The sequence below is a fragment of the Balaenoptera acutorostrata genome, chromosome 15, assembly GCF_949987535.1.
Source record: "Balaenoptera acutorostrata chromosome 15, mBalAcu1.1, whole genome shotgun sequence".
In the NCBI taxonomy this organism is placed as follows: Eukaryota; Metazoa; Chordata; class Mammalia; order Artiodactyla; family Balaenopteridae; genus Balaenoptera; species Balaenoptera acutorostrata.
The window spans coordinates 20,329,913-20,867,766 of NC_080078.1; the positions used below are offsets into that span (position 1 = coordinate 20,329,913).

At 44.2% G+C, this 537,854-nt stretch overlaps 4 protein-coding genes across 6 annotated transcripts in view; 1 reads left to right on the forward strand and 3 right to left on the reverse strand.

Annotated features, from left to right (window-relative positions):
- Positions 1-1,915, forward strand: part of LOC103002408 (Fanconi anemia group B protein-like) — an 8,214-nt gene extending 6,299 nt beyond the window's left edge. Inside the window, 2 exon segments of the mRNA XM_057528877.1 lie at positions 529-1,712; positions 1,714-1,915. Of these exon segments, the coding sequence (XP_057384860.1) occupies positions 529-1,712; positions 1,714-1,915 (1,386 nt within the window).
- Positions 1,916-18,997: 17,082 nt separating this feature from the next.
- Positions 18,998-106,060, reverse strand: CACNG3 (calcium voltage-gated channel auxiliary subunit gamma 3). Its single transcript, XM_007186311.2, has 4 exons — positions 105,418-106,060; positions 30,001-30,084; positions 24,219-24,359; positions 18,998-19,782 (listed from the first exon to the last, which is right to left on the reverse strand). The coding sequence occupies exons 1-4, from the start codon at positions 105,626-105,628 to the stop codon at positions 19,271-19,273; spliced, it is 948 nt and encodes a 315-aa protein (XP_007186373.1). The 5' UTR covers positions 105,629-106,060; the 3' UTR covers positions 18,998-19,270.
- Positions 106,061-137,385: 31,325 nt separating this feature from the next.
- On the reverse strand, positions 137,386-445,599 carry PRKCB (protein kinase C beta). 2 transcript variants are annotated; one of them, XM_007186310.2, is made up of 17 exons: positions 445,051-445,597; positions 443,984-444,015; positions 312,071-312,153; positions 283,622-283,733; positions 280,756-280,884; positions 233,038-233,194; positions 231,699-231,833; positions 225,819-225,915; positions 218,702-218,848; positions 193,584-193,757; positions 181,337-181,428; positions 179,527-179,589; positions 174,253-174,391; positions 169,695-169,775; positions 169,299-169,406; positions 164,207-164,347; positions 137,386-138,033 (listed from the first exon to the last, which is right to left on the reverse strand). In XM_007186310.2, exons 1-17 carry the CDS (start codon positions 445,221-445,223, stop codon positions 137,881-137,883), a joined length of 2,016 nt encoding a protein of 671 aa, XP_007186372.2. In that variant the 5' UTR covers positions 445,224-445,597; the 3' UTR covers positions 137,386-137,880. The 2 variants fall into 2 exon arrangements, with proteins under 2 accessions (XP_007186372.2, XP_057386066.1); XM_057530083.1 differs by having other exon boundaries at positions 137,941-144,128; positions 445,051-445,599.
- A 72,585-nt stretch (positions 445,600-518,184) lies between these two features.
- On the reverse strand, positions 518,185-521,818 carry CHP2 (calcineurin like EF-hand protein 2). Of its 2 annotated transcripts, XM_057529385.1 has the most exons (7): positions 521,540-521,818; positions 521,051-521,123; positions 520,862-520,942; positions 520,605-520,735; positions 520,356-520,417; positions 519,474-519,596; positions 518,185-519,275 (listed from the first exon to the last, which is right to left on the reverse strand). In XM_057529385.1, exons 1-7 carry the CDS (start codon positions 521,604-521,606, stop codon positions 519,222-519,224), a joined length of 591 nt encoding a protein of 196 aa, XP_057385368.1. In that variant the 5' UTR covers positions 521,607-521,818; the 3' UTR covers positions 518,185-519,221. The 2 variants fall into 2 exon arrangements, with proteins under 2 accessions (XP_057385368.1, XP_007187040.1); XM_007186978.2 differs by lacking the exon at positions 521,540-521,818 and having other exon boundaries at positions 521,051-521,526.
- Between the last annotated feature and the right edge of the window lie 16,036 nt (positions 521,819-537,854).

Here is a 537,854-nt window from a genome sequence, read left to right on the forward strand (position 1 = left end):
CATCCATGGGACCAGGACTCTTCCTTCTCACCACCTGGAAAAACTAGAAGAAAGTATCAAAGCTCACCCTTTCCACCAGCATACAGAGCCGGGGAGAAATCTCTTCATATTCAGGAGGCACTTGAGATGGCACATTTTGTAACACATGAGACCAGCCTGGGTCTCATGGGGCTTTATTTTTATGGGGTGGGGGTAAGCTATGCTTGAGGAAGGGGCATGTGGTATATTGGACAGACTCCAGGAGGAGAAGGAAAATAATACTATATAATATTATAGCTAATAACTAATATAATTACAAGTAATATAAATATAATTAGTATATAATAATACATAATATAATAATAAAGGGAGGCTTTTTTGTCTTGCACACTCTTCTGCATGTATGAAAGAGATCACAATAAGAACAGGAAAGCAAGATTCGGTGTCACGCAGTGCAGTGTGCTCCTGTATTTGGTTTGGGGTAGGTTTTGTTTATGGGGAGGAGAATGAAAGCATACCTTAACATATACATGGAAAAGTTCTGGAAAGGTTGGTTTGGTTTCTGTTCAGGAATTACAGCAGCATCTCTTGCTTAAGGAAAAAATTATTTCAAAATCTTACAAGGCTTTAATGAACCTGTTTCAAGGGAAAGATGATAGTACATCAAGTGCAGAGGAGGAATGTCTTGTCACTCTTTGTGGTGAAGAAGAAAATCCTGTCTATACCTTTGATGAAAAGTTATCAGATAATTTTCAAGATTCAGAACAGCTGGTAGAGAAGATATGGTATCGTGTAATAGAAGATAGCTTGGTTGTTGGAGTGAAAACCACATTTTCTTTGAAGGTGTTCCTGAATCATGTGACTTTATCGCTGTCAATGGATCAAGCCCCTAACTCCAGCTTTCCGCTCATTAAGTGTCAAAATAGGGTGATCAAGTTGAGTAGGAAATCTTCCCCAGTACCAGGCTCAGTGCCATATGAAATAGGATCAGAGGTAAAAAAAATCAAGTTGAGTGTTGATAGTGAGGAAGAGGAAGAGAAAGAGGAAAGCATTGTTTGTGTATAACCATCTGAGAAAGAGTATGTGCAGATGATTACTGCTGTAACATCTCTTTCACCACTTTTAGCATTCAGTAATTTTTGTTGCATTGTGCTGCTACAAATTAGAGAGAGAGAGAATAGTAACCATTCTGCAACTCGTTATGTTCAGTGTGGCAGAATTTTTTTAAGTCTAGAAGATCTTTCAAGTGGGAAATACCTGCTGACATTTCCAAAGAAGAGACCTATAGAACACATGGAAGATCTCTTTGCGCTTCTTGCGGCCTGGCAAAGAGCTTGTTTTCAAATCATATCACCCAGCTATGCTCTGACTTCAATGAAGGTGTGGCTCTTAGAACACATGGAATGTGAAGTTATCAAAGAATTTCCAGAAATTTGCTTTTGCAAAAGGCCAGGAAGTTTCTATGGGACACTCTTCAACTGGAAACAAAGAACACCATTTGAAGGGATTTTAATAGTCTATTCCAGGAATCAAACAGTTTTGTTCCAGTGCCTTCATAATCTCAGCAGAGTTCTCCCTATAAACAGTTTCTTCAAATATCTAAAATTAGGAAGTGAGGATTTCCTAATTGGTCATTTGACATTAGCTTTGGAGAAGGAATTGGTTACCCTTGGTTCTTTTTCTTCTGCCTTAGTTAAGGTTGAAAGCAACTTGGTGCAGAGTTGTGAAGCAAGCAAAGAGTAGTGGTGACGTGGCTGCCTTATCAGACATAGAGGAAAGCACCCATCCCTACAGAAAAGAGCTTCAGAGAGAAAAGAAGCAAATGTTGGGGACGAACCTAAAAGTGAGTGGTGCCCTTTACAGAGAAAAGACTTTGAAATTAGCTGAGGTTCAGCTGAAATCAGACCTTGCTGCCCAGAAAGTGACTGATTTATAATTACAACCTCAGCTTGGTTATATTTTAGAATATTTTTCCCTGCCAGAATGTTTTGGTCCTACTTGTTTTCATCTTACATTATATGCCTTCTCTGTAAAAATAAAGATTGAGGCTTACTGTAAAAAAATAAAAAATAAAAAAAAAATAATAATAATAATAAAGGGAGTATTAGTGGACAAAGGAGAGGAATACTTTCTTGAGACTTAAGCATTTGTGCTTGGACTTAGAAAACATACATCTGTTCTCCCCTCCCAGTCTGGTTTCCACATTAGTTGTTACTCTCCTACTGACAAGTGAAAGACTTGGTTTCTATCCTGTTGGAAGGGCACAGAGAGGGTGAAACCTATGGGGTAAATTCCCTGCCAGGCAACTGAAATCCTAACACACCCAAGGCTGTCTCTGAAGAGAACTCAGCTTTGGTGTATGTGGCAGATGCCATGCCAGAAATTAGGGTCATTTTCTCTGCCCTAGTGGGAGAGGTAACAGAAGGTCATGCTATCACTCTTGGGCCTTTGTATTGTGATGCTCTGGGCCCCTCTGGAGGAAATCAAGCTCTATTCTCTGGGAAGTGGAAGTAATCACAGTCTTTAAGGAGAAGTTTCCAGGTGACTATGGGACCTTCTAGGAATAATCCAGGTACCTTTAAAGGGTGAATCGCCCCATCTTCCTGGAAGAGTGAAAGAAGAGCTCTTAAGGGCTCAAAGGAGGTAAACAACTCTTGGGTAAATCCCTGGGATGGATAAAAACACAAAACTTCCTGGGTGCCTGGTAACTTGGGGGATGGGTTGAGGGGACTGTAAGTGGAAGATCTCCCTTGGAACTGTCACTGCTTGAAGGGCTGCCTTGACTTTGAATTGTGACAGCTGAGGTCGGTAATGGACAGCAATGTGGGCTGTCAAGGAAGGATGTCAACAATGGGTGGGTGGTACACCAGTACATGGACATTGTCTGTCCCCTAATCTTCTCCTATTTTCCTCCCCACTCTGAAGCCTGCTAATGTCACCAAATGTCCTTTCCTTAAAATTTGCTATCCCTCTGTTAGGGAACCATTCATTGACTGAAACTACCTGGCCCTGGCCAGGCAGGATAATAACCACTTGCACGAGTTATCTCACAACAGGAGGTCCCAATAAGGAACATGGAACTGACAAGCTACTGTCAGCCAAAAGAATTTTGGAGGGGCCAAAAGGAGGGAGGGAGATGCCAGGCCATAATATGTCCTGCCCACCTCCCAGAAACCCTCGCACTGGAAACCGTCTTGACTGAGAAATCCATGCGCCACCAGGAAAGGCCTTAAATCGGACCAAATACGGGCACAGGTGATGCTGAAACTTGGCCTCTGTGCACCGGTGCTGAATCAAATCTCAGAGACAGAGTTTTGGGTGAAATAGAAAACAATAGCTTTATTGCTTTGCCAGGCAAAGGGGGACACAGCTAATACCCTCAAAACTGTGTGTCCCAAACCAGGGGGATTTGGTGAGGAGTTTTATAGCAGTGGTTCAAGGACAGGGTTGCTGATAAGGATCTGGGTGTGTGCAGGGCCTACAATCCTTTAATCCGGCCTCAGGTGGTCTCCTGATGAGCTTCTGTTGTTCTCAAGGTTATCAAACTGTGACCTTCTCTCTGGAATGAAGAATGCTTCATCAGTTAGTTACCATCTTCCATTTGTTGGGGGATTTATTTATTTATTTATTTACTAGTTATTGGCTGCACTGCACGACATGTGGGATCTTAGTTCCCAGACCAGGGATTGAACCCATGCCCCCTGCATTGGAAGTACAGAGTCCTAAGCACTGGACTGCCAGAGAAGTCCCTGTTGGGGGTTTTAATTCTGCAAAAGAGCTCAAAGATATTGTTATGTATGTTCCTTGAGGAGGAACCAGGACCCTGCCCCAAGGCTGCACTACTGTTTCTTGACTGCTCCTCCCTTGTCTCTGCATCTCCTCCCTTCCCTGATTAGCAACTGTTTGAACCTGCCCTTTGGAATTCAGGGAAGGTCATGGAGGCTGAAGCCTATTTCCTACAAACAAGAAATGGGGGACACAGAAGGCTTCCGTGCCCAGGAGCCCCATAGGGTCCTGCTCAGTTTCACAGGCAAGATGATTGTCCAGAGACAACCTAGAAAGCTAACCCCACCACCATAAACCCTGAGACTACAAGCCATATGGCAGAGAGGTTTTCCTGGGTTCCTATATCCTACTGCTCTCTGCCCGGGCGCCCCATCCTAATAAAGTCTTTTGCTTTGTCAGTACATATGTTTCCTCTGACAATTCATTTCCAAGTGTTAGACAAGAGCCCACTCTCAGGCCCTGGAAGGGGTCCCCCTTCTGGTAACACGTCTACTGTTCTCTGCTCTCTTCTGCTGATGGGAGGGATGAGCTCTGATCTCCATTTCTCCTGGTTTCTCCACATGGAGAGAAAGAAGAGTGCTGGTCCCATGGAGGAAGGGTGCAAGGGTAGAGGGGATATTTTCCAATTCCACTGTGCCTTTGAAACGGAGCAGGACCCTGTGGTGCCCTCCTGGGTATATATCCTTTCAGTGTTCCCCCATTTCTTGTTTGTAGGAAATAGGCTTCATTCAGCCTCCTTGACCTTCCCTGAGTTCCAAAAGGGCAGATTCAAACAGTTGCTTATCAGGGAAGGGAGGGAATGCAGAAACTAAGGAGGAGAAGTCAAGAACAGTAGTGCAGGGGCTTCCCTGGTGGTCCAGTGGTTAAGACTCCGTGCTTCCACTGCAGGGGATATGGGTTCGATCCCTGGTCAGAGAACTAAGATTCCTGCATCCCACATGGCAAGGCCAAAAATAAAATTAAAAAAAAAAAAGCAGGGTCCTGGTTCCTCCTCAAGGAATATACATAACAAAATACCTTTGAGTTCTGCAGGAACTAAGCCCCCACCTAGGTGGAGGATGGTGACTTCAGGCTGAGCACAAGATTCCTGGAACACCACCCTGTTACCTCGTCACCAACCAATCAGAAGAAAGTCTGTACCCAGTGAAGGATGTCGAAGACTCTGTCCCACTCCCCAAATGATTCTCCTTTTAAAAGCTTTCATGGTTGAGCAGAATCTTTGGAGATGGTTTTTGGACACAAGTCTACCTTCTCCCTAGGTTGCCAGCCTCCTGAAAAAGGGAACTTTCCTTTCCAACCAACACTCAGTACTCAAGTATCAGTACTCAAGTATTGGCTTTTGAATGGTGCCCTGAGTTCAGTAACACCTTGCTTTCTCCTCCTAAAGTAACTGAAATCAGAGAATGGATTCCTATCGAAGATCCCCTCCCCGCCATTTAGTAGCCCTCAGAAGACTATATAGGGGAAACCTACAAAAAAAGAAGAGAGGTATGGGCTCATGCCAGTTTTGAGTTATTTTGTAGAAATATAAGATTGATGACTGTACTGACTCCTGCCCAATGTTGTAAAATATTTAAAATCTAATAGAGTGAATACTAACATCATTACTGGGGAATATGAAAGTGTTAAAGTATTGGAGCCCTGACGCTACCCAGGCCTAATATTAATTATGAGGAAGCTTAATATTTGAACAGAATTGGAATGAACTGGGCTGCTTTAAAAGACTTCCTTTGTGTTCAAAGAGGACATTATCTTCTGAGGGATGGAATGGCCTCCATTTGCATAATGTCTTTCCTTTTGTTCCTTCTGTTGTCCCAACTAATTGCTTTAGAATATCCGACCTCTGCTATTTCCCCTATCTTTCTTACCAATAATGATTTCCTCTTCCCTCTTGATATGTAAAATGTAGGTAAGCTGGGACACTTCAAAGCACAAGACTTCTTGTGAATCTCCTACAGCTGGGATGGCAATATGGACACATTGACCACGGGGTGCCCGAGAGTGGCTCAGGCTTGGGAAATAGAAGCCAGCTCCCTGGGGCTCCCTGCTAAAAGGAAGTGTCTTAGGAATTCCCTGGTGGTCCAGCGGTTAACACTCAGGCTTTCACTGCTGTAGACCCGAGTTCAATCCCTGGTTGCGGAACTAAGATCCCACAAGCCGTGAGGTGTGGCCAAAAAATAAAATAAATAAATAAATAAAAATAAAAGGAAGTGTCTCGTTACGTGATGGGAGAGGGTAGGTTTGAAGAAAAGATTATCAGATTTAGGTTGTAGAAGTTCCCCTTCTTGAGAGGTATTTGGAGTGGAGGTTGCCAGTGTGAAATGAAATTCATATTTTATGGCAAGACAAGAAAAATTTAAACATGAGAAGTTTTCTCTGCCCTTTGGCCTCCTCTCTCCCCTTACTGTGTGTTGTGTACCTACATTATGCATTGAGCAAACTTCCCGCATCGGCAGAAACACCTGCTCAACCATAAGGAGCAACATTCTCATAGCACCAACAAGACAAGTCCTTAAAAGATAACATTCCTTGTTGATTTTATAAGGAGCCATAATGATGCTTACATCTGGATTGTGTAAACTGTCAATAATATGTCATTTAATGTACAGCATTTTGTCTCAAAAAACTTACATAACTGTGCCTTGACTTTCAATGGGCAGAACAGTTCTTGGAGATTTCTGGTATGCTCTTCCCAGGTTGTAATCCTCAATTTGGCGTGAACAAGATTTTCCATTTCTTTCTTAGATCAACTGATTAATCTTTTGTCGATACCAGCTTCCTTGTGGTTAATAAAATTGGTTAAGTTTCTGTGACTCGGCTGTTTTCCCTTCTCAAAATTGTCCTGGAACCTTAAGAGGCAAAGATACCAGGGCTGGGGATGGAGGTGCGGAGGGCTAATGATGAAATAAAATTCGTGTTTTATGGCAAGACGAGAAAGATTTAAACATAAAATGTTTCTTTGCCCATTTGGGCTTCCTCCCTCCTGTTTGGTGTGTATTGTGCATCTGCATTAACCAGACCTCCTTAGGAGATCACATTCCTTCTTAATTTCATCAAGGGTCACAACTCCTTAGGAGATAACCTTTCTTAACCTTGTAAGGGGCCATGATGACCCAAGACCCACTACTTGCTTTGTATTATACGTGTAGATCTAGATTTCGTAAACTGTCAATAATACATCATTTAATGTACAGCAATCCCTTTGTCTCAAAAAATTATATGACTGAGCTTGGATCCTCAGTTTGGCTGGAATACAATGTTCCATTTCTTTCTAGATTGACTGATTGATTTTTCATCAACAGTAGTATTGGTAATTATCTGACAAGTTCTCACTTATTAAGCACTGACTATGAACTGGTCATGTGTTAAGTGCTACACAAGCATTTGCCTCGTTTAATCCTTACTGTACCCAGTAAGGTGGATTCTATTGTGATTCGCATTTTGCAGTATAGGGGAGGAAAAAACTTTTCCTCTACCCTCTTCGACTGAGTGGATGGGGCTGTGCAAATTAAACCGACAAAAGACAGGTAACAGAAGAAGAGGCTGTCAAGGAGGAATACATTTTTCTCTTCCCTTCTAGGTTCTTCTGGCTGGTCTAAGAATTAAACTGACATGAGACAGAGTAATAGGAGAAAACCAAACAAAATTTAGTAACATGTATACATGCAAGAGACCCAGGAAAACTGAGTAATTTACTAAAATGACTGAAATCCTCACCTTAAATACAATCTTCAGTTTAAGACAGAAGAGGATGTTAGGGGTAGGGATCTGGGACTTCAAAAGTAAGGAAGGCAATTCACATGGAGATGGAGAAGCAGATGTTTGGTAAATAAATGTTTGCTGGTCCAGGCAGAGGCAGTGGGACACAGATGAATTTTAACAGATGTTGTTTTGTTCCTCCCTGTGTACACACCTAAGGTCTTACTATGCTTATCTATGGTGATAGCACCCTTCCTAGAACAGGTCCTCTATCTACATTCTTTAGGCAGCTAAGGGGGAGGTCAAAGTTTCTTCCTGAGTCTTCTGTTTCTTACAGATAATCAACCTAGGGAATTCCCTGGCAATCCAGTGGTTAGGACTCCAAGCTTTCACTGTTGAGGGCCTGAGCTCAATCCCTGGTTGGAGAACTAAGATCCCACAAGCTGCATGGTGCAGCAAAAAAACCAAAAACCAAAAAACTAATAATCATTAATCCTCATGCTGAAGAGACACATTTTGGGGTGGCAAACTTTGCTCCCCTACAAGACATACAAATTTTATTTGATGTTAATATTTTATTTTCTTTACATGTACACGGGGATCTCGCAGAAAGGAAGTAAAAACTCAAAGAGGTGGTTCGGTCTGAGCGCTTATATACCATTTTAACAAAGTGCAATACATTTGTAGAGGGGCGACCAGACAAAGGAAAAGGGTTTGGGCTTCTAGGGGCAGTAGATTGCGGGAAGGTAAATATATGGGGGAAACAAAGAAAGATAAGGGTTATTTCAGTTCAATTTCTTTATGCAAATTCAAGTTGGTGCCATCACCAGTGACAAGAGTTGGTTCCTCTTCCTGGTACAGGATCGAGGAGGGGTCACAGCTTCACTAGGGGAAAGTTATGCCTCGCCGTTAGGCAGAAAGGGGGAGGATAAAGAGCTTTCCCTGCATCTGCTGTTTCTTGATTGCCTTCAGCTCAAAATAAACCTTATGCCAAAGTGGCATATTTCGAGATGGTATATCCTGATCCCCTTCAGCAGCTGAGTAAACTGAAGCATAGAAAGCAACTTGCCTAAAGTCACAGAGCTTGAACTTGAACTGGGTCTGCTTTAAAGATAGGGTAGGCGGGGCCAGGGCAGCAGACAGCACTGCACCTGGCAAGGCGGTCATGGTCATTGTCAGGGAGGGGGAAATTTATCCCTCTCCCCTTCTTGAGTTCTTGTGGCTGGACTAATAATAAAATGGACACAAAGATGAACAGGAGAAAAAGAAACAAATTTTAATTTATGTGCACAGATTAAAGAGGCCTGGTAGAAATGGGATCTAAGAAGTGGCCAAAGCAAGCAGCTTTCATACTCTGTAGGCAAAGAAATGATAAATGTTTACGAGCCAGTTTATTGCCTCTTTCTTTTCTCCTTGTCATGTTGACCAGCAATGCCCAGATGGTGGGCCCTCTACCAGCTTGGGTCCCCCAAAGTGGGCAACATGAGTGAAATCCTAGCTGACCACATTGGACACATAGCGTGTATTTTAAGCCACTGATATTTGGGGGTTATTTGTTTCCACCTTTTAACCCAATTTATCCTGATTATCTCCCTTTACAGATGAGGAAACTGAGGCATGGAGAGATTAAGTAACTTGTCCAAAGTCACACAAATAAAAATGGTGGAGCCAAGATTCAAACTCAGCCATCTATTAGTCCTTGCTGTCTAGAACCCTACAGCGTCTCAGACTGATGCCAAAAACTCAGCCTCTGTGCACTGGTGCCAAATCGAATCTTAGAGACAGAGTTCTGGGTGAAGTAGAAAAGAATAGCTTTATTTCTTTGCCAGGCAAAGGGGGACACAGCAGGCTTGTGCCCTGAAAAACTGTGTGTCCCAACCCGGGAGGATCTGGTGAGGAGTTTTATAGCAATGGTTCAAGGGTGGGGTTGCTGATAAGGATTAGGGTGTGTGGGGGGCCTGCACTCCTTTAATCTGGCCTCAGGTGGTCTTGTCTGGAATGAAGAATGCTAACATCTTCCATTTGTTGGGGGTTTTAGTTCTGTAAAGAGCTCAAAGATATTCTTATGTGTATCCCTTAAGGGGGAACCAGGACGCTGCCCCAAGGCTGCACTATTGTTTCTTGGCTGCCCCTGCCTTGTCTCTGCATCCCCTCCCTTCCCTGATTAGCAGCTATTCGAATCTGCCCTTTGGAACTCAGGGAAGGTCATGGAGACTGGAGTCTCTTCCCTACAAGCAAGGAACGGGGGACACAGAAAGGCTTGGTCATGCTAGGTTTCAAGATTGCCATCTTTTCTAAGGCTTAGTTCTTCAGCTTTCCATTGAGAGTGGCTTTTAATCCCTCCTTCCCCCACCCCAAACCTTTGGCAATGTCTGGAGACATTTTTGGTTGTCACAACTTGGGGGGGCAGGGCAGTTGTGCTACTGGCATCTGGTGGGTAGAAGCCAGGGCTGCTGCTAAACATCCTACCATGCACAGGACAGCTCCACAGCAAAGAGTTATCCAACCCCCAATGTCAATCGCACCGCTGTTGAGAAGCTCCGCCTTACACGAAATTCCTCTGTTAACCAAAGATAGCTTCTTTTGCTTGCCACTGGAGACTTGGTTGGGTTCTTATGAGTTAGTTAATTAATTAATTGAAAACAGCAGGGTGTCAGTGCTGGGCCTGGTCTTCGCTGACATTTGCCTGACTGATCTGGAGGAGTAACTGGTGAGAGCGCCCCATGTGCCCATGACACTTAGCTATGCCAGGGAGTGAAATGCCAAGCCGCTGGCGATACATCGCAGGAAGAGCTCACCAGGCTGCGTGAGTGGGCAGAGCAGTTGCCAAGGATGAGCTTCAGTGTGGGCAACTGCAAGGTGCTGTGTTTGGCAAAAAATAATCCAGGCTATACTTAGAGGTTGGAAGAGGATGGAACAGGATAGAAGAAAATGAATAGAAATGGAAAGAATTCCAGAGAGTGATTCCCAAGCCTGATTTTAAGACTCACCTGAGCTCCAGCTAACGACACTGATGCCGAGGCCCTTGCCCTGGATGTACTTGATGAGAGGTCTGGGCGCTACTATCGGATCGACTTTTTATCTTCTGCAGGAATATAGACCCTGTTTCCCCAGATTTTCTGATTTTCAAGAGAAGCCCAAAATCCTGGCTTTTATATGTAAGTTCCCATCCCACCCCCCCCCCTTTCTGGTAACTTTTTTGATATAACGTCAAGCCTATAGAAAAAATGTCAAGAATGAAAAAAGAGCTCCTTCCCATACCCTTTATCCAGATTCACCAGTTGCTATCACTTTGCCCCATTTGCTTTATCACTCTAAGTTCCCAATTTTTATAAACAACCTATGGATCAAGCTAAACAAGAATGTGAATGGATTTTGTTCCTTAAACTGTCATTGGTGACTTCTGAAGCTCAGGCTCCCTTCTGACGAATTAAGTAAGAATCTCTGCTGGGGCACCTGGACACTTGTATTTAAAAAAACCTCCTCCAGATGGTGCTAATGTGCATCCAGGGCTGAGAACCACTGGTCTGGGTCCCTCATGGTAATTTTATTCCCCTTATTGGTGACTGGCTTAGTGGTAGACACGGAGCCTAATTCTGGCCAAAGAGAATAAGGGGAAAATCTAACGGAGTAACTTCTACGAAAGGTTTCTTCCCTCTTAAATACACACAAGAGGGACTTCCTCGGTGGTCCAGTGGTAAAGAATCCACCTTCCAATGTAGGGGATGCGGGTTTGATCCCTGCTCGGGGAACTAAGATCCCACATGCCGCGGGGCAGCTAAGCCCGCGTGCGCCACAACTACTGAGCTTGCGTGCCTCGGTGAGAGAGCCCACGTGCTGCAAACTACAGAGCCCACGTGCTCTGGAGCCTGCGAACCACAACTACAGAGTCCATGTGCCCTGGAGCCGGGCGCCACAACTAGAGAGAGAAAATCCACACGCCACAACTAGAGAGAAACCTGTGCACCACAACGAAGAGCCCACAACCACAACAAAAAAGACCCTGCATGCCTCAACGAAGATCCTGTGTGCCGCAACTAAGACCCGACGCAGCCAAGAAAATAAATTTTTAAAAAAACAACAACAAAAAGACACACAAGAAAGAGGCAGCTTTTGTGCTGGATGTTGCATCTGGCTATGATGGGATATTTTATCTTGATATGATGGATACTGGCCCAAGGATGGAAGCGTGGAAGGATGGAAAGACTTTGGGTTCTTGGATTTATCTTTGAGCTGCTGAATTAACTAACCTGTGAGCCCCTTTATCTTGAGATTTCTTTTTACAGAGGAAACATTTTTTCTTACTTAAATTAAATGGCAGAGATGACTAGTCACTTGCCAAAGATCAATGACTATCTTATATTACGTAGAGATATTACTAGGAAACAACTCTTCAGCCATGGATGATGTTTTCAGTATCACCTCCCCTGGAATCTAGATGGAACCATGTGACTGCTCTTACTAATGGAATGAATGGGTTACTTCTGGGTCAAGGTAATTAAGTTGAGGTGCATGATCCTTCACTTCCTCATCACCACCCCTCACCTCTCCTCCTCCCCCCATCTACCGAGGTGGATGATATCAGGACCACCCTGAAGCCACAAGATGGCAGAACTACAAGATAGAAGCAGCTTGGTTCCCTGAGTTACAGCTTGGAGCAGAGCCATCCAGGAGTGTTACTCAGCCAGAAACACCTACATTGGACTCTGTGTGAGCAAGAAATAAAGGTTTATTTGGTTAAGCCCCAGAAATTTGGGGGTTTGTTATGATAGCTTAATTTACCTGATAAATACAATCTAGTTAAGTTAGAACTGGGTGTTACTTTCAGACAAAAGGTTCTTACTTAAAGCGGGAAAGAAGGACCCATGAAGTCCAGACCACCATCTTAAAACTGTTTTTTGTTTCTTTGGGTTTTTTATATTTACAAAGAGGGAATCAGCGTTCCACAGATTTAATCTAACCTCCAGGAGTTGCTTGCTTTCAGCCTAGTAACTTGGCCTTGCCATTGCCTTTATGGTAGCTTTCATTTTAGGCTGATGATTTACTAGCCCTCAGACACTGCCACTTGGTTTCTGGTCCCTGGTTCTTTCTCAGTCTTGGCTCTTTCTGAACTGAACTGGCTTTGAGGTTCTGCTCTCCCTTCTATAAACATCCTGACTAAATACCATTCTGGTCCAGCTGTCCTGCTGTCCCTAAGAGGGATTCTCAGCTGCTCCCATATGGCTGGGTGTTCCCCAGTTCTGGAAGCTTCAGAGGTTCTAGTCAATGTTCATTTGGTAACTAGGAACAGAGACTCACTCAGGGTTGCTCAAGGCAAGGGGAGATTGTTGAAGGAATTCGGAAAAAGTCTCCCAGAGATCTGAGGACTACACCTGCAATACAGCTGGGCCTGGAGGAAATGGGACAGGGAAGCTATTAGAACCCAAGGAAGCCACTCTCTTCCTCTCTTTGTGATATTTGTTTTCCCCTAAATAGTACTTAATGCATTCTCCTTCTCTCTTTCCTTCCTTTGGATAGTTGAGCACTTACCAGATGAGTAGCTAGAACGAGACAGTCAAGTACACCGCTCTCACAGAACTTATCTCCTAGTAAGTAAACAAACAAGCAAAAGATAAAATATTACACCCTTCCGAGCTATCAAGAGAATAAGTATGGAATATACTAAAGAATAATAGGGGATTTGCTTTTGAGAGTTGGTAAATGAAGAGGTGACTTGTCAGCTCAGACCTGAAGAATGAGAAGGGGACAGCCACATAAAGAGAAGAGAATTCAGGCAGTGGGAACAGCAGGTGCAAAGGCCCTGAGGCAGAAATATGTTTGGCTGGATCAAGGAACTGAAAAGGGAGGACATGTGACTGAAGTGTAGGCCACGAGATAAAAGGTGGCATGGAATAAAGATGGATAGGTTAGTATGATTTTTTTTTTTTTTTTAATTTTTTGGCCTAGCCACATGGCATACGGGATCTCAGTTCCCTGACCAGGGATTGAACCCATGCCCTCGGCAGTGCAAGCGCAGAGTCCTAACCACTGGACTGCCAGGGAATTCCCATTAGTATAATCTTTATAATGCAAGACCTTGGAGACCAGGGCAAAAATTTGGATTTTATTTAAGTATAATGGGAAGGCTTTGCATTCTCACGACCAAACAGTTTTTTTTTTTTTTTTTTAATAACTTCAACTTGGGGGCTTCCCTGGTGGCGCAGTGGTTGAGAATCTGCCTGCTAATGCACAGGGCACGGGTTCGAGCCCTGGTCTGGGAGGATCCCACATGCTGCAGAGCAGCTGGGCCCGTGAGCCACAACTACTGAGCCTGTGCGACTGGAGCCTGTGCTCCGCAACGAGAGGCCGCGATAGTGAGAGGCCCGCACACCGCGATGAAGAGTGGCCCCCACTCACCGCAACTAGAGAAAGCCCTCGCACAGATACGAAGACCCAACACAGCCAAAAATAAATAAATAAATAAAATTAAAAAAAAAAAAAACAAACAAAAAACTTCAACTTGCATTTGGCCTATTTTTGCTGCCCTAGTCCCAAGGCTTCCTTGTATCTTTTCTGTTTTGCTCCCCCTAGCCAACTAGCAACTGATTTCTGTGCCTCTTAGTTAAAATTCCCAACAGAGATCATCTGATTGTTTCCGTTTACCTTTTTTTTTTCTCAGTTTACCCCTTTAAGTCAAGTCGAAAGTCCCAGGCCACTGGCCACCCTATGAATGGGTTGGCTAGCCTTAGATAAGGTGCAATCTATGATCCAATCAGCTGTGCCTGGGGGCAAGGTCATGTCCAATTCATGATCATGTCCACCTACCAGAGACTGTGGATAAAGCAGGCAGCGTACAAGCTCTTAAAGAAGTACTTCTAAAGATAATATTTATGAAACTAGTATTTCACTGGGTGCCTAACATATAAAATTTCTGAAAATACATACTAGATTGTCTCTAATGTATCCCTAATTAAAACTCTTAAATGGCTTCTGAATGTACTTAGGATCAAAATTCAAAATCTTTAACATGCCTGTAATTTGACATTCTCTGGATCCAGCTTTTCTTTTAGTCTCATCTGATGCTACTCTTCCTTTATGTGCTCCAGCTTTACTGACTTTTTTAGAGGAGGGGTCTTTCCAGTCGCAGGGCCTTTGCACACGCTGGGGTTTTTTCTCCCTCCATGTGTCCCTCTTTTACTTGGATAATATTAACTCTACCTTTAGGTATAATTGTAAATGCCAACTCCTGTTCCTTGACTCTCCATCAAAATTAGAGCCCTCTGTTTACATGCCTGTGTACTTTTTACTCTCTACCTTCCCTTTATGACACAGATCGCAATTGTAAATGATGTTGATTTGTGTGTTTACTTGTTTAGGACTTTAGTACTTGTTTAGTACTGGACTGGGAGTTCCATGAGGGCAGTGGTCATATCTGTGGGGATTATGGTTGTTTCTGACACATAATAGGTACTCAGTAATAAGTGCTAGATGAATGAATGAATGAGTGAGTGAGTGAGTGAATGAATGAATGCCACAAAGTGAGAGATTATGTGGCCTGAGGAATCACTACAGACTTCATGGAAGGGATGAGGCTTAATCTTGGCCTTGAAGAATGGACAGAATTTGGAGAGGACAAGGGAAAACATTGCAGGCAGGGATAATACGCATTGACAAAGCTAAAGAATTGGGAATAACTATGTGGACACTGCCTTGATTAGAGCAGAAGAGTGTCAACACAATCTGGAAAACAAGGGGGAAAGGGCCCAGGAGGAAAAACGTAAATCTGTGAACAGTATTAAATAATAATAGCTAACATTTATACGGTGATTATTGTGTTTCAAGTACAGTTCCAAATGCTTTATGAAAATAAGCTCATTGAATCCTCACCACAAACCTATGGAGTGAGGACTATTTTTGTGTCCATTTTACAGCTGGGGAAGTTGAGGCACAGGGAGATTATCTCGTGAAAGTTCTCTGGCTGATAAATGCAGAGTTGGGATTCAGATCTGGGCAGTGCAGCTGCAGAGTTTGCTTGCTTGAATGTTATGCCCTCTCGAACGGTAGAGAAGAACTTGGCAAAAGATCAGCTCTGGGGGCCGCAGAATAGAGAAGCATAAAAGAGAAACCCCAAGGTTCTGGTCTTGAGATTGGCCGTAGGATGCTGCTGGTCCAGAAATGAGTGGGCTGGGAAAGGGAGCTGCATTGTGGGGAGAAGGAGGTTGGGAACTCAGCGATGGAGCAAGAGATTTGAGAAGTGTGACCAGAGATGATTAGTGAGCGGCTATTGCGTAGACTTTGGAATTAGGTTGGAGTACCTGCTTTGCTTTCTCTTGCAAGTTTCAACATCTATCCAATGGGTTAACAATAGTACCTACCTCGAATTTTAGGATTAATGAGACAAAATAAGAGAAGTTCCTGGCACATTGCTTGGCACACACAGTGGGAGCCTAGTGAATGTGAATACTCTTCACAGAGGATTGGATGACCAGGATTGCCTGGGGTCCTGGCTGTGAACCACGAGTGTTGATATGAATATTTATTTGATGTCAGCCAGCTGGGTCCAGCTGATCAGTCTTCAAGCAAAGGCACTCTGACGGCCCATGCACCAAAACCTTGCAGGGAGCAGACCTAGAGGTGCGGGGGTCCTTCCAGGCATCAGGTGCCTGCTTCCCTCCTCCTGCTCTCTGGCCTTTGCAGAAGGCTCCATACTGGGTCTCCAGAGCAGACACCCAGCTAGTTAAGCCCCTGGGACCTTTCTCCCCATCCCCGATCAACTCCCCAGATGCCTTGTTTTTGACAAACTCCTAGTTCCCAGGGCTGCAGGTTGCTTCTTCTTCCCCTTCACAGTATTCATCACCTATTTACTCCATCTCCCAGATCCTTCCCCTCCAAGGGTGCCTGGAGCCACTTTTCCCAAAGTGTGGGGTGAGGTAATTTGATGTGACACAGCTGCAATATTAGAGAGAAGTATTAGTGAGAAGGTTTTCCCCTTTCTGGTTCTCCTGATTAAGCCAAAGCAAGCGTCTTCTTTGGTGCCAGAGTATCTTAACTAATCTTTCTAACATTTTGGTTATATCCTTTTTACAAAGAGCAGGCAGCTGGCCTTCGGCTTAGAACAGGCAGCAGCTAGAATATGGTGTGATTGTGTTGTTTTTACTGTATTTATTTTCCCAGTTACCATTTGCTTACAGCAAGCAATTCCAGTTTTCTTTTTTACAGTAGTGATATAAAGTTCACTTTCAAGATATATTTATTGAAGTAAAAAATGAGTCAATTTAAAGAGAAACATCAAATAAATAATGGTTAATGTGGTATGTGGATGTGAAACACTTCGCAACGGTTGAACTCAGATGACTGACATTTGGGAAATTCTGGCAGAGGGAGGAAATCAGTCAAATGAGGAAGCAGAGGCTTGCCTCTAAACGCTGGCTCTGTTCATCAGCCCCTAAGATACTCTTCTTGAGCCTCTATTTCCTCACCTGCCAAAATGAGGATAATAATTCCTACTACATTTGGGGTTGTCTTAAGGATTCAATGAGGTAATTTGATGTATGGGTGTAATTTGCATGCAATGACTCTCAAGTGTCAAACAAAACAAATTGTTACTAGTCTGCGCTTTACAATAAAATTCACCGAGGGTGTGAGTGTAGGCACGTGACTGGCTTCCCAGGACTTCGAGCTTGTAGCAGGGATGAAGTGTGGGCAATCACATACCCTCTCTGGCCTCAGTTTCCTCCTTGGCAAAATGGGGATATTTCTAGAGGGTTAAATGGTACAATATGTGTAAGGTTGCAGAACACAACCAGGTACCAACAGTGTCAGGTAAGCATGAGCTCCTATGACCATAACTCTGCCCCCTTGAGTGACTGAACCCGGAAGTGGGAAGCTCCTTGGAGGTGTGACGAGCTGGCGTGCGCCACAAGCACCCCAGGAGTCACTGTGGGCAGAGGTGACATCCATTTCTCATGCTTTTATTTATTTATTCATTCATTCATTCATTTTTGGCTGTGTTGGGTCTTCGTTGCTGTGCGCGGGCTTTCTCTAGTTGCAGCGCGCGGGGGCTACTCTTCCTTACGGTGCGCGGGCTTCTCATTGCAGTGGCTTCTCTTGTTGCGGAGCACGGGCTCTAGGCACGCGGGCTTCAGTAGTTGTGGCATGTGGGCTCAGTAGTTGTGGCTTGCGGGCTCTAGAGCTCAGGCTCAGTAGTTGTGGTACATGGGCTTAGTTGCTCTGCAGCATGTGGGATCTTCCCAGGCCAGGGCATGAACCCGTGTCCCTTGCATTGGCAGGCAGATTCTTAACCACTGTGCTACCAGGGAAGCCCTTCTCATGCTTTCTGATATCAATTTTTCAAAATACTCAAATGTCCTTCCACTTTCTACCCCCCGCCCCTGTGCCTCTCAGAGCCTGTGCAAAGTACACCCTTCCCCCCCAAAAAGAATAACTCCCATTTGGCTTCTATCTTCCCGCAATCATGCTTGCTGTGGACTGAATGGGGTCCCTTCCCACCATCCAAATTCACTTATCGAAGCCCTAACCCTTGATGTGGTGATATTTGGAGATGGGGCCTTTGGGAGGTAATTAGGGTTAGATGAGGTCATGAGGGTGGGGCCCTTGTGATGGAGTTAGTGTCTCTGCCAAGTGAGGACACAGTGAGAAGGCAGCTGTCTGCAAGCCAGGAAGAGAGCCCTCACCAAGAACCAAATGTGCTGGCACCCTGATCTTAAACTTCCCAGCCTCCAGAACTGTGAGAAATAGGTGTCTATTGTTTAAGCCACCCTGATCTATAGTATTTGTTATGGCAGCCCAAACTCAGATAATGCTCACTCTACCCAGAATTCATCCAAAAATTTAAAAATATACAAATTGATTATTTGCAGTGTGCTAATCATTTTACACATGAAGTTTTATTTAAGCCTCACAACTCTGTGGAGGAGAATACTGTACCATGCTCCATTTTACAGATGAGGAGACTGAGGTTTGAAGGTCGGGTGGGTTTTCCCAAGGTCCTAGAGCTACTGGGTGCCAGAACCAGATTTTTGAACACATGCTTGCCCCCAGTAGCTTCCCGGGATTTAGGTGAGAGACACACAGACTCTGACATTTGTAGGAGCACCCTGCTGGCCTCAAGAGGTAAAGGAGGATCCTTCCTAGTGGCTAGAGTGTGGATGAGCAAAGCTCAGCTTCTAACACATACATGAGGCAGTCTGAGGGCAGGGCAAATGAATTTGTAAATTTGTGCAGGAATTACCCAGAAGAAACAAAGCACCCCAGCTCGGTTGGTTACGACAAGGCAAAACCTTTAATATGTGAGTGCTTATTACAGTAGCTGCTTCAGGGCTCTGACATCTTTGATTTCTGGGCATGTTTTTCTAACACAGAAAGGTGAATGCCTCCCTCAGGGCCACCTGGGCCGTTGGTGTCCTGAGGATTTGGAGTGGACAATGGGGACAACTATGCACAAGTCGGGGGATTCGGAGATCCCCCCCGCCACCCCCCCAGCCACCACCCGTGACTTTGAGTAAAGTCCTCTTCCAAGGAGGGAAGAATGTGGAGGTCCTTCCAGTAAAGAAGGAAGAAAGGAAAACATCTGGCACAGATACACAGAGAGAGATGTCATGGGATTGGCTTGAAAAGTCAGGGAGGGACGGAGGGGTTAGGACCTGGAGGGAGAGGGGCGAACTGTGGGAGAGGGCTGAGTCCATTTGGTTTCAGTCTTTGTAAAAAGTAATACCATCACGAGGACCATGCCATGCAACCTCAGAGACACCTCTGTCCACTTCCCCCCGGGCTGTGCTGGGGTGGAGGGCAGAGGGCAGAAGTCAGTTCAGACGGGCGTGGTGCGCCTGTTGGCCGGATTATTATGCAACGACTCTTTGAACTCTTTGGGCGTGGAATTGTGGAACTGTAGAAAAGCATGGTCCCGGTCGGAGTTGAGGAGGGTCCCCATGGTGATCTTTGAGGGGTCCCGGGAGAGGGTGAACATTGAGATGTCAGTGGAAGGGATGGTGTGGAAGCCTTTGCTGATGGGGGACAGGTCTCGGGATCTGGGCTCTGTGGAGCGGGAACTTGACCGCCTCCGGAATCTATACCTGTAGGGTGGAAGGCGAGCAAAGGTAGATTTCTTCAGGAGCTCCGAGTGGGATTTGGCACGTAACTGCTGATGTTTTTCTATATAGATGTGCACGGCGACTACTCCTACAATTTCCGCGATGATGAAAGAGAAGGCTCCGAAATAAAAGGACCAGCCATAGGAGTAGCTCTTTTTGGAGTCACGCTGCCCGGGGTCTCCAGCATTGGCTGATATATAAACTATGATGCCGATGATGTTGCTTAACCCTAAGAGAAGGGGAAAGAAAAATACATCCTTTATAAACCTCAGAAGTAACTGTCACTTTGAGGCTGGAAATATCTATTAAAAAAAAAAATGTGGAGTCAACAGGGAGAGAAGAGAATGGATTTATGGCCAGGAAATCCAGCTGCTGAGCTCTTCTTGCAGGGTCTGTCTCTCGGGAAATGAAGAATTCTGCCGCTCCATTCTGGGTGGGAAGCGTTCAGCTAGAGAATTCACCTTACTCTTTCAGCAAGTGCAGTAGAATTCAGAATGCATGTACTTTCCCTTAGAAGCAATTCATTCCCTCAAAGCTTAATCTTCAGCAATAAGTCATGATGACGGTAAAATGAACAAGATGCAGATCCCTGCCCTTGAGTTCCTCACCATTAGTAGAAGAAACTGACATGTAAATGCAATTATAGCAAAATATAGTAAGGGTTCTTCCAGAGACACATATGAAATGGTTCAGGAGCAAAGAGAGAAAGAGAGAATGATTAAACCCCCTTGTTCTGAAAACAAGGTGACATTTAAGCTAGGTTCTGAACATCAGGAGATGAAAGGTGATTGACAATGGAGTTGAGAGTGACTTACTAGTAGGGTTCTAGCTTGGATGAAGGGGAGGTTGATGGTATCTTGAGCTAAAATAAGAGGCAGCAGAGAGAATAGGCTTAGAGAAGAGGAGGTGGGTTGGAAGTGCTTATTGAGAGTCGGAATGTGGTTGCTGAGTGGACATATATGGGTCTGGAGCTGCAGTTTGGGGAACGAATGGGGAAGGTGCAGTAGCTAAGTCTTTTTATCTGCACAGGATACGATAATGCTTTAGATTATCTGTTGTTCAAGCATCAAGAATTGGGGAACATGAAGCTGTTGTCCCCAGTAGACAAGGTCTGCCGACTTAGAGTCCCCATGTGCCAACGGAATAGCCCTGGAAAGAGCTGACTAGTCGCTTGGAGAGAAATTGATTCTCCAAGGAGTAGTAAGAAGAAACAATAGAAACTGAGGGCCTGGGGTTTGCCCTCATCTGTGACTACTACTCTCACATTATTGCTCCAAAGGTAGAATGTCTCTTTGTGTCCTTCGCTTTAAGGGTCTCATCCGGGCTTTGATACCAATAATGACTCAGGGAGGTTGGTACATCACCTGGAGTCTCCTTGCCTCCAAATCCGGGCCGCCTGTAGGGTGGTTCTAAATGGAAGCTGTTTCTCATTACACTTCCCAGTACCAGTTGGTAAATAACCATTTCCAGTGGCCTCCTGAGTATCCTCTCCATTCCTTGAATGCCCCATACTCTTTCTGGGGGTCCCCAAGATCTCCCTGGAGTCCAGCAACCAAAGGGTTAGAGCAAGGGCCACCCCACTCTGCTCCAGTGCTATCGTTCTGATTGGCTGGTGCTCATGCATTAAGGGGAATTCATATTTTGAATACAATCTCTGGCCATATTCCATCTAGGACTTACCCGTCAGAGGGCAGGGCCAAGGTCTGTTTCTTCCCTGTCTCCTCTTGGCCTTCCCCAGCGCAGGCCCTCAGCAGGTAGGCAGCGAGTTCTAACCACTGAGCTATTTCTTAATATGGGGGTTGACGCAGCCAGCCCTGTGTCAGGCTGCAGGAAACCACAGGATGAAAAATGGCTCCTCTTTCTAGAGTGTCAATTTGGCTTGAAGATGAGTAGGGAAGACACATTCTTTTATATTAAAATGAACATGAATATAATGAGGAGAGAGCAGAATTCACATGAATTTTTAAGTATAAATGGGAGACAGACTTCAAAGACATTTCAGCTCACGGAAGGTGGCTTCTGGTGATGCCCCCTGACTTCTCAGGGCCCCGTTTTCGCTCTCCTCTGCCCACAGGTGAATTTTGGTGGCAAAGTGTGAGAAGCCCTGAAAGGAAGTCTTGCTGGGAATAAACAAAAGAAGCTCAAAGAGAGGCTCGGATGTCAGCCCAGGTTAAAGGAAGCGGCAAGCCAAGTGAGTTGCCACTTATTTCTAGGGCACTGATGGTGCGCCAGGCACTGTGCAAAGTCTGTATGTGCGTGATCTCAATTAATCATTGCAACAGGCCTGCTTAAAAAAAAACCACCCCTCTTTTACAGATGAGGAAACTGGGACACAGAGAAGATAAATAACTTTCCAAGTCAACACAGCTGGGAAATGGCAGAGGTGGGATTTGAACCCAGGACTGTCTCTTGGCCATGGGTGGATTTAGAAGCTTAGGAAGAACTAGATGTAAGTGGGTAATCACTTTCTCCCAACCATTAGACCGTACGCTCCCTAAGGGCAGACCTAGGCTAGGTTTGTTCATTACTATGGCCTCCTCTCCTTGCCCAGAGCCTGACCCAAACAAGAGCACTGTGCATATTTGGTGAATTGCATCAGCATGAGCATTAAATGGTACAATGTATATAGTAGCAGTTATTATGCATCCAGCAGTTACTGCGGGCTAGATGCAGTTCTAGGCCCTTTCCATATACCAACTATTTAATTCTCTGAACAGCCTTAAGTGGTAGAGCCATTATTATCCCCATTTTTCAGATGAGGAAACTGAGGCACAGAGTGGTTAAGAGACTTGCCTGAGGTTACCCAGCTGGGAAGCGGTAGAGCCATGATTTGCACCAGGCAGCCTGGCTTCAGAGCCCATGGTCTTGAGCATAATGCCCAGTGCCTGGCACATAGTAGGTACTCAATAAAGGGTTGTTGACTGCTTGCCTGAAACCACAGAACTTTAGAATAACTGAGCAAAAAAAGAACCTTAGGGAGTGCTGAATCCTCCCAAATTTTCACTTTGTAGGTGGAGAAACTGAGGCTCTTCAGGGTCCTCAGGGAGACCAGTGGTGGGGGGATAGCTAGGATGAGACCCCCAGCTTCTGGCTTCCCCTCAGGGCTTTGCTGCTGCCCCTCATGTTCCCCGGTTCCCATGTGTCTAATCTACCTGCCATGTCTCACAACACCCCTTGTGAGAAGAAGGTTGCTGGTGACACACTCTCCCTCAACAATCCCCTTGGGGGACAAAAGAATGATCTTCTCCTGTTTAGGAAACCCTCATGTCAGCACAACACAGCATCCTCTGGGTCAGTCAGAGCCCAGGAGGTCTGGAGGGGGCCACCAGCAACTAGAACGTGCCTCAAAGCAACACAAGTCCCTGGGTTTACCAGCTGTTACCACCTGTCCACACAGGGCATCACCTTTGGGCTAATCTTATTCTCCTGACAAGATGGCGGCTTTCCCCCAGGTCTGTTGCTTGAGTTGGTTCCCAGAGACTCAGAGCTGGATGCCATCCACCTTTCCCATTTCACAGAAGGGAAAACAGTAGGGAAGAAACTTGAGCAAGATCTCGGAGGAGGCCGGGATGCTGGGCTTCCAACTTCGGAACTATATGGTGTTGCTTTTCCAATACTAGAAAATAATTGTGATTTTTATGTTCAACCTCCTTCCAGCAACCCTATAAAATGGGTACTATTATTATTTCCCATTTTAAAGTCAAGGAAACCAAGTTATAGGAATTTGGTAACATTCCCAAGGCTCCACAGGTAGAGCCAGAATTCAAATCCAGGAAGGTAAGCCCCTCTCACCCACCATTTTATACTCCTCCCCACTGTTCCTACCCCAGTAAATATTCTGCCGTTATGGGTCAAAGTTTGGAGGTCATCACCAAAGAGTCAAGCTCCCCTCCCTCCCACCCCCACCTTGTTCTTTGCGTCTCTAAAGCATTTCATCCAGATGGCATTGGTTGAGGGGTGGGGTGGGAAGAGATTGTAAAGCGATGGTGGAGTGGAAACCCAGAGGGCAGAGAGGATGATGAGGAGGGTGGCGGAGGGATGGAGATGAAGGGGGGAGAGAGGGGGCAGAAATAGGACCTCTTCCTGGGGACCGCCTCATCCTTCTTGCCACCCTGTGCCACCTTCCGGTCAAGGCTGCTATTGATGATAAGGTCTTCCCCGAGAGCATCTGGGGCTGCTGATTTTTACCTTGTTCCCAGAGATGCTTTGAACAGTCTGAGGATTTGTGCGCTTGAAGAGCTGTGAACAACAGTTAAACCAGCAAACACAGGTCTCAAAGGGTCAGAGATAGTGTATGACGATGTCCAAGTGAGCAGAAAGATGGACCCCTTTGAAACACACTGAACCCATCTCTCAGGTCACACATTACACACACCATACATGCCCCCTGCCCACTATGTGCCGACATATACGTGCACACTCTTATGAGTCATTCCCCCCCCCCCCAAAGCTGACCTTCTCCTCATCTTCCCTCCGTGCATTCTCAGCTAGAATGTCAGCATCTTTGGTTCTAATTAAAGTCTTTGGTTCTCATTCTTAACGCACAAGTTGAACGTTTTCTTGTTCCTTCCCTGGAGGGAACCCTGAATAGCCTTGCTTTGTCCTGGTGGCCCTGGCTTGGGTTTGGTGTCTGTGATGCTCTCAGGGCTGAGCCCAGATGCTCACCTGCAGAGACAAAAAAGATGCCCGCGCTGAGGATGACGTTGTGTCTGCTGCGGTGGAACTCGCTGGCTGCCACGCAGAGCCCGCCGAAGAAGAGCAGCGTGACACTGAGGATGGGGAAGACGCTGGAGGCCCTCACAGCCCCTGCGGAGAGAAAGAGAGAGGGTTCCCCCTGCACCCAGTCAGCCCCGGGATCCCCCCCTCCGCTGGCACGGGGGTGCCTGGTTGGAGGACAGCCCGTGAGCAGGAGGACAGAGCCTGCATCTAACATGGGTGCGAGACCAGTCCGGTCGCTCAGGGCCCTGTGCTTGAGGTTAATGCTCTTCAGTCACCATCCTGAAATTCTTAATAGCTTTATCTTGAATGTTTGTTTTATAAGTAAGTCTGATGGGTCAATGGAGCGTGCGCCCTGGGCTTGGAGCCTCTACTCACGTGACATCCCACCCCCCATCACCTCCCCACCTCCCGTTCTCCGTGGGATGGGTCCTCAGCTGCTCACTCCCCCGCCCCAACCAGAGACCACTGCCACCCTTGGCTTGTGGTGTGGGCCTGGGCATGGACGCTGGGAGAACCAGGGTTGGCTGAAAGCCCTAGGCACCTGCGAGGGTATGCACTCACCCCTTGAGTGTTTCCGTGATGGAGGGAGTGTGACATTTCATAGCAAATAAAAGACACCATGACAGATGGAGAGAGAGATGGCAGAAGAAAGGCAATAGCTTTTTTTGCCTGCGTTTTGAACCAGGAGCCCGGGATTTTCATTTTGCACTGGGCCCTGCAAATCATATAGCCGACAGGGCATCCTGGGACTCCCATTAGATCACAAGCTGTTCACCGAAACGCAGAGTCTGTCCCAGCACACATCTACATTTGCATAGTACTGAGTCTGGCAATGCCCATTTGATACCCATTTAGTCACTGAATAAGCAAATGAATTTAGTTATTCATTCAACAATATTTTCGGGCACCTACCAAATGCCAGGTGCTGTGCTGTGTCCTGGGGTACTGGTGGAAATGTTTAACCACCCCAAGGGTGCAGGTGCTGCCTTTCTAAGGGGACGAAGGGGACGCTGGCTGAGGGCTGGAGCAGCAGCGTCCTAGAGACCCATGTGTTAACTCTTCAGCTGCCGGATCACAGAGAGGCCCTAAGGTTCTGGGGCAGAGGGACCTTCAGGTGGGGATCCCAGTTTTTACCCAGCCAGTATAAGAGTATTTCCTGGAACACCTGGGCCAGAATATCAGTTGGATAAATTCTGTGTCCATTGAGGTACAAAAGAGCTAAGGTCCTGCCCTTTTGGAGCTTACATTCTAATAGAGATGACGGGCAGGACCTGCTACCTAATTTGCAGGGCCCTGTGCAGGATGAAAATGCAAGGCCTCTTGTTCCAAAAGTATTAAGAACTTCAAGATGGCATGGTAACTAGACTTATCATGGTGATCATTTTGAAACGTAGAGAGGTACCAAATCACTATGTTGTGTAATGGAAACCAACGTAGTGTTGTACATCAGATATACTTCAAAAAACAGACTCATAGAAAAAGAGATCAGATCTGTGGTTACCAGAGGTGGGGCTGGGGGGAGGGGGAATTAGAGGAAAGGCACAAACTTCCAGTTGTAAGATAAATAAGTACTAGGGATGTAATGCACAACATGATAAATATAATTAACACAGCTGGATGTTATATATGAAAATTAAGACAGTAAATCCTGAGTCCTCATCACAAGGAAAAAACACTTTTTTCTATATCTTTAATTTTGTATCTACGTGAGATGACGGATGGTCACTAAACTTACTGTGGTCATCATTTCATGATGTATGGACGTCAAACCATTATGCTGCCCACCTTAAACTTATACAGTGCTGTATGTCACTTATATATCAATAAAACTGGAAGAAAAAATAAAATAAAGGATGACCGTCAAAGGCAAATTAAAAAAAGAAGAAGAAGAAGAATTTTAAGATAGTGAGAGCATGGAGCCAGGTGTGGGGCTCTTGAAGGATGGGGCCGGTGTGGCTCAAAGGATGGTAAGAACCCAGGGCTGAGCTGACTGTGCCTTGGACTGGGGTGGCAGACAGGTGGGGAGAGGTGTCGGACTCAGGATATATCCTGAAGGTAAAGCCAACAGAATTGGGGGTGGGATATGAGAGAAAGGGTTGTTGAGGACGACTCCCATGCCTGGTGCTTAGCCGCTGAGCCGGCAGCGGCATCTTTAAAGGCACGGCACGCGTGCAGGAGGAGCAGTGGAGCAGCAGGAAGGTGGTTGGTTCATCTTCGGCGTGGAAGTTCAAAGCTTAGTGTTCAGAACTTTATGTCCCTGCATTTATTGTGTGTTTTCCTGTGGGTTCAGCTGCAGCCCTTCCTATTGCTACTGCGTGGCGGTGCTCACGCTCCGAATGCAGAGGACTGGGTTTCCACAACACCAGGACTGTTTTTGTTTGTTTGTTTTTCGTTTTTCATTTTTATTTATTTATTTATATATATATTTTTGGCTGTGTTGGGTCTTCGTTGCCGTGCGCGGGCTTTCTCTGGTTGCGGTGAGCGGGGGCTACCCTTCCTCGCGGTACGTGGGCTTCTCATTGTGGTGGCTTCTCTTGTTGTGGAGCACGGGCTCTAGGCACGCGGGCTCAGTAGTTGTGGCACGTGGGCTCAGTAGTTGTGGCGCACGGGCTTAGTTGCTCCGAGGCATGTGGGATCTTCCTGGACCAGGGCTCAAACCCGTGTCCTCTGCATTGGCAGGTGGATTCTTAACCACTGCGCCACCAGGGAAGTCCTGTTTGTTTTTATGGGAAGAGTTTTCTGCAAGTTTGGTAGCTGACTTAGCCTACGGGGATTGCCTGGGAGGGCCGATGGAGAACGGGGGTGAGGGGCCGACGGAAGCAGACAGGGGTGAGGTTCTCTTCATGAGGAGAAGAAAATGAAAGAGTTCTAGCTTTTGCTTAAGGATGGCCACCCCAAGTCCCCCACCATTGGGGTCTGGGCAGACCAGGGTCCCAGTAACTGTCCCTGCTGCAATGGGGAAGTTTTGGAAGGGGCTTCAAACTGCCTAGAAACCTTGACGGGAGAAGTGAGGCGTAGGGGGAGGGATCCTGGCTGCCCTGAGCCCTGGGAGCGTGATTAAATCAGTCCCCATCCTAGCTTCAGGCCAGTCAGTCACAGCCCTGGCCCAGGCCCGGCTTGCTCTGTGCTTCCCTGCTCCCACACAGGCTTGCAGGAGGGAGGGCTGGCCCCCTGGTTCATTTAGCCCCCAGGTCAAGGGGGGATCCCCGGGAAGTAGGCGCTGGGATCTTGGGTGGCCATAGCTTATTTATAACTTCTAAATACTTACACATATGACCTACGGGTTTCCATGTGAACCTTGGCCCTGGGACCCACAAATATTAGGGGTGGGTCTGTCCCCAGTGATTTCAAGCGTGCACAAATCTTTAAAGCGATCATTTGCATTGTGTACTTGATGGGAATTGCTTGAATATTCAATGTGATGAGTTCAATCGATTAAAGGAGAGCACCTTAAAAAAATTTGTTTTAGTTTCGAAGTATGATTAAAGTATGATTATGCCCGAAGGAGATGATCTGAACATTGGAAGCTACTGAATTGTGTTGGTTGTGTATATTTGAAACGTGTGGCTATGAGATATGGGAATGTGATTGTTTCTCATGTGGTGCAGGAACCACTTGGCAACCAATTGGTGGCCAGATCCCACCTCTACCCCACAAGTGAGATAAGAGCAGGTTCTATAAACTGAGGCTACAGGTGTCAGTCTCACACAGGACATGCTCTGCTGCCATTCTCTCCTAACTCAGTTTACCCTGGATTGGTTTTTTTTTCTTTTTTCCGGCTGTGCCACGGGGCTTGTGGGATCTTAGTTCCCCGACCAGGGATCGAACCCGGGCCCCCTGCAGTGGGACAACCAGGGAAGTCCCTGATTAAACCTTCTGCTATAGGTTTAAGCTGCAGCCTCCCTATCCACACATGAGAAAGAGGAAATAGCAGAATAATCAATGTGCAGAATCCCACCCCACCAGGGTGTGGTCGCAACAGGAACTGGCAGCACGTGTGCTGGATGGGCCCGGAGACCCCTGCAGGAGTGTGACCCTGGCGCCACGTGACTGGCTCGGGGATTCCAAAGTTCCCTGCAGGAAATTCGTGTGCTCAGGAAGGTCCCTCCTTAACTTGGTTCTGTGGCTGATGGTGAGGACCTCCACCTTCCCAGAGGGGAGAAATATATTTTGTCGGAAAAGCGATGGATCTCTTGGAAGAAATGAAAATCAGTTTTGCAAGTTGTGAAATAGAGGTCACAGTTCTGTTTAGTCCCCAGCAGGGCCAACATCAAAATAGGAAAGAAAAACAAAAACTACAGTCACTCTGGTAAAACCCCACTGGAGATGACTTTAAAATCATCCTCAAAAGGAGGTCTAAGTAATCTACCCCAAACTTTGGTCAAGCTACCTCTCTAAACGTGGCCTCTATTCCCACATCAAATCCTTTGAAGCTGCTCATATAAGTTCTAGTTGGCATTTGGGTAAATCCTAGTAGATGGATAAGGACTGAACAAAGAGAAATAATATGTTTATGTTTTAAAAATTAGCTTAGAAATAACTTTCTTTCAAATTGACTCCTCACACCACTTACGTTGTTATGCGATTAAAAGCTCATATATAGACCCACTGCCCATCTGTAGACTAGCAAGCATGAGTAGAGCTAAAAATGATTTTAATTGTAAAAACACTCTTCTTGAGCTACGAGTTACAAGCACAGCCCGAATAGCACAATTTCTTGAAGTTTTTATGTATAACAGCAGTTTAAAAAAATGTTACATTTAACACTCTCTAATAGTAAGTTAGTCAATGCCTTAGAACTTTTCTTTTGCGTGAACTTGACACACCTCCCTGTTGAAGAAATTCTATCTAAATTACATTAAATCCCCAATTCTCTCTGTGCCTGGATTAATGTCAGGCCTGTGGCTGCCACTGGCCTTGACCATTGCTCATCCCATGCCCCAGAAAAGAGCCAACACATATGGCTTCGTGAGTACATGTTGGCCCCGGGCGAAGCGTAATGTGCATCAGCTTATTTAATTTTCATGACCCTGTCAGATGGATGACATTATCATCTTTATTGCCAACTATGAAGAAAGGTGAGAGACGAGAGGTAAAGCAGCCTGGCCCAGGTCCAACCCAGCTAGTAGGGCGAAGCCCAAGTCAACCAGAATCCAGAGCCCTTGCTCTAAGCCAGCACACTGTTGCCTCCTACGTGCTGCGTTTGTGACAGTTCCATGTCATATCCGGGTTACTGACCTTGAGACAGTCTAGGGGGAGACACTGGTCCTGCCCCAATGAGATTGAAACTGAAGAGGGGTGAACCTTGGTTTGCTTTTATTCTCCCAGGCCTTGCCTCTTAGGACCTCGCCCATTAGCACCTCACCCATTAGCACTTAGCCCATTAGCACCTCAAATCAGCCCTCTGGGGAAGGTGAAAACTTGTATTCAAGCTGAAGAAACTCCTTAGATTTCCTCCTTAGCAGACTAAAAAGAACTTTTCAGTTTTGACATAGCTCCCTTTTTTTTTTTTTTCCTATTTCTATTTCATTGAAATGAAAGAGATTCAGATGTCAGAACCACCTGAATGTCTCTGTCTAGCAGCAAAGATTTTCCTGAAGCTTCTTTGCACGTATCCATTTCTGGGGCTGGGTATTGGGGAGCCTCAAACTCAGAGGCAGCTGGACAACCTCAGGGCAGCCCTCCTCGCCCACCCCTCCCCGGGGGGACCCGCGAAGGGGGAACTTACGCAGGAGATACTCAGCCGTGTCCTGTTCGTAGTCAGCATCTTCGGGGAAGTGATCAATTTTCTTGCACACGCCTCGGAAAGCCCCTGCGGAAACAAACGCGGCCCTGAGCTGGCGGGCGAGGGGTGAAAAGAGCCCCTGGGGCCCAGCCTACGTCCTCACCCCCACGGGGAAGATGCTTTATGGTTGTTGCAGGCTCTGCCTCGGTTGGCCCATCAGCATCTTTCTTAGGGCACAAAAAGGAGATCGGTAGAGGAAAAAAATAAAAATAAAGCCGAAGATGGAAACTTTCTGCTTCCTAGATTTTGCATGATGTTGGGATCTATTTAGAGGGGCAAAGAGCTATGAAGCATAAGGATTCATCATGAGAACTGTGTCGTCTTATCTTTTTTCTTTTGTTCCCAATTAGTGAGGGGAAAGGGGAAAAGGAAGCAGAATATATATATACACACATATATTCCTATATACTTATATATATTATATTATATATATAATATTTATATATATATATATAAATTTATCTTCCCATTTTGCAGATGAAGCAGCTTGAGGCAGCTGGCCATAAGAATTTTGCTTGAAGTCATACGGGTAAGTAGGAGAGCCAAAATTCCAATCAAGTTCTGCTGACTCCTCGGTGTGGATTCCAGGCATGGATTCTGGAGTAACCCGCTCTCCCTGATTGGATAACGCTCATCTCTGACACAGGACCGCCCCCTTCCCCGCTCCCCTCGCCCAGGACCACAGCTTGCTGTGCTCTGCGGTGTGGCTCACTCCTTCAGGGGGCACAGAATTGCGCAGGTGCACCCTGGGGAAACTGTCAGCATTTTCTTTTCTTTCTTCGACATCAGCCTGACTTAACTTGTTGTGGGTGTTTGATAATCACTGTGGTGTTTGTTAAGTAGACAGTTAACCAACCTCTGGGGCAGCGAATGGCTCTGCCAGTTCTCATAAATGACAAACAATTTCAGAACCTCTCACCACAACACAGCATGAAATGATGCCTTATTGTTCTTGTCTCTGCCGGCAAAGACGGCCTGGAGGTGAGGGGCAAGGTGGTGTTGTGGACAGTGGACAAGGCTTATGTTCACACATAGCTGGGCTTATATTTCAGAGCAGTTACTGTAAGAATTAAATAAGGCCATATATGAAGATGAGATAATTTTCGCAAAGCTCTAGGCACGTCATGATAATGGCCAGCACTTTTTAAGTGCTTCTAGTGGGCTAGGCACAGAGCTGAAACCTACATTCTTCTCTCATTTACTCTCATCCACTGCCTTAGGAGGTAGGGACTATTCACACTGATATTTGATGAGAAGACAACGCAGGATCACAGAGGAAAGAGAGTTGTCACAGCTGGTGAAGGGAAGAATCAATATTTGAATGGGCTTTACCATTACAGTATGAAGGTAGCCATTATTATTATGCCTATTATTAACTCATAATAATGAGTGCCATGTATTTTTAAAAATTTATTTTATTGAAGCATAGTTGATTTACAATGTTGTGTTAGTTTCTGCTGTACAGCAACATGATTCAGTTATACATATATATATACATAATTTTTCATATTCTTTTCTATTATGGTTTATTACAGGATATTGAATATAGTTCCCTGTGCTATACACTAGGACCTTGTTGTTTATTCATTCTGTATATAATAGTTTGCATCTGCTAATCCCAAACTCCCACTCCATCCCTCCCATACTGCCCCCCCACCACCCTTGGCAACCACAAGTCTGTTCTGTGAGTCTGTTTCTGTTTTGTGGAAGTTCACTTATGTCATATTTTAGATTCCACATATAAGTGATATTATATGGTATTTGTCTTTCTCTTTCTGACTTACTTCACTTAGTATGATAATCTCTAGGTTCATCCATGTTGCTGAAAATGGGATTATTTCATTCTTTTTTATGACTGAGTAATATTCCATTGTGTGTGTGTGTGTTTGTGTGTATCTCACATCCTCTTCATCCATTCATCTGTCAGTGGACATTTAGGTTGCTTCCATGTCTTAAAGAGTGCCATGTATTTAACACATACTATAAATAGGCTCCAAACTAGAGGCATTTCACAATAAATGCAATGTGATATGAGCCCATCCTCTTGGTTCTGATTCTCTGCTTACCAGGCAAAGAATGGACTCAGAACTAAGGGGGCGTGGTCTTGGAGAGAAGGCTTGAAGACTCAAGGAAATTCTTGGAAGGAAAACAAACTCAGAACTCCTTCCCTGATATTGAAAGAAGGCCTTCATTTTTCTTGTTTGGATTTTAGAGTTTCATTCACAGATTCCTGTTTGCTTTTAAGCCCCATCGCCTTCCAGCTGGCTGGGTAACAAATCAGAATAAGTCACACACATGAAGCACTTACCATCTACCACGTGCCATTCTAAACACTTTACATGTTTTATCCTCTCTAGCTCTCAAGACAGCCTGGGGAGGTACCTGGTATTATGAGCCCTGTTTTACAGATGAGGAAATCTGAAGTAAGTGATTTCTGCAAGGACACAGCTATAAGTGGCACACTCAAGGGTAAGTCTTCCAGACTCCAAAGCCAAGTTCATAACCACTACTGTGAATTGCACTCTCTTCAACACATTTTAGAGTTGTAAGCAAAATCCTTTGCCAGATGGCTTCATGATAATTTCACGGTCCATCCACTGCTATGAACGGGACCAGTTGGTTTTTCCATCCACTGTGCTTTTTCCATGATGTGCGTCAGGGGCCACAGAGCAGGACAAGGCTGGTGGTTGTGGGACCACCTATCATTAGCTGTTTTACATTCTCCACGAAAGATTTCATAGGAAGGAAATGTTCAGCTGAAGATTAAATGTGAAAGCTACTGAAACAGACCAGTCAGAACCACGTGGGGATAAGGAACTACACACATGCTCACAACTGCTTGTGAAATGGGCCTTACCTAAGGTGGCTTAAGGCAACCTGAAGCTAGGATGTGGAGCCAGCAAACACCAGTAGCTCCTGGAGAAACAGTCACGAATTTTAAATGGTCTAAACTGTCCCACCACCTGTTTTATATAGCCCACAAGCTAAGGCTGGTTTTTGCCTATGTAGATGATTAGAAAAAAATCAAAAGAAGAATACTGTTTCATGACAAGTAAAAAAAATAGATGAAATTCAACTTTCAGTGTCTATAAATAAAATTGTATTGAAACACAACCATGCCCATTTGTTTATGGTTTTCGTGCCAAATGGCAGAGCTGAGTAGTTGTGGCAGAGACGGCAAAGCCAAAAATATTGACTCTCTGGCTAAGGAAAATTTTGCTGATCACTGGCCTGGAGATTTCTGTCCTGGGAAGTGGCACAAACTCTGGGAGGGCAAAAGTGGAAAGCAAACAGGAATTTGGGCCTGCTTGGGACTGGAGGACGTACTCCAAGCTGGTGATTCTAAAGCAGATAATGCTCATCTATGGCAAATCTGGGTTGCAGAATGGTTTGTTTGGCGTATTTGTTTGTTTGTTTGTTTTGTTCTGTTTTTTACTTGTAGTATTTTATTGTATTTTTTAAAAATTAAATATGCTGCTGCAATTTAAAATTCAGGATATGTCACATGAATGCTGATTTGCAGCTTCTCTTGAAAAATGGGGCTCTCTGTCCCACATTTCCATGGGAAAACAATCCCTAGCAGCCGGGCATCAGCAGCCCCCGCTTTGGACTGGGTGCCAGCTCTCTAGTTGGCCAAAGTTCCCCCCACCTGCCCAGGCCCTATGTCACTTGAAGAACCTGTGGCAAATTACCTCTCCAAACCTCAGTTTCTTCTTCTTCTCCAGGATAAAGATAATAACAATAATAACTTCATGGGGTTGTCATGAGAATTAATTGAAGCTGTAATAGTAGTTACAGCACCTGGTGCTGTACTCAGCATTTTCCACAGAACTCTGTTAAAATCAGGTAATGACGTAAGGCCCTTAGTACAGTTCCTGGCACATGGTAAGTACTCAATAAATTATAGCTATTCCTACCATTGGTTTTGGTAGGTATTTTAGGACCAGAAGAGACACATTGGTGCCATGGTGAGATTTTTTTTTTTTTTTATTATTTATTTTTGGCTGTGTTGGGTCTTCGTTTCTGTGCGAGGGCTTTCTCTAGTTCCGGCAAGTGGGGGCCACTCTTCATCGCGGTGCACGGGCCTCTCACTATCACGGCCTCTCCTGTTGTGGAGCACAGGCTCCAGACGCGCAGGCTCAGTAGTTGTGGCTCACGGGCCTAGTTGCTCCGCGGCATGTGGGATCTTCCCAGACCAGGGCTCGAACCCGTGTCCCCTGCATTGGCAGGCAGATTCTCAACCACTGTGCCACCAGGGAAGCCCCCATGGTGAGATTTTAAAAAGCAATATAAAAGGAAAGGGAATCAAGAATTTCCCTGAGGAAGACTCCACACTGAAAATGAAGCTGCTGGTGCAAGTCATACACTCATCAAAAAGTGAACTTGGCCATTCCTATAAGTAGCATATTGCCAGCTCCCAGAAATAACCACTGTTTAGCATTTCTGTATGTTTCCTTCCAGGCTCCCCTCATACCCCCCACTGCTCCCCCTACCCCCAGGCTTTCACACACAAATTGTTTTATAAAATCAGGATCTTGCTGGTCTTCTTTTCACTTACATTATCTCACCAGTATTTCCCCACATCCGTAAATCTAAGAAAAAAAGGATGGGATTGGACTTGCCCATGAACTGCAGAGGCTGGAGCCAAAAGAGATGCTGAAAACAGGTACCCTGCAAGGATGAAGTCAGGATACAGAGATAAGCACTGCCCTAGCAGAGTTTAGGCTAAGGCACTGGGGCAGAGAGAAGCAGAAACCAGGAACGTGGTAAACCAGGAGAAGGATCAGTGGTGGTTGGTCTGGGGGACAGATCCAGTGGTTACAGGTGAGAGGTGATGGGAACCCAGAGTAGAGCATGTAGAAGAGCTAGGCTGTGAGAATCCACACACTCCAGGACCCCAGGAAGAGGTTTGGAATGGCAGGTAGAGCCGGGAGAGATTTCCCGAAGTGTTGAAGTGTAATTACAGAGACTGGCTATGGGGTGACAACAAGCCTCATCCTGGGCAGAGAAGATTGTGCTAATGGTTCTTCTCTGGCTCAGACAATGGAAGGATACTTCCTTCCTATGAGGAAGGCACCTCCTTTAAACCAACAATCCTTCTCAAAGGTCAAACCCTAGAAATAGTCCCATTACAATCAAGAATGAGACATGAATGCCCACAATTGCCTCTATTATGTACCATGATTCTACAAGCTCCAGTGCAAGAAGAAATAAAACAGAATTAAGAGTTATATGCAATAGAAAAAAAATTGGGTAAAATTATCATTTTTCCAGGTGATAGAATAGTCTATTTGGGAAGCTGGAGGCAATTTGCTAGGAAAAAAATAGTAGAATGAATGAAGGAACTCAAGAAGTTGGCTTCTTCTAAGACATTAAACCATACAATAAAGCTGTAATAATTAAGTCATTGTGGCACTGACATTTAAAAGGAACATTTATTAGGATATTTTTTCAAAGAAGAGAAATACTACGAAGAAAATAAGAAGCAGTCCACTATCCCGTATTCAGATAATCCCTGTTAAATTAAAAGAATATATGTATGTAGTTAGAAAATTCAAACAGTATATACAGAATGGCATAAGATTAAAGTAAAAGCACTTCCCTCATCACCAAAAATTCTCTCACTTGATAACTTCGTAGAGTGATTTTTGTTAACTAAATGTTGACTGAAATCATGTCTAAGCTGAGATCTGAAGGTTAATTAAAAGTTAATCAGTGTAAGGGAGGTGTGTGCCTTCAGGCAGAGTGGAATAGTGTGTGAGGTGATGAGAGGCAGCGAGTGAAGTGATGGGAGTGAGTGAGTCCCCATCTGGGGACTAGGAGTAGTTCGGGGCTTTCAGAAGGTCAGTGGTGGTTGGTCTGGGGGACAGATCCAGTGGTCACTGGTGACAGGTGATAATGTGATGGGTACCTGGGGTAGGGCAGATATGAAAACTGGCCTGTGAAGATTGATTGCTTCAAACTTTTTCTCCTCCTTCCTTCCTTCCTCCCTCCCTCCCCTCCCCTCCCCTCCCTTCCTTCCTTCCTTCATGCCTTCCTTCCTTCCTTCCACTCTTCCCCCCAATTTATCAAACACCCACAGTGTACCAGAGCTGTTTTAAGTCCTAGGAATTGACTAGTGGCCAAGACAGAGAAGATTCTGGTCCTCAGAATTTACATTCTCACTGGAAAAGAGAGTCTATAGACTAGTCAATAAAAGAACAAGATAACTGTGCTCTGAAGGAAGCCCACAGGATGATGTGATGGTGACTGTGCATTGGGTGGGGGAGATGGTGGGCAATTTGGGGCAAGGTGGTTCGGGGGGACAGGTGAGCTCAGACATGATAAAAAGAAAGAGTCAGTTGTGTGAAGAGCCAGAGAAAGAGCTTTCTAGGCCAAGGGCACTGCCAGCACACAGGCTCTGGAGTTGGGAATGAGCTTGGTTAGTTTGGGGGACAGAAGGGAGGCCAGTGGGTGGAAGAGGGCCTACTGTGGTGGCGTTACCGGATCCATCAGCTGCCCTTCTAGCTGTCCCTTCAGCATTGAGGTCTCTGGAATGTCTAGGAGGTTGGGTTGCACAAGGACCAAGGTCAACTCCATCTCTTCCTTAGGATCAGGGTAACCTAAAGGACCTACGTGGTCCTGAGTGGCTTCCAGACATGCAAGGGAGGCAGCCAGGGTGGGGAGGGAGCCCCTAAAATGGGATATTTTTGTTTTTAACTGTTAAAGCCCTTGTCTCCAGGGAAAGTGGTGCTTCCACATTCCTTGGCTCAGTCTCCATCCTGTGTATTTCCTTTCAGATCGGAGTACTGCGGGCACCCAGCCTGATCCTGGGAAATGGCCATCAACAGTCACGAAGTGAGGATTAGGCTGTTTTGCTGTGAATTTTTACAAATGAGTCAGATTCTTGCAATCTGGAGAAACAGAGCCTGCCCCCTCTTCAGCAGGTATGTATTTGACCTGGAGAGAGGTCGTGTGGTGCAGTGGTAGGAACAAAGCTTGGAGCCCTCAGGCCTGAGTTCGAATCTCTATTCCACCACTTACTAACTCACTAGTTGTGCGACCTTGGGTGAGTTATTTATTCGCTTGAGGCTTGGTCTCCTCATCTGTTAAAAATATCAATAATCTGCAGATGTTAGGATTTCTCAAAGAAATAAGTACATTATCTGCTGTTTGTTTAGATGTACTCTGGGCCAGGCTTGGGTTAAGGGATCTCTGGGTACTGCTTACCACCCCACGGAGCAGGCACTCCTACTGGTCGTAGGCTGGGGTGAGGAGTATGGATTCTGGAGCCAGACTGCCTGCACGTGAGTGCCAGCTGTGCCACGTATTAGCTACAAGTTACATAACTTATGTGTGTCTCAGTTTCCTCATCTGTAGACTGAGAATACTAACGGTATCTAGCTCATGGGGTTTAATGAGGATTAGAAGAGTTAATATTTGTCAAGTGCTTTAGAGCGATGGTAAGTATTGTGTGTGTGTGTTAATTCAATCAATCCATTTCTAGATGGGGAAACTGAGGCCTAAAACCAAGGTCTGTCTAACTAACCTCAGAGCCTGAGATCTTAGCAAAATCCCCTAAGTGGCATTAACACAGCGCTGGGCACCAAGAAGAGGGTTAACAAGGGACAGCTCTTAATGTTATTTGCGAACTCTGTTTCGGGCATGGGGGGAGAGGAAGCCAGGGGGAAGCTGGAGATCGTGTCTCCTCCTTGCCACCCTCACATGGACATATCTACACATGGGCAGACCTGTGTGTGTGTGTGTGTGTGTGTGTGTGTGTGTGTGCATGTGCACCCGTACAGGGCTGAGCCAGGCAGGAAGCCTGAGGAGTCGGCCCACCCCAGCAGGAATAGGCCTAGACCACCTGCTGTACCAGGTTTGGGCAAGGGCCAGACAGAGCTTTTCTGGGTCCGCTAAAGACAGCTCTGCCTTTAGGGGTTTGCGCCTCAAGTCAGGAAATACTAGACCCAGAGCAGAAAGTCCTGGGGAAATGAGGGAGTCATCCAAGGCCCAACCTTTTCAAGTTTGCGGTCCTGAAGGGGGACCCTGAATGGGGTGCAGCTGTCCCGAGGGTGTCCGTCCTCTGATGGGAGGAGATCCCACTGGCAGAGCCGCTCAGTGGTCTTCAGGAGGAGCCCCATCCACCGCCCGTGAACTGGGAGCAGCCCACGTTGATGGTCCTGGGCACAATTTGGTGGCTGTGGCACCATCCAACCTGACAAAGGATTACTTCTGAGCAGTCTCTGGACCGTTACCACGTGCTCAGAGTGAGGGCGGGTCCTCCTAACCAGCCCACCGAGCCCAGCATCAGTGCCCAGAACCTGGGCCAGCCCAGAAACACAGCCAAACCAGTGCCCAGAGCTTGGCCGCATCTCAGCCACGAGTCCAGCTGAAATGCCAGGGCCCTGAAATCCAGCTCAGAATCAAAACCAAGGCTCACTGGGGACCAGGGCTCTGGGTCCAGCGATACAGGTCTTTTAAGTCCCCACTGTGATGAATCTGCCTTGAGAAATCAGGAAAGAAGAACAAACATCAAGTTTGTTTATGCCCCGGACGTACTTGTGTTAAGAAAGCAAAAGTCACCACCTGATTGTAAGAATGTTTGGGTTCCTGGGGTTAAAGCAGTGTTAAATATCCTCTTTATTACAGAGGATAAGTTACCTTAAAACGGTGGTTCTCAACATGGGCTGCAAATGGGAATTACGGGGGCTGGGGACACAGTAGGAAAATACCGATGCTCTGTTCTATCCCTGGAGATTCTTACTAATTAGTCAGGGCATCTGGAGTTTGCAGAGCTCCCCAGATGAGTCTCACTGTCCAGCTAAGGTTGAGACCCACAGCCTTTAGGGGAATCCACTTAAAAATAGGGACCATTATTTCATAGCAAATAATAAAGTTCAAAGATATACTTCCAGCTTTATCTTGAAAATGAAAAGATCATTTATGAGAATATGTTTATTTTGTCTTATCTTTTCTTACTATGCACTAGGGTGAACCAAAAAGTAAGTTATGTGGATTTTTAGTGGGAGGGGGCATCCTTTGTCTGATAAAATCACATGATGGTCCAATATGAAATCTTTCACTTTCCCAGCTGGATTATAAAGTCCGACTTTCAGAGCAGGATCATAAAGTGGGTCATTTCTGCAAAAAATATTTGAGCATGTCATCATTTTCTCAAGGGCTTCTCTTAATCCTTTAACATTCAAATCACTGGATGTGCCTATCACATCATCACTCTTGTCTGTTTGCTCTTCTCCCATCGTTAACCAGTGCCCCTCTGCCAGGCTCTCGGCCGCCCATGGCTGGCATGTCACACCACGCCAGCAGATCTTCAGTGCCCCTCACATCCATCTCATGAAGTCCTGTGTATTTTGCGAGATACGCAATCTCACTTTGCAATCATTTTTGCCTCCTATTTGCATTGTATGGTCACATGCTGACAAGAGCTGGCAATCAGAGAGAGGCTGCCCGGCAAAGACCGTGAATTGTAAGGTATTAAATGGGGGTGGTGTGGGGTTGGAGTTGTGTTTGAGTAGAGACTGGCTTTATAAATGGTCAGGTGATGAATCACATATTCACATTAAGATGGAGTTTGCTGACTTGTCTGTGCAACCGCGCATGTGCAGGGATTTGGATAATGAGGACCCTGAACTAAACTTGGTCTCTCTGAGCAAGACGAAGCACTTGGGGGTCCAGCAATTATGGCCCACGGCTCCTAACAAGAGCACCATTGGAGTGAGTGAGCTAAGGAGAAATAAACCTCTTCTGAGGTTCCTGAACTGCTGTCAGTACACATCCTGAATTCAGTCTTGTTCAGCAGATGTCTGCTGAGGTGCCTGCTTTGCATTAAGCAGTGTCCTGGGCATGTCGGATTCATCGGTGAATGAAACAGTGTAGGTTCCGGATCTCAAGGCTGTTACATGCTAGCGGAGGAGAGACCGAGAGTGAACAAATAAATAAACAAAACAAAGATTTCTGTAAAAAGGAGGAGGTAATTTCAAATAGTGATAAATGCCATGAAAATAATAAACCCCGGAGAGAGAGAGTGACCTGGGGGCAGTGGGGGAAAATTGTGAGATTGGGTGGACAGGGAAGGCCTCTCTGAGAAGGTGACCCGAGTGACAAGATGAAGCCACTCAAGGGAAGATTTGAGGGAAGAACTTTCTAGGAAGAGGGCACCACAAGTGCAAAGGCCCCAGGGAAAGATAATACTTAGTGTGTTTCTGGAACCAAGGAAAGTGCAGGGAGCAGAGTGAGTGAGGGGGAGGCAGGATAAGACCAGTCCCACGAAGGAGCCAGATGATGGAGTCCCTTCCAGGCCAGGGCTGGAAAGCTGGAAAGGCGTGTGGTCCATGCTTTTGGAGGACTTTACACATGTGAGAAGCACAATCTGATTTATAGTTTTAGAAGATCTCTTAGAAGATGGCAGGGGCTTGCAGAGGAGCAGGAAGGGAAGAGCTTCTTCAGAGGAATCATTGAAAGCCATCCTGAACCTTCTGAAGAAATAACTGCCGATGGGGCAGGAACGGCGGTCCAGCCAGAGTCCAGCCACATCCACCCAGAGAGATGCTCGATCGAGAGAGTGTCCTGCCTTAGAGCCAAGTGCAGGAAGGGGAGCTCAGAGCAGGGCCCTGTGGGTGCTACCTGTCCTTCTCTGCACCCAGTTCTAGGCCTGATTTATTTCTGAAGAGCCTGGTGTTGGGCATTTTGCTTCATCAGCCCCTTTGCTCGGTTTGGGGTAAAATCTTTCCCTGGTCCTTAATTATATGGTTGATTGCAGGCCTAACTGGAACACCAACCTAGCCCAAAGCCCAGGTCCTAGCCGGTCCTGGATCACAGAGCCGAGAGCCCGGCCCATCCTAGCTGAGACGGCAGTTCTATCCAGTTCTGTGTTCTAGATCCCCTTTGCAGCCTGGCACCCAGCCTGGCACCTGGAACTTCAAAGGCGCTGGTGTAGGATTAACCAACTATGCAGAATAAGCCATGTGTTTGGGGTACCAGGAAAGCAGGGGTACAGAGAGAGAGAAAAAAAAAATGAGAATTGGAAATTAATTGATATTTGACTTCTACAAAAGATCATTAAAATAGCACAGGAAAAACTCCAGAAGTGTGTTGATCTTTCTTATTTAATAGCTTAGTATTATTATTTTAGAATCGGATTGTCTATGAGGGTGGGGTGGTCACCATAATCATTTTAGTGCTTCTAAAAATCATCTTAATCCTGCCTCGGCAAGCATCGGCAGGAATCGAGAACCCATCCATTTCCAGACCACACAGGTGGCCGTGGCCATGGCAGGGGCTCTGGGGAGAAGGCTGCGGCCCCTTCATCTCTGCTGCTTGTAAGTGGTGACATTTTTCCTCCAGAGGTGCCTGGAAACGTTGGACCCACCTGCATAAGAATCACCTGGGCTCTTAGAGAAAAAAGCATTTTTCTCGGCCCCCTACACGACTTAGTGATTTAGGGAGAGTCTGAGAAACTGCTTTTTAGCAAGCTCCTCCAGGATTCTGATGAGCACCGGAGTCTGAGAGCCACTTTCTGCAGCCAGATGGACACGTGGTCATTGTCACACACACAGAGGACTCGGCCTCTGTGGGTATGTGAGACCTTGCTGGGGAACAGGTCCAGACAGGGTTTTGGAAGGTTTGTGGAGAGCGATTCCCTCTTAGAAGATTGAGGTTGAGGCTATACAAGACTTTTTCTCAGCTAGTGCGCATCACACAGTCCTGAGTCCCTGCCCCCGGCTGTGAGCTCAGAGCAGCCCATTCTTTGGACTTGGCCTTCACATTCCCAGGCGCTAGCAGTTCCCAAAGGCAGCGCCACACGTAGTCACAGAGACACACTGACAGACCTGAGGGACATTCATTGTGTGACTTGGAATCTACTCCTCATTACTGGACCCCTTCATTTGTTCTTTTTTTTTTTTTTTTTTAAAGATTTATTTATTGATTGATTGATTGCTATGTTGGGTCTTCGTTTCTGTGCGAGGGCTTTCTCTAGTTGCGGCGAGTGGGGGCCACTCTTCATCGCGGTGCGCGGGCCTCTCACTATCGCGGCCTCTCTTGTTGCGGAGCACAGGCTCCAGGCGCGCAGGCTCAGCAGTTGTGGCTCACGGGCCCAGCTGCTCCGCGGCATGTGGGATCCTCCCAGACCAGGGCTCGAACCCGTGTCCCCTGCATTGGCAGGCAGACTCTCAACCACTGCGCCACCAGGGAAGCCCCCTTCATTTGTTCTTTAACTGCCGTAAGCAGCATGTAAATGGCACACTTACAGTGTAACAGGTGGAGGTATGGCGTTCAAAAGGTTATTGTTATTTTTTAATAGACTTTACTTTGAAGAGCAGTTTTAGGTTCACAGCAAAATTGAGGGGATGGTCCAGAGATTTCCCATATCCTCCTCCCCCCACACATGCGTAGCCTCCCCATTATCTGCCTCCCCACCAGAGTGGTACCTTTGTTATAACTGATGAACTTACATTGATACATGGTTATCACTCAAATCCATAGTTTACATTATGGTTCATTCTTGGTGTTGTATATTCCATGGGTTTGGACAAACGTGTAACAATATGTATCCATCGTGATAGTGTCACACAGAGTAGTTTCACTGCCTTAAAAAAATCCTCTGTGCTTCACCTATTCATCCATCCCTCCACTGAACCCCTGGCAATCACTGTTCCTTTTACTGTCTCCATAGTTTTGCCTTTCCCAGAATGTCATCATATAGTTGGAATCACGCAGTATGTGGCCTTTTGAGACTAGCTTCTTTCACTTAGTAAAATGCATTTAAGATTCCTCCATGTCTTTTCATGGCTTCATAGCTCATTTTTTTTAGCGCTGAATAATATTCCATTGGATGTGCTACAGTTTATTTATCCACTCACCTACTGAAGGACATCTTGGCTGCTTCCAGATCTTGGCAATTGTGAATATAGTTGCTATAAATATCCATGTGTAGGCTGTTGTGTAGATATAAATACCAAGGAGTATTTGGGTAAATACCAAGGTGTGTGATCCAGAGTGCAGTGAGAGGGAGGGGTGTGAGTAGGACAAGGTGGGACGGGAGAGATGAGAGGAGGTCAGATGGGCTTTACTCTCACGGCCTGGTTTTATTCCAAGTACAGCCCAGGTACACATATACCAAAGCATCCTCCAAAGTGGCTGTTCCAATTTGCATTCCCACCAGAAATGCATGAGAGTTCCTGCTGCTCCACATCCTCGCCAGCATTTGGTGTTGTCAGCGTTCTGGATTTTGGCCGTTCTAATAGGTACTTGTAGTATCTCATTGTTTTAATTTGAATTTGCCTGAAGACATGTGATGTGGAGCATATTTTCATATGCTTTTTTGCCATCTATATATCTTCTTTGATGACATGTCTGTTTTGGTCTTTGGCCCATTTTAAAATCAGGTTCTTTGTTTTCTTGTTGGTTTTTAAGAGTTCTTTATATATTTTGGGTAACAGCCCTTTATCACATGTATCTTTGGCAGATATTTTCTCCCAGTCTGTGGCTTATCTTCTCATTTTCTTGACATCGTCTTTACAAAAGGTTGTTTTTTCAACCCTAATTTGGCACTTTCTTCATTAAAAAAATAATCCAGAAAAGTTTTGGGTTTTGTAAAGTGACATCTTTTAAATCGTGAGGGACCTGGGCTCAGTTTCCACCCCCCTGCAATCTCTGTGAACATGTTGCAGGATCAAACCCACAAACCTGAAGTCTATGTTGAAACTGTCCATATAGAAAGCCACACTTTCGACATTTTGTGCCATTCTGACTCCAGTAACCTGAGAAGGAGGAGAGAGAGTCTCCTGCATCTGTTTCCAGCTACCTTGGACTGCTCATTTCAACCTTCACTGGGCAGCTCTGCCCAGCACGAACAGATTTGCTCCCAAGCAAATCCATCCTGGGCCCTGACATTTATCCAGCATCTTTAACTCTTTTCTATTCATTAAGCATGGGTGGTTGCCATGGCAACCATTAACTGCACCTGACATCCAGGAATATTTCTGGCGTTTCGAGCAAACACCATCCTGGGATTTAGTTCTGCAGGGTAAAGAGCCTGGCTGCCTCCCTGTAACCTGTGCGGACGTCATGGTTTCTCCCCTGAATCTGAGGTGCCCTCCAGGCCTCTTGCCTGTCTGGGCAGGAGAAAGAATGTGGGGCCTCTTCCTCCAAATCCCTCATTCTCACTGCCCACTCACCCACCAGAGTCCTTCTGAGTTGCAGTATGATGGGGGTGAGGCAAGGTCTAAGGGCAGGTGTGTGTGTGTGTGTGTGTGTGTGTGTATGTGAGAGAGAGAGAGATGGGGTAGGGGTGCCCCCGCCTACCCCCAGGGTAGCATCTGGAGTTATCAGAGGTGGATACAAATATATTTTAGAAAAGCAGAGAAGGTAAATGGGCCTGGTGCCCAAGTGTGGATATGACTGTATGCCTGTGTGCTGGCGAGTGTGTGTGTTTTGGGGTGTGGTATATGTGTACCTGTGCTGTACTTGGAATAAAACCAGGCCGTTAGAGTAAAGCCCATCTGACCTCCTCTCATCTCTCCCGTCCCACCTTGTCCTACTCACACCCCTCCCTCTCACTATACTCTGGAGCAGCTATTCTCAAACTTTAATATGGGCACCTTGTAAAAATGCGGATTTGAAACCCGTAGGTCTGGGAAAGGGGCTGAGATTCTGCCTCTTCTGGGATTTCTAACCAGCTCTTAGGTGGTGCGGATGCTGCTGGCCTGTGGACCACACTTTGAGTAGCCAGGTCTGGCCCAGGGGCTCTCATTCCTGGCTGACCTCAGATCACCCAGAAGCTCTTACATAGTACTGGTGCCTACATCGACAGATGAATGGATAAAGAAGATGTGGCACATATATACAACGGAATATTACTCAGCCATAAAAAGAAGCGAAATTGAGTTATCTGTAGTGAGGTGGATGGACCTAGAGTCTGTCATACAGAGTGAAGTAAGTCAGAAAGAGAAAAACAAATACTGTATGCTAACGCACATATATGGAATCTAAAAAAACGGTACTGATGAACCTAGTGGCAGGGCAGGAATAAAGACGCAGATGTAGAGAACAGACTTGAGGACACTGGAGGCGGGGGAAGGGGAAGCTGGGATGAAGTGAGAGAGTAGCACTGACATATATACACTACCAAATGTAAAATAGATAGCTAGTGGGACGCAGCTGCATCGCACAGGGAGATCAGCTCAGTGCTTTGTGACCACCTAGAGATGTGGGATAGGGAGGGTGGGAGAGAAATGCAAGAGAGAGGGGATATGGGGATATATGTATACTTATAGCTGATTCACTTTGCTGTACAGCAGAAACTAACATAACATTGTAAAGCAATTATACTCCAATAAAGATATTTAAAAAAATAGTACTGGTGCCTAGACCCCAGTGCAGACCAGCGGAATCAGAATTTCTGGATGTGAGGCTCAGTCTTTTTAGCTCCCCCAGGTGATTCTACTGTGCAGGAGACTGAGGAACACAGCTTTTTGCCTGGACCACTCTCTCCCGGCCCTTCACAGAGCTGTCTTGTTCTTAGCGTTTAGATCTCCACCTGCCTTGAACATTTTCAGTCACTTCCTTCACAAAGCTTATGATTATATGTGAGTGTGCTTATTATCTTGTTTATATTTATTGCGTTGTTTAATTTCTGACTTCTTCACTAGAATATAAGCACCACCGTGTCTCAGACATCTTCTACAAGGCCTGGTACGTAGTAGGTGATTCATAAGTATTTATCGAATGTCTGTTGTGTGTTGTATCTGAGGGAATTTTAGACAAGGTGGCTTTCTGTTGGATAAGGACAAAAGTCCTATGCAGTCCTCTGTGATCTGGACGTTGCCCATCTCCAGCTTCTTCTCCCCACACTCCTCTTGCATTGGCTTTGTTTTTCTCACCTGCCTCAGGACCTTTGAATCTATACTCCCTCTGCCTCATACATGCTTCTCTATCCATTCCCCATTTGATTAATTCCTACTTTTCCTTAAGGTCTTACCATCCACACATCCTCAGGCTGATGCCATCTAATTATTTGCTCTCACAGCACCCCATGCTTTTCTTTTGGGGGACATATTATAAATAATTAATTATGGGTTTAATTATATGTCTGTTTGTTCTATGCTACTATAAATTCCAAGGGGCTTCCCTGGTGGCGCAGTGGTTGAGAGTCTGCCTGCTAATGCAGGGGACACGGGTTTGAGCCCTGGTCTGGGAAGATCCCACATGCCGCGGAGCAGCTAGGCCCGTGAGCCACAACTACTGAGCCTGCGCGTCTGGAGCCTGTGCTCCGCAACAGGAGAGGCCGTGATGATGAAGAGGCCAGCGCACCGCGATGAAGAGTGGCCCCCACTTGCCACAACTAGAGAAAGCCCTTGTGCAGAAACGAAGACCCAATGCAGCCAAAAATAAAAAATATATATATATATAAATTCCAAGAATGCATCTCCTTTTTATTTATTTATTTATTACTTTTGGCTGCGTTGGGTCTTCGTTGCTGCACGCGGGCTTTCTCTAGCTGCGGCGAGCGGGGGCTGCTCTTCATTGCAGTGCGCGGGCTTCTCATTGCAGTGGCTTCTCTTGTTGTGGAACATGGGCTCTAGGCACACGGGCTTCAGTAGTTGTGGTGCACGGGCTCAGCAGTTGTGGCTCGCGGGCTCTAGAGCACAAGCTTAGTAGTTGTGGCGCTCGGGCTTAGTTGCTCCGTGGCATGTGGTATCTTCCCGGACCAGGGCTCGAACCCGTGTCCCCTGCATTGGCAGGCGGATTCTTAACCACTGCGCAACCAGGGAAGCCCCATCCAGCTCCTTGTTTACTGCTGTCTTCCCAGTGCCTAGCGCACAGTAGGTCATTAAATAAACAAATAAGTAAATGAAGGGATAAGTATTAAGTATCTCCTCCAAGTCTGAAGTCTTCTCTAAGCTTCTTGTGTTAGCATCTCTTCACTGCCTGAGACCCTCTTATTCCAGAGCCTTTCGGAACCTGAGCCCTTGAATTGCCCACTTTCCTTTTCCCTCTTCCTAAGCCTGTGGCTTTTTCTCTTTGGGTCCTCAAGCCAAGCCCACTCCTTAGATACATGCATCTCTCTCCAAGGCGGATGCTGAGGCTCACAGCACATTCACTGTGCCCCCTTCAGCTGGCAGTGCTGTGCCCTGGTTGTGGCCAGCCAGCCTCAGGCCTGGAGCCTACAGTCAGTTGTCACTAGCTAGGCTGGTTCAGGATCCAGTGGCAGTGGGGAGAGATCATGGTGTGTCTCTCTGGTGATCAGGGAGGCTGAGGTCACTGGTCAGTACCAGGACTCTGGAGGGAACATCTGTTCTACCTGCCTGAGGATTGTCCATTTTCCCATCTCTGGTATCAGCACCCTGATTCCATTGTAGGAAATCATTTATCCCTCACTTCAGTCCATGTATCGGGTTTGCAGGGGGAGAAGGGTGATGCCATTATTAGCTTAGAGGCGGACATGTGATGACCAATCAAAATTCTAAATTGGCCTGGCTGTTGTGGTTGGCTAGAGGGGGAGCCCATGACCTAGATGTGACCAATCAACACATTCCACCTCCCTGATCAGAGTGATTGGCTCAGGGAAGGGCAAGTGACCAAGCTGGTCTACTGAGGATAGTCCTGGAGCCTTGGCTAAAACTGTTAAGGAAGGAAAATGTTCCTTCCCACTGTGTTGCTAAGGTAGTAAGCTGGAACTGGAGCTTGGCAAGAGCCCCTCTTGGAGAGGGCAAGCCTGAGGGTGAAACTGAGATGAAAACGTATTGCTGAGAGGGGTTGAAGGTCTGAATCTTGATGACATCATTTGCACCCCTGGATCCAACCATGCCTGAATTAGGTAAACCCTTGGGTGTTTCAGTTACATAAGCCAGTAGCTCCTCAGGCTGCTTATGATTATTGGAGATGGGTTTCTGTCATTTGCAGTCAAAAGTGTTCACAAATATAAGATCACCTTCTTGGAACAGTAGTCTCTACTATACATTAATATATTAAAAATCCTGTTATTTGTCAATCCCAGTTCTAAGCACTTTTGATCTAATCCTATGTGATAGTTACTCATCTTATTGATGAGGAAACTGAGTCATAGAGGAATATGTAACTTGCCCAAGATGACACATCCAATCTGTGGCAGACTCAGGATTCAAACCCAGAGTCCGGTTCCAGAGTCCATGCATGTACCCCTCTCCTGCCCTGCCTCTCTTTCCAAAACTGACTGTACTCAGTGTTTGCCACACATTATTTCACCCTCACACCACACCACTCTTGTTATGACTGTATTACAATGTGTAAATTGAAGCTCAGAGAGGGTAAGTATCTTACCCAATTAACACAGCCCATGAGGGGCAGATTCAGAATATAAATGCAGGTTCTTCTGACTCCAAAAGTCTCAGTGTGCTCCCTCATGACTAACCAGAAAAGGATTCAGTAACCAGCCTTTTTCTAGGCTCTCATAGACCCTAATTCCTCCACAGAGCTTCCTCTGGGTGTGAGAGTTCTCAGTCATTTCACAGCCTCAGCCTGTACCCCATTTGGACCCTTTTCTTTCACCAAGTATAAGTCTCACCCTTAGGAATCCAGATTCTATTTCTTTCACTCAGTAAATATTTCTTGCATAAATGAATGAGTGTGCCTCCTGCTGAAAGGACCGGATTGACAATCAGCAGTTACTGAATTTCAACAGTTACTGATACATCCAGGAGGTAAAGCTGATTCAGGCATGGCGGAATCCAGGGTCTCAGATGAGGTCATCAGGATTTGAACTCTCATCACTCCTCTGTGGTTTCAACTTCCAGCAACTGTCTAAAAAGCTACCCATTGAAGAGAATGGGTGACCCCAGAGCAAAACACATCTGTCTCCCAGCTTCAGGTTTGCCCCAAGCCCGTGTTGCAGACCCGGGCAACTCACGTAACCATTTCCGGTCTTGGTATCCAGGTTTGTGAAATGAGGATCACCAGCCCTACCTTTCCTGCTTCTCAGGCTTGCAGGAAATCAGTCAGTGAGGTCGTGGGCACAGGAAGAGGACTGAGCATCATTCCCCAAGAGCAGAGCTCGCTGGAGTGGGCGAGGCTTATGCATCTCTGGGGTCTGGCAGCTGGGACTCAGGACAGGGAGAGCCCAGACTACTAAGTGTGCTGGATCTCCAGTGTGTGGAGGAGTGAAGTGGGACAAAGCTGTGTGGTCGCTGACTCTTCTGGTATATTAACTGATCTCCTCCGCCGCACCCCACCCCCCCAGCCATCCCTTTTCCCCATCATACTTTCTTTTGCCCCAGGGAATGAGAAAACCTCAGCAGATGCCAGTATGCACGTAAGATGACCCAGACCAGACGTCCCCACTCCTCCTGCCCCTCTGAGCTTAGATGCCCTTCAAGGAAAGGGATCGGCTGAGATTAAACTCCTCCCCCAATGGAGCAGGGCTCCTAACAAAAATTCATTCATGTTACTCATGAAATAGCAATTAGCCACCTGCTAGGTTCCAGGCACCAGCCTAGGCACTGGGACTACTGTTCCATGACATAGAAAACACCCTGGGACCCGTCTGGGGGGAAGGGAGGACAATTGAACAGATGATTTCAGACAACGATCAGAGCTCTGAAGAATTGCAAGCAGGATGAGGGGCTCGGGAGTCACCGAGGGTGACGATGCATCAGGGGTGTCTCTGAGGGGCATGTGTGGCCTGAGGACTGAATGGGGAAGGAACCAGGCCCACCTTAGTCAGTGGGAAGAGGAAGCGCTGAGGTGGGAGTGAGCTGGGCTGCCGAGGGACAGGGAGGACCCCGTAGGGAACAAGAGAGTGGAGGGAGAAGGAGACGGAGGCTGAGGCCACGGGGCCGGCGGGAGCTGTGGGCCACAGAACAGCACTGGGGTCTTATTCCAAGTATGGTGGGGACTTGGGGACGGAGGGTAAGTGGGAGAGTGATATGACCCAATGGACATTTTAAAAATGATCCCTCAGGCTGCCGAGTGGAGAATGGTCTTGACAGGGAGAAGCACAAAAGCTGGGGCCCTGCAGTCCTGGGATGAGAGCGATGGATGATGGTGGCTTTAATGAAGCAGGCAGGTCGGGAGGTGGGAGAAGCTTTTGGCTGATTATTTATTTATTTATGGCTGTGTTAGGTCTTCGTTTTTGTGCGAGTGCTTTCTCTAGTTGGTGGCGAGCGGGGGCCACTCTTCATCGCGGTGCGCGGGCCTCTCACTGTCACGGCCTCTCTTGTTGTGGAGCACAGGCTCCAGACGCGTAGACTCAGTAATTGTGGCTCACGGGCCTAGTTGCTCCGTGGCATGTGGGATCTTCCCAGACCAGGGCTCGAACCCGTGTCCCCTGAATTGGCAGGCAGATTCTCAACCACTGCACCACCAGGGAAGCCCTGATTCTGTATTTTGAAGGCAGAGCTGACAAGATTTGGATGTTGGATGTTGGGGGAGAAAAGAGGCATCAAGGTTGTCTAAGTTTTTGGCCTGTTCGAACAGGGTAAGTACTGGTACCAGGAAACGAGATGGGAAAACTGGACGAGGAGCAGGTTTCAGAAGGAAATTAAGAAACTAAATTCACTCTCAGAAAAATACAGTTGTATTCATGCAGACTTGGGTTTGTGGGCTGAGATCTGTATTCATTAGAAATACAAGCAAAGAAGTTGGAAGAAGTTGTGCTGGAATCCAGCTCCGCCACTTCCTGTATGACCTTGGGCCTGAACTTTGTTTTTCTATAAGTGAGGACACTAGTATGTTTCTAAAAGACTTTAGTGTTGTTGTTTGTCTTTGGGGGAATTCAATAAAACAATGTATATAAAGCATCCAGCAAGGTGCCAGACACACACTGGGTGCTAAATAAAAGTTAGTTTTAGCTTTCTTCCCTTTGCCTTTCTAGGTAGAGGTCAGGTCTCTGTTTGTGGATTGATATTTATCAATAACAACCTTGTGGAGGTGATGATCTTGACCCATGCTCAGTATCAACTGCTTTACATAAACATGGAGTCAGAGTGACCTGGGATAGCATCCTGACTCTGCCACTTACTAGCTGTTCATCCTTGGGCAAGTTATCCCACCTCTCTGAGCTTTAGCTTCCATAGTTTAAAATGGGTATAATGATGCCCTCCTCAGAGGGCTGCTATGAATATTAAAGGGACTATGTAAGAGCCAAAAAGTTTGGAAACATCTTAGGTGACTCTCAAGATGGGAAGGGTTGGATTCATTGAGGTGTAGCCGTACTATGGACTATCAGGCAGCCTTTGCTCTGACTATATGGGTTGATCAGGAAAGATGTCCATAATGGATGCATTTTTTTTTAAGTTGCAGTTTAATATGGAAGGTGTCATCTCATTTTTGTAAGGCAAAAAATAAGTGTAAGTGGATTATAAGGCAGTTTATCTGAATAGTGGCTCTAGGAATTGAGCAGTGCACCACCTGAGCAACTGTATATAGGTTATTTTGTGGATTGATAGCTAAAGATGTAACTACTGATTTAGACAAAGAATAGTCATGGGTGTAGATCTGGACATAGATATGTCTCAATAAGGATAGGAAAGATTGAGAAGGTTACTTTCAACAGCGGTTACATCTGTGGGTTAGGGAGGGACAGAATTTGAGTGGCAGAATGGGGGGACTTTTGCCTCTTACTCTATTTCTTAAAGTGGCTTATGAGAGTTTTACATTTTTGGTTCCATTTCCCTATATTTTTCAGATTAAAAACGCTCCAAAAAACAGAGGTAGTATATAAAAAAGTGTTTAGCTGATCACTGTCTGGGGCTTGTGTGTTCAATAAAAATGGCAACCAAAGGGGGAAAAGAGGCAATCGAGAGTGTGTTTGATGAGGAGGGGCAGGTCTGAAGGCTAAAAGAAACTGTGGCCATGAAGCTCACAGCTTGTCTCGGCAGTTTCTGGCAGGTACCCAAGAGTGGCCAGGGCTCCTTCGAGGTGCTAATGAGGTCATAGAGCTGTTCTCAGGAGCTGGCTGGGCTTGTTTCTCTGGGGATTTGGAGACAGTGGCTCCTTTTTCTCATCTAGCTAAGGAGTGATGCTGATGTGAGAGTTTCAGTCCTAGTAGGAGAGTGGGAGTCATTAGCAGGGCATGGGGTGGCCGTTGGGGTGGATACATCTGAGTTCCAGGCCATTCTGCCCTCCTCCTCCAGCCAGTCTGGCTCCCAGTTCAGGTCCCACCATCATACTAGCTGTGTAACTTTGGCAAGTGAATTATCCACTCGAGGCCTCAGTTTCCTCATCTGGAAAATGGATATAATCATAGTCCTTAACTCTTAGGGTTGTCATGAGGATTAAATGAGATCACATAGGGGGAAGTATGTCACATGGTGAAATACTCATGAACTCCCAGCTAGAATTCGCATGAGTATTATTTCCAAGGTTTGCAATCCGTTTTCCAAAATTCTGAAATCCAAAAAGCTCCGAAAAAAAATGAAAAGTTCCTTGTTATTTATTTGGGAACAAACCTGTGAGGTCATGACATGGACTCAGCTGATGGCAAAACCTGACGTGAGCTGACTTGAGAAAGTATCCATGGTCTTTATGGATCTCGCCTGTTGGAACTATTTTGAAGTTTTGCTGCAGAGTGATTAATGCATCTGATAGCAGGGTGCTGCCCAGAGGCGTTAAGCCATCTACGGTAAATGTACCCTAGTCCCTTTCTAAAATCCTAAACATTCTGATTCCTAAAATGCATCTGAGTACAGGTCTGTGGGTACAGCTACAGCAAAACACGTGTTCCCCAGCCTTCATGCGTTTCTCTGTATATTTATACCAGCTTTTAGTATTTGTCTGATAGGTCTCCTTAAATCAACTCGCTTTTTAAAAACCCAAATTTATTTAAAAGGAGACTTTATAACTTGACTGTAAATGGAAAGCTAGTACCACTGGCCATAAATAGAAGGCCACTTAGAAAATAAACACAATAAAAACAAAGTGATGTTATTAAATTCCAGCTAGACACTGTGAATTGAAAAGTAAATAGCTTTCTCCGCATGTGGTGAGATGTTATTTAATACAATGTCCGGATTCCAGGCATTAGCCATGGTAGGTGCCCCCTGAGGCATGGGGGCATGGGAGCCTCTGCTGGTGTGCTGTACTGTAGCCCCCAGGTAGAAGGAAGGGGCTAGGTAACCCCCCTTCCATCTGGGTTGGGTGGCACTGATTTTCAATGCCTCAAGGAACAGCATTAACAGGGGCCCTTCATGTGATTACAGCAGCCAAAATTTGCCCAAAGCCACCCTACCCTACCAGTAATAGGCAATTTCCTCCTGATCTATAAGGCCCTCAGGCCTGTGTTGCTGAGACTTTGTGTTGAAGGGGCCACCATATAATAACCAGGGGGTAGCAAGCCTAGAAGCTGGTGCCAGGCAGGTAGCTGGTGGTGTTCATTCATTCGTCCATAAAAGGGTCTACGGAGGGCCTACTATGCGCTAAGCACCACACCTGGCTCCAGGGAGGCAGAGGAACATTAGACTAACAAAATCTCCGCCCCTGTGGATGTGGGTGAGAGAGAGAGAGACGGAAAAAGCTGGTGACTGCGGGGGGGCCGTGCTGTGAAGGAAATCATCCAGGTGCCGGGACAGCCAGTCACAGTGGGAGGAAAGGGAAGCCTCTGGAAGGGGCATCTGAGCTGAGGCTGGATGCTGAACATGAACCAGCCACGCCCAGAGCAAGAGGGAGAGAATCCTCCCTCGGGGTGACCAGCAAGTGCAAAGGCCCGGGAGACTGGAACCCTTGAGGGCAGCGCTTCCCAAACTTCAGGGGTGCAGAATCCCCTGCAAGGCTTGTTAAAATGCAGATTCCCTAGAAATCCTGATTCAGCAAGTCTGGGGTGGGTCCAGGGTTCTGCATTTCTAACAAGCTCCCAGGAGATGCTAATGCTGCTAGCACGGGGTCTTTCTATTCTGCATGCCCCACCCCGTCCCCACTTACAATGCCCTTTGAGGGAAGCTCCTCACCTTCTTACAGCCACTGGTTTCATCTACAAGCACAGATCCCCCTGCCCAGGGTGGTGGGGTGTGCGGGCTCTCCAGGCATCCCAATCTGGAGTGCAGACACTCCAGCTGCAAAACCAGGCTGTGTGCTCTCCAGCCCTCATTTTGCCAGGAGCCAGCCCATGGCCTGAGTGGGAACAAGGAGGCTCGTTTTCTCCAGAACTGTGGCTCCGGGCTCCACGGTAGCCCTGCCTGGACCCCCCCCCCCCCCCGGGCTCACGCATCCCCGTGAGCAGTGGCTCTTCCCAGTTCTCCCTGTGGCCCCTGGAGCAGGCTGAGAAACACACCATCCCCTCCACTCTGTCCACCTCACCTCCCGCCATCTGATTCTGCTACGATGCCCTGGTGCAATGTAACAGCCTCAGCGACAGCCAGCCTGGCAGCATAGCTCAGTGGTTAAGAGCTCAGACTCAGGCATAGCCAACCCCAAGCTGAAACCTGTCCCTGCCCCTTCTTGCCCGTGCAGCCTTGTTCAAATTTCTCAGCACCTCCAAGCTGCAGTTTCCTTAACTGGAAAGTTGTAATGGCCAATTCAATGAGATAATATAAATAAAGCATGTAGCATGTCCCTGGGACATAGGCTGTGTGGGCAATAAGGATGATGATGGTTACTCTGCAGCCGGATGGGTCACTTGTGGGATCCTTTCATTCTTGTTCCTTCATTCATTCCCTAGTTTCAGAAGCTGGTCCTACTTGTTGTGTGATGTCTGTGTCCTAGGTACTATACAAGGCATTTCCCCTGTTATGTTACTACTATGTTATTACTTGTGCATTTTTATCCATATTTCACTGGTGAGAACACTACAGGTCAGGGAAGATAAGGAATGCTTGATGAGCCAGCCAAGTAGCCAAGCTGGAATTTGAACCCAGGTCTGTTTCCACTCCCCATTGGGCTACCATACCAGAACCTTGGGGGGATGCCAAACTGTCCCTCACCCACAGGAGCCAAGGGCAGACTAGGCACAGCCTGGAGCTAGTTGAGGGGCTCCAGGGCTGCTGGGGGTGGGGTGGAGTCTTGGGTGTCTCAGCCAGGCTGCTGGGAGGAGGTCTAGGAAGATGGCCAGAGCAGAACAAAACCACAGATGGATCAATCTGTTGTCACTGCAGCGAGCAACATGGCTGCCCGCTCCGTGCTGGCTCTGTGGGGATGCAGGGAAGCAGGCCAGGACCTTCCCACAGGAGCTGTGTCTCACTGGGGCGCGAGAGCACAGACTCGCAAAGAGGGAATCCAGCTGGAATGAGTGCTCGGTGTTCAGAGGAGCTCCCAGAGTGCTGGGCATTCGGGCAGGGGCTTGAAGAAAGGCCGAGACTGGGCCTCAGCTGCGGTACTGATGTGGGAAAGCCTGGGGCATGTGTCGGGGGGAGCACAGCGCAGACGAACAGGAGGGGCTCCTGCCAGGGACTGGAAAGGAAGACTGCGCCTGCTCCTGATGCCATGCAGGATTGATAAAATCCAAAGGGTGCCTGAGATCCTCCAAGTGGGCAAGGTATTGCTCTAGCCTGGCTCCTGGGCTGTGTGGCCTTGGGCGAGTTACACTCTCTGAACCTCCGTTTCATCCTCTGTAAGACAGGGATAATAACCGTACACCCTCCCTAGGATTAGACGAGACACGCCTGTGAGGCACGTAGCACGCTGTCTGGGTCATAGTAGCTGCTCAATAAACGTTATCGATCCGATGATACTGCTGATGGTGAGGGTGGTGATCAGAAGAGGAAGAAGTGAAGTGGCGGTGTGTTCTGACAGCTGAAGAACCACACCTGAGAAGCCCACATGTCCCTTCCTTGGATTTGAAGACCTTTCTTTTGGGATGGCTGGGAAAGATACAAACGTGGGTGAATCTCGGCCAAAGATACAAAGCGAGTCGGCAGTCTGACAATGTGGCCTGGCCCCAGATAAGCATTCAATGAATACCTGTTGAATTAATAGAGTTCCAAAAATAATTCTGCGAGGTGTGGAGGAGAGGCCGGGGATGCTGAGTGAGGGAAGCACCAGCATGACCGGAGCAGGGGTGGGGGTGGGGTGTTTTAGAAGCTCCCAGATGGAGCCATCTCCTTAGGATCTTCAGGTGGGCAAGGCCACTCCCATGTTCCGGGAGCTTCCCTAAGAAAGCCGGCAGAGAATAAAAATAGCCCGCAGAAACCCACAGCTTCCTTATACAGCCTTGCAAATCTCTGATTTCTCAATCATGTAATACTCAGACCACACGGCTCCTATTTTCCACTCCCTTCCTACCTGGATTTCCTGATTGTGGGGGGCTTCTGGATGGCGTGAAGATGAGGGAGGTTGGGTAGGGGGATGCAGGAGGGGAAGGAAAAGGAGGAGGAGGTGGGGGAGAGAAGGGGAGGGGAAGGAAGAGGAGGAGAAGGGGGAGAGAAGGGGAGGGGAAGTCCTTGGAGAATTTGCTGGTTTTCAGAATGAAGTTGCCACAGGGTGCTGGGGAGTCAGTGGGAACACAGAGACATATATAAGTGTCCATACAGTGAGGACCGGGGCGGCCCATACAGGCAGAACATTTTGATGGCTAATAAGTCCTGGGAAAAGAACTGGGCTTTGGCTCAGACCAAGGAAGAGTCTTTTCTCTAGATCCATCCATGAGGGCAGGGCTTCCTACCTTTTCCACATCATGGTGCCCTGGGGCAAAAGGTCAAGGCCACTCACAGCCCTGAGGCATGAAGGTTCAGCCAGGGCCGCTGGGCTGCCCTGAGGGCCGAAGGGATCCAGGCCGCTGCATCAGGGCCAGCTTCAGGGGTGGAGGAATGGACTGGTCTCACAGTGTCCCATGCTCAGAAGAGTCCTATGCTTGGTTGAATGCTCTGCTCTTACTGTCTTGAAATCCTTAACATTTTTGGAAAAGTGAAAAAATTTTTCATTTTGCACTGGTTCCGTTAAATTAAGGATCTACTCCTGTTCTACACACCGGCAACCCAAGGCACATCTGGAGAGGAGCTCTGTTTTAGGGCATTGAGACATGCTAGATATACCTTTTTGGCCATTTTCATCTTTTTTTTAACTAATCCTGAAAGGTGTAGAAAAATGAAAGTTTTAAAAAAAATAGATGTGCTAGAGAACAAAAGGAAACAAAAAGCCCTCTTAGTGTGGTGTTATGAGCTTTGACTCGAGCCAGAGTGCCTGGGTTCAAATCCTGATCCTGACAGTTCAAGCTGTGTAACCTTGGCCAAAGTTGCTTAACTTCTCTGAGTCTCATTTTTCTCATCTGTAAATTAGAGATAATAACAGGATTTATCTCAAAAGGGAACCCTCCTACATTGTTGGTGGGAATGTAAGTTGGTACAGCCCCTATGGAAAACAGTATGGAGGTTCCTCAGAAAACTAAAAATAGAGTTACCATATGATCCAGCAATCCCACTCCTGGGCATCTATCCAGACAAAACTTAAATTCAAAAAGATCCATGCACCCCTATGTCCATAGCAGCACTATTCACAATAGCCAAGACATGGAAGCAACCTAAATGTCCATCAACAGATGAATGGATAAAGAAGATGTGGATATACAATGGAATACTACATACAGTATTCCATTGGAATATATACAATGGAATACTACTCAGCCATAAAAAGAACGAAATAATGCCACTTACAGCAACATGGATGCAACCAGAGATTACATACTAAGTGAAGTAAGTCAGAAAGAGAAAGACAAATACCATATGATATCACTTATATGTGGAATCTAAAATATGACACAAATGAACTTATCTACAAAACAGAGACAGAGTCATAGACATAGAGAACAGACTTGTGGTTGCCAAGGGGGAGGGGGTGTGGGGGAGGGATGGAGTGGGAGGTTGGGATCTGCAGATGTAAGCTTTATATACAGAATGTATAAACAACAAGGTCCTACTCTATATCACAGATAACTATATTCGATATCCAATGATAGGGACTTCCCTGGTGGTCCAGTGGTTAAGAATCTGCCTTCCAATGCAAGGGACACAGGTTCGATCCCTGGTCGGGGAACTAAGATCCCACATGCTGCGGGACAACTGAGCCCGCCCGCTCTGGAGCCTGTGCGCCACAACTAGAGAGAAGCCCATGTGCCACAACGAAGAGCCCATGCACCGCAATGAAAGATCCCTCATGCCGCAAGTAAGACCCGACGCAGCCAAATAAATAAATATTTTTTTAAAAATCCAATGATAAACCATAACAGAAAAGAATATTAAAAAAGAATGGATGAATATGTATAACTGAATCACTTTGCTGTACATCAGAAATTAACACAACATTGTAAATCAACTATATTTCAATAAAAAAAAATAGGATTTATCTCAGAGGGTTATGATGAGAAATAAATGAGCTAATATAAAGTTCTTAGAATAGCGAATGTTTTAGCTACTATTATTTTAAAAAAAGACAAAACGTTATACACACTGTGACTGCTATTTATTCAGGTCTTACTGGGTGCTAGAAGCATACTTTCATTCAATCCTCACTACAACACCGTAAGATACATATTATTATTATCACCCAAGTTTTTACAGATGAGAAAACTGAGGCACAGAGAAGGTAAGTGACTTGTGCAAGGAAACATTGCTAACAAGTGGCAGAGCTGGGCTTTGAACCAGTCTAGCTCTGGACTTGTACACTGTACTCCTCTGCGTTACACAACTCACCTAAGCTGGGGCGGGACATAGATTGTTTTGATGGGAGGGAAGAGACATTGAGCTGGGTTCACACTCCGATCCGTTTTAGACCTGCAGCCTCCCAGCCAGGGGGTTGTGTTTCATCATGTAAACCATATTTTCCTACTGCCTAATACGTCCAGCCCAGCCATCTATGTTTAGCTCCCTATTCCTTCTTGTTGACTTTGATTTCATATTTAGAACAGATTGGTTGAAGGCTGACTTTAACATTTTTCCAAATCAACCCCCAAATATGTCAGTCCAGGGACAGACATGATGAGTGATCATCTTGGTCTGTGGACGATGGTCTTGGCTTAGAGAAGCATCACTTCTCCCCAGTGTGCCCTCACCCACTACCATTTTATTTCTTTAGCACACACTTAAAAAGCTCTTAGAATGTGCCAAGCACTTTTTAATAGCAATTTATATATATTAACTCATTATAACTTCGTGGGATACTAACATTGTCCCCATTTTACAGATGGGAAAATTGAGACAGAGAAGTCAACTAATGTGCCTTGAGTCTCTGTGTAGAGTTTTTGCTCTTAACTTTTGCCCCATATTGTGGCTAAAGGAGACAACCCAAGTGTCCTGTGGCTGGCTTCCTGCTTCCCAACATAGAAAAGGGAAACAGCCTGAAAATGCCCTAAGGACTGGGTCCCTTGTGTTTATGCTGGAGAGCTGGCCAGGAAGCAGAACCTGTGGAGTCCCTGGTTTTGTGCCTTGCCAGGACATCACCTGGAGTATATCTGGGAGGAGTGTCTGCTTCCATTTGAACTCTAACAGCCCCAGGAGAATAGTTATTCATCTGTACGTACTGACAGCTCACAGCAGGATGTAGGGAGTTCATAAAGTCCCCTGCTTTGTGAACATTCTTCTTTGAGGAGAAGAATACATGGTGAAATGTCAGTGCATGGATTCTGGAGCCAGACAGCCCAGGTTCAAATCCCAGCACTCCCATCTGCTAGCTGTGTGACCTTAGCAAATCGCTTAAACTCTCTGTACCTCAGTTTCCCCCATCTGTAAATGGGGATAACATTACCTACCTCCTAGGGTTGTTGTGAAGCTGAAATGAGGTATTACTATATGGTAAGAGATTAGAACAGCACATAGTAAACACTGTCTAAGTGATAGCTATTTTCATTGTTGGGTCTTCCCTATCTCAGAATAGTTGACTTCTCCATATCCTGCCCTCACTCGCAAATGTCCAATTTGTTAACAGTGTCTGTCAACTCAATATCCAAAGCATGTTACTGTTCGGAACGCTTCTTCCTCACACTGGTCCAAGCCACCATCTCCTCTCACCTGGATGTCTCCTCCTAATGGTCTCCCTGCTTCCAGTCTCATTCACTTCTTTCCCACAGTGATATTTGACAAAGAAAACCACTTCATGTGACCCCTCTGCTTTAAAGCCCTCCAATAGCTTCGCACCACATTTAGAACTACATCTGAAGTCCCCACCACGTACCATGATGCCCTCCATGATCTTGTCACTGTCTATCTCCCAGCCCTCATCTCCTACAATGCTACTCCACTGGTCACTGTGCTCCAGTCATGCCAGCTACAAACACACTGAGCTCTTTGCTGCCCCAGGGCCTTAGCACACCATTAGCATGCCATTCCCTTTGTCTGGAATACATCTCCCCTGTATTAAAAATATTTCTTTTTTTTATTTTTTAAAATTTATTTTTGGCTGCATTGGGCCTTCATTGCTGCACGCAGACTTTCTCTAGTTGTGGCGAGTGGGGGCTACTCTTTGTTGCGGTGTGTGGGCTTCTCATTGCAGTGGCTTCACTTGTTGTGGAGCATGGGCTCTAGGCACGCGGGCTTCAGTAGTTGTGGGCTTGTGGGCTCAGTAGTTGTGGCTCGTGGGCTCTAGAGCACAGGCTCAGTAGTTGTGGCGCACGGGCTTAGTTGCTCCGTGGCATGTGGGATCTTCCCAGACCAGGGCTCGAACCCGTGTCCCCTGCATTGGCAGACGGATTCTTAACCACTGCGCCACCAGAGAAGCCCTCCCCTGTATTCTTACATGGCTGGCTTCCTCTTCAGCTGAGACTCAGGTCTCAGCTCAAATGTCACCTCCTCAGAGAGGCTCTCCCTGCCGTCCTGTGGTGGGAATGATCTGATTTACTCTTTAAGAAGATCATTCTCCCTGCTTTGTGGAGAAATCATTACTTATGCAGCATGTCCTTCCACTGTTTCTACCAAGCCCCATCAGGCATCAGGCACCCCTGTATGAAAGTACGTGAACTGTAATTCATCTGCTCACTCAACAGGCATTTTGCTAGGAAGTGTGTGCAAAACCAAGGCAAACGAGTAATATTCGTGCCCACCAGGAGGTCACAGCACGAGCTAGAAGCTCATCTGGTGGTTTTTGCATGCTGAAAACATTTCGTTTCTATAAAGGGTGAAGTTGCTCTAACAGGTGTCAGGAGGCCTGGGTTTGAATGCAGACTGACGCTTGCTGGGATGACCTTGGGCAAGTTACTTAAACTTTCTGAGCCTCTCCTAGCTCACTGTGCTGCGGTTCGGAGAAAAAGACAAAGTATGAGAAAGTACCTAGCACTAAATAGCATTTGTTTGCTGACTTTTCTTTTTTACCCTACCTATCATTAGTCCTTTTTTCTTTGTCCAAATGCCCTAACTTTGTGCACATTGGAGAGATATAAAGTGGTGCTTAAGCGCTTGCACTCAGAGCCTGACTCCACTGCTTGATTAGCTGTGTGGCCTCAGGCAGGTTGCTTGACATCTCTGTGCCTTAGTTTAGGCATCTGCAACATGAGAACAACTCATAGAGCTGTTGTGAAGGTTAAACGAGCTCATTCAGGAAAGGTAGTTAGGCCAGTGGCACCTAGCAAATGCTTCAAAACTGTTGGCTTTTTACCGCTGATAATATTAATCGATTAAGTGCTTACAATGAGTTCAGGCCTGGACAAGAAGATGCGGGAATCCAGACACAGGTAAAACACAGGCCAGCTGCAAGGACAGCTGGTAGAGATGATGGATGGAGTGGAAGATACAAGGGCCCAGCCAGCGAAGTCGTACGGGCCGTGCAGATCCTCAAGTGCAGAGGAAGGAAGTGGGCGTCCCGCCTCTGCCCTGGCCGCTGCAGACACTGGCAGAGCAGATGGCTTCAGGAACAGCCACACCCAGGCACGAAGCAATGAGGCGTGGATCTGCGCCTGCTCCCGGGGGGCAGGGACTGTGGCAACCGACGGTACGAGGGCTGCACTGGGGCGATCCACCATCTACCCCCCAGCCTGTGAGGTCATTCCACCTTTATCGGCCTTCCTCCTGGGTCCCTGGCTCATCTGTTCATTCCGGCAAAGTTTTCTGAGTGTCCACAAAGTCAAAGGCCCTGTCCGATACCCAGGAGTTTCAGATGCAAATAAGGCCAACTGGAGAGTTCAGCATGCAGCGGGGGAGGCAGATGCAGCAGCAAGATGCAGATCAGAGAAGACAGGTCTCACACCCCTGGACCGACGAAAGGAGATCCTTCTATTGCAGGCCCGGGGGCTGCTGGAGGGATCATGACCTCTCCACCCGAGCCCCTATTTAGGGAGATGCCACCAACGGCCAGAAGTAGAGCCATGAGTCAGAAAGGCAGACAATGCAGTGAGTCCTCAGGGGTTGAGAGTCCCTTCCCATCACACACCAGGCAGGATTTCTTTCCTGCTCACACGGTTCCCTACAACCATTTTGTTGAATGGGGGACCTCCAGTTCTTCTAAGAGGTGCATGGAGAAGAGGCAGGCTTGGGTGGTCTTCCTGTCTCTGTCTGCTGGGTACTGGGTTGGGGAGGCTGAGGGTATAGTTTACAGAAGAGTTTGGAGTTTAGTGTGTGACCTGAAGTTGTCTTAGCTTGTATGCCTAGGACACAGATCCTAGAGGTTTGCACGCCAGAGGTTTATTGGGATGGGCTCTGGGGAACAGTCCCCCGCGTGGTAGGGGAATGAGGGAAGCAGGACTGGCCAGAGGGCGAATGGAACTGTGACGCGGTTGTTATGTGGCCTCAACCCGCGGGGACTCTGGAGCTGAGATGGCATTTAGAGATGTCCTGAATGAAAGCAAGGTGGTGGGGCCTATGTACCTCTACCTTGAGCAGCCATTGGATATGGGATGCCCCTTGGGAAGGAAGTGACCTCGGCTGAGGCAGCTCCTTATGCTGAGGGCAATTTCCAGAGGGGGCTCAGCTCTGAACCGGCTGTGTCAGCAGGTGTAATCCAGCAGCTGGAAGATGAGGGGACCCCAGCATCTGTCAGTCAGGTCAAACAGACTGGGGTGATAGTCTTGGCTCTGCCACTTACTAGCTGAGACACCTTGGGTAAGTCAACCTCCAGGAGCCTCATTTTTCCCATTTGTAAAATGGGGATGAGGCCAGGAGGGGCTTCATAGAGCTGGGGTGAGGGTGAAGTTCTAGAACGGGACTTGGCAGTGTTATGAGAGGCGTTGTTATGCCTGAGATAGTGCAGGATATCACATCTAATGCAAATTGTGGAATTTATGTGCGTGGTTTTTTTGGGAGTGAGGGGCAGGAGTTGGGGGTGGGGAGGATTGTGTCCAGGAAAGCTTCTCACAGTTGGGGACAATTGAAGTTTGAAGGCACTGTGGTACCTGGCCATATAGGCAAAGGTGTGGAGTGGAGGAGGGGGACAGCAAATGGCTAGAAGGAATAGTTACTGGGCGCAGTGGTGAGAAAGAGGCCACGGACTGCCAGGTGGTTCCCGTCTTTTGGGGTCAGTGCCAGCGCCCTCCTCTCTTTGTCCCACATGCCTGCTGCACAGGAAACCGTGGCTTAGTACCTCACTGCTTCTGAAACTGCCATTCAACCTTTTCACCTTGCTCAGCATGGCTGCTTCACCAGCCAGAGGGAAAAAACAAAAAGCCCGCAAGCAAGAAGAGGAGCCCCGAGCTTCCATGGGGAGAAATATAAGCCCTAGTCAAATGCAAAGAAACCCAAAGGGCAGTGACCACAGTGGCTCCAAGAAAAGCCCACCGGTGTGATAATTCCCACTCCTGCTGAGGGGCAGTGGTGCAGGCACCACCGGGAGGGAGGTACCAAAGCAAACCCGCCTCGCTCATTCCATCAAAAGAATCACACCAACCGGACCTGGGAAATGTGCCATCGATTGCCTGGTGTCCAAAAGGTGATTGAGGTCAGATCTGAGCCTATCGCACTTTTTTTCGTTGTTCAAATTAGACAGTTCACCCTCTGAGAGCCACCCTCTCTGGATTCCCCAGCAAGGGTGTGCATGGAGATGATAGGAGGAAGTAATTAATCAATGAACCGATTTGTTTATTCAGCTAACACTGATTGATCGTCCAATATTTGCCAGGCACTGCTCTAGTCACGGGGCCACAGAGAGGACGATGTTGGATTACAACTTTCCAAAAACTCAGTCTGTGCTGTTAGAAGTCAGGGCTGGCAGTGACCAGAAGGAGCATGAGAGAAGCTTCTAGAAGCAGATCAGGTGATGGTTACACAGGAGTGTTCAGTTTATGAAATTTCATTGAGTTTAGGATGCATTTCTCTGTGTGCATGTTACACTTTAATTTTTCTAAGTTTAAAAATTTTAAAGCTCTAAGTACTAAAAAGATGACTGGTACCTTTTCCCACGTGCAAATTTTTTTAAACTACCTTAAAATATGTATAAGGAAGTACAGCAGATTCTAATTTTATTTCCATGATGACTAACTTTGGTCAGTTTTTGAAACATCAAATTTCATTTAAAAAAAGCTTTTCTCTCACATCCCCCCGCCCAACATATTCTTGCCCAAAGCACATGTTTAGTTTACCATGAATCCAGCCCTGATGGTAAATAAAACCTGCAAGGTCTCGGTCTTTCTGAAACTGAAATTCTAATGAACAAAAGCAGCCATTCCACAGCCAAATAAATACAGAGCACATTAACTGCAGATGGCAATAAATGCTATGAAGGCAATCGAACAGGACAGTGGGGTACGGATCCGGTGGGTGGTGGGACTAGCCAGAGAAGGGGACCTGAGACGTTGATGTTTACATAGAGTCCTAAACGGTAAGAAGAAGACGACCACAAGATGAGCTTTCTAGGCAGCAGAAACACGAGGGCTAGGGACTGGGGCATTTGTTAGAGAATGAAAAAAAAAAAGATGGATGTGGCTGGGGGGTGTTGCAGGGATGAAGCTGGAGAGGCAAGGAAGGGTCAGAACAGGCAAAGCAGTTTTTTCACTCCAGTTGTACCTTATAACCACCCGGGGAGCTTTTTTTAAAAATACCAGAGCCTGGAACCCACCACAGTGAGGTGGGGCCCAGGCAGGGGTGTGTTTAAAAACTCCCCAGGTGACTCAGTGTGCAGCCAGGGTTGAGAACCACTAGTGTGGCACCTGGAAGCCCAGAGCTGCTTCAGTTTTGATGTGCAGCCCAATCATCAGAGGATCTTGTGAAAAATGCAGATTCTGGTTCAGTAGATTGGGTTCAGCAGCTGCATTTCTAACAAATTCCCGAATGAAGCTGATGCTCCTGGTCCAAGGGCCACACTTTGAGTGGCAAGGTTTGGGGCTGGGATTAGGAGGCTTATTTTTAAAGAACCATGGGAAGTTAGTGACGAATATTAAGCAGAAGGAGAGCTTGACCTTACGGGTGTTTGCAAAAGATTACTCAGGTGACAATGAAGAAAATAGATTGGAGGGAGAAAAGAGTGGAAGCCGGAAGATAAGAGATGAGGGAAAAACGGGGAACGCTGGGTGCCTTCTCTTGCTTTCCATGTTGCCTGAAGCCCTGGGGATTCTGGGCGTCAGGAGAGCAGGAGAGAGATTCGAAATTTACAGTGTTCCAGGCTTTAATCTAGAATCCCTCTCTATGTCATCTTGCTAAACACTCAGAACTATTCCATGAGGAATAACTCGCCCAAGTAATGACTTTCAAACCCAGATCTGTGTCCCAAACGCAGGGATCTCGGAGAGTAGAAAGGAGGTGCAGATTTAGGGAGGTACAGAGGACCAGAAGAACGTGCAGTTGTTTGGAAATTTAAGAAAATGATCACGAGCATCTCCACTCTTGTTGCTAACTAACCGTGTCTTCTTGGGTGAAAGAACATAGTCTGCCTGCCAAGATGAACAAAAGAAGTACGGTTTTCATTTGGAGGCTTAATCTCGCTGGATAGGTAATAATTCCCCCAGCCCCATTCCCTGCCTTGCGGGATGCTTTCAAACCAATCCCCACAGCCCTGAAAGAGTCATGAGTCAGAAAAGCAAAAGAAGCAATGAAGACCACAGGGGACAGGGCATACGCCTTTGCAGGGCGGGCAGAGGCCCCTCCCAGCCCCCACACACACTTGTTGTGACCGTGGTGGGCAGTGGGGTGCCACACTCCCTGCAACACTGCACAGAGAAGTTGACTTGGCTTGTCCTACTGCTGATGGTTTGCTATCTTCCAGTCTTAATCCCTCACCCTCCAGAGAATCTGGATTCTAACTTGTCTGGAAACTCATTGACCCAGGAAAGAAAGAAAAGTGAACGTTTTTGCAAGACACAGTAACCCAGTGTAATTCAAACTTTGTAGTATGTGGGACCCCTTTATAATATAAAAAGAGGGTCATGGATTCCCACATAATTGAGTTGTTATGGTTTTCCTATGAACAGGAGAGTACCAATACCAAAGGCCCAAACAGGGATCCTGAAGGTCGTATTCTGCCAGAGGACATATTTTGGTTGGCTCTGACAGCGTTTTTGGAAAGATCACCAATCATAGCCAATATTTTAAAACTGCAGGGGTTCACACAAAAATCTAGATTTCTGGCTTCTTCAGAAAAATCAGAGGACCTGACGACAATGGGCCCACATTTCTGCAACAGGCCGTGAGTTTTCCAGTTTGCCAGTGCCCCTTCCCTCATGTGTAACCCACCTGGCTCTGTAGGCACCTGAGTTTTCGTGACCCTTTATACAGATTCCATAGTCCATTGTTTGCCCCATGAGGTCTCAGGTCCACAAGTTAGGAATAAAAGACTAACTCTTTATCTGGACTTAAAAGCAGTTTGGAAGCCACTCAGATCAAAAGATCATGGTCATGGCTCAAAAAAAGCACTCTACAAAGCGAGAAATAAGTGTAGAAATAAACACAGCTTTCCCCCTGGAGTGCTTCTCTGATGTTAGTGGTCTCTGGGTCTCAAAGTGGGTGAGTTGTGCACACAAGTACTTTCAGATTTTGATCTCTTCCAGCAAAAAGGACTGCTGGTCCTTCACATAGCACAAGAAATGTTATCTTAGCATGCGTCATTCTATACTGTGTGTGTGTGCGATCAACTTTATTAAAACCTGATTGGCAGCAAAGAGGTTCAGGGCATACTTCTCTAACTCCTGTCCTCTCCCCCAGCCCTCGAAAAAGAAGTTCATGGAAGGCAGTATGGCAATATAAATCAAAAGCCTTTAAAATATAGCTATCTTCAAAGGAAAAACACTAATTCCAAAGGATACATGCAGACCTATGTTCATTGCAACATTATTTAAAGTAGCCCAGATATGGAAGCAACCTAACTGTGCATCTACAAATGAATGGATAAAGAAGATCAGGTACATATATACAATGGAATATTACTCAGCCATAAAAAGAAACGAAATTGAGTTATCTGTAGTGAGGTGGATGGACCTAGAGTCTGTCATACAGAGTGAAGTAAGTCAGAAAGAGAAAAACAAATACTGTATGCTAACACATATATATGGAATCTAAAAAAAAAAAAAAAGGTCATGAAGAACCTAGGGGCAAGACGGGAATAAAGACGCAGACCTACTAGAGAATAGACTTGAGGATACGGGGTGGGGGAAGGGTAAGCTGGGACAAAGTGAGAGAGTGGCATGGACATATATACACTACCAAATGTAAAATAGATAGCTAGTGGGAAGCAGCCGCATAGCACAGGGAGATCAGCTCAGTGCTTTGTGACCACCTAGAGAGGTGGGATAGGGAGGGTGGGAGGGAGGGAGACGCAAGAGGGAAGAGATATGGGGGTATATGTATATGTATAACTGATTCACTTTGTTATAAAGCAGAAACTAACACACCATTGTAAAGCAATTATACTCCAATAAAGATGTTAAAAAATAATAATGATAAAATAAATTTTAAAAAAAAAGAAGATGTGGTACTACTCAGACATAAAAAAACGAAATCTTGCTATTTGTACAACATGGATGGATCTAGAAGGTATTATGCTAAGTGAAATGGGTCAGATAGAGAAAGAAATACTATATGATCTCACTTATATGTGGTATCTTAAATACAAACAAACAAACAAATAGAACAAAACAAAAAACAGACTCAGAGATACAGATAACAAACGGGTATTTTCCAGAGGAGAGGGGGTGTGGGCGTGGGCAAAATAGGTGAAGGGGATACAAACCTCCAGTTATAAAATAAGCCACAGGGATGTAATATACAGCATAAGGGGTATGGTGAATAATATTGTACTAACTTTGTATGGGGACAGATGTACTAGACTGTGATTATTTCACAATGTATGCAAATGTCAAATCACTATGTAGTACACCTGAAATCAACATAATATTGTATGTCAATTATATTTCAATTAAAAAATATACATAGCTAATTTCAAAAAGGAAGAAGGCTAGAGCAAACCATGTCATACTGGATTAGAATTGGAGACATGATTATGAACTCATGTTTAGCTTAATATAGATACAGATAGATAAATACAGAAATAATTACAGATATGTTCATACACATGGCTTAATACATACACATACACTTCCAAGCTCTATCTGCCAGGAGGGCCTAGAATAAATGACAATGAGCATAGCCAGCACCCAGTCTTGGTTTCTAATCCCATTCTCCAGTAAAAGGAACCAGGAAGCCTTGGAAAAATGACTTCTTCTAGGTCAGGGAATATACAGGATGAGCCCGGAGGGTCCTGTATGCCAGAAAATGAGGAAGTTCTCAGATACAAACGATGGGGGAACGTCAAAAGGACACAGGAGCCAAGTGAAAGAGCTCCCGATGGCCAAAGCTGGGATAATTGGAGGAACAAAATAAATAATGGCGTAATGGATTATAATCCAAAGTATAAAATGTCTATGAGTCCATATGGATATAAATGAATAAATGAATGAATGAATGGGGGAGAATGGACAGTTCTCCTATACAGAAGGAGTCCAAATAATTTATGCAGATACTGCCCCCTCAAGGGAGGGGAGTATAACCCCTCACCCATTAAGTATGGGTTGTGCAGAGTAACTTCCTTCCAAATAGCACAGTACGGAAGGTGGGGTGTACAACTCTACAGTGGAGGAACCTGATAAACACGACCTCAGCCTGGTGATCAAGGTCAACATCCAGTGATGTCATGTGGGCAACATGTACCCTTGATGTGATGTGACGAGAATGGCACTTTTTGTGGTTTTCCTCTCAAAACTCCATAATCCCTGATGCGATCATGAGAAAAACATCAGACAAAGCCAAATTGAGGGACATGCTACAGAATTAGTATGTCACAAAACTATCAAGGTATCGAAAACAAGGAAAAACTGTCACAACCCAGAGGAGCCTAAAGAGATGTGATGACTAAGCATAATATGACATCCTGGATGGGATCCAGGAACGGAAAAGGGACACTAGGTAAAAACTAAGGAAATCAGAATAAAGCATGGGATTTAGTTAATAATGTATCAATATTGGTTCATTAGTTGGAACAAATATAGCAATGTGAGATCTTAACCACAGGGGAAACTGAATGTGGGGTATACAGGAAATCTCGGTCCTGTCTTTGCAGCTTTTCTGTAAATCTAAAACAATTCTAAGTAAAAAGTGTATTTAAAAATATGCACATCTTTTGACCCAGTAATTTCCGTTTTAGAAGCTCCATCACAAGGAAATTATGATGAATGTGTGCAAGAATTTATTCACCACAATGTGTGTGTGTCTACTGCTTTTAATTGGAAGCAGACTAAATACCCAATAATAGGAGATTAACTAAATAAGTTACGGCACGTCATACAATGAAATACTATCCAGTCATTAGATGATGCAAGAAAACATCTGTTGATATAGAAAAGGTGATCATGATGTTTTAGTGAATGAATAGTACATTACAAAAAATGTACAGTATAATCCCATTTGGGTTAAAAATAAGGGATAACTATATAAGAGTAGAAAATGTAAATATATATTCAATGGGGGTTATATCTGGTATGAGAATATGGGGATAATTATTGTGACTTTCAAACTAATTTTTATTTTCTAAGTTTTCTATAGTAAAAAAGAAAAGCCATTATATATATAATACAATTATATATATATATGTATATATACATAATATGTATAATTATATATGTAAAAAACTACAGGCTTCCAGGCCCAGGCCGTGGACTCCCGCTCAGCCCACTGTGTCAGGCAGCTATGGGGTCAGATCCAGTCTTTCCCTTTCTCAAGGCCACTAGAAAAACACAAGATCTTTTCAGTGCAAGAGTTTTGTGGCTGAACATGTCTGGGAAACAGAGCAAAATGGCCCAGGCGGGGTGGAGAGGCTCTAGAACCTTCCAGAGACCTTCCAACAGTCACCCCCCTGTCCATCACTCTGGGCTCCTTTTTTGCACGACTCTCAAGACCCTTAGCCTCAGAGAGGTCTGCTCAGGCAGCCGAGGGCAGCGGACTCAGCAGCCGGCCCCGTGCATAGTGGGTTCTCAATATACACTTGTTGAGTAAACGGAAGATGTGTGCCTCCTCCCTCGATTACAGCTCGAATTGAGAGGACTGTCCTTTTGGCTTTTGGAGGACTTAACTCCCCTAGCACAGCAGTCCTCATCCCAGCTACCCACTTCCATCCCCAGAGCAGCTTCCAAACAAGCAGGTGCTTAGGATTCTGGCTTAATCAGGTCTGGAGGAGCAGGCAGGCGTCAGTACTTTCAAGCACTTCCCAGGTAATTGCCCGTGCCTCCAGGACTGAGGATGTCACTGCTGGCTGTGCGCTCAGCTCCTGTCCCTGTCCGAAGTCCGAAGCCCATCTGCACACCCCAAACGACGGGCAGCCTCTGGATGAAGGACACGAAGCCCTTTTTGGCCCAGGCATCACCTCCTCGGACTTTTGTGAGTCACATAGGCACAAAGCAGCCTCTCTCTCCTCCCCTAATGGTATTCACAGAATTCTGGTTTTATAGCACAGTAGTAGTTGTCATATACATCAAGGAATGAGGAGGGTTAATGCTTTCATACCTTCACTTAAGGTGGGGGGTGTGGTGCGGGGTGGGGGGGAGGGGGAGAGAGAAAGAAAGAGAAAGAGAGAGAGGGAGAGAGAGAGAGACACGTTATGGAGGAAACTGTAGATCTCGAAACACTCACCAGGGTGAGCACACATCCCCAGCAAACCCAGCCTCCATTTCCAGAGAACGGTTGAGGAGTGTCTTCAGAGATAACAGCAGTATCACCACAGCCCCCTGCGCTTCTCCTTTGCAGCTCTTATCTCAAAAGTAATTGATTAATTTTTTGTGCACAGCTGGGTGTCTGGTGAGGAAGAGGTTTAATTTTGTTTTCTGCAAGAGAAACAGTTGATCTGTAGTTCTGGAAGAGCTGCACGTTCAGAGGGCAAATTCACAGAAGGAGACCAAGACGTGAAGTTGTGGAACCCTGTTCAGTGCAAACTGGCCCCGCTGATGGTGCAGGAGGGCAAGCGGACCCCTAGATGGAAGTGACCCCAGAGCGGGGTTGGGGCAGGGCAGGGGTGGCGGGGAAGAGACAGGACCAGGACTGAGGTCATCAAGCGGGAAAGAGAGTCAGGAATTGGTGGACACGGGGAGCACTCCTGACCTTGCCATCCTGAGGGCAGACTTGAACTTGAATCTAAGATCTGTACGTTTTATTTTGGTGTGATGCAGAATTCTCCTCCTTAACTCCTCCAGTAGAGCTTGGTAGTTAGAGGTGATGGCTCTGGTTCAAATCCTGGCTCTGTCACTTAGAGCTGTGACCTAGGAGGGTTACTTAACCACTCCAAGCCTCAATTTCCTCCCCTGTAAAATGGGGATAATCCTTACTTCTCTCTTAGAGTTGTTTCAAGGATTCAAAGTGTTATCGTATGAAATACGCTCAGAATAATACCTAGTTCATAAACTGCTAAATCACTCAATGAAAGTCAGCTCTTTTTATTATTCACACCTTACAGGATCACAGCAGCCTGGGTAGAAATTGCATCATCTCTGGAGACTGCTCTAGCTGCTCGCAGTGCCAGGAGTAGCAAGCTGGGACTCTATAGGGGATCTTCCCCTCCCAGCAGCAGGCCGAGTGGCTTGGCTGCGAGGAGGTCCATTTTGAAGCTGGCGTCTCGGGTGGCAGCTGTGAAACACCGTAGCCTCCAGGGAGCACATCTGGGCTCCAGTTCAGGCGGCAAGTCTGGAGAAAGCTGAGTGAACATTTGGACCCCAGGAAGCAACCTGGAGACTTAGGAAGAGACCCAAGGAAAGAAATTGGACTTCCAGCTAACCTGGCAGGTGGTAGGCTAGGATTTGGCCTCTGGAGGGCGCTCCGGAGAAACCGTTCCTCAGCTCAGACTGCAATGGCACGCCTGCCTTCCTCCACCTGCATGTGAGAGCAGGTACCACCTAGCGCCGCCCTATCCCCAACTCCTGACGTCTAGTGAACACTCAGCATCCATCATTTGAATGAATGAAGAAGTGCAATATATTTCCCCAAGTCCTTTTATACTGACTATCTCATTTAATTCTCATAACAGCCCTAGGAAATATGCAAGGCAAGAATCATTTATTTAATTTTGCCAGATAAACCGGCATAGGACTCATAACTGGCAAGATCCCAGGTCTCAGACCCCGCATTGTTCTTTCTACTAGAGCATGCTGCTTCTAAAATATCTTTCACTGGTTTGTTTTGCCAGGAGTTAAGGACAATATGGTTTCATCACCATCATCCACCTAGACTTTGGGGGAGTGTATAAAGTCACTTGACCTCCTTGCCAAGCATCCCCTGGCTATAAAGACAATTATCTCCTCCAGTGCCCTGGAACCTGGACCTCCTGCCCGTCAGGGCAGACGGACTTGTCCTGCAGCCTGTGGGCAGCATTAATGAACAGCAGCTGGGAACCGCTTTGGCACAGGTGGCTCTGCTGCCAGCAGGGATGGTGTTACGTCCCTTCACACTGACTGATTCAGGGGATTGCTCGCTCCCAAGCCAAGTGGATGCTGGCCCAGCTGCCTGGAGGGGAGATGTTCTGGTGTATTCTTACGATGTCCTCTATGTTAAGAGTTTGCAGGTAAGCCGAAGGAAGCAATTTTACTACCTAGATTCACCTTCTTGCTCCCGCATCTACGATCAGGTGCACAACACTAAGCTTGTGGGAAGAATACATCTTTTCAGAGGCAGCAGATTTTCTCAGAAGAGAGATAAGGCAAGCGTAGTTTTCTATGAGAACACATTCCTGCAGCGGAAGACGAGGCTGTAGATCAGATGGATGGGAATAAGAGGCAGGAGGATTGGAAAGCTCTTGATTCAAGGGTTTTTGTTTTGTTTTGTTTTGTGTTTTTTTTCCCCCACCCATAATATTTCCAGTACAAATCCCAGAACCAGATGCAGGGTTTAGGAGTGAGAGAGGACTTCCCCTTTCTAGATCTCCCTTGGCACTTTGAGCAGGCACACAAAAACATCTGTTGGCTGATGCTGGGCAGATAGTTGTGCCTCTCTGGTCCTCAGCTTTCTCAAGCAGAAACTGAAATGGAACCAGATCAGAGAAGCCACCAAATCTCGGCTGCAGAATATTTCCCTGTCAACTGTAGAGGGTATCACGAGAATCTTATTACCAATAACAGTGTGAGTTCTGAAATGTGCAAGTGATGTACTTTTTACTTTTATAAATCAGAGCAGGTTCTGTTCTCACTCAGTTGCTTTCTGATAGGCTCTGTTGAGTGGAGTCGGGAAAAAAAGTGGAGTGAACAACCCTATTGTTATCCATTTTACAGATGAGGAAACTGGGGACTCAGAGTTCAAAGTAACTTGTACAGATTCACAGCTGCTAGGGATAAAGGCAAGATTCAAATGATGGCAATGTGGTTCCAAAGACCACACTCTTAACTGACTGTCAAGTGGAGTGACAAGGTCAAAGAGAACCAAAGACTGAAGGTCGCAGTTGGAGTACCCTTGAGGTCATCTAGTCTAACCCTATCTTGTAAAGAAGGAAATAGGCCCCCCAAAGGGCATGGTTTATTCCATAGCACAGAGCTGGGGGACAGAGCTGAGACTAGAGCTAAGATTCTGACTTTTGCAACAGAGAAGACTTCAATATTTTCTTGACAGCTCCAGAATCTTTAAATCCAGGGGACAAGGACTCCTGGACACGCATGGGGTCCCACGTCCAGAGTGGCCAAGATCTGAAAGTCAGGTCTACACAAGCAATCATCCAAACGTTTCCAAGAGCCGGATGTTTGACACAGGATGGACCTGACATCCAAATGACTGAATAGATGTTTTACTCTCTCCCTGCTGACTTTCAGGTCTTCTGGTCAAGTGCCTTGGTTTGGTTGTCTCCCACACACCAGGGTGCCATCCTCTCTGTGCTTCCCCGCTCCCCATCCTGTCTGGGGGGTTTAGGCTCTTTTCCCTAATCCATTTCATTTTTCAGGATTATTGTTCGGTTCATTCTGGCTTAGCTTGTACCCAAATTTCTTAGGACTGACTCAAAGGAAAAACCATTTTGTTAAAATAGATGCGTTGCTTTTAAACAATTTGTCCTCCTACTCACTTTTTCTTTTTGGAAGACAGAAACTGAATATAGATTTGTGGGAGAGAGATAAAGAGGGAACTGGAGAAGAGGGGTAGAAAGGAAGAAGGGGAGAGGAGAGAGGCGGGGGAGGGGATGGGATGGAGGAGGGGAGGGAAGGACTGGGGGGGTGAGCTCCAGGGCTGATGCCAGGAAGTGAGCCAGGACCCTTCCCCATTTCCCGTTGTGTACAAGCTTCGACCCAAGACCAGGCCTCGTTTATGTCAAAAAAGGAATCCATGCCCAGCTCCCTGCTGAGGCACTGTCCCTAAACGCCTAGTTTCATTGGACAAGGGGAAAGAAGGCCCCTCTCTGGTCTCCTAAAGGGGGCGGGAAGCCAGTGGCCCGAACCCAGGAGAAACCGGCACAGAAAGCCCTCCACACGGAGATTCCTGCTGACTCTGTTTCCCCATTCATGACTCCGCGAGAGGGCTGATTGAAAAACCCAGCCGAGTGGCCCCTGCGGGAGGACAGTTCATGCATATTCAAATCCCTCCCTTCCAGCGCTAAACTTAGCAGCCACCTTGCTCATCCCGAATGCCTTCCACCTCCGCGCACCCGATTATCCACTCCACCTGTGCCCAGGAGCCCCGTCTGGTCTGTCGCCCCCATGTCCTTATCTCATCAATAGCCACCCCTCGTTTACCCGAGTCTCTCTGTCTGTCGGCTCACCCTGAAAGTCCACTCTGCCTCTCTTCGGAAATACAACCTCCTTAACCCTTTCCTCCACTCCCATACCGTCTTCAGTTTCTCACCTTGCGCTCACTCCGTGATAAGAACAGCGAACACTTAGGCTGGTTTTACTGCGTGCCCCTGTTCAACGCATCTTCCGGGTACCAGTTCGCTTAATCCTATCACAATCATGTGAGGCTGGTGCTCTTATTGTCTCTCCCCTTTTGTTTAACAGATGAGGAAACTGAGGCACAGAGGGGTTAAGTAACTTGTCCCAGGTCACACAGCCAGTAAGTGATAGAAGCAGATCTTGAACCCAGAACAGTCTGACCCCCAAAGCCATGTTCCTAACCGTGAAGCCATAATAACTCAACCCTGCGCAGCCGGCTTCCACCAACATGATTGGTCTAAGGAGGATACTGAAATGGCCTCTTATTCAGGCCCAGGACCTTAGAGGGCACCTTGTCTTCTCCTAAAGGATCCTTCTACCCCTCACTTGATTATTTAAGCCTGTGTGGTTTGTCCTCAGTTGACAAGATGAAAGAGCTGAACGTTTGCCTGAAAAATGCAGTCTTTAAGTGCGTCATCACACAGAGGAGACTACCCAGCAAGGGCAGCAGGATATGCAGACCACCACCCACCTCCCGGGTATTCCGAGTGTCCCTCTGGATGAAGCCAGACCAGCAGAGATGAATCACAGTGCTGTCAACATCAGCAACAAACAACAACACGGCCACGGAATGCTACCTACATGCCCAAACTATTCCAAATACCTTATCAATTATCATCTCATTTAATTTCCTTAACAACCCTGTATAAGGGAGGTACTAGTGTTTTGCCCGTTTACAGACATAGAACCCGACTCCCAGGAAAGTGAAGTGATGGGCCCAAGGTCCCACCACCAGTAGTGGCAGAGCTAGAACTTGAACTTGTACTTCCGTCGCGCTCCTCAGTGCTGTGCACTGTGGCTTTGGGGACTTTGCCATCTGCCCACGTTGAAGATACCATGTTAGGAAGGGAGATAGTCCTTTCTGATCTTGGTACCAAAGAGAGTGGTATGTATCTATATATTCTGAAATTTATTTATTTTGAAGAGTTACTAAGTGGCTGGCACTGTGATAAATGCTTTATGTCTATTATTTCATTTTACCCTCAAAATAGCCCCATGACTACAATTAGTATCCCATGACAGGTGAAGGAACTCCAACTCAGAGAGGTTAAGTAATTTGCTCAGAGACAAGCCTTGGAGCCTGTCTGGGAGCCCAGGTGGGCCTGACCAGAGGTCTGCTTAGGGTTTACCTGCATTCTGAGTGCTGCAGCTGCACACTTGACCAAGCCCCCCCTAGTCCAGGGGCTTCAAGGAAGCCTGGTTTACAGGCAGCCTTATGAACCTCCTCGGCAAGAACGTATTTCATTATGAGATGCATTTTACTCTCATTCTTGGCTCGGTCCAGTCCCCATATTTTCTTTCTTAGTCCAGTTAAAAAATTGGACCTATCTTTTCTTATTTTGTGTACCTAGAAACTGCCTTAAATTTTTTCTGGAAGACGATGAGTATAAATCAACAAATATGTTAAATATTAATTTTGAATCCCCATAGAGCTTCTGACACACAGTAGGTCTCGATTATATCTATGATGATGTTTGTCATAATCTCACTCCTGACTGGCTAGATTCTAAGCTTCTCTAATCCCCCAGCATCAGGCTTCCCACTGTTCTTGCCCCCATCCCAGATCTTTCTTTGTGGTTGAGTTTTCTCTGCTAAATAATAGCCAGCATTATTTAATGTTTCCCATGTACTTGGTACTGTTCTAAGGCGTTTTCAAGACATAATTCAGCCCCCACATCAATCCCATGAGGTAGATATTGTCCCCATTTTACAGATGAGGAAACTGAGGCACAGAGGAATCAAGTAACTTGAATAAGGTCCCACAGTTTATAGGTCATGGAATCAGTACTGCAAACCCAGGTGGTCTGGCTTCACAGCCTGAATCCTTAACCCCTACGTTGTGCTCCCAGTTGTTCCAAGGGCAGCGGGGCAGCCTTGGTGGACTGAGCCGAGAGAGCCCCTGAGAATGAGTTCTGCAGGAAGCTGGAAGGGCGTCAAGGACCCAGGCACAAAGGGCTCCCTGCGGGTGGGTGGCCACCCATTGTGTTGATGGCTCAGGCCCACAGGCTTCATCAAATCCCTCTGAAATGCAAGGCTCCCACTCTTGTCAAATTGAACGGGCTTTGCAGATTTCAGTTTCAATCCTGCCAACTTGAAAGTTTTAGCATTTCAGCTGTTTCAGAATTATAAAAGCCTACAAATGCTAAGGCGCTTTTTTTAGAGTTTAAAAAAAATGTGTCTTTTCCCCACCATCACATAACAATCTGAAGGGATTTTTTTCAGATTCTTGCCAAATGTGTATTTTTAAAGATTGCAGTTGGCCAATGACCAGAAGTGGAGACTCTGGGAGGAATGTTGAGGAAGTTCTAAGATGCGTTCAGAGGGGAAGCTCTTTCCTCTCTGCAGAGCCCCGATTCTGCTAGGGTGGATCCTGTTTGTTTCAGCTTTCTCACTCCCTTTGGTGACAGAGTGTTTCCCTAGGACACTGACACTTCAGCTAGTTGGGTGGCCCAGAGGACATTTGGACTGCAGCCCTGGCCAGGGAAGACCACCATTGCTGCATGAAAATCTTCCGGCTCAGCAGCTGTCACCAGGAGCCAGATGGCCCTCAGTGGACAAAGTTACTGCACCAGGTACCAGCTTAATCCCCACTAATTAAGTGTCTCATGCCTGTGTGTGTATGTGTGTGTGTGTGTGTTTGTGTGTCACAGACTCTCCCCTGGTGTGAATCAGCTCCATCATCATTTTGCAGTGTTTCAGCTTCAGATTGCAAACATCCAACAACAAATAGGAGCCCTGCTTTCTAACGAGCTGGAGATGTGTGGAAAATAGAATCACTCACAGTAGCAGGGAGCCACAGATGTTCCAGGGAGGCAGCAGGCCGTGCCAAGCACAGACGGTCCGTGTGGCCATGAGACAGGATGCAGAATCTTGTGATGAAAGCGATGCCCACACAACCCAGGAGATAAGGAGATGAAGGGATGAAGACGGGTGGGATGGAATCTGGTTCCTTCTTCCAAAGGCCTGGCCTTCTGTACGGCAGCATGACACTACATTTGGAAATGGTCCAAGAAGCTGAATGTTTACATTTGAATAACTTCACTACCAAAGGAAGGGCTTCTAAGGAATCTGAAAGACCTGGGTTCAAATCCCAGCACCCACACTTATCAATTGGGTGCCCTTTAAAAGTCACTTAACCTTCTGGGGCCTCGGTTTTCTCATCTGTAGAAAGGGGTAATCAAAGGATCTACCTGCTGGGTTGTTAGGATTAAATGAGAGTACAAACAAAGCTCTTGACATAGTACCTACTCATAGCCGATGCTCAATAAACAGCAGTTATCCTCACCGTCACCACCACCGCCACCATCATTTCTAGCTCTGCAATCCTAGCAAGATGATTCTGACTCTGCCAAGTTTCATTTTTCTCCTTTATACAACGGGAATAGTGATGCCTATTTCACAGAGTTGAGTTAATGTTTATTAAGTTCCAAGACAGTGCTCAACACACCGGTCCCCAAAGGTGGATTCATTTTCCTTCTCCCCTTATTAACCTTCAGCCTTACTATAAAAATCATTGAATTTAATTATTGAGAATTAATATTTGCCTAGCATAATGCAGGTTCCCCTCAGGACCTGTAAACCAAGAGGCATGGGCATTGACTGGTCCTTAGTGAGATGATGCTCTAATAGGTAAGACAAGATGCTGAGTGGGGGCTTCCCTGGTGGCGCAATGGTTGAGAATCTGCCTGCCAATGCAGGGGACACGGGTTCGAGCCCTGATCCGGGAAGATCCCACATGCCACGGAGCAACTAAGCCTGTGTGCCACAACTACTGAGCCTGTGCTCTAGAGCCCGCAAGCCACAACTACTGAGCCTGCATGCCACAACTACTGAAGCCCGCGTGCCTAGAGCCTGAGCTCCTCAACAAGAGAAGCCATTGCAATGAGAAGTCCACGCACCGCAATGAAGAGTGGCCCCTGCTCACCGCAACTAGAGAAAGATGCGTGCAGCAACAAAGACCCAACGCAGCCAAAAATACATAAATAAATTTATATGTATAAAAAAAGTGCTGAGTGGGATGGTTATGCTGCCTGGGAGACCAGGAGACTTCGAGAGTCTCATAAAATTTGCTCAAGGGTAGATAGCATGTTGGTTTCCAACCCAGGTCATTCTGACTACAGAGTCTATACTTTTAACCATGACTATCTGTTGGCTATGGTGAGAGAATGGAGAGAGGTCGAAGTTTCCCAGTTTCTCTTAGTTGCTTCAGTTTTCCATTTTGAGAAAGAAAAAGAAAGAGAGTGGGGAGGGGAGGGTAGAAGAGAGAAGAGAGAGAGGAGGAACAGAAAGCTGGCTTTGGAGTTGTGTGCAGGGCAAACAAACGTGTCCACCTAGTATTCTGGGAGCCCACTTGCTCACTCAGCTCCCTCTGAATAGGAAGCCCTACCTGGATGTCAGGCTCACTGCTGTGTTCCTCCTCCCCTTCAGGAGGCAGGGCTTGGCCTGTTCAAGGCGAACGTCAAAGCTCATGTCACTTTGGGGCTCTGATAAAAAGTCTCAGCAATGGCTTGGAAGAAATCTCACATGGTTGAGAGCACAGATCTTGGAGCCAGGCAGAACTAGAGTCACACCCCAGCTACACCACCTACTAGATGCGTGACCTTGAGTCAGTGACTTCAACTTTCTAGGCCTCAGATTCCATTTCTGGAAATTGAGGATGGTAATGAACAGTATCTCTCTCTTCCACGGCAGCGAGAGTGAAATGAAAGACATGCACTTAAGGCACTGGCTGATTACATGGGAAATGCTCAGTAAACGGCTTTGTTGTTGTTTTTACTGGTCTCAGAGCAGTGCCCCCTGAAGGCCGGCATGGAGATGGCAATAGCCAGTGCTACAGACAACTCAGGGCTATTTGTGTATCCCACCCAATCTAGAGAGTCTCCTTTCAAAGCAAAAGTCTTTGAATTTGTGTGTGTGAGTGGGCGGTCTTTTATTTTTAATAATTACCTGATAACCAACCCCCCCTTGCTAAAATCTATCAAGATAATAATCTGTCAATATCTATTAAGATTATAAGACCAGGGGCTTCCCTGGTGGCGCAGTGGTTGGGAATCCGCCTGCCAATGCAGGGCACACGGGTTCAAGCCCTGGTCTGGGAAGATCCCACATGCCGCGGGCAACTAGGCCCATGAGCCACAATTGCTGAGCCTGCGCGTCTGGAGCCTGTGCTCCGCAACAAGAGAGGCCGCGACAGTGAGAGGCCAGCGCACCGCGATGAAGAGTGGCCCCCGCTTGCCGCAACTAGAGAAAGCCCTCGCACAGAAATGAAGACCCAACACAGCCAAAAATAAATAATAAATAAATAAATAAAATTAAAAAAAAAAAAAAAGATTATAAGACCAAATCTCTATTGATCCCAGCAATCTCACTTTTGGTAATCTAAAATAGAAATAAAAACACCAGTACGTAAGGACATATGCATAAGAATGACCAAAACCAAAACAAAACAAAACTGGAAACAAGGTGAATGCCCATCAGTGGGGAACTGGTTGAATACACTGAAGTGATTCCATTCTGTGGAATATTATTTAGCTATTAAAAAGATTGAGTTAGATCTGTGTCTAGCGACCTGGAATGATATCCATAATATATTGAGGGAGAAAAGCAAATGGCAGCTAATAATATCTCCAGTGTGATTCCGTTTTTAAAATCAAACAATGTCCCCTCCCTTGTGCACGTATGTGTGTGTTTTGAGGGTGAGGAAGATGAGGAGGAAACACAGCTAGCTGTTAACATTGGTTACTTTGGAGTTGGGCGGCGTGGGGACGGGGTGGGAACTGAGCAGGGTATATTCTTTTTCTGTTTTTGGATAGTTTCACTGGTTACAGTAAACACATTACTCTTGTAATTTTTGAAGAGGGAACTTTATCTGTGTTTGCAGATGTAAGAAAAAAATAATGGTGTGAGGTAACCCTGTGAGATCACATAACTAAGAAAGTATTTTCTTCACAGCCTAATTGCCTGAGGAAAGGGGCCACATCTTTTCAGCTTTGTACGTCTAAGACCAGCAAGGTGCCTTCCTTACCCAGAGAAAATACTCAGTGAGTGTGAAATATATGCGTGAATAACATTTACTCAGCCAGCATTAGGGGCTCTGGCTTTTCAGTGAGCTCACTGAACTTGAAGTGAGTTTATACTCAGATGAATCTTCTGATGATGACTTTGCTTAGCTAATTCTTTACCACAGAGCTACGTTCTTGAACTTTTCCTTTTCAATGGTTTTATCAGTGACTCTGTGAGAATTGCAGTGGCAAGCTAGTCAATCACAGTGGCAGGGAACTTAGCTGGGAACTCTAGTGCCTTTGCTGGATGAGAGTTGGGATCCCCAAAAGGACTTCTTCGCATTAAAACCTGCCAACCTGAACAAGATGAAACTTTAAATCTGGATTAAAAAGTCCCAAGAGCAAAAACATGTTGCTTGAAATGCATTTGGCTAGCTGCCTTCAAATAGCTTTTCCCAGCTTCTTAAAAAATACATAAAAAACCAGAACGAGATGAAAACTCAAAGCTTAAAAATTAAAGACTGAAAGACAACTCAATGGCACGATCTTGGAAGAAACAACACCAACTATAAATGCAGTTGGAGACAAAATGATAAAGTAGAGAAGAAAATAGGTAGACTTGGAAGAACATAATCTTTAAGCAATCACACTGTTCAAATCTATACCAAAACATTTATACGTTTCTATGAAGTGAATGATTTTCGAGGAAACAAAAACGACTCCAGAAAAAGGCCTGTTATAGACAAATAATGCATGAAAGAAGTTGTCAAATAACTATTTTTCAAAAGGCCCCAGGCCCAGAGGGTTTTACATGAAAATTTCCATGTTGTTGAATCTATTTCAGAGCAGAGAAAATCATTTTATCAAGCTACTACAACTCTGATATCAAAACTTAACACAAATAGCATATTGAAGGCAGACTACAGATACATTTTATTGACAAATATAGAGAAAAGTCCTAAATTACATAGTAGCAGACCTATATCAGCATTATATTATCAAAAATAAAATATAGCCCAAAAGGATTTATTACAAAAATGAAAGATACTTTGTACTATGAAAGGTATTAACACATCTTATCCTATTAACAAGCCAGAGAAGAAAAAGCGTGAAATCTCGGTATATATCCAAAAATGTAAACCTCCATACCCACTTAAGATTCTTAGTTAGCTAGACCTTGATAGAAACCTTCCTAGCATGATAAAGAAAACCCTTTAAACCAATAGCAAATACCATGCTTCTTGGTGAAATCCTGAAGAGCAGGATTAGGGGAGCAGGAATCACCCTAGGAGTTTGCTAAAATGCAGATCACTGGGACTTCCCTGATGGTCCAGTGGCTAAGACTCCACACTCTCAATGCAGGGGGTCTGGGTTTGATCCCTGGTCAGGGAACTAGATCCCGCATGCCGCAATGAAGACCCCGCATGCCGCAACGAAGTTCCCACGTGCCGCAACTAAGACCCGGCGCAGCCAAATAAATGAATATATTTTCTTAAATGCAGATTAGTGGGTTTGCCTAAGTTCTGGGATTTATACCTAGGTCTGTAACCACACTTTGAGAAACAATGTCCATAGGCATCACAATTACAGTGAGGAGCAAGGCGAAGGTGGTCTTTAAGCACCACCACTGTTGACCACCATTCTCTAAGGCTCAGTCAAAGGAAAGAGAGTAGGAAGGAAATAAGTTCTATCTCTTATTTGCAGATGATATGATTGTTTACCTGGAAAACCAAATGAAATTAATTACCATGCAACTGGCACCAGTAAGAAAGTTCAAGCAGCTTATAAATAGATAATTACAAATCGGTAGCTTCCTCACACACCAGTAATACGAAATATATAGAAAATATCCTGGGAAAGCATACCCATTAACATTAGCAACCAGGAATATAACAGCTATCTAAAAATAATATACCCAATCAATGCACAGGCTTGAATGAGGAAAATGGAACAACTTTTCTAAAGGACATAAAAGGAAACATTAATACACGGGAGATTTATTATGTTTTTAAATGAGGAAGATTCAATGTTCTGAAGATGTCTATTGTGCCCAAATAACTCTATTAATTAAATTTTTATTAATATTCCATTTCTCTGGCAAGTTGACAGAATGGTCAGAAAATTCACTAGGAAAATCAAAAGAACTAAGAACATGTTGGTAAAGAAGCATACGAAGGAAGCACATAGTAAGGAAGCACTTCTGGTATTAAGAATCTTAAAAACTACGGTATTAATTCAAACAAGTATGATAGAACCTCAGAAATAGAAGTATAGATTAAAGACTAGAAAGTCAGATACAGATCTATTATGTGTGTGTGTGAATTTAATCAAAGAAAAAGGTCATAATTCAATCCAATGTGGATGAACTATTTCATAAATAGCTTAATTTGTGGTTTAAATATTGAGGGCAACTTTGTGTCCAAGTTCTTGAGATTCTCATATCTGCCAACAACAAAAGACAGAAGGAAATTAACATGGTGGTAGCTGAGGGGTAAAGTGCTCAGGACTAGCCTGCAATGGGCTCAATACGAGTCTCCAGGCCCATGTGGCTACTTAAACATTTAATAAACTCATAGGCTACATTATTACAGGGTCAGAAGGGATGGATGTAGGATTTTAGTCCCCATTCCATTATTTACTTGATGTTTGACCTAGAGCAAATCACTCAATTAACCTGAACCTCAATTTTCTCATCCGAAAATGGGGATAATGCACACGGGTCCCGACTCATTCATAACACTGTGAGGGAAAATGAAATCATATACGAAAGCCCACTGTAACTGTGCAGTGTTGAGCAACAGTGGACATCTGGTAACCCTATTCTAATTTAGGCTGGTGTCACAGCACAGGGGTTAGGAGCCCAGGCTGTGGTGAGAAGCTGCCTGGGTTTATTGCATTGTGGCTTCGTCATCTACCATCTGTGGGATTTGGAGAAGGTTCCTTCACCTTTCTGTACCTTGGTTTTGTCATTTACCAGCTGTGGATCCTTGGGCAAGTTACTTAACCTCACTGTATTTTGGCTTTCCTCATCATTAAAAGGGTAATAACAATAGTACCTACCCCAAAGGTTGTTCCAGGTAGCAAATGAAAAAGCATGCATACTGCTTAGACCAGTGCCTGACATGTAGTAACTGATGCTTGTTGTTTATCATCATAATTATCTCTGGGGATCTATGCCTCTCCTACTCCAAGGTTGGAGCACATAGGCCAGTCTGCCCTTTGGGACCCCTCATCTACAGTGATTGGTTCAGTAATAGACATAGACCTAATCAGAGCCAGTGAAATACAATGAGACTTATACTTGCCGGGAAAGAAACTTATATTCTTCTGTTGAATTCAAGCAGAGAAGCATATAGCCCTGAGAGCTGCTGTTATGTATCTGTATCTCTGAGTCTCTCATCCATTACTCTGAAATGGAGTCAACAAGAGAGGAAGCAGGGGAAAGAATGGTGAGAGAAATAGTGTATTTGTGAATTTGATACATCAAGTCATACCTTTACTGTTCAGGTTTGTGAGCCAATAGACTCAGTCTCTCTCTCTCTCTCTCTCATCTATCTCTATCTCTCTATCTCTTTTTCTCTCTCATTCTTTAAGTCAGTTAGAATTGGGTTTTCTGTCACTTGCAATTGAATGAATTTTAGGTGATGCAACAGTATTATTGTACTATTATGACATCAAACAAAATGTTCCCCAATTCTCCAGAACAGAACAGATTGGGTCTTGTTAACATAAACTCTGCACTTCATACATTTTTGATCCTCAGTGTGTGGTCACACAATTATGAATGACAATCCTTTATCCAAATGATGGGCCTTTAAAAGATAAAAACAACACTGCCCTTTTCCAATTCTGGTTGAGAGCACAGTGCTAGAGACAAGTCAAGAGCTTGAAGCTCATGACCTTCAAGCAGCAGCCCCAGGGCTGGAATGGAAATTAACCAGAAACCAGCATTTCAAATTTCAAAAGGTCACCATTTATGAAAATATTCTTTAATGTTCACCCCAAACCAGATGATAAGTCAGAAATGGAAGGAGTGGGGCTGAAACAATGGTTACACACAACTTGCTTTCCACGACCCAGTAAACTCTATTTGTGCCCAATTAGACTGGCAGTGACCTCCTGATGTTGCATTCAGACTTTTAACATCAGTTAATCTGTCACACCGAACCTCATCTAGTGACCTGTCACTGGGTGTCCCTATACGAATTAACAGAGTTTGGAATGTACGTGTTTGTCTTCTGATCAAAAAGCATAGCTATATATATGGGGAAGCAATTAGACAAGACATCTCTTACGAGTTTTGGATCAATGTATCCAATGGCCCTCTTAACACACGCACTTGAATATTAGATGAGAAGCTATAAATTTAACATGTTCAAAAAACCAAACTCCCCAACTCCCCCTACAAACTTTCCATCAGTAAGCGGCATCACTGCCCATCCAAAGGTGAAGCCAGAAACACAAGAGTCCCCTGACTTTATTTTTCTTCACCCTTGACAAACAACAAACAACAAACAGGAACTTCTCTGGATTCCAGCTTTTACACACCTCCCAAAGTGATGGCCAATGTCTCCATCAGCACGGCCATCTCCCTAACAAGGAGGGTCATTGCTCCTGGATTATTGCATTAAAGCCTCTCAACTGGCCTTCAAATATTCCTCCTCTATTCCCCCATCCACTGTCCACACTCCATCTGCAATGAGCCTCAAAAATGAAAACTTTATCATGTCAGATTTTTTAACTACCATTTTAAACTTTATAAAGGGTTCCTGTTGCCCCCCAGGATAAAATCTGACCTAACACACTTTCCACGGATCTGCATGACTTGGCCCCTGCCATTCTCTGCACTCACCCCACCTATGAATGTATACTTTTCTACGGCCATTACTGAGTGTTTTAGTTCCCCTATTATGCCATGCTCTCTTCAGCCTCCAGATATCCATATGTGCTGTTCTCTCTTCCTGGAGCACTACCTCATCCCTTCATTTCTCTAACTCACATTCATCCTTCAGTTCTTGTGAGAGTTGTAGTTTTTATTTTGGAAAATTCTTAGTCCAGGGATGCAGCTTGGTGGTTAAGGGGAAAGGCTATGTAGTCATATCATTTGAGTTCAAATTCTGTCTCAGACATTAGCTAGCTGTGTGACCTTGGGCCAGTTACTTAACCTCTCTGTACCTAAGTTTTCTTATCTGTAAAATGGTGAAGATAAGCATTGTTAAATGCGTTAAATGTGATCATGTAAATGACTTAGCATAGTGGCTGGTACATAAACTGTCAGGCAATGTTAGGTATTATCATTATTTTATATGCCATACATGGATGCTTCCAAAGGCTCTGTCTTTGGTTCCATTCTCTTCTTTTTCACAGCTTTTTTGGAGGCTCTTATTCTCATTCTCTTATTCTCTACCCTTTGCCACTGATGATTTGCAAATGTGTATTTCCAAATCAAACTTCTTTCCAAACTTCTAGAGTCTCTCACTGAGATTATTGCAGTGGCACTCACCACCCTCCTCTTGCAGCTTATCTCCCTGTTCCACTCTTACATCTCTAAAATCTGTTTCCACATGGCACCTGACTATAATTTTAAAAACGTCAGTTCAGATCACATCACTCCTCTGCTTAAAACCCTTCAATGGCCCTTCCCATTATCTTTTGACCAGGGCTATCAACCCTGGCTCTGTTGACATGTGGGACTAGAAAATTCCATTGTGGTGGCTTTCCTGTGCATTGCAGAATGTTTAGCAACATCCCTGATGCCCCTAGATGCCAGGAGTACTCCCCAATGCCCCTACCAAGTTGTGACCACCAAAAATGTTGCCAGACGTTGCCAAATGTCCCATGGGGGGCAAAAATATCCCATACTGAGAACCACTGCTTAGCCTAAATTCTTGATATCTTATGATAAGTGTCCAGGTCATTCCTGCTCATCCTGAGGACCAGACTGGAGTCAGTTCCACTCAAACCACATGGACAGAGGATCGAGTGATAGGGTGACATAGTAACCCAAAAAGAAAATCAGAGTGCTGTTACCAGAAGAAGGGGGATGGATGTGGGGCTGGCACAACAACACACAAACAGGAGCAGACATTCCTGGCAGCACCCCCAAGCCTCCCTTCGATTTCCCATTTCTCTCTGTTTCCCAGTGCCTAGCACTGGGACGGGGCATGAGAAATGTTTGTTCAGTGGCTGCCCCAATAGTCCCTTCCATTCCCTAAACTTTTCATCTTCACACTCAGTCTCTTTAACTGATCATTTGAGGTAGAAGGTAAACAATTTATAAATTTAAACCCCTATCCACCAAAAACTTGAGGACTCACAGCTCAGTTTCCCTACCCTCTGCTTTGTCTCACATGTAAGGAATCTCACCACAAATCCAGAGCTTTGACCTCTTTGTAGGGACATAGCTAAGCTTTGTCGGTGTTTGTGAACAAAGACACAAGACACGGTGAATCCTTCAGGCCCTGTCAAACTTGATACCAGCAGGGTTGCATTTTAATCCAAGACACCTCTTTCAGCACCTGCCGAAATCTCACGTTGCCTCTTACATTCCAGTGATGGGGGAACAATGGCTGAGCTTAGCTGCAACTAAAGAGAACTCAAAAACAGAGAGATGGGAACCCGCCAAGGGACCGTGTTTCAGCTCCCAGTGGAGAAGAAAAGACAGAACTAGAAGGAAATCTTATGACAGAAGTATGAAAATGGCTTCTTTAGTTTCTCTCCTCAACCTCTTGAAGTTTGTCAGCAGAGTGAAAATTCAGCTGTAGAGAGATTCTCCAGTTTGGGGGTCTCAGGACTCCTTTACACTTGTGCAAATTATTGAGATGTTTCTATGGGTTAAATCTAACAATACTTACTGTGTTGGAAAACAAAACTCAAAAAATTTAAAAATATTTATTTTTAAATCATTTGAAAATAATGATAGACCCAATAGCATGTTAACATATGTAACATATTTATACGAAAAATAGCTATATTCTCTAAAAAAAAAAAAAAAGCGAGAAGAGTGGCATTTGGCTTTACATTTTTGCAAATCTCTTTAGCATCTGGCTTAATAAGAAGGCAGATAAATTCTCATATGTGCTTCTGCATTTGACCTGCTGCCAAATGTTTTGTTGAGGTATATGAAGAAAACCTAGCCTCATAAAAATATGTGATTGACAAAGATAGATGAATCTGAATAGCCTTTGAAGATAATTGTGGATAGTCTCCTTTGATATTACACCAAAACTCGACAAGCAGTAGTTTCTTAACAGCCAGTTGCAATGTGGAATTTGAAACCATATTCATTAACTTTTTATGCTCTAGTACATTAAAATCCCTTGCTCTTTCTAATTCTGCATCTTGAATGAATCTTTTACCGAGGGATCATTTTTAACGTAATGCATCGGTCATTTGGAAAATATCAGCTGAGTTATACAGATCTTCCAAATCTGGCACATTACACAATAGAAAAAAAAATTACATTCACTCATGGGGGCAGATAGGAGCAAAATTGTAATTTTTACTTGAAACCTTGAATTTTTCCCTTGGCAATAAATACTGTCAGTTGTTTCGTTGAAGTGACAGGCTCACTTAGCTCATTTTCGAGAAAATGTCTGCCAAATACCCAAGCCTGAATAACCATAATTTGCCTGTCAGTCGTCCTTTCAAGTAAATATGGTGTTTCATGGGAAAAAAGCAGCTAGTTCAGCTCGCAACTCAGTTGCACGAGTGCCTTTGCTGGAGACCCACGGTGGCCTTTGGTTTACAACAGAAGTGCTTTACGTGTCTTTCCCATTTTGTTACATACAAGGTTCAGGATTTAATAAAATTAATACCTTTTTGCTGCTTCACCAGGGATGTTTCAAAGTGAAACTAGCACTTTCTTTCACTGTGAGTGAGTGGTGGTGGTGATGAATACGGTGAGAGCTACAACCATTTGGTTCCATTGCTGTTATTCATGCTCAGGCTCCAGGAGTGTTACCCACCATTGTTTTTGCATCATCTGTGCAAGTGTCAACATAGTGAAAAAGGCAAATCACATCTTATTAACACTATGCAATAGTTTTGACTTTGCAGACCCCATGAAATGGTGTTGGAAGGCTCCCCTTACTCCTGGGCTTAACAGAACACATTTTGAGAACACTGGGCTATGACATCAGCATTAAGGACATCAGTTTTCAGATTTAAAAGACCTGGGGTTGAATCTTCCCTCTACCACCACTCACTAGTTATGAGAATTTGGACAGTTACTTCTCTGAGTTCCATTTGCTCATCGGTAAAATGGGTATAATACCCCATAGGGCTCTTGAGAAGACCAAGTGAGATAATGCATACAAGCACTCAGTATGCTCTTGCTACAGTTATTTACTGAGTGCTAATTGTTCCCCAGTGTGGCTCAGCTGGGGGATATTCTAGAATACATATTCCCTAAGGTTTTGACCACCTTCATCAACAAGTATGAAAGGAATCGGGCCAAAGATGTATCACCAAAGATCATGAATCTTGTTTCCTGGTAAGGTCTCTATTAGCTATGTCATTGGCTTTGCCTCAGGGAAGCAAAGACTTGTGAAGATTCTCAGGGACTAACAGAACAGTGGTATCCATGGCTGGGATGAATCCTTGCTGTTGGCAGAACAATGCAGATGGACAGATTCTGTCTGATCTATTTATCACAGGAAGATGGTAAAAACCAACACCAAATTAGTACTTATGTGTGCCAGGCACTGCTCTAAGTGCTGTACAAAGAATAACTCATTAAATCCCTATAACAACCTTATGAGTAATAATCCCCTTTTTATAGATGAGGAAATTGAGACACAGAGAGATTAGGTAATGCATCCAAAATCACACAACTGTATGTGGTTGACCTGGGATTTGAGGCCAAGCAATCTGACTGTATAGGCTGAGTTCTTAACTACTACACTGCACTGAGGAAGCAGGAAAAAAAGGGAGGGAGGAGTGATTTTTCCAAAAGGTTCCTTTCCCCACCACAGGGCTTATGTTTAAAAAGCCTAATTTTGCTCTAAATGACCTGTTAAAAAACCCTTTGAATCAATCAGAAACACCAGGAAAAATGAAAACTGTACAAAGCAAATACATGGCATGATTTTGAACAACTAGTTAAGTGTTAGAAAGGAGACTCCATCTTTGAATGACTCAGAGATTTCAATGACATGAAACCAGAAAGAAAAACATGTAATCCTAGAAAACAACTTAGCTTTGCATCAAACATTGTCTACATAATCATAATAATGTTCAGTGGTTTTCAAACTCCAGAATCAATCTATAGCTCCAGCATGGAAGACATTAGCATATTTATAGAATAGAATGCAAAAGGAGTGAATCTTGACCATGAAGAAGTAAAAATATAACCAATAGACATGGGTACGTGTGTGTGGTGGGGGAGGGTATGTGGACATCCTCATTCTACAAAGTGGGAAGCTAAGACATTCTACCCAAGGTGGTTGGAAAAAGAAATGAAGATTAATGTTATTTTTAGAAATTAGAAAGGTAATCAATACAGAGTGTGGAGTGAGTTAGCTAAATCCTCACCTATTACGGCAGGAAGTCAATAGATTATAAACCAAGAAATAGAAGATAAACATATTATTTAGAGATGTGGATGTAACCAGCAGAGGAACTGAATCAGAAATGGTTCTTAAAAAAAAAAAGCTTGCTCTGAGGAGTAGGATTTGGAGTAGGGAGGGGTGAACCCCCTTAAGGTAGATGTTTGTCATTAAAAGCCCTTCCATATGATTTGATTTTTAAAATAGTGTGCATGATTAAATGTCTTAATAAATTGTAAGATACTTTTTTAAAGCTTTTGAGTAAATTATGAGTAATTTGACCTGGAAGAGAAAAACATACCCTTTCTAATCTCCTTGACAGAGTAGAGCAGAAAAACAGGGAAATGATATATATTAGAGATTCACCAAACTGGGAGTAGCAGTAGTTCTGGGGGTTAGGGGATGAAACCTTGCCTTGTCTATTTTACTTTAAAAGTTGGTATTAAGAATATGTTTTTGTATTACTTTTATGTTAAAAGTGTTTTAATTAAGAAAATACAGTAGGAAAAACATGCCACTCAAAAACATGACAAAAATCAAATATCCAGGATTGTCTGTAAAAAGAAAAACAAAAACAAAAACAAAAAAACAGTTCAAAAACTTAAAAAAGAGAGAGAAATGTGTCATCACTCAATCATCACTGTTTGTCTCCATGGAGCTCTAGAGGTAGGCTGTTTTCCTGGTCTCCTTCCCTTCTGCTTAAGGTTAAGAAGCCAGGGGCTCTGAATTCATGTCCACTCCAGCCCCCAACACATGGGAGAGGTCAGTTCTCCTCTGTGTGCCCTACACAAGCCCTCCTCGTGCATTCGGCAAATGTGTTTTGAGCACCTATTGTAGGCCAGGCACCTTGGGGACACACTAGCCCTAAGAGAACATTTCTGTGATGATTAGTCCCCCTGACTAATCCAGGACCCCCTGCCTTATGCACCAGGAGCATTCTGCACTGTTCGCCTGGGTGCACTCAGCTTCTTCCCTACATAATTGTGAACTTACCAAAGATGGGACCGTGTCTACTTTATTCTCTGCTGAATCCTTGGCACCTAGCACAGTGTCTGGCACACAGTAGGTGCTAAATAAGCCCTCATAGAGCAGGAGGACCAGGTTGGAGCTCCCCTCAAGTGCAAACCGCTTACTTCACAGCTCCTATTGCCTCTCCAGACTGAGAAGAGGGATCAGCATGGGAGAAGATGCCAGCTTAAGGGGGAGAAGGGGTGAATCTGTGAGTCAGGAAGAGGTTGCCCTACAGGAATGTTGACTCCAAGAGCTTTGTAAGATCTGGTAAGCATTAGAAACTTCCACGTCATTGTCATTTCGTTTAAACCCCATTTCCCCATAATGAGAAATACAATACTGAAGACAGTAAGGGACCATGGCTTGTTTTCAGGGGAGGAAGGAAGGCAGTGCTGAAGAGATGCTATTCCACTGTGCCCAGTCTAAGAAAAGCACGAGGACGAGGTGAGGCAAAAGCTTTAACGATTAGAGCTGAAGTTCTTGCCTGGGGGAAGCAAGGAAGGTCACAGGACAAACTGCTCCTTCTATCAAGCAGCAAATAATGCAGGTGAGGAGAAGACTCAGACATGGCAAATTCAAGAACACGTCATTCCTGGGATTAAACTCTTCCAAAGGCTTCCAGTTCACTCTAAGTCCAAGTTCTTACAGCTTCTTTCTGGCCTCAACACCCTCCCCTATTTTCTTTTCCTCCTCACTCATCCTGTTCAACCCCACTGGCTTCCTTGCTCCTTAAACACCCCAGGCACCTCCCCACCTCAGGGCCTTTGTACTTGCTGTTCCTTCTGCCTGGAAGGAATGCTCTTCCCACCTGGCTTGGTTCTTTACCTCTTTCAGATCTGGGGTTAAATGTCACCTTCTCAGGGAAGCCAAACTTGACCACACTGTTTAAAATTTCATCCCCCTTCCCCTCCCCAGTACTTCTGCCTACTTTAAGAGAGTTTGGAGAAAGTCCGTGGTCTTGGGCTAGGACTCTCCATTTCCTATGCTCAGCCCCAGGGACTCCAACTGGAAAATCATCGTTGGGGGTGGCCCAGATTGACTTTTCCTTGGTTCAGACCTCATTATCTCTTAGAATCCAACCCCTGCCATTTCCCCACTGCTCAGAGCTAAGCCATCACTCACCACAGAGTAAAAAAGCAGAAAAGAGCAATTATTATGCTGTGCAGCAGAACTTTGACTCAGATTAACATCATTGCCTCTTGATTTGATCTTTTTATTTTTCTCTAAACACTTAGGGCATTTTGATTGCAAGCCAGATTCATCTTTGGTGAAAAGTAATATTTTGAAAAACCAGGACTTACTTGATAGTACATATTTTAAGACATTTTAAGCTGATAAACAGCTAATTGGTTCTACTGTCCTGTGATTTGCAAAGGGTCAAAATGATTTGTTGTAAATATGCATCTGTATTAACTGCTCAATGCCAAAATCAATTTCCACAGGTGACAGTAGAATTTTGTAATAGATGAGGTGATGGAAGGCACCTCAACAGTTACCCGTGAGTTTCTGAATCACTTTAATTTAGCTGGTAGGTATTATTGTATTCCAAGTCAGCTATGCATGATGCTGAATAGCATATGCTATGGAAAATAGAGTGGTGGAAATTCCATTTCCTAAACATGCAGGTATCCAAATATATACAGAATCTGAAGCACGAAGAATAGAAACAGTGCCTGCCAGATCTGTGCACAATATATCCCACACAACATGTATTTTCTTTTTTCCTTCCCCAAGTTTGCACCCAGGATATTGAGGGAATTTTTAAATGAGACTGTTAAACTACTCTGGATCATTTCTGAGGGGGAGAAAATGGAAAATAAGTGATGGACAGACAATGTTGAGATCTTCAAGTCAGACTTGCTCAAAATACAGGCTGCTGAATTACCATCCATTGTGGCAGGGATTATAGGATATATTATTTTAAAAGTAGTTTGTGAGCACTTAATGGCAGAACAATGATTGTTAGGGATTAGCATGGATTCACTAAGAGAAACTCAAGGTAATTAAATTACCTACTCACAAGCAATAAATTCAATGTATATTTATTAAGAATCGACTATGTGCCAGGCTCTTGTTCTAGGTTAGTGGTTCAGGGAAATGTGATGGATAAAGAGTATTTGGATGGCAAAACATATGTGATAATATTTCTTACAACATGCAGGTTAACATGTGGATAGAGGGTGTTAAGTCATGCTGCCCCAAGCTCATCTCAGCTGCCCGTTTCTAGCCTACTCAGCCCCAAGGTCACTAAGAACAAGACCTGGTGGTACACTCGTCTATTCCACGTCTGGTGTGGGTTGGGTGCTCTTCCAAAATGTTTCTGGCCTTGGCTGCTGCATGAGAATCAGGCTGCAGAACCCTAAGTACGAGAATTATCCAACCCAGAAAACTTGACTCCTGCCTGACACAGAGTATAAAGCTCAAAGAAGTCAAATGAATGATGTGCCCAAGTCTAGTCCTCAGGAAGTGGGACAGCCACGAAGATAATGGCACCCTCAAGTTTGCAAACACCCCAAATCCAATGTAGAAGATGCAAGAATCTCCAATAGTCTGCTCGCCTGCGTCTAGTTACACTCTGGAAAAGAAACACTGTTCTTCTTCCAAATGATTGGTGTTGCCTTTTATTTTTTATTTACGTTTGATCCAGAGGTGGTGTTTCTTCATGACCTACTGCTATAATGTCTAAATCTTGCTAGCTTTACCATATCTTTTCCTTGACCTTGCTTTCTGGTTGTGGAATAAAAATTGACAAAGGCTGGGTTAATTATTTTTCACAATAGTTCCGGTCGTTGAATGGTTCAGAGCCAGTGACTGACATCAAACTCTCCTGGATATAGGAGTGGGCAGGTTGGAAAAACCCAGCCCAGCAGCCCTGGGCAGTGCAGTGTGTGGTGATTAAGGTGAAGCTTCTGGGTCAAGTCCAGCCCTGCCACCACCTAGCAGGTGATCTTTAATTCTCTAAGCCTCAGTCTCCTTATTGGTGGAACAGCCCTGCTAGTTGTACACTGGGCTATTATGAGAATCAGTTGCATCTGTTTATACTAGTGCTTATCCAAGCAAGTAGAGTACAGTAATGAAAGGCAGCATAGGGTAGGGTTGGAAACCTAGCTCTGCCTCTTACTAACCACATGCCCTCTGGGTCCCCATTCCTTCAATTATAAAATGGGGATAATAGTAATGTCTACCTTCTGAAGAAGGCACAAGGATTAAATGACGTTTGTCAAGTGCTCACGTAGAACAGTGCTTGGCATAGAGTCTGTGCATGTTAAAGAAATAAATAAATGCTCAGGAGTTAGCCCAGAAATGAACGTGCAATCTGCCCCAGTAATGGTAGCATGGCAGACAGAAGGTGTTCATTAAGTGTTAGCTAATTATTATTTTACTGTTTCCTTGGCACCTCTTTCTAGGGTTCTCATGACCCATTCTCTCTTTCTGCAGCTTCCTTAGAAGCAACCCCAGGATCCATATTGTCATGTCACCTGCTTACCGATCCCAGGAGGAAGGGCAGATCTACCCTGGAAGCAGGCCCTCTCGTGCAAACCCAGGAAGTAGCCCGCAGATGATGAGTCTCTGCCTTGTAAGGAACTGTCTTAAGCCAGAGGGCTTCTAGTGCCAGGCGTTTCTGTTCATCTGCATCATTTTAGAGCAAGCCTCAGTAGCCCATCAAAATGGTATTTAAATCCTGAATTCTTTCTCCTCCTTCATCTCTGTTTTTGTGTTTTTGTTTCTAGTTTTCTTTATTTTTTTCAGTTTTCACAGTTTCCTCTGTTCCTTGCCCCATAGTGTTAATGTTACTTAGGGTTCTGTCAATTTCCCTCTTTGTAGTCATTGGGGTTTCTCGGACACTTCTTGTGTACTTGCATGTCTTCAATTACCATCTATGCTTGATCCTAAGTGTCAACCCAGGTTTCATCTCTGTCCTAAACTCTATATTAGTGATTCTTAACACTTACGGAGGATGAGACTCTTTCTATAAAAGTGCCCATTCACATCATATTTTTCATGAAGTTTCATAATCATATGAACCTCATCTGTGGAACTATATGGATGAGTACCTCTGTCTAGACTCCCAATACCAGCTGCCTGTTGTGGACCTCAATTTCTTCACCCTCACCCACCCAGTAACCATGTCTGATAGAGTTTACCTTCAATCTGTCTCTAGGGTCTTTTTTTTTTTTTTCATTGCCATCAGAACACAAGTTACCAAAGCTTTCTTCTCTTGCCTGCCCCAACAGATATTGTTCCCTGTGTACCTGGCCAGGGGCTGCCTTCCCTAGAGACCATCAGAGGGGAAGATCTCATTGACTTTCTTTCAACCTCTTCACGGCTCAGAAAGAGGACAAGGACTGTCTGGGCAAAGAACTAAGTGAGAGTTCTTCAGGAAAGAAAAGAGAACCCAACAGAATACCTGATCTGAAGAGTCTATGATAAAGGTAAAACATGTAAGAAAAAAAGCAATTCAACATTCTTCGGAAAACAAAGGGTACTTCTAGAAATAAAATGTTATTACCGATTCCTGCAATGAGATATAGCAGGGATTGGCTAACTTTACTTTTTCTGTAAAGGGCCAGACAGTAAATATTTTAGGCTTTGCAGATCAAGCAGCAAAATCAAGGATACTATGTAGATATTAATACAACAGTAGAGAAAACAAATTTCCATAATTTTTAAATTGACAACATTCAGAATTATAGATGCTGAAATTTGAATTTCTTATCATTCTTATGTGTCATGAAATATTTTGAGATGTTATTTAATTTTTTCTACCATTTGAAAATGGACAATATATTCTCAGCTTGTGGGTTGCACAAAAATAGGCAATGGGCCAAATCTGGCCAATGGACTGTAGTTTGCCAACCCCTGAGATGTAATTATGTATCACAGTACACATACATCATTAAATTTTCAACATGTAGAATTTTAGAGACAAAGCATGATGACATATATCCTGTTTATTGATAAGTCTGAACTAAGTGGTATATAAACAGGCACTTGTTTTATTTTGGCTTTCAACTGTGTTATGTCCAATCCCTCATTTTCTTGATGATATTTTGGGCAGATTTCATAACTTTACAGTCACTTTTGGTTGTTAAAACTTCCAATTGCCTATCTGATTGCAAAGCTGTATCCCTACTCCTCCCTCTTTTATTTTATTTTTCTCACTGTATTTATTTATTTATTACTCCTCCCTCTTTTAGATGGGAATACCTTCAATATGCTGTGGCAGGGAACAAGAAGGAAAAAAAGGCCAAAAGTGCCACTTCACTTAGCTGGGTGAGGTTGCAAACCATTCTTGTTCATTGCTACCGTTCCTCCAGCTGACACTGATGGTCAGGTTCTCTGCACACGGGAGTCTGTATGCTGACTTTCCGCTGGAGGCACATGCATTTGTTACTGGAGGGCCCTGTGGGGTCTTCCCACTGCAACTTCCTTCCCGATGTGAGGTGCCTGAGTCTGGTCAGTCTTTTCCATCCCACCTTGGCTCCCATCACTGGCAACCCACAGCCCCATGCTGCTGGGTCTGCAGTTGGCCCATACAGTAAGTACCCTGTGAACATTTTTACAGGCCCTCCTCCGTCTGGATGGACTCAGTTCTGGACCAACATGCATGGTTTGGGAAGTGGAGCATGAGCTGATTCTCAGCCCCTGCTTGACCCCTAGGCCAGGTAGCCCTGTGCAAGACAACACCTTCATGAACATCACGTAGCCCTGTCTAAGGTCTTCTTGCCTAACAGGATGCTCTCTTGGGTGGGATACTGAAAAAATGGCTCAAGCTCTCAAGTATCCACCATAGATCCACTCAACTCGGAGACCTCTCCATTCTAAACAGGCGGACCTGCTGCCATTCCCTCTCTCAGCCCTGGTCTTGCCTCCCAGCTTCCTTGCTGAAATATGCACATGAGCAGATGAGCAGCTGTGCTGCCTAAGCTAATATCCAATCCAGGAATGAGATGCCAGTCTCTCTTTTTTCCAGCCACTCTCAATCTTTATGAATGATTCTTCTTGGAGCCACAGGTAAACTCACTGAGGAGCCAAAAGTATTGGAAGAAAGGGTAGTGGTATAAGAAAGCGAACTTGGGGCTTCCCTGGTGGTGCAGTGGTTGAGAATCTGCCTGCCAAAGCAGGGGACATGGGTTCGAGCCCTGGTCCGGGAAGATCCCACATGCCACGGAGCAACTAAGCCCGTGAGCCACAACTACTGAGCCTGCGCGTCTGGAACCTGTGCTCCGCAACAAGAGAGGCCGCGACAGTGAGAGGCCCGCGCACCGCGATGAAGAGTGGCCCCCGCTCGCCGCAACTGGAGAAAGCCCTCACACAGAAATGAAGACCCAACACAGCCAAAAATAAATAAATAAATAAATAAATTTATAAAAAAAAAAAAAAAAGAAAGCGAACTTATCATTTGTCTTAGCAAATGGATCTTGTCTAAAATGCATGAATCAAGGACTGCTGGTCAACATATTATTTAGAGGTATGAAGGAATGAAGGAACCACAAGACACAACTAAGAACTAAGGCAGAAACAGATGAAACTGCTTGCTACTTTTGCTTCCTCGTTGTACAGGTAAGGAAACTCATGCTCAGAGGTTTAGCAATTTCCAAAGTCTTGTAGATAGTAAACGGCAGATTCAGGTAAGAACCCAGGTCCGCCTGACCTCAAAACCCCTCCTACTATCTGATATTCTTTGTGGCCACACATAAATTGTTAAAGGCCCATTTGCTCCTACATCGAAAAAGTTGACTCTGGCAGGGTCATGGGATGAAGGAAAAGAAAAACAACCTTGGAGTATTGTATGCTTCTTTTTAACCTCAGAAACATTGGTTTTCATTGCGGATACTTCCACATGTTGGAGTATAATGTTCAAGTCGTTAAAAACATAATTCTCCTAAAATACACAGTGAGCTTATGTCAAGTTTTATTCAATTCATCAGTGAGGGAACCAGCAGAATGACAAAGGTGGCTCAAAGGAAGATGTTATGTACTTTTTTTTCGAAGAAAAAAAATCTGAGGGTCTTCCCTGGTGGCTCAGTGGTTAAGAATCCACCTACCAATGCAGGGGACACGGGTTCGAGCCCTGGTCCGGGAAGATCCTACATGCCGCAGAGCAACTAAGCCCATGTGCCACAACTAATGAGCTCTAGAGCCTGCAAGCCACAACTGCTGAGCCCAAGTGCCACAACTACTGAAGCCCGCGCGCCTAGAGCCCATGCTCCACAACAAGAGAAGCCTGAGAAGCCTGTGCACCGCAACAAAGAGTAGCCCCCGCTTGCCACAACTAGAGAAAGCCCACACAACAAAGACCTAACGTAGCCAAAAATAAATAAAATTAAATCTTTAAAAAACAAATCTGAAATAATATCTTTACGTTATCTATAAAACTGATTAATGTCCTAGAGGGTGAGCAATAGTCCACAACATTTGAGGTTATCTCCTCTAATGAACAGAAATCATTTGTACCTCTACTGAACTAAAAGATATATGTGCATCCTCCCAAGTTTTCGACAAGTAAACATCTAACTATACAACTGGGCCTGAATCTATAATAAAAGCTAAGTCAAACGAAGGTACATTCCCCCAGAGAAATAGATGACCACTTAAGTAAGCTGGTTAGATACTGCTCTATGACATTAAACATTAAAAGGTCACACTCGGGCTTCCCTGGTGGTGCAGTGGTTGAGAATCTGCCTGCCGATGCAGGGGACACGGGTTCGAGCCCTGGTCTGGGAGGATCCCACATGCCGCGGAGCGACTAGGCCCGTGAGCCACAATTGCTGAGCCTGCGTGTCTGGAGCCTGTGCTCCGCAACAAGAGAGGCCGCGATAATGAGAGAACTCCGCACCGCGATGAAGAGTGGCCCCCGCTTGCCGCAACTAGAGAAAGCCCTCGCACAGAAACGAAGACCCAACACGGCCAAAAATATAAATAAATACATAAATAAATAAAAAAAAGGACACACTCATCTTTTTGCCTGATTTCTTGTTTTATTTTTTTCTTGATGCGTGCTGGTTACCCACACCAATCATCCATGCTAATAGCTTACATTGGTCACCCAACCTTGGATTGCCCGTCATTTGCCTTTACTCCAATCCAGAGATAACATCTCAAATGATTAAGCAAAAAAAAAAAAAAAGTATTTTCAAGCTATCTACTTTCTAAGATGGGTAGAATCCTAGGGTCAGAAGGCTGGGTTTGTGGTAGAAAAAAGAGGAGTCCTTTCCATCAAGGATGACGCAACTAAGAGTAAGATTCAAAACTATTTAACCACAAATAGGACACAAGACGAGCCAATTAGAATGGATGCTTCCATAGGGCTGGAACATGATCGTGATGGCCCTGCTGGACCAGGTTTTAACCTCTTACTTGGTGGATCTAGTGGATGTTTGAGAGGTTCCATGAAGGGCTTAGGGCTAGTGGCGGGGGGTTGGTGAGGGACATGGACCAGTTGTTGTTTATCAACAGGGAGGGAAGTATTTCAACATTTTAACAAACAGTATGGCTATACAAACATGTTCTGGCTGAATATTAGTCATGCTCACACCTCAACCTCTGCCACTTTCCCCATCCTGACCTGCCCCCAGACACAGTCATGGTCAGTCTCCCCCACCCTGTCTTAAGACTCCAGCCCATTTCTCTCTTCTATCTGCCTCATGGGCTTTAGGGTCAAGGTAGAAGAGTGGAGAGAAAGGAATAAGGAGAAGGTCAGGAGTAGGGAAGAGAGTAAGAGAGTTCTAATGCATTCTGCACCCACGTCCAAGGGAAGGTGCAGCATTAAATCTAGGACAGGGGGAGCAGAAGTGACTACTTGGTACTGTTTCTAAGCTCTAGGGATATAGTAGTGCCCCAAACAGACAAGAATCCCTGTACTTATGGAGTTTATATTCTGCTGGGGGCAGATAGGAGATGTGAAAATTATGAGTTAATATATGTGAAAGCACCTAGCATGGGCTTGGCACATAGAAAATACTTATGTCCTTCTCCCAACCCTGTCCTCAACCGCGTCTTTGAAGCTTCCCCGAAGGCTTCTGAACACATAAATGAAGCTGGAACCCCATCTGGCTGAAAAAGTCAACCATCTGGAGATTTGGAAATATGGGGGAATTTCTAATGACTGGTTAATTTTTTTTCAGTTTTTCAGCCAGATGTTTGATGTCATCCAGGCCCATCTGTAGCAGAAATAGCAGTTTATTGAACCTCTTTTTCATAATTTTAAGTTCCCCGTCCTAAAATCCTAAGTGAGCTTTCTTTTCTTAGTAGGCAATTTTTTAATGAATTGAATAAGTGATTATTGACTAACAAAGAGCAATTCAGGAATCAAAAACGAAAATATCAGAAATTTGGATTTAAAGGGGCTTTTAGATAATTTCCGGGGCTCAAAAGGCAGCCTATGGGTCAAATTCAGCCGTAAAGTGAGTTTGGCTTGGCTGGCACTGCATGTTTAAAACGTTAAACTAGTTGCCCACATTTTAAAAATCAGCAGATTTAACATCTAGCTTTTTAAAATTTGGAATATTGGGCCAAGTTTGGTATACATTTCCCCAGAGTAAAGATCGACTCAAGCCACGTAGAAATTGTTTCCAATGTGCCACAGTCCGCACTACTCTCTGTTGCCCACACACTGAGACCAAGTTTCAGTTACCTTATATCTTCTCAAACACACTCTTACTCCTTCCCCCACCCCAATATAACTGAGGTAAGAGGACTGTGAAATGTTTGTTTCACACTTTACATTACCTGCCGAGTCCACAGGGACCTTTGGATTTGTTACTTCCTAATCTTATCTGAAGCTCTCATTTTAGAACTGGGTAAACTGAGGTCCAAAGGAGGAAATAACGTACACAATTCACATAACTATCAGTGACAGAAATGTGATTAGCACCCAGGGTTCATTGCTACTAGGCCAGTGGTCTTTCCATGATCTAAACACATCACTTTGATTATAACTAGGAGTTCAAGAGGTTTCTTGATGAGAGAATCACATATTGAACATGTTCTCATTCAAATTCACACACTGCCCTTGAAAGCACGCAGCAGGTAGGGGCACTGCTTTGTGAATGCCTTGCGTGCTTTCCAGCTAATGAGTCAGGCATTCATTCTGGCTTCTCAGTGTGGGTGTCTCTACATAGGTCAATTGTTTTTTCATTCAAAGAGTGTCCTTTGCTGCCCCTGAGTTTTTGCCTGTCTGGTGGCTCCTGCCCCCCTGTAGAGGCTGCACAGGCATGCTGAGTGTTCTGGGATCTGGGGCTTCTGAATGGAAAAACCCATGTGTCAGGGCATTCTCACAAGCTAATATTTGTACCAGTAGCAACCTATCCACTAGAACATGAATTAATGCTCCCTAGCAAGTGCTCAGTGAAGCAACATGGCTTAGGTGAGGTAGTGTCTGCTGAGTTTAGGTATGTGACCTTGGGCAAGTTATACAACTTTTCCTGGCTTCAGTTTTCTCATCTGTAAAATGAGGCTAATACTTATACCTGCATCATTTGAACGCCTTTGAAGATGAAAGTTATTTTTTCAAAATTCTTAGCACAATCCTAGCACATAATAAGTGCTAAATATAAATGACTTTCTGGTGAGTTATAGAAATGAAAACTGGAAACATCTCTTCTCTCACTTGAGAGACGTGATCCTTCCTAACACACATGGTCATTCCCAGACCCATTGTAAATACTCAACATGTGTTGGCTTTAATATCGTAATTGCTTGGAGGAGTTTTAGAAAATTAAGATTCCAAGTGATCCACCACAGACCCATGGAGGCAAAGAACCTAGTTGTGGGGGCCTGATAATCTATTTTTTAAATCTCCCCATATGATTCTGTTGACTAGTTAAGACTGGAAACAATTGATGTAGTTTTCTTATACTTGAATATCTTTGGTGGTAGACAACTCATAACTTCTGAAAGCTCCCCATGCCATATTAGATAGTTACGTATATTGAAGTAAAACCTGTTTTCTTCTAGCTCCTAGTTCTAACCCCTTGAGGCCACATAGAACATTTCGAATCTTTTTTCCATATGACAGCCCTTCAGATATTTGCAGACAGCTGTCATGTCCCTCTGGAGCATTCTCTTCTTTTGTATGAAATAGCCACATTTTCTCATGACTCTTAAAAATGTATGGATGCCTGCCCCCCCACCCCGTTATCCTTTAACACTTAAAGGACCAGAAAAATGAGGATGCTAAGGCTTTGGGAGACAGGACATACTGGGCAGGAGATGGCTGTACACCTTCACTCCAGCAGAGGATGGATGCTGCCTACTGCATGTGTCTTCCCGTGCAGAAAGCAGAGGCTCCTGCAAATTCCTTGAACACTTGATATGTTCATTACATGAAGGAAAGTCTTGGCTTCAGATTTCAGCCAGGCCTATCTAGGTGTTGAGTATATGGGTGTACACATAGCTAAAATTTTATTGTGATTCATTAAAGTTTATGCATCTTACTGTATTAATACTTCGAAATGTAAAAAAAAAATAATAACTGGGCCAAATTGCATGGAGACTGCAAGAAATTTTCTCAGAAGAATTCACCTGACCAAGAACATATCTTAGATTAATCTAATTTCTTCTTGATTCAAATTCTCACTTCTCCCACTAAGCCCACAGAATATCTGGGTGGGGTTCCAATTCCTTGTACAAACTGTGGGTGTAGGAGATGATGTTGGAGAAAAGAGAAACCATCAGTTGAGAAATTCTGAGCAAGGATTCAGGAATTTCAGGCCCTAAGAGGGGAGGTCAAAATTGGTGATTAGTTGTGAATTCCCAGGTTTAGGTCAAGGGGGCAGAAGAATTGGAAATAACTGAAACTTGGTCTACGTATGTGCCATTTCTGGATTGGGAGGCACCTCAGATTTTTTATGCCAACCCTGGAACCATCTAAGCATCGAAACATCCACCAAATCTCAACTTTATAAAAGATGACTCAATTCTTTATTGTTAACATAGGAAAGGGAATTATGGTATTTCCTTAAGGTAAATGACTTCACCATATCTGATCACAAATAATCATAGATATTAGATTTTTGTCAATGTTTAGGAAAGAATTTCCATCAGTACCTTGTATACAATAAGAGCTTTGGATAGTGCTAATTCATGACCACCTATTCCAAATTAATTATTTACCAGATTAATATACTGAGGGTTGGATGGGTAAATGTCTTAGCCAAGGTCACACAGATAGTTTGCAGCATTACCCACATCTTCAGACATCAAATACAGTAATCCTTGTTGCATTTAAAGTAGTCCTTTCCTACCTGGGCTTCCCACCAGTTGCAAATTTGCGATGGAAACAGAATCAACTCTAGTAGTGCTACAGTCAGGAGAGCAGTTGTTCAGAGTGTCAGAACATGGGAGGAAGGCCAGGCAATGATGCAACATTACACTAGCAAGTGATGTAATAGCATGATTTCCTAAGCAATTTACATAAATGCAACTTCTCAAGAAGCCCTGACAAATGCCAGCCAGTAGGAATGCAGGCATGGAGAACCAATGGCAGGCAGGGGAGGAGAGCACATAGGAAACACAGATTTCCTTGCTCATCACTATGACAAGCTTCACAGATTCCTCAGAAGCCTGAGAAAACTCCCTTCTGTCCCTCTAATCCAGTGCCTTCCCTCAGGCTCATAGGCTCTAAAGAGCTTTGGTTTCCTTCTCTATTTTTCTGTTTACTCCTACTGACATCCAGGCATTGCCCAATGATGCTGAGAGTGACTCCTGGTGTACTGAAAGCAAGTTTAGTAGTGAGACAGGCTACCTAAGAGCTTGACATTGTAAAATTGGTCTGTCCTCTTCATTATCATTTAGAATAAATCCTCAATTTTTTGAATGAGAAGTGGTATGCTGTGATTCTTGGAGAATCAATCTTATGCAAATGTCATAGAAATATATTTGTTGGGTTTGCAGATGCTTTAGGGAAGAAGACAGGTGGACACCAAATACCAAGACTTCAGTTTTGTTTTTTGATCCCAAATGGAGATGTATTAATAAGTTTTCTTAAAATGTGTGTGGGGTGTGTGTGTGTGTGTGTGTGTGTGTGTGTGTGTGTTTAGAGGTTCATATATGTTAGTCTGGAACTGGTTGGCAATGGAAGTTCATGAAAATATCTAGTTAGACCAAACTCAGAAGAAACTGATAAGACTATGTTGAGAAATAAGGAAATAGCGCAGAGTGTGCCAGGCTAGGTCAGAATCAATCTCTCTCTCTCTCTGTCTCTCTCCCCCTCCCCCTTCCCTCCTTTTCTCCCTTCACCTCTCCCCCACTGAAATGCAACTTAAGCAGAGCCAAAGACCCCATCTCAAGCCAGAGATCAAAGCAAAGCAGTTCACAATATACCTAGAGGTTTTAGATTTGAAGACTTTTTTCTCAACTGCAGAAGCTGCCTAGAGTACCACAAAATCTCATCTCATGAAGCTTATACCAAAAACAATCAACAAGACCCAACCCTTTTATCCCACACAGCATTAGTCTTGCTTGGAACAATCTGGACATCTGCACATTCTCGGCAATAATTTGAACTATCTCTCTTTCCCCATCACTGCCTCCATCTCCCCAACGACACACTGGAATAGCAGAATATCAGAAACTGGATTATTTAGGGCCATTGAGAGGAATTTGTAAATACCTTCTAAGCAGCAGGTCCTCCACAGCCCTGAATGGGTCATTACTTCTTCATTCTTCCTGCTGGTTTCATTATCACTTGTAGATTTAGTCCTGCACACACCTCTGGAATATAACCAGTAGTCCGTGCCCACTGCAATGGTCATTAAGCTAAAAGCTGCGAAGGCTCCCACAGTAGTGATCAACATCTGGATTCCTCTGTCACACATCCTCATAATTCTTCATGGTACTCTAGATGGCTGGGGGTTGGAGAGGGAGGTTCAATGCCAGAGGGGAAAATCACTCTGCAGCTGGGTAACCTAGGACAGGCCCTTCCAAAAATTCAGGTCTCCTTTTGTCAGCATCCACAGGGACTTTGGGAAAGCTGGGATTTCCTGTCTGGAGCTCTCTCCAGTTCCCTGGGTCGCCTATGGCCCTCGGAAGGGTGCAGGCTCCCGGGGGTTGGTCCACATCACTGCTGCCTTCTGAGGGTCCCTGGGTTCCTTTCATTCCTCAGGAGCTTGGTAAGCATGAGGGTCCGTGCAGGGCATGGCTCTGGAGCCTGGAGCTGCCAGCTCGGTTTGAGATGCGCCTGGCTCCTCACAGCCCCGGGAGACTCAAGGCAAAGAAATCCAGCGAGGTCTATGTGTGTGTGTGTGTGTGTGTGTGTGTGTGTGTGTGTGCGTGCGTGTGTGTGCGAGCGCGTGTGCTGGGGGTGAGGGCGGATGGCAAAAAATAGCACTGCTGGGAGGCGAGTCTCTGAGAAGAGCGTTCATTGCTTCCCCAGCCTCCCAGGAAAGCTCTCCGCCTGCTCCCGACACCCCCGCTCAAACTGAAGAAAAGACGGTCCCGGGGCGGGGGCCGAGAGGTTTCATTGGAGGGCAAAGGTCTGCGGTGCTGAAGGGACAGCTCCCCGCCTGTTGCCCCGCCTCCGCCTTCTGAACGCCCAGTTTTAAGTCCGTGGTGCTGAAGGGACAGCTCCTCCGCTGCTGCTGCGCCCCGCGCCTTTCCAGCGCCCGGGCTAGAGACCTGGGGTACTGAAGGGTCTGTCTTCTCCCCGCCCTTCCCAGGCCAGCCAGCCGGCTCGGCTCTGCCTAGTCAACCCACGCTCCGCGCAAAGTTTCGGGAGACCAGGGCAGTCAGCGCCCCGGCTCCGTAGCGCTGCAGCACGACCCCGTTCCTCCTCTCCCGCTCCCGGAAGGGTTAAGGAAAGGGGAAGGGGAAAGGAGCCCGCAGCGCACTCTGGCGCTCTCGCCGCTCCCACCCAACGCGGCATTCCCTCCCCACCCCCCCACCCCCACCCCCAATGAGCCAGGCAAGTTTGCCTTTTGCTGCGGGCGCCGCTGGAGCCCATTGGGGAAGACCGAGTCTTCTTAAAGGGGCCGGCGATTCCGGGCGAAGGTTCTATGGCTCACTTGGGCGGGCAAAAAGTGTTATCGTAGGCACATCTGTGGATAGTCTGTCTCAATTTGGTTCCCCAGAAAACAAACCAATATGTCTACCCTCCTTTCTCTGGAGCTCTGGTTTACACTGGAGACAACGTGCTCAGACCAGACCCGGAACTGTTCATATACATATGATCATGTATTACTAAAAGACAGAAGGAGCTAGAAGTATGTAGACTCTATTATATACATATTAGGGATTTGGGCCGAGGGGGTGTGAGATTGTGGTCTCTGAAAACACATATATTTTAACAACCCTACATTTTGGGGTTGGCAGTGGTGATGGATTCAAGGTGGGAGAGTCGCTGAAAATGTCAGATTCTCTTCAAAGGTCCCTGGGATGTTCATTTGTTAACATCCTTGTCTAAGTTAGACCAGGAGGCAGGTGAAGTTGGGTCTGCTTTCCTTGTTAGTCCAAAGCGCAAATGTCAGTTCATACCTGAAAGCTAGTGAGATGCTTCCTTGGAAATAGCCAATGTTGCAATGTTGCAAAGGATCAGTGTTTAACTAGCTTTTTATTACTATGTATTCTGAGCACAGCGAATACACTAAGGACAGTCCACAGAACGCCCTTATTATTTTCTTTTCTTTGGCATGATGGTACAGATACCCAGAGGTCAGGTGTTTGGAATTGAGGCTGCTTGGGTTGTTTCTGCCGCCCCTGAGATGTGTTCATAACCAACTGTCATATTTGAATGTTATTTAACTGGACAAAAATGATAATGGTGCCATCTCTGGCTCTCCATCCGAGAGCTTCTATCCAGATGAATGAGTAGCAGCAATGCACGGAAGAGTTCTCAAATGCAGCTCACAACTGCTTGGTGACTCTGCTACTTTTTACATTTTTTTTTTTTTGGTTTGTTTTTGGTCTCAAGTTCACTTAAAGGCTTGGTTCTTGGTGTTAGATATACCTGCGCCTGCATGTGTAGGTTTGAATATATAGTCATCATGTGACTGTGTTTGAATGTTTACCTGTGCCGTGTTCAATTTAGTTATGAGTTCTGAATGACTGGGAATTTGTTGTAGAAGTAAAGCAGGTATGTAAAATATGTCTGTACCTGCTTGCAGTCTGCTGCAAGCAAACTGCAGTAAGCCTGTTTGCTGCAAATGCATAGCTGTGTGCATTTGTGGGTGTACATGCTTAAGTATAGGTATAGTGTAGGTTTATGCACCTACATGCACTTACTTGCATATGCATGTGTCATGGACCACAAACACTGATTTGTGGGCAGGAAATAGAAATACTGAAATTTTGCCACATAACCAAAATAGAACAGATAAACTTGGGGCCAAGACCACAGCTAGTCATATCCCAGAAGAATGATAGGAGGTAATGGGGGAAGATGTACAAGGCCTTCTATAAGTTACTTATTGTTTTTTCTCTCCTGAAAAGAAAAATTGCTTCTCAGTAAATGTCCTTTTTTTTTTTTTTTTTTAAAGGAAAAAGCCGTATGTAACATGGAGGTGAAGTTGGTCTTTCCTGAGAAGGGTTACTAAATTAGTGAAATTTTCTTTCCCCATCTCTGAAACTTAAATAATATGAAGTAATTAATAATGACCAAAGCAGCTGTTCCAGGATCTGTTTGTTTCTTCTCTTCTTCTGATAGGAGTGAGAAAGGTCTTTTCCCAAAACAGGATCATGTGATTGGCAAGTCAACGGGCTTTGGGCTTTGGAAGAATGTGCTCCAATCACTCCATCCACCAGACACACAGTAAAACAAAAGCAACCCCTGCTCTACCTCCTTGGTCTGTAATATAAGCCCAGACAGACAAGGTATGGTTCCCAGAAGGTCCAGAAGAAAGGAATCAGGTATCCAGGTAGACGTGTGGGGTTGGAGAGAAGGGTCAGGAACTCAGGCAGATGAAGGCGACAATCATGGGCCAGGATGTGGACAATTTTTCTGAAGGAGAGAAAGGGATCAACATAACAAGAATGAAACTTTATACTGAGCCTCTGGCTTGGTTTGGCAGGATTATCCTTTACAACCCCTGCCCAGGGCCAAAGCTCATCACAGAGAATGGGAAGACCTGAACCTGCATCTGGAGAGAGTCAGAACACCTGACTGGAGTGGGAGTGCAGAGACAGGGAAGCCGTCAGTTAGTTCCTGATGATGCCTCCCCACTTACTAGGGGGTGACCTCATCCTTTCATTCAATTGAATGTGTGGGTGTGTGTACAGGTGTGCGTAGAATAGGCGGCTAAGCCTAAATGTAATTGCTCATTTTCACCACTAGAGGGCTCTTTCACCAGATCCATAAGGGACCCAAGAGATTCAAAGCACATCTTCCTTATAATGATGGAGCCAGGCTCTTTCTCTGTGTTTGCAGATGACCTTCTTTGATCCTACTAATGTGGCAGGAGACTGGGAGGCACTTAAGCAGTTTGAAACTGATGTTTGATTCTCTTATTAAGACTACTTTCCACCCCTCCTCCATTGGATTCTTAGGTAGTAGAGTAGCTGGCAAGGTGGATTTGTGCTTTTTTCTGTTCATCCTCTCATAGGTCAGAATTACCCCCACGTCAGAAGGGGTCAGTGCCCCTGAAAGTGGCTGTGTTATTTAGGAAGGAGTACCGGCAGCTGATTCAATTCAATAAATGCTTTGTGTGAGTGCCTACTATGTACAAAGCATTCTGCTTAGCAGTTTGGAGAATACACAGATATGGTTCCTACCCCCCAAGGAGCCCATTACATAGTAGGGGATATTTTGTTAGTACATTTTGGCTGTAAATAGCAGAAACTCACTGGAGCTGGTTTAAGAAATTGGGGTTTTGGTATAAGGATGTGGTGCTGTTTCAAGAAACCTTCAAGCAAAGGCCTCAGCAAGGAGCTGAAACAAGGGAATAAAAGCCATCAGGAGTCTTGACAGTCACTCTATTTTTCATCTCTGCCTCTTTCCATATTTCTAGTTGAAAAAAATTGTTTTGCCTTCTCTACTCATTGATCTTCAAGATGGGAGCTAGATTTTGAGGTTTTATGTCTCCTCTATCCAAGAGATCCACCCAGACTCAACTGGGCAGTTTTAGCCTCAACTTAAAACTTCCAGGGGAGACAAACTGATTGTGTCATGTGCCACTTCCTGGCCCAACCTGCTATGGTCATAGAGATAGGGTCGTGTAGTATAGACATGGCTATTGGGACCAGCCTCTGTGAGTTGAGGGAGGGAGAACAGTTCTCAAAGTAGGAGGAATTTTCGAGACATCTCAAAAGACTGCTACGAAAAGTCCATGTGATTCACTTTTGGAGCCACTCTGATGATGCCCAGGGACTCAGCAGTAAAACATGATCATGAATGAGAGACAACATGGGAGGGTTCTGAAGATATTGGAGTCTCTGCTAGAGGTAGAACTGGGCTGGGAACCAGCTTCACCTTTGTCTATGCTCTTCTTCCAAGGAACATAAATTGAAAGAGAAAAACTCTTCTGCTGTAAAGACACCCACATGAGTGTAAGTTAAGGAGATGGTGAAGACCAAGCAGACATAGACTGAGGGTGTACTGTTTGCCATCCCGTAATTCCCCCTTGATGTTCTCACACAGTCTAGTTATTAGTTTTCCACTTTTAGACTCAACCTATAGAAAAAGCATTGAAAATGAAATATGGTTATAAAACATATCCTCATTTTATTACTTAAAATTTAGCCTTACTGAATTTCTTTCAGTAACTGAAATCCCCTATTCTCTCTATCACACCCAAATACTTGAAAGTTAGGTCCCTACTGTCTACAACAGTGATAGGAATTGGATGGTTGAAGGAGGGGAAGGAATGCAACATCCCGATATTACAAAGACAACAGCCAAGAGATACTGTCTATAGTTGATGGAAGCACCAGAGGCTTGTTATTGAAAGTTACAAAGATAACCAGTAGAGGAACCATAAATATTCAACAACTGTATTTGGAGTGAAATAAGTTAAGCTAAGACAGAAATGGCTAACTGTGGTAACTTTTGGGGAGGGCTGGAGTGGGACCAGGAGCTGCTCTTCATGACAGCCCGTTTGATCCTATTTGATTTTTTAAAAATCTTGTGCATATATACTTTGATAAATGTTTAAAGTCAATTAAAAAATAAATGAAAACAGTAAGCAACATGCCACCTGTCCATCTTTCCAGCCACCTCCTGCCTTATCAGTATAGAAATGCCAGGTGTTTCCTGTGATTCATCCATCCATTCGCTGTGCCTGGAATGCTCTCCCCTGAGATATCCTTCTCATAAGAAAACATTTATTTTGAAATAATTTTGAATTTACCCAGATGTTCTTTCTCATGATTCAATCCCTTGCTTCATTCATATCTCAGCTCAAATGTCGCCTTCTCAGAGAATCCTTCTTTAACTGCTCTAAAATAACACCTCGTACTTCTCTCTGTCCTCTCCCTCTTCTTTGCTTTGCTCCATAGCATTTATCAATATCTGACATCATCCTATGTACATATATACATATGTACATATATACATATGTACATAGGTATGTATATGTGCCTGTGTGTTTATTGCCACCTCCCCACCTAGAGCAAGAGAATTCACATCTAAATTACAAGACATTTTTCTTGATCACTTGGAACTCTCAGTCTGATGGAGAGAACAAAGATAATTGAACAAATAAGAAAAATTGTAGTAGATGCTGCTAGTATCCCATAGATGCCTGGATCCCCTTTGCTAGGTTGGTGCATTTGCATCACTAACCTTCCCACCCCCTCTGCCAGCCCTTGGTTGCCCCTTCTTGGGAGAATTGCTCTCAGCTGATAGGAGCTGCCTCACCCAAGGGATCCCTCCCCCAACAGACAGCCTACCGTCAATGAGTGCTGATACAGAGATACAAAATCTTCCCTCTTGCCAGAGGCAGGGACAATTCTGTGGTGCAATTTATGCTCCAGAGTCCTCCATGGATCAGGCCAAGGCTAGATTTTACCTGGGACCACATCCTTATTTGACTTTGTCCCCTTCCCCTGTGGTTCTCAAACTTAAGTGTGCATCAGCGTCACTTAAAAGGGTGGTTAAACAACAGCTTACTGGTTCCATTCCCAGAGTTTCTAGGCTGGTTCGTGGAGTTTTTCACTTCTAGCAAGGTCCCTGGCAAAGCTAACGCTGCTTGCTCCTCTGGGAGGTCACAGGTGGAGACTCACTGCCCTGCGTTATGCTTGTTCCCGTACTCCCTTACAGGTTTTTCCTAAAGATCACTCCTAGATCACTTCTAGAAGTTACATGTATCTGACTCCTGCCTCAGGCTCTGCTTCTAGGGAACGCTACCTAAAATATCATGGAGGTCTGGTAAGTACTCTGCTAGGGAGGTGCAAGTGAGGGACAATTCACGTCACTGGGGATCATCAAGAAAGGCTTCACAGAGGAAGTTCCATTTTAACTGAACCCTTAAGGGTGAGTAGCCAAGTAAGCATCAGGGGAAACTGTGTTGCAGGCAGTTGGACCAGTACATGCAAAACCCTGGTACATGATGAGCTTGAGGGAATGACAGGAGTTTAGTATGGCTGGAGTGTGATGTGGGGTAAGTGTGGCAGACTTTTCGTGCTTGAATATTATGTATAGATGAGATGTTTGTCCATGAATATTCTTCCAGAAAATAATTGAAGCTTATTAGATTTTGGAGGAACTATTTTGCCACATATGACCCAAACTTGGGTAGCAACCTGTGACTATGACACCTCTAAACAGGTAAACCCCTGAAAGATTCTTGAGCCCAAGAGGAAGCTTGTTCTCCCCCAATTCCACCTCAGATGGATCCAGGGAGAGAGATGGACAAAGAAGAATCTTCCAGAGGGCAGAGAGAAGATGATGGAAAATAATAGATAAGGGAGTTCCTCCTTGCTAGCCAGGAAACTTTTTCCATTCCCAGGAAAGAGAAATTTTGTTATTCCTGCTCAGTTGGGTTGGATAATTTCTATGAACCTGTGGATGCTCTGTGCAGCCCAGTCTCTGCATTTAAAAGAAGCTCTTAATGGTTATCTGGTTCCATCTGCCCAGCTGAATAATGGGTGTGCTGGTAGCAAGTATGTTATCTTTTAGTTTAGACCAAAAGAAGACACACCCAGACCTGCTGAAGAGGACTACACATTGTTCAGAAAGCCTGCCCTCTCAGGCGATGTCTTGGGATTGCCTCCTTTGGGAAAAGGTGAATGTGTTCTACGTATGGAAAGACTTTTGCTGGCAAAGGGGTGGACTGTTGCAGAGGCTGCTAGCTGCTTCATAATGACCTTTCTTCATTTCTTTTTAACTAATAAAACTCCAGCTGTAGTTGGGGATGCTCTTTGTCTACTTGAAAGGAAATTACGTCTTTCAGTTTTCCGTGAAGAGAATGGTGGCCCTGTAACAAAATTCTGACCAATAAAATGTAATTAAAAGTTGTTTTGTGGACGATAGCCAGAAGGTGGAAACAACCCAAGGGTCCATCGACCGATGAATAGATAAACTTATGTGTTCTATACATACAACGGAATATTTTTCAGCCAGAAAAAGAAATGAAGTTTGGATACATGCTACAACATGATTGAACCTTGAAGATATTTTGCTTAGCGAAATAAGCCAGGCACAAAAGGACAAATATCATATCATTCCACTTATAAGAAGTACCTAGAATAGGCAGAGTCATAGAGACAGAAAGTAGATTAGAGGTTATCAGGGGCTGAGAGGAGAGGGGGATGGAGAGTTATTGCTTAATGGTTAAGGAATTGTTTTGTGTGATGAGAAGTTTTAGAAATAGAGAGTGGTGATGGTTACCTAACATTGTGGATGAAATTAAATTGTACACTGAAAATGGCAAATTTTATGTTATATAAATTTTACCCCAATTTTTAAAGTGGGGAAAAAAAGAGTTGTCTGTGGTGTGTAAAATCTCCTTCGAGGGGGCTGGTGGTCAGACTTTGATAACCCACAGTGTGTTGCCCGTACCTTCTCTTTCTTCCTGCCAGGAACTGGAACTCTGTGCCAGAGGTCAAGCAGCTGACTTGTTACCATAAGGTGACAAGCACATGTTTAAGATGGCTGAAAATCAAACAAAATTGGAGAAGCCTGGGTCCCTAATAGCACGATGGAACCACCATCCAAGGCCAGGATTGATTATCTCCAAAATCATTATTACACGACAAAAATAGACTCCTTAATTTATTTCACCCCTTTTCAATTTTAGCAGATGAAAGCGCACTTGACTCTCGACCAATGGAGGGGTTAGGGGCGCCACCACTCCGCTCAGTCAAAAATCCACGAATAACTTATCGTCTGCCCTCCTACACGTAGATGCAGTTCCTCTGTATCCGAGGCTCTGGTTCTGCATCCGCAGATTCCACCAACTGCAGGTCGTATAGTACTGTAGTATTTACTATTGAAAAAAAATCCCCATGTAAGTGGAACAGTGCAGTTCAAACCCTGTTGCCCAAGAATCAAGGGTAATTCCTAATTTGTACAGATGAAGAGAAGTGGAATTAGGTCGTCTATTGGTCATGAAGCTTCTTTTTAAAAAATATTTTATTGAAGTATAGTTGATTTACAATGTTATGTTAATTTCCTCTGTACAGCAAAGTGATTCAGTTATACATATATATGTATATATATTCTGTTTCATATTCTTTTCCATTATGATTTATCACAGGATATTGAATATAGGTCCCTGTGCTATACAGTAGGACCTTGCTGTTTATCCATCCTATATATACTAGTTTGCATCTGCTAATCCCAAACTCCCAGTCCTTCCCTCCCCTCCCCACCCCCCAGCCATGAAGCTTCTAGTCAGAGCTGACAGAAACCCAACTCAAAGGGTATACAACAAGCAAAAGCAATCAATCAGTGCCTGTGATTTAAAAGTACAAAAGTAGATAAGCTCATGAGCAACTGGATCCAGGGCTTCAAACAATGGCATCCAGGATCTGCCTCTCCATCTCAGCTCTGACTTCCTCTCCGCCAGCTCCATCTTCAGCCCGGCTCTCTTCTCAAGTACCAAGACCTCCTGTTTTGCATTCTACCAGTTGAACAACCTTTTAAGAAAGAGGATATGTCTCCATCAAGAGTTACAACAAATGTCTTGGGGATGGTTCCTCATTGACCCATTTGGTTCAGACCTACCTGAGTCAATCGTGGTGGCCAGGAAATGGAATTCACTGATTTTCAGGTCTGTGCTATCATTCTGTCTCCAGACACAGAGGGAAGAAGATCAGCCTTACCTTAATCCGTGTGAACTGAGAGTGGGTAAAGGGCTGATTCTTTGAGGAAGTTGAGGGTGATGTTACCAGAAGAAAGAAGAAGAAAATGAGATGTTCACTGTGCACTGCAGATAGGTAGATGCCAGATCCCGCAGGGCCTTTTCGCCATGCTAGATCATTCAACAAATATCTATCAAGACCCACTTGTTTACCAGGCCCTGCTGTAGGCACTGAGGATGCAGTAGTGAGCAGCACAGATTCCCTGCACCTAAGGAACTTGGTGAGGGAGTAACCAAACAAACAAAAAAATGCAAGTAATGATGAATGCTGTGAAGAAAAGAAAATGAAATCAAGTAATTCGATAGGATAAAAGCAGTGTTGGTAATGGAAGAAGGACTGCTTTAGGGAGCACAGTCAAGGAGGGCATTCTGAGGAGGTGATTTTGAGCTGAAAAAAGTCAGAGGTGGAGGAGGAGTTAGCCTGAAGAAGATCTAGGGAAAGTATTCCCAGCAGAAGGATCATCCAGTGCAGAAGCCCTGAAATGAGAATGAATGTGTCCTTGTTGAAGGACAGAATGGATACTGTGGCAGGAGTCTCGTGAACAAGAGGAAAAATGACAGCCAAGGAGGTCAGGGAGGTAGGCTGGGGCTAGATTACATAGAGCGAGTGTGCCAGGGTAAACAGTTTGGGTATCCTTTAACAACATAAAGCCATTGCACAAGTTAAGCAGTAGAGTAACATGACCTGACCTATACTTTGGAAATTTCACTCTAGAAATAGACTCCACCGGGACAAGAGCGAAAAACCAGGAGATGAATCAGGAGGCTATCGCATTTACTTGGGCTAGAGATATGGGCGTCTTAGACTAGGGTTGTTAGGGAATATGACTTTTTTCCTGAGGGTGGTGGGGAACAGTGAGAGGTTTTAGCAGGAAGTGACGTGATCAGATTTGTATTTTTTTAGTGGTACATCAGAGCCTTGGTTCTGCTCCTCTAACTCTGAACAGATTTGTGGGACAGAAGCTTATATCTATGGAAGCACCAAACACTGTACTTGGGGCATGGCCGAAAGTATGGAGTTTGGAGTCAGTGAAACCTGGATTCAAGTCCTAATTGCATCACTTGCTGTGTGACCTTGAGAAAATTACTTAATCCTTCTTTGCCTCTCTTTCCTCATAAATAAAATAATAGGACCTATTTCTAAGGTCAGTAGGACCTCCTTATTGTATAATGAGCATTACATATGATAATTCACATAAGTGCTTTACATAGTGCCTGACACATATGAAGTCCTCAATAAATGTCAGCTGCAGCTATAAATAAAATGATGCCAAAGAAGCCAGCTCTCTTAATGAGATTTGTTTTAATCTGCCACCTTCAGAATAACAAAAAGCTGACTATTACGTGGTTAATCACTTTCCATAGGACTTGTGCACCAGGAAATCAAAATGACCCAAGAGGCAATTAGAGATTCAAAAGGTGTCTTTATTGAGAGATGAGATAAACACCTCAACAGTCAACTAAGAGGCTTAAAACCACTTTGGAAACCTTCCTAAATTCAGTAGAACAGGATGTGGTTTAGGGCTTTACCTGTTGGCTTGGAATGTTGGCCAAAGCCCCAAAGCTGAAAACAATAAACATGAAATAGTCCCACATCCAGAGCCAACGAGCTGCCAAATGACTCCCCAGGGCTCCTGCAGTCCTCCCTCCGATAACTTCTGTCCGGCTTATATGGACTGAGGATTGGAGTTCAATGAGGTGGGGAAACAATGAGCCATGAGCCTGGGGGAGGAAGGTCCTTTGGCTCTGGGTGGCTCTTCCCCATCAAGTCAAGTGAGAAGAGGTCCAATCCACTCATTGACGGGATGAGGGACCTACAAGAAGGGAGGCTGACACCGCACTCCCTGGCTGGTTCTTGCTGATGTGGCCGCCCTAGGCTGGCACCTGGAACAAAATGTTGGGCTGGAGCCAAGCACCGAGAGGAGCACTTGAGAGAAACTAAGTGTCATCAGGTGTTTGGAGCATGCATGAACACATGAACATAGAGGCTGTGTCTGGTTCCTGCCTGGAGAACCTTGAAGGCAAGAGGCTGCCTAGAGCAGCCCTCGATTATAGGGTGAGGAGAGAGGCCACCAGGAAGGCAGCCTCGACTCCCAGCGTTTGGTGTTGCAAAGATGCACATGCACAGTATCCATGTGGATACTGAGGAAATTAACTCAGCTCAAACTCTCTCCATGGGACCACACTCACTAGAGAACAATATTTGAATGCCAGCAATGCAGAGGGCATCGGCAGCCGAAAGAGAACCACTGATGGCATCATCTAAGTAAGAGAAGTTTTACCTCTTACTCCTCTATCCACCCCTCTTCCCACTCCTCAACTCCAGAGGAGCCAGCAACAGGAGAGGAGGGGAAGCAGAGAAGGACATCCCAGCAACCTCCCCTCCTACACGGAGTCCCTCCACTCATGATCAGGCCGGGGCTGGAGAGAAGGAAAGACTTTGAACGCAAGGTTCATATTTTGATTTCAACTGAACTGGACTTTAAAAACCTTTCATTATGAAAAATTTTCAAACATGTATAAAAGTGGGGAAGAAAGTGTAATGAATGAATGAATGCCCTTGTACCCATCACCAACTGCAAGAGTCGTTGACCCATGGCGAATCCTGTTTCATCTCTATGTCCCATTAACTGCCCCTCCCCACTGATTTATTTTGAAGCAAGTCCCAGATCTGATATTATTCCTAGACTTGTCTTTTGAATGCCTGTGAGTCCTCATGAGAAAACTAAAGTTCTTAACATTGAAATTGACCAGAAGACCCTGAGTTCTGCCCATTGTTTATTTTGTACAATCTCTAGAACATAAAGTTCACTGAGGGCAGAGAATTTTTCTATTTTATTCACTGCTCTACCCCCATATTGTAATAGCACATGACACATAGTAAGTGCATAATTCGTATTCGTTGATTAAATGAATGAATAAATTATTTTTTCAGAATCGTCCAGCCTTCATTTATCATGGCCTGAGAGGTGCTCAGATTAAGGCAAAAGATGGAATTTTTATTTTATTTTATTCAATTGGCTTGCCTCGTGGTGACCCAAAGTTATTCAGTGAAATGTCCCACCTTGAAGGACTGACTGGGGTAATCATCTCTTCTGAGAAACAGTTTTCAAAATGATTCCAGACAATGGTATAGAGGTCATCTCTTCCTAAATCCTGTGTATTTATACATTTCCAGGAGAAACTTGCAAACTGGTAGCTCATAGGTTCTGTCCATCCTGCTGATGTTTTGCTTCACCACCTGATTTTACAATTTGCATTGCACTGAATTAAATTGTGGGCCCACATTTCAGCCAGCCATTGGTTGGAGGAGAGTAGCATCTGCCCCCTTCAATGAGGCACGCCTCCTTCATTTTACCGCAGTCTCCAGTCCTCCCTATAATCCTCCACCTGCGTCACTCCTAAGTCACCTGCCTGGCTCCAGTTGGAACTCTGGTTTAAAACAAAACAGAGACATGGAAGTATAGATTCTGCCAACTCCCTTCAGTTTTTTTAAATGTATGATCTTATCCATGAAACCAGCTGGGCCCACTGTCACTCTTTGACTAATTTTTCAATTTTCCCCATGGTTTTGTATCTTACTCAGATCTTTTAATTCTCCTTTCCAAATCAATTTTTTGGCCATATATGTTTTTCTATAATATAATCTATTTCATCCAAATTTTCTAATTTATCAGTATGAGGTTATGCATAATACCTTCTGCATTTTAAATTTATTTTCCTTAACTGTAATTCTGATTTCTCTTACTCCTAATGGCACCTGTCTTTCTTCCTCTCCTTGATTAGATTAACTAAAAAAGTATTTCTTTTTTATTGATTCCCAACATCACCAAAGAGCCACTTTTAAATTTTTTCTCATCCATATCATATTGAGTATAAATATTTTAAAGTTTCAAATCTGTGGATGGCAGCCCTCCATAATTGTCAGCACAGATAAGGCTTTACCCCTCATCTTTAAAAACTAAAAATTACGACACAAATGAATTTATCTATGAAACAGAAACAGAGTCATAGACATAGAGAACAGACTTGTGGCTGTCAAGGGGGCGGGGGGTTGGGGGAGGGATGGATTGGGAATTTAGGGCTAGCAGATGAAAACTATTATATATAGAATGGATAAACAACAAGGTCCTATTGTATAGCACAGGGAACTATGTTCAATATCCTGTGATAAACCATAATGGAAAAGAATATGAAAAAGAATGTGTATATATGTGTATAACTGAATCACTCTGCTGTACAGCAGAAATTAACACACTGTAAATCAACTATACTTCAATAAAATAAAATTTTAAAACACATAAATATATATAGCATATGTATGTATATATGTATATACATATATATGTTTAAATATGTATATATTTAAATATACATATAGGAGAAAGGAGGAGCAGATAAGTATTAGATGCCTGTGATCAAGTGATCAAGTTGCCTTCTTACCCAGAACTTTGTCTAGATTTTTTATTAGTTTTAATTAACTTTTAAATTACTTTATACTCTTTAATCAATCTGGAATTTACATTGATGTATAGTGAGATGAAGATTTAATTTTGCTTTGTTTACCCCCCAATATTAATCAATTGTCCCAGTGTCATTATTGAATATTTCTTCTTTCTCCATAATCTTGGATGGCCACTTTTATTATCTAATAAAGTCAGGTACATGAAAGACTGCCTCAGAGCTATCTGCGCTATTCCATTGATCTTTCAATATTTATGTACTATGCTATTTTAATCTTTGAAAATTTCTCGTCCATTTTAATATCTGTAGTCAGCATGTTCCCTAATTATTCTTCACTTTCAGTTTGTTCTTGGCTATTTTGCCCATTCATTCTTCAGGTTGAATTTTAGAGTCACTTCATCAAATTCTCCCCCTTCCCATCAAAGGAACACAAATATAACAAATATAAAAGTAATTGAATGGGGATGTTTATTAGAATTATATCAAACCATATGTTTATTTAAGAAGAAATGACATTATTAAGTAACAATACTTTGATTCCATTCATCTGATCTTGTTTTATATTCCTTTGATGAACTTTTATTATTTCTTCACATACATTCTGCACACTCCTAGTTATATTTATTTCTAGGCAGGGACTGTTTTTAATCCCCATTTTAGAAGTGAAGAACTCAGCCATAAAAAAGAGTGAAATAATGCCATTTGCAGCAACATGGATGGACCTAGAGATTATCATACTAAGTGAAGTAAGTCATAAAGAGACAAATATCATATGATATCACTTATATATGAAATCTAAAAAACATGATACAAATGAACGTATTTACAAAATCGAAATAGATTCACAGACATAGAAAACAAACTTACGGTTACTAAGAGGGAATGGAAGGGAAGGATAAATTGGGAATTTAAGATGAACAGATACACACTACTATATATAAAACAGATGAACAACAAGGACCTACTGTATAGCATAGGGAACTATATTCAATATCTTGTAATAACCTATAATGGAAAAGAATCTGAAAAAGAATAGATAGATGATAGATAGATGATAGATAGATATATAGATACATAGATACATAGATAGATACATAGATAGATGATAGATAGATAGATAGATAGCGGTCTGACATATACCTGCTGTACACCTGAAACACTGTAAATCAACTATACTTCAATTAAGAAAATTAAAGAAATAAAAAAAGAAGGGGGAAAAAAAACAAGTGAAGAAACTGAGTGTTGCCTAAGGTCACACAGCTAGTAAATGGTGGAGACTGGATTCGAATCCAGATCAATCTGAAAGCAGAGCCTGCACCCTAAATCACTATGCTACTTTATTTAAGATGATAAGATTTTAAGTATATTATAAAGATTATATTATACTTAAAATATATTATAATATTCTGTTATATAAAGAGTTTTAGTAATTATTTTCCAGAAAAGCATCATCTTCATCAAGATTTTCCAGTTTGCTAACAAAGAATTGTACATTGTACTTTCACTTTTTTTTCTAATTTCTTGAGTTGGATGCTTACTTCATTTAATTTCCTTTTTCTTTTTTTTTTAATGAATAGAAACCATTTTGGCGGCCCTCTCCTTTCCACGCCCCCTCCCCACTCTTCCTGAATTCAGAACTTCGTCCTTTGGGCACCTCTGCATATCGTCTTATCCTCCAGTTGCTGGAGTGGAGAGATGGCCATTCTGGATGGATAATGCTCTGGTCAGCCCAGGCAGGTCAAACCCTTGATCCCAGGGGTTGGATGTTCAGCTTAGTTCAGGGTTATATGGTTCAGCTCTGTGTCCTCAGCCAACACTGAGTAGACTCTCCCAGTCTACCCATCTCCTCCTTGGCTTAGTCCATGGAGCAGTCAGAAATGACACTTTTAAAAAGTTGACCAGATCATGTCACTATACTGTTTTTTTTTAAACTTCCAAATTTCCCATTTTTCTTAGAATAGACCCACATTCTTTACCTTGGCCAACAAGGCCATGTGTGGTCTGGCCTCCTTCCCTCTTTGCCCACATCTCTTTTTTTTTTTTTAATTAATTAATTAATTAATTTATGGCTGTGTTGGGTCTTCGTTTCTGTGCGACGGCTTTCTCCAGCTGCGGCGAGCAGGGGCCACTCTTCATCGCGGTGCACGGGCCTGTCACTGTCGCGGCCTCTCTTGTTGCGGAGCACAGGCTCCAGGCGCGCAGGCTCAGTAATTGTGGCTCACGAGTCCAGTTGCTCCGCGGCATGTGGGATCTTCCCAGACCAGGGCTCGAACCCATGTCCCCTGCATTGGCAGGTGGATTCTCAACCATTGCGCCACCAGGGAAGCCCCCTGCCCTCATCTCTTACTCTATTTTTTCTTGTTGACTTCAAGGCTGGCCCCCTTTTTTTTGTTTGTTTCGTGACTGTGCCAAACCCTTCCCCTAACCCTGGCTTTCCTCTCAGTGTTTCTGCCGTCCAGGTTGCACCTCCTCCAGAATCACATGGCATAGATCTCATGTCTTGTCCCTCAAAGGCCACTTCCTCAGAGGGGACTGAAGGCAGTGCCTTAACTACCACCAGTCTCATCACTATTTTCCTTACAGCATTATCACAATCGGCAATGCTGTTATTTATTTCCTTGCTTGCTTGTCTGTTTTCTTATCACCTGTCTGCCGCATTGGAGTCTGGGGACAAGAACCATATCTGTCTTCTTGCGACGTCTCCAGGGCTCGGCACAGTGTGTGGCACATAGTGGGAGCTCAGTCAATACGGTACAAGTCAACTCAGTGAATCAACGAAAACCCAACCTTGCTGCATCCTAGCTGGGTGACTTTGGACAATTTCACTCCTTGAACTCAGTTCCAAACCTGAAGAAAAAGACAACACCATGGGGGTGTTTTGAGCAAAAAAAAATGAAATCATGTAGGTAAAGCCCTTTGCTCTCTGTGTGGCACATACAAAGCTCTCAAGGAGGAGTAGCACAAATCATCATCACCATCATCATCATCATCGTCCCGATTGTTTAAATTGAAGAGCACTGTCAGAAAGGTAGGTGGAGAGTTGCCAGACATGATTTTGTGGGATTGGAGTCTATTCAGTTTGGAATCAAATCATACAAGTCAAGAAGCTCATATTTTATTTTATTTTATTTATTTCTTTGCCAAAGTCCAAGAATTGATCTTTTTTTTTTTTACAGGAACTAATTCACACTAACTGTACCTAATGACAATCATTTATTCTTATCTCTCAGTGTTCTGGGAATTGACTGGATCAGCTATGTGGTTCTTGCTCAGGGTTCTTCTCTGGTTGCAGTTAGATGGTGGCTGGAGCTGGAATCTTCTCAAAGTCTTCCCCACCTGCACATCTGGTGGTGGATGCTGGCTGTGGCCTTGGACCTCGGAAGGAGCTTTCATAGGGAGCACCTCCGTGTGGCCTCTGAGTGGCCTAGGCTTCCACACAGCATGGCAGCTGGGTCCCAAGAGTGAGCACCTCAGGACGTGGAGCCCGGCAGAGGCTCTATAGCTCTTTCTAACCTGGCCTTGGAAACCACAAGGCATTAATTCCATCACATTATATTCGTTAGGAGCCAGCCCAGATTCAAGAGGAAGGGAATTAGTTCCATCTCTTGACGGGAGGGGTGTCAAAGAATCTGTGGACACGTTTAAGACCATCAAACTAGTCATATTGAGAGGAAACTGATGTATGGATCAGATGATTCTTTAATAATTAGCAAAAACAAATGCAGTTGTCAAAGGGCTCAGAACATTCATGTCGGCTCATTAATGCATTTTTATCTCCTGGTTGGCATTTCAGTATGGTGATTAAGTTAAAGTGCTAGATTTATAGCCATCGAAGTTCAAATTCTGGCTCTGTCACCTATTAGCCTTGTGACTCTGGGCAAGTTTGTCAACCTCTCTGGGCTTCCTTCTCTGTAAAGCAAATGTGATAAAAGTATAACATACGACAAATGCTGGTTCATGGGGAGCATTCACTGTACGGTGATGACAACCCGAAGCCCCACCTCCTCCTCCAAGTCCTTTACTGTTACAGACACTCCAACCAGACGCGAAGCATGCTCCTTTCAGAAGAGCGAAGGGCACCTTGCCCACACCCGGGTCACTTCTGGTGCTTGAGTTCCGCTCTCCTCCCAGTTCCTGCAGCTCTCAAGTGAGCCCCCCTAAAGGCTGGCTTCCAGGCTGCTAGGGTGGGTGGGCATGGCAACAGCCCCATTGCAGCCGGCGCGTGGCCAGGGACTCAGATCTGCCAGTGTGGGCGCAAACACTCCCTCCCCAGAAAAGCTGCTTGAAGGCATAGACTAGGGGAAGGGAAGGTTAAAAATAAAGAGTGGTCATGTTCAGTTTTGAAATTAAGGAGAGCCTGGACTCAAAGAGCCCTTCGACTCTCTTGCTTTGGGAGAGGCAGAGCGTCGAGGTGGGGGCGTCCTGGTGCTTAGACCCCGAATTCATAGGAACACCTTAGAATCGGGCAACCACACCGCCTGGCTCACAGCCACGGTCTCGTCTGAAACATTCATGTTTCGACTGTTTTCCGGGGCCTGGGGAAATAGTAGCCCTTGTCCTTATTTTGCTTGTCCCTTACAGAGATTTTAAAATTTAAAGTTTGAATGTTTTTGAATCAGGCTTTTGCCCTCCCGGTATCCCCCAACACTCCCTATCATCTGTGTCCAGCCAGCTCAGCTACATCAAATACTTTCCTGGCTCTGATAGACACTCAATTTTAGTTTCCATCCCACTTATTTTAGCTTTTCCTGCTCTCCCAACAACAATAAAACTTACGTGTATGATGCACACATGGTGTCCCCAGAACTGTGCTCAGTATTAATCAGTTATAACCTCAATTACTATCCTGGAAACCCTGCAAGAAAGATATTTCCCCTCCATAGAAGGGGCAACTAAGGATCAGAGGGGTTAAGCGATTTACCCAAAGTGACATGGTGTGTAAAAATGGCAGGGCTGGTATTTGAAGCCAGGTAGTAGCAATTAGTTAGGCATTTTTTTAGTTGCCAGTGACAGAAAATCCACTTCAAATTGATTTAATTCAAGAAAAAAAATGATGGTGATCGATTGGCTCAAATAGAGTATGTCTGGGTCCTGGGGCTCAAATTCCATCTCTCAGCTCTGGTTTCTTCTATCATTTTTGGGCCAGCAATATCCTTGCAGTGGCAAGATGGCTTCTAGCCTCGCCCAGCCAACAACCTATCCTCTCACCAACCCCAGTCAAAAAGAAAGACCTTTTCTTTCTTTTTTTTTTTTTTAAACGCCCAGGATATGATGACTCTGGTAAGAATCAAATCACACAATCATCTCAGGACACATCATATGTCCAAAGGTATACGATGGGTTTAGGTTACAGCTTTATGCTTGAAGACTTGGGTGGGTGAGCCCCATTCTGAACCATAGTGACTGAGAATGAGGGATGGATAAAACCACAAGGAATATTGGTGTGCTCTTTCCAGAAGGGGAAATGTCCACTACATATGCTAGCAAAGAAGTTTATTGCCTTGCTTACAGGCTTCAGAGACACAGAGAACCTCCCATTAAGAGTGATAGGTGGGGCTTCCCTGGTGGTGCAGTGGTTGAGAATCTGCCTACCAATGCAGGGGACACGGGTTCGAGCCCTGGTCTGGGAAGATCCCACATGCCGTGGAGCGACTAGGCCCGTGAGCCACAATTGCTGAGCCTGCGCGTCTGGAGCCTGTGCTCCGCAACAAGAGAGGCCGCGATAGTGAGAGGCCCGCGCACTGCGATGAGGAGTGGCCCCCACTTGCCGCAACTAGAGAAAGCCCTCGCACAGAAACGAAGACCCAACACAGCCATAAATAAATAAATTAAATTAAATTTAAAAAAAAAGTGATAGGTGGGCTTCCCTGGTGGCGCAGTGGTTGAGAATCTGCCTGCCAATGCAGGGGACACGGGTTCGAGCCCTGGTCTGGGAAGATCCCACATGCCACGGAGCAACTGGGCCCGTGAGCCACAACTACTGAGCCTGCACGTCTGGAGCCTGTGCTCCGCAACGGGAGAGGCCGCGACGGTGAGAGGCCCGCGCACCGCGATGAAGAGTGGCCCCCGCTCGCCGCAACTGTAGAAAGCCCTCGCACAGAAACGAAGACCCAACACAGCCAAAAATAAATAAATAAATTTATAAAAAAAAAAAAAAGAGTGTTAGGTAACACATTAGGAACTAGGTGGCTCTGTGCCTATAATCTTAGCATCCAAAAGTGGGTGACCCTCTAGTCTGAGCTTTTAGGAGGCACCTGTTATTATCTCCCAGACTCCCATTCCCCTTTCTTTTCAAAATTATATTACCATTTTCTTCTGGGAAACCATCTATCCCCATGTGATTCAAGAGGACTCTCTTACCTCCACCCTACTCCAGGGGCGAGCATGTGACCCAGGCTTGGCAAATCTATCCCTCTAGCTAAGATAATTAAGTTATAGATGGATATTCAAGCCAAGCCAGTAAAACTCAGTCTCATAATTTTTATTGGGACTATTAGAAAAATTAAATTCTCCTCCCACTCGTATTGCTAAGCTCTGGGGGTAGTGACTGGAGCTTCTGGGGGCCACCAAGAAAATGAAGCCATGGAGAACATTAGATGAAGTCAGAGAAGGACAGCTTTCGATATTGTATGAGTCCCTGGACACATCTGTACCTGAAGCCAGACAGCCCAAGGCTCTTTTAGTTACCTAAACAAATAAATGATTCTTATTCTTTTAATAACTCCAGTTTGAGGTGGGTTTTGCCACATGTAAACCTAAGAGGGTCCAACATGCAAGTTCAACACCCAACCAGGTTTTGGGTTCCAAGAGGTAACAAGGCAGAAGGACGCTCTTCACTTTTAGCCAGAGGGAAGGGAAGGGTCTGTGGTCCTCTGGTTTCAGGGAGCAGGGTGTCTGTGGGCTGGGGCCTGTGGGGTGTCAGAGACACTCCTAGTGAGGCTCTATCCCAAACCTTCTCCCCTCAGGCACCGCCCGGTCATGTGGACTTTCTCTTTGGAAACTCCCTGGAAGTTACTCCCTGGCTGATTAGCAATTAGTCCTTATCCTAGTTTTGTCCACCTCGCTTAGCAGAAGCCATTCTGGAAGAAACAAGCGTCTGAACATTTTAATGTGAGGCTTAAACACACAGGCTGTAGGGTCTGACAGACCTGTGTTCATGCCTTCATTTGACCACTTAGCAGCTATGTGACCTTATTCAAACCATCTCTGAGTCTCAGCTTTCTCATCCGTAAAATGGGTTGAATAATAACAACCAGCTCCTACAGTTTCTATGAGGCTAACGTGAACTTAACACTGGTGGAACCTAGGAATAATTCCCTCCCAGAGCTAGCTATTGTCATCATTATAAAGCAAACTGCATCCCCTCAACCCCCCCACCAATGTTCAGTTTTGTCTGCAACTTCATTTGAAATCTCTATCTTTGCCGTGTTCTTTCTTGCTCATGGGCATTTTTGCAGTGGAACTAACCACAGGTAATTGACATTGTCAATTGATTTATGAACAAAATGTAGTAGCCAAGAGCATAGACTCGGGAACTGAACTGCCTGGATTCAAACTCTGCCCCAGTTCGTGGCTGTGTGGACTTGGACAAATGGCTCCGTCTCTCTGTGACTCAGCTTCCACATAAAATGGGGATGATAGGAATAGTATCTGTCTCAATGGGATTAGGTAAACTAATATTTGTAGGGTGTTTAGAATAGGGACTAGCACATGGTAAGGGCTCTATAAAGGTTTGCCATCATCTATATGATTAATTTAGTGCCACGTCAACTACAAACATGGTTCAGTGGTCACGTACTGACTTGTGGTGGGCACAAGCAACTCTGTGTACGTGGCACGGCTTTGCTGAGCTCTGTTTGCTTGGGTTCTCTAGTGGTCCTGCTAATCCCAACATCACTCAGTGATACACACCTTTATAAATACACACTTTGGTGACAGCTCTGGCCCTGCCAACATTCTGTGTGGGTTTTAAAATTTTTTATGTGATCCATAACAAATTTTTAAAAGCCAGCTTGCATTAAAATCTGGCTCTACCACCTGCTCTTTTGTCTTGAGCAAGTTACTTACCCTCTGAGCTTCAGTCTCTTCTACTGTAAAATGACAAAAGTAATAGTACCTACCTTATAGGGTTGTTGTGAGGATTGAATTATTATTATAAAGCCCTAGGCTAGGGCTTGGTACATTATAAGTGCTAAATTATTATAAATAATAATGTCCAGTTAATAAGTTCTGCAGATGAAATACTTTCTCCCCCAGATATCCTTAGAAGACTCTTAAAAGAGCTGAAAATGTGTACCTGCTTATCTTGAAGCCTGCCTGACATATGTATTAAATGGACATATTTTATTTGCACAGCCCAGAGTTTCAAAAAATTAGAATTAGTGGTCCATATTTTAAAATCAGGACATTTTATATAAAAATCTAGATTTCTAGCTTCTTTTGAGGAATGGAAAATACAGCACCGTTGGGCTGCATCCTTGCAGGTTGTCTCTTGGAGAGGATGCCACAGTGGCTTCTCACTTCAGACAGGATGAGGCACTCTCCAAGTCAAGAACTCTTAGTTCACAACCCTCTTATTTTTCTACTCCTAGAATGCTTCATGCATTTGCCTTATCTGCCCGGCTCCTGTAATAATGAAAATAATAGCTGACACATAAACGAAACAAACTATATTCCAGGCACTGTCTCATTCAATCTCCACAACAATTCTAAGGAAGAGTATTATTGTCCCCTCCCATCTTAAGGATGGGAAGATGTGGCTAAGTAACTTTCCAAGGTTATGCAGCTGGTACGTAGCAGAGCTGGGAGTTGAATGCTCTGGATGCAGAGTCTGGGTTTTCGCCACCCCACTATACTCTAGAGTAACCCCTTTATTCTAACCTAGGCAAAGTTTTCTGCAGTTGTATCAATGAAATGGGAACGTGTTCCAGGGGGTCGATATTCAGTTCTCATGGTCATGTTGGCCAAGAGGGCTTAGTTATGGGTGCCTAGGGTCATGATTTGGGAATTAGCTGCCTAATTTCCATGATATCCAAAGACTTATTCTAAGTCCTTGATACTCAAGCTTCTACTGAGAAGCTCCTGCTGGAAGGTATTGAAGTTGGAGGGAGAGTCTCTTCCAACCTGAGTACCTCCCAACTCAGCCCTTGAACTGTAGGGCATGGAGGACAAAACTCATGCCCAGAAGTTGGTACATTCTGCTTATCCTTTGCCACCACTGATGCACCCCTTCCTAGATGGCTGTATTCACTTTCCAAACATTCTGAGAATCAAGTCAAGGTGACATATCCTTCTACTGAAGGTGCTACATAGCATTTTTTTAAAAATGTGTCCCTTGGGGCTTCCCTGGTGGCACAGTGGTTAGGAATCTGCCTGCCAATGCAGGGGACACGGGTTCGAGCCCTGGTCTGGGAAGATCCCACATGCCGCGGAGCGACTAGGCCCATGAGCCACAACTACTGAGCCTGTGCGTCTGGAGCCTGTGCTCCGCAACGGGAGATGCCGCGACAGTGAGAGGCCCGCGCATCGCGATGAAGAGTGGCCCCCGCTCGCCGTAACTGGAGAAAGCCCTCGCACAGAAACGAAGACCCAACACAGGCAAAAATTAATTAATTAATTTTAAAAAAAAAGTGTCCCTTTTTGATAAACATAAAAATCTCACCATGGCCAGGAAATTCCAATAAACCCTCATCCCAGAGCCTGTGATTCTTGATTGAGAAATTCCTCCATTTTCTACACAGCCTTTCTAGCAAAATTTGGTCAAGCTTTCCTTCCTGAAGTCTGTATTATAGAAATAAGACATTTTCCCCTTTTCCGGTAATAAAGTTATATGATAATATTTGAAGATGTTCTTTCAAAATACAGCTCATTCCTTATTCCAAACCCTGGAGAATCACTGATCTACGAGTGATTCTCCTGGATTTTAAAAACAATGTCTTTACCCAAGTGGTAGCTTTTGAGATAATGCCTGACAACTGCTATCAAATGCTTAACTTTGAAAATAAACTCGCAAGACACAGAAGATGAACAGATGGTCTGTGAGTTTTGTCCATTCTCTGTAGCTTTCCACCACTCTCTGCAGCGTCAGACATAGAGGCATTTGAGCCAACCCCAAGTGGGTGTATTGTGAGGGGGAGGCAAGTTGTCCACAGGTCTGAACCATACAAAGCAATGGCTGGCTGTCTTCAGGGGTCCCACAGAAGGGCTGCACCACAGACGGGGTTCTTGCTCCCGGTTTCAGCTGGTGAGGGCAGCACCAATGGGGAAGGGGTTTAAAGTCATCAGGGTCCCCTGGCTGTCAGAGTGACATTAGTTTCTTCTCATCTTGTTTCCTAGTATGATTGGGACTGAGATTCCACCTCTGACTTCACTTGCCTGGTGGCATGCCCACATTGGAAGGGTTTGTTTCAGAATTCCAGTTTGGCCCATTTATCAGTAGTTGAGGCAAACTCTACACTATGATCTTGTCCACACCAGGTGTATTAGTTTCTTGGAGATGCTGTAACAAATGACCCAAACTGGATGGGTTAAAACAACAGAAATTGAGACTTTCATGGTTCTGGAGGCCAAAATCAAGGTGTTGGCACAGTCTCACTCTCTCTGGAGGCTCCGGGGGAGAACCCATTCCTCACCTCTTCCAGCTTCCAGCAGCTGTTGACATTCCTTGGCTTGTGGTCACATCCTTCTCTGTTCCTTCTTCATGCCGCCTTCTCTGTGTGTTTGTGTTACTGCCCTTTGTGTCTCTTTTGTAAAGGTACTTGTGATGGCCTTTAGGGCCCACCCTGGTAATCCAGGGTAATCTCTTCATCTCAAGATCCTCAGTGTAATTACATATGCAAAGACTCTTTTCCCAAAGAAGGTGAATTTTACAAATTCCAGGGTTAAGACTCAATACTTGGTGTGTGCGGTGGGGGGGGGGCAGTGGGGGGGACCGTCCTCAACTTACTACCCCAGGTTTTCCCCACCACTGCTGAAGCCCTTCCCCCACTCATCCCCAGTCTGGTTCTTTATTCCCCCCTAGTCCTTTATTCCAAGCATCACCCCCCCAGACTGGGGACTAGCCCCACCCTGCTTATGTCACCAAAAGGGATGTTTCACTCCCTTCCAGTCCAGGCCTCTTCCCTTCCGAAAAGCCACACAGACCCAAGAGTTCTCTAGAGAGACTTGATGCTGGGCTGGTCGAACTTATGCAGCTGGGAGACAGCAAACCTGTTTGGCTAGATAGTCCTTCTCTGCTTTTTTCTCATTCATCTCTATGAGGACCGCAGCGGTCCTGCACCTCTGCTTCCCCCTGCACTATTGCAATCGTCTCCGCTGAGCTTCCTTTCTCCCTCTCACCCTTACAAAACCATGCTCTCTAAGGTAAATCAGATCACATCAGCCTGTTGCTTCATGTCTCTGTGGGAGACAGAATAAAGGCCCTCTGAAGGTGTCGCCTCCTAATCCCTGAAACCTATAAATATATGACCTTACGTGGCAGAAGAGATTTGCAAATGTGTTAAAGATCATGAGATGGGGAGATTATCCTGAATTATCTGGATGGGCCCCATGTAATCACAAGGAAGGCAAGAGAGTCACAGGTAAAAAAGATATGACAACAGAAGCAGAGGATGTAGTGATGTGCTTTGAAGATGACAGAGATCCACGAGCCAAGGAACCCAGGAGGACTCCAGAAGGTGGAAAAGGCAAGGAAATAGATTCTCCCCTAGAGCCTCCAGAAGGAACCAGCTCTGTGGACAACTTGACTTTAGACCAGGGAGACTGATTTTTGACTTCTGACATCCAGAACGACAAGAGAATACATTTGTGTTGTTTTAAGCCACACAGCTTGTGACAATGTTACAGCAGCAACAGGAAAGTAATACAGTGTCCAGGGGATTCTCACTGAACTTAGAATAAAGTCAAACTTCCCATCAAGGCCTACGAATGCCTACAAGATCTGGCCCCTGCTTTGCTCTCTGGCTTCACCTCCCCCACTTTGCCGAGTCTTGCCTTTCTCCAGTGACATGGGCTACTTTCTGGTCTTTGGGAGGTCAGGTCTCACGCTATGGAACTTGCTGTCCCTTTTGTCTGGAATGCTTTGCTCTGGCTCCTTATCACTGACCTCGAACTATCACCTTCTCAAGGAGGTCTTCCTTGAGCATTTGGGTTAAGTAGCTGATGACCCAGCCATCCCCATCCCTGCCAGTCTCTACCCACCACTCTGCTTTGTTTTCTTCATAGCAGGTACTGCTATCTGTAATGTTATTCACTGTATTTAATATGTATCCCTCTCTGCACATCAGCTGCATGAGAAGAGGGCCCATGCTTTGTTCCCCATCTGGAATAGACATTAGTCCTAAAGAGAGATTTAATGAATGAATGAATGAAATATATTCAATCATACTCAGGTCTAATGATTTCTCTTTGCAGTGCAGTCATGGGCTGCCTGACACAGTTTCAGTCTTTGTACCATAATAATGAGGAAGATGGGATCTGGAGGCTTTTTCTGCTTGCTCCTCTCTTCAATCAGAGTTTCCTCCCCCTTTACATCATTTTAAAATATTTTCACCTTCTTTCCCTGTAAGCCCGCCCCTGGGCTCTGTTCACTTACAACTAGTAGAATTTCCTGACGATGATCTTGGTGTCAAATATCCTTGGGGGCTCCTCAACTAAAGTTCCATGGTTCCTTTCAACTTTCTGTTGCTTAACTAGGGCAGAGATATGAATCTAATGCTGCTTGTGTTTAGGGGAGGTTCAAGGAAACTCCTCTGTTTTGAGACCAAGGGCCCTTCAATCTTGTGGGATTAAATAAATGCTGATTAATGTTCTATTTAGGAGAGGCTCACATCTTTTGATGCAAGAAAAAAGTAATTTCCATTCGGATAAATGGTGTCAGTCTGGCCACCCATACCAGCTCAGAAACTCCCAGTCAGAAAAGGGATGATCACAGTGTCTCCTCCCCACCTTCACTTCACCTCTGAGGACGGGGTTGATCTGGTTGATCAAGATTGAGCACATTCATTGAACACAGTGTTGAGACCCGCCTCTGTCTCCCATACCCCATCCCATATTATATCTCTTAGAGGATACCCTTTACACCTATGTGGTAGGCAGCTTCTGATATGTCTCCCAGTGGTCTCTGCCTCACTTGTTTATGCCCTTGTGTAATCCCTTCTCCTTGAGTGTGGGCTGGACCTAGTGACGTGTGAATCACTCGTGTGATTCCTTTACAAAAGAATGGCACCTCCCACTTACTGGTATTCTCACTATATTGCCTTCTTAGCTTGTACACTTTGATGAAGCAAGCCGACATTTTGGAAAGACCCAAATGGCAAGCAACTGAGGGCAGCCTCCAGCCAAGAGCCAGTGAGGAACTGAGGTTCTCAGTCCAATAGCTCACAAGGAACTGAATCCTGCCAACAACAATGTAAGCAAGCTTAGAAGTGGATGCTTCCCTAGTTGAACCTTCAGGTAAGACCACGGCCCCTGTCAATACCTCGATTGAAGTTTATAAGGCACTCTGAAGCAGAAGACCCAGCTAAACTGTACCTGGACTCCCAACCCACAGAAATTGTGAGCTAATACGTCTTGTTTTAAGCTGCTACATTTTGGGGTAACTTGTTAACAGCGATAGATAAGTAATATAACTCACACGATATCTAGGAATTCTCCATGCAATCTAACCTACCTTGGGGTTAGGATCCCACAATGGGATATAAAGTCAAATCTTCAAATACTGATCAACTTTTCATTTACTAGGCACTGTCCTCTATGCATTTATTTCCTTCTTGCACCTCGTGAGGAAGAGTGACTGGTTGAAAACAGAATTGAATGTTCTTGCATCTTTTGTTTAAACACCATTGTAATCTCAACTCTGACATCTGGCCTGATATCAGCAGTCCATATGCCAGGGAAACTAGCATTCTATGGGACAAAATCCATAGTGGAGGGAGTGTGGTTCAGTCATTTGGGCAAGAAGTCTAAAGTGCAAACGTGTATTGTTTTGGAAAATCAGGATTCACTTTCGGAGCCACCATTGCTTGTCTAGGAAGTGATGAGCAGCAGAATTCCATGTAGGTCAAAGCAGTTCCACATCAAAATCAGGAAAGACACAGGACCTCAGCTATTTGGCTTTCGGGCTTTTAGAACCAGATATTGATAGGTGGTACTGGATTGGGTGTCCCAGATTTGGTTATTATTTATCTTGCTTTTCATTCCTCCCTGGCTTCTCCAGCATCTCAGCTTGTATGTGCGGTGAGAAAAAGAACCATGGCAGGAGTAACAGGTGAGGATTTCAGAACTTTGTCTTCATTGGTTTGAAGAACGTATAGCACCAGCTCTCAAGTTGACTCTTGTTATCCCACTGGCAAGCCTGATCTTTAGCACCGTATCTTTGTATGCTGAGATTGAAGAGACAAGTAGGGTGACTGATTTCTGGTGATCTATGAGGCCTGACCATGGGGCAGCCCAGGATGTTCCTGGAAGTTTCTTTCCCATCTGTCTTATTTCTTTGATGTCCCCTAAGTTCACGAATGGTGCCCTTGTTGGACTCCATGGTAGATATAAAGTTGGTCACACACTTTTCCATCCCTCTCTCTATTTGCCTTTGCAATGCGTTTTTACAGTGCCTCCCATCCAAAAGTAGAGTCCATTTCTCCACCCCTTGAATTTCTCTTATGGTAATGCAGCAACCATGACATAAGCTGAGGTTTGAAAAGCGCTCATGCACTGGGGTTTGCTTCCCATTGCTGCTCTTTGTAGTCCTCAAAACCAGCACACGGGGCTTCCCTGGTGGCGCAGTGGTTGAGAATCGGCCTGCCAATGCAGGGGACACGGGTTCGAGCCCTGGTCTGGGAAGATCCCACATGCCGCGGAGCAACTGGGCTCGTGAGCCACAACTACTGAGCCTGCGCATCTGGAGCCTGTGCTCCGCAACAGGAGAGGCCGCGATAGGGAGAGGTCCACGCACCGCCATGAAGAGTGGCCCCCGCTTGCCGCAACTAGAGAAAGCCCTCGCACAGAAACGAAGACCCAATACAGCCATAAATAAATAAATAAATAAATAAATAAATAAATAAATAAAAATTAAAAAAAAATAACCAACAAAAAACCCCCACCACACGAGGAAGCCTATGTTCTAGCCTGCTGGAATGTAATAGAGCACATGGAGTAAAACCACACCATCCCAGCTGAGCCTTCCCTAGACCAGTCAGTCTTGCAAACTCTGTACATGTGAATGAGGCCATCCTAGACCATCCAGTCACCAGCTACCCTTCCAGGTGACTGAAAATACACAGGCAGGTCCATCAGAGATAAACTGGGATGGCCAAACTAGAAAAACCACTGTGAGTTAAATAAATGGTTGTTTTTAAAAGATGCTAAGTTTTGAAGTGTCTTGTTACTCAGTATTAAATAATTGATATAGACTTATGCGTATGTTTCTACCAACACATCTCCTTGGTGGATTTTGAGTCCCTGAAGGCAAAGGACTATAATTCCTCTGAACGTCAAATTCAGGTGGTGAACTTGGCAATGAAACCATGGGGACTCTGTGGATCAAATGCAATGACAAGTGAGTCATTCCTTTAATTGCTTCTCAGTATTGACCTGTCTCTCAGCCTTAAGGAATCTTTGGGGTAACCCCAAATTCCCATCTTCAGAGAACCCACCATTGTGGTTTGCTTCCTCAACATAACATACATTCCCCTTGTTCCGAGAACAGCTTCCGATTTTTATTCAGAGCGTGGTCCCTTACCCAGTCTCAGTTAATGTGGTTTGGGTGGCACTCTACCCCTAGCTCCAGAGGTGCAGCTCCTGATGTATGTAGTAAGCAGTCTCCAAGATGACACCTAGAGGCCCCCACTTCCTGGAACTCTCACCTTGTATAATTCCCTCCTTTTGAGTATGGGATGGATTTACTGACTTGCTTCTAAAGAATAGAAAACAGTAATATGATGGGATGTCACTTCTGAGACCGGGTTACTACTGAGATTAGATGGCTTCCAGATTAGACACTCTCACTTGATTCATTTTCCCCCAGGGAAGCCGTGTCCAAAGACAGTTCTACGGAGATACCTATCTTGCTAGGAACTGAGGCTGCCAACACCATGTGATTAAACTTGAAGTGAATCTCATCTCTCCCCGTCGAGCCTTCATGTGTGACTGCAACCCTGGCCAACAGCCTGATTGCAGCCTTATGAGAGGCATTAAACCCGTGAAGCCACACCACCCAGATTCCTGCCCACAGACACTGAGAGGTAATAAATGTTTGCTGTTTCAAAGTTTTAGAATAATTTGTTACACAGCAGTAGATAACTAATACAACTTAGGTCTGGCCAATCAAAGCGCCTCACCCACCATTCCTCTCCACCCCAGATACAGTGCTTGGTTCAGGGATGTACATGGGACCAGGCTGAGCCAGTCAGAGGAAACTACAGGGCTCTTACAGGAGCTCCCACTCTATCTCACTGGACATGATTCCAGGAAGATAAGGGGCTGGGACTTCTGCAGTCTTCTTGTGCCTACGAGTGGAAAGTCCTGGATTGTCTTGTTGGTCTCTATATGCCCAGCACCCAGAACTATGCCTGGCTCAGAGCCGGTGCTCAATATTTATGAAATGAAACTGGTTTATATCCAGCAGAGGGAGAAAATATGTGGGGCTGGCATGAAAAAGGGAGGAATCAGAAGTAACAATAGCAACCTCTTCTCTAATATCATCTTAAATGGAACATGCCATCACACATCTAAAGAAATCCATGTATTTTTGCTTTCTAAATTTGATGCACTGAATACACAGTTTCTTCTTTTAAGTTGGCTTTACCCAATTTTAACTGGCAGAGTTTCTAAAATTCTGCAGAGTACACTAGGATCAGTGGCTTCACTGTATCTGCCCAATGCCCATTTCCTGGGGGTCTTCCAAGGAGGGAGGAGATGAATAAATTCTGTGGAGTCATGATGTACTTGGTGTGACAGAATTGCTCTTTTCTGCTACCCTATGGCATTAGCAGCTACAAAGCCATGTGTTACCGATTGGGCTACTACATCTTTCAAAAAGAAAAGAGAAGCATAATTTCATTCAGAGAAGAAGGTGTCAGGCTCACACCCATTGATTCAGTAACGTGACACTCTGATCTCAGAGAGAATGGGGCTCCTTATCATGCCAACAGCTTTTAGCAGTGATCTCCCTTATTTTCCCTTCCTCTTCTGACCTCCTTGGACAAGTATGGCTGTTGAGAAAAGGGCAAACCCCTGTTTGTTTTGTTTTGTCTGTTGCAGATACTGTTAGGAGAAAATAGTAAAAGGTAAGTAGTTTTACAAATATGAGTGATATCCTCATAGACCATGGAAGGGTTCTCCCTGTCCTGACTCCAGTCTCCTTGCTGACTTTTGTCATGGTAGCAATGAAATTATGTCCTGTACTTTGTGCTTGAGGATTTAATACACACAAACTACTCAACTGGATGACTGAGCAGATACCCTGATTACGGGCACAGGAAAATATGAGGGTCGTTAAGCCTGTGACTTGCAAATGGCAGAGGTCTCAACCTCAAATGGCTAGAGCATCCAGAGAAGTGGATGAGAGCACAGTACAACAGGGGGTGGTGGAGACTGTGGTAAAATAAGAGGATGCACTGCTTTTAAAGGAGATAGCCATTTTTCAGTTCTGTTGAATTATTTCCACATGGAAATGTAGGCCCAATGCTGCCAGTCTTCTGATTTTTTTTCAAGTGAATCTGAAAGTCTACAAATTTACATAAAAATTCCATTTTTTAATGTTGACAATGATTTCAATTAAATGAAATTCTGTGCAAGTGAAACGAAGTTCATCTACGCATCAGCCTATGTCTCTCCAGTTTGTAACCTCTGCACCAGACTCTATTTAAAAGCAGACATGTAAACGAGAGTTTGCATATATTAACTCAGTTTAATCATATCAATTCTTAAACAAAAAATTTCCTCCAAGAGACAATAGTTCACAGTAACTGCAAAGCTTACTCACAATTTAAAAATACCAGTCATGCTTAGCATTCAAGGGGATATTATAGAATAACTGTAAAAACTTTTACCAGGAACATTAGCTTCTGACTTTAAAAATTACAAATGCTGAAGCATTTTGGTATCAGACACAGTAGTTCTGATATCGTCTGTTCATTTGATGAGTTTCTGGAAGTTTGGAAAATTGTACCTCTATAATTGGATAAAGCGCTTACTCTAAACTAAACATTTTCAGATGTAGAAAACAAACTAGCAAGCTACACATACAAAGAAAAGCCCTCTAGGACAAGCTCTCCATGTGTGGAATGCCAGCATATGCACCATGAATCCTGGAAGACTAGAATAGATACATACACCTGCCCTGAAGTCTTATACTCCAGGCTTACAATGGAGTTTGCATTCACCTACACATTAATGACAAACTCTGGGTTAGTATAGGAGAAGCCAGCAAATTCATTTTGGTCCAAGTTCATGATGAAGAGTTTATCAGTAGGCGTGAGTTCCACAGGCTGTCTGGTGAACTCTTTGTCGAAATTGGAGGCGTCTCGCTTGTCTCTCTGCCAAATGGAAAGCAAACACATTAACACAGCATAAGAAGAAGGAAACGTGACCAAGACATGCCAGTTATTGGGAAGCTGATGACGTCTCATGGGCAGAGTCAGGAGGCGCCCTGTGCTGACAGGGTTTAGCAGCTGCATTGCAATACTATCCCCTAGCTTTCATTTCACATTGTATGTTGGCTTCAGGAGAGAAAACTTGGTGGAAATTTTCTAAGAAAGGAAATGAGACCTTGACTTTCTTTAAGGATTGCCAGAAAGTGAGGTGTGTGTGTGTGTTTTGTTTTCCTTGGCTTTGAGATGAATTGAGTTGGAAACTACCTCTGACCAGGTATGCTGTCATAGAATTAGTCATGCAGTAGAGAGTCCAGGAGGAAACGATCCAAGAGCGCCCCCTGTGGCTAGGAGGCTTCTTTCTTTAAAGAGGAGCAGAGCCACACGACCACTCAGCTCCCCAGAAGGCAGAGTGGCAAAATGGGGACATCAGATCACTGCTCAATGAAAGGAACAGATCACTATCCACCCCACATTCCCTGATGCAATCTAGGCTTTGAAGGGATGCTCAGAAATCCACCCACAGACTAGAATTTGGGTCTTCAACAGCCAGAGTTTCTTCCAAGGATGTTTACAGCAATGTGTCTAGTCAACAAACTCCTAGTCTGGAAGGGCAGCTTTAAAACATTCTATTCTCCTAGTTAGTCTGGCATTTTCTTTTTTTGGGGGGGGATGGGCATCAATCCCAGTTTACTAACTGCAGTTTGGGGCAAGTTTCACCAGGGAATGTCAGAGCGTGGGCTCATAACAAGATCTCACATCTGGATGATGCTCTCACCTCTTCAGGGTCCTTATCAGCCTATGATCTTCCCATCCTTAGCCCCCACCTAGGGGCAAGTAGAGGTCCTCGCCCCTGGTGCTTTGACATATGAGAAAACTGAAGCACAGGAAAGTAAAGTGACTTGCCCAAGATTGCACAGTGGGGTAGTGATTTTTCCCAACCACATCGCTCCTAATTATGCTTCATCTCAGCCTCTCTGACTGGGGGGAAAGCTTGATGGCTGGTTTATTGCAGGACAACCAAGGATAACGTATGGGTTTCACAGGTACCGGGCAGGTTACCTGGCTGAAGCCAGAGTGGTGTCAGATTGTAAAGAGGGGAGGGTCGGTGAGGATTGACTGATTTGTTAGAATTTGGTCAATGGTCATCCATGCTTTAGGTTTAACCCCTAAAAGGTACTGACTGACAAGGATTTCTCATTACTGGATTCATTTCCCTTTGCAAAATACTTCTCGCAAGAATGCCTTCTTTTTGGCTGCTCCCCTGAGACAGGTAAAATGTCCCTAAGAAGTGCCCCAATTACTCTTCTGGTGTATGTGTAGGGGTGTAGGGGTGAGGGGGACATGAAGAATGCACTTCAGTAAGTGTGGCCAGGGGGAGTGGGCTGAGATGCCGGTGGAGCTGTTTTCTGGACAGTGGACCGTCTCTTACCACCCCCCACCTATTCTGCTTTGTCCTGTCCTGCCTGCTGTCAGCCTGTCCTGTGTTGTCCCAGGCACTGAATGTGTTATTTGCTGTGTTCAGAGAAAAGCTTGAATTCCACGCCACCTTTTCCTTTAATATTGCCTGTGCATCCCTCTCTGGACCCCACAAGTCATACTTTAGCATCTTTTTTTTTTTTTTTTCTTTAGCATCTTTTTAATTGTCTTCATTGCACTTGCTGCTGTCAGGAACTGTCATGATTATTTATTGCCTCTTTCCAGGAGGGCAAGGTCTTTGTTTGTATATTTCCAGTGCCAAGACTTGGCACATGGCAGGCCTTCCACAATTATTTGTTGAATGAATGAGTCAATGAATGAAGACTTTATGAAAGATGAGCCTCTTTGCTTTCTCCAACTTACAGTTGCCCCCAGGGCTAGAGATCATACTCTACAGCAAAACAATGGAATTTGTTCCTATTGATCCTACGGGTCTCTCACACGGGCTCCTGTCCATTGTGAGCCCCAATATGGACAGAACTGTGTTAAGTCCCTTCGAGATCTGAGAGCTCCAGGGCTGGGTGTGGGCCCTGGGTATATCTGGGGCTAGAAGCAGGCAGCTGCCTCCTTTCAGGTTCCCCGCCGTGGCCTTCCCTGCCTGTGGGCATCCAGAAGAGGTTCCCTTCCCACCAGCCCCAATATTGAAGGCCCTTCCCCATGTGTTGTTCTGGTGATGACTCATGCTTCCATCGTTCACATGGTCTAAATAGGACTGGCCATTATGGGCAGATCTTCATAGAAAATACCCCTGAATTTTACCCTAGCAGTTGGGAAAGAATGGGCCTCTCTGTTGGGACAATTCCTTTCTGGGTTGATAGTATCTGAAGCCACATGAGAATAGTTTCACTCCTCCAAGGAGGGTTACTGATTCCACTGACCTCCTATTAATTCCCCAAGAAGGTCACTGTGACCATGGCCCTGTGCTTTCTTAGAAGAGAAGCTGGTTAGTGAGAAGTCCAAGAAATGAAAAGAGGGATTCTAAGATCCTGGTAGACAACGACCCATGGCTGCCCTGGACTGTGTTTCGGTTCCTTTGGATTATCTTATTTAGTTTCTTTTTAAAAACTTCTCCTCTAATTTAAGTTCTTTTGGAAAATATCAGCCTGTCTCATCTAGAAGAACCAGGTGGTGTTGAGCCAGGGGCAGTGTCTCCCTGAGGGCCAGAAAAAGTAATGCCTGCAGGAATCTGAGTGATGAACCCCAAAGGTGAGACTCAGGACTCGGAACCGAGCTCTGAAACCAGTTCCCTCTCTCCATACAAGCATCTCCATACAGGTATCTCTGCTCAAATCTTGGTGATTCTGTGAGCTGTTCAAGTATGGAGACTGTGCCTTCGGCCTTCTGGAAGGAAACTCACCCCAGGTACCCTCTTGCCTCTCTTTCCCCACCATTGCACTATATGATTGTCCCACAAATCTGGGTCAAGAGGGCACTGCTGCATCTCCTCCTTTAGCCTCAAATGTGATCTCCAGAGAGAAAGCAGAGCCCCACAGACTTTTGATGACTTCTTCTTTCTTAAAAGAAGCCTTCCCTGATTAACCCAGAGACTAGTTATCTCTAGATTACATCATGCTTTTAATTACTTGTTTAATGACTGCCTTCTTGGATTGCATCTTCATGGTTCCCCACCATGCTCCTGGCACCCAGAATAGAGCCTGGCACAGAGCTGGTGCTCAATAAATGCTGGTTGGGTGAATGAATGGAGGGTGGAATACATGGACGATCGCAAAAATAAATTCAAAATCTTCCTTCTTGGATACCTTTGCAAAGTATTCCCCTGGGATTATACATGTTGAAAGCTCTGTTTCTCAGTCTCCTCTGCACTTGAAATGTTGATAGAAAAGGCAACTGCAGGAATTCTGACTAATGATCCCTCTCTTTCACAGAAGGCTTCCCTGACCAACCCTCAGCTCGGTGTGTTAGGGGAACAGAGACTTTGGCTCGAGTACCTATTTCTGCAAACTATTAAACTTTTGAAAAATAATGGCAGCAATTTGGAAAATGTAGAGTGCAGTGTGTGTGTGTGTGTGTGTGTGTGTATACACACACACACAGAGTATATTCTTTCTATTTATCTCTATCTACCTAGTTCTATCTATCCATCCATCCATCCTACATTGTTCTCTAAAGTTGTCTGTAATCTTTTATTGATGGGCCAATGTTTCTCCATCGTTTTTAATCTTCCTGAGAGCATATCCAAGGAAAGGCCTGGTGACCCAACAGCCAGGTGAAGGACCTCAAATAACTTGTCTGTTGGTAGGCACAGCTCAGAGATGGTAGTCACAGAGCAGAAAGAGGCCTGCACCGAGAAGCAGGAAACTGGGTTTACAGCCCAGCTGGCTGACATTGGGCAAGTCACTTCCTCCCTCCAGATGCTGGTTTCCCAACAATAAAATGAGGAGGTTCTGCCCCGACTTCCCTCCTTCTCTCGCCACCTGAGCTTGTCAGCCAGGACTTCATGTATGCTTTCCCTGACGTCTAGATTGCTACCACCACGGCGGCAGCAGGGCTGGTCTCAAAGCCCGCAGCAGGGAGACGAGAGCGGGCAGAAAGCAGTGAACAGCAGGGGGCTTTGCCGAAGTGGAGATCAAATCATGGTTTTTTAAAAGATGAGAAGTCTCACTTCAGGGACATTTGTCAAGTTTTTAAAGTTCCCTTGATGGTCTCTTAGAAGCCCTGGCACTTCCAGAAATCACTGGACTTGTGACAAGAGTTGTCTTTAGGGCTGCCTGAGGACAGCAGGGGACAGGAGGCAGGGATGGAGGACCACCTGCTGTCCTTATCTGCTCAGATGGAAATGGGATTTCTTCCACCCAAGGGGTTTCCTTGGGCTTCTGGGGGCTCATAAAGTTACTTGCTAGAAAGGTTGAGTGTGAGCTGGGAAGAGTAGCAATTTTGACAAGAAAATCAAGAGCCCCAGCCCGGCTCGTAGCTGGACCCTAAACTTGCCTCTGGTGGGAATGTGGGCCTTGAGCTCTGATATTGCTGGAGGCCCCCCTCGCCAGCTCACCCCACCCCATCACAGGCCCCCAGGAGTCCCTGAATGGTCCACAGTCCCAGCCTCTCTGACCGGCTAAACACTGGGGCCAAGATTAAGTTCTGGGTTTAGTTTTTTTCTGTCGTGAAGCCTCAGGAGGCCCCATTTTGTAGTTTGGTTCCATGTTTTTCAAAGAGAGCCATTTTCCTTGAAATAGTATTTCTTCTTTCTTGCTTTCTTTTTTTTTTTTTTATTGTATCTCGATGCTAGCAGAAAAATGGCACATAACAGACATCCAGATACGAACATTTCCGCAAACATCTTGCAAAACAACATCAAAGTGAGGAATACGACTGTCTATGCTTTCAAGAAATGGTCTTTCTCAGAGCACTTAATTAGCTTTCCGAAGCCAACAACAAACCTAGACAAATCCCATCCACGCAGGCACGGGTCTGCCAGGCTCCAGGGCCATCTTCTTGGTAAATCAAAGCAGGTCATTGTGGTTAATAACATTTGGACACGTATTTCAAAGCATGTGTAACAAGAGTAATTTTTTTTTTTTTTTGCATTTGAACAACAACAGAAATAAAACCCCAAAGCAAATAAACTTTGAAATGTAATGTAAAACCACGGCCCTTCAGGACCTTGCTAAAGTGACCATGTCTTTTCAGGGAGTGGGTCCAAATGCCCTTTTCAAGTAGTTTGGGGATGAAGGTGATTGGGGACACAGGGAATCAGAGCTTACAGCGTTGAGGTAGCGCCCAAGCTGGTTGGCTTATGACTCCTTGAGGTGCCCTTAGATTGAAACTATCTCAAAGCACACTCTTGGAGTTTTAAAAGGGCTTAGATAATCTTCTGAACTTTGAGTTTAAAAAAATAACAAATAAAATTTTATTTTTAGCGTGTTCTTTTCAAAGCTCCCAGTGCCTCCAAACCAGGCAGAATGGAGGAAACTCCCTCTAAGTCAAAGCAACCACCTACTTGGATACAAGCCAAGCTCCAAGTCCAGAAGTGGAAGAATACTGCTAGCATCCGATTATCCACTTATTTGGCAGGAAAAATCTAGATTGGATGGTTGGGATTGGAAAATGTGTGAAAATGGCAGCGCAGGAAAAAAGGAAAGAAAGCAGGCATGTTCTGTCCCCACTGGACCTACTTCACTGACATGCTGGGGAAAATAAGTGCTAAAAGGACTTTGATAATGTGCTAATAATGCAGCCACATTTTCAACATGCCATCTGCATAATCCCATCTCACAGAGATGCTCCAAACTACCTGAGGACATTTGGGTCCTGAAACATGGTCACTCTAGTTTCATCAGCAAATAAAACACGGATGCAACTTTGCAATTAAAAAAAAAAAATGTCACCACAATAGCCGTTGAGCTTGAATGACAGAAATGCAGGACGGAAATCTACACATCTACTTAGCTCTTGACTTCAGGTTTTAAAAATTCAGAGTTAACAAAGGAAAATCCTTCGAATTCTGATTGGTCAATATTCCTGATGACTTCCTGGTCAGGAGGTGTTAGGACTGGTGGATGGCGGGTGAAAAATCGGTCGAAGTTTTCAGCATTTCGCCCACACTATGAGAGGGGAAGAGAAGAATTTGTGGTGGGTGGGAAAAAAAAAAACCAACCAAAACAAAACAGAACGAAATAAAACTGGGTGAGGTTTTCTCCAAACCCTTCCCTTTCACTACCTCAGAGAGGTTGTTTTGATGATCAGAAATGAGAGCAACATAAAATGCAAAATTTTCACGACCGTTGATTGGCACATGACGTTGGGCTCCCGACCTTCAGTTCCTGTAGCTCGTGAGCTGCCTCTGGTATCCTTCTGGGCAGTCAGGAGCTGGATGGCAAAGGCATGGGATGGTGGGGCTGGTGGCATGTGGCATGTTCTCCCGACCCCACCCCAAGGAGTCAGCCAAGCTCATTTTGAAGGAGATGTGATTAAGGTGCCTGAGATATTTCTTGGGCAGAAGATGCAAAGTAATGACACATTTATACATCACCTTAGAGATCCCAATACTAAGCAGCAGGTCCCTCAAAGCACTGTCCTCTGGCTCTCAGTCATCTCTGGAGATGTTTTCCAGCTCCACAGATACAGGAGTTTGTTACAAACTCCAGTCAATGGAGAAAGAGCTCAAGACCTGGGTTTGGTGCCTGCAATGGCTGGGCAACCACCAGGCGAGATAAGTCACCGACCCTTAATTACAAGGTGCCAGGAGGTAAACTCAGCCATTCTCCCTCCAGGTGCAAACAAAGGGTGTGGGATGAAACCCAACCCAGTGCTTTGGTGAGGCAATCCAGCTCTAGAGGGAAAACCATCGCCATTTCTCACTCATCCTGTTGTCCTTCTCTATGAAAAGGTCCTGGTCTGAGGCAGAGTGATAACATATGTGTGTGTATGTACATGTGTACACTCATGCGTGAGTGCACGAACATGCACACGCCAGTTCTCATCTAACGAGAAGGGATGAGTCAGTAAATCTGAGAGTCTGCCTGCCAATGCAGGGGACAGGGGTTCGAGCCCTGGTCTGGGAAGATCCCACATGCCGCGGAGCAACGAGGCCCGTGAGCCACAATTACTGAGCCTGCGCGTCTGGAGCCTGGGCTCCACAACAAGAGAGGCCGCGATAGTGAGAGGCCCGCGCACCGCGATGAAGAGTGGTCCCCGCTTGCCGCAACCAGAGAAAGCCCTCGCACAGAAACGAAGACCCAACACAGCCAAAAATAAATAAATAAATAATTAAAAAAAAAAAAAATCTGGCCTTCTTTATTCTTCACCAGCAAACCCATTTACATGAAATCTCTAAGTGTTTCAGCATCTAAAGGAGGCAACCACAGCCTAACAGCATAGTAGCAGCAGTAGTAATAATAATAATTATGACAGTTAATATTTATTATGCATTTGCTATGTTCCGGGCACCCTGGAATGCTCTTTCCTTGTATTATCTTATTTCATCCTCCCAATGATCCTATGAAGTGGGTATTATTGTCATCCCTATTGTACAGATGAGGAGACTGAGGCCAAGGAGGTGATGTAATTTGTTCAGGGTCCCGCTGCCAATGAACAGGAGAGCTGCCGCGTGAGCCAGGTCTGTCTGATGTCAGAGCCCAAGCTCCCAGCGCCATGTTGCAAGAATGGGCTGGTGACTGACCGCATGGAGTGGGGTAGGGGTCGGGGGCAGGGGGGAGAAGCCAAGGATGGGGATCATGAGGTCTCTGGTTTGAATGACAGAGAACATGCTTATATCAGTCACCAAGACAAAGAATGCGGGAGAATTCAGAAAGATGACTATTCCCGTTTTGGACATGATGACTTTGAGGGGCCACTGAGATTCTTGGGGATGATCTGAGGGAGTCAGAAGTATGGGTTCTGGAGCTCAGGAGAGAGGTCTTGAAAAAGTTTTTTTTAAAGGACAGACTATGGAGGGTAGAAAAAAAGATAATAACAATAGTAATTAAAACCACTGAGCACTTTCTAGACAACTGACATTTGCTAAGTGTGTTGCATACATTAGATTTTTAATTCACATAACCACCCTGTGAGGTAGGTATTCGATTGTCATTTGCCAAAGGGAATATTGCCCCTAACACTTAAAGCGGTAGGAAGAGAATCAGGAGAGAGCTGCAGCAGACAAGCTGAGGATGGAGAGGAGTCCAAGGAGAGGGCATTGTTACAGCTGAAATATCTCCAAGAGGTCAAGCAGGAAAGTTATTGAAAATGGGCCATGGCATTTGGTAATTGGGAGGAGACTGATGAGAAAATGCAGGGCTGCTGCTGAACTTCAGTCCTTGGAAGAGGGAAGATAAGTTGAAAAGCCAAGCAGTACAAGCTCCTCTTTCAAGCTTACGATCAAGGGAAGCAGAGGTACTGGATATGTGTGCAGGAGACCGAGTTCTCAGAGGGCCTCGGCTCCTGTTCCCTTCCCATTGGGATAGAAGGAAGCCCATGCACCTGCAGACATGGGTTCGAATCCTGCCATCACTGACCGCTAGTTGTGCAACTCCAGCCAAGTCCCTTCAAGTCTCAGTTTCCTCTCTTGTGCCCTGGGGACAATTCGGACTTATATTTAAGCAGCATCACTGGGGCTGTGTCCAAAATAGACCGATGGGTGGACAAGGGGAAAAGGTGGAAAAAGTGAGACCAGTCAGGAGGCTGTTGCATAATCCAGGCAAGAGATGATGGCGGCCTGGAGGAAGATGACAGTGGGGGAGATGGGAAGATGCATTTGATTGGGGGGGGTCTACTTTGAATTTAGAGTTGACATGATTTGCTGATGGATCGGACGTGGGGTATGAGAGGGCTTGTGGTCTGAGTGACTTGGTGAGTGGGGGACACGAGGGGTAAAGCGTGTTTGTTGGAAGACATCGAGCGCTTGGTTTCATTCATGATAAATTGGAGAGTCCAGTGGAGGTGCCAAGGGTCAGGCGGGAGTCCCCTCGCTGCGGGGTGGGGACTGAAAAGGAACCAGTGCTAGACTGATGGCAGAGGCAGTGGGGAGGGTAGAAGATGGTTGCGATCATCCAGAGGAGAGAGATGGTGGATGGGGCTGTGGAAAAGAGGCTGGAGCAGAAGGGATGGAGCTGGAAAAAACAAAGAGGTATTTGTGGCAGGGATGCAGGAGTGGGATGGCATGTTACGAGGCAGCCCGGCGGGTATTTCTGGGTGTTGGGACCTCAGCCAACCAGTGCAGGAGGCCTGTTAGCTGAGACACAGAGAGTCTTCAGGGGCCATTTTTCTTTAAAAACCATCCATTTCCTATCCACACCAGAAGGCTGCTGCCTTGCCGGGGCCTCCCCAGAGGCTGTGATGGGAGACAGAGGACCAGCTTCTGGCAGCTCCGCTGCCTCCTCTCCCATCACTCCCCCCACTGCGTGGAGAACAGTGAAATCTTTAAGTGAGATAGCAGAGAGGAGATGCAGGAACAGGGGTTAACCAAGGGGGCACAATACAGCGGGAGCGTGATTTCCTTGCTAATAAGCAGCTTACGAGGCTGGCAGATCACAGCCTCCCTAAGTGTTTCCGTGTTTTTCAAATGGAGCTGTCACTGCCCATTAGCTTCAGGAGCACTCCCTAGATGGAGACGTCAGCCCTTGGGAGGCACGGCCCTGATCAGCTCTGCGCCTGCTGTGTCCTTGGAGAATGGGCAGCTCAGCGGCTGGGATCTAATTGCAAGCGCAGCGTGGACCACACCTGCTTCTCTGGCTGTCTTGGGTGGATGCTTCAGCCTCACTCCGTGGCGAGAAGAAAACCCAACCCCCTTGCCATCACTGGGGCTCCTGGAACAGGAATGGGGGCCAAAGCCAAGTAGGTTATTTAAAATCACAGGGAACCTCTTCCCGGGTTGGAGAGGGGAGTGAGGATTGTGACTTGTTCCCTTGAGCCCCCGAATTTAAGAGCCAAGACCGTTTGAAAAGCTTATCTGTGAGCCATCACGTGCGAGCTCTTCTTTTCTTTTTCTTCTTTCTAATTTCTGTTTCATTGTGTTAATAACACCTCCAAGTCTAGCTGTCTAATGTGGAGTTGGCTCGGTCACAGCAACCACAGGGATCTTTCAGAGACGCCAGCCTGGATATGTCATTCCCTGCTCTAGTCTGCAATGGCGCCCCACTGCCCAAAGCCACACTCCTCAGCATGGCTTACAGGCCGTTTAGGACTCGGCCCTGGTCACCTGGTCAACAGCCCCTTCGCTGCCCACGGTCCCGCAGCCCAACTCCTCCCACCCCCAGCACACCCGCCAGCTGTCCTGAAATTCTCCCAGTTCCTAGAACCCTCATGCACTCTCACCTCCGAGCCTTAGCACAGGCTGCCTCTTCTGCCAGGAACACTTGCCTCCCACCCTGTTCCCCATCACTGTCTACGCGTCCTCCTCTGTCTCCAGACGCTTCCTCCAGGAGCTTTTCCTGGACTCCTGCTCTGTCTATACCCCTGGGTTTATCCCATCAAGATATAGGATGTTCATCAAAGAATTGTGAGAGGGAAAAAAAAATTTTTAAATCAACTCTCGGCCAATAGGGAAAAGAGTTAAATAAATAATGATCCATCTATTTTATGTATTGCCATGCAAAATGCTTTTAAAAATTAAAGTAAGATGTAGAAGAATATTAAATAACAGTTATACATAATTAATGACAGTGTATACGATATGTTCCCATTCTATAAATTATAGACAAAAATGTGTATGTACTATCTGCAGGCATATTATATATGTGCTTCTAGAGATTGGGAGAGTTACAGATTGTTTGATTTTTCTATCTTTTATGCTTATTGTGTTTTTAAAAATTTAAATAATAGTCAAGTAGTATTATTTTTGTGTGTAATAAGGACAAAAACTACAAAAGCAATTTTAAATGAGGGAGCTATTACAGTGGAGGAAAGGGGGAAAATGGAAATAAAGGGAATGGGAATATTTAGCCAAATTGCCAAAATCTGCCTGGCGCTGTTTAATGTACTTCATCTTAGTTAAAAACCCTAAGATTGGGCTTCCCTGGTGGCGCAGTGGTTGAGAATCCACCTGCTAATGCAGGGGATATGGGTTCGAGCCCTGGTCCGGGAAGATCCCACATAAAAAAAAATTAAAAAAAAAAAAAAACCCTAAGATCTCCCAAATGGCTGCCCTAGTATGTATTTGGGGATGATGACAAAGGCTAATATTTAGGTTATCTAAATGGGCATCTTCTGTCCATCGGTGTGCTGAGCACCAAAAATATGATGACACATAAGACAGAGCCTGTCCTTGCCATCATTGAGCTTATTATAGTCTAGCAGAGGAGACAGATGCACACACAGGCCATGGCATGGTGCCGCTTGACAAGTGCTGTCACTGAGTACGGAGGTGAGGAACGTGAGAAGGGCCAGGGAGACTTTCCGAGGAGATGACATCTAAGCTGAGTGGGACCAGAAAGAAAGACACTGCTTCTTTGGAGGAGGGAAAGAAAGAGCCCAGGGAAGAAATGGAGGTGAAAAGAGGTCAGGGACAGATCAAGATGCTGGAGAAGAGGATAAGGGTCCACCCCATACTTGTCACAGCTTAATCACGTTTGATAACATGAGGCCAATGGCACAGGGGAGATTCCTGCCCAGCCTCCATCAAGACACCAGAGACTAGGTCACAACGAACCGAGACTAGGTCACCATGAAAAGATACCCAAGCGATATGGTCTGACTAAAAGACAAGGGAGTCTCTCTCTCTCTCTCTTTTTTTTAATGTGCAAATTCAGTGAAATTTGGGATCCTTTTCACGCCTATGGTTCTCTGCAGCAGGAGAACGCAGGAGGGACCCACCCAGGGAGAAGCAGCCAGCCGTGCCAGGCACACGCATTTGATCATTTTTAAAAGTTGTCTGTGGACCAAGGTGTTTCTCTGGAGCAGAGTCAGACAATATTCTGCATGGTCTGGACTTTGGCAAAGAAGGAAAGATGAAAGCCTCCTTTCCTAACAATGAAGGTCCCTTACAATCAGGAGTATTTGATCTCTGTGTCTATTAAGGAGGAAGCTGGCAAGAGAGGGGGTCTTTTGTGCCTGATAGCAAGTTTCATTTTTAAGAAAATTTTCATTTAAAAACAACACGCAATGTTTTGTTTTCTTCCAGATCTCAGGTTAAATGCTACCTCCTCAGAGCAGGCGAGGTGATCCTCTGGACACCTCCAAGTAAAGCAGATTCACCCTTTCTCCTCTTGTTATTCTCTCCCAGAGCAATCTGTTCGTTTCTTCCACAGGAAGTAAAATAGGTGAACATCCCAATCTACAATTGCATGTTTATTTCTTTGCGTATCTGTATTGTCTATATTCCCATCTAGACTGTAAGCGCTATGAGAGCTGAAGCCACATCTGATTTGCCCACCCCTGAATTTCCAGGTCCCAGTACAGAGTAGGCACTCAATGTTGTCAAAGGGATGAATAGTAGCATATATGAAGTGCTTATTATTAGCCAGATACTGTATAAGTGCTTTACAAGCATGATCTCATTTAATCCAACAGTTCTATGAAGTCTGCTATACAATGAGGAATAGATTTAGAGCTTAAGTAACTGGCTAGGATTTGATCCAAGATCTGACAACTGATCCATTTATGCAGAAACAAATAACTTGTTCACAAGCACCAAGAAAAAGAAACAACAAAACCCTTTGTAATTCCACCACCCCAGTACCTTTACTATGTTAACATTTTGGTCTGTGTCCTGGATGGCTGGATGAATTGACGGATGGATGTTTTTTACTCTAAAAAATGTAGATTCATCACTTTATTCTTTAGCCTGCTTTTAAAAACACTACATGAAATATACTCTCAACTTTTTCCCATGTCAACGAAGTATCATATTGTTCTTATCTATTCTTCACCATTTATCCTAAACCTATGTTGCTGGCTTCAAATAAACTGCCTTCAAATAGTAATTAACCCTTTTACTTGCTTATGTTTTTATAGCTTTGATTCTCACAAGTTTGTAAGATAGGCAGGAAAAGGATTATCTCCACTTAACAGAAAACGTGAAAAGTTAACAATTTGGTCAGGGCCATACAAGGTAAAGGAGGAGAACCACGATTCAGAGCCTACTTGGCTTGATTCCAAAGACCACGGGGCATCAGGGACATCTCACTGCCTTACAGACTGTATCCGATCACGTGGCATGGACTTAAAAGCTGACCTGGGTACCAATCTCAGCACCATCAATCCCCAGCCAGATAATTTGTAAGCAGGTTAGCTAAATTCCCTAAGCCAGGTTTTCTGTTATGTCAAATGGATCTTTCTTGCAGGATGTGGTGAGGCTGATTTGACAAAATGCACATAAAATCTCTGACATGGTAGCTGGTAGCTGCTGTTGAGGGCTGACTTACCCAGTCCTGCCCAATGAGCTAATCTGATGGGTGTGGCTGTAACCTGGCAACTGAGGGATCCTACAGGCCCTGCCACACCCCACCCAACCTATCCTGGCGAGGGAGAAGGTAGATGGGCCCCTGGGCTGGACAGCTGGAGTTTGTCCAGCAGAGTAAACTGGAGCTTTGTTTTCCCTAGACATTCCAAGGACAAAGCTGGTGGCCGGGGCTGAGCTCTGCCAGAGTAAAGAGGTAAGACAACCACATCTATCACCTCCCCAGCTGCCCAACTGCACATACACAGGAAGGCTTCTCGGGGGTCAAAAAAGGAGAGGACGCCACCCCGTAATAGGTGCTGTCAAACCTCCCACAGGCCTCTGCGCTGGAATCCATCTTGGCAAAAAACATGTGCACGCATATTGGGGAGGGCCCTAGGACAGGTCAGGTGTGGAAAACAAGTGAGATAATTGGCCAAAGGTAAGCAAAGACCCGGAAGAACTGCCCTATATAAATGATTTAACCACCTCTTCACCGTACTTCTCCTCATTAGGGAGGACACCCACACCCTTTCTCTCAGGGTGTGTATTTCTGCCTTGCTTCTGTCTTAAATAAACAAGCTGTTTTTCTGTGTGCTCTCCCACATGTTATGCTGTGTCTCTGATAATAAACTTTGTACCTGTTCTTACAGTGTTTGCCTCTTTGAGAAATTCATTTTTCAAACAGGGCAAGAGCCAGGGCAACTTTGCTTCTAGCCTCTAGCCCCTGGCAGACTAGCGGCTAGGATTTCTGGTTTTCATCCAGGCTACCCAGGTCTGACTCCTGGGCAGGGAACTGAGATCTCTTTTCAAGACCGCTCACTGCTGTCTCTCTGAGATCACGAGGATATCATCATTAACAAGTTACAGGCACTTAAAACACAAAATCTTTCCCACCAAGGCTGGCAGGATATGTGGGAAGCCACAAGGTGAAGCCAGGCCCTAGGGCTCCTGGTTAGAGGAAGTGAGGAAAACGTGGGCCCAGGCACAAAAGGGACACCTCCCCTCTCCCGTCCAAGCCTCACTCCCTTGGAAAGACATTTCGAGCAGTTTCACACACCACCTCTGAGTTGCTGTTTTTCATACCCTAATTGGAGGGCATTTTGTGATTGCTTTTAAGAAACTGCACTTGTAAATAAACAAAAAATACACTTTTGTTCTTTCCCTCTCTGGGTCACGGGCGTGTCTTGATCCTCCAAGTTCAATTGTCATCAGAAGTCTTCATGCAGTATCTCTGCTGGAAGTGGTTATGGAGACAGGAGGAAAATCAGTCAGCTCAGTGCCATAAAAACAAGGGAGAAGAAGGGCCTGAAAAGGAGGGAGAGACTCTGAGCTTATCCTACAGGTATACTCACACATATAGGAAACTAGGAAGCTACTGAAAGAATGAAGTAGATTTAGACGTGCTGATAAAAAACAATGATATCACTTATGCGGAATCTAAAAACAATGATACAAATGAGCTTATTTACAATACAGAAACAGACTCACAGACTTGGAGAAGGAACTTATGGTTTCCAGCGGGGTGGGGGGCGGGGGAGGGATAGTTAGGGAGTTTGGGATAGACATGTACACACTGCTACATTTAAAATGGATAACTAACGAGGACCTACTGTAGAGCACAGGGAACTCTGCTCAATGTTATGTAACAACCTAAGTGGGAGAAGAATTTGAAAAAGAATAGATACGTGTATATGTATAAATGAATCACTTTGCTGTACACCTGAAACTAACACAGCATTGTTAATCAACTATACTCCAATCTAAAAGTTAAAAAAAAATAAAAAACAACCTCCAAGATGGAAGGGAGGAGTAGAGCCAGGCATGGGAATTGAACACGAGCACTAATATCCTCGTGTGTGATGCGGAGGACTTCTGTGCTTGCACACAGCGTCTCCAGAAGGTCACCCAAGGAAGCCGGTCGCAGTGGGTGGCTCTGGGAAGGACAGCCAAGGAGCCTAGTTAGGGGTCTATGGGGAGGTACTTAATTTCACTGCATAGCTTTTGATGCTGCTGGAAGTTTTTACTTTTTCAGATTTTTTCTTAAGGAAGGAAGATCAAAGTGCCCAATTTGATGAGGTCAAGAAAGATAAGTCCACCACAAGAGGAGACAATTTTGAGGTCATTGCTGACTCAAGGAGAGAAATTTCAATAGAATGGTGGCAGCAGAAGCCAGATTGCACTGAACTGTAGAAAGAATGGAAGGTAATGAAGTGGAGAGAGCAAGAACTCCTTCCAAAGTTTGTTTGTATGAGAAGATAGGGCAGTAGCCCTAGTGGTAGGATGGAGGGATCCAGGTTTGAGGCAAGGGATTTTTAAGACGAGAGACTTAGCATGTTTCTGTGTCGAGGAGAATGAATCAGAATTGAGTCAGAGTGGATATCTGCTGGGCTTGCAGGCACAGTGGCTTTATTTTTCTTGGAGGACCCACTCTTTCCCCTCTGCAAGATGTCCGCTTTAGACAGGGGCAGACCCAGTCACTTGGCAGGTGACCCAGGCCTGGCCAATCAGAACATTCCATCCCCCCCACCCCCAGGCCCAGTGATTGCTTTAGAGATGACCATATGACCCAATATCTTCCGACAAGATTGAGTTCCAGGCTGCTGGGAAGTTTAGGAAAAGGAAGCTCTTTTTTTTCGGCAGAAATTGAGAAAATAATGGGACGTAGTAAGTCTGGAGTAGCTATGTGTCCCAGAAAGCCTTCAGCGAATGAAGAATGAAATCAACAGACAGGAAAGCAATCCCAGGGAGGCAGAGAAGTGGATGGCTTTTGATATTGTTGAGACCCTGGATCCAGCCACAGCTAAATACTTGAAAAAAATTTAGTCATTACGTCAGTTTGAATTGGGTTCCTATTTGCAACCATAGGAGCTTTGATTAATATAGAGAGAAGCTGTAGGCACAGACTGGCCAGAGCAGACGTGCAAAGGACATGGGAGAAGGGGGGGTTCAGAGCAGAAGGGGAAAGTCTTCACGGGGGGCGGGGGAAGGCACCTGTTTGCTGACACACAGGGGGAAAGAGGTCAAAGAGGTCAAGATGACTATACAGGAGCAAGAAAGCCACCCACCCATGGGCACCCATGGGCCTCAATTTCCCCCCGACTTAGGAGGTGGGGCTATCAGTTGAGACCAAGGGGACTGGAACTTTAGTAGGGGCACCTTCAGAAAACAGAAGCTTTGGGGACTTGCCCAGGGGACTCAGAGAGGGGTTGACGGGGCAGGCTTAAGAGCCCCACTGAGACTGGAAAGCCTGCGATTGCGGACGCTCATCTTTACTCAGCTGCTGAATAGCAAGGCTGGTGTTTTTTTCGTTTTGTTTTGTTTTTTGACCATGCCGCATGGTTTGTGGGATCTTAGTTCCCTGACCAGGGATTAAACCCGAGCCACAGCAGTGAAAGTGCTGAGTGCTAACCACTGGACCACCAGGGAAGTCCCAAGGCTGGTGTTTGAATCCTGGCTCTGTTGACTCTCTGTCCACATTCCTGCTGCTTGACCCAGTCTCCCTGGACCCATGTGTTCATCTCCTGAAGTTCTCCCAACCTTTGGTCAACAGCTTTCTGGGGCACTGTGATAAGAATTACAACCTGGGCAGGGTTGACGGCAGAATCTAAGGAGCTAGATTTCATGGACATTCATTCAACGGAGCCCATCCCCCAGGAAAGTATTTAAACGTGGGACTGGACCAAGAGCAGTTCAAATCCCACATCTGTGCAGCTGAGTTTGGGAGATGAGAGAAGAAACATCATGGAGGCAAGAGTATGGGCTTCGACGGGAAAGAAATAGGACTTCAAATTAAATTGGCTGTGTGACCACGGACAAGTTACTTAACCTCTCTGAGCCTGTTTCCTTACCTGTACGGGGGAGCTAATAATACCATCTATTTCCTGGGGTTGTTGTGCAGATGACATGAGATCAATAAATTAGATAGAGTGCTCTGCTTTCTAGTAAAATTGAATAATTTCATAGAACATGCCTGACCCATTTTATTGTTACTGTTGTAAATAGTGTTATTAATAAAGTCCTTCATGCATTAAATGGAGGGCGAGTTTTCTTGTCCTGGTTCTGTCATATTCCCTGTGCAAGTCACTTGGGGAAATCTCTGGGCCTCTGCTTCCTCATCTATAGAATGGAGGGGTTGAATTCCACTTCTAAGGTATCTTTCAATTCTTGACCTCTGTCACATTTCAGTGGTTACGGCCAGACATATCCTAACAGTTTCATGCTCTCTCTCAGCATGTGACCTTCCCGCCTACCATTTCAATCAAACCATTGGCCCCTCTGCCAAGGGACAGCTCAAAGTCACGCACCTGGCAAATGATTTAGGAACCTCACTTGGCCCAGGAACCTGTCAATTTAAACCATCTTTCAAAGGGAGCCTGGCTGAATCCACAGTTTAAGTAGGTTCTCCATGGATGGATGGAAAGGGAGGTAAACAGATACACAAACTCCAGGCTACATGTCCTAAACAACCCTTGGCTATTTGTTAGTGTATGGATGTAGCCTAATATTTTGATTATGATCTCTGCAAACTCCACACTCTGGATAACCACGAGAACAAACAGAACTGGGTGGGAAAACGTCTACTTCTTAACGAGCCTGCCTTGAGTGCCTCATTTCAGATGCTGCCATGCCCTGCTTCCAGGGGTTATTCAATGTCTGCTGTCTTTGCCAACCTCGAAATCAAAGCCTTAAGGAACAAGTGAGATTTGCATCTTTTAAAAATCCTGCCAGTGAATTGTAAAAGGTGTGAATACGCTACATGTTTGTTGCAATATTTTAAAATAAATTTTAATTCATTTGAACTGTAAGAATACTTAGTCTTTTTCTATCATGTAACAGACACCATTAGATGGTGTTATCATGGTTCTCTCCCATCAGTGCTATCACAAACCTTATTAAAAGGGGCTCCAGGTGCTTCTAAAAATCTTTCCAAGATACTGAGCAGGTGAAATCCATGGTTCAAGTCCTGGCTTGGCCACCTCCAAGCTGCTGGACCTTGAGCAGATGTCCTAACCTTTCCAAGTTTCATGCCCTCATCTGCAACACAGTGACAATCACACTTACCTCATAGGGTTGTGAGAATTAAATGAGGTAATGCCTGGAAGGCACTTAAAACAGTGCCTGGCACAGACAAGAGCTCAATATTTTTTCCATGTATTTGAACAGTACAGGTTTTATGAGAAGTATTTTAAATCCCAATATTCAAAAAAATATTATCCTCTGAGCATTTGGTACTTTGGGGGAGCTAGATTCTATTCTTAAATAAATCATGTTAAGTAAAAGTTAGCTCCCTTTCTTAAGCCTTGAATTTTGAGTTTTAATAGCAAACATACAAAGGTTATTCTTTGTGGCTTCAATTCAGAAATGTCAGCACATCAAACACACGTTCAGACACACACACAGAGACACTTACTCATACAGTGTAAAGGGCAATTGGGTTTGGAGGAGAATTGTCACATGAACAGAATTGCAGCTCATTAAAGCAGTACTTGAAGCTTTTGACCTCAGCTACATAAACAATGTTTTCAGATGACAGAATTACCAAGAAACCAAGTCCTGTGAGCAGTTCGGCATTTAGACACCCAGAGGATGCGAGTAATGGTATGTGATCCAGTAACCTACGCAGTATTTTGGAAAGGATATTAAATGAAAGGCTGAATAAAGTAGAATGGGGAGAAGGGGCTCTGTTTTTTTAGTTTGCAAGATTCCAAGACTTTCCAGATGTGCAGATGCCTCAAAATTCTACGGGGCTTTATGTAAAGTGATGAGAACAGAGAATAGGTAACCAGAGCAGAAATGATTGGCATCAGCCTATCATATGGTTGGGGCTGGAGTCTGTGAGCCTGACACCAAGGCTGGAAGGGAAGGAAGGAGGGGTGAGCCCGCTCATCATGTCTAGACAGTGTCAGATGGCCGCCCTCGATGAAAGGATGTAGGGAAAGAGATGTTTCTTAATGACTATGTCCCGTCCAACTGTACTCAACCCCTGCCCAGAGTGAAATGACGATCAGATGATCATGTCTTAGGACAAGAATAGAGCCACGCTTACTAGTGGGCAGGCCTCTGTACACACACCCTAGCACTGCAGGCTCCGTGGACTGTAATGAAACAGAGCATCCTTGTCGCCTTGTTACTTTTCTCTCACTCTTCAATTTGCTGCATCTATGCTGCCCGTTGGGTGAGTTGATCCAAGGGCTGCCTCCACGGGGCAACTGGAGCCTTGAGCCCAAGGTCTGTGTCCCTACCTCATTTTCAGGGCGAGCCCTGCGTTAGGTGTCATGGACACCACTGGACGTCACCGAGGCAATTCATAATGGTATACGAACGCCATCGAAATCTCAGTCAGGCGTTTTGATTTAAACACCTTATGCTAGCCTACCGTGCACTGTGACATTATAGCACCACATACCACAAATTCTCCCATAAGACATGATCACCCGAGGTGCGGCCTCAACACACCCTCCATGACAGCATAGCCACATTCCAAGCTGATCACCAGACAGCACCTCCCACCTGGATTAGCGCGAGAGTCTCATAACCCATCTCCTGATTTCACCCCTCCCCCCCCATAACAGTCAGATCAAGATACTGCTCTGCCCACCTTAGCTGGAGTAAAAGCTGCAGATCCAAAAAAAAAAAAAAAAAAAAAAAAAGCTGCAGATCCTCAGTGGCCTGTACCCTCTGCCCCTCCCGTGGCCTCTCTGATCTCATCTCCTTTTACTCTCTCCCTTGCCGGCTCAGCTCAGCCACCTGGACTCTCTGCTCTTCCCTGAACGTGCCAGGCCAGCTCCTGCCCCAGGGCCTTTGCACCTGTTACTGTCACCAAAACCACTCTCTCCCCCAGATATACACATGGCTCCCTCCCTCCCCCACCTTCTTCCCATCTTTGCTGAAATGTCACTTTCTCAGTAAGGCTTTCCAACGACCCTATTTAAAACTGACGTCTCTGCGACCCTGCTCTCCCAATCCCCATCCTTCCATAATGCTTAGCAACTTCTGACATAGTCACGGATTTCTATGTTCATTATTTGCCCAGTCCCTCTAGAATATACAGAGATTTTTATTTTTATTGCTGTGTCTCCAGGGCCTAGAACAGCACCTAACATCAACAAACACCTGCTGAATGGATGACCCATAACGTCCCCACTAGAGGACAGAACCAGAACGCGCTGCTTCTCAACCCACCACACGCCCAGCCACATACTCTGCCCCTCCACCACAAACCAGCACCTCCCATCCGCCGCACACTGACCTATAGCACCCTGCCACGCGTCCCAAGCCACATTCCAAGCACATTCTGTACTAAAACATATACACCCATTCAGCACAGCCCTCACCATGCCACACGGCACACTGACTACAGCAGGATCCACCAGTCAACTCACTGGCTGGTGGGACCCCACAGAACCATAGTGTAGCCCCTGCTACACCGTGGTCCAGCAGCATCCTCTCACCTGGGATCATGGTAGAAATGCAGCATCTCAGGCCCTACCCCAGACTGGCTGAATCAGAATCCACAGTTTAATCAGATGCCCAAGAGACTCTGTATGCACATTAAAGCTTAAGAAGCTCCGCTAGGCTGCATCATGGCACCTGTAGCATTGGCTGGGCAACGACAGACTGCGGAAGTCACAGCCCCCTGCATCCAAAGTCCAACAATTCATGCATTGCATCATCAGATCCTTCATCACACAACCAAACGATGCCATGACAGATACAAGTCAGCACCCAAATTATAGCCCTTTATAAAAAGGGTAGCTTACACAACAACCAATTTATTTGAGACACACTGCTGTACATGAGAAACACACCCTGTGCTCTAATATATATCCCTAAAGAATCCAGTATGTTCCTCAGCCCAGTGATTGCAGCAGCCTATTTGACAGCCTTTCATTTAATCACTCATTTATTCAGTAAAAATGATTAAGCACATGTTATGTGCTCAACCTTATGCTAAGCACTGGGATCCAACCCTGAAAAAGACAGTCGCAATCTTTTAGTCTCGTCAAAAAGACAGACCTTACACTGAACAAGTAATTACAACAAAGTGTGATGAGTTTGTTGATGGGACACTAGCAGATGATCCCTACTCAGGAATCGACAAGAGCCTCCCTGCGTGGGTGACGGTCTACCGATTTGATGAGGAGGAAGGAGGGAGGCACCAGGAGGATGGGGGATGGAGGGAGCAAGGGAAGGCTTTGGGGTTTCCAGGTGGCTGGCTCCACGTGGGCAAAGCCAGGAAGGGAAGGGAAGGCACTGCATGTTTGAGGAACTGAACAACACTCAGAAATGCCAGTTCTTGAAGTAAGGAGTCTGGGGAGGCAGCAGAGACTGGACCTGGGGAGGTTCTAAAAGCCATATATGCTAAGGAACAATAGACATTATCCCGGGGCTGGCAGAGAGCCATCAGGGGGGCTTTAATCAAGAGAGTGACATGATCAGATGCACGTTAAAAAAAATTACTCTTGTACCCGAAACAATACACGAGGCTAATGTGTTTCAGTAGTTTCCAATGCTACTCTGCGAAGAGCTCTTGCCACAATAAAAGAGAACGACTTTAAAAATCTATTTAAAATTATTTTAATGAACGTCCAATAATAGCACCCTTCACTGATGTTTGAATATAATCCTCTGTTATTGCCCCATGTTTTTTCTTTCTCTTGCTGCACTCTATTTAATAGCATGCATGAATCAGGAACACTGACAGATACATGCATGCCTTTTAATATCCTGCGAGGCACATGGAACTCTGCACACACTCACTGCGGGCCTTTCAGAAGGTGTGGGGAAGGGGAAATGTGAAATCCTTGGTGGGGGGGAGGGGCTCTAAGGCTGGCAACTGTTGTGTGAAAGGCATATGCCCAGATTGAATCAGATGAGTGGGTGGTGTATTCATTATTATGTTTATTTCTAATTCACCCGAAGAAAATCAAGGGCAGTGCCTCTTCCCCTTAGAGCTGGTTGTAGAACATCTTGAAGTCTATAGCCCAGTCCAGTCACTGTACTTTGAAAGTCATTGTTAAACCTGCATGAGGCATTTCAAGACATTGGCTGGCTGGAAACCATATCCAATATAGAACAGTTGAAGGATCCTGTTGATCATCACTAACTATTGTAATCTTTTTGTATCATCAATGATAAGAACAGCTAATTTTTCCTGAGCACCTTCTCTGAGCCAGGGTAAATATTCAAAGTATTTAACCAGTGAAAATGGGCTCTGGTTGTCAGTAACCAGTACTAACTGGCTAAACTTCAACCTGACTTTGAGTGATCACTACCGAGAGGTTATAAACTGACAGCCACATAGGGTTCATGGGTGTGTTTTATCTGACCTGATTTGTGTTTCATTTTTAAAACTTTGTTGCTGACATATTTATAAAAGTAGTGAGATTTCATATGAAAATCCCAGTGAGGATGGAGCAACGCAGAGCCTGCATCCCTACACGACCAATCTGGCTAGCCCAGTGCCCGGCTCATAGAAGGTTCTCAGGAGACGGTAGCCGTTATTATCATGGATAATATAAAAAGAATACAATAATTAGTAATGAGCCACAGGATCCTCCAACTGGTCCGCTGGAGACGAACACCCACAGAGCCCTTGAGGGCCACCAGCTCCCCTGTCTGCCCCTCTCCCCACCACTCCCACCTCCCTCACTGACATTATCTGTCTGGCCTCTGTAGCCACCTGTTCCTGGAAGGTACCACCCCTCACTCAGACTGTGTGAGAACCAGTGTCTTCCTCTTAAACAGACTTCTCTCCTTGCCACATTCCTTTGGCCTCTGTCTAGCTTCCCTGCCTGAGCTTTTGACCATGAACTCCACAGCAGTGATTCCCAGCCTGGAGTGTTTATCAGATTCACCCAGAGAGCCCCACCCCCAGGGTTTCTGATTCAGGAGGTCTGGGGCAGGGCCTGAGAATTTCATTCCTAAAGTTCCCAGGTGATACTGCTGGTCTGGGGACCACACTTTGCAAAACCACTGCTCTACACGTAAAGAATGAACCTCAAATGTCAGTGGCTCAGTGCCGGTGGGGATGGGGGCATGTGCATGTTTCCTCTGGCCAAGTGAAGAGAGATCGGTCCACATTTTGAGGCCTCATGAAGAGCCCCACAAAACCCAAATGGGTTGGTGTGTGCCACCTCCAAGTTCCCAGTTTCCTGAATGGAGAATCCACTCTTCTCTTCCAGATTGCTTTTTGATCTTTTTTGATATAACAGAAGTGATGATACTGCCTATGACATGCAGGTGTACACACAAACCCCAAGTGTACACATGGACATTATCTCAGGGATTAGCGCCAGCAGGACTAACACTGTTCTGCCCCCCAAAGACTCTGCACCCAACACAATGACCAACATGTGCCAAGCCGCTAACAAAACCCATCAACCACCCCAGAGCGCCTACTGTGTACCGGGCACGTACTGAGTGCTTTATGCATTATAAGCCTCCTCTGATGGAGAAACTGTTATCATTGCTGTACTACAGACGATGCAGCAGAAGAGCAGAGAGGGGAAACGGCTCGTCCAAGTTGTCCAGATGCAGAATAATCAAGAGATGGGGGCTTCCCTGGTGGCGCAGTGGTTGAGAATCTGCCTGCTAATGCAGGGGACAGGGGTTCGAGCTCTGGTCTGGGAAGATCCCACATGCTGCGGAGCAACTGGGCCCGTGAGCCACAACTACTGAGCCTGCGTGTCTGGAGCCTGTGCTCCGCAACAAGAGAGGCCACGATAGTGAGAGGCCCGCGCACTGCGATGAAGAGTGGCCCCCGCTTGCCACAACTAGAGAAAGCCCTGGCACAGAAACGAAGACCCACCACAGCCAAAAATAAATAAATAAATAAAAATTAATTAAAAAAACACCAACATGAACCTTCAAAAAAGAAAAAAGATCCTGCAACATTAAAGCCTTAAAAAAATTTAAAAAGCGATGGTTTGTTGGACCCACTATATTCACTGAGGGTCAGACACTATTAGGAATATTGTGCTCAATCCTGTGTCTGTATTTTAAGATGGATGTTGATTAACTGGAGGACAACAGGCACCCAGAGGTGATGTCACACGGGACATGCTTGCAGGTGGAGGAGGGGCGTGTTTAGCCTGCAAATCGCAGGATTCAGGAGTATAAGGATGTGCTACAGAGAAAGAGGCTCTGGTTGATAGAGCAGGACCCAGTGATGGCAACGCTGGGGAGGCTGATTTGATATCAGTATACATGTTGGCAACAATTAGAAGGACCACAATGTGGAACTGGCTGCCTCTAAAAGGACCCTGTATCTGAACACCAGGAAGTGTCCAGAGAGAAACAGGATTCATCAGGGAGGCTGTGATTCTAACCATTTGGGATGTGCAGGACTGGCGAGATGACAGAAGCAGCTGGGAGGCTTTCTTTTTTTTTTCTTTTTTTTTAAAAAAAAATTTATTTATTTATTTATTTATGGCTGTGTCGGGTCTTCGTTTCTGTGCGAGGACTTTCTCTAGTTGAGGCAAGCAGGGGCCACTCTTCATCGTGGTGCGCGGGCCTCTCACTATCGCGGCCTCTCTTGTTGCGGAGCACAGGCTCCAGACGCACAGGCTCAGTAATTGTGGCTCACGGGCATAGTTGCTCCACGGCATGTGGGATCCTCCCAGACCAGGGCTCGAACCCGTGTCCCCTGCATTGGCAGGCAGACTCCCAACCACTGTGCCACCAGGGAAGCCCCGGGAGGCTTTCTTAAACTACGTGTCCTTTGCCCCGGGCATCCTGGTATGCCTCTAACGGAGTCAGACGCTCTGAATCCTCGCTTCCTCACACACTGGCTGAGTGACCTTGGACAGAGCACTTAACCCCTCTGTGCTTCCATTTCCTCTTCCATTACATGGAAGCACCTGCATAATAGGTTGTTGTGAGGATTTAATCAGATGCTATGTGTGAAGTGTTTAATATGGCCAGATAAGTGGCCAAGAAATTAATAATAATGATATCAAAACAAGCACCATTATCACTGTCATTTTCTTCATCTTAATATCTGAGACCCTCACAATTTCAGGTTTCGATGACAATGTTTATGGTCACTTTTCAGCCTCAGTCGGTAGTTTTACAACCCATAATAAAGTTACCAGGTCTCCGCTGTACTTAATCTAACAAAGAAATATCCTCCCAGTAGAACCCCGATTAATTCAGGTGCAAACTCCTCCTCCCTGCCGAGTCTTCGGGGATGGAAGCACTACCTTGTGCACACAACTGCAGGAAATGTGAGACCTTTACTATTCTATTATAACAGTTCTCTGAGAGCTATCTCTATGCCCAGAGCCTCCAGGAGGGCTACCAGCACGTCACTCATTCTGGTTCGCCTTGGGTGGGAGCTGGCTGGTGGCTCTGTCTTCTTTACTGACTCAGATGGAGTGTATATTTCAGAATTAAATTTAAATACTGTTGAGATACACAGCATGACCTTTTCAACGTCAGTATGAAGAGAAAATGACACAGTCGAACCAAGGAAAGAACAAGGGCAAAATTAGATTCTTTATCACTGTCCAAAAATGGATCTGAACTCTGCTCACCCAAGAACCATTCCCCAAAAGCTGCCAGCTCGGACAGTTACAAGAATTGAAAAGAGAAAACAAAAACTCGATGTCCATAGTCTTTCCCACATTTATAGAGGCCGTGTGGATGGAAATCTCCATGTTTGTACCCACTGCCTTTGAGTATAAATGTGAGCACTCATAGATCGAGGTCCACCCCTCGGAGGACACCGGGGGCACACGCATCGGAGGGAGAAAGAGCACGTTATGACGCGGACCCCACAACCAGAGAGAACGGTTTACTTACGGCTTTCGGCTTATACGGGGGTTGAATCTCTTTGCGTTCAAGCTTCTCCCAGTCAATATACCGGAAAAACGCGTGCTCTTTGATGTCACGTTCACCTTCAGGTCCACAACCCAGACGTTTGCCCGGGTGTTTCGTCATCAGCTTCAAGAGAAAGAGAAACATGGAATTTAATGAATTTCAGAAGAGGAAACGTGGGACTCTCAGAAATGATCACTCCTATGAATTAGGGGAGACAGCGCGAGGAAGAGTCCCAACTAATCTTTATTTTTTGCTTTTCATCCCAGCAGTAATTTCCTAGCCAGGTCTGTCTAATAGGAGGACCCGACAGCAGTGTCTGTTGTTCCCCGTCCCAGAACAAGATCCCTGATGGTTAATCAAACCTCAGCCTGAATGTGGTCCTGAACTTCAAGTTAGAAATGTCACATGGTTGGGGCTTCCCTGGTGGCGCAGTGGTTGAGAATCTGCCTGCCAATGCAGGGGACACGGGTTCGAGCCCTGGTCTGGGAAGATCCCACATGCCGCGGAGCAACTAGGCCCGTGAGCCACAATTACTGAGCCTGTGCGTCTGGAGCCTGTGCTCCGCAACAAGAGAGGCCGCGATAGTGAGAGGCCCGCGCATCGCGATGAAGAGTGGCCCCCGCTTGCCGCAGCTAGAGAGAGCCCTCGCACAGAAACGAAGACCCAACACAGCCCAAAATAAATAAATAATTAATTAAAAACTTAAAAAAAAAAAAGAAATGTCACATGATTCATTTTGATTTACGAATGAGGTTTATGCAGTTACTGATGCATTTAATGAGAACAGTTTCAATATCTTCAAATTCCCCTCCTGCCACCACGAGGAAACTGTGGAGTTTGACCAAAGCAAAGGGCACGTTCATTCAGATAATATTTGCATTTCTCAGTAAAGCACTTGTGAAAATGACAAGTCAGAAGAAAAAATATTAGTCAAATGGACCCAAGTTTCAAGTAATTACTTTCCAAAAGCTCATTAAATAGTCAAAACCTAGCCCAGCTCATTTCTCTTGTATCACACATTACAGTAAACTCCGCTGAGGTTTCTTTGGTGTCCCATTTAAATTACTTAATTATCAAAACCCTCCATCTCTGGGTCTCTGAGCCAGTGCTAAATAACAAGATGAATAGATGCTCCAAGATGAAACCAGACAGGCTTCCTCTTGTAAATGAATCCAAAGCAGCATGAAAATATCTCTGATCTCAAGACTTCAGCAAATGCACAGAGAGTAAAGACGGAGGAGTTGATGATTAATTAAAAAAAAAAAAAAAAAAAAAGATCGGCAAGAGGCCATCAAAAGAAGAAACAAAACGATTGGAACATACAAGACCAAGAAGCTTCCCGGAGCTGACCTGACACCAAGTAGCCCATGACAGTAGACTCCTTAGATTTTTGCCCAGGGCTTCAGGATTATGGGGGAAGGGATGAATCCAGCAATTCACACCTACTCTGTTGGACATTTAGCTCAGCCTGATTCTTGCTACAGATAATTTGTCATCAGAAGCTACCCTCCTACACACACACACACACACACACACACAAGCACATACTTTCCCTATATGCTTTACCTTCCAGGGGAAAAATAACTGGGCACTTATGTTCTAAGCTACTTCTTTATTTATATATTATATGCCTGGTCTTACCTGAGTCTCACAATAACCCAATGAGTTGGGTGTATTACTTTTTACCATTTGAGTGACAAGGCAACTGACACAGAGATAGTAGATGGCAGAGGTGGGACTGGATCTCACCTCTGCTGACCTCTAAACCTTGAGTTTTTAGAGAAATAGATTACATGTGGTTCCCCAGGGATATTTGTGGCCTGGCTTGGTCAGGAAAAGTTTATGGAGGGCAAGGAAATTGGGCCAAGCCTTGACATTTGTATAGGATTAGGATGGCAGGAAAGAAAGGGTTACGAGGTCTTGGTTAGCACAACCAGTAACCCTATCAATAACGGCTTCCGTGTCCTGAGCGCTCCCTGTGTGCCCAGGCTCTGTGCCAAAGGCTTCTCAGCTGTAACACATCACTCTTTCATCTCCACAACAACACTTTCAGGCCTCAGAAACTATTATCCTCATTTTCCACATTAAAAAACTAGGTCCTGAAAAGTAGTCACCTACTCAAGATCACACAGCTAACTAGCAGAACTATGCTTCGAACAGATCAGCCTGACCCAGGGTCTTGAAGCTCCACCTTACAGTTTCTTCTTGTTTTCACCCTAATGTGTGGCCAATTGGGGCATCTGTCTGCTTTAAGTTTGTACAAAGTGGGAATGGTGATCTGAGCAAACGTATACTAATTTTTTTTTATGGTGGAAAATAGGGTCTTTAATGGGATGGAAAATAGGACATTTTCAATTGGAATGGCACTGTTTTCAAAAACCTAGCTCACTTTCCATGTAGGCAGGAGAATGCCAGGCGAAGGAAAACCACTGCAGAAAACACCCAGCACTAATGCGAGGCTCTGCTCAGCTCCTGCACGCTGAACTCCCGTGCCCAAAGCCAGCCATGCAGACAGCTGGACTTAATCACTCTTCCAATCTCTGATCACCTCCCAGACAGATCCCCTGGGGCCCACGGTTCAGGAGGAAGCATTTGGCTGTTCACTTGAGCATTACCCCTTCTCTGGAGCATCAACCTTGAAGAAAAAGCCCACACGGGCCTCAGCCGACAGAACTCAGAAAGCTCCCCAAACCCAATAGTAAGAAAGTCACCCTCGTTAATCCTGAAGGTTATGGGTCTGAAATTAATAGAAATCTGCTCTACCAGGGAAACTGCTAATTGGAGCTGAAGCTGAATGCAGCTGACCTGGAAAACCCTCTCCTCCATGACCCACTTAGAACCCCAGCTGTCTAAGCAGGCAGAGCTGTGAAGGGGAAGGTCTTGAGCATGTATTGAGCACCTACTATTGTGCCAACACCATGCAAAATGCTTAGCTCTTCTGTTACGTCATTTAACACTCTCCAAAACTCTGTTTAATGAGGATTAATATTCCATTTTTGGAGATAAACAGAAGCTCACAGATGCAAAGTAATGTGCTCAAGACCACGCACCTAGGAAGTGAAAGGGTTGAAATTTGCAAATGGTCTTGAGCTCCAAAATCTGCCACTTTAAAAATCCCCATCTCGGGAGATGCAAGCTCAAAAAACAAGAGGAGGCTAGCATGTAACATAGCAGTGCCAGCATTAGTAATAGTGGGAGTAATAACCCAAGGGTTTTAGAGCAGAGTGCCAGACTCTCTTCTAAGTGATTTCCTTGTATTAACTCATCTAGTCACCAGAGAACCCTATGTGCAGTCCCATAGGTGTGTCCTCAATCTGTAGATGTAGTTGAACAACTTCCCGGTTGTCATAGGGCTAATAATGCTGGGATTTGAACTCACATGGGGATTTTTGCCCAGAAAAATCAGGATAGGAGAGGGCACATTCTATCTAAAGAGACACTGGCTTCCAATTCAGCTGACTGATGCCTTACAGGAATGACGGACCAGCATGGAGAGATCAGATTTTTCAAGAGAAACTGGACAGCTGAATGTTGATGGGAAATCCCCTCATCTTTAAATGTTGGCAATTATTAAACAAACTGAGAGCTCATGTATGACCTCCTCCCTCTCCCCAACCCCGTATAATGTCTACAGAGGTTTGCCCTGGCCTTGTTCGATGCCCTCTCTTTGCCAAAGGGCCTCGCTTAAGCTCCTAATGAACCTCTCCATGCTCTGTTCCTCATCTTCCCTCTCCCTGCCTCATACCCTCAAAAACTATTTTCAACCTATAAATTTTAAGATGTTAGGGACTGAGACGAATTCACATATGTTCTCCCCAGGGATATTTGCATCCTAACCTATGCAGCTGACACACAAAGCTTAGGTGATGCACTGAGAGTGGGAATTTAGGCAGCATGGCAAGGTGCTTCTAGATCGAGGGGCTGGCCCAGCTGCTATAAACCACCTGAGTCTTCAGCTTTCCTTCACCCAAGCCAGCTCACGTGGTGTCTGATGGGTGAGGAAGGGCAGGGCTGGGTTGGGCAATGGGAAATCTGCAAACACTCCAAGAATCTAGGACTGGCGGCCCTGGTTTATCCAGACACACAGGTGGGCATGCTCTAACGCTGAGAATGCACTGGTACTGCTGACTGGTGGGAGGGAAAACTTTATAAAGGCAGCATCCCTGGGCCCTGTTCTCTGGGGGGTCTCTCAGTGTTGCTTTCATACTTCCATCAGTTGAAAAGTTACCACATTTGGTTAAGACACTTAAAGGCAGTGGTTTTCAAGTGACTTTTTTTTTTTACAATACAGATGCACAGATTTACTCTCTGGGGTGAGGCTGAGGTATGCGCTTTCTGAAAAAGCACTTCAGGTCATCCTGATAGCACCAACGGGGAGGACCACTGGTCTCCAGGGACTCACCCAGGTCACTGTGAGCACATCCTGGCCGAACACAAGATGCATAACAAGCAATCCTTACCCCAAAACATGTGTCCTGCTTTGTTCACAGGTGCAATTTGCATACATCACAATGTACAAATGTGAGAATTTTTCAGCCATTTGTGGGTTGGGGAGGGAGTGCGGGTTTGGGGACACTCAGTTTGGGTCAACTTATCTAGAGAATTCCTTAAACTCAATACTGCTTGATAGTTTCTTAGGACAAAAGTCACACGCTCCTAGTATTAACTAAACACGTAGGCCCCAGCGCAGAGTGAAGCTGACGGATTCCTGCCGCAGAGCTCTTGTGTACCTGCCCCTGGGTTCCAGCTCTTTGGCAAAAGTCTCTGTGCTTCCTACCTCATTCATCCCATTAGCATTTCCCTGTGCTGCCTTAGAGCCTGGAGCCCAGCCAGCAGCAAGATGCTATTGCAGGCTGTCCTTCACGGTGCTTCTGTGCAAATTAGAAAAAAAGCTCCCTTTCCTCTGGGCGGTAGCAGCTCTGTACCAGGCTCACAGGCTGGCAAGTGGGGTGAGGGGTGGAGTTCAGCCTCCACTGCCCCTCCCCCACCCTGGGCAAAGCATCCTTGTGCAGGGCACAACCAGCACCCCTGCAGGTGGCGGTCCTGGCCACAAGCTGTTAAGGGGCTCACTCACCCCTTTGCAGATGGCCACAGCTTCCTTGGACATGGACTTTGGATAAGCCACGTTGTGTTCCATGATAGACTGGAAGAGTTCATCTTCATCCTCCCCTTCAAAGGGTGCCTGTGGGACAGAGGATAGTGTGGGAGAAGGAGTCCTGCCTGAACCTCCCCCAACTGCCCCAAAACAATAAGCGCTGCTCCCTGGGGGCCACAGCGAGGCCACACTCAGGGATTCCAGGGAGAAGATAAGGAAAACTGGTGAACAGACTAGGGTAATAACCCCAAGGTCATGGAAGTCATAGAGGTTCAGATCTATGAGCTGGTATCAAGCTGACACTTTCTCCTAAAGAAACCATGAGGATGGGGAAGGGGGAGGACTTTCCTTACAAATCACTTAAAATTCAATTACCTGCCCAGCCAACATCTCATACAGCAGGACTCCGAATGCCCACCAATCCACGGACTTCCCATAGGGCTGATAAGCAATTATCTGGAAAACAGAAGGCATCTGTCAGGGAGACTGCAGGTTCTTGCAGCGGCTGAGACTGAATATGCGCTTCTTTTACAATAAGAGTGGAGCATGCCTGGGGGCAGGGTGGTGGGGGGAGAGTTCTTCCTTTGTCTGTCACCTGCCTATTGTGAAAGATTAAATTGGCTGTCACAGTCCCAGATGTGGGTCTCTGTCAAAAAGAGTCAACAGGGAGCCCAGTGTCCACCCAAGCTGTTTCTTTACCTGAGGAAGATGGATATCCAGAGATACCCGCAGGCGGGGAAAACATCTGTGGATGTCACATTGCCTTTTTAAAGCACCTAGTATGGTTGTGTTATTTTAAATTTTAATACAGTGAGCGTGGCATTTTAAAGAAGAAAACCCATCTCCGTTTCTCATTCCTAAAGTAATAACATTTACACAACCATGTGAATATATTTAAGGCTACTGAACTGTATGCTTAGAACTGGTTAAGATGGTAATGTGCTTTTTTGCCAAAATTAAAAAAACTTTTAAGTTAAAAAATGTAATAGCATTTATTACTATTTTACTATTTATTTAAAAATATAGATAAGAGAATGCAATTAAAATCACCCATAATCCTTTATCAAGAGAGAAATTATGATTGATATTTGGTCTATTTCCTTCTAGGTTTTTTTCTATTAATATATATTAAGCTCTGTGTGTAGGTATGTGCTTTACATAAATACTTTAACGTGGAATTTTAATAAAGTATTTTATTCATTTAGAATTTCCATGCTAATATCTGCACATCAACATAATCAGCTTTTACCTCTGCATAATGTTCCATTGGATGGATATACCAAAATCTATTTCATCAATACCCAACTGATTAGGTTTCATCCACATAATTAGATATCTGGACATTTGTCCAATTTTTTTTTCCTTAAGATAAATTCCTAGGAGTAGAACTGGTGGATCAAATGGTACACATAGTTTTAAAGGTTTTGCTATTTATTACCGAATTGCCAGAGCATGGCAAAGTCTAGAACAGCTGTGTGACCATCCATCAGGATGTAGGGGTGTAAAACTAACTGTATCAAAGGGATTAGAAGGTGATACAGCAAAGGTTAAGGGCTGAGGATTGAGGGCCAGACAGCCCAGACTTGGAATCCTGACTGCTGTTTCCCAGCGTGTGACCCTGGGGGAAGTTACTTAACTTCTCTAAGTCTCAGTTTCCTCATCTACCAAATGAAGTTTATAATAATATCTCTGTCATAGGGTTTTGTGAGGATGAAAGAGAAATATGTGCCTCTCACTTATTATGCCCTCGAAACGTCAGCTATGACTCAAAAGTTCTCTAATTCGGTCATGGTTTGTTTTACTCAACACATGTGTCTGAGCAACCTTGGCTATAAAGTAACTGTCCGTTTATCCAATTCCATCTCCCACCTCGGCTTCTGCCCTGAAATCAGAAGTGTCCTCTGAGGAGAACTGACCTCAAGGGATGAAGAGAAAGCTTTCTGGGAGAACACCTATTCCAAGTGTTTTCACACTTTTAAAGTACTTTGTCTCCTTTGATCCTCATGACAACCTAACAAGTTAATCCTTTTACAAAGGGAAATAGAGCCTGCAGGAGGTGAAAGAAGTAGCCGGAGGCGATGGGGTTAGTTAATGGCAAAGCAGGGGGAAACCTGCCCTGAGTTTATTCCTCTCACCAGCGGGCTGTGATTTGGAGGAGGATGCAGCTTCCCCAGTAACACAAGTTGGGGCTCGTGCTTGCGGCATCATGAGCACCCGGGAACTTTTGAAAACCACAGATGTGGAGGCCCACCCTGCAGGGATTCTGATTCCATGCATCTAGGGTGACGCCTGGACATCCCCACTTTAAAAGCTCCCCAGGTGACTGTTTACTTTTTGGCAGCAGGACTTGTGAACCAGAGATCATTGAACTCATGGCAGATCAAGGAATTGTGTCTGATGTCCTAATCAGCAAAATGATAATAAAGCAATGTATGTCACATTCGGATAACTCCATTGGGTCCTAATAAAGGATTAAGTGCTTAAAGGATTACTTTCCAATTCCTCAAGTAATACACAAATACATTTACCTCGTGAAAAATTTAAACAGTACACAGATTAAGCTAAATTCCCCCTTTACGATGGCCTTACCCTCAGAGGTAACCAATGTTGTAAAATCAGTCTGTAATCTTCCAGATTTTCTATACTTTTGCATGCATATCTACATACTCATAAGAAACATATAGCAGTGTTCTGTGTATTAGTGTTATTTTCCAGAAATGGTGTCATATTGTATTTATCATTCTGTAACTTACTTTTTTTCTCTCAATGATATTTCCATATCTGCATATACAGATGCCTAATAGTATTCTGTACTATAAATCATTCAGTCTATTGCCCATCCCTTAATCAACAAACATTGTTCAAGGTAGTGCAGACAGGTGTGCTCTGATCTTTGTAAGGGCTGAACAATATTTCTTTCTTTTTTAATTTTTTAATTTTTTTTAATAAATTTTTTTAAAAATCATCATTCTTTATTCTTTCTTTCTTTCTTTCTTTCTTTCTTTCTTTATGGCTGTGTTGGGTCTTCGTTTCTGTGCGAGGGCTTTCTCTAGTTGCGGCAAGTGGGGGCCACTCTTCATCACAGTGCGTGGGCCTCTCACTATCGCGGCCTCTCTAGTTGCGGAGCACAAGCTCCAGACGCGCAGGCTCAGTTAATTGTGGCTCACGGGCCCAGTTGCTCCGCGGCCCAGTTGCTCCGCGGCATGTGGGATCTTCCCAGACCAGGGCTCGAACCCGTGTCCCCTGCATTGGCAGGCAGATTCTCAACCACTGCGCCACCAGGGAAGCCCTGAACAATATTTCTTAATATGAAATGTAGCACTGTTCCTTTACTGATCGTCTTTGAGGTTGCCTTCCGTTTTTCGTTATTTTTTTGTTAAAATTTTTTTGATGTGGACGACTTTTAAAGTCTTTACTGAATTTGTTACAATATTACTTCTGTTTTATGTTTCAGTTTTGTTTGTTTGTTTGTTTGTTTTGCAGCGAGGTGTGTGGGATCTTAGCTCCCCGACCAGGGATCGAACCTGCACCCCCTGCGTTGGAAGACAAAGTCTTAACCACTGGACCGCCAGGGAAGTCCCTATTTTTCATTATTAAAAATAGTGCTGCAATGAAGAAAGGACTTCGAACACATATCCTTCCACTTATGGAGTGTGTGTGTGTGTGTGTGTGTGTGTGTGTGTGTGTGTTGCAAACTAGATTCGTAGAAGAGGAACAGCTTTGGTAACAGAGTATGCAGGTTTTAAATTTAGTGCCAAGCTACTTAGTGACATGGGCCCTCCCGTCACCATTGTTACATATGAAGCCTTAACAGTCAAGAAAAGAGGAATTCTAGGGCTTCCCTGGTGGCGCAGTGGTTGAGAATCTGCCTGCTAATGCAGGGGACACGGGTTCGAGCCCTGGTCTGGGAAGATCCCACATGCCACGGAGCAGCTGGGCCCGTGAGCCACAACTACTGAGCCTGCGCGTCTGGAGCCTGTGCCCCGCAACGGGAGGGGCCGCGATAGTGAAAGGCCCGCGCACCGCGATGAAGAGCGGTCCCCGCACCGCGATGAAGAGTGGCCCCCACTTGCCGCAACTAGAGAAAGCCCTCGCACGAACCGAAGACCCAACACAGCCAAAAATAAATAAATAAATAAAGTAGCTATACAATTAAAAAAAAAAAAAATTTAAAAAAAAAAAAAAAAAAAAAGAAAAGAGGAATTCTAGAATGTCCATTTCCAAGACTCTATGCCAAGCTCTCAGTTCCTTTCCATAAAAATCCAGTAACAGATTGCAGAATGCCACCTTTCTGAGCACCAATTCAGAGAAAAAGGAAGGCTATCATCTGGCACAAATTTTTGTACCATGACACATTGGGGAAATCCATTTTGCAACTGACCGTTTCCTTTGGGAAGGAACGGGGAGGCACTAAAATAAATCTTCACACTTTCATTTATATCTTAATCATAGGAAGAAAAATTCTGAGTCTTTTAGGATTTAGCACAACTACTGCATACCTATTAGTACACAGATCCTGTGTCATAAGTCAGTCCAGAGAATCAATCAATCCCTTCCCCCCTCCCCCTCCCTCCCTCCCTCCCCTGAACAAATGTTTCAGTGTCATAATTAGGAGGTATCCTATGGCCATGAGCCATAGCAGCTTGATGAAGAATTTTACTGATGTGTGGTGGATGGTTCTTTTGAGTTTTATTTAAATTTTCTCCCAAACGTTGATGTATTTTGGGCCTGAGCTTCTGGATGTGTGCTAAGCTAACTTTCATGTGTGATCGCAAAGGAATAATTTAGAGGACAGGAGAAGGACCAGCCTGAGGTTTGCTTGTCAGGTAACCCCTGAACCTTTCCCAGCTCCTATGTGGCCACCTGGGGCCCCGGGGAGACATCAGTACATCAACACAACACAGACACACCTTAGGGGTTGGCATCAGCTCACCTCAGGGGCGATGTAGTCTGGAGTGCCACAGAAGGTCTTGGTTGTCACTCCGTCCCAGACGTTTTCCTTACACATGCCGAAATCAGCGATCTTGATGTGACCCTCAGAATCCAGCATCACATTGTCAAGTTTCAGGTCTCTGTGTAGACAGAAGATTTAGAGATTTAATTAAATACTATTTATTTCAAGTCAACCAACAGCCACTCATTATGCACCAGACACTACAGCAGGGGTGTTGGGGGCACAGCCATGGGTACGACCCAGCCCTTGCCCTCCAACAGCTTATAATCTGGCAGGGAGATACAAGGGTGCACAAACCCCTGTGCTTTGCTTTTCCTACACAGCCTACTGTGCCAAGCGTCTCAGAAGGACACAGTGAGACAGCAGCTCTGAGAAGAGTGATCCACAGACAGCTAAATAAAGGGCAGAGCATCCACAGAAGCTTCCTGTATCCAGGAGCATCTCCAGGGTTGACCTCTGCAACTTCAGGACCGCTTACATTTCGTAGGAAGATATGTTTTACACAAAATTTTTAAAAAATCTCTGAAGATCATGGAGAAAAAAACGGATTGAGAGCATCTTATTTAACACCAAGTGCCCCAAGCTCTCCTAAGCCAGTTCCTAGGCCATGAACCCAGGAGGTTCTACTGATTCTTTCAACCAAAAAATATGTGTTGCACACCTACTATGTGACAGGCACTATGCTTTGAGTGAGGTATATACTACGAACAAGATAAACAAGCATCCTGCTCTTGTTCGGATTAAATTCTAGTAGAGGGGAAAAGACAATTACCAAGTATTCAAATCCATAAGCATGCTTATTATAGCTTCTGATGGATGGTACCAAGGAAATAAAAAGAATGAGATGGACAGGAACTGAAGGAGGTTACTGTAACAGAGTGTCAGGAGGGTGTCACCTCCATGGAGTGATGTCCTAAATGGCACGGGTTACACTCCCATTCTTTTATTTCATCCGTGTTGATGAGGAGAGTTTGATGTTTGGGGACCCTTGCACACTCCCAGTGTATCCGAAGACTCCAATATCATCACACTTTCCTCCTCCCTAAACATTGACTCCAATGTCATCACATGTTGGTGTTTCAGCATCAATGAGTAGGGACGATCTATGGGCCAGACTTCCTCAATCCCATTAGAAATCCAACTTCTTCAGAGGTAAAGGGATCTACTGTTCAGTCCAGATCTCTCCTTTAAATCATCTTCCCTGGGTGGTGGACATCTGTGGCTTCTGCCTATTCTAGCATCCTGGGGTGAGAGCATCCTACTATTCCTTTGAAGAACCACCTTCCCTGATTCTCAAGCCATTCTCAAGCATCCTAATATTCCTTTGAAGGACCATCTTGCCTGATTCTCAAGAACCACCTTCCCTGATTCTCATGGTTGGTGATGCTGCCCTTAACTTCTGGTTCCAGGAGTGGTCATGTGGCCCTGTCCTGGCCAGTGGAAATGCTGCTGGTCACAGTGACTGGTTCAGGAATGGCCATGTGACCCACTATGAGCTACTCAAAGCCCCTGAACATCAACATCAGCCCTGGCATTGTCACTGATACCATCAGGAAAGAGATGAGCTCTTTTTACATTGGGATTGCTCAGGTGGTAGAAAGTAAGTCTAGAAGCGCCAGGGGTCACAGATGGAGGGAAGAAAGCTAGTATAGATAAAGCAGAACTAGAGAAAGAGAATAAACGCTCATAACATCATTTGAGCCACTGGATCCATCCAGGCCTGAAGTGAGATCTGCCTCCTGGACTTTTTAGTTATGTCAGCCAGAAAATGCCTCCTTTAACGTAAGTTAGTTTGAATGGAGTTGCCGTCATCATCTTCAACTAAACGAATACAACCTGAAAATATATCCTGGCATCTACTATCTGTGTCTGTGAGGTCTCTTCATCCAAGGGGAAGCTCACTTGCACCCCAGTGTTTACCAACAGCAACATTCCACGATCTCTGGTGCTGTCCGTGGTGCTACCCACATCCAGCCTTCATGCTTCTCTACAAGCCACAGAGGTCTCTGAAGGCCAGCTTGGAACTTAGAAAAGCTGACTTTGCAGAAACTTGTTTCACCTAAACATACCAGGTCTGCATGTGATTTGATTGACAGAGATCCATGACATTCCCCTCAGCTTGACCACATGCCCCCAAAGAGGCAGCGGGGATAACTCTGGAAGTGAGGACATCTTCGTCTATCATAGAAAAGGAGCTTCAGGTGCTAAAAGCCAGCAGGTCATGGGGCTGGAGCACGCCCCGGTCATATTCACTGTCACATAATAGTGTTTTGATAGCCCACTCCATTCTTTTGTTTAATGTAATAAATCCTCATTTCTGCTTCTAAAGGGGGCTGGCCAGATGTTTCATGTTTACAAATCCATCAAGGGCAAAATCAACACACATTCTAGAGACGGCAATCTACAAATCAAACACTAAGTTTGGAAGGGTCGTTTGTCCTCCCCCCAACCAACATCTCCAGCCGTGGTCCTCAGACAGGGCAAGTCTAGCATGATTCCTCATCCTCTTTACTTAAGAACTGTCCAAATAACTAGAGATCCAAATGAAGAAGAGGGGGATTTATAACATTTAAAGACTTTACCAACATGAAACCAATCTCTATGAAATTAAAAAACCATACATCTTCTGTCATGTACATTTTTTTTTTTACAGTTTTCACTTGATTATCAATTGCAAATACTGTCTCCACTGAAGTTCCTGATTGTGAGCAACAAAAACCAACTCTGACTATTTCAACCGAAAAGGGAATTTTTTAAAAGGGAATTGGGGAGCTCAGAGAATCTCCAAAAAGGCGGAAGAACCAGATTTGGAGGCTACACAGCCAGGAGCAATGCCTAATTGCAGCACAGAGATACGCCAGCGAAGATGCCACTGATGTCACCACTGGGCACAGACATCACCCTTTGTTCCACGAAGCCCTAACACTGGGCTCTGGATGCTGTTCCTAAGAACCGCTTCCCCTCACGCCTCTGGCAACCAGACATAGCTGATTGACTATGGTCCCTCTCGATTCTACAGTCTCTGTTTTCTTGGTCACTAACTTCTAATTCAAGGTCTTCAGTGAGTGTGGTGAGCATCAGAGCCTGAGGTGTGTGTCTGCTCTTCCTACAGGGAGGCTGTGAAAGTATCTGCCACGTTAAATCTTTAGAGGAGGATATGGACTCCATTCCTACTCACAAATGAAAGGGGTTCAGATGTTGAGTGGCTTAAAAAAGTGATAAATATGCCCTAAATGTATAAATAATGGAGGAAGAGAGAGAGAATGTGTTGTTAGCAGAAAAAGCTTTGCATTTAGGCACGGTCTAGCACCTAGAATGCTAATCTTTGCATTTTATGACTTGGACCAAATGGACCCCAGATCCCAGTCCAGCTCCCTGCTAGACTGGAAACCTTGCCTTCAATCCCAACCCTGTTGGCAAGGACTCTAATCATTTCATCTCCTGTTTCTTCCACTGGGACTGGATTTTCTTCCAATAAACTTACAGTCCCCTGTTTGATCTTCTCAGCAACGCTTGAGTGCCTTGATTCTATTCTGGTGGAGGCCCATCTTGTATAGGAGTTAGTTAGGTTCAAATGTCAGCACATAAGGTGAAAACCATGTACAGTGAACAATTACCCATGATCCCTGGTGTTTTGGTTAAGCACCAGCTGAAGTCACAGGCTTGAATTTAGGGGTCATGTCGTATGGAAGATAATGTGCACCTTTCAACACCAGAATTACATTCAGCACAAGATGCTCCCACCATGACAGTCAAAGGAGAAACTGGGGGAATTAGAGGCTTCACAGGTCCTGTCTCATGCATACGTGGTGACACATATTCACTGAGGACGAGCGTGGGCTGAATGACCACACAATTTACAGTTTAAATTATTATGGTTACTCTCTCTGTTTCTATTTCTTCACTGAGAGCACACCGTGCCACGTAAAGCCACTTGGCTTCCTGACCTTCATTCCTCCATTCAGGAGCACAAAGGCAGAGTGGGGACTCTATGCATTCCGGATTTGCTACTTCATGGAGTGAAAAAAAGCCCCAGGACTCTGCAGGCTTCCGGCAAGGCCCTCACCTTCCATCCCTCCATCCCACCAGGGCCCATAGCCTCACTTCCAGTTTCTGCCTTGAGATCACCAGGGCTAATCTCTTTATGCCTTTTAGTCCCATATCCTTCAATTGCTTTAGGAAGACCAGGCCTCCGAGGGTCTTCCCTAACTCTTCAGACCCTAATCTCATGCTCTGTACAGAATGACAGGCAACCCACCACCACCCAGCCCATACCAGCCCCCTCCCCTGCTTGACTTTCCTCCATAGTACTTCTCACTACTCGACAGACTGTGTTAGTATGATTTAGGTATCTGTCTTCCACCACTGGAATATGAGTTCTGCAAAGGTGGGGCTTTGTCTGTTTTCTTCATGCTGTATCCCCACCATCTAGCCTAGAGGCCAGCACATGGTAGGCTTTCAATAAATGTTTGTCAAATGAATGAATGAATGAAACGGACTTTGATGACTCTTCAGGATCTTTTAAATAGACCCTTGCCCATGCCAAGTGCCCTTTGGAAGCCCCATGCCACGCACCAGCCTCCCTTGCATAACAAACCAACGCAAGCCTGCACTGTAATGCCATTTGCATCCGTGTAGTGTAAGGAGAACTGTACACCCTGGACTCACTGACAAATAGCAGCCCCAGGCTCCACAGTCTGCTTGCATGAGATATAAAATGGGATGACTCATCCGGCTATGATCATACACTTGCTCCTGCAAAAACGGGCAAATGCCAAGTCCGGAGCTTAATCCTGTCTTTCAGGGCAAGCTACTCAGAGATCCATTTCCAAATTGTAGTTACATAGCAAAAAAAGAAAAAAGGAAAGAAAAAAAGAAAGAAATTTGTTTCCTAATAATATGATCCAGCACATTCTGCCAGCCACAATGCTTTGCTTGCTCCCCAAATGTGGGGTCCACGGGTGAGAGAAAGAAGGGCTGGGTCCCCAGGGGCGAGCCTCCTCCTCTGAGCAAATGGTCTCACATTCAAGGCTCTGAACCATCACTGGAGGAAGAGCTTCTGTCACCGTACAGAGCTGCCCAAACTTTGCCAGGGCAGTGGGCAATGCTGCCTGGCAGAGCACATGCCCAAGTTAGCACTGGAGGATTCCTCCCCCACCATGGATTCTAATTTTAAAAGCAGTTAAAGAAAGAGGCAGGGAAGGGAGGAGCTGAGAAGCCAAGGAGATGGAAAGTACAGCAGTGTTCACTTACCGGTAAATGATGCCCTTGCTCTGTAAGAAGAACAGACCGATGGCAATTTCTGCAGCATAAAATCTGAAATTAAAAAAAAAAAAAAAAAAGCAATGGAGAAATTCAAGGACACCATATGCTTGGCAACTCTCAGAATTCAATACAATATTGAACTGGGCATAGGGCATTAACGTTCCACCATGGATGGTGAACCATACATCTCATAAAACGAAGTATGAGAGTCTGTACGGATGAACAGGGTTTAGAGAGCTATGAGGCTAAGGACAAAATGGGGTGGGCAGAGGTTCAGCAACTGCTTAGTGGGGAGGAGGCCACGGGATATGATGAACTGGCTGGAGAATGATCATTTCAGACTACAGCAGGACAACGGCTAACCTCTGCTGAAGGCTCACCATCAACCTTGCATCATTTCAGGTTAGCATCTGATTAAATCTAAATAACAGTCCCATAAGGTAGGTGATACTAGTACTTCCCTGTTCCTCAGATGAGGAAACTGAGGCTTAGCGACAAGAAATAACTTGACCAAGTTATACAGCTAATGAATGGCACAGCCAGTACTGGAAACAGCATCTGGCTAAAGCGTAAGCTCTTCATGAAGGCCCGGAAAGAAACAGAGTTTTGAGAGAACCAGAAAGCCCCGTTACAAAGGTTGGGCGGGCCTTTGGGGAGCTCTGTAAAATGTCCTGACAATGTGTCTTGTGTGATAATGGAGTGAAGGTCAGTGGTCAATTAGATGTCAGAAGTAAAAGAAGAGCCAACCCATTAGGGCTGTGCCAAGATACACAAATGGCACGACCTGGAGGCACGAGAATGCAAACCCTGCCAGAATTAGTGCTCATGACCTGGGCAGGTGGGAGAAGGGGGGCAAGGCTGAGCTGAACAGGAGCCAGCAAGCCTCTGCAATGATGGGATGGGGCCCTAGATGAGCCTCCAGAACTTTCTAGCGGGACAATGAGAGCCTGGCAAACTCCCTAGGAGAGGTTAGCGCTGCTGATGCTATGACTTGCCTTGCTCCTATTCTCCAACAGCCGGGAGAAACAGGATGAAATTTGTGTTCTAAAAAGAACAGACCAGCTGCCTTGTGGACTGAAGGGGACAGAATGAACTCAGCAGGGGAAACAGATTTCCAAAGACCCAGAGTCAGTCTCCCCACCCCAAGAGCCACAGAGCGTAGTCACTATGCAGCTTGAGCCTTCATCTCCCTGGAACGAGGGCATCTAAGAGGGAGAGTGGTGTCAGACAGAGAATGTGAGCAAAGAAGATCTGGGTCAGAATTCTGGATCTGCCTCACACTAGCTCTGTGACCTTAAACAAGTCTCTAAAAACTCTCTGGGCCTGGCACATAGTAAGCTCTCAATAAATATCAGCAAAGGAATACAGAAAACCTACAATGACATTCCCCAAGGAAGCTATAGGGCTTTCTCTATGAGCCAGGGGCAAAACTTAGAGATAGGGACTTCCCTGGAAGTCCAGTGGTTAAGACTCCACGCTTCCAGTTCAAGGGGCGTGGGTTCGATCCCTGGTCAGGGAACTAAGATCCCACATGCCACGCAGCGCAGCCCCAAGAAACGTAGAGATAAAGAAATAGCTGTGGCTTTCAAGCTTCAGGTTCTTAGCTGGTGTCAAGAAAGAAAGAAGTATCCCATCTCAGCAGAACACCCTTTGCCCCAGCCATGTATTTCTCAGAAGCCCAAGATGTTTAAAGAAAAAGCTCAAGATGTTTAAAATCCCTATTTGACTAAGAACCCAAAAGAACTAACAACCCACCCATTTATCCCAAGGAAAAAGCACAGCACCAGTTCTCACTTACACAGCGTGAGGTTCCTTGAACCGGCCCACTTGTTGGATGTGGTACATGAGGTCGCCACCATTCACATACTCCATCACAAAGTACAGGCGGTCCTGGGAGAAGACAGTGAAGAGCAAAGTCAGCCTCTTACAGTTTCTTGGGTTCCAAACGGAGAGCAGGTAATAGCTGGGATTTATGTTCAAAACCACCAGGACTCTATGACAGGTTGGGTGCACTGTTTCCCCAAGCGGAGTATTTGTGCCACTGGAAGTATGCAAGTGACCACAGGCAGTATGTGAATTGTTTTTTTAAATTAATAACGCTAACTTTATACTTGTCGGTACTGGAAAATCTAATTAGCACATTAATCTCGTGACTTAGTGGCTATCGTTGTTTAGTAAATCTTATTTTAATAAACAGTGGAGACTATTAAGCGAATCATATATAGGTAATAGGTAAGCTGTGGGAGCCAGCCTCCGCCATGTCCCCTGTGATTTCCACTGCCCGGTGTTCACATCCTGGTGTAGTTCCTTCCCTCTGAGAATTGGACTGACTTGTGTAACCAATAGGATATTGTAAAAATGACAGTGTGTGGCTTCTGGGACTGGTCGCGTTGTGAAATATGTGTTTCTGTCTTACTTATATATCGGGGTGGCTGGGTCGCTGTGTAAAAGGGGGTTTGCTGTCAAAAGTCGCCAAGCTATTGTACGGGGCTGTAAGACCAGGAGGGCGGTAGCAGAGAAGTGATGTGTAGGGCAAAGGGTCCCTATGAAATCAATATAGGATTTGAAGTCTCTTTCCACTACCTACTAGCTGTGCAACAGCTGTTACTTAACCTCTCGAATCTCCAGCTTTCTCTCCACCTGTAAAGTGGACACGACCCACCTGCCCATAGAGTAAGTACCAAGATGACGTATGTGAAGTGTTCTAACAATGATGGCGGCCATACAACAAAGGTTTAATCCACCACTGAAAAAAAGCCTTCCTTATAGTGCACAGAACTTTATCTTACATATAACAGTCGTGTGCATTTATCAAATGTGTATTGAGTGTACAATAATTAGAATAAAAACAACGAAATGAGGCTACCACCTGGCGAGCACTATGTGACTCAGCTGAGCGCTTTGCATATTTTGTCTCATTTTTCTCTCTAAACAACCCAACATGACAAACATTACCTTTTTCCCCTGGCAGGATTTGAACCCCGGGCAGGTTGGTTTCAGAGTCTACACTTGTAACCTCGTATTATGCAGCTTCCCGTGTAAGGTTCTGACCCAGACATTGTATGGATGTGTGGGTGTGTCCTCCCTTCTGGGAGCTTCCGGTCCAGGGGAGAAGAGAAGGGCCGTCAAAAAAAAGCTGGCAGACCACAAGGGACGGGTACAGGTTAATCAATTATTTTTGAAATGTTGAAGGACTTTCTCAGCCCGACTCTACTTCACCCTCTCAACATCTCTAATGAGAGGCAGAACCCTCCACTCCAAGGCATATGAGGTTTGCAAGAAGGTCACTTACAAGTTAGTGGCAGAGTGGAGACAGTCAGCCAGAACTGCCGACACCCTGCCCCTGGTTCTTTGGGGGTTTTCTGATAGAAAACAAGCCTAAAAATAGCATCTGTCTTTGCTGCACGTTGAAGAGAACCAAAACACTTGCTTTTAAAAATTATTTTTAAAACTAGCAGATGGCATCGGCCACAGAGAGAGAAGTAAGTGAGGGAGAGATTTCAGTTGCTTGCTTTCTGCTTGGAAGAACTCAACTTGCCCGCCCCCCACCCCCCACCCCAGACTCATTAGTCAGAATCCCAACATCAGGGAGAGAGCTCCACGGTGGGTAATGCCATGTTCTGTGGTCTGTTTCTACCACTCACTGTATTCGGGGCAACCCTGAGATCTGTCATCTTCGAACTGTACTGAGTGTGGCGTTGGCACACCAGTGCTTCAGCTATTAAACATTATGGTTTGCATCTTGCTGTCCTTTCATTTTCCGAGCAAACACTTAATGATGCCCACTCTTTGCCAGGCTCTTCTACTGCCAGAGATACTACTGTGAATGATCCGTGGTGCCCGACGTTAAGGATTCCCCCAGGCAAGTGGGGAGACCAGATAAACTTCCAAATGGCAATGTTTCCCAAAATGAGGTGGGAGATAATTTTAGGTGGGCTATGTTTTTACCTTTAGAGTTTTGTGTTTATTTTAATGCATATTATTAAAAATATAACTAGCACCTGAAGCCCCTGATTTGATGGCTATTATTGCTGAGGAGGGAGAATAGAATGCATGGAGTTACAAAAGAGGAGATGTGAGCAAGACATGGGATCAGATTATGATGAACTGCAGAAGGCCATCCACCCAAACGTCAGTCATCTCACTTACGTTAAGATCTTTACCATGTTGTTCTAAATCATCTACTAAAATTTACTTATTTTAAAATGTTTTTTATTAACTTACCTTATTTTTTTTTTTTTTTTACTTAAACACAGTTATTTAAAAATTTTAAAACTTCATACCAAAGTCATAAATGGAGATTCATTGTCTCTGTAAAAAAATAAATGCCTCTCTGGAGTCTATTGACTCCATGCTATCACCAGTCTGGCTTTGGTACATCAATACCTTAAATGACTTATTTTTAAAATAAATGCAATTTGCCCATGTACTCACCTCCCACTCCAACACAAGGAACATCATAATTTGGAAAACACTGCCAATGGCAATCTAGAGCCCATCTTGAGCAGAGAAGTGAATTTTAGAACTTTTATCGAGCATTTATGTTTGCAATTCATGGTATTAGGTGTTAAAAGGGCAAAAATGATAAGGTACAGGTCTTGCCGTCAGAAAATTCAGAATTTTGGTTAATTCCATAGGAATTCAGAAGCATGGTTAATATACAACTAACTAAAGCCATCATCTAAAGTAGGATGTGTTCAGAGAAATTTCATGAGAGGTACAAAGAGTGAGCTCTGGGGACTTCAGCTCACCCACTACCTCCAATTCTGACATAATTATTCCCCCCATAGTGCCCTGAAATCTGACTTTGTTCCCCATGCTTCCTATAAAATTATTCCAAGTCTTCACAGATCTTTCTCATAGTCACGTGCAGTGGGTTTGGATCAGGACCTACTTGCTGGCCTCTCCTACATGGACATCGGAAAGTATGTATTGAGTATGGACTCCAAGTCCAGCTTGGCTCCTGCTACCTGCTCTGTTTTCCAAAGAGGACTTGTCACAGCTCAAAGCATCAACTCTCATCGCTCTAGGCTGATGAATCTCGACTTCAATTTCTATCCTCTCCCTTTCTCCTGAGCTCCAGTCAGCTCCAGCTGGCTACAGGACGTTTCTATGTGGGTGTTCCACTGTCAACTCCAATTAAAAGCTCCGAAAGGCAAGCTCACCATCTTTCTCTTCAAACTAGCCAGGTCTGCTCAACTTTCAAAGTGTTTCTTCCAAATTATCATCGTTATTGCGGTTATTCTTCATTTACACACTGCCCTTGTCTCCGAAGCGTGAAACGACTTCAGTTAATTATAAATTTCCTTTCTCCGTGACCGCTCATGTTCAATCAGTAAATAAATAAAATTAAATATCTGTCTGTCACCGCAGTGTGCAAAATGGTTGGATAGAATTTTTCAAATTTGGAGTGTGAATATGAGGATAGTCTGATTTAAAACGATGGCTGGATTGCATGTGCAGAATTCACCAGGGGAGGCCCTGGATAGGGCAGGGCATTTAAAGAGATAATCACTGTTCCTCCAAGACAGCTGAAAGTGGGATGTGACACAATGCCCATGTGACTGCCAGGAGGACACTTGCCACTTTTAATAAGATAACATGGACAGAGAAAATCAACAATGTGGGCAACTCTAAGCGTGTACCCTGCTCTAAGGTGAGTTGCATAAGCGCTAATCTATTTAATGATCTTTAGTGATTTTCCAAGCTGGTCAGTGAATCAATCCTGTCTGTAAACTGTTCCTCTTACTGCAAAGATCCATCTGTTTCTATCAAGAAGCTGTGCAGTTAAGAGTCTTAGCTGTGGCATGAGCTAATACTGGGTTCAAGGGCCGGTTATCCTGCTTACTTACTCTGAGACCTTGCATCAGTTACTTAAACTTCCCCTGCCTTCCTAAGGGGGCAGGAATAGCTTCTCTTCCATATGGGTTTGCAAAGATGTAACAGATAATGCATGGAGTCCATGCAAACTCACAGAGGCTCACTCAAGTGAGCGTGTGGACACCTTCTTTCCTCTGTATTCTATAGCCTAAGAATCACTATCAGAATCAAGCAACTTGATGCTCCTCTAACTGTATTTTCTGCTTTCTAAGCTTTGCCTTTCCACATAGAGAGCAAAGTTCTCAAGGGCTAGGGCCATCTCTCTTCTTCCTTGAAATTCTATGGACCTTTGATTATTGAATGAATATGCAAAGGCCACCATCAAGAGGGCAGAGAGAACCAGGCTGTGTCTATTCCTCCCCACCCCAGCTCTATATGCCTGGGTTGCATTCCTGGGTCCTTTCCTGCACTCAAGATTCTTGGATGGCTTTAGTTGCCTGAGGCCCAGACACCTATCAAGCTCTCTCCAGCTTCCTCTCCTTGGATGCATTGAATACCATGTTTGCATTGCTAGCTAGCAGCAGGCTATGTCCTACTCCAACCCAGTTGGTCTCCTTGGATTCAAGATGGCGTCTCCCACCTGACAAGAGAACCAATTATTCCGTCCCTGTAGATACAACCCCTTCTTAAAGGTTCCTGCTGAATTAGTAGCCAATTACTAGGTGATTGGGCTAGGAATAAAACAACTGACCTATGCTGAATCAATCAGATTCTCTTTCCTGTGTATGAATTGGAATTCGGGGAATTTGGTGGATAGGCAAACTGCAAGGGACTAGGGAAGCCATGTTACCATGAACAGGGGAAAAACAAAGAAAGCAAGGAAAAAGAAACAGAGATCTAGTCTAGAAAGCTTTGAAGTTACAGTTTCTAGATCTTCATGACGCTCAGGTACATCTTTGCCTTTGGGTTGTTTTTCTTCCAATAATTCTTTTTTTTTTTTTTTTAACATCAGCTAGTTTGGAAGAGGTATTCTATTTCCTGCAACTCAACCATGGCCAACTGAGACTACGGCCAAGAGTTTCCTACAGCAATGCCCTTACATTAAACTATATCCTTGGATACTGCTGCCAACCCAGAGTTGACCCCAAGTTACCAGGACCCCTTGGACACTCTCGGTGCTCAATGGACGTGTCGTCAGGGGCCAACTCTACAAGGGGAATCATCCTCATCCCCCTCCCTGTCCCTTTTTGCATTCTGGGTTGATGCCCCTCCCAGCATGCCTTGCAACTGAGTTCTTGCTGGGCTACAACAGCAAATTTGGGGAGGAAGTAATTCCTGTCCTTCAATGACTCATAAAATCTAATTCTATTTAAAAAAAAAAAAAAAGAAGTGCATATGTTCAATTGAAAAGAAAACATTTAAAATAGATGTTTTGCTAAGGAGACTTAACTGCCTGTGCCCACTGGTGGTTGGGAAACTGCATGAATGTGCTGGGCTGACAATCGTACCCGGGAAAAACTGCAAAAGGGCTGGAGGAAACATAATCCTTTTGTGCCCCTCCAGCCAGGTGCCCCTCCAGCCCAGCTCAGATAATGCGGGTAGCCTCCCTTTTTGTTTGTTCTGCACTTTGTACACCACCTCTTCTAATCCTCACTTCTTATGTCACTTTAAAGATGATGAAACCAATATGCAGATCTGTTAAGTGACTTCCTGGAGGTCACACAGCCAGTAATCATAGACCCAGATTTATCTGACTGAGAAGCTGGTGCTTATCCCTTTGTGCTTCTAGAACAATTGGCCTAAACCCCATTCTCCGAAGATCAGTTCCTCTAATGAGCAATTCTCTAAAAATTCAACCCCCTTCTGATGGCTTTTGTATCTGTGTATTTGAGTATTAACTTTTGCCATCTTGTGGCACATTGAACACTTTTAAAGTGTTTTATTATCGACTCTCCTGAAATAATATAAATTCAAAATGAAGACAATTACCCACTGGCCCCTTGCTAAATCAAATCAAAGTTTCGATTTATCTGTGTCTCTGATTCTTTTCCGTGTGCAGATTCAATTTTAACACATTTAGAATAATCTTTTAAATAGAATGTAATATCTTACATTTTCTGTTAACATTGTGCCATGCATGCTTTTCAAGGATCTTTAAAATCCAGTTGTCTAAGAATACTTCTGATGTAACTTTGCTTTTCTAAACAAGTTTTTAGAAATTAAATTTGTATCGTTTTAAGAATGACAAAAATTGTTTTGTATATTGGTAGGGTGTCTTTTTCCTTTTTATCGATTCTGACCACCTTCAAGATTTTTCTGTTTTATCAAGGATCTTTTATCTTCCAAATTCTAAGTCTCTAGCAAAAAAAACATATTAAATTTGCAACATGTTATAATAAATTTGTCATTTTTTAAAGGTAGCTGATTCATAAAAGAATTCTGGGTCACAAAATACAAAATGACACTCCACTCAGGCTACACTGGCCTCCTTGCTGCTCCTCAAATATGCCGAGCATGTTCCTGCCTTGGGCATTTACACTCACTCTCCCTGCTGTCTAGAACACTTTGCCCCTAGACATCCACGTGCCTCACTCCCTCATTTGCTCTGGTCTCTGCTCAAATGTCATCCTTATCAGAAAGACCTTCCTTGATCATCCAATCAAAAATAGCATCTCTGTCTTCATCCATCCATCTCTTCCCCCTTTATTTTTTATTATTATTGTTTATTATCTGTCTCCTCCATTTGAATGTAAATTCCCAAGGAACAGGGGACTTTATCTCTTTTGTTCACTGATGTACCCTCACAGGGATGCAGCTGGGTCCTGACACATTTATGTCAACAAATAAATATTTGTTGACAGAATCAATAAGCCTTAGTACCCCCTGTAGACTGGCAGTAATGATCTGACTTTCAGGGATGTTGGCTTTAGGGATACTGCCTATTCCAGCCAGGACGCCTCCACCTCTGGAGCACCAATCTGGGGGTCAGGGGATATGCAACTCCGGAAGGTGAGCGTGAGATGATGACCACCTTCATGGGCCTTCCTGCTCACCTGAGCCAGGTTAACAATGGTTTGTTTCACCTATAGGCAGGGCTCCCTAAATCTGAAAATCACTCCCACCACGAAATCTTTCCGATCATCGCAATATCCTTGTGGGGTAAGTAGGTGACTCTTTCATAGTGAAAAGAACACCTGAAGGGGCATTAGGACACCTGCCACTTACCGACAGTGTAACCTGAGGCATTTCAAATTTCTGAGGGTTGGTTTCCTTTGCAGAAGTGTGGACAGTAATACGTGCTTGTGGTGTTCTTGTTAAAATTAGATGTGATCATGACAATGAAGATAATTTCTAAACTAGAAAAAGGAATCTGGAGGTCAGGCAGAGGCAGGATAGCAAGGCTTCGGGGTTTGGGGTTCTAGAGTCTTACAGAACAAATGCCAGTGCCACCCCCCCTCCCTGTGTGTGGCATTGCTCAAGTTACTGAACTTCTCTGAATATCAGCGCCCTTATCTATACATTGGGGGTAGTCACAGGGCCCACCCAGTCGAAGTGTCAGGAGGATAAAATGAGAGGTTACCTGTAGAGCACTGAGCACAGTGCCTGACACAGGCTGACACACTAAGGCTGCTGCTTTTTGTGCTTTTGATCATCCCTGTTGAGGCCGTTTTGGTAGCAACTCAACATAATCTACTAGTAAAAGCTTGGGCTCTGGGTTCAGTGGGCCTGTGACCCTGTGCTGTGTCCAGGGAAAACTACCCAACATCCCAGTTGCTCAATCCATTCACCTGCAAAGTGGGGTGTCAGATAATCCCTTCCACCCAAGATGTTTTGTGAGGCTGGAACGAAACAGAGTTTTCAAAGGCCCACAGGATGGCAGATGCTCAGACAGAAAGTCAGATCCACTCCAGGGATGGGAAAGCTGAAGGAGGGAGCACCAGGTGTGGGATGCGGTGGGGCCCCTGCTGGAGCCTGGAGAAGGCTGGCTGCTGGCGGTTCTGCCCCATGCGTGTCAGGTAGAGTGGAAATCGGGTAACGTACACTCAAAAGACCTCATAGTGCAGTGATTAAGTGTAAAGCCCCTCGGAGCCAGGCTGCCTGGGTTCAAGTCCTGGCCCTGAAACGTACTAGCTGTATGGCCTCAGTGTCCGTCTGTGACATTGGGATGATGTCGGGACCCATGCAAGGGCTGTCACGGACGTGGCTTATGATGGCTGGTCCTGTGCCTCACGTATAGTAGGCATTATTAGGTCTCTGAAATAAATTTATGTAAAATTAAAATATATGTGCTTAGCCAAAAGAAAAAGTAAATGAAAAAAATTTTCAGTGGGGGCCTTTCACTCAAAGAGCATCTGCTGCTGAGTGGACGTGAGATGGGAGGGTCTCTGCTCTCCCCTCAGCCAACCCCGCTCAGCCCCCAAGGGCCTCGAGCTCAGCTGGCAGTGAGTGTATCTCCCCAAGCCAAGCGTAACTCTGCTATTTAAAGTTACATTTTCCCCCCAAACAATACAGCGCCTCAACATGAGTTAACGATTTCATCTGATCCTCAACAACAAGAAAGCAACCTGTTCCATCCCTGGCCTTGCTGGAGTGGGAGACCGTGGGTCAGTCTTCAATAGGAGGCCTCCATCCCCACACAAGACTCAAATCCACTCAACCCTCGTGTTTTACGTTCTCTCGGTTCTTAATCTCTCTTCCCTGGCAGGTGACAACTCCTGGAGGGGACCCAGGGTGCTGCACAATTTCCATGCACACCCAGACCCTACTCTCCAATTCCAGAAAGCATAATGAAATACAAGGCTCAATGTTAAAAGGAGAGCCTCAAATCCACTCTACTCTATCGTGTTTAAAACAGTAAATTACAAATGAAGATACTGTACTTAATGAATATTAGTCACAAATGACCAATTTCCCCCAATCTCAACACATCCAACTGAAATTGAAAACTGCTGCTCCAAGTTAGCCCAGCCTCTTCCTTGAGAACAAGATCGCCTTCTTGTTTACCACTCAGTCTGTTTACCACGGAGACTGCACTTTATCTGGTGATGTCCACGAGTCAGTTTGGGAACCACCAATGGAAAAAAAGAGAAGATGTGAGAATGAGAGAGTCTAGAGGTCTAAGTCTAGTCTAATCCCATTTCTGTCACTACTTGAATACCTTTAGGCCTTAACTCCCCAAGGTAACACTAGGGATTTGGACTTGTAAGATGTATGCCCTTCCCGATCTTTGCCAAGTCCCATGTAATGTGAATTATTGCTCACTTAATATTTTTCTTTACAAGGACTCTATTCTTTTACTCAAAAATTTTATTTTAAAAGCAAACTTTTGTCACCTTTGGGGCATAACAGTGAGCCAGTTCATGAAAACTGTCAAATAACAAAAAATGTGTCATGCATCTATCCTGCCTTTCCTATATGAACTGTATCACCAGGGGACCAAGCAACAGATGAGGGAAGTCTCTCTTTATAAAATAATTCCAACTAATAAAGAAAAAGGAATGACAGAATTAGGATATCACCATCTCACAATCCTTAATGAATTCATGGACCTAGGCACAGAGCATCACTCGTTGCCAACACTTTACAAAAAGAGAGACAACCGGACATTATGTGACTTTGGATGAAAAAACACACACAGCCACCTATGGTCTTGCCAAAGGGATCAAACCTGGGTCTGACCGAACCTCTAGGTCCAGCTACCAATTTGCAGAAAACACAGAGGACAGAAGAAACATGTGGAGGGGCCCCATGACTATGCACTCAGCAAAATCCGGACTGTGAAAATGCTGTGGGTCAAACAGCCCAGGATCTTTAGCAGATAAAAGAAAGGGATGGAAGGAATGGAGAGGGAAATCACTCTATTAAAAGACAAATCAAATTTCTACAAATGGGAAAGAGTAAACTATCTTATCAAGGGATGATAAAACTATAGAGACAGGCAAGGAAGTCAAGCTACCATTTGGGGAGAGATTGAGATTGGGATGCAGAGAAGCTTCTAGAGTGGCTGCCAAAGTTCTTTCTCGACCTGGATGGTGGTATGAGGAACTTAACCTTGTAATAACTCATTATTAAAACATCAATTGTGTGTGGTTTCTCTATATTTGTCTTATAATATCTCAAAATTTAAAAATAAAAAGACTTTATATTGTCATAAATGAAAGAAATCTGTAAAAATATATAGAAAATAAAAGCAAAACAGTGACTTAGAAACTGCTATTTGCCAAAGCTCAGAACCTGAAGCTTGGTCCTCTCTCTTCGTTAAAAAGTCAAGTGTTAGAAAGATGTTAATGGCCATGCTAGCACCAAACAGAAACATTCTCTTCGAGGCACTCAGAAGAAAATAAAGTGAACTGAAAAGAACGTAATTTAAAATCCGTGCACCACCCAAAATCACCCTTTGAACTACCCAGGACCATTCTGCATGGTGGTGTGTGCTCTATACTTTGGCAAACACGATTTCAGCTCTTAGTCCTGCCTGCAGTGGAGTGAAAAATGTTCTTGTAGCCCCTCGTCACCAGCAGACCCCAAGAAGAGGCTGGTGGGTCAAAGCCCCCGCAGGGGAATACTGTACACATTTGCCTAGAATGTTCCTTCTCTTGATGACCTGTGGTAGGGAGATTGTCTGGGATTCAGGAAATGGGCCCCAGCAGAAAATCATCCCTGCACCCAAAACATAGATGCCCCTGTGGCGATCAGGCAACAACCGAAGTGAATAACCAGCATCTATGAGCGTTTACCAGGTATCAAGCACTGTGTTAAGTGTTTCTCATGTATAATCTCATTTCCTCCTCATAGCAACCTTGGATGTAGCTCATTCACAAATGAGGAGACTGATACCAAGAGGTTTTGTAATTTTCCCAAGGCCACTCAGCCAGAAAGTGACAAAGCTGGGATCTTAACCCCAAATGTATCAAGAGACTACTTAGAACAGGGAAGGGGCTGGGTTCTGGCTCTACCCCTTTCACAACAGGTAGTTCTATGCCTGGCGTATGGTCTGCACTGAGAAAACCCACCCCAAACCCAGTTCTGGGTCTTCCTAGGCGGGAGGGACTCAGTCTAACTTAGCAGAGCACAGGACTTGGTGATGTTGGAGAAGAGAGCAAGTCCCAAGCTTAAAGGTACACGCAACTTGCAATAGTGTCCCATCTCGCACAGGGGTTGGGCTCTACAATCAGGATGTAGGGTGAGAACTGGAGAGAGTCAAAGTAATCTTGAAAACTCCCTTAAAGCATCTTCAAGACACTAGGCCTTTGGCCCTTAGAAGCTCCCAGAGCAAGAATAAACTTTGTATCTCTTTTCATTTAGGCTCTGCCCCATCTCCCCCCTGCCCCCTGCCCCACCCCGCCACAGTGCCTGGTACCTGGGAAAGGCTCATAGATAAGGTATAGAGCTGAGTAAGCTGGGTCCCGTTTCTGAGAAGGTCATGTTCTTAAAGCAGAGAAGACAGACATGGGGATAGTTACAAGACAAGGCAATGGGGGTTGTCATAGCAGAACCTGGAGAGGTGAATGGGTTCCCAAATTGTTGCCTGATCGCCACAAGTACCCCCCTAGGTATGGAGACCAAGGTCTAGTCTGAACAGGGGAAAGGTAAGAAGTTGCTTGAAGGGCCATCTCTTATTCTCACAGATAGAGGTAGGATCACAGTCAATGGCAGATAGTACCCAGATGCCCCCTTCTTCTTAGGAGCCCGGTTCTGATCTCACAAGTCCCTGCCCAGGCTGTGTCCCCTGCCCCGGGAGTCCTCTGAGGGCTGTATTGTCACACAACCCCTCCTCCAAGGAGGTCCATGCAACCTGCAGCGTGAACTCGCACATTTATCGGAAGAGTCCAGAGGGTCGACTGTGACCCTCTAGGGGCACATAGGAGGACCCTTTCCCTCATCCCCGTCTGTAAGTTCTGCTAGTACATCTCAGATTGTGAGTCCTGAGTTCCTGTCTGCAAGTCACCTCTTGCTGCCAGAGGAAGGCCCTGCTCCACTGGTTATAAGACCAATTGCCTGAGTTCCTTTATCTTTGTTGAAACAGCATCTGCCTCAGGGGAGGGTGCTTCTCAGCAGCAACCTCAGAAATTCTCTGGGCCGGCCGCCCCTGGGCCCTGACAGCTTCCTGTCTCTAGGAGGGGAAGGGCCCGGGCGTCTCTTTGCGGTGGCCGCTGCCTGCCGGGACAGCTCTGGCCAAAGCCTGAAGCCTGGAGATGGAGTGGCCCAGGCCCCCAGGCAGTTACCATGGTCTGGAAGCAGGAATGCAGCTGGGTCAGGAAGGGCGGCTTCCCGGGCAGGGCCAGCACCCGCTTCTCTACCATCGTGCATTCCACGTCATCATCTTGGATCACCACGTCCTTCTTCAGGATCTTCACGGCGTAGAGCTCATCTGTGCCCTTCCGCTCAGAGAGCATGACCTGCAAGACAGCGGGCACGTCAGTGGAGTCGAAGGGGCCCCGGGGAAGCCACAGGCGGCTGACGGTCACTCAGGTCCGCTCCAAGCTTAGTCCACGTGCCCTCGGTGGATGCTGATACGCCAAGTGAAGTTTCCCACAGACCTCACGCCTTGAATGGCTGAACCCAATCAACAGAGGATGGATCCAAAAGAGAGACAGACTCACAGATGTAGAAAACAAACTTATGGTGACCAAAGGGGAAAGTGGTGGGGGCAGGGAGGGATAAGTGAGGAGTTTGGGGTTAACAGATACACGCTACTATAAATAAAATAGATCAACAAGGACCTACTGTGTAGCACAGGGGACTCTAGTCAGTATCTTGTAATAAACTATAATGGAAAAGAATCTGAAGAAGAATATAGGTATATAAACTGAATCACTTTGCTGTACATCTGAAACTAACACAACATTGTACATCAATTATACTTCAATTTTTAAAAAAGCATATCACTAAAAAAATTTTTTTTTTAATTTTTTAAAAACAGAGGATGGTTCCAAGAGTGATGAGCAAGTATTCGGACGTCCCTTTGGGATATGTTATCAATGCCCAGCCAAACATGACTAGAATATAAACCCCATGAGGGCAAGTATCTTTGCCTGTTTTGTTCACTGGGGTAACCCAAGAGTCTGGAACAGTGCCTGGCACACAGTAGGTGTTCAAGAAGTATTTGTTGAATGAGTGAATTCCTGAAAGAACTGAATTTGGGGCAACTGTTCCCTTATTCTTTCAGTTGTTTAATATTCATTAAGAGCCTGCTAAGCACTGGGGAAGCAGCATTAGATGATCAGGCACGTTCTCTGACCCTGCATTCCAGGGAGGAAGGAACACTTTGGACATTAATTACAGGGATGATGAATGTAATATTTTAACATCCTCTCCTGTTGTCCTGGGGCTTCCTTTCATGCAGCTGTGGTCACAATCTGAGCATGTTAATCAGTGTGGCTTGTGACACATCATTATTTTCACTGGCTGTGACTATGCCAGAGAGAACAGTGACCAGCAGGTACCATTCTCAAGAAGCCTCTTAGGGAGCATGGGGCAGGACCACATGGTACAAGACCTAACCTGGTCTGGGGGCTTCTGAGATGGCTTCCTGGAGGAAGAAGCAATCAGACTGAAGTAACTATATACTGCGTGTACTGTGTCAGATATTTTGCAGGCAATAATATCAATCACCACAATATTTTGAGCACTTACCAAGGTGCCAGACAATGGTTTTCATTTATTATGTCTCATTCACTTTGCCTAAGACCCTAGGAAGTCGGTACCATGAAGAACCCTATTTCAAGGGGGAGGAGCAACGGGGTGGGGGATTAAGAGGTACAAACTCTTAGGTATAAAATAAGCTACAAGGGCATATTGTACAACACAGGGAATATGGCCAATATTTTATAATAACTATAAATGGAGTATAACCTTTAAAAATTGTGAATCACTATATTGTACACCGGTAACATATAATATTGTACATCAACTACACTTCAATAAGAAATAAGTAAATAAGTTTTAAAATTAATTAATTAATTAAAAAGAAAAGAGACCTATTTCATAGGAGCCCGGGGCTCAGGGAAGCTAAGTGACCTGTCACACCACAAATTCAGTTAGGGACAGAGCCAGGATTTGAACTCCGGTTTACCTGATCCCAAGGTCTCTGCCTTTATACACTCCACTTGTGAGAGTTCCAGAAGAATCCTCAAGGAGTCTAGGTGGCTGAGGAAATGAAATGCTCGTACCTGACTCAGCTGGAGGACCAGAGAGCGCAGCAGAGGCCTGGGACCAGAGGGAGTGACACACAGAGGGAGCCCCGAGGCAGGAGGGCCGCTTGCACACTCCGCTCGGCTCCTGCCCTGATGGTAAGAGGCCTGACTGGACTCCTGCACCGCAGCTCTGGGCTGCGCTCGCCGCCCCTCACAGAGGCCCGTCTCCTGCCCGCACCACCTTCCCTCTCATCACAGCCAGGGGTGGCCATGGGCGATTCAGGCCTAGGAATTTAGAGCACTTAGGGAGAAAGGCCCTGACGCACACCTCCACATCAAGAGGACTTTCCCGACTGCTTTCTCCCCCAGCCTCACCATAGAAATACGAGCTGCCAGCTGGGCAGGTCCTCCCTGCCGGGCATCTACTCAGTCCTCACAGCAGACCCACTCGCATCCATGGCAGAGTAGGGCTCAAAGTGCTGGAGTGCGTGTCTTTAGCTTATTTCCCATCTCCCTCTGCTCCCTCACGGGTACCCAGAGACGTTTTTCCTTCCCTAGTCCTCACCAAGGCAGAAACAATGACTCCACTAAGATGTTAAGAGATTCCCGAGAAGGCAGGGCTGGGGCAAGGGCGGGGAGGAGGGCGGAGAGGTGACTTAGCCAGAGGCGAATGGGTAGAGAGACTGAAGGAGGATGCAAGCAGTCATCAGCTGAGAGGACCCCCAGGTACACAGGAGGGGCTCAGCGCTGAGCTGGCTGTGAGTGTGGCAACCCCACTGCCCCGTCACCACTGGTCCACATACCATCTAACAACCCAGAATACTCGTAGACACCCTACTCCACCCAACCACCACCCAAGAACACAGGGGAGGGGCCCTGGACACCTTGAATGTCAATGCAGTCCCCTGTCTGGAGGAGTAGCAGGACAGATGGCTGGGAATTTCCCCAGGCACCAGAGGCAGGGGTGAACACCCTATGTCTGTTTCAATTACTCCCCTTCTACAGATGAACAAACTGAGGCTCAGAGGGATTAACCTGCTGGAGCTAATGATTGTTCTAAAAATGCAGATCTGATCAGGCTACTCAAATGTTTCAAGTCCCTCAGTGACTCCCGCAAGTCAAACAATTTCTTGACCACATCCTGTTCTTTCTTTTCCTTTGGCTATTCTATTCCCACTGCCTGTAGTGTCCTTCCACACGCTTTCACTGCTCAGAAAATCTGAGACTCAGCTCAGATGTTACCTTCCTCTATATCCCTCAATGATCCACGTAGACCAGACAGGTCACTCCCTCCTCTGGACACTGGGACTGCTTTGTATCTATGGCAGGTACTTTAGGGCAAGTATTTCCAAACTTCAATCAATCATTCACGTGCCTTTTTCACATTTTTTCCCTACCACCTAAACTGGTATTTACTTACTATTTTTAAAATCTAGTCACATCTTTACTTAACTACATTTATCTGAAAAGGAAATTTTATATCACCACCATTAATGGCAAGCCAGTATCACCAGCCATAAGTGGAAGATAAGCATAAAAGTAAATAAAAGCAGGGGCTTCCCTGGTGGTGCAGTGGTTAAGAATCTGCCTGCCAATCCAGGGGACATGGGTTTGAGCCCTGGTCCAGGAAGATCCCACATGCCACGAAGCAACTAAGCCCGTGCGCCACAACTACTGAAGCCCACACGCCTAGAGCCCGTGCTCCGCAACAAGAGAAGCCACTGCAAAGAGAGGCCTGTGCACTGCAACAAAGAGTAGCCCCCGCTCGCCGCAACTAGAGAAAAACCTGTGCACAGCAACAAAGACCCAACACAGGCAAAAAATAAATAAAATAAAATTAATTAATTAATTTTTTAAAAAAAGTAAATAAAAGCAAAGCAATGCTAGGAAATTCTAGCTAGATACTGCTGGCTGCTGAAGGTTCCAAGCCAGGCCTGCGTTTTCCTCTTGTTTAAGGAAAAAAGTGATATTAGCAAATGTTAGCTATTAATGGCATGTTGTCATCAAATGAGACTTTCTGATTCAAGTAATTAGAAAGACTAAGAGAAAACATAAAAAGAGAGAAAAACCTTATCATTCATATGGCACCTATGTACCACCTTAAAAAAACTCAATTACTCAACTAAAATCATCTTGCAAATCATCAATACTATGTGCTTCACACCTTAGAAAATACTGTTGCATTTGTAGAGATATTTATCTTTCAGTCAATCAACAGGGATGTGTGAAGATTCTCAGTGCCTCGCCCTCACCTAAGCCACAGGGGTAGAGGGGAGAATACGCCAGTACCAGAGGACCCCCCTCACATCCTGCAAGTGCTACACAAAGGGGCAAACTCTGGAAAATTCCCCTATAGCAGCTGGAGGAAAACAGAACTGACACACACAAAGCATTAATAACAATTTAGAGATAGAACTGAATCAAGTTCTAGAGCAGGGGCCAGCAAACTTTTTCTGTAAAAGGACAAAGAGTAAATATTATAGGCTTCGGGGGACAGTCTCTGTATCCACTACTCAACTCCGCCACTGTAGCGGGAAAGCAGCCGTAGACCACACACAAGTGAATGGGTGTGGCTGTGTCCCAATAAAACTTTATTTATAAAAATAGCTGGTGGGCCCAGCTGACCCCTGTTCTAGAACATGTATTTCAAAAAAGATCGGGAAAAAATAAGAGTGACTACATTATCAAAAGTGGCCACAGTTTAAAAAATAGAACTACCATACGACCCAGCAATCCCTCTATTGGGCATATACCCCGAGAAAACCATAATTCAAAAAGAGTCATGTACCACAATGTTCACTGCAGCTCTATTTACAGTAGCCAAGACATGGAAGCAACCTAAATGTCCATCGACAGATGAATGGATAAAGAAGATGTGGCACATATATACAATGGAATATTACTCAGTCATAAAAAGAAACGAAATTGAGTTATTTGTAGTGAGGTGGATGGACCTAGAGACTGTCATACAGAGTGAAGTAAGTCAGAAAGGGAAAAACAAATACCGTATGCTAACACATATATATGGAATCTAAAAAAAAAAAAAGGTCTGAAGAACCTAGGGGCAGGACAGGAATAAAGACACAGATGTCGAGAATGGACTTGAGGACACGGGGAGGGGGAAGGGTAAGCTGGGACGAAGTGAGAGAGTGGCATGGACATATATACACTACCAAATGTAAAATAGATAGCTAGTGGGAAGCAGCCACATAGAACAGGGAGATCAGCTCGGTGCTTTGTGACCACCTAGAGGGGTGGGATAGGGAGGGTGGGAGGGAGATGTAAGAAGGAGGGGATATGGGTATATATGTATATGTATAGCTGATTCACTTTGTATAACAATACAGCAGAAACTAACACAACAATGTAAAGCAATTATACTCCAATAAAGATGTTTAAAAAAAAAAAAGTGGTCACAGTTTAAGTTGGATATGGACCCTAGCATGCTTTTCATTTCTTCCAACTCCTTCTTAGAGCCTTCTGATTGGGCAGGGGATCTATCTGGCCACAGCTGATTGGATTAGAGGTGGAGAACTGATCTAGGTTGAACCAATCAGATTCTCTCATTGAAGAATGTGGAATTAGGATGCTCCATGTAGGCACTCTAGGATCCTGAAAAGAAAAACACACAGATCTGCCTAGAGTGGTCCTTTCCTACCACATGCAGGCAAAGAAAAATGACCCGGATATGTGGGGGAAACAAGAAGGTCAGGGAATGAGCAAAGGCCTTGCTTTCCAGTTCTTGGTTCCCGTCTCTCATGAGGCTTGGCTGTTTCCATAGAAACCTCCATATCTCCCCAATAAAGTTATTATTTTATTTATACTAGCTTGAGTGGATGTCTACCTTTTAAAGATCTATAAGACAAAATTATCGCTTGAGGAGTACAAATTCTTAACAAAAATAAAAATTTCAGTAAGTCAAACAGCATCAGGTTAGTACATGACCTAAAACAAGACAAATTCCATTCTTTATAAATTCCATTCTTTTTAGGTGCCTCTTGCCTATATCAGAACCACGTGGGGTACTTGTTTACAAGGCAGATTCCAAGCGCTACCTCTCATCCAGAAGCTCTGACTGTGGCCTGGGAGTATGCATTTTAACAAGCGCCTCCCTTCCCCTTGATTCTAATCACTAAATTTGTTGCTCTGAGGAACTCTGAGGTAATATCAGAATTGATTCATTTAATATGAGGGATAGGAGGTGTCTAGAAGTAAAACAGATAGAATCCTTTTGAGTGTCCCAACGCTTTCTCCGCAGTCGTTACCAGGGGCGAAAAGGGAACTTTGCTCCTTAATATTCTAATCAAGCTTTCCTTTCAATAGGAATCTCTCTGCCCTTGGAGAGCTTTTTGAGAGCTTCCTGAGAGCTTTCCCAGTATCATGAAAGAAGTGATATTCTGCGGTGGTTTCAAAACATGTCTGTAAATATTTGACACTCCTCAGTCAAGGGGCAGAGTCTATGCCCTCTGCTCTTGAACCTGGGCAGCCTCTGTGACTGCGTCAATGAACAGAATACAGTAGAAGGGATCCTGTGTGACTTGGGAGGTAGCAGCTTCTGTCAGTTTCTCTTGGGACACCTGCCTTTGGAGCCCTAGGCCACCGTGCTAGTGAGGCCACGGCATGAGACCACGTGGAGAGGCCTGGGGACCACACCAAGAGCTTGCTGCCTAGACAGCACTGGGTGCTCCAGCCCCAGCTGTCCCAGCTCCAGCCACTGCAGGACAGAGCCCAAGCCACAAGCAACCAGTGAGACTTCCCAATCTCCTGGCCCACATACACCATGAGAGATAATAATATACAAGTGTTGTAGTTTTAAACCTCTGAGTTTGAGGATGATCTGTGATGCAGCAACAGGCAACTAGAACAGATTCACCTGAGTTCATCTGTGCCCTAAAGCAACCCAGCCCTTGTCAGGTGTGGCCCCTGCTACCTTGCTTTATTTATTTCTTGTGTTTGGTTATGAACACTCTTTTTAATCAAAAAACTTTTAAGGCTTCAATTGAGGTGGGCAACAGGGATGGAATTCAGTCTGCCTTCCAAATGTATCGCCTTTCCTCGTCTCACCCAGGACCTGGAAGGCTGGCCAATTCATTTATTCATTCAGTAAACATGAATTAAGTGTCCGGGATGTACCAGGCCTGGGGATGCAGAATGACAATCCCTTCAGGAGGCTTACACACCGGCACAGATGAGTCCACTTCAATTATGATTAAACTCCTGAAAGAGAAGTTCATGGTGCCCTGCGAGTATTCACATGGAGGACTTAACCTGATTCGGTGGGCCAGCAAAAGATGCCCTGGGGAGGTGGTGGTTAAGCTGAGACCTGAAGAATGACCAGGACTAGCACAGTGGACATGGGGGAGGCATATTCCAGCCAAAGGGAAGCGAATCGTGTTCCCTTAGGAGTAAACTACCTGGATCCACAAACCTTGGTCTAGAAGTACTGTAGGAAGTGAGCTCTTAAGCTCTAGAACTCAAAGTCCAGATGCCAACTCCCAGCCCTCTGAGATGTCTCCAGCAGAGAAAGCAGCACTGACACCAAGTCGGGTGGCTGGACAAAGAACGGGTGACGTTCAAGGGGAATGGGCCAATGTGTATGCCAGGGAGAGAGAAGACAATGTGGGGATGACCAGCATGGGAGAGAAGGTGGCCAGTTTGGGGCTGATATGATAACCACCCCCATTTCTTACCTACTCTGTGCATTATTTCATTTAATTCCACACAGATGGGTAGTATAGGTACTGCTACCATCCCCGTTTCACAGGAGAGGAAGCCAGGGCTTAGAGAAGTTAGGTGAGTGGTCCAAAGTCACTCCTACTAGGAAGTGACCCTTCTAGGTCACCTATCTCCAAAGTCCATGCTCTTAACCATCTGATTCTGAGCCCTGAGCACCCAGTGTTGGGTTATGAAGCTGTACTGTCTGCAAATTATTGCTGGAGTGTTTCAAATTTGACTCCAGATCCTGGCCCTGTTCTCTTTTTCCTACCCATCCTACCTGTTGAGACTTCAGCCCTTGTGGCCTAATTCATGGTTAAGAACAGAACACTTATGTCCTTTCTCCATTTCATATACAACCACTAACAAACCACTCATCTACTGGTCGAGATGAGCTTGGTCTGAGTTAGTGCTCTGGTCACGACCCCAGTTCATCCATCTAGTCCAAGAGCTCTATTGGGAATTGTGTGCCAGGCATGATGCTGGGCACTGGTGATGCGTCCACGAACAGGACAGACGTGGCCCTGCTTCCAAGCAGTAAGTGGCTTGAGAAGATCTTACTCCCTCCATCTGTGCCCTCAAGTGTTGGTACGAGAGAGAAAAATGACAGAAAAACAGCCATAGCACCAGCAATGGCGATGGCCACGATCTAAAATGCTCCTTTACGTAGACATGATTTTTTTATTAATTGTCTCTCGCAGTTTCTGGAACTCCCATTTCAGTTAATACCAACATCGAGGGCATGGGCTGTTTGTTCAGCTGTCCCTCCATCTCTAGGGTGAGGATTCCAAACAGGTTGAAAGGCTGTCCTGAAGTGACGTTCTTATCAAATTCCAAGCCACCTCTGTTCCCCAAGAATCTTCTGGGAGAGATGTGATCAACGCAGCAGCTCCAGTGACAGCAGATAAAATGGAAAGTAGCCCAGGGACTCCTAGCCAGAAAGTTGATGGAGATGAACTTAACTGGCAAATCCAAATGGCCGAATGTGCCTGGAACCTTGGCCCTTGACCATGGGACAAGATGGCATCATGGTTAGGGCAGGGACTTTAGAATTAGGAGACGTGGTAAATATCCAAGTTCCACCACATACTAGCTGCATGACCTTGGGAAAGTCACTTAACTTTTCTGAACCTTAATTTCCTCGTCTATAAAACAGACACACTAGCAATGCTCAGCTTTGGGTGGTGCTAAGGGAACTTTGGGGGATAAAGTATGCAAACTGTACACCTTAATTCAGCTCCGTGCTGGGCAGATGATGAGTACTTAGGGACTTGTACTAGTTATAATAACAAAGAACCAGAAACTGTGTGGCGTAAAACAACAGAAATCTATTCTCTCACAGTTAAGGAGACCAGAAGTCCGAAATCAAGGTGTTGGCAGGGTTGGTTCCTTCTAGAGGCTCTGAGAGAGAATCTATTCCATGCCTCTCTCCCAGCTTACGTGGTTACCAGCAATCGTTGGTTTATGGACACATCATTCCAATCTCTGCCTCTGTCTTCACACAGCGTTCTTCCCTGTGTCTCTGCCCCAATTTCCTCTTCTTATAAGGAGACCAGTCATTGGATTGGGGCCCACCCTAATCCAGTCTGAGCTCTGAACTTGATGACATCTGCAAAGACCCTATGCCCAAATACGGTCGAATTCACAGTATCAGTAGTTAGAACTGGAAAATATATATTGAGGGGAGACAATTCTATCCACTACAGTGGTTATCATCAGCTTCATCTTTTCAGAGAAGGACCAAAGGGACCACTTGTGATCTCTGTACACAGCATCAATTTCCAGCTCTCAACTGGCTAAGGAGATTTGCCCCGAGGGACTTGTGTGTCCACGTGCTTACTAATGGGAGAGGGCAGAGATAGTTAGGGACCAAGGCCCCGCTCCCCACTCCCCCCAGCTTCAACAGACACCTGCCGCAAGTCCAAAGCCAAACCGAGCCTCCCTTAATTCGTCTCTCTTACATCTCTCATCCAGTGCATCAACAAATTGTTAGCTCTGCATTCAAAATACATGCCATACTCCTGTCTGATCTAAGCCACCACGATCCCCACCCTGGTCTCCTGCAATTGCCTCCTACATAATTCTGTTTCCACTCTACCTGCTCCCAACCTCCACGTACACTCTGTCCTGTCTGCAGGACCCTTCCCCCAGATACACCCAAGAGTTTGCTCCCTCTCCTCGTTCAGTGTGACTTCCTTGCAGAGATCCTCCCTGATCACCTTCTCTAAAGTTGCAGCCCTTTTGTCACTCCCCATCCCTTTCCACTACTTTGTCTTTCTTCCCACACCTGGCATTCTATTAATCGCCGTTTGTTTCTTTTCCTCCCTCCCTAGAATGTTAGCTCCAGGAGAACAGCTGTTTTGTTTGACTGGTTTGCTGTCGTATCCCCAACATCTAGACACTCAATAAATATTTCTTGAATAAATGAATGAAAATATCTGAGTGAGGGTGAAGTAGTTTAAAAAAAAAAAATCCCTAGATCTAGGTCACTAAAGATCTTTAGTTACTTGGTTCTCAGCATTGTTTAATTTATCTATGGCTAAATCCAACCTATAACTCACAATGAATTTGAGGTAGCATTCAACATTATATAATATTAAACAAGTAGATTTTATGATATGTAAATTATACCTTGATAAATCTGGTTAAAAATGATTATATAGCACATAGTGTGTATGTATATGCATATATTATATAGTGTGCTTGTATGTGTTGTACTATCAGCTTCCTAGAGGCCAAAGCAACCAGAGATACATGATACAAAAGTTCATATTTTCTATAGGGGAAATCACTTTTTGAGGAGAAAAATAAGCTTTCCCTAGAACTTAGGTCTAAAGGAAATGTCTCACGTGGATCCTGAACACGCAGCGCCGCCGTGGACAATGTTCTTAATACCATCCCTATGACAGGGTCAGAGAGGAGGAGGAGAGACCATACCATCTAGCATTGCCGGAGCCTGCAAGCTTGGCTAACACACGGGGGTCTGGAAAAGATGCTAGCTTGATGAACTCAGATGGTGCATCTAAAATAGAGACAGAGAGAGACACATTTGGGGCTCATAGCGTCCCCGAACACTAATTTGAGAGGAGAGGATCGGGAAGGTGCAGGGGGCTGAGGGTGCACGGGAGAGGGATGGAGAAGCAAGTTAAGTGTGTACAGGGCAGGCCTCCAGGGGACCACGAGCCCCTCTCCCTGCCTCTCCCACACCCGCCACACTAGGGAGCTGGCTTGTGGACAAGGTGGGGTGCGTACCCTCCTCTATTTTAGGGCTCTGTCTCTTTGAGGGTCCCCCACCCTCTGGGACTGTCTCCTGCTGGGTCTCCACACAGTTCCTCCAAAGACAGAAGACCGAAGACCGGCAGAGCAGAGAGTACTTTACATCAGCTCAGTTCTAAGTCTTAAGGCAAATCCGATCTCCTCCCCTGCCCCACCCTTTCCTTGGGTTTGCCTCGCCTCTGCTCGTACTGAGCTCCTGTTTCTCCAGGCTGCACATGAGAATTCCCTGCGGAGCTTTTACAGGCTGATGCTTGGGCCACACTCCAGACCAATTAAATCGGAACCTTCTAAATATCTGGGACCTTCCTGTGTGGCCTGCCCTGGGAGAGGACGAGGTGGTGAGCTGGCAAGAGGCCATCAGGATGGTATTGTAATCAGGGGCTGGAGCGCTGGGCACACACTGGCCACTGCTCTTCCAAGGGCGTCTGCCCACGCGGGAGTAGGATTTTGAGAGAGACTTGGGTGCGGCCAGGTTACTAAATGAAGGTGATCGTCCACATCCTCGTCTCTTCACAACATGGCAGGTATCCTGACAAGCTGTTTGACATAAGAATGCGATTTTGACCTTGACAGAATCTGATAAGCTGGGAGTTCATATCTAATTAGAACTGTAAAATCACAGTAGGTACAAGTTCATCTCTGGAACCACGAGTTCAAAGTTTAACTCTATCATGTGCTTGCTGTGTGATCTTGGGCAAGTTACTCAGCCTCTCTGAGTCTCAGTTCCCTCACAGGTAAAAGGGGCATAATGACAGTTCCTCCCTCAGCAGGCTGTTGTCAGAGTAAGTGACATAACGTAGGTAAAGCTCAGAGCCTGGCACAGAGAAAGCCATATTGTTAAAGTGAAAGAATAAATACAGAGAATAAGAGGAATGGTGGGTACAGTGGTTCTTTCCCACAGTCTCCAGGTGGCAGAAAGTGAACTAGAGCAATAGACCAACATTTCTGCAAAATCTATTTCCCAGGAGATTCTTATGCGAAGCCCAGAATGAAAGGCAAGGTCGTACCGTCTGTGTTTAGAGGTGGGGCTGGCACGAGCCCTCCGGGAGAGGCTAAGGGGACTCTCCTGCAGGGAGCTACATGCTCAGTCCAGACGGGACTTCCCTGAGGAATCAGCAGACCATCTGTCATCTTCTGAAATTCTGAATGGGGAAGCAACGATGTACCCTGGATTCCAGGCCTTCACAGACTCATCTCCTCCAGCAAAGCCCTCCTTCAGACTGAGCCAGGGATGAAGAGATGGCTTAAGCCACCCAAGCCCTGATAACCAGAGGCCTGGAATGAGGGGCAGAGCCATTCCTACCAGGAGACCTTGTAAGTAGATGTGGGGATAAATACAGACAAGAGTCCACCGATTCATAGGGCCATGATGATGCTTCAATGATACGTGTCATAAGAGCTTAACATATAGACAGAACTCAATATACTACGTTCATCAGAGTTGATGAATTCTTTACCTTTTGAGGTTCTCCTAACTTTCAACTTTCACCAGACATGAAGATGTCCTAACATGTTCTAGGTTATCTTAAGGCCCTAATTTTAATCCCCCAAAGTGTATTGTTACTGTTCAAACTTTGGGTCAGATTTTCTAAGCGTATGTATCCACACATACGTGTGTTTAAATTTTATATTTGATGGTGGACACACTAATCGAATATGAAATCATGTGGTTTGGGGGAATCAAATGCATTCGCCTCTAGCAGCAAACTGGAAGTTAGCAGTCTAGGAATGGTTCCTGGCTTCTAATAGCTTGCTTTGGAGGAGCAACTGGGTGGACTTGCAAATTGAGGAAGTACTTCAGGAAAAATTGAAAAGTGGTATAGTGGGGAAAAGATGCTAATTGGGAGTTAATAGTGTGGATCTGGGGCTTCCCTCGTGGCGCAGTGGTTAAGAATCTGACTGCCAATGCAGGGGACACGGGTTCGTGCCCCGGTCCGGGAAGATTCCACCTGCCGCGGAGCAGCTAGGCCTGTGAGCCACAACTACTGAGCCTGAGCATCTGGAGCCTGTGCTCTGCAACGGGAGAGGCCGCGACAGTGAGAGGCCCGCGCACCGCGATGAAGAGTGGCCCCCGCTCGCCGCAACTAGAGAAAGCCCTCGCACAGAAACGAAGACCCAACACAGCCAAAAATAAATTAATTAATTAATTAATTTAAAAAAAATAGTGTGGATCTGGGTAGGACTGAATCACTTTGTGGATACAATCTTCAAGTTGGTGAGACAAAAATAAGAGCAGTGATAGCGTGCAGATCAACTGGGTTATTTCATGATTTATTATGTAAGGTTTTCCATATTTAAAATAAAATCTCTTTATATGGTTACCTACTGTATGATTCCAACTATATGACATTCTGGAAAAGGCAAAACCATGGAGACAGTAAAAAGATCAGTGGTTGCTAGGGGGTAGGGGGTGGGAAGGATGAATAGGCAGAGTGCAGAGGATTTTTAGGGCAGTGAAACTACTCTGTATGTTACTATAATGGCTGATGCATGTCATTATACATCTGTCCAAACCCGTAGAACGTACACCACCAAGAATGAACCCTAATGTGAATTGCATTCTTCGGGTGATAATGATGTGTCAGTGTAGGCTTATTGACTGTAATGAATGTACCACTCTAGTGGGGATGTTGATAATGGGGGAGGCATGGAACTGGGTGGTAGATAAATTGAGTTTTCAGATCAGAGGTCAGGGTGACACGTGTTATTAAGATTTAAGCCTCTTAAAATGATGCCATGTCACACATTAGATTTAATCAAGTTGAATTTTTGCCCACTAGCAGAGAAAGCCAATGGAAGTGTGAAACGAAGTTTAGAATGGAGGTACTTTCAGCCGAGTCATCTCTGGCTCATGTGGACTTGCTATTGTTAAGCAAATGTCACTACACCCATGGAAGGAATGACTCACAGTCACTGCTGGAAAGAGGGAGGAGAGGGAATAAGAAGGTTTAAACTTGAAACGAGGAGCCCTGAGTTTTAAATGAAGAGGCTTAGCTGGATTTAATAAGTGTTTAATTGTTTGACTGGGTTGTAATAAGGAATGCAAGAGAACTATTATTTCAAAACTCTGGGTTGTATCACTTCTAATTATTGATATCATAGAATTGATATGGTGGAATTGATAGATATCCACTCGAGTTATTGAAGTGTTCTCTTGAGCTCAAATCAATGCTGGTGTCCTGTAGGTTTGCTTAGTCAATTTTCTTTGAATCACATGTTATATTTGACAAAGCTAGATGGTTAAAATAAAAGCAGATTTAATTTGACTCTTTTTTAAACAGTTCCCGGGAAAACAAACCAATAATTGATGCCTTTTACCAAAAGAAAACGCAATGAAACCCTTAAGGGTCTGTCATTCATTTCAACTATTAGGCGCACAAAGGAAGCCTGTTTCCCTATAATCTGATCTGCTCTGTGCACACAAGCCTCCCTTTATGATTGGGGTCACAGACTAATGGAGAATGGGTTTTCTCCAAGGCAGGAGTGGAGCATTTTGAGGCTGGGTGGCACAGTGGTCATGTGTTCGGGAGCCAGGCTCTCTGGGTTTGGACCTGCATCCACCACTGCATGAATCTGGAAGTCTCTCAACTCTGAGCCTCCATTCCCTCATGTAAAATGGGGATAATGACAGCACCCACCCCATAAGATCGTTGTGAAGATTAAACAAGCAATGCATATAAAACACTTAGACGGGTTCTCAGCACTCAAAATACATTATCAATCCCTGCAGTGATTTTCAATGAGGTCAATACATAATATGAAACAGAGCTGAGGGGCGGGGAAGGATTGAAACAAACTATGGCATGTTTAGTTATATTAACCATCCGTAGGTGTGCATTCAAAATATTTACCATGGGTGTTGGATGATTAAAATCTATAGGTCTCTGCTATCATGTTTGTTGTAGAAAAGATTATGGGTAATGTTGTTAGTAAACAGGGATTCAATATCTTAACAGGACTAAAATTTCTGAAATAGCACATAAAGATGCAGTTGACATGGATGTGTGGAGGGTGAACTATGACAGCATAATAATTGGACCAGAGGCCGTGAATTATCGCCCGAGACGGAGTTTCCCTGTTAATAGGCTCTATCTGGCCCTTCCAGTAAGAGGACTAGATTTAACTTTGTATTATTTTTCCCACAGAGCCAGGCAACGTTTTGAAAACTATACAGACTTAAAGGAAACACTGGCCTGTGTGCCAGACAGACCGGTATTTTCTTCCTTCTCTTCGAGGAACTGCCCATGTCACATTTGCTTTTCAGAGAGTCTATTCCTTTTGTCCTTCCTGACAGATGGCTGGAAAAGTGACCTGTCCCTTTGGCCACAGCTAATTGGATCACATGATCACTGAGCCATACTGGCCCATCAGTCTCTTTCCTGGGGTTTTAAATTCTAGACTATTCTAGATTTGGGGATTAGACATTGAGAATTGAGAAGTGACGTAAGGCTGAAGGAGGTAACACTGATGCACATCTACAGTGAGAGACGTCAGCAAGAAGCCAGGGTGACAGATTGGGGTCCCCGGGATGGAGATGATGAATGCTGGGTTCCTGGAAGCTTTCTGGTCCCAGCTGCGCTTCCTGCCTTTGGATGTTGGGAGATACACAGGGACATGCCATGTCTGTCCAATAAATCCCCCTTTACTCCCTGTGGCTTGACAAGACAACTTGAATTCCAGACGTTTCACTTTCCTTGATATAGTTAATTTTATTGGGAAAATAGACCCTTATGCTTTTTTGTTCTATAATTTACTATCCTCTGAGGGGTGAATGTCGGGGCTACAGAGAAGCAGTCAGTCACTTCATTGATGAGAGACCTGGACGAATTCAGAAAGTGGAAGGGCCTCACCGTGACTGGGGAAAATGAGTTGGCAAAAAAACCACGGCAGTCAGAATTGCATACGGAAGACTGGGGGCTGGGAGGAAGGTACCATGATTGGGACAGAACCAAAGAGAAGGCAGGAATCCAAGCTCAGACAGCAAAGGTCCAAAGGTTCTCTGGAAGAGGATTAAGGGAACAGGTAGCAAAGACTTTGAGCTGTCTGTGAACCATATGATAAAGGACTCACCATATGGTGCAGGAAGATAGCAAAGCAGGTTGAAGTAAAGGGAAGAGCTTTTGCCTGTAGGATTATATAACCACCTCTAATGTATGGACGTATATGTGTGCATGTGAATCCACACTACTAATGAGATTAAAATTAGGATAGACTCCCACAAGGGGAGCTCTGAGACTTTAGAAAAGGCCTTTGTTACTGGTAGAAACTGAACTGCCTTTTTATCTCCTCAGGCAATTTCTTCCTGTGGTAATTCAGTGCTGCACTTGGATCCAGCAGAAGACACTGGAGTCTGGGGCTTGGAGCTCTGGATTGTTCTCTTGTGCCCAAACTCAAAGCACACACTAGTTAAGTACCCCAGTGGCTTTTGGGGAGACAGCTTGGAGGTTGTGCTGTTGGGGAGCTAGTGTTAGTAACCAGGGCCAGCTTCAAGCACACTGGGGACCACGATCTCTGTAGGGGCTCATGAAAGTGTTTTAATTTCTTTTAGAATCACAAGAAAAAAAAATGAACTTTTAGGCTGAAGAAAATGCTTTAACATGCAATATTAATACATTTGTCCTTATACCAAAGCAGTCATAAGATACAGTTTTTAACTTTTTTTCATGGTGTAAGGAAGAACCCACAAAAGTCTCCATAGCAGTTTTGAAACTGTTTCAAAAAAGAAAAGACTAGCAGTTTGGTGGAGATGAGTGGACCCAGAAGTAGAGAAGAGTGCTATTAGAGATGGAAAGAGGCAACTAGAATCACAACACCTGATTTCAAGTCCTGGTCCTGCCTACTCCCAGCTGTGTAGTCTTGGGGAGGTCACTCAATCTCTCTGACTTATAATTTCCAAATAGGTGTAATAGGGTTAATATCAGTTAACTACCTTGCATGACTGTGGTAAGAAATAATATGATGTGTGATGCATATAAATCCATAGCATGATCCCTGGCAATTAGTATGAGCTCAAAAGTTGGAGGCAATGGAGATGGGCAAGTGGAATTGTAGAGGGTGGGGATGGGAGATAGAGCTGGTGAGGGTTAGAAGAAACGGAGGCTGACGGTGGAAAGGGAACCAGCTGAGGAACCACACACACTAGAGACGCCACCAAGACTTGGAGGACCCCACGAGCTGAAGCCTGTAGAGGAGGTGAGAAGGGCAGGCTCTAGAAGAGAGTAGCCCATTCTCAGGAGCCCTCCCAGGAATCCCTGTTGATGGCTCACAGTTCCGACGGGTGTTTGCACATGCATAGGTAATTGACAAACACAGAGTGAGGAGGGAGAACAGAAAATCTGGAGCTTTCCATCACGATGCACATGGCATTTGTCTAATGGCAAAGGCTCAGAATGAAAACAAGGCATGCAAACTCTGCTTACACTTACAGGCAAAGAACAGAGAGGGGGAAATGAGAAAATAGGGGAAAACGGTTAACCTTCTAGAATATGTTTGTGACATGGCAAGGCGACCACTGTTGAGACTAGAAATGCAAGTGTTAAGTATCAAGGCAATCAAGAGCCTAAGATCACATGCATCTAAACCAAACCTGGTCCGTTAAATGCCCCTGACGAGCTCTGTGACTTTACCAACTTATTTCAACTTCCTGCATCTCCTTTCCTCATCTGTAAAATGGGGATATAAGTAGCTACATCACAGCATAAACATGAGCCAAAACATACAAAGCACTTACAACAAAGCCTGGCATATAGTAAGGACTCAAAATGTTAGGTGACATCACCATCTTCATCACCACCGCCACCACAAGAATATATGTTCCATGAGGGCAGATATTTTTGTCTGTTTTGTTCACAGCCATTTCCTCTGCACCTAGAACAGTGCCTGGCACATAGTAAATGCTCAACACATATTTGTTGAATGAATAAATCCTTAATCATGCTGTCAGTGGGCAGTTATTATAAAAGTGATACTCCTCCCTGGTATGGGTTCCAATCTTAGTCTCAATTCCTTTCCCTTATGTCTGCCCTCTGTTGTCATAAGCAGCCACCATGGCTTGTGTTCAGATCTGGAGAGTTAGGAGCTACGAGATCACTGATAACCTGGGAGACGGGCGATTCAGAAGTAGCTGAGAGTAGAAGTCACAAGGCAAAAGGATAAGGCACAGGTGAGTGGGGAGGTAGTGTAGGCAGCAAATCTCAAAAGAGCAGTTTGATTCTCTGGATATAGTCAGTGAGTAAAGGACAGAGAAGGGAGAGTCAAGATCACAGAAAACACCTTTAAGGACACAGAAAATGTTGAGCATGCTTCTCATCTAAAGGAAAGGATATAGGGGAGAGGGAAGATCAGAGACTTTCTGTGCCTTCCAGATATACACAAAAAATGTAGCAAAAGACTTCATGTTCTTAGGAATACAATGGTAATTGAAGTACCAAATTGTCATGTGAGTGTAAGATCTTGAAGGCAGTTTTTCATAAAATGTGGTACTTCTACCATCGGCAATACAAGGACAAAATTATTTTTCTTTTAATAGATTCTCCTAAGATATATTAAAATAAATATATGACTGCTAGATCAAGCCTGTGATTTCACATACATTATCACTTAGGGCAATGCTAAGAAGAAGAAAAGGAAGTCAACTAAATCAATTTAAAAAAATATTTAAGGGGAATTCCCTGGCAGTCCAGAGTTTAGGACTGCGCTCTCACTGCCGAGGGCCCGGATTCAATCCCTGGTCAGGGAACTAAGATCCCACAAGCCACGCAACGCAGCTAAAAAAAAAAAAGAGAGAGAAAATATTTCAGATAGTATAAAGGAGGTATGTACGTGCTTAAAAAAATAAACAAAAAAATAAAACCAAGTGCATAAATAGGTAATAGTTGGGAAACTTGGCCAAGGCTATACTCAACCCTTTTGTACAGTCTGAATCCAAGGGACTTGGTGTCAGCACCTTGGAGAGTGGCACACAAATGCTGAGTCTCTGGGGCGCCACAGGAAAGGGGCCACTGGCTAACACTAAATGGCCTCCTTAGTGACACTCAGGCACTTAATATCATCAACCTCTTGGGCATTATTCTAGGAAAGTCAAACACCAGAAAAGGAGGCTTAATGGTTTTGTCTCTCACCTCTCAGCTTTTTATTTTTGATCATCTTCGATGCATACAGAGCAGCAGACCTGAATGGGACTTTTTGAAGAGATAAATGTAATACTGGGGCATTCAGTTTCTAAAAACTTGCCACTTTTCCTTTTAATTTTATAAGCTGCTGACTTCTTCCTACTTGATTTATTCCTGGCTTATGCTATGCTTCAGGAAAAGCAGCACTAACACCTGGCACGTTCCATGATTTGAACACAAGGAAATGTCATCGAGAGGAGAAGCTTAAAGTTTTTTGTTTGTGGGGCATGAAAATTGGGAGTTCTAAAGGTTAAAGTCAGAAGGTCTTTCATGTCACCAAGAAGAATTCCAACCAGAGCTGAAAAGTAGGGCATATGGCTGAGACCACTATCTTTCCATCAAAATTGTTCTCCCAGTGTCCCTTGCACTGAGTCATGTGACTAAATTCTCTGTAATAGTGTGTAGGCAGAAGTGATGGGTGCCACTTCCAAACCAAGGCTTTTATGAAGCAGCTTGTGCCTCCTCTGTACTCTCTTTCCCCCTCCACACTCTGAGTATAGACAAAAACAAGGCTGTAGGGATTGATGGGGATGGTAAGATGGAAGGAATCTGGGTCACTTAATCACCATATGGCAAGCGTGGGTGAGGTCAGGAACACCCATCTTGGACTGTTACATGAATGAACATTAAACTTCTATTGTGTCTGAGCCAGTACAGATGTAGAGGTCTTTTTGTTATGGCAGTTGAATCCACCCTAACTAATAAAGGAGGTTAGGTGTGTGGGGTCAGGAAGAAGAGACGTCCTCTTTTTTTTTTTTTTTTGCCACCCTGCATGTGGGATCTTAGTTCCCCAGCCAGGGATCAAACCCGTGGCCCCTGCATTAGAAGCACAGAATCTTAACCACTGGACCATCAGGGAAGTCCCAGAAGAGACATTCTGAGATTTCCATTTACTCCCTCCCCTCTTTGCACAGTTAACTTAGCTCATCCTTTAGATAAAGCTCAAGAGCCTCTTTCTCCCAGAAGCCTTCCCTGACTTTGGCCGGGGCCGATCCCACTCCCGCAGGCTCTCCCAGCACACGGCAAACATCACAGCTGTACTTTACACCTGTTAGTGTGATTTTTTTTTTTTTTGATTAACGTTTATACTCCCACTGGGTTTTTAAGTATGCATTTTTCAAAATTCATAGAATGATACACTTCCTTGTGCGTTTTGTTGTATGTAAATTTTATTACCTTAAAATGATGAAAAACAAATATTGAATTCTGGTTAAATGATATGCATGCTGAAGAGTTCAGGGGTGAAGTGTACCGATATCTGCATCTTGGTTTGAAACGCATTAAAAAATGGGTTGACAAAGAGATGGAGAGACATGTGATCACGCATATACAGTCAAATGCCGACTGCAGAATCTAGGTATTGGGTATCATGGGTGTTCATTGTATAATTCTTTTAACTTTTCTGTATTTTTAAAATTTTTCCTAATAAAATGTTGGGGGGAAGTTCAATGAGAGTAGGGACTCTGAGTACGTTACATAAATAGAATTATTCTATGTACAGTGTATTTTATATTACTAATCCTAATGTTCTGTGATTTGCTTCCATTTTTATCTGATACTATGTCATGGACATCTGTCCATGATGACAGATAGACAGACAGAGATATGAGAGACACAAAGACCTCATTCTTTTGAAGGTATCATGGATACACCATTATATGTTTAACTTTCACACTACTGATAAACATTTGGGCTATTTTCATTTTTTTTCTATTACTGATCTTTTCCTATGATAGCTCTTCTGTGCTGCTGGATTTGAGCTTCTTTATGTTAGCTCTAGGTCCACCACAACATGTTCCTGCCTTCCCCACACCACCAACCCACCCCAGCAGGCCAGTATCCTCCACAGGCAAGCGTCCACGAGTATAAGAAAATAATAAGAAAGCCCTCATTCAAACTTCCCAGCATGATTTTCTAAAAACATCTGGATCATACAAATCATTACCACAAGCATATCTGAAGTCTCAGAAAGCAAGTGATATTAGCATTAATTAAATATTCAATGGGTATTTATTATGGCACTTTAGAATTAGGGGAATCAAGTATGTAATGTACAGAGTTGTATTTGTGCTGTGTATACACCTTATCAGAGACTTGCTGCGTTTGCTTTATAAGCTCCACTTGTATAATCAGTCTGAACAGTGCATATCTGCCCAATTTATATATCTGGAGCACAATTTTAACTGCAGAAATCACTCGACAACCACAGAGGTAAAATTCTTGAAAAGTGTAAAGGTTGGCAAAGCAGAAGTCAAAGGTTCAAGAAATCAGAAAAAATAGAGAGGATAAAACTATAAAACTAAACATTAAATAACAAATGAATAATACATGCAAATGCTCTGCAACAGAAGGTCTAGAGGGCGTCTATCTCCAAGTAAGCCAGACATGCCAAGAGGCCCTGCCCTGGTGCGATAACGCTCCCAGGGAAACGCTTTCACATGGTCAGGAAAGCAAACTCTCCAAACTTTTCTTCTTTTTAAAGTTTTTGAAACAGGGTTTACTCGTTTGGAACTCAATGGCCTTCACACTTGCTTTGTCCCTTGTTTCATTTTCATAGGTCTTAGCAAAATGCTTGTGTCTCTCCCTAGTCGCTCCACAAATTATTACTGTCTCTAAGAGCATGTTTTTCTGGGCCAGATCTGATACAGTGGGCCTGTGGGAGGGGAGGTGTGAACAGATGACCCAGCGGTCCATGTCTTTCATCTTTGGTGGGGGAGCGGTTACTGCTGCTGTGTTCTTCCATTTAAGGGGGTTGATGTATATACCCCACAAGATTGCAAAACGGTAAAAGTAGGCATTCAAATATAAAACCACATTAATTTAAAACCGCGACTGGCAAAACAAGAGTTGCAAAGGATTACTCTATGTTTTAAAGGATGGTAGGGGCTTCCCTGGTGGTGCAGTGGTTGAGAATCTGCCTGCCAATGCAGGGGACACGGGTTCGAGCCCTGGTCTGGGAAGATCCCACATGCCGCGGAGCAACTGGGCCCGTGTGCCACAACTACTGAGCCTACGTGTCTGGAGCTTGTGCTCTGCAACAAGAGAGGCCGCGATAGTGAGAGGCCCGCGCACCGCGATGAAGAGTGGCCCCCGCTCGCCGCAACTAGAGAAAGCCTCGCACAGAAACGAAGACCCAACACAGCCAAAATGAATAAATAAATAAATAAATAAATAAATAAATAAATAAATGTATGTAAAGGGTGTTATTTAAAAAAAAAAAAAGGATGGTAGAGGTTTTTGTTATTCTAGTTTGCTTTCATGACATACTGTTGTTTTCCTCTGTGATTTATTGGATGCCACATCCCCAGTTTGGAACAGAAGTCTCAATTATTATAACAGTTTCCATGGAAACATATCATCTATTCTCTCTCATTCCCTCACTGTTCCCCAAGACCCACTCTCCCACTTCTCTACCCACCCCCCAACCCCAATCTTTTCTGTAAGACCCTCCAGAACTTCCATTCCTCAGTCAAAAACTCTCCAATCTGTATTGTTGAGTGATCAAAAAGGTGAAGAAATGTGTGTGTGGTCTGCTAACTTTTGAGGCAACAAGGACAAGAATAAATATGCATATTTATATTTGTTAAATTAGCAGAGAGAAACTGGAAAGATGCAAATTAACAAATCAGTTTGTATACGGAGGGCAGTAGCAGCAAGGGGGCACAGAAGGATGTGAACCTGAGTGGGAGCAAGACTTCTCAGTGTTTATCCTTTTAATATAATTTTAATTATGAACCATGTGAAAACACTGCTTATTAAAAATATAATTTAATTTTTTAAAACTCCCCGACATTCTCAGCTTATTAGAACCTCTTCTTCATTTAGGTTTCATTCTTCCTTGTCATCATGGAAACACCCCCATCTTTGAAATCTAAATGTCTCTAGTCTTCCTAGCATTTTAAATCTCTTGGCCTCACCCACTTGATTCTCATCCCTAGGCCCCTAGACTCCTTCTTTCTCACCAAGGTTATAACCCTCTTTCTGCTTTGACTTCCTTCCAGTGTGGATGTCATTTTTATTCATGTATTCAGTACACTTTTACTGAGGACCTGCTAGAACAGGCTCTGTTGGATCTGCAGTGGGCACCCCTCTTCCCAGAATCCTTGACTCCCTTATTACTGTGATCTTCTAGGGCACTGATCCTGCTAACCACCACCCTTAGCTCAAATCCACCATCTACTTCCCCATCTCCACCCCCAGGCTGCTCAGAGCTACTGGCAAAAAGACCACAGTGGCATGGACCTCTACCGTCACTACTGCTTATTCTCTAGCCTTTTGGACCTCCAGGCTGCTCAGCAATCTTATTCCGTGTTCCTACTCTCTATTCTCACTCCCTGCCAAGGCTCTTCAAACTCTGGGCCACCACCTCAGATTCCTTAGTCCATCACAGCAGACGGATGGACCTTGTGGCCCATAGAGAAAATTCACGCATTCAGTCTAGACCCTGAATGAATTCAATCCACAGGCACTGGAAGTACAGCGGTGAACATGACAGAGCTCCTGGCTCTTGTGGAGCTCAGGTCTTAGAACAAGGAGACAAACCAACAAACAAGCAAGAGAAGTATCATCTGGTGATGGGTGCTAGGAGAGAGTTAAATATAATGGAGAATGAATGAGTGGCTCTTTGAGTGGTAGTTAGGGAAGACTTCTCAGAAGAGGTGATATCTAAGTAGAGATGGGAATTACAAGAAAGAGCCAGCTCTGCAAAGAATAAAGGGAACAGCATCATAAAAGCTCTAAGAGAGGAAGGAGCTCTGTATGTCTCAAAGAACCTCATGTCGCCCAAGCACAATGGGTGATGGGGAGAAGGAAAGGAAAAGAAGGTATCAAACAGAGAATAATTTAAATTGATCAGAATTTAAAGAGTGATGTAAGCCAAGGACACAGTATAGAATTTATTCTATTTGTGAAGTCATTGGAGGGTTTTAGCATGGGAGTGATTTGACCTAATGTAAGTTTTTAAAAATAACTATGGCTGCTGCATAGAAGTATATTAATTATAGGTCACAAGAGTGGAAGCAGGGAAACCAGTCAGGAATGTCTGCAGTGGTCCAGACGGTATTGTATGGCATAGATTAGGGCTGCATTAGTGAAGATGGAGAGAACTCAGTAAATTCATGATATGCTTTGGAGGAGGACCTATCCAGACTAACTAATGGATTATGCATGGCTGGGGTAAGGGGGGGACAAAGAGAAGTCAAGGATAACTCCCAGATTTTTGACTTAAGCTACAGAGATGGGGAAGGAAATTTGATATTTTTGCACACCTGAGTTCATGGTCTGAGATTGATATGAGACATACTGGTGGCACACACAGGGATTAAAAGACTCACAACACTAAACAAGTCAGGAATACTTATAACACAATCTCAGCTTCAGTGAAATAGCATCTCCTAGTACCTATAATAGCATCCAGAATCACTCTACGAGTCCCAGGGTCATCCTTCAACTGTGCTGCTGTTCGAAAAGAACCACCTCCATTCTCAGCTGCAAGAGTAATCTTTTCCAAAACCAAATCTGATCACGTCACTTCTCTGCTTCAGACTTTCAGTGGCTCCCCCCTGCACTGTGAATAAAATCCAAACTTCTCATCACAGCTTCTAAGGCTTTGCATGATCAGGCCCCTCCCACCTCTGCAACCTCACATCCTGCAACCTCCCCCTGCTCATGACATTTTGGCCCCAGCACCTTCTGATGGTGCCTAGAATGTGCCCAGCTCTTGCCTACCTCAGGGCCTTTGCACTTGCCGTTCTCTCCGTTGCGAACATTCCTTCCTAGCTCTTTGAATGTATGGCTGGTTCATTCTCATCCTTCAGGTCTCAGTTTCTACGTCACTTCCTCAATCTGAGTGGGTCCCTTCTTGATCTGTCTGTGACACAGCACTCCATTCATTTCCTTCACAGTATTCGTTACCAACTGAAGTATAGCTCTATTTACTTTTCACTCTTTCCCTCACTGGAATGTAAGCCCCATATGAACAGCAAATGTGCCTGCCTTGTTAGCTGTTCCTTCTGGAGCAGGTGCCACCACCCAGCCATACTGTACCTTGCCAAAGCTGCCTTTTCCAAGCACCATCAGGAAGTGAAAATCAGTCAGTTTCATCCGGTCCCTGTTCCCGTTGTTGTCAAATTTGGATATGGTGTTAGTCGTCTTTTCTTCAGGAGCCTTGGTCCCCTGATTGATCTTGGCCCTCTGGAGGGAGAAGCACACAGAAAACATCATCAGAGTTTTGAGGATGCCCTTGTACATGCTCCAACTCACATATAGGCTGCAAGCTGTGGTTCCTGCAGCTCATGCCCCCAGCCTGGTGAAAAGCATGGCCCAGCTTCCACAGTGCAAACCCAAAATGTGGAGGCCAGCCTTGGCACCTCATTTCTCTTTCATCCCTCGTGTCTCATCCACCACCAGGAACAGTCACTGCTTCCTCCCAGCTGTCTCTAGAATTCCTTCTTCTTTCCATCTGCACCAATACCACCTGTCATCATCTCTCACCTGGACAACCCACCTTGGTTCCCTCCACACTGGGCTTTACATGTAGTCACAGTGATCTTCCACTTCTTCATACTCAACCAAGTCACCGCCTGCTTCAAATGCTTTGGTAGTGACCCATCGTTTTTAGGATAAAGACTTCGGTGCTTTCACTGGCCCAGATGGCCCAGTACGATCAGGCTCTACCTGCTTCTCCAACCTCTTCAACCTCTTCTCGGCTCCTTCTTCCCTGAAACACAGCTTCTTCCTCCTTTCCCATCTTTGAGTCCCAGTTCCCTCCCACTCCAGGGCCTTTGCACCTACTGTTGCTCCTGTGTGGATGACTGTTCTCTCCCCTTCGCCAACCTAGTTACCTCCTGCTCCACGTTTTCACTTCCTCGGGGAAGCCTTCCTTGATTCTCTCTGTCTGGATGGGCTATGCCTCTCTGCTCCCTTCATCCACCTCACTTCCCATTTACACTGCACGATAACTGTCTGTTCACTTGTTTTCCCCAACAGACTGGAAACCTGCCAGGGCAGGGAATATGTCTCATTCTCCGCAATTTCCCTGACAACTAGCATACTTCCCAGTTAAATATTTTGTTGGATAAATGGGTGGATGAGGCCCATGTCTGTCCTCAGTGCAGCGGGGTAGGGGCCTGCTGCTGTGAGCAGCAGAATGATGACTCAGAATGGCAGCAAATGCTGTGAAAGCAGGGGAGAATAGGAGGCCAGAATATTTGTGATTGGAGTCTAAAGTGGGGGATGTCTTGTAGGACTGAGCCCTTAACCTATGGGGTCTGCACTAACTCCAGGGAGCTAGCGCCAAATCTGAATTAAATTGTAGAACACCTAGTTGGCGCCCACAGAGAACTGGAGAACTTCTTGGTGTGGAAAACCCACACACTTGGTGTCGGAAGTATTGTGAGAGTGTCAAGTTTTCCTCTATAGGGTATGTCGTTTTTAGCATCCGGCTTCTTTCGCTCATCCTAATGGCCTTGAAATTCACTCATGTTGTTGCTTGAATCAGTGATTTGTTCTTTGTACTGCTGAGTAGCATTCACTGTTTATGTTTATTCATTTTTCCGTTATGGGCATTTGTGTTGTCTCCACTTTTTGGCTGCTAGCAAGGCTGCTGTGGGCATTCTTGGTCCAGTTATCTTGCAGTAAAGATATGTTGAGATTTAAGTGTCTCTGGGACGATCAAGTGTAAATAAATACCCAGTAAGCAGTTGTATTATGTGGTTTTCGGGTTAAGAAATGACATAAGAACTGGAGACAGGGACTTCTCTGGTGGCACAGTGGTTGAGAATCTGCCTGCCAATGCAGGAGACAGGGGTTTGAGCCCTGGTCCGGGAAGATCCCACATGTCGCGGAGCACCTAAGCCCGTGCACCACAACTACTGAGCCTGCGCTCTAGAGCCTACAAGCCAAACTACTGAAGCCCCCACACCCTAGAGCCCATGTGCCGCAACTACTGAACCCACGTGCTGCAACTACTGAAGCCCACACGCCTAGAGCCTATGCTCTGCAAGAAGAGAAGCAACCACAATGAGAAGTCCGCGCACCGCAAAAAAGAGTAGACCCCGCTCGCCGCAACTAGAGAAAGCCTGCACACAACAACAAAGACCCGACGCAGACCAAAAAAAGATCATTAAAAAATAAAACCCCAAAAACTGGAGACAGATTTGGGGGTTAAAGCATAGAGGGGGCAGTTAAAACCAGATCATTAGGGAAATTGCAAACAAGAAAAGAGCCTTGAACAGAAGTTGCATTGCTTTTTCAGGGCCATGTCCTCCCATCATCCCAAGTTCTCACCCTCCAGCCCCCAGACATTTTCCCAGGCTATCCCAATCCAAACATATCTCTCCCTCCCTCCCACCATCCCCGTGCTTTATTATGATGTCTCCCACCTTCTCTGAGTCCCAACTCAGGACCCACCCAATTCACACACTCCAATCTCCAGCCTGTGAAGATCCACGTCCTGACTATCCCTGGTCCCCAGTCTCCGTTCCAGCCCTGAGGTTTGCTTCCATCCACCTGCAGGTCCCAGCACCCCCTGCCAGTGGAGCACGAGTGAGGTGCACACACTTCCCTATTTCTCCATCTGACTGCTTAGAGGAAAATTTTTTTCCTGTTCTTCAAAGAGCAGCAAGTGTCCAACAGCTTGATTCCTCAGTCCTTCAAGCAACCTTCTCTCCTCTGAATTCCACGCTCCATCTCAATTTGCTTGTGTGACTCTTCTCACAGTTACATGCTATAGACCGAGAATGTTTGCGTCTCCTGAAAGTTCATATGTTGACATCCTAACCCTCAAAGGTGATGGTATTAGGAGGTGGGGCCTGTGGAAGGGATTAGGTCACGAGGGTGGAGTCCTCATGGGTGGGATTAGTGCCCGTATAGAAGAGACCCCAGAAGAGTCCCCTTGCCCCTTCTGCCATGTGAGGACATAGTAAGAAGAGGGCCATGGGGACTTCCCTGGTGGTCCAGTGGTTAGGACTCAGAGCTTCCACTGCAGGGGGCATCTATCCCTGGTCAGGGAACTAAGATCCCACATGCTCTGGGCGTGGCCAAAATAAAACAAAACAAAAAGAGGTCCATGAGGCAGGAAGCAGGTCTTCACCAGACAACAATTCTGCCGGCACCTTGATCCTAGACTTTCCAGCCTCCAGAACTGTGAGAAATAAATGTTGTTTAAGCCACCCAGTCTATAGTATTTTTGTTATAAGAGTCTGAAGTGACTAGGACAGAATGTTATCTCAGCCTCTAGATGCTAGATCAGAAGTCTAATAGCCTTAATGGTCTGGTCTGCACTAATATTTAAATTAGTTGAGATCTGTTAAAAATCAGGAGATGTCTTACAAAAACCCGAATCCCAGCTTCTTCTAAAGAAGCAGATCCGGCAAAACTGGGCCCCATCCATAAGAATGGGGCATTTAGATGGGACATGAGGTCTCCAGTTGACCGTCATCACCACCACACCCTGCTGTCTCACACTAAGCTTTTCCCCCTTCTTGTTACCTGCCCAGTTCTAAAAACATTTGGGACAAGAACCCTGTCCTGTGTTCCTCTGAACGTCCCATGTCTCCCAGCGGCCTCGTGCCTAGCAGGTCCTCCATCAAAGAGCAAACATTTTTAAATTGAGGCCCAAATTTAAATGATCCTCTATCTTGCTGGGTTGGATACGGCTTCAGAAACAGGAATACACTAATGGTTGCCTTTTCATGTCTGTAATTTAGAGCCCTAGGACTTGGTGCTCAAAGTTAAAGCAAAGAGATGCGCTTCTGTGCAAAGAGCCCTGCCTCTTTCCAGACTGCGCTACGGGAGAGTGAAGGCGCCCCGGCTGCCTGACTCCAGGGCCCCATCTCAGATGAGGAATGCCTTTCTTGGCTTAAACTAACCTCCACCCCTACAAGGAGCTCCAACGGCACTCCCGTACCCAGCAGTGGCGGTAGACACCTCTGTAGGCTAGCGGTCCACGTAGATGCTCCCCAACCCCCAAGCAACCCTTCCAAAGACCAGAAGGAGCAGGTCCTGAGCTTGATTTATTCCGGGGGGTGGTGAGGCAGGGAGAGGGCTGCTAAGGATAACAACCACCTGACACCTGAATGATATGACATGCCAGACACTGGTTTAAATGCTATCTCACTCACTCTTCACATAACCGTAGGAGGTCAGAGGTGCCATGATACATACAGGTGGGGAATCAAAAGCTCGGAGAAATAAAGTAACCTGCCTTCAGCACCCAGCAAGGAAGGGACAGAGCTGGGATTCCAATCCAGGCAGGCTGGCTCTCGAACCACCTGAACAGAATAGGCTACACTGCACACATATGGCTCCAGGTATCCAGCCAAGACCCCTCGGCCCTCTCCTCTCTATACCTGGGGCTGCTTGCCGCTTACACCTGTGACTCTGCCTGCAGGCTCTTTTCCTGGTTGCAGGAGCAAGCACAGCCCACAAGCAGGCCAAGCTGAAAGTGCTGGCAAGTTAATACCCCGGGAAGCAGCCTTCAGCCAGTGATGGAAGGGGAGCTGGTGGATAATACTTCAGCTGCCTGCCCCTTGACTGGAAACCCTGCGGCCCGGTTAATCCCCGGCAGGATTAATTAAACCCCAGCTGCCCACAGTGGTAACTTGCTGATAATACATACTTTTCCAGCTTCCTTCCTTTCCCTGCCTCACTTTCCCACTACTCTAGATGCTTCTTGGGGTCACCTCCCGAAGAAACCACCTGCACTTGAATCCTTATAGTCTGTTTCTGGGGAAACTCAAAGTTAGACAATGACCAGCTGAGGGATATTAGAAAGTTGCTTAACCTCTCTGGGCCTCAGTTTCCTCATCTGTAAAAGATAAAGGGGGATGATAAAGGTACCGACCAGTCACGGTGGTTGTAAGGACTGAATTAAATGACTTAATATTTCTAAAGCACTTAAAACAATAAATGGCACATAGTAAGCATTTTATTAAATTTAAAAATTCTAAGCCTGTCAGAAGACCCATTCTGAACCATGCAAAATGGAGTCTTCCCTTCCCTGGCCCATCGGCAAGGCCACAGCCAGACAAAAGTCCCCAAACAGAGCCTCCTCCAATGTTCTGAAGCATACCACATGTGGTAACTTCACCAAGCTCACCCTACTGTGAAATTCTATTACCCCAATTTCTGCAGCTCGATTTTACCGTCACTCAGAATTTCTCCAGATAAGAGGCTTGAAAGTAATTTCTGAGTCATTCTGGGTGCTAATTGGTTATTGCACAGGGATTACATTTCTCACGTCCAAGGTCAACTGAAATTCCTCTATGTGTCTGAGAACAATTTTCGGTCTCTTGGAAACATTTTTTTAATCAACAAACTATGGTGTGGAGCAATTACCACTCAGGCATAAACAAGCGTTTGCAGGCTCTTGCGGGAAATAAAGGACACATTTTGTTGCACGCAGATAAAACAGTCCTTTCCTTCAAGCCAATAACTGGCCCAGACAAATGCTCTGTTCATGTAGGAAATGTTTTCCTGGGTGTTCTGAAATGTCACCCTGGCTGCCCTAAGACAGAAGAAATCATTTTGTAAAACTGAGACTTCATTTTATACAAGAAAACACTGGTCTTGTTTTTTTCACCCACAAGAGGACATTTTTAACTCAGCAGCAAACGGACCCCACTCCATCAGAAAGCTGAAGGAAGGAGAAGAAAAGGGTTCTCTGGAAGGCCTGCCCTCCTGTCCTAAAATGTTATCACGGTCCAGTTCTCGACTCTCCTGGGAGGGAAAGTCCTTTCATCAGCTCATTTGGGCTTGAGCGAGCTGCTCTATAAGGATGAACCTCACTGATCAAGTTCACTGGAGAATGACTGTCAAGTCCAAGGTCAACATGTTTATTCCACTTGTTTCCATGAAGGGAAGTCCCACTGGGTCAGAACCGTCACCAGGTTTTACGGAGGGCATAGGCTCAAGACAAGGGTCAGTACACAAGTATGAGTCCTACCAAGTTGAGGGGACACTAAGATGGTTCTTGGAATAAATGCCAAAACCCTTGCTAAAGTCAGCACAGTCCTTCCACTCTGACCCCACCCACCTCCCAGCCACACCATGAACTCACCCTTTGCTCTCTCTTCTCTACCCACACTGGCCTTCTTTCAGTGTCACAGAGTTGCTATATAACTCCCCACCAAAGGGCCTTTGCACCTGTTCACCTCTCTGAATGGAATGCTCTTTTCCCCTCTTTACTTGGTTAACTTCCCTATTGTTTCCTCAATGACTCCTTCCCTGTCCTCTCAGACAAGGTTACATTTCCCTCTTATATCTTCTCAAAGCACCATGGACCTCTCTTTCACAGAACTTTACCTGGTCATATTCTGCTTCTATTTGCTTATGTGATTACTTGATGAATAACAATGACAGTAACCTATTTCATTTTAGCTATTTTATACATTTTTCAGAGTTAGTAGGCCGTCATTGCTTATCTAGAATTTATTTCCCATCAGACTCAGTATATTAAGTTTCTGTGAACAAAATAACGTGTTTTCCCTTATGAAACTACTTTAAAATCACTCAATACACATATAATGAAGGGACTCAAACCCATTTTCCCCAAAACGTTTTCTTTGTAAAACTGGGATGTGTCCTACATACCTGCTAGTCTCATATATGGAGTTTATTTGGCTACACAGAAGGGAAGGGGCTTATCTGGGGTAGAAGCAGACCAGCGCTATGGCCCAAGGTCAGAGCCAAGGGCTCTTAATCTTCGAAAGATGCATCCGTGGGTATTTCACGGAGTCACCAGCACTATCAATTCCACCTGTTAATACGGCACCAGCCTGCCGACAGATCCAAATCCAGATTCTATCCCTCAGCAAGCCTACCTGACTGAGCTTCCGAAATATCTCTACCCTGTCCACTGCTTTCATTCACCATTACTAACATCCCTGTCCAAGCCACCAGCAAAATGACCTGGGTAGTGAATGAACACTCTCAAGGAAAAGTCTAAATCTGAATGAGGACAGGGAGGCAGAATGACTTTACAAGGCAGGGGACACTTAACTGGGGTCTTGAAGGATAAACAGGAGTTTTCTGGAAAGCAGAGCAACATCGCAAAGGCACAGGGTCAGGAAAGGGCTTGGTAGAAACCACACCATGAACAAGAAAAACAGTACAGAGGCAGACTCAACCGGTTCCCACTGATGCCGAAAGAAAGACATCTCACCTCAAATTTCTGCCGCAGTTCCTCGTTGCCCTCACTGCCTTCCGGTGGCACAGGTACGTTGAAGTACTCGCCTTCCTCCTGGCTCAGTAACTTAAACCTAAAGGGAGCAAAGGAAAGACACATTCCATGACTCTACTTAATATCATTTTGTTGATTAGGATAAGGGAGGGAAGTCTATAGAAAGCTCTGCTTTAAAAACATGTGTTGAGGGTTTTTTGTCTTGGGGTATGTGTGTAGCCAGGAACACTATATATTTTTATAACCATCAGAAACACATCAGAAAAAAATGGGTTTATAGGATGTAAAGTTCTCTGTCTTGTCTCTCTAAACACACACAGACACACACAATTTTCTTGATTATATCATTCAATGTTTCTAGCTACTTTTTTGGTCCATTATGTGCTTTCTGATTCTGAAAGAATGTTGAGGATCTCCCACTGTCAACGTATTCCTATCACGCTGTCCCAGCATTTCTATCCCCTTTCACTGTAACATGCTGCCACCCGGCCATCCCAGCACTTGGATGACTCTGGACTTGTCTCACTGACGCCGTTTTTCTATGCAGAAACCTTCCCAAAGTGCTCGGTAGTCAAGCTCCTGAGAAAGTACACAAGCCCTGGAGTCAAACTATGCCTGGGTCCAAATCTCACCTCTTCCCTTGCCTCTTTGGATAATTGAATAAGCTAGGTAGGCCCTCTGAGCCTCGATTTTTCTCATCAATAAATAGGAATAAAAGTCTTTTTCATAGGATGACTGTGAAGCTGAGACATGATGATGCATGTAAAATGATAAGCCTGGTGCCTGGCATTTAGCAAGTGTTCAATAAAAGGCATCATCATCATTGTTACTGATATTAATATCACTATCATAAACAAGATGGTTTCAGTTTGTTTCTAGACCGCAAAGATGTTTCCATCTAGTCAGACTGAGTTGAGTGTGAGGAAGCAAAAGGGACATTCCAAAGGCATTGGAGTCAGCAGGGGGAAAAAGAACCCAAAACTCCTCACTCCTAGAGACTTTCTAACCAGAATTTACAATTTTCATCACAATTTTTTTCTCCATTCACAAATCTTCCTAGGCAGCTTCTAAAAATAGAGAGATAGGTGACTCAAAGCAGAGATGACAGTTTGAGCCTGGACACCTCCACATTTAATATTCAGTGCTCATCTTCCAAACTGCCAAAGAAATTACCAAAATAAATACAAAAATAAGAGAACATCTGTATCTTTGCTGGAAATCAAGAAGGGTGCTATACACACAGCAGGGACTTTCAGGAAGTTCTGCAAATTAAAGTATTAGTAAGAGAGCATGGAGCAGTGTTTGGCAAAATTCCTCCACCTTCGTGGATTTTGCTAAATCTGGATGTTATTTTTGACAATGCTTTTCATTAAATCAGCTTTTCAAATAATAAATTCACTTTAAAAAGACACTTTATATCTCTTCCTTGTAAAGAAAGCCAACAACACTTGTTACAAGCAGAAAGTATGTATCTGTAAAAAGTGAAACATACGTAAATCAAAGTTACTCAAAGCCAAGTAGATGGTGTTGCTTACCAAAGGCTCTGAGACTAATGCCTGCCCCTTTTATTAAAATGGGAGATCAGCAAGCAGCAAGGGTTAAAGAGTATTAAGGATACACCAGCGCCCTCTGAGACTTTCTCTGCAGTAAACTCAAGAACTGAAGCAACACCAACAAAAGAATAGTCTGGGGACTTCCCTGGCGGTCCGGTGGTTAAGACTCCACGTTCCCAATGCAGGAGACACGGGTTCGATCCCTTGGGGAACTAAGATCCCACATGCTGCATGGTGCGGGCAATAAATAAATAAATAAATAAACTAAATTAAAAAAAAAAAAAAGAATAGCTTTGTCAGGGTACAATTCAATATGGCTGATGCCCCACCATGTACTACCTAAGCCATTTGGGGTCCCATACTTTGGAAAATACACATCAAAGGGGATTGACCAGCTGTGATCAGCCAATGGGAACCTCAACAGGACCCCACTAACAACCCTGGAACAGACCAGCAGGGACTGGATGAGGGTCAAAAGTTCCGATCCATATTCAGCAAGTACAGGACACGTCAGCCCCCGGGGCATTGGTTAGAGCACGGCACCACCACCTCACGTTTGCTGTGGCCAGTACGCTGTCACTACGGCCTCCAAATATGGACAATTGTGCCCATTAGAAAAGAAGAGCAGGAACCCCTTCCGACTTTGAGATGCACAAAACCAACAGGGGGAAGATGCCCCTCCATGGGGCACTAGGGCTGCCTGCCGTGCAGCTGACTCCAGCCGTAGCCCTCTCCCAAATATCTACAGGACCAGGACCCTCGATCCAACAAAGAAGAACTCCAAAAAATACAAAAGGCTCCTTTCTCCCTTCATCTGGATGTGAAAGATTAGAACAGGGACACTCAACATTTCTGTGTTCACCCTTCCATAAGGAGGGCATGCGGAAAACGCATTAAAATAAAGAGAAACGGGCTTCCCTGGTGGTGTAGTGGTTGGGAATCTGCCTGCCGATGCAGGGGACACGGGTTTGAGCCCTGGTCTGGGAAGATCCCACATGCTGCAGAGCAACTGAGCCCATGCACCACAACTACTGAGCCTACAAGCCACAACTGCTGAAGCCCGTGTGCCTGGAGCCCGTGCTCTGCAACAAGAGAAGCCATCGCAATGGGAGGCCCGCACACTGCAATGAAGAGTGGCCCCCTCCCGCCGCAACTAGAGAAAGCCCACGCACAGCAACAGAGACCCAACACAGCCAAAAATAAATAAATAAAATAAATTTTTAAAAAATAAAAAATAAAAAAAATAAAGAGAAACAACGAGGAATCGGATTCCCGTGAAATAGAACTGGTGCCAAAAGAGAGAAAATTCCAGAAAATATCTAACTCATATTTTCAATGAGATCCAAGAGGTTGATGCATCTATGAAGTGGCAACAATCTGAGCTTAGGAAAGACTACTTTCAGAAGAAAAATATAATCAGTAAATTTTAAAATCCATAGGAGACAGTAAACACTAGGATGGATAATTCAGAAAACAACTAGTGAATCAGTGGACAAACTAGAGAACTTTTTCTGGCAGTTGGCTTGATATTTATTATATTAATTAGAGTTGAATGGAATGCTTTATATACCACTAAGAAAAAATGCATATTACCAAAATTAACCTACAACATCAAAGAGGGGAATATTGCAACATATATTTCAGCAACGACATAGTATTATCCATCTTACATAAAAAGTTCTTCTAAATTAATAAGAAAATGATAGGCAAAACACCGGAAATAGTCACTTATAAATACAAAAAAAGGCAATATATAAGTGAAAACATTCAACATAATTAGTAACAAATGTATGTATAATAATAAAAAATATTTATATTATAAAATAAGAAAAGTATATATAAAAACGTGTATCATGTTATGTATGTATATTATGTAAATATGTATAATTAGTAACAAAATATGTATAGCCTTTGCATCATCTTTGAAATTTATAATACCAGATGTTGACAAGCGTAGGTGAAATGAAAAGTCTCACACAGCATTGGTGAGAATGTAAATTGACTGAAAAAAATTACAGAACATTATGGCAAATACTTGAATAATGCATATGGTCTCAAAGCCATTGATTCCAGGCTTAGGAATTTATTAGGAAATAATTAAAGCCATGCACAAAGTTTTCACTATAAGTATGTTTACTGTAGAATTATTTATATAGGTAAGCATTGCATATCTTATAATAAGAATATGATTATGTAAATTGAGGCTGATCTATAAGAATGGACTATATGAAGCTACTAAAAATGATGTTGCCTAAGATTACTGAATGATAGGGAAAAGGGTTCATAATGCATTGTTAGGTGAAAAATGCACACTGCCAAACAGTATGGACAGTAAGTTTTCATTTTTGTTTCATACAAACGCACAGAAAAAAAACTCTAAAAATGGTCAATAGTGATTATCTCTGGGCAATGGGATTCCGATAATATTTTGTTTGCTTATTTATATTTTTCTAATAATTATTCAATTAATAATAATGACTAACACTTACTGAGTGCTTACTATTTACCAGACACTGGGCACTTCACTTATATTAACTAATATAATGTCACAACAATCCTATGACTTAATTACCACTATTATCTCCAAATGAGGAAAGAAGGCACAGAAAGGCAAAGTAACTTGCCCAGGGGTACACAGCTAGGAAGTGGTAGGACAGAAATTCTAACCCACGAAGTCTGATTCCAAAGCTTTAGTTATTTTTTGTGTGTGATAAGACCGAAACATGACTATGAGTAATAACAAAAGAAAGCTTAAAGAAATATGACTTTAAGGTAACAATGATTTAGGATAATCTGTTCAGCTGCAGAAATAAAAGAAAAGAATGAAATAGCAAAGGAAAAAAATAAAACCTTTAGAAACAGAAACACCATGATAAAAATGGAGAAATTAAGACCAAACATGTTAAAACACTTCCCTACAGAAAAGAGAAAAACACTTTCAGAATGACGTTTTCTTTTTTCTTTTCTTTTCTTTTTTTTAAATCCAACAGCATGTCACTTGTTACACGAAGCCAGAGGACTTGGAAAGACTGAACATGGAAGCATGGACAAGGATTGACTAGGCAAGAGGTCCCTACAATTCTGCAACCAACGTGGACAGGTTAATTCTCTCTGTGCGGGACAGTTTCTCCCTAAATCTCCACATGGTCCATTCCTTCACCCCCATCAGGTCTTGGCTGTATGTCACCTCTTCAGAGAGTCCCTTCCTGAGCACGCTATTAAACCAGAATGTCACCGTCCCCCGGCAGTCCCTACCCCTGTTTCTTGCTTACTTTTCTCTATAGCATTCATCAGCATCAAACACTATTTTCTACTATTTTGTATCTCTAGTGACTAGAACGGAGTGGACACTCAATATATATTTGAATAAAAGCCTACAATAAATGCGGAGGAGAGACAAGGAAGTTGTAAAGAGGACAATGGAAAGGATGTGAGGGCCCAGGGATCCATTCTCTTTCTTGCTAAACCAGTTTGATTTTGATTGTCTTTCACTTGTAACTGAAAAAGCCCTGAGCAGGGACCATTCAAAATGAGACAATTTCTCTTCAAGAGATAGGAGCACCCCTAATTACTACTTCTCCCAAAGTTCTAGTGCCAAGGTGGGCCATCTCTTCTGACTCCTTTACTCAGATAACTGGGAAAGAAACAGTTGCCAAAGAGGACTCATCCAGCCTCTTTGATGGGAATATTGGGGAAGGATTTTTTGCCATTAGAAGGGAATAAAGCAAAAATGTCAGAACAAAGGAGCTTTTGCAGCTGACTAAGACAGCAACCTTCCAGCACTTTTGTGACCAGGCTTGGTAAGCAGTCCCAATGAAGAAGCATATTCTTAAGGAGTCAAAATCTGACAGTGGATTACACATATCTTCTGGATAAAGTGTGAGAGCTCTTTTAGTGCCCATGGGGCCTGTCAAGCCATATAATTGTGTAAAGTGGGGCAGATGTAAAACAATAGGGACTGGTGAGGACTGTGGCAAATAGAAAATCCACATCCTGTCTAAAGGGGGTATTAACTATTCAACTGTCCTCATTTTTGCCCTCTAGGTCCAGATTTTTATGGGAAATTTCCTGATTTTGAAAATATTGGCAACTAATTCTTTTTTTTTGTCTTTTTTTCTTTTTTCTTTTTTTTTTTTTTTTTTGCATGAGGACTAAATAAAACTATCTATGAGGCAGAGCCAATCTACCAGCTTTCACTTTGTGATTCTGCTTTAGTCTTTCACGTTTAGGAGAAAAAGGGAAACATACTTGCTCCCACATTTTGATGGACCAAGCTGTACTGTTGCTTTCAAAGAGAAATTTCCCTTACCAGCCATCAACACCAGCTTTCTGCAGTTCAGAAATCCCAAATGACAAAGATCCCATGAAGTCATTCCTACTGGTCAGATCCCAATCCCAAATCTCTACAGACAGTCTTCTGTCTTTGTCCGACTCTTTCAGCTGGCTGCAAAGAGAAAAAAATAGAAGTCAGTGGAGGTTATGGTGATTTCTCAAGCAGATGAAATGTACAAGAGGACAAAGCCTGAAGGTAGGAATTTTTAAGGATTACAGGCTGTTGTAAGAAACATATTCAGTTTCCATCCCAGGCAAGCTCCCCAGGGAGGTAGAGCTTTTCCTGTTTTACAGCCTGTGGTTTAAACAGGCAGAGGACCTAGGCCAGCTCTGACGGGGACAGTTCTAACTACTTCTGCTGCCTTATGTCCTAATAGGATCCATGATGTTCAGGAAATCCTATTGACACAGTCACTCTAAGAACTATAGATGTCAATCATATAATTGTGTGAGTGTTTGCACACACTCACACGGGTTGAGGATGAGGCTGAGGAAATGTATGAAGGAAAGAGGCTTGATGGTACCAGTCTAGGGGAAATTGTTCTAGGGCATGTCCTTAACTGAGGCTGAGATAGGCCCCCAGTTTCGCCCTGAGAGGGGAAAGAAGGAACGAGGCACCACAAGGAATCATGCTTTTGGCCCATGGGCCTTGAAGTCAGACTGTCTGTCGCTGAATCCTGCTCCACCCTGTATTTGTTGTGGGACATTGGCCTGTGCTTTAATCTCTTTAAGCCCCGTTGGTAAAATGGGGATGAAATGACCAACGAAGCTAGGTCACTTAATACAGTGCTCGTTATACATAGTATATGCTCAATCAATATCGGCTGATATATGTCATATTTGTTGGCCCAGATGCATCGAGAAGTGAACCCACATTCTTGGAGCACTAGCCAGGGAAAATCCTCCTTGGCAGCTGGCAGAGAGCTCCCGGCAAGCTACAGGCCCAGCATTATCCACGCACCCAGCCCTAGAGAAGTCATCCCCACACCCTACGGGTTATGTCCCATGTTTGCCAAGACCCAGAGCTTCTCCCACAATTTGCCTTCACCTAGCAACACATCACACTATTTTCCATCCCACCCACTCTCCCACACCAGAGACATTCTCAGCACTGTATAAAAAAAAAAATTCCAATTTTTACTTGGCTTGCAATGCAAAAATGCAGATGGAGGGAGGAAGGAAAGGAAGGAAGGAAGGAAGGAGGGAGGCAGGGAAGGAGCAAAGGAAAGAGAAGCTGGGAGAGGACCTCCCCAACCTCAGGTGGCCCACAACCCAACCTGCACCACGCAGGCTGGGCTGCAATGATTTTAACTTACAATCTAAATGTCTCGTTCCACTCAGGGTTGAGGGAGCACTTGATGGTTTTGGTCTTCTGCTTGCTCTCACTCTTGGGATCAGGAATCAGTTTCAGTTTCACGTAAGGATCTGACAAGCCATTAGGGTCCATAGGTACAAGGTTTTTAGCATCTCTTACTAAAAACAGAAAAAGCAGTTTTAGCATTAATAGCCCCAGAATATTTAAGCACCAGCTACTGATGGTTGTAGAACCTGTGAAAAGATCATTGGCATCACACTTACTTAATGGGAATTTTCATTTATTAACATCAACAGCTAAGAAGCGTACAAAGTGAGATAAACTGAAAAGATGTAGACTCTGCTCTATATTGGTTTAAAATTGATTTCTGACTTTCATACTGCTCTCCCCACTCTGCCCCTTAGATTAACTGTAAGTTCTCTAATCTTATTTTCCAAAAAGTCTACAAGAAAGATTGGCTTCTTCCATCTAGCATAATGCTTTCAAGGTTCATACACATTGTACTTCATTTATGACTGAATAATATCTGCTTGTATGGATATATCAAATTTTTTGTTTATCCATTCAACAGTTGATCAGTATTTGGGCCATTCCCACCTTTTGGCTATTGTGAGTAGTGCTGCTATGAACATGTGTATACTCTGACACAAAAGGTCACATATTCTATGATTCCATTTATATAAAACATCCAGAACAGGTAAATCCAAAGAGACAGCAGACTAGTGGCTGCCAGGAGCTGGTGGTAGGTGGAATGGGGAGTTACTACCTAATGTTTATGGGGTTTCCTTTACAGGTGACAAAATTCCTTGGAACTAGATAGAAATGATGGTTGCACAACATTGTTAATGTACTAAATGCCACTGAATTGTACACTTTAAAATGGTTAATGGTTAATTTTATGTTATGTGCATTTTACCTGAATTCAAAAAGAAAAAGCTAAAAGACAAAGAGTTGCCCTCTAAACCGAAGTGCAACTATTTTCCATGTAGCACCCATAACCAGTACCCAGACAGCCCATAGAGAGAAAAAGAGCAGCTTTACCATTAGGCTCCACCCTCAACCAAGAACACCCTGGGTAAAGGAGGCTTAGAGAGGGGAAAGGAAGCAGAGGTCGGCAGTGCAGATGCAACTGGGAATAGGGAAGATAAGGTAGAATAAGACATCAACCTGGAGAAATGGGAAGAAGTTAATTAGGAGTCAGATCAAAACCAGCAATGTAGACAGCCAAGGGAAGTAATGTATTAGCAGACTCAATCAAACTATCTGCTAGGGGCTTCCCTGGTGGCGCAGTGGTTGAGAGTCTGCCTGCTAATGCAGGGGACACGGGTTCGAGCCCTGGTCTGGGAAGATCCCACATGCCACGGAGCAACTGGGCCCATGAGCCACAACTACTGAGCCTGTGTGTCTGGAGCCTGTGCTCCGCAACAAGAGAGGCCACGATAGTGACAGGCCCGCGCACCACGACGAAGAGTGGCCCCCGCTTGCCGCAGCTGGAGAAAGCCCTCGCACAGAAACGAAGACCCAACACAGCGAAAAATAAATAAATAAAAATTAATTAATTAATTTTAAAAAAAACCTATCTGCTAGAAGGCTAATAAATAATGACTCCTACCAGGAATGCAAAGATGGTTCAACCTTAGAAATCTATTATTAAAATATTCATCATATTTATAGGTCAAAGGAGAAAACCATAGGTTCATTGCAATTAGCTAGAAATAACAGGAAATTTTCTTCACAGGATAAAGGATATCTGCAATAATAGACACCAAAGTTAACGATAAATGCAATCCCATTAAAGTCAGGAATAAGACAAAGATACCCATTACCACAGCCATCATTCAACATCTTTTCTAAGTATTTCATAAGTGTAATAAGATAACAGAAACAGAAATGTAGGGGTAAAGCATCCCCCATGCCCTGCAACCTTTGCTTCCACCCCCATCACCTCCTCCCTGGTGCTTATCATCCAGCAATTACACTACTTTCTTAAATTCAGTTTCATGTACCCCACAATCTTATGCCACTTCCCATTTTCCAGTTCATTAACGCTAGTACCCCACTGCTACAGGCCTTTCATCACCAATCAAGTCTATTGAGCACAATATATTTTCTCTTTCTCCCCATTCCCTCTTGCCTTTACTCCATTCACCCACAGTTTAGAGTTTTGGGTGCATTATAATCACTCCCTGCAATTACTGTCAACTCCCTTACTCCTCTTTCTTTCCATTTTATCTGACAAACACAGCCTTAGTTAAATTCAAATATTTTCCCTTTATTTTCCTACATGCAAGCAGCTAACCACTGCTAGGGATGGGAGTCAGGGGAGGCTGACTTGCCTAAGATCATATAGCTAGTAAAGGGTTGAGACTGAATAAATGAAATGAGGAAAGGGCTGGGTGGACTGTCTGAGGAGTGACAAGGGACCCCGGGACGCAAGCTGTAACTTACTCTGCATTGACACTGTTCTGCACTCTAGTACATGGCCCTTTCTTCCATTTATCCACAGGTTGAATTCATGTTCCATCTCAGCTTGCAAGCTGTATCTCATTTTTGCACCAAAAGCAAGAATTTTTCCTCTTTGATTTGGTTAAGCTCCATAAGCAGGTCCCTAATGTGTTAGGCATTCTGCTAGGTACTGGTGACAGGGGGGCCAACATAAGATGTTGATCCTGTCCCCAAGGAATATATAAAACCAGATTTATTCAAAGTATAGTTGATTTCTAATGAGACAGTAGCCAGGTCACATAGTGTAGTGGATACAGGGCTATAACATGCCAGGGTCTGCATCTTGCCTAGCAGGTATTTCACATTTTTAAACCTCAAATTCTTGATCAGTGAAATGGAGATAATACATACCTCATTGGGTTATTATAAGAGTACAGTCAGACAAGGAATATACACGTTTAGCACAGAAACTGGCACCTAGGGAATAGTCAATAAATGCTAGCTATATTATTGCTATTTCATTGTTATTAAAATTCATATTCAGTGCCCCTTTTACCACATTTGTCTATTTTTTATTATGAAGACTTAACCATTTCCAAACAGACTGATATTAAACAGAACCACTTGTGGTTTTCCTTCTTGAGAATAATGCATCCGACTCTTCCGTTTGAACCCTTCTAGAGGAATGCTTCTCAACCCTTAGCGTGGATGAGGGTCACCCGGAGGACTTGTGAGACACGTATTCCTGGGACCCACTCCCACAGATAGATTCTGATTCCGTAAGTCTGAAGTGACACCTGCTCATTTGTTTCTCTAACAAGTTCCCAGGTGACGCTGATGCTGCTAGACCACAGAGCACACATTAGGTAAAACTTTCCAAGATGATATAATTTCTTAATATCCCCATGCATTTCCCCCATGGAATACAATCTCCAACTGTTACTTTCATTTATTGAGCCTTCCAAGGAAAACAGCATGTGCCAGTTTCTAGGCTGGGATCTTGGAACGACACATCTATCACTCTAGGGAGTTGCATAAAAACATGGTTGGAGACGCTCTGAAGTGCGAGAAACTTGTCTGTCTGGTTGATTGGCAACACATATGCAAGTGGAAATAGCTCGTCTTTCTTCAAAGACCACACTCCCTCCCCTGTCTTATGAACTGACACCACAGGACAATCACCAGGACATCCCTCTATGGTAAGTTTGCAACCTCACAGCTCTTTCAGAGTGCTCTTTGAAGGACAAGTGTATGTTGTATTCTTGAGCCAATCTCATAACTAATGGTTTAAGAATGACCTCTCCCTGGGCATCTACTTCCCCTGAACCAAACATTCCTAACTGAGGCATGACTCCATCTTTCCCCCAACCCTTATAGAACCCTTTCTTCTACTTCTGTCCTTTTGGGTCTCTCCTCTACCAAAGGGGCCAAAAATTTCTGTGGAAAGGTACGGAACAGAATTGATTCTGGGACTGTTGGCATGCATATCTCCAAGAGCTCTGGCTCCTAAAGCCACTGTATCATGAGCAGTTGACAGTAGCTGCAGGCTAAGATCCAAAGGCCTGTCCCTCCTGAAGCTTTTCAAAGTACAGTCATGTTTCCCAGCAGCAAGAGAGCTGCATATGTATCAAGAAAGCAAATCTCTCTAGACCACACTTGGCGAGACTGACTTTGATTTTTCTTGATAAATGTTTCTTTACTATCTTTGTTGAAATTCAGCCAGCCCAGATGGTACAAAATGCTTCACACAAAGCAGAAATAGCAACCTTCCCCCCCTGGTGGAAGTCTGCTAAGTGCACAGGAGAAAAGTGTCCCAATCAAGAGAACATTGCTTGCCTTGGAAGTGAAGCTGGCTGGGGGGTAAGATCTGGCTGTTTCCATCAAAGGGCCTTCAGAGCAAATGAGGCCTCTGCATTCTGGTGCAAGTTACCTAACACAGTGCTGAATCCATAAAAGACAGCACTACTGTTAACTATTTTCCTAAGAATCGTTCTTCACCAAGAACTTTCCTAGTCTTTTTTTTTGAACCAACTATTGGAAAGTCTGAGTAACTGTGTTGCTTTATAGCCATTATCCTACACTGTGTGAACCAGGAGCTTCTCTTTATTAACTCCTTTTGAAGGTACTTTCTTCAACATCACGAGCCCTCATTTGTCCTCACTACATGTCCTCAGAACAGTTATTCAAAGCAACACCCACCAACATTAAGTTATGTTTGAGGATGTTTGCAATGACAAAAAGTAGGAAATAATCTGAGTGCCCATCAACAGGGGAAGGGGTGAATAATCTAGAGCATATTCACCCTGTGAAATACTATGTAGATGTCAATAACACTGGGCTATCTACATGCACTAACATGTTGAAGAAAATAGCAAGATGAAGATAGACAATTACAGTATAATGCTTCTTTATTTAAGAAAAAGGTCTGAGGACATCAGTGGTTCAGTTGATGAACTCTGGATCGGGACTGTGAATTAGATAAGAGCATTGGGTCAATGTTACATTTCCTGAGTTGGATAACTGTACATATGCAAGAGAATGTCCTTGTTCTTGGGAAATACACACTGAAGTATTTAGGGGCAAATGAGAACCACGACTCCAACCTATTCTCAGATGGCTCGGAAAAAATATACACACATATAAAAATATTTAATAGAGAGAATGATAAACCAAATGTAGCAAGATATGAACAAGTGGTAGATCAGGTAAAGAGCATACAGATATTCCTTGTACTGTTCTTGCAACTTTTCTGTAACTTTGAGATTATGTCAAAATAAAAAGTTTTAATAAACAAGGCCCTCCAAATCTTCAAGAGACAAGTACAATAAAATAAATTTTCTACAAGGTCATATGTGAGTGTAAATATATAGAAAAGAGTCTGGAGGGGTAAACCCAAAATTGGCTTGAAATAACGATTACATCTGTGGAAGAGGTAAAGGAATCTGGTTTGGGGGTTGTGGGCAAAAGAGACTTTAGCCTTAACTGTCATATTCTGAATTTATTACAAAGAGAATGCATTCTTGTATTAACTGTGGTATTAAAACTTGGTTTAAGAAACAATTCAGTTGTGGTGCATCTACAGCCTCCAAGAATCCATTGTTCTGGCCTTCAGAGACCCGCACCCTGTTCCCCAGAGACTTTTTAGAGCAACTAGATCTGCAAAGATCATGGTTTGAATCCCTGAGCCCTTGGTGAACAATGCACAGACCCAGAATGACCTCATTAAGATCAGTTGGATGCCCCCAGCACCTATCCCAGGATCAAAGCAGGGTTGGAGGAAAGAGACTAAACAGGTGAAAAATTTCAGAACTATCCACCTATTTTAGCTCTCCTGCTCTGCAACCCCCCTCCTTCCATTCCAGTGACCTCCTGATGGACGACCTTTGGTTCACTGGACCTTTGGTTAACCCCAAATCCCTCCACACTGCCCTGCTACACCTTCTTAAGTTGGAAGCTTCTTCAGCCCTCTACTCCTAGATCCACATCCTTTTGATTACTGTTCACTTTTTACTTCTTCTAACCTCAAGGTTCTCTGATGCTACAGCTTTTGGGAGCCATGGATCCATCAGAATCCCCTTCCAGTAATCTTAACTGGCCATCCCTGGCCTCATCTGATGGAATCTGATTACAAAGTAAGCAAACCTGGGGTCTTTGGGCAGCCCACATGCAGCATCTAAGGCATCCCAAGCACATCGTGGCCAAAGGCTCCTAGAACAGCTGGCTTCCCGTCACTGCTGGCAATGGTACAGTTATCACACATCCATTTATTTCTGTTGAGACAGACTTCCAGCTGGGACCGTCACAGTGTGTGTCTGGAAGAGAGCCTGTCAAGCCAAGGCAAGTGAAACGATGATGGGGGAGCTAATGCAGGTGAATCAGGAACCAAATTAGCAATAGTTAGACTCTGGAGTCACACACACCTTCAGGTCTGAATCCTGCCTCTGCCTTTACTCTCACTAACTGGGTGCCCTTAGTAAAAAGACTTCTCTGAGCCTGAGTTCCCCTGTCTCCGAAATGCTGATAAAGTCACATACAACTCAAAGGGATGTGTGATAATTATAGGATGGCCATCCATGCCAGTTTACCCAGAACAGCCTCAGTCTCTATCTATTGTCCTTTTACTCTTAAGAGAGTCCAGTTCGGACAATAAATTATATGGTTCCCCTAATTATAGAGGATAATGGTGTTGAAGTATAGTGTAAAGCACATGGCAGAGGTTCAACAAATGTTGATTTCCTTTCTCCTTTGAGAGAATTTAGATCAAATTATATAACTATTAAGATCCATTTCAAGGTTAAAAGAGCATCTCTCCAATGTGGTTTTCATATAAATGAACCTAGAGGAGGTAGTCAGAGAATGATAGATGATCTGAAGCCAAATGTGACAGATCCCTTCCTTCTTATATTATGGCTTCCTCTCCATCCCAATCCAGCCACCTGGAGTCTCACCTGGAATGGCTCTTCCTCTGAACTCCCCAATAACCTTTTATCCTTTTAATCCCCTGCTCCCTTTACACCAATTTTTTTTTTTAACCTCATCAAACCCTCAGATCCCTCAACTCTTTCCTTTCCTCTGGTCCATCAGTGTGCACCTGAGTTATTACTTTTTTCCTAACCCTACCAATATGGAAAGCCCTCCAATCACTTCTGGCCACAGGCTTAAATATTTTGTCTTTTCAACAACATGCTGTCTGCATATGTCAGACCATCAGTGATATATGGCTTAGAGAGTGCCCCTGGAGAAAGTGGGGGCTTGATGCATGACCCACTCAGGGTCTCCAACCACAGCTTGGCCCTCCACACCACCTGTCAACCCTACTGGGTGTGCCTAGTCAACCCCCCTCTCATTCTCGACAGAAGCAATTTCAAGACCTCATCATTTTAAGGCTCCCACCTGATTCCCGCTCCATCTCGTTCATCTGAAGGTCTTCTGTATTATGTTTGTGTCATGAATTTCTAGTTCTATTATGTTTTCATCAGAAAATGTGGGCTGAGCCACTTCTGGGGCATTTTGTGAAGAATTTAATAAGGTTTGCATTGCAAGCTAACATATCACCAATTTTGTGCATACAAGGGAAAAAGGTGTTTCTCTTATGGAAGGGTTCAGGCTTCAAGATAGAGGTACTTGACATTCACTTTAATTATATTATTTAAGTTATCTATATCCATATTCTTTTTATCTGTTTTATCTGTCAAAGACTGACAAAGTATGTTTTAAAACCCTCCTGTGATGGTATTTCTATAAATTCCTCCTTTCATTTCTAGCAGTTTTTGCTTTTATGTATTTTGACCCTGTGTTACTTGAGATTCATGACTATTTTTTGGTCTTGGATTTTATGTTTCATTCTTTAAAAATTCTTTTTATGCAGTTTATTATTTGTTTGTCTTGAACTCTACTCTCAATATAGGTGTTTTTCCATTTAGCTGGTCTTTTCTCCAGGAACATCTGATTCCATTTACCTGTGGATCAATGCTGTTTGTCCTCTACATCTTTTTTTTTTTTTTTCATGATTGTAGTCATTTCTTTGTCCCTTTTCCCTGCCACCTGGAAGTACTCCTTAAGCTTGTTTCCATATTACTGATTATATTTTCTGCAGTTGGCATTCCTCTATTTACTGTTTCTATGCATTTTAATTTACTTTATTTTTTACATTACTTTTTATTATCATAACATGAGATCCTTCTTGCTTATACCTTCCCCGGAGCCAGCTCCTCTTTCATCTCAGTCTATTGCCTTACCTTCTGTCCTCCCCTGCTCTCAGTCTCTCTCTCTCTTCCTCTCTCCCTCCCACCCTCCTTTCCTCTCCTTATCTTTTATCTGTTTATTTTCTGCCTATGGCATTTAATTTTTTAAATTAAATACAGCATACAGTAATACTGACTTTTTTTATTTTGGTGTATAGTTTTCTGAATTTTTTTTTTAAATGAAGCGCATTTTATTTTATTTTTTTAATTTTATTTATTTATTTATTTATTTATTTATGGCTGTGTTGGATCTTCGTTTCTGTGCGAGGGCTTTCTCTAGTTGCGGCAAGTGGGGGCCACTCTTCATCGCGGTGCGCGGGCCTCTCACTATCGTGGCCTCTCTTGTTGCGGAGCACAGGCTCCAGATGCGCAGGCTCAGTAGTTGTGGCTCACGGGCCCATTTGCTCTGCGGCATGTGGGATCTTCCCAGACCAGGGCTCGAACCCGTGTCCCCTGCATTGGCAGGCAGATTCTCAACCACTGCGCCACCAGGGAAGCCCTAGTTTTCTGAATTTTAACACATGTATAGATTCATGTAACCACCACACTACCAGGATACAGAACAATTCTATCATTCCAGAAAAAATCCCTTGTGCCGCCGCTTCGTAGTTACAAACTACCCCCTCTCTCAGTCCCTAGCAATCAATGATCTATTTCTCATTTACTACAGTTTTATCTTTTTAAGAATGGTATATCCATGGAATCATACAGTATGAAACCTTCTGAGATTGGCTTCTCTAACTCAGCAAAATTCCTTTGAGAGTGAGCCAAGTTGTATGTATGAATAGTTAATTCCCTTCTACTGATGAGGAATATTCCACTGTATGGATGTACCACAGTTAGTTTATCCATTCACCTGTTCAAGGACATTTGAGTGGTCTCTAGTTTTTGTTGATTATGATAGAGCTGTGCAACTATTCATATGTTTTTGTGTGAACATAAAGTTTCATTTCTCTAGGGTAAATTCCTAGGAGTCAGATCATTAAGTCATATGGTAAGTGTATGTATACATACATACATATATATACGTCAAAAGGTTTTCCAGAGTGACTGTACCATTCTGCATTCTCACTAGCCATGAATGAAAGTTCCTCTCATTCTGCATCCTGCCAGCACACTGTATTCACAGTATTTATTATCATTATCATTTTAGCCATTCTAATACATGTATAGTGGTATTTCATTGTGGCTTTAATTTGTATTTCCCTAATTTCTAGTGATACTGAATATCTTCTTGCGAATGAATTTGCCATGCTTATATCATCTTTGGTGGTGTGTTTGTTCGAGTCTTTGGACCATCTTTTTTGTGGGGTTGTTTTCATACTTATGACTCTGAGAGTTCTTTTTTTTTTTTTTTAATTTATTTATTTATGGTTGTGTTGGGTCTTCGTTTCTGTGCGAGGGCTTTCTCTAGTTGCGGCAAGCGGGGGCCGCTCTTCATCGCGGTGCGCGGGCCTCTCACTGTCGCGGCCTCTCTTGTTGCGGAGCACAGGCTCCAGACGCGCAGGCTCAGTAATTGTGGCTCACGGGCCTAGTTGCTCCGTGGCATGTGGGATCTTCCCAGGCCAGGGCTCGAACCCGTGTCCCCTGCATTAGCAGGCAGACTCTCAACCACTGCTCCACCAGGGAAGCCCCACTGAGAGTTCTTTACTCTGGATTCAGGTCCTTTGTCAGATATGTGATTTGCAAATATTTTCTTCCAGTTTGTAGCTTGTCTTTTCATTCTATAACAGTGTCTTTTGCAAAGCATACATTTTTAAAATTTTAATAAGGCCCAAATAATCATTTTTTTCTTTTATGAGTCATGTTTTTAGTGCCCCGTTTGAGAATTCTTTGTTTAACTCCAGGTCATAAAAATTTTCTCCTGTTTTCTAGTTTTATACCTTTATATTTTACATTCAGATCTATAATCCATTTTGAGTTAATTCTTATATAAGGTATGAAGTAGAAGTTGAGGCTCATTTTGTTTGCATATGGATGCCCAATCTTTCCAACATCACTTGCTGAAAGACTGGATAGTTTTTCCATTTCTTTGTTTTTATACTTTAAAAAAAATCAATGGGCCATATTTGTGTGGGTATATATCTGGACTCTCTGTTCTGTTCCAGTCATTTACGTATCTATCCCTTTACCAAAATCACACTGCCTGATTACTGAAGCTTTATATAGTAAGTCTTAAGATTGAGTACTATGATTCTGCCAACTTGATTCTTCACCTTAAAAATTGTTTTGGCCCTTCTAGTTCTTTGGCCTTTCCATTAAATTTTATAATCACCTTGTCCATATCAATAAAAAAAATCCTGCTGAGATTTTGATTGGAAATTCATTAAGTCTACAGATCAATCTGAAGAATTGACAACTTTACTGTATGCTGAGTCTTCAAACATGGTATGTCTTTTCATATATTTAGGTATTCTTTGATTTCTTGCAGTGTTTTATAATTTTTAGCATACAGATCCTAGACATGTTTTGTTAGATTTATAACAAAATATTTCATTTGTTTTGAAGTTATTGTAAATGGTATTTTAAACATTTTAGTTTCTAATTGTTAACTGTTGATATATAAAAATACAATTGATTTTTGTGTGTTCACCTTATATCTTGCAATTTAACTCATTAGTTCTTGGAGGTTTTTTGGTAGATTCTTTTGGATTTTCTACATAGACCATCGTTTTCTATGTACAGAGGCAGTTTGTTTTTTCCCTTCCAATCTGTATTTCTCAACCTGTTTTTCCAATCTTTTGTTTATTTTTATTCTCTTACTACACCAGAAAGATCTTCCAGTATGATGCTGAATAGAGTGGGTGAGGGTGGACATCCTTGTCTTGTTTCATAGCTTAGGGGGAAAGCATGCTGTCTTTCATTATTAAGTACCTTGTAGATTTTTCTCTAGATGTCCTTTATAACATCAAGAAAGTTTCCTTCTATTTCTACTATGCTGAGAACTTTTATCATAAATGGATATTAAATCTTGTCAAGTGCTTTTTCTTTCTTTAGATTATTAACACGGTGGAATACATTAATTGATTTTTTAATTATTGAACCAGCCTTGCATTCCCAGGATAAAATTTACTTGTTTGGGGTGTATTATTCTTTTTACATATTTCTGGATTTGATTTCCTAATATTTTGTTGAAGATTTTTGTATTTATGGTCATAAGGGATAATTTTAGTTTTCTTGTACTGTTTTTGTCTGACTTTGGTATCAGGGTAATGCTGGCCTCATAAAATAAGTTAGGAAGTGTTCCCTACTCTTCTGTTTTCTAGAAGAATCAGTGTCATTTCTTTTTTAAATGTCTGGTAGAATGCCACAATATAAATTTCATTTCAAGCACTCCTTTATCTGGATTCCACAAATTTTGATGTGTTGCATTTTCATTTTCTTTCATGGGTTCAAAATATTTTCTAATTTTCCTTGAGATTTCCTCTTTGAACCATAGATTAAAGAGAAGTTTGCTTTTTAATTTCCACATTTTTCCAGGGGCCCTACTCCCATGATTTTAATTTCTACCTAAAAGCTCTTTACTGAGCTTTTTTTTATAATAACAGAACACACAACTGTCTACCATATATCTGGTACTGGATACTCCATAAGTATATCAACCCAAAGCATGTCCAAGAATACTCACTCTCATGAAGTAAGTCAGAAAGAGAAAAACAAATACCGTATGCTAACACATATATATGGAATCTAAAAAAATTAAAAATGGTTCTGAAGAACCTAGGGGCAGGACAGGAATAAAGACGCAGACATAGAGAATGGACTTGAGGATATGGGGAGGGGGAAGGGTAAGCTGGGACGAAGTGAGAGAGTGGCATAGACATATATACACTACCAAATGTAAAATAGATAGCTAGTGGGAAGCAGCCACATAGCACAGGGAGATCAGCTCGGTGTTTTGTGACCACCTAGAGGGGCGGGATAGGGAGGGTGGGAGGGAGATGCAAGAAGGAGGGGATATGGGGATATATGTATAGCTGATTCACTTAGTTATAAAGCAGAAACTAACACCCCATTGTAAAGCAATTATACTCCAATAAAGATGTTAAAAAAGAAGAAAACTTTCATGTGAACCACTGAAAAGGAAGAAATGAAAATGAAGTATTTTAAACATTCTTTCCTAAAAAAAAAAGAATACTCCCTCCCTGTCATTATCCCCCATCCCCCACCTACCTACCAGCATACAGAACAAAGCATATGTGCTCCCCCTCTTTCAATGCCATCCTTGATGAGTGCTTAACCATTCACCCAACTGTGGTGAGAAATCTGGAAATCACCTTGGTCGCCTCCCCTCGGTAAAATCTTTGACTGTGTACTATTCATTCTACCTCTTTATCATTTTATGTACCTGAGCCCTTCTTACTATCCACACTGTTACCACCTTAACAATAATAATTGTGTCATAGGGTTATGTGATTACTAAGTTATATCTGAAGCCTGTAAAGTGCCTGGTATTGTCCTTGGCAGGTAATGAGTGATGGGTAAACAGCATTTGCACATGGCTGTTGTTTGCGCATTCCTTTTTTCTCTCCTAGCTGGTTTCTCGCCTACAGTCTTTCTCCTTTCTGCGCTTCCTCCACGCCCCTACATCAAAGGGATCTTTCAAAACCTCAAGTCTGATTACATGCTCTATAAACAAAACCCTTCATAGTTTTAGAAAATCTATTAATATTATTCACTATAAAACTAGGTCAAAGGAGAAAAAAACATGTAATTATCTCAAAAAATGACAAAAAAGACAAGTGACAAAATTTAATAATCATTCTTTCTTTTAACCCTTAGAAAAATAGGAAGAGATACATGTTTTTCTTGGTATAATAAATGTATCAAAGGCTTTCATCATGCTTACTGGTGAAACTCTAGAGGCATTTCTAGTTCCCTTAAGGCCGCAATCAAATTAAAAATGCCTACCATCACCACTATAATTTAACATCATTCTGGAAGTACCAACCAATACAATTACATAAAAGAAAAATATTAAGAGGCTTAAATGTTAGAAAAGAGAAGACAAAATTAGCTTGTATTGTCTCAGCTGTATCTTAGAGAAATTCTTCAGTGGTTCTGGCAAGAGATTGACACTCTCTGGTTTGCAGCCCTGATAAATTTTTCCCTTTTTTAATCTCTTAGTCATTCAGTGGGAATTTGGAAGAAGGAGAAGTTAAATATATGGTCTCAGTTGAGCATGAATTACTTTTTTAATTTAAAAAAGTTACTCTAGGGCTTCCCTGGTGGCACAGTGGTTAAGAATCTGCCTGCCAACTCAGGGGACACGGGTTCAAGCCCTGGTCTGGGAAGATCCCACATGCCGTGGAGCAACTAAACCCGTGCACCACAACTACTGAAGCCCACGCGCCTAGAGCCCGTGCTCCGAAACAAGAGAAGCCACCGCAATGAGAAGCCCACGCACTGCAATGAAGAGTAGCCCCCGCTCGCCACAACTAGAGAAAGCCCGTGTGCAGCAACGAAGACCCAACGCAGCCAAAAATAAATAAAATAAATAAATTTATTTTAAAAAAATTAAAAAGTTACACTAAATCTGGGAGAAAAAAATCTTTGCTTAATGGGAGGCCAGTCTTGTGCACAATTACGCTCAACAAACTTGAATTGGATACAACTTGGATGCCCCAAGATCCAGTCAGCTGATTCCCCCAAGCTCAGAGTCTGTACATCACTGCCAAAACCATGCAACTTTCATGCTCTGTAACTGGTTTCTTCTTAGAGCCAGAAACTTGGAAAGCTGGGCATTCTACAATCCACTGAACCCAGTTTAGTGTCATCTATTTTCTACAGAGGTTTCCCTGGTCACTCAGGGTCTTGCAGTTCCCAGGGTTGCTCTGCACCTGCTATGACTCTATACAGCCTCAACCCCTAGAGGTCCAGAGACCACTCCACTCCCCGGAGAGGATCTGGGTTAGTCACCCTTTGAGATCTCACAAGCGCAGCCTCTTAGTGCCTGGCACTCCCCAATGGTGTCGGCGATGTCACCGGGTCCCCCTGGCGATGCGGGGAGAGTGTGCAGGGATTCATGTAGATAGAGGAGGCGCTCTTCAGACCAGCTTGGAAAAACAAGAATAAACCCTGTCCCCATGAACATCTGTTCCCCTCAGGCCGGCCCTGGGGGGGTCTTTCCTTATGCCTAGGACAGATGGTTTGTCAGTAAGGCACCCAATAAGCTAGCTTTATTTCTTGTTTTGGAGACCACCTCATGCCTCAGGTTGAGAGAAAACAAAGAGAGACGAGGCTTACAGCTTCTCTGCCTGCATCCTCAGGACAGGAACCCTGACGGTGTGCCTGGCCCACCCCCCCACCCCCCACCAACCCGTGCTGAGCAAATGCAGCAGAGGCACCGGGCGGGTGGCGTCCAAACCCTGAGCGGCAGTGGCTGCTGACATGGCTTTGGGCGCTGCTTCACAATGTGATTATTTCTAAAGATGTGACATAAATACTAACATGGGGTCCCTGGAGCTGCAGAGTCACTACTCGGCAGCTTAATTTCGACATTCAATCAAAACTGTCCGTCGGCGGCTTTGCGCAGCCCAAGTAGCAATGGCCAGAAGCCCCACAATCTGCTCTCTAAGTGATGGGTTTAATTTCCAGCGGCTCGGGACAAAAGCCTTCCAGCTCTGAGGAAGGCAGGCTTAACCTCCCTTCTCTAGAGAACCAGTGCATATTTTCTCGTTTCTTCAATGGGCGCCCCGCTTTGATAGAAGAGTCCTATCTACATTAACCACATCACTGAATCATGGGACCCAAGGGATTTTTTAAAACCCGACAGCCACATTCTCATGCCATGTTCCCCAGGCAGTCAGAGGAAAGGGCTGTCATTTGAAGATAAGTTTTCTGTTTCTTTTACTGTCATTTGGGGATGATGAGGGAAGAAAACATCTGTTCAGAGAAGTCCCAACAGAGGAATATTCCCCCTTACGTACTGTCAAACATCTTCAACGGCACAGAAGCACTAAAAGAGGGATAATTTTCCTGCTGGACCCATTTATCCTAAATGGATGGATGGATGATTAAAGCAATGGGTCTTAACCAGCCTGTAGGAAACAGGCATCCTTCCCACTTTCTTTTTATTATAATTTTACCAAACTATTCATATCTCAAGGTCATTGTAGCACCTACTAAATCCTCCCCACCTTCCCTCACTCTTCATCACTGTATGTAAACACACACACACACACACAGACACACACACACACTATATTCAAAATACTTCCAAATGCCATAACCCAAGTACCAACTAAACAGTACTGATGCCATCCTCAGAATTAGAACAGGGTCTTGAAGGCCCCTCGAGATGCTCAGGTGTGAACTTTAGTTGCTGGGCTGCGGGGAGGTCCGGGGAGGATCTGGAGAGCAGCTGGGACAGCAGGGAGAGCCACCTTAGGAGGGTCACAGCTACTTGTCAGCTGGCACGGAGCATAATCTGGAAGAATGTACTAGTTGCCCTCAGACACTCATGCACATCCAATGACCATCTAGAAAAGGGCACACAGCTGGCGTGGGGAGAATTTTCTTGCTTCTGGTCTATCACAGCCCCACCCTATGTCTCTGCCTGATACCCCAAGCTCAGCTCAGACTCAGGTGAACATTTCGGGGACCCTGCCCATCAGCAGATGCTGTCCTCTGGCTGAGAACAAGCTCTACGATGTTTCTCTCTGCAGCTCAAACCACAAGTTTGAGGCACACTTGCGGCGGGTAATATGTTGAGGTTTTAAGTGATGTGCTTCTCCCACTTCGCACTTCATTGAATTCTGTCATTTATACCCCAAGGCCCTCTCCCCCACCACCCCACCCCCCGCAACCGCAACCGTGCAGCTAGACTTGAGTCATTCATGCCTCAGGGAGAAAGTTGTCGGGTAGGACCCAGGGACAGAGGCAGCACGTTCTCGGCTGTTCAGTTGTGAAAGCGTCTGTCTCTACCGTCCTCTCCATCAGACATCAAAAGCAGAGCTCCAGGCTGGCAGGCAGAGCTCAGGAGGCAGCAGAGATCACTCTTCACTACCTGATCAGTCCCTCTGTTCTCCAGACTCCCAGTGAGCTCCACTTTCTCCTCCTTCAGCCAAGGCTCCTATACACCTCCCTTCACGAAACAGACCCCCAGGAGCACCGCCGCCTGCCTGTCTCCTGTCTCAGGAAGAGACAGAGTCCAAATCCCAAACAGGCTTAGCTGGGACATATGAACAAGACTCGTACGACTGTCAACAAGCGCAAAACAACTCCCCTTCTTCCCTCACACCAGGAACTGAAAAGCGGTGTTCCAGAGAGAGGGTTCTCCAAGTGGGAAAGCGAGGGTGTCCCAGACCAGAAGCATCAGCGTCTCCTGGGGACTTGATGGAAATGCAAATTCCCAGGCCTCTCCCACCCCCCACCCCAGCCCACGAGTCGGAAACTGATGGGAAGGGGAAGGGAGCCCAGCAATCTGGACTCTAATGCGCCCTCTAGGTTATTCCGCTGCAAACTCAGGCGTGAGAACCACTGCTCTCGACCAGCACCATCCAGCAGAAATCCCTGGGAGGACGGAAGTGTTTGCTGTCCCACATAGCAGCCACTAGCCACATGTGGCTATTGAGTACATTTCACTTAATTTTAATCAATTTAAATGTAAGTAGCCATGTGTGACTAGTGGCTGCCATACTGTAAGCACAGCTCAGACCGCCGAGTCAGCCGCCCTTCACCCTCTCTTCCTTCCAGGTCAGCCTGTGAGCTGCAGACAAATTAATCTTCCTAAAGCAAAGATCTTATTGTGTCATTCCCACTCTCAAAAAATCCTCAGTGACTCACCATTGCCTACTGACTTTAAGTCCATGCTCTTTTTTTTTCTTTTTTAGGAAGCCAAAAATGATATATTCCAAAATATGATAGAAATCAAGATTAAATCCTAATAGCTAGTGGCAAACGAGCTCTTACTATGAGCCAAGCACTAAGTGCTGTACATGTTCTATCTCATGTAATCCGCATGGAAATCTTATGGCGTGTATATTACTGTTCTCCCCATTTTACTGATGTGGAAACTGAGAGCTGAGGAAGTTAAATGTCTTTTTCAAGGTCACATAGCTGGTTAACAGTAAAGATGGGATTTGAACTCAGGCTGTCTGGCTCTAAAAACTGCACCCTTAACTGTGACATCACACTGCTGCTGAAAACCGAGGCAGGTCAGACCTTTCCCCTCTGAGTGTGCCTCTTATTGAATCCACAACTGTGCTCATATGTTCTGTGGCAGCAGCTTCCAGGTCTGTCTTAAACATAGCGCTTGCCCTTCTATAATGAACGAGCAAAAGCCACCTTCAGATGTCTTGGGTTCCTTCAAGGGGAGATCAACATATTTCTCCCCAAAAGAGCATCCTTCCACCACCTCAGAAGGTGTGTTGGGCACATTTTAGGTGCAGACAGCACATCACTCAGAAAAGTATGTTAAAAATAATAGGGGGAAAATACTGAACTTTAGACTAAGACATGTAAAAAGTGGTAAACCGGTTGAAGGCAGGTAGGATGCAGAAAGGTGAGCAATGGAAAGCAGTCTTTGGATTAGGAGAGGCTCTTGCATCTGGAAGAATTCCAATCCTACCCTCCACCACAGGGCTTACAGGCAAATACTGAGCAAGCAGTGCTACCCAGCAGAATGGACATAGCCAAAGCCCTGCAGTGGATCTGAATTCTCCCCCCCGGACCAGACGTTAGCCTTTTCACTGCTGGATCAGGTCCAAGGGGTCCTGGAGAGGAGACCAAGGAGGCCAAGGAGGCAGAGGGCACTCAGGTTATTGATTATTTGCAAACTGATATAGAAGTGTTTAGATGTTGTGACAACCAGCCCTGATCTAGATGACCGAGCATTACATGATTATCCTCTTCTTTAGAGTTAAAGATACTTGAGGTACCAAACAGTTTAGTTTTTAAACAGTCTTAAAAAGAGAGAGTTCAAGAAAGCAGATCGGTGGTTGCCAGGGGCTGAGGGCAGAAGGGAATGGGGAATAACCACTTAATGGGTACGGGGTTTCATTTTGGAGCGATGGGAATGCTTTGGAACTGGATAGAGGTGGTGGTTGTACACACAGTGAATGTACTAAATGCCCCTGAGTTGCTCACTCTAGAACGGTCAAGTTAATGTTACATGAATTTCATCTCAATAAATTAAAAAAAACAAAAGAGAGAGCTAGAGAGTGGGTTAACCTTGAGCCAAATTGCCATCAGCCCAGAAGAGAGCAGCAAGCTGAATTGGGCACCTTCGTGAAGATAATAACACCCTGGCGAGACCCTGGAGCAGGGCCCAAAGATGCCTATGATCCCTCCAGGATGCGTCCACTGTGATAACTGGTTCCTCTCCCCACTATAACTCTACAGCCTTCCCTGCCACTTCCTCCTCACATGTATCCCAAACTCCAGTCATACTTGACTGCTTGCTGCTCCCTGCAAGTTCCCGTCTCTGTAGGAGGAGACGGACACGATCTAGTGCCCAGAATCATGTCCCACAGCAACTTCCCAAGGGATACGTGCAGAGTGGCTGAGCCAGGCAGATAATCACTCTACTACACTAGGACCTTCACCCCAAATCACGAGTACAACCAACAGCCCTGGTGAGTTGGGCTGGACCAAGAGTTCTTAACCCTAGATACACATTAGAATCACTGGAAATTGGATGGGCTCCTTTTGCTTCCTTTCTCCTACTCCTGTTTGTTTTCCTGGTGACTCAGAGAGAGTAGCGTCCCAAGCAGGAGATAAGCCCAGACTCCTCTCCATTCCAGCTATCTGGAGCTCTGAGAGGTCTGAAGACAGAGTAAGCCTCAAATAGAAGCCCAGGAAAGAATATTATGGGTGTATCATGATGATGAAGTTGTTAAGCTTCCCCTCATCTCTCTGAGCCCCACCAGCCCTCTAGCCAAGGCTCATGAACCAATAGCACCATCCAGGTCCTTAGCCTTGACCCACATCCCCACATCAGCCATGGCATAGAGAGGAGTTTCCAACTCCCCCCGGAGGCCAGAGTGTGCACTACCCTCTACCCAGTGAGTTCCCTCCCTTGGCCCTTCGCTCATTCTGGCAGTTAGATCTCTAATGCCGCCTCTGCCCAGAAGCCTTTCTTGACTTCATCTGACCTACCAACAGGATTATTGCTTTCTTATGTTCAGCAGTACAATATACTTTAGGGATATATGTTTGCTTGCCTTACTTGTTCTATTATATTTAATAGAACTCTTTAAGGGAAGGAACTGTGACTTCCTAATATTTCTGGAAGGAGCACAGTACCATGGCTAAGAGCAGACCTGGATTTGAGTCCAAGTGATGCCATTTTCTAGTTGTGTGACCTTGGAAAGTTACTTAACCTCTGTGAGCCTCAGTTTCCTCATCTGTAATATGAGAACAGTCATCATGCCACCTCACCAGCTTGGGAGGGTTTAGGAGCTATAATGCATGCTAAGGGATCAAACCTATTACATACTCAAAAGCCTAGGCATTATTATTACTCTAACCCATTAAGTGCCTAGAACTGGGACATGTATTTTGTAGGTACTCAGTACATGATTATTCAATCAGAATAATTCCCTGATTTCCTGCAAGGTTAAAAGCTTCAAGAGAGGAAGGTCTTTCTATTGTGGTCACTTTTGCATTCCCAGCCCCAGCACAGCATCTGGCATGTAGTAGATGGTAAATCAATGAATGAATTGATAAGGGATTAGTGAGATGTTCCCTTCTCTCCATGCCCTAAAACCGCTGTAGAGCTCCAACGGCAGCATGGGTCGGTGCCCCTCCTGTGGTTTCTCAGAACACCTTGTCCTGATGTCAGGCGCAGGACATGTAACCCTTTACTGTGATTATCCATGTACCTGTCTTACTGACGGTGGTGACTCCAGAGCCCAGCACAGTGTGAGACACTCGCTGAAGGAGAGAATGACCATGAATCGTATCACCTTGGGAGGATCCCAAGGCCTCAAGCCCAGAGAGAATTCACAGGTTTTGTGATTTGGGTTGTTCTGGCCGGTGATGCTGCCGAAGTTGACAACAACATTCACTGAGCACATGTTACGTGCACTTCATACACATCACGGTATTGCCCATCCCCAGAGCCTAAGTTCTTCACTTCCACACTCTGCCACCTCTCTCTGGGAGGCAGGAATCCAACCTGTTCAGAAAAGGCAAGTCTTGACTGATTTAAGAACAGACTGTTCTGAGAACTTCTGCTTCATTTGCCCCAAGATGTGGGGATTGGACTAAACTCTTCCTCCAGCACAGCACCTCCTGCATTTCAAGGACCTGTATCTGATCTAAAGCCACTGTCCTTACCAAATTAGTAGAGTTGGGGGGTGAGAAGCTCAGTCAGAAAGCTAGAGATCCTGGGTTTTAATATAAACATTGCCACTCAGTGCTATGTGCCCTAAATGTCACCGAACTTCTCAGTGACTCAGTCTCCCCTAAGCATCGGTTCTCCCTTGGGGCTTTGCCAATTCAAATACAGAGGTTGAGACACAAAACAGAAATCTGCTGACGGTTTCTGGCAGTCTTGTGGTGCTGGAGAAGCAAAATCTGGAGTGCAGGACCTTGCAAGGAGGAGGGCCCTAGGAAGTCTTCAGCCTCACAGCTGGAAACCTCTAGTGGCTGCATCACTGGACTGGGAATGAACCAGAGGAGGAAGATAACTTCATCCAAACCTCTTTGATGTGGCATATGAAATGACTGGAATTCAAACCAAAGTTCCAAATATGCCAAGAAATAGGACCAGAAGAAAAAACAGGCAATAGGACAGATCCACAGGTGACCCAGACACTGGATTTTAAAATAACTGTGATTGAGAGGGTTTAAAAAAAAAAAAAAAAAAAAAGGATGACAATATGGAGAACTTCACTAGAGAGCTATAACCTATAAAAAAAATGTGACCTTTAGAATTTAAAATACAGTAATTCCCAAATTGAGGAGAACTCTACAAAACACCTGACCAGTACTCCTCAAAATTGTCAAGATCATGAAAAACAAAGAAAGACTGAGAAATTGTAATGACCCAGAGGAATCTAAGAGGATATGACAACTAAATAAAACTTGGTATCTTGGATGGAAACCTGAAACAAATAAAGGATATTAATGAAAAAAACTAGTTAACACCCAAATAAAGTCTGGAATTTTGTTAACAGTAATGTACCGATTAATGTTAATTTCTGAGTTTTGATAAATGCACCATGATAAGGTAAGATGTTAACAATAGGGAAAACTGAGTGAAGGGTTTATGGGAACTCTGTACTATGTAACTTTTCCATATATCTAAAAGTATTCTAAAATAAAAAGGTTTAATTAAAAGTACAATAATTAAAATTAAGAACTCAATATAAGGGTTTAGCAGCAGATTAGAAGCCACTGGAAGGCATATTAGTGACTGGAAAAATAGCTCACTTAGAACCATCAGACTAGGGAATTCCCTGGTGGTCCAGTGGTTAGGACTCCAAGCTTCCACTGCAGGGGGCACAGGTTCGATCCCTGCTCAGGGAACTAAGATCTCACAAGCTGTGCCTGGAGTGGCCAAAAAGAAAAAAAAAAAAAGAAAGAAAGAAAGAAAAGGAAAAAAAACCAAAATAGAACCATCAGACTAAAGCACAGAGAGCAAAACGGATGGAAAGTTTTGAAGACAGTGTCAGAGACCAGTGGAAAGGTCTAATCTATGTGTAATTGAAATCCAGGATGAAAAGAAGAGAAGGAATAGGGCAGACGAGTGGCCAAGAATTTTCCAATACTGATGAAAGATGTCAAGCTAAAAAATTCGAGAACAGAATAAATACATATGTATGTACACACACACACACACACACACATTCCTAAGAACATCATAATCAAACTGTTGAAAATCAAAGATAAAGAGAAAATCAAAAGCAGCCAAATGAAAATAAGGCACATTACCTTCAAAGGAGTAAGAAAATAAGAATATGAATAAGAATAAGAACAATGGGGTAACATCTTTAAAGTGCTGAAAGAAAACAACTCCTGATATTGAATTCTATACCCAGCAAAAACGTTCTTCAAAAGTGAATGTGAAATAAAGGTATTTTAAAATTTATTTCCAGCAGGCCTCAATTAAAGTAAACGCTTAAAGGGGTTCTTTACAGAGAAAGATAATGATTCTAGATGGAAATGTGAATATGTAGGAAGAAACAAACAAACCAAAAAACAAAAAGGATAAATATATTAGTAACTCTAAATTAATACTGATTGTACAAAGCAATAATAATAAAGTATAATTTAAACGACATGTAAAATTAAAACGGTGAGACAGGGTAAATGGAACTCAAATGTTTAAGGACCTAGGGTTATTTGGTAATATAATGGACTCTAAAAAGTCAAGGATTTATGTTGAAATCTGTAGAGCCAACATAAAAATAATAACAATATATGGCTAACAAGTTAATGGAAGTGAAATGATAAAATATACTCAAGTGATTCAAAACGAGGCAAAAACAAAGAGGAAAAGGAATGTAAAACACATGGGACAAATAAAAAGTAAATAGGAAGATCACAGACATAAACTCAAATATATCAGCAATTACATTTAATGTAAATGGTCTAAATGGTCAAATTAAAAATCAAATAGACTGGATTTTTAAATTATGCTTATAAGAGACACATCCTGAATATAAGGATTGAAAGCAAAGGGAAAAGAATATACATTTTTAAATGTTCTTCTTCCTTTCATTTTCAATCATTTTCACTTTACATATTTTTTTTCTTTTTCCTTTGTCTTTCAATGTTTCCATATCCTTATATTTAGGGTTTTTTTCCTTTTTACTTCCAGTCACTCACTGTCAACCACTTTCATGAGAGAGAGAGAGAGAGGCAGAGAGACAGAGAGAAAGAGAGAGAGAGAGAGGCAGAGAGACAGAGAGAAAGAGAGAGAGAGACAGTCTGGGAAGATCCCACATGCCACGGAGCAACAAAGCCCGTGCGCTGCAACTACTGAGCCTGTGCTCTAGAGCCTGCAAGCCACAACTACTGAAGCCCGCACACCTAGAGCCCGTGCTCCGCAACAAGAGAAGCCACCGCAATGAGAAGCCCGCGCACCGCAACTAAGAGTAGCCCCCGCTCAGCACAAGTAGAGAAAGCCCACGTGCAACAACAAACACCCAACGCAGCCAAAAATAAAAAATAAATAAAATAATTTAAAAACAATAAGAGAGGAAAATGCACAGTCATAATAGGAGGCTTGAACATAGCTCCTTCAGAAACAGAACGAGCAAGCAAAATAAAAATCAACAAAGATACCGAAGACATGAACAGCACAATGACACAATCTTAACCTAATTTGCCCACATGAATACTACAACAACTGCAGAATATATATTCTTTACAAGTGCACAGAGAATATTTCCCAAAATTTCAAGAGGATGAAATGATGTGTGTTCTCTAACCACAGTGGAAACAAACTTAAAATCCATAACAAAAGATAATAAGAATATCCACAAATGTTTGAAAATTAAAGACACTTTTAAATAGCCCATAGGAAAAAGAAGAAATCATAATAGAAATTCAAAAGCTTCAAACCTTGTGAAAGTCAGCTAAAGCAGTGCTTAGAGGAAAAAGTTCATCTGAAAATCCATGATCTAAGTATCTCAAAAAGTTAGAAAAAGAAGAGCAAATTAAACCCGTGCACTTTCCCATTGTGCTAGTTTTTTCCTCAAGTTCCCCTCCCCCATCCTTTCCTGCCCTACCTTCTCCTCCTCCCCACACCCAACACCCACCCCAGCAAACCCAGACTGACAACCTGGTGTTTACCCTTCCACACCTTACCCCTTGCGGTGACAATCACTTGGAAACGAAGGGATAGGGAGAGTTATTCTACAAAAACGGAATCACACTGTACCTGTTACCCGGCAAAGTGCTTTTCCTACCTCACAATACATCTTGTCTATCTCTCCATGTCAGTCAATTGAGAACTAACTCATTCTTTTCAAACTGACTATTATACCACCGCATGCACGGACCACAAACTATTCAGCCATTCATTCTTCCATCAACAGGTATTCAGGATGTTATTAGCCTTTTCCCATCACACAGATGCCATAAATACCCTTGTACGTCCTTCCCAGAGTCCTCAGAATTCCCTGAACAAAGCCTAGACAATGGGAACCCTCACACTCTAGCACTAAAGTTCTCAAACATTCTTCCTGCCACATGAGCATTTTTGGAGGCTATACACTCCTTTTCATGGGCATTCCCAGCATGAAACTCGGTTCCCCAAATCACAGGCTGCAAACTCTATTTCCTTCTTCCCGTATAAGAAAATGCAACCTAATGAAAGTATATCCAAGTAGGCTTGAGCAGGAAACAATTCAATTCAGATGGTTTAAGAGACTTTAATTAAGGAACTACTCAGAAATGTGAGGCCAGGGTTAAAGGAATCAAGAATGGATGGTGAGGCACCCAGAGACTAGCAATGGTGAATGTCACTGCCACTCTTAGGCTGAAAGGCAAAGGGAGGAAACAGTGTTACCAGAGCCCAGTGCACCCTGGAGCTGGGGCCCAGAGCAGGGGGATTGGGAAAGAACACCTCACCTTCTCTCTCCTGCAATCCTCTTGCCAGTGCTTCTTACTGCATGCACTCAAGCAGAAGCTAGAGGGCCCAGGTGATGCCCTCCACAGGGGTTAGTCTCCTGAGACACAGGGAAGAGCAGAGAGTGGATGGGGACTGAGGAATGCAAGTACTCAGCACAGCAGGCAATTGTTAGTTCTAATTGGTAAAAGGAGAGCATCACTCCAAGGCTGAGTGAGGGGCCAACCAGTTAACAGAGGCCACAGGGAGGTGCCCTCCTGGATATCAGGGTGGTGGAGGGAATGAAGGAAGGGGAGACAGCATGTGGCAGCACAGGGTGAGTTCACCCACAATGGGCTGGTTACAGGGCAGGTTCTTGGCTTGCTGTGTGACCTCAGGCCAGTTGCTCAACCTCTCTGATTCTCAGCTTATTAGCTATAAAATGAGACTACTCGGTATCTTCCCTGCCAACATACTCCTATTTATGCCAGTGAAAGAATGAAAGTCTGTTTTTCCATTCTCTGAATGTAGACTTGGTCATGTGAATTACTTTAGCCACTGGGACATTAGGCAGTGTGATATAAGCAGAGTCCTAAAAAAGTGCTTGTGAATTGAGGCTTCAGTTGAAATACTCTCACTTACTGCTTTTGAGACGCCTATGACTACAACCACATGAACAAGCTAGAGCCAGCCTGCAGAATGGTGAGAAACACAAGGCTAGGTCAGCCCTGTCACTCCAGCTGACACTGAGCAAACCACCACGTGTGAGACTGAGGCCATCCTAAACCTTGCAGCCCCAGACAAGCCAGCCCAGGTCAGAAGAACCTCCCAGCAGACTCACAAAATTGAGAGAAAGAATGTTTGTCCATTTAAGCCCACTACATTCGGAGTGATTTGTTACACAGCAAAAACTTACTGATACAATTACTAATGAGATACTTACTGGCAACACATCTCCTCCCCAGTAGCAACATAGTAGTAGGTTGGAGTACCAGAGGTACAAATGGTGGGGCAATGCTCCAGAATGTCCCATGAAGCTGTCCCTAGTGAACCTTCTCAACAGCATAAGTGTTTTCAAAGTCCAGTAAGCCTCAAATTAAAACAAAAAAAAAAAAAGGAGGAGTGGGAGCTGGGGGGAGATACAATCTAAATCTTTAGATTGCTTTGCCCCTCCAGGCTTCCTTTTCTCCTCTTTTTTAACAAATTGCCCAGCGTAAAGAGTTCTTTTCTTTCTTCCCTCCCAGGAAGTTATTTATTTTTATGGGCTTCTTTTGGGAAATAAAAATCAATTTTGGGTTGCAAGTGATACATTTTACTCTCCCAATAATGAAAGCTAGAAAATTAAAGGCCCTAAGGAACAACCTCTCTGTACAAAAATGATGTTGAATGCAGCCCTAATATTCTTGTGTGAACATTTTATAAATTGTGACCACCGTTTGCTGATAGAAACCTGGAAATCACTCACAGAAGACACAAAGCTACTGTGAGCGATGGCTTCATACCCGGTGGGCCCAGGCAGGCTCACGTGCCCACAGAAAGGCACTCGTGGAGAACTTGATCTGTAATTCACAATTCTAGAAATTTGTATATATCAGGGGACTCCCATGTGTGTGTCTAGGAAATCAGTTCATTCATTTATTCAACACATAATTAATGAGCATGTATTATGTGCCTAGACCTGGTGATACGATGAACAAGACAGACAGAGTCAATGCCTTCAAGAAGCTTACAGTTTAGGGGAAAGATACAGACATTAAACAGGGTGTCTTAAGTCAGGTTGCCTGAAAACAGACTGATGTGGAGGCTTGTGTGTAGGGGTCTTGCTGGGTCTTACCCTTGGGAATAACCCCCGCAGGGAATGAGGGAAGCAGGACAGACAGAACAGAGGGAGGAGTGAAATGGCAATGCAGTCATAACAGACTTCACCCGATCTATTAGGGAGCTCTGAGGTCGGGATGTTCCTTCAGACATGTCCCCAGTGGACACGTCTGTACCCACCCCCCAACCAGCGACCAGTCCTTGGGTGTGGGCTGCGCCTGGACAATGCAAGTCTCTTCAGGGCAATTCCTGGAGGACTAAGCTGTGAGTCGTCAGCAGCCAACGCTCCTCATGCCTGGGGCAGAAGTGCCTCAGTTACGAAAGGGGGATCTGGGTGGCGCCCCACACTATCCACCACACAGAGAATCATTATCAGCGTGATGTGTGTCGTGAGTTCAGACTTTAGAGCAGGAGGCACCTAATGTGGACCAAGGGTTAGTGGGTGTCACTGTGGTCTTTTCTAAATGGCATCTATAAAGGAGCTTGAGGGCTTCCCTGGTGGCGCAGTGGCTGAGAATCTGCTTGCCAATGCAGGGGACACGGGTTCGAGCCCTGGTCTGGGAGGATCCCACATGCCGCGGAGCAGCTGGGCCCGTGAGCCACAACTACTGAGCCTGTGCGTCTGGAGCCTGTGCTCCGCAACGGGAGGGGCTGTGATAGTGAGAGGCCCGCGCACCGCGATGAAGAGTGGCCCCCGCTTGCCACAACTAGAGAAAGCCCTCGCACAGAAACGAAGACCCAACACAGCCAAAAATAAATAAATAAATAAATTTATAAAGGAGCTTGAGAAGAGTCCGCTAACTCAAAACTCCCCAGGTACCACTGTGAAGGTCCCAATACACACTCTCCTGGCACCCCTGCCGTGACTCTGCGAGGTGTGTGCTCTCGCTGTTGGGCAGTTGAAGAAGCAGAGTCTAAGAGGGGCTGACTCACTTGCCCAGAGTCCCACAGCTGGTAGCTGGCAGAGCTGGGATTTGAACACCTAACTATGTGACGACAAAGGCCTAGAACCTCTTCTGCATACTTCCTGCCCCCTTTCCCAAGCATCCTGAGCCCTTCCTTCACGCTTTCTTCCATTCCCACTCTAGAAACGATTGAGTTTTTCTCATAAATGACTTTCTCTCAAGCTTCCTCTCCTGACCCCTTCCTTTTACAACCCACACTCTCTTAAGAGCTGTCTACACTTCTCTTTCCACCTCCCCTTCCTAACACCCAGCATCCTGGCTTTTCCTGCCACCATGCCACTGAACAAGCACTGCCTAAATCCCTAAGTTAAATGACCAAATCGGGAGGCTGTCTCCTCGCTCAGCCTGTTCTCTCTACCATTTCCAGTTGGCAGCTCCTAACAGGCTGGCCACGTTCACTTTCTTTCTTTTTTTTTTTTTAATGTGGACCTTTTTTTTAAAGTCTTTATTGAATTTGTTACACTATTGCTTCTGTTTTATGTTTTTTGGTTTTTTTGGCCACGAGGCATGTGGGATCTTAGCTCCCTGACCAAGGATCGAACCTGCACGCCCTGAATTGGAAGACAAAGTCTTAACCAATGGACCTCCAGGGAAGTACCCGCTTCACTTTCTTGAACCCTCTCTTGTTTCGGTTCCCGGGACCCTCCACTCTCCTGGCTCCCCTTCTTTCTCTCAGAGCACTATTTTTTTCTCTCCTTCACTGGTTCCTCTTTCTCCACTAACCCTTGAAGTGGCCCCATTTCCCAGGGTCCCACCCATACTGTTCTTCCAACTCCCCGCCCTCTAATACCTGGCACAACCAACAGCTTCGGCTCCACTGTTAGGCTACTGATGACTGAACCTCTACTCTCGGCTCTAATTTCTCAGTTGGGTGCCTGGATATATAGATCCACCTACTGGACGTAGTCACCCATGTGAGCCCAAAACGTCGCAGACCCAGCTTGTACAAGTCCAAGAGCATTGCCTTTCCCTCCAAGTGAGCTTCTTTGACTTCTAACCCTGATTGCTTATCACAATGCACGCGTCTTCCCGAGCCACAAATCTCAATTAATCCTTGACTCCTCCATCCTCTCCTTGACTCTCCACATCAATTGACTCTCATCTGTCCCTTTCTGTTGTCACTTCCTTAACTCAAGTGTGCATCTTCTCATCCATCCTCCCGAGATCCTTCTCTTTCACTGCCACCAGTGGTATCTAGATTAGGTAATTACCACCCCAAATGGCTCATCAACTACTGAATAGCGTCCAAGATCCCTAGAATGCGTGAACAATTCTTCTGTGATACGGCATCGATCTGTCTTCACAGATACACTCTGTAGTCTCAACACCCCAGAAATCCAATGGCCCTTCAGGCCCAGGGTCTTCACTCCTGCAGTCACTTCATCCTCACAGCCCACCATTTAACCCACTTTGCCACCTATTTAATCACTTGTTCAGTAAACATTCACTGTGCGTCTGCACATGTCAGTTGTACACTAGGCGCTAGCCCATAGTGGTATGAAAAATAAGACTGGTTCTTCCCTGCACCCAGTGGAGGGAAACAGGTAAGAAGCAAAGAAACAAATCAACAACATAATAACAACACGGGACAAATACCAAGACAGTGTTAGACAGGGTAATGGGGTAGAGGGACTGGGAGGGGATTCATTCTTTGGATAAGGCTCTGGGGTGGCCTTTCTGAGAAGGTAACATTTGAGTGGACAACTGAGGGGTGACCGGAAGCCACCACATGTAGAGCTCAAGGAAGAACAATCCAAGCTGAGGGAAGAGCAGGTGCGAGAAGGAAGGACACTCTTTTGGTGGAGCGACGAGGAGGCTGTCACGGCAAGAGGACAAAGAAAGAAGACGAGGTTGGAGGGAGAGGATCAGCGAGAGAAGTAGCCCCTGCAGGCTCTCAGAGCAGGGCCAGGGGTCTGGATTTCAATGGAAAGCTCTGAGAAGCCTTAGAACAGTTTAAGTAGGGGAAGGGCACTGTCTGATTTACATTTTAGAACGCTCCCTCTGGCTGGGTGTGAAGAGTAGATTTCAGAGGGCCAAAGCCCATGAAAGCTCTATTCATCTTTCAACACATGAAACAGGCGAAGCTCCCCGCTGAGTCCTAGCAGGGGTTAGTCCTCCCCCTCCAGAACGAACTCCACTGCCTTTGACGCCGCGAAGCCTTTCCCAGCCCCATTGCGTGGAATACTTCTCTCCTTGGCAGGCACCTCCCACAGCACTTGTCTTCAAGCTGGGTTATCACTTCACCCGTGCCCCCTGTTAGAGTCGGTCCTCTCTCCCTTGCTCTCTTAGTAAGTTGTGAAATACTCTGTGCGGAAGGGGTCATACTCATTCACAGAGCCCTCTTGGTGTCTGGCAAATGGCCTCCCACACCGGAGAAACTCAAAGAACAATGGAAGGAGGGAAGGAAGTGGGGTGGGGGGAGGAGAGAGGGAGAGAGGCTGAAAGAAAATATCTTTGTGTTCCCCAGGAATGCTGTGCATTAAGAGCCTAGGTTTACAATCAGTCACATCTATATTTTAATTCAAGCCCCGCTGCTCACTAGCTGTGGGACTTTGGGCAAGTAAATTCACCTCTCTGAGCTGCACTTTCCTCGTCTGTAAAGTCAGAATAATAGTAGGAAAGGGATAGGTATTATCTCATAGGGTTGTGATGAGGCGCTAATAGGACCAAAGAACACCAATGTCCCTCCCCTTCTCAAAAGTATACCTGTTTTGGAAGGGCAGGGGTGGAGCAATCCAAAATATGGCCCTATGGCTACAGGACACTGTTGACAAGGTTCTGTCTTCTTCAGATTTTCATTTTTAACAAACGTCTGTTGAGTGCTGACCACGAACACCAATGCAACCATCACCCCCGTTATATCTGCTATAAACAGTTGGGGAGAGACACATCCAATGTGCTCGTGGATGAGGGCTGAGTCTGGCCCCTGCCAATGTGCCATGGACCCAAGAAATGCCTGAAGCAAGGCCATGGAAATAGGCCTTTCACATTAACTTTCAGACCCCAAGCCTCAGTGAACAACCCACTCCCTGGAGACCTGGCAGGCAGCATCCCTGCTAAAGTAATCTGCAGGCAAGACATTTCAAGCCCAGGATCTGCCTACCCATCCATCACCCCCCATCTAGGGGAACCTGTAGCCCACAAGCCCCAGGAGCTGCCTCTTGAGCTAATGATGAGCTGAGACAGTGATCAGCCCAGGTCAGTCTGACAACAGGAAGCCTGGATGGGAAGGCTGGGGAAATAATGAAAGCTCACTCATCCCTCAGCCGAAGTCACCATTTCAATTCCTAAATCCTCAATTTGTCACAGTGGTTAAGGACTTCAGGGATCAAACGTCAGTTCTGCCACCTCCTAGCTAAATGACCTTGGGCAAGTCAGTTAAGCTCCCTGGGTCTCAGTTTCTCCACCTGTAAATGGATATTAAATGTACTAATACAGGTAAAGAATTCTGCACCGTGCCTGGCACTTAGGAGGTCCTGGCTTTGTGTATTTTATATTTAGAGAGATGGTAATGATTTTGTCAAGGGAACTGCACTGTACAAGCCCCTGCAAAACTAGGAGAAATAAGCAGAAAGATACCAGGGAGCATCCTTTGGGTCTACTGGCTCTTTGTGAATATACCCATGTGTCTTTCTCCACTGTTTCCTAATTTCCTGCGGTTTTGTTCACTTTTCTTTCCTTGCTTCAAAAGGCTGCTTGGATTGGAATTTCTTAAACTACAAGCGAAGACAGTGGGTTAGACTGGAAGAAGAAATAAAATCAAAGGATCATTGATCCTCAACTTGGGGGAGCAGGCTCTTAGCTCTTATTCCAAGTCCCTGGGGAGACCCATGTTCTGAGCCGAAGCAGGCACCCAGCGAGGACCACGGAAGCTGGCGTGAGAGCCCAAATCCAGCCATCCAAGGCTGCGTCACGCAGCTCCACAGGGGGAGGAGGAACAGACAATAGCAGTCTGTTACCGCCATTTCCCTTTCCTGCCCCAGCCCTTCTCAGAGCCCAGCAGGCAGCTGATGGTAACTCGCAGGCATCTGACAGCCCGTGCAAAGCGCACAGTCTCTCCGGCTTCCAATCACCAGGTGTCTGAAGGGGTTGCAGGAGTAGTCAGCTTCTGCCCTCATTAAAAGCCCTTTGGTGGGCCGAAAAGATGATTGTTAAAGGAACTGCCAGGTTCATCAGCCTACTGATGAGGAGGCGGGCAGAAGTCCCCAGAGCTCTGACATCCCCACCCAGCCAAGGTGGCCCCCTCATTTGCATCTCATTTGCATGGCATACTTAACAGGACTCCAGCTTACACTGTCGCACGCTGACAAGAGACTCTGCCGCCACGTTTGTGCAAATGATCCCTCGGAAGGGGGTCCACAAAGCGAGCCCACACGACAGTCTCGGCCCTCCAGTAAAACAAGACCTCAATCGGACCACAGTGATGCGGGCAGATGTAGATGGCACTTTTCTGGGATGGATGACCAACTAAATAAAGCCATGGTTACATCATGCACAAGGCCAGACAGGGAAAATTCCAAATGTTTTCAAGAAACTGTGTTAGAACGATTCAGGCTAATTGCATGCAAGTCTTGTACTATGAATGTCAAACTACACCAGCATCACATAAATGAGCTGTCAGAGGTTTGGTCAGAGTTCCCACAGAAAAGAACCTTTCCCCTCTCTCAGAATAGTTCCTGTTTTGTTTGATTGATGCACACACATCCCTCCTTGGCAAAGGTTTTCCATTTTATTGTCCAAAACCCACAGTTTCCCCCAGTACCCCTGAAGGATTACAGCATTGCCTCTCAGGATAATGTGGGTGCTAACATCTCTAATAAAGGCAGACCTGGGTTCAAATCCAAGCTCTGGCACTTACTAGCTGTGTGGCCTTAGCCAAGTCACTTAACCTTTCTTGAGCTTCAATTTCCTCCTCTATAGAATGGAGAAAATATTAGTCTCTATCTCACAGGAATTAAATGATGTATTGCATGTAAAAGTGCTTGGTACAATGCCTGGTACCTATTACAAAACAGAAAGTCAAGAGGTACTTCTTACAACTGAGGAAACAAGAAATGGAGCTGTAAATATACAATCGGCCGTCTGTATTTCCAGACACGGGGGTGGGGGAGTGGAGCCGACTATAAGGGATTTGAGCATCGGTGGACTTTGGCATCCACCAGGGGTCCTGGAACCAATCTCCGCAAATACCAAGGAACGATTAAAACTACTAGAGCCACAATACATTCTTGGAATCCATTATTGTGGCTCAAATTCCTTACAAGGGATTACAAAGACTTCAGCAGCTGCCTTCACATTACCTCTGTCTTCCTCTCCTGCTCTCCTCCCCTTGGCTCACTCCACTCAGACTTGGGAGCCTCCTTGCTGCTTCCTCAACCTTGTTGAGCACGCTAATGCCACAGGGCCTTTGCACTGACTGTTCCTCTGCCTGGAATGCTCTTCCTCCAGGGAGCCGCATGACTCCCTCCTTCATCTTCAAAAGTCTTTACTCAAATGTCCCCATCTCAGTGACACTTTCCCTGCCACCATTATCTAAATTTGCAAGTCCTGTCCCCTCGCCCATACTCCCAATCCTCCTTTCTGCTTTATATTTCTCCTTAACACTTACCATCTGACATACTGTATATTCTACTTCTTTACCTACTTTATTGTCTGTCACACACACTACAACAGAGGACCAACGGCAGCCTGCAGGCCAAATCCAACCCATCACCTGTTTTGTAAGAAAGTTTTAGTAGAACACAGCCATGCCCATTCATTTACATATGGTCTGTGGTCACTTTCATGCTACAATGGCAATGCTGAGTAGCTGTGACAGCAACCATATGGCTCCAAAGTCTATCTGGTCCTTAACAGGGAAAGCCTGTGGAGCCTTGAACTAGAATACAAGCTCCACGAGGGCAGGGTTGTCTTGTTCTCAGGCAAATCTCAGTGAGCAGTCAGTGCCTGACACCTACAAGACGCTCAATAATATGACCCTTTTGCTGAATGAGAGACCCAGAAGTGGCGGTACACCTGTGCTGCAGGTATGTGGGGGAGGGCACCAGAGGGATGGCGTCAGCGAGCTAAGTCCTGCTCAGGAAGTTGGAGCCATGAAGCAGTGAAGTGAAATAGTGACAGAGCATGTCATTAAAACATAGAGCTCAAGTACAAGAAGAAAGAATTTCAAATGGTGTCCTCCAAGGCAGTGGTGCTCAGAGCGTGGTCCCCTGGAGAGATGATACATCGGCATCCCCTGGGAACTTGCTAGAAATTCAAATTCTCAGGTGTACCCCAGATCTGCTGAAGCAGAATCCCTGGGGTAGGACACTCTGTGGGTGATTCTGGTCTCAGAAGCACCACTCTAAAGAGAGGAACTGGGGGTGGAGGAGGGGACGCTGCTTTCCATCAGAAGCTCTTCAATGCACATGGGGTTTTTTAACTCTCTACCTAAACGAGTTTGATAATACCATTAAATAAAAAGTTTTAAATGTATTAATCACAGCTTTTTACTTCCTGTGTTTCTGATGCTTTGACATCTGGGGCCTTGCTGACCCCAGAAAGACTGCCTTTCCCAAGGCTAGCCAATTCCTAGAGATAATAAAATCAGCTGCAAGGGTACCTTTCAGAAGCAAAGCAGCCAATCCAGAGCCCATGCCTCCAACCATCTCCTTTATGGAGCTCTTACACTCCAGGCCACTATTCCCCTGCACGAATCACACCAGGGCTGGACAACTAGAGACAGCCCCTTCTCTCTAGAACCCGCTGAAATTATTCAAACTAGCCAGTCCTAAGCCTGCTTAACCTGCCTCACCCTTTCCTTCCCATGGAAACCACAAGAAAGGCCCCTCCCACTCCCTCTGCCTCCTGACTGACCCTGGTGTTTCCCCAGGTGGCCCTGTGTGGTGTGGCATTCCCTCCTGGGAACTACAAGTAATAAACTATCAACATCTTTTCACTGGCCACCTTCTCCTGATCCACTGGCCTCACCATGCCTGAATAAGACCTACATTTTAAAACAAAAAAATAAACAAGTATGGGGGAAGGGTGGGGAAATGGCACTGACCTGATACAAAGAACAGTGTCAGGGAAGTGACATCCAGAAGACACTGGAACAGAGCGAGAGGTTACGAAAAGCTCTCAACACAGCCCTAGAGCAAAGGGCCAGATCCAACAAGACGAAGTGCATCCAGCCCAACCTCAAGTCTGAAAAAAACCCAAAAACTGCACAAGGACATAGGAAACATAGGCTAGCAGCACCTGGTGGAGTTGGCATAAGAGGTTTAACTGAATGTAAACCTAAAACAAATCAACAGTGTGATGGGGCTGGCCTTACCCCAAACCCCCCAAAACAATAATGTCGTCTGAGGATGCAGAAAGAGAATGACGTGGTCCAGAAGAGTGTTGTTCAAATGGTGGGTCATGACACATCTGTCGGTGGTTAATGAAATCAACTGAGAGTGAAGACCATTTTTCTTAAAGGGTTTATTAAAGGAACGAGAATAGAACAGAACAGGAGAGAGGCTGTAGAAGAGATGATACTATATCCAAGTGCACAGCTAGCATTAGTACGGGTGAGTATTATTTCATGATGGTTTGGTATCAGTTGTGAGTGTGCATGCCTGTGTTCGTGGTGGGTGAAACCTATCTCTTGTAGCGAGCTGCTGTCGGAAAAGTATGAAACCGCTGATCTAGAACGAGGAAGGGGACAATCCCTCTCTCCTCTGCCACCCCGGGAGGGTTCTCTCTCACTCAGGTCATGCTTGATAAGGACGCTACTCTAATTAGAGCACCGTCTGCGAGGAGTTCTGGATCTGTGTTGGTGAGGGGACACACAGCTCTGTCACGTGGTGTTTGAAATTGTGGTTTGTGGGTTAGGGATTAGATAGCCAATGGCTGAAGGAGTTGGGGCAGCTTCACCTGAGAACTGAAGGATTCTGGGGCCCCCAAGAGCTGTCTTCAAATGAGTAAGAAGCTGTCGGCACACCTGTACTGGGTGACCCAAGAGATGATACTAGTAGAAGTTTCACGAGGTTAATTAATATACCCTTTGGTAGCCCGACGTGCCTGGCTTACTGGATTCCCTACTAACTGCACCCTGCCTGCCTGGCCCACTCACTGCTCTTCCTCTGATCTTCCAGCACACCGTTCCCATTCCCAGCTTCTCCAAGCTTGCGTAAGGTCAAATTCCTCCAGTAAATCCCTTGTTCCGTTGTCTGCTTGGTGACTCTGATTCTCTGAATGATACGGGAGGCTTGCAAGGCCCAGCATCCATCCAGGTGGGAAGTTGGTTTTCCCATGAAGACCTGCTCCTCCCAGAAGCTCAAACCACCTTGTATCCTGATGTTTCCCTGTGTAACCTGAACACCTTTTTATTTTTAAGTGAAAACGCTTTCTCAAGATACTGCTGTGAACTTTATTCTATCCCTCTCCCTCTCACCTTTTGGATGCCCTCAGTTCCACCAGCTTGAGCACCCAGGGAGGCAGGATGGGGTAGAGGTTAGGCACACAGGCTCTGGCATCAGCCCGGCTTTGAACCGTAGATCTGCCACTTCATGACTGTGCAACTTTAAATGAATTACTTAACCTCTCCAAGCTGCAGCTTCTTCACCTGAACAATGGGGGTGAAACCTCAAAGGTTGGAGGTGAGCACGACATGCGATGCTTCCCTTAAAGCACCTGGCACACAGTAAGTGCTTAGTACATGCTGGCTGCATATATAACCGGGACAGTGTCTTAAAGTGGCAGGCTTAGCAACGAGGTCCTCTGAACTCCTCAGCTGGGCAGGTACCCCCTCTCAGGCCACTTCAGTGGAGCCAAATGCCTCACTTCCTCATCAAAGAGTCAGCTTAAGTGTTGTAAGTTTTCCAGGACATATGGTACCCAGGAGGGTAGTAACAAGAGAGAAAACAACAGCTGACATTTATTAGGGGTGCCTCTGACCCCTCTCTCTGCCTGCCCATTACAGTCTCCAAGAAGCTGGACTTCTCACCCAAGAAACGATGTCCTGAAAACATGCCACTTTGGGAGGAAAGAAAAAGCTCACTAAACAGGAAACTCCAAACTTGGCAAATCCTGCAAAAATCAACCAGGGAACTTGGAAAGGGTTGGGTAAACCACGCCGACCAGACTAGCGGCAAATACATATGGGCACCCCAAGTATGTTCCAGGTGGTGTTCTAAACGCTTGCACACACAGCCTGTGGGATACCCACAGCCACGTGGCCCTGAGGTGGGTACTTCCACCACCTTCACCTCGTCCTCCTGAGCCATCCAGGTATTCCCTACCTTCCAAGCAGGAAGAGAGAGCCCCTGGCCCTACCACAGTGAGGTCTGAAGAGAAGGCCTTCCCCATTAGTCCGCCTCTCACAACCTAGGAGCTCAGCCAGCCTCTTGGGCAGGTCGTGGCCGATGAAGTCAGCCTTTCTGCAAACAGGCAGGCTGACCTGAAGAACTGGTATCATCAGCCTCATAGCCCAGCAAGTACTGGCTCGAACGCTCCTGGAGGAGAAAAATGGGCAAGCGGGGGGTACTGGGAAAACGGAGCCCTGGGAAGCAACGTCTCCATCAGCGCAAGGCAGCTGGGCCCTGCACCCACTTCCTCCTCGGTGGCCCGGGGAGAATCACTCTAACAGCGGGAGCTGTGCTTGTGCGGTCCGCGGCACGGCCGGACACAGGAAGTGTTTCAGAAAAGGGAGTGGTGTTACCCCCACCCCCAAGGAGGGACAGAGGTGGGAGAGATGGTGTTCAAGAGCCTCACGCTCTGGAACCGACACTTGGGTTCACGTCCCAGCTCCACCCCTTTGGAGCTGTGGCACTTGAGCAAGTCATAAACCTCCCTCTGTGTGCCTCACCAGTAAAATGGGGATGATATTAGTAACTCTCTCACAGGGCTATTGATAGGATTACATGAGAACACTGGGAAAGTGCTAGCCCTCGGCCTTATTTTATTTCCTTCATAACCTTTATCACATAAAGAAGGATTCTGTTTGCTCAGTGGTTGTCTCCCATCATCAGAAAGGACACAGATGTTCACTGCAGCTCTATTTACAATAGCCGGGACATGGAAGCAACCTAAGCATCCATCAACAGATGAATGGCTAAAGAAGATGTGGCACATATATACAATGGAATATTACTCAGCCATAAAAGGAAACGAAAGTGAGTTATTTGTAGTGAGGTGGATGGACCTAGAGTCTGTCATACAGAGTGAAGTAAGTCAGAAAGAAAAAACAAATACTGTATGCTAACACATATATATGGAATCTAAGAAAAAAAAAAAAAAAGGTCATGAAGAACCTAGGGGCAAGACAGGAATAAAGACACAGACCTACTAGAGAATGGACTTGAGGATATGCGGAGGGGGAAGGGTAAGCTGGGATGAAGTGAGAGAGTGGCATGGACATATATACACTACCAAACGTAAAATAGCTAGCTAGTGGGAAGCAGCCTCATAGCACAGGGAGATCAGCTCTGTGCTTTGTGACCACCTAGAGGGGTGGGGTAGGGAGGGTGGGAGGGAGGGAGACGCAAGAGGGAAGAGATATGGGAACATATGTGTATGTATAACTGATTCACTTTGTCATAAAGCAGAAACTAACACACCATTGTAAAGCAATTATACTCCAATAAAGATGTTAAAAAAAAGGAAAGAAAGAAAGAACACAGTACACAAGAGCAAGCGCGGTCTTGTTCGTGATGGTAAGGTGCCTGGCACACAGGACGCACCTGACGAGTGTTTGCTGAAGAAGTAGGGGAAGCAGGATTCGAACCCAGGCCTGACCCCAAAGCCCTTGCGCAAGCTCTGGGATCCTAGACTATATTGGCCTGTAGATTGGACTACATTGTACAGACTTGCCTCAAGCCAGGGAGAAGGGCAGGTGGAGCTAATGACGGAAAAAACGAGGTATGCCTTATTCCCCTGCGGCAGGAGACAAAGGCACAGCAGAGAAGGGCTCTGGTCATTTTACATGAGCCAGGGCTCCGAGCTGCGTGAGGACCATTTCAGGGCACGCAGGGAGGTTCAGGCGGTCGACAAAAGGGGATTCTGGCCCCTGAGATACTAACACCAAAGCTTCACGACAGGCGAAATGTCATGGCCAAGGTGGGCTGGGAGGCACACACCACCCTGCCTCCACCTGTGGCCGTCCCTGCAGAAGCAGAGCACGGTAAAGCCTGCCATCTAGTGGACGAGGCGCACCCCGTTTCACTGAGATTGTCCGCCAGCAAGGGGTATGGGATTTTAAAGCGCACACAGAGAGAGACCTTCAAGACGGCAGAGGAGTGAGACGTGGAGATCACCTTCCTCCCCACAAATACATCAGAAATACATCTACACGTGGAACAACTCCTACAGAACACCTACTGAACGCTGACAGAAGACCTCAGACCTCCCAAAAGGCAAGAAACTCCCCCACGTACCTGCGTAGGGCACACAGAAACCCCACACACCCAGTTAGACTCACCGTTTTCAACAACTGCATAATACCTCATAAAATGGATATTAGCCCAATTAGGCTGGTTCCAATTCTTTGCCACTGCAAAGAAAACATCAATAAACATGCTCGTTCTGGATGTTATTTCCTTCGATGCTAGTGATTTATTTCAATAGGATAGATTCCCAAAAGGGAAATTCGAGAGTCAAAGTGTGTATATATATATATATATATATATATATATATATATATATATATATATATATATTTTAATAGATATTGTCGGACCACTTCCCCCAAAGGCGGTAACAAGTCACAGCCCTGCAGGTCCTGGCAGGGCCCCCACCAGTGCCATTCAGCAGGCATTTAGGAACCACGACCGCGTACCCAGCACATCCCGAGGTTTGGGTGCCTCAGACAGCGGTCTGGGTTTGACAGTTCTCACAAGACTTAAACACTCAGGGAACAAGAGAAGGAACACTGGGTAGAAAGACTTTAGCTCCCTCCATCTTCTCAAGTCAACTCCACCTCCTTCAGTGTCCAGACACCAACTACCACCTACCAAGTCAAAAGGCTTCCCATGAAGGGTGGGCAGGGGATTCTTGCCCTGGCCTCAGCGGTGTGCAGACAACTATCTATAATGCATTGAGAAAGATGGTTAACTTCCATAGGTAGAGATAGGATTTAACTCAACTTCATTACAAAAACACTAAAGAGAAGCAAAGTAACGTGAGTGTCTTGTTAAGTTTGTTTTAAGGGAATGTGCTCTCCAGTGAGTACACAATGAAGTGGTTTGCACAGATCTATTTTACTGCATTACAATTTACACCCCCCCCCAAATTTAACAACTATCAAGTGTAATATAATCTAAAAGATCTTAGGTGCCCTGGCGCCCTAATTCCCGGAGTCCGCAGGGGTGGGGGGCATGCATGTTGGCATACAGGGGGATTGCTCTGAGAATGGTGTTCACAGCTTTCGCCAGATCCTCAACGGCAGCTGTGACATCAAAAAAAGAGGGTGAACGTGATAGGGGATAGGGTTACACATCTATCAAAACTTAGCCATTGTACACTGAAGATGTGTGCATTTCACTGTATGTAAATTTTACCTCACAAGTTTAAAGAAATTGTAAATACGTTTTGAATTCTTGTTGATGATGTGCAGGCTGAAGTGTTTAGGGGGAACTGAATTGATGTCTTCAATCTACTTTGAAATGTGTCAAAAATAAGACAAACTGATAGATGGAGAGAGAGATGGATGGACACGTGATTAAGCAAATGTTAATGGCAGGATCTAGGTGGCGGATAAATGATTGTTCACTGTAAAATTCTTTCCACTTTGCTGTATGCTGGACATTTTTCATAATAAAATGTTGGGGGAAAAATACTAACCAGTAGTATAATAAAGGAGTGGGAAATCCACAAGAACTGGGCCCTATCCCCACTCCAGGATGTGTGGCCTTGAGAAGTGATTCCTTTTTCTGGGCCCCCGTGACTCACCTGTTTAATGGGGGGAGAAGGGGATAACTGTTGCTGTGACACCTTCCATTACGGACAGTGATGGTGTTGTGGTTTCACTTTGTTCTGCAAGATCTGGGCATCTCTTGAAAGAGATTCTTATATATAAAATAGTTAACTAATAAGGACCTACTGTAGAGCACAGAGACTACTCAATACTCCGTAATGACCTACATAAGAAAAGAATCTAAAAAAGTAGATATATGTATATGCATAACTGATTCACTTTTCTGTACAGCAGAAACTAACACAACATTGTAAATCAACTATACTCCAATTTAAAAAATTAAAAAAAAAAAAAGATTTTGGGGGGAAGAATGGCTTTGAAGGCAAAGGCTGCCCCCTAGTGGACCCTAGTGGCCTAGCTTGTGATTTTTTTTTTTTTTTAATTGAGGTATAGTTGATTATCTTTTTGAATTATAGTTTTGTCCTGATATACACCCAGGAGTGGGATTGCTGGATAGCTTGTGGTCATTTTATATCCCTGCAATTGATGCATGGCTGGGTAGTATTTTGAGATACTAATCCGTCTGGGTTTTTCTTCATTACATTTCCTTTTTCCTCCCTCCTTCCCTTTCCCCTTAAATCAGAGAGCTAGCTCGGGGAAGGATGTGACAGGAAAAAAGCAGAAATAGCCTTCAGGTCATTCTGGCTCTGTGTCCCAAACTCCCAAACCTCTGAGGTTTTAAAGAGGAAATGGACAGAGAGTGTCTGAAAAACACTCGGGCAGTGAATGTAACCTGACAAGAAGGAAATTCTCCATGGCAAACAAAAGGAAGAAAGATGAGAAAAAATTCCAAGAGTCCTAGGGAATTGCCAAGACCCTAGGTTGTGATGTTTGTCCAGGAAAAGAGATTTGTCTTGCCCCCTGTTGTACCCCAATGGTCTAGAACATGCCTGACAAACAATGGAAACTCAATACATATTGTTGAATGAATAAGTGAATGACTGGCAGAGTGAGTGAATAGATTCCAGAGGAGCTTATAACTAGAACGTAGGGAAGGGAAGTCACACTCAACAGCTAACAGCCTCCCCCATCCCCTGCCATTTTTCCAGCCTCCAGGCTTTTGTTCACCATATTCCCTCTGCCTGGAATGAGGGCCATCGAGCTGAACTGCCTGGGCTTAGATATGAGACTCACCACTTACTGTGCAATTCTGGGAAAGTTAGTTAACCGGCTCTGTGCCTCAGTTTCCTCACAGGTAAAATGGGGATAATAATAATACCTACGACAGGGGATTGTTCTGAAGATTAATTAGTTGATCTGTGTAAAGCTCCTGGCATGTAATAAGAACTCAATAAACAGAGCTGATATTTTTTTTCTTATTTACCCTGACACAAAGGTTGCTCCACCCAGATAACTCCTATACGTCTTACAGACTCAACTCAGCCATGGCTTCCTTCAGGAAGCCTCAGGTGCCCCTCTGAGGGCTCCCATGGTACCATCACACCATCTGCCACATTGTAATATAATTATCTATCTCTCCCACTAAGCTGTGAGCTCCCCGAGGGCAAAGATGAGATCTCATTTGTCAATGGATACAACCTGGTAGTCAGGCCCTTCCTGAATGAATGAATGAATGAATGAACATCTGTGCTTACTGAGCCCATCTCACCTTCCTACCTATAACGTGCCACCTTTCTCACACTGTAAACACCTAAACACCAAACTACCCCCGCCTCCCACCTCATCCCTCAGGTACACCATACCCAGGCCTGCCCTCTGCTCTTCTGGTCTTGTCCTGCCATATTGGTTATGGAAGGAAGATAGATACCCAAATAGAAGGGCCCTCGTTGGTTTCCTTGAACTCTTCCCCCCTTGTTAAGAATTTCCGTGGTGGGCAGAACCTTTTCTACCTAGAAACAGTTCTTTACATAACAGGAGGGGCTTCTTTGAGCCTTCAGCATTAGTTTCCTTTCTCCTAAGAATGCTTTTAAGGCTTCTTTTGGAAGCTAGTGTACAGGTGGATGCGATCCTCGACCTTTACCAATAGCCTGTCAAGGATTTATGTTCCTATGGTGCTCTTCTTCTTTTGATGTGTGGTTTTCAGATCTTGGGAAGGATTTAAATACAAAGTATTGGGAGTTCCTAAGTCTTTCTGGGAGATGCTTCAGTCTGAGAAGGTTGTGTACAACATAATACATTGTAAGAACACTGAATGGGTGTCCCAAAGAGAAACATCCAAAACGTTGCTCCTCTGCTTTTTTTAAGAACAGCCCCAATTTTTGTGAGATAGAACTATGGATATGGTTAAGGATTTGCAAACTGCTGCAATGTAGATGGAAATGTTAATAACGGGATATTAGTTGCTATGTTAATAGGGAGATACTGAATTGAAAAGGGTTATTTTATATATAAGGACATGGGCTTCATACCCTCCAGGAGCATTTTACAACTTTGATCAGGGCTTCTGATTGTACTGCCTCCCCTCCATGGTAACACAGGGCATCACGATGTCCACATGATTTCCTGTGATTCTACAAGTCCCACTGTTCTGTGTCTTTTCTACATTATCCAGGGAATGAGGGTAGTTATGGCTCCAAAGGGTGAGTCCCAGTCCCAGTAATACTTGCTGTTGACCTTGGACCTGGTCCTTCGGATTTTCTGCGTGGTCCCCTTCTTTTAAGGATGATGGTGTGAATTGGATTATCTGCTGAACGTTAGCTCCTCACTTTAGAAGGCACTGATTTGGGGATCACCTGTGAAGTTCTGGTATCCATCAGGATCCTCTAGTGGTATCTCCTTCACACATATATCCACTGATTCCACAAATACTTAGTGATGTCATCACACTAGGTGCTGGGATACAGTGGTGAGTCAAGACAGACACAGCCCTGCTCTCACGGAGCTTAAAGCCCAGAGGGAGATGCAGATACTAATCAACCCAACATAAAACCACAGTTGACACAAGTTCAAGTTCAGGATACCATGAATGTCTACAATAAAGGGAGGTCCAGGGAAGTGTCCTTGATTGTAAGAATGAGCTGAGACCTACAGAAAGAGGAAGAGTAAACTGCTGGAAGAAGACAAAAGGGCAAACACTCCAGATGGAGGGGAGAGAGTATGCAGATGTCCTATGGTGGGTGGCAGCCTGGAGGGGATGAAGGATTAAAGAAAAGCAAGGAGACAGAGAATAGATAATGAGATTACCACGTTACAGTTAGTCTGCCCTAAGGGCAATGAGGAACCAGGGATGAGCTTTTTAAAGAAAGAGAACTGACTGGATTTCCCTTCTGAGTTTGACCTGCAAGATCCCTGACAGCAGATATAAAGCCAAGATTTCAGGAGCCAGAGGAGATGAGGAAACCTTCAGATCTTTCAGAAGCACCTGTAGCCTGGTGCCTCTGGAGATGGTGGGATTTCAAAGAGCATGTGACATTCAGGAGTCCTGGGCTGGTGAGTGGCAAGTACCAACACTGGACGTGCCTCTACAGTCTGAATGAAGCGGGGCGATTCAACACCACAGGTCATGTTTGGCCTCACACTGCTGGGAAGGGCTCTCTTCTCTCTGATTCGTCTGGCTGAGATCAAGGAGGAGCGCCTGGAGTCCCAACAATGAAACCAGAAGGATGCTTGGGAGATCAGAGGTACACCCAGGAGACCCAGACCCTGCCAGCTCCCCTCCACCCGGGCCAAGGCACCCAGCTCCCGGCTACCGTGAGTGTTGGCTGTTAATGGCTCACAGATGCCCCATGTCCAGATAGCTGCCCTCAGTCTCACAGAAGCCATGGATTCTGGGAGGTACCATCCCACTTTCAATCCCAGTAGCCTGGAGCAAAGACTGACTGTCTTAGCCAGCCCAGGCTGCGGAAATAAAATACCGCAGACTGGGTTACTTAAACTATAGATGTTTATTTCTCACAGCTCTGGAGGCAGGAAGTCCAATATCAAGGTGCAGGCCAATTCGGTTGCTGGCGAGAGCCCTCTTCCTGGCTTGCAGGTGGCCACCTTCTTGCTGTGCCCTCATGTGGCCATAAAGCCACCAAGCCCATCGTAAGAACCCCACCTTCACCTAACTCTAATTATCTCCCAAAGACCCCATCCCCAAACACCATTTCATTGGGTTAGAGCTTCCACATGTGAATTTTAAGGGGACACAATTCAGCCCATAGCAGTGTCTGACCCTAACAGAACAGCCCTCTTGCCTCGAGGAGGGACTGACCCTGTGCTATAATCTGTGGTCCAGGACTCCACGGGACCCAGCGAAAGCTGGTCTTCAATGGAGACCACACTCTCACTCAGCTTTTCCCTGCTCTATCCTCACTCCTCATCTCATGAGCAGCCCCAGTAAATCACTTGAGCAAAAATCTCCATCTCGGCTCTGTGTTTAGAGAACTGCAGTCAAAGCATCAGGTTCTTCTATCATCAATCAATCAATGATCCCGCACCAGGTACTGACCGTGCCTGGCACGGTGAAGAGGCAATAGCAGGGCACAGTGACTTGCAGACAGGAGGCCCAGGTGCTCATTCCTGCTCTGCACGAGACATCAGGCAAGTTGTCCAACCTCACCGAGTCTTAGTTTCCCCTTCTGTATGTTGGCAACACCACTATCTCCATTGGATGACCCAGTATCAAAGCACTTGGAAAACCACAAAGTGCTATTAGTATATTGGTAGCTATTCAGTTAGTGCTAGCAGAACCCTGAGCATGCAGATATTCTGTCCTTAACTTTAAGGGAGTCCTAACTTTTCTTCCTTCCCCTTGTTATGGGTTGAATTGTATCCCCCTAAAAGAGGTGTTCAAGTCCTAATCCCAATACATATGAATGTGACCTTGTTTGGAGATAAGGTCTTTGCAGATGTAACCAAGTCAAGATGAGGTCATACTAGATTAGGGTAGCCCTAATCCAATGCCTGGAGTCCTTAGAAGAAGAGGAAATTTGGAGACACACAGGGAAGAATGCCATGTGATGATGGAAGCAGAGATTGGAGTGATGCAGCCACAAGCCAAGGAGCCCCAAAGATTGACGCCAACTACCAGAAACTAAGAGAGAGGCATGGAACTGACTTTCCCTCAGAGCCCTCCTGAAGGAACCAACCTTGCCAGCACTTTGATTTCAGACTGCTAGTCTCCAGCCTCCAGAACTGTGACTGAATAAATATCTGTTGTTTGAAGCCACCCAGTTTGTGGTACTTTGTTACAGTAGCTCTAGGAAACAAATATACCACACCCCTCATTGGGATTGCCTGAAAATCATCAGCTTGTGATCAGGATATAAGACAGTGTATCTGTGATTCAGGGGGAAAGACTTTGACCTCGAATTGGAAGAGAGGTTGTACTGTACCACGTGAAACAAAGTGCCCAAGAAACACACATAAGAGGTAATGCAGCTAAACCACAGAGGGAATAAATAAGGTATGGGGGCAGAGTTAATGCAGGGAACTAAACCAAAAAGTAACCTAGTATATCACAATAGTGAACAGACCTAGGGGATGCCACGTGTGACTCTCTAAGGCTGTTTTCTGATAGGTAGAACGATAATACTACCTAGCTCATCAGAGTTACTGAAAATTTTTAAACAAGATATTGCCTATAAGTGCTTTGCAGAGTGATTAACACACTTAAAAACTCAAATGTTAGCCACTGTTGTATGATGATGATGATTACAAACGGTGTGAGCTCTCAGAAGCACAACTTCTCTGAGCCTCAGTATCTTCATTCATAAAACAAGTATAATAGATATTTCACAAGGCTGTTTTGAGGATTGAAAGAGGTAACATGTAAGTCTTTTCTCTTTAATTGAAATATTACTGACATATAGCACTGTGTAAGTATAAGGTGTAGGGATGTGTTGATTTGATACATTTGTATATTGCAATATGATTACATCCCTGGCATTAGCTAACACCTCTATCACCTCACATAATTATTTCTTTTTTGTGGTGGGAACAATGGATGGACCTTGAGAGCATTATGCTGTGGCTTGGTTTTGAGCACTGCACATTCAATGGGTTCCTTGAAGGTTGGCTGGCCCTAGTAACATGTGAGCCAGTGTAGTTCCTACAGAATAACAGTAGAGAGCAGCAAGGTCTCATTTTTGCCCCTCCAGCCCAGGAAGTTTAGACAGTGTGGGAAACCAGCTTTTCGCGAGGCCTTTCCTCCCCTGAGGGGACCCTCAAGCATTTCACTGGGAAGAAGTCAGGTCAGCCATTGCCTTCCTTTCAGAGGAAAAAACAATCCAACGCAATACATGTTCCATAAGAGCCCACTGGGTGTCATGAACCTCAGTTTAAAACAGGGATTATATTTTACAGGGCTATTTTTCAACTTTTACGTGGTGTAGGCTCAGTGCTTCAGAGCTGCTGAACCATTCCAGGGCCTCAGACCAATTTTTGCAAAATCAATCCCTTCTATGATCAATTTCCTAAGATATCAAGTCATAAAACCTTGTTTAAATTAACAAACTGTAAATTCTAAGAAGTTTGACACAAGCCTCTGGGGGAGAATTCCTTCAAAGTTTTAGTCCCATTCTGGGGACTTCCCTGGCGGTCCAGTGATTGAGACTCCGTGCTTCCAATGCAGGGGGCGAGGGTCTGGTCCCTGGTCAGGGAACTAGGATCCCACATGCCGCACAGCGCGGCCAAAAAATACATAAAAAATAAAATAATAATAATAATAAGATAAATTTTAAAAAACAAAGTTTTAGTCCCATTCTGGTCCAGTTCAGTGCTGCGTTTACCGTAGCTTTATGGCTGAGCAGTTACCCATCCAGCACAGCCAGATTTCCATTTTGTTTGAGCTGCACATGTCAGAGCCAAGCATTTTGTGAATGCTCCATTAGGAGGGACAGACACCACGCTGCACGTCTCATAAGAGGCTATATTATCCCTCTTTCTTATTACTATGAAGTATTTCAGAAGCATGAAAAGTATGGAGAATAACAGAACAGGGACCAGAGAGGCCGCCGTCAGGTTTAAGAAAGAAATACTTCAAATACATGGAAAGCCCCCAGGGGCGCACAGTGCCATAAAACTAAGGTGTTCAGCATTTTGTCTGCTCTACTGGCTCCTTTGAGGTCTTCGAGAAAAGTAATGTACTGCTGGTGCCCCAACTCTAAGCTCCAGCGCACCAGAGGCGCTGAGAGCTTCGCCCTGCGGGGATAGTCTCTAAGGATGCCTACAGCGGGGATGGGCTGTAATGGGGGGGGGGGCGGCGGCGGGGGGAGGGGGTAGAAGAGGAAGGCAGTGTCACCGCACCTCTCGCCCCACCCCTGCACCGCCCATCCCTCCACCAACCTCCCCTCCCCTAACTCAGCGGTCCAGCCAGGTCCGAACCTAGCGGAACCGGAGCGGGAGCCCCAGCGCCACCTACCGACAACGATAAGGACCTCCCTCTCGATGTGGGCCTGGATGTAGATGCGGCCGCGGCGCTCCGTGTGGTCTGTGCCGCAGAGGCTGGGGACGTTCATCACGCAGCGCTTGTGGACGTTCATCATGCAGGCTGCGGGGACAGAGGGAGGGTGCGCGGCTCAGGCTGGTCCAGGCTGGACCCCTCCTGCTCCCCTCCTTCCCTCCGAAGCTGGCAGAGACCAGCCGGCCGTGCCCACCCTGCCCAGGTCTCCTCAGAAGGGCTTCTCCAACTCTCCCCCGCCCCCGACCCACACCCCAGGCCCTGATGGACAAAAGAGGAGGAACATGTCCGTCCTCCCGAAAGGCTGAGGCACCTGGCGCAGCCCCGACGGCTCTGAAGCCAGAGGCACCAAGCTCAGCAGCACGGGCAGCAGGTAACGCAGCGAGAGAAGCTGCGGGTGTGGCGGGACCTGACCCGCCAGGCAGCGCAGTGTCCCCACCCAGGAGCAGCCACGCAGGGCGCATGCCCCAAATTACCGAGATTGCCCCATTTTTCAAGATTAAGCAGGAATCCTGACTTGTGTGTGACATCTCCCGATTTTTAAATATTGACGCCCCATAGGTTGGTTTCCATGGAAAGCGTCTGAGAATGGGAGTTGTGAGCGAGCAGGTTTACGACAAGGGCTCCTGGGCGGGAGGAGCTCGCCCACGAGGAGGCCCGAGGCTGACAGTAAGGGGAACTCTGGACCTCCAGTGACCCTTCAGAGTTGTCCCAAACGGATGCAAGAGGACCAGGCCTCTGCACCCGGGCACCTGCCATGAACCACCCCCTGGGAGTGGCATCATCTTGGGACCTGAGCAGAGCCCGCACAGTATCCACCGAAACTAACTGCAAGAAAAAGAATCAGACACAGGGTAAGACGAATGGAATAGGTCTGAATGGGACCTTCATGTCTCCTGTGTGATACGATAAATACAGGCTCCCTTCCCACACTCCTGCAGTACATCTGTGCTTCTTTCAGTGGGTGGTTGGTTTCCCCTAAGTCCCACGGCTGGTCCAGGAAGGTGTGCCTGGAGTCCAGTGTTCTCTAGGGGACCCTCGTTCCAGTTTGAGAAGCCAGGAGGAGAGGCTAGATCACCCCATGGGGCCTGCATTTCAGGAGATTCCCCGGGGAACTGGGGGCACGGCATCCCCAGGGGCAGGGGGTGCTGAGGACACCCCTTCTCAGCCCGCCCAAGCTCCAGGAGGCAGCAGGCAGATTACAAAACTGGAAAGGAACTGTGGGGAGAGAGAAGGATGGTGGGGAGGAAGGGAGAGCCCCCTGGAACCTGAGTGCCCACGTTCGGGGCTCTGCGTCAGCCCAAGCTGCCTCCCACCCACCCCTCTCTGTCCTTGAGGCCCACCTGGGGCCCCACGTGCGCTAAGAGGAATCAGTGTCCCACAAGAAGAAGGCACCTGCACCACTTTCTCCCTGCCTCTGTTATGTGTCTACCTGGGAGCCCCCATTCACCACGCATGTCTCTGTGGCTCTTGCCCTGTTTCTGTTTCTGTCTGTCTCTCGGTACCCATATCGGTGTACGTCTCTTTCCTGGTCTCTGCTCCTCTGCTTCAGCATGTGTCTCTCGCTGCCTCGTCTGCACCTATGAATAAGTCTGTTTCATGCTCTGTGCCTGTGTCATGTCTCTTTGTATCCATCTCTTTCTGTGTCTCTCCATGTGTGTGTTTCTGCCTGTCTCTGCTCTCTCTCCATCTCGGTATCTCTGCAGGAGCCTGACTGAGTGCATCTCTCTCTGTGTCACTTCCAATCATTGTGTCTGTTGGTCCGTCTGTCTGTCCCTCCTGCTTGAGTCTCTCTCTAGCTGGGCCCCTCTGTAGCCTCACCCATCGCTCCCTACACCTGGGCACCCGTGTCATCTGCCCTCTGAATCCGTCCCTGTCTGTGCTTGTGTGTTTCTGTCTCTTGCTCCCTTCCTCCCCATCCACACCCATACTCCTCTCTGTCACTCTCTGCCCCTGAGAGTTTCTCTCTCTGTCCTCTGGGCCTCAGGACCCCTGTGACAGGGACACTCTGGCCTCATGACTGCTCAGCCTGCTGGGGTCAACAGGCCTCTGGGAGCCACCAGCACTGAGCCCCACATCTCCACCCCGTCCCCTTTGCAGCTGCAGCTCTCAAAGCCTGCTGGCTCCCCCACCCCTCGGGCCATTCAGTCCTTCACTTAGTAAAGAGAAGTCCTGCCCCCTCCTGCCTCTTCCCACCCCAGCCTGGTCAGAGAATCACACGCCCACCCCCCTTCTAGCATAAACTGTAGGTGCTGAAGGGAGGCAGATTTCCTCTCTGCAGAGAAAGGCATCAGCCCCGCATATCAGTGCTGGCAACAGCTGTGTGCGTGGCTGCAGGAATGGCCCCGATTTGTCCACGCCTCCCTGTGTCCACACCTGTGGACTGTCCCCTCCCACACGGACTGTGAACCTTGCCATGTGACTTGCTTTGATCAGTGGGACTTGCCCTCTTAAAGCACTTGGGACCTCCGTGTGAGCAAGCCCAGGCTAGCCTGCTCAGGACGAAAGACACGTGGTCCCCCAACCCCCATCATCCCCATCATCCCCATCATCCAGGTGACAGCCAGCCATCCTTGCGGACAGGTGGGTGAGGCCCTCCAGGCCCAGACAGCCCCTCACCAACCTGCTAACCCACCACATAGGCATGAGTAAGCCCAGCCCAGGCCCAAAGGACAGCCTTGCAGAATCATGAGCTACATAAATGGTTATTGTTACTCAGCAACAAACAAGTGGTACCCAGCCCACCCAGGACTTGGGAGAATGTTCTGTGTAGACCATGAGGAAGCAGCCCAGTCAGCAGAGGCTGCCAGAGAGCAAATGTACTTACTGTCACATTTCATCCCCTGGTGGATGAGTCCATACAGCAGTGACCCACAGTGGTCACAAAACGTGGGGCTGGAGTATGTGTGGATCTTGAACTTGTGTTTGCTTCGGGGGTCCTAAGGTCAAAAGAAACAAACAAAAGAGGCTGGCATCAGTGTGGCATGCCACGGTTTCACACTGCACTGAGCATCACTGGAGAACTCCTAGAGAAGTGAACTCGGCCCCCAGCATTCATCATACTTGTTGGGACCATCACTGGAGCTCTGTGCCCAAACATGGTGCTTGATAAGTAATCATTGAATGAATGAATGACTAAGACAGCTGATGGCTCCCATCCTGCCCCAGCACACTCACTGTGCCTGCAAGTCCTCCATCTGGGAACCCAACCTACTGACTCTTGTCTGCAGCAAGGACTTCACGGACGGCAAACAAAACACCAGACAGATCAGGTAAACAGGTCCCCTTGCTCCTACCTCTCTCTCCTTTATCAGCCAAGCAACTTCTGGATGATCTAAAACCCAAGTCTGGGCATGAAACCTCCCCAGTAGGACCTCATCATCTACGGGACAGAGTTCAAAGTCCAATGAATAGTCTACAGGCTGTGGCAGAGACTACTAGTTTTCCACCAATACCCATTCTTCCTTTCAATAACAGAACCCTTGAGTCTTAGCAGAGACCGTGGCTGCCCAACTATAGACCACATTTCCCAGTCTCCCTTGCAGCTTGGTGTGTCCATGTGATTGAGTTCTGGCCAACGGGATGTACGTGTTTCAGTCATTCCTTTAAAAGGAAGGTGTACGCCTCCAGGGCCCCTTTTTCCCTTCCCACTGGCTGGAAGATGGTGAGAAGTGGAAGTGACCACCTTTGACCCAAACTTGGACCCACCAGCCCTGAACTTTGTCCTTTTGGACAGACATCTGAGAGAAAACCTACCTTCTGTCTTGTTCAAGTCACTATATTTGGGGGTATTTGTTACAGCAGCTTACACCATTCCTTAACTAACTAACATGTTCTTCCTAACCTGGCAATGTAGTGCACTAGTTAAAGGTCCAGACTTTGGAGCATAAACTGCATGGGCTCTTCTTTGATGCATAATTTGGGGCAAGTTATTTAGTTTCTTTTTGCTTCATTTTCCTTGTCTGTATGATGGAGAGAATGATATAAGCTATACAACCATTGGGAAGAATAAATGAATTAACCTATGTAGAGATCTTAGAACAGCCTGGCACACAGTAAGCAGTATAAGCTTTTGCATTATTATTACTAGATTCCCCCATGTGATCCCAACTATGCCCCCAAACACACACTATGTTTTCAGTACACAGGACTTGCTCATACTCCCAAATATGCCATGCCCTTCATGACTCTCTGGCTCTGCATGATGCCTTTCTCCTTCAAGAGCTACTCTAACCAAAAAATTCCTTCTTCTCTTTCCCATCCCAACCTGAAAGTTGCTTTCTCTATGAAAGAGAAAAGTTAAAATCATGGGCCCTAGGTTCCAACCCAGGGCTGATCTGATGTTCTAGCCTTTGCTATATGCTACCCATCTCCTAATTCATTCATTCATTCATTCATTCATCCATTCACATTTATTTATTGATGCAGGTGCCTTTTATAAACATATTCTAACAGAGACAGAAAATGAACAAGTAAGCAAATAAATTGACAGAATAAGTAGAAATTATTTTATGTGCTATTAAAATGATGAGCATTTCTCCTTAGGAAACTGTTATTTAAAAAATTTAAAAATAATCCTTATACCTTCCAGAATGGCTAAAATTTTAGAAAATTGATACTGACAATACCAAGTGCTGATGTGGAGAGAACACTATTGGAACTCTCCTACAATGCTGGGGAGAATGCAAAATGGTAGCACCTCTCTGGAAAACAGTGTGGCAGTTTCTTATAAACATACCCTTATAACATATGACCCAGTAGTCCCACTCCTAGATGTGAAATGAATACATCTATCCACAGAAAAACCTGAAAGTTTATAGCTACTTTACTTATAATAGCCAAAGTCTGGAAACAACCAAAGTATTCAACATTCAACGTGTGAATGGATAAACAAAGTGTGGCATGTCCACACAACGGAATACTTCTCAGCAGTAAGAAGGAATGAATTACTGATACAGGTAACATTCATGAATCTCAAAAGCATTAGGGTAAGATAAAGCTGTCAAACACATGCTGTTTGATTCTGTTTAAATCAAAGGCTACACGCTATATGATTCCATTTAAATGACATTCTAGAAAAGGAAAAACTATGGGGACAGAAAACAGATCAGTGGTTAAGAAGGATTGGGGGTGGAAAGGGGATTGACAACAAAGGGACAGCATGTGGGAACTTCTATGGGGTGACTGGAATGTGCTATATATCAACTGCGGTGAATTTTACTATATGTAAAGAAAGTGAATTTTGCTGCTTGAAAACTCTGTCTCAAAAAGCCTGCCTAAAATCCCGTCCATCCCTGAAGGCTTTTGTTGGCCTGCATCTTCTTAATGAGTTACAAAGTTTCTTTCATGACATTCCAAGCCTCTGAGGTGAGGCAGATGAAGTGTTGGCCCTTGCACAGCTCTGAACAGCCAAGTTTAAGAGGCTGGGTCAGCTCTGCTCTGGCTGTGGGACCCTGCAGGGCTCCCAGGCTGCAGAAGGACCCCAGGAGCCACTTGTCCTGCTCGAGGATTGAGGTGCTACCCTAGTAACAATTTTTTGGAAATCAAAAAAGGAAACTAAAGGCTCCCAGTTGATGGCTTAACCAGCCATGTTTCCATTCTTAGGCAATGAGACGCAGAAATACATCTGGTTCCTGGAAATAGTCCCAGTGCTCTGTGCCATAAGACACTTCCCTGGCCTTTGAGAATTCACCTTAAAGTTGAGAAATGAGTGTCTCAAATCTGCCTAAAAAGAAACACCTGTTCACCACTGGTATTGGCCTGAAGGGGGAGCTCAAGGCTTCTCTCACTCCTCTACTCAGCCTCAATGGAGGAGAACCTATCTGGTTGGTCAGAGTCCAAGACACTGATTGGCCCAGCCTCGGTGGGTGGAGCCTGCACAGGCTTTAAAAGCTGCGCCACCATCTTTCTCTTTCTCTCCCTCTCCCAGGAGGCTGCTGGGTGGCCGTGGCCTCACTCTAAGAAGGTTGGGCATGAATGGTCTGGACCAGCTCCACTCCAAGCCCTAGGACAAGTGCTCTCTCTCCTCTTGGTTTTGTATTTCCTTCTGGGTTCCCTGATATGTTAACCTATAGGAGCCAAGAATTAGTTTTGAGTATGTTTTAAATGTCCTTAGGCCTACCTAATATAGAAAAAAGGAGTTCCCAAGGGCCTCATGAGCTCTACTTCAAGATTTGAAGCAAAACCCCAACTAACAATAAAGTTGCTCTTTGCTGGCTTTGCACTTTCCTCCATGGATAAATCTTAGTGAGGAATCTCAGGGAGGATTCAAGCATTTCTGACCACATACTATTGAAACGAGCAGGACCCTGCGGGGCTCCTGGGCACGGGAGCCTTTCTGTTCAGCCTCCACGACCTTCCCTGAGTTCCAAAGGGCAGGTTCAAACAGTTGCTAATCAGGGTAGAGAGGGGATGCAGACACAAGGGAAGAGCAGTCAAGAAACAACAGTGCAGGAGGGAGAGTCAAGATGGCAGTGTGGGAAGACGAGGAGTTGGCTTCTCCCCACAACTAGGGTGCCTGCGGGCCGCTGGTGGGGGACTCTGACACCCAAGGAGATGGGAGGAACCCCATAGTGAACCAGCAGGATGCAGGGGGACTGAGGGGGGAGGAGAAGTGGAGGCCAGACAGGATAGGCACCCCTGAGGCCGGGGAGATTAGGAGAGGCAGGTGGGAGGGACTCTCTGGGAAGAGCAGAAGAGGAGCAGAGGGTGACTGCCCCACCCACTCGGGCCCGGGGAGCCTGCTGAGCTCCCAAGCTGATCCCCTGCCCTCCAAAGCCCCCTCCAGGCCGCATGGGTCCTTGGGGGCATAGGAGGGAGGCCAGGGAGACCAGGAGAGGCAGGCGGGAGGGGCCCTCCGAGACCAGAGGAGCAGGAGAGGAGAGGAGGGCGTTTGCCCCGCCCACTCGAGCCCAGGAAGCCTGCTGGGCTCCCAGGTGAGGTCCCCTTCCCTCTGAGACCAGGGGTGGGGGGCACGCCTGGGCCCCTTCTGTTCCTTGAGCCTAAGCCCCACCCCCCACAGCCCCCAGGGCCTTTTCCAGCCCTGTGGGTCCTGAGCATAGGCCCCGCCCACCGCCCAAACCTCGCCCTTGCTTAGGTCCCACTCTCCACAGCCAAGGCCTTCCCCCACCCGTTTTATTTTCTTTTCCCTCCTCCTCTTTTTTACTATTGTGGTACTGATATACCTTTCAGTTGTTCATTCATCTATATTTTTATTTTTCTATTCTTTCTAACATATCTGTTAGTTTCCTAGTCTAATTTTATTTTTTACTTTGTTAGTGTTCTTTTTTTCTTTTTTTCTTTTTTTTTTTTTGCCACCCCATGAAGCTTGTGGGATCTTGGTTCATGAGCCCAGGGTCGGGCTGAAGCTCCTGCGGTGGGAGCTCTGAGTCCAAACCACTGGACTAACAGAGAACCTCAGACCCCAGGGAATATTCATCGGAGTGAGATGTCACAGAGTTCCTCATCTCAGCACCAAGACCCAGCTCTACGCAATAGCCTACAAACTCCAGTGTTGGAAGCCTCAGGCCAAACAACCAGTAAGACAGGAACACAATCCCATTCATTAAAAAAAAAAAAGAGAGAGACAGCAAAAAAATATGTCACAGATGAAGGAGCAAGGTAAAAACCTACAAAACCAAATAAATGAAGAGGAAATAGGCATCTACCTGAAAAAGAATTCAGAGTAATGATAGTAAAGATGATCCAGAATCTCGGAAATAGAATGGAGGCATGGATTGAGAAAATACAAGAAATGCTTAACACAGATGTAGAAGAACTAAAGAACAGAGATGAACAACACAATAACAGAAATGAAAAATAAAAATACACTAGAAGGAATCAATAACAGAATAACTGAGGCAGAAGAATGAATAAGTGAGCTGGAAGACAAAATGGTGGAATAACTGCTGAGGAGTGGAATAAAGAAAAAAGAATGAAAAGAATTGAAGACAATCTCAGAGACCTCTGGGACAACACTAAATGCAGCAACATTCAAATTATAGGGGTCCCAGAAGAAGAAGAGAAAAAGAAAGGTTCTGAGAAAATATTTGAAGAGATTATAGTTGAAAACTTCCCTAACATGGAAAAGGAAATAGTCACCCAAGTCCAGGAAGCACAGAGAGTCCCATACAGGATAAACCTTAGGAAAAACACACCAAGACACATATTAAACTAACCAAAATTAAATTCAAAGAAAAAATACTAAAAGCAGCAAGGGAAAAACAAAAAATAACATACAAAGGAATCCCCATAAGGTTATCAGCTGATTTTTCAGCAGAAACTCTGCAGGCCAGAAGGGAGTGGCAGGATATACTTAAAGTCATGAAAGAGAAAAACCTACAACCAAGATTACTCTACTGAGCAAGGATCTCATTCAGATTTGATGGAGAAGTCAAAAGTTTTTCAGACAAGCAAAAGCTAAGAGAATTCAGCACCATCAAACCAGCTTTACAACAAATGCTAAAGAAACTTCTCTAAGCAGGAAACACATGAGAAGAAAAAGACCCACAAAAACAAACTCAAAACAACTAAGAAAATGGTAATAGGAACATACATATTGATAATAACCTTGAATGTAAATGGATTAAATGCCCCAACCAAAAGACACAGACTGGCTGAATGGATACAAAAACAAGACCCATATATATGCTGTCTACAGGAGACCCACTTCAGACCTAGGGACACATACAAACTGAAAGTGAGGGGATGGAAAAAGATAGTCCATGCAAATGGAAATCAAAAGAAAGCTGAAGTAGCAATACTCGCATCAGATAAAATAGACTTTAAAATAAAGACTGTTACAAGAGATGAGGGACACTACATAATGATCAAAGGATCAATCCAAGAAGAATATAACAATTATAAATGTTTATGCACTCAACATAGGAGCACCTCAATACATAAGGCAAATGATAATAACCATGAAAGGAGAAATCAACAGTAACACAATAATAGAAGGGGACTTTAACACCCCACTTACACCAATGGACAGATCATCCAAACAGAAAATAAATAACAAAACACAACCTTTAAATGACACGATAGACCAGATAGATCTAATTCATATTTATAGAACATTCCACCCAAAAGTGGCAGAATACACTTTCTCCTCAAGTGCACACAGAACAGTCTCCAGGATAGATCACATCTTGGGTCACAAATCAAGCCTCTGAAAATTTAAGAAAATTGAAATCTTATCAAGCATCTTTTCTGACCACAGCGTTATGAGATTGGAAATCAATTACAGCAAAAAAACTGTAAAAAACACAAATACATGGACGCTAAACAGTGCACTACTAAATAAGCAAGAGATCACTGAAGAAATCAAAGAAGAAATAAAGAAATACATAGAAAAAAATGACAATCAAAATATGACAACCCAAAACCTATGGGACGCGGCGAAAGCAGTTCTAAGAGGCAAGTTTACAGCAATTCAATCTTACCTCAAGAAACAAGAAAACTCTCAAATAAACAATCTAACCCTACACTTAAAATAACTAGAGAAAGAAGAACAAAGAAAACCCAAAGTCAGTAGAAGGAAAGAAATCATAAAGATCAGAGCAGATATAAATGAAATAGAAACAAAGAAAACAATAGCAAAGATCAATAAAACTAAAAGCTGGTTCTTTGAGAAGATAAACCAAATTGATAAACCCTTAGCCAGACTCATCAAGAAAAAAAAGAGGACGCAAATCAATAAAATTAGAAATGAAAAAGGAGAAATCACAACTGACACTGCAGAAATACAAAGGATTATAAAAGACTACTACAAACAACTATATGCCAATAAAATGCACAACCACGAAGAAATGGACAAATTCTTGGAAAGGTACAATTTTCCAAGACTGAACCAGGAAGAATTAGAAAATATAGACAGACCTATCAAAAGTAATGAAATTGAAACCGTAATTAAAAATCTTCCAACAAACAAAAGTCAAGGACCAGATGGCTTCACAGGTGAATTCTACCAAACATTTAGAGAAGAGCTAACATCCATCCTTCTCAACTCTTCCAAAAAATTGCAGAGGGAGAAACACTCCCAAATTCATTCTATGAAGCCACCATCAACCTGAGACCAAAACCAGACAAAGATACTACAAAAAAAGAAAATTACAGACCAATATCACTGATGAGCATAGATGCAAAAATCCTGAACAAAATACTAGCAAACAGAATCCAACAGCACATTAAAAGGATCAGACACCATGATCAAGTGGGATTTATCCCAGAGATGCAAGGATTCTTCAATATATGCAAAGCAATCAATGTGATACACCATGTTAACAAATTAAGGAATAAAAACCATATGATTATCTCAATTGATGCAGAAAAAGCTTTTGACAAAATTCAACACCGATTTATGAAAAAAACTCTCCAAAAAGTGGGCATAGAGGGAACCTACCTCAACATAATAAAGGTCATATATAACAAACCCACAGCAAACATCATTCTCAATGGTGAAAAACTGAAAGCATTTCCTCTAAGATCAGGAACAAGACAAGGATGTCCACTCTCACCACTATTACTCAACATAGTTTTGGAAGTCCTAGCCATGGCAATCAGAGAAGAAAAAGAAATAAAAGGAATACAAATTGGAAAAGAAGAAGTAAAACTGTCACTGTTTGCAGATGACATGATACTATACATAGAGAATCCTAAAGATGCCACCAGAAAACTACTAGAGCTTATCAATGAATTTGGTGAAGTTGCAGGATACAAAATTAATGCACAGAAATCTCTTGCATTCCTATACACTAATGATGAAAAATCTGAAAGAGAAATTAAGGAAACACTCCCATTTACCATTGCAACAAAAAGAATAAAATACCTAGGAATAAACCTACCTAGGGAGACAAAAGACCTGTATGCAGAAAACTATAAGACGCTGATGAAAGAAATTAAAGATGATACCAACAGATGAAGAGATATACCATGTTCTTGGATTGGAAGAATCAATATTGTGAAAATGACTACACTACCCAAAACAATCTACAGATTCAATGCAATCCCTATCAAATTACCAATGTTATTTTTTACGGAACTAGAACAAAAAATCTTAAAATTTGTATGGAGACACAAAAGCCCCCGAATAGCCAAAGCAGTCTTGAGGGGAAAAAATGGAGCGGGAGGAATCAGACTCTCTGACTTCAGAATATACCACAAAGCTATAGTAATCAAGACAATATGGTACTGGCACAAAAACAGAAACATAGATCAATGGAACAAGATAGAAAGCCCAGAGATAAACCCACGCACCTATGGTCAACTAATCTATGACAAAGGAGGCAAGGATATGCAATGGAGAAAAAACAGTCTCTTCAATAAGTGGTGCTGGAAAAACTGGACAGCTACATGTAAAAGAATGAAATTAGAACACTCCCTAACACCATACATAAAAATAAACTCAAAATGGATTCGAGACCTAAATGTAAGACCAGACACTGTAAAACTCTTTGAGGAAGACATAGGAAGAACACTCTTTGACATAAATCACAGCAAGATCTTTTTTGATCCACCTCCTAGAGTAATGGAAATAAAAACAAAAATAAACAAATGGGACCTAATGAAACTTCAAAGCTTTTGCACAGCAAAGGAAATCATAAACAAGACGAAAAGACAACCCTCAGAATGGGAGAAAATATTTGCAAACGAATCAACAGACAAAGGATTAATCTCCAAAATATATAAACAGCTCATGCAGCTCAATATTAAAGAAACAAACAACCCAATCCAAAAATGGGCAGAAGACCTAAATAGACATTTCTCCAAAGAAGACATACAGATGGCCAAGAAGCACATGAAAAGCTGCTCAATATCACTAATTATTAGAGACATGCAAATTAAAACTACAATGAGGTATCACCTCACAGCAGTTAGAATGGGCATCAAGAAAATCTACAAACAACAAATGCTGGAGAGGGTGTGGAGAAAAGGGAACACTCTTGCACTGTTGGTGGGAATGTAAATTGATACAGCCACTATGGAGAACAGTATGGAGGTTCCTTAAAAAACTAAAAATAGAATTACCATATGATCCAGCAATCCCACTACTGGGCATATACCCAGAGAAAACTATAATTCAAAAAGACACATGCACCCCAATGTTCATTGCAGCACTATTTACAATAGCCAGGTCATGGAAGCAACCTAAATGCCCATCAACAGACGAATGGATAAAGAAGTTGTGGTACATATATACGATGGAATATTACTCAGCCATAAAAAGGAATGAAACTGGGTCATTTGTTGAGACGTGGATGGATCTAGAGACTGTCATACAGAGTGAAGTAAGTCATAAAGAGAAAAACAAATATATATTAACGCATGTATGTGGAACCTAGAAAAATGGTACAGATGAACCGGTTTGCAGGGCAGAAGTTGAGACACAGATGTAGAGAACAAATGTATGGACACCAAGGGGGGAAAGCCAGGGGGGGGTGGGGATGGTGGTGTGATGAATTGGGCGATTGGGATTGACATGTATACACTGATGTGTATAAAATTGATGACTAATAAGAACCTGCTGTATAAAAAAATAAATAAAATAAAATTTAAAAATTAAAAAAAAAAAGAAATGGGTTAGAAACTGTCATATCCCTACCCCAGCATCACCACTTGATTTCCAGTGTCCCTGGTCATCTCTCCCACCCTTAGGAACCAGGTTCCCACAGGGTCCTGGCATGATTCTTCTACCCACTGTTTCATGGGGTTGAGCTCCATCATGCTTTGTACTAGGCAAACTTGGATTCCAAGTTTTCTTCCACTTCTGATTCTGATCCAAGAGATTGCCAAATAACAACAACAAAATGATAATCAACTACTGTGACTCTTACTGCCACCATGAATTCAGCAGACTCTCTGCCAAGCACTGTGCTAAGCGTTCCATATAACACCATTAAAGCTTCATAATGGCCAATGAGAGAGGAGTTATTATCCTGGTATTCCAGATGACTAAACAGAGGCTTAGAGAAGTAACTTGTCCAAGGTCACAAAGTAAGGAAGTGGGAGAGACAGGAGTGGAATCAAGTTTGTCAGGCTCCAAAGATGCAGGCAACAGAGTGGGGATGCCCGAGTGTCACCTGGCTGCCTCCTGCTCCTCAGCCTTCCCAGAGGGTCTCCCACCCAACAGGGGGTTACAGATAGTGACACCCTTCATCCCACACAAATGCAGCACCAGCCAGAGTCAGGTCACTCGGAGCTCCCCACCCCCACCCCCAAACCAGAGTCTTCACTGTGAACAGATACTCCCCAGGACCAAAGGACAGGCCGAACCCAGCTCAGCATCTTCAGTTTATCACCTGACTCCAGGCACATGCAGGTAAGGAGGAAGGAAGCAGAGATGAGAAACCAAAAAAAAAAAAAAAAAAAACTTTAAACCTCTAAATCAAAACTTAAGATAGCCTTTCTCCATCTGAATGGGCTGTGTGGCTTTGTGCACAGGTGGGCTGAAATCCGGCTGAGCTGAGGCAAAGCTGCAGGAATACAGAAGCTGTGTTGAAACACAAAGGTCATGAAAGCCCACACCAACAGCATCAGTCAGAGTAGGAAGTCAGAGCAACCTGTAAATTCAGACTGTGTCATCCCTGGACCTTTACAGGCTACAAAAGCCTGGAAGGTATGCTTCCTGGCAGGTCGACAGCAAGGCGAACCTGGAGATCTCGTTTGAAAATACTGTCAGAACAGAAGGAAGTTTACAAACACGGGCTCTGGAGTTAACTGTGTGGCCTCAGGCAAGTGACTTAAGCACTCTGAGTCTCTGGTTCCTTGTCCATGAAATGGAGATGAAAATAGTACCCACCTCATAGATTGGTTGTGATGATTAAAGCTCCCAGCACAGTGCCCTGTACACAGGAAGTACAGGCTCCTGATTTTATTACTCCAAAGAGAAAATATAATCATGGTAAAACTTCCCAAACTTCAGTCTTGAGTTGTCATATTTTTGCACGTCTACATACTACCTATAATATTATTTATTACTTGGCGCTTTTCTTTAACTCGGCTTGCCACTTTTACTTAAACCTATTTTAAAATAAAACTCTCTAAGAGTGTGAACTTGTGGGATTGATGTACAAATTATGTTTTTTCTAATACACCTTAAAAATGAAATAGACAACTCTTAAAATAAAATTTTAAGATGTTCATCCCAACAGTCTCCATTAACAAGCTGTGGAAACACAGATACACATATGCCTGATAGGTCGGCCGACTGGTATTACCCTTGGGGGCAACTGGGCACCTCTATCAAAATTCCAAATGCTTCTCCCCTTCTGACCCAGTCGTTCCACTTCTGCGAACTGATCCTGGAGATAAGCCCACATACATAGGAAATTATATACGTACACGGTTGTTCACTGCAGCATCACTTATAATAGCAAAAGACTTTAAATGAGCCAAGTGTCATAGGTAGGGACGTGCTTAAATAAATCATAGTGCAGTTACACAATGGTCTACTATTCAGGTATAAAAATGAAGAGTTCTCTGCACTAATATGGAAAAATCTTAAGGGTTTATTTTTAAGTGAAATCGAAAAAGGAAAAAAGCCAAACCCAAGGTGTAGAAGAGTGTGTGTCGCATACTACCTTTTGGGTGAGAAACTAAGGCGGGACAAGAAAGTATACTCTAAATTACTCACACCTGCATAAACAAATGCTAGAAGGAGAGGCTGCAAGAGAAGCTAAAAAAAGTGCTTCTCTAGGAAGGCAGGAGGGAACAAAGTGCAAGGGAGTACGACTTCTCCATATATACCTCTGTAAAGTTTTGATGAAAGTAGAATATTTTCGTGTTTATCTGGGTACCACGAAACTCCCACAGCACGTACCAGCACACTGGGTAACCCGACAGCACCACTATGCCCCAGACTGCAAACAGAACGCCAAGAATTCCCGAGAGACAAAGAGGCAGGGAAACCTTAATCGGGATGATGTGGACTGAGATTCTGTGAACACGAAATGTGTAGAATGTTAGAAGCTGTAATTACACAGTTGAAAGGGGGACACTATAATTTGGTGAAGATCTTTCATTATGTTCCCGGAGAAGAGAGTGAATAGTACTGATAACACTGTGCAGATGTTCGTGTGCCTGAGGAATGGTTTGATACACCACGCCTGCTACTACCCCCGCCCCTTGGGCAAATAAGTAATTGTTCCATTAAAGGCAAGCTTCTGTTGTGTCAACTTTGGTAGAATTTTAAATATGATTTCCTGGGTTACAATCTGCACTGGAGTCAATGTCTATATTAGGGGTTAATTAACAGCCACATTCAAACTTAAGGTCCAGCTCTCACAGTTATTACAATAGCTTTTGGACTCTGAGGCGAATTACTTAACCCTTTTAAGACTTAGCTTCTTCATCTAAAAATGGGATAATAATAATAATATCTAATTCCTAACTTGATGGGAGGGTTCAATGCACTACTGCATGAAAACTGCCTAATAGTCACTGGTGGAAGTAAATATTTTTAAATGTTCACTGTTACTGTTAATTTTCTGTCCATATTCTTTGTCCATGTTTAAATTCAAGTTGGTTTCTTTCTAAATTATTTGTAACAGGTTCCCTACACAATTTTAAAAAGAATATTAACCACTTATCTATGATCTATACAGTAAATATTTTCCCAGTTTTTCATTTGCCTTTTAATTTTGTTGATGTTCTTTCTTTCAACATCTAACACTGAAAGTGTATTTGTTTGTGTGTGTTTAAATAAAGTGCAATTTCTCCCTTTTCCTTTATGGTCTCTGTCTCTGCTGCTATATTTAGAAAGTCCTTCCCAGTATTTTCTTCATTCTCTTACAGTTTCACTTTCTACATTGAAATCATTATTTCCCTTGGAATTCATTTTAGCAGGAGCTTCTTGAAGAAAGGCCTTTATTTTTTCTTACTGTTTAGCAAGTTGTAGCAACAAATGTATGGAATGCATCTTCTTGTGCTGATTTAAAATGCCTCTTTTATCATACACTAATTTCTCTTGTATCCTTTGTTCATTTTAAAGTTTCCTCTTATGCTCCACTGATCTGTCTCTTAACTAAGAGATATGCCTCAGTACCATACTATTTTAATATATCATAGGTTTATAATATCTTAGTACCTAAAAACATGCGTTGTATACCCACCCACCCCTACCCCAGCATTACCATCCACTTTCAAAATTTTCTTGGTTGTTCCCACCCACATATTCTTCCAGATTGTATTGGAAATGCCAGTCTTTGTCAACCCTGCTTATTGTCCCTTCTACAAAAATTCCCACCTACAGCACCAGCTCAGTGGGCAGTAAAGCATCTGACCTCAGGCTTCCAGCCAGTGCTGAATGGACCAAGGTCTGGTCAGTGACGTGCAATTTATGAAGGAAGAACTAGGCCAATCAGAATTTAGAACAAGGAACAGTGCAGTGGCTGGGAGCTGAAGCTCAGTAAAAGGGGTGGGGTGGGGGGATGGAGAGAGAAAGGGAAGGGGGGGGAAGGAAGTCACATGTAATTTGAGCCTTCCTTTATGTGCTTCCAGAAAAGTGCTGTGTTTTCTCCCCCCTCAACTCTTCTTGGTTGTCACTAATGTTAAGCTAGTCTTCTCCTTTCCAGGATTTATATGTTATTTAGACGAGTGATTTCAATGCATTAGCTAAGTCAGGATGCCTCAACAAAGATCCTGCATGCCACAACTAAGACCCAACACAGCCATAAATAAATAAATAAATAAATAATAAATCTTTAAAAAAAAAATCCGTGTGATATTCGCATTATTGCAGTGGTCTGGAACCTAACCCACAATATCTCCAAGGTACACCTGTAAATGTTAGCTATAATTATTTAGGAGGTACAACAGGAGTTGGCAATGGAGAGAATATTAGGGTGGGGAAAGTCTGGGAACACAGAAGAGGTCCCAAGAATTGACCCGTGCTCAGTAGAATTTTGGAGATTCACAGTTAAGGGGTAAAGAGGATCAAAGACAGACAGTTGCTCGAGGAAGGGCTGAGATGCAGAATTAAGGAGCAGAGCCAGAACCTAAACCTAAAGGCTCTGAAGGAATAACAGGTCCAAGATTCTGAGTCAAGCAAACACATAACATGCAAGACACTGTTTTAAGCTCTTTGCATAAACTAGCTTATCTCATACAACACCCCTAGAAAGTAGGTAGAGTACCATCCTCATCTTGAAAATGAAGAAACTGGGGCACAGAGAGGTTAAGTGACTTACCCAAAGTCACGCAGCCAGTAAGTAGCAGAGCCAAGATTTGAACCCAGGCAGGCCAGCTCCAGAGTCCATACTTTTAATCAACAAGCAAGACCAGGCACCTGAGCCTGAACATTTCACTCTGCCCTCACCTCCAAACTACCACTGAAAGTACCAGGAGTTGTTTAAAAATAGGAGAATCTATTTCAGCCCAGAAATCAGGGAAAGGTGCCAAGTAAATGACAAAACCTCTTGAAATGTTTTTCAATATATAGCAAAGGTGAGACTTGAATTGAGAGAAGGGCAGCCTGGCCTGGTTCTCCTTATTTAAAAGAATGAAGAATGGCAAGGTCTGATGGGGGGCGGGGGACAACTGAGGAAACATAGAAAGTCGAGTTGAATCCTCACCTTGCTGTCCCTGGTAGCAGCAGGCACTTGAAAAACATGTGGAATGATGAATGACCCCCTTGAAGATTGCAGGTGAAGCAAGTGACTACCGGACCCCCTGCAGGTCCCACTAGACACAGAGAGTGCAAGGACAGCAGGGGGCGCTGCTGCAGCTGCTTCCTAATCAGGGCTCTGCCCCTGTCAATTTACAGCTCAACCACATGGCCAGGGAAAAGGGCCCTCTGCATACTTTTGAAGCTCCCTGCCTTGGACTGTTGCTCCCTCCACACTCCCCAAAGAAGGCTGATTTGACTAAATCTATATTTTCCCTCTCCCTTCATTGGCCGGGGCGGCAGGGAGGGGGTGGGAGCACGGGGCGGAGACACGACCTTCCACTGACAGTTCCCACCTACAGAGGTTATAAACTGGTGGTACACAGAATGAATCCAGTGCAAAAATATTTTTAAAATATACCACACATGTAATTCTCGAATTATTTGTCAGCATCCACATGTGGGGGATTCAGGCATCTCCTGAAAAATTGGAAAATCTGGATCTTGGTCCTTTAAAGAACAGGAGATTTTTTTAAATAGAAAGCTGAGTAATGGCTGCCCCTTTTGGACGGCGTGCACACACCCCAGATGGACTCTCCCTGTTAGCACTCATTTACTGCCTGGTCCTGGCTGGCTCTGAAGCCAGACCTCCTGATAAATGGAATACCACGCATCCTTTCAAAGTCAGGTGGCCACAAACAGAACATTGAGGAAAGCAGCCAGACACTAGGGAGGGTCTCCTGAACAATTCCATTTGCATAGCGTTCAAAGCAGGCACTCTCTTTTCTATAGTGGCTGCACTATTTTGCATTCCCGCCAAGGGTGAGCAAGGCCTTCTCTACATCCTCACCAACATTTGTTGACAACATTTGTTGTCACTGGAGTTTGTTTTGATAATAGCCAGCCTGCCAGGTGTGAGGTCTCACTGTGGGTTTGATTTGCATTTTCTGATGATTACTGAGCATTTTTTCATACACATGTTGCCCACTTGTATGTCTTCGGATAAATGTCTACCCAAGTCCTTAGACCATTTGGAGGTTCCTCAAAAAGTAAAAAATAGAACTACTATATGATCCAGCAATTCCGCTTCTGGGTATTTATCCAAAATAATTGAAATTAGGATCTTTGAGAGACTTTAGCACTCCTATGTTCACTGCAGCATTATTCACAATGGTGAGGAAACAACCTAAATGTCCATCAAGAGAGGAATGGATAAAGAAAACGTGGTATATACATACAATGAACTATTCAGGCTTAATAAAGAAAGAAATTCTGCAACATGGGATGCAATAAGCCAGACACAGAAAGACAAATATTGCATAATTCCAATCATATGAGGTATCTAAAATAGTCATATCATAGAATCAAAGAGTGGAATGATGGATGCTAAAAGCTGGGGTGGGGGGGGGGAACGGGGAGTTACTAATCAATGGGCATAAAGTTCAGTTTCAAGATGAGTAAGCTCTAGGGACTTCCCTGGTGGTCCAGTGCTTAAGACTCTGCACTTCCACTGCATGGGGCGCAGGTTCAATCCCTGGTCGGGAACTAAGATCCTGCATGCCGTGCAGTGCAGCCGAAAGAAACATTAAAAAAAAAAAAAAAAAGGATGAGTGAGCTCTAGAGATCTGTACAACACTGCATCTACAATCAACAATACTGTATCATACACTTAAAAGTGTATTAAGAGGGTAGATCTCATGTTAAGTGTTCTTTCCAAAATAAGATAAAATAGTTCAATAAAATAAAGAAAGCAAGCAAATGGCTGTTGGCCTGGGTAGTTGTTACCCTGATGAAAGGGTTTGGAGGTGGAGGGATTACAAGGGAGCACAGAAGGGCTTCTGGGGTTCTGGTTACAGAGAAATGCTTGCTGTGTGAGAATTCATCAAGATGGACACTTTTCATGTATAATAAACAGTTTTCAAAAACTATATGACCAGCCCAGACTAAAGGCAGCACCTTTGAACCCAAATTCGAAATTCTTAGAAGAGGGAGTCTGATTGGTCCAGTTTGGGGCAGATGTCCACATGTATCTGGACCCAGCGGAACCAAGGCCATGGGTTCAGACAGCCTCTGGGGGCGCAGATCTGGGAAGGCAGTTCTCAGAGAAGAGGGTTGTCTGCTTCAGTTAGATTTTCCAGGTGAACAGGGTTGAAGTAACAAAGCAGTTTGGGGCGCTGGATAAGCGCACAGACCCGGGCCAGAGTGCCTGGTGAATCCCGGCTCAGCCACTCACTGGTCATGGAACCCTGGGCAGGTCCCTCAGTCTCTGAGACCTCAGTTTCCTTATCTGTAAAATGAGATTGATAACAACGGTAATCACCTCATAGAGTGTAATGAAGAATAAAGAGATATTACATGTAAAGTGCTTAAAACAGAATCATATCTATGAATGCTGGTTCTTAGATATTATTATTTAAGTGAAATACTTGGACATCCTAGAATCCCAGACCACTGAAGTTGGGGGAGGACGGGCCTTCTGACTCCAGGACCAGCTCCTTTCACATCCCTCCAGGCTGCCTCTCTCCAGGGTCATCTGCCTTTGATTTCTCTATTTCCCCCAAGTCTGCAGCCTCCACAGGCTGAGGTCTTCTGGGACATTCCCTTTATCAGGCTCTGAGGCTGGTACCACCCCACAACCAGGAGAAGCCAAAATAACTCATAAGACAGGACATCCCCACCTCATTTAGTCCCACCGCCTGTCCTCTTTGTGTACGAGAGAAACAGTTGGTTTCCATTCCCCAGATGCTGCACACCATGGATTTGCTTCTTCCTCCACAGCATGAAGCTCTGTGTCTTTGTGACAGTGAGGGACAGAGGGCTGTTGAGAAGCAATCTGTTCTGACCTATACATGTTCATTCTGCGTTATGGATGCCATCAGTGGCACATGGCAAATGGGAGAAGAAGAATCCGGTGGAGTTCACTTCACAGTCAAAGAATTGCATTTTACCACATTACTATCATTTTTATTAGACTTTTGCCCGGACCAGCCCATGGGAGGTGCCTTTGTATTTCCATTTTGTGACAAGCAAGATGGAAGCATGCCATGCCAAAAATAAGGCTAGACTTTTGAAACTCACCCTCTAAGATTCGGAAGGACTATTGGTGGTAACAATATTAATTAGCACTTACTATGTGCCAGGCACAGCAAGAAGCCCTTAACATGGACTAACTCATTTAATCCTCACCTGAACCCTGTTAGGAGGGTGCTATTTTATCCTCTTCTTACAGAAAAGGAAACTGAGGCAGAGAGGTGGGGTAACTCGCCCAAGATTATTCAGCTAGTTAGTGGCAAACCTGGAATTCAAACCCCACCATTCTGGTTTCAGAACCACCCTACTATAGGACCTTTTGTTGGTTTCCAAACTTGGCTCCCCCGCAGAATTACCCGAAGGACTTCGAAATACAGACCCCCAGACCCTTGTCTGTAGCTCTTCAGGTGAGGTCTGTTCTTAACAGGCTATCCAAATAATCCTTAAGCATTCAAGCTGTCTGTATTCTGCAAAGTAGCATTTAGAAATTGTAGTGGACATGTGCCGTTTTGATCTGCAAACATCTCTGCCTCCTTTTGGGGTTAGCAGTGCCTCAATTCTCCATCAAAAAGCCATCCCACCCCCACTGTATTTAGTTCCCTAAAAAGGGAACACTTTCAAGTCCCAACCAAGGGCTGGTTAGGTAACTTAAGCTTCACCACATAATGTCTCTCCTTTCTGAATTTGAATTTAGGGCCAAAACAACACAAGAACCAAAATCAAATACAACTGGTCTGGTTGTTTGGGAAGGTTTCTTCCAATTCTCTAAAGTACATTATACCCTTTTCAATAAATTTCTTTATAACAAGCCAACTCAAGGTGGTTTCTGTTGCATGCAACCAAACAACACTAATTAGTAAAAGAATAACCAACGTGGGAGGAAAAGCACACCTACCACAGATATCACCTCTACAGCATCCATGACAACTGGTCTTTGCTCTACTGGGAGGGGAGCTAATATCCGTATACAGGAATCAGGCGGTCAGTTTGGGCTGTTCTTCCTTAGCTTGCACAGATGGTCCTCAGTCCTGATTCTGTCCTTTGAAGCTATACCAAAAATCTATACAGTAACTCTTTAAATGTTTAATGACAGCCTAGCCTTTGAGCTATCCAGGCCAACCCTCAGAGTGCGTCCAGCCCCCTTGTAAGGCGTCCTTTTGCCCTTTGGAACATACACCTGGTTATTGAGCACTTTTGTTGTGAATGTAGAAGTTACAGACTGCAGTGTTTAGTAGTAAATAATAGTCCTGGTGCACTGCCAGATTTAGATAGGTAATAGATAAATGAGAGAGAGAGAGAGAGAGTGTGTGTGTGTGTGTGTGTGTGTGTGTGTGTGTGTCTGTACTGTTTAGGCTGATTTGCCCCTAATATTATTTATCCTTGAGAGTTATAGATGAGTTTTGCCCTCAGGTGATGATGAGATCTTACCATGATGCCAAGAGGGATATTCAACCTTAACTGTTGCTTCAGCTCCTGGAAGGAGCTAGACAGTCTTGGAGCATCGTCAGAACTGAACTGTGGGCTGTCCCCGCTTGGGGTTATGAAAGACTAAACAACCCAGGCTTTGAGAAGAGTGCAGCTGACTATTATGTTGCTTTTTCTGAGCCAAGGAGACCAGACAATGCCATGTAAGAGGAGGTGGGCCCTTTCTCTGATGATAGGGATGTCCTACTGCCACTAGTGCTCAGGCAGGAAATGGGTGGGGCCTGGATTGGCAGAGCTAGGACGTCCCTCCTCTGGGGCCAAAGGTGAACTGGCCAACAGGGGCCAGAATCTTACCAAGAACACCTGAAGATTCCCATCTGGAGGACTAAGCTGGCTCCCAGCTGATGGAATATATTAAGAGTAACCACATCTAGGGACCTCCCTGGCGGCCCAGTGGTTAAGACTCGGCACTTCCACTGCAGGGGGTGCGGGTTCCATCTCTGGTTGGGGAACTAAGATCTGGCATGCTTTGTGGCCAAAAAAAAAAAAAAAAAAAAAGAGTAACCACATCTAGAAGCAACTATAATTGCTTACAGTTATACCCAAGCCTTCACTCAGGTTTGATTTTAACCAAATTAAGCGGAAAGACTGAGTCCATGCCGGAGGTGAAGTGGCACCAAAAACAAGACTGTATTGTAGAAACCAGTTACAGAAATTCCCAATCTTCAGAGTTCTGCGGGCAGCAATCTGGAATAAAACACTGAGCAGAACTGACAAGTGGCCACCAGAATGTGTTTAGGAAATGTGGTCTTGTGTTTTTCTACATGTGTGTTTTTTTTGTATATTTGTTGATATATCATACCATACATGTCCTTTGTTGTCTGCTTTCTTCATTTATAATGACTATATAGTCCCATGTCAATAACATTTTAATCACTGTGACTTTTTATTGAAGTATAATTGACATACAGTAATGTACAGATTTTAAGCATACAGTTTCATGAGTTTTGAAAAATGTGTGCACCTGTCTAGGCACCATCCCAGTCAAGACATAGGACATTTCCGTTACCCCAGACATTGTGACATTTTAATCACTATACAGCATCCCATCACATGGATATGTTTTACTTACAAAAACCCTAATTGGCAGTCATTCAGGTTGTTTCCAATTTTTCATTAGTATTAAATACTGATACAATGAATATCAATTTAGCTAAATATATACACATATTCATAAATAATTCCTTAGTAAAAATTCTTAAGCCAAAAAGGTCATTAACACTTTTGGTACATATTGGTAATATTCTCTGGAGAAAGATTAGACTAATTTACACACACTGGTGAGTGTGTAAATTAGTCTAATCTTTTCCCCTCTTCCTCCTGTTTATGCTTTTTACTTTGAGTCCTATTTCTTTTGATATTATTATTAAGGCCCTGTTTTATATGCACGTGTGTTTTGGGGGTATATCTTTGCCTCTTTTATTTTTAACCTAATAAGTTTCTCTTGTACAATGCCTAGAATTATACATTTATCCAGTCTGATAAGTCTTTTCCTTTTAGTAGAAAATTTCAATCCATTTACATTGGGTTAGGTAACTGAAATGTATACTTTCTAGATTTCACAGTTCCTTGCTAGCTAATTTTTATCTTTGTTTTTATATTTTGTTATATTGACCAAAATGTTCTTTGTTATTTTTATCTCTAGATTGCTTCTTTCACACTAAAAAGAGTCTATTTGAACCAATATGACTATGCCAAGAATTAAATAGTATTAAATATTTTATTTAGGATCTTTAAATTTAGACTCTAAGTTTACTATAGTTTCATTTTGTTTTAATTAATTAATTAATTATTTTGGCTGTGCTGGGTCTTAGTTGCGGCACGCAGGATCTTCATTGCGGCATGTTTAGTTGCAGCATGCGAACTCTTAGTTGCAGCATGTGGGATCTAGTTCCCCGACCAGGGATCGAACCCGGGCCCCCTGAATTGGGAGCACAGAGTCTTACCCACTGGACCACCAGGGAAGTCCCTAGTTTAGTTTTTTATGCCAACTTTATTGGGTTATGCTGGTTACCGTGGTCAAGGTAGCTTATAATAATAAACTGTGGCAGCTATTGATTTCGTCAGCTCCTCAAAGTTTCCCATCCCCTCTTCTTATAACATACATTGCTCTCTGAGCCATAGGGATGCCACGTGATCCAGGCCTGATAAACTGTAAACAGTTCATTCCCTTAACAACTGAGGACCAACCAATCAGAACCTTTTCCTGAGACTGATTATAAATGCAGGAAGAAAGAAGGCCACTTCTTCCTCTAGGGTTTCCATCTTTCCCTGGGGTCAACTACAACCAGGCTGACAGACATATTTACAGACATGTCTTGTCTACAGTAGGCACAAATGAGGCAAGGACAAATCAGTCAGGGTCCCAGCAGGAAACAAATGGCATATTGAAATTAAGAGAGTTTAGGGCAGGTTTCATAAAAGGACTATTTAGAAAGGTGTGGGCATGGTGTTGAGAAACCATGAGGGAGAGTGCAGTAACTGGGGGCAATTAAGAGCAAAGGGACAAGAGAGTAGCTCCTGGAACCCAAAAGGAGAGAATTGTGTAGAGGTGACTGCCTTTAGAGGAGCAGCGACCTTCAAAGAGTAAAGCCAAGAAGACCTCATGATAAATACCCTGGGCTCACCCTCCAATCTCCTATCAGTCCCTCCTCTTGAGTCAGAGGGTAAGGGAACCCCAACGGATGCAGCCCTTACAGATCAGTCTCTCAGGGAGAAAGCAGAGAGGATCTGGAAGGACAAACAAGACAGCTGGCACAGCAGGCAAGGGCCAGTGTGGTAGACTACAAAATGGCCACAAATCTCCCCTTCCTGTACGCATCTCTGCAGTGTGACTTTGCAGGCCCTCCCATCCAGAGGTGTAGTCTATTTCTCCACCTCTGAGTCTGGTCTTGGCCATAACCACTGTGACACAAATAAAAGCTTGAAAAACACCTGTGCTTTGGGGATTTCCCTCTCTTGCTGTGCTTGGAACCCTGAGACCAGTGTGTGAAAGAGCCTAAACTTGCCTACTGGAGGAAAAGAGACCACGTGGAGGAGGAATGAAGTGTACCAGCCAACAGGCTGCCAAGTGTCAGTCATGTTCCTGAGGCTATCCAAGGTGATCCTGCACCAGCCAAGTCACTAGCTGACCAAACACATGAGAGAGCTCAGCAGTGATCAGCTGAATAGACCCAGATCAGAAGAATGACCAAAGCAGCCCAAAGAATCATGAGAAATAATAAATGATTATTGTTTGAAGCCACTAAACTTTGGAATGGTTTGTTACACAGCAAAGCTAACTGATACAGCTGATAATGAGAAAGCATCTTGCAAGTACTGGATCCTCAGTTCCAGTGTCTGAGGCCCTTGTCCCTGAAGCTCTTACTCCTTCTCAATGTCCTTCCCATGAGCCGATCTCTTTTCCTAGTGCTGATTTGAGTTGGATTTATCTCATTTTCAATTTTTTTAAATTGTGAAGGTTTACTTTTTCTCTGTAATTTGATACAGTTTAAAATGAACAGATTAGGTATAAAATAAGCCACAAGGATATATTGTACAACAAGGGGAATATAGTCAATATTTTATAATACTATAAATGGAGCATAACCTTTAAAATTGTGAAGCACTATATTGTATACCTGTAACTTACATAATATTGTACATCAAATATACTTCAATAAAAAAAGTAAAGCATGTCAAAAAAAAAAGAAACAAAGATATTTTAAGGCTCATTGTTATGAAAATAAAAATAAAATAAAATAAAATGAAGAGAAACCCTTCATTCTTCTAAAGTTTAAAATAATTTACCCATGAAGCCTATTATTCTGGAGCTCTGGGAGAAGAAAAGCTTCTTGGGCAATGTTCTCATTTCTCTCTTGATTATTCTCCTGTTATGGTTTTCAATTTCTTCTTGAGACAAAATAGCCAATTTAAAATTTCCTAGAAAATCATCCATTGCAACCAGATTTTCAAGCCCATTAGCATTTATATGCATATTCTTTTTAATGTATAAATATAACATTCTTTTAAAATTTTCTTTTATTTCCCTTTTATTAAATCTTCAACATCTAACACATGATTTATCATTTTTAATATATTTCTTCATAAAATAAGACTTGATTAAGAAACACAAAAGGATACACTCAACGTTACTGCCCGTGTCTTTCACTGACTGATTTAGTGATGGAATCAGGAGGGCACAGGGCATAACAGTGAGTTTTATTCAGTACCTTGATATGAATGATAAGAAATTATTATTTCTAAAACCATAAAATGTTGAAGACATTATCTTCAGACAAACCAGCTAAAGAGTCCTTTTGTACTTTTGTACTGCCTGGCACAGAGCCTCTGCTCAACAAAGTTAGCTATTACTATTACCTATTATTCCTTGGCAGGTCCTGCATCCCTTCTTGAGTAGGAGAGACTCCTCCAGGGATTAATAATAATTTAGAAACCATTTCCTGAGTGCCTTCTTTGTGCCAGACACTATTCTGGACGTGGTTCAAGCAGACTCTCATTGAATGCTCACCAAAAAAAAACTATGACGTACGTACTATTTTCCCCATTTTAAAGATATAAACTAAGGGTCACAGAACTGAAATTATTTTACCAAGATCAATGGAGCCATAAATGTCAGCACTGGATTTTGACATCAAGGTTTTCTGGCTCCAAAGTCTAGGTTCTTTTCTCAGCATTGCACCATAGAATTTGAGGTTTTGTGTAAAGTAATGGAAATGGAAACAGTCATTACGTCCTAAAGGCATGATCTGGGTGGAGGCATGGACAGAATTATCAGTATATCCCTGATTAGGGAGGTAAGCAGAGCAATGAAATGCCCTCAGCTACCTGCACCAGGGGCTTACAAGGACACTTGTGCTTAACACTTTCATGCAATGACTCTTTAATCCATTTGTTGTTAATCCCTTTGTTGTGGTTGTAGTTAACTCTTTTTCATTTTAAGGATTTCTTAAAACTTATTATAACAAATCTATGTGGTTGGTACTAATATCCCAGTTTATGGATAAGGAAACTGAGCCACAGAGAAGGAAAATGACATACCCAAGGTCACCTCATGAGTAACTGGCAGAGTCAGGACCTGAACTCAGGTATGACTGACTTCAGAATCCACACTCTTAACCACCATTGTCTCTGGGTGTGATTCTTAAATTGTCCCATTTGTAGCTGGAGGGCACTAAGTCAGCCAGGGACCTGGGGCAGACAATAAATGAGGTCTGTTCTCCTACTGAGGCCATCTGTGACTCTCTGAACTACAGTGAGACCCACAGGTCTTTTATGAAGTCCAGTGTGATGGCCTCCAGGGATTCTGTTCCACAGTGGTCCCCTGGGTCAACAGGACCTGCAGTAGTTTGACCAGAGATTCTTTCCCCTCAATGAAGATTGAAGTCTATTTCTTTACCACTTGAATTTGGGCTTGACCATGAGACTACTTGATCCAGTGGTACATTATCAAACATGATGCACAGGCTGAAAAAGCACTGATGCACTGGGACTCTGGGAACCCTGAAACCTCATGTGAACAAGGCACAGCTGGCCAGCTGGAGGATGAGAGGCCATGTGGAGGAGAACCAAGGCACCCAGGCCACCAACCGGCTCACTGCCAGTCATGTGAATGGGGCCATCCTAGATCATCCAGCCACCAGACATCCATAGATACAAGCGAGAATCCCTTAATTTTTGTGCCCAAGACAAGTACCTCACTTGACTCATCCTAGTCCCAGCCCTCAGAGACAAGTCCTCTCTTTCTTGTTCTGAGAAGATCTCTCAGGGCACTGTGTATGTGGTCAGTATTCTAAGTGCTGGGTAACTGTAATGTCCATAGGTAATCCTTACGGCAATACCAGAGACTTGGTCTCCCTGAGAGGTCCAAGAGACAGCAGGACTGAGTGTTTCCAAGCAGATGAGACCAAGAACCAGGAGGATGCCTATAGATGACCAGAAGTACCACCCAGGAACTCTGCTGTGTTTTGAGGACCCCAGTGGTGGGTGCCCATATGTATTGCCTATTCCCATGGGCACTGAATGGTTGGGTCAGTAGCTGGGTTCACTGGGACAAAGCCTGATTCATAAAATTCCCTCAGGTAGCCTAATATGCCATGATGGAGACCTAGAAGGATGCCAACCACACAAAGATCTACTAATATCCAGAATATTCCCTGACTCAGACTGGATTTGGAATAGCAGAACATAGAGGACAAAACCTAGCACATTCCTTTTTCAAGGATGGAGACTGTGCTTTTCCACTCCATGAGCTTGCTGCATGCCAGCTCCTCCAAGGTCACAAAGGAAGAAGGCACTCCTCCATACCTGCGTGAGCCTCAGAGAGCCTGGCCAGGTTGGCAAGGAAGTGTGGCCAGATCTTTAATCATGTCTCCAACCATGGACAGAAAAAGGTCAATGAACCAAGTCAAGCCAGTTCAGGAGTCTGGACCAATTCATCATCCTCAGTGCCAACCGGCCTTCTTGGAACTGTGTCCAGAGATAGAATCATTTCAGGTAGGCTGCCAAATCCTACGCATGCTGGCTGCAGGCAGTACTGCCTGCTCTCCCCATGCCCAAGGCAATGAACGGCTGCATGTCTCCATTCACAAAGAGCAGGGTCTCCTACAACTTACGGCGCCTACACACTCCTAGGAAGGACAACTGCCAGGTGGCAGGCAGAGGACCCATTCATTCTTCAGACGTATTTGGTAGACATCTGTCCTTGCTGTCTGCCCAGCATGTATTCACTGTAATTCATTAGCACTGTCATTACCATCTTCACATACGTACCAGACACTGTCTTATATGTATACACTAGGTACTCTTAGCAAAGTTATAAGGTAAGGTTTTATTCATTTTCAGCTGAGCAATATAAAGCACAAGGGATTTAAATACTTTGCCCAAGGTTACACATGTCTACGCTCCATCCATAGCCTATGATTTTAACCAGTACACAGTACTGCTTCTCTAGTTTTCCTCTGAGGGACCACCTCTCCCCCACTCTCAAATCATGGGGTAGGCACACCGGCCCTGCTCGCCAGGAGCAAGCACATAACCAGGCCTGCCAATCAGCATAACCATCCTCTGGTTACATATGACCCAGGGTCCAATGAGACTTTAGCTCTTGTCATTGGAACTGCAGCACTGATAAGACATTACGACTGAAGGTACCACAGCCATCATGCTCTCGGTAGGAGAAAAATCTTCCTGAAACAGAAACCAGGACAGAGGAAGGCTGGGCCAAGACATGGACATGGAGAAAGAGATTCCTGAAGACCTCATTTCGGCCCCTTGATTCACTGTGTCTGAAGCCAGTCTACCCTTGGAGCTTTTCAGTTTCAGGGACCAAAATTTCCCTTTTCACATAAAACAGTTTGAGCTCTTTCTATCTTAGGCAACATAAAAAGTCAAGGAATAAAGACAGGATATGGGAAACACCATCCTCTCGGCTGCTCTTTGAGCACCAAGCCTTGGTCTGCATGAACATTCAGAGCTGCATAATGCAGCCATGCTGTCCCCCAGTCTTCCCTGCCTGCTTTCCTGGGGACAAGAGATAGAATTGCACTAAAAGGGTCAGGGAGTGTGATCTGAGACAACATGAAGAATGGTCCCATCTTTGCCTCTGCAAACAAGCCTGTGAGGGCTTTGGTTGTTCTCTGTTGCCTAGAGTTTTTAAACCCAAGTGCCACAGTCTCCAAGCAAAGCAACTTCAGTATTAGCTCTAGAGTGTGCGTGGTATGCCCCTGATTTGCAGCAAAATGGCAGATGACCACTTATAGAAGGGCAGCAAGAACATATGCAATAACAGAAGGTAGTTATCACCACCCACTTCAAGCAACCTCAGGTCAGCTGGCAAGTCTAAGGGACCCAGGACAGGACCAGTGGGAGACAAAGCCAATGGGGAAAATTCCAGGAAGGTGAACCAAAGCAGGAACAAAATAAGAGAACCAGGGGTGACAGCTGCACAGAGGGTACGCTGAACGCAGTTCATGACTGGGCCAATGGAAGAGTGTGCGTGGTGGAAGGTCCAGGACAGTTTCAGTTGCATGGAAAAGAATAACGCAAACAGTGAGACTTTACCAATAAGAGGTGCTTCTTATCTCACATACAGAGTCTGGGCATAAGAGGACTCAGCGTTGGCTCAGCAGCTCACCAATGGCATCGATGACCCCCGTCCCTTCAACTCTTCCACCCTGCCGTGCTCAGGATGTCAGCCATGTCTCCCTCATTGACTCAAAGGGTTGCCACAACTCCGTGCATTATATCCTCCCACAAAAATGTCCAACAGAACAAAGTAAGGCGTGTCTTCCCTTATCAGAAAGGAAAGTCTTCCTAGAAGCCCTGCCCAGACTTCCCCGCAGTTCCCACCGAGCAGAATTGGGTCACGTGCTCCCTCACTAGCTACGAGGGAGCCTGGGAAAGCAAGTATCAGGCATCTTCAGCTTTTAGCATGAGAGGTGGCCTCTGCCAGAAAAAGAGTGGGGGCTAGGAATGGCTGTTGGGTAGGCAATCCACATGGTACCCCAAACTTTTGGTAAACTTGCACCAAGACTTTGCCATATCCTTAGAGCACTCACACTGTCATTCACTTAATATTTTCCTTGAGTCAATTTATCTTCTGTTTAACCTAAGATAGGAAATTTTATATCCCCACCATAAATGCAAAACCACTACTAGACACATTTTCCAATCCATATTAAAATAAATCCATAATGATCAAAACAAAAATTGCCAGGTTTACCCAGAAGCATCCCTTGTCCCACCAGCAGTAATCATACTTTGGGGTACACAGTAGCAGGATAAGCTCACTTCTTCCTAATTCTTGGGCCCTAGTACCAAAAATTCCCTACCAAAGAGCTAAAAAGTACACTATAAGGTACCATCCTAACTACCTTTTTATAGTAGCCATAAAAATTTAGCCCCTGCCCACCACTCTCATGCCTCAGCCAGAAACATGAAGACATTTTGCAGAATCACAGTAGGGAAACTAGCTGGTTTCTTGAAGTCACACACCCCTCTCAAAATGTTTTTTGTTTTGTTCTTTCCCATTAAAATGAAAATCATCTCAGAGGCTATAGGACCATGACATCCTGACTTTTTTGTCTCAGTGTACTCACAGTTACCCAAAAGGATGCACTGACTGTGGACAGAGAGAGGTGACCAGGGCCCGTTACTTACATCGGAGGCTGGACCCTTGTCAGCGCCGGGGCAGGAGAAAGTGACAAACTCATGGCACCGCTTGTGCACGACAAAACAGCAGACTGCAAAAGAGAAAATAAGGAAGGGTAGGAGTGGGGGAAAAGGAAAGTGGAGAGTAGGAAAGGAGGGGAAGAGAGGAAGAAATCGTTAAACCTGGACTTCACGACAAGTAAAGGCTTTATACCAAAATAAACAATGCCTTCAGCTTCTGCACCTTGTCTTTGACTGAAGTCAAACTCTTGGGTACACCGACGTTACAACTTGCAAATTACTTCGCTTGCAAAGTTCACTAGGGTTCAAAAGATCACGCATGCTCAAAATTACACACCCCTGAAGATCGCTTAAGTTGTACGATCTTCCACTACTTTTGGAACAGAATGTTGTTTTTCAGATCGGGCACCAGAGGAAGCTGTTGGCTTGTGTTTAGGTCCATAACGCTTAAGAAGTATGTACATTTAATCACTAGAATCACACTTAGAGAGATGTGCGTAATGTGAAGGGCATGCAGAAAAAGAGTGAGCAGGAACGGCGGACCCACACCTGCATCTCACCCAGGAGCAACCGTCAACTAAGTGGAAGAAATAGGCTACATGTTTACATTGTCACTTTAGCAGTTTGAAACCAAATGTGTACATACATATATTTGAATTTGTATGTGTTAAACGCTCCACTATTTGGGGACTATATTACTTAGGGGGAGGGACAATTAGAGAATACATACAAAATAAAACTATTTTTTGTTGTTGTTCAAATCTATTTTTATAAACTCTAGACTGTGGGCTCCTGGAGGATGAGCACCACGCTCAGAATCTTTCTAAAGGACATTCTCAGTAAATGAAAACAGAACAGGAAACCTCAGGGCTACCACTAGTGATATAATGGACCTGGGCAACAATCATGAATGCTGCCAACATCAGAAAAAGACATTACCTGCCTGCTGATGAAAGTACTATGAAGAACCCTACCACCTGTGAAGTATTCCTGCCAAAATAATCACACCTGAATCGGTTCAAGAATCTTCATCCAACTACCAATTTACCGCAACTACAAGTGACAGAGACGCACTTCAAATGACACCACAGAGAGGCAATGAGAAAAAAAAATTTAAATACACAAGAATGGGGTAAGCTACAAGATGTTTTTTCAACAAATAAACTGGAAGAGGACAGGAGAGCATCTGTCCTCTTCTGGATGATACTGTAGCGATGGCTGCATTTAGAGAATATACAAAACAAAAAGTGAACCCTAGTATAAACAATGGCTTTTAATTAATAACAATGTATCACTATTGGCTCATCAATTGTAACAAATGTACCACACTAATGCAAGATTCTTTACAAGCGCTGTACATATATTAATTCATTTAATACTCCTAACGACTCTAAGGCACGCTATTTCATTTTTTTACATTCATTTTTTAATATTCTTTTCCATTATGGTTTGCCATAGGATATTGAATGTAGTTGTCTTCATTTTTTTAATTGAGATATAATTGATATAACATTATATTAGTTTCAGGTGTACAACATAATGATTATATATATATATATATATATATATATATATATATATATATATATATATAACCATAGCAAAATGATCATCACTGTAAGTCAACATCCATCACCAAAAATAGTTATAATTTTTTTTCTTGTAATAAGATCTTTTATCTACTCTCTTAGCAACTTTCAAATATACACTACAGTACTATTAACTATAATCACCTTGCTATATATTACATCCCCAGAACTTATCTACTTTGACCACTTTCACCCATTTCACTCACTCCCCACCCCCACCTCTGGCAACCACCAATCTGTTCTCTGTATCTACAAGTTCGCTTTTTGTTTTTGGTTTGGTTTTGTTTTTGTTTCAGATTCCACATATAAGTGAGTTCATATGGTATTTCCCTTTCTCTTTCTGATTTATTTCACTTGCAAATGTTAATGATAGGGGGAACTAGGGTGGAAATGGGGTTGAGGGAATATATGGAAACTCTGTATTTTCCAATCAATTTTTCTATATGCCTAAAACTGCTCAAAACAACAACAACAAACAAACAAAAATGGAAAACTGCAAGAGGAAAGTGGCAGGGCAGAGGAGAAACATACATTCAAAGAGATTTAAGAAACATATCAACTAAATGCAATATGTAAACCTTGTTTGGATCCTAATTTAAACAAACTAAGTTTTTAAAAATTATGAGACAATCAGAAAAGTGGAAATATTCACTTTTTGATGGTATGAGAGAATCATTGTTATTGATATTAGGGAATTATAATTTTTGATGTAATAATGGTATTATGATTATTTTTGTTAAAGAATACTTACCTCTAAGAATACATCCTATAATCTTTATGGATAAGGTGATTCTATTCAAAATAATTCAGTGTGACATAAAGGAGATAGAAAGGGGAGGGTTATAGATGGGAAAAAAAAAATTAGTCTTGACTGATCATTATTGAACCTGGCTGATGGACACAGGAGGATTCATTATACTAATCTCTCTACTTTTATGTATATTTTCTATAATAAAAACATTTTAAACCCTCGTGGTGTAAAAAAAGAGTTCCAAAGGGGCCAATTTCTTTCTCCTTTGCTTTCTCTCCTTTCTGTTTTAGTATTTACTGTATTTTATAAATAATATATGCTTTGTATAAAGACATTTGTGTCAAACAGTGTGTTTGTGCTGTGTGTGGGGGGGTGGTCCCTCTCTGTGCCTGTATATCTGTGACTGCTAAGAGAAATACATGAGCAGTGGCCAAAAAATGCCATTGACGGTTATCTCTGGGCAGTAGGACTACAGATTATTTTTACTTACAATCTTACATCTGTATTGTTTGAAATGTTGACAATGAGTACGTATTAATTATATAATCAGGGAAAATAAACCCACTTTCATTTTGAAACAAAGAGTCAAAGAAAAACAAAGGTCAGGAAATGAAAAATATGACTGCCCAAATTGGAAACTCAGTGGTTGGGCTCATATAGGATGGAGACAGCTAAAGAGGAACTTAGCAAACTGGAAGTCTAAATTGAGTGATTTTCCCAGAATTCTGCAAAAAAAGCAAGAAAAAATAAAAGAAGTGATACAAAACTGTAGGATACATCCCAAAATTCTAACATCCATATAGAAGGATATTCAGGAAAGAACAGAGAGAACGGTTAAAAATGTGTAATTAAAGAAAATAGAAGGAAGTCCTCTAAAGATTAAGAAGATTTTGAGTCATTAAATTGAAAGAAACTATCAAGTGTCAATAGATATGAATGAAAAAAACAACTAATGGTGAGGATTATCAAGGCTCTGAGATCATTGTGAGGATGTGTCCAGCAGTGGCAGGAAGAGAAGAGGAGAAAGATTACTGACAAAGGAACAAAAATAATTTTAACATCAGATTTCTCGTCTGCAACTTTGAATTCTAGAATACAATGGAGCAATGTCTTCAAAGGTTTAGAAAAAGTCATTTGAACCTAAAACCCCATACATAGCCAAACTAGCATTCAAGTGAAAGTACAAAATAAAGACATTTCCAGAATATAAGAACTTGGAAAATTTACTTCCCACGAAAGAAGTAATAGAGAATATACACTCCGCAAAACAACAACAAAATGAATGAATGGGGCATAACAAACAGTGGTGAAAGAAAAAACAAAAAGAAAAGCGGGGCGGGGGAAGAGGGACTTAAGTCATAAGAGATGGGGTTGGGAAAAAGACTATAAAATTGCAATATGCTAAGAGTCTTGTCTTATTCCTCAGGAGTTTATAGGTATTGAGAGACTGCATTTAGGACATTATAAGTTTAAATATGTTTGTTAACAATTAAGAATAAAAATAAGAATAGAAGTATTATATATAACTTGCAGACCACTAAAAGTAAAAAATGGACAAAGACAACTTAATCCAACTACAGTTCAAAAGGCCTTCCCATATGACCCAAATTCCCATAAATACAATTCTTTTTTTTTAACTTTTATATGGCATCATTTGCACTTTAAACTCTTTTATCCATCTGTAATTTCTTGGTATCTGAAATGACATGGGAATCTAATTTGCCATTTTTTTCCAAATAGATATCAATTGTGCCAGCATCTTTTACTGAATAATTCATCCCCTCTCCACTGATCTCAAATGCCAACTTTATTATATGCTAAATAATTATATACACTGGGGTCTGTCTTTGGGCCTTCTGTTCTGTTCCACTGATCTGTCTTATAATAAAGCAATATGGGATTTAATTATAGTACCTTTATAATATGTTATATCTTGGTTGGGCAAGTCCTCCCTCATTATCCTTATTTTCAACATTTTCTTGGCAAGCTTTTAAAAATACCGATGGAGGGACTTCCTTGGTGGCACAGTGGTTAAGAATCCACCTGCCAATGCAGGGGACACAGGTTCGAGCCCTGGTCCGGGAAGATCCCACATACCACAGAGCAACTAAGCCCGTGCGCCACAACTACTGAGCCTGTGCGCTAGAGCCTGCGAGCCACAACTACAGAGCCCACATGCCACAATACTGAAGCCCATGCGCCTAGAGCCCATGCTCCGCAACAAGAGAAGCCACCGCCAAGAGAAGCCCGTTGCACCACAATGAAGAGTAGCCCCCACTCGCTGCAACTAGAGAAAGCCCACGCACAGCAACGAAGACCCAACACAGACAAAAATAAACAAACAAATAAATAAACCAATGTAATTTTTATTGGAATTATATTTAGTCAATTCCCCACCTCCACCCCCAGAAAAAAAATTTATCGGGACTTTGGTAACTAACACTTACGTAACAATGAGTCTTTCTAGCAGGAATAGGGTGTCCCTTTGTTAAAATTTTATTTTATGTCTCCCAATAAAGTCTTAATTTTCTCTATAGTTCTACAAATTTCTTAGTATTATCTGAGAGGTCCTTTTTCTATGCTATTATGATTTTTGAAATTTCTCCCATTTTGTTTTCCAAGGGGTTATTGTTTACAAATAGGAAAGAAATAAACTTTCAGTGTATTTATTTTGTAAGCATTTTTAAAATTTGTAATAGTTTTTGTGGGTTTTCAGTTGCTTCTGTTGAGTTTTCCAGGTAGAGAATCATATTATCCCCAATAATAACATTTTTCTCTTCTCCTCCCTGATAGATATGCCTCTTTTTTTCCCCTTAGATTTCCATGTCAAGAATTTCCAGAACAATGTGGAACAAAAGGGATGACAGCAGACAGTCCTGTCCCATTTGGAGCTTTCACCAGCTTCACCTCTCCCTCACTCTCTTCTCAAATTAACTTTTGGAATTTATATTTTCCTTTGGAATTATCCATAGTGTTCTTCTCAGTGTGTTTCCACAGCATCATGTTATCTGGGATGGTGCTGTGCCCTTTCTCATGCTTTCTTCACATTGTATTGTTAGGGAATCTCTCTTTTTATTTTTTCCAGAGGTTCATCTTCCTTGTTGTCTATTTTATTATTCTTTCATTTTAAAGAAGCAAATCATGGACATATTTCTCAATTCTATTGTTTTTTTCCTACTTGATTAATTGTTAGTTTTACTCTCACTTGTCCTACTTCTTTTATTTGTATTTGTACTTTTATTCCTTATTAGTTGGGAGTATCTGGAGTCAAATGGCCAGGTTTGGATGCATTCATCATTTGCAAACTATAGTACTTGGGCACATTATCTTATCTCCCTGTGCTTCAGTTTTCTCCCTGAAAAATGACGGTGATAATAATAATACCCATATTACAGTGGTGTTGTCAGAATTAAACGAGCTAATCCATGCTCAGGACTGTGCCTAGCGTATCATGAGTATTCAACAAATGTCTGCTGCTTTTATTCATTATTCTTTTTAAAGCTTCTTGAATTGACTGTTCAGTTAATTTCTTCCCATTCTTCTTCATTAAAAGTTTAAGATTTTAAAGCTAAAAACTTTCCTTTCAAGCACAGGTTTGGCTGCATCCTGTGTTTTATATTTAGTGCCATCATTGTTTTAAGTTTCTAAGTGGCCTATTACTGTGGTTTTCATTTCTTCCTTAACCCAGAAATGTTTAGGAAAGTTGTCCCCCCCCTCCACCATTCACCATTTATAGGCAACTACTTTAGTCTAGAACCTTTCTTCAAAATATCCAAATTATAGTTATGATCTTATTCATCCTTACTCTCTTTGAGGGAAGGAGGGGGGCTCATCTCTAGTTTCCTAGTGTCTACCACAATTCCTAGTACAAAACTGATATGTAAATAAATGTTTGGTGAATGAATGAACAAAAGAATGAATATCATCAGCCACAGAAAAAGAAGAAAGCCCAATCAACTTCATGGTAGCTGTAGCTCCTGGCTGGCCTTCCACATTCTACCACCATAGACAGGGGTAGGAAGACACCAGTCATCAACAAGGTCTCTTTAGGCAGCCTTCCAATTAGCCACAAAATAAACAATCCATCCCCACCAAGGTAGACTCAATAAGCCAAGGCACTTGGCTATACTCCGGTGTACTCTACAGAGAAGCTGGGAACAGACTGGAAAGTTGATAAGCTTCCAGTGCAGGTACTTACTTTACACAACGCGTTTCTAAAAAGTTCTGCAAATCACATTTCCCACTAACTAAAACACTTCATAGAAAAGTAGTAGGGCTGGCTATTTAAAGAAACAAACTAAACCTTTTTGTGATACAAACAAACACCCCCACATTTCTATTTGGCAAATTCAGGATAAAACTAGCTTTTCTTAAATAAGAGCCAACATTCAATGAGCTGCTGAAACACGTACCAGGTCCTACTTTCAAACAGGTACCTCGTAAGAGCCAAGAATTCCTAGATGCTTCACAGTTTATTCAATAACTCCTTGCTCTGTAGAGGTTAAAAGCCTGCAGCCTACAGCCCTCTGAATCCAACCCGTAGCCATGCTTTCTTAGGACTACACAATGCGGTCTCAAACTCAAATGCCTAAGGGACAGATAAGCAATGAAAATGTCTGAGGGTCAGATGGGAGAATGCATGCAGGACCTGTTTAAAAGGGGAATCTGCTACTTGGCTCCAGCAGAGAATGAGATTAAGGTCCCAAGCACTATCCTCCTCCACTCCTCCCGTATTACATGTAAAATCACAAAGGTCACAGGCCTGTAGGTAGAATAACGTCTTTCCCCAACCTCACCAAAGATGTCCACGTCCTAATCCCTGGAACTTGTGATTATGTTACTTTACATGGCAAAATAGACTCTGCAGATGTGATTACATTAAGGATCTTGAGAATGGGAATTATACTGGATTATCCTGTTGGGCCCAATTAATTGTGATTACAAGGGTCCTTATTAGAGGGAGGCAGGAGACTCAACAGTCAGAGAAGGAGGTGTGACTATAAAAGCAGAGGCTGGAATGATGCCATTGCTGGAAAGGAACACAAGCCAAGGAATGTGGACAGCTTCTAGAAGCTAGAAAAGGCAAGGAACAGATTGTCCCCTCGAGCCTCCAGAAGGAATGAAGCCCTGTAGACATCTTGATTTTAGCCTCATGAGACACATTTTCAGACTTTTGACCTCCAGAACTATAAGGTAATAAATCTGTGTCATAAATTTTAAGGCATTAAGTTCGTGGTAATTTGTTATACCAGCAATAATAAACTGATATACCAGCCAAGGATCAGAAACAGCTCATTGATCCCAGGAGACCTCTCTGGAGTATCTGCTCCCAGAAAGCAATGGGACCCCAACTCTACCTCATACTGCACCCACTCCCAAATGCCCAACTCTAGCCATTATAATTTATTTGTTGCATCCAAAGAGAACTAGATGAAGTCATTAAATTTTTATTTTCTCTCTTTGGAGTTGATCCATCTCTTGTACCCTATTCTCACCAGGGTCTAAAATGGGAAACTGACATCTTTGGGAAGCAATCTTTGTCCCTGAATCCATAATTACCTGAGATAGATATCCCAGCGCTAGCTACAGATGTCTGTGTTGGGAGAAGAAAGAGAAGGACCCTCAACACTCTCCTCAGCTCTCATCTCTCTCAGGAGGCCCCCAAACAGCCATTTCTCGAGAGAGAAATCCACAATCTGCAAGAGCTACAGGCCAGGCCTCTGGATCAGATGGACCTCAGTTTGAACCCTCATTTTATGAGCCATAAACTGAAGGACATTAGCCCAATTACTATGGCAATACTATCCCAATTACTATTACTATGCCTCTCTGAGCCTCCGTCTCCTTCTCCAAAATAGGAATGATAGCAGTACCTACTCTGAGAAGGCTGTTGTGAAGCTCAAATGAGACAACACTCACAAAGTGCTTGGTGGAAAGGGGCAGTTGAGTTGGAAGCACCAGCATCGCAATTTTGCTTTGCGATGGCCAGGGAGGACCTCTTTCCTCCCAGGTCAAAGCTGACTCACAGGCACGAAATTCTGCCTAGTATCCAAGATGAGGTGGGGCTCTCCCACATGCTTTCTGGAACCATCTCCATGATCAAAGACAGAAAGGCCTGGTAACCATCTCCACCTAACACTTGGCCTCACTGACATTCAGAAGAGTGACTCACATGGCCATGGACTTGAGTCTGGAAGGGCTTTCACATCCATGGTTTCACCTGAGCCACATCATGGCCCTGTGAGGAAGGTGTTTTGATCCGCGTTATAACGACAGGGATGCTGACACTCAGGGAGACATGACTTGCCCAAGGGTGTCCAGCTAGTCGGTGGCAATGCTTGTATTTGAAACCAGGTTTGTCTTTCTCTTGAGCCCACACTCTCAACTCACATGGCGTGGCTGCATTTGTGTTTGTCATTCATCTCACTGTTCCAGAAGAAATCCTCCCCTGCTTTCCTCACCCCAGCCATCCAATCAATTGCTAAATCCTACTGATTCTTCCTTCGCAACATCTTTCATACCATATCCTCCTGTATACTCCTCACTGATTCCACCCTAACCGCCCTCAGTAACTCAGATGTGGAATTTTGCAATGAAACCTTAACTGGTCTCCCTCAAAATTGATGAGCCTGCCTTGATATCTCATCTCTATGAGCCAACGTTTCCATAACCACAGAGGAGATAAGACCACCAATGTTATGTGATTACCATGATATCTAAATGAGACATCATGTACAGATGCACAGCATCAGGGCACAAAGTAAGCTCTCAATGAAAGTTTATTTACTTCCTTCCAGGTTAGAGGTTTACAGTCCAAGCTCTGCAGCCAAGCTGCCCGGACGCTACACCAGGCACCACTATTTGTTACCTCTGTGACCTTGAATAAGTCCATTGACCTTGCTGTGTTTTGGTTTCCTAGTCTATAAAATAGAAATAATAACAGTGCTTTTCTCATAGAGTTGTTGTGAGGATTAAATGAGGTCATCTTAGCACAGTGTGTGGACACAGTAAGAGCCTAACATATAATAAATACTGTCGATATTATTCCTACCTACTTCCCTCCACCCCCTGCAGCCTACACACTCCTGGAAAATTCATCCTGTGAAACCTCAGCTTGATATTATTTCCCTGCTCCAACACATTCACTGGCTGCCTATCATCTAAAGTTGCACTGTCCAATATGGTAGCCACAGGTGACATGGAGCTATGCCAATTTAAATTAATTAAATGAAATTTGAAATTCAGTTCTTCGTTCACACTAACCACATTTCAAGTGCTTAATAGTCACATGTGGCTAGAAGCTACCACATTGGGCACTCATCGTAGAAAGTATTATTGGACAGCACTGGCCTAAAGAATAAAGTTCAACTACCACAGGCTGACATCCATCCATCCACATATAACCACCGTCTAACTTTACTCTTATCTCCTCTCATTCCATTACCCCACACTCCTGCCAGTCTGGATGACTGTCCCTTTCTATAATATATTTTAGTCATTCCCTACTGTGCAAATCTGTTCCATAAATATATCACTACCAATAGCCCATCCCATGATGGCCACAAGGAAATTCAAGGCAGAGAGCTTAGTTCTCCAGTGAGCAGACTGAAGGCCAGATTGGAGTAGAAATGACACATTCCACAGGATAATTCAGCTCAGGAGCCCCATGGGACAGAAAATGGTTGGCTCATCCTACCTACTTTATTGCAGGGGTCACAAACTTAAATGCCTACAAAGCCCAGGCCTTGTGACAAAGTGAAGCCAGCCTGGTGTAATACAGCAGGGATGGGTGGCTGGGATGAACTAGAGAGCACATGTCCATCCCTGGGATACTCAATTCCATTCAACAATGGCCCTGTGAGCGCTAGTCCGGTGTTGCCAGATGGGAATTTTTTTAAAGCTCTGTGCAGACCATCCAAAAACATCTGAGTCGCACCAGTTTACAGGCTCTGTTTTAGCTGGTCTTCCTGACTCAAATACTTTCACCTTGATTACTTATTATCTCTGAGCTAAAATATCCCCAACCAAAGAATGCGGATAAGATCACCTACTTCACATGTAGTTGTGAGGATGAGACCAGATTCACGTGCTTGGCATGTACCTGCCCCATATCTAATTCTTAATAAAAATATGAATGAGTGCATCAACAATGAATGAATAAATGAATGACTGGACTTTTTTGGTCACCCCCTCACTCAGAAATCACCCACCACGGCTGAGTCAAGAGGAAGGCAGCTGTGGCCGGGGCGGTGGGTGGCAATGTGTGCATCTGTGGGCGGCTGGCCCCAGCACAGTCAAGCTGCGTGAGCTCAGAATCATCTCACAGCCCTGCCTGGCCGGCCTTGGGTGTGCAGTGAGGATTTCTTTTTAAAACTGTATACCATGCTTATGGCTTAAAATTCGAACATTACAGATGAGCATATGGTTGAGAATCACTGCTCTACTCCATTATCGAAGGGAACTATTTCTTGTCTATCCTTCTAGAGATATTCTCTGCATGTGTGTCAGCACATGTGAGTCTCTACCTATATACGTAGTATAATTCTCTATTTCCTTTTTGTTTTTTATCTATGTCCCTTTTGTTTCAACCATATGATACAATTCTACACCCCTGGTTCTCAGCCCTGGCTGCACACTGAGTCATTTGAACTTTTCAAAACATATGAGGGCTCAAGTTCCACCTCAAGAGATTCTGAGTTACTGGGGGGAGGCTGGGAACAAGTGACTCTAGCACAGCTGGAGGCCCATTCTATCTCAGTATGTAGAGAATGACCTCATCCTGTTTCCATAACTGCATCTTATTCCATCATATGGGGCTACCATTTATTTACCCAGTGTTAAAGGGAATTTGCAAAGTTGTGATGATGATGATTGCCTCCTGTAAGAGAGGAGGGAGCAGAGCAAACTTCATTTGTTTAGCAACAGCCCCGTGCTACAGAGAGAACTCAAAAGCAAAAGCAATAGCCTTGCAGTGGTCAGCAAATGCAGGAAAGGAATGTTTTCATTTATAATGTTACCAAATTTATTTAACTAAGCCAGATAAAGCAGTGCAGCCAACAAGAGGTAAAGGACAGGCCTCAGAAGTAAACAAATCCATGAGAAGATAGCTGCCCCACACCACCACCTTCTGCTATACCAACCCTGGGGAGAAGGGCCTGGGCAGGACAGCTGCTGGGAATATCCTGCTTGTTTGGATAACACATGGAGACTGTTCTTGACCCCTTTGGCCTCCCCCTTTTGATCAGGCCCCAAAGGCGGGGGCAGTAAGACAAAATGCCACGGCCTAAGGGGAAAAATCAACATCCCTTCATTCACCAGCTACATCCCACCCTAGAGCTCTCAGACCAGGAGAAGAGCTGGTCCCGAAACCAAGTGTGGTGAACACGCCCAACCAGCATCCATCCTCTCTGCTTCTATTTGGGGCATCTGATCCCCAGTTCCTGTGAGCTGCCTAAGGATGCCCTCACGCCCAGCTCCCAGGGTGGACATAGGACCCAGGCCACAGTGTGGATTCAGGGATGGGCATGTGACTCAAGGCGCCCAGTGAGAATCAACTTCAGGGCTCTTGCTGGAATTTATTAGGAAAGAAGATTTATTTTCCAGCAGTACTGCTAAGCTGGTGGGGAATGAGTCTGCATCTGCCATCTTTATTATCACTAAGGAAAAGCTTTTCTGAGAATGAAGCCAACAAAGAGAAAAGCAGAGCCAACAGGTATCTGATAACCACATATGAGCACCTGGATTCAACCAAGCCTGAAGGGAGAACCCCTTGACTTTTCTGTATAAGTCAACAAATCCCTCCTTGTCTAAAGCAACTTGAATTGGGTTTTTGTTTCCTGAGACCAAAGAACGTATGACTAATAAACCAAAGGTGAGAAGTTAGAGGATGGGCAGTGAGGGCCCCTCTTTTCTCCTGTGTTTCATGAGTTCCTGTAAATAGATCTCTTTTCTTTTTTATTTAGGGGCTTGATATTAAGAACATTCAATTCTATCAGTCAGTGTTGGTGAATTGAGGAAAGATGGGATAGTGTTTCACCCTACCCTTATTCCCCTAAATATCGTAGTACTATGAGGATGGTTGCACCTAGGAGTTTGCTCAGGTAAGAGAAAGTACCAGGAGGTATAAGATTTGACAGGTCTCCTTTATCCACAGGCGCCTGTTACTTGGGCTTCTTTTCAGTAAGTGCCTGTAGGATGGGCACACCCACCTCGCGGATGCAACAGAGATTTACACCATCTGTCTACTACCAGCTCCTACCCTTGCTCATGAAGGAGGGGCCACATAGCCACAAGGCCAAGTCTTTTCTTGACTGTCATGTCAAGAAATAACATGAGTCATATCTGCCAAATTGTGCCTCCAGAGCTAGTGGCTTGAAGCCCAGAGATAAATTCATGTCAATCCAAGTCCCCTAACTTACTCTAAAAAGCAAACAGAGAAACTTAATCCTCCGGCAGGCAAAACACTAGCAACAGCTCTGCAAGGACGGGTGGCCTGTTATGTGAACATTGCAAATATCACCCAATCAAAGACAGGGCCATGGAGATTATAGCGGGCATCTGTTGGTTTTGCCTGCACAGCATCCATTCTCCCTTCTGGTAAGTGGCATGTTGATTTTCCTTTGGGAAACCAGCCTTGCTCCATGATGTGCAGTCTTGGTGGTGCTGTCAGTCAAGGCGCCCAGCTCTCCCCTGGCCAAGGGGGGGGGGGGGGGGAGGCCATGTGACCCAAGATCAGCCAATCAAACTCTTGCTTGAATTTGATTCTTGAATCAGTAGCGTTGCCATGTGAAGGTAGCCCATTAGTTCCTGCCACCTAGATCCAAGAGCCACTGTCCTGGACCCTGTTCCAGGGTCCACTGTTCAGGGTCCATTCTTCTGGACCCTGTTCTTTCTAAGGCCTGGCACTGCGTGCATGTAGAAACCCATACCTTTCCACTTGCTTTTTAAGACACCTACAGTCAATTTTTATTGCTTACAAAGAACCGAACAACTCTGGCCAATTCAAAGACATCTGATCTCACCCCCTTCTACAACATCCCTGAGGGATGGTCATCAAGCTTCTCATTGCACACCTCCAGGACAAGGACTGCTCCACCTCCTAAGAACAACTCTAATACTAGAAAGTTCTTTAGACTGCACAGAACTCAGCCTCCCTGTAACTTCCCGATCCTGCCCGCCATGGCCCCTTCCCCCTTTCCCTGGCTCCTCCTCCTGTTCTCCCTACCCCTTAACCTACTGGAATTCCTCAAAGGTCTGTCCCAGGTGCTGGTCTCTTCCCTGTGGACACTCCCCAGGCCATCTTGTCAATCTACAGACTTTGTAAATTTGTTCATGCTGGTGACTCCCAAATTTGCACCTCTCAGCCAAGAGCTCTCCCCTACTTGCTCAGCACCACGATTTGGATCTCAAACTGAAGTTGCCCCAAACCAAGTCCTTGTTCTTCTGCCTCATTTCTGTTGTTGCTGCTTTTATAAAACAATTTATTAAATACAATAAGATATATACTTTAGAGGAGATGATGGTTACATTCAAAAGGTCTTTGAAAAAATCATATAGTATCCAATTTTTTAAATTAATAACAGTTACATTCCTTCGCCTTCGCCCTGTTATTAGACAAGTTTAAATTCACATAAAGTAACATGGTATCTGTAAAGCTGAAAAGTTTCCAAGCATATTGATATATTTTTCCTTACCACAACCTTAGCACAGGTAACAGTGAAGATATATACACAAAAAACTAAGCCCCTTGTCTCCATCCCTACTTTTATTTATGCTTCCCAGACTCTACAAAAAGGGATTTGAATATTCAAATAGCAGTAACATAAATCATCAAAGATCATCAAAGGGAAGTAAAAAGGGAATTTTAGGAAAATGCTTGGTGTTTCAACTAATTTAGTCTCCGTTTGTATCCACCTTATATTCAGTTCAACCCTGGAAACTAGTGTGTTGAGGAAACAAAGTTGTTATTGTTCTATTTCAGGGACACACTTGTAGTTCTTTACATTAGACATTTGTAGCACCTCACCTCTGAACCCAACTTAAAGAATTAAACACAGGTAATAAAGTCAAGGTTTTTCCAATGTTCAGAGGTTCATCGGTGTTCACAGGAAAAAAATAAGGACTATGTTGATATTGACCCTCTGAATGCAGCGTTTGTATTTTTGACAGAAGGGGGAAAATAATCAAGATCTCTGGTGAGAATCCAAATGCTACTTAGTTTAAACTTCTGCCTCACTTCTGATGCTTCCTCTTACTCATCCCGAGAGCCACCCTTGGCTCCTCCCTCACTACTCACTTCCAGTCACCAATTCTGTCACTCCTGACCGCACATTATCACTCAAAACCAGCCTACTTCCCTCAATGCAAAAATAGCCCCTGTCTGTGTTCTCTGAAGCTGTCATCTTGTTTCTCTAATGCCTGTCATCCCTCAGATCTCAGATGAGATGCCATTTCCCCCAGTTCTCCTGACCCACCAGCCTAGGTTTAACCTGCTTATTGTGCAATCCCACTGGCCTGAAACTTTCTAAGCCACTTTATTATTTCCAATCATATAATGGGGATAAAAAGAGTACCTACTCATAGAGTGCTGGGAGATTAAACAGAACGACAAATTAAAAACTTGAACAGAAAAAATAAGCCTTAATACCTGGCACATAGTAGGTTCATCATAAATATTAGTGACTGATATTGCCATTGTTGTTATTACTATTAAGAATAATACCCTTCCCTCCCAGACTAACTCCAAGCAGAAGAACCACATGCTGTGTTCACTACCGTACTACTGGTGCTGGCACATGAAAGAAGTTCAATAATATTTAATTGACTGATTGACTGATAGAGATTTGAAGCCAACGACCGTGCCCCCCCCAACCCGACCCATCTCCCCTTCAGCAGACTAAACATTTTCATTTCCTCCCAATATATTTGGGATGCAGGATACAAGCTCCTCACCATCATGCTAGGTGCCCTGAGACAAGTAAAGTCATAACAAAAATGCCCTCATGATGGAGACTTTGCACTTGCTTTCTTTTTTATTTGAATAAGTCCACTGAGGGTGGAAAATCTAAGTACGGAAAAAGAAAAAACTGGAAGGAAACACACAACACCTGAAATGTTGATGGGGGGAGTGATGTCTGGTTGTAAGGACTTTGGGGTCTTGTTCTTCTTTTTATAATTCTTTATTCCCCTAATATTTTAAAATAATAAAGCAAATGTAGAATTTAATAAACTTCATGAGGCTGGGGTTTTTTTCACTAGACAAAGAATTAAGCAAACTTTTATTGAAGCTTAAATTATGGTATGGAAATACATTTCAACGATTTAAGTCCAACACCATGAAGAGAGAAATTATGGTACCCAAATTTTCCCTCCTTTATCATACATACTAGGATTAATTAGATTACTATTCAATCTCTAGTTTTCATTTTTCTAGGCTTTATTCCATACAAATTTGTGCAGTTTTTCAACATTATATAGAAATCTAAAATCTATTAGAAAAAATATATACTATAAAATATATCATTCTAGATGTACAGTTTGATGTGTTCTGGCAGATGCATTACATCCGTGTAATTATCCACAATCAAGAGAACATTTGCATCACCCCAAAAGTTCCCTTGTACCCTTCTACAGTTAAATCCGCTCACCCCAGCCCCAGCCTTTGGCAGCCATTGATCTGCTTTCTGTTAGCAGAGATTAATGCAACCACACAGTATGTACTATTTTGTGTCTGCCTTCTTTCACTCAGAATAATGTTTTGGTTATTAATGATTAATAATGCAGTTGTCAATATCAGTAGTTAGTTCATTTTTATTGCTGAGTAATATTCCATTATATAGTTATTCCCAGGTTTGTTTATACATTCATCTGTTGATTGATATTTGAGGATTTTCCCCCCCAGTTTTTGGCTATTATGAATAAAGCTGCTATGAATATTCATTTATGTCTTTGTGTGGGCATATAATTTAACTTATCTTGGTAAATACCTAATAATGGTATACAGTAATTCTATGTTTAACTGTATAAGAAACTGCCACTTTTTTCCAAAATGGTTGTACCACTTTATTTTTTAGGATGAAAACAATCCAATACATTATTTTTTAATAGGTCTCTTGGGGTCTCAGCAGGAAATGGAATTCACTCTAGATGTTCAATTAAAAAACACTAGCAACTGTGGAAAACTGTTACCACACCTAGGGCTACAGGTATAATCTAATGAAAAAGAATAACAAGAGCCCAGTGAGAGCTGAAACCAAGGAAGAGGGACCGCTGGCCAGGAGCTGTCACTGCAGAAGGAGGCCAGAGATGGAGGGAGGGTGTAGAGGGTGGAAATAACCCCAAACTCTCTCTCCTCCTGCCCTCTAGTCTCTGGCTGCCACCTCCAATTGGCCCAACTCAAGACAAAAGCCATCAGCAGGGGAGTCCAGGAGATGCAGTCCACTGGGGTTTACCTCCCCAGACACAGGGCAGGGCAGAGAAGGGTGGAGAATGGTGGCCCTAGAGAAAGGATCTCGTGGAGAGTAGCTAGACACTGTCTGTCCTCAGAGGAGGGGAGAAAAAGGACAAAGATTTGCAATGCTGCCAGAGGTCAACATTCACAAACCAGTGGAACCATACTATTACTATTGCTACCACGACTACAACTGCAACAACTACTACTACTACTATTACTGCACCACCAGTAATACTACTAGCAATAACAACAGCAACTTTATTGAGTGCTTACTATCCCGCAAGCACATGCTAAGTGCTTGTAAGGTTATCTTGTGTAACCCTCACTACAACTATAGAAAGCAAGTCTATGACTATCCCCCACTTCACAGAGAGAAAATGTGAGACTTATGGAGGTTTAGAAAACCTGCCAAGGGACTCCAGAAAGTGGGTAAGCCCTAACCACTACTCCATACTGCCTCCCTCAAAGGAAGGCCTGGAGACTCAGGCCCCAGTGCTCACCCTGTGCAGTGTGCACAAGCCACTCTGCACCTAAGTCTCCCCATTTGTGGAAGCAGGTCTACTTATCCTCCCTTTGGGACTATTTGAGCATTTAATACAACAGGGCAGTTCCACAAACATTTTTTGAGTCCCAGCGGCCCTTCGACACCATGATCTCTAATCCCATAAGGGCTGCAACAATTCCTTTCAAATGAAGAAACAGTGGTTCAGAAAGATTCCCGGAATCTTAAAGCTACTTGCCCAAGATTAAAGAGCTAGTAAGAGGCAGAGGAGGGACCGGGACTCAGGTCTACCTGTCCCCAAAGTCATTCTCTGCCCTTCAGGGAAGAGCAGGAAGGGTAAATAAAATATTACGTTTGTAATAAAATGTACAAACGGTGAGGGTTTGGTGCCTTCACGCTCAGATCCACATATTGGCCCGCACGCTGTGAGACTCCAGTGTGGGGCTTTGCGTCAGCAGCAAAGCTCCAGGGCAGCCAGTGCTGATGCGCTTCCCTCCATCGCCAGCTGCTTCACCTGCAGAACCCTGTGGCCCAGAGTCCAGGAGTTGCCCGGGCAACCACCCACTCACTCAGGCATCCTTTACTGATCTTCCGGAGTGTATTTATGGCGGGGGAGGGTCACGGGGTGCTTCTACCCTTTGGTGCCTTCTTAGAGATGACGTTAGCCTTTGGCACCTCCACTAATTTCCCAAGAAATCCAACAAGATCTAAATACAAACGTACAAGCTGCTGCAGTCTCGAAACTCAGCATTCTTGTCACGTCTTAATACCCTGTCATTTGAGCAACACTCATCCTCCATGCACTTTGAAATCTCTTCTGCTTTATACTCTGCCAAACGGTTCTGATGTTTCTGTACTGGCATTGACATGACGGAGAAAGGAACATGTGAGCCATGAGGGCTTCAAAAATAGCCTGGAACTTTTCAAGGAAGGGGCTCGTAGTGGGATGACAGGCAAGCTATTCTGCATAACAAAGCACTGTGTCCCCGGAGTCAGGCACAAGCCCACCCCTCCCCACGTACACTCACACACACCCATCAATCACTCCCTGAAATATCATATCTGTGGGAGGATGAGAGGATAATGGTATCATCAATGAAGCTCCCGAGAGGGCTGGTGGATGGACTCCATCCAGTGGGAAATTCTCTACTGACAACAGGTCAGTTTTGCTTGGAGTTAACCCATACTGATGATGATGATGATGATAATGATGACGATGAAGGAGGAGAAGGCGGGGGGAGAAGGAAGGGGGAGACGGCAACAGCAACAATAGTTAATATCTATTGATTGTCTACTATGTGCCAGGCACTGTTCTAAGCTCTTTACATAGATTAACTCATTTAATCCTCACAACCCAATGAGATAGGAATTACTAACAGCCCCATTTTACAGGTGAAAAAAATGAGGCTTGAGAAGTTAAGTAACTTGACAGCAAGTGACAGTCAGGCTGGAACCCAGATTATCTGGCTCCAGAGTCTTAATTCTTAACTGCTACCCTCCACCTGTACTCCCCCCAAAAGAAGCCATTATCCCAGGTCCCCATTACAGGGGATGGAGAAGAAGCTTCCTTCATCCGAAAATTTTATGGAGAGACAGCACACAGAACCCTTTTCTCTGGACGCTCAGCCCCTAGGAATGCCTTGAGACCCACACTGAATCTCAGCATTTACTGGGCAGGCAGGTCCCTGAGTGAGTACTTTCACCTCAAGAACCTTTTGGGGCAGGCTGCCATATTATCCTCCACTTTCAAGATTAGGAAACCAAGGATCAGTGAGCCGGTTTTCCCTGCTTCCCCCCCAGATCCATTCTTCACCGGACTCTGCTATGATCTGAGCCCTGGAGGGCTGACCCCTGCAGAATTAATCACCTAGTCCCCCTGCCTCCTGGTTTCCAGCTGGGCTCAGCCAATGGGTGGGACAAACAGGTGACTGGAGAGAAGGATAGAGGCTGGGGTACTTCCTCCCCTTCCTCCTTGCCTTGATGCTGCCATTCGGGAAGCAGTTACATCCCTCCAGGACCACCGTTCACGCTGGCAAGCCCTTCTTCCTTAGCTCCATAGTCCCCACGCTATTTCCTCCACTTGCTTCTTCCTCCCTAAAGGTGTTAAATAATCCCTTCATTAAACATGCTTCATTGAAGCTGCCTGAGGGATTTCTGTTTCCTGCTGGGATCCTGACAGGTACAATCACAAAGGTAGAAAAACTTGTCCAGAGACACACGGCTAATAAAAGGCAGATGAGACTGGTTTTGAGCCTAGAGTCCACCATCTCAAGCTCTCTGCCATATGGCTTCCTCAGAGCAGAGGTCACTAGCTCTAAGACCTATGAAGGTAAGGTTAGTGGCAGAAATGAGTTAAGCAAGTGGCTGAAGTACAATAGGGGGTGGTGGCGACTGAGGCAAACGGGAGAGCACACGCCCCACTTACAGGTAACCACCTGTAAAAGCGAGCACTGAAGCACCGTGCACACCGAACACAAAGTACCTCCATGACCTTTTCTCACATTTTCCCCGGCATCTCACCACTCCCTTTCCAGAAACCTCCTGCTGTCAGAATTACTCCTGATAGCATCCTAAAGTTCTTTTCTCCTCAATCCTATTTCCAATCCTCCCCACACAGGCTTCTAAATCAGTTCTCCACTTTTAAAAGATGCAGGCAACAAAGATAATTAATTCTCTGGCTTCAAAGGCTGCTTCCCGGACCCACTGCATTTTCTGAACGTCACCACTGCCACCACCACCAGCCTCTTGCCCCCATGGGTAACTATGTGCACTGCTTCTGTCCTCCTGATATATGCTATATGGGGACTGGGAACCCAGCCACAGCTGCTGTCCGAGGGAAGGATGAGAGAAGGAATATTCGCTCTCGCTGCCTGCAGTCTGCAACGTAGCAGTGTCATCTGCACCGTGGGCAGAAAAGGCACGGGAACCTCCCCGCGGGAGAGAGAGGAGGTATCCTCTGCACCGATGACCTTGACATCAGCCCAGCTGCTGGTGTCCAGAGCAGAGACTCCCCTCCTCCCAGAGCTATTGGTAAAGCATCTCACAGCAGGGGGCTGCAAACTGGCGGCCTCTGGCCTCCCTGGGTTTGGCCCGCACTGTGCTTCATAAAACAATATAAAACCATTGCCAATAAATGCTGGAGAGGGTGTGGAGAAAAGGGAACCCTCCTGTACTGTTGGTGGGAATGTAAATTGATACAGCCACTATGGAGAACAGTATGGAAGTTCCTTAAAAAACTAAAAATAGAACTACCATATAACCCAGCAATCCCACTACTGGGCATATACCCGGAGAAAACCATAATTCAAAAAGAGTCATGTACCACAATGTTCACTGCAATGTTCACTATTTACAATAGCCAGGACATGGAAGCAACCTAAATATCCATCAACAGATGAATGGATAAAGAAGATGTGACACGTATATACAATGGGATATTAGCCGTAAAAAGGAACAAAACTGAGTTATTTGTAGTGAGGTGGATGGACCTAGAGTCTGTCATACAGAGTGAAGTAAGCCAGAAAGAGAAAAACAAATATCATATGCTAACGCATATACATGGAATCTAAAAAAATGGTACTGATGAACCTAGGGGCAGGGCAGGAATAAAGACGCAGACACAGAGAATGGACTTGAGGACACGGGGGGAAGGGGAAGCTGGGACGAAGTGAGAGAGTAGCACTGACATATATACACTACCAAATGTAAACTGGATGGCTAGTGGGAAGCTGCTGCATAGCACAGGGAGATCAGCTCTGTGCTTTGTGACGTCCTAGAGGGGTGGGATAGGGAGGGTGGGAGGGAGGCTCAAGAGGGAGGAGATATGGGGATATATGTATGCATATAGCTGATTTACTTTGTTGTACAGCAGAAACTAACACAACATTGTAAAGCAATTATACTCCAATAAAGAGGTTAAAAAGGAAAACATTGCCAATACTTAAATAGGAGAGTTCATGGGGTTTTTTTTTTTTTCATTTTATTGAAGTATAGTTGATTAACAATGGTGTGTTAATTTCTGCTGTACAGCAAAGTGACTCAGTTATACATATATATTCTCTTTCATATTCTTTTCCATATGGTTTATCACAGGATATTGAATATAGTTCCTTGTGCTATACAGTAGGACATGCTACATATACTAGTTTGCATCAGCTAATCTCAAACTCTCTCGTGGTTTTTAAAAATCCGTTTCTGGCTTTTCTTTCCAAAAATCGAAGTTATGGCAACAATGGGCCCATATTCTTGTGTGGTGACAAAGCAGTTAAACCCGAGTCCTCTAACACGGAAACTCCAAGAGGGCCGAGAGTTTTGTCTGGTTCATTCACTGCTCTATCTCCACGCCTAGAACAATGCTTGGCACATGGGAGATACTCAATAAACATGTGTTGACTGTAGGAATAATTGCTCCCCCTTCCAGACCACCTTGTATTCTCCACTTCACAGCAGTCACCATTTGGCTCAACTTACCCCATTAAGTTCTCTTCCAGGCCCCTGCAGACAGTTGCGTTTGAGACCCCCAGCTTACAGTGTGGAATTTAAAGGCAGGCAAGACACAGTCCCTGCTCGTCGGAAGTGAAAGATGAGAGGAGAGAATCGCCATTATCCCTTATAGAACGGGTACTACGTGCCAAGCATATACTGGCTCCTTTAATCCTCACAACAGCCACGTAGTAGGTCCTGTTATTATCCCTACCATGCAGAAAAGGAAGGTGACCACAGGGGGAGAAAGTAACTTGACCAAGAAGATTACACAGCAGCAGGTAGGAAAGGCAGGATTCAAATCCAGGTAGGCAACCTCCAGAGCACATGAAAAATAACCCTTCAATGATGAAGGAGGGAACAGCCAGGCCACAGAGACCCCTTGGCTTTAGTCCTCCGAGCCCTAATGAAGCTACTCCTCAGCAGAGACGGAATTCTGGGACTCCATGGCTTGAAGCAGTGATGCTCTGGGTTCATTTAATGCATCTTCGACTCAATTCAACAGGAAGCCACTGTGAGCAGGTGCTCCATGAGGAGCCATCCGAGAAGCTGCTTAAGGAGTAGAGTTTCACTTGGCCTCTAGCTTCTCAGCTAAAGATACCCCCATGGTCCTCTTAGTTTTGCTCTAACAAAAATGTCAACTCACAGATGGTCTTTCCTCAAACCGCGTGAGTTGCAGTGGCCAAGAGAGAGATCATTCAAACTTGGCCGACCTACTTGGACCCAAGTGCCTCAGCAGCAGAAAGGAAGCTTCCAGCCCAAGAGCGCCACAGAGCAGCTAAAGCTGGCAGCTGGAGATGAGGACAAGCGCTGCTAGACAAATGTCTGGCTGCAGCAGGGATAGGGGAGGCCCTGCTCTGCATTTGGGCAGCTTCCGGAGCGGGCGGAGCGGTGGAGCGGAAGGTTTAGGAAACACACAGACTATTTCAGCTAAAACCCCAGCTCCACACGTCCAGTCGCCTGCTGATGGGGCAACTCCCTTCTGAAGGGCCTCTGTTTCCTCATCTGTACAATGGAGCTGATCAGATTTTTATATTTGTTCATAAAGTCAGTTATTCAATTTATTTATCCATTCGTTGTTCACCAAACACGTACTGAATGTCTATTGTGTGCCAGGCACTGCCCCAAATATAAGAGTAAATGTATATATTATACGTCATTAAAAGTTTATATATCTTAAAAAAAAAAAAAGTAAATGATGAATGAGATGGAGGTGGTGTTTGCCCTCCTGGAAGTTACTGCACAGAACTCTCATCCAAGTTTTCCCATCTCTGGGATGGAGAGAATACTGACTTTGAAAGGCTACTGAGAGAACTAACATTTTTTTATAAATAAAAAATAGCAAGCATTTACTTATCAAGTGCCAGGCAATGCTCTAGACCAGAGGTCAGGAAACCTTTTCTTCAAGGCTAAGAGAGTAAAGGGACTTCCCTGGCCATCCAGCGGTTAAGACTCCATGCTTCCAATACAGGGGACACAGGTTCAATCCCTGGCTGGGAAAGTCAGATCCCACATGTCACGCAGCGTGGCCGAAATAAATAAATAAATAAAATTTCTAAAAGGCTAAAGGAGTAAGTATTTTAGGTTGCACAGGCTGCCCAGTCTCTGTCGCTACTACTCAGATCTTCCTTGTAGCACAAAAGCAGCCACAGACAACATGTAAACAGGTAGACACAGCTGTGTTCCCCTAAAATTCTGTTTACAAATCCAGCCAGTGGATCCATGAACCATAGTTTACCGACTCCTGTTCTAGACCAGCCCTGTCCAGGAGATCTTTCTGCGATGAGAGAAACATTCTATATCTGCACTGTCCACTTGGAAGGTGGATATTGTGACTGAGAAACTGGATTTTTTTTTCATTTCATTTAACTTTCATTAATTTAAATTTAAGGGCTTCCTTGGTGGCACAGTGGTTAAGAATCCGCCTGCCAATGCGGGGGACACGGGTTCGAGCCCTAGTCTGGGAAGATCCCACATGCCACAGAGCAACAAAGCCCACGTGCCACAACTACTGAGCCTGCGCTCTAGAGCCCGCGAGCCGCAACTACTGAGCCCGCGTGCCACAACTACTGAAGCCCGCATGCCTAGAGCCCGTGCTCCACAACAAAGAGAAGCCACCGCAATGAGAATCCCACGCACCGCAACAAAAGAGTAGCCCCCGCTCGCCGCAACTAGAGAAAGCCCGTGCGCAGCAACAAAGACCCAAAGCAGCCAAAAATAAATAAATAAATTTCTATACACACACACACACACACACAAATAAATAAATAAATAAATTTAAGTAGCCACATGTGGCTTGTGGCTACCATATCTCACAGGAAGGAGAGAGATGCCTTCTAACACGTTTAATCCCCCCAGCAGCCCTAAAGTACACAAAATGCTAGCATACTGTCACAAGCAGATCCTCAAAAAACCCAAGTGAGGGTTTATTGTGATGTTGCTGGTGTTGACGGTGATGATGGTGGTGATGCCAGCAGTTCTCAAACCAAGAGCCACGCCCTAGGATTACCCATTCCCAAGGCTAGCCAGAGGGAGGAACATCGTGTAGAGATCAACAACAACTAATTGAGACAAAATGAGAAAAGAGGACCGCCTCACGCAGCCGCCCCAGGCAGCCCTTGGAAGTCCTGGGAAACATACCCCTCACGAACCTTAATGAGCCTCTTCCCCAGGAGGGGCAAGGCCACCTCCTTAGATCAAAGAGGCCAACAAGTGCCGGCAACAGTCCACTGGGCACCCCAGTGACATCAGAGAAGACCGTCTCCCACCAGAAAGGGGATAGCCTCCAGCCCTCAACTGAAATTGCCCTTCCGCCATCGAGGGGAGTAATGAGATCAGGACTCCTAACTGATGTGCAGCAAAAGCGGCACCACAGCCTCTTTTATCCCCCACCCCCGAATTTTTGAAATGCAAGTTTCAACTGTCCAATGAGCTTGCTATGTTTTAGGTTCTGTTTCAGGCTAAAAAGAGCTATTATTTGTTGAGAGTGTATTATGTGCTGGACACTGGATAAAGTAAAATAATTTGTAAGTAGAAATAATCATAGTTTGCATGGATTCCATGTTGACCACGTGCCGGGCACCATGCTGGGCACTTCCTATGTGCGATGACCACTCACTCCTCACAGTGGCTCAGTGAGGAAGGGACTATCTCCATTTTATTATTATTATTATTATTTTTTTTTTTAGCCGCACTGCATGGCATGTGGGATCTTAGTTCCCCAACCAGGGATCAGACCCGTGCCCCCTGCAATGAAAGTTTGGAGTCCTAACCACGGGACCACCAGGGAATTCCTCATTATCTCCATTTTAGACAAGAGAAAACTGAGGCTTGAAGAGGTGAAGGAACTTGGCTACGTTCTCACAGCTCAGGAGGGGTGCAACCTGAATTCAAACCCGGGTTCGTCGGACACTAGCCCAGACTCGAAATCCTAAGTCTGGACCGCTGAAGATAGAATGATGAACCAGACAGATGTGGCCCTGCCCTGGCGGAGAAGACAGACGATGGCACAGGTCACTAGAGGCTGAGTCAGAAGCCCAGTGGCGGAGGAGGAAAAAGCCCAGTGGAGCGCAGGGAAGGGGATCTAACCAAGACTTGGCAGAAAAGGGTGATCGGGGTGGAGGTCCCACACGGAGTGACTTCTGAGCTGAGGTACAAATGGTGGGTAGGGGTTCACCAACCAAAGGGTATGCCAAAGTGGGCTCCATAATTAGGAAAATCACGTGCAAAGCCCAGAGAGTGTGTGGCACATTCAAGGAACCCAAAGAAACACAATGTGGCTGGAAACCCCAACGTGGGGGTAGGAAGGAGGGAGAGACGGAAACCTGAGTGGTCCCAGAGGTAAATAGAGATGTTAGGAAGAGGAGCCAGTGGGAGGTGGCCAGGGTTGGGGCATGCTGAGTTTCACGTCTAGGTGGCACGACCAAATGGAAATCCCTGACTCTAGAGGGTGGGGAAATGGAGGTCTCATCTCAGAAGTGAAGTCAAGACTGGAGATAGGAGGTCAGAATCCTGCCCAGGCAGGCAAGAGCAGAAATAAGGAGAGGATTCACAGAGACAGAGGAGAACAGAGCACTGAGCCCAGAGACGTGGCGTATGGACATCTGTTGTTTATTTCTGTCCAGAATCCATTCCACCCTGTAACAGCACTTTGGTCTTTCTTTGGGAAACCACCTCTCCCCACTCTCAGTCCTTGTGGTTCAGGTGGAACTAACTCTAACCCTGGCTCAAAGGGTGATTATGTGGCCCAGCCTGGCCAGTGAGAATACTGCATCCTCCTGGCCACTGGGGTCGGTTTGGGGACGTATACATGATCCAAGACAGGCCAATGAGAATGACACTGAAAACTTCTGCAGGGACTCTCAGGACCGAGGCACTTTTGTTCCACTGATGGAGCTAAGCTGATGGAGATAAATCTGGACCTACCAGTTGCCACTGACTCATTAGCAAAGAACACACCTGAGAATAAAGCAATGCAGAGGAAAGCTGAGTCATGATGTGGACAGAGTCAGATGGCCGATCATCATCTGAATACCTGGATCACACCTTCTCTGAAGCCAATGTATCCCAAGATTCCCAATTATGTGATCCAATAATTTACTTTTTTAATTAAACCAGTTTGAGTTGGATTTTTCTGTCATTTACAACTGAAATACTGAGACACTTGGAGGTGCCTAAAATTGGGTAATCAAAGAAAGAAGAACCAGTGAACAAGAAAGAAAAGGAGGCATCAGAGGTAGAAAGAGAAGTGTACCAGGTGTCACAGAAACCGAAAAGGGGAAGAGTTTTAAGAAGGGACATACTAGAGAATGGACTTGAGGATATGGGGAGGGGGTGGGGTGAGATGTGACAGGGTAAGAGAGTGTCATGGACATATATACACTACCAAATGTAAAATAGATAGCTAGTGGGAAGCAGCCGCATAGCACAGGGAGATCAGCTCGGTGCTTTGTGACCACCTAGAGGGGTGGGATGGGGAGGGTGGGAGGGAGGGAGATGCAAGAGGGAAGAGAAATGGGAACATATTGTATATGTATAACAGATTCACTTTGTTATAAAGCAGATGCTAACACACTATTGTAAGGCAATTATACTTCAATAAAGATGTTTGGAAAAAAAAAAAAAAAAGAAGGGACAGCCATCCGTTGTGTCAAATGCCACAAGGAGGATGAAGACGTAAAAGGCTATTGAAGTTAGGATCCTGGGCGACTGTTTGGGACACCCCAGAAGCAGATCCTAAGATGCTGCTTGAAGTACAAGCAGTTCATCTGAGAGGTGATTCCCGGGAGCACCAGTAAGGACTGGGGAAGTGAGACAGGGGAGGGAAGACAGCCTAGAAAGGATGCGTTTTCAACCTCATTACCACTTTGGGCAACTGGATCCTAGTCCTGTTCCAGGAATCACAAGCCTCAGAAGTATTTCTCCCTAACTCCCATCAGTTACTGGTTGGGGGCTGTTCCTGGAAAGGGGTCATCAAATTCCCCACTCCTCGCATGCCCAGTCTAACAAGCATGTAGACAGAATGAGCCAATGGCCAGAGCAAGCTCGCAGGCAAACAGATGCAGGCGCTGCCAGGTGGGAGTCAGGCCAGAAGGAGAAGGGACATGAGCGGGGACCCCCAGCAGTGTCTGCACAGCATGTTGCCAGTTTCTCTGCACCTCAGTATCTTCATCTGTAAAATGGGGGAAATCACCCAGAACTGCTGTGAAGATTAAATGAGGATAAATCCATACTTAGCCCGGCACCTGGGAGATGGTGCTAATAAACACGTGCTAATATTTTTTACTTTGGGTGACCTTTGGGGGAGTGATTTCTATACAGGGTTATGGAAAGCGGGACCACAAGTGCCAGCAGAGAATGCAGACTGCTAATTTGAGGCAGCACCAAACCCAGGAGACTCCGGCTGGATAAATAATAATCGCTAATATTCTATTTAAACAGCAAGCAAGCTTGTGTCTATTTGTGTGCAAAAGTCCTCAATTTAGCAAGAAGGCTTTCCTGCTAGGCACTGCCTTCCCACCCATTCCTTTGTAAAACACCAGTCACTCCCACTACTGGAAGCAAAACAGCAACAATGCATTCACTCAGTTTTCTTTGGTCCTATCCCAAAGTTGCATTACTGAAAGGTTTAAAGATCAAATAGAGAGACGGAAGAGACTCAGAAATTGCCCCCATGGTATCAGCTTCTCAACAGTCAGGGCTCCTTTTTTGGCCAAGGTTGATTCTACAATAAAAAAATGGAAAGTGGCCAGGCACATAATGATGAATCACCATAACACCTCTCATACGCACACAGTTCACCAGGATTTTCAGCATACTGTTTCCTTTATCCTTGACATGATCCACAGGGGGTAAGTAATGTATCTAAGTGTTTATTTTGTAATTATTTTAGCATTTACATAACACTTACAATGAGCCAGACACTATCTGTTTTATAAATATTAATTCACTTAATCCTGGTAAGAACTATACTCCATTATTACCCTCATTTTACAAATGAAGAAAATAAGGCACAGAGATGTTAAGTAAATTGCCCAAGGTGCACACAATAATAAGTGGCAAAACCAGGATTTGAACGAAGGCAGTCTGGGCCTAGTACCTGGCTCTGAACCACGCTGCTATCTCTAAGGCAATGAGTGAACTTGAGCTCTCCTAAACCCTGGCACTAGATCAATATATTTCTGCAGGCGTTGGTAAGGAGGCATTTAAAGTAACAAAGAAAGAGAAGGAGAAGAAATAACAGTTGCCAACAATAGCTAACATTTACTGAGCACTTCCTAAATGCCAAGTGTTGTGCTCAGCAATAATAATGACAACAACAATCTTCAGAGCAATGCTAGGAGGTAGGACCATTTTATCCCCATTTTGTAGATGAGGAAATTGAGACTTAGATCTTGTGTAAGGTCACTCATCACAAAAGTAGGAGAGCTATTAACTGAAGTCACGTCTGCCTGCCTACTACTAAATGTACTGCTAACTTTAAGACCAGTGACCCCTGCAGGTAGAGAATAATGGAGCTTTGAATTTAAGGACAGTGGGGCCACCCGCTCAGTTCCATAGACCACAGTTCCCTGGTGATGGCCAGACAACAGGAAAAGTACAAAGAGGTGTCTTCAGGGCCGATTCAGAGGGTGGTACAAATACTGAGGTGAAGGGTGGGGAAAGAGGTTTTGCTAAAACTGCCCAGGAACAGCCTGAGAGACCCAAACTTCAAGAGGGCCAGGAGGGCGGAGGCTTCACGTAGGACCAGACACAGAGGGAACAAGCGCTGTGCCCTGCTGAGTACTAGAACATGTGGCTGAAGCTTTGTTTTGATGGAGTGTTTTTGTCTCCTCTCTCCTGGGATACCTGAGGCTTTGGGTGGGTACTCAACTTTTTCAAAACAATAAAAAATAAAAGAAACAGAAAACAACATTTCCTTCCCTTTTCTTTACTCTTTCAGAGCTTACCAGGTCCAGGGGCCATACAATTACTAGTTTATCATTCAACTCTACTTAGAATAAAAGTCATAGAATTCCAGTCCCTGACCATAATCTCTCGGACACATGTATGTCCTAAAACTTTTTTCTTTTTTTAAAATATGCAAATGTTTATAGCACCTTTTTTTTTTGTTTTTTTTGAGGTGTAGTTGATTTACAATATTATAGCAGTTTTGGATGTGCAGCATAGTGATTCAAAATTCTTATAGATTATTCTCCATTTAAAGTTATTATAAAATATTGTCTATCTTCCCTGCTTATTGATTTCATACATAGCAACTTGTACCTCCTTAATCTCCTCCCCCTCCCCCTTTCCCTGTCCCAACTGGTAACCACTAGTTTGTTCTCTATATCTGTGAGTCTGATTCTTCTTTGCTATATTCACTAGTTTGTTGTATTTTTTAGATTCCACATATGTGATAACATCCAGTATTTGTCTTTCTCTGTCTGACTTATTTCACTAAGCACAGTACCCTCCAGGTCCACCCACATTGTTGCAAATGGCAAAATTTCATTCTTTTTATGGCTGAACGGTATTCCATTGTGTATGTATACCACATCTTCTTTATCCATTCATCTGCTGATGGACACATATGTTGCCTCCATATCTTGGCAATTGTAAATAATGCTGCTATGAACTTTGGGGTGCAGGTATCTTTTCCAATTAGTGTCTAAAATTTTTTCTTTATTAACTTCAACTTTATTCATATTGGACACCACTGTACATTATCTACTGGGTCTATTTTTAATAGTATTTCTTAATTTAATAAGCAATTCATCAATACATTCTCCTTTTAAAAGGCTGAATTATTTTTACATAATCAAAAAACGTCTAATCTTTTCCCTTATGGCTTCTGGGTTTCCCTCACTCAAGGTTATAGGTATATGCTCCTAAAATTTCCTCTAATATTCTTGATTATTTTTACTTTAAAATCATTACTCTGTCTGTAAATTTACTCCACTCGTAATTTCTTCTTTTATAAGATGTGAGTTAGGAGTCAAATTTCACATCCTTCCATGTGGCCACCCAATTATGCCAGCCCCATTTATTAAATAAACCATTCTTTTCCCATTGATCCAAAATGTCACCTTTTAATACATTAAGTTCCCATGTTTCCCAAGACCTTTCAGTCCTCTTTGGGACTCTAGCTTCTTATGCCACAGCTGGAAGAATTTTCAGCAATCATTTGAAGTGTGTTTCCTGGCTTAACAATAGGTATTTTACCTTCTAAAAGACATTTCTTAGAGGCACTTTCATGCGCTGCTGGTGGGTGCATAAATTGGTACAACCTTTTGGAGAGCAATTCAGCAATATCTACTACAACTGAAAATGTTCCCTTCACTTCTTTTGCCCTAAAACCCTCCTTCTAAGAATATTCTACAGAAATAGTTACTGAAGTGCCCAAGAACGTGCACAGATGCATTGCTCAACAAGAGAAAAAACTGGAAACAATCCAAATGCCCATCAATAGGGTATTGGTCAAATAATAAACATAAATATAATATAAATAAACATGGTGGTCACCATATTATGGAATACAATGTAGCCATTTAAAAAAATATGGTAGATCTAATTAAGGCATCGATATAGGGAAAAGTCCAAGAGGTAACAAAGTCAAAACACTGTAGGCTGTAATATATAGGATATGCTTCCATTTTTGTTAATTAGTAATATCTGTTTATATTTACAAGTAAAAAATTTCAAAGGATAATACAGCTAAATGTTGTCTGTAGTCTCTATAAGATAGAAACTTTCTATCTAGATTACACAGTTATACATTGTTATTACACTATGTATATACATTGTATACATTGTTACATTCTTTTATAATAAGTGTTTTTTTGGTGAGCAAAAATACAAAAATATTTAGTAATTAAGAAACACAAAAATAGAAATGCAGACAGCCTGTGAATGAGTAAGTATGAAGTAGTCCCATTTGATGAATGAGGATCCCATGGCACCGGAAGTCAGTGTAGGGAACAAAACTCAAATTCAAAGGAAAGTTCCTTTCAGCCCTGTGGTGCCACCCCAACCCATGGCATGCCATCCCCTCAGGAGGAGTCAACCTCTCTCTGGCCTGGCTCCAGCTGCTTGGCCTTGGTCATCCACACCTACCGTCTTCCCCTCCATCAGAACCCCCTGGTCACCTGCTCAGGGCAGAGGCAACACTTCAAGGTCTCACCTATGGTGGGAGAAGTCAATGTCTCACTGGCACCTGCTGAGAGTCATCAGTGGCATCCAGTGCAGGTAAGTAGACAGGCTGAGTCCAATAATTCCTGGTAACCAACACCGGAGAGCCAGGAGCCTGCACCTTCTCTCTCCATGTGCTTTTGTGATGTTACAGGCAATCTTAAGCATTAGTGCTGGTGCTCCCCAGAGAATACCGCCACCTGCCCTAAGGCACACATATCCCCAGATGCAGAACACTGGGCCAGGCTGAGACACTGTTCTGTGCTGGGGATGGGGGCAAGAATGGGGCCTCAGAGTCAGTGAAGAACCTGCCTGGGAACAGGAATGAACTGAAGTAAGCAGATAGGAAGGCTGGATATGTATCATAAATGTGGCATGAAAGGACACAGGTAGAGTCCACCAAAGAAAGAGCTGTCAAAAGTAGGCAACACTGGCTGACACCATATGATAATCATGATACTCAAACTAATGACCAGCATTTCTTAAGTGCCTACTTTTATCCTGTGCCTGGCATTGCTCTAAGTGCCTTACATCAACTCATTGAATCTTCACTATAACCCTATGAAGTGGGTATTTTATTCACAATTTACAGATGAGGAAACTGAGGCAGGAGACCACAACGTCACATAATAGGGAGTGCGGCTGAGTTGAACCAAGGTGTTCCGGCTCTAGTGCCCATGCTATACTGTCAGCTCAGAAGGCGTGCGCTCGTCACTGACCACTCCCAAACGCTTTCATCACTCTCTTTACTCCATCGTCTACACTGACTCTCATAAAAGGGTAAAAGTAAGCTTACCCCCATTGGAGAAAATGTCTAGCCACGGGTCTTGATATAAGACACCTCCCAGAGGTACTGAACAGGCCAGGAAGTGCACAGAGCCTGAAGAGCCCACCACCCCTTCTGAGGAATTTCCCCCTGGAAGGGTCTTCTGCAAGAGCCCCTGAGGCTCCTGTCATGTGAAACTAACAGAGCTCCCCTGGTCACAAAAATTAGCCTAGGAAGATTTCCCTAATACCTCCTTCTGTCCACCTGCTTATATCCCTCTTATAAGTCTTAGATTTATGTATTTCCTTAGTCCTTTTATAGCATTCATCACATTTAATATCTGACTGCCCTCTGACTGTATACTCTTTGAGAACAGTGACTGTATCTGTCTTATTCATTACTGTAAGCCTGGAATTCAGCATAGCGTCTGACACTTGAGTAGGTGCTAAATTAACAACTGTTATGGAATCGGATGGATGGATGGATGGACGGATGGATGGATGGACGGATGGACGGGTGGGTGGATAAATGGATCATGTGGCCTGGTGTAAATTTTCCATACCAGACAGTGTCAAATTTAAACCAACCAGGGTCTCTCTGGGGTGGAGAGATAAGAAACACAGCAGATAGCTCTGGTGAGCTAGAACGTACATGGAGAGAAGCCCACAATCCCAGCTCTCTGAGAAGGGTGATAAAGCATCCTGTCTTGGTGTAACCATGTGGCTGACGAGACCACTTCCCTCTCCATCTTATTTCCCCATACACACCTGCAGTTAACCTTCACTCTACCTAAGGTATTCTAGACAAGCCTTTCCTCTGCAACCTGAAGAATCCATCTAGCACTCAGGGAAATTTCACTGCATTCTAACTTCAGACCAAGCTTAAAGCCAAAGGAATAACTCCAAGGAGCAGAATTTCAAGCAAAGGGGAGCCAAGTAGGGGAACCTTTCTAAAAGTCCTCACATCACACAAGGAGAGATGTGACCTACCAAGCCTAACCTAATAAAGCTGGCCTTGGCTATAAAAGGATCTCTAGAGCCCCTAATGCTGCTCCCAGATTTAGTTCTACTGCACCCTGGGGTGCTGTATCCCCACCAACCTGACAGCCCTGTGCCCAACAGAACTTGGACCAGGAGATATGAGTGACTGTGTGATTTTACTCATAGATTGAGTACCCCCAAACACACGCACACACACACACACACACACACACTGCTCCAGCCATACTGAACTCTCAGGCATTCTCCACATGCGTCATGCTCTCTCCTTTCCATCAGCTTGAAATGTTCTTCCCCTAATTATTCTTTGCTTGGCTAACTGTATCCACCCATTCTTGATGATCAATAGATATCACCTCTTCTTGGAAGGCCTCCCTGACCTATCCCCAAGATCTGAACAGATGTCCTCTTATACACTGTCAGAATTGCCTGGGTGCACCCCAATCATGGCATCTCTGAATTGTTTTGTAATGACAGTTTACGTCTCTCCCAGTTAGATGGTGAGCTCCTTGAAGGCAAGACTATCATTTATTGTAACTGCAGTACCTAACACTCGATGAACATGTTGAATGAATATACGAACGAATGAATGAATACACTAACACATTACACCTCCAGCTGAAGCCCTTTCTTTCTTGCCATGAAGAGCTTCACTCAACCACCCACACATTCTTGAGACCACAGGAAGAAAATCAAATAATCCCCAAAGCTCTAATTGGCAAATGAAAACAACAGCTAAAAGGAAACGTAATTTCTAACAGGGTGAAAAGCTCTCAGCAGAAAATTCTCAATTAATTCCAACAGCCCCTGAGTGTGATGCCCAGAGCTGTCTCCCAGCTGCAACAGGGGGCTGCCCAGTGCCGGCTGGAGGGCGGAGGCCCCAGCTGAACCGGCCAGCTGCTGCGGAGCAGACACTGGGGAAGGGCAGCCCCAGTCAGCAGCCAGATCATCCACACTGTCAAGAGAAGCTGGAAACTGTCTATGGTTTCTGAATGTTGGCAACAAGTCCAATGCTGAAAAACAAAACCCCCATGGACGGCTAGTTACCTTTCTCTGGAGTAAAGCATGGAGAAAAGAACAGCTAGGTGGTGAAGGCTCGGGCTCTGGAGAACCACAGTCATGGGGCTCTGCCATTCACTGACTGAGTCCCTTCCAGCAAGCTGTTCAAGCTCTGTGCCCCAGGAAACCAGGAGGATAATGCCATCTCACAGGGCTGGCATGAAGATTAAATGCAATAAGGCACACAGAAGGCTCAGCACAGTACCCACAGTACCCTGCACGTGGTAAGCGGTAAACAAATGCCCTCTCTCTACAGACCAACTGAGACCAAGGTTTGCAGCCTCCCCCAACTGCACTGCGATTCCACACCCACAGCGCTCACTCCTGAATCTGCCAATTCCGGCCTCATCGCATCGCACAGCTCCTGAGCCAGCTTCCCTCCATCACTCAGGTCTGCGTGCAGAGCATTTCCATGGCAATAACCTGCTCCACAAAAGGTACAGTAAATATTTACTATTTTTTCACACACTTCTGCTTATTTGGGTTTAACAACCTAACTGGCATGCTCCACGGCTTCGGAAACCGACAACGGAGAAGCCAAGCCTCTGGGAGCTACACAGAAGCACCTTCCGCAACAGGGACAGCAGCCAGCCACGTGGATGAGGAAGAGCATCACGTAGCCACAGATCCAGAGACCTGAGGAAGCTCGGCTTCAGGATGCCTCCCAGACCGCTTAACCTCCTCCGGCCACCCCAGCCTCCCAGCATCAAATGCGGTGCGTGGCAAAGATCCTTAACATGCCCTCCGCCCTCTCTCTCCCTCTCTACTCAGACCCCCGACACCCACAGACAAGCAGAGGTCCTCTCAGAGAATTTTTCAGCCTCGTTCACACATACACGGAACACGATACCTACTCAGAGTTTTAAATGATGAACGCCCAAACGTGCACGTGTATACACACACACACACACACACACACACACACACACACGAGTCTAATAACCAGCAGAACCCCACTGTGCCTGCTCAGGAAGGGGAAGGCTTCCTGGAATGAGGGGGTGCTTCTCTGCTCGGGGCTTTTGAAATGTCAGCTGAGCCAGGAAAGAGGTTGTGATTCACTCCCTGACTCACTCCCTTCTCTGCAGCAGACCCCATCTCTGGAAGGGAGGGCAGCATACAGCTTTTTCATTCACTCCCTCATTCAGGCCTAAAACCTGTTTGCAGCAAAAAGAAAAAAAAAGAAAAAAAAAAAAAGCAAACTCATTCAGGCACAAAACTCTGTGACCGGCCTTGCACTAGTCCCTGAAGAGACAGACATGAATAAAATGTAGTCCCTGCCCTCAAGTTTCTCACGGTCCGACAGATGGAAAACAAACAAGTCAGCACAAATCAAAGCACTATCAGAGGGGGGATGAACCCAGAAGCCATTTAGAAGACTGAAACATTTGACCATAAAAGTATGGTAGGTCCACATGGCAAAACAATTTGTAAACAAAAAGGAAAGACACAGGACAGAGCAGGGGGATTTATTTCCAACATATAGCACAGATAAGAGATAGGTCTCCACCATATATAAAGACAGTTAGTATCAATCAATAAGAAAAAGCCCACTAGAAAATGGACAAAGTAATATGAAGAGGGAATTCCCAGAGAAAGCAATACAAATGGGCAACAAGCACATGAAGATAGGCCCAACTGCATGAATATCTGGGAAATGCAAATGAATCCAAGATACTTTTTCACCCATTAGACTGGCAAAAATGGAAAAGAACGATAATTCCCAGTGTTGACACCCATGTGGGTTGAATGAATGGTGAATGGATGAGTGAAAGTATCGTCAAGCCCCTTACAGGTGGAGGATGGACATTCCATTAGTTTTGTTACTTGCTTCCCTCCTCCCATGTGCTTTGCACGTGACAGACACTCAGCAGTCCTCTGTAGAATCCAGTGAAACAGGGAAGGTATTGCTACCTATCCGAGCTGCAGAGGCTTTTTATTATTCAAACACCCCTCCCCATGGCTCTTCTGGGATCGGGGTTGATTCAAGTAGGCTAATGGATCTGGGAGCAGGAGAGAGGGACAAGGAAAAACAGGGCTTTTTACCCAGAGACCAAAGTGCTCCTTCGACAATGGCCACTCCCCCATCCTCCCCAGAGGCGACCCAGGGTGCTCGGCGTGCCTCTCACTCACAGACAGAAACGGGGACCAGAAAAAAAGGGTTTGTATGTGATTGTTCACCGTGGAGAGGAAATAGACCAAGAGGCAAAAGGCAAAGTAGAGAGCATGGAGAGGCCTTTGCTAAAGTGAAACTGCAGAGAGGCACCGCCCTGTAAGGCAGAGCCAAGCCTTAGAAATGCGGGCACCAGGCCTGAGGGGCCCACAGCAGAAGACCCCTTCTGTTCCACCCAGTAATGGAAATAGCCAACACTTACTGTTGACTGCGTGCGGGGCACTGAGCTAAGACCTTCAGGTGCCTTATCCTTACAGCCCTCTGATGTAGGTACTCTCATGCTTGTGTTACAAAGGAACTGAGAGAGGTTAATCAACTTGTTTGAGGCTACACAGCTTGTCAATGGCAGCACTGGGATTTGAACCTAGGTCTGTCCAACCCCAGAACCCACTACTCTTAACCACATTGCTTGACTTTTAGCTGGTGTAATACTAGGAAGTCAGGTCTCAAGGAGGAAGTCCTGCCCAACAATGGGTTGGGACCGGAAGGAGGTTTATCCACCACAGGAAAAGCAGGAGCACAACGCGGGGGGTGGGGGGGGGGGGGGGCGGGGAGGGTTGGAGCATCCAGTGGGCCGGACATCTCAGAAGGGAGTCGCTATCACCATTCGGGGCACAGAGAGCTTGGAACCTGGGTTACTTCCGGGCTTAGGTGAGTGTGGGTGTGCCCCACCATCCTCCCCACCCACATCTGTTTCCCCTAGGGGGATCAACAGAAAAAAAAAAAAGAAAAACTTCACATCAGAAGGGCTGAAGCTGCTGTTGGCAGAAGCAGCAAGGAAGTGGGCCGCTGGGGGGACCACATCCGCCCCACAGCCAGGCTCCTTGGGACATAATGGGTGTGGCAATGGGGAGGGTGAAGGAGGCTGGTCCTTCAGCCCAAGTGAAGAAGGATAAAGAGGTTCTGAGTCCCATCCCAGACTGAGATGCAATCTGGAGTCAGGTTTAGCTGGACTCATGTGGCTCTGACAGATCTCACAGAGATCTGGTCTAACTGTGAGACCTTGAGCAGTTGACTCAAATTCTCCAGCCTCAGTTTCCTCATCTGTGAAATAAGGATGAGAATGGTATATTCCTAGGGAGCAGGGTTAAGACTGGGAGTGGAGATACCACCACTTAAATCAGCCTGTACCTGCTGGCTTTTGTGCCCACCAAACCACCTCCTCTGCCACTAAATTGGAAACTATGAGAGTTTGCCTATTTCACTGCTGTATCTCCAACACCTACAACCACGTGTGGCATACAGTATGCACACAATAAATATTGATTGAATCAGTAAATGCCAGGTGCTAAAAAGGAGGTAAAGAAAGAGAGAAGAAGGGAGGAAGTTGGACCCCCAGGAGGTTCCCAGCCCATGAGAAGCAGCTGAGGTCGACCAGTTAGCCAATCCGCCTCTTTTGGAGTACTGCCCACAAGAACATTAACTGCTCTGTCACAGTTAACAGGACTCGGTACTGCTGATCAGTAGGCGGCAGCCAGGCTTACTTTCTAACCGGTCTCCGGACTTAAGCGAAGGCTTCCTTTCCCTTTCTTTTCTAAGAAAACCCCAGAGGACAGTTCTTTCTTTCTCCTCTGAGCTTCAATCTCATTCTTTGCCCCCAGCATCCACCCGTAGACTCTGGAAGAGTATAAACATCCTAATGTTCATCTGTGGTCTCACAGAGTGCAAGCTCCAGGCCAAAGTCAAGTGTTTATGCCTGAATCACTGTCACTAGAACAGTTGCCTCTATTACGACTCCTCACATTGTCAGTGAAAACCCAACAGGCGTGCCCAGTCCAGGCCTTGATCTGATGAACCCTGTACCACTGACGAGTGATCTACAAAGGCCTTTCCACACCCACGAATCTCTTACAGAAGATGGGTAGTGGTTTAAAACAGTGGTCCCCAACCTTTTTGGCACAAGGGACCAGTTTCGTGGAAGAGAATTTTTCCACGGACGGGGGTGGGGGGGTTCAGGCGGTAACGTGAGTGATGGTTCAAGTGGTAATGTGAGCAGCAGATGAAGCTTCGTTCTCTTGCCCACCACTCACCTCCTGCTGTACAGCCCAGTTCCTAACAGGCCGCAGACAGGTACCAGGAGTTGGGGACCCCTGATTTAAAATATGCGCTTTGGGGCTTCCCTGGTGGCGCAGTGGTTGGGAATCTGCCTGCCAATGCAGGGAACATGGTTCAAGCCCTGGTCCGGGAAGATCCCACATGCCGCGGAACAACTAAGCCCATGCGCCACAACTACTGAGCCTGCGCTCTAGAGCCTGCGAGCCACAACTACTGAGCCCATGTGCCACAGCTACTGGAGCCCACGCGCCTAGAGCCCGTGCTCCACAACAAGAGAAGCCACCGCAATGAGAAGCCCGCGCACCACAACGAAGAGTAGCCCCCGCTCGCTGCAACTAGAGAAAGCCCGTGCGTAGCAATGAAGACTCAACGCAGCCAAAAATAATAAATAAATAAAATAAATAAATTTATTTTAAAAATAATAATAAATAAATAAAATAAAATATGCTCTTTGGGGCCAGATGACCTGGACTCAAATCCTGGCTCCTCCACTTACCAGCTGTGTGACCCTGGGCAAGTTAGTTCACTTCTTCATGCCTCAGTTTCTTCAGTTGTAAGAAAAGGGTAATAATGCTACATCACTGGGTTACCATGAGACTTAAATCAGATAATGCACGTTAAAGTGTTGTCAACAGTCAAGATTCTTATTTACAAACAACAGAAAGCCACTCCAACCAGTTTAGGCGGGAAAGGCATTTAATCTCTGGGAGGCCTAGAGAATCTGACTGGAAGCCACACAGCCTGGAGGAACACCTACACCATAGCACAGAACCCAACGGTAGAGGAATCACTGCCGCCACCCTAGAGTCTGCACCACAGACGCTGTGAATATTCAACATTCACGTGCGATGGATCCTGCTAGAAGCCCTTCCACAGCTGCCTGCATAGTCTGGATACATCTACCACCTCTCTCTCCAGAATGGATTGCCCAGTGTCTGCTCTTTCTCATCACTAGCAGCCGATTCAAAGTCCAGCCAGGATGCAACCAATCGGCAGATCACAGGTCACAGGTCCGTGCACTAGCTGCAAGGGAGGCTGGGAAGGTGAGTTTCTGAATTCTACATTAAGAGGGCAGAGGTTTCTAAGGTAGGGAATTTCCCAACATAAAAAATGATGTTTAAGAGGCCAGAAAGCATGACAAATGTCCCCTATTAGTTCTTGGCATACTACCTGGCACATACATGCTCAACAATTAGTAGCCATCCCCTGGAAATGTGTTTTAGGAAATGTGCTTTGTGCCCCAAAGCAAGGAGGTTCCTGTACCCCAGCCTTTCCTCGTCACCTCTTGGCCCATCTGTTATCCTTCCAGAAGGTCTGTATTAAATCCTTACCCTTCCTCCTCCTAAGTCCTAACTCTACTCCTCTAAGTGTCTTTGGAGACCCTACGAGAAACCTAGAGCCCAAAAATGGAGTCAAGCTCTCCTATGACCTAGAGGCAGAATGCATCAACCAGCTGGAATCACAGATTCACAGAACTTCAGAAGCCCCGACTGGAAGGTCACTCTGTACTACTGTCTTATTTTGCAAATTTAGAAATTAAATCCTAAAGAGGAGAAGGGATTTGGCAAAGATTGCGCCGCAAAGTCCTTGCAGAAACAAAATTAAGCTCAAGGAAAATGAAAAAGAGGGGAAACCAGTTTCCAGAGTCCCCACGGCAAGCTGGTGCTACAGCACAGAAGATGTCCGTGGCAGGGCTGAGCAGAGGCAGCTCCAAAGGAACCAGTCTGGAACGAAAAGGATCCTGCCCTGTGAAGAGCAATCTTGGAGGTCATGGGGAGAGAAAGGAGAGAGTTTTAGCAGTAGGACACCGAAATGCTCTGTCAGGCTGTCTTAGCCCCCGACTACTCAAAGTGTGATCTGTGAACCACACCATCAGCATCGCCTGGGAGCCCGTTAGAAATGCCGAATCCCAGGTCCCGCCCCAGACCTGCTGAATCAGAATCTGCATCTTAACTAGATCCCCAGGTGATTCACATGCACGTTAAAGTCTGGCAAACACTGAAGAGGAATTCAAGAAGAAAAAGTCAGGCTGCTGAGAATCAGCATTTCTGTGAATCTACCATGTGGCAGGCATGATGCTAAGTGCTTTATATACTTATCGCATTTAATCCTCTTAACAAGCCTTTCAAGTAGACTTTCAGGGTCCCATTTTACATATGCGGAAACTGAGGGTTAGACAGGAGATGTAACTCACCCTTCACCACTATGTCCACCTGGTCACCCACCTCTACGCCGTCTCTGGGTGGCCTCTTAGGTCACCTCTTTAGCAAAGCCATCCCTGAATGGAGCCTCTCTCCAATACTGCCTTGGCAGAATTAGCCAGCCCTGTTAGTCTCTGGTATTCAAAGGTGCCTTATGAAACGCATTCCTTGACCTTGACCTTGAGCCTTGACAGCCCAGTAAGGTGAGTAGAGAGGACACGGGCCTCAGAATCCACTCCGCTGCTGATTACAATAACAGGTACATTATTTAACCCCTCTGAGCCTCAGTTGCCCCATCTATAAGAGGGGGAGATAAATACTAGGTTCCAGAGTCCGCAGTTGTGCTGGGAGAGATCAGAGTGAGCTTTTTACTGCCGTTCGTGTTGCCCCATTCACACTCTCTCCTCTGGGGGTGTGCTAGAACCAGTTCATGCACCTCCTCTCAACTCCGTTTTCAGGCATGTCACATGAAATTGACTATGGCAGGGTATTTACACCATGGGAATTGGCCATCAGCAAGCCTTACATACCAGGGTTGTGTTTTTGTTTCTTAACCAGAGAGCCAATTATTGAACATTTATGAGCACACCACTGCTTCCTCCATCCCTCCCTGATCCCCAGATCAGTAGGAACTGCCAGCACTAAGATTCTATGGCTCCTGGTCTGTGACTTCCAGGAAGCCAAGAGGTCACTCAGTAGACTTCTCATTTACTCACTCAACCAATACTTATTGGACACATATTATGTGCAGGTACAGCCTATCATCCCTCCATGAGGGTTGGCAGGTGCCCTGCCATCTGTCATGCATCAAATCAGAAGATGGGTTTTCACAGCTGTGACAAGTGGGGGGGAGGAAATTAACAATAAGTCCCAAAGGTGGCAGGGGAAGGATCACACACATCATTTCCGGATCATCCCCCATCAATGGTAAATTACCTCCTGACAACAGGATAACCTTCCCCCAGACTCACCCACACTCACCACACACAGCAGGAATTGAGTGAAAGAAAGAAAGACCTAGCCTTTCATGTTCCCACTGCCAGAAGTGCCAAGGTACCCCTGGAGTGCCTGGAAAGTCCAAAAACTTGGATCTCTAGTCACTGAAATGAGGGAGCTGCTGTCCCATACCGCTCAGAACCCTGCTCTCTGCCCCTCAGTCCTGCCATGTCCCCTCTGCCCCTCATCCCCCTCGATATCCCCCTCGATAGCCTCCTCTCTGCCCTCCAGCCCCTTCTCTTTTTGCTCATCGGCACCCCTCCTTGACCCTCAGTCCCCTCCTCTCTCTGTCCTTCATTATCCCCTCTCATTGCTTCTTAACCTGCAGCAACAGGGAACAGGGATGGAGACAAATCAGGCGTTCCCTAAAATGCTGATATAAAGCTAGTCAATTTGAATTAATTTCAGCAAACTGGTTTTTGGAAGGTTGACCTAGAGCTGCACCATGAACTAGAACCCATGAGAGTTTATAAACAGGTGATGGAGGAAAATTACTCGACTCTCAGAATCCAGTCCATCAAGAACTGTCTCTGACCCCTGAACACTGTCACCCTTTGTAGCCCTCCCTCCAGCCACCCAAGGACAGTTGTCAGCAGGAAAGGGACCTGCCTTGAGTAAGGCATACATATTGGAGTCCACCTGCACACCTAAGCCCTGCCAAGAAAAAATGTTGGCCAAACAGAACCATCTGAGACCATGGAGACCTTGGCTTCCCCAGGACGGCCAGAGTATCCTAACATTTGACTTGGATGACTCAAGCAAGCGTGTGTCATTCCAACTCGCCCACAGCAGGGCGAATAAAAAATCTAAAGATTTAACTTAAAAAAAGTTTAACAAGTTAATTTTCTAAATTTAAAATGTTTCAGAAAGAAACACAACCTACAGAAGGATAATTTTAAGCTATATTAAAGCTCAGAGATGACATCATGGAATTCTAATTATACAGACTCTGAGGCAATAGAGTCAGGCAACCTTTCCGGATACAGTTAGAAATTTTTCACAACTTGCCAACACTATGCTGGCATCCCATCTTCTGGATACACCAGAAGTCTCCCTTGTAGAGTATGGAAAAGTGAAAGTAATAGCACCCTTCTGAGACCACAGGCAAGACTGGGACTCTCCAGTTTCAGTGTTTTCTCCAAATTTTTCTCCTAAGATAAGATTATTTCTACGAGCATATAGGAAGATGAGAGTTGAGACCAGACCAAAACAATCATGAGTTTATAGATCCATATGGAACCAAGCTGTTACCTCTCTAGAATAAAGTGCCAGCAGTGACCTGGGGCAAAATCTGGGGATCCAATGCCTTCCCCATGTCATCTCTTTCCCTCCATGTTATAAGGAAAAAATGAATTAATTCATTAACAAGATCCCAGAACAGCACCTGACATGTAGTATACCCACAATAAATGTTAGGTTCGATGATACTGATGATGAGCATGAAGACACGAAAGATGATATAACCAAGGGGGGGAGGAAGAACCGCACTCCTAGCTGCCTGTGGGGTTCATGCCCGTTGCTATTTCATGCAAGGGTTGTGTGGCAGGGTGGAAAAAATTTAAATCACTCCATTCAATAACTTTTCCTATAAAAATACATTCCCTGTTTCTGAGATGTCTTAGGCAGCTCATGGTATCATGAATCCATGATCTTTCAACTGAGTCCATGATCTTTCCCCATCACCATAACCTCTCCAGTTTCTGCTGTTCCTCTTTGCCTGACTTTATCTCTACGTTCCTATCCTCAGAATTGCCCTGAGCGCTCCAGGGGAAACAAGAGGATGGAAGAGGTAGTCACTGCCCCCAAGAAATGATAATTGTGAATAATTTCTTTTTCTCCTTTCCTGAAATAAGAGCAAAGTTCAGAAGCAGGAAGCAGTTAAACCAGACAAGGAGAAGTTAAGATGCCTCACACTCTCGAATCCATGCTTAGTTTCCAAAAAGGATTTTAAGGCCAGGCTTCCTGGTGTTTTTAAAGGGCCAAGGGAATTAGCCAATCCAAGGAAGGCAGCAGAAAGGGAATTAACTTTTAATGAGCAGTTGTTGAGGTGCTACCTCTTACCAAAAAAAAAAAAAAAAAATCATAGTTAATGCTACTCTACCCTAGGAGAGAGGTTTTGATTATCTTCATATGCAGGCAATGCAGCGGACACAAGGCAGAGGTGGCTTTGCCAATCCATGGTTAACATTCAAGTTTCCCACATGTCCTTCTGTTATAGAGGGTTACAGCACTCTTCTCTGACCTTCTGCCAAGTGTGCAGATGTGGAAAAGGAGCTGGTGGGCAGGGTGGTGGCACTGGAGATCAGAAGGGATTATTTTTCCATTATGTCATTCATCCAACAGCTTAGAAAGTCATTGATTTTGGTTGATATGTTTTGTAACTAGCCCCTTACCTGTAACTCTCTTATTAGTACTAATAGTTTTTCAAGTGATTCCTTTAGAGTTTCTAAAATAAATACTAATGTAACCTGTGAAAAATGTTAATTTGGCATTCTTTTTTCTGGTATATAATTACTACTTATATCTGTTTCTTGTTTCATTGACTAGAACATCCAAAATGACAAATAACAAGAGTTGATCTTTCATCCACCCTTCATTTATTCTTGATTTTAATGGGAATGCCTCAAATATCACAAAATTAAGCACATTGTTGGCTATTGGTTGGCCATAGACAGTCTGTATCATGCTGAGAAAGTACATTTTTATTCTTAGTTCTTTCTCCAAGAGTTTTTACCCAAAATTAATATTGAAATTTTAACAAATTCTTTTTTGGCATCTATGAAGATGATCACACTTTTTCCTCCGAGATACTGATGGGATTTATTAATAGACTTCCTAATAATAAACCATAATGTACTTCTAGAATGAACCTTCCTTAATCATGATGCAGTGTTCTTTTAATATTCAAAAAATTCAACTTGTCCAGGTTTAATTTAGGATTTCCTGTGTTTATAAGTGAGATTATACTACGCTTTATTTTTTGTGTTATCTTCATCAGGTTTTTATGTCTGTATGATGCTAGGTCAGAGGAAAGAACCGATGTAGTTTTCTGCTTTTTCTATGGTTTAGAGAAATTTTTTTGAAAACCAAAAGGATCACTTGTCCTGGAGGTTTTGCTAGTGGATTTGAAAACTTTCATCGTTTCCTTCCTTGCTCTTGGTCTAGACCAGGCGCCGGTAAACTACAGCCTGCAGGTCTGCTGCGTGTTTTTATAAATAAAGTTTTACTGGAATACAGTCATGCCCACTTTTTTACAAATTGTCTACAGCTGCTTTCATGCTACAATGGCAGATTTGAGTTGTTGCTATAGAATGCCTCACAAACCTAAAATATTTACTATCTGTCCCTTTAAGAAAAACTTTTCCAACCCCTAGTCTAGACATGCTCTCTTTTATGGTATATAATTAGGGCATTTCTGTTTCCTTAGATTTTCAAATATAATACCAAAAATTAACAACAGCTAACCATCTGAGTTCTACAAAGTGCCTAGCAATGGGTTGAGCTATTTACATGTATTGGGTTGGCCAAAAAGTAACATCTTACGGAAAACCCGAACGAACTTCCAACCCAGTATTATTTCACTGAATCCACACAAACACTGCATTATTATCCCCATTTTACAGTGGAAGAGATTGATCTTAGAGAGAGTAAATAGCTTGCCCAAGATCAGAAGGGTGTAGTAGAAAAGCTATGACATAAATCCATGTATACCTGTGCCGGACACACCATTATAGTATGTCATAATTTTTTCTATCCCTGTATTCATGTCCTTTTTCATTCCCATTTGCAATATTGTGGATATATATATACTCATTATATGTATTATATATTCATTATATATATTCATTTTATATATATGATTAGTTAAAAGTAGATCTATTTTATTGGCTTTTGTTTGTTTTGCTTTGTCCTGTTTTTCAGGGCTAATTCTTCGAGTTATCAACACAATGCTTCTTATACATTTTAATGCTCTATTTCAACAGAATATAAAATTTTATATATTCCAATGCTATATAGTCTAATCCTGCATTCTTACTCCTGCTTTCCTTAGGTTTCTCTTGTGGAGTTTTTCTCCCTTACCTCTTGAGCAGAATGCTTAATTTATGGTTTGTTAATATTTTAAAAAGCATTTATGACTATGAATTTGGGATATTGATTTTACACTATCTATAGTTTATAAACTATACTAAATAGCTTAAATTTTTTAATTTTTAATTGAATTTTTTATTTTGAGACAATTGTAGGTTTCCATGAAGTTATAAAAAATAATAGAGAGATCCCATATATCCTTTACACAGTTTCTCCCAAAGGTAACATCTTGCAAAACTATAATATGATTATACCACAACCAGGATATTGACATTCATATAGTGAAGATACAGAATATTTCACAAGGATGCTTCATGTTGCCCTTTTATAGTCACACCCACCTCTCTCTGCTCCCACCCTCTCCTCACTCCTGGAAATCACTAATCTGTTCTCCATTTCTATATTTCTGTAATTTTGACATTTCAAGAATGTTATATAATTGTAATCATACAGTATAGTATTGAGCTTTTTTAAGTTGGCATAATTCTCTGGTGATTCATCCAGGTCATTGAGTGTATCAGCAGTTTGTTCCTTTTTATTGCTGACTAATAGTACATGGTGTGGACATACGACAATTTGTTTAGCCATTTACTTATTGAAGGACATTTGGGTTGTTTCCAGCTTTTGGCTATTATGAATGGAGATGCTATAAACATTTGCACAGAGGTTTTTGTGTGAGCATAAGTTTTCATTTCTTGGGGATAAATAAATTAGAGTATAATTCCTGGGTCATATCACAGTTGCGTGTTTCATTTTTTTTTTTTTTTTTTTTTTTAAAGGATTTTCTTATTTTTATTTATTTATTTATTTATTTATTTTTGGCTGTGTTGGGTCTTCGGTTCGTGCGAGGGCTTTCTCCAGTTGCGGCAAGCGGGGGCCACTCTTCATCGCGGTGCGGGGACCGCTCTTCATCGCGGTGCGCGGGCCTTTCTCTATCGCGGCCCCTCCCGTCGCGGGGCACAGGCTCCAGACGCGCAGGCTCAGCAATTGTGGCTCACGGGCCCAGCTGCTCCGCGGCATGTGGGATCTTCCCAGACCAGGGCTCGAACCCGTGTCCCCTGCATTAGCAGGCAGACTCTCAACCACTGCGCCACCAGGGAAGCCCCGTGTTTCATTTTTTAAGAAACTGCCAAACTATTTTCCAGAGTGGCTCTCCCATTTTACATTCCCGCCAAAAATATAAGAGTGATGTAGATGCTCCATATCCTCACTAGCATTTGGTGTTGTCATTATTTTTTTATTTTAGCCATTCTGATAAGTGTGCAGTAGTATCTCATTGTGGGGTGTGTGTGTGTGTGTGTGTGTGTGAGAGAGAGAGAGAGAGACACTGAATATCTTTTTATGTGCTTATTTACCATCTGTATCTCCTATTCAGTGAAATGTCTGTTTATATCTTTTGCCCATTTTCTTATCAGGTTGTTTAGTTGAGTTTGGAGGGTTCTTTATACGTTCCAGATAATAGTCCTTTGCAGATAAGTGGTTTGCAAATATTTGGTCCCAGTCTATAGTTTGTCTTTTCATCCTCTTAACAGGATCTTCCACAAAGCAACGGTTTTAAATTTCGATGAGGTTCAACTTACCGATTTTTCCGTTTATAGTTCATGCTTCTGGTGTCAAGTGTAAGAACTCTTTGCCTGGTCCTAGATTCCGAAGATTTTCTGCTATGTTTTCTTCTAAAAGTTTTATAGTTTTATGTTTTATGTGTAAGTCCATGATCTACTTTGAGCTAATCTGTGTAGAAGGTGTGAGACGTATAGGCCAAAAGGTTCATTTCTTTGCCCATTGGTGTACAGCTGCGCCAACACCACTTATTGAAAATCTATTTCCTGCACGGAACTGTTTTTGTGCTTTTGTCAAAAATCAATTGTGCACACTTGTGTGGGTCTATTTCTGGGTTCTCTATTCTGTTCCAGCAATCTATGTGTTTATCCTTCCACCAGTACCACAATGTCTTGATTACTGTAGCTATATAATAAGACTGATTCCTCCCATTTTATTCTTCTTTTTCAAAACTGATTTAGCTATTCTAGCTCCTTTGCCTTTTCATATAAATTCTATAATAATTTTGTTTATACCCACAAAATAATTTTGTTGGGATTTTGATAGGAATTGCATCAAATCTGTATATAAATTTAGGGAGAACTGACGTTTTTATTGTTGAGTCTTTCATGTTCTTTGCTACTATATAAAAATACAATTGAGGGCTTCCCTGGTGGCGCAGTGGTTGAGAATCAGCCTGCCAATGCAGGGGACACGGGTTCGAGCCCTGGTCTGGGAAGATCCCACATGCCGCGGAGCAACTAGGCCCGTGAGCCACAACTACTGAGCCTGCGCGTCTGGAGCCTGTGCTCCGCAACAAGAGAGGCCGCGATAGTGAGAGGCCCGCGCACCGCGATGAAGAGTGGCCCCCGCTTGCCGCAACTAAAGAAAGCCCTCGCACAGAAACGAAGACCCAACACAGCCAAAAATAAATAAATAAATAAATTTATTTTTTAAAAAAATACAATTGATTTTTTGGTATGTTTATCCTGTACCCTGCAACCTTGCCAAACTCATTTATTAGTTGTAGTAGGGTTTTTTGGTCTTGCTGTTTCGTAGATTCCTTGGGATTTTCTGCACAATCATGTCATCTACAAATAAGGACTGTTGTATTTCTTCCTTTCTTATATGTATGCCTTTTCTTGCCTTATTACACTGCTTAGAACTGACTAGAACATCCAGCACCATGTTGCATATGTCCCAGGGTTATTAAGGAAAGTGGTTTTCTTTAAGTCCTTGAGTTTTATAACTGTTTTTCTTAACTTCTAGTTTTACTTCATTTTGATCAGAGAAAGTTGATGGCATATTTTCTGATTAAGTCTTCCATATAAAAGACAGTAAATTAAGTAAATTTTCCTTATCCTCACTCCCCTGCTGTCTACTTTGCAGTCTTCATTAACATAAACTAGGATTTTAGACTCAATCTTCATAAAAGATTATGAAGTTATTTTTATATCATATTGCCTTTCATTCACAAATATTTTTGACATCTAACATCTATTTTATTTTAAGACTTTACTTTTGAGAGCAGTTTAAGATTCGTAGCAAAATTGAGGGGAAGGTACAGAGCTTTCCCATATCCTCCCATACATGCATGGCCTCTCTTATTATCAACATCTCCCCACCAGAGTGGTTCATTTGTTACAACTGATAAACCTTCTGCCATCTATTTTAATGTGAGACTTAAAGTGATTATTTGGACTCAATATTATGTTTAATTACTTGAAGGATTCATCCCAGTTCCTCTATACTGTAACTCCATCCTTAAGTTCTTAGTATTAGACCTTCTGTCAATCACATAGAGGACATCTTCAAATAACTCTTTCATTGATGGTAGATTTCCAGTCTTTTTTTTTTCTTTTAATTACTTTATTTATTTATATATTTTTATTTTTGCCTGCCTTGGGTCCTTGTTGCTGCATGCAAGCTTTCTCTAGTTGCGGTGAGCGGGGGCTACTCTTCGTTGCCGTGCGTGGGTTTCTCATTGCGGTGGGTTCTCTTGTTGCAGAGCACGGGCTCTAGGAGTGCGGGCTTCAGTGGTTGTGGCTTGTGGGCTCAGTAGTTATGGCTCGTGGGCTCTAGAGCGCAGGCTCAGTAGTTGTGGCTCACGGGCTTAGTTGCTCCACGGCATGTGGGATCTTCCTGGCCCAGGGATCAAACCCATGTACCTTGCACTGGCAGGCGGATTCTTAACCACTGCGCCACCAGTGAAGTTCCTCCAGAGTCTTTTTATATCTGAAAACTGGCTTTCCATTGCAGTCACACGTTAATGACAGCTTGACTGAGATTCAAATATGTAGATGATAACATTTCCCCTCAAAATTTTGTAGACATAGCTGCATCATCTTAAATTCTGTGTTACTCATTGCAAATATACATCCAGGCCCTGTATTTGCCAAAAAATAGTTGGTGCCGATTATCTTTGGTCCTGCTCTCTGCCCACTTTGGTGATGGCTGAATCCCCTTCTCAAGCCAAACTGGAGGGCGGGCTAATGTACACAGCACCAGGTTTTTAGCAAGCACTCATCCACTGCAGCTCTGTTGTCCTGAAACAGACTCTTCTCCCTCCTCTGCTACTTGGTTCTCTGATCCCAGGATGCACTCACACCATAGTTCCTTTGGTCTCTCTTACGCACCTTACCAATGCAAGCCTCACCACTCAAGGTTCAGTTTGCCACCAACAGTTCCCTACACACACTAGTGCCCAAGTAAACTGCCTCCTTCACCTTCCTGACTTCTCTGAATGAATGTAGGAAGATCAGGGGTTGTAAGAAGCCTCTGGTTATTTCAACAAGTGATTCTTGAGCAGAAGAGGGACTTTTCACTTGGGTCTCTTAGTCTAGGAATAGGACAGTGGAAGAGAGACAAAGGGTTTTTCTACTGCTTCCAGTTGGTCTTAGTTTCTGGAGGTGATGCCTGGAATGAGTGGACCCCATTCAGCCCCATGTGTCTTACCATTAATGGAGACTTCACAGAGATTCCAACAACTGGTTGTTTATTTTTAAGTTGTCAATAGTGTTTCCCCTATTCTATGTTATCTTAGTCATGCAAAGCAAAGAGGGACTGATAGTCAAATGTTACTTTCAGCCTATGCCACGGCCGAGTCTTTATTTGGAACTATAGAGCTTTCAATGTTCATGGCAGTTACAGATCCTGTCCGGATGAACCAGAGTGGCCTGACTGTGTAATCACATGAGAGGGTTTCCTCCCAGGGCACTGCTCCACAACAAATTCCCTAGAACAGTGGTTCTCAAAGTCTAGTGTACAGAAGCATCACCTGGGAAGCCTATTAAAAATTGATCAGGCTCCACCCAAAAGTTCTAGTGGAGTCTTGGGTCTGCATTCTTAACAAATGCTAGGGGATGCTTGCCGATGGTCCAAGAACAGGCCATGGAGAATTGAAGCACCAGAAGCATCTCCTCTAAAACCACCAGATGAGAAATTTTCAGCTGTCCCTTCTTTTTTTTTTTAGCAACAAAGTTGTTTTTTGTTTTTGTTTTTGTTTTTGCTGGACTTTTTTTTTTTAACATCTTTATTGGAGTATAATTCCTTTACAGTGGCGTGTTAGCTTCTGCTGTATAACAAAGTGAATCAGCTATACATATACATATATCCCCATATCTCCTCCCTCTTGCATCTCCCTCCATCCTCCCTACCCCACCCCTCTAGGTGGTCACAAAGCACCAAGCTGATCTCCCTCTGCCATGCATCACCTGCCCCTTCTGATATTTCCTCGGAGACAATGGAAAGAAGCAAATATAACTCTTCACCTACTACAGTTCTGAAGCAGAGCTGCCTGGCGCAGCAACACTGGACAACGTGATACCTTCTCAAAATTCTTCATTGCTAGTTCGACTCCAGCAAATGCCCTTTCACCAATACATAGAGGAATTCTAGTGATGAATTTCTACACATCTGAAATGATACATTTACCGCATTATTCTTAATGGCATTGTTTGTAATAGCCCCAAATTGGAAATAACCTAAAGTCCACCACCACAGGGCTGGTTAAATAAATTATGAATCATCCATACAATGGAAAGCCTGGCATCTAATTTTTTTAAGTTTAAGGAACCTCTCTTTGTACTGATATAGAAAGTTCTCCAAGATGCAAGGTTGGGGAGGTAGGCGGGACTAATTCAAATATGTAAAGACTGGCATGGCATGAGCCCCTGCCAATCAGTGAGGATACCCAACCAATCAGAACAAAGGCCAGCCATTCCAGCATACTGGAGCCTACTAACCAAATATTAGCAGAAAGAGCAAAGTGGAGAATATGGGCTGTAGTATGCCACCTTTTCCTGTGAAAACAAGGGAGTAGAAGAAAACACTTCTGGAAGGATACCCAAAGAAGGGGTGGGCAGGGGGTGGATGGAGGACAGACATGAATGAGAGACTTTAAAACTGTACACTCTCTTGTATTCTTTGAACCATGTAAATATATTACCCAAAAATTACATTTCAAAAAGTCTATTTTTTTACCTTAAGAGAGTTTTGATGTGGAGAAGGGATATGGGTGCCCAAGGCTGATGTGATATAAGTTTCATTTTATATTCCTCTTGGGTTCCTGTGGTTTGCTCTTTCTCCAATGTGCCCACTAGTAAGCAGTTTGCTACAGTCATGAAGGTGGGGTGAGCCTGCCGTGTCTATACTGGTAAGTGGCTACGGTCCAATCAGTGATGCTCAAAAGACTGACTGCATCAGGCTTTATAAAAAGTACGGGGCTTCCCTGGTGGCGCAGTGGTTGAGAATCTGCCTGCCAATGCAGGGGACACGGGTTCGAGCCCCGGTCTGGGAAGATCCCACATGCCGTGGAGCAGCTGGGCCCGTGAGCCACAGTTACTGAGCCTGCGCGTCTGGAGCCTGTGCTCCGCAACAAGAGAGGCCGCGACAGTGAGAGGCCCGCGCACCGCGATGAAGAGTGGCCCCCGCTCGCCGCAACTAGAGAAAGCCCTCGCACAGAAACGAAGACCCAACACAGCCATAAATAAATAAATAAATAAATAATAAAATTTAAAAAAAAAAAAAAAGTACGGATTATCTCACCCAGTGGCTCTCAAACCTGGCTGCTCCTTTTAGTCACCCGGGGAACCTTCAGTAAAGGCTACTGCTCCAACCCCACCCCCAGATATTCTGATTTAATAGGTTCGAGGAAGGGCCAGGACACTGGGACTTTTAAAAGCTCCCCAGGTAAACCTAACACACAAGCACAGTGACAGCCTCCTGACTGGGCAGATCTGAGGTGAGGCTCCGAATCTGTATGTACGAACACGTCCTGCAGGTGACCGGTGTTCAGCCAGGTGTGTGACCAGCGGCTCCAGATGTTCCTGCTGCCCAAAACAACATCCTCTTACCCAGCCATCACTGCACTCAAGCAAGGACTCAAGCATTAGCAAAGGCCAGGCTCAGAAAAGAAAAGCCCACTTTGCTCAAGAAGAACCCTGTTTTCTAAATGAAATCACATTCGGTTATTTCTAAGTGTGTGGTTCACATTCCTGTCACCCTGGGTTTCTTCCCCCTTCTCTTTCCTCCCGCAGGACTTACAACCCCAAGGACCTCAATCAGAAATCACTGGACTTGCTACCAGTGCTGGCATCCCAGCCTCAAGGACCCCCACCACGCCCACTCCAGTAACAGCCAGGCCGAGAGGGGGTAGGCACACGTACAAACACGTTCCATTCTGACCTGAAGTGGACAAGAGCCCAAGATGGGTAAAAATTTTATAAACAGAAAATATTTTATGGAATTGATTTTTGTAACAAAAGCCAGTGCACCTACTTGAGCAAGCACAATTCCTAAGAATCAAAAATTAAAGAATATCTTCCCCTTAAAATTACTATGAAAATAGTAATTAGTCCTTGAAGGAAGCACTCCTGAGGCAATCCCACACCATTTTTCTGCAGACATACCCTGGCCCTTTCCAGCCAACAGAGCCAGGCCTAAAGCTGACAGTGCTTGAATGTCTTTGAGGAAGCCACAGGGAGTGAAATAAGGGGAAGTGGGAGTTTTTAATGTCCTAAAAACAGAAGAAACACTTTTTCCCCAACATCTAAAAATCAACATTTCTCTTGAAATGCCAGACATTCTGCAAGACAAGGTGTCCCTAAAGAGAGGCTGCAGCAGAATCTCCTTCACACCCTGCTATGACCACCTAATCTCATTTCTCTAAATGTGACCTAATTGGAGAAAGAAAAACATTTATACCAAAATGACAACAGACAGAATCAAGCAAGGCCAGGAAGGAAATCCTCCATTGTTCAAAGGGAAAGTTTCATAAAAAGCAAGTCAGATAGAGAGGCGGACAGATGAATGGATGGACAGATGTTGGATGCCTGCATGCATGATGTATGGACGGGCTGATGGACGGATATCAGTTCACACAACTCTCAAAGTCAGGGCTTTACAAACCAGCCTTTAATACCAGAGCTAAAGGTCTTCATGTGGGAAAGCATTAATTTTCTGCTTAAAAAGATTATTGTACATGCTCTTTCACCTTGTTTTCCTCCCAGATCTCCAAATCATGAAGCGTAACTGTATCAATTAAGATGCTCTGGGCTTCAATGAACATAACAGCCAAGTAAATGCTGCTTAAACAAAAGGGGCTCATCAAAAAATAACACACACAGGGCTTCCCTGGTGGCACAGTGGTTAAGAATCCGCCTGCCAATGCAGGCGACACGGGTTCGAGCCCTGGTCCGGGAAGATCCCACATGCCGCGGAGCAACTAAGCCCGTGCGCCACAACTACTGAGCCTGCGCTCTAGAGCCCGCAAGGCACAACTACAGAGCCCAAATGCCACAAATACCGAAGCCTGCACGCCTAGAGCCCGTGCTCCGCAACAAGAGAAGCCACTGCCAAGAGAAGCCCATTGCACCACAACGAAGAGCAGCCCCCGCTCACCGCAACTAGAGAAAGCCCACGCGCAGCAACGAAGACCCAATGCAGCCATAAATAAATAAATAATTTTTAAAAAATAATATCACATACAGAAAACATTTGAAGCAGGAGGTTTCTGGGGCTGTGAGTGGTTCAAGGCTCTCAGCACTGCAATTCTAGGGATCCATTTATAGTCACAAGGTGGTCGCCATGGCTCCAACCATTGTTTTCATATTTGACAACCTCCAAGGCAGGAAGAAGGGCTGAGACAAAAAAAGAGTTCCTTTCTCTTTTACACTGGCCAAAACTGGGTCCCATGCCCATCTCCAGACCAATCATTGAGAGCGGAAATAGAACTATCTTGCATCACTCATACTTTGTCCCTTGGGCACATTTTCACTAAAGAAAACCAGGAACGATTGGGGAATGGCTGTTGGATGGACCAACATCATCTGCTATAGCATCTGTTCCCACTTTTCAATCCCCAGATACCTACAAGACCCCCTCCAATCAGAATGCACTCTAATAATTCCCAAAGCGTGCCCTCCAGGGAGATTCCAATAACCTCATTCCCTTTGTGGACAAGTTCTCTACCTTCATCTCGTCAGCCTCTTCCTCAGGGCACTTAGGATTACAAGTGTCAGAATCCCACAAAACTAGTTCAAGCAAAGAAAGAAGTTTTGTTATAAGGAAACAAAGTAACTCACAGAAACCAGGGGCAGCAACTGGTAGTTTGGCTTCAATGCAGGATGGTCAAGAACCAAGGCAGCCACTTCCGTCTCTCTGTCCACACAACCTCTGAGCCTGCTCCAGAAGCAGTGAGGCTTTGTTTGCTTTTCGGTACACATCGCACAGTCCCTGAGACCACACAGCCTTCCAGTCTGGCGTTGACAGAGGCTAGCTGGCGTCTCTCAATGCGAAGTCCAAGTCCCAGAGAAAGAATCAGGTGACGCCATGCCTGGTCCATCAGCAATGGGCAGGAATCCCAGTCACATGGTTCAAAGGCAGATGCCAGGGGCCACCCCTTGGGGCCTGTCTGCCAAAAAGTAGGGAATGCACAGACCTCAAAGTCACCCTAAGGGGGTCTGTATGAGCTCCCTTTGCAGGAAATCCACCCTTCTCCTGGGACATCAGCCTCTAAGACCCAGCAGGCCAGAAGGATGGGAAGGAAAAAACAGCAGTCATCCCAGTACGACCACCTGACGCTCCCATCTCTCGGGAGCACAGCTGGTGGGCACAGCTGGAGAGGAGGGAGGAAGCCATACAAATGCTCACCACACTTCGCCCGGCAGCCGCCCTCTGTCTTCCCTCCTCCCTGCTCTGTCTCACGTTGGCTCCCGCCCAAGGCCCTTCTCACACTCTCACACCCACCTAACTACACTCACCCTCACGTTCAGCGCTCCACTCTGGGCCCCTTTCTGCCAAAATGCTTTCCCACACAGGGGTCCCTGTCTTCCAGCTCACTCTCCACGCACATGTCTACCTCAGAAGTGAGCTCGGTCTATTTTAAACTCCTATAGCTGTCTGCCATCTGTCTCGTCTGGGGGCCTCGTGGTCTACTGAAAGAACAGAACTGAATTTGGAAACACAGAAACTGAAGTCTGGTTCCGGTCCCACCATTAGCTCCAGGACCTTGGGACAATCATGGCCCCCTTCCCATAGCCGATAAAGAAAACTCTCCCTTGGTTAGTTCCTGGGGCTCTGGGGAGTATCAGAGGAATGAAAGATAAAACGCTTGGACAGTGAGGTGAGAGTGGACAGAAAGGTCTTTGAGGGAGTCTTCACTGACCCCTAGCGATGGCAGGCACTGTTCAGGAATTACTGGCTTCCTTTACTTCTCTGACCAGACACTCCCAGTGTTCTAGGTGACCAGTCAATGCCAGACTGGGAATCCTCAAGTCCATCCTGGCACACTGATCCTTGGAAATGGTTACCATGGCAATCAGCTCTGCCACTTGCTTCGTGAGTGATCCTGAGCAAGTCATCAACCTCCGGGAGCTTCAGATTCCTTCAAACATGACCACGCATCTGTTCAGTCACAAGGTACAACCACAATATTGTCAAGGTGTGTCTCTAACATTGACACCATAATAGAACCGACCACACAATGTTGTTGCATGCATTAAGTGGACACAGGGCTTAATGCATGCAATTAATAACAATAATAATATTAATAACAATAATAATATGAAATGCCGTCTATGTTTCGGGTCCTGCACTAAGAGCTTTGCATGTATTAATTCATAACAACCCTATGAAGCCCATAAAAAGTACTAAATGCTCTTTGTCTGGAGACATAACAACCACAATAAGTTAGAAGGAAGAAATCTAGAAAGACGGACTCTGAAAACCACATTTAACTTCTTTCCTAGAATCTGCAGACAAGTCATTTAAATGCTCTTCAAAAGAGCAACTCCATAAACTCAGGTGGGAAAAAAAACATCCACCTTGAGCACCTGCCCATCCACACAAAGTGAGGCTGCCTCGCGGGCCCATCATTATCCCTTCCCACACACTTCCTGCCATCTCTCCTCAAGCTGTTCTCCTCCCCCAGATGCAAGCTTCCCACATCCAGAAGACACTAGCTGGCTGGGAGACAGCTGCCTTCCCGCGGAAGCAGAGTTACTAGGAGGTCTGATAGTCACATGAATCTCTACAAATCCCATATCAACCACAGCAGATGGCAGATAGAAGCATTACAGATGCAAAACATTACAGAAGGTTTTTAGGGGGTTGCATGTGGGGGAGTCACATTTCACAAGACACGGCCTCCTACCCCCTCCCCAGTCCCCCTCCTCACTGTCTCCCTCCCCGATGGGCTCAGGAACCCCCAAAACCTTCCCCGTCTATTCCGCAGAAAGGTCGACCTCTCCTCTCTGAAACCCAGGCACCAGAAGAAAGGGAATTTCACCTTCTCCCAAAGGCTTTATCAGAGTATCAAAGTATTTTTCCACATAAAATAAGATCCCTTCCAAAACAAAACTGGTGTAATTGATCTTTTATCCAAGAAATATTTGTTGAGCATCTATTATATGCCAGACACAATCCTAGGCCCTGAGGCTACCAAAGTATGTAAGTTAAGAGGACAGCCTCCGTGCTTTTGTGGGTATGATCATGTATAAAGTGTTATTACGGTAACATGTATTGAGGGACTGTTGTATTCCAGACAGTGCCGAGTGCTTTCTATACGTTATTTTACTTCATTCCTCACAACCTCATCTGAGGTATTTCATTCCTGTTTGACAGATGAGAAAACCGAGGTTCAGAGAGGTAAATACACTGCCCAAGACCACACAGCTAGGGAGCAAAAGAGTTTAAATTCAACCCCAGTTCTGTCTCATTCAAAGTTCACACTTTCAGCCAGTGTGCTCTGGAGGCCACATCGGCCTCTAGTTTCTAATTACTCAATAATAATTACTCCCCTCTGCCTCCATGATGGACCCCAAACTCTGCAGCAAACCTTCCTACGATTTTCTATTATGATTTCCCAAAATGCTTTTCAGCCACCTGGATTTCTGCCATGAGGAGGGACTCACGTATCCTGAAAACATCCCTCACGCTTTCTCTCTCTCATGCAGCGCCTGCTCACTCGTCTGTCCTCCCCAGTTCTCCATTCCGAAACTCCAGCTCCACCTGACAAAAGATCTCCTTAAACAAAAGTTTAATACAAAAGGCAACTTACTTTTTGCTTATGAGAAAAGAGCAACTACTCTATTATTCATATCCAAGGCCAGGCCAGAGTACGAAATTAAAATCATATATCGAGGTTATTTTTCCAGGTTAAAAAGAAAGTCACCTTCTCCAGGAAGCCCTCCAGTCCCCCTACAGAAGTGTGTTTTCCAGCCTATATTGCTCACTGCCCTCTTCTTCTACCTTGCTCCCAGTCCTTATCACCATCTCTTTCACACTATGGACATCTATAGAAAGCTCTCTGCCCCTAATAGCGATCACTTCCTTTCACGATGCCAAGCTCCATCCATCAGAGGCCCCCCTACAACATACGTGCCTCTGTGCCTTGCACAAGTTCTTGCTCAATAAACGTCTGCTGAAATAACTCTGTAAGTGCTTTCATTTCAACAGTATTTCCAAAGCCAGTGTCCCCGACCTGGGGCCCACTTCTCCTCTCACCAGAGTCGACATGAGCTCTTGGGGAAAGCTCATCACACTCCGTGACTGCAATTACCATTGGTAGGCAACTGGGTCCCAAATCTCTGTCTTGAGCCCAGATCGAGGCCCAAAGCCCCAGGTCTGAAGATCACATGCCAACTGATCTGTGCCACTTGGACATCAACTAGGCATCTACAAGGGAAACTCCAAGCTCCTTCAAAACATGTTCCTGGGGCTTCCCTGGTGGCGCAGTGGTTGAGAATCTGCCTGCTAATGCAGGAGACACGGGTTTGAGCCCTGGTCTGGGAGGATCCCACGTGCCGCGGAGCAACTGGGCCCGTGAGCCACGACTGCTGAGCCTGCGCGTCTGGAGCCTGTGCTCCGCAACAACAGAGGCCGCGATAGTGAGAGGCCCGCGCACCGCGATGAAGAGTGGCCCCCGCTCCCCGCAACTGGAGAAAGCCCTCGCACAGAAACGAAGACCCAACACAGCCAAAAAATAAATAAATAAATTTATAAGTGATGTTTAAAAAAAAAACAAAACATGTTCCTCTTCCCGTGGTCCCCATCTCTGTGAACTGCACCACCAACACACCCCACACCCAAGCCGGAAGCCTGGGAGCCGCCCCTGACTCCTCCAACTCCCAGTCAATCACCAAGGTCTCTCAACCACACTCCCTAAATATCCCTCCAAGCCTCCATCCACCTCTCCTTCCTCACTGCAATCCAGGCATCCTCAAGTCCAGCCTAGATCACTACACCTGCCTCCTCCCACCAAGTCCCCTCCTCCAGCCTTGCCACCTGGAAACTCACCTTTCAACTGCAGCCAGAGTGGTATCTAAAAGGCAACTCTAATCATGTAATACTTTATTTAAAAAAAAAAGACATCTGTACCCTCAGAATAAAATCTATACTCTTCCGTTGGACATATGAGCCACTTATAATCAGGTTCCTGCCTTCCTTTTCCTTAACCACATCCCCACCTTATAAACATACAAGGACAGATGCTCTGTGCCAGCCAAGCCAAACTGAATCCTCCTGTGCCCTTGCATACGCTATTCCCTCTGCCTAGAACCCCCTTCTCCTTCTTTCCACGCCCTCCATCACTGAATTAAATCTATCATCCTGAAAGCTAGACTTCGAGATCATTTGGCCCTGGAAGCCTCCCTGATGCCTTCAGTTAGGTGCCCCAACTGTGCACGCCTCAGGATCCCGCACTTAACAGCAACCATAGCACCGAGGCCCTGTATGGGCGCCTGCCTGTTTATGAGTCTGTATTCTCTACTAGACAATGCTTCTGTCATGGCAGGGACTTGCCAACTGTGATCACTGTTTCACTGTTGGACATCCCCCCCCCACCACCTGACACAGCAGGTATTCAATTAATACCTCAATGGATAAATAAATCAGGTAATGTGCACATCAAGGCTTTTGAGAAAACTCTTGAGTAAAATAAGCTTGCAGGGCAATATTTTGAAGCCTGGGAGCTGCCTGGTAGACTGAGATCCTTTATTCAAGTTTTTAAGACGTCTTCTCGTTTGGAAAAAGACAGGACCATCTCAGGCAGGGTTGCTAGGGTTTAGCATTGCAGAGCTGACAGGACAGTGTCGAGAACAGAGTCCCCGGTACTCTGCTAGAAACTGTGGGAATACGAGCTCTCTTTCCAACCTTAAGAACACACACGTCATGGTTAATGGGGGAGAGTCAAGGAGTGACTAGGACGGAATGAGCACCCATGGCCACAGATACCCAATGACCAGCCAGGCCTAAGAGTACCCCAGGGGCATGTCCTGCAGAATGAAAAGGGAAAGGGATGCCTCTTCCTGGGTAGTAATGCACTGAGATATTCCCAGAGCAAAGGACAGGGATCCCAATGGAAGGCACCCCAGGCAGAGATTTTATAAGGAGAAATAGCCCCCAAAGGGATAATGTCAGTGTTTTCCTATTTGGGGCACTTTCTGTCTCATTCCCCTTTCCCTCCTCTCGGCATCCTTCTAGAAGCTGTGTTCCCTTCTTCCTCCATTGAGTGCTTAGGATTTGAGGTAAATTAGAAAGTGGTTAAATAACTGTATCCAAAATGTACTCATAGTCAGATGCTGACCTAGAAGGCTTTGTCTAATAGACTGCAAAAAGGTCCAAGGAAATAGTCTACCTCAATAGCCTGTTAAATATTGATAGTTTTATCCAGATCCAGAATGAAGCCAAATGGGATCTACTCTCTAAGTGTGCAGATGATGTGCAACTAGGTGGGCCTAGGGAGGCTTTGAATTTTAAAATCAGGATCTAGAGATATCACAGTCTATTAGGAAGTAATGAAACAAAGATGACTATTAGAGTCTCGTGTTGGGTCTTGAAAAATTATTTATACATGTCCCTAGAAGAAACAGAAATGGGTTAGCAGGAGGAACACAGAAATATAGAAGGTCAGTTGGATAGTGGACACTAAGTCAAAGATTCTGATTCTCCCTCCTTCCAAGCATAGAGCAGTATGGAACCCCCCCACCTGCTTTGAGGTTAGGTATGGCCATGTGACTCACTTTGGCCAATGATATGTGTTTGGCAGTGATGGGTACTGCCAGGGAGAGCTTCAAGAACTACAAGACTTGTGAAGGTCCCCTTTCTTTCCTCAGTGATTATGGAAGTATTCTGCAAGTTAGAGTGTCTGTTGGCTAGGTCCCTTTTGTGAGCAGAATAAGAAACCTCTCCCCTCCCACCCTACCCAAACCATGTTGATCGTGGTTGGGACTAGAAAGAATGCCAGGAACTAGAGTGATGCCAACATCAGCTCAGTATTAGGAGAGACTCTATGATGACTAGAGCTGTCCAAACATACCACTTTGAGAGCAGTATGTTAGTAACTCAAGACTGGATGGTCACCACGATATGCTGTGAAGCATTAGATGGTACAGTGAGTATTTACTTAACCTTCTTTTAATAACAATACTACATATCCTTCTGAAGAACTGTCCCTTCCCCACTCTTGGCCCACATAATTCAAATAGTGTTAATTCTACTCTGAATTCCAAGCGTGCACAAGGCTGGCCAATCAGAGCATTACTTTCTCATTGGCCCTGGTAGCCAATTCAGAAGCAGTGAGATACAAGAGAGATGAAGCTACTCTTCCACACGTGAACTTGAACCTAGAGGAAATGTGAGGAGAGCTTCCACTGCCATCCTGCGATAGTGAGGGGAGGCTCTTCTCTTTGAGAGTGGAGCCAATAAAGAAGAAGTAGAGATGAAATGAGAGAAACCATGTCCCGGTAACATAATGAGCCCCTGGATCAAACTATACCTGAGCAGATACCTTTAGATTTTTCAGTTACATAAAGCAACGAATTTCCTTCTGAATTAAGATAGTCAACTGGTACCCCTTTTAATAAGGCGCCCACTCTCCAGCTCAACACAAGCCCGACCACCATCATTGTTTTACACCCAACCCACTTCACTCATTTATGCTTCCTGCCTGGATCCTGTAGGATCTGATTTCAATCCTTTTACATTTACATATGTGTCCACAGATAAATATGAACATGTTATTTTAATCGGCCAACATCTTTTTTGAATGTTGAATATCAATGTTTTCATGATCTTACATTAGTGTTCCATGTACTGTAACACTAAACATCTCAGTTGGTAATTAACCATGAACTATCATGGCCGCAAGCCTTTGCCCTGCCTGCACTGCCCTTTCCCTAAGCTTTGCGGATTAGAACTCAACTGAGCCTGCAAGAGTCAACTCAAATGCCTTCTTCTTGTGAAGCCCGCCTTAATGACTGCCCTCCAAGAATTATGATTCAGAAGTAAAGGTTCATTCCCCAGCATTCTTGTAACCTGAGAGCGTATCAAGTCTTAGCCCTTATTTCTTCCCACTTTGTGTTACACTTTTGTAGGAACAAGGCTGTCCTTTCATGAGACCAGCGGATTTCCAAGGGCAAAGATTTAAGTCTCTAGCACCTTCATAATAACTTACTTAATCACTCACTAGGTGCCAGCATTTTACCCACCTTTTCTTGTTTAAACTGTATCACAACCCCTATGAGGTGGGTCCTATTAATGTCCCCATTTGAAAGATGAGGAAACCGAGGCCTAGAAAGACTCAAAGTCCAAGAGCAGTTTTCTTAACCACCATACCACCAGGGCACACTGCTTCCATTACCCTGTACTTAGAAGGCAGTAGAATCTGTAGGGTGAAACAATATTTCCACCAAATTCTGCAGGACTCTTGAAGGATTGCCTTTCCCCTCTTCCATCCCCCTTCCCCAGACTCTGCTCCAAGCCCTGGGGGGCCTGCAATGGGCTGTCTCACCCACTCCTCTCCCTTAGAGACTGCAGAGAACACCACTCTGCTCCCACATGTCACCTGACAGCGGAGCTGGGTAACCTTCCCTCATCATACAAGCCTTTCCAGCAGCTCCGCTTCCCTCTGAAATTACATTAAATTGTTCCATTAGTGTCAAAAAAGGAAGATGCATGATACTTTTATGAATTTCCTTTTTTAAAAAAGTTATCTTCAGAACTGTGCTCATGCTGACTGCTTCCAGAAAGTTGGAGGTTATTTGGGGGCAGAATTTATTTGCAGAAAACCACAAAATTGGTCTAAATGCCACAGTTTACTCTAGTTGACTTGCCTGAAACAATACAGATGTGATAATGCAAAGTAATGGAAATCGACTTGAACAGACATTTCTCCAAAGATGATAAGATGTTCAACATCACTCATCGTAGGGAAATGCAAATCAAAACCACAATGAGATACCACCTCACATCCATTAAAATGGATACTATCAAAAAAAAAAAAAGAAAGAAAGGGACTTCCCTGGCGGTCCAGTGGTTAAGACTGCAGAGGGCATGGGTTCAATCCCTGGTCAGGGAACTAAGGTCTCGCATGCCACACGGCACAACCAAAAAAACAAACAAGGACTTTCCTGGTGGTGCAGTAGTTAAGAATCCGCCTGCCAATGCAGGGGACATGGGTTCGAGCCCTGGTCCGGGAAGATCACACATGCCGCGGAGCAACTAAACCTGTGTGCCACAACTACTGAGCCTGCGCTCTAGAGCCCACGAGCCACAACTACTGAGCCCGCATGCCACAACTACTGAAGCCTGCGCACCTAGAGCCTGTGCTCCGCAGCAAGAGAAGCCACCACAATGAGAAGCCCACGCACCTCAACGAAGAGTAGTCCCCACTCGCCGCTACTAGAGAAAGCCCGTGGACAGCAACGAAGACCCAATGCAGCCAAAAATAAATAAATAAATAAATAAATAAATAAATAAATTTATTTATTTAAAAAACAAACAAACAAACAAACAGAAAATAACAACGTTGGTGAGGATGTGGAGAAATTGAAACCCTTATAGACTGTTGATGGGAATGCAAAACAGTGCAGCCACTATGGAAAACAGTATGGGGATTCCTTTAAAAAAATTGAAAATAGAATTACCATATGATACAGCAATTCCACTTCTGGGTATATAGCCAAAAGAATAAAAGCACAGCTTGAAGAGGTATCTGTCCATCCATGTTCATAACAACATTATTCACAATAGCCAAAAGGTTTCAGAAGCAATCCAAGTGTCCAGCAATGAATGAATAGCTAAACAAATCGTGGTATACATATACAATAGAAAGAACATGGATGAACCTTGAAGACATGGTGCTAAGTAAAATAAGCCAGCCACAAAATACAAATCCTTACATAAGGAACCTGGAGTAATCAAAATCATAGAGACAGAAAGTAGACTAGTGGTTGCCAGAGGCTGGGGGGAGAGAGGAATAAACAGTTGTTGTTTAATGCATACAGTTTCAGTTTTGCAGGATGAAAAGAGTCCTCTACACTTAGAAATGGTTAAGAAGGTCAAGTTTATGTTGTGGGTATTTTACTACAAGTTTTAAAAATCATGGAAATCAATAAGTATTCTCTCTTTAAGATAAAATGGTACAACCCGGAAAGGACCTCGGGAGTGCTGCATCAATGCTCTGTGGAGTAGAGGGGTTTGGGTTTATGTTGGGGGGGGGGCATTGGAGACAAGTTGTTGGGAGCAAACTGCTGTTCCCAATGAGCCTCCATCCCAAGTACCAAAGACTATGAGGCTCAGAAATCTCACGGGAGCCCCTGCAGCTCCCTACACACGGCACACGTGGTGGAGAAGAGATGCTGAGTGGAACAGAGGCACAGCCAAGAAACACCATGGTGGCAGGAGAGGCGCTGCGTGATCCAGCGGCTTTGAGCTGCAGAGGCAGAGAAGGAGGGATGGCTTAAGGGAGACCGATGAAGGAAAGCACGAAGGTAAGTCCGTACCCCTCCATCTCCGCTCCCTCTTTCCCCTGCCACTTCCGGGTATCTAAGCTGACAAAGAGATTTCTAGAGATCTAAACTTTCCCTTCTCCTTTAATCAGAGACTGAAAATTGTGAAAACAGAAATGCCCAAACTCTTGCAAAACCCATCTCAACGGTCAATATTGGACCAACGTAGACCAATTCTGCATAGAACCGGAAACAGGAAAGCCCCTTTGCCCCTTTGTGTATTCATTCACTCAAAAGTGTTATCTCCAATTACAAATCAGAAATGATCTTGGTCCAATGAAGAAAACAGACAAAAATCAGTAATTTTTTTCTGGTAAAAATTAATAATTATAAAACCACAATGTATAGAAAATGCTATGAAGGAAACAAATTTGTCACATTAATGAAGACTACGGGTGGGCGCAGAGTCCTCCTGTGGCAGATCTGCTAGGTGCACACCCCATGCCCATCTCCCCTTCCCTCTCACTAACAGAACCCTGATATTGCTCAATGTTCCCAAATAAAAATATTCTAACTTACAGCTTCCCCTTCAGTCTTGGCCAATAAAGATTTACATGGATTCCCTGGGAAGAGTATCATTATCCCTTCTCAAGTGAAAAAGACAAAGCCTTGCAAGGAGAAGACTTTGGCCATTCCATATTCTGCACGCCTAGAATGTAGACTGAATGCTGGGAGGTTCTGCAGCCATTCTGTGACCATGTGAAAGAAAACTACCTGCTAAGGCTGGTGGAGCAGGAAGAACAAAGAAACTTGAGTCCTTAAAGACATCATCCAGCTGCTACACACATTCTGGTTATCTACATTCTTACCTGCCTTTTTTTTCTTTTTGCTTGATCCTTTTTTTTTTTTTTTTTTTTTTAATTTATTTATTTTTGTCTGCATTGGGTCTTCATTGCTGCGCACGGGCTTTCTCCAGTTGTGGTGAGCGGGAGCTACTCTTCGTTGTGGTGCGCGTGCTTCTCATTGTGGTGGCTTCTTTCATTGTGGAGTATGGGCTCTAGGCTTGTGGGCTTCAGTAGTTGTGGCTCGCGGGCTCAGCAGTTGTGGCTCACGGGCTTAGTTGCTCTGCAGCATGTGGGATCATCCCGGCCCAGGGCTCGAACCCGTGTCCCCTGCATTGGCAGGCGGATTCTTAACCACTGCGCCACCAGGGAAGCCCAATCCTATATTCTTATTACTGCAATGGTGATATGTTGCCTTTGTGTAATAAGAAAAACTAGTAAGTGAGGCTTAGAAATATATTTGATGGATAATATAGTTACATGACTCTCTAAACACATGTAAATTTAAACAACAAAGAAGTGAATGTTTCACATTCAAAATATTCACCTTAGAAAGTTTAATAAAGAAAACTGGGTCTACATGAAATTCCTAAAGAGGTATACCAGAAACATTTTCAAGCCATGACAGGTGCATTAGAATAAGTGAGTAGCCAAATTATGTTCAAACCACAGCATCACGCAGATCTTTAATCATAAAAGTGTTAAGGCTATAAACTTCTCTCTAAGCACAGTATTGGCTAATCTCCTAAGTTTTTTCATATAGCACTCTATTTTTCTTCATTTATAGCCGCTCTGCAATTATAGTTTTGAGTCCTATTTAATCCAAATATTAAATATTTATGCTATTTAAGAATGTAAATTTTAATTGTTTGATGGTTAAGTTTGGTTGGATATTTGTTTCACTCCATCCCTCACAAAATAGGTAACATAATAAAGAATGAGTCTTTATTCTCGACTTGATTCCTTTTTCACTCAATAATGAAAACTTGGTCATGTGGAATAGACTGAAATTCAGGGAGAAAGTAATAGAACAAGTCTCTCCTGGTGGATCTAGCTTAATTCATCAATGACAGATCATTACTCCCTGGGTTTTCCCATAGAAACCCTCTCAGCTTCTCCATCACCACCATCCCAGTTTCCTTTACATCCTTGTGGGCTCCCTCCCATCCCTCCAAGTGTGGGAAATGCCCCATTCCCAAGTCAAATCACCCCTCCTGTTTAGTCATAAGATTCATTTACTTATACAAAATGACCCCCACCATCTCTAGGAGGTTTTCACTGTCCTTGCTAACAAACCTCATTCAGTAAGACCCCCATATTTTCCTCTGATCATACTAACTTGAAGTGTTTCCTCGATCTATTCAAAACATTCTGGGCTAGCAACGTAAGACCACCAGGAAAGACAAAGATGTCAAATGTGAAATGCTTTGATTAGTCCATCACATGCCTTCAATCTGGAGGCAAGTGGATGTTTCTAAAGCAGACACAGAATTCTTTCTCATTTTGAATCAGCTTTATGAGATCACTTACCCTCTGACACTCCTCAACCTCTTGCCAGAAAGTGTAAGAAACATCTGATCCTCTCTCTGGGCCTCTGCTGAAACATTTTCTCAACCAAGTATAAATGAAGGTCAGTGCCTCTGTTTTAAGTGTGGTCCATCTGGAGAATGGCAGATAGGTCACAAATGGCCTTTTGCCAGTGACCGCCACCTGGCATGTGGCTCACCAGCTCTGTTCTTTGCCTTTGTCACTCAGATCTGTCCAGGCCAATCCCATTCATAATCTGGACCTGCAGTCCCTCCTAATCTCTGAATGGGCATCCTTCCTTTAGCTGCCCCTGGCCAGGCCATATGGACAACGAACTTGGACAAAACCACAGGAAAGGTTTCTCCGAGTCAATACACACCAATTTTAAAAACACTCCAGGGATATCCATACCATGGACCATGACGCAGTCATAAAACAGAATAAGGACATTCTTTATGTACCAATATGGAACAAACTCCAAGATATATAAGTTTAAAAAGCAAGGTAAGCTAACATTTGAATGTGTGTGTTTTGGGGACAGAAAATAAATATATATGATTTGCATGTATATTATGGGCTACTTCCAGAAGTATACACAAGAGATTGGCAATATTGGTTGCTACAGGGAGATAAATTGAGTGGCCAAGGACAAAGGGTAGGAGAGACTTTTCAAGGTAAACCCTATTGCACATTTTTAATTTTGAACCTGTGAGTGTATATCACTATTTGAAATTTAATTTATTTATTTATTTATTTTTTTAAACATCTTTATTGAAGTATAATTGCCTTACAATGGTGTGTTAGCTTCTGCTTTATAACAAAGTGAATCAGTTATACATATACAATATGTTCCCATTTCTCTTCCCTCTTGCATCTCCCTGAAATTTAATTTAATTTAAACTTTCTCGAAAAGTGATCAGCCATATATAGGAGACAATGATGCCTGATAAAAGATGCCACTGAGCTGTATTTCTTGCCTTGTAAAGATGTTATATTACGTTAATTGAGGGGGATGAAAAGCAGATTTCAGAATAATGTGTTTTAATTTTGGTTTCTAACTTTAATTTAAAATGCATATAAATGTTGATTAAAATCTGCAAAAATATAAACCAAAATGTTAACAGTCGGTTTTTTCCTGAGTAGTGGAATTACGGGTGATTTTTACTTTCTCCTCTTGGTACATCTTCATTTTCTAATTAAGAATTTTTTTTAATATTTTTAAATTTTTTAAAATGAAGAATCCACCTTTAAGCTTTTGTCCTACACACACATGCCACTCCTTCCTAGGCAAGGCAGGGGTTCCTACACCACAGGACCTCGCAGGGAATACCTTATTTGGAGGAGTGACAGAAGGCCGCCAGGAAACAGCCCCTTGGCCAGAAGCCGAGGGAGGAAGGCAGGATTTTTCAAGGCAGAGCCATAAACCTCAGCATCAAATAAGCAGCCAGGCTCTTATTTCAGCCATGTAAACAGTAATGTGTATTCATTAAAACTGCATTAGTCTAAGGAGTCCCCAGAGATCGGGGCTAACAGGCCAGAGGTGGGGAAAGAGGCTGCGAAGTGCACCTGCTGTTTCCTAAGGCAATGCAAACAAGCTGAAAGCAGCGCGGGCAGGGCCACCCAGAGGGGCTTCATGGCTCTCCTCAGTTTTGTTAAAGGTAAACAAAGATTGAGAAAAAGGAAACCTCCAGGACCCCAAACATCTGGCTTGCCTGGCCCGAACCTTTCCTGTTAAATGGTTCTTGAGGAAAATGTAGGCCTGGTGGACATCCCTAGCACGGACCACTGCACAGCTGGACCGGACCACGAAGACGGCATCACAGACAGGCTACTTCCCTTTCCCCTAGTGGCCAGGCATCACCTGAATGAGTGAAACCAGCCAGGCAGAAGAGTTGTGGCCAACATGTGTTGAAGCTTACTCTTCAAAGGTCTGTACGTGTCTTAACTCATTTAAACCTCCCCAAAAGTGCCCACTCTGTGAGGTGGGTACCAGTACCATCCCCATTTATAGGTTAAAAAAACGAAGCATAGAGAAGTTAAATAATCTGCCCAAGGATACCCAGCTATATGGCTGTGTCCAGACTTGGAAGCATATCTCACTCCCGAGCTCATAATCTTGGTCACAACACCATTCTGCTTCTTCCAAATCTCGCCAAGCATCCAATTCAAACCAAAGCTTTAAAATGATGAGCCGTGACCCTGTGCCAAGGATCTTCTGAGTAGCTAATGAGAGTAGGAACCACAGTTATCAAATCCACAACTGCGACTGGTGGGCTGTATTTGCCCCATTGTATAGATTAAGTAACTAAAGCTTAAAGGCTTGGGTATATTTCCAGGTACTGGGGAGCATTCTCAGCCCCTCAACAGGAATGGAGAGTGGGCCAACCTCTGCGCCCAGAAGGGTGGCACAACAGGGGCAAAACTTAAGCTAAGGAAACCCAGAAGAGTGGCAATAGCCCCCAGATGCAGGGAACAAAGATTCCTTCTCATTCCCGGTGCGCAAAGCCAAAAATCACCTGAGCGGGAATTCTGAGATGCTCCAAACCTTCCCCCACGGAGCCAGAAAAATGAGAAGAGCTTCGTGCCCCAGAAGTGGGAGCCAACCAGCAGCTTCATGCTTGCCTCTCCCTCCCCTAAGACATCTCTATCTAGAGCTTTCGAGGTTAGCAAGTCTGACGTTAACTGTTTGTGTCACATCCCTCTCTTCTCCCACACTCCCAAATGACTCCCCTAAAGCCTTGGGAAGGAGAAGCTGAGGCTCACAGCTCCAGAGCTGCTCCTTCGCCCAATAATGAACATCGCCGAGGGCTCAGCTCCAGGCACCCCACCTTGAGTGCCTCTCTGCCCCACAGTATTGCTGTTATATGACCCCGCCTGTCACCCCAGTTCACCAGCCACCAGATCTAAGCTGGGACAATCAGATTCTTTTGGAGACTTTAGAATGGAGGCTGAGATTCAAGGGGAGGGACACCAGGCAGCTATGGGACGTCATCTTCCATCTAACATGTAGAGTAAAAGACAAGGAAAGCAAGGAGGCGAGAATGGTGAAAACAGATGAAGAGAAGTGGAGATGAGAGATGGAGGCCCCAGCAGTCTTCCAGTTCCCAATTCTCTTCCCTCCCTTCAACCAGGCTGACCTTTCTCTTGGACGCAAGCAATGTCCCTGCATTCTTACGCTAGATTTCCCTTCTAGCGGTAGCTGACTCGAGTTGGTTTCTGTTTCTTACAACCAAAAAAGGTTAACTAACACACCCACCTCTCTCTCTCCTGGGACCTCTGGCCGATGCACCCAAACAGCTGGAAATAAGTTAACCGAAGGAAAAACCGCAGGCTAAAAGTAACACAAACAGAGCGAGAGCCAACCCTGGGGCTGGTTCCAGGCTGAAGGGAGGCTCCGAGGAAGGTCAAGTCACCAAGTATCTATTATTAAGCACCTATCAAGCAAGGCTGCACTGTGAGGGGAACAACGGACCACTCAAATACAGACCTTACAGTGGAGCTTATAGTGGAGGGAAAAGGTTCACCAACAAAGCCATTAGTAAGAAATAAGAGGAAACATGCAATTAAGGGTTAAACTGTAGATTCTAAGCAAAAGGTGAGTTCTGAGAAGTCTAGTTCTCTGGAGGATGCAAAGGGATGGATCACATCCCAGGTCAGGGTAAAAGGCAGCATCTCTGAGGAAGGGGCGCTTCTTAGGGACAACGAGAAATCTACTTTGGCTGCACTGAGGCTCCAGGGAGTGGAGGGACATAAGGCTGGAGAGACATGTGGGAAACAGTGCAAGGAAGGGGTCACGTCCAGGTTACTCTCCCATCACTACACCCCACCGTCCTGATATCTGCCATATCCACAAACCGTTTGCAATACGATTCATATTTTTCTTTAAATTGACTTACTCTTTAAAGCATTTTTAAAATGGAAATCGTCTGGAAAAGTTAAACATAGAACATAACTCATATGGCCCAGCAATTCCACTCCTAGGTAAATACCCGAGAGTTGAAAACATGTTCACACAAAAATTGTATGTGAATGTTCATAGCAGCATTAGTCATCATAGCCAAAAGATGGAAATAACCCAAATGTCATCAGTTGATGACAGGATAAACAAGATGTGATATATTTTGATGGAATATTTTTTCAGCCAGAAAAAGGAATACTGATACATCTATAGCATGGATGAACCTTGAAAACATTAAGCTAAGTGAAAGAAACCAGTCACAAAGGACCGCATATTGCATGATTCCATTGATATGAAATGTCCAGAATAGACAAATCTAGAGACTAAAAGTAGATTATTGGTTTCCAGTAGCTGGGGGAGGGAGAAATAGGGAGGAAGAAACGGGGAGTGACTGCTAATGTGTCCGGGTTTCCTATGGGGGTGATGAAAATGTTCTGGAATTTAGATAGTGGTGATGACTGCACAACATTGTAAATATAAAAATGACAGAATTTTACATTTTTACATGGTTAAAATGGGGAATTTTATGTTACGTGAATATTTATAAATTTTAATAAAATTTAATAATTTTAATAATAATAATTTTTTAAAGGAAACAGAATGAAAAACCAGCATCTCTTAACATAACTAGAAGCCAACCATAAACATAAACACAAAGAAAACAAAACAATGTTAGTTTCATTCTGGCTTAACATGATCCCATGAATGGGATTAGTACCCTTATAAGAAGAGACCCCAGAGAGGTTGCCTCCTCCCTCTCTGCTCTCATCAAGTGAGAATGTGATGAGAAGACGGCCGTCCGCAACCCAGCAAGAGAGCCCTCACCACACTGGCACCCTGATCTCAGACTTCCAGCCTCCAGAACTATGAGAAACAAATTGTTGTCGTTTAACCACCCAGTCTGTGGTATTCTGTTACAGGAGCCTGAACGGACTAAGGCATTTGTGATAGAGAAACGTGGAAAAAAACTCAAAGAGCAGGAGGACTTGGTCAAGCAAAATAGGGCCATCGGCACAGCACAAGAGTCTGCACCATGGGGGCTTCCCTGGTGGTGCAGTGGAATCCACCTGCCAACGCAGGGGACACGGGTTCGAGCCCTGGTCCGGGAAGATCCCACATGCCGTGGAGCAACTAAGCCCATGCGCCACAACCACTGAGCCCGTGTGCCACAGCTACTGAAGACCGCGCACCTAGAGCCTGTGCTCCGCGACAAGAGAAGCCACCGCAGTGAGAAGCCCGCACACCACAACGAAAGAGTAGCCCCTGCCCAGCACAACTAGAGAAGGCCCGTGCACTGCAACAAAGACCCAACGCAGGGCTTCCCTGGTGGCGCAGTGGTTGAGAATCTGCCTGCTAATGCAGGGGACACGGGTTCGAGCCCTGGTCTGGGAAGATCCCACATGCCGCAGAGCGGCTGGGCCCGTGAGCCACAATTACTGAGCCTGCGCGTCTGGAGCCTGTGCTCCGCAACAAGAGAGGCCGTGACAGTGAGAGGCCCGCGCACCGTGATGAAGAGTGGCTCCCGCTTGCCACAACTAGAGAAAGCCCTAGCACAGAAACGAAGACCCAACATAGCAATCAATCAATCAATCAATTAATCAATAAAAAAATAAAAAAATAAAATAAAAAAAAAAGACCCAACGCAGCCAAAAATAAATAAATAAATAAATAAATAAAATTTTTAAAAAAAAGAGTCTGCACCATGAAAAACTTGTGTCATGGAAAGGTATCTACGGACACGGAAAGTGGATCATGAACCATGAAGTAAAAAGGATAAGCGACATCAGGTTTGCAGTCTGGATTTGTTCATCTCCCAAATAGGTATTAAGAGTCAGCTCTAGGGCTTCCCTGGTGGCGCAGTGGTTGGGAATCCGCCTGCCAATGCAGGGGACACGGGTTCGTGTCCCGGTCCGGGAAGATCCCACATGCTGCGGAGCAACTAGGCCCGTGAGCCACAACTACTGAGCCTGCGCGTCTGGAGCCTGTGCTCCGCAACAAGAGAGGCCGCGACAGTGAGAGGCCCGCGCACCGCGATGAAGAGTGGCCCCCGCTCACCGCAACTGGAGAAAGCCCTTGCACAGAAACGAAGACCCAACACAGCCAAAAATAAATAAATAAATAAATAAATTTATTTTTAAAAAAAAAAAAAGAGTCAGCTCTATGCCAAGCACTGTTCTAGGCACTGTGTACAAAACAAAACACACTCCTGTCCTCTGGGGACACATATTCTAGTGGTGTGAGGTGACAGCACCCTAATGACATGCAGGAGGAATGCGGGTGGTCCCTGGGGGGGCAGGGGGGTGACAGTGGGCTGTTCTTCATCATCTTCTAGTTACACAACTTCCTCCTATGTTTTCTCTATATTGAGTACGCGAGGGGTGCTTTGAAATGAAAGAAAACCCACACCCCTCAGCAAGGCATCCTGAGTCTGGCTCTCTGTCTCCCGTCAGGAGCTGCATTCCGTGTTGGAGCCACACCTGGGGAGGATGTGTGTTGGTTCAACATGCTCCACACAGGTGCCTCTGCAAAAGCTGTTCATCTCCTGGAGCTGCCCTCCCCACACTCTGCCTGGCCCATCAAACTCCAGTGGGACCCCCTTCTTCAGGTCACTCTTACATCTCGACCGCACACGATAACAATCGTCCCTCCTCTGCAGTTGTCAGCAGTAATCCAGACCCCACCTCTAACTGGCTAATCTTCGGAGCCACTGTTCCCCTCTGCGCTTCTTCCTTCTCCCAGGCCCCAGGGACTTCACCCACCTCTCTCTCCTCTTCCCTCTCACTCCCACACCTGCCTATTCAATATGGAACTTCTCTCCCCACCTGCCACCCCCAATCTCCCAAACACATGACCCTTTTACTCCTAAAATAGTAAACTGACACACCCTCAAATCACAAAACTTCTGCCACCTCAGGTTTCAGAGTCACTGCTCCTGGATGCATGGCCAGGTGAGGCCCTTTGCCTGGCGGTGCACTTGGCAGGGGGAAAGGCTCAGGCCAGGCCCAAGGGAGTTCTGGGAGATTCTCTGCAGGACCTGGGGGGAACTGGGGTCTCTGGTCTGTGAGATAGAAAGGCATCTCCCTTCCTGGCTCCTAGATGTCTGGAACCCTTGAGATTGTGGATGACGGAATCTTAGAATAAGAAAGGGCTTGACGTGCATCTAATCAAGAGTCTGCTCAACTCAGGTCTGATAAAGCAGTGGTTCTCAACTGGAGACAATCTAGGGCCCCGAAGACATTTTGGTATGCCTGGAGACGTTTTCGATTGTCATAACTCAGGGAAAGGGTTATTAATACTGGCATCTAGTGGGTAGAGGTCAGGGTTGCTGCTAAATATCCTGCAATACACAGGACAGCCTCCAATAAAGACTTATTCAGCCCCAAATGTCGGTAATGCGGAGACTGAGAAATCTTGCTCTAACTAAACCCCTCCCACCCCTGGGAACTCAGTTTCCCCTCCCGCCACCCAGGCAACCCAATGTTCCTGCTCACAGTATCTCTGGCTGAACCTGAAACAGGCGGGCCTTGGTTCCACATCCTTGCTGTCTAAAATCCTTGCTGTCTAGCTGACTCCGGAGGCTCTCAGAAAATGAGTACAAAATCCCTCCTCCCTAATTTAATATATGATAAAGGCGGCATTTCAATTCTGTGGGAAGCGATGGATTATTCAATAAATGGTATTGGGACAACTGGCTGGCCATCTGGTAGAAAATAAAGCTAGATCCTCACCTCCCTCCTAAAACCAAAATAAATGCCAGATGGATTAAAGATTTAAATGCAAAAAAAAAACAGTTAAAGTAGTAAAAGAAAATGTGGGAGAACCGCTCCATAATCTCATTGAGGGGGAGGCCTTTCTAAGCAAGACACAAAATGTAGAATACATGAAAGAAAAGATTCATAAATCTGACTAGTTACGAATGTTTAAATATCTACAGAGTAAAAAAAATTCCATTATAAACCAATTTTTTCAAAGTTAAAAAAACAATTTTATATACTATACTATTATATCACATTATATATGAAACATATGTCAAGGCTAACATGTTCTTTAATAAATAAAAACATCTTAAAAATCAGTAAGAAAGTAGGAAAAAAACAGGCAAAACACAAGAGGCAATTAGTTCACAGAAAGAGAAATACGAAGAGTTTTCAAACATAAAAAGGTTCTCATAAGCAAACAAAGGCAAATTAAGGAGAAAGTGAGATACCCGTTTTCCACTGATCAGGTTGGCAAAATGAAAAAATCTGATACTATTTTGTGCTGGTAAGGATCTAGGGAGAAGCTGTCTGATGCAAGTGCAAACAGATCTGCTATGGAAAGAAATTCAGAAGCATCAATCCACATTTTAAAGCACATACCCTGGGCTTCCCTGGTGGCACAGTGGTTAAGAATCTGCCTGCCAATGAAGGATACACGGGTTCGAGCCCTGGTCTGGGAAGATCCCACATGCCGCGGAGCAACTAAGCCTGTGCGCCACAACTACTGAGCCTGCACTCTAGAGCCCGTGAGCCACAACTACTGAGCCCACGTGCCACAACTACTGAAGCCCACGTGCCTAGAGCCTGTGCTCCACAACAAGAGAAGCCACCACGATGAGAAGCCCGCGCACCGCTCTCAGCAACTAGAGAAAGCCCGCGCGCAGCAACAAAGACGCAACGCAGCCAAAAATAAATAAATAAATTTTTTTTTAATTAATAAATGAAGCACATACCCTTTGCCCAAGTGATCCCAATGCTATATCTATCCTTGCATAGTATCCAACCCACATAGGTAAATACAGAGAGGAATGTTCGTTACCGTATTGTTTGTAATAGCAGGAGACTGTCAACGATGCCAGTGCCCATTGTCAAGGGACCATAGTATTCATCAAAGAGAATACTATGAAACACTTAAAAATAACTGAGGCAGCTCTATCTATCAATCCCATGAGATTGCAATACCATGAGGAAAAGCAATATATGAAATGGTATTATATTTTCAATTGTGTAAAGAAAAATGGGTGAGTGCATTCAGTCATTCATTCAACCAATATTTATTAAGGCACCTACAACATGCCAGGACGCTGGGGATTCCCCCAGGAGTGAGTCCATCAAAGTCTGTGTGGGTTGCACAAGCTTGGAAAATTATTAGAAAGAAACACAGGAAACTGATAACAGGGGAGGCTCTGGGATGTCAAACTTGGCAAATCAAAAGTTTGTCCTATGCAATATTGGGGACATACTTATACAAAGTTATTATTTGTTTATCCAAACTTCAGATTTCACTGGGCATCCTGCTAACTGGGCAACCCTACTTTGGAGGTGCGGGGAGGGGGAATGAGGCATTCAGGATAGAAGGGAGATTTCCTTCATGCTCCTGTACATGGAAATGTATTGCACTGTTTGGAATAATAATCAGGCGTATGTATTGCTTTTATTATTTTTTTTTTAAAGTGACATGACTGAATAAGAAAAGAGGAGAAGTTCCATGGACATGAGGCCCAACTTTGCATAAGCTGCAAAGTGCATTCCTGGGCAGCCCTCGGAGCACTCTGACTGCCCCAGAGCCGCATTCCAGGGCCAGCTGCTTCTCTAAATGGAAGCGCTCTGCTCTGTCCCACACCCAGGCAGCAAGTTAGCAAGCAGGATTCCGAGCTGCGCTATTTAAAAAAAAAAAAAAAAAAAAAAAAGGCCCAATGCAAAAAAACAAATGTAGAAAACAGTGGGGGAAAGAAACACCAGGCAAGCTAGAAACTAGCCTTTTCCAAGAGAACAGAGAGAAATAAAATGTCACCTTTCTTAAACAGCCTGGCTTTAAGGATCCTTTGGCCCTCTCAGATCATCTCCACCTGTCCTTACCTCTTTCTTAGGAGAGATTTTATCACTCAAAGAGGGAAAGTGCATTTTATGTAAAGATCTCCCAACCTTCATGTCCCAAACATATTTTGAGCACTAACAACAATAACTGATGCTTATGAAACACTCACTATATGCCAGGCACTCTTCTAAGTATTTTAACCAATATCAACTCATTTAATTATCTCAGCAACCCCATGTGACAGATGCTATTATTATCCCTTTTGTACACATGTGGAAATTGAGGCACAGAGGGGCTCAGTAACGAATGAAGATCACACAGCGGATAAGCAGAAGATTTGAACCCAGACAATCTGACCCCAGAGCCCACACCCTTCACCACAGGCCAGGCCTGTCGTAGGCACTGGGTGGTGAACAAGATAGACACACTCCTGCCCTCGTGGGGCTTACGGTTTGGGAGGGCATCTGATCCTCCACAGGAAACAGACAAGCTAGTGGCAGAAGTGCCGAGTTCTAGGACAAATAGGACTGGGAATATACCACCACTCATTTAGTCAACAAACATGTAACAAGGGCCTAATACGCACCTAGCATTGCTCTAGGCACTAGAAGACGCAGCCTCAAACAAGACAAGCAGATCCTCGACATTGTGAAGCTTATGGTTCAGTGAATGTGCAGGAGGAATTGTAGACACCATGTCCACAAAGGCCTGTCTGGGGAGGGACCGTTTGAGGCGGGGGGGACACTGAAAGCTAAGACTGCACAGCAAGGGCTCAGCATTTGAAAAGTATTCTAGGCAGAGGGACCCGCATGCCACAAAGACCCTGGGTGGAAAATGAGTTCAGGTTGATCCCCATCCCCAACCTCAAGAACCCTTCCACTGCCTCCTTGGCCCCTCAGCCTTCTCCTCCTCCCAACCCTAAACCCATGGGCCGCTCTGTGCTTTTATAATGATTTCCCCTGCCAGCTATCTGCAAGATCTAAGGCAGAAACAACTGAGCCACTTACAGTCCCGAGGCATGTGCTTGCTGATGAATTCAAGTGTTGTGTTTTTTAACTCCCAAAATTAAGGCACTCTGACTGTTCGTGTTCTGACCAAGCTTTGAGAATCTTTGCCGCTGATGAGAGAGGAAGGAAGTGGCAATACCAGTGGCCAGATGTACAGAGCAGACCTGTCCAAATACACAGGGAAAAAACCAGGGCTGAAAGCAGCAGAATCTCCATCTCTCTCCCACTCCACCTCTCTCACTCAACACTCTCTCTCTCTCGCCCCCAGATCTCTCTCCCTCCCAGACACACACACACAAACACAGCTAAGGTGTTCTTCCTGCCCCTACTCACAAAATCTTGGGGCCCTGTATCTTTCTCCTAAGCAGGAAAACAAAATCAGCACTCTTCACCACAACCCTCTGAGAGGAAGAGTTTACAAATAATACCTGTCAAACTTCGAGTCCAGTTCCTGAGCACATACACATCAAAAGATGACAGCTATTATTGTTATTGTGCAGAAAATAATGGTGGAGAGTGGAAGTCTGGAGCCAGACAACTTCAGTTTTAGTCCTAGCCAGAAGACAGCTGCGTGAGCTGTCTGTCCAACTGCTCTGCCTCAGCCTCCCCATCTGTAAAATGGGTACCTTTATAGTAGTGCCTGTACCTCACAGGACAATGAGTTACTGCAGGGGAAAAGGCTTAGAACAGTGTTTGGCACTGAAAAAGTTCTGTCTTAATTGCTAACTTCCACTACTGCCACTCCTATTATTACCATTTCGTCATTCTTATTATTAAAATCCAAATCGAAGTCACTGGTGAATTCTCAAAGGATTTCTGATTAACTACAAAATAGCAGCGGCAAATGTGCCATAGTTATGCAAGATTAGCATCAGAGGAAACTGCGCGAGGGGTGTATACAGGCACTCTTCTGTATTAACTTGGCAACTTTTCTGAAATCTAAAAGTATTCCAAAATAACAAGGTTCTTTTTTTAAAAAAAGGCAGAGGCAAACATTTTCTCACTGCCTCCTCAGGTCTTCTCCCTCATCAGCAGAGAAGCCCAAGTTTCAGAAAGGACAGAACATCATCCACACAGATAAGACACACACACACACACACACAAACACCGCCCCCCCCCGCCCCGCCCACCCTCTGCTCTGCAAAGCCATTTATCAACTGGCTGTGAGTTAAAATCAGGTCTCTCCCCAGGGGTAAAAATCCCAACAGGCTCAGACTTCTACTCGCCATCAGGTTTTCTCCTTTTTCAATGAATATTTATTGAGCGCCTACTGTGTACCGGGTACCCCTCCAGGAGCTGGGAAATACAATGAGCAAGACACACACGCCACCGAGGTATCTTTCTGCACCAGCTACAAGAGCTTAGAGAATGTATTTGCAGGCCAGCGTCCTTCTGTGGCCTCCAATGCCGGGAAACGGTCACTGCAGGGTTTCTTTTTGGCCCCTTGAACCTGTGGGACCTCAGAGCAGGTGCTGCTACCAGCCAATTCCTGCAAGAGAGACTCCGGGGGCGGCGGGGGCGGGGGGACCCTCACAAGCTCGGACAACAGTCCGCAGCCTGGGGAACCCAACCAGGCTGGCTGGCTCCTGGGCAGGTCTGGCAGAAGCGACACAACGTCTCATTTTACTCCTAATTCACATTCCAAAGAGAAGGGCAGAGATGTCTTTAAAAGAAGACATTTCTCTCCCACGGCTTCCTCCTCTTCTAATTCCCTCATCTATCCTTCTCTCTCTCCCCTTCCGCTGCTAGCTGTTTCCTGCAGATAAAAACACCCCACAACTTCCAGTCTGCATAGCGAGATTGCAGCCAGCAGGCTCTAAATGCCGACGCTCCCAATCAAACAGCAGGCGCCCCCGTGGAGTTAACGATATTTTTTTTAACCAAGAGAACCCATGCCTTCTACTTACCCTTAGGAGAAAGTCCACTGGGGAAGGGGGTGGGTGCGATCGGTCAGGAAGCATTGGCTGCAGAGAGAGGCTCTTGCTGCGCTGTATGAACCGTGCTCAATTTGGAAAAATTATACCCCAAACCATCACAAAAGCTCAGAATGACAGACACAGTTTATATTTCCAAACCATCCTTGGGCATTGCATTTTGATTAGGGAAAAAAGTTCATCTTATAGATTAGAGAAATCAGTTCCAAAGGGGGGAGAGGTAGAGGTTCCACTTTCAGCTCAGAAACCCACAGGAGAAGGGGAGAGTCAAGGACCAGAAATAGGGCCCATGAAGAAGGACACACAGAGTCAGATCGCGTTGTTATCAGAACTCTCTGGCCAAGTTTAAAACACACATGCCTTTTTGGCCAGCAATTCCATTTGCAAGACTTTGGATTAGAGATGTACTAACACATGTGTGTACACAGTTGGGTACCAGGATATGCACAACAGCCTTGTTTGTTAAGGCAAAAGGGTGGAAATAGCCCAATGCCCATCACCAGGAGACCAGGAGACATGGAACATCCGTAGAAGGGAACACTGTGCAGCTATTAAAATGAATGAGGCGGCCCTATGTGTGCCCTAAGATCTCTAAGATACACTGTCAAGTAAAAAAAGGCAACAAGCAGAAAACAATGTGCATAAGGCACTGCTAAGGGTATAAAAAAGATTCATATGTGGAATCTCTCTTTACTAATACATGCAAAACTAGCAACAGAGCTGTCCTTCTAGAGAAAAGAATTGGGGGCTTGGGGACAGGGGTGGAGGGGAGATTTGTTGCTCCTGTATACCTTTGTTGTACCTATAGGATTTCAAACTTTGCATTATATACTCAAAACAAACTGTTTTAATGGATAGTAGATAAGTAAAAATACCTAGGAAAAGAAGATAAAGGAAGTTATATAATTAAGATCAACAGATGCATACACACACACACACACACACACACACACACACACACACACGATTCCCTAGAAACGGTGATAATTGATACCCGCCTCCCTCCGTTGGTTTTACAAAATTGGTACTTCATAGGATGAGATCAGGGTTTCTCAACCCTGGCACATTGACATTTTGAACTCTACAATTCTTTGTTGTGAAGCTGTCCTGTGCATTGTAGCATGTTTAGCAGTATAACCTGGCCTCTGCTTACTAGATTCCAGCAGCAACCCTCCAGTTGTGACAAACCAGACACAACCAACTGTCCCCTGGGGACAAATCACCTGAGTTAGGTGATGGGGTCCCAAGGAACAATAACTGTGCCTTCTTTATTTCCTTCTCTCTCCACACTTAATGAGGTACCAAGAGTTCTTATGGATAGATAATTACAAATGAACAAAAGTAATTTACAAGGCTTTTTCCAAATTTTTACTTACACATACATGTGCGTGCACGCACGCACACACACACACACACACAGTTTGGCACTGGGGCTGTCTGAATGCTGAGAAGGGTACATCCATCATTCTGTTTACACCACTAAGTTGATATTTGATGTTTGTAACCAGGGAAATGCCTCTGCTTCTCAGCAGAGAGATTTAGGGGAAATGTCTTCCCAGCAGTGAAAGAACAGGGAATGTATTGGTCTCACCAACAGATAAGGAATGGAATGTGCTGTTTGCCCTAAGCTGTCTGTTCTTTGATAATTACTATCCCTGACCTTCCATGCCCTCCGCAATGCCGACCAATGTTACAAATGCCAACAGCCAACCCCTGATGTCCCTGATGCCTGAAGGCCAACATCTCCGCCCCCTCCTTCCCTGGGAGCAGATGGAGAAGCAGTTGTTCCACATGCTTGGCTGTGCTGAGTGGCAGACTTCCACTTCTGCAGAAACTCCAAGAGTGACCCCTGAGCTCCAGTGAGAACTACCTCTCACCCAACCCCCTCCATAAAAGAAGAGTAACAACTACTGTCTTTGGGGCACTTACTATGGCCCAGGCATGGTGCTAAGAACTTCACAGACATTACTTCATTGGATCCTCAAAACAACCCAACGAAGTAAGTACAATCATCATCATCCCACTTTACAGATATACAAGTTAAGACACAAGGAGGTAAAATGGCTTGATCGAGATCACACAGTTAAGGACTGCATAGTGCCTGGCAGACAGTAGGTTCTCATAAACTAGTTGTATTATTATTTTGTTAATGTTGCCACACTGCTTCCTATCTCAGGGCCTTTGCACAGGCTATGCCCTCTGCCTGGAATGCTTTTCTGCCAATCTTCATCTAGTTTTTGTTTAAACTTCCCTTTGTCAAGAAAGATTTCTCTGACCCCCAAAATAAGACAGGTCACCTTGAGACACATTCCCACCCACTCTATTCTTCTTACTTACAGCACTTACCACAACTGTAATTATGTTATCTGTATAATTATTTGCTTGTCTGTCTCCCATATGAAATGGTAAGTTTCATGAGGTAGGGACTGGGTCTAATTTGCTCACAATTTGGTGAGCACCTAGCACAGTGCCTGACACAGAGCAGGCACTCAATTAAATACTGGATGGACATAAAAATAGAAGGAAGGAAGGGACAGAGGGAGGGAGAGAAGAAGGAAGGGAGGGACGGAGGGAGGGAAGGAGGGAAGGAGGGAGGAAGGAAGGAAGGAAGGAAGGAAGGAAGGGAGGAAGGGAGGAAGGAAGGGAGGGAGGGAGGGAGGGTAAGTGAATAAACAAATGACTAAACTTTAAAGATAAGCACGGTTGGGAACTCCTTGGCCATCCAGTGGTTAAGACTCTGCACTTTCACTGCTGAGGGCCTGGGTTCGATCCCTGGTTGGGGAACTAAGATCCCATAAGCCGCAGAGTGGCCAAAAAAGAATAAAAATAAAAATAAATAAATAAAGATAAGCAGGGTCTTAAGAGATAAAGTAATCCAGTCCCCTCCTCATCTTACAGTTGAAGACAGTAAGGTTCATGCAGGTTAGGGTCAAATCAGACAGGATCCAGTATTAGGATCTGGTCAGTTGCAGAAAAATTGGTCAGTTCCAGGAATAAGAGCTTCCAGGTGACAGATGGATGCACCAATAGCAGGTGCACAGGAGAACCCTCAACAGGTAATATCTGCATTCAACTAGGGCTCTACCCAATACAATGGGTGCATTTAAATTCACCCCAAGTACCTTCTTCCAGGCTTATAAAATCAGTCTGATTATCCCTTCACAAAGTCTAAAAAAGAAAAAAAAAAAAATTTCTTTCACACATCAACAAGCTGTAGTCTTTAGATTCAAAATGCCCTTGCAAACCCACAGGAAACGCTGTTCTTGTGTATCATATCACAGCACGAAGTCCCCACTTCCTTCGGGGGAAGAATGAAGCCATCTGGCAGGAGTTGCTCTCAGCTCTTTCCCGCCACCCCCCTCCTGCTCAGGGCTCTGCAGAGCTCGCACATGCCTCCCTACCCCCTGGTCCATCCCACTCCAACAGAAGCACCGAGCTTTATCCTCATGGGCCCTCCAGCCTGTTTATACAACTAGGTTCTACACTCTAAGGGGTGCATATTTTATATGGTCAACACCTCGCACAGAGCCTGGCACATAGTAGGCACTCAATAAATGGTTATTGGATGGATGGATGGATGGATGGATGGGTGGATGAACACTCCATCTGGCTTGCGGATGCCCTCTCCAACTCTTCATTTGATAACCTACGAGAAATTAACTGTGCTTCTGTGTATTCCTTTAATTCAAAAGCTAATTGTTGAATATAAAAAAAAAGAATTTAATGGAAGCAACATTAGAATAAGGCTATTTCATCTCTCGGGGCCTTTGCACATGCTGGTCCTTATGCCTGGAACACCCACCCTCCTCTCTTCATTCACACAGCTAATGCCACCTCTTCCTTAAGGTGTCAGCATTGCTAAACAGGTATCCCCACACATGCTCACTATTCTCTCCTCAAGCCCCTTATCTGTTTCCTTTATAATTGTTTTTAACTTTCAGTCTATTTTTCTGTTTACTCTTTTTTGTCTCTCTCATCCTCTAAGGAGGTTTGATGAAGTCACAGACTAGCTCTATATGACACACTTCTTTCCCCAGCACCTAGCATAGTGCTTGTATATAGTATGTGTTCAATATCTGTTGATTGCATTAATGAGTCAATCAATTAACTCATTAAGAGGGAAATGGATCCCCCCAAAATAAAAGGTGAATAATATAACAAGTAAATTTTAGGAGTCACATCTCAAAAAGTCTCCTTGAATCATATGAAATAATGCAAATATCAATAACAATTCATGTGAAATCAAATATATTCCAATTTTTTTCATAAAATTCTGGCTGTTAAATCTTCAAAGGCAGGAGAGTAGATTGAGAGAGGGAAGTAGAAACTTGCAAAATCCCTTGTCTTGCAAATATGTGAATCGGTTGAACTATCCCACTTAAAGACAAAGATTTATAATTTGGAGAAAAAAATCAAAATTCAAATATATACGGTTCACGAGAGACTTGCTGAAGATAAAATGACACAAAATGAAAATGAAGAAATGAGAAAGCTGCCATGAGTAGAAATATTAATATCAGACAAAGAAAATTTGAAGCATGAAAATACTACACAGGACAAAGCTGGGTGTTTTGTATTCATAAAAAGTACATCAGTAATAACAAAACCAACAGTGATATGGATTCCACGTGCCCAGCATTATGTTAAGCACATTATATTGACTACATCATTTAATTTACATATACAAAAAAAAAGTTACACTGGCATCATTATTACCAGCAAGCTTTTAGGAGAATATAAAACTGGCCCATCATTTGCTAAGAACAGCCAAGAAGGATTTAACAGTGAAGACTGGAGAACCATGAAGCTCTGACTCCTACAACACAGAAATAAATTCAAAATACATAAAGCAAAATTTGTTTTAAAAAATCATTATCAGGGACTTCCTTGGTGGCGCAGTGGTTAAGAATCTGCCTGCCAATGCAGGGGACATGGGTTCGAGACCTGGTCCAGGAAGATCCCACATGCTGCGGAGCAACTAAGCCCGTGTGCCACAACTACTGAGCCTGCGCTCTAGAGCCCGCGAGCCACAACTACTGAGCCCGCGTGCCACAACTACTGAAGCCTGCACACCTAAAGCCTGTGCTCCACAACAAGAGAAGCCACTGCAATGAGAAGCCCGCACTCGCCACAACTAGAGAACACTGGTGCGCAGCAGCAAAGACCCAACGCAGCCATAAATAAATAATTAAATAATTTTTTTAAAAAATCACTATCATAGTGGGAGACTAGCATACTATCCACTCTTTGACAAATCAGTAGACATTATTAAAATTATATAAAGGCATTTAGCTCAAGAAACTAGGAAAGAGTCATAAAACTGAGAAAAGAGGAGGAAAACAGGAATTAAAATATCAGGAAACAACTGGAAGATAAATTTAAAGGGTGGTTATTTGAAAGCAAAAATAAAACTAACATTCTGGCAAAGCTCATCAAGAAGAATTTCAAAAATCAAAAATAGGAACTTCTCAGTAAAAATGAGAAAAGAGACAGAACTGCAGGTGGCAAGGGGATTTTTCAAATCACTACAGAACAACATATACAGTCCCATACTTCAATTAAATAATCATTCCTGGGAGAACATAACAAATTTGAAAGCATATCAATAATGATCATGGAATAAATTATAAAATTTGTCAAATAAGTAATTCCAAAAAAGGGCACTAGGCCCAAAAAGTTGTCTTATTTGGAGGTACTGTAGAAAATTAAAGAACATTATAAACCCTTTACAATTTAGACTCTTTCTAAGTAGAAAGAAAGAAAGAGAGAAGAGAAGATAGACCGTAATAGTGAACCAAAAAAAGTAAACTACAGACCAATTTCACTGATGAATATAAGCTCAAAGATCCTATATATAATGTAAATAAATTTAACCCAATACCATAGTACAAGAATAATACCAGAATGAATCAACTACTGGGGAGACAGTAACAATAAAGGTCATACATTGTTTTGGTGTTTTACAATGAGCATGTATTTTTCAAAAGCAACAATGTGCTTTTCTGTGAGAAAATTAAAGCAATGATTATATCAAGTGATCAAGAAAATTTGGAAATGCATGTACTCTAGGTGAGGGTATAAATTACTTACAGCCTCTCTGGAGAGCAATCTGGCAACAAAAGCCTTTAAAATGGCCATACCCTTTGACTCAGAAATTCCAATTTTGGGAACTGTGATGGGCTGACTGAAATAAAGGTCCCATTTCTTTATGCCTCTGGTAGCCATGCCCCTTGGCAATGCCCTCTGAAACTAGCTCTGAGTTTGGCCATGTCACGTGCTTTGGCCTATAGGACAGAAGCAAACTTGTCACAAGCACAAACTTGAAAAAAGTTTGTGCACTGGGGACTTCCTGCTGCTCTTTGCAGCTCTGTGACTGCTATGTAAACAAGGCTGGCCAGCTGGAAGATGATACCATCACCATCCAGAGCAATCCACCAGCTGATTACAAATGCATGCACGAGCCTAACTGATTCCAGCACAGATCAAAAGAACTGCCTGGCCCAAAGTGCAGACCTGCAGAGCTAAACAAATAGTTGTTGTTTTACACCACTAAATTGTGGGATTATTTGTTACACAGCAAAAACTAACTAATACATGAACTTAGCCTTTGGAAATATTAAGAAGTAGCCATCTATAAAGATAAATATACAAAGATGTTATTTATAACAGTAGTTAAATAATGTTAAATAATAGGGGCTGCTTAGGTAATTGAATATTTATTCAATGAAAATCTATGCAGCTATTAAAAATCTTTTATAGCAAAATTTGAGGTGGCAAAATATTTATAAGATAGTAAATATTCTTAGTGCAAAAGAAGGTTATAAAATCTATAAAATAATATTATGGTATGAGATTATTTTTGTAAAAAATGAAAATAAGTATACGTCTTTATATGCATGGAAAAATACTGGAATGACAAAAATGTTACCTATCAGTCTTCAAACATGATGACTTTTTTCCTTTGTTTTTTTCCTACACTCTTCATATTTTCTACATTGATCTTAACTCAGGGCTTTTTTTTTTTTAATTCATTTATTCATTTATTTCTGGCTGCATTGGGTCTTCGTAGCTGCACGTGGACTTTCTCTAGTTGCGGCGAGCGGGGGCTACTCTTCATTGTGGTGTGCGGGCTTCTCATTGCAGTGGCTTCTCTTGTTGTGGAGCACGGGCTCTAGGCACGCGGGCTTCAGTAGTTGTGGCATGTGGGCTCAGTAGTTGTGGCTCACAGGCTCTAGAGCGCAGGCTCAGTAGTTGTGGCACACAGGCTTAGTTGCTCCGCAGCATGTGGGATTTTCCCAGACCAGGGCTCAAAGCCATGTCCCCTGCATTGGCAGGCAGATTCTTAATCACTGAGCCACCAGGGAAGCCCATAAGTCAGGGCTTTTAAACAGTCACTGGGCTGCTCTGGGAGCTGAACCTGGAACACTCTGAGCCCACCAAAGGCCACTGCTGAGAAATCAGATAAGGGGTAATCCAGGCATGGATGTTAGAAAATCCTCCTAGTATAATCCCTATTAAAGCACCCTAAGCATGGTGCTTGTCAGCATAGCTGGGAAAAGCAAAAGGAAAAAGAGCTGGAACAGGCCACAATGTTGCTGGCAAAGGCCTTCACCATGGCCAATTTACTGAGTCCAAGTCCAGCAAGGTTACCTGGCTTCTTCCTTCTACTCAAGTCTCATTCTTTCTTCCAGCTTCTCCCTGTCATGTTCCCTTCTTACTTTTCCCTTTATTTACTCTTCATTTGGATTTTCTCAGAGTCCCTCTGGGAGAAAGAGAAAGGATTCAGGCAGGGGGCTGGAGGGGAGGTATCCAAAGATGAAGCACATCCAGGGTCTTAGCATGGCTTCCATTACACTCCATCAGACCATCCCTAGAATTCAAGAATAAGCACCAGCGCCATTCCAAGTTCACCCTCTAGACTAAGTGACCAAGGGAGGTAGATTTCCAATCCTGCTAAAAGGATGATGATTTATTTATCCCCATACTAATAAGCTGGTTCCATTCACATGCTGTTGTGGAGATAGGACCTGGGTCAGATGATAGGCTGAGATCAGAAAACATGGATAATAGTCTAGTTCTGATGCTAACTTGATATCAAACCTAAGAATTCACTTCACCTCTCTGGGCCATCTTTTCCTCCCCTGCAAAATGGGCCTAATACACCCCCTTAGACTGTGTTAAGCTCCCATAAGAACTGATGTTTGTCTCATCTGTTCGGTGCTAGATACCAACAGGTACTCAATACATATATGTTGAACAAAATAAATAAAACTACCGATCTGGGCTTCCCCGGTGGCGCAGTGGTTGAGAATCCGCCTGCCAATGCAGGGGACACGGGTTCGAGCCCTCGTCCAGGAAGATCGCACATGCCGCGGAGCAACTAAGCTCGTGTGCCACAGCTACTGAGCCTGCGCTCTAGAGCTCACGAGCCACAACTGCTGAGCCCACGAGCCACAACTACTGAAGCCTATATGCCTAGAGCCTGTGCTCTGCAACAAGAGAAGCCACCGCAATGAGAAGCCCGCGCACCGCAAAGAAGAGTAGCCCCCGCTCACCACAACTAGAGAAAGCCCACGCGCAGCAGTGAAGACCCAACACAGCCAAAAATAAATAAATTAATTTAAAAAAAACAAAACAAAACACCGATCTATTCACTCACACAGGGCTTCATATGAAGAACAGATAAATGGGAATGCGAGTGCTTTGGCTGTATAAATCCCATTACAAAGACAATGTATGTTTTAATATTTTTTTACTAATATAAAATAGAAATAACATTGTCTTGGAAATAACGTGCTCATCCCTTGAGGTAAAAGCTCTTGGACTTTGCAAAACAAGGTTTGAGGATCACTGAAGTAAGAATTAAAGCTCATGACCTTAAAATGAATTAATCCACCACATCAGCCAACACTGCATCCTGAAGCAACGGAGTTTTTTTTTTTAACCAACCATGCTGTCAGCCTTTAAAGTCCAGGGCATAAAGCACAGAAGGGCAAAGGGGGTGCTATTTCACAACATTCTTACTGAAACAGTTGCGGGGAAAAGTAAGCTTTCCCAACACATCTATCTACCACCAATTAAAATGTGGACTGTTGAGGCCCTCACCAAAGACCTCCTCTCAAGGGCTCCCAGTAACAGGTACATCTTTATCATCGAAACCAAGGGAGTCATGCCTCTTATTAACAGGCATTTGTTTCAGCAAATGTCACAAGGAGATGTGGGATCCAGCCATCTCCCAATTTGCACACACTTGAAAGCTGTTGGTGTTACAGCTCCGGGAGCGCGTGGGCAGGGGGCCTAAGGTTTTTCACACATTACACTGGAAAGGATTCTAACTGCACAAGAAGGTAGGTTGTGGGATGCCAGCCAAGCTAAACACTGACAAATTTCCTTCTGGTCAGAGCCTGCAAAATTTCTGTGCTGTCTTGGGTGAAAGCTCCTTTCCTGGGTCAATGTGATGGGCAGACACGTGGCATCCTCATTCACAAATTGCTTCCCTTAGATGCTCATCAGCCTCCCCAGGTCATCTACACAGCCCCCTGCAACTGGACGTTGGATCCAGAGCCAAAATCACCACAACTGACCAGCTCCTCTAATTAATAATTCATGCTGCTTTTTTGCTGAACTGGAGATTCTAGAAAAAATAATAATAATAAACCCTGACAAACTCTTGGAGACATACTCAGTACAGGAAACTGGGCAATGCACCTTAGGAAATACCCAAGAGAGCCCCCTGTCCCTCAGTTATGATTTTTATTATTTAAAAATATATATATTTATTAGCACATGCTCAAAGGGAAAAAAATGGAGAACATAGATGCATGCACCTGCAAACATACACACACACACACACACACACACACACACACACACACATACACACACATACACATACGGGAACAATAGGACTCACAACCTTACCACTCAACAATAAGCACGTATAAAAACATACAAGAACATCTTATGACCCTTTGTTTTCTCCCTAAGCATACACATAAAAATAAACATCCTATTTCATAACCTGATTTTTTCCTACCTAGCCATGTGTCATGACCATTTTTCCAAGGAAGGCAACAAGTATTTTTTGTAACAGTCTAATAATCTATCATATGCTTTAGCTTTATTTACCTATTGGATAGTTTTGATATTTACAATTATTCTGTGCTACAAATAGCAGCACACATCTTTATACATCTCTGTTTCCTAAATGGGCTCAGGGAGTGAAGATAATTTAAGTAAGGAAGTACAAAAATGATAAAGCTAGGTATGCCTTCATGGATATTAAAATATCCTAAGGTTATGGTAGGATTTGCTGTGGGAAGAAAGATCATGAATCAGGTCCCAATGTCTTCAATAAATGGGAGGAGAGACTGGTGGTCTATAGATGGAAGAGGGGAAGAAGCAAGAGGGCAGAATGGTCATTGAATATGAGGCTTAGAGGTGAGCTCTTGCATGAGAGTAGGATCTTCAGGAAGCAATGACAAAGAACAAGAGGAAAGCAAACTTCTGATTCCACAAAGATTGTTGTTCCTGAATGGAATGACATCCCCAGGAGGAAGTCAGGATCCTCTCCAGGCAGGAGGAAGGGAAAGCACTCTACACAGTCAAGTCCAGAAGGCAGAGTGGAAAGAGTCAACAAAGGGATCAAGAGAACAAGTAACCAGGTATGAAGGAGGTGATGACACTGGGACTGGGGCTTGCCTCTCAGCCCATAACTGAGAACTACAAAGATGGGAAGCATGGTTGGAGGCAACCAGCCTCCTAAGTCCTCAGTGGGGCACAGGTCATTTTGCTTCCAGAAATAATTAAGGGTCCTGGGTAGTGTCTCTCCTAGTTTAAAAGAAGTGGTCAAAGATATGTTAGGCTTAAAAGACATTCTGCTCTGGGTGACAGCTGTCACAGAGAGGACAAAGCCCCCTACAAGGTTCAGAGCAAGACAACATAGCCTTGGTGTGGGCAAGGACAGTCTCATAGGGTTCAGGGTAGCTTCTTGCAATAGACTAAGGGCATTAGGAGGCTTGCAGAGAGACAAAGAAATCTATCTTGGGGATTTTTTTCTTAATTCAGGCAATAAAATTGGAGAATGAAAGGTCAGTGTGTTCCTTCTCAAATATTAGCTACCTCAGTAAGGATTTTCAAGGGAGCTGTAGAATATAGGATTCAGTAGAACTTCCTAAAAGTTAAATAGATCTATTCATTAATTGCCTTATTTAAAGAATATGTATTGAGCATCTACTATGTGCAAAGCTCCATTCTAAATATTAGAACAAGAGAAATGAACAAACGAGAGTACATTGTATATAGTTAACAACAAATGAATAAACATATAATAAAATGCCAGCTAGTAACAGGTGCTATAAAGTAAAGGGAAAGGAAATAAAAAGACTGTGGTGTTATTGTACACAGATAGATGAGAGGTGAGAGAGGACTAGTCAGGAGAGCTGGGTTATATTGTGGTAATAAACAACCCCCAAACAGGCAAAGGTTTCTCTTCCTCTCACACTACATGGTCATGCCAGATTGGCTAAGGGACCTGTTCTGTGTCTCCAGGATCAGGTTGATAGAGAAGCCTTAACTGAAAGATTGCTCTGGAGAGTCTAGAACCAGCAATGAAATGCTTCGGCATAAAGTGACATACATCACTTTGGAATACAACTCATCGGCCAGAACGACTCATATGGCCCTACTCACCCACAAGGGAGCCAGAAAGTGCAATCCTACCATTGGTCTGTAAAGCCAAAACCCAGAAATATTTAGTGAAGAGCATGAGTGCTTATGAAAGATGATAGTTAAATGGATGGACAGATGTAATAATAGTAATCGTTAACACATAGCACTGCTATGAGGCAGGTACTATGGAAAGCACCTTACACATACTGACTTATATAACCCTCGTAACAATACTATGAGGTAGGCTCTATTATTATTTTCAACATCAATCTCATTTTTGAGATTGGATGGATGGATGGATGGATAGGTGGATGGATGGATGGATGGATGGATGACCAGTCATGTTGATTGGCAATAACAATGTCAACTAGGAAAATATAAGAGCTTGACTCATGCCACCAGTAGAAGGCGACTCATACACCTGCAGGTCTCACATTCATTTCACCAGTCTTGGTCATCCAACTATGTCACCACTTACATTCTCAACAGCTGCAACAGAAAAAAAAAAAAAAAAGCTGTCATAGTCTTCCAGGCAGAAGGCCAGAGGCCCATGTAAACATACAGCATGCTTGCCAGTGAAACCCTTCCAGCCATCTTGGAACCACAAGCCTGGTACCCAGTGCCCACACAGAAGCTCCTTCTTGGCAGGTGGGGAGCAATAACTCCTCACAAAGACGGGGACGACTCAAACAGGCTGTGGTTGAGAACAAGCAGATGTGACTAGGGCGGTGGAGGGAGGGGGGACAAACTGGCCGTTATGGCAAAACCAGTGGTGCCTGAGTCAAAAGCAGTGGGTTTTGAGGATTTCCCCTGCTCTGGCCCCAGCACACACTTAAAATGGGAAACAGTTACCAAGCAGCATTTTGCCTGCTAACAACATTCAGCTTCCTGGATAAAGAGAATACAGAAAGGCAGCAGGGAAGATGGCTTTGAATGTTCTACCCCAAAAACATGGGCCCTGCTATGGCCCATGAGGGCCCATCATCTCCCAGGGGAGAAGGGCTTGTCTGCCAACTCAGGAAGCCACCAGGCCCACCCAAACAGCTTTTACGGAGCTTCCTCTAGCTGAGCCGAGCTGTGCTTTCCACTGCTCAGCCCAAGTGTCTCACCAACTCAGCAACTTCAAAAGCCACCCAGATTCAGCATCTGCCCTAGGAGGCAAGCTGAGTCAAGAGAGGGGCTCAATTTACTGCAGCAGTCCATCAAGGAGAAAGGACTTGCCTAAAGTTCTCTAGTCAGGCCCTGCTATAACCAGGCTGGGAAAATGGAAAGGGGGGTGACCTGATGCCCTAAAGGAAAAGGGGGAAAGCAGAGTAAAGCAAGTCAGATTCTTGTAGTTAGCTGTAGGAGCCAGGAGCACTCAAGAAAAAACCAGACCTGGGAAGATGCCTGGAACCCAGCTGGGGAGAAAAGAGCTAAAGCCACACAACCGCTAGCCATAGGGGCCGGCACCCCCAACTAGAGCATCATTCAAGGGTACTGCCGCCCAACCACTCGGTTTATGCAGTGCCTGGGGACTTGGGGATTGGTTCCAGAATCACCTTTGGGAAGGGAATGGAATGGAATAATGTCCATGGCCCAAGTGACCCCCGGCTGAAAATGGAGCTTCTTTTCCTAAAGTCCAAGATGACAGGTAGAGAACTGAGTCAGGCTGAAACGTAGGAATGAAGGAAGGAGAGGCACGCACCCAAAGAAAAGAGACCGTCTTTGTGCGGTGCTCTAGGCAGAGAAGAAGGGGAAAGATAGAACATGAGGCACCAAAGGAAAAAAATGGTAGCGATAATAATGATAACCCTTAACTGAGCACCTACTGAGGCCAAGAACTCTTTTCACTCCTTAACATGTTATATGCCAACCCTCACAATGACTCTAAGAGGTAAGATGAGGTCGAATGCCTTGCCCAAAGTCACACTGGCTGCAACTGCAACCTCAGTCTGTCATATTCCAGAGCTGGGTTTGCTAGAGTAACAGAAGCAAGGAAAGGAACCAGGCAAGAGAAGCCCCTCTCAAGAGAAGAGGTGATCCATCTACAAGTTAAGATGAACTCCCACGACAGAGCCAGTCAAATGCCAACAAACAGCAGAGAAGGTGGTTAGGGACACTTTTTAGTGTAAGGTTTGGGTTCAAATCCCAGCTCTGTGACCTCAAGCCAATCTGTCAACCTCTTAAAACCTCAGTTTCACCATCTTTAACACAGTAACAACGTATTTATCTCAAAGGGTTGGTTTGAGGATTAAAAGAGAAAACAGATGTAATATTATAAGCACAGTGCCGGCACATGGCAATCACTGAAAGTTAGCTAATGTGCTAATGCTATTAGTATCATGCTCCTCAGACCTGCTGGTGCCTGATATAGGATCAAAAAGAAATACTCCAAGACCCAGACCACTTCATCACAAGGTCAATTTGGTGGGGGCTCAGAGGAGCTCAAGGGTTCTAGAAAGACATCCAAAAAATACTTTCCCCACCAGCTTCCTACTTGTCTGAAATATACATTTCCCAGCACACAGGGCTTTCATTTCCCCATTTAAAAACAAACTCAGTGCAGACGTAGGTTCTCACTGGTGGGAGCGTGGGTGGCCAAGCTGGGGGCCAATCAGGAATGTAAAGAGTGTTTTTTAAAAAAAGACGCTGAGGGGGCTTCCCTGGTGGCACAGTGGTTAAGAATCCACCTGCCAATGTAGGAGACACGGGTTCGAGCCCTGGTCTGGGAAGATTCCCACATGCCGCGGAGCAACTAAGCCCGTGCGCCACAACTACTGAGCCTGCGCTCTAGAGCCCGCGTGCCACAACTACTGAGCCCGCGTGCCACAACTACTGAAGCTCGTGCACCTAGAGCCCATGCTCCGCAACAAAAGAAGCCACTGCAATGAGAGGCCTGAGCACCGCAACGAATAGTAGTACCTGCTCGCCGCAACTAGAGAAAAGCCCGTGCGCAGCAACGAAGACCCAATGCAGCCATAAATAAATAAATAAATTTATTAAAAAAAAAAAAAAAAGACGCTGAGGAAAGTGCTAAAAAGCCTCAAAATCTCCAGTCTGCCTAAGAAACACAGGATTGATTGGGTTAATAAAAAAGCATAATGATTAGTACATTTCATTCCTAAAGAAATAATATGAGTAAAGAGAGGGAAGGTTAACATCATTGGGACAGTGGCTGGCACATAGCTGGCTCTAATGAACAAACTTTATTATTATTATTTTTTTTTAATTTAAATTTATTTATTTATTTATGGCTGTGTTGGGTCTTCGCTTCTGTGTGAGGGCCCTCTCCAGCTGTGGCAAGCGGGGGCCACTCCTCATCGCGGTGCGCGGGCCTCCCACTATCGCGGCCTCTCCTGTTGCGGAGCACAGGCTCCAGACGCGCAGACTCAGCAATTGTGGCTCACGGGCCCAGTTGCTCCGCAGCACGCGGGATCCTCCCAGACCAGGGCTCGAACCCGTGTCCCCTGCATTGGCAGGCAGACTCTCAACCACTGCGCCACCAGGGAAGCCCTATTATTATTATTATCATTATTATTATGTAAGACTAATAAAAAGTATTATCTTTGTTATTATTATTTCTGTCATTATTATTATTGATTCCTTTGAGTGATACTTTACATGTATCATCTCACATCATCTTCACAATAACCCCTGAAAGGTAAGTACTATTTTTTTTTCTTTTTTGGCCACACCGCTTGGCATGTGGAACTTCCCCGACCAGGGATCAAACCCGTGCCCCCTGCAGTGGAAGCACGGAGTCTTAACCACTGGACCACCAGGGAAGTCCACTAAGTACTATTATTATCTTCAAATTACTGATGAAGAAACTGGAGTCCAGAGAAATGAAATAACTTGCCCAAGATCATCCACCTATTGGACCTGGTTCTCAAATCCAGGTTTGTCTGATCCCAAAGCCCCTGCACCTAATCTCTACCCTACTATATCCATTCAATCATCAGTATTTGCTGAATGAATAAATGACTCCATGGAGAAAAGGGCTGCTAGGATGCCCCAAAAGAAAAGGAGATGGCCAGGCTCCCAGGGTCCTCAGGATGCAGTGCTCAAACAGAAGGGCAAAGAGAATGTTCACATTTTTCTAATGAAGTAATCTTTGCAAAGAGGAGCTTGGACCGAGGGAAGGAACTTGGGGTTGATCGCCTTTGTAAAGGAAAATGTAAACATATGACAAATGTAAGTTCCTGGGTCCACATGTATACTATATGGCAGAAGTCTACGGAACTTCTGATGAGGTTTGCTTACATCGAGAAGGCCTTAGCCATTGGTGATGGACACAGTGCCGCAAGCTCAGTATGGGTGTGAGAGTCAAGTTACGGTCCATATCCCAATTCTGTAACTTGGAGTAAGTAACCTATACTCTCTGAGCCTCTGTTTCCTCACCTACAAATGCTGCCAATACAGTAGCTACCCACAACATGTGGCTGCTGAATACTTGAAATGTGGTTAGTTTGAATTGAGACACGCTGTAAGTGTAAAACACATACCAACATTTGAAGACGTAGTCTTTAAAAAAAGTTAACTATTCCATTAATCATTTTATATTGATTACATGTTGATATGATAATATTTGGGATATAATGAGTTAAAGAAAACATTAATCCAAATTAACTTCACTTGTTTCTTTTGACTTTTTAATGTGGTTACTTAGAAAATTTTAAATTACATTGTGTGGCTCATGTTATATTCCTATTGGACAGCAGTGATCTACAAAATGTTAGGAGGTTGATATGAAGTTCAAAGAAGATGTCATATGTTAAGAGTTCTAGGCGTCCAGTATTGTGTTCATTTCCCTCCCCCACCTACATCTGATCCAGAAAGTCCTTTCAACTCCCAAATCTGCCAATGCCTCTCCAAGCATATCATGTCTCTCTCATCATCTCTCACCTGGATATCTGCAGTGGACTCCTAACTCATCTTCTACTTCCACCCCAGCCACCAAGAATCTATTCTCCATTCAACAGCCAACGGGAGATGTTTTAAATACAAATCCAATCCTTTCCATCCCCTACATAATAGCCTCCAGTGGCCTCCCACTGCACTCAGTACAGAAGCTTATCCCGGCGTAAGAGGCCCCATGTGATATGGCCCCTGCCCACCTCCCCACCTGCTTCTCCATCCACGCCCACTAGAACCCAGCTACAAGATCATGCTGAGCTGGTTTCCTCCTCATGGCCTTGACACTGCTCATCCCAAGGGCCCAGAACAATATTTTCCCCCATTCTGCATGGCTGGCTCCTTCTTATCTTGTGGTTCTCAGGTCACATGTCACTTGGTCAGGATGGTCTTCCCTACCTAAAGAAGACACTCACCACACCACTCTGTTGCCTTCTCCTGGTTCAATCTCTTCATGACACTTACCACACACTGAACTCATTGTTTTTTCAATTCGTTTAGTTGGATATCATCTGTCTTCTTGCTGGAATATCAGCTCAAAGAGGGCAGGGATCTGTCTCAGCCATTCTATCTCCACAGCCTAGACTGGCGACTAGAACATGGCTGGTGCCCAATAAATGCCAAGTGAGCAAGTGGCTGTGCCAGCTGGAGCTGTGGAGGAATTAGAGGCCAGGTCCCCAGAACAGTCTGCCAGAGACGCTTCCGCTCCAGCCATGCCACGTCTGGGTATAATATCCAAAAGAACCGAAAGCAGGGTCTCAAAGAGATATTCACACACCCATGTTCACAGCAGCATAATTCACAGTAGCCAAAAGGTGGAAGCAACCCAAGTGTCCATCGACAGATGAATGGATGAGCAAAATGTAGTGTATACGTAACACGGAATATTATTTAGCCTTTAAAAGGAAGGAAACTGACACCTGCTACAACATGGATGAACCTTGAGGACACCATGCTAAGTGAAATAAGCCAGCCACAAAAAGACAACTACTGTATGATGCCATTACATGCCACATCTAGAGTAGTCAAAATCATAGAAACAGAAAGTAGAATGTTGGTTACCAGGGGCTGGCGGGAGGGGTTAATAGGGAGTTGTTTACAATGGGGACAGAGTTTCAGATTTGCAAGATGAAAAAGCTCTGGAGCTCTGCTGCACCGTAACATGAATATGTTTAACACAAGTGTACTGTACATTTAAACATGGTTCAGATGGTAAGTTTTATGTTTTTTACCATGAGTTTACATTTTTTTTTAATATTTTTAAAAACAATAAAACTTCCACCTATCTCAGGGAACAAAATAGAAAGCTATACCTAAGTCAGCTAAAAGGAGAGGAAAAAAGAACAAAAATTGGGGAAAGAGCCAGAAGAAAATAAGTTAACATAGAGCCCCCAAAACTGTCCTGTCCATTTTTTGACATTCACCTTTGGAAGATGGACACAGAGACCCATGGATCTGGGCCCCCATGAGCATCAGGGGGAGTCAAGAGGAGGCAAACATTCCCATTAGCATCACTACTAAAGACTTCCTAGAAATCTGCTCTGAGGATCTAATTAGGGATGCAGGCGCAGGATGTGCTTATAATAGTGAGAAATGGAAACACCTCCATGACCATCCTTGGGGCACCTTTTAAATAAAGTATGGTCAAACCATGCAATAGAGACTACGGAGTCACATGAAAAAAAACAATGATGAAATCTGACTTGACAAACGGGCAGTCTCGAGTGTCATCATGACCCCGTTTGTGTGAGAGAGACAGAGACAGAGACAGAGAGGGATATATACCAAGGTACTGACATTTGGGGGAGGGGTGAGATTATTTGCTTTCTGTGTATTTTGTAACGAATGCTCCGTAACGAAGATGTATTGCTTCGGCAGTGAGAAGGCATTATCTTTAAGAAGAAAACACGGCAGAAAAAACTGTTTACAAGAAAACGCTAGGGATCCCAAAGAAAATTCTAGTACCCTGAGAGTCAAATTATAGCACAGCAAGAACGCCCAGCAAGGAACAGAAAACACAAAACTTCAGTGACGTAATTCAGGAAGGCCCAGAAGAAGCTGCCGGACACCCGCAGAGACCCAAACAGACCTTTTGGAACTCAAACCAGGGCAGAGAAAACACACAAAAAAGTAACAGGACCCATCCAGAGATGAAAGATTAGGTGCGCAGAATCACAGGGACAAAAGTGAGTGTAAGAAAGAGGAGGCAGGAAACAACATTCAGGCTTCTTTCAGGGGCCGTGGGGGCTTGGGGGGGATGAGAGGGTTGGTAAGCGTACTCCCCACACCGCCTCCCAGGGAGCCCCTATAGTTAAGCTAAGGCTAAGAGGAAAGAGCCCTTCTATTTAGCCGTCATCTGTGTGAGCACAGGAGGTGAGTCAGGCAGCCCCTCTAGCAGAATGGAAAAGCCCCAGGAGACTGCCAGCTGACCCAGCTTCCACGGTGATTTCTGAACTGGGTGGGGATACACACAACAATGTTTAATAGTGTGACTCTCAGAGCTGGGGACAAATAAAAATAGTAGTAAACACTTTCACAGCATGTGTTCTGTGCCAAGCATTGTTCTAAATCTTATATATATACATGTATCCTCATTTAATCTTCTCAACGACTCTTTGAGATCGTTATCGCTCTTATCCCCATTTTACAGATGAGAAAACTGAGGCTCAGAGAGGTCAAGTAACTTGCCCAAAGTCATACAGTTAATTAATGGCAGAGCCAGGATTCAAACCCAGGAAGCTCTGGCTCCAGAGTCTATGCTGTGAACCATAGGCTGTTCTCTCTCAGCTATCCAAAAGACCACAAACAAGTGCTTTTCTCAGACTACTCTGACGTCTGTTTGTAGGAAATTCACCTCAAGGAGAAATTACACAGAAAACCTCAGGGTTGAGTATCGTTGCACCTCATCACAGGCTATGAAAACAGCCCAAGCTTACCCAACGAAACCACTTTCCCACTCCCACCTCTCCTCCTTCTTCAGACCATGGCCCTCAGTATTCTCTGCTTCCTAGGTGCCCACAAAACATGAAAACCAGCTCTCCGCAGGGGCTACACTGCACTCATCACTCCACTCCACTGTCTTAACACATGCTCTGCAAGCAGAGTAAGTCAGACCCTGCTCTACACTCCCCGGCTACCATTACCTGAGGAAAGTTAATTAACCTCTCTCCACCTCCATTCCATTTGTAAAACAGGAAAAACAGTATTAAAGTCTATACTCATTACTCACAGATTCCATATTTGCAAATTTGCCTACTTGCTAAAATTTATTTATAACCCCAAAATCAACACTCACGGGATTTTCATGATCGTTCTCAGACACATGCAGAGTGATGAAAGATTTGAGTCACCCGACGCACGCATTCCCAGCTGAGGCTGAACAAGGCTATGCTCTGCCTCCTTGTTTCAGTTTTCACGTTATAAACAAGTATTCTTTTTGCGGGAAATCAGTACCACGTGTTTCGCATTTTTATGCTTTTTGTTGGAAACTTAGCTGTTAAAAATGGCCCAAAGGGTGTGTTCCTAAGGGCAAGAAGGCTGTTATGTGTCTTTCGAAGAAAATACGTGTGTTAGATAAGTTTCATTCAGTTGTGGTGCTGTTGGCCACAAGTTCAATGTTAAAAAGTCAACAATAAAGTGACTTTAAACAGAAACACACATAAAACAATGTTATGTATAGATCAGTTGACAAAAATGTCATGGCCAGAGGCTCACAGGAACCTGACCCCATATTTCCCCTAGGAGCAATAGTTCAGTGTTCACTAATTCGGCGTTTGCAGCAACTTTATAGGACGTACCGACCTCAAGTAACGAGAATTGACTGTACCTCATGGTACTGTCAGTCTTAAGTGAGCTGATATCACTAAGGCACTTAGAATAACACTTGGACCACCCGATGGGCTAAGGAGGCATCTTCCTTTATCACTTATACACATTCTTAGCTTGAAGACTGAGGTGAAATAAAAGAGAACTAGGGCCCCACCCAGAACAACAGGTGTTCTTGAGTTGAATGGGACGAATGAGTGGGCCAAATATTCAGAAAGAAGCCTTGACCATGTGGCAACCCCTGGTGATGAGCTCAGAGCTGACGGTGGTTTTACGTTGAGGAAAGAAGACTCCAGGGAGCATCCACGGGGTTCACCCAGCTAAGATCCACTAGCCTTGGTTTTCCTCCTTGGTTCTCCTTGAGGACTATTACCTGGGGTCTTGGTGGGGGTCAGCAATTCTGGGATGGTCATGTGACTTCAGGCAGGCCAATCAGAAGCTCACTCCCTGGATTTTGCATCTAGAACAAAGTTATTCATCCTGCCTATGGTGTCTTGAAGGAATGAACCATTAAGTCCTGCTTTCTAGATCCCCAGAACGTCTCTGGTTCCAGGACTTTCCAAAGCCTACATCTTCATCTTTTCCTTCACATCTCCGATTTCTCTCATATCCTGCTAATAAATTCATTTCTGCTTAAATTAATCAGAGTCAGTTTATGTTACTCACAACCAAGCATCCTAACCAAGACAGGAATTTCAAGGGATAGCCTTTTTTCCATCCCCCTTCCCTTAGACTTAGACCTCAGCATAAAGGAAATTCCAGCTATTCATGCACCCAGAGGTCTCACAGACATGGGACCTAAGAAGTGGCCAAAGCAGGCAGCTTTTATACTTTTTAGGCAAAGAAATAATAAATTTGTAAGGAATTGACAGGACAAAGAAACTTAGGTTTTGGATTCTCAATTAGTGAAGAGTTTGGGCTTGGGGCAGCAAATTAAAGAAGTCATAGGTTTGTTTATACAGGCTCTCAGCCTGAATTCTCCATCTCTGGTGATATAACTGAGTGTCTTCCACCTCCAGATGCAGGGAGGGTACCTTTCACAGGAGAGATTTATTTCCTGCTTTCAGGGAGACGGAGAGAAGGGTCAGAGTGTCCTTCTTGTGTTGGTCGTTTCTTAAGTAACTTTAATTCAAAATAATCAGTATGCCATCGAGGTACATTTCAGGGCAGCCTGCCCTGGGCCCCAGCAAAGCAAAACATATGCAGGGGCCACTGGTGAACTCTGCTAAAGGGGGACCCCGGCTGCTGGGCCTCGGTCCTGTCTCTTTCACTATTTTCAGGATACGACTTGAAGAAAGGATCAAATGAGTCGGAAGACAGAAGTAGCATCTTAAACACATGCGACAGAATGGATTTAGCACAAGCAATCAGAAGGTCCAGAAACCCAATTTCCGAGTCCAGGAATGCAAGTTGGATTAAGAGGGTTTTAGATTAAGCACTTTTGAATCACTTAAGGATTTCATCAGACAAAAAGCTAGTGAGTCAGCAGTATGAGAGGGCTGCCAAAAAACAGTTAACGATTTTAGACAAATTGAAGTATATTATCTACACCAGTGATTGCAAATCGGTGGCCCACGTATTGTTGGCCTACAAAAATTGTTTTTTAGTTTTAAAAAAAGTAAATAAATTACGAATACTCCTAAATTAGAAGTCTTCCCATAAATATTCTGATTTCCTGTCTCTGTTGAAAAAAAAAAAAAAGAATCTGGCAATGCTAGGCCTGTGCTGCCATACTGGCAACAATTGGCTTGAGCTAAGTGGCCACTCCTTTGAGATGGGGCACACTCCCTTTATTTTGCCATTGTCCCTACCCCTCCCTGTGGTCTCCCCATTACCAAGACTTGCCAGTTGCCAACTCTCATCACACTTGGATGGTTATTTTCCCTATGGTACAATTAAAAAAATATATTCTTCTGTGCCCACATAATAAAGGCTGTATTTTTTAAAATAGGGTATGTTTCCAAAAATTACATACTTCTCTGTAAAAGTGAAGAAAATTCTTATGGTTTAATATACAGGTATTTTTTAAATCTAGGATGTTTCATGTGATTAAGTTATCTGCCTAGGCTCCTGTAGGAATTTGAATTTGTGAACCCCAATCTATAACTTGAGATGTCATGGTTCATCTCTATTCAGGGATAGGCAGACTCTTGCTGAAGTGTTACACAGGATTTCAGAATCCATTATTTATAAAGTACATGGACAAGCTGGAAATTTGAGGACAGGTTCAAGAACTCTTAGTTCACACATACAATGAAATTCACACATATGCTGCCCATTCCTTTTAATGCCTATATGTTGACATGGAAAGATTGACATTTTTGATAAAATCAGAAACTTGTGGAAATGAATGTTCAGCCTAATACTATTTTAGTTAAGTATATGAATATGTGGGTGTAGGTATGTATTTGTTAATAGGCATAGAAGAGCAGTTTTCCCATCCAACTTTGAAATTCAGAGATTCTGTGACATTTCCGTATTCATGACAGCCAAATATAAGATCAGGAAATGAGCAAGTGATTTACAGAGGCAGAAGGCAAGAGTCTAGTGTAATTAGAGGTCAAGAGTGCTGGGGAATACTTTAAAAATAATGATTTTTATGAGACTGAGTGGGAATATATGTTTGAGATCCTCAATAGTAGGCAGAAAAGCAGCCTTGAAGTAGATATACTGATAGTAGCTGCCTCTAGCTGACATCTTTTGGGTTTCTTCCCATCCCTGACTTCTCTAAAACCTATAGAGTCGGGATCCCAGCTATAGTGTCTTCCACATCCATACCCTCCTACACACACACACACGCGCGCGCGCACACACACACACACACACACACACGCAGCTAAATGGCCTGAGTGTAGGCAACCGACCCAGCGGGGGCCATCAGATTATCCCAAGAAACTTAGAATTAGACCTAAGAGATGCTATATGTCCCAGTTGGGAAATACTGTGAATATGGCAAGAGCACAGTTGATCCAGCATAAACATAAGCCAAGAAAGCCAGAGTAGGGAGAACAAGGCAGACGCGTAGGAAGAACCCAGGGCCCGGAGACAAAGAGAGGCTGAAAGGGCACAGCTGCCTGTGCTCTTGATGGCTGGTTTTCCAATTCTTCTATCCAGTCCCTCATGAAGCTAGGCTGAACTTCCTGCCCTTCGATCACAAAAGAGAACCTCCAATACTAATAGTAACAACATAGGCAGCGGCTCACGTCCAGAGATGCTTACCATCTGCTCAACAGTAAGTGCTCTACATATATGAACTCATTTAATTTTCCTGAAAACCCTATGAGACAGCTAATAGCACCCCTCCTTTTAACCCCCCCCCCATTTTTTATAGGTGAGGAACCTGAGGTGCAGAGAGTTTAAGTCACTCCCCAAAGAGCACCCAGCTAGGAAGTGGCAGAACCAGAACCGGAATCCAAACAGTGCAGCCGCAGAGGCCTTGCATTTAACCATTAACTATTCTACCTCTTGGCCTCAGTTTGCTTGAGTGAATTTCCATCCCTCGTGACCCAAAAAGCCCTGCCTGAGACACAGAGAAGCCACATGGACTTGGGGAAAAGCAGCCACCTGGAAGGCACTGTCATGGGAACCCTGCCAGTTCTTCTTGCTAAGTTGGCCGGCAAAGGACTCTTTCCTGCATCAAGGTGGTTGCTGGACCAGGGCCTTCGGACACAAGCAGAGCCGTGGTGAAGCCATTCAGGCACTGACATAGCATCCCTTGGACCAATCTGTGTTGGGTACCCACTCTGTGCCAGCTTTTGTTCTAGGAGCCGGAAAATTAGCAGAGAATAAGACAGGCAAGGGCCCTGTTTTCCCAAAGCTTACTTTCTAGATAGAAGAGGGAGCTACACGAATGATTCTACATGGTGATAGATGCCATGAAAGGAAAAGAGGAGGGTGATGTAATAAGAATATTGAAAGGGATACTTTTAGGTAGGGTAGTTGGAGAAGGCTTCTCAGAGAGGCAATGACTGAGCTGACATGGAGATAATGAGAAGCAGCCACGACCCTAAGAAGAGTCAGAGAGGCACTGCGGTGGGAAGAAGCGGGCGAACTCAAGGGACAGAAGTGCGCACGGTGGCTGAAGCCCGCATCCATTCCACCCCTCAGTGGGCCGGGCATGTGGAGAGAGAGGCGACCCCGCTCCAGAGCCCTGAGAAGGAGCAAGTGCGGTAGGCTGCAAAGATGGCCGGGTCTTCATTCCCCACCCCGTGTCCACGCCCCTCGCAACGTGGCTTTGCGGCTCCTCTCCTCCACTCCCCACTTCTCGAATCTGGGGTGGCCTGTGACTGTTTTGGGGCCAGTGGAAGCAGCAGAAGTGACAGTGCGCCAACTCTGAAGCATTTCTCAAGAGTCCTTGCATGCTTGCGTCCTTAGAACCGTAGAACCTTTCGCCCAACGGCCCATGAACAAGCCTGAGTAGCCTGCTGGATGGGGAGACACACAGGATCCACTCTCTCTCTTCCGCTCCAACAAACACACATCCCAGCGCTGGACACATGCGTGAGGCCGTCCTAGACCTTCCAGGCCCCAGGTAACCTGCCGGCTGACCACAGACACACGAGCGAGCCCAGCCAACATCACCAGAACTGCCCACTTTTGTGCAGTTTGGGGGTAGTCTGTAATAAAGAAATAGCTAATTCATACGCCTAGGGTGATGCCCGGACAGAGAGAAGCGCTGTAGGAACAGTCAGAAACAGCCCATGAGAGGCTGCTTTGTGGCTGTGCTTGGCAGCCCTGCCAGGGTCCTGATAACAGCACTGCCGCAGGGAGGCTCTGCCGCAGCCCCAGGCTGATGCCCCGGAGAAGCAGCTGCTCCGACACCAGGAAACAGCAACACCCAGTGGCTTCATTCACTGAAACTCCGCAGTGAGAATCAGACACACCTGACTTCAAACCCCAACCCTGCCTCTTACCAGCTGGGATACGTAGCTTAACCTCTCCCACCTCTGTTTCCTCACCTGATAATGGAGTAAATATATAAAGCACATTAGAGAGTACCTGTCACGTAGACATAGCACTTTTGTGTTGTGTAAGTTTACAATTATTACATATAAACAAAAGGGAGGGAAAGTCCCCATGTGAGGTCCATATCACTCACTGGCGGTATGTGAAAGAATTTTAGGTGGAATATAGACGTGGCATTCAATCACGGCAAACTATAATAAGTAGTGGTTGTTCCCTTTTCAATTTTTTTTCAATCCTCGTGGTTCTATCAAAGGAGAAAGTCTCAGTTTGGTGCTTATATGTTTTGAACACCACTCTAGTATTTGCTGAATTCCCTTTCGGAACAAAGCGGGGTGGTGTTTCAAATTCAGATCCTTGTCAGCCAATAGTACCTTGCTAGAATTTCATATTTTTTAATAATATTCATTTTATAGTTACTGGTTCTTTATGATGTTATTGTTTTTCCATTTATATAGTGATAAAGATTCCTTTAAAATAAATGTGTTGAAATGAAAAAGCAGACCATTAAAAAATATTTTTTAAAAGACAGAGTGCACACAGAGCAAATATTATGAAGAGCAGAATATTAGGGAAGAGTGAGATAAGGAAAAGAACATGGGTAGAATATGGAATTCAACCTGGTTCAAAGTCCAGCTTACCCAAGTTAGTAGCTATAAAACTGTATTAGTCAGCTTTGGCTAGGTAAGGCTACAATAACAAGCAACCCCAAAACTCCATGGCTTACAACATGCAAAGTTTAGTTCTTGCTCATGCTACATGTCACTGCAATTGTCTGTGGCTCTGTGGCTTTGCTCCATGTGTCTTTCATATGGCAGGATATAAGCCAAGGAAACAGCCCTTGCTTGGTCCTGGGGCAGAGGGGAAAACAATGGCTCTTAAAGCTTCTGCTTAGATGTACAGTATATGAAGTCTGCTCAATTCCACTGGCCAATGTGTGTCACATGGCCAAGCTCCACATCAACAAGAACAGGAAAGTTCATCCCTCCTGTAAGTAGATACTATACCTCACACAGCAATGGATGGGGGTATATAATCCTCTTACGTGGAGAAAGCAAATAATTGACTCAATAATATAACCCACCATAATGACCCTGGGCAAGTCATCTCATTTTTACTTCTCCATTTCTGAAATGAGAATACCTACTTCAGAATGAAGCTCAATAAATATGAATTCCCTTCCCCTTTCCCATCTTCTGAGATTCATTCAGAGCAGCTCAAACCAAATTTAGAAAGACCTTGGTAGACCAGCTGTATTCAAATGTTTAGTCCAAGACCTGTAAACAGCTAAAAACAAACCCAGTGATTATTCATGTGAGATGAATGTACTCCCCTCCTAAGCAGGGACTTAGGGGACTGTCCCTCTATGCCACTCATGTCGCCACCTTATGAAAATCTTACTGGAAAAACACTTACCAGTTCCAGAACTAAAGAGGAAATGGTTATATTAATTGACATCATAATATTAGTGTAGTAATTAAAAGCATACATTTTGGAATTGGAATCATGACTCTGTCATTTGTATGTGACCTTGAGAAAGTTAAATAACTGGGCCTCAGATTTTCCATAAAATGGGACAATAAACTATTTAAGTCATAGATTACTATATTGAGATAATTCATATGTATGGCTTATTACTGTGCCAGGTCCAAATAAATGCTCAATAAATAGAAACCCTTATTAATGCTGGTACATGTCCCAAAGTATAGATACTCAAGCATTTCAAATCAACGTTTGGCATCCAGTATATCCAGTACCCTTGCTTATACCAGTTGTATAAGTCTGAGTTCAATTTTTATTTCCCATTCTTTGATATGGGACACCGCACTGCTGCCTGGAAATCCTGTAGAAATTCCCTGACCTTGTCTCTATCTATAAAGGATTTTCAATTCTTTTTAAAGAACCTGAAGAAACAAAAGGTACAAAAGTCATTTCTGAAAGTGATAAATGGATGTGGACCATGGCAACATCGGTTTCCCCAGCCTTTTGTTCACAGGGCATTTCAGCAAAAGGCTGCTGTCAGTATACAAGGAGACCCTCACAAAAAAAGACCCTCAAGGACAGGATCTCCATTTACTCTTTTTTGGAGCTGGATTCCCTGTCTTATGTGTGGTGGACATTTTTAGCAACAAAGCTTATTCCATCTCCCAGCTGGAGGACTTGTCACCAATTACTTGGAAAAGAGATGAATAATTAAACAGACTTTTCTCTCATGATACTAAGTGGAAGTGTCTGGGTAATAGTGAAAGGTTAGAGATAATAATCTCCCTGTGGCTCACAGCAGTTTGGTCTATTTCTTTTTTTTTTCAATTTATTTTGGCCACACCCTGTGGCCTCCAGGATCTTAGCTCCCCCACCAGGGATCGAGCCCAGGCCATGGCAGTGAAAGCTCTGAGTCCTAACCACTGGACCACCAGTTTGGTCTATTTCTAAGTCTGCTCAAGCTTTCAAAAGTTTCCTTCCTTGTCTGCACAAGTTATGACCCTGAGTTAATCACGTAAGCTCTCTGAGCCTCAGTTTTCTCACCTTTAAAGTGGGAATGATAGATTGTTTGGAAACACTTTGTTAGACTTCAAGAGCCAAATCAAGATAAGGGAGTCTCTCATCTGGACATTAGAGTGACACAGGAGTCAGGATTTGATGAAAATAGACCTGAACAAACACAAACACAAATAACTAGTGTAAAACAAAGAATGTGGCTCACCAACCAGTTCTACAAGGATGGAGCCATCAGCCGCTGCAGTCGTTAACAGTGCACCCAGAGAGGAGTTCAGGATGAGAGACAGGACGAGGCACTCAGCCTTGGAAAAAACGGCCCCTTAGATAGTCAGGTGTGTACCTCAGGAAGAATTTTAATGACCCCAGAATCTTGCATCTGCCCATACATAGAAAAGCACTAAAATCATTAACTTGAGATACCTGTTCCTTGTGAGACTACAGTAATCTTTAACTGAGGTGTGTGCTTGACAGCAACTACTCCCTAGCCAAAAATCATATATACACTGGCTTCTCCCCCTATCTCTGCACAGCTGGTCCCTCAGAGCTGCCAAGAGGCTGTCTCCCAGGCTGCAGTCCCCAGTAAAGTCCCTGAATAAAACTTAAACTCACAGCTCTTAAGTTGTGCATTTTCTTTCAATCAACACTAGTGAAGGACCGGTGTTTAGTAGATTAAAGTAAAAATTCCTACAAATCAACAAGAAAATGTAAAAAAAAAGTGGGGGGGACATTTATAGAAGACGAAATGCAACTGTCCAAGAAATACGTAAAAAGAAACCTCACTAGTAATCAAGAAAATGTCTATTAAAATTAAATGCCATTTTTCTCCCCTCAGATTGGCAAAAGTGTTAAAGCTTGGCAATACCATAATTTAAGGAAGATGTAGTAAAACAGAAACACACACTGCTGGTGGGAATGACACCGGTCACTCTGGAGAACGTTTGGCAGTATCTATTAAAATCCAAATCGTGTACCCCATTACCATGCCATTCTACTTCTCAGTAACTAGAGAAACACATGCATGTGTGTGAGACATGTACAAGGATGCTTATTGCAGTACTGTTTGTAATAGACACCACCCCTAAAAAAATAGAATCTAAATGTTCCTCAACAGGGAGTGGCCATAAAAATGGGAGAAAGGTCATACTGTGGAATACTAGGGAGTATGTAGTTAAAAGCATAACAACAGAGATTGCTCTTCAAAACACTGTGAAGTGAAAAATCAAGTTGCAGGATGATGAGTGACGTATGACACCATTTAGCAAGACGTATACGCACACACATAAACTCTACCATATAATCTGTATGGATACAAATATGAACAGAGAAAAGGTTCTAAAAAGAGACACCAATGGTGACCTCTGGGGAAGGGAGAGAGGACCTGGATTGGAATGTCAAAAAAGCCAAAAAGGTCTTTAATACCTTATCCATGATATTGAATTCATCTTAATGAGATTATACTTATGCATTTCTTATGAATTTAACGTTTTCCTTTAACACAGCAGGACGATCTCACTGCATCATCCGTGGTGGGTCACAAGGTCTAGTTGACTCCAGAATCAACAGAAGAGATATGCTTATGGGGATAAATATGGCCATAATTATTACCACATGACCTAGGCTTCTGTCTCCCCAGATGCTTTCTCTTTACTCTGAGAAACAGGAAGCCAAGGCACACCTAGCTTTTTGCTATTCCAATGGCCTAAACACCTACAGGCTTAATCCCTTCCCAGGGGCGATAATTAACATTTTTAATGCAGGCACTTTACTATCAATAGAGTTAACAACTGCTGCTCTTATCTACTTAGGTGTGAAAAAGAAGAGGAGATGCTTTAAGGGTGGAGGATAAGCAGAAAGGATAGAATTGATAGAATTCAAGAGGAATTCACAGAGCCTGGGGGCAATCTGGCGAGGTCGAGGTTCTGAACCCTGGAAGAGGGGGGTGAAGAGTGAAGACAAAGTTGAAAAAACAGATTCTTTAGCATGACATCCAGAGCCTTTCATATTCTGGGCTTAAGTCTACCTTTCCAGAACCTTCACTCAGTTCCATCTAGCCCAAGGGGGTGCCGAGTGTGAAGGGTAAGACCTCTGACAATGGAAGGGGGTAACCGACCAGCCCAGAGGCATCAGCTGAGACACAGGGACCAGCCCAAGAAGTGCATTCAGGGACTTCCCTGGTGGTCCAGTGGTTAAGACTCCGCGCTTCCACTGCAGGGTCCATGGGATTAGATCCCAGGTAGGGGAACTAAGATTCCACATGCTGCATGGTGCAACCAAAAAAAAAAAAGGAAGCGCATTCATCCACAGTTTCTTGCATTAAGAGACCTCATGGGATAAGAACTATCCTATCTCCACTAAAGGGACTAAAGGGTGGGGAAATGGAGAAAAAGGCACTACCTTATGTTTCCCATTTGATCACAGCACCCCTCAAAAATAGGTTTCTGCTTTAATACGTCTCTAAGTTTTTCTCTTTCCCAGCACTTATTACAATCTATAATGATCTCTTTTTTCCTTGTTTACTTGTTTATAAACAAGGAAATGTAAGTTACATGAGCAGCAAGGACTTTCTGTCTTGTTCACCACTGTATCCCCAGTATCTGGCATACAGTAGGTGCTCAGTAAGTTGTTTGTTTTTTGGTTTTTTTCATCTTGAAGGTGGAGATACTTCCAGAAATATAGCAAGAAGCTTGAAACATAGTACCTGAGGGTGACATAGATTGCTGAGCAGAAAGAATGGTTAAGAAAGAGCACTGGAAATGACCATTTTGGAGGGGACTTTTTTGTTCCTAAAAGTAAAGGGCATAAAATCACAAGATTTTATGAGGATTCTTCTCTGTGACTCTATAGGTTGTTTAAAAGTTGGAAACACCATGCCAGCAGTTCCACGGAGGAGAAAAGGAGATCCTTATGACAAACTTTCAAAGCTTGACCTCAGCTTAGGTAAGATTTTATTCCATATCCATTAGTGACAAGGCTGGTACAAAAATAAAAGCAGTCACTTCCTCTTTTATGTTTTAAACAGAAAGAGAGGAGAAAAAAAAAAACTTACTGAACTCTGAACTTCCTCTCCTCTAACCACAACTTACTACTGGCTTACTTTGGTAAGATAATTGCCAAATAAATAATAATTAGGTATCTTATTGGCGCTGCAAAGTTTCTATCCGAAACTCTGCCTGGAACACTGCCTACTGATGCCAACCTTTTCAAGGAGCCCATCCAGGGATCCTGACGGAAAGGGGACAAAACTGTCCCAAGGCTGCCAAGAAACTGCTGAGCTCAGCTCTGTGGCTGCTGCAGCTCTACTCACAGGACAGACATCTGCCACGCCAAAATGACACGGAGCCCAAACTGGCAGACTACTCCGAGGCACAAATCCACAGCCAGATACCCTGGAGGGGCCTTGGACATAGGGTGCAGCAGACTGAGTCTGGGCCCTGGCTCTACCACTTACTTACCAGCTCTGTGATGTTGGGTAAGTGGCTTAACCTCTCTGGGCATCCGTTTTCTCATATGTTAGAAAGAAAAAAGGCTTTTGTTTCTGATATGGTCAAGTAAACTCCAACTGGACCCAAGCTTCCTGCAGATAACAAGTTTAACTCTGGACCAAAAAACAAAAAAAATTTTTTTTTATTTAAAAAAATTTTTTAACCTGAAAGCACTAGAGAGTGAACAAAAGAAGGCAGATTCTGGAGTAAGGGAGCTGAAATCTGAAAGAAGAGAATACCATTTCACAGCTTTTACCCTGAGAACAGGCTGCAGTCAGCATCAAGTGGCAGCTAAAACTCCAATATAAAACCTTAAGTCTTCCTGGCTTGCAGAGCCAGAGAACAGATTTCAGGTCAACCACAGCTACTGGAAAGTGAGGAGGGAATCCAAGGATAGAGAGAGCCCACAGAGGAGCCCCAACTTCTGAGTACAGGCAGACCTGGGAGATACTGCGGGTTTGGTTCCAGACCACCGCACTAAAGCAAATAATGCAATAAAGTGAGTCACACAAATTTTTTGGTTTCCCAGTGCATATGAAAGTTATGTTTACACTATACTGTAGTGTATTAAGTGTGCAATAGCACTATGTCTATAAAAACAATGTACATACCTTAATTGAAAAATACTTTATTGCTAAAAAATACCAACACAATTACAGTAGTAACATCAAAGATTACTGATCACAGGTCACCATAACAAATATAATGAAAATGAAAACATTTGAAATATTATGAGAATTACCAAAACGTAACCCAGGGACACAAAGTGAGCAAATGCTGTTGGAAAAAATGGTGCCAACAGACTTGCTCAGTGCAGGGTTGTTGCAAGCCTTCAATTTGTAAAAAAACGCAGTGGGAATTCCCTGGCGGTCCAGCAGTTAGGACTCTGCACTCTCACTGCCAAGGGCCCGGTTCAATCCCTGGTTGGGGAACTCAGATCCCACAAGCCACACAGTGCAGCCAAAAGAAAAGAAAAAGAAAAAACAGTATCTGAGAAGCACAATAAAGCAAGGTATGCCTGTATAAACTCTTTCCAAGTGTCTGGCTGACTCTTGAACCATGCACACATGGGGCAGCCTCAAAGATAGAATAAAAAACAGAACTGACATCTGAACTAATGTCCAAGAGACAGTTTACTGTCCAACCAAGTCAATAGCTTACTAAGATGAAAACTTCAACATTCCTCAGAGAAATACAACTGAATCCAGAATCTCCACAACATAATACAATGTCCAGGATACGATCTGAAATTACTCGACATGTGAAAAACCAGGAAAATATGACCCAATCTCAAGAGAAAATACAACCAACCAAGGAAAACAGGGAGGAACAATTCCTACTAGGTTAGGGCAATAATCTGAAATTGTATGAGATACAATGCATTCAGCTGCAAGTAACAGAAAATCCATCTGAAATGGTTTAAGCAGTAAGAGAATTTATTGTCTAACAAGAACAAATTTCCAGAGATAGGGCTACATCAAGGTTAGTTAATTCAGTGGCTCAACGACATCAGGAAGGACACAATTCCTCTCCATCTTTCCACACTGCCATTCACAGCATGTCAGCCCTGTCCCTCATGGTCAAAAGACAGCTGCCACAGTTCCAAGCCATGACATGAGGTACTTGAAGAAAAATCCTTTGTCCTGGGTCCCCTTCCTTCCTGATTTGTATGCTGTCCTATGAGAATATGACTCTTGGTACTTACCGCAGTCTTCTTGGGACCAAGAGGGGAGATACTGATGACACTTGGAGGATGGCAGAGCAAATAACTGGGAGAATCCCCAGTCTTCATGACCCTGTTAAGCCTCTGATTAAACAAACCCTCGAATCACCTACCTCCAGACAGCTTAAGTGTTCTACTATTAACAAGCAAAGCGTCCTATCTAAAACAACCACCGGAATTGGAAAGTCAGTAACATTTGCTCTAAGTAGAAGACAAGCATGAAAAACACAATGAAAATTATAATTATTAAATCCCAGCAGCCACATAGCTCTGAGCCTGAGGTTGCCTCATTCTTTTTTTTTTTAAAGAGAAATTAGCATGAATTAGAAAGATGTCTGAGACATGGTAGCACCACACTGAGAAATCCTCCTTAACAACCAGAAGAATTAAAAGATAATTGAAGAGGTAAAGAAAAAAATACACACACACACACACACACACACACACACACGTATTTCCATGATGTTTAATGTCACACACAATTAAAATCTTTGAGTACCACCAGTAATATGCTTTAGGTATTTTGAAAAATACAGCCCTGTATTAATAACTCCCAAATATTTACCGCCATGCCTGACTTCTCATTTTTCCCAATTGCCTTTTGGACACCTACACCTGGATATACCACAGGTATCACAAACTCAACATAGCCAACGCAGAATTCACTATCTTCACCCCCAAGCCTTCTCCTCTTCTTGAATTTTCTACTGCTTTTTATGGTACCCCTATTCATCAAGCACCCAAATGAGAACTCCCTGAACAGCTGACAATTAATTATTCATACTACTTTTATTGTTCGATGGGCCAGGCAAAGTGCTGCTCTGCCCCACACAGACATTATTATATCTGATCCTCAGAAATCTTTGTAGAAGGTACTACATTTACCCTATCATTTACCCTTCTTTAAAAACTAGGAAGCTAAGGATAAGAAATTTGCCTGGGGTTGCAGGATCTGAATCCAGATCTAATCCTCTTTTTTCCTACTTCACAAAGCAAATAGAGACCATCAAGCAAGAATTCCTCAACTGGCCTTAAACTTATTTTATTTCCCACTCATTTTCCCTTCTTTTCTCATTTCCACCTGTGCTCTCCGTTCTCATCTCCTGGGAAGCTATCTTCCTTGGAGACACCTTACTTCACTGCGCTCTCGTCAGCACTTAGCGCTTTCAACCTCACCAGGTTGAGGAATCCTGGAGAGCTTTCTCTCTACTTTCAACGTTCTCCTGCCTTCTCTCTGCCTCTCCAAATCTTCTCTTCTCCAAGCTTAACATTCCGAGTCCTTCAACTACTGCCTCTTAACAAGTGACCCTTCTTTCTCTTGCTTCTCCTCCACCCCCGCTGACACTCTTCTTCACTCTCTCACCGCTTCCGCTGCCTCAAAACTCAACTTAGAACTTGAGCTCCTCCGTGCAGCCTCCCAGGACCCTGGGACTCGAGCTGCTCCCAGAACCCCCACCTCTATCATCATTATAGTGCATATCACACTGTGTTATGAATGTTTGACTTATGGACTTTCCTATGAGACTGTGGGCTGCTGGAGGGGAGAAACATGGCTTATGGCTCTGTATTACCCCCTGCACATGAGGGGATGGCCGAATATGCCAGCTGGACCACACTGTGCTATTATTCCTTTTATATTACTCTCCTCTATGTGGATTTTGGAAAATACACAGGACTGTAAATGTCAAGTGAAAAAAAATGCACAACTTAAAAGTTGAGAATTATGTTTTATTTGGCAGACAAAACTGAGTACTTAAGCCCGGAAGACAGCCTCTCAGATGGCTCTGAGGGAAGGCTCCAAAGAGATAAGGGACCCTGAGCTCTTAGCAACAAAATGCAGGTACAGACTGCCGCCCTCCACCCAATCAGGAGCTCCACAGGATGGGCTGCCCTTTGGTTTTCAGAAGCTGCCAGTGGGTTCCAGTGTGTTGTGTTATGATATCAATGATTTTTCTATTATATTGTTTTTCTTCTTGGTTTTTTTATATTACATATTTAAAAGGCAGTATCTTTTGTACTGTGAATTTGCAGAAGATGCGTAATACACTTTTTTTTTTTTTTACATCTGTTGGTGTGTATGGTCTGTGTGCTTCTTGTGATGAAAATAAAACCCTTTCTTTATAAATGCAAAAAAAAAAAAAAAAGAGGTCAGGGAGAAGCCAGGATATATAGGGGTCTTTGCAACAAAAACCAGGTAGTGGAACATCAAAAGATTACTGTTAATTAAAGAAAACCAGATATCTCGAGTTAATGAATTTAGTGCTTTTCTATGTACGGGAAGATGCAAGAGCCTGGGCTCACTGAAATCATTCCTCTGATATGCACCTTAGCTGTCTAGGGCCAGCATCCTGTTCTTTCCCATCCCGAGTCCTCTCAGGGTGCACCGCTGGGGGTGGCTGCAGTGGCTGAGGGCTTGGCAGTGGGCAGCCCATTTCCCTCCATCCTGAGTTACGTGGCTGACGGCTTGATGGCTGCGGCATCCTTTGTTTGCTGATACGGCAGGCAACATTTTTCACTCACACAAACCACACCTTGATATGTCGCTATGCCCTGGCCAAAGGCTCATCAAGGGTCCTGGCAGAATCCTCGAACCACAAGCTTCATAATCAGATGGACTGGGCTTGTCGCCCTCTTCAAATACTTCTTAGCGTCAAGTCCTGGGGCAAGTTACTTAATATGGCTGAGCCTCCGTTGCCTCGTGGAGGGAAAATGAGACTTATCTCCTAGGGTGCTGCAGACTTTAAATGTGATCATGTGTGAAGCATTAAGCTCGGTGCCTCAGTAAATTAGAACAGCTCTTTGGGGAAGTTCTATCGTTTCATGGACATGTCTGCTGTACGTGAACCCTTCCTTCCAAATGATGCAAGGACTTCATGCTTCTCAGCCAGTCCTCCCAGCCCAGCAACTCACGCACAAAGAAATCAGCTGACTGCAGTCACATGACCACCAAAAGACCTCAGACAGGAAGCCACTTTCTGAATTCCTCATTCAGGGCCATGGCTAAAAATCTACAGATGTGCTAACTCCCTCATTGGACAAAAACAATTTATTGAAAACATTTTCTCCCACTAGGGAATTTCCTCCTCAAGTCTTGTCAGTTTCACCCACTGCTGTAGCAAGCACACTTTCCCAGCTCTGAGGGATGAGCCGGACCACCATCAAGCACCCCAAAGCCTGCCTGACTGCTGTCCCCCCTCACTCTGCCAGGGGCCTTCCTCCCCACCCCACCCCAACCCTGCACCAATGCTCTCTCCCACCCCAAGCCCTTCACCTTAGTGACTGGGAACTCGGAATCTGACTCAGACAGTCCTGAATTCAATCTGGGCTCTGCAGTTCTCAGGAAAACTCTTTATCCTTGCTAAGCCTGTTTCCTCACCTGTGAATGGGGATAATAATAATAGCAAATCTTAGTGGAGGATGAAGATTCAGAGGGAGGAAGTTTGTGAATCCCCAGCTCATTGCAAGCCCTCATGTCATCGCTGTCACCAGCACCATCTCGACATTCCTTTTATACAATCCTAAACTCAAATCTATGTTTGAATCCCAACTCTATGTAACTTTGGAAAAATTTCTTAACTCTTTGTGCCTCAGTTTTCTCAGCAAAAAATGGGAATAATAACAGTAGCAACCTCATTGGGCTGTCGCGAGGATTAAAAGAGTTAATACATGTGAAACATTTAGAACAGTGCCAGGCACATAGTAAGTACTAAATAAACATCAGCTTGAGTCAGCGGCCTTTGAAAGCCTTATTTGAAGATGTCCACGAAATGGAAATTTCCCTGGCCTGTCTCCCCAGCTAAAAGAGACCCTGCCGGGGACACATACACTCAAGCAGGAACAGGTCTAGTCCAGATTTCATTTTTCTCTTAAACTTGACTTTCTTTTTGTCCCATCTGGAGTGCCCCGGCCTTAGACCCCAAATCAGAGAAGGCCAAAAGGGAAACACAATGAGGCCAACTGTCATTTCAGCCCCCACCTATCGAGGACACCGGAGAATAGAAACACAGCCTGAATCCCAGCCCTTGGAAGGCCCAGCTGGAAGCTGACCTCAGCAGAGTGCCCCCCGGGCGACATGGCCCACCTCCATGCCTGCACCTGAAGACCTCCTCCTCCCTCCCTCTGTGCTGATTCTGTTCATAAAACACTTCTTTCTCAACCCACATTATCCCCCAGGATAACCAGTTCTTTGTCTGCACAAGAGGGACAGCTCTCTGCCAGCACTTGACACAGCGCTGGAACACTTCACCCAAGTGACAGGTCAGGCCAGGCAGTTCCATCTGAACCAATAATTCCATTTTAAAAATCTCTTATCCCACACTTAGAATTCTATTTGGAAAAATAACTCTTATCAGTGATATGTTTAAGGCTCAAAGATGATCATCAAAATAATCTTGGGATAGTGTGATGGGGTGAGAATAAAACATCTAATTATAAAGAATTCAAAACAATGCATTTATATCATCTCTAAAAATAAATAAAGCCTCAACAGTCCATGGACCTCAAAAGTCAACTTCATGGGGCTTCCCTGGTGGCGCAGTGGTTGAGAATCTGCCTGCCAATGCAGGGGACACGGGTTCGAGCCCTGGTCTGGGAAGATCCCACATGCCGCGGAGCGACTGGGCCCGTGAGCCACGGTTGCTGAGCCTGCGCGTCTGGAGCCTGTGCTCCGCAACAAGAGAGGCCGCGATAGTGAGAGGCCCGCGCACCGCGATGAAGAGTGGCCACTGCTTGCCACAACTGGAGAAAGCCATCGCACAGAAACGAAGACCCAACACAGCCAAAAATAAATAAATAAAATAAATAAATTAAAAAAAAAAAAAAAGTCAACTTCATGAGCCTCCAGCACCTCTTGTCTATACTTTTCACAATGACTTTCAAACTGCATTGACCATCACCCACAGTGAGAAACACATTTTACATGTGACCCAGTTCACACATGCCTATATATGTATACATGAAATAGATGTTTTATGCAACAATACTTATGTCATGCATTCTACTTTCAAGTTTATTTTTTCATGGTGTTCATGACCTACTAAATTGATTTCATGACCCTCAGATGAGCGATGATCCACAGTTTAAAAAACACATTTAAAGGAATTCAAGAAAACTCTCTCCAGAGTGGAGCTGCAAGGAGGTGTAAAGGTGAGGGTCAAGGCACCGAGGTCACGGAGTCCAGGCTTAGAATAAAGAGGGAATCTCTTGTGACTCAGGAGAGCATAGTAGAGGGAAGGTAAGGGGAGCTATGTAAATCCAGGTCTCCTCCCGGGTAGCTAAATGACCTTGGGCAAGCCATTCCTATGTCCTACTTGGATTAAGGCTCTCTGTAAATGGTATTTCAGTGCTGGAAGATACGGTCTATGAATCTACATAGCAACTAAATCAGTTCTGGGAAGAGGCCAAGGATGAAGGCCCGCAGGGTTACTAACAGTCAAGGAGATATGGTTTGGAATGTTCAACCTCTAAGAGAGAACCGGAAGCATGTTGTGGACCCCATAGAGCATCCCCTAGACCCTACTCACACCTGTAGGACCAGGACACTCCCTGCTGGGAGTGCTGAAGGCCGATGATTCACAGATGCATCCTCCCTGGGACTCTTCCCTTAAAGAAGAAAGCTGCCTTACCCAAGGTAATGCCAGCTCCCCAGAGCAGCCCACAGACAGTGCCCACTTGTTGCGGGTCCCCACTGTCCCAATTCTGAAGGGCCATCCCAGCTCCAGCCATGGGATTGGCTTTGGCCTCTATTACAACTATTGCACTGCAGTTCAACTTCTCTCTTCCCTGCCTCCCTCCATCCCGTACAGGTGTTGTTCCCAAGAGCTCCTCCTCCCATAAGCCACCTGTTTGTAAATCTTCATCTTTGAAGACAAAGCAGCAATGACATTGGCCAGAGTCACAGGAGGAGACTGAAGTAAAAATGGTGCCTTTAGGACACTTTTCAAAGGTATTTTTGAGAATTGTTTTTCAGAACTAACATTTAACAAGCAATCATATGTTCCGTGCATGCCAGGTCTCATTCAATCCACATGGCATCCTAGGAGGTGGGCTCTGTGCTGTTACCTGCATTTCACAGATAAGGAAACCAGAGATTAAAGAGGTTAAGAAAGGCACCCAAGCCCTCGAATGTGCAGCAATGGAGCTGACGTCTGAACCCATGCCCTCAACCTCATCCCACTCCACTGCAGCTCTGTGATCACACGTGCCACACTGGATGACACGGATTCATTCACCTCTCTTTCTTTCTCAGATCTCTCCCTCCTCAAGGGCAGGAGCCTCGTGTTATGAATCTTAAGCACTTAGTGTAGTGCCAAGTCCACAGCAGGACCCGGGTGGTAGTAATGACAATACTTGGTGGTGTATTCAGTAGTGATGGTGGTGTATTTGGTAGTGATGGTGGTAGTAGTCAGTGTTTCATGTGCACTAAGCCCTGGGCTGTGCCCTTTACGTAAAGCATTTGGCCCTTTCACTTCCCTATGACTTGAGTCCTGTTATTAGGTGTTAAGTGGTGAGCGCTGACTCGGGACCCACCGCAGATTCAAGGTCAGTCCAGCAGATGCACACTGTACTGGAACTAAGCAGTCATGAGGGCCACGATGAAACTGGTCTACTAGGTCCCCCAAAATGCCACATGGTATATGCAGCTTCTCCCATCAAGAGGAAGAGTCTCTTCCCCCCTCTCTTTCCTCCTTTATTTCTGGGATGGGCTTGTGATTCCCTTTCACTCACAGAATATGGGAGCAATGACACTGTGCAAGTTCTAAGCCTAGAGTTCAAGAGGCTGGGCCCCTGCTCGTGAATGCACTGGGAACACACCAACCACCACGTGACCAAGCTCGGGCCAGCCCACTGAAGATGAGAGACCACCTGGAGAAAGGCCCCAGGTGTCCCAGGTGTCCTAGCTGAGGCCCCAGACACGGGTGAGCCCAGCCACGAACAGCCAGTCCTTGCCTAGACCAGAAGGACCACCCAGCTGAGCCCAGCCCAAATTACTGACCCACAGAAACAAGAGCAAAATAAAATGGTGGTGATTTGAAGACACTACAGGTTTGAGGTGGTTCGTTAAACACCAGATAATTGTGTCCAGTCAAATTAGGTGTTCAGTCAAACATCGAAAAGTAGAACTACCAAAAGATTCTTCCGTAGGAAAGATGACAAATAAGCAAAAGACTTTCCCAAAAGAAGTAACCGGGTGAGCTTATTCCTGACTCCTCATAGCGTTTGTGATGTCCACTGGCAACTAGAAGCTGCAAGAATTCTGACTGGCTGGAAAACTGGAAATTCTGACAAGAACCAGATTGTTCTACCAGCTAAAAGTAAGAAGAGTGTCTCTATTTCACTCTAAGCAACACAAACAGACTGTGTTCTCCCCCTAACATCCCCTCCTATGTTTGATAAGATAAAGAGGTCTAGAGTTTCACCTCTCAGGTTGAAAGAAGTCAAGTTAGAGGTAAAACTGGATACACCAGCTCCAAGGAAGTCAAAGGAAACCATGGCTTTGGGGACTAGAGTAGGGTTTGTGGTTCTCAACACTCACCTGTTTTCTTTTGCTCCCGAGCTGGTCAACGTGCAGTTGACGCAGCCCTGTGCCCAAGCTCCGGCCACGAGAATGTGAGCAGAAGTGATATGTGTCCCTTCCTGGCTGAAGTGGTTCTGAAATGAATGTGCTTTCTTGTGTTCCTTCTCCCCATCCACCTGCCCAGTGGAGAGTTACCTGGAGCCCTGGATGACTGGGCGGGAGGCTGCCTGACCAGGATCGCCTGCAGTGGTCTGTGCTGTGAGTGAGAAATAAATCCCTTCCTCTCAAGCCAGAGGCTTCAAGGCTTATCTGTTACAGCAGCTTTCATAGATTCTGACTAATACCTTAGCAAATAGAGAATGTTTTAAATGCAAGCCCTAAAAGTAGTTTATGAGCTCAAGTTTTCCTGGTATTAACAGAGCTACATTACTGGGTGGGAAAACTGTCAGAATGTCCTGGCTTCTTTGTTCTACAGTTTGCTACCGATGGGCAACATTGAAATGGGAAGCAGATGTCCCCCCAAAAAGGCAAACAGCACCATCCCTCAATGGGTGACTCCAGAAGGTGCTTGTCTCCTGTACAGATTTCACTTCTGTGTGCAAAACTGAAAAAGTCCCCACTAACATTTCTCAGATTCTCAGTGACTTAAAACTATGTACTTTTTTTTTTTTGGCCACGTCACATGGCTTGTGGGATCTTAGTTCCCCGAGCACGGCTTGAACCTGGGGCCTCGGAAGTGAAAGCGCAGAGTCCTAACCACTGGACCGCTAAGGAATTCCCAAAACTCTGTGCTTTTTAGTTGTTTCTGTTAAAGTGGAATATACGTAACAGAAAAGTGGGTGCATGTCTACAGCTCAATGGATGGTCACAATCTGAACCCCCCAGCACCCAGATTAAGAAACAACATCGCCAGCACCCTAGTAGCCCCTCTTAGTCCCCACCAGTCCCCCTGTGGGTAATCACCATCCTAACTGCTATCGCCTATGATTACTTTCACCTGTCCCTGAACTTCAAGTGCATGGAATCATACAGAACGTACTGGCATTTTAGCTCACAGGTTGTTTGTGAGAGTCATCTATGCTGTGTATAGCTGGAATCTGTTCATTCTCGTTGCTGTATAGTATTCCATTACGTACCCACTATTCTACTCAGATGGCCATTTCAGTAGCCTCCAGTTTACATTACGTCAAAGGAAATTATTCTCACTCCAGTCCACCAGGGTCCCAAAGAAGGGGCTTCAGTGGAGAAACTCTTTATCTTCACAGTGAAACGTGGCCAAAGCCTGAGGCTCTGCCCAAAGTTAAGACTGCAGCATTCACATACTTCTGAAAATCACTTCTCAACAGGATTTAATGAGGGCAATTTTTTTTTTGGTTCAAACAAAAATGACCAGAGCTTGTAAACTAGGAAGTGATACACTCTTTATAAAAATCACAGATCAAGCTATACCAAAACTAGCACCAAAAGCCAAACCAAATGACTCCCTCAATGGAGTTCTTCTCCCCTATACCATTCATTCATTTAAAAAGTATCTACGAGCACATACCATGTGCGAGCCAAGTACTCCAGAAACAACAGGAAATGAGACAGATGTGGTCCCTACTCTCACGAAACTTACATTCTTGTAGGGAAGACAAACACTAAACACTCGAATAAATATACAATTAGAAAAATGTAAAAGTTACAAGGGGTTATGACACTACAAGGGGGAACCTGATTTGGAAGATCAGGGAAGGCTTCTCTGAAAAAGTGACATTTGAGCTAAGTTCTGAAGGAGAAGTAGGAGGCGAGTGGGGGAAGAGGAAAGGGAAGAGCGATTCAGGCTGAAGACAGAGCAGGTGCAAAAGCCCTAGGCTGGGCAGGGCTGTGTCATACTGAGAAAGACCACCAGTTGGGTCTTCAACCAGAAAGTGAAACGCCAAGTGGAAGTGTGGTACAAGGGGAGGATTGTGAGGGCCCAGATCAGGCAAACTTGTAACTCATGTTACGGATTCTGGACTCAACCCTGGGAAAAACAGAGAGCCAGCCACGAAAACATAGACCTCTAACCAAAATAGAAAACGGTCCCTCACCACCCTCTATGCCAATCCTGCATCCCTAAGTGTACCGGTGGCCCAGACAGAATTATTAATACCCCCAACCATACATTTTGCCACGCACACAAAAAAAATCCAGATAACTATCAAAATTCTCATTTGCCGCTTTGCTTAAATGGTAAAGAATGATCCCCCCCTTTAGGGAGGGAAGGTCTTCAAAATAGGTCTATTCCATAAAAATCCATCACGACAAGAGACAGTCCTGTAGAGCTCACCCTCTACTTTCACCCACATTATCTGCTAGCTTCTTCAACCCAAAAGAGCACATGAACATCCCACCCAGAGGCTGAAGGGACCCCCAAATTTTAAAGGTGAACTTGTCAGAAATCCATTTGAAGTTGAAACGCCATCAACACGTTTCCAAAATGAGGCAGCAGATGGGGCAATCGCAGATTTCAGTTCAGCTTTCTGAGGTTCCCCACAAAATTAAAGCATCGAAAGCCAGGAAATTGTAGCACAGAAAGCACGGCGTTCACCCATGTTCAAATCACCTCTCTGACGGCAGCTGAGCACGCCTCCCTCAGATCCGCTGTCAGTCCCCCTGAGGGCTCTTGACCACGACATGTAAGCACATTCATTCCTGCATCATGTCCTTGACTCAGGAGCATTCATCCTGCCTCCCAACAAGACTATAAACTCAGTAAGGACAAGACAGTGCCCAGCCCTAGAAATAATGGAAACAGCCCTGTTTATCAAGTACTCACTGTATGTCAGGCAAGGTGCTCAGGAAACACCTGCCATGTGCCTTATAAACTAGGTTCTGTCACTGCCTTTGACCTCTGGAAGAACCAAAAGTTCAAAGAGTTTAAGTAACATGTTCAAGGTCCCATAGCAAGAAGCCAAGATTTATACCCATGCCTTTCTGTCTCCAAAGCACAAAGTCTTCACCACCAGTGCAGCACGTGCTCAATAAACACGAGCTGGGTGCATGATAGCAGGAGAGAAGGAGAAATGGAGTGGGAGGATTCCTTCTAGAGAAAAAAATCACTTCTGCGGCCCTCTACGATTAAGGATGCAGTGAAGAGCAATATCCCTATTGTTAGAACCATAAAAATAACCCAGTAACCATCTCCCAAAATAGGATAATCAACAGCATGACTGACACGAAAGTCCAAACGTCTCTTTAGGATGTGAAAAATGGCAGCAGCCCCTAGATGCTCTGGGAACGCTCCCCCACTGCTTCTAAATGGTCATTTCAGCTTCTCTTACCTGACCTCCAACCCTACCAGCCTGGAATTTCAGGATCTGAGTCACGGCAATTATGGCTTCAGAATGCATCTCATGCTCTTTTTCAAACATTTGGCCATTTCACTCACCCACACACATCCCGCTCGACAGCAATGACAACAGCCACTTCCTAGTCACTACGCTGCCTTCACGAGGTCCAGACCCCCGACAGGACGTTCCCCTCCCACCAGCTCATCCCTCACACACCCTCCTTCCTGTTCCCCGCATGAGCCCCTTTCTCTCCTCCAGGGCTCCACTTGTGCTGTCCTCTACCTGAAACACCCTCCCCTGCCCCCGCCCCCGTGTCAATCTGGGACCTCCTACTCCTGCTGGAAGATTGTTCCCAAATGTCAGCTCCTGTGTGGAATCTTCTCCACCCCTCCTAGGAGTAAGGATGTCATTCAAAGCTTTTTCACACCCTCGGTGTAACACTTCTCATTTATGTACCAGAAGTAATTGGCCATGTGCTGTTCTCCCCTCAAAAGACCAGGGAGATTTTCAAGGGCAAGCATGGTGTCTTATTTCTCTCCAAAGCCCATATTGGAACCTGACATTATACAATATATTTCTTCTAAGTTACTTGTTAATTACTATTCTTCTGCTAAAATGTATTAATTGCTATTCTTCTACCAAATGTCCCTGAGGGCAGGGATTCTGTCTTGTTCACTGCTCTAGTTCCAGTGCTTAGAACAGTACCTGATACATGGTCGGCACTCAATAAATATTTACTGAATGAATGGATAGATGGACAGATGGCTAGATGGATGTGGAAATGGATGGATGGATGGATGGATGGATGAATAGATGGATGATGGATGGAAAACAACTGGGTGGATAGGGGAATGGATTGGTGGGTGAGTGGATAGATGGATGCGTAGATAAAGGCAGGATCATGTTTCACCAGCCCAGGGTCACAAAGCCATGGAGAAAGAAAGCCAGGGTAAGAAATCAGGTCTGTTTGATATTTGAGCCTTCACTCTCAAGCCCGATTTTTATTGCCTATCTAGAAGCCCAAAGTCTGGTCACTGGGCAGTGGCAAAGTAAAGGAAGAGTCTAGAATTCCCCCCAGGAACACGGTTATTGTTGAGCAAAGTTAATTTCCATTTACTTAGCAAATGCCAAGACTCGATAAGGGGGATCAGAACCCTCCTAGTCTGGGTTTGAGTTCCCCTTCTGACCCGGTAGGGCAAATTTCTGCATGTCGGCTGAGGGAAAAAGAGACCTCCAGGAGATACAAACAAGCAGGCCAAGGACAATGAAAAGGTAACAACAACAGCAACAATAACAACAGTAATATTAAAAGACTGACACTCCTGAATAAAGGCCACCGTCTCTTCCAGAGCCTGCGGTTGCTGTGCCTTTCAACCCTCTGCAACACAGAGCTTCCTTCCAACACCAAACATTTCCAGGGAAGACACCGAACTCCCCTTCCCTACTCACAAGGAGGAAACGCCAGTAAGAAATCAGGCCCAGAGGTAGAACAGCATGAGGCTCAACCTTAGGTAAAAGTGGGTTACTGGTAGAAACTAACACATCTTTATGTTTCCATAATTCCCTGTAGACCCTTTATAATAAAAACAATAAAGAACATTTACGAAGTACCCAGATTTGTATTAGAGAGACTGAGACTTTCTCCTTGAAGAAATCAGAAAAATGGAAAGAGAATGGACAAAGGATCTTTTTCTACGTGTGAGTCAATGCTGCTTATTGTGAAACTACTTAAAAATTATCTTCCAAATAAGAGAAAACACACGGCCTCAACCAATGGAATGAATGGTTGTAGAAAATCAGACATGGACCCAGGATGAGGAAGATATTCAGTAGAAAATGCAAGTAATCCTGTGCCCCTGAAAACTGGCTTTCAGCTCACAAATGCCTTTCACTGACAGATTTTGCTCTCTCTCTCTTTTTTTAATTGAAGTATAGTTGATTTACAATGTTGTGTTAGTTTCTGGTGTACAGCAGAGTGACTCAGTCATACACTTTAATATCTTGTAATTAACTATAATGGAAAAGAATCTGTGTGTGTGTATACACATATATATGTATAACTGCTCCCTCTTTTTATTTATTCTCAATCTATTGTCTCAGACTTGCCCCTCCACCTCTGAAATGATCTGATTTTTCTCTTTTAGAGCAGCCACCTCGAACTGCAACCCCTGAACAAAAGGGAAGTCGGCTCATTATGAGTTATTAGCTAAGAGGAGATGACGTTCTCTGTCTGCCAAACTGAGAAAGAAGCCATCTTAACGTAACCGTCTATTTCTACTAAATATTCATCTTACCTGCAACCATGGCACAAATAAAGATTCAGGGCTTCTCCACAGAACGTCACAGGGATAAGACCTCCTGCGTATCTTTATCCAGGATATAAGCAGCTTCACAATACAAATTTTTAGCTCCAGCTCCTTGACAACTCAGACTTTCTCCAATTACCTCAAAGAATGAGAAGTTGTCTGTGTTTTGTTTTTTGTTTTTGTTTCTGTGCGGCATGTGGGATCTCAGTTCCCTGACCAGGGATCGAACCCAAGCCCCCTGCATTGGAAGCGCAGAGTCTTCACCACTGGACTGCCAGGGAAGTCCCTAGTTTTCGTTTTTAATTCCCAGGCCAAAGAATTCCCTGACTCCACCCCAACCCTTACATAGGTTAGCACCCCCTACACATTCCCATAGCACCCTGTACATTTGCTTCCAAGTACTTAACAAGAGTGAAATTAAATATTGGTGCAATGCTTTGTAGAATGTCTCATCTCCCCCATTACACCGTAAGCTCCGCAACAATAAGGATCCTCTCAATCTCATTCACGCTTGTATTCCTGCCATCTAACATAACTCCTGACACAGAGAGCTTAATGAGTCATTATTTTTTGGAAGGATGGATGGATGGATGGACAAATGGATGTATGCGGTAAATATACAAATTTCCTACCAGATTGTCAAGCAGCCATCACACCTCCAAATACCACATGTAAACACTGTGAATTTTGTACACTCTATAAAAAAGCTATCACACAATTTCAGTGGAGAGATAGGATGAGTGAAGTCAAAGAATCCTTGAGATTAGATCAAATGCCAAGAATAAGGGACCAAGCTTTTGAACACATCAGCCAGAGATGATGAACTGTTCAGCTGATCCCCCTCCCCACCCAAGAATTAATTGGACTGCAAAGACAAAAGACCAGAGGATTAAAAATTGTACTTAATAATTTAACTACCTGTAGCTGAAAAGCATCAAAAGGAGATGCATAATCTCAAAATTGCGACGTACTGATCTATTTGCGTGTGTGTGCACGTGTGTGTGTACGTGTGTGCATGTGTGGAGAAAGAAAGAGACAGATGGAGGAAGGAGGACCCCAACAGCAAGAACGTGTACAATTTATTTTCAAACCTTCGGTTTACCTTTTGACCAGTTAACTTCTCTATATCTTTTTCTTTATTGATCCCAATACACCATAAACATGCTATATCTGGTTCTGGGCAGTACCTGAAGTATCACTGGTACTCAGAAATAATATATTTTTAATGAGTTTCTAATAACCAGTATATCATATCAACTAGATTTTCAAAGGTCATATTTTCCATATTTACTTGGAAAGGCATTCTGTTGCCCAGTGACAAAGCTTCAAGCTTTCCCTGAGTGTTCTACAGCTCAAAAGGAATTGGCTGTTGCCTCTTCAACAAATCAACCCTCCTTCTTGCTAAGACTACCGGCATTAACCTACCCTTAAAATTTTTTATTTCATTTGGGACTCTGAGCCCCAAATCCCACTTCAGGTGGAAAAACTTAAAAAGTCAAACCAACAAACACAAATTCAAAAAGCCTCTGCCTTTTATCCACATGAAACCCCCAGGACACATTCAGAAGAGCCAAGAGGTAAGCGGAGTCTCAATCACAGGCCTCTGGGATCTGCTTCCGAGAAGGGAGGGAAGTGGAATAGAAGAGGCTTGACTGCACACAAAAAAGGCCCTATTTATGATTCTACTGAGAAAGTTCAACCTGAAATTCAGGATATCATAGTTCCTAGGGAAAAATATGCCAAAAATAAAATGAACCTTTGATTCATCTTTGACTATTGTTTTTAAAAAGTACATATTCTAACCTCTAAGTGTTAACTACAGACTAAAATAAACTTGTATCCTGTAAAGTCGATGTTGATGAAACCAGCAATGGTTTTATTCATGCAATACTTTGGGGATTTTTAAGAATAATGTCTATCAGAAGGCTTAAAAAAGCACAGGGAGCTATATTCAATATCCTGGGATAAACCATAATGGAAAAGAATATGTAAAACAAGAACGTCTCTATGTGTGTAACTGAGTCACTTTGCTGTACAGCAGAGATTGGCACAGCATTGTCAATCAACTATCTTTCAATTAAAAAAATAAAATTTAAAAAAAGAAGGCTTAAAAACTTGTTTTCTAATCTATACAGGAAAGGAAAGAGCTGGTTTACTCATTATAGTCACCAATGCTAGGTCTATATAGTCAGAAAATTAGTGCACTGGGGTTTTTCTAGAGGGTCCATGGCAAGTTTAGATTTTTCTCCCAAGAAAGGTGAGAAAAGACAATCTAAACAAGCTGGCTGTCTGGGGCTAGACTCACTGGTGTCACCTAAAGTCTATGAAGAAACATACCAAAGAAGAAACCCATCTAAATACACGAAAGAGACATAGTCATTTAATGAGTTCCCAAATTAACTCTGTCCCCTTTTGACACAGTTTCCTACAGCTAATCAAGTAATAATGATCATCTCACTTAGAGTTATCGATAGTGGATATTTCTCTTGTACCACCTCATTACTCCTCACCATAACCCTATGAGGTAGGTACTATTAGCCCATTTCACAGATGAGAAGACCGAGGCCACTAGAAATGGATGACTTGCCCAAGTTCACACAGTAAGTAGGTGGCAGAGCACAGATTCAAACCCAGTTCTATCTGACTCCAACCCCATGCTAGGAATTCTGAATCCCTATATTTTATTGCCTCCCTATTTCTAATTAAGTGACTTCCTTAAAAAAATTTTTTTTCTCTCTGCCCAACTGTAAAAGTTTCTTGGAGTAAGAGCCTAATTCCACCCAAAGCCTTGTCTTAACTACAATGAAGGCACAAATGTTGGTCCCTGGCTCCTCTAAAGAATGCCACAGAGAGAAGTCTGCCTTGCTCATCTGAGCGGTCCTATTTCTAATCCAGAATTTAGGGGGTTTCATAATAGAGATTCTCAGCTCCAGTCCCCTGTCACCAGAGACATTCTTAAACTACCTCACAGAGAATGGTTTTATAGAAAATACAGAGTGGAAACAAAAAGGGAGAAATTATGTAGCAGTCAATCTAGAGTTCTGTACAAAAGCAAGAAAGTCTATTCTTAAACTCCCCTGAGCACACAGAAATCCACAATTTCCCATGGTTTACGGACTTTCCATCCTTCCTCTCTCAAGCCATCCCAGCATCCCCAATTTCCATGGCAGCACCATGGAGCATGGGGCTCAGTGGTTTCCTTGCCTTATGATCATCCTACACTACTCCTACCCAAGAAAGGCAGAGACTAGATCCTCTCTCCACTTCTACTTTTGAAATGGAAAACCCCCCGCCATAGCTTTTATCTGGGAACATGGCTACCTGAAATTAACCTTACATTTCCCACATACCCCTTTGCAGCAAGGTGTGGGTATGTGATTAAGTTCTAGCTAATAGCATATAGGCAGAAGTATCAGAGGCAACTTCCAGGACAGTGAGCATGTGTCCTTCACCTCTCTGTACCTTTCCTCTTCCTGCTGGCTGAAATAAGGCTGTGATGACTGGAGAGTCCAGCATCCTTCTTGGACTCTGAAATAATTTTCACTCCTGGGATAGTAGAGCAGAAAACTGAAAGGAACATAGCACCTTGGGCTCTGAACTTCTAACTTTGGTGAGAGAATAAAACCGTATGTATTTTCTATAACATACTGATCCCATTTTAATTAGATTCACTTTAAGAGGAAAAATGTGGTGCAAAAATGCTCAGATAAGGAACTCCTCTCTGATTCCAAAACTAGTCCCAGGTAACTCTGAGCACATCTGAGGATAATCTGCCACCTTCCTGGATATCCCTAAGCATGAGATCCTAAGCATCTCAATTTCAAGGGCTGTCAATTTGCCCCTTCCCCTCTCTTGCTCCTTCCCACTCCAGCCCAAATGGAATTCACTACCAAAGCAGTGACACAGGGCGACCAGACGTACACAGCTGGATTTAGACTCTCACCTGGCAGCCAGCTCCATAGCAAAGCAACCCTGCAGAGCCAGTCTCCTCTCACACCAGCTGCCCCACCACTGGGTTACTTTGGAGACAATCATAGGAGCAGATATTTTCTGAGTGCTTAGTCTGTGCTGAACTCTGGTCCAAGCATCTTATATACTGTAACAACTTGGAGCCACCCAGCAATTTTTTAAGGTAGGTATTGTTACAGGGACCCATTTTATACACAAGGAGCCGGAGGTACAGAGAGGCTAAGTAAAATGGCTGGGAAGTCTCAAGCCAAGATTCAAGCTCACAGTGGTAGCCTGATAGCCTGTGCACATGCCCACTACCCTACACTGCCTCTCAGGGAGAGGAGAAAAAGAAAGGCAATAAAAAAAAAAAAAAAATTTAAACATGCTTACCTCTAAAGCTGCCATATTTCATTAGAAACTTTAATTCTGCTTTACTCACTGCACCAGAAAATGCCTACCATTTTCCTGGCTTTGAAAAAACAGATCTGCTGCTTCAGATGTGTCATTACCTGCACACTGAGAAGTTAACTTTCCCAACCGTTAATAACGGCAGAGCAGGTGGGATAGGAAAGCAGCAATAAAAATGTTCAAAAATCACCCCTGACCTCAGCAAGAGACAAAGACAGAAACCGATTCATGGAAGTGAGAGGTAACTTCAAAGATCTTCTACGTGTTCCCGTGCTAAGACACCCCTGGCATTCTGCTTCGGGGGTCAAAGTTCTAGAAAACAATCCAACCGTGTGCACCAAGGCCGAAACTGCTGCCATTTAAAGGAACGTGAGAAGTCCTCTGGTGCAGTGCGTAAAATTGGGGCTCCAAACCTTGGTAAAAGAGGGCAGAGGTTGGGGGTCTACAAGGCTCACTGGCTGAGCGGGCTCTGCCCAGATCTCAGGTGAGAGGTCATATAAGTCTCCGAAGAAACCAGTGCCACGCTGCCAGCACTCTGCACAACTGACAATGCCACTCACTCTCATCAGGGATCACTCTACTTTTCTCTGGAGGGTGGAGGTGCTACAACAGAACTGTCAGTCAGTGCTAAGTCACATCTCAGACTCTTTAGCATTCAAATGTTTTCTTCCCCTGATCTAAACCCAGATCGCCAGGGCAATCAACTTGCCCCTAAGACACTCCCCAGAAATGTGATATTTCTCACCAAACTCAACCACGTGGACCTGGTCTAAAATGGGGGAAAGGGGGGACCTTCCAGACCAGAGGTTGCAAACTCAAACGCCTTACAGGGGTCAGAAATGGGTGAAGCAGGCCTGGTTGGGATCGATTGAGACAAAATGGTGCATGTGCACCCTGTCCACGAAAACTGCTGCTCTCAGCTCCAAATGATGGTTCTAAAAAGAAAGTGGGACCAATGCTCAGCAAACTTGAAGCTGCAAAGTCAGATACTTCGTGAAATCTCCCAGTTCTAAAATGTTGGCATCAAATTCAAAAAATGTTTGACACCCTAAGGGCTAAACAAAACTACAAATGATTTGGCATCTGAAGAGCAAATCTGCAACCAGAGACGGCCGAGTCACCACTAGGCTGGGCATCCCTGGCTAGGGTAAAGAATCTCAAACCCGATGCAAAGACCCAGGTAACCAGTCACTTGGAGTCCTTCCTGTATCTAGCCAGAAGATAGAAAGGGCAATTGAAACCAGGATCTGAGAAGCACCCCATCTGGAACCACTTCTTTCAGAGAGGGAGGAGGCCCAGGGGACAACCACAGTCGCCTTTCTAGGGGATGCACCATCTGCAGAGGCAGGGGCCACCTGTAGAGACCTCTATGAGGCAGGGGAAGTGGAAGGACACATGAACAGGTATTGGGGGGGAGGGTATCTCAAGAAGAAGTGGCCAGGCAGGATAGGTTCAGGAGAACCTATGTTGACTCTTCTGGAGCTGGTTAGGGAGAAAGGGTGGATGCACTTCCTTGGCCAGCTGAGCCTCCCAGCTCCACTGGTCCTTCCCGGATGGAGTATCTCTGCCCCATATACACACACCACTTTTAAAGACCTTTCTGTGGTGATGAATTCCTAATTTGGGAGGTCACTCTGACAAATGTAATTCCTTCACTCTCTGCCTAACTCAGTCATTTCCAGAAAGTCTTTTTCACCTTCTCCTCCCGCAAACAGCATCCTTAGAACCCCACAGCCTACCTTGGCACTGGAATCCTTGCTTCCCGAAGCCCCTGCAAAGGCAGAAGGAGACATGTCAGACAGCCCGAGGAGACCAGCCACCAGTTAGTTCCCCCCCCAGAGTCACCCCACTTCCCCCTGCCCCTCTAGCCCAGGTGCAACCTCCCAGCCACAGGCGGGTGCCCAAGAGTCTTCCGCCTCTGGGGGGGAGGGGGTAGGTGGGAGCTCAGCGGTAACCTCCACCTCCCCTCAAAAGGCAGAAGACAGGAGGCTGCGACCACCAGGTGGCGGGGTGGGGGGAGCGTTTCCGTCGTGGTGGGAGGCGGCGGGCAGGCGGGAGTTCTGCCCACAGAGATGCCCGAGTGCCCTCGGGGAAAGAGAAAAAGACGCATCTAGAGGGAGGATGGGAGAGCCCCCGCGGCGGTGGCGTTCCCTGGGAGACTGGGAGGGAGAGAGGACTCCCCATGCCTAGAGGGACCGGGGAGCGGAGGGTCCCCGCAGTGATGCGAAGGGGGGAAACTGAAGAGTGGAAAGGGGAACCCAGGCCCTCAGGGAGAAGCAATAAGAGATAACACGGGGCGCTGCCCCCGGAGACACAGAGGAGGAGGAAAGAATGCCCCATGCCCGCAGGGAGACAGAAAAAGGGCACCCAGGGCGCTGCCCCCAGAAAGGAGAGAAGGGGGTGAGGGTGCCTCGAGCCCGGAAGGAGGCAGAGAGATAGGGAACCCCGCACGAGAGGGCACTCGAGGCGCTGCCCTCCCGGGGAGGGACAGCGGAGCCCCGAGCCCTGTGGAGAAAGGGCGCCCGCGCCGCGACCCCTAGGCGCTCCGAGGCAGCTGGGAGGAAGAGAGGGCACGAGGCACCCCGCGGTCGGCTGTCTGGGACCCCGGGGAGCGGGAAGCCGCAGGACTGTCCACCGGGGAGTCCGGCACAGAAGGGTCCGGAGCGGGAGCCCGGGATCTGGGGCCGCGGCGGGGCTTATCCTCCCGCGGAGGCGCGGGGGGCGCGGAGGACGCGAAGAGGGGGTCCCCGCGAACGGCGCTACCCTCGGAGCCCCGGGAAGGTGCCCTGCGCCGGCGCGCTCTCACCAGATGAAGTCGGTGCAGTGGCTGCAGAAGGTGGGCTGCTTGAAGAAGCGGGCTGTGAATTTGTGGTTCTTCACCTCGTGCACGTTCTTCTGCCGGAGGGCGCCTTTGCGGGCGAAGCGCACCGTGCTCTCCTCGCCCTCGCTCGGCGGCGGCCCCGCAGCCGGGTCAGCCATCTTGCGCGCGGGGAGCGGGAGCACGAGAGGTGCCGGCCAGGGGCCGCGGTACCGCGCGCTGCGGGCCCGGGAGGCGCGGGAGAAGGCGGCCGCTCTGCCGCCCGGGGCCGCGGACGCTTCCCCTGCGCCGGCTCTGGCGGCCGCGGCGCGCGGAGCTGGGGCTGTCACTCGCCCAGCTGCCGCCACTCGACCAGCTGCGCTTGGCACCGCTGGCCCCAGCTGCGGGGGAGGGAGGCGGAGCCGCGGGCAGACCCCGCCTCCATCATTTGCATCGCCCTCAGGTTCCGCCCAGCCCCGCCAGCTGCTTTACATACTGGCACCCCGAGGCTACCGGCCTCCCAGAGAAGCGTTCTCAGCCGCAGCGCTGCGACGCGGGGACCGCAGCCAGGGACCGTCAGACCTGAGCCTCTCCCGCTACCTCGTCCTCGGCCCGGCTTGCATGAGGGCGATGAGCACCTTGGGTGCGCCCCGGGGGAACCGAGAACGGGGGCTGGGGCCTGGGGGGTAGGGGGTGGAAAGGGTGGGTGCGACGGTTTCCACCCAGGCCTCTGCAGAGACTGGTACCCATCCACCCCGTATCCGTGCCATTGGTCATTCTGCACGCGTCTCCTGGAGGGATGGGCTACCGCTGTCACTCATTCGGAAAGGCCTGTGGCTGCACACACTTACACACACATATGCACACACAACTGCAGAGGGAGGGGAGGGGCAATCTCTACTTTATATATACATGTCTAACTCCACCACAAAGACAATTCTTGGCCTTGCTTGCCTGACCATTTAGAAGAAGACTCCCTACCTTCTGTCCATTCCCTCCACAAAGAGACTCAGTTTCCTCAACTGTGAAATGGGGCCATTAAAGGGCGTGGGGAGAAATTTAAGAGGCCAGTATTTCCTCAACTTTCATTCATTCTTGACCCATCTTCACAAATGCTGGTAATGTTTGTGCACCATCTAGAAAAAAAATCTCTATCTAGTTTCTGAGTTCAAATAGCAAGACGTATCCTTACTATGAAAAATCTCTCCAGATGCTGCCACTTGCCCAAAACACCAGCATCTGAGGCCTTCTTTTGTTTGTTAAGGGAGATTTACAAATTTTAGAGAGATGTTAAAGACATTAACATCCAACTGGGACTCTCTCCTGGATGGAATCTGAAGGATGGAAAGGTAACCAAAAGAGTAATAATTGTCTACATAAGCAATTCAGTGTGATTTAGTGCCCCATCCACACACTGCATCTAAACGTCCCCCCACCATGCCCCACACTCTGGGAACACAGTGCTGCATTAGACTATGAACTCCTGCACTAGACCTAGGCTCTGAGAGCAGGCTCTGCTCAACATTGTGTCACCTTGCACCTAGCTCTGTGCCTGACACCTTCTCAGAGCTCAATAAATATTGGTTGAATAAGTGAGTAATTGTGTGAACAAGTGAGTGAATGAAAACTTAAAGGGCATTACCCCCTACCCCCAACCCGTGTCCAGTAGGTGTTCAATAATACTAAACATCAGGTGCTAGGTGGGTGTCACAGGCACTTGCAGTGTCTTATTTAGACCTCCCAACAACCCTGTGTAGGTCTAGTAACTTTCATGATGGATAAAGACAACAAAGCTCAGAGTGTTTAGGATAGACCCCCGAAGTCACATTGTTGTTGAGCGGTGGTTAAACCTGCCTAAGTACAAAGCGTACTGGTGACAAATGGGTGAAGGAAGACAGGATGGAATTGAACCAGCTACACTGAACTTCTGCCTAATGAAGCTCAGGTCCTACTAGGATGATTTTACCTGGAAGCTGCTGAGTCTAAGTCGTTATTAAGTGACATGTGGAGAGCAATGGCTGTCATAATAGAATGTCCTTTTCCTACGTAGTAACTCAAAGGAAACAAGGAAAAAATAGCATTCACTTTTAAGGTTGACATGTTTGGGAAACTGGACGTGCCTGTCTATTATTAGTCCTTTAAGAGGCCCCATCATCTCCCAGGGAAGCTTGTGAAAACATCCCAGGAGACATTGCTGCTGAAGTAGATTTTCTTTGAACTGATGAGCTGGAAGCTTGAAGCCCACATCCTGCCTTTTGAACCAAGAGCTCTGGATGACTTTGGTCTGTAACAACAAACAGTACCTCATGGGGCCTGGGCCTAAAGATTCAAGGGCTGGTAGATCCTGAAGAACCACTCAGTTCCTGGAGGGGCTATACCATCTGAATGTGAGGAACACAGTTCCCATGGGACCCAGATCCTATAGGGCAGGGGTCTCAAACTTGTGGCCCTTGGACACATTCTTTTAGCCAGCCCAGTGAACATTTATTTTTTGGTTCACATTGGTAGAATTTCACCTAAATATCCAGATTCTGACTTCTCTAGGAAAAAAAGTTATGGTTACGTGGAGCCTGCATTCCTCTACTTCCTCATTCATTTGTTTACTCATTCAGGATTGAATTTATTGAGCACCTGTTACGTGCTGTTCCACACACTGTTAAATAAAACAGACAAAAGCCCCTGCCTTTGTAGAACTAATGGGGAATATGGACAATAACATAATAAACTAACAAATCTATACCAGGTGGCATGGAGATTCATGCTGTAAAGAAACACAAAGCATAGTAAAGGAATGAAGAGCGACAGCCACCAGGGAAATCCTCTATGAAAAGCAAAGACCTGAATGAAGTGAGAGGATGAGCCATTGGGCTATCAGGGTAGAGAGAGTTCCAGAAAGAGAAAGGAGCAAATGCAGAGGACCTGGAGAAGTAGTGTGCTTAGCATGTTGCAGAAGCAGCAAGGAGGTCTCTGTGGCTGGAGTGGAGAGAACAGGTACAAGACAAGGTCCATAAAAGAGCAGGGCCTTGTAGATGTGGTAAGGAGTTTGGACTTCACTCCAGAGAATGGGAAGCCACCAGAAGATTGAGAGCAGAGAAGTGGCCTGATATAATTTGTGGTTGTTTTTTTTTTTTTTTTTTACGATTACCCTGGACACTATGCATAAAATAGATTGAAGGTAGAAAGAGTAGAAGCAGGGAGAGTATTTGAGGTCATTTGAGTAGAGGAGGCAAGAGATGATGACAACATGGCATGGTGCCCCTTGGAGAGAAAGGGCAGCGGTTCTCTGTACAATGGGCATGGGCCCTCTAGGTCGTTAGAGCCCTCACATGGTCCACTCTGCTTATAAAAGACTGAATGCTGGGCTTCCCTGGTGGCGCAGTGGTTGAGAATCTGCCTGACAATGCAGGGGACACGGGTTCGAGCCCTGGTCTGGGAAGATCCCACATGCCGCAGAGCAACTGGGCCCGTGAGCCACAACTACTGAGCCTGCGCGTCTGGAGCCTGTGCTCCGCAACAAGAGAGACCGCGATAGTGAGAGGCCCGCGCACCGCGATGAAGAGTGGCCCCCACTCGCCGGAACTAGAGAAAGCCCTCGCACAGAAACGAAGACCCAACACAGCTAAAAATAAATAAATAAATAAAGTTTAAAAAAAAAAAAAGACTGAATGCTGGCCACTTGAAAGATTTCAGAGGCAATGAGAAGGCAGGTTGCTCTGGCTGGGAATGGAGTCCAAGGGCTCTTTAGCTTAGGCTTCAAACTTGCTGTATATATTAGTTTCCTGTGGCTGCCATAACAAATTATTGGAAAACTAGGTGGCTAAAATAACAGAAATTTATTCTCTCACAATGCCAAAGGTCAGAAGGCTGAAATGAAGATGTCTGCAGGCCCTACTCCCCCTGGAGGCTTTAGAGAAGAATCCTTCTTTGACTATTCCAAGTTCTGGTATCTGTCAGCTTTCCTTGGTTTCCTTGGTTTATGGCCACATCACTCCCATCTCTGCCTTCATCTTCACATCAACTTCTCTCTGTGTGTCAGTCTTCTCCTTTTCTGTCTAGTTTCCCCGGTGTATCTCTTACAAGGACACTGGTCATCGGATTTAGGGCATGCCCAGATAATCTGTAATAATGTCTTCATCTCAAGATCATTAACTTAATTACATTTGCAAAGACCATTTTACCACAGGAGTTAAGACATGGACATGTCTTTTGGAGGGGCTACGATTCAATCCACTACAGTGCATAACCTTGGGCAAGTCACTTCCTCCCTCTGGGTCTCACCTTCCTCCACTGTAAAATAGAGACAGAGATGTAGTTTGCCTTCCAACTCTTTCATTAGAAGGCAACCCTCTCACCAATACGGTAGTCACTAGCCCCATGTGGCCACTGAGCATTTGGAATGTAGCTAGTCTCAACTGAGATGTGACTGTAAGTGTAGAATATATCCCAAAACATCAAGTACTTAGTGTGAACAGAATGTAAAATATCTCATAAATAATTTTTATCTTCAGTGCATGTCAAAAATATATTTTGGATATATTGGGCTAAATAAAATTTCTCTCTAAAATTAATTTTACCTGCTTCTTCTTACTTTTTTAATGTGGCTACTAAAAAATATAAAATTACATATGTGACTTACATTATATTTCTTTGGACAGCTCTATTCTAAAGAATAGATTTTAAAATAAATTAAAATTTGTAAGTAGATAATAAAAGTTCATCTCTATTCTATGTAGAATCAGTAGTGGTACCTTGACTGGAGGCTGAAGAATCTGCTTTCAAGATGCTCACTCACATGGCTGATAAGTTGGTGCTGTTAGTTGAGAGCTCACCCAGGGCTTTGAGCCAGGGACCTTGGTTCCTCTTTAGGTGAGCCTCTCCACTGGCAGCTTGAGCTTCCTCAGAACACGGTGGTTGAATTCCAAGAGTAAGTGTCCCAAGAGATAGAAAGTGGAAGATGATAGTTCCTTAAAGCCTGATCTGAAAACTGACACAGTGTCATTTCTGATATATGCTATTCGTCAAATAGCCACAGAGCCTATATTCAAAGAGAGACTCCATGTCTCAACGAAAAGACTGACAAAGAAATTGGGGGCCACCTAGGAAGAGCTCAATAAATATTTATTGCATTAATAAAATGTAACAATTCCCATCTGACATATAAGGAAACAGAGATTTGAAAATATTAAGTCACAGTCATTCTAGGACTGCTACTATTAATAATTAAAAGCTAATATTAAGAAACAGGGGGGCTTCCCTGGTGGCGCAGTGGTTGAGAATCTGCCTGCTAATGCAGGGGACACGGGCTCGAGCCCTGGTCTGGGAAGATCCCACATGCTGCAGAGTAGCTGGGCCCGTGAGCCACAATTACTGAGCCTGCGCGTCTGGAGCCTGTGCTCCGCAACAAGAGAGGCCACGATAGTGAGAGGCCCGCACACCGCGATGAAGAGTGGCCCCCGCTTGTCACAACTAGAGAAAGCCCTCGCACAGAAACGAAGACCCAACACAGCCATCAGTAAATTAATTAATTAATTAATTAATTAAAAAAAAAAAAAGAAACAGGAAACTATGGCCCAATCAAAGGAAAAAAATGAACCAACAGAAACAGTCCCAGTGAAAGACAACACAGAGAACCTACTAGACAAACACTTTAAAACAACCATCTTAAACGTAATCAAAGAACTAAAGGAAGACATAAAGTCAAGAAAATGGTGGATGAACAAAATGTAAATATCAAGAAAGAGAGAGAAAACCTCAAAAGAAACCAGAAAGAGATTCTAGAGCTGAAAAGTATAGAAACTGAAATGAAAAATTCACTAGAGGGACTCAAAGGCAGATTTGAGTAGACAGACAAAAGAATCAGTGAACTCGAAGATAGGACAATTGAAACTATTGGAGAACATTTCTCCAAAGAAGCCATACAGATGGCTAAAAAGTACATGAAGAGATGCTCAACATCATTAATTATTAGAGAAATGCAAATCAAAACTACAGTGAGGTATCACCTCATACCAGTCAGAATAGCCATCATCAAAAAGTCTACAGAGAAGACCTCAGACTTCCCAAAAGGCAAGAAACTACCCACGTACCTGGCAATGTGGCTGACAGAGTCTTGGTGCTCCGGCCGACTGTCAGGCCTGAGCCTCTGAGGTGGGAGAGCTGAGTTCAGGACATTGGACCACCAGAGACCTCCTGGCCTGATGTAATATCAATCAGCGAGAGCTCTCCAAGAGATCTCCATCTCAATGCTAAACCCAGCTCCACTCAGTGACCAGCAAGCTCCCGTGCTGGAAACCCCATGCCAAACAACTAGCAAGACAGGAACACAACCCCCATTAGCAGAGAGGTTGCGTAAAATCATAATAAGTTCACAGACACCCCAAAACACACCACAGGACGCAGTCCTGCCCACCAGAACACAGGCACTAGTCACCTCCACCAGGAAGCCTACACAAGCCACTGAACCAACCATACCCACTGGGGGCAGACACCAAAAACAACGGGAACTATGAACTTGCAGCCTGCGAAAAAGAGACCCCAAACACAGTAAGTTAAGGAAAATGAGAAGACAGAGAAATACGCAGCAGATGAAGGAGCAAGGTAAAAACCCACCAGACCAAACAAATGAAGAGGAAATAAGCAGCCTACCTGAAAAAGAATTCAGAGTAATGATAGTGAAGATGATCCAAAATCTTGGAAATAGAATGGAAAAAATACAAGAAAGTTTTAACAAGGACCTAGAAGAACTAAAGAGCAAACATACAATGATGAACAACACAATAAATGAAATTAAAAATTCTCTAGAAGGAATCAGTAACAGAATAACTGAGGCAGAAGAACGGATAAGTGACCTGGAAGACAGAATGGTGGAATTCACTGCTGCAGAACAGAATAAAGAAAAAAGAATGAAAAGAAATGAAGGCAGCCTAAGAGACCTCTGGGACAACATTAAACACAACAACATTCACATTATAGGGGTCCCAGAAGGAGAAGAGAGAGAGAAAGGACCAGAGAAAATATTTGAAGAGATTAGAGTCGAAAACTTGCTAACATGGTAAAGGAAATAGCCAACCAAGTCCAGGAAGTGCAGTGAGTCCCATACAGGGTAAACCCAAGGAGAAACACGCCGAGACACATAGTAATCAAATGGGCAAAAATTACAGACAAAGAAAAATTACTGAAAGAAGCAAGGGAAAAATGACAAATAACATACAAGGGAACTCCCATAAGGTTAACAGCTGATTTCTCAACACAAACTCTACAAGCCAGAAGGGAGTGGCATGATATACTTAAAGTGATGAAAGGGAAGAACCTACAACCAAGATTATTCTACCCGGCAAGGATGTCATTCAGATTCGATGGAGAAATCAAAAGCTTTACAGACAAGCAAAAGCTAAGAGAATTCAGCACCACCAAACCTGCTCTACAACAAATGCTAAAGGAACTTCTCTAAGTGGGAAACACAAGAGAAGAAAAGGACCTACAAAAACAAACCCAAACAATTAAGAAAATAGTCATAGGAACATACATATCGATAATTACCTTAAACGTGAATGGATTAAATGCTCCAACCAAAAGACACAGGCTCTATGAATGGATACAAAAACAAGACCCATATATATGCTGTCTACAAGAGACCCACTTCAGACCTAGGGAAACATACAGACTGAAAGTGAGGGGATGGAAAAACATATTCCATGCAAATGGAAATCAAAACAAAGCTGGAGTAGCAATACTCATATCAGATAAAATAGACTTTAAAATAAAGAATGTTACAAGAGACAAGGAAGGACACTACATAATGATCAAGGGATCAATCCAAGAAGAAGATATAACAATTATAAATACATATGCACTCAACATAGGAGCACCTCAATACATAAGGCAACTGCTAACAGCTATAAAAGAGGAAATCTACAGTAACACAATAATAGTGGGGGACTTTAACACCTCACTTACACCAATGGACAGATCATTCAAAATGAAAATAAATAAGGAAACAGAAGCTTTAAATGACACAATAGACCAGATAGATTTAATTGATATTTATAGGACATTCCATCCAAAAACAGCAGATTACACGTTCTTCTCAAGTGCACACGGAACATTCTCCAGGATAGATCACATCTTGGATCACAAACCAAGCCTCAATAAATTTAAGAAAATTGAAATCATATCAAGCATCTTTTCTGAACACAATGCTATGAAATTAGAAATCAATTACAGGGAAAAAAACGTAAAAAACACAAACACATGGAAGCTAAACAATACATTACTAAATAACCAAGAGATCACTGAAGAAATCAAAGAGGAAATCAAAAAATACCTAGAGACAAATGACAATGAAAACACGATGATCCAAAACCCATGGGATGCAGCAAAAGCAGTCCTAAGAGGGAAGTTTTAGCTATACAAGCCTACCTCAAGAAATAAGAAAAATCTCACATAAACAATCTAACCTTACACCTAAAGGAACTAGAGAAAGAAGAACAAACAAAACCCAAAGTTAGCAGAAGGAAAGAAATCATAAAGATCAGAGCAGAAATAAATGAAATAGAAACAAAGAAAACAATAGCAAAGATCAATAAAACTAAAATCTGGTTCTTTGAGAAGATAAACAAAATTGATAAACCATTAGCCAGACTCAACAAGAAAAAGAGGGAGAGGATTCAAATCAATAAAATTAGAAATGAAAAAGAAGTTACAACAGACACCGCAGAAATACAAAGCATCCTAACAGACTACTACAAACAACTCTATGCCAATGAAATGGACAACCTGGAAGAAATGGAGAAATTCTTAGAAAGGTATAACCTTCCAAGAATGAACCCGGAAGAAATAGAAAATATAAACAGACCAATCACAAGTAATGAAATTGAAACTGTGATTAAAAATCTTCCAACAAACAAAAGTCCAGGACCAGATGGCTTCACAGGTGAATTCTATCAAACATTTAGAGAAGAGCTAACACCCATCCTTCTCAAACTCTTCCAAAAAATTACAGAGCAAGGAATGCTCCCAAACTCATTCTATGAGGCCACCATCACCCTGATACCAAAACCAGACAAAGATACTACAAAAAAAGAAAATTACAGACCAATATCACTGATGAATATAGATGCAAAAATCCTCAACAAAATACTAGCAAACAGAATCCAACAACACATTAAAAGGATCATACACCACGATCAAGTGGGATTTATCCCAGGGATGCAAGGATTCTTCAATATACGCAAATCAATCAATGTGATACACCATATTAACAAATTGAAGAATAAAAACCATATGATCATCTCAATAGATGAAGAAAAAGCTTTTGACAAAATTCAACACCCATTTATGGTAAAAACTCCTCAGAAATTGAGCATAGAGGGAACCTACCTCAACATAATAAAGGCCATATATGACAAACCCACAACAAACATCATTCTCAGTAGTGAGAACCTGAAAGCATTTCCTCTAAGATCAGGAACAAGACAAGGATGTCCACTCTCATCACTATTATTCAACATAGTTTTGGAAGTCCTAGCCACAGCAATCAGAGAAGAAAAAGAAATAAAAGGAATACAAACTAGAAAGAAGCAGTAAAACTGTCACTGTTTGCAGATGACATGATACTATACATAGGGAATCCTAAAGATGCCACCAGAAAACTACTAGAGCTAATCAATGAATTTGGTAAAGTTGCAGGATACAAAATTAATGTACAGAAATCTCTTGCATTTCTTTACACTAATGGTGAAGAATCTGAAAGAGAAATTAAGGAAACACTCCCATTTACCATTGCAACAAAAAGAATAAAATACCTAGGAATAAATCTACCTAATGAGACAAAAGACCTGTATGCAGAAAACTATAAGACACTGAAGAAAGAAATTAAAGATGATACAAAGAGATGGAGACATATACCATGTTCTTGGATAGGAAGAATCAATACTGTGAAAATGACTATACTACCAAAAGCAATCTACAGATTCAGTGCAATCCCTATCACACTACCAATGGCATTTTTTACAGAACTAGAACAAAAAATCTTAAAATTTGTATGGTGACACAAAAAAACCCTGAATAGCCAAAGCAGTCTTGTGGGAAAAAAGTGGAGCTGGAGGAATCAGATTCCCTGACTTCAGACTATACTACAAAGCTACAGTAATCAAGACAATATGGTACTGGCACAATAACAGAAATATAGATCAATGGAAAGGATAGAAAGCCCAGGGATAAACCCACACACCTATGGTCAACTAATCTATGACAAAGGAGCAAGGATATACAATGGAGAAAAGCCAGTCTCTTCAATAAGTGGTGCTGGGAAAACTGGACAGCTACATGTAAAAGAATGAAATTAAAACACTCCTTAACACCATACACAAAAATAAACTCAAAATGGATTAAAAACCTAAATGTAAGGCCAGACACTATAAAACTCTTAGAGGAAAACATAGGCAGAACACTCTATGACATAAATAACAGCAAGATCCTTTATGACCCACCTCCTAGAGAAATGGAAATAAAAACAAAAATAAACAAATGGGATCTAATGAAGCTTAAAGGCTTTTGCAAAGCATAGGAAACTACAAACAACACGAAAGGACAACCCTCAGAATGGGAGAAAATAGTTGCAAACGAAGCAACTGACAGAGGATTAATCTCCAAAATATACAAGCAGCTCATGCGGCTCAATATCAAAAAAAACAAACAACCCAATCCAAAAATGGTCAGAAGACCTAAATAGACATTTCTCCAAAGAAGATATACAGATTGCCAACAAACACATGAAAGGATGCTCAACATCACTAATCATTAGAGAAATGCAAATCAAAACTACAGTGAGGTATCACCTCACACCAGTTAGAATGGCCATCGTCAAAAAATCTACAAACAATAAATGCTGGAGAGGGTGTGGAGAAAAGGGAACCCTCTTGCACTGTTGGTGGGAATGTAAATTGATACAGCCACTATGGAGAACAGTAAGGTTCCTTAAAAAGCTAAAAATAGAACTACCATATGACCCAGCAATCCCACTACTGGGCATATACCTTGAGAAAACCATAATTCAAAACAAGTCATGTACCACAATGTTCATTGCAACACTATTTACAACAGCCAGGACATGGAAACAACCTAAGTGTCCATCAACAGATGAATGGGTAAAGAAGATGTGATACATGTATACAATGTAATATTACTCAGCCATAAAAAGGAACGAAATTGTGCCATTTGTAGTGAGGTGGATGGACCTATAGACTGTCATACAGAGTGAAGTAAGTCAGAAAGAGAAAAAAAGAGTCTGTATGCTAACACATATATATGGAATCTAAAAAAAAAAAAAAAAAAAAAGGTTCTCAAGAACCTAGGAGCTGGACAGGAATAAAGACACAGACATAGAGAATGGACTTGAGGACATGGGGAGGTGGAAGGGTAAGCTGAGACGAAGTGAGAGAGTGGCATTGACATATATACACTGCCAAATGTACAATAGATAGCTGGTGGGAAGTAGCTGCATAGCATAGGGAGGTCAGCTCATGCTTTGTGACCACCTAGAGGGGTGGGAGGGAGGGGATATGGCGTTATATGTGTATGTATAGCTGATTCACTTTGTTATACAGCAGCAACTAACACAACAATGTAAAGCAATTATATTCCAATAACGATGTTAAAAAAATAAAATCAGAGATTAAAAAAAAAGTATACAAGCAGTAAATGCTGGAGAGTGTGTGGAGAAAAGGGAACCCTCCTACACTGTTGGTGGGAAGTAAATTGGTACAGCCACTATAGAGAACAGTATGGAGTTTCTTTAAAAAAAAACAAACTAAACTAAAAATAGATCTACCATATGATCCAGCAATCCCACTCCTGGGCATATATAGAGAGAAAACCAGAATCCGAAAACATACATGCACTCCAATGTTCATTGCAGCACAATTTACAATAGGCAGGGCATGGAAGCAACCTAAATGTCCATCAACAGAGGAATGGATAAAGAAGATGTAGTATGTATATACAATGGAATATTAGTCAGCCATAAAAAAGAACAAAATAACGCCATTTGCAACGACATGGATGGACCTAGAGATTGTCATACTGAGTGAAATAAATTAGACAGAGAAAGACAAATATCATACGATATCACTTATTTGTGGAATCTAAAAAAACAAGCGTAGAAGTAAACTTATCTACAAAACAGAAATAGAGTTACAGATGTAGAAAACACCTTATGGTTACCAGAGGGTAAGGGGGGGAGAGATAATTGGGAGATTGGGGTTGACATATACACACTACTGTATATAAAATAGATAACTAATAAGGACCTACTGTATAACACAGAGAACTCAACTCAATACTGTGTAATGGCCTATATGAGAAAAGAATCTTAAAAAGAGTGGATATATATATGTATAACTGATTCACTTTGCTGTACACCTGAAATTAACACAACATTGTAAATCAACTATATTTCAATAAAAAAAATTTTTTTAAAGAAATTATTGAAGAACAGAAAGAAAAAAGATAAAAGAAAAGTGAACAGAGTCTAAAAGATACCATCAAGAAATCAAGATATATATTGTGAGAGCCCAGAAGGAGAATAGAGACAGAAAGGGCAGAAAGAATATTTGAAGAAATAATGGACAAAACATCCCAAGTTTGACGAAAGACATGAATATAAACATCCAAGAAGCTCCAGTAGCACTAAGTAGGATAAACTCAAAGAGATTCAAACTGAGATAGGTTATAATCAAACTGTCAGAAAACAAAGACAAAGAGAAAATGTTGAAAGCAGCAAAAGAGAAGCGACTCATCATGTACACGGGATCCTCAACAAGATTATGATCAGATTTCTCATCAGAAAACTTTGGAAGCCAGAAGACAGTGGACTATGTTCAAAGTGCTAAAAGGAAAAAAATATATAACTGTCAACCAAGAATCCTAACTGGCAAAATTGTCCTTCAATTTTGAGGGAAAAATTAACACATTCCTAGACAAACAAAAGTTTAGGGACTTTTTTTTTATTAGATGTACCCTGCAAGAAATACTAAAAGGAGTCATGCAGATTGAAATGAAAGGACACTAAACAGTAATTCAAAGCCCTATGAAGAAATAAAGATCTCAGTGAAGGTAAATAAATGAATGACTATTATAAAAGCTAGTGTTATTGTAGAAATGGTTTGTAACTTCACTTTTTGTTTTCTACACAATTTAAGAGGCTAATACACTATTTTACAAAAGAAAAAATATTAGCCTAAAGCTAGTATTATTGTAACAGTGGTTTGTAACTCCACATTTTATCTTCTACATAATTTAAGAGACTAATGCATCATAAAAAAACCTTATGAGTTTATGTTTTTGGACACACAATGTATAAAGATGTCATTTTGTGGCATCCACAACTAAAAGAGCTGGGGCCACAAATGTATAAAAGCAGAGTTTTGTATATTGTTGCAGTTAAGCTAGTAAAATTAAAATTAGAGTGTTTTAACTTTAGGATGTTAAATGTAATCCCCATAGTAAGCACAAAGAAAACAGTTATAGAATATACACAAAAGGAAATAAGAATAAAATTAAAATGATTCACTACAAAAAGTTAGCTAAACACAAAAAAGACAGTAATACAAGAAATGAGGAGTAAAAAAACTATGAGACATATAGAAAAAAATAGCAAAATGACAGAAGTAAGTCCCCCTTTATCAGTAACTAATTTAATTGTAGAATACCCAATCAAAAGTCAGATATTGGCAGAATGGATCAAAAACTATATGATCCAACTCTATGCTGTCTACAAGAGAATCAATTTAGATCCAAAGACACAAATAGGTTAAAAATGAAAAGATGGTGAAAGCAGGATCTTGAAGAGATATTTGTGTGCTGATATCATAGCAGCATTATTCACAGTAGCCAAAGTGTATAAGCAACCCAAGTGCCCATCAATGGTTAAGAAAATGTGGTATATACATACAATGGAATATTATTCATCCTTAAAAAGAAAGGAAATTCTAACATACGCTACAACATGGATATACTTTGAGAACATTATGCTGAGTGAAATAAGCCAGTTACAAAAAGACAACTGAATGATTCAAATGAGGTAACTAGAGCAGTCAAAGTCATAGAGACAGAAAGTAGAACAGTAAAGTTGGGAAGAATGGGGATTTACTGTTTAATGGTATATTGAGTTTCAGTTTTGCAAGATGAAAAGAATTCTGGAGATGGATGGTGGTGATAGTTGCACAATAATATGAATGCACTTTATATCACTGAACTATACACTTAAAAGAGTTAAGATGTTAAAATTCATGTTACATGTTATATACCACAATAAAGAAAATGGGGAGAAGGGCTTCCCTGGTGGTGCAGTGGTTAAGAATCCACCTGCCAGTGCAGGGGACACAGGTTCAAGCCCTGGTCTGGGAAGATCTCACATGCCGCGGAGCAGCTAAGCCTGTGTGCCACAACTACTGAGCCTGTGCTCTAGAGCCCGCGAGCCACAACTACTGAGCCCAAGCACCACAACTCCTGAAGCCCACACACCTAGAACCCGTGCTCTGCAACAAGAGAAGCCGCCGCAGTAAGAAGCCCGTGCACTATAACAAAGAGTAGCCCCCACTTGCTGCAAGTAGAGAAAGCCTGCGCGCAGCAACAAAGATCCAACGCAGCCAAAACTAAATTTAAAAAATAAAATAAATTTATAAAAAAAAAAAGAAAAGAAAAGAAAATGGGGAGAAAAGTAAATGGATTAATGGATACAGAATTTCAGTTTGAAAAGATGGAAAAGTTCTGGAGCTAGATGGTGGTGATGGCTGTACAACAATGTGAATGTACTTAATGCCACTAAACTGTACACCTCAAATGGGGGTTAATATTGTAAATTTTATCTTTTGTATTCTTTACCACAATAAAAAAGTGAATGGAAAAAAAAACCTAATATTGATTAGACACTTACATTGAACCAGATCCTGTGCTAAACGCTTTACATGTATTGGTGTCTCCACTCTATGCTTCTTACATTGTGTACAGATGAGAAAATTAAGTCACAAAGCTGTTAAAGCAACTTTTCCAAGAGTCTGTGTTATAAACTGTCAGCACTAGGACTTAAACCCAGGTCTTCTGACTCCAGAGCCCATGCTTTAACCTCCGCAGCTGCTTTTATGACATTCCCTGGGAAACATATTTGTATCTGGTAAGGATGGGACACTTCTGCATAGGAAAGCTCTACCCAAAAAGATAACCAGCCCTTTAAAAAAAAAACTTTTTTGTTGCAGTATAGCATACATACAATAAGGTACATTAATTTTAAGCCTACAGCAGAATATGTTTTTACGTACCTCGACACTTATGTAAATTCCACCAGCAAAATACAGAAAAGTTCTAGCTCCCCAGAAAACTTTCCTGCACCTTTTCCCAGGAAATATCCCCTCCAGAAAGAGCCACTGTCTGACTTCTATTGTCATAGATTAGGTTTATTTACTTTTAAGAATTTTTAAAAATTGTGGTATAATATGTAACATAAAATTTACCATCTTAACCATTTCTTTTTTCCCAGTTTTACTGAGATATAATTGACATAAAAATTGTATTATTTTAAGGTGTACAACATAATTATTTGATATATGAATATATTATAAAATGATTTTCACAATAAGTTTAGTTAAAATCATTCACCTCACATAGTTGCAATTTTTTTCCTTGTGATAAGAACTTTTAAGATCTACTGTCTTAGCAACTTTCAAATATACAGTACTGTATTGTTAACTACAGTCACCTTGGTGTACATTACATCCCCTGAACTTATTTGTCTTTTAACTGAAACTTTGTGCCTTTTGACCAACTTCACCTATTTTGCCCACCCTCATCCCTACCTCTGGCAACCACCAATCTGTTCTCTGTTTCTATGAGTTTAGTTGTGTTCTTTTTAGAATCTACACAAGGGTGAGATCATACCCTATTTGTTTTTCTCTCTCTGACATTTCATTTACCCTAATGCCCTTGAGATTCATCCACGTTGTCACAAACAGCAGGCTTTCCTTCTCTTTGGGGCTGAATAATATTCCACTGTATATATACCACATTTTCTTTACCCATTCATCCATTGAAGGACACTTAGGTTGTTTCCATGTCTTGTCTATCATAAAGGATGCTTCAATGAACTTGGGGGTGCAGATATCTCTTTGAGATAGTGATGTCTTTTCCCTTAGATATATGCCCAGTAGTGGAATTGTTGGATCATACACTAGTTCTACTTTTAATTTTTTGAGGAACCTCCATACTGTTTTCCATAGTAGCTGCACCAATTTACATTCCCACCAACAGTGCACAAGTGTTCCCTTTTCTCCACATCCTCACCAATACTTGCTATCTCTTGTCTTTTTGATGACAGCCATTCTAGCAGGTGTGAGGTGATATCTCATTGTGTGGTTTTAATAAACCATTTCTAAGTGTAAAGTTCAGTAGTGTTAAGTTCATTCACTTTGCTGTGCAACCTGTCTCCAGAACTCTTTTCATCTTGCAAAACTGAAATTATTCCCATTAAACCACACCCCATCCCCCTCCCCCAAGCCACTGGCAAACACCTTCCTACTTTCTGTCTCTATGAATTTGACTATTCTAGGTAATTCATGTAAGTTGAATCATATAGTATTTATCTTTTCATGACTGGTGATCTTAGTTCAAGTTACTATGACAAGTTACCCTAGACTGGGTGGCTTAAACAAACATTTATTTCTCATGATTCTGGAGGCTAGAAATTTAAGATTAGGATGCCAGCATGATCAGGTTGTTGTGGGAGCTGTCTTCTTGGTTATGTCCCCATGTGCCCTTTCCTTGGTGCATGCATGGAGACAGAGAGAGAGAGAAAAAGAAGAAAGTAAGGAGAAGGAGGGGGGGGAAGAAGGAGAAGAAGAAGAAGGAGAAGGAGGAGAAGAAGAAGAAGAAGGAGAGGAAGAAGGAGAAGAAGAAGAAGTAGGAGAAGAAGAGGAAGGGGAAGGAGAAGAGGAGGAGGAGGAAGAGGAAGAGGAAGGAGAAGAAGGAGAAGAAGAAGTAGGAGAAGAAGAGGAAGGGGAAGGAGAAGAGGAGGAGGAGGAAGAGGAAGAGGAAGGAGAAGAAGGAGAAGAAGAAGGAGGAGGAGGGGGAGGAGGAGGAGAAGAAAAAGAAGAAGAAGAAGAAGAAGAAGAGAAAGAAGAGGAAGAAGAATAAGAAGAAGAAGGAGAAGGGGAAGAAGAAGAAAAGAGAAAGTCTCATGTCTCTTTTTCTTTTTATAAGGGCATTAGTTTCATCATAGGGCCTCCACCCTCATGACCTCACCTAAACCCGATTACCTCCCAAAGGCCTCATCTCCACCTACCACCACATTGGGAAATAGGGCTTCAACAGATAAATTTGGTGCAAGGGAGACACAAACGTTCAGTTCGTTATACTGGCTAATTTCACTTAGCATAATGTTCTCAAGTTTCATCCATGCTGTAGCATGTATTAGTCTTGTCTATTCTTGAATTTCATATAAATGGGAATCATACTGTTTCTGGACTTTTTTTCACTGTACATAATATCTGTGAGATTCATCCATTTTTTTGGTGCATGTCAGTTTTCATTCTTTTTTTTCTTTTTTTTATTGCTCTGCATGAATATACGACAATGTGCTTATCTAGTCAATGTCAATGGCCATTTGGATTATTTCCAGCTGGGGACTACTTTGGAAAACTCTACTAAGAACATTCTTGTATGTGTCTTTTTGAATGAATATGTATTCATTTCTCTTGGATAAATAACCAGAAGTGGAATTTCTACAACCAGCTATTTTAAATCCTTTGGCCCGACTCCAAACGGCTGGGGCTGGTTGCAGCTATGATGTCATACGGTCCTGTATGTACCCCACTCTCTTCGCTGAGGACTCCTCCTGGGAGGACGCTGTCTCCAGTTTCCCCTTCACTCCTTTCAGGGCCTCCAGTGCCTAGGTGGGTTCTCCAAGCACAGCAGCAAACAGGAACTTGAACAGGAAGTAATTGTGGGTAAACACTGAGTAATAATGAATGCAGCACAATTAAACCCAATATTAGATCAGGGAAAATTCTTGTTTGGTTTGCTAAATTCTAGAAGAAGAAACTGAAAAAATGAAGCCATGAGGGCACAAACGAGGAGGTCAAACATCCAGACTGGAACATTGTTCCCATTACGGTCCTCCAGTCCTCCCAGGAGTAATAGCACAGTAATGGTGGCTCAGCTCCCAGGGCAGACTTGCTGTTGTAAGGTTCCAGCTCTGCTACCCTCCTCATTCAAGGGCTGCAGGAAGAAAGCCAGAGGCCTGCTCATTCTTCATTAGAAGAGGGTTAGCAAAAGTTGGAGAGGTGTTGAAAACCCACTGGCACCAATCTGAGATTTTCTCCTCAATGTTTCCAGAATAACTGAAACCTAGTTAAATCAGGAATGACTCTCATTTTGAGATTCTGTGGGATTTGGTGCCATGTGAAAGCAATACGAAAAGTCATGGCAGGATCCCCAATTTGGAATCAAGATGCAAAGGGATGACTAAGTCTGAATAGGAAGTACTTTCTGTTTCTCTTTCCTCCCATGCTGCCTCCTGGAAAGAAGGAACTGGGAGTGCCTTCTGCACAGAGAACTTGAATTGGGTGGAGTAGCTAGTTCTGCCCTAAGGCTTCCTTACTCCGCATTTCTCTGCAGGGTCAGGACTAGGGTGAGGAGAGTGAGGCACTCGACTTGAGTCCCAAATTTAAGGGGCACCAAGAAAAATCAATAATAGTTCAATGTAATATATTTAAAAAGCAAAACTAATGCAAAAAAAAACAAAAACAAAAACGTGATGAAGGAAACATCAACTTTTTAAACCAAGGTAGGATCTCATTGCCAGGATTAGGGTGAGGTAAGTGAGGCTGAGTCATGTAGGTTCAGAGTAGACCTACAAAGAAATTGTTAGGATTATATGAGCTAAAGCTTGTAAAATGTTTGGAACAAGCTATAAATATGTTCTAATTATTATCATCATCATTATTATTAGTTCATATTAATCATAATTTCCTATTATCAGAATTATTATTATATTATTATTTAGTTATTATCATTATTGTTCCTTGGAGAGAGAGGGTTGTTTCATCACTTGGTATAGTGGGGAGCTGCTGTTCCCATCCCTGCCTCTAAGCAGTCTTTCCTAATTCCTTGAATTTAAATTCGTTGTCCCTCACCTGTGCCCCTCTGGCATCCTGAATTGACCTGATCTTTGCACTTACCCTGTATTGTGTCATCTGTTTATTCATCCATCTCCCCGAGCAGCCTAGGACTTCTGGGAGGGTAGAGGCAGTCCTATCTTGTTTATCAATTTATCCTCTTCAGAGCAGAGCCCAGTGCCTGCCACATAATAGCCCCTGGAACTATATTTATGGTCTTAGATGACTGAGCATTGGTGTCCAGAGACCTCTCCTCAATCCTTCTTCAATAAGATTGCACCAGATTGGTCGGGAATCGGGGGTGGGGGAATGGCAACCTTTTACATACCTGCCAACTCTCCTATTTAGCCTGAAGTCAAAGAATAATAAAATTATCACTATTGTTTCTTTTAGTGCTAACGTTTATCGGGAACTTCATATATGTGCTAAGCATTGTTCTAAACTTTTTTCATGGATTAAGTCATCTAATCCTCATGATAATCACAGAGATAGATAATTTTTTTTTCCCATTTAACTGAAACAGGCACAGAGAAGTCGAGTGTGTGTCCAGGATCACTCAGTCACCAAGTGGGAGAGCTGTGCTCCAACTCCTCAATCTAACCCCAGAGTCCGTGCTACCAGGCAATAAATGAGACTTGGCTCCCCAGGTTCACAGAACCCGCCACCCACATTTGTAAGAAGATGCCAGCTCAATACCCGCCACCCCAAGCCATCTTTACGTAGTCCCTCTTATAATGAGAGAGTGCCAATAGCAAGGACATACGAGGAAAAGAAAATAGATTTTGTCATTTCTCTAAGAGGCCACCTGATCCCTGCATGTTAAAAAGAAATCTTTAATACAGCATCTCTTTGTCCTGCAGTTCTTTCATATGCTTGGCTGGTCAGCTTAATCTTCAGCTGGCCCAGAAGAATACCCATCCATAAAACTGCACTTCTAGATGCAGTGCATCCTGAAGAGGGGAGACTTTAGCAAGCAGTCACAGTGCCAAATGCAGAAAGCAGCAGAGAAACCATCTGGTGAAAGGGATATTTCTTGCACACCTTGTATGTTTTTGGATTTTCATCAGTACATTCTAGGTTTAGGTGTTTTTATAAACAAGTGGCAAGGTATCAACCTAGCATGTTTTCTTTGTACCACCCTGAATTCTTCAGACAACAGGATAGAATGGAATGATAGAATATTTTAATTGGAAAATGACTTTTTACTTATACTCATTTTTAGAACAGTTAATGTGTTCCCATTTGCAAAAGTCAGACTGATATCAAACGATCGTCATTGGGAAGGGAACTCCCACCCCAGCCATTCTTTCCACCCACTAGAAATAGCCATGTTTGTTCACTTCTTAGTTTCTTGTTCATCTTTTCATACTTTCTTTATCAAATTTACCCATCTAAATATTTAAAAATGAGAATAAATATTCTTATATATTCTTCTTCCCCCTCTTTCTGACACAAAAGGTATCATATTATGTACAATATTCTGCACTTTGTTTCTTTGTTTGTTTTACTTAACAATCTATCGGGAGACCTTTCCATATTAGAGTATAGAGAATTTCATTAATTTTTACAGCTGCTTTGTATTCCATGTAAGGATGTACCTGAATAGTTTAAATAGTCCCCAGTGGGTGAATACTTTGGTATTTCCAAACTTTTACTATTGCAAATCATCATGTTCTCCCCACCACAGTGCATCTGTAGAATAAATCCCAGAGCTAGGATCGCTAGGTCAAAGGGTAAGAGCATTTTCAAGGTTGGTGGATGGTGCCAGGCTGCCCTCCACGAGGGCTACAACCTTTTGCACTCACACCAGTCATGATAACAGTGCCTATTTCCCCACATCCTTACCAATGAAGTCTTTAGACTGTTCTCTTTTTGCCAATCTGATAAATGTTAAATGGTATCTGAGTGTAATTTCCATTCTCATTTATCTTATTATGAGTAAGGTTTGGCATCTTTTCATAAGGACAGTGAGTCAAAAACACTTTTATTGGGGACTTCCCTGGTGGCACAGTGGTTAAGAACCCACCTGCCAATGCAGGGGACATGGGTTCAATCCCTGGTCCAGGAAGATCCCACATGCCGCGGAGCAACTAAGCCCATGCGCCGCCACAACTACTGAGCATGCGCTCTAGAGCACGCGAGCCACAACTACGGAGCCCACGTACCACAACTACTGAAGCCCGCACGCCTAAAACCCGAGCTCTGCAACAAGAGACAACACTGCGATGAGAAGCCCGCGCACCGCAACGAAGAGTAGCCCCTGCTCCATGCAACTAGAGAAAGCCTGCGTGCAGCAACGAAGACCCAAGGCAACCAAATAAATAAATAAAAATAAAATAAAATAAACACTTTAATTGTGAGTGACAGAAGCTCATTAGGGCTAGCTCAAGCAAATGAAGGGGAAATTAGCATTAAAGAATTACAGAAGTGTTTCATGAAGCCAAGAGCAGAAAGCTAGCCAAGCCCCAGGAGAGACTGGATCTAGAAAATGGAAAAACATTAACTAGATTCCCTGTCTCTGTCTCTCTCTCCATTTGTGGCATACAACCTCCTCACAGCCCCCTAAAGTACCTGATACATTTCCCATCCCCCACAGGCACTATCACATAGTCTAAATTCCAAATACACAGTTTCTGCCCCAGTGCTTCCCTAGTCCAATCAGCCACAGTTGGAGGTGGGGATGATGAGGAGAATCAGAAACACAATTTCCGGGGCCCACCTATAGTAGATGCCTGTTGGATGCCTACAGAAAACCCACTGCCCCTTCACTAATTGTCCATCCTCCCTGGAGCATTCTGCCAAAAAGACAGAAGGCTTCTTTTTTGTTTGTTTTGTTTTGGCAGAGCTCCACTTGGAGGATAGTCTACTCCTCTCTGCATGACCCCAGTGTTTTTCCAAGGCAATCATGGTAATTCTATTCCCTTTGCAAAGGACAGTTTTAGGAATAGACGGATGCAGCTCTAGCCAATGATACATAAGGAAACATTCCTCACTAAAAACAGATACAGTGTCAAGATGGGCACTCTCCTGTTAATGTGTGTTGTTGTGTCTGTATGTGATTGTATCAATTAGCTTGGGCTACATAACAAACCACCCCCAAATCTAGTGACTTAATATAGAATCATTCATTATTTCTTATGATTCTGTGGGTTGGCCAGGTGGTTCTTGTGGCCTGGGCTTCCTCAGCTGGGGCTGGATGGTCTAGAACAGCCTCACTCACATGTCTGACAATTGACAAGCTGGTTGGTCTAGAGGGAGTCAGCTGGGGAGTGGGGGAAGTGGCTCATTTCTATGCTGTCAGCAAGCTAGTCATGAAATAGTGTCTCAGGTTCCAAAGTGCAGCAAGAGAAAACAACAACAACAACTCCAATGTGCAAGCACTTTTCAAGTGTCTTCGTGTGTCTCCTTACTATTGTCCCATTGACCAAAGCAAGTCACATGACTAAACCCTAATGAGATGGAGAAGTAGACTTTATCTCTTGATGGGAGTAGCTACAAAATAGTGCAGCCATTTTTGCAACCTATCACAGTGATGCCTAGAACTCTAGTCATCTTGGGACCGTGAGAGGTACCAGCCTGAGGATGGCAAATGAGATGAAAAGGATTCTCAATGATGATGTTGAACCAATGACTTTGTTAACCCTGCAGAGATGCTTCCTTGAAAATTCTGGTTATGTAAGATAATTAATTTTCCTTTCTGTTTAAGACAGTTGAATTGGTATTACATTATCTTTGCATATCAGTTGAGGTGTTGGGGGTGATATTTCCCAGACAACAAAAGATGGTTTGCCCACAGCCAGACATCCCAGGTTGGCTGGATATAAAAAAATTTCTGTGAAGAAATCCTAGCTGATTGCATGCCTAATACGAGCCAACTGTGATGGGTAGTTACCCAAAAATCAAACTTAAGCATCCTTAATATTATGTAGAGTCCAGAAAATTACAAGCAAAGTCCAGTTCTGGGGTCCAAAAATCCAAATACACACATAACTAGTTAAGGAGAGGGTATAAAATGTAGAAGATATGAAAGGATGTGGGGAGGTTTAAGCTCCATGTAAAGATATAACTTGTGTGATGATGTCTGTCATGGTCTCTGATGTGTAGGACCTAAAGAAAAAGGAGAAAGACATTATAGGAATATTAGGAAGCAAGTAAATTGGACATAATGTCAAATATGGCAAAGAGGTTAAGAACAGAGACTGTAAAATTTTTGTCACTGGTCACCTTAGCAAGAGCAGTTTCAGGGGCATGATATGGTGAAAAACAGACTATCAATTAAAGAGTAAAATAAAGAAGAGAAAAGAGGAATAATAAATATAGAATGCTATATTACCCAGGACTCTTTTGATTATGTACCACATAAACCCAATTTAAACCAGTTTGGTGGGAGAGGGGAGACTTGGTGGCCCTTATAATTGATCTGGTGTCTCTTCAATCATAGAAACATCAAAAGGTAGCTAGCTTCAGGCATACCAGGGTTCAGAGGTTTAAACTACATAACTGAAACACTGTCTTCTTTTCTCTCCATTTCTTGGTTCTGCTTGTCTTCTTCTCAGAAAATTCTTTGTCCACATGGAGAAGTAGAGGGCATCCTTCCCAATGGCTCTTGTGAAAGTCTCAAGAAGGATTTTGAATGGTCGAGCTTGAGCGACCTGACCATCTCTGGGCAAGGAGATGGAGTGTTCTCATTGGCCATACACTTGTTAGCTTCCATTTCACCAAACCACACAGATTAAACATTTTTATGGAATAAGGAGAGTGATGATTCTCTAAAAGAAGAAAGAATGGGGGAGTGTATAACAGAGTTTTTAGACATGACACCAAAAGCAAGGAAAAATTGATAAACTGGAGATTAAATCATGAAAATTAAAAAGGTTTTCTCTGTGAAAGACCTTGTTAAGAGGATGAAAAGATAAGCTACAGACTGGAGAAAATATTTGTAACCCATAAAGGATGAGTATCTAGAATATATTAAAAACTCTGAAAACTTAACAATAAAAAAAAAAATTAGAAAGTGGGCAAAAGACATGAACAGTCATTTCACATCACAAATAAGCACATGAAAATATGTTCAACATCATTAACCATCAGGAAAATGCAAATTAAAACCACAAAAATATATTACCACACACTCATCAGAATGACTAAAATTGAAAAATAGTGCTACTACCAAATGCTGATAAGAATTCAGAGAAACAAGATCACTCATACATTGTTGGTGGGAATGTAAAATGGTACAGTCACTCTGGAAAAGAGTATGGCAGTTTCCTACAAAACAAAATGTGTTTGGGGCTACATCATATTTGAAAAATTTTGTGCATCAAAGGGCACAACCAATAGAATAAAAAGACAATCTACAGAGTAAGAGAAGATATTTGCAAATCATATATTTGACAAGGGATTAATATCCAGAAAATATTTTTAAAAACACTGCAACTGGGCTTCCCTGGTGGCGCAGTGGTTGAGAATCTGCCTGCCAATGCAGGGAACACGGGTTCGAGCCCTGGTCTGGGAGGATCCCACATGCCGCGGAGCAACTAAGCCCGTGAGCCACAACTGCTGAGCCTGCGTGTCTGGAGCCTGTGCTCTGCAAAAAGAGAGGTTGCGACAGTGAGAGGCCCGCGCACCGCGATGAAGAGTGGCCCCCGCTTGCCGCAACTAGAGAAAGCCCTCGCACAGAAACGAAGACCCAACACAGCCATAAATAAATAAATAAATAAATAAATAAAGTAGCTATAAAAAAAAAAAAAAAAAAAACACTGCAACTCTACCACAGAAAACAAAAAAAATCAAACAAAAAAAACCACTGCAACTCTACAACAAATAATAAAATAACCCAATTTTTAAATGGGCAAAGGACTTGAATAGACATTTCTCCAAAGATGATATACAAATGGCCAATAGGCATATGAAAAATGCTCACATCACAGACAAATGCAAATCAAAACCACAATGAGATATTACCTCACACCCATTAGGATGGCTGCTATTAAAAAACACACACGGGCTTCCCTGGTGGCGCAGTGGTTGGGAGTCTGCCTGCTGGTGCAGGGGACACGGGTTCGAGCCCTGGTCTGGGAAGATCCCACATGCCGCGGAGCAACTGGGCCCGTGAGCCACAATTACTGAGCCTGCGCATCTGGAGCCTGTGCTCCGCAACAAGAGAGGCCGCGATAGTGAGAGGCCCGCGCGCCGTGATGAAGAGTGGCCCCCGCTTGCCACAACTAGAGAAAGCCCTCGCACAGAAACGAAGACCCAACACAGCCAAAAATAAATAAAATAAATAAATTTAAAAAAAAAAAAAAAAAACACACACACACACACACACAGAAAATAACAAGTGTTGGTGGTGATGTGAAGAAATTGGAACCCTTGTACATTGTTGTTGGGATTGTAAAATAGTGCAGCTGCTGTGAAAACAGCATGGAGTTTCCCAAAAAAATTAAAAATAGAATTACCTTATAATCCAGCAATCCCACTTCTAAGTATATACCCAATAGAAGTGAAAGCAGGGTCTCAAACAGATATTTGCACACTCACATTAATAACATCAGTATTTGCAAGAGCCAGGAAGTGGAAGCAACACAACTATCCATCAATGGATGAGTGGATAAACAAAATGTGGTAGATACATACAACGGAGTATTATTCAGCCTTAAAAAGGAAGGAAATTCTGACACATGCTACAACAAGGATGAAACTTGAGGACATTATGCTAAGTGAAATGAGCCAGTCAGGAAACGACAAATACTGTATGATTCCGCTTATATGAGGTACCCAGAAGTAGTCAAATTCATAGAAATAGAAAGTAGATAGTAGTTACCAGGAACTGGAGGGAGGGAGAAAGTGGAGTTGTTGTTTAAGGGGTATAGTTTCAGATTTGCAAGATGAAAAAGTTCTGGAGAACAAATGCTGCACAACAAATGTGAATATACTTAGCACTATTGAACTACACACATAAAAATAGTTAAGATGATAAATTTTATGTACTGTTGTTTTTTACCACAATAAAATACAAAGACAGATGATTGATAGGTAGATAGATAGATAAATAGAGAGATAGATAGATAGATAGATAAAAGTAAATAGATGCTTGCCATATGGGCTTAGCAACTGCACTGCACTCTTGGATATTTGTCCTAGATAAATAAAACCTCATGTTCATACAAAAACCTGTACACAAATATTCATAGAAACTTTATAATAGCCCCAGAATGGAGACAATCAAATGTGGGCAAATGGTTAAAAAAACTACAGTACATCTATATGGAATAGGAATACTACTAAAAAAAATTTTTAATAATGAAATATTGATATACACAACTTGGATGGATCTCAAGAAAATTATTCTGAGGGAAAAAAAATCCAATCCCAAAAATTACATACTGTATGTTTCCATTTATACAACATTCTTGAAATGACAAAATTATAGAAATGGAAAACATATTCGTTGTTTCCAAGAGCAAGGGAGAAGGAGGAAGGGAGGTGGTGTGGCCATAAAAAGATAGCGTGAGAGATCCTTGTAGTGATGAGATTGTCCTTTATCTTGACTATGGTGGTCACAAAACCTAAACATGTGATATATCACATGACACTAAACACACACACACACACGAGTACATGTAACACTGGTGAAATTGGAATAGGTCAGTTGATTATATGTGCTATTGTGCTAAAGTTATACAGGGTGTTTCCACTGAAGGAAACTGGGCAAAGGCATATGGGATCTCTCTGTATTATTTCTTACATCTGCACGTCCATTAACAATTACCTCAAAATAAAAACATCTTTAAAATGTATACCATATGTACTTTTCTAGACGTTTGAATGGAGAGTGATAAAATCATGATTTGCGGCAAAGGTAGTGTTAAGAAAAGGAGTTTTATTTTTCGATGATAAAGACATCATCAGATGGGGAGAAAGAAGGCAATGGCAGGGAAAGGATGAAAGTTCAGAGGATAGAGAATTAATTGCTGGAGCAAGGCTCCTGGGGAGAAGAGAGGAAATACAATGGATGAAGAGATGAAGCACTTACCCTTGAAAACTAGAGAGGATCCTTGTCCTGGAGGAACACAGTGACGGTGGTAAGGACTGGGAAAATACAGATGTTTCAAAAGGGAGGAGGGAGAAGTTGAGGTTGTTTTAGCTTGTTGGCCTATATATTTTCCAGAAGTAAAGTCAAAACTTGGGAATAAAAAGAGACACAATCAGGTAGGGGCTTGAGGAAAGTGGTAAAGCCTTGTGTCGTGGAAAAGAGAACAACTAAAGATTCATAAAAAGATTTTGACCAGCATAAACGTCAAGCTAAGGATGGTGTGTTAGTCAGGGTTCTCTAGAGAAACAGAAATAATAAGGTGTATATATATATATATAGAGAGAGAGAGAGAGAGAGAGAGAGAGAGAGAGATTTATTATAAGGAATTGGCTCATGTGATTATGGAGGCTGGAAAGTCCCAAAATTTGCAGGCTGAGTAGTCAAGCTGGACACCCAGCAGAGATGATGGTGTAGCTCCATTCTGAATCTGAAGGCCTGAGAACCAGGAGAGCTGGTGATGTAAGTTCCAGTCCAAAAGCTCGCAGACTCTACACCCAGAGAGAGCCCATGTTTCAGTTCAAGTCTGAAGGTGGGGAAAATTCTATGTCCCAGCTCAAAGTCCATCAGGCAGGAGGAGTTCCCTCTTACTCAGGTGAGAATCAGGATTTTTGCTCTATTCAGGCCTTCAACTGATTAGACAAGACCCACACAATTGGGGAGGGCAATCTGCTTTACTCAGTCTACTGATTCAGATGTGAATCTCATCCAAACACATCTTCACAGACACATCCATAATAATGTTTGACCAAATTTCTGGCACCCTGTAGCCCAGCCAAGTGGGCACATAAAATTAACCACAACAGATGGAAACTAAGAATTTTTCATGAAGCCAGAGAGTATGATGCTATGATTCCTCTCCAGTCATGCTGAAAAGCCTGAGAATAGGAACTGAGAAAATGGATGGCCAGAAAGGCAGAGGTGTGGAAGAATTGGGATTATTGGCCTGAGAGGTGTTCATTGGACTGACCACAGTCTTGCAGCTGGGGAAAAAGTGAAGCCAGAAGAGGTTGAGGGACCAGTGGCATTGATGAGATTGAAAAATAGATAAAGTGGAAATGAAGGTGTGGAAGAGGTGGGAAGATGGGAAGTTATGATCAGTAGGTGGAAGTGTCCCTTTTAACATTTTTCAAATAGAGCCATTCTGGCTGATGTCCAAGTCCTGGTGTGGCCATGAGGGAGTAGAGGAGAAGATCGTTGGTTGAGAAGATCACAGAACAGTCATCCAAAGTGTTGGGAAAGTGATCTGTAAGGACACTAAAATTGCTCACAGTGGTAATGGAGAAGGGAAGAAGAAATTACCTCCTTAGAGAGCCAGGTTTCAATTAAGGCAAAGTGCAGAGCTGGCTTTTTGTGGAGAAGATTCTACAACATGCTGGTTATGAGCGCAGGCAATAGATATTAGATAGATAGATAGATAGATAGATAGATGATAGATAGATGATAGATAGATAGATAGATGGATAGATAGATAGATAGATAGATAGATGATAGATAAGTACACATATAGGTACATGTATTCTGACTACCTAGATCCTTAGAACCTCCTTGATTCCTGGCCTCAAAGACTGACCTTTAGTTTTACCTGCAGCTATTTAAAAATCTAATAATTTTTTTTTAAGGTTAGCCAGAGTCCATTTACGTTGTTTACAATGAAAGTATCCTGAATGATGCACTAATGCAATTGACTCTTGCTGCCATGATGTGGAGATAGTTATCACAGACATGCTCACTTTCACGAGCCACACTTCAAGGACTCTGACAGAAGAAAGCAACAGTGGAGACTTATTTCTTTCCATGAGAAGAGCCTAGGAACAAAAGATGTGAGTTACCAAGAGATTTTCAATTCTCTGTAAGGAAGACCTTCCTGTGCATTAGAGGTGCTCAGCAATTTGATGGAATGAATGGAAGGAAGGAGGGAATGAGGCAAGTTAAGATTTTTTTTTTTAATTTATTTATTTTTGGCTGTGTTAGGTCTTTGTTGCTGCACGCGGGCTTTCTCTAGTTGCGGCAAGCAGGGACTATTCTTCGTTGCGGTGCGCGAGCTTCTCATTGCAGTGGCTTCTCTTGTTGTGGAGCACTGGCTCTAGAGCGCAGGCTCAGTAGTTGTGGTGCACGGGCTCAGTCGCTCCGCGGCATGTGGGATCTTCCTGGACCAGGGATCGAACCCATGTCCCCTGCATCGGCAGGCAGACTCCTAACCACTGCGCCACCAGGGAAGTCCAAGTTAAGATCTTTTGATGTCATTGCCTTTGCTTCTTCTTAGTTTGGAAACCATGCCATGCATGGGAACCCCAGGCATCTGGATCCTCTGGAAGACAGAGGGCAGGCTCCAGATTTAAGAGTTTCTCTTTGTGTTGCGCTAAATCCGGCTCCCTCCAACTTCTATATAATATTCTTCACTCCGAGAATAAATCTATTGCCTCTGCCATATGACAACCCTTCACACATTGGAAAACAGCTCTCATAACCCCTCCCTGTCTCCTAGCAGTTCTACAGGTAAAACCTTCCTACTTCCTTCTGCATTATAGTAACAAGTCCCTGAATACCTAGTTGACCTTTTATCTAAACATGCTGTAGTTCCGTTGCCTTTATCAAAGTGGAGGGCCCAGAAGTGAGACACAGTGCTCCAAACATGGTCTGTTCCATGAAGGATGGGGAATTTTTCCTGCTTTATTTCTAATGTTATTCTCCTCGTAATGTGTCCTAACTCTGCCATACTCATGGTTGGCCTGTTTGCTCATTTCCCTCCATCCTGTCTGCATATCTCTTACTAGGCCTCAACCTCATTCTGCTTTCTCCCTGCCCTGTTTATAATCGTTCCTGGGCCTATCTTTTTTCCTGCCTTCTTGAAGCACCTTGGTGAATAGCAGCATCAGTGACTCTGGAACATTAGAATAGTCACGGAAGAACTAAAACTTTGGTGGAATTCCTTACATCTACTTCTTGGTTTGTAAATTGATGCCCATACACGGAGAGCAAGGAGAGATGGAAGAAAGAGGCAGCCACTCCAGATGGGTAGGTGGCCAGGGTAATAAGCAAACAAACTTACATATGAGGCTTGTCTTAGGCAGTAGCAAGATGAGTAGATCTCTGCACCCACCTGCTAGAATCTGTAAAGTTTATGCAGAGGCCTTAGCAGGGTTCAGTCACATATCTAGCCCAGACGGTGTTGACAACACATTGCTCTCTCAAGGCTGCGTCCTTGGAACAGCTCTCATTGTGGGAACAGTGGGCTGAATGCGCACATTCCAAGGATGGAGTAGGGGTGAGGAGTCTCGCGCTGCCCGGGTCAACCTCCAGTCGTGTCCCCTCCATGACCTTCTCCAACACTATTGTTTCAGCCTCCGTTCCTCAAAAGAGCAGAGCCTGAAAGAGGGGTTTAACTTGGAAAGTGATTCCAAAGAGGTGGAGGGTGAAGAAAAGTGAATCAGAGGAGTGAGAGCCACCTAGGGATAAGCTATTGAGCTGGTTACCACCATGGGCAGCTAGGGCTCAGTCCTGCAGAGGTCCCTTGCAGGAGCCATCGGGGATACTCTTCAGAACATGGGACTCAAGAGGGGAGTGATTCATCCGCGGCTCCCGTCCTTTGTTTGTCAAGGGTTACTCCGTTGCTGGTCAGCCCCTTGCACATCCAGGTGTGTGACTGAGTCAGAATAGTTGCGCAGGTCCTTACATTTGCACCATCTGGAGGTGGCAGAAAAGCCCTGGGACAGAGAGTGACACATACAGTGTCACTAAAGTGAGATGCTCTCTGTTTACAACTGGGCACAGCTAGGTGCCACAGTGCTGGCTGGGGTAAAAAAGTGAACCTAAGAGGATGTGAGGGAGAGCAAAAATGTGTCCTAGGCATTTTTATGGTTTAGTGCTGCCAGTTTTATTATATATGGGGATAGTGACTTATGACTAAATATTTCAATCCAGTCCTGATAGCAACACAGAAGATTCCAAAGAAGCATCTCTCCCTGTCCATCCTGTTCCATGCCAATTCCTCCCCAGACTCTGGAACCCATGCCCAGCTCCTGGGGGACTTTGTTCAACAAATACTCCCTAACACCATGAATCTTCAACTAGACTTCCATGATGCACCAGAGCAGTGGGGGTCTTTCCCTTTCCTCCATCCACACAACAGCACCAGGGGGCCTTCCCCTCCCTTGTCATTCTTCATGCTGTGACATACCATGGAGTTCTCCTCGTGGTCCTTGGCTGTTCATAGCTTCAGCTCTGAGACTGCTTTAGAATCTCCTGATAGCAATTCATGCCCTGCCTCATCCCTATCGTTGGTAGCATGTCCTTCTTTCCATCTTTCAGACATGTCCTGTAAAATCTCTCCTCACTGGAGGGCTCTTTTTGTAGTCACACTCCTTCATTGGGTCCCCTCTCCTCCTCTTTATTCTAATCTACCATTGTGAGCATTTCCCAATTCTCTTGATCTAGCTTCCTCTCCAAGCCTCATTTTTTCTTAATTGTCTGATATCTGAGTAGTAGTTCCGACTCTTTCAGATGCAAGTGAGAAAAACTGAATGTAAAATGAATTGAGGGGCTTCCCTGGTGGTACAGTGGTTAAGAATCCGCCTGCCAGTGCAGGGGACACGGGTTCAAGCCCTGGTCCGGGAAGATCCCACATGCCGCAGAGCAACTAAGCCCGTGCGTCACAACTACTGAGCCTGCACTCTAGAGCCCGCGAGCCACAACTACTGAGACCATGTGCCACAACTACTGAGCCCATGTGCCACAACTACTGAAGCCCACGCGCCTAGAGCCCGTGCTCCGCAGCAAGAGAAGCCACTGCAATGAGAAGCCCGTGCACAGCAACGAAGACCCAATGCAGCCAAAAATAAATAAATAAAATAAATTTATTTTTTAAAAATGAATTGAGGATTTGTTTTATTTTTCAGGATTTTTAGACCTCAAATAACTGAAAAATCCAGGGCTAGATCTCAGCTTCAGGCACAGTTTGATCCAGGTTTTCCAACAACGTCCTCAGAAATCACTCTCTTTCCATCTCTTGGCTCTGCTTTCCTGGTTTGGTTTCATCCCCAAACCAGCTCTACCCAGGTAGTAGGCCTGGCTGCTCTGAGCTTAATCCTACTAACTTAGTAACTCAAAAGGAAAGACAAGTTTTCCTTTCTCCAGGGCTTCAACAAATGTCTTGAGCAGAGCCACCTTCAAATGTGTATTAGCTTCCTGTGGCTGCCAAAACAAATTATTACAAATTAGGTGGCTTAAAACCACATAAATTTATTCTCTCACAATTCCGGAGACCAGAAGGCTGAAATCAAGGTGTTAGAGGACTATACTCCCTCTGGAGACTGTAAGTGAGAATTCTCCTTGCTTTTTCCAGCTTCTGGGGGCTGTCAGCATCCCTTGGCTTCTTTGGTTTATGGCCACATCACTCCCATCTCTGTCTCCATCTTCTTCTCCGTCTTCTCTCATCTGTCTGACCTTCCCTGGGTATCTCTTACAAGGACACGTGTCATTGGATTTTGGGTCTATCCAGATAATCCAGGTGACTTCTTCATCTCAAGATCCTTTACTTAACTTACATCTGCAAAGACCCTTTTTCCAAACAAGGTCACATTTTCACATGGGCTGCAGATTAGGACATGGGCATATCTTTCAGGGGCCAACATTCAACACACTACAATGAGCATGCAATCTGTGCAGTCTCAGAGGACTCTACTCTCGGAAGGGCCCTGACTTGGTTTAATGCTCTTCTGTCACCATCTTGAAATCCATAATCGTTGAACAAGGGACCCCACAGTTTGGTTTTGCACTGGGTCCCCCAAACTATGTAGCTGGTTCTGGTCCTGGAACAAATTTACTATGAGAAATCTTTACTTGAGATTGACCCCAGGCCACTTTCCAAAACATCAGACCCCTGGAGTGTGTGTGGCTTTCCCATCTCCATCCCATCGGTCTTTTTTTTTTAATTTTTGGCTGCATTGGGTCTTCGTTCCTGCGCGCAGGCTTTTCTCTAGTTGCGGCGAGCGGGGGCTACCCTTCAGTGCGCGGGCTTCTCATCACGGTGGCTTCTCTTGTTACAGAGCATGGGCTCTAGGCACACGGGATTCAGTAGTTGTAGCACGTTGGGCTCAGTAGTTGTGGCTCGCGGGCTCTAGAGCGCAGGCTCAGTAGTTGTGGTGCACAGACTTAGTTGCTCTGCGGCATGTGGGATCTTCCCGGACCAGGGCTCAAACCCGTGTCTCCTGCATTGGCAGGCGGATTCTTAACCTCTGCACCACCAAGGAAGCCCCACCTCATCGGTCTTGGGTAAAGACTATGAAGGGAAGAGAAGGTACTAGGGAGCACCCAGCTTAGTGTATCAGGGAAGGTTCCATAATGGAGGCAACCTTTAAACTCAGACATGAAGGATGAAGATCCATGTAGGCAAAGAAATGACAGAAAGGGTTTCAGGCAAAGCGAAGAGCATGGGCAAAGAACTGGAGGGGAGGGGATGTTTGGGGAACTTGCTTATCAGACTTCCTGTTGCTAGAGACAGAGCCAGGCTGTCAGGGATGCTGACCACAAGGGTTGTTCCCCACTGGGCTAGATGAAGCTAGAGGGTTAACCAAAGTGGTAGGAGGCAGACAGAGTGTCTAGAATGACATGGTCACTTTCTACCAAGGGTCTTGCCACTTCCCTCACCAGCTTGTTCCTCCTGGTTGGCCAGAATTTGGCCCAAGGCAATGGTTCCTCTAGATGTTTTCTCTACCTTCTGAAAGACAACAACATCAGCAAGAAAAATGAAGAACTGGCCAGAATCTCAGAGTTTAGTTAGCCAAGACTTTCCGCTGGTATCCATATCATTGCACTTCTATATAAAATAAGCATTTTATTTTATTTTATTTTTATTTTCCTTTATAGTTTATTACAGAATATTAAATATAGTCCCTGTACTATACAGTAGGACCTTGTTCTTTATCCATCTTATATATACTAGTTTGCATCTGCTAGTCCCAAACTCCCAATCCATCCTTGGCAACCACAAGTCTGTTCTCTATGTCTGTGAGTCTCTGTTTCATAGATAGGTTCATTTGTGTCGGGTTTTTTTTTTTTTGGCCACGCCACACAGCATGTGGGATATTAGTTCCCTGACCAGGGATTGAACCCATGCCCCCTGCAGTGGAAGCGCGGCACCCTAACCGCTGGACTGCCAGAGAATTCCCTGTGTCATATTTTAGATTCCACATAAGTGACATCATACAGTATTTATCTTTAAGAGAGGCATTTTAAATAAGTGGGTAGAAGCTGGACTTATCAATAAATTGTTTTAGGAGTTCTGGGTAGTCATCCAGATTAAAAATAATAATAATAATAAAGGCTAGGTTCTTACCTCACTCCTTTTATCAAATTAATTCCAGATCGGGCAAAAATGTTAAAGCAAAAAAAAAAGAAAGAAAACAAAACAAAAAGAAATAAAGCCATTAGAATACTAGAAAAATGGGAAATTTAAAAAATAATCTTGGACAAGGGAAGACCTTTTTATTTTGAGGAAGAAGAATATTCTTTTACTTTCTCTTCTTGTGCCAATGCTCTTCTCTTTTTTTTTAATTTTTGAATTTTATTTTATTTATTTTTTTATACAGCAGGTTCTTATTAGTCATCAATTTTATACACATCAGTGTATACATGTCAATCCCAATCTCCCAATTCATCCCACCACCATCCCCACCCCCGCCACTCTCCCCCCTTGGTGTCCATACGTTTGTTCTCCACATCTGTCTCAATTTCTGCCCTGCAAACCGGTTCATCTGTACCATTTTTCTAGGTTCCACATATATGTGTTAATATATGATATTTGTTTTTCTCTTTCTGACTTACTTCAGTCTGTAAGACAGTCTCTAGATTCATCCACGTCTCTACAAATGACTCAATTTCATTCCTTTTATGGCTGAGTAATATTCCATTGTATATATGTACCACAACTTCTTTATCCATTCGTCTGTTGATGGGCATTTAGGTTGTTTCCATGACCTGGCTCTTGTAAATAGTGCTGCAATGAACATTGGGGTGCATATGTCTTTTTGAATTATGGTTTTCTCTGGGTATATGCCCAGTAGTGGGATTGCTGGGTCATATGGTAATTCTATTTTTAGTTTTTTAAGGAACCTCCATACTGTTCTCCATAGTGGCTGTATCAATTTACATTCCCACCAACAGTGCAAGAGGGTTCCCTTTTCTCCACACCCTCTCCAGCATTTGTTGTTTGTAGATTTTCTGATGATGCCCATTCTAACTGGTGTGAGGTGATACCTCACTGTAGTTTTGATTTGCATTTCTCTAATGATTAGTGATGTTGAACAGCTTTTCATGTGCTTCTTGGCCATCTGTATGTCTTCTTTGGAGAAATGTCTATTTAGGTCTTCTGCCCATTTTTGGATTGCGTTGTTTGTTTTTTTAATATTGAGCTGCCTGCATGAGCTGTTTATATATTTTGGAGATTAATCCTTTGTCTGTTGATTTGTTTGCAAATATTTTCTCCCATTCTGAGGGTTGTCTTTTAGTCTTTTTTGTAGTTTCCTTTGCTGTGCAAAAGCTTTGAAGTTTCATTAGGTCCCATTTGTTTATTTTTGCTTTTATTTCCATTACTCTAGGAGGTGGATCAAAAAAGATCTTGCTGTGATTTATGTCAAAGAGTGTTCTTCCTATGTTTTCCTCTAAGAGTTTTACAGTGTCTGGTCTTACATTTAGGTCTCGAATCCATTTTGAGTTTATTTTTGTGTATGGTGTTAGGGAGTGTTCTAATTTCACTCTTTTACATGAAGCTGTCCAGTTTTCCCAGCACCACTTATTGAAGAGACTGTCTTTTCTCCATTGTATATCCTTGCCTCCTTTGTCATAGATTACTTGACCATAGGTGCGTGGGTTTATCTCTGGGCTTTCTATCTTGTTCCATTGATCTGTTTCTGTTTTTGTGCCAGTACCATATTGTTTTGATGACTGTAGCTTTGTAGTATAGTCTGAAGTCAGGGAGTCTGATCCCTCCAGCTCCGTTTTTTTTCCCTCAAGACTGCTTTGGCTATTTGGGGACTTTTGTGTCTCCATACAAATTTTAAGATTTTTTGTTCTAGTTCTGTAAAAAATGCCATTGGTAATTTGATAGGGATTGCATTGAATCTGTAGATTGCTTTGGGTAGTATAGTCATTTTCACAATATTGATTCTTCCAATCCAAGAACATGGTATATCTCTCCAGCTGTTGGTATCGTTTTTAATTTCTTTCATCAGTGTCTTATAGTTTTCTGCATACAGGTCTTTTGTCTCCCTAGGTAGGTTGATTCCTAGGTATTTTATTCTTTTTGTTGCAATGGTAAATGGGAGTGTTTCCTTAATTTCTCTTTCAGATTTTTCATCATTAGTGTATAGGAATGCAAGAGATTTCTGTGCATTAATTTTGTATCCTGCAACTTCACCAAATTCATTGATTAGCTCTAGTAGTTTTCTGGTGGCATCTTTAGGATTCTCTATGTATAGTATCATGTCATCTGCAAACAGTGACAGTTTTACTTCTTCTTTTCCAATTTGTATTCCTTTTATTTCTTTTTCTTCTCTGATTGCCGTGGCTAGGACTTCCAAAACTATGTTGAATAATAGTGGTGAGAGTGGACATCCTTGTCTTGTTCCTGATCTTAGAGGAAATGCTTTCAGTTTTTCACCATTGAGAATGATGTTTGCTGTAGGTTTGTCATATATGGCCTTTATTATGTTGAGGTAGGTTACCTCTATGCCCAATTTCTGAAGAGTTTTTATCATAAATGGGTGTTGAAATTTGTCAAAAGCTTTTTCTGCATCTATTGAGATGATCATATGGTTTTTTTCTTCAATTTGTTAATATGGTGTATCACATTGATTGATTTGCGTATATTGAAGAATCCTTGCATCCCTGGGATAAATCCCATTTGATCATGGTGTATGATCCTTTTAATGTGTTGTTGGATTCTGTTCGCTAGTATTTTGTTGAGGGTTTTCGCATCTATATTCATCAGTGATATTGGTCTGTAATTTTCTTTTTTTTATAGTATCTTTGTCTGGTTTTGGTATCAGGGTGATGGTGGCCTCATAGAATGAGTTTGGGAGTGTTCCTTCCTCTGCAATTTTTTGGAAAAGTTTGAGAAGGATGGGTGTTAGCTCTTCTCTAAATGTTTGATAGAATTCACCTGTGAAGCCATCTGGTCCTGGACTTTTGTTTGTTGGAAGATTTTTAATCACAGTTTCAATTTCATTACTTGTGATTGGTCTGTTCATATTTTCCATTTCTTCCTGGTACAGTCTTGGATGGTTATACCTTTCTAAAAATTGGACAAGGGAAGACCTTTTTAAGAAAGACGCAACCTAAGAAGTGATAAGAGAAAAGATTGGTAAATTTTAACAGGTAAAAAATTTTCATTTCCATGGGGCAAAAAAATACATATACTAAACAAAATCAAAAGACAAACTGCAAATTAGGAAAAATACTCACAACATATATAACAGAGTGTGGGCTAATTTTCTATTATAAAAAGACCTTTTAAAAGTTAATATGAGGGGGCTTCCCTGGTGGCGCAGTGGTTAAGACTCCGCCTGCCAGTGCAGGGGACACAGGCTCGAGCCCTGGTCCGGGAAGATCCCACATGCTGCAGAGCAACTGAGCCCGTGCAACACAACTACTGAGCATGCACTCTAGAGCCCACAAGCCACAACTACTGAAGCCCGCATGCCTAGAGCCTGTGCTCTGCAACAAGAGAAGCCACTGCAATGAGAAGTCCACACACAGCAACGAAGAGTAGCCCCTGCTCGCTGCAACTAGAGAAAGCCCACGCGTAGCAACAAAGACCCAACGCAGCCAAAAATTAATTAATTAATTAATTTTTAAAAATAAAAGGAAGTATAAACACAGACACTTTCACACATTGTTGGTGTGAGCACATGTTGGTACAACTTCTCTGAAAGGAAATTATTAGATAACTATGAAAAATTTTAAATGGGGGGGGAACCTTTGACCCAGGAACTCAAGTTTGAGGAATTTATCCTAGACATACTCTCAAATCTAAGATGTTTGCTCAAGGTTATTTTTTCGGTCCTTGTTTGTAATAGCAAAAAATGGGAAATAACCTTTCCCAATTAATGGGAAAAGAGTTCATTATATTACAGAACTCCCATATAAGAATACTACAAAGCCATTTTTTTAATGAGGTTGATTTTCATGGACTCTGATATTAAACAACTTCCAAGATATTCTGGTGGGGGCCTGAAAGTCTGTATGTGATACACCCACTAGTGGAAAAAGAGTCAAGGATGAGAGAGAGAGAGAAAGAGATCAGAGACAGAGACAGAGAGATACAGACAGACAGATAGACAGACTATACACAGAACAAGTCTGAAAACTTACATAAGAAAGTGATAATAGTAATTGCTCCCAGGGATTCAGATAAAAGAGAAACTTCATTTTCATTATATACACTTTGTTACTCTTTGAATGTTACCATTTTATTATTTTTTTCTATAAAATATTTCAATGAAAACTACTAAGAGGTTGGAGATGCCGGAGAGGAGGAAAAGAAAATAAAACTCACCCATAAGCCTAGTTAAAAAAATTTTTTTTCGGGCTTCCCTGGTGGCGCAGTGGTTGAGAATCCGCCTGCCAATGCAGGGGACACGGGTTCGAGCCCTGGTCTGGGAAGATCCCACATGCCGCGGAGCGACTAGGCCCGTGAGCCACAACTGCTGAGCCTGCGCGTCTGGAGCCTGTGCTCCACCACAAGAGAGGCCGCGATAGTGAGAGGCCCGCGCACCGCGATGAAGAGTGGCCCCCACTCGCCGCAACTAGAGAAAGCCCTCGCACAGAAACGGAAGACCCAACACAGCCATAAATAAATACATAAATAAATATTAAAAAAAAAAAAAAAAAAAAATTTTCTCTACAAAGAAAGACGATTCCGTCCCCCAAGTTAAGCACTAATAAGTATTGGGTTCAGGTTCTTGCAGAACTGTTTCTGTTTATAAAAACATGGTGGAATGATATTTTGCTTTCATTTAAGGATTTTTCTACACTTTCCCTCTCCCCACTGTCTTTCCTGCACCCAAGCAGGCAGAGAGCCAGCTTTGAAAGTCCTTGGCCCAGAAGAAGTTCATAGCAGGTCCAAAAAGCAGAACACCGCCAGGATTTCTTGGCTTTGCTCCAAAAATCCAAGCCCATGGGAGAGTGTAGAGGGTTTGCAGAAGATCTAGAAGGGAGAGAAAAGTTTTCAGGTATAAAAGGAACTGGAGAAGACGAAGATGGTGACTTTATGTTTTACACCGATAGAAGGTCGTTGCTCTCACAGTTGTGTCTGATTCACCTCTCAGGGGCAGAAAACAAAGCATGAGTGCTAGGAGGCATTTACACATTCAAACAGGAGGAAGAGGGCAGTAGGGGAGCATGAGGAAGAGGAAAGGAGAACTTAGAGCAGCTCGAGTGTGCCAAAAATAAACTAGAGGAAGCAGCTGAGTAACAGTGTGATCAGATAAGAAAAAGAAAGTACTGCACGGAGGAGAAAGAATTTCCATTAGGGTGAAGGACATGAAAAGGCAATTCACAGAAAAGGAAATACAAATGGCTTATAAACATAGGAGAAAACATTCGATCTCACACACAATTAAGGGAATGTAAATTAAAACAATAATGAGATACCATTTTCCTCTGTCGGACTGGCAAAGACAAGGTAGATGCCAGCCGCTAAGTGCCTCTGTGCAAGTTAGAAAACGGCGCCCCCTTCTGGGCAGATGCGTCTAGTGACGGGGGACTGGGCGCGTCCTGGATTCCAGTGCCACTTGCCCCCAGCCTGGACCTTTTGCAAACAGACTTGTATCCCTCTGCAAAACAGAAAGAAGGTTGAGAATACACGGTGTTTAGGAAGATGCTGAAAAACAAACACTCTCCCACTCCTGAAATAACATTTTCTTGTTTTAACACTATAATTCTAAATAATATGATTATACCTGTATGTCTTAAATTACCAACTTGAAGCTACGTTATCTCCGTTGCTAAGAAAGAAGTGAAATTTAGCTCAGCTTCATTCTCCTTTCCTGCTTTCCCAGTTTTTGTAGGATAGTATTTTTAGTGAATTCCTGCAGTCAGTCAAGAAATATGTATTAAGAATCTAAACACAGTAAGTTCTTTTCTAGGTGCTTAGTTGTTCTTGTGACTTTATTATTTTTATCTTTTTCTTGCCTTTATGATTTTAAATAATACATTTAATCCTTTATTTTTTTGATCCACAGAAGCCATCTTAATTCATATGAATTCAGGTTTTTGCTTTTGTGCTTTTGCAAATATAGAAACTAGCTCTGACTAGAGCTTTAAAAGGAGTGGGGACTTGCAACAAGAAAAGGGTGCTGGCTGGATACCGGGGTGTTCTACAGAATCCAAGGAAGGGCTGAACAACCAGGGCTCAGCAGGGTCAACAGCCAGGACAGCTTCCGAGCCAGAGCAGCAGCAGGAATGTGCCGAATTCCTCCAGTTCCACATGGGTCCAGGGGTGTTAGGGTCGTATGGTATAGACATGGTTGCCAAGACACTTGCAGAGAAAGGGGATCTGTTGCACCACAATCCCCAGACCTGGCGCCTATCACACAAACATTAACCCATCTATGCATCAGAATGTTGTTGAGTGAGAATGGACTCAGGATCTTTTTGTAGGAAAAATAGATAATATGTCCCCTATATCCCTTGACAGAACTACCTAGAGACCAGACTGCCCATGCCCCCAGGGGCCTTGTTCTCTCCCCCCCAGAGAATCCCCAAGTTTTTTTGCACACACTCTTCTTGGCCAATCACTCCCCTTCTTTTGATGCGAACCTTGCTTTGGTGGACTGAGTTTATAAGCAATCTGGGCAGAGGGACCTGACTTCTGTGTTCTTTTCCTTTCTGAACACAAAGGTGCTGGCCTGCCCCCTGATAGAAGCTGCCAGATAATCTCAAGGAGGGAATGACTGAACCACATTGGGGTTGGAAGATGCCTACTGCAGGGAAATCCATGTGAAATGCTTAGAACAGAGCCTGGCACTGGCTAAGTACCATACAGGTGTGTGCTCAAAAAACCAAAACATGCTGTTAGCCTTGGGGTCACACCTACCTGAGTTCAGATTCCAGCCCCGCCACATGCTAGTTTTGAAGCTTTGAGCTGTGTATTCGTTTCCTAGGGCTGCTGTAACAAACTGATGGCTTTATAAAAATACGTACATACGTAAATGTGTTGTCTCACAGTTCTCCAGGCTAGAAGTTTGAAATCATGAAGTCTGTAGAAATCCTTATTTGTTTCTCCCTAATTTTTTTTTTTTTTTTTTTTTTTTGCCACGTGGCATGTGGGATCTTAGTCCCCGGACCAAATATTGAACCCGTGCACCCTGCAGTGGAAGTGCAGAGTCTTAACCACTGGACCATTAGGGCAGTCTGGCTTCTTCCTACTTTCTAATGGTTTTCCAGTTTCTTCGGTGTTCCTCGGCTTGTAGGTGCATCACCACAATTCTCCATCTTCTCATGGTGGCCTTCCTGTGTCTCTGCATTTAGTTTTCCTTCTGCAAATGCCTGTGTCCACATGTCCCCTTTTTATAAGGATACCAGTCATGTTGGATTAGTGCTCTCCCTACTCCTGTATGGCCTCATCTTAACTAATCACATTAGCAATGACCCTACTTCTAAATGAGGTCACATTCTGAGGTCCTGGGATAGGACCTCACCATATCTTTTGGGGGGATTACACAGTTCACCCCATAAAAGCATGTTTCTTCACCTCCTAGGCCTCAATTTCTCCAAGTGTAAAGTAAAAATAACTGTGGCTCTCTCGTAGATCAATATATCTAAACATAGAAAGACGTTTGAGATAGTTCGCTCAGACAAATTGGAAGTTTCAGAGTAAAATATATGCCATGATTTGTGTTTGGATGTGAACAGAAAATTTCTGGAAGGATGCATAAGAAATACACCAGTGTTATCTCTGGGGAGGGGGATTGGTGAGCTTGGAGGGCAAGGGGAGGAGGGGTTGAACCTTCCCATTAGGTCCCTTTAGTTCCGCTTGACTTGCTTTATTTTGTTTTTATAATTTAATAATAAAAAAGTGGAATAAACCACAGTGGCTTCTGCCTGGTTGGGTTGTTGTGAGGATCAAATAACTGTGGATTGTAAACCATTTGGCCCAGTAAGTGCTCGCTGAATGGTGACTGACTGTGGGTATTCTCATTGCAGTTTTCACCAAAACATCCATTTAATAGACAAGAACTGGAAACAAGCTAAATTGCCCAACTAATGGGAAAGATTTATTCAGGAAATTACTGTTCAGCTACTTGATTTATTATTAAGCAGCATTAAAAATTACATTGACCAGAAGTCCATAATAACAAGGAAAACTATTCACAATATAATGGAAAGGGAAAAATAAAAAGCAGGACACAAATTTCAAACTTTGTAGCCTTTAAACAAAATAATTTAAAATCATGTAACCAATATACAAGAGTAGCTTTGCCAGTGTAGCAGGATTAAGAGTGTTTTTTTTTTAATCCTTCACCTTTTTTTTTTGTCCTCTTGTTAATAGTTTCCTTTTTTTTTTTTTTTTTTTAAGGAACATGCCCTATTTTTACAACAAGGGGAATAAAATCATTGGAAGTAAAAAGAGACTGAGAAATTAAATGACATATAAGTGATATTATTTCCCCTTTAGAAGAATTTCATATCCAGGCAAATGATCACCCTCCCCACTTTACAGAAATCCTCATTTTCCAGAGAGAGAGAAACAGCTCCAACATCAACACTGAGAAGCTGATACCGAGTAGGACCCTGTGGAACTCCTGGGCACAAAAGCCTTTCTGTGTCCCCCATTTATTTGATTACAGGAAATAGGCTTCATTCAAGCCGCCATGAGTTCCAGCAGGCAGGTTCAAGCAGTTGTTAATTAGGGAAGGGGGGGATGTAAGACAAGGTAGGAACAGTCAAAAGAAACAATAGTGCAGCCTTGCGGCAAGGTCCTGGTTCCCCATCAAGGGATACACATGGACTTCCCTGGCAGTCCAGTGGTTAAGACTCCGGGCTCCCAATTCAGGGAGCACGAGTTTGATCCCTGGTCGGGAAACTAAGATCCCACATGGCTCATGGTGCAGCTTAAAAAAAAAGGGGGGGGGGATACACACAACAGTATCCTTGAGTTGTTTTGCAGATATCGAAACCACCACCAGGTGGGAGAAGTTAACTGTCCAACCAATCAGAAGAATGCCCATGAGCTGATCACACCCTCTTTGAACCATTACTATAAAACTTCTCACTAACCCCTCCAGGTCAGGACACACAGTTTTGAGGGCACTAGCCGCTGTGGCCCCCTTTGCCTGGCAAAGCAATAAAGCTATTCTTTTCTACTTCACCCAAAACTCTGTCTCCAAGATTTAATTCGGTGTCAGGTTACAGAGGCTGGATTTGGCTTCAAAACTACATTTTCAAATTTGCAATGATGATCTCTCAAGTTGCTATATCTTTCCTAACATTTCCTTCTTCCCTCTAGTTCCACCAGCCCTTTTTAAACTTTTAAGTTTTCCTTTCCAGATGTTCCAGTCTCTCCTGCCTTTCTTTGATCTGGGAACACCTGTATCGAGTGAATACGAGAAAGAGTCCATGTTCCCATGTTCAATTTTCCACCTTAACACTCGGCAACTGGCCAAGCAACCTTGATAGTCCCGATGGTCTGTCTTCTTTGAACAGACCAGAGCTGTCTACTTCCATAATTCTTCTTATTTGAGATCTTAAATGTCCTTATTGTTGAGTGGCGAGGGGAACAGCTGGCTCTTCTCTTGGGGGTTTTCCTAATCCTGCAGAGTTTAGGTCCTGCCTCAGCCTCCTGCTACCTTTTCCCATCTTCTTGGCTGCTGCCAGGAGATGGTTCTCCCAGGGGTAGTTTCCCTTAACCCTCTCATATGGGAGCTTTCACTAGGGATAATTCCCAATTCTGGGTCATGAGGGCCAGGGCGGGGGGACTCAAATGCCTTCTTTCACTCTACTCTCCCTTTCCACCCTGCATTCCTAGCTCACATTCATTATTATAAAAACATGTCATTTATTAAATGCTTATTATCCAACACCTGAGCTCCAGCATCCTCCTGTCTCCTCATCTTCCTCTGAAATATTTGAGTAAGATCTTAAGACCTGGTCAAGAGGATGTAAAGACAGACTACAGACTGAGAGAAAATATTTGCAAACACATATCCAACAAAAGATTAGTATCTAAAATACATAAAGAACTCTCAAAACTCAACAACAACAACTAAACCCACAAACAATCCAGTTAGAAAATGGGCAAAAGATATGAAGAGACGTTTTACTGAAGAGGAGATACAGATGGCAAATAAGCACATGGAAAGAGAGAAATGCCAATTAAGACCATGGTAAGATATTACCTCACACCTATCAAAATAACTAAAATAAAAAATAATGACAATACCAAATGTTGGCAAGGATGCAAAGACACCTGTGTCACTAGTGAGAATGTAAAATGTTATAGCCATTCTGGAAAACAATTTGTCAGTTTCTTTAAAAAACTAAAAATGCAACTGCTATACGACCCCAGCAATCGTGGTCTTGGGCATTCATCCCAGAGAAATGAAAATTTATGTTCATACAAACATCTCTCCATGAACGTTTACAGCAGCTTTATTCGTGATAACCCCAAACTGGAAACAACCCAAATGTCCTTTACTGGATAAATGGATAAACAAACCATGGACTATCCACACCATGGAATACCATTCAGCAGTAAAAAGGAACAAACTATTGATACACACAACAACTGGTATAAATCTCCAGAGAACTATGCTGAGTGCAAAAAAAAAGCCAAACCCAAAAGGTTACATCCTATATGATTCCATTTATATAACATTCTTAAAATGACAAAATCAAAGAAATGGAGAACAGATTAGTGGTTGCTAGGGATTAAGGAGGGGGTGAAGGTAGGAGAAAGTGGGTGTGGCTATAAAATGGCACAAGAGAAATCCTTGTTGTGATGGGAATGTTCTGTATCCTCACTGTAGTTATGTCAAGATTCTGGTTGTGATTTTGGACAAGAGTGTTGTAAAATGTTACCATTGGGAGAAATAGGGTACATGGTACATGGGATCTCTCTGTATTTTTACTTACAGCTGCATGTAAACCTATAATTATCGCAAAATAAAAAGTTTATTTTTTTTTACAAAGGGGAATTACAACATGTAAAGGAAAACTGATTGCTAAATATTACTCACCTCATAGTTAATACTTATGTAGTATTTACCATGGGCTAGGTACTGCTTGGTACTTCAGGTTACTAATTTAACCTTCTCAAATCATGTTATATAGTACTATTATGATCCTGTTTTATAGATGAGAAAACTGAGGCTAAGTAACTTGCCCAAGGTGACATAGTTAGTTAAGTGATGGACTTGGACTTTGAACTCAGACACTCATTCCAGAGTCCTTGATTTTAGCCACTAAGCTGTGGTAAAGGTCAGGTCACTCCTCACCGCTCTCCTTAGAGATACAGTCTAGTTCCTAGACTTGCTGTTCTGGCCTCAGGTTCTTCCCTTCATCAGTGTTTCCTTTCTCAGGCCTCCAGAGTGTACATCTCCATCTCTCTTTTTAGAGAAACTTTCAGCCGCAAGAAACAGAACCTACCAATGCATCTGTCTTTAGACTTTGAGGAAATGTTATTATCTCACATAATAAAATGATGGCTTCAGAGTTGGCTGATTCAGCAGCTCTGTTATATCAGTAAATCCCAGCTTCCTTCTGCTGTTCTGTTCTGCCACCTTTGACCTAGCAGCCTCCTCATGACCACAAGGTGGCTGCCCAAGCTCCAGGTGGTACTTTCTCACAACAGTATCCAGAGTCAGTAGAGGGATTGTTTCTTCCCTCTTTGTGTCCTCTCAATCAACAAAGAAAACCTCTGCCAGAAGCCCCAGCACAGACTCCACTTGTGTCTCATTGGCCAGAATCACCTCATGCTCCCATGCCTAAGCCCATCATTAAACAAAGGGGATACGAAAATATGGTTTGTTTAGACCAATTATGCCACTCCCTGGGAGCAGAGACCACTTCCCCTGAAGAACAAGATCACATGGAGGACAGATGGTAGCTGAAAGATAAAAAATTAAAAAAGGAAGTTCTATTACAAAAGAGGAAGAGGAAACGCTTGTTTTCTAGGAAAAACTAAATTTTCATTATACTCTGCTCACAGAAGTGGGCTTCACCTTGGGGTTCATCCTCCTCCCTCCTCAAATACAATCTCCTAGGGTCCAGCATGAATTATCAGAACAGGACAGGCCAGCTCAGCAGTTCTCAAACATTAATGTGCCCAAGAATCACCCTAGGAGCCTGGTGGAAAGGCTGGAACTTGAACGCAAGTCCGTGTAATTCTAACACTTGGGCTTGCAACCACTGTGCTGTTTAGCTCCCATGTGCCAGCTGCTGTCCTAGGGGCTCCCTTAATGCCCAGAGCAGAGTTAGGCCTAAGAAGTTTCCCTTTACAGTGAGCCCCCGTGACCTGGTTAATCTCTCAGCACATTTCTGTTACCCAGTCAGGTCCAGGTGCTCACCGCTCGAAAACCAGAGTCAGAGAGAGAGAGGAAAGTTGGTGGAAAGGAAAGTTGCTTTTAATCAGAATGCCAGTAGTCTGGGGAGATGGTGGACTTAGTGTCCCCCAAAACCATCTCCATGGGTTCTGCTCAGCCTTGAAAGCTTTTAAAAGGAAAAAGGGAGGTAATCTCAGTTAATCATGGAGATAGGGGGTCAGAGTCATCGCCATCCCCCACTGTGTGCAGGCTTGTCAACTTCTTGTGACTTTGTTAGGGGAACCACTGACTGAAACCGCCTACCCTGGTGAGGCCCGATAGTAACCACTTGCATGAGTTATCTTACAACAGGAGGTCCTGGTAAGGAACGCGGAACTAACAAGCTACCAGAACTGTAAGAATTTGGGAAAGGTCAAAAGGAGAGAGGAGATGCCAGTCTATATGTCCTGCCAACCTCCCAGGATCCTTCTCTCTGGAATCTATCTTGGTTGAGCGATGCACATGGCACCAAGGAGGACCCTGAGTCAGAATGATTGGCCAGAGACACTCCGGAAACTAACCCCATGACCATAAAACCCGAGACTGTGAGCCACATGGCAGAGCAGTTCTCCTGGGTTCCCTTACCCTGCTGTTCTCCACCCGGGGGCCCCTTCCCAATCAAGTCTCTTGCTTTGTCAGCACGTGTGTCTCCTCGGACAGTTCATTACGGAGTGTTAGACAAGATCCCACTCTTGGGCCCTGGAAGGGGCCCTCCTTCCTGTAACAATTTTTTTTAGATGCTATCTTGTTCACACAGTTTGTTCCCAAGATTACTGAAGGGGGAGCTAGGGAAGAGATCTGGTCATCGCTTAATTACTTATTCTTCATTTCTACTTCTTTGATATACGGAAAGAACCAACAGATTGGGCAAGGTAGTGTGTGGTCAAAAGATGTGAAAGGTGTGCTAGGGCCAGAGATGAGTAGAGCATGCGGGCGCCTGGTTTCCGGTTAGCGACAGGACAAGGGGGCCTCCTGCAGAGAACTCTTTCCTGCCAAAAGCTGCTTACATTTCTTCCAGCCAAAAGTGGTGGCTGGCCCCAATTCTCCAGTCCTCCAGGCAGAGAGGGCTGCTCTCCTTTGCAAGTCTCATCCAGGGATCTTCCGCAAAGCAGTGGCCCCCATTGTGTGTTTCCATTCTGCCCTCAACCCATCGAGAGTCCTTCCTTTCAATGAAGAAAGGGAGTGTGTGTAATAAACAGATTCTTTCCTAACTTCTCAGATGACCAGTTTGTTCCTACCCTCTTGGGACTACAATTTCCTCGTAAGTAATGTCCTGATCAAGAAATGCCTACAGGGGCTTCCCTGGTGGCGCAGTGGTTGGGAGTCTGCCTGCTAATGCAGGGGACACGGGTTCGGGCCCTGGTCTGGGAGGATCCCACATGCCGCGGAGCGGCTGGGCCCGTGAGCCACGATTGCTGAGCCTGCGCGTCTGGAGCCTGTGCCCCGCGACGGGAGGGGCCGCGATGAAGAGCGGTCCCCGCACCGCGATGAGGAGTGGCCCCCGCTTGCCGCAACTGGAGAAAGCCCTCGCGCGAACCGAGGACCCAACACAGCCAAAAATAAATAAATAAATAAATAAGAAAATCCTTTAAAAAAAAAAAAAAAAGAAATGCCTACAGTCCTTCCAAGCTTTGACATCCTATGGCCCTGGGAGTACAGAGGAGCCTGGAGACGTGTGTGAGTGAGAAGGGAGGGAAAGGAGAATACAATTATTCCTGCAGAACGTTGCCTTGCCCTGGGGAGAAAAGTGGGAAATCATTGATGCCTTTGGATCTCATCAGACACGCGCTAGCATCCGGATCACCCATTAGAATACTTATTTGAATCTAGGAAACTAATGAGCAATTGCCAAAGCTACCTTCCTGCTAATGGTGCACATTGTATTCCCGCTAATAAGCATTGATTGGCACCACATTCAAATGCAAATCTAGGTCTCTGTTTGTTACAAATAACTTTTTTGTTCTTTTAAAGGCAAGCCCTGGGGGACTGAAGAGTTTCAGCTTGATTGCAAATCTAAACTGGGGTTTGGAGATTTTATTCCTTCAATCCTTACCCCGAATTTGCATACTCACCCCATTTTCCCAGTCATCAAAAAATGTCCTTTTGGGGGCTTCCCTGGTGGCGCAGTGGTTGAGAATCTGCCTGCCAATGCAGGGGACACGGGTTCGAGCCCTGGTCTGGGAAGATCCCACATGCCGCGGAGCAACTGGGCCCGTGAGCCACAATTACTGAGCCTGCGCGTCTGGAGCCTGTTCTCCGCAACAAGAGAGGCCGCGATAATGAGAGGCCCGCGCACCGCGATGAAGAGTGGCCCCGCTTGCCACAACTAGAGAAAGCCCTCGCACAGAAACGAAGACCCAACACAGCCATAAATAAATAAATAAATAAATAAATAAAACCTTTAAAAAAAAAAATGTCCTTTTGGAGTAGACCTTAAATTTAAAAGGAGATGGTGGTCTCAGATCTGGTTAGAAGTTGGTACAGGTTCTAACAACCTAATAAGAGGCTGTCTGCTCTAGCAGTATTATGAAAAGATGCCCTGCTTTTCCCACCTCTCTTGAATCTCAAGGACTTACTATCCTGTGGTTTCCAAGCCTAAGAGTCTTTCATCTTAGTCTTGATATCCATTGTTAAAAAACAAAATTCAACCCAATAAATCATGAATCAAGCAGTATCCAATCTAGCAGACAGAGAGGAGCTCAGAAGAGCTATACAAGGCATGAGATTTTGTGAGCAGAAGGGAGCAGGAACAAGGAAGTTGTACTAGGCAAAAAGTGGATTGGTTATTGCAAGGTCATTTCCTTACAGGGGATGGCAGGGATCTATCAGGCAGGTTACCTAACTAACGCTGGCCAGGCAATTTCTTTTTTTTTTTTTTTAATAGATCTTTATCAGAGTATAATTGCTTCACAATACTGTGTTAGTTTCTGTTGCACAACAAAGCGAATCAGCCATATGCATACACATGTCCCCATATCCCCTCCCTCTTGAGCCTCTCTCCCATCCTCCCTATCCCACCCTTCTAAGTCATCGCAAAGCACCGAGCTGATCTCCTTGTGCTATGTTGCTGCTTCCCACCAGCCAACTATTTTACATTCTGACCAGGCAATTTCTGATTGACTGGTTTAAGATTCCATTTCTGGGAGACCTGAACCTGCAATTAAGTCTTGGTTTGGTGATACGGGGCTTAGCATAAGTGACTTCATTTGGAGACTCTTTAACAGCATCATGTCAACACGTTACCTTAACACACATTATTGAAAACAGTGCTTCAGAGAATAACTGTTCCCCTGCCTGCACTTCTCCTGAGCAATCAGGATCTAGCTCAGACACAGTGGGTGTTTAATGGTTGCCCATTGAGCATTTAATACATTTATGTGCAGCATAATGGCTCATTTCTGCTGCCATCTTTTATTCTTTCCATCCATTTCCTACATTCTATGGAATGTGACCTCCCAAGACTAATCCAAGTGCACAGAATCCAGTGCAATAGCTGAACTATTAGTCAGATTCATGAGGATTTTTTTTTTCTTCAGAGCTGCAGAGGCTACTAAGCCTGGCTGGTGATATAGGCAACTGCCAGGCTCTACAATTGAGTGGCCCCTTGGGGGAGGCTGGTTAAGTGAGTTCATCTCTCCTCTCCAGAGCTGGTGCACTGGGACACAAGGGCTCAGGTCTGAGGAAGGAAGCAATATAAATAGGGCTTAAGGCCCAGACTTAGCCACCAGATAGACCTGGATTTGAGGCTGAGCTCTGCCCAATAGCAGCTGTGTGACCTGGAGCTAGCTCCTTAACTTCTCTGAGCATCAGTCTCCTCATCAGTAAAATGGGGGTAATAAGAGTCTGTAGTGGATTGTTTACCATACCTTGAGTAGGTCACTTCCATAATCTAATTTTAGCCATGTGCCTTGCTTTGACAAATGCAACACCAGCAAATGTGATGCAAGAAGAAGCTGGAGTTGTGCTTGCACACTAGGGCTTACTCTCTCTTGCTGTTGAGAACCTTTCCACCACCATGTGAACAAGCATGGGCTAGTTGATGAGAGGCATGTGGCTGTCACCCCAGCTAATGTCAAGCCAACTGCCAGATATGTGAGTGAGGCCATCCTAGACTATCCAGCTCCAGCCAAGCCAGCCCAAGTCAAAATAAACTCCCAGCAAACCCATAGAACTGTGAGAAATAATAAGTGTTTCTTATTTTAAGACACTACCTTTGGGGGAAGTTTTGTTACACAGCAGAAGCTGACTGATACACATTTTCTCACCCAGAGTGATGTTTGAGCCTTAAATACATATACATAAAAAGTGCTTCAACCAGTGCCTGACACATAATAAGTATTCAATCAGTATTCATCACATCATTTGATCTTTGAAGCCAGGATACTGAGAGCTTCTTGGAGGTGATCTTCACTGAAACAGAGGGGGCAAGGAAAGAAAGTCTGCTTTATTTAGCCAATGGATCAGAACCAGGACCAGACCTGGTTCTCTGGCACAGGGCGGCTCTTCTAGACCCTGAAGATCACCACCAGTCATTTCTGATCTGCACAGATATGAGTATTTCATTCCAGTGCCATCTTGATGAGCTACATCTGCTGTAGGGTCAGTCAGAGGGAAGGGGCAGGCCCTTCTACTCCAATGCTACCCACAAAATCCTGCCATCACCTATCCCAGACCCAATGAGTAACACAACCACCCACCCAGGTGGTCTGACAAGAGCCGCTTCCCCACTAGTCAACAGATCTGGGGAAAATCTTGGCTACAGTGGATTCACATATGGAACATTTACACTTATATCCAAATTACAATACCTCTGAGCCTCCTGCCTGCACCCCATTCCTGTGTCCAAGGAGCAACCTCACCTACACTCACACACCAGTTTCCCACTGCAGTCTGAAAACACAAAAGTTGCCAAGTTCTTTCTCTCTCTGTTTCAGACTGAGATGCAGGAAGCCACATAAAGGAACGACTAGCTGACAGTGTCCCTTGTGAGAATGTCTGTGCTGGCACTGAGGTGCCACCTCCCAATGCTCACAAAGCAAAGAGGTCTCGGAGCTCCACACAGGGTAGATTCTGCACAGAACTGGCCCTTTCCCATCGCTGCATCATTGCAACTGCTTGTTTCCCCAACAGTAGCAAAGGCTCTCAGAAAAAACAGTTCTGCAGACAGCATCTTTGTAAAAGCCAAACATTGGAAACAACCTGATTGTCCCTCAACAGTAAAATGAGCTTAAAAAAAAAAAAAAGTGTTGTTAATTCACACAATGGATGGAATGCCAAGGAACATTGAGAATGCACAAACGCTCCATACAATAGCTTGCATGCATTTCACAAATATGAAGTTAAGTGAAAGAAAACACTCACAAAAAAGTATTTTCAATAAATCTACATAAAGTTCAAAAGCAATCAAAATCAAATGGCATGATTCAGGGATGCATTCCAAGGTGATAAAATAATGAAGAAAAGCAAGGGGCTGATTACCAGAAACTCAGGAACATTGTTTACTTTTGGGGGTGGGGAGGAAAAGGTTTCAAAAGTAAAGAAGTATGTGCGGGCTCTTGGGGGCTGGTCGTTCTAGTTCTTGATCTGGGTGGTGGTTACTTATATGGGTGTTTGTTATATAGCAATTCCTCATGCTGTCCACTTACATTTTATGAATTTTTCTATATGTGTGTTATATACCCCACCCACCCCCTAAAAAAAGATTTTTGAAAAACAATTCTGTAGCACATGTTCTTTACAGTTCTAATGACAGAGGTTCAAACTTATTCCACGGAGTCCAGCAGATACAGATGCCATGTCATCCCTTCCTCACTCCCATTGTTCCTGCCTTGCCTCACGGACTCAGATCCAGGATCCTAATACCTCCTTCCTAAGCCAGTTATACAGTAGGTTATACAATAATAGCTCCCATGACCATCAATGGATGCAAAGGGATATTGGTCATGGTGGTGATGAGAGTGGAAGGAGTTTATTTCTACCATAAAGTCTGAGCTCCTCTTCAGCCAACCAGAATGCCAGTAGTAGTAGCAGCAGGGTAATTGAGCAGGACCCTATAGGGTCTTCCGGAGACAGACCCCTCTCCCATACCCTTTGCTTTAGTTCCTCTCTGACGTACCTGGATAAAAGTATCTGATGCACACTCCCTGAGCTATTTTACAGATGCTAAAACCCCTGCCAAATGGAAGAAATTAACTACTTGATGACCATGTGCACCTAGCCCCCAGACCTACTGGCACCTAAGGATTGATAATGTTAACCCCTGTGACACCGCCCTGTTACCTCACCATCAACCAATCAGAGAATTGTGTAAGAGCTGATTACATACCCTGAGATGCCCTTCCTTCACCTGGCCTTCAAAAATGCCTTGCTGAAACCCATCGGGGAGTTTGGGCTTTCTGAGCACTGGCTGTCTCAGACTCCTTGTACGGCACCCTGCAATAAACACTGCGCTTTTCCTCCACACAACTGGGTGTCAGTAGATTGGCTTTACTGCCAGTGGGCGAGCGGACCCAAGTTTGGTTCAGTAACAGCAGCATTAGCAATAATAGTAGCAATCTTCTGTGTGGATATGGACCCCACTTGGAACAAGGCTAGAACTTGCTTGTACATCCTAAGTTGGACTTCCAGCCACACTTGGTCCCCGCTCAGCTTTACCTCAGCACATACTTCAACAGCGGGTGTGTGTCTGCAGGTCTGAAGAAGAGAGTATATATGTTCTGTGCCCCATCAACCTAAAGAGAGGCGAACAGAGCCCAGAAGAACACCAGACTTTAGGGGAGGGCAGAGGAGAGAAGACCTCAAAGGAAATGAGAAAAAACGGCCAATGTGTGGTGGCCAGGAAGCCCAGGAGGAGCCAGGTTTTACAACGTGGAGTCAGGTTCAAATGCTGCAAGTCATAGAAGACAGGTGGAATCAGCCCAGTTCCCAGGGCTGTGATTCCCTTTGATCTCCGGTGGCCTTGGCCTGCGGCGGCTTTAAGCTGGATTTTGGTTCCCCGGCCAGAGATTGAAGTCAGGCCACGGCAGTGAGAACCCTGAATCCTAGCCACTAAACCACCAGGGCCAGTGACCAGTGACAAGGCCCTGGCCCGTCGGCTTTGTAGAAATGGATTTCCACAAAGAGACGGAAAGTAGTGAAACCAGTAAAGTATTTATTAGGAGGAAAAAGAGTGTGTGTGAATAGACGCACACAGGGGGGTTCAGGAGAGAGTTGTGCCCTCGTGGTAGTTTGAATCACTTTTATGGAGCATTTCTTCTGGATTTCCTCTGGCCAATCATCTTGCTTTGCCTGGCTCTGAGTCCGTGTTTGGTTTAACTCAGGGTCCTCCCCTGTGTGTGTGCGCATCTCTTAGCCAAGATGGATTCTAGGGAAGAGGCCTATGGGTAGGTTGACATCACCTACTATGGGGTGACACCCCCTCCCTTTTTGACCCCCAAGGAGCCTTTCTGCGCACGTGTAGTCGGGAAGGTCTCCTTGACCTCAAGAATGGGATATGTGGTCTCTCTATCTCTTATCTGGGCAGGGCTCAGCTCCTCTCTGCCCCTGCCATTACTGTTATCTTAAAGTGTCCACTGGAGGCAAAGTCCAGCTATTTACCCTGTTCCTATTGTTATTTCTATCTGGAAGTGTAAACAGGAGGCTGGCTATAAATGTCTAACCTGGAGCCCATCTACCTCCTGCCTCACCTTCATCCACTATTTTCTATAAATTGCGCACATCTGTCCTAAAACTCCATGAGTCTAAATTACATTCTGAAAAATAGTTCTGGAAGGAGGAACACAAAACTACTCACCGTGGTTAACTTTGGGGACCAGGATGAGTCCAGTGAAGGAAGGACTCTCACCTTTTTACTTTATATGCTTCTCAATTATTTTAATTTTTACAAGGAGCGTTCATGCATTTGAAATTTTAAATGAAGAAAAGAAAATAGCTACATGTTAACTAATACTAGCTTAATGATGTTGGAAGAAGGGACCGGTAGCACCTGGCAACAGAAGAGGAAAGAAAACCAGCTGGGGGTTGTTGATGGCAGATTGGGGATTCGACAGGTGAGGACTGAGGTGAGAGGTGGCCAAAGGACACGTGGTGTGAGGTGACCTGGTCCAGGAACTGTACAGGTGGTGTGGTCTGCCCCCTGCTGGAAATACAACAGCAGGAGCAATTCCTGGTTAGGTGTTTTTAGCAGGCTCCCCCAGCTATCAATGATCTTGTAAAGATGGGCAGGAAATGAAGACAAAGGAAGAGGGTGATGATATTTGGGCCTCAGTCCTCACTATGTGCTCTGTACTTCTGGGCTACTTTGGGCTTTCTGTCAGCAGTGACTGGGTTCTAAGAGTAAGAGACTTAAGAGAGACAGCCAGGCAGAAAACAAGCTGTCTTTTTATGTCCTGGTCTCAAAAATCACACACTGTCCCTTCCACCACAATCTCTTTGTCAAAGCAATCACAGAGTCCCGCCCAGGTTCAAGGGAAGGCAGATAGACTCTGTCTTCGATGTGGAGTGACAAGATTCTGGAAGAGCATGTGGGAGAGGAAATATTGCCGTGGCCAGTTTTGGAAAATACGGTCAACTGCAGAGGTCTTGGGAGACAGGAGGATGGGTGATAAGTTACCTGATGTGCTTGAAGGTGAAGATATTCCTGAGAAGCTGTCGGTGTAGGCAGAACTGGTAATGAGCATGTTGAAAACTAATAAAGCAAAATAAAGGAATTATTCATTCCAGGGAAAACAAAAACTTACACAAGAAGGAAAGGGAAGCATAGTATACGACATGGTTCAGCTAATATGGCATTTATATCGTCATAATAGTGTTAAGCCTTAAATATTGATGTAACCCAACCTTGTGCTACGATGAGGTTAAAGATGGGAATGGAAATGGGTGGGGAGTGTGTAAAAGAGTTAAATCCTTGATATTAGGAAGTCAGGAAGTAATGTTGCAATATGGTAACATAATAAGAAATATACAGTTAGTCATGGTCCCCCATTCCCGGCACAGAGCTCCTAAAACCCTTGGAATTTCCTGAGTGATGGGATAAAGGAAGAATCTCCTGTTATTCATAATTAACTCCTTTAACCCGACTTGAGTTTATGCAAATAAGATGACTCAGTGAGCCCCTACATGGCTTCCAGATGGGGGCTGGTTGCTGGAGGAACCAACCATGGGATTAAAGGGTTGGAATTTCCCCTGACCTCTAGGGAAGGGAGAGGGGATTGAATTGATCACCAATGGCCAGTGACTTAATCAATCATGCCTACATAATGGAACCGCCATAAAAACCCTAAGCATTGGGGTTTGGAGAACAACTCTGGGTTGGTGCACACATCGAGGTGCTGGGAGGGTGACGTGCCTGGAGCTTTGCTGCCCTTTGCCTTCCTGGCCCCACGCCTTGCCCTGTGCATCTCTTCCATTTGTGTGTTCCTGAGTTGTATCCTTCACAGTAAACTGAAACTAGTAAGTAAACTTTTCCTCAGTTCTGTGAGCCATTCTAGAAGATTATAGAACGCAAGGAGGGGGTTGTGGGAACCCCTGACTTACAGCCGGTTGGTCAGAAGTATAGGAGGCCTGACACTTCTGACTGGTATCTGAAGAGGGGACAGTCTTGTAGGACTGAGCCCTTAATTTGTGGGACCTGACGCTAACTCCAGGTAGAGGGTGTCAGAGTTGATTGAATTGTAGGACAACTAGCTGGTATCAGGGAATTGGTTGTTGTGTGTGTGGGGGGGGCAGTCGAGGGAGCCCATGTGTGGTGTCAGAGCTGTTCTGGGGGTAGAAAGAGATCGTAGCAGTAACGTCTGGAATTGAAAAGATAAGAAACAGCAGCACAGACATAGATTTATAAATATGGAGGTAAATCAGAGAAGAAATGGCCAAAGGATTTAAGGAATATGCCTCTTTAAACTGGGATTGGGTGGGTGGGGGAGGAGACCACCAGTTTCTACCTTGAACTTGGTGCATACTGGGCTTTCGTATCCCGTCTCCCATCCTAGTCACCACGCTGAGGTCTCTGCAGACTGTGACCTTCAGGATACCGTGTCACCCTCTGCTGGGGCCCCAACATGGCCTCTTCGGACCCTTCAAATCATGAGACACACCACCCGACTCAGCTTCTCTGAGAGGCACATGCCCAAACTAAGACTCAAAAGCCACCCGCCAGGAGCTGGCTTACCCTTCGCACCAGGCCAGGAACTCCTACCCTCCCAGCCTCAGAAAGGGAGCAAGAGTGTGCCCTACAAACGCTGGATTTGTGCTTGCCTCGTACCTGCCGAAATTCAAAGAGCTCACCTAGATGGTCCTCCCCAGAAAAAAGGAACTGTCTACCCCAAGCCCAAACTCAAGTCTCTACCCTAAATGGCGAAAACTGCTTGTACTTGGCTTTTTAACTTTATCAACGTCATAATGATGATGTCTACCATTTACTCAGTGCTTACCACGTCTCAGGCACCATTCTCACCTCTTTACATTAACTAGTTAATTTACTCTTCATAACAATCCCATGAGGTAGGTATTATTATTGTTGCTGATGTCATTGCTGTTATTATTATTGTTCTCATTTTTAAGAGAAACGAGGCACAGACAGATTCAGCACTTCAGCATGGCAGCACAGCACCATCCTGACAAACAAAGGCTCTGGTGCCAGAATGTCTGTGAGGAATCCTTCCGCAACCGTTTTTACTAGCTATGTATCTTTGGGTGTGTTCATGGCCTTGGTTTCCCTATCCATGAAATGGGGTTAATAATTGTTCCTATCCCATGGGGTTATTCTGAGACTTAAATGAGTCTTCTAAATTTTAAAATTCTCAGGACAGTGCCCAGCACCTATTAATTGCTATATATGTGTTTGACAAATAAGTCAACTTTCCCAGGGACACTGAGTCAGTAGGTGGTGAAATGGGATTTGAACCCTCACAGTGTGGGCTCTGGAACTGTCTCTCTTAACCACTCATTATGAAACCTATATGCTAAAAAAATTTTTTTAAACTATAGGTGATTTACAATGTTGTGTTAGTTTCTGGTGTACAGCAAAGTGATTCAGTTATACATGTATATATTCTTTTTTTTTTAATTAATTTATTTTAATTAATTTATTTTTGGCTGCATTGGGTCTTTGTCGTTGCGTGCGGCCTTTCTCTAGTTGCAGTGAGCGGGGGCCACTCTTCGTTGCTGTGCGTGGGTTTCTTCACTGTGGTGGCTTCTCTTGTTGCAGAGCACGGGCTCTAGGCACGCGGGCTCAGTAGTTGTGGCGCACGGGCTTAGTTGCTCCGCGGCATGTGGGATCTTCCCGGACCAGGGCTCCAACCCGTGTTCCCTGCATCGGCAGGAGGATTCTTAACCACTGCGCCACCAGGGAAGCCCCACGTATATATTCTTTTTCATATTCTTTTTTTAATTAATTTATTTATTTATGGACTGCACCGCACAGCTTGTGGGATCTCAGTTACCCGACCAGGGATTGAACCCGGGCCATGGCTGTGAAAGCCCGGAATCCTAACCACTAGGCCATCAGAGAACTCCCTTTTTTCATATTCTTTTCCCTTACAGTTTATGACAAGATACTGAAGATAGTTCCCTGTGCTATACTGTAGGACCTTGTTGTTAACCTATTTTATAAAAAAAAAAAATTTTTTTTTAAGGGGAAATCTAGAAAGTAAAATCTCCCCTTCCCTCCCCAGACCTCTATTCCCACTGCTCAGAAGTAACCATTATTAACAGTTTCTTGGGTGTTCTCCATAAAAGTATCAACATGTATTGCTTGTGATTTTTTAAATGGCCATTTTTAGAGCTTCAAAAAAAATTATAACTCAATGTCCAATCTCTACCAGACTCTCCATTACGGGGGTAAGGAATATTTCTAGAGAACTCTACAATGTTTCCATCTGCACTGAAGGATTTATGTTCTCAGCTGTGGGACAGAAACCAGCATAAATCTTGGCACCCAGAGAGCTGCAACAACCTCCTCAATTTATCGCCCTTAGCTAATGTCGAAGGCATGATGCTTCAAACATCAAAATTTAGGAGATTGCACAAAAATGACACATTAAAAATACAAATGCTTGCTTTATATTGCTAACACATGTTGGTTAGGGAAAACTAGGCCAAAAGCATGTTCAGAAAAATATTTTTTAATGCACTTCATTGACATACTGTGAATAAACTATTTCTAGGAGACTTCTTTGGTATACTGTTTGGAGGAGGATGGGAATTAAGATGGAAACTTTGGAAATTATAGGGAAATATATTTTTCTAGAATTGGCACAGTATCAGATAGGAATTGCATTCAGCTACTAGTAACAGAGATCAAGTTACTGTGGATTAAACAATGTTAGGGTTTATTCTCTGTTGTAAAAGGCTAGAACTGGCATGGCGGCTCCACAAAGTTATTTGGGATTCAGGCTCCTTCTCTGATTCTTTGTATATAACTTCATACCTCAGGGTCAAGGTTGTCCATGTTCACGTTATGGCTATGGAGCTCATGTTGTAATTGGGTAGAAGACGAGGAAGGGAAAAGAGGGTTGCCCCTCGCAGCTAAATCATTGCCCATTAAAAAGATTTAAAGACCTGTTTACAGCTCATTGGCCATCCTTAACTGCAAAGGAACCAAAGAAATGTTGACTTTTAGCTGGGCACTTTGCCACTCCAAATAAAATCAGGTTTTTATTTTTAAAGAAAGAGGGAATGGACAGGCTACAATAGGCATCTAGCAACCTCTGCATTGGCACCTTCTCCAAGAAAAGGTATAACTTTGCTTAAGCAGGCACAGAACTCTTAATTTTCCCAAATGTATTGCTCCTGTAGAATCTCCCTGCTCTAGAAAGGACACCATTCTCTAACCAGATACTCAAGTCAAAAACCTGCGAACCATCTTTGATTCTTCTTTTACCTTACATTCCAACCATGAGCATGTTTTGTTGACACCCCCTCCAGGATATGTCCCATACCTTTCTAAATCTAACCGCCACTGTCACCATCCTAGCCCAAGTCCCCCTCTTCCTGTCTGGTCTTCCTGCTTCCACTCATTTTTTTTTTTTTTTCCCAGTGGCAGGTCCCTAGGATTCCCCAGAGCTGCAGAATCATGATTTCTAAAGAAAAGCCCCCCAGCAACTCTAATCCAATAAAAATTAATTTTTTAAAAAAAGAAAGAAGAGCCCCCAAGAATCTGCATTTTAAATAAATCCTTGGGTAATTCTTTTATTATGATGATTAAATACTAATAACATAAAATGTACCATTTTAAGGTTTACAATTCAGTGGCATTAGATGCTTTCACAATGTTGTGCAACCTTCACCACCATCTATTTTCAGAACTTTTTTCATCACCCCAGTGGAAACCTCATACCCATCAAGCAGTCAAAATCCATTCTTCCTGTCCCCAGGCACAAATCTGCTTTCTGTCTCTATGGATTTACCTACTCTGGACTTTTCATATAAATGGAATTATACAATATGTGGCCTTTTCTGTATGGCTTCTTTCACTTAGCATAACGTTTTCAAGATTCATCCATGTGGTAGCATGTGTCAGTACTTCACTTCCTTTTATGGCTGATATGTGGAAATATCACATTTTGTATATTCATCTTTTGGTAGACATTTGGGTTGCTTCTACCTTTTGGCTATTGTGAATAATGCTGCTGGGAACATTTGAGTAAAAGTTGTTTTGTTTTGTTTTTTGGTTTTTTTTAAATTTATTTATTTATTTTTGGCTGCATTGGGTCTTCATTGCTGCGCACGGGCTTTCTCTAGTTGTAATGAGCAGGGGCTACTCTTTGTTGCAGTGCACGGGCTTCTCATTGCAGTGGCTTTTGTTGTGGAGCAGGGGCTCTAGGTGCACGGGCATCAGTAGTTGTGGCATGTGGGCTCAGTAGTTGTGGCTCATGGGCTCTAGAGCACAGGCTCAGTAGCTGTGGCGCACGGGCTTAGTTGCTCCATGGCATGTGGGATCTTCCGAGACCAGGGATCGAACCGGTGTCTCCTGCATTGGCAGGCAGATTCTTAACCACTGTGCCACCAGGGAAGTCCCTGAGTACAAGTTTTTGTTTGAACATGTTTTCAGTTCTTTTGCGTATGTACCTAGAAGCGGAATTACAGGGCCATATGGCAATTCCATGTTCAAGTTATGGAGGAACTGCCAAACCCTGCTTCCATTCTGCCCCCTTATTTATTTTCCACACAGCAACCAAAGTGACTTCTTTAAAATTTAAAACAGATCATGTTACAATCCCACTTAAAACTCTCCAACGGCTTCCCATTTCTCTTGGAATAAAATCCAAGCTCATTATAGTGACCTACATACTATGGTCCCTGCCCCTCTTTCCAATGCATCTCTTAACTCTCTGTCTTCACTTCTAAACGCTTTCTGTTCCTGCCTCAGGACCTTCGTACTTGCTTTACCCTCTGGCTGGAGTGCTCTTCCTCCTAATCTTTCCATGGGAGACTTGCTCTCAGCCTTGAGGCCCCACCTCGAGCATCACCTCCTTAGAGAGGCCTCCACTTACCACCTTATCTGAACTAACCGCACCCCACCCTCAATTGCTGCCTATAGAATCACCCCGGTTTACTTTCTGTATTACAGCACTGACCCTTATCTGAACTTAACTCTTTAATATATGTTTGGTTGTATTGTCTGCCTCCCTCTCTAGAATATGAGCTCCATGACAGTGGAACTGTTTGTTTTGCTAATCCCTATAACACCTGCTTTCAGCTCAGTGCCTGGCAAGCCAGAATGTTAATGAATATTAATAATTAATTAAGTAAACATTCACTCAAAACTGAGTCTGAAAATTTTGCTTGGAGTTAGGAAAAAGATTGGTGGGGGTTTCAATGAGAAGTGGATGATCCGAGTATTAAATTAAATAATTTTGTGAATTACAGTTGTGCTGGGAAGCGACAAGCAGACCTCTTGAATATCAACTTAGTATCCACTGAAATGTAATTATGAAAATTCATATATAAAATTGAAGGAAAATCAGGAAGAGTGTTTAATTAAAAGAAACACTTATGAGATTGGAAACCAGCAATTTCTCAACAGACAGAATAGCTTAATGATTAAGAGTAAGCACCATGGACTTCACCACTTAGTAGCTCCGTGACCTTGAGAATATTACTTCACATTCATAATTAAATGTGAGCTTAATTAAAAAATACCTAACTCCAGGTTTATTGTAAGAATTAAAGGAGGTAATGCTTGGGACTTCCCTGGTGGCGCAGTGGTTGAGAATCCACCTGCCGATGGAGGGGACACGGGTTTGAGCCTTGGTCTGGGAAGATCCCATGTGCCAAGGAGCAACTAAGCCTGAGCGCCACAACTACTGAGCCTGCGTACCACAACTACTGAAGCCCACGTGCCTAGAGCCCGTGCTCCACAACAAGAGAAGCCACTGCAGTGAGAAGCCCGCACACTGCAGCGAAGAGTAGCCCCTGTTTGCCGCAATTAGAGAAAGCCCATGCGCAGCAACGAAGACCCAATGCAGCCTAAATAAATAAATAAATAATTTTTTTAAAAAAAATAAATAAAAAATAAATGAGGTAATGCTTGTGAAAGGTTTAGCTCATTAAGTAGTCATTATTATAATTATGCCTTTATAGCTACAATTTAGTAAAAATATAACAATTCAAATGGTATAGTTTAGAGTGATGTAACCATTAGAAAACTTTGGTAATCACTGAAAAAGAAACTGTAAACTCTATATTATGCCCATAGGATATGTGAACTCACCATTCAATTCCTTTGACAAAAGTCTATTGAGCATCTACTGTGTCAGACAACTGTCAGCCTCAGAAATATAGATACTGTCCCTGCCCTTAAGGAGGCCACATTCTTAGGTGAAGGCCATCAAAAAGAGATAATGCTGGAGTGATATGATAAATGCAGTGGCTGGGATAGCTCTAAGAAGCTTCCAGTAGTTCCAAGCCCCGATGACCATTAGAAGTAATCTCCTGGGAAGTTGAGGTTTTAAAAAACACTGAAGTAGACACTACCATGGTCTCCCAGATTCATTCTCCCCTTCTTCTAAAAAATAGAACTTCTAGCTATGGATTTAAGCATCCCAAATAAAGAGTACATTTCCCAGCCTCTCTTGCATCTAAGTAGACTAAGAGGCTACCGGCCAATGGATGTGAGGGGAAGCAACGCATGCAACTTCCAAGTAGTGCACTGCAGCGGAAGGTGTGTGCCCTCCCTCTTCACCTTTCCTCTCTTCCCATTGGCTGGAATTCAGAAGACACAGTGGTGTGCTAACTTGGACCATGTAGAGGAGAGTAGCTTTCTAGGAATGGCAGAGCAGCAATGTGGAAGGAGTCTGGCCTCCTAACAGACATCCAGAGCAGAGCTGTCATGTAATCTTTGACTTTAATGCAAGAAAGAAGTAAATGTCTATTTTGTTTGAGCCATTATTATCTGGGGTCTCTGTCACCTGAAGACAAATCTATTTCCAAAAAATATATACAAAATTCCTGGCCTTACCTCTGCAACTTTTATTGTAGTAGGTCTATGATGAAGCCTATATTTTTTAAAGTTTCCCAGGGAATTTATTTTGATGTTCAGACAGTTTTGGGAACTACTGAGTTGCAAATGGCTCAACAAAGCACTACCAGAAAAGGTCTTGAATAGTAAGTAGGAACCAAGAGTGGGGGAAAAGACAGTCCAAGGAAAGAGGAAAGCCAGAATCAGTGAGAAACCACATGGTGCTACTGAGTAAGAACCTCAAATGTTTAGCACTCCTAGAACATGGAACAATAGGCATGCAGGAAAAATAGATGAAACTAAAAAGACTGCAGAGGTAATGCATATTATAGAGGGCCTGGGCAGCTACCAGAATACTAGACCTTATAAGTTGTGGAAAACTGTTTAAGAGTTTAAAGGAGAGGAGTGACCCAATTAGACTTTTGTTTTTGTTTTAAAATGTTTAACATCTTAGAACACTTGTCTTTATATGTTTATACACATTTTTACAAATGGGGTTATAATGTATATATTGTTGTCTTTTAATGACAGTAAATATTCATCTATAGCATCATTTCTTAAAATTTATTTATTTATTTATTGGCTGTGCTGTGTGGCATGCGGGACCTTAGTTCCCTGATCAGGGATTGAACCTGTGCCCCCTGCAGTGGAAGTGCGGAGTCCTAACCACTGGACACCCAGGGAATTCCTTATAGCACCATTTTATTTTATTTTATTTTTTAAAATATATTTATTTATTTATTTATTTATTTTTGGCTGTGTTGGGTCTTCGTTTCTGTGCGAGGGCTCTCTCTAGTTGTGGTGAGCGGGGGCCACTCTTCATCGCGGTGCGCGGGCCTCTCACTGTCTGGCCTCTCTTGTTGCGGAGCACAGGCTCCAGATGCGCAGGCTCAGTAGTTGTGGCTCACGGGCTTAGTTGCTCCGTGGCATGTGGGATCTTCCCAGACCAGGGTTCGAACCCACGTCCCCTGCATTGGCAGGCAGATTCTTAACCACTGCGTCACCAGGGAAGCCCCTATAGCACCATTTTAAATAGATAAATACCACCTCATTTTATGAATATGTATTATTTTTAACCAGTCCCATTATAGTGGCTTCATTCTTCTTCAGTTTAGCTAAGCTGGAACTACATTTCCAAGAGTTCCCTTCCCTATAGTCTGGGTTACAGTTGGCCATGAGAAAAATGTATGCAAGATTGGGCAGGCAGAAGTGAAGGAGGTGTCTTTATGCTCTGAAGGTCAGCGTATGGCGCTGTTGCCACTCCCACACGTTGCGGCTGATCTGCTGTTTCACCTTGTCCGTGTGGGGCCGCAGCCAGGCCTGCAGCTCCTCCAGCAACTCTGGGTCTGCTCTGGCTTCTCCAAATCCTGGGAGATGCATGTGATGGGTGCCAGCTTCTCCTGCCAGTTACCCACATCATCAAGGCTGCGGGTGGTAACAGGTTCCACTCTGTCCTCACCGGCTCCTGTTCATCTTTGCATTCCCCGACTTCATGTATGTTTTTCCTTCCCAACTGTCAACATCAGACCGAACACCAGAATTCAGAAAAGCCACCCCCTTACATACTGACTAATGGACCACTGATGGCCTGTTCCCGCAGATGTGCAGGGTCTAATCTCTATACTAAGTTCCTTAGTCCCTTCCACCCTTAGTGGTTCTGCTTCTCTGACCAAACTCTAACTGAATCCTGTCTCTGTTCATCGGGTTCTCTGGGAAGGAGACACTGAGACGGACTTAGGAGTGCAGTTGGGAGTAACACCTGGGAAGATAAAACAGTGAAGAAGCAGGATTGGCCAGAGAGAGCCTCAGATCGCAATGCAGACTTGGCACAGGTTCAGCCAAGTCAGCAGGGAGCTCTGGAGCACAGTTTCCTGCTAGAGGAGTCCCGTGGATGAGCAAAACTCGCCAGGCTCTTGCACCTTGCTCAGTCCTCAGCCAGGGCTGCCTCAGAAGAACGTGGCCTCTGTGTGAGAGTACGGCGGATCCTGAACAGGTCAAAGGTGGAATCTGCCCGCTCCAGCACCCCTTGCAGTGAAGGACAAGTTCATTCTTGAAGGGACAACCCAGAGGCTGCCCCGCCCACAGTCACACAGTTAATTGACTCTGGTTTTTCACGTTGTTATAAACAATACTTAGGTGAATAATCTAGCAGGTCAATCTTTTTGCACATCCATAAGTATTTACTTAGGATTAATTCCCAGGAATGAGAGTTCTGGGTCAAAGCATAGGGCCAGTTTTGAGGCTTTTGATTTATAAAACCAGAGTGATCCTCAGAAGAATTAGGGTTTTAATTAGAATTTAATCAACATTGAGGCTGAACATTTTTATATGACTTTGGACATTTGTATTTCTTTAAAAAAATTTCTTGTTCATATCCTTGCCCATATGATATTCATCCTTTTTAAAGGATTTGAAAGAGCTATTTATATGTAAAAGATTTTGACCCCTTGTCTGATATGTATAACACAAATGATCCTTCTGTTTGCCCTTTGTCTTTAACTTTTTTCATGTTTTTTTGGATATACAGAATTTTTTATATATTTAATACTATTAATAGTTTCCTTGGTTATTCTTAGAAAAGCCTTGGCCACTCAAGATTACATTAATATTCAATTATATCCTTTTTTAAACCATGATGTTTTATTTTGTGATCTGATTTGGGGGGTCTAATATATAAATGTATAATGTTTTATCATACTGTATAAACTATGTGTGTGTGTGTGTATGTGTGTGCGTGTGTGTGTATAGCTGTCCTTTCTTTTTTTGTCCCATTGATCTTTCTGTAGCAATAGCCCAACTGTTTTAATTATTTTGGTTTCATAATAAATATTAACTAACATATAGTTAAGCATACACAAATATAATAAGCATCACGTGTGTTAAGTATTTAACAACTTTGTTTTAATTATTTCGGTTTCATGATAAATATTAACTATTCAACATAACAGTGTTTTGATAATTTTTATTTCATGATAAATGCTAACTGGTAAGGTAAGACCCATCTTAAAATTTATTTTTTTTTACATGTCTACTTCTCTTCCCTGTAAGGTTATGCATCTGTTCCTATATCCACGTGTGGCAAGTAAAAGATGGCCATAAATTCTTTCATACTCCTCCCCTCCAGAGAGAGAATCTGTCTCCCCTCCTCTTGTGGGCTCTGTGACTGGTTTGTCCTGATCCATTATGGCAGAAGTGATGTTGGGCCAGTTTCCCGGCCTGGGCTTTTCCACTTCCTGTCTCTTAGGACACTGTCTCTCAAGCCCTGAGCTGCCATGGAGGAAGTCCACAACCTTCACATTGCCATGCCAGAGAGCCCCGACTTCAAAGCATCCCTACCAAGGTGCCACACCTGTGAGTAAAGCAGTTGGACCCTCCAGACCAGCCCGTGTGCCAGCTGAATACCAGAGTGGCCTCAGTCAACACCACATGCTGCAGAAGCATTGCCCAGCTGAGCCCTGCCCGAATCCCTGAACCACAAAATCATCAGGTGTAATAAAATGGTGGTTGTTTTAAGCTAAGTTTTCAGGTGATTTGCTACACAGCAACAGAACATCATATGATAGAACATCATGACTCCCTATGGGAGGAGTAGACTTTCCTGCTCTGTTGACTTCAAGTTAGACTGTGACTTGCTTTGGCCAATGATATCCAAGTAGACAAGGCATATGGCAGGTCTGCACAGAAACTTAGCCACGTTTCCTGCAGCTCTTTTGCTGTCCCTCTGCCATGTGGCATGTCCCTGACAGGGGCTGCTCCTTCAGCCTGGGTCCTGCAGCATGAAGGCATGTGGAGCAGAGGGCAGCTGACCCACAGCTAACAACATACAGTGTAAGCAAGGAATAAACTCTTGCTGTCTTAAGCCATCAAGAGTTAGGTGTTGTCCACTATCACAGTCACACTTAGAATAATATACTACACAGCTGTTATTTCTCTCCCCTTTCATCATTATTGGGAAAGCCCATTTCCCATGATGAAGTCTGAAGATGTCAGATATTCATTTTCCCAGCCTCCCTTACAGCTAGAAGTGTTCTTGTTCTGGCCAATGAGAAGTAAAGGGCAATCTATGAGTGGGATATACTTTTGGGAAATATTTTCCTCAGCGATCAAAATAGACAGACACAAAAGGAGTTATCTTCAGCTGCCCTGGCCACCCACCTGTTCTAGACACTATTCCTGTGAGGGTGTGATGGCTAGAGCCACAGCAGCCATCTTGTAACCATGAGTCAACAAACCTGAGAATTAAAAGCCAATATGCTGAGGAATGGAGGGTTAACAAGATCTTGGATCTTTTTTTTTTTTTTTTTTTTTTTTTTTTTATGTGGGATCTTCCCGGACCAGGGCCCGAACCCATGTCCCCTGCATTAGCAGGTGGACTCTCAACCACTGCGCCACCAGGGAAGCCCGATCTTGGATCTTTAATAAAATTGTTGAGCCACTCAACATCTCTAGGACTGCCTACCACCAAAAACATCTTATAATGTGAGACAATTGTCTCAATCGTGTAAGCCACTGTTAGTTGGTAATTCTGTTATTTGTAGCCAAAAACAAAAACAAAACAAAACACTTAACTAGTATACAGTTATCTGTTGATTTTGCCTTCCAAGAACCAGCATGCAGCCTTTTTCTTCTGGCAACAGCATTCTGATTTTCTTTTAAGGAAGTGATACCACATACACACACACACACATTTTACGCAGCATTTGGTACAAGTGAGATTGCAATCTCCAGCTCCTGGGGTGAGCATGTGACCAGTCTGGCCAATCAGAGTGGTACATCCACCCGGCTATAGTGAGGTTTACGTCTTTAAGCTGAGGTTCACTTCTGTGTCTTTTGGCAAAGCTATTGGGAAAGAGAGGCTCCCTTTTCATTGGGATTGCTGCTGGGGAATGAAACCAACGCAGAGGAAAGCAGAGTACAAAGTGAAAAGACGGATTTCTGATGACATCAATGAGCCTTTGGGACTGTCCTTTGCCAGATCTACCTTTGGACTTTCCGTTCAGTTATATGAACCAGCAAACTCTTATTCTTTCACAAGCCAGTTACAACGGAAAGATTCCTGACTGATACAGACCAGAGTCCTGGTTTACAGGTGGGACCAAGGGGCCTCAGCTGAAGTAAAGCAGGTTGGGGGGTGGGGTGACATAGGGGAAGGACAAGACATAATAACTCTACGAGGTACTGCTGTTATCTGTCTCTTTCATGGATGTTGGAGGCTGACGCATTGAAGGGTAAAGTTCCTTACCCAAGGTCGTTCAGTGAGTAATTAAAAGGGTCCAGGTTCAATCTCAGGCTTAATAGAACTCCAAAACTCAACTTATTTTTATGGACCACACTGATTCTCAGGGTAGCTCTATAACCAAGAATCAAGTCTATATAATGCCTCGTAAACATCAAGAGAGTTTTATTGGTGTTGGCTGGGTGGGGCAGAGGACAACCCATAGCTTCCTTCTATTGTATTTGAGAGTCAAGTTCAGAATTCTTAGTTTCCTGATTAGCCATAATTAGGTTTATACAACATTACTTCTTAAGTGCTACTCCCAAGGGCTCCTACACACACTGTCTCAGGTTCAGTCACCTTGGCAAGGAAAGGGGCTTCTGGAATTCCCATCTTATTTCCAGGATATGCAGATGGGTTCTTCCAGAAAACCCCAGGTCAGTGAAAGACCTTCGCAGCAGCCCTGGTGGAACAAGTGGGGGCAGTGCCAGTGCCTCTCTGGGAAGCGCCTCTCAAGTGAGGATCCCAGGCACCAGGCCTTCAGCCCCTCCCTTGACGACCTTTGCCATCTGAGCCCAGCAGGTAGGCAAGTTCACAGGCCCCGTTTCCAAGCTCACAGTCTTACCAGGTCTGGACACAAATGCCAGCAAAGGGCTGTTGCTCTTAACATCTCCAGCTCTGTAATAAGCCGTCTGTTGTAACGCCTTGCTACTTGTCCCTGGACCTGACCTGCTGCGTGGGCTCCATTTCAGTGCCCAACCTCCACCAAACACGAGCTGACCAGCAGCCGGCCCAAGAAGCGAGATGCCCAGCCCACCGACGGCTGCCTCCAAAATGGTCCCTGGACCCAGGACTACTGCCTTCCAGTTCCCCCAGCCAGTGGATCCCGAAGTGTAGGAAACACAGCGTTCATGTACCCAAGATGATTTTCAGAGGTAACCCCACAGCTCTAAATAACCCCAAATCACACAATGAAAAGGTGATTCTTTCTCCATCCTTCAGATCACCACAGAGGAGCTGTGTTTCCCACAGGTTTGTCTTTACAACTCTTTAACACTTGCTAATCTCTCTTTTTGACATTTGTTTGTCTGTTTGTTTCTTTGTATGTATTTTGTTTATGGCAGTTTCTAATTTACAGGAGTGATATTCAGTTCCTTTATAAGCTCAAATACATACATTTTTAAACAAGTCGATTCATAGACAAATAATAAGTAAATAATGGCACAGCTCGTAGAGACCGTATGGCAACAATGACGAGGGTGGTACACAAATCACTGCATCTGGCAACTGCCGATGACAGCACAGGGCTCCCCACCGGTGTCATCAGACCCCCCCGCCCCCAGAACAAATCCATAGGCAACTCTGTCAGAGTCGATATCAAGAGGGTCAGGTTCAGACAGTTTACACCACAGCAGCCAGACGGATGCCCCACCCTCCTGCCTGACAAAGGTCTCCAACCTCCTAAGCTCGGTGGGATCCTGAAGATTTCATGCTGAGAAAAAGTGGGGGCAGTTTGCTCCCTCACCCACCAGAACAGCAAGTAGAGTCTGGGGGATCCCCCAGGCCCTCCAGGGACCCTTATTCGGTCAGGAGCCCTACTCACTGGCAGAGAGCAGGTGTGGACCCAGAGCCTATGGGCCAGTGTTATGGCCGGTGCCCTGTGGTTGTTGGAGAACATCTCACGGGTAGCTGTCACCGGGAGCCTGGCTGGAAGCTTTTTTTTAAAAATATTTATTTATTTATTTGGCTGCACCTGGTCTTAGTTGTGGCTCGCCAGCTCCTTAGTTGTGGCATGTGAACTCTTGGTTGCGGCATGCATGTGGGATCTAGTTCCCTGACCAGGGCTCGAACCCAGGCCCTCTGCATTGGGAGCACGGAGTCTTATCCACTGCCCCACCAGGGAAGTCCTGGCCAGAAGCTTTAGGTCAGTGTTTCTAAAAGTTTAGTCTTTGGACCTCTAACATCAGAATCACATATTAAAAATATAGATTTCCCTGGAGACTCAGGAGCTCTCAAATGGCGCCAAAGCGTCTGAACTTTTTAATCAGATGATATTTACTGTCAGGAAAATTTGAGAAACACTGTAATGGGGAAAAGACCACAGATAAAGATTCATTCCCTCTCTCCCTCTCCCTCTCCTCTATTTCTCTCTGTACACAAATCTTCCCCCACAGTGTCTGGAAAACATAGCTACTCAGTGAGATTTACACCTTCCCCCCACCTTTACTTGGAGCCAAAAACTAAACAAACATCTCTCAATCAAAAAGTCTTTGCTGGGCTTCCCTGGTGGCGCAGTGGTTGAAAGTCTGCCTGCCGATGCGGGGGACATGGGTTCGAGCCCTGGTCTGGGAGGATCCCACATGCCGCGGAGCGACTGGGCCCGTGAGCCACAACTGCTGGGCCTGCGCGTCTGGAGCCTGTGCTCTGCAACAGGAGAGGCTGCGATGGTGAGAGGCCCGCGCACCGCGATGAGGAGTGGCCCCCACTTGCCGCAACTGGAGAGAGCCCTCGCACGGAACCGAAGACCCAACACAGCCATAAAAATAAATAAATTAATTAATTAATTAAAAAAAAAAAGTTTGCTCATGTAAAAATCCTCTGACACAAACTCAAAATTTCGTAAGCAATCAAATATCCTCTTTGCCCCCTCTCCTCAACTGTGAGCCTCACCTGTCAGAATCATATGATCAAAATGCAAAAGTTGGGGCTTCCCTGGTGGCGCAGTGGTTGAGAATCTGCCTGCCAATGCAGGGGACACGGGTTCGAGCCCTGGTCTGGGAAGATCCCACATGCCGCAGAGCAACTAGGCCCGTGAGCCACAATTACTGAGCCTGCACGTCTGGAGCCTGTGCTCTGCAACAAGAGAGGCCGCGATGGTGAGAGGCCCGCACACCGCGATGAAGAGTGGCCCCCGCTTGCCACAACTGGAGAAAGCCCTCGCACAGAAACGAAGACCCAACACAGCCATAAATAAATAAATAAACGAATAAATAAATAAAAAACAGGGATGATCCTTTAAAAAAAAAAATGCAAAAGTCGAAGTGGGGCTAATGTGCCACCCCAGACAACTTCACGTTCCTAGAGCCCCAAAGGTGCATAGTCTTTACATGGCCTCAAACTCCCTGGACTCGGAAAACGCCAGGAGCTGTACAGTCACCTAACACGTGCTCCCTCTGAGTGTCCCACTGAGCGCCTGCAACCACAGAGGGCTGTGAGCCTGTGTTCTGGAAGGTCTAGCACATCTCAGGTTGAGTTTCTCCAGAGCGTCCTGAGACAACGCTTTGACAGCTAGCTGTTTATACGTGAGGTGACGCAGGAGGCACTGACAGGGGAAAAGGGAGACAGGATAGAAGGAGCCAAACAGAGTGCCGTACCAAGCAGGTTAACACCGTAGGCAGCTGGGGCTCAAACCTGCTGGAGATTTCTGAGAATGAAGAGAACGTGCCCCTGTTGTCCCACCTGAGGGGTGAGGAAGCGGGTATTTATCCTCCAATTTCCATCTGTCATTGGTTGAGAGCTGCTTGCACGGACATTGACTCCCTGGCACTTCCACCTGCCCCTCACAAAGGCTGAGCACGTGCCTACGGCAGGCAAAGCCCTTGGGCAGTGTCACCCACGCTTGCAGGAAGAAGCCATTGAGGTGGCTCAAAAAATTAAAAATAGAACTACCATATGATCCAGCAGTCCCACTTCCGGGCGTATGTGCAAAGGAAATGAAATCACTATCTTGACGAGATACCTGCACTCCCATGTTCTTTGCAGCCTTATTCACAACAATCAACCCAAACGTCCATCAACAGATGAGTAGATAAAGAAAGTGTGGTATACGCATACAACGGAATATTGTTCAGTCTTTAAAAAGAAAATCCTACCCTTTATGACAACATCATGGATGGACCTGGGAGACATTATGCTGCATGAAGTTAGTCACGGAAAGACCAGTGCTGCATGATTCCTCTTATATGAGGCATCTAAAATAGTCAAGTGTGCAGAAGTAGTCAATGGAATGGTGATTCCCAGGGGGTGGGGGGAAGGGGCTATGAGAACCTGTTGGTCAATGGGTAAAAGTTAGTTATACAAGGTAAGTTCCAGAGATCTGCCATACGACAGAGTGCCTAGTCAACAGTAATACTGTGTACTTAAACATACGTTAAGCATGTTAGGTCTCATGTTACATGTTCCTACTACACGTTAAAATAAACCTAAAAAACAAAGGGACACAGGAAATTTTTGGAGATGATGGATATGTCTATTACCTTAATCATGGTAATGGTAATACAAGTGTATACACATGTCCAAACTCACCAAATTGCATACATTAATTATGTGCAGTTTTTTGTGTACCAATTATATCTCAATAAAGCTGGGGGAAAAGTCATTGACATATACAGTAATGGTGAATGCCTAGCAGCTGATGTGCTGATAAACGTTTAAAAACAGGCTCTCCTAAGCAGAAAAGTGCTGGACTATTGCATCTGCCAATGTCTATGGTGTAAATATTCCCACTGCAGCAATTTCAAGCTACCAAGTCTGACATCACTGAAAGCAGACTTAGGAAGATAGAAGCACAGTTGGCTCCCAATGTGTCTTGTATCAATGTGTTGATACAAGACAACTCCAGCACAGGCCTGGGAAGGGATATGAGCGGGGTACCGACAGCATCTCCTTTACGTATAGCCAGAGTGCTTTGCTACAGACATAGAATCTCATGATTTTATGTGACTTTTACACTCTCTTCTGTGATATGCCAATGCTTGAACATCTTACCGTGAAACAAAATGGAAGTACTCTCCAAACCTTTTAATTATTTCATACTCTAGGAAGGTATGTCTTGTTTATTATTTTTACATCACCTCTTCCCCCACTACCCACCTTCATCAGTGAAAACCCACTTAAGAAGCCAGACTTCAAGGATCCCTCCATTTGGTCAACCTAACACTAATGGATATCTCTTATTTTGCCTGACCAGCATCATTTCCCCTTCTGATAATAGCCCTGCATTTTCCTTTAAGCAACCATCCCTTACCCCATCTTGAGTCCTCCTCAGGCCTTATTTCCTGGCTCTGGCATTTAGCACATGACACAGTCCTGGCCAAATAGAAAGTTCCATTCCCCTGGAGAAAGGACAAGGTTCCAGGGGGGGCTAATGAGACTCTTTGCTTGGAATTATTGAACAAGAAACTCTCTTCCCTCTGCGTTACTAGGCTAGTAGGATGGAAGCCTGGAGCTGCTGGTGGCCATCCTCCACTACAAGGAAAGAGCCCACCTGAGAACGAACACAACACCAAAGAAAGCTGAGATGAGAGATGGAGAATAACTGAGTCCTGATAGCATCATTTTGGTCCTTGGATTCAGCTGTGCCTGAGACACTTCCAGATTTTCCCAGTTTTCCGGATACTTCCACACTTTTTCAATACATGAGCCCATAAAATTATTTTTTAACTGAAATCCCTTTGATTTGGGTTTTCAGTCACTTGCAACCAAAAATTTTCTGGCTGATTCACAGATCTGAGATCAAATGAGTTGGTAAACACCCCTCCAAGCTTTTCTCCTTGGCCCTAGTTAGAGCTCAGTGTACAAGTAAGAATACAGTTCACTGGGGCTGGGCCTCCATGAGGAGGAATCCCAAGCAGAACTGGTCCATGTAAGCTACCCAAAGGCACAAAGGGGGTCATTTCAGGATCCGGATGCTCATTTTCTGCTCGATGTTCATCTTCTCTAAGGACTGCGGGGAGATGGGTGGTAGTCAAGAGGCTTGAATTCCAAACCTCTATGCTTCCAACCTCCTCTCCCATCCCCCAGGCCCCATGATTCCCTGGGGGACCCCCTCTCTTTCTGCCCTCCTCCTTCCAACTTCATTTCCCATGTCCACCTGTCCTAGGGACTCCTGGTCTCAACTTCCCAGGCCTGAGGGCATCCTGACCTTGGCAAACTCCAGAAAGGACACAGCGCCATCTCCATCTTCGTCGGCTTCCTGCACTGTGCGGTCGGCAATGCTCTCCAGCTGCTCTTCTGTCACCTGTACCCCAACCATCAGTCGGAGTACCTGGGTGGTGGAGGAAGAGACAGAGACAGCCATAAGGAGGAGGTGCAGGGACTACTAACACCATCCCCCAAATCTTGTCTGCAACACCCCAAATGTTAGTACCAATTTTGTAATCCATCCCTCATTCATTTTCCCCCGATTCCAGTCACTTCCCACCACAGCCCCCAATAATTCCCCCATTGCTTCTCCATCCAACCCCCCCATCTGTCATTCACTATCCCACTCTCACCTCAATAATGTGCCCAAGCTCATTACTCAAGCCCAACCTTAGAACCCAATCTCCATCTATCCTCCACCCCATCCCCCATCTCATCCTCCAACTAGTCCCAAATCCATCCCCCACCTCATCACATCTATCCCAGAGTTTCTCAGTCTCAGCACTATTGACATTTGGGGCCAGATAACTCCTTTGGGGGGGGGAGGGGGGCCACCCTGGGTATTGTAAAATGTTTACCAGCGTCCCTGACCTCTACCCACTAGGTTCCAGGAGCACCACCCCATCAACCAAAAAGGTCTCTAGGTATTGCCAGTGTCATTCAGGGGGCAAAATCACCCCCAGTTGAGAGCTACTGATCTATTTCCAACCTCATACCCAAATGTTCCCCATCCCATCTCCCAACTAACCCACACTCCAACCCCACCCACTCCCATTCCCCACCCAACACCCCAGTCATCTGCATCTCCCACCCACCAATCATCCCTCCATCACCCACAGCCATTCCGTTCAACCACCCCACCCTTCCCTTGGGTTCTTCCAACCTGCAGCATCTCTTGCCTGGAGATCTTTCCATCTCGATCCAGGTCGTAGAGCTGGAATGCAACTGGGAAGAGAGCGGAGGGGGAAAAGGACGGTGGGTCTTCCTTGGTTCTCTTCCCTCAAAAGTTCACCTTGGAGGAGTGGGGTGCGGGGGTCACCAATGGGCCCACAGAGGGAGTGGAAGGTGCCCGGGCCCTCTCAACGGGTGTGGTCAATCTGGGGTCTCACTCGGGTAGGGGGCACAAACTCACAGCGAAGTTTGTTCATTCTGCTGTTGAGGGGCTCGGGTTCCTTGGGGTCCCGGTTTCCGTTGTCCTCATCATCTACAGGTCGAAAGCGAGCCAGGACTCTGACAAAGCCTGGGAAGTCCAGGTGCAGACTCCTGGGGGGTGGGGGGAGGCATGCAATGGTGCAGGCGCGGTGGTCGCCGTGGCCCTGCCTCTGCCTCAGGCCCTGACCTCCCCCCACAAGCTCTCACCCCCATCTCCCCACCCGCGGCGAGGCTCACCCGTCAGGGAAGAAGCTGTCTATAATGCGGTCTCCCAGGGGGTTCACGGCCAGCGCCCCGATCTGCTGTAGATCCACGCGGCTGGAAAGTCAAAGTTTAAGGGGGGTGGGGCAAAGACGGAACATGGTCAAGGAGGGGACGGGGTCAGAGACGCAAAGGCGAGAGGTCAGAAGGCCAGCTCCGGCTCACCTGAGGTAGCCCTTCTCATTCCAGTCAAGCGCTCGGAACCGGTGGTAGAGGCGGAGCAGACTGGCCTGCGAGACTGCGGGGGCGCAGGCGGACGGTGACTCCGCGAGGACTCTGGGGACGCGGCCGGACCCCGGGGCGCGCTCCATCCCCAAGGCGGTCGCGGGGGTTGAGCGGGGGGCGGGGGGCTGGCTGGAGGGAGGCTCCACCCGGGCCCCGGGACCGAGCGGGCGGGGTGGGACCCGGGAGATCCGGGAGGCCAAAAGAGACCAAAGCCACCCCCTCCACCCGCCTCCGGTCCTGCAGTCTGCCTCGACCCCGGCTGGAGGCTACCTGGGTGCCCGCAAGCCCGGAGCCGGGACTACTGGGTGGACGCGCCCCCCGCCCGCGAGCCCGGCCGCTAGGATCTTCTAGGTTCTCCTGGCCCCGGGACCCTCCCCCGGAGCCCCCCGGAACCCCCCCGGGTCGCCGGGCGCTGTGCGCCGCACTCACAGCCGGTCTCCCGCCGGATGCTGTCCACGTCGGGGATCCTGGCGGCGTGGGAGCTGCGGGAGCCCATGGCCGAGCTGCGCCGGGGCCGGCGTCCTCCCCGTCCGCCTCGCAGGCGCGGCCGCCTGGTGGCCCCTGGGCCGAAGGCCACAGCCCTGGCGGGGAGCCAGGCTCCTGAACCCCGCCGTTCCTCGCCTCCCACCCGCGACCCGGGCGAATAGAAAACCGTGCCAGGGTGGCGGGGTCAGCGGGGCGGGAGCGGAGAACGCGCGGTTGCATCTCGAGACTCTGAGGTCGGGCGGGGCGGGGAGGGGCGGGGCGGGGAGGGGCTGGGCTGGGCCGGGTCCGCCGGCCGCGAGTCCCCGCTCCCACGCTCGCCCCGGCACCGGCCCGCCTCCTCCCGCCCGGCCCAGCCCTCCCTCCCGGCCCTGGGCCTCCCGGGTGCCGCCGTGCAAGGATCGAGGTCCGCCCTTCTTCATCTGGAGACAGAATCCAAGCCCTTCTGGGAAGTAGGTGACGGGTGGGCAGGGGAGCTAGGCGCATTCGTCCCAATCCGGGATGGCCCCAGCCTGGGGCCCCCTCCCCAGGCAAGAGGGCCTGGAGGCAGAGGCCTTGAAAGAGTCCCAAACGGGGCTGAAGCGAGGAGGGTTGGGAGGCGGAGAGCAAGGGCTGGTTTAAGTGGAAGGAGCGCCGGGTTTGAACGACTTGGATCGGAATCCCAGCTATGCTTCTCGCTCTGGACAAGTCAGCGTATCTTGGTTTCATCTCTTTTGTTTGGTCCACATAGCCTTGTTGTTTAATTGAGTCAATGCTTAAAAATCTGGATATTTAACCCCAAATCCCAAATTCCTGGCTTCTGAAAAATCAGATCTGACACCACTAGGCCCGCAGTCCTGCCTGGCGCCGCTTGGGGGCAGCTGGGAACAGCTGCCATGGGTACAGTGGGCATCCTGGGGGGTCGTCTTGCTATAGGCCCCAGCCAGCCCGGCTGCTCCCTTATGAACCCTATTGGGCTCTGGTAGAAGCTCCAGCTAAGGTACTGACTTAGCCCTCCGACCAGCCCTCAAGCACCAGGGGAATCCACAAGCAGCCTGAGGGAGCGTTACAAACCTCACTGTCACCAACCTTAACGTAATAATAATGACAACGACAGCAAGGGTTCTCATTTATTTTGAGCACTCACCATGGGCCCTGCACTTTGCTATGCCTTTTAAGTGCATTAACTCACGTGCTTGCTACGCTGCCATCTTCCCACTTTTCTGTGGTGGAGGCTGCCATCGCTTGAAATAGCTGCGAACTGTTTATAAAGCATGTATCCTCCATGGAGGCCACATCACGCCCAAGGGGGCAAAAATCTTCTTCTTTTTATGTATGAAACACAGACACACATATAACACATAAATAGATATATATCTGTGGTATTAAAATTTCATGGGAGGGACTTCCCTGGTGGTGCAATGGTTAAAAATCTGCCTGCCAATGCAGGGGACAAGGGTTCGAGCCCTGGTCCGGGAAGATCCCACATACTGCGGAGCAACTAAGCCCATGCGCCACAACTACTGAGCCTGCGCTCTAGAGCCCACGAGCCACAACTACTGAGCCCATGCGCCACAACTACTGAAGCCTGTGCGCCTAGAGCCCGTGCTCACCAACAAGAGAAGCCACCGCAATGAGAAGCCCGCGCACCGCAACAAAGAGTAGCCCCCGCTCGCCTCAACTAGAGAAAGCTCGCGCCCAGCAACGAAGACCCAACGCAGCGAAGAAAAAAAAAAAAGATTTCATGGGAGAGGGGTGGTTAAGGAAAAAAAAAGTCTAACAATGCTCTTTAAGTGGGGGGGGGGGGTGATAATTTTTTAAAAGTTGAGAAACTCAGTTGTAAAGGAACAAGCACCACAGGTGTCCAGCTTTGCATGTATCATTACCCTCTCTTCCCCCATCATAATCACATATATACACAAATTTCCCAAGGGGAAAAAAAGGCAAGCTGTTCATTACAAGGGTTCAAGTTCATACCTGCCTTGAAGAGAGAGAAACTGGAGAAACAATCAAGCCTCTAACCCCAGGCAGAGTCTCACATCAGATAAGTCTTGAAAATATTGATCTACGAAGTGCGTGCTTCTCTTTTCAGGTACCCCAAGGATAAGGCAACTGTCATAAAGAATGCTTGATTCCCTTTCAGATGCCCCACAAGGACTAATGCATGCGGGAAACTACACTGCTCCCTAATGAAGCCAAGCAATCACTCCCGCGCCACCCTGGGAGTGTAGGATGGGTTAGGTTCTGAACCCAGGAGGGGGTAAGAGTCCCTGGGAGGCTGCAATAATCATCAGTCCAGCTTGGGCTGCTGATCTTGGAAAGAGCTCCTCCAGCCTTAATCTCTGAGTCAGTGCTGCAGGAAAGTAAATCAGGCCAGAGAGCAATTAACAACCCCAATCCACATGCCATCGCAAGCTTACAGGAAAACACTGTGCTAGAATTGATTCCTGCTTCATGCGCTCAAGTAGTGTTTAAATCAACTTCACAATTTACATGGCCACATCTTTTCAGGGCATTTCAAGGGGAAATGTTCTGGGGAGAATTTCATCTGAAGAATCTGTTGAATAGGATTCAGGCTAAATGTTTGTCATTTGCTTTTAAGCTGCATAAAAGTTGCTAGCCATTCTTGATGAAGCAATACTGAGGTTCAACTGGAAAAATGCAGATGCAAGAATAGTTGGGGAAATATAGAACACTTGCAACTCAATAACAAAAAGACAGCTCAGTTGTTTTTACAATGTTCTCAATGAGTTTAATATTTTAATATATGTTAGCGCTCCTTTTCCCCATAAAACTGCAGGTTCCATAAGGGTGCAGGGCATATAAGAAATTATATATACAAGGCCAGACACCTGGGAAGTCCAAATATCTGTGTCCTCATGCTGAGAGCTCAGGCCAAGAAGGCTTGACCAAGCCCCCCTTTCTGCCCTCATACTGCAAGGGGAATTTGGTTAGTTTTTCAAATTAAGCTTTTAAATTTGTCAGCTTAACAGGGAACTTACGCGTTCCAAACTCATCTTTCTAGCAAGAGTCAAGTTACACCACACACAAGGTGGCCTGTTTCCTGAGTTATTTAATTAGAATCTACAGATATCCACAGGGAAAGCATACTCCAAAACAGGCTGCCTCTTTGGGAGAGAGTGGGGGTGGGTGCACAAGTGTGGGAGGAAAGAACAAGACGATGCCCCTGGGAGATATTAGCTCCAGGCTTGTTTAGTTGGGAGCAATGATCTTCACACATTAGATTTCCAAAGACGTGCCTGGAAAGGAGAGTGGGCTGGAGCTGAGCTTGGCTGTCACCACGTGGAAGAGGGAGCTGAGAATTTCAGACAGCTGTGGTTCTTGGAGCAACCCGACCCAAGGGAACCACACAGAAAAGTCCCCTCCAAGACAGCTGTCCTGATTAGGATAAGGTTCAGCTGCTGTAACAAAGAGCCTCCACATAAGAATCGCAAGTAGAAGTTGGCATCTCTCTCATGTTTGGGTCTGGAGGCAGACAGTCCAGGGCTGGTTTGGCAGGGCTGCTCCAGGAAGCTCCTCTCCCTTGATGCTCTATCATCCCAGGGACGTTGCCCTCATCCAGGATGGACGCAGGCCAGGATGGACCTCCAGCCTCAGAGCTCACGTTCCCACCCGCAGGACAGAGGGAGAAGCAGAGAAAAGGGCCTGCCTCTCCCTCCTAGGAAATATCCTAGAAGTCATGCAAATTGCTTCCCATTCCATCCTGGAGGGAGAGCTTAGTCACATAACCAGCCTAGCTGCAGAGGAGGATGGGCACTTCTGTAGTACTGGGCGGCCATGTGCCCAGCTAAAATTTGGGGTTTCCAAATAACCCAATTTTTAAGTGAGCCAAAAAAGTCTTAAATTGACATTTCTCCAAAGATACGCAAATGGCCAAGAAGCACATAAAAAGATGCTCAGTATCATTAGTCATTAGGGAAATACAAATAAAACGACAATGAGATTTCACTTCACGCCCACTAGACTGGCTAGAATTTAAAACAAAACAAAACAATGGAAAATAACGAGTTTTGGCCATGATGTGGAGAAATTGGAACCCTCATACATTGCTAGTAGAAATGTAAAAGGTGCAGCTGCTATGGAAAACAGTTTGGAGATTTCTCAGCAAGTTAAACAGAATTACCATATGAGCAATTCCACTGCTAGGTATATACCCAAAAGAATTGAAAACAGGTGTTAAAACAAAAACTTGTGCATGAATGTTGATAGCAGCATTATTCATAATAGCTACTATGTGGAAAGAATCCAAATGTCCACTGATTAATGAGTCAATAAAATGTGATATATCCATTACAATGGAATACTATTCAGCTATAAAGAGGAATGAAGTGCTAACACATGCCACAATATGTATGAACTTCGTAAAGTAAAATAAACCAGTCACAAAAGACCACATATAATGTTATTCCATTATAACATGAAATGTCAAGAATAGGAAATCTGTAGAGACAGAAAGTAAATTAGTGGTTGCTTAAGACTAGGGGACTATACTAGTGGGAAAGGGAGTTATAGATAAAGGGTACAAAGTTTATTTTTGAGGTGATGAAAACATTCTAAAATTGTGGTGATGGTTACACATATATGTGAATATATTTATCTCTTGAATTGTACACTTTAAACAGTGAATTATATGCTATGTGAATTATATCTCAATAAAGCTGTTTAAAGACAAAAGCCAAGGAGATTAACCAAGATGGCGGAGTAGAAGGACGTGCTCTCACTCCCTCTTGCGAGAGCACCAGAATCACAACTGGCTGCTGGACAATCATTGACAGGAAGACCCTGGACTTCACCAAGGAGGACACCCCACGTCCAAGGACAGAGGAGAAGCCACAGTGAGACGGTAGGAGGGGCGCAATCAGAGTAAAATCAAATCCCATAACTGCTGGGTGGGTGACTCACAGACTGGCGAACACTTATACCACAGAAGTCCACCCACTGGAGTGAAGGTTCTGAGCCCCACCTCAGGCTTCCCAACCTGGGGGTCCGGCAAAGGGAGGAGGAATTCCTAGAGAATCAGACTTTGAAGTCTAGTGGGAATTGATTGCAGGACTGTGACAGGACTGGGGGAAACAGAGACCCCACTCTTGGAGGGCACACACAAAGTAATGTGTGCATCGGGACCCAGGGGAAGGAGCAGTGACCCTGGGGGAGACTGAACCAGACGTACCTGCTGGTGTTGGGGGGTCTCCTGCAGAGGCGAGTGGTGGCTCTGTTTCACCGTGGGGATAAGGACACTGGCAGCAGAGGTCCTGGGAAGTTCTCCTTGGCGTGAGCCCTCCCAGAGTCTGCCATTAACCCCACCAAAGAGCACGGGTAGGCTCCAGTGTTGGGTTGCCTCAGGCAAAACAACCAACAGGGAGGGAACCCAGCCCCACCCATCAACAGTCAAGTGGATTAAGGTTTTACTGGGCTCTGATCGCCACAGCAACAGGGAGGGAACCCAGCCCCACCCATCAACAGTCAAGTGGATTAAGGTTTTACTGAGCTCTGACCGCCACAGCAACAGTCAGCTCTACCCACCACCAGAGCCTCCCATCAAGCCTCTTAGATAGCCTCAACCACCAGAGGGCAGACAACAGAAGCAAGAAAAACTACAATCCTGCAGCCTGTGGACCAAAAACCACAGTTACAGAAAGACAGAGAAGATGAAAAGGCAGAGGGCTATGTACCAGATGAAGGAACAAGAAAAAACCCCAGAAAAACAACTAAATGAAGTGGAGATAGGCAACCTTCCAGAAAAAGAATTCAGAATAATAATAGTGAAGATGATCCAGGACCTCGGAATAAGAATGGAGGCAAAGATTGAGAAGATGCAAGAAATGATTAACAAAGACCTAGAAGAATTAAAGAACAAACAAACAGAGATGACCAATACAATAACTGAAATGAAAACTACACTAGAAGGAATCAATAGCAGAATAACTGAGGCAGAAGAACGGATAAGTGACCTGGAAGACAGAATGGTGGAATTCACTGCTGCGGAACAGACTAAAGAAAAAAGAATAAAAAGAAATGAAGACAGCCTAAGAGACCTCTGGGACAACATTAAACGCAACAACATTCGCATTATAGGGGTCCCAGAAGGAGAAGAGAGAGAGAAAGGACCAGAGAAAATATTTGAAGAGATTATAATCGAAAACTTCCCTAACATGGGAAAGGAAATAGCCACCCAAGTCCAGGAAGCGCAGAGAGTCCCATACAGAATAAACCCAAGGAGAAACACGCCGAGACACATAGTAATCAAAGTGGCAAAAATTAAAGACAAAGAAAAATTATTGAAAGCAGCAAGGGAAAAATGACAAATAACATACAAGGGAACCCCCATAAGGTTAACAGCTGATTTCTCAGCAGAAACTCTGCAAGCCAGAAGGGAGTGGCATGAAATACTTAAAGTGATGAAAGGGAAGAACCTACAACCAAGATTACTCTACCCAGCAAGGATCTCATTTAGATTTGATGGAGAAATCAAAAGCTTTACAGACAAGCAAAAGCTAAGAGAATTCAGCACCACCAAACCAGCTCTACAACAAATGCTAAAGGAACTTCTCTAAGTGGGAAACACAAGAGAAGAAAAGGACCTACAAAAACAAACCCAAAACAATTAAGAAAATGGTCATAGGAACATACATATCGATAATTACCTTAAACGTGAATGGATTAAATGCCCCAACCAAAAGACATAGACTGGCTGAATGGATACAAAAACAAGACCCATATATATGCTGTCTACAAGAGACCCACTTCAGACCTAGGGACACATACAGACTGAAAGTGAGGGGATGGAAAAAGATATTCCATGCAAATGGAAATCAAAAGAAAGCTGGAGTAGCTATACTCATATCAGATAAAATAGACTTTAAAATAAAGAATGTTACAAGAGACAAGGAAGGACACTACATAATGATCCAGGGATCAATCCAAGAAGAAGATATAACAATTATAAATATATATGCACCCAACATAGGAGCACCTCAATACATAAGGCAACTGCTAACAGCTCTAAAAGAGGAAATCGACAGTAACACAATAATAGTGGGGGACTTTAACACCTCACTTACACCAATGGACAGATCATCCAAAATGAAAATAAATAAGGAAACAGAAGCTTTAAATGACACAATAGACCAGATAGATTTAATTGATATATATAGGACATTCCATCCAAAAACGGCAGATTACACGTTCTTCTCAAGTGCACACGGAACATTCTCCAGGATAGATCACATCTTGGGTCACAAATCAAGCCTCAGTAAATTTAAGAAAATTGAAATCATATCAAGCATCTTTTCTGACCACAACGCTATGAGATTAGAAATGAATTACAGGGAAAAAAACGTAAAAAAGACAAACACATGGAGGCTAAACAATACGTTACTAAATAACCAAGAGATCACTGAAGAAATCAAACAGGAAATAAAAAAATACCTAGAGACAAATGACAATGAAAACACGACGACCCAAAACCTATGGGATGCAGCAAAAGCGGTTCTAAGAGGGAAGTTTATAGCTATACAAGCCTACCTAAAGAAACAAGAAAAATCTCAAGTAAACAATCTAACTTTACACCTAAAGAAACTAGAGAAAGAAGAACAAACAAAACCCAAAGTTAGCAGAAGGAAAGAAATCATAAAGATCAGAGCAGAAATAAATGAAATAGAAACAAAGAAAACAATAGCAAAGATCAATAAAACTAAAAGTTGGTTCTTTGAGAAGATAAACAAAATTGATAAGCCATTAGCCAGACTCATCAAGAAAAAGAGGGAGAGGACTCAAATCAATAAAATCAGAAATGAAAAAGGAGAAGTTACAACAGACACCGCAGAAATACAAAACATCCTAAGAGACTACTACAAGCAACTTTATGCCAATAAAATGGACGACCTGGAAGAAATGGACAAATTCTTAGAAAGGTATAACCTTCCAAGACTGAACCAGGAAGAAACACAAAATATGAACAGACCAATCACAAGTAATGAAATTGAAACTGTGATTAAAAATCTTCCAACAAACAAAAGTCCAGGACCAGATGGCTTCACAAGGGGAATTCTATCAAACATTTAGAGAAGAGCTAACACCCATCCTTCTCAAACTCTTCCAAAAAATTGCAGAGGAAGGAACTCTCCCAAACTCATTCTATGAGGCCACCATCACCCTGATACCAAAACCAGACAAAGACACTACAAAAAAAGAAAATTACAGACCAATATCACTGATGAATATAGATGCAAAAATCCTCAACAAAATACTAGCAAACAGAATCCAACAACACATTAAAAGGATCATACACCACGATCAAGTGGGATTTATCCCAGGGATGCAAGGATTCTTCAATATACGCAAATCAATCAATGTGATACACCATATTAACAAATTGAAGAATAAAAACCATATGATCATCTCAATAGATGCAGAAAAAGCTTTTGACAAAATTCAACACCCATTTATGATAAAAACTCTCCAGAAAGTGGGCATAGAGGGAACCTACCTCAACATAATAAAGGCCATATATGACAAACCCACAGCAAACATCATTCTCAATGGTGAAAAACTGAAAGCATTTCCGCTAAGATCAGGAACGAGACAAGGATGTCCACTCTCACCACTATTATTCAACATAGTTCTGGAAGTCCTAGCCACGGCAATCAGAGAAGAAAAAGAAATAAAAGGAATACAAATTGGAAAAGAAGAAGTAAAACTGTCACTGTTTGCGGATGACATGATACTATACATAGAGAATCCTAAAACTGCCACCAGAAAACTGCTAGAGCTAATTAATGAATATGGTAAAGTTGCAGGTTACAAAATTAATGCACAGAAATCTCTTGCATTCCTATACACTAATGATGAAAAATCTGAAAGAGAAATTATGGAAACACTCCCATTTACCATTGCAACAAAAAGAATAAAATACCTAGGAATAAACCTACCTAGGGAGACAAAAGACCTGTATGCAGAAAACTATAAGACACTGATGAAAGAAATTAAAGACGATACCAACAGATGGAGAGATATACCATGTTCTTGGATTGGAAGAATCAACATTGTGAAAATGAGTATACTACCCAAAGCAATCTACAGATTCAATGCAATCCCTATCAAATTACCAATGGCATTTTTTACGGAGCTAGAACAAATCATCTTAAAATTTGTATGGAGACACAAAAGACCCCGAATAGCCAAAGCAGTCTTGAGGCAAAAAAATGGAGCTGGAGGAATCAGACTCCCTGACTTCAGACTATACTACAAAGCTACAGTAATCAAGACAATATGGTACTGGCACAAAAACAGAAACATAGATCAATGGAACAAGATAGAAAGCCCAGAGATTAACCCACGCACCTATGGTCAACTAATCTATGACAAAGGAGGCAAAGATATACAATGGAGAAAAGACAGTCTCTTCAATAAGTGGTGCTGGGAAAACTGGACAGCCACATGTAAAAGAATGAAATTAGAATACTCCCTAACACCATACACAAAAATAAACTCAAAATGGATTAGAGACCTAAATATAAGACTGGACACTATAAAACTCTTAGAGGAAAACATAGGAAGAACACTCTTTGACATAAATCACAGCAAGATCTTTTTCGATCCACCTCCTAGAGTAATGGAAATAAAAACAAAAATAAACAAGTGGGACCTAATGAAACTTCAAAGCTTTTGCACAGCAAAGGAAACCATAAACAAGACGAAAAGACAACCCTCAGAATGGGAGAAAATATTTGCAAATGAATCAACGGACAAAGGATTAATCTCCAAAATATATAAACAGCTCATTCAGCTCAATATCAAAGAAACAAACACCCCAATCCAAAAATGGGCAGAAGACCTAAATAGACATTTCTCCAAAGAAGACATACAGACGGCCACGAAGCACATGAAAAGATGCTCAACATCACTAATTATTAGAGAAATGCAAATCAAAACTACAATGAGGTATCACCTCACTCCTGTTAGAATGGGCATCATCAGAAAATCTACAAACAACAAATGCTGAAGAGGGTGTGGAGAAAAGGGAACCCTCTTGCACTGTTGGTGGGAATGTAAATTGATACAGCCACTATGGAGAACAATATGGAGGTTCCTTAAAAAACTAAAAATAGAATTACCATATGACCCAGCAATCCCACTACTGGGCATATACCCAGAGAAAACCGTAATTCAAAAAGACACGTGCACCCGAATGTTCATTGCAGCACTATTTACAATAGCCAGGTCATGGAAGCAACCTAAATGCCCATCAACAGACGAATGGATAAAGAAGTTGTGGTACATATATACGATGGAATATTATTCAGCCATAAAAAGGAACGAAATTGAGTCATTTGTTGAGAAGTGGATGGATCTAGAGACTGTCATACAGAGTGAAGTAAGTCAGAAAGAGAAAAACAAATATCGTATGTTAATGCATGTATGTGGAACGTAGAAAAATGGTACAGATGAGCCAGTTTGCAGGGCAGAAGTTGAGACACAGATGTAGAGAATGGACATATGGACACCAAGGGGGGAAAACTGCGATGAGGTGGGGATGGTGATGTGCTGAATTGGGCGATTGGGATTGACATGTATACACTGATGTGTATAAAACTGATGCCTAATAAGAACCTGCAGTATAAAAAAACAAACAAAACAACTAATACTAAACTTTCATTGGGTTATTTGTATGGAAATATGTTAATATAAATGTTTCAGACATTACATGAAATTTCTAAAAATCTTATATTTGTATTTGTATGGAAATATGTATGGAAATATGTTAATATAAATGTTTCAGACAGTACATGAACTTTCTAAAAATCTTATATTTGTATTTGTATGGAAATATGTATGGAAATATGTTAATATAAATGTTTCAGACATTACATGAAATTTCTAAAAATCTTATATTTGTATTTGTATGGAAATATGTATGGAAATATGTTAATATAAATGTTTCAGACATTACATGAAATTTCTAAAAATCTTATATTTGTATTTGTATGGAAATATGTATGGAAATATGTTAATATAAATGTTTCAGACATTACATGAAATTTCTAAAAATCTTATATTTGTATTTGTATGGAAATATGTATGGAAATATGTTAATATAAATGTTTCAGACATTACAGGAAACGTCTAAAAATCTTATATGTTCTGGTATAATGTTATAAGTAATAATCCTAGTTATTACTTTAAAATGTATATCTCAGAAATAACTAATTTTCTTGTCAACTGCATTATTATGAACTTTCATCAAATCTTTAACCATGGTCATTTTTAAGTCTTTTGTCATTTACAGACAGTTCTGGGTGTACTCTGATGATTTTGCAAATATGTTCCTATAAAAGAGTTTCATCTTCAAGAAATTCATGGAAAAGACTCTGACAAGTACAGGTTTCTGGTAACTGACTGTACTGCTGAACTGAATGAATAAGCATTTTCAGAACTCTAATGAAAAACTGATGAACTCATAAAACTGCTAACAAAAGATCAAGATGAAAAAAAAGAAATTAATTACATGGGACTGAGTGAACTGATGAGGATGAGTATAATTTTTGTGACTTTCTGTCTGAATTTAAAAAAAAAAAAATCCCACAAGGACTCAGAGGAAAAGAATATACAAATCAATTTTCACTGCAAAGTAAAGGAGCTGTTACAGTGGAGGATTACTGGACTGAATGTCAATGTTATGACATAGTATAAGTGTGTTTCATGTTTGGTAATTGCAATCATTGTTGCTTTTGTTGTGGTCATCCATGTACAATGCTTGGTGTCAGTCTATCTATCTCTTGTAAAAATAAAATACAGTGTGTGTGTGTGGAAAAAAAAACAAAAAAAACAAGAAAAAAACAAAATACATCCAACTTTTCTCTCAGCTTTCAATGCTGTCCCTCTGACTTATACACTTTATTATTCTATTAAGGGCATAGCAAATAAAGGGATAGTTTAATTTTTATTATTCCTGATGAAGTTTTAAGATTTCAAAATAAAATAATTTGTAGGTTACTTTTCAAATAGACATAGACAATATGTCTATATCTTTTCAAAGAGACTGTAAACATAATACAGACTCTTAGAGTTAGACAGACATTATGTTAGGTTGAACTATATGAAATTAACATTTTTGCAAGTCTAAAAGAACTAAATATTGACACCTTTATGTAATTCACATTAATAGATCTGCTGCTCTAAACAGTATCTGGTTTAGGCCCTCTTAATTAATAATTTTTCAGCATCTGATTGAGAACTTTTAATGTTTCAATTGGCTCTTAAAGCAATTCCTTCCATTATTGAACAATTTTAACGTATGGAAAATTCTTCCTAAATTTGAATTAAAAATCTATACCACTATAACTTCAGTATATGAATAGGGTGTTTATATTCTTTATCATGCAAGCCAGAACATTTCTGAGAATGAAATAGGACACCCTTAGTAAATATAGGGAGACAGCAAGTATAAACGGAGACAATGCCAGGCAAATAAGCAGATACAATCATCTTATGTATGGGTCGCAATGAATTTATATGATTCCTGCTCTACAAGCTATCCTTTAAAATAACTGATGATTTCTACAATAGCTGTTTTCTCCTGTCTTCATGAAATTAAACGCAGCTATTTTTTTTTAGATCATCCCTCTGCTGGCATGACTTTAAGCATTATACATTTAACGCAGTTTAGTATAAATATATTAAATATGTATTACAAAGCAAGGAGAATCATATTAAACTAAATCTTCTAAACTAAAACTTCTCAATCACAAAACGGACAAATTGTAAAACTAATGGAAATGCACGTTCCTAAGTTAGTTCTTGGTTGTAAATCACTGGCTCCTTGTATGCTCTATCTTTCCTTCTTCCTGTTTATATTCTTCTCCTTAACCTCCCTTTCTCTTACCAATATCTTGGGCCTGAAATGACAGAATTAATATTGTTTAGATTTGTATTTTTTTCTCAATATTAAAAATGTGCTGACTCGTCCTAGAAAAAAAAAAAAAAAGTAATGAGGGCAAACTAATTCTAACAGATTTTTAAATGTATTATAAAGTTACAATGAGCTATGAGGTAATAGGGCAGGAATAGACAGATAAGAAACAGACAAGAAAGTCAGAAACAGACCCAAATACATGTGGGAATTTGACATGTGATAAAAGTGACATTTCAGGGGCTTCCCTGGTGGCGCAGTGGTTGAGAATCTGCCTGCTGATGCAGGGGACACGGGTTCGAGCCCTGGTCTGGGAAGATCCCACATGCCACGGAGCAGCTGGGCCCGTGAGCCACAACTACTGAGCCTGCGCGTCTGGAGCCTGTGCCCCGCAATGGGAGGGGCCGTGATAGTGAAAGGCCCGCGCACCGCGATGAAGAGTGGCCCCCACTTGCCGCAACTGGAGAAAGCCCTCGCACGAACCGAAGACCCAACACAGCCAAAAATAAAATAAATAAATAAATAAAGTAGCTATTAAAAAAAAAAAAAGTGACATTTCAAATCAATGGGGGAAATGTGAATTACTCAGTAAATGTCATTTGGGACATCTGTCTTTTGAGGGAAAAAATAAAGCTGTACCCCTACCTTCACATACCAAAATTAATACCAGATAGAATAAAGGTTTAAAATGAAACTATACAATACTAGAAGAAATCTTAAATGTTGTTATAGTCTTGAACTTGAAGGCCTTTTAAAACATGAAACAAAGCACAGAAACCATAGAGAAAAGATTGGCTAATTTGACTATGTGAAAATTAAAATCTCTGTATGGCGATACATAGAGAGATAGAGATCTCAAAGTCAAAAAGACTAGCTGGGGAAATATTCAGTCTATATAAAAGACCAAAGATAATTTCCTTAGAATACAAAGATATCTTAAAAATCAAAAGGAAAATGACAAGACGACAAAAAGGAAAACCAAAAAACCCCACACCTCTCATTAGAAAAAATGGGATAAGATGTGAAATAGAAATGGTAAATAGCATAAGATGCCCAACCTCACAAAGTTTAAAAGTACATATTGTCTCTAGAAAAAAAAAAAAAAAAGAAAACAATAATAAAATTACACATTAAAACAAGAGACTTTGTACCTTTGATGTGGTCAAGATGGCAAGGATACAGGTCATGAACCTCAAGTAGGCAAGAGTCATGTCTTACAGGGTCTTGCAGAGTCTTTTAGGTCACAAGTTTTATTTTAAGTGTGAGGGGACATCATGGTAGTGTTTAAGATGGAGAATGAGGGGGGCTTCCCTGGTGGTGCAGTGGTTAAGAATCCGCCTGCCAATGCAGGGGACACGAGTTTGAGCCCTGTTCCGGGAAGATCCCACATGCCGCAGAGCAACTAAGCCCATGTGCCACAACTACCGAGCCTGCACTCTAGAGCCTGCAAGCCACAGCTACTGAGCCCACATGCAACAATTACTGAAGCCCGGGCACCTACAGCCCCTGCTCTGCAACAAGAGAAGCCACCACAATGAGAAGCCCGTGCACCGCAACAAAGAGTAACCCCCTCTCGCGGCAACTAGAGAAAGCCTGCGCACAGCAACGAAGACCCAGTGCAGCCATAAATAAATAAATAAGAAATCAACTCCAAAAAAAAAAAAAAGATGGAGAATGAGATAACCCAATTTCTGTTTTAATAACATCACAAGAATCACTGTGGCTGTTATGTGTAGACTTAACTAGGGCAAAGTGGAAGCTGGGAGACTACTGCAATAATTCAGGCAGAAGACAATGGCGAATCAGTGTGCCACAAGTGGAAGTGGTGAGAAGGGGTCAAATTTGGGTCCTATTTCGAAAGAAGTGTCCACAATATTTGCTTGTGTATTGGATGTAAAGTGTGAGAGAAAGAGAGGAGTCAAGGATAATTCCAAGGATTTGGTAGTAAACAACTGGAAGCCACCATTAGCTGAGATGGTGAATGGGGGGAAAAGAGTACATATCAATGGGAGAAAATTTTAAAGTCCTTGAGCTGCTTGTTATACATCCTAGTACAGACGTTAAGTAGTTAACTGGGTATGGGAGTTTGGATTTCAAAATAGAAGTTGGGACAAGTGTTATATACTTGCTATCCTGTGTTTTTATTTTCATTCATCTCAAAGTATTTTCTAATTTCCTCTGCGATTTATTTGACCTATTGATTGTTTTGAGTGTGTTGTTTAACTTCCACATGTTTGTTAATTTTCCAGTTTTCCTTCCCTTATTGATTTCTAGTTTCATTCCATGGCAGTCAGAAAGGATACTTTGTATGACTTCAGTATTTTTAAATTTACTGAGACTTCTTTTGTGGACTAATGTTCCATGTGCATTTGAGAAGAAGGTGTATTCTGCTGTTGTTGGGTAGAGTGTTCTCTATATGCCTGTTTGGTCTAGTTGGTTTATAGTGTTGCTCAAGTCTTCTATTTCCTTATTCATCTTCTGTCTAGATGTTCTATACAATATTGAAAGTGAGATATTGAAGTCTCAAATTATTATAGAACTGTTTACTTCTTCCTTCAAGTCTGTCAATGTTTGCTTCATATATTTGGGAGCTCTGTTGTTTGGTGCATATGCATTTATCATTCTTATATTTCCTTGAGGAATTGACAGGACTATACATTTGGGAATTATCAGTGTATAGATGGTATTAAAACTATGAAACTGGATAAGATCATCTGTGATGTGAATGAAGGAAGGAGAGAAGAAGGCCCAGGGCTAATCACTGGGGATCCTCCAACATTTAGAACTTGGGAAGAGAAAAAGAATTGGTGAAGGAGATTGAGAAGGAGTGGCCAGTGAAGTAGAAGGAAAATCAGGAGTGTGGTTTTCCAGCTAAGTGAAGAACATGAGTCTGGTAATAAGAGTCAATATAATATGCATAAATTGGAGTTCCTGGTTCAAATGTGGATAGTCATAGGTAAATTTGGGGATTGTGTGTATGGAGTGCTTTTCAAAATGAGGACTGAAAACACCCATCATCTCCCCTTTTGCTTACTAATGCCAGGCTGGGTGCTACAGGGCAGCGTGGGGTCTTGGATCCATCAAGGGTTGGCACATTTCTTCTGTAAAGGGCTTGAGAGTAAATATTTTAGGCTTTGTGCATCCTTCAGTCTCTGTCACAACTACACAGTTCTGCTGGTGTAGTGCAAAAGCAGCCATAGACAATGCTTAAACAAATGGACATGCTTGTGTTCCAATAAAACTACTTATGGACACTAAAATTTGAAATTCGTATCATTTTCTTGCATCAAAAAATATTATTCCTTTTTTTTTCAATGATCTCAAAATGTATAATCTATTCTTAGCTGTGGA

What these genes read in the sequence shown, in the direction of transcription:
- PRKCB (XM_057530083.1), bottom strand. Translation starts at nt 445,223, where the DNA reads ATGGCTGACCCGGCTGCGGGGCCGCCGCCGAGCGAGGGCGAGGAGAGC. An exon ending in TGGAACGAGACATTTAGATT is followed by an intron (nt 231,834 to 233,037) that starts GTAAGTTAAAAT and finishes TTCTCTTTGCAG; the next exon opens with CCAGCTGAAAGAGTCGGACA. An exon ending in CTGTGGCCATCTGCAAAGGG is followed by an intron (nt 164,348 to 169,298) that starts GTGAGTGAGCCC and finishes TTTCTCTTGAAG; the next exon opens with CTGATGACGAAACACCCGGG.
- CHP2 (XM_007186978.2), bottom strand. Translation starts at nt 521,196, where the DNA reads ATGGAGCGCGCCCCGGGGTCCGGCCGCGTCCCCAGAGTCCTCGCGGAG. An exon ending in AATGAGAAGGGCTACCTCAG is followed by an intron (nt 520,943 to 521,050) that starts GTGAGCCGGAGC and finishes TTGACTTTCCAG; the next exon opens with CCGCGTGGATCTACAGCAGA. An exon ending in GACAGCTTCTTCCCTGACGG is followed by an intron (nt 520,736 to 520,861) that starts GTGAGCCTCGCC and finishes CCCACCCCCCAG; the next exon opens with GAGTCTGCACCTGGACTTCC.
- CACNG3 (XM_007186311.2), bottom strand. Translation starts at nt 105,628, where the DNA reads ATGAGGATGTGTGACAGAGGAATCCAGATGTTGATCACTACTGTGGGA. An exon ending in GAGGACCTGCTGCTTAGAAG is followed by an intron (nt 30,085 to 105,417) that starts GTATTTACAAAT and finishes TTGTTTCCGCAG; the next exon opens with GGGCTTTCCGAGGCGTGTGC. An exon ending in CACGGCTGAGTATCTCCTGC is followed by an intron (nt 24,360 to 30,000) that starts GTAAGTTCCCCC and finishes TTCTCTCCGCAG; the next exon opens with GGGCTGTGAGGGCCTCCAGC.